General features: G+C 48.2%; 11 protein-coding genes, 1 long non-coding RNA gene and 1 other non-coding gene across 22 annotated transcripts; 7 read left to right on the plus strand and 6 right to left on the minus strand.

Moving 5' to 3' along the window:
• Positions 1–6980: 6980 nt before the first annotated feature.
• On the minus strand, positions 6981–42169 carry LOC113437730 (CYFIP-related Rac1 interactor A-like). Of its 4 annotated transcripts, none has more exons than XM_087939472.1 (11): positions 42093–42169; positions 14659–14738; positions 12199–12320; positions 11696–11801; positions 11050–11186; positions 10164–10241; positions 9700–9816; positions 9431–9510; positions 9000–9126; positions 8452–8522; positions 6981–7162 (listed from the first exon to the last, which is right to left on the minus strand). In XM_087939472.1, exons 2-11 carry the CDS (start codon positions 14726–14728, stop codon positions 7099–7101), a joined length of 972 nt encoding a protein of 323 aa, XP_087795598.1. In that variant the 5' UTR covers positions 14729–14738; positions 42093–42169; the 3' UTR covers positions 6981–7098. The 4 variants fall into 4 exon arrangements, with proteins under 4 accessions (XP_087795598.1, XP_087795599.1, XP_087795597.1 ...); XM_087939473.1 differs by lacking the exon at positions 42093–42169 and adding an exon at positions 13235–13316 and having other exon boundaries at positions 9075–9126; positions 14659–14740; XM_087939471.1 differs by lacking the exon at positions 42093–42169 and adding an exon at positions 13235–13316 and having other exon boundaries at positions 14659–14740.
• Positions 42170–75374: 33205 nt separating this feature from the next.
• HPCAL4 (hippocalcin like 4) lies at positions 75375–89445 on the plus strand. The gene is made up of 4 exons (XM_026702768.2): positions 75375–75974; positions 84597–84766; positions 86230–86445; positions 86903–89445. The coding sequence occupies exons 2-4, from the start codon at positions 84605–84607 to the stop codon at positions 87098–87100; spliced, it is 576 nt and encodes a 191-aa protein (XP_026558553.1). The 5' UTR covers positions 75375–75974; positions 84597–84604; the 3' UTR covers positions 87101–89445.
• NT5C1A (5'-nucleotidase, cytosolic IA) lies at positions 89186–102375 on the plus strand. 3 transcript variants are annotated; one of them, XM_087939494.1, is made up of 6 exons: positions 89186–89280; positions 97506–97673; positions 97945–98074; positions 98811–98933; positions 99998–100182; positions 100581–102375. In XM_087939494.1, exons 2-6 carry the CDS (start codon positions 97560–97562, stop codon positions 100944–100946), a joined length of 918 nt encoding a protein of 305 aa, XP_087795620.1. In that variant the 5' UTR covers positions 89186–89280; positions 97506–97559; the 3' UTR covers positions 100947–102375. The 3 variants fall into 3 exon arrangements, with proteins under 3 accessions (XP_087795620.1, XP_087795619.1, XP_026558552.1); XM_026702767.2 differs by lacking the exon at positions 89186–89280 and adding an exon at positions 94568–94914; XM_087939493.1 differs by lacking the exons at positions 89186–89280; positions 98811–98933 and adding an exon at positions 94561–94914.
• Positions 102376–113829: 11454 nt separating this feature from the next.
• Positions 113830–135391, plus strand: PABPC4 (poly(A) binding protein cytoplasmic 4). 2 transcript variants are annotated; one of them, XM_026702765.2, is made up of 15 exons: positions 113830–114229; positions 121002–121195; positions 121956–122071; positions 122511–122650; positions 124642–124736; positions 125249–125386; positions 126088–126183; positions 127510–127782; positions 128452–128539; positions 128793–128912; positions 131829–131956; positions 132799–132892; positions 133229–133359; positions 133633–133732; positions 135131–135391. In XM_026702765.2, the coding sequence occupies exons 1-14, from the start codon at positions 114034–114036 to the stop codon at positions 133717–133719; spliced, it is 1896 nt and encodes a 631-aa protein (XP_026558550.2). In that variant the 5' UTR covers positions 113830–114033; the 3' UTR covers positions 133720–133732; positions 135131–135391. The 2 variants fall into 2 exon arrangements, with proteins under 2 accessions (XP_026558550.2, XP_087795621.1); XM_087939495.1 differs by having other exon boundaries at positions 113838–114229; positions 133633–133692.
• On the plus strand, positions 125582–125709 carry LOC113437739 (small nucleolar RNA SNORA55). The gene has a single exon (XR_003374281.1). It is a non-coding gene; the product is annotated as a small nucleolar RNA SNORA55 (small nucleolar RNA).
• Positions 135392–140245: 4854 nt separating the features above from the next.
• Positions 140246–147969, plus strand: PPIE (peptidylprolyl isomerase E). Of its 2 annotated transcripts, XM_026702763.2 has the most exons (10): positions 140246–140307; positions 140392–140490; positions 143383–143426; positions 143901–143927; positions 144671–144752; positions 144890–144990; positions 145463–145586; positions 146732–146917; positions 147466–147608; positions 147692–147969. In XM_026702763.2, the coding sequence occupies exons 1-10, from the start codon at positions 140277–140279 to the stop codon at positions 147758–147760; spliced, it is 906 nt and encodes a 301-aa protein (XP_026558548.1). In that variant the 5' UTR covers positions 140246–140276; the 3' UTR covers positions 147761–147969. The 2 variants fall into 2 exon arrangements, with proteins under 2 accessions (XP_026558548.1, XP_087795622.1); XM_087939496.1 differs by lacking the exon at positions 140392–140490.
• A 6155-nt stretch (positions 147970–154124) lies between these two features.
• On the minus strand, positions 154125–179099 carry BMP8A (bone morphogenetic protein 8a). The gene is given in 9 exon segments (XM_087939497.1): positions 154125–154415; positions 155635–155732; positions 155735–155744; positions 156266–156345; positions 157378–157534; positions 158441–158594; positions 159683–159875; positions 178145–178342; positions 178345–179099. Coding segments are annotated over 9 exon segments (1215 nt in total). The 5' UTR covers positions 178520–179099; the 3' UTR covers positions 154125–154265.
• Positions 179100–181777: 2678 nt separating this feature from the next.
• Positions 181778–464737, minus strand: LOC113437698 (microtubule actin crosslinking factor 1). The gene is given in 101 exon segments (XM_087939498.1): positions 181778–183301; positions 184305–184428; positions 186311–186421; positions 187044–187255; positions 189322–189390; positions 189748–189865; positions 191868–191885; positions 192694–192768; positions 193673–193827; positions 195002–195164; positions 196494–196657; positions 196999–197116; positions 197356–197538; positions 197747–197890; positions 197980–198108; positions 199601–199795; positions 200359–200518; positions 200755–200806; positions 200809–200923; positions 202377–202496; positions 203411–203617; positions 203830–203985; positions 204780–204953; positions 205995–206123; positions 206577–206774; positions 207845–208000; positions 208739–208912; positions 209014–209115; positions 209801–209902; positions 210129–210251; positions 210777–211003; positions 211164–211395; positions 213603–213806; positions 214547–214765; positions 214869–214976; positions 215349–215468; positions 216445–216651; positions 216856–217097; positions 217325–217409; positions 218463–218789; positions 220242–220401; positions 225864–226030; positions 226364–226534; positions 227342–227503; positions 264669–266140; positions 266975–267470; positions 268766–268965; positions 269997–270126; positions 271614–271855; positions 272434–272496; positions 276889–277006; positions 278279–278435; positions 281001–281170; positions 282082–282399; positions 283203–283411; positions 283689–283812; positions 284246–284422; positions 290192–290728; positions 291523–291744; positions 292099–292332; positions 293008–293166; positions 296896–297090; positions 298554–298703; positions 300311–300526; positions 301938–302087; positions 302877–308039; positions 311277–311412; positions 312655–312743; positions 312928–313083; positions 313729–313827; positions 314748–314855; positions 315384–315467; positions 316021–316183; positions 317526–317719; positions 318474–318612; positions 320374–320552; positions 321086–321255; positions 321944–322127; positions 323161–323287; positions 324674–324828; positions 326053–326205; positions 328043–328168; positions 328299–328394; positions 328803–328907; positions 330816–330977; positions 332175–332252; positions 334293–334421; positions 335480–335771; positions 337461–337615; positions 338465–338558; positions 338713–338840; positions 339541–339636; positions 341423–341542; positions 342183–342289; positions 343433–343545; positions 345074–345240; positions 361967–362059; positions 375561–375638; positions 381894–381983; positions 382496–382557; positions 464404–464737. Coding segments are annotated over 101 exon segments (22272 nt in total). The 5' UTR covers positions 464498–464737; the 3' UTR covers positions 181778–183029.
• LOC148124879 (uncharacterized) lies at positions 236600–239866 on the minus strand. The gene has a single exon (XM_087939499.1). The coding sequence runs from the start codon at positions 239864–239866 to the stop codon at positions 236600–236602; it is 3267 nt and encodes a 1088-aa protein (XP_087795625.1).
• A 38699-nt stretch (positions 464738–503436) lies between the features above and the next one.
• On the minus strand, positions 503437–506645 carry NDUFS5 (NADH:ubiquinone oxidoreductase subunit S5). 2 transcript variants are annotated; one of them, XM_087939500.1, is made up of 3 exons: positions 506411–506645; positions 504392–504609; positions 503437–503608 (listed from the first exon to the last, which is right to left on the minus strand). In XM_087939500.1, the coding sequence occupies exons 2-3, from the start codon at positions 504605–504607 to the stop codon at positions 503522–503524; spliced, it is 303 nt and encodes a 100-aa protein (XP_087795626.1). In that variant the 5' UTR covers positions 504608–504609; positions 506411–506645; the 3' UTR covers positions 503437–503521. The 2 variants fall into 2 exon arrangements, with proteins under 2 accessions (XP_087795626.1, XP_026558547.1); XM_026702762.2 differs by lacking the exon at positions 506411–506645 and adding an exon at positions 505821–505963.
• Positions 506646–509508: 2863 nt separating this feature from the next.
• AZIN2 (antizyme inhibitor 2) lies at positions 509509–525655 on the minus strand. The gene is made up of 11 exons (XM_026702761.2): positions 525564–525655; positions 525322–525438; positions 523194–523368; positions 522261–522434; positions 520157–520329; positions 517177–517311; positions 515615–515780; positions 514295–514457; positions 512721–512833; positions 511422–511636; positions 509509–509890 (listed from the first exon to the last, which is right to left on the minus strand). The coding sequence occupies exons 3-11, from the start codon at positions 523290–523292 to the stop codon at positions 509746–509748; spliced, it is 1383 nt and encodes a 460-aa protein (XP_026558546.1). The 5' UTR covers positions 523293–523368; positions 525322–525438; positions 525564–525655; the 3' UTR covers positions 509509–509745.
• A 2428-nt stretch (positions 525656–528083) lies between these two features.
• AK2 (adenylate kinase 2) lies at positions 528084–539491 on the plus strand. Of its 2 annotated transcripts, XM_026702760.2 has the most exons (7): positions 528084–528212; positions 532619–532744; positions 534295–534405; positions 534689–534783; positions 535299–535371; positions 536170–536365; positions 539247–539491. In XM_026702760.2, the coding sequence occupies exons 1-7, from the start codon at positions 528108–528110 to the stop codon at positions 539252–539254; spliced, it is 714 nt and encodes a 237-aa protein (XP_026558545.1). In that variant the 5' UTR covers positions 528084–528107; the 3' UTR covers positions 539255–539491. The 2 variants fall into 2 exon arrangements, with proteins under 2 accessions (XP_026558545.1, XP_026558544.1); XM_026702759.2 differs by lacking the exon at positions 539247–539491 and having other exon boundaries at positions 536170–536523.
• Positions 539492–539968: 477 nt separating this feature from the next.
• On the plus strand, positions 539969–540372 carry LOC148124880 (uncharacterized). Its single transcript, XR_015744742.1, has 2 exons — positions 539969–540113; positions 540158–540372. It is a non-coding gene; the product is annotated as an uncharacterized LOC148124880 (long non-coding RNA).
• Positions 540373–558564: the final 18192 nt, after the last annotated feature.

Here is a 558564-nt window from a genome sequence, read left to right on the forward strand (position 1 = left end):
GGAGGGAAGAGTCGTTGCAAGTGAAGACAAGGGAGGCTCCAGTGTCGCAATCGATCTGCAGATAGGAAGTCGCGGGGGAAGCAAAGGAAAAGAGCAAGTTGACTCTGAGCAGATGGAAAGCAGAACCCCAAACCCAGAAGAAGTGGGGGAGGGGCAGGAATGGGACCCGCAGGGGGAAGAAGCCACCCGTGGCCCTGCCTGGCACTGGAACTTGGGTGATGATGTGCTATAATAGTGGCTCTGGTGGATTCCTGAAGAAGGGAGCCCTGAGCCCTGCTGGGAGCCTCTGGGGAGCCCTGCAGAGAGACCCTGGGGGTGTGTGTGTGTGTGGATTGCAACACTCTGCAGCTGCGGTGATTGCGGACACCGGCCTTGTGCAAAGCCGGAACAGGAGTGAACCCTCAGCTCCCTCCTCCCCACCCCACAGCACAAGTCAGCATAAACAAGAGGCCCCGTGGGAAGGAGGGAAGGAGAGAGTGGCGAACCCAGGAAGCAAGCGAGGGCAATGCAGTGTGTTTTGCCAGAGGCAGCTGGTCTCTCCTTAGCCGCTGGGAGGGAGGGAGGGAGGGAGGGGTGTGTGCGGTTGGGGTGAGTCATTACAGGGAGAGGAAAACTGACCTGAGGAAGAAGAACGGACATTTGGGGGAAGTTGGGAAGGATGCGTGCCTTTTGGGGGATCAGGAGTTCAGCAGGAAAGCAAATCAATAGAACGAAATAGCCGTAAGGCTCCAGCATCCAAGGAACACGCGGACACCAACATTCAGCCTTTGCTTCTTAAAAATAACTTACTAGCATCCACCCTCCCAGAAGGGGCCCTGCTGCTCAGGCTGCCTTCACCTGCAGGGTTGAACGTCTCTCTGGAACCTCCAGAAGGAAGGAGGGCAGCTTGTCTGAGCTTGGGAGTTCAGGTGTGCCAAAGAGAGAAGGAAGGCTCGACTCAGGCCTCTGAAAGTGGCCATTCCTAAGGGCAGGGACTTGGGCTGCCCTTCCCAATCTTCTGGGCACCCGAAAGTCACTGGGAGCAGGTGGTCCCCTGGACTGGTGCAATGTTGAGGTGTGTGGACCTCAACTCCCAGAATTCCCAGCCCATGTGCCTTAAAAGTTTGTAAGGAGAGATTGGGCAACCACTTGTTTGGTGTAATATAGGGTCTCCCTGTTTGAGCAGGGGCTCAGGCTAGAAGACCTCCAAGGTCCCTTCCAACCCTTGTTACTCTCATAACATTGTTGAGGTAGAGAGAGACTGCTGCAGTTACTGAGGTCCTGAGCCGTGTAGGCCTTTGAAGGCACCTCAAGTACGTTTAACTGGAAGCCCTTTGAACCTGTTCGACTTACTGCTTCTGTGCCAGTTTTGGCACTTTGGTTTTGGTTTCCCACTAAGATGGGCAGGAAATTGCAGCATGTTTTGTTCCACAGTTTGCCACTGAATTTCAAAAGCATGTTGTGGAGTAGGGTGGCAGTTGGCGGAGAGCCCCCCAACCTGCAGCAATTCTTGATGTATGTGTGATCTCAGAGAATTGTCAAGGGTGACCATTGGTCCTGGCCCCACATAGCATATGATGCCCTCAGAGGTGGGAGTCAGACAGTTCTGGCCAGTCCTGGAGAACCACCGGTAGCAGAAATTTTGAGTCATTCGGAGAACCAGCCAACCCCGCCTCTTCTTCTCTGCCTCCCATCGAGTCCCAGCTGATCGGCTGGGTCTCCTTTGGCTGCCCTGCCCAGGAGAAGGGAGCTGGAAAGCAGGTTAGTGGGGTGGGGAGGGAAGGGAAGGGGGATTTTGCCTGTAACCTTCCCCTGCCACGCCCACCAAGCCACGCCCACAGAACCAGTCGTAAAAAAAATGGAATCCCACCACTGGTCCTCAGGGAGACGTCTACCAAGGCAGGGGTGGGCAACTCTGGCCCCTTTACGACCTGTGGATTTCCAGTACCTGGAATTTCTGAGCCAGCTGTAGCTGCCCATCCCTGCGCTAAGGTGAGGGAGAAAAAGGTTGCCCTGGAAACCAGTTGAAATCCAGCAGCGGAAGAAGCGGGGGGGCGAGGGCTGCTGGGGCTTTCCCCTTCTGAACCTTCCTGCCTGGGAGACCTCGGTAGGGCTGGGACTCTCCACTCGGGAAGGTGCGGCCCAACATGTGGCAGGCGGGAAGTGTCGGCTGTAAGCCCAGCACTGACCCGCAGCTGCTTCTCCAAGGCCAGGCTGGGTGCACTGAGTGCCTTACAACAGAGGGAGGTTTTGCATTTCTGTCTGGGCCGCCGATGCTTGGCCACCTGCTCAAAGGACTGGCAGGGCACCTGCCACTCACCCGCTTTTCCTGGACAGCCCCAGACTGCTGCTGCTGCTGCTGCTGCTGCTGATCTTCGTAGGGGTGGACCTATATCGGCGCTGAAATCTCTTTTCCAAGGCTTTGGTGGCCTTTTGGCTGCCTCTTCCTTTATGGAAGGCGGGTGATCCTAGAAGGCAGAAGGTCTCCTCCTCCACTTCTCTAGCTTCATGGCCAGTTCTAAGGCAGCTTGTTCCAGCTGTTGCTATTAGTTTGGCCGCCTTTACATTTAATTTTAGTCTTGGTTTTCTTGGTTCCTTAACTTTTATCATTGGAGCTTGCAGGTCCTTTGCAGTTTCAGCTATTAGTGTTACCAGCACGGCATGCCTTCGATCGGTAAATCCTCATTCAGTGTCCAGGTGTTCAGCAACTTCAAAATTACAACACGGCCAAAGGAAGGGACTTCTGACCGTTCCTTGTAATAGCCATTATTGCCATTTGTGCATTTTGCTCCCTCCCTCTCCATCCTGGTTACTTTAATTTTAATTGAATTTTAAATGCATGACCCTTTTTTTGTCTCAATGTTTTATAGTACATTTTAATTCAATGGCTGTGAGATGCCTAGAATTGCCTCTGGTGAGATGGGTGGCATACGAGGTAGATATACAAAGATAGATGATAGAGAAAAACACCCTGCAAAACGCACAACTCCACAACACAGTCCTTTCTACCCGGAACCCTGAAGACACAGACAAGCCTCCAAGTGGCCTCAAGGACTCTCTGAAGCAGAGGTGTCAGGCTCAAGGGCCGGGGGCCGCAGGGTGCTTGGCCCACAGGGCCACCCTGGACACAACAAAGGACTGGTCCATGGTGCCTCTGCCCGTGAAAATGGGCCTTGGGAGGGCCCTGCGTGGCCCTCCCCAGCTCCATTTTTGCTGACAGGGTTGCAGGAAGCTATTGCAGCCAAAAAGAGAGCTCTGGAGCCTGTTTTTGCTGGCACCCCTGACACGAGTGAGAGCCACACCCCCTGCCCCCCCCCCCCGGGTCAAATAACCCCGATGAGGCCCTCAATGAAATTGAGTTTGACACCCCTGCTTTGAAAAGGGAGCAACTGAGCAGCTGTCTGCAAGGAGCATCAATCCTTCCCTTCCTCACCATCTAGTCAGAGCTGAAGAAGCTTCTGGGATGAGAAGTGAAACTTCTTCATAGAAACCAAGGAAGTCCTTTGGGACCTTTGAAGTCCAGACTTAAAGAGCCGAAAACCTCAGCGGCTCTTCCACTCAGATCATTCCCTGATCCTTGTACACTTTTGCTGAGGTGTTTTGTGCCAGCAGTGCCGCTCCAAGGAAGGTCAAAGGGAGAGTTCAGCACAGGTGAGTCTCCAGCGTGGGAAAGCCTCGGGGGGGTTGCCGGCAAAGGTTTCTGTTTGCACACCCTGGGAAGAGGCCTTGGGGAATGTGGACCTTCGGCCTGAAAAATGACGGTTAGAGAAACAGCTGCCAGGGCTGACCTGGGGGGAGAGCGTGCTGAGTCAGAATGGGGCACAGAAGGAACAAAAGACTTCGAGGAGCTTGAGAAGGAGAGTCCAGGGTGCAACGGCAGCCCTTCTGCTCCTTTGGAAGTCCTAAAAAAGAGACGTCCATGTGGCTCTTCCCTCAGATCTGTGGTTTCCAGAGCCACATTTAGGAACTCCAGCAGGGCTCCTCCTTCTGATGACCTGGGCTGGGTCTCGGACGCTGTAGAGGACCTTTAGTCTTCTTCCAGACGCGGAACAGGAAAGGCTGCTGGGACCGCACTCTTGGATGGTGGGACCCGGACTTCTTGCACTGGCCAGGGGCTCTTTTGGACAACCCCCTCCCTGCAGGGCCTTGAAGTGCCTCTAAGTTATGGGAGCTCTGGTTGGAACTGCGGATGGGCATCTCCTCCGGAGGGCCGTTTGTGCTTCCGTGTGTCTTGAATGTAACAGCAATTGCCTGAATTAAATGTGTGACACAAAGAGGTTCAAAAGTAGCTTATAGTCTTAATCAGGAAGGTGCCCTTTTCACACATATGTGATGAAACCCAGTATACCCATTAAACCTACGCTAATAACTTACTGGGGTGCAGGTGCTATTTTTTTTTTTTAGAACGATTATCTTCAGCACCCAAAGGCAACAGTCCACACAGCATTCTGCTCTTATCCAAAGTGGCCTTGAGGTGGTTCTATGATCATTTTGGTGATTTTTACACTAATCCGTAGTTATGGATTGTCTGCAGCATGAGACTGCCAAGAAACATACCAGGATGTAAAGAACACCTGCAAAATAAGACTCTTAGAAGAACCCGTAAAGGTGAATGAGCCCAGGGAGACGCCTTGAGTTTTAGACCACCCCCACAGCTAAGCTCCAGTCATGTAGTGGAGTCGATGTGGTTCCCCTTTGAGGTTGTCCTCAAAGTGCCCCTTTTCCTCCTTGGGATTCTGCTGTCCCTCCTGGGAGGCTTTGGGAGAGCCTTTGTGGACCTTCAGAGCCCTCGTGCAGACAGGAGTGGCAGCTCAGGCAGCAGTGCAGGCCCTGCTGGGTCTCCCAGAGGCTGTGAAGAGACCATCATTGGGGCGAGTTCAATCGAGACCCCCAAGTGGGTTGGCCAGCCAAATAAGCACAAGGACCATCCCACTGCGAGAAGGACAAAGCCACCACACTGGGACTCACTAAGCCACTCAGCAACAAAACCAAGAACACAGATTCGCGGCGTCCAAGGGAATGAGTCCAATGGGGCGGGGCTGCTGGATGCATCTGAGCGTTTTTTTAAAAAACAGGGAGAAGGAATAAAGGCAGCTGTTGAGGCTGATATCAAAGAGGCAGCCAAAACGTGGATCCAAATAAGAAGTTGCAAGAGGCATAAATTCAAAAGAGTGGAGCACTTTAAGCACCCAGCTGGGAGCCTGACTGCGCCAATCGTGGTCCCCTCGAGGCTGAGGCCAGCGGGTTTGCCAGGCCTCTCCCTGCAGAGGTGGCCTCTGCTTGTCTGGAACCAGCAACGGTTCACTGTCTCCGTTGTGGATCCCCCACCCCCACCTGTTCTGGTTTCCCACGTTTTCCATGCAGGGACATCTGCCCTTCTTCCACCTCCCAAAGGTCACCAGCACAGGAAGGAGGAACCAGGGCTTTCTTTTGAGTAGTGGGGATGGCTGGGGCCTGCAGGTTTGACCAACTGTCAGGACGTTTCTCTCCCCCACCCCCAACCATCCCTCCTCCCAGCCTGAGGTCCACATTTTCTGGCTGAAGACAGACAGCGAGCTCTTCGCATGCAGTTCCTCTGGTCCTGATCCATCCAGATACCTGACGGTGCAAACAGGCCTGGTGGAAATTGTAGGAGCTGGCTTTCTTGCTCCTCATCCCAGCCATCAGCTGCCTTCGCTTGTTTGGGCTGCTTCTGGAAATAGTGGTGTTCTTGGAAGTGCCAAGGCCATCCAGACAGCAGCTGGCAGACATGGAGGACGCCGTTCTTTCGCTTGCCATACCACCTCTGGTCAGCTGGATCTCTGGCCTCTGGACCAGTTCAAGAGATCAGACAGCTACATGGGGGAAAGTCACTTTCCTTCTCAGCTGCCCGAAGACAAGGCCCAGGGACTAGGGGGGGAGAAGAATGCCAACCTTTGCTGAAGGCCAATGGGCGCCATCATATTCCACCCCCACATGTCCAATCTGACTGCAATGCTGCACAAATGCTAAGTGTAGCACATTAGCTGATGGCTCATGGCCGACTGAAGGGAGAAAAGCTTGTGTCCAGTCTAGCTGAGGTACCCTTTCGACCCAATTGGATTGGTCTGCACTGGGCAAGGGGCATGCTGCAGACCCCATTGGTCCCCTGGCAGGAAAACAGTGGCTTCTGCCCTCTGGAACCTTGTGGCTCTGAAGGGGCGATCTACCCTGCCCCTCCTGGCCTTCTGGAAGGGCCCAAAGAGCTGGCTCTGTCAAGTGGCCTGAGGCTCCAACGGGGGCACCTTGTTCTGGAGGCCATTAAGACCCCCAGCTCCTCCTCCGTGTGTGCCTCGTACTCCCTTCTTTGCCATCTTTAGTACAAGGAGCAAAGGCTGGGGGCAACGTGACCTAAAAACTGGTCCTAACTGGGGCAGGTTTGGCATATACAAGAATCCAGCTTAACGGTGGAGGCACTATTTGAGGCCTCAGACCCAACCAGTGTTGACAAGCATTTCCCTGATTAAAGCAAAGCAGGAAACATCACACATTAACTGTTTTTTATTTCGACACGAAAATGTTCAAAATAATAGGTGGATGGTTGCAGTTGTTCATATTAAAAATCTAAAAGGTGTGACTGAGCCACTAAGAATGGAACCAGAATTGAAGGTTTAATGATGGTGCTCGTGCCCATTCAATTCAAGCTTTTCCAGACATGTTATTTACATCTCGGGTAAGAGAGCAGCCATCCTTCTGTCTCACTTTCCTGGCATTCGGGCTTGGTTGTCCATCCATCTCACGATCCCAGAAAGGCTCGGAAGAAATCTTCCTCCCCGCTCCAAAGACATGACATGCGGGGGGCGGGGGGGGCGGCCGCTGGTCATCCAGCATGGATGGGGCTGGAATCTGCACAGCCACTCGAGACGAGAGGCTGGTCCCTGCACTTTGGCCAGCACTGGACGGAGCCGGTCATCTTGGAGCTGGACTATCTAGTGCAGTCCAGTCTATTTTTTTTATATATATATATATTTTTTCTTCACAAAATAAGGGATATGATGACCAGTGGTTATTTATAGCAACATGTCAACATTAAAATTTCTGCCAGAGGCACCATGAAGAATTTTTGCGTGTGTCTCTGAGGAATGGCTGCTCCAGGAAGTTTCACTGCAGCAAAGCACGGATCTGCTTAGAAGTGGTGTCGTCACTGAGGTGCCGGGTGGTGTACCTGGGAGGAACACAGCGAGGGGAGGGTAAGCCCAGCCAGGGAGAGACATGCACGAAGCTCCAAAGCCTCTGGGCCCCCCGTAGGCGAAGGAGGGGTAGAGGGCCTTCGCCCATGGACAGGAAAGGGAATCGGGGAATATGCTAGCGAGGGGTGCCTGTGTGTGTGTTTGTGATGTACTGACATAGCCAAGAAAAAATGGGTGAGCTCCAGAACAGGACCAGGGTGGAAGAGAAGCGTCCCTTAAGGCCAAGTTGCCTGAGTGCAAAGCTGGACGGGCAGTGGCCGTGTGGGGTGAATGCAGAAAACCCCTGTGACCCCACCTCCTGACCACGGAACCCCAATTCCTTCCTGGTGAAATCCATCAACACAAAGACACACAACCGCATTGCCTGCCTGCCTTGCTCTTGGTGATTCCCACCCACCCCAGGGGCGGCATTCACACCTCGCTGACCTCTTCGCTAGGCTGCGGGTTCAGGGCATTGTGCAAACTGAGAAAAAGAAGCACTGGGGCCACCCGGTTTGGGTGCTGGGTGAACCTGGGTTATCTGATGGACCGTACAGGGAGTCCTCCACTTAACAATGGTTCATTTAGTGACCATTCAATGTTACAATGGCACTAAAAAAAATAAAAATTCAGATGCTTGGCCACTGACTCCTATTTATGGAGGTTGCAGAGTTCCAGTGTCATCTTTTGGGACCTGACAAGCAAACTCCAGGGGAAGCCAGAATTGCTAGCCCTAGTAGCAACTTAACAACTGCAGTGTTGTGGCAAGAAAGGTTGCAAAATGGGGCAAAATTCACTTAGTAAGCGCTTTGCTAAGCCACAGAAATTTTGGGCTCCATTGTGGTGGTAGGTGGAAGACCACCTGTCCAAACAAGTGAAGTGTTAGAAGTGAGGAGAAGCAAACGGCCTTCAACTGCCAACCGGTTCCTATTGAACTGCCAGCTGTAAATCATTTCCGGTGCCAAAGCATCCGCTGGACGGAAGGAGCCAGGCCAGCCCTGACCCTAAGAAGGCTTCACTTCCTGGCCTGACCAATGGGACCGTTTGTCTTTGGGCAAAACAAGAAGAGCCATCTATGTAATCGGAGGGACAGAGGGACTTCTGCGTGGTGAACACCTCCTGGCCAGCCGTCTCTGCCTATGTCTTCTTCCCAATTGCAAAGGTCTCCCAGAAGGACGACGGCTGACCCTCTGGAGTCCCAGCACCCAAGGCACCTGGTCAGGAGCCACCCTGTGCCTCTGGCGGGGGCGGGGGGCGGGGGCGGGGACCTTGGGAGCTGCCATACCTCAGAGCGTTGAGAAGGCCTTCTGTGCTGTTGGAAGGCTGCTCCTTCAAGACCTTGATGCATCCTTTCATCTAGAGGGAAAGAGGGGAGGGAGGGAGGGAGAGCTTTTGAGGCGCAGCCAGATCTGCTGACTGCCGCTCCTGGGCTGTCACCCAAAGAGGCTCCTCCTGCCCCCCAGCGGCCTTTTTAGGCATCGAACTGGAGCCTTTCCTTGCCAGGGAGATTTCTGCCAGACTCTCCGTGGCTTTCCTTTGAGAGGCCTCCCCTCCTCTCTGCCCCTCACCGCCAGCCCTCCTCTTGGGAGGAGGAGGGAGGGCTGTAGGGGGTCTCACGCGTGTCCTCCTGCACGAGCAGAGGCCGCTCTCCCAACGGGTTCGCCCTTCTTCATGGAAATCCTCCGGGAGGAGAAACAATGCCCAGAGTGGGGAGAAACAGGAGTGAGTCTCCAACTGAAAACCCACCCTGTGAGGGAGGCCGGGGAGCTCCCAGAAACTGCCCTTAACCTAGAGGGCTGCACTGGGGAGGGGGCTCTCTAAAAAGTTACTCACGTCTATTTTGGAAGTCTTTGCGAATGCCCCCACCGGGTGGACGTGATCGTAGAGGATGATGACCCCCACCATTACCCGCATGCAGAAGAGGAGGGTCTCCGTACTGGTGAACCGGCTGCGATAGTCCCTGTGGGGAAGCAGGAGAGAGACCCCAGTTTCCTTCGGGGGGATGCCAAAGGCCGCCAATCCTGAGCTGAGTCTGCAGCCCTTCGGAGAAGCCGGTTTGCCAGGGAGTCTTTTCCTGTTGCATCCGCACACGCACACACACACACACGCACACAGTCCTTCTGCACGTAACCAGCCACCCTCCCGGCCAGAGGGCTGCCTTAACCCTCCTCCCTTCCTGGGGCCGGAGTGGCAGGGTGCCTGTCGCGTGAGCAGCCCAGCAGCCTCCAGAGCACAAGCCCGAGGGAGAGCGAGCCAAAACTCACGGCGTTTCCAGCATCACTCGGCAGACACAGGCCATGGTGCTCAGGCAGTCGGTCGTGTCCTCTATCGGGAGAGTTTTGTTCTGAGAGGAAGAGAGCGAGAGCTTCCGTGGGCCGAGGGATCTCCCTCCCCCCCCCCGTCCATCCTAGGGCAAAGGAGGGGGCTCAGGCCCTGGGCAGACCCTCTCTCCCTCCCAAGCCTCTGCAGCCCTGGGACATTTCCCTCCCTCCTGGCGCTTGCAAAGGTGTCGCCAGAAGATCCTGTGACTCACCTCTGAGACAAACTTGGTGGTGGCGCTGCTCAGAGTTTTCAGCATTGGGGTGGCTTCGGCGTAGAAGAGGGACATCCGGTTGGCCATCTCATTGTTGACCTCACTCTCCGCATCCAGCTGCGGGGGGGGGGGCACAAAGCAAGGCAAGGCAAGTGGCCTCAGAGGGGCCAGTGCAGGACCACGGTGGGGGAGGGGTTTGTCTGGGGAAGAGGCGGCTTCCCAAGCAGGGTCTGCTTTCCCCAATTGCAAAAGCCCACCCGGCTGAGAGGAGACATTGGTCCTCCCAGATGGTTCCCTGGCATTTTTCACACCTGAGTAAAGGGTTAGGGTTAGGTGCAAAATTGGTCACTACCTCATAAGCAAATAATAGATTTTAATTTTCACCTCGTTGCTCTGCCTCAAATCTTTTTCATACCAGACTTTATGTGTCCAAAACTTAGCAAAGCAGAGAAGCGTTTCCTTACTTGCAAATTGTTGATTCGATTTCGGCTGATGGTCCTTCTGTAGTAGCTGAAATCATTCTGAATGGCAGGATTGGTCATCTGAGGGAGACAAAGGGGAACGTGCTTCCTCCTGGCCCCACCTTGACATCCCTGGAAGCCCCAGGAGGCCCCGGCCTGACAGCAGCTGATCCCCAGACTGGTAAAACCCATCATCCCCAACACATCCGGGTTCCTTAGTAGAATCCCCATTGAGCTGCTCCCTGCAGCAACTGCTAGAGGAGGAAGGGGGGGTGGGGGGGGCAGAAAGTTAGCATTGACTCTTAAAAAGGACACAGATAGCTTTTCTCCAGGGCAAATGAGTTTAGCATTCTTTCAGAATAAAATATTTTGAGATTAGGAAGTGCAGTTGCAAGGTCTCCCTCTATGTTACAACCCCTTGCTTTTTAAATGTTTTGTGGGAAATTTTTAAGCCCCTGTTTAGCGCTCTTCTGAAGGAGTGCTAATCTCTGAAAATCTGGCAGGCCCTCTGGGCAGGCACTGGGCTGGAGCAAGATGGGCCTTGGGCTGGCTGACAGTGGCTGAGGGTAGGGACCTCTGTGTGCGCGTGTGCGTGCGTGTGTGTTCAGCTGAGCAGGGACCTGACTCTTGCCAAGCTGCCTAGGTAGGAGAGCCTTGGGATCAGCTGCCAGGGAGGGAAGCCTTGTTCCCTGGTCTCTGGCCGTACAGAGTAAAACGGCTCTGTGGAAGTGGGGACTGGTGGGGAAATGGGAAAGGAAAAAGCCCCAACCGAGTCGTGATTAAACAGGGTTAGGGCCAGTTCTGAGGCTGAAGCCTCCCCAGGATCCCCTTTACTTCATTCTCCTGCCCCTATCCACCCCCTGCCCCCGCCTGCCCCCCAGCAAGGTACCTTGAGCTCATCGAAGCTGAGGGTGAAGTGCAGGATCTCTGCAAACTGCTTGGCCAGGGCCTGCTCCCTCTCCAGGTGCTGGGTGGGGGCATAGGGGGGGCTAGTCAGGGCCTCCAGCAAGCTCCTCAAGGCATTCTCTGCGGGGAGGGGGGACAAAGGGCAGGTCAGCCCCTGTGTGCCGCTTTGGGTGGGGCGGCTGGTGCAGTGCGACAAGGGGGGCACTGGAGGCCCATGGGGAAGCCCCTCCCCTCCCCTCAGGTCAGGGGGAGAAGGGGCGCCCAGCCAGGCCAGGCTCTTGGGGCCCAGCTGTGCAGGGGAAGCAGCAGGCCGCTAAGAAGGGGAAGCCTCAAGAATGGAGAAGAACAGCTTCTCCAAATGGGGAAAGTGCAGCCCAGGGACCCCCGTGCCCAGAAAAGCCCCTCCCTCAAACTGGCTGGTGCCAGAGGACGCTCGGGCACAATCCTGGGGCCTTCTCTCAGGTCACCAGGGTCCCAGTGTAATATAACATAAGGGCGGTGTAATAAGAAGTACAATCAATAAACCAGGACAGCGGTGAGGGTCCCTGTCCACGGAGAGGCAGCCTGGGAGACGGGCTGCACCAGGGGAAAGGGCCCTCCCTCCCCCCACCAAGCAGGCCTCCATTTACCAAGCCTGAGAGAAAACTCGTAGAACCGTTTCAGCTTCGCCACCAGAGGACAGACGGCATTCCAGGCCTTCTCCTGAAGCTGCAGGTCGCAGGGGTTCTGGATGGCCTGAGGAAGGAAGCCGCAATGCCAGGCCTGCCCTTCCCAAGGACCCCCATTCACTGCTGGGGTTTCATTTTCCCCGGGAAGCAGCTGCAACCCCAACCGGGCCTGTTTCCCCTGGTGGATCCACTGGGGAACTGGGCCAGCTGGGGAGCCACTCTGGGGCCGGAGAAAAGGCCCCCCTGGGCAGCGGGAGCCCATCGTCAACCCCCACGGTTTGGGACCAATCTACCTGCGGGAGGAGCTCTGACTAACCAAGGCCAGCAAGACAGAAACGTTAGGCGGCCAAATCCCCCCAACAGAATCCCGGGTGAAGGATCCCTCGGCTGTGAGAACGGAGCCTCCCGCTTAAGCCACGGTGGTGGCCCAGCCTGGGGTGCTGCAAGCTCCGCTCCGCCCGCACCTCTCGGATCTCTTGACCAGCGCCGGTGTAGGACTGCAGCTCGGCCAGGATGGTCTGGGCCTCCTCTAGGACGGCGTTCACCTGGTTCCAGACGGCCGTCTCGGCTTCTGTGGGCTGAGCATCTGCAGCACACCCCACCCAGGAAGGAAGGGAGGGAGGGAGGAAGGAAGGCAACGTTCAGAAGCTGGGGGCCAAAGGGGTGGCCACCGAGGGGGAAATGTGGAAGGGAGGAGGATGATTGGCCGGCCAGGGATGGGAAGGAGCCAGGGCACTTCGGAGGGCCCCCTTGTGAGTCTGCCAAGCGCCGCCCCAAGGTGGTTAGTCAGTCCAAACCGGCCCCTGGAGGAGCCAGGTCTTCAAGGGAGCCAGTGAAGTGGCCCCGTGGGGTCCATGAGCTTTTGCCCCCCCACCGAGGACGAGAGAGCCCCCAGGAAGGAGGGGGGATATCCGGGGCTTCCCCAGAAAGCCCTGACTCATGAGCTGCTTTGCTCTAGCAAGCCCTTTGGCCCCGAGCAGGGCAGGAGGAAACAATATACAGGACAACCAAAGAGAATGGAAAGCGTGAAGCAGAGCCTGATACCTGTAAGGGCTACCTGGCTGCTGCTACTAGGCAGGGGTCCCCCTCCCCCTCGGATCTGATGGGCCAGCACCCCCCCCCTCCATTCCTTTCTCCCCCGACGTGGGTTCCTCCTTCAACCGAATTCTGGGAGATGAAGTCCCCTTTCAGGCCAAGGGCCGCGGTGCCCTCTAAAGAGGGGAGGGGCCACCGATCACGGTCATTGGGGGTCCCTCTCCAAGTGATGCTGCCAACGAAGCCCAGAGGTCCTTCGGGAGACGGAGCTCCTGGCCCCGCCTTCCTCTTGGGAGCCTTCCCCCGTGCAACTGCCATCCAGGGGCCAGCTCCACCAGCCTGCTTGGCTACCGCCCAGCACAATAACACCAAAGGAAAGAAAATCAACGTGAATAAGGCAAAAATTAAGGAAAGGACTTGAGAAATTAAAATAAAGACAAAAATAATTTAAAAAACCCTTCTCACGTTCAAAGTCAAGGGGAAAATTAGGGCCTTGGTCATGCTCATTATAAGTCAACACTTTAAGAAGGCTCCCCATGTGACACACCTGCAAGAGAAGAGACAAGAGGGAGAAAAGCATGATGGGTCATGGGGGGTGAGGATGGGGGGAGGGGGCTGGGAATGGCGCCTCATCTGGGACAGAAAGAGTCTCCAGCAGATCCTGGGGAACCGGTCAGACCACATTCAATGCAGAGCCAAAGGCAGGAAAACCCAGGCAGGCATTGCGGGTGTCCAAGCTGAACTAGGACCGCCCTGGCCTGCTTCTTCCTGCCCCGAATGGAGGTGAGCATCGGCTGATGGTGAGGAAGACCAATGATAAGGAAGAGGGGAGCCACTGTTCTCTGACGTGGGGAGGGGACACCCCTATGGCAGGCTGGCCTGCGGTAGCCCATCGGGGCTGGAGCGCAGCAGCTCTGCGTTGCTGCTGCCCTACTGAAAACCGGTTGCCTGCCAGGAAAGTTTTGAGTAGAAGTGCAATGCGAAGCACCTGAAATGGATCTCAGCCTTTCTGGGGCCCTTCCAAGGCTTCTCTCGGGAGTAACCCCTAGAGTGCGTTCCCCGGTGTGCCGCTGGAGGCCCTGAGGGTGAGAGAGAGAGAGAGACCACTCGAGCCAACCTTCCGCTTACGACTCTTAGCCGCCCAGCCACGGCAGCTCAGCTGAGCACAATCAATGAACGTCCGTCCATTCGTTCATTTTCTCCCAGAGGCAGAGCTGCTTCACTACAAGACAGGAGCAGGCAGAAGCCGCCCGGCTCTGCGGCATTTGTGCCAGCCAAGTGCCCCCTTTCTTCTTTCCCTCTGGGGCTGGGCGGAAGGATTGCTTCAGCCAAAGGCTCTGAACCCTTCCCCCACTGGGGGGCTTGCTTTGGGGTGGGGGTGGGGCAGGGGGTTGCCTCTGCCTCAGACTTGGGGGCGAAGGTCAGGTGCAACCTGGCCTGAAGTTGGAGGAGCTTCAGCTGGGTTTTAAGTGCTTCATACGGTTTTGCTTTTTACTTCTGGTTTTCCAGTCTGCCATCTGTCCTGAGCACCCGGGAATGGCAGGAGGGGGTGCAAACATCGATAAGAAGGGCAGGGATTTAAGGACCCCCAATTTGCCTGATGGGGAACTCTGCACCCAAACTTCCAGGGACGTCCAGGCGTCCGCTCTAAAACTGTGGCCGCCCCTCCCTCCCAAGGGGGGAAGCGTGCAAGGCTGCCTGGGGGCAATGGAGCTGCTGCTTCTTTGTAGCGTCAGCCGCTGCAGCGGTTGGCTCCCCCCACCAGGCCAACATAGGAGTCCATGGCCCAAGCCCCCCCCCCCCAAACTGGTGGAGAACAGTGACTCCCCCGGCAGGATTTATGGGGGCCCCACCGCAGCCCAGCCCATTCTTTTGTGTCCGGGACTTACTTTCAAAATCCAGGAAGAAATGAGGACAGTTTTCTAAATCTTTGCCCAGCACTTTGATCAGGTTGCCCATGGCGGGAGGCCTAAAGCAGGAGAAAGTGAGGAGGGTGGGAAAGCACAGGGGGGTGGTCCAGTTGGGACGAGGGCCACCCTCAGCCCCCTTTCACCACCAGAAGCCCCCCAGCAGGCCTCCTACACCCCCCCCCCGCCCAAAGACCAGATTGCAAATCCTGATTGTGCTCAGCTCTGCTGGCATCAAGTGATTCCCCCCGCATTGTCTCAGGGAGAGCCCCTCCCAACGCCCCTGGGGTGCCAGGAGCACTGCCCCGTGGGCTGGGGCCGGGGGGGGCAGGAACTGGGGCCTGGGGAGCTGGGCCTCAGCCCCTTCACAATTGGCCCCACTTCTGCTCTGCTCACCTGGGAGGGGACCCTGGGGGGGCAGCAGAGGGTCCGCTGGGCTTTCAGGCACTTGAGCCCATGGAGTTCTGGACCTCTGGCGCCCCCTGCAGTTGGGTTCCCCTTTCCACCTGGTTAGGAATTCAGCCTCAGACCCATTTCTTTCTTTCTTTCTTTCTTTCTTTCTTTCTTTCTTTCTTTCTTTCTTTCTTTCTTTCTTTCTTTCTTTCTTTCTCTTCCTTCCTTCCTTCCTTCCTTCCTTCCTTCCTTCCTTCCTTTTGTCAGACATTTTCACCATGTTTACATTGCAAAATTACGCTTAACCCTCGCAGAGTGTGCCGCTGCTGTCTTTTGCTTTTTCTGTTTGTCAATCTTGGCACCCCCAGGTTGGTACCTACTCCCCTGCGCCCCTCTTTGCTTTCATGCTCCTTTGCATTAAGAGCAGCTAGCTAAGCATCCCTCAAGGTGCCCTTTTTGCTTCTTGCAAGCAGCCACAACCTGGCAGTAGGACCGTCCTCCCCCCCCCAGATCTGGCTCTGCCTCCCCTGAACTCTCCCTCCTGGCTCAGGAGGCGGGGAGGCCAGAGCTGAGCTCCGGTGGGGAGGAAGAGGGCCGGGGGGGCTGTGCCCTGCAGGGGTGGCCCTTTTACCTCTTTTTATGGCGCCTGGGCAAGGTCTACAGCAAGGTACCTGGATTTCGGAGGGGATTGTGACCCACTTCATCAGCTGAGGGGATTCTGCAGCAAGGAAGGGGGAGGTGTGTGGGTGTGTGGGTGTGTGTGGGTGTGTGAGTCTCCCAGCTCAAGAGCCTCCTGGCCAGCTCAGCAGTTCCCTTCAGACGGCTGGCCTGAGGTGTCTGAGCAGGAGAGTAATGTCCTTGGTGTAAACTGAGGGTGGAAAAATGGGCACCTCAGGTCAGAAAGAGACACTCCGTCCCTTGTTCCACACTGGAGGGAGCCAAAGGATTCGCTGTTCCTGATCGTTCTGATTTTTATTTCTCCCATCAACAGCAAGAATTCTTTGATGGATTGCAAAGGTATTAAGAGAAAAAGAAATGCCTCAGAAACCTATTAAAGCCACTATCTCAATGCAGAGCAGCAATTAAAAAGTCAGAACAATGTTGGGTGCTGCCTCTGGAGGTTCTCAGTCATCCAGGTCCTGGTTGTCCCAGAGGTGCTTTTCCAAAAGACAGTTGGACTTTCTCGTTTTTTTCCGTCTTAAAAATGTTTCACTGAAGTCAGAACTGAAGAACCTTCTTGGGTGAGAAGTGAAATGCCTTATAGGAAAAAAATCAAGAAAGTCAAGTTGCCTTTTGAAAAAGCCCCTTTGGGACAATGTTGAGTCCTGTTTTAAGAAAAAGAAACCACCCTGTATGTATTAGGAGAGGACGGTGAGAGGCCACCTCACAATGTTTATGGTAGCAGCATCCCAGGATTTGAGGGGCTGCCACAAAGAACAGGGGGGGGGGTCCACCTCTTCTCCAAAGCACCAGAAGGCAAGACAAGAAACAACGGGCGGAAACGCATCAAGGAGCAAAACAACCTGGGATTAAGGAGAAACTTCCTCACAGGGAGGACAACGGACCAGCAGAGCAGCTTCCCTCCACAGAGCCGTTGTGGGGGCTCCATCACGGGAAGATTTCAAGGAAGGAGAGGCCGGACATGGACAACCACTTGTCTGAAATGGGACAGGGTCTCCTGTTTGACTGGGGAAGATGGACTAGAAGGCCCCCAAGGTCCCTCCCGCCTCTATTCTGATGATCATTTGCACTATTTGACACCCGTTCTTAGTGCAGACGATCAAGCAAGTTATAGAGGGTGAAGTTCTGGAGGTCTTCTGAAAATGGGCAAGTTCAGAAGAGAGCTGGCTGAGTGTCCTCATCTGAATGAATAGGCCAAATGTTTAGAAGCAGCCCCTGTCACTCATCTCCTCCTTCCTGTCTCTCATGCAGTTACAAATGATTTCCTTAGCTTTGACCCCAATCGATGCCTATCAAAGTCACATGGCGGAGGGTGGAAATTAACTATTTTTGAAGAGAGTAGAGCAAACTGGTGGAGTCTGTTCAGCTTGAGCAGATATAATTGTGCCCTTTGGGGAGGAAAGTTGGAAAGTCTTTGCATGACCATACAGCAATGACTCCGGATTGAACTACCAGAATGCAACTGTTAGAATCCAAGCTTCAAACTCACTGTTGGATAGAAAAGCACCAGACGCAGATGGAAGACCCAGTGAACTTCTTAAATTGGCAGAAGAGACAATTTAAAAGCTGGGTCAGCAGAGACAGAACAGGAATGTGCAGACTGGAGACTGAAAAAGACTAACGTATATTTGTATTCCAAAGAATGTAGAATGTACAAATGATCAAAGTATGCAATAATTTAATTCATGTAATTAAAGGTTTGCTTAAGATCTTGCAAAGACAAATAGAATAACTCAGATGAACAGCAGGTTTCAAAACAGACAGGACATGAGACAGTGAGTGTAAGATGGCCAACTGAAAGAAAGAACCAGAGGAGTTTTAACTCTGTCTTCCTGACTACATCAAAGCCTTTGGATTGGGTAGGTCATGCTGCCATCTGAAACATGCCAAGAATATACGTTGAGCCACTACTGCAAGGAGGGAACTGGTGCTCAGGTAGGCAAAAATAGTAAAAGAACCATTCGCTCAATTAATTGACTCCAGTTCTCCAAGGCTGGATAAATTAGGTCCTAGGAAACAGAAGAACTAGCAGAATCTCCAACTGAAATTTCTGGGAAGTCTTATACCCCGACCTCAGCAAAGCACTTGACAAAGATTCTCCTTAATAAAATGTTATCATATGAACTAAATCAGTAGTCTCCAACCTTTTTGGCACCAGGGACCGGTTTCATGGAAGATAACTTTTCCACGGACCGGGAGTGGGCTAGGGATGGTATCAGAATGATTCAAGCACATAACATTTATTGTAAATTTTCTAAATAAATAAATTGTGCACAGGCAGGGAACAGTGGAGCGGGTGGAGAGGGGTGGGGCCAGCCAGGGGCCCATTTTACCAGTTCTCTGAACTACTGGGAGCAGTAATCAACTGTAGAATCGCACCCCTGAATTGCGCCCTGCAAGGGGCCCACCTCCAGCACTCCTCTGCCACCCCCCTTGCCTCTTAGCACCCCCCCCAAGTCACCCCAATGCCCCCAGGGGGTAGTACCGCCCATTTTGGGAACCACTGCTGTAATCACTTCTCAATAATATTTAAAGATCTGTCCAATTTTTTTTAACTCTGACTTTTGAGTGCTTTTTTTAAACTTTAAAGTTATTGGTGCTTTGGGATTAAGGTATTTAAATAATGGCCTGTATCATATTGGGGATCTGCCCTTTAGAAGAGGTTTTATAGCTATTAGATTTCTTTTGTGGCATAAAGTTACTGAGCATAATTTCCAGCCAGCTGAATACTTTGCATTTCTCAAAGGTTTTTAAATGAGTTTTCATCTATACGCTCTCTCTCTCTCTTTGTGTGTGTGTGTGTTTGTGTCCTTTCTGTTTTGTTGAAGTTTTATAATAGGGTGAAGGGGTGTGTGTTTCACAATGGCTGTAATACATTGGACAGTGTATAATGATATTTGTTTTATTATTTTTTAAATTAAAAATGGATATGAAACTTGCAAGATTTGTCTATATGTCCTTATGAAAATGTATGACGGTATTTGTGGAGAAGGCCGCTCCCCTCCATTATAACACTAAAAAAATTACTGAAAAACACCGGGAAACTGAAATTTATATTCTGGTTAATAAGTGTATTTAAAAATGCAAGATTACAGTTTTCGGATGAAAATTTATCTGGATGAAAAATTAACAGATTACATTGCAATATATCAGGGGTGGGCAAACTACGGCCCACGGGCCACATCCGGCCTGTTGGTCATTTTAATACGGCCCGCCTCTGGAAAAAAAAATTCCCCTCTGAAAAAAAAATTGGGGCCGGCCAAAAGAGACCCCGCGCCGCGTGCCATAAAATCGCAAACACAACACGGAGCTGGGCAGCCGCTTCCCTGGTGGCGGGGCCGAGGTCGCCGCCCAGGGAACGCCCACTGCTTTCCCTCCGCCCAGGCTCCGCTCAGGTGTCCGGCTGGGGCTGTCAGGAGTTGCTACCACGGGCGCAGCTCCGCGCGGCTCCAGTCCCGCGTTGCCTTGGGAAGGGAAAGGCAAAACCAGGAGCCGCTGAGCCTGAGCCTCCGGTGCCACTGCTGTCATTGCAAAGCGCCACCGCGGCTCTTCCTTTTTGCCTTTCCCTTCCCGAGGCAACGCGGGACTGGAGCCGCGATAGCAACTCCTGACTCAGGGGGCCTCCGAGGGGAGGGGAAGGAGGAGAAGAAGGGGAGGAAGGGGGGGGACAATTCCCAAAAAATCTTGTGCTGACCCGGCCCGTCTGTCAAATTTTAAAAGTCAATGTGGCCCCCGAGCCAAAAAGTTTGCCCACCCCTGCAATATATAATGATATAATTTTACAACTCACCATAATGCAGAATCTGTGGGAGCCCTGAATCTGTTTTCCTGTAACTAGACAATCCCATCTGGGGCTGGTGAGAGATAGTGACACCCGAAGTGTGTTGTTTATGTCCAGTCTACTCTGTAATTTTGGCTTGGTTGCTGTCACTGCAGAAAACCCTCCTTCACAAAGATGGGATGTGGGAATTACCAAAACTGTGACTTAGACAAGTGCTCAGTATGAGAAAGAGGCACGGACAGAAATGGTGAATTAAAAAATGGGCAGGCCGTGCATGGACTAAAAAACAGGTGGGAATCTGACTTAAGGCCTGCCGTCAGATGATTTTGCTCCAGAGGAAAATCAGAATAAAGACATGGAAAAGCTTTCATGGGAAGAGGCTCTCTTGTTCTGCTCTGGAGGAAAATCAGAAGACACAGAGAAACCTTCCCTGGAAGCCGCTCTCTGCTTCTGCTCCGGAGGAAGCCCCCAAACAAAGGACCTGGGGAAGCAGGAAGAGGCATGAATGACCACCACCTGCACTCTTCAATGGCTCAGCATGGGGTTTCCCTTCCAGATTACACCAGTGACTTGCCAGTGGGGTAAAGTACCAGGCTCTATCTTAGACCCAGGACGCTTCGACATCTTCGTCAATGATTTGGACGAGGGGATAGATGGGGAGCTCGTCCAATTTGCAGACAACACCAAGCAGGAATAGCCAACACTCCAGAAGATAGGCTTAAGATCCAGAAGGATCTAGACAGATTTGAACATTGGGTGCTATCTAATGAAATGAAATTCAATGGTGAAAAAAATAAGGTTCTACATTTAGGCTAGAGAAATAAAATGCATGTATAGTATAGATGGTACCTGGCTCAATAGTGAGAGGGACCTTGGAGTCCTAGTGAACCATCACTTAAATATGAGCCAGCTGTCGGATGAGGAAACCTGAGTAAATCGGTAGACTCACATTACAATGAACAAGGACATGACATTCAATTTCACAGCTACTAAGATTGTTGGACAAGCAGGGACAAAAACAACCTGGAGAAGTGATTGAAACCTGGGAAACAGGCCCCTTGTCAGTCAACAGGATTTTTGACTTACGACCAGCTTATTAAGTACTTAGGAGGGGAAGGGATGGCAGTGCATGAAAACAATAGCCAATGTCTTAATAGCTAGCCATCAACACCCCAACCGACATCTAAAACCCACACACACACAACAGGCACCATATAAATACCACACACAGAATAGCCCAAAGCACATACTCTGCTAGAGAGAAGTTCCCAGTGTGCTGCTGCCAACAAAGCCAAGACAGTGCTAGGCTGCATTAACAGAGGGATAGAATCCCGATCGTGTGAAGTGTTAATACCACTTTATAAGGCCTTGGTAAAGCCACACTTGGGATATTGCATCAAGTTTTGGTTGCCACGATGTAAAATAAATTAGGGGACTGGAGGCTAAAATATATAAAGAAGGGCTGCAGGAATTGGATACGTCTAGTTTAATGAAAAGAAGGATGAGGGGAGACATGATAGCAGTGTTCCAATATTTGAGGAGCTGCCCCAAAGAAGAGGCAGTCAAGCTCTTCTCCAAAGCAACTGAGGGCAGGAGAAGTACCAGTGGGTGGAAAGCAATCAAAGAGAGAAGCAACCTGGAACTAAGGAGGAATTTCCTGATAGTTAGAACAATTAATCAGGGGAACAACTCACCCCCAGTAGTGGGTGCTCCCACATTGGAAGTTTTTAAGAAGAGACTGACATGGACAACACTTTGTCTGAAATGTTATAGGTTTCCTGCCTGAGCAGGGGACTCAGGAGTAGAAGACTCCAAGGTACCTTCCAACTCTGTTATTCTGTGAAATATTATTTCCTCTTTGAAAACTTTCTGTTTCTAAGAGGGAAGGAAGGTGGGGGAAAGCTCACCTCCAGCTACATAACCCAATTCCTAACCAGTGAGGACTGGGGGTTGGGGACCCCTGAACTAAGTTATACAAGCAGTGGGTAGAGTGGAATCAACACCCAGAGGAAGCTCACAAATGGTTCTACATCGGGTGGAAGAGTAGGACCAGATAGAGGGCTACTGGGTTCTGTCTTGACCTGTCCTATTAAACTTCTTTATTAATAACCTGAGATTGAGGAAAGGATCATTAAATATGCAAATGATGCGAAACTAGGAGGGATAGCTAACATATAGAAAAGACAAGATTCAAAATGACTTTGGTAGGCAGGTACAATAGGCCAAATTTAACAAGGATGAAATTTAACATTAAGACATGTCCAGTCTGGGAGCAGCTGGGGACACACACAAAAAAGGAAACATATAAATATAAGATGGAGATCTGGCTTGGTTGTAATATGTGTGAAAAAGATTTGTGCCTTGAGAAAAGGGAGGCGATGGAGGTGAAAGAATACTGACATGGATCGAGTCTGATGAACCCTCAGATCTGAGTACAACACGACTACCACATCTATTTAATATTGTGGAGAAGACAAACTGAGCATTATATTGGACTTTGGAAGATTTGTATGTTGATTTAAAAGTTGGAAAGCAAAGAAAGAAGAAGAAGCAAGAGGAAGAAGGCAGAGACAAACAGAAGGCTGGGAAAGACGGTTTCGGGACTGCACATTAGTCAGCACATTACACCATTTGCTGATTGGAATGCTGAAAAGAATCCTCTAGCTGGAAGATGGACTATTAGCTCACTCAACTTGCTTCCTTTATTACGTGGTACTACTTAATATTACTAGTTTGGCACTACTTTCTCCTTAAGATGACTTCCTTGCTTTTTGTTTGTTGATTTTCTGAAGCTGTAGTAATCTCTCTCCTACCCTTTCTCTTATTATTTTGCCCCCTGCCTCCCTATTGTATCTCTTAAATTGCTTACATAATTTTACTTATTTGGGGGGGGGAAAAGAAAGAGAGGGGTATACTATTATTATAGAGTTAAGAGATTACTGTTGTAAGTATTAATAGTAAAGAGGGATAAACTCTGTTGATATAAACTATTTATAAATTATTTAGACTACTTAAGACATTTAAGATTAATTCCTTAAAGTGTTAATTGATGTACTATTGCTGACCAATTTTCTTATTACATAGACTAGAATACTGTAGTAGATATCTATTTATAATATAGGGGAAAAGACTGTGGAGCGAGATATTAAATTGAAATATGAGAATAGACTTTTAAATACAAGACCCAAACACTGAATGGTGATTTGGGATAATATATCTAAAATTGTGCATCAACAAAAACAAATACTTAGAGAGATGACATCCACGACAACTATGGCCTTAAAAACAGGAAGGAAGGCTACCCCGACCCTATCAACTATGTTGACACCCACCCCACCAACAACTCAAAAAACTATTGAGGAGTCCTTAACAGGGGAAAAGCAGCCTAATGTCCCCAACATTAATATACAAACTTCCTTATTATCCTTGCAGGAAGCTATATCTAAAATGCAAGAAATGATGATTAAAAATCACAATGAAACTAGAGCAGATATAAGCGAATTGAAAGATGAGATGGGGAAACTGAAGGCTGAAATGAAAGCGGATATATCGAAGGTGGAGGGTAAGATAGGGTCTCTGCAGCAGGCCATGGAGAAAAATGAAGTGAAAATAAAAGATATAGAGAGTAGAACAACACGCATGGAGACTAACTTTGAAAGGATGGATGAGGAATTTAAAAATGTACTTAGAGAAATGGAAGACTCACTGGTTCATCTCGAGATGGACAAAGCAATGGCGTATTTAAGGTTCCAGAATGTGGCTGAAACAAAAAATGAAGAATTGGAACATTTGATGGCAAAAATATTGGCTGAATGGTTAGGAAAAGAAAAAGATGACCTAATTAAAGAGTTTGATAAGGTATATAGGGTTAGCACAAGCTACGCCAGACGCAACAACTGCCCAAGAGAAATCCATATCCGCTTCTCTAGGAGATGTCTGAGAGATTTAATTTTGAAAATGTTTAGGGAGGAAACGATATCATATAAAGGCAGAGAAATTATGATTTTAAAACAAATTCCAAAGAAAGTAAGGACGATAAGACAAGATTATAAATTTCTAGCTAATGATTTAAATAAAAAAGGAATCCAATTTAAATGGCTAATCCTGGAAGGGATGTTAATTACGTGGAAAGAGAGGAAAATCAAAATTGAATCGATAGAACAGGCCCAAGACTTTTATCAACAGCTCACGGATACGGATGGTCAATTCGCTAAAGAAGAACTTAAAAGGAGACCACAGGAGGACCGATATCGTCACAGAACCCAAAAGGAACGACTTTCTCCAATTTCAGGAAGTGATAAACCACAACCTAGGAGAGAAGAGCAAATCCCACAACAACAACAAGAAGAGAATCGAATCATTACTAGGCAAAAATCTAAGCAGACGTAGATAAATGGTGGAGGGGAAGAAGTTGCTCTCCATCAATATAAATGGATTAAATTCAATATCAAAAAGAAAAAGGATATTTTCAAAACTTGTTCGACATAACGCAGATATAATATGTCTTCAAGAAACACATATTTCAAAAAATGATGAAAGACATCTAATTTGTCCAAAATTAGGAAAACTTTTTACGGCACTGGCCGATAAACACAAGAAAAAAGGAATTGCAATTTACATAAAACAAGATGTAAAGGCAGAATTAACCTGGTCGGATCCCGAAGGAAGAACTCTGGTTATACAAGTTTGGATAAACCACATCACATTTTTACTTGTAGCAATCTATGCCCCAAATGAAGACCAAGGAAAATTTTTTAAACACCTCCACCAAAAAATAGTAGGCTTTGAAAAAAGGAACATTTGCTTGATTAGCGATTTTAACTCCATTGCAGACTACCAAAAAGACCATAGTAATATGGGGAAAAAAAAAGAAGGGGAAAAGGGAATTTTCTATGGCATGTAAGGAAATGTTGAAAGAGTTAAATTTAAAAGATTTATGGAGGGAACGGAACCTGGAAGAGAAACAATTTACATACTATTCCAATCCACATAAGACTTGGACTAGAATAGATATGGTTTGGATGGATTTGGATTTGGCTAATGAAATAAAAGAAATTAAAATCCTACCAAATGAATGGGCTGACCACAACCCAATACAGCTAATTTGGAGAGACAGGAGAGGAATAAAAAAAAGATGGACACTAAATACCCAAATAGTAAACGAAGAAGAGTATATCAATAAGCTGAAAGAGGAGCTAAATTATTTCCTAAAAGATAATAGTAATGAAACAACTTCAAAACAGAATATTTGGGATACTATGAAAGCAATTATAAGAGGTACAACAACTTCCTATAATGCTATGAGAAACAAGAGAACTTATGCCCGACAAAACGTATTACAACAACAAATCAAAGACTTAGAAATACAATTACAAAAAACTCCTAAGAGCCAAGGAATACAAAACCAGTTAATATTAGCCAAACATAAGCTGAATTTAATTGAACAAGATAAAATAGAAGTTAGTTTGAGAAGGTCCAAACAAAATTATTTTGAACACGCTAATAAACCAGGAAGATGGCTATCTCATAAACTTAAAAAAGAAAAAGAAAAGAGACTGATACACCAACTAATAGACGAGAAAGGCATACCACAACATGAGATTGAGAAGAAAAAAGATATTATATTAAACTATTTTCAAAGATTATATAAAAAGGAAGAAATCAATGAAGACAAAATAAGAACTTATCTGGAGAATACGAATGATAAAACAATAGGGGAAGGAGAGAAAGAATTATTAAATAAGGATATTACATGGTCTGAGTTGAAATCTGCAATGGAGAACCAAAGTAATAATAAATCCCCTGGTCCAGATGGGATTCCAGTAGAATTGTACAAAGCTACAATAGAGTTATTAGGGCCACTGATGCTGGAAGTGTTTAACGAAGTACTTTTGGCAGCCAAAATGCCAGACTCATGGAGGGGGGGGGCGTTGATTTCGTTAATTCCGAAGGAGGACGTAGATGCCAGATATATCAACAATTATAGACCAATTTCACTTTTAAACGCTGATTATAAATTATTTACCTCAATTATAGCGAATAGAGTAAAACAAGTTTTAAATTTATGCATTCATGAAGATCAAAATGGTTTCCTTCCGTCCCGCCAAATCAAAAATAATCTAAGAACCGTTATTGACGTCTTAGAATATTATGAAGTTCATCCAGAGAAACAATTTGCACTCATGTTTTTAGATGCTGAGAAAGCATTTGATAATCTACATTGGCACTTTTTAATACAAAAAATCTATAACATGAGTCTGGGCACTAAATTCGAGAACATTATCACAACAATTTACAACACCCAACAGGCCAACATACTAATTAATGGTGAACAAACAGGCCCATTAAACATTGAAAAGGGTGTCAGACAGGGTTGCCCCCTCTCACCCCTCCTATTTATACTTGCTTTAGAATCACTGTTAACGCAGATAAGACAAAACTCTGAAATCCAAGGAGTTAGGGTCAAAGCAGAGGAATATAAACTACAGGCGTTCGCAGACGATATGGTTTTCTTCCTAGAGGAACCCATGGAAAAAGGACATAACCTAATAAAAGAACTAGAACAATTCGGTTCAGTAGCAGGATTAAAGATCAATAGAAATAAGACAAAATTAATGACTAAAAATCTAACAGAGAATCAGAGGAAAGAATTAGAAAAAACCATAGGGATACAGGCAACAAAAAAGGTCAAATATTTAGGCATATGGTTAACACCACATAGTAAATCGCTCAAAGAGAATAATTACGATAATCTATTACAGCAAATTAAGAAAGACCTAGAATCCTGGAATAAGCTGCAGCTTTCTCTACTGGGCAGGATTGCCACGATCAAAATGAACATCCTACCAAAATTCCTTTACTTATTCCAGACAATCCTAATTAAATTACCAAAATTTTTTTTTGAAGATATAAATAAGGTAACACTTAAATTTATTTGGCAAGGGAAAAAAGCTAGAATCAATATTAAGGCTTTACAAGATGCAAAAAGTAGAGGGGGGCTAGCGCTCCCAAATTGGGAATTATATTATTGGGCAGCCAACTTAATCTGGTTAAAAGACTGGGTTAATTTACTCAATAAAAGAACCTTAGCCTTAGAAGGGCACGACCTTCAGAGAGGGTGGCACGCATTTTTATGGGAAGTGGGGAAAACCAGACAGTCGTATTTCCAAAGACACTTTATTAGACATTCATTATTAACTAACTGGAAAAAAATATGCAAAAAACATTATTTAAAAATTCCGATTTGGCTTTCAACAATGGAGGCAATGGTTCATCCCAACAATTTGGATATAACAAAAACGATTAAATATAAAGATTTATTAGACCCTCTAGGAAAATTAAGAACTCGACAGGATTTATAGGAACAGGGATTTAAAATTGACCAGTGGTTATATATACAAATCCATAGCAGATACAAACAAGATATCAAAGAGTTTGGAACCTATAGCAAATTACAATATTTAGATAAAATCTTATTAGGATCAAATAAAAAGAATATTTCCAAATTTTATAAATATTTATTGGAGGTAGAATTAGAGCAAGAGATAATGAAAGGGAACATGATAACGTGGAGTAGGAATATTGGAAGAAGCATTACATTAACAGAATGGGAAAGGATCTGGAATAGAAACATCAAGATTACGAAATCGGCGGCGTACAAAGAAAATATGTATAAAATGTTATATAGATGGCACTTACCCCCTTCGAGGTTGGCGAAGATGAACCCTAACATGAGCTCAAGGTGTTGGAAATGCAAAAGCACTGAAGGAACATTTTTCCACACGTGGTGGTCTTGTAAAACTACCCAAAAATTTTGGCAAAAAATCAGAAAATGGTTAGAGGAGATAACTAAAGAACAAATAGACTATAAACCAGAGTTCTTCCTGTTAGGGATCTCTGATAGATATTTATCCAAAAAGACAAAATATGTAATAATCCATATTCTAACTGCAGCTAGATTAGCGTTTGCTCAATGTTGGAAATCACCTCATACACCTTCAGAGCAAATGGTTATTCAGAAAATTTGTGAGTGTGCTGAAATGGATAAACTAACGATAGCGTTAAAAAACAAAGAGTCCTCAACATTTTACGACAACTGGGACTCATGGTATAATTGGCTTACACAGAGACAAATTATGTAAATGATATAGAGTAACTTAAACATAATGGAAAAGAGGAGTAGATTGGATATGACGAAGAGAAATGATCCTTACAGACTGTCACAAAAAGATATCATTCGTTTTTAATTGTACTTTCTACCCTATTCTCCCTCCCCTTCCCTTCCCCTCTCTCCCTCTATATCTTTTCTCTTGCCCCCAACCGGCCTTTATCCGGTGTGTTAGGCCGGGTGTTTTCCTTCTTTCCCCCCAGCCGTTTTCTTTCTGTTTTGTAAATGTACCGTTGATTTGTTTTTAAACTGTAAATTCAATAAAATCTATTTTTTTTAAAAAAGATTTGTGCCTTCTAGTAGTTCACAAGTGGAATACGATGCCATTGCTAAAAGAACAGATGCTATTTGGGGATATATTCAGGAGTATAGAGTCCAGATTAGAGGTCATAACTGTCTGCCTGTACTTTGCCCTAGGCTGTTCCTTCTGAGAGTCCTGTGTCCAGTTCTGGGCATAGCAATCATGACAAGTTGGAGCATGTTCAGAGGATGGTTAGCATGATGGTGAAAGGGGTAGAAACTGTCAGCATATAAGAGTTCATGAATTGGAATTGACATGGTAACAGGTCAGCCAATGGGGACTGTTTGGTGACCCAGACAGCTCAGAGCCTGGGCGTGGCTTAGCTTGACTGATTTGTATATAGGAGTTGCTCTGTCCTTCCAATATAGCCTCTGTAATATATTGCTTCTGTGATTATGACTTCTGGATTCTGAGTTCTGATTCTGACTTCTGCTGCATGGGTATTGTATACATGCATCATACTGTATAATATTGTATATAAAGAAGTTTGTTATAAATGAATCGTGCTGAATTATTTACTTATGTGCAGCAAATTCTAACAGAAACCAAGTTCTATGAAGAAAAGGATCTGGGAAGAACCTGTGGAGTGTGGAGGAGTGCTTGTGTGCCCGTCCTATGTTCCAAAGGTAGAATTTTTGCTTTCCTGGGCCTCAGGGAGCCTCCTGGGCAAAGCAGTAAGAAGAGAGGGGAATCCTGGCACAGCTGTTTGTAGGAACAGCTGGTTGTCAGGAGGTAAAAAAAAAACTCCTTTAAGGAGTGACTGAGCAGGTGAGCATCAGGTAGACTGGGTGAGTGAACATCGGGCATCGGGCAGGTGGGGTAAGCGAGCAGCGACTGGGTTGGGAGCATGGCCAGCCAGAAGTTACTAACGGTTCGGTGACCCACACCAAATCCTTGCTACTGGTTCATGTGAACTGGTGAGAACTGGCTGAATGCCACCACTGTGTTGGAGCAAGAGTGGTTGGAACCCCTTCTGGTATACAACTTTTGTTTTATGGACTATTCCCGCCATCTGATTATTGCCATTGTTATATGCCTTTTGTATTTTTTGTTTTTATGCTGTGAAGTACCCAAGAATTTGTACTGTAAAGAATGGTAAAATATAATATTTCCATGGCAACAAATATAAAAAAGTTATATTTTTAGTTGAAATGTGTGGCTGTGAAGATTTAATACTGGATCTTGAGGACAAATGAAAGAAGACGTATGCTTCCGATTTATGAATGTGGTCATGAATAGGAGGGAGGGGTCCACTGGGAAAGAGTGAAAAAAGTCAAAACAATGGTTGCAGCATTTTAACTGAAACTTTACCCTTTATATGACTCTGACATAAATGAAAAGAGCAGGGCTTTAACCAAATGTCCATGGCTACCATCTTGGCTGTTTTGACCTTTTCCCTTCCGCTATATTTGTTTACTAAGAATACCAGTGTTTCCCCGAAAATAAGACCCAATCTTATTCTCTTTTCGGCTCTGAAATAAGCACTAGGGCTTAATTTCAGGGGTGGGTGAGTGGGTGTGTTATTTCAGCCACAGTGGCACAGTGGTTATAAAGCAGTACTGCAAGCTGCTTCTGTGTAATTGCTGGCTGCCTGCAATTTGGCAGTTCGAATCTAACCAGGCTCAAGGTTGACTCAGCCTTCCATCCTTCCGAGGTCATTAAAATGAGAACCCAGATGTTGGGGGCAGAAGGCGGACTCTGTAAAAGCACCCAGAGAGGGCTGTAAAGCACTGTGCAGCAGGATATAAGTCCAAGTACTGTTGCCATTTTGAGTGCCACTGCTGTAAGGCGGGGGGATGGAGCTGCCCCACGTGCCCCACACTGGCTTACCTCAGTGCCCCCAAAGCCAGGCCATCCACACCCCGACACCTGCCTTGCCTTACCTCTCTGGCCCACTCCTTCTTCTGGCACCAGTGTGGTACCAGAGCAGGAGGCTGAGTGACATGCCGGTACCATTAGAAGAAGTGGGTTATTGCCGCAAGGCTAGGCAGGTGTTGGGGCATGGATGGCCTGGTTGCAGGTCTGAGGTAAGCCAGTTTGCATGTGAGGCAGCTTCACCCACTCTCTCGCCTCACCTCACCTTGTGCCAGCAGCACCACAGCCAAATGGAATGGGCAGGTGGGTGGCCGGCTGCACAGACACTTAAGTAGAGCTTATTTTGGGGGGTAGGGCTTATATTGGGTGCACTTGCAGAAAACCTTATTTTCGGGATAGGTCTTGTTTTTGGGGAAACATGGCACCAGACGGCTTCTCATCCCAATGCAAAAATTCGGTTTTAATCTTCAAAGTCCTACCCAACCTGGCACATCATGGTTTGCAGGATCCTGGCCAGGAAGTTTCTACCTATGTACTCTCTCCCGAGAGAAGCTGACTTGGGCCCCATTCTCATGTGAGGCTAAATGAGGTGGGGGAAGGCAGTTCATTTTAGATTCCTGGGTCTGCATATATTTTACAAAGCAGCTAAAAACACCCCGTTCCACAGGCTATTGAGTCAAATGTTGGGGTACCTTCAATTTTAACTCCTATGATGTTATATTTAGATGTTACTATGGTTTTAACTTCTCCAATGTAAACTTGAATCTTAGGAAGTAAGGCAGTTAGAAATGTGCTTGCAAAGAAAGATAATTTCACATCCATCTTCTGTCTAAGGGAGATGGGTGGCTAATACTTGTGAAATATGTGATTTGACAGACTAGAATACTGGGCCCCATCTAATAAAATGAAATTCAATGCAGAGAAAAGGAAAGTCCTTCACTTAGGCAAGAAAAACCAAAAGGACACATACAGACTGGGGGAAACCAGGCTCAATAGCAGGAACTGTGAGAGGGATCGTGGAGTCTTAGCGGACAACCAGCTAAATAGGAGCCAGCCGTGTGCAGCAGCAGCCAAAAAAAGCTAATGCAATCCTATACAATCAAGATCAAATGAGGTACTAATACCACTCTGTAAAGCCTTAGTAAGGCCACACCTACAGTACTGCATCCAATTTTGATCACCACACTATAAAAAAAAGATGTTGAGACTCTAGAAAGAGTGCAGAGAAGAGCAATCAGGATGATTAAGGGACCGGAGGCTCAAACATAGGATGAACGGTTGCAGGAACTGGGCATGGCTAGTCTAGAGAAGAGAAACACTAGGTGAGACATGATAGCAGTGCTCCAATATCTGAGGGGCTGCTCTAGAGAGGAGGGGGTCAAGCTATTTTCCAAAGCACTCAAAGGACAGACAAGGAATAATGGATGGAAACAGATCAACCTAGAAATAAGGAGAAATTTTCTGACAGTGAGAGCAATTTAATCAATAGAACAGCTTGCCTCTGGAAATTGTGGGAGCTTCATCACTGAAGGCTTTCAAGAGATTGTACTGCCATTTGTCAGAAATGGTGTAGGGTGTCCTGCTTGGGCAGGGGTGTATGGGGTTGGACTAGATTACCTACAAGGTCCCTTCCAACTCTGTTAATCTGTAATCTGATCTAGTTGAAGGATATTCAACCTTGGCAACTGTAACCCTTGTAGAGTTCAACTCCCCTGGCTGGCTAGGGAATTGCACAAGTCTTAAAGTGTCAGACACCCTCGATTTAGGTCATGTATAACTGCTGGAAGGGTGGGGTTTTTTAAAAGGTTAAGATGATTTCTATAACTGTACAATTGAAGTCCTACTGGTTTTTATTTTTTTCATTTCATCAAAGTTTATCTAGATGGACAGAAATGACAGCATAGAAATGTTTTAAATTGATAAATTTATCAGCAAAAAATTAAGTATGATTGCTAAGACCATGCTATTAGTGTGTTTAGTATGCTTTGCCTCTCTCAGCACAAGTGGGGGCGCAATGCTCACCGTCCTCAAGCCAAGGAAGGCCCTTGACTGTCTAAGCATTTCTATGGGCACCCATTTCTTGATCCTTGCAGAGAACCTTGGTGTGGGCACTGCTGGACACTTTCACCCAACTTTTCAAAGCATGGCAACCTCACTGCTGGGATTGCCTTTTCTTTGAGAAGATCCAAGCAACCCACTGGGACCTTTGTTTGTTTCACAGTTTTCGGAACACAGATGCCATTACTTCCCACATGTCACAAAGCCATTTGGCCCTGCTTAAACTTGGGATATATCAAAGCCTAAGTTACTCCCTGAAATTAAGAGAATGTTAAGCTGCTGGTGGGTTAATCAGGTATTGATGCTGCAAAGAAGCTATTATGTTAGGACTAATCTTACTACTCTCCCCCCTTTGCTTAGAATAACAGAAAAATCTGAAAATTCTTTGTATATAGAAAAATAAAGCCAAATATCGCCCAAGAAGATTTCAAGCTTGCTTTTAAAACTCATGATTATATAGTGCACCCCAAATCTAAGACATTGGTGTTTGTTACCTATTTGTAAAAGAAGCCTACCAGAAGAATGGCAATTTGAAAGAACTGGGCAGCTGCAGGATCTTCTCAACTTGGAACCTCTAGAAGGATCTGCCTGGATGCTTAGTATTCCTTAAAGACCCACCATCTTTGACCAATATTTAAGCACTTTCAATCCAGCTGAGGGAGATTTTAAAAGAATGCCTTGTTATCTTGCTATCTTTCAGACAATTGGGTGGAAGCAGTCTGAGCCAGCTAGAGCAAGTTCCAGAAGTGAATGCTCTTGAACTGTTGTCTTCCAAATTGACTCATGAAGAAGATAAAGGGTTGCTTAGCTAGGAGGAAAATGAGGCACCTGTTAATGGTGCCCAGGAATGTGTGCCGAAAGTCTGGCTAGGAGCATAGACTTTAGCTGCATGAAGCCAGGTTGCTTGTCCTTCTGTGCTCAAGATGTCCTAAAGGGAATGAGGGTCAGGTCAGTCATCTGTCACCAAACCCATGCAAATGACCCCCCCCCCAAATAAAAGGGAACCCACATTTCTAAGGATTGCATTTAAAATCTGTTGATGATGTATGTAACTTTCTATTTCACAGTGACTTATGCTTTTAACTTTAAGTTCCTTTCTTTGCTGTGTGCATGCAGGAACAGAGGCGCGCTTTCATCACCCCTCTGAAACCAAAGGCTTTTTTCTAAGCCGATACTCCATTCCCCTTCATTCCTGGGTCTCCGAATAGCCCGGTCAGGATCACTTGTTCCAACTCTCCTCCCCTCCCATCTGTCTCATTCCCCTCAGCACACAGCAGCAGCCGCAGAACGATTTTCTCCTGGACTGCATTCATTCAGGGAGACATTGTTTTTCTCAAAAACTCCTATCCAACTCTATCACAATGACCCTTCACATCACACGCTATTAATAAACATGATTTCCTACTTTCACACACACACACACACACAATTGAGATGACATTAGGCAACATTTTCTGACCTATATTTTAGCCTTTTCATTCACAATGAAACCTGTGTCTTTACTTCCCTGCATATTAACTCTATCCTACAAGTTTAGAACCTCTTCCTTAAAATCTATGAATCCTTTCTTTCCTCTTAGTTACTCTTTCCTTTCTTTTCTTTTTCCTTTCTTTCCTTTTCCTTTCTTTCCTTTCTTTTTTTCTTTCCTTCCTTCCTTCCTTCCTTTCCTTCTCCTCCTTTTCTCTCTCTCTCTTCCTTTCTTTTATTTGTTAATTTAGCTTCTTTATCATTTATTCCTTTTGAATCCTGAATGCCAATTAGAGAGGGATTTCCTTTGCAAAGTGCACCTACTTGCAGCAGGAGAGTCCACAGCACGCACAAAAGGAGGGGGGGGGGATTCTGATCACATGGTGGTGCTACCAGTGGGATTATTATTTTTTACTTCCTGATGGACATTTAAGCTTGCCTGGGTTTAGCAGCATTCAGACTGAAAGGTGTGAGAAAGAGAATGAGCCAAATGTTTAGGGAAAGAAATGGTTAAGGAAAGAGGTTTGACTTGTAGAAAGTTCTGTGGGGTTGAGTGAGGCACGATGATAAAGGACACAGGGTGGTTGTGATGATGGAAGCAACGCGTACTTGAAAGTATGCAGGATGCTTCAGGTAAGGATTCAGCACCGACCCAATGGAAGCCAAGGATGTCTGATGTCTCCCTGATGCTCAGCATGTTTACAGAATGCCCGTGGAAGGGGTTCTTGTGTGCGAAACTGAATGAGACAATGAGGCATGTGGATCTGAAACTATTGTATTAATAAACAAGTACAAAAGTGTCCTTGTCAGCTCTCCCTTTCTTAAGACTTCTAAATGGATGCTGGGGACCAGTGGCCACTCTCAGCCCCACTAGTGCCCAGCCAGGCCTGCTGAGCAGCTGTCATCCCTTGCTCAGGCCACAGGCCCTCCTCCCCTCTTGTAGCATTGCAGGGTCTACTGCCTTGCAGCCATGGGGCCACTGCCAGGGCCTGGAGGGAACTCAGCAGCATTCCCTGGGCAGCCTGTCCTGGCTGGAGAGGAGCAGGGAAAGCTGGTGTCCATTGAAACACCGGGAGGAGGAGGAGGAGGAGGAGGAGGAGATACAAATCCATTTGGACTGGGGAGATGGGATTTATGGGAAGAAGTTTCCCAATGGATGGGAAACAAGAGGCTGAGAATCAACAGGCCTCAAGAACAGCCTGGAGGACCACCTGGGTGAAACCTGGCTCAAAAACAGTAACTGTGAGAGGGACCTTGGAGTCCTAGTGGACGATCCCTTAAACCGGAGTGTGCTGCAGCAGCAGCCTGAAAAGCTAATGCAATCCTTGGTTGTACAAACAGAGCAGTGGTGGGATTCAAATTTTTTTTACTACTGGTTCTGTGGGTGTGGGTTGATGGACGTAGCAGGGGAAGGAGACTGTAAAATCTCCAGTCAGAGGTGGTATCTGTCGATTCTCTAAACTACTCAAAATTTCCACTACCGGTTCTCCAGAATTGGTCAGAACTTGCTGAATACCACCTCTGAAACAGAGGCATAGAATCAAAATGACATGAGATATTAGTAGCACTTTATAAATCCTTAGTAAGAATACACCTGGAAAACTGCATCCAATTTTGGTCATCACATTACAATTAAGAAGTTGAGACTATAGAAAAAGTGCAAAGAACAACAACAAAAAGGATTAAGAGCCTGGAGATAACAATATATGAAGAAAGGTTGCAGGAATTGGGCAGGGCCAGTCTAGAGAAAACAGGAACTGGGGTGACAGTATTGAGAGGCTGACACAAAGAAGAGCGGGGGTCAACTTGTTTTTCCAAAGCACCTGAAGGCAGGACAAGAAGCAATGGAACTTGGAATTAAGGAGAAACTTCCTAAAAGGGAGGACAATTAACCCGAGGAACCGTTTCCCTCCAGAAGTTGTAGGTGCTTCGTCACTGGAGGTTTCTTAAGAAAAGTCTGCACAACCACTTGTCTGAAATGGTCTAGGGTCTCCTGCTTGAGTGGGGAGGTTGGACTAGAAGACCTCCAAGGTCCCTTCCAGCTCTATTCTGATTGACATTTGAGGGCCTGGATTGTTATTTTTTTTTTTTGTTTTGCATGGATGAAAGAGACAATTGTTGCATCAGTTTTGTAGAACGGAAGGTGCTCCGAGAAGAAAATGAAGGATGCCCCAAAGGTGCTTTTTCAAGAGGCAACTGGACTTTCTGTTTTTTCTTTGAAGACGTTTTGCTTCTCATTCAAGAAGCTTGGGGACAACCACGGCCTGGATGACTGGGAGTCTCCATAGAAATGAAGGATAGAAGAGTACAAATGTCAAGCAAAAGTGAAAGGATATCTGGGTGAAGCCTTTAAAGCTAACATTTCACAGGCAATGAGAAAATCAGGGAGAGGATTTGATGACACATCTGACAGGGACATCTAAGAAACATGCTGCCTTTCCAGAAGTGCATCCTAATGAATCTGGTGAAATCACCTGCTACTTCATGCTCTTTAACACTGAATTGCCCCCATTCCCAACGACCCAGTAAATTCACCACAGGGTGTACATAATAATTCTCCCCCCAAAAAACCCTGGAACTAATTAAACTTACTTGAGTTATCAAGAATTGATTGTACTGGCAAGAATGCCAGCTGAAAGTGATACAGATCACACTTAGGACATTGTTAACCGATAGTGACATGCTGAGGAAAGAAAGTAAACATGAAAAAAGGGGCATTTCGGGAATAAAAGTTATTTTATTCAAGTGAATATTTCCAAGGGAAATATTTACTTCTTCAAAAATGATCTAATTATTTTAATAGATTTTTAATTCAGATTCTGTGTGTATTCATTTAATTTTAGCATTAAATCTGCTGTTGCATTAGTTTTCCTTTTAAAAAAAAACATGGAACCACAGGACAATATTCATTTGTATTTTTCATTTAGGGCAGTGTTTCTCAACTGTGGTCAAGTTGGAGATCTGGCTGAGGAATTCTGGGAGCTGAAGTCCAGACATCTTCAACTTGCCAAGGTTGAGAAATACTGACTTAGAGGAAAAGTGCATTTTGCCCCCTCCTAATATCATCCTAGGAACAGGGGTGGGATTCAGCCACTTCACGCCAGTTCGGACAAACCGGATGTTAATTTTACATCCGGTTCAGGGAACCGGTAATTCTGACAACCGGCTGGCTCTGCCCCTCCCCTCCTAGGATTCCCCACGTGGCCTGTTTTGGATCCCAGGTAAGTGCAAGAGGTGTGTGGGGCCCGGGGAGGTGGAAAACAGGCCTATTTCCATAGCCCGGTTTTCATTCCCAGGATGGTGCAGGAGGCTGACTAGGCCATGCCCACCCAACAACTGGGCAGAGAACCGGTTGTTAAATTATTTGAAGCCCACCAGTGCCTAGGAGTCCAACTGTTAGAAAATCCTACAATAACAAAAGAAGGGTGGTTCTCAATACCATTTGATGAAGTTTTATTTGGATAAAAAGGATCTAGATAGCTTTTAAATCACTAACAGGAATTCATCAGCCATGCTCAACAGGAGGAAGGGAGGAGTGACTACGATCTGCAGTGCTGTCTGGGGAGAAAAAACTGTTTCCTGAAGAGCTGATAATGGTGGGGATGTTCCACCAATTGTCCATTGGGGATGACTGAGTGGCTGCAGCAGAGGAAAAGGCAAAAATATGGGTCAGCCGTTTTTGAGCAACTGAGTGAGCTAATAGAAATGGGGCAGGGAAGCCATCACAATTTCCTCTACTAAGATGTGTACCAGGTGAGCAGAAGCCAAAAAGACAAACTAAACCAAAAGATATTTATATTGCTGTTACCAGAAGAAGCAAGAATGAAGATTTGAATGAATACAACTTTTCAATCATGAACTATGTTTGTCAGGCATATCTGGATTCCTGCCTGAAATTAAACTTCGAGTTGTGCGCTGTCCCAGCCAATCTATGGGAATTGGATAGTTACTTAGGAATTAGGAGCTGTTCCCTTAAGGGAATGCATCATGGTAAATGTAGTTAAAGGTGTCCTGGGAAATGTAGTTCATGTCACGTGGCCACATCCTGATGTAATCCAGATTGGTCACTAAATTGACCCTCAAGGGGTTGAGGGAGGTTTCCCTCCATTCTTGCCTGGACTCATGAACTGATAGCAGCTTTTCTACCACTACGAGATGGGTTAGGAGATAACCATCTTTTACCTGCAAGGCTGATATACAAAGGATTGGTCATTATAGAAGAACTTTGTCACAAATGTGAGTTATGAAGATACCTGATGTACTGATAAATGTGTTTTGTGGAATTTATCTATCTGCATCTGCACAGCTACAAATCCACCTCTGTGCACGAGACAGGAAAGTAAAAGATGAATCCTAACCCATCAGAATACATTTGTTAATTTTGGATTTGTGATAAAGCAACGTAATATTGAAGCCAGGAGTGAATGAACAATGCTAAGTTCGGTGCCTCAGTTTGAATTACAGGGAAGAGCAAGAATCCCCCCTCCCCCTTTGTGCAAGAGACTTTCCAAATATCCTACGCTCTGGCTTTCAAAGGCTATCAAATTTGTTACTGGGGCAGGATTCTTTTGTCTTCGCATCAAGCCAGGAAGGGGCAAATTCCCCCTCCTTTTCTCATCAGCGAAAGATTTGCTGTGTCTCAAATTACAACTCCTAACTGGGAAGAGTCAATTTGTAAAACAAAGGGAGGAGCCAGGTTTTACCCATCTGCCCTGCTTCTCCCCAGTTACTACCTACATTTTTTTTCAAACGCGGTTGAATCTACCCACCCCTCTTCTCTGCTCAACTTCTCTTCCTGCTGTTTTAAATAACAAGAGAGAAAGCAAACTTCCCATCTTTCAAAGGACAGACAAGCAGCTTCCTTTATTTCATCGCTCCCTGAGCTAACTCTACGAAAACTAATTTACCAAACTACCTTGTGCCCTGAAGTAAAGACAAAGGATGTGTTTTCCTCTATCTTAGCCAGCCTTTGCCATGAGGCCTCCTGCCATTTACAATGCAGGCTGTAAAACCTTCTCTGGCCGGTTTTATTGGTGCTATAAATCACAGCTCCAGCAAGTAAGCTATGTGAACAAAGCAATTTCTTTTCCCTCACAAAGCATACAGTTTATCCATCTTATTTCTACGCTAGGAAAATTTTAAGCATAACAAGGACTGCAAATAACCCTTTGAACTATTGCACTTGTTTGATTAATTTATCTTCCATCGAGTAAGGATTAAATACCTTTGAGACTCAACCACCCCTCTCCTAACGGGCAACACCACATCTTGGTAAATCAGCCTACAGCCCCATCTGGTGGTCAAGAAGAAATTTCCCAAAGTTTGATTTTTTTTTACACAGTTTCTCAAATATTGACCAGACTGTTTCTCCAATGATAACCCCCTTTGAAACTATTGTGGACAATTTATTCAATTTGACCAGAGTGATTATTCAATGACAATCCCTTTTTTGATACTATTGTGCACCATTTAATCACCTTAATTCAAAGGTCCCAAGGGTATCTGCAACCTAACATGGGCGTAGCAACATCGTCTTACTGACCCTCAGCTGCCATCTTGTGAAGCAAGCAACCCTTATAGGCATATTTCTGCGTTCAGCCCTCTAGTCTTCAGATTTGTGATGCAACCTCTGGTGTCCCCTTTGTCACAAGCTCACAACGCACCCTAGAAGCAGCCATACTGTGTGCTGTGCTAGCATCACCCAGACTCTGCAGTGCCACTTACGTGCTCAAGTATTAAATCCAGCAGCAATTCTACTATCTGTGCATGACAGGAAAAATTGTGTTGCAAGAAAAAGCACAGAACATCAGGTGGCCCCATCAACTGATAAGGGAGGAGGAAGATTTATTGTGCCAAAAAAATACAAGGAACAGAGAAGAAACTTTTCAAAGTGAAGAGAATTAAGCAAAGGGGCTCCTGAGTTGGTAAGAATGACCCCTAAAAAAGGAGGATGCAGATGATATTCTCCACTGCTGCAACCCAAATACTTCTGGGCCTCTTGCAGAGATAGTAATAATCTCTGAGCTTTCGAGAGGCAAACGAAGCCATGTTGAACAGGGGGGCAAAAGGGGAGACCCTCGAAGAGTGAATGCAGCTGCTGCAGTCTGCAATAAGACAAAGGAAGCAGTTGGTTGAATGGATGAAACAAGGACATGCATGGCCCAGCGAGAGACAACCTTCCAGTTATAAGGGGGAATGAAGATGTATTGGAGTAAAGAAATATTATAAGGTTGACACAAGAAGCAACTTCCCAGAAGGAAGAGAACTGAAAAAGAGAGAAGGCTCTCCCCGTCTTCAAAGAAAGGAAGGGGAATCTCAGGCAAGAACAGGCAACCTGACAGCAGTGCTAAAGAAAGTGCTACAAACTAAAGAAAACACTTTGTTAAGAACAAACTAATTACAGAAAAAGTGGGTGTGCATTGATTAAAAATAAAACTTGCCAGACTATTTTTACTTCCTTTTTTAAATCAAATCAAATCAAACAACATTAGTAGATTGTTGTCAACTTAATAGACAGGTTGGTTGGGAGATTTTCTGGAAATGGCAGCTAAGATGATTGAGAATCGGGGGCCAGGAAGAATGAAGGAGACCTCCCTGGATAGTTTCAGCCGTGGGGAGAGAAGGCGGGGGGAAATGTCCTTGAGGACCTAAGGAAGGAAGTCCCCCCCTCCTCCTCCTCCAATAGGATGTCACCCAGGAGAAGGGCAAACCCCCTTGTCTCTCTCCTCCAGAGTCCAGGGCCCCACTGGGGGGGGGGAGGCCCTAGAGCGCTCCTGAGCCCTCATCTGGGCAGAGGATGCCTTCTCCCTTGTGCCTCTCCCTGCCTGGCCAGACTGAGCAGGGAGGATCCCCTCCAGCCCCCCACTTCCCGCAAGGATTCTCTGGTGGGGCCTGTAAGCAGCCTTGCCCCCCCTAATACGCCCCCATGTGCCCTTCAGCCAGCTCCACCCTCTGACAAGATGGGCAGGTCCCAGCTGTTCCATCCAGTTCGGGAGGAGGGATGCGGATTGAAGCGGGGTTTCCCAAGAGGGGGACTTGGGCATTTCCTGCTTTTTATTTTGACTCTCATTTGTGTTTGTGGGGTGTGCTTAAAAAAAGGTGTTTCTTTTTAAAAAAAAGAGGGTAGTCGTGGTGGCACAAGTGAAGCTCCTCCTGATCTCTGCATGCATGCACAACAAATGGGCAGGGCATCAGTTGTGCCATCCCGGCTGCCATCTTCCCTTTCTAACCACTCCTGCTTGGGTGATATTTTTGGTGGATCTGGGGTGGATTTTCTTCCTTTTTATTCTTTTTTGTGGATGTTTCGACTTCAGGATGAAATTGTTAGCTGTCCCAGGATTCCACAGCACCCACGTGAGGCAAATAAATAATTCCTCAACCAAATTTCAAAAAGCTTTTTGAGAGAGTTTGAGGGCGGAGAGGCCGTAGGGTCCCTCCCTGGGTGGGTTCAGCCGAGGCTGGGCCACCCTCGGTGGGGATGCTCCCTCTGGCAGGGGCCAAGGGGACCCTTGCTCCACAGGCGAAGCCTCCTTTTGCCTTTCCTGCCCAGCCCTCCCCATGTCCCAAGGACAGTCTCGGGGGCAGCCTGGGGCACCCAGATGTTGCAGGCATGCAGCCAGGGCAGAGCCAGGGCCCCGTCAGCAGGAGCACAGCCGGCACGCCCTGCACTCTTGCAAGGGGAGCTGGGCCGCCAGGCAAGGCTGAAGGGTGCGGGGAAGAGAGATCCCCCTCTCCCCTTCCCCCCCTCCACAAGAAGAGCCTGAGGAGATGCCAAGCTCTGCTCTGCCTCATTCCGCCTCAATCCGTCTCCGTCCCGTGAGCAGCTAAGCCAGGCCAGAGCCTGCTTAGGGCTTTGGGGGAGGCTTCCTCTTTCTCCTGATAGTTCTCTGCATGGAGCTGCCTTGAGGCGGTTTCCCTCGGTTTCCCTCGCAGGATCTCCAAGGATCTTGTCAGACAGAATCCTCGCCAGTCGCCCTAGACTCACCCTGATTGGCTAAGGCCATTTCTACCTGGGCCCAGGGCACCTCTATCCGGCAAGGTGCTCCTCACCTACCTGCCCAAGCAACACCTGGCTGGCTCAGAGCAGGACCAGCTGCTACCCCAGTATACCTGCCTCCGGACTGCACCCTGCCCCTGCTGCCTTCCACTCGGAGCCCGGGAAGAAGCCCCCCTTCATTACTGCAGCAGACTGTGGGGGATGGGTCCCTCCATGCACCCCAGAGGTGTTGGGGCTCGAGGGCATCGAAAGTGACCCTCTCAAGTGAGCCACCTCCAAGAGGAGGGGAGGGGGGAGCCCTGCTGGAGGTTGGGCCCTTCCCGGCCCCTTTCGAAAGCCGAGGTTTTAGGTGGGACCCAGGAGGAGCCCCTGCCTGCCCCCCCTCATCCTGGGGGCCGCTGGAAGGAGAGCCTCAGCCGCTCCTGGGAGCTTCTTTGGGTGGCGGGGGGGTTCTGACGTCCTGCCTCTGCAGCGGCCCATTTCACAGACGCCACCACGAAGGAGGCTCCCCGGCTCGGCTTGGTCCCGAAGGGGCGGGCAGCTGAGCGTGCTGGGCTCTTGGGCAACGAGGGAGGGAGGAGGCGGCCGGGGCTTGGCCCCAGCCGAGTGAGGGGCGCCCAAGTCATCCTCCCGCCCCGCCGCTCTGCGGAAAGAGCTTCGGCCCAGACTGAGTCCGCAGCTCCGGAACGCCCCCAGAATCCATCCCGCCGCCGCCCTGCCCGCCTCCCCATCGCCGGCCGAGGGGCGAGCTGCCCACCTTTGCACGGAGGTCGTGGACGAGGCCACGGCGGGGGTCGGACGGCGGGGCGGCGGCGGCTGTTCCTCCTCGCTCGCAGGGGGGCCGGCGGAGAGCGCGGGGGCGCGGCGGCGGGCTGGGCTCCGGGAGGGCGCGGGGCTGGGGCTGGGGCTTCGCGCGGGCTCGGCGCATCACATGTCCCCCCCCCGACCCCCAGGCGCCCCCTCCCCTTCTGCTCCAGCCCTGCTGACGTCTGCGGTGCGGGGAAGCCGGGCAGATTAACCCTTGCCTGCCGGGCCAGCCGCCCCGAGGAGGGAGGAATTCAGAGAGACGCCGGTGCTCCCAAAGGTAATCCAGTCCCGTCCACTTTGCAGCCGCGCCGCAATCTCTGCTCGTGTCCCGTGGAAACCAGCGGAGTTGGCGTCTTGGTGCGCGCCTTCTGCCGCTGGAAAAGAAAAGCCCCATGTACAAGTGTGGAAGGGTGGCTCAATGGCAGCAACTGCGAGGGAGACCTTGGAGTCGGCGTGGACAAGCCCTTAAATATGAGCCAGCTGCCCCAAAAGCCAAAGCAATCCTGGGCAGCATCAACGGGGTAGAATCAAGATCACGTGGGGTGTTAATACTACTACAGAATGCCTTGGTAAGGCCACACTTGGAATATTTGCACCCAGTTTCGGTAACTACGATGTAAAACAGATGTTGTGACTCTGGACAAAAGAGTGCAGAGAAGAGCAACAAAGATGAGTAGCGGGCTGGAGGCTAAAAGAGATGAAGAACTGGGTATGTCTCTAGTCTAATGGAAAGAAGGACCAGGGAGGCAGGATAGCAGTCTTCCAACGTGTAAGGGCTCCCACAAAAAAGTGTGTGGGGGGGCAACCAAAGCCTCCAAAGGCAAGGCAAGAAGCAATGGGTGGAATCTAATCAAGGAGAGAATTTAAAATTAAGGAGAAATTTCCTGACAGAACAATCTGTGGAATGGTTTCCCTCCAGAAGTTGTGGGTGCTCCATCACTGGAGGGTTTTAAAAAGATACTGAACAATCAATCAACTTATCTGAAATAGTGTTGGGTCTCCTCCTTGACCTCCCAAGTCCCTTTCAACTCTGTTGTTCTGTTATTATCAGCCTGCGAGTAGAATAGGAGTAGAGCTTGGAGGTCTTCTAGCCTAACCCTGCTCAAGCAGGAGATCCGCCTCAGACCAGCGACTGTCCAGTCTCTTCTTAACAGCCTCCCGGGATGAACTACCCACAGCGTCTGAAGGCAACTTCTGTTCCACTGGTTCATTGTCCTCCCTGTGAGGAAGTTTCTCCTTAATCCCAGGTTGCTCCTCTCTTGGATGAGTTTCCACCCATGGCTTCCTGTCCTGCCCTCTGGGGCTTTGGAGAATGATTTGAGCCCCTCTTCTTCTTTGTGGCAGCCCCTCAAATACTGGAATGCTGCTATCAGGTCATCCTTCTCTTCTTTAGACTAGCCAAACCCAAATCCTGCAACCATTCTTCATATAGTTTAGTCTCCAGGCCTTTGATCATGTTAGCTGCTCTTCTCTCAACTTTTTCCAAGGTCTCAATATACTTTTTGTAGTATGGTGACCAAAATTGTTTGCAGTATTCCAGGTGTGGCCTTACTGGGGGGGGGCACACATAAAGCGGCACTAATACTTCACACGATCTTGATTCTATGCCTCTGTTTATAGGATTGTATTAGATTTTGGCGGCTGCTGCTGCTGCTGCACACGGCTGGCTCATATTCAAGGGATCGTCCACTAGGACTCCAGGGTCCCACTCACAGTTACTGTTTTTGAGCCAGGTCCCGCCTAATCTGTACTTCTACCTTTGATTTTCCCTGCCTAAATGTAAAGATTTGCTTTTACATTTATGTGTATCTGAGCAATTAAAGATGCAGGCACTTAAGCTCTCCCATCTCTGAGCATGTGCAAAGGGACTTCCCTTCAATGCTAGGCACCCCTCCTATCGGTAGCAGCCAGAAACAAATTATGTTGAAAATGAAATGAAATGAAAGCCCTGCAGTCTCCAGGTAACCGAAGGCCAAGAAGGCAGGCAGGAAAAGAATAAGTAGCACTTATTCTTATAAGTAACACTTGTGGACAGGGAGGAAGGAGATCAACTTTCCAGAGAGGGTGTGGAGGGTTAAGAGCTAAGCATCTCCTAGAAAAAAGCCTGAGATTTCCAACATAAAGCAGTGCACAACTCTTCGTAAAGGGACAAGAACTTTTATAAAGTCTTCTCTTTTTTAATTTTGGAAGATTTTTTAAAAAATATTTTTTCAAAATTTTTAATTTCTTTTTTCAATTTTTAAATCCTTTTTCAACTTTTACATTTTTTTTTAATTTTAAATTGTTTTCAATGTTTAAATCTTCTTTAATTTTACGGTGGGAATATTCAGAGTTGGTTTTCACCAGCTTAGGCCAATTTGATATGTCCAATGAACCAATTCTTTGAGGAACCTATTTGCCTTGGACCTCTGTTTATGATGGGTGTATTACTTGGGACCCTGACATCTCCTTTTTGAATTTTTTTATAACATTCTTTTTAAAAAACATTTCAACTGAACAAAAAAAGCAGTACTTATTTTAATTTTTAGAAATGTTTAAATTCTTAACTATCTAAGAGGAAAAGAATAAAAAATCATGGAAAAAGGGACAGACACTTAAAACAGGGAAGATAGTGATGAATTTTTCAAGACAGAGAACAAAAGGTTAAGAACTTTTGTAAACTATTGTAAACTGACACTTTAGCCACAGGGAAAATATTCTTTTTTTATAAATTGGTAATTTTTTTTTAAAAAAATAATGGAAATAGAAACTGACATCATAGAGACTTAAAATAGGCAAAATTCACTCAAAATCAGTCTTGCGTAGCAGTGGAGATTTTGGGCTCCATTGTGGTCTTAAGCCAAGGACTACCTGTAAATCAGCTGCCAGTGATTCGGCCATTAGATTCTCACCAGCTCAAGGTTGACTCAGCCTTCTGTCCTTCTCAGGTTGGTAAAACTTGGCAACTCTTGTGACTGGCAGGCTCCGTTGCTTTCCGGAGCACTGAAGGGCTGGTCAGGGCTGTCTGTGCGCGTTGAGAGAGAGGAATAGGGATGTGGCATCAAAACAGTTCAGCTGATGGAATGATTGTCTCTGAGCCATTTCAGCTCACCTTCCTGGGCCATCCGTTTGATGCCTGAATGTTTCTTAAAATGATGCTTGAACATTGCAGGGAGTCCTCAACTTATGATTGCCATTGAGCCCAAAACATCTTGCTAAGTGAATTTTGCCCCATTTCATGACCTTTCTTGCCACAGTTGCTAAGTGAGCCACTGCAATTGTTAATGTAGTGACTCCACCCTTAAGTGGCTCTGGCTTCCCCATGGAGTTTGCTTGTCAGAGGGTTGCAAAAGGGGACCCTGGGACCCCCGGGACTTGCCAACCGTCATAAATATGAACCAGCTGTCAAGCATCCGGATGTTGATCAAGTGGCTATGGGGATCCTGCAACAGTCATAAGTGTGAAAAATGGTCATAAGTCACTTTTTTCAGCACCATTGCAACTTTGAACCATCACCAGAGGAAAAGTTGTAAGCAGAGGAGTAGCTGTGATATGATTGCTTGATAATCTGACCTGTGGCGCCTGATATGTGAGGAGAGGCCGCAGGCTCAGCCATTTATCCTCTTGAAACCCCTAGATGAGGGAGGAGCCGAGTCCCCTGGCAAGTTGGCCTGCCATTCCCATCACCTGTGGGACTTGCAAGCTGGCTGGGCTGATGGGAGTGAGGTCGGTTGCTCACCTTTCCCGAGAAACCGGATCTCTTCTTCTGCTGCCCGCCAGTCCCCAGAAGCCGATGAGGGGCAGGAGCAGCCACACAGGGAACTCCCCCCCCCCAACTTCCCACTTCCCCATAGAAGTGATATTGCTCTTTTGCAGGGTCTCTTTTCAGAGGTGGCGAATTCAGCCGGTTCTGACCAGTTCTGGAGAATCAGTAGTGGAAATTTGGAGTAGTTCGGAGAACCGGCAAATGCCCCCTCTGACTGGAGATTTTACAGTATCCTTCCTCAGCCACGCCCACAGAACCAGTAGTAAAAAATGTTGAGCCTCACCACTGTCTCTTTTGCAGGGAGGATAAATAGGGGTGGGGGGGGTGGGGGAACAGGTCAGGGCCCATCCCTGCAACCTATCAGAATATTCATGAACTGGCAGAAACATGGCAACAAGGTCAGCCAATGAAGGCTGTTTTTGAAAACAGAAATTTAAGGAAGGAGCCTGGGTGTGGCTTAGCTCTGTGCTCAGCTCTAAACTGAAACTAGTCTGGACTTGTCTGTCTGCTGAACTGAAACAAAGAACTTACTGACAATCTCTCCTCTTTACCATGTTGGAAGAATCTGCTGTTGGTATTGTACATTTACTTTATGCGTCATTATGTATATAAAGAAGTTAATGAATTCTACTGAATCAATTATCTGTGTGTGCTTTCTGGGTTTGATTTTCTGCAACAAACTGACACAACCCAGCTTTTTTTTTTGCAGTGGGGGGGGGCATTGCTTTTGGTGCTGTGGTTTTAGTCAAACTTGGAAACCTCAATGTGGACAGCAACAAATCTCTGAGGGCTGTAGGATTGCACGCTGCTTAGAGATGAGTTGAGCCAAGGGCCTTTCCTTGAGGGAGGAGGCACAGGGTCCCACTGAGATGCTCAATGAAGCTCCAAGGACGGGGGGCGGGGGCCAGCTCTCTCAAGCCAGGAGCCCTAGCTTCGAAACTCACGTGCTTTTGCCTTTGCTCTCAGCAGTGATGGACTCCAAGCCCAGAGCCCCAGCAATTGCAGCCAGGGGGTGGGACTGGCAGTGCTGCAGGAAGCAGTTCAGGCCCAGCCTCCTGCTCTCCAGCATCAAGGGCCGAGGCTGCTCTCGGGCCCGGAGGGGCTGGGCACATTTTGGTTTGGCCAGAGAGGTTTGCCCAGCATCTCTCCCTCTCTTTTTTTTTTTTAAATAAAGTTTTATTTGGGTTTTCACACATACAAAATACAAGTAAAACATCTTTTTTGAAAATAGCATGGTCCCGGTTTGAATTTCTTTATACAGACACAAAACTCAATTTCATGCTCCTTTTTGTGTTCTATTTCATATCTTATATTATTCTACATTTTCTATATAGTTTTTCCCCTCTTTTAATTTTCTCAATTTTATTTTGATTATCTCATCTCAATTCAAATCATTATATTTATACTTTTGTCTCTTAGCTGTCAGTATAGGAAAAGGAGAAAAAAAACAAATCTTTTCCCTTTTCTCTCTCCTTCGCAGCTTAAAAATCTTCTTAGGGAACAATGTTATTATTATTTTTATATAGTTTCAATTCCAGGGTACCTTATTTGTTACTTTTGCTGTTTGACCCAGTCAACCAAAACTTTCTCTTCTTATCTTCCTCCTGCACATTCTTTTCCGGTCGAGTTCTTCTTTGTGGTGGCCATTTCTGACCACTGCTACAACCGCCTTCGGGGAAGGGAGTAGTGGCCAGCTGAGGAGGAGAGATGCGGCTCTCCTCAACCCTGCTGGCAGTCTCCCCCCTCTTCACCACCTCTACGGGGTGGCTTAGCCCCGAAACCAGCCGGCTCGGGGCACTCCAGCGGCGAGCACAGATCAAAGTCTTGCAGAGATGAGGTTTCAGTCTGTTGCCGAAGAGGCTCAAACCAGAAGTCTGCCCAGCATCTTGTAGTCTCCTCCACCTTGTGTTTAGCAGGGTGTCTGCAAAGCCTGGGCAGAAGAGTCGAGGTGGAGCAGTTGGCGCTCAGTCTGTTTTTTGAGCACACAGGTGCAGTTTTGCTCTCATGGAGGAGGTTGGCCCCTGGGCTTTTTGGAGCATGCCCGGAAGACCCCCCTGGGTCAAGGAGGGCAGAGGATGACATGAGAGTTGTGAGGCCGTGACACACCCTCTCCCCTCTTGGTATGTTTGTGTTGACACTGCAGATACCCACGAATGGGGCAGAATGTGCAGCATGCAGCATGATGCTTGTTTTGTCTTTTTGGGAAAACCCCTGGATTCTGCAGCCATTCTGTTCAGGCCATTAAAACATTGGCCAAGGACAGATCCAACCCTGATCCTTCGATACTTGACTTCAGTTGGATGTGGGATCATTGATGAGCACTCTTTGCCTGTGATTCTGGACACCCCCCCATTTGACTAACTTGCTAATCCCAATGCCTTATCATTTGTCCTGCAGGGTATAGGCAAAAAAGTCAGGATGGCAGCTGCCAACAATGGGATCGAATGGGACGTGTTTAATGTAACTGACATTAAAAAATGAGTCACACCTTCAATCACAACATTTTTGACCAGACCTTGCTGGCCACCAAATGCTTTGTAGAAATCTAAATATATTAAATCCAGTTCATTGCCACAATCCATTAAAGGATGTTTAACAAATTAAACACAATTAAACTGACAAAGGGCAATTTTGGAAGTTATCACGTAGTTTTCAAGATGTTTTCAGTGTCTTTATGAACTGCCCTATAACCCTCCTTCAAAAATCTTTGATTTAAAGAGCACTAAAGTAAAAGCTTTATACTGTATATAAATATTTAGAGTAAATAACAAGGAACAATGTATGATGATAACATAAAAAAATAGAACTATGGAGATGAATAACTTACACCTTAAAGATTAAACCACTCACGTAAGGTTATGGTCATGGTGTAATCCTTGGAGCTGGGATCATCTTTTGTTAGCTCTGCTTCTAAATCATCCATATAAAGCAATGGCCCCCAACCTTTTGGGCCCCGGGGACCGGTACCACAGAGAGAGGTTTTCCATGGACCGGAGGGGACGTGGTTTCATGTGCTGCCTGCATCCAGTGAATGCAGGGCTGAGTTTCTGGCATGACGTGGACCAGTGCTGATCCACAGACTGGGATTTGAGACCCTGGTATAAAGCATATTAAATTGAAGACTTTATTCCAATTTGAGTCAGACTGGAAAAAATTCCCTGGCTTAATGTGCCAAGCAGCACCGGACCAAAGAAATTGGCACCTTGGGCTTTCAGAGGTGGGAGGGGCGATTGCCCTCTCACCTGCCTCTGGTTAGGCTTAGCACCAGAATGGAATTTGTTCCTTGTTCTTGCAGGATAAACTCGGGTCTTTCATCTGGCTGAGCTGCAGTGATTTTCACGTTTCCTTGGGCTAGTACAGGACTCTCCAAACTTGACAACTTTAAGCCTTCTGGACTTCAAGTCCCAGAATTCCCCAGCCTGGGAGTTGACATCCACAAGTTTGGAGACCTGGAACTAGTAGAAAACAACACTGGCCTGGAATGAGCTTCCCCTCCAGTTATGCAGGCAGGTTTGTGGTGTGGGTAGTTGCAAGGGATGAAAGGAGTTTGCCCCAAATGCTGCTGCAGAGGCCAGCAGTGTTGCAGCCACTGCAACTAGCCGCACTGCCGGGACTGACAAGGACCCCAACACAATACTGAATGGGAAGAAACTGCCTCGTGTGTCCTATGTGAGCCCCCAGCTCCTCTATCTGTGTGAAGTGAGGAAGCATGGCTTCTCCCCCAGCCGCAACCCACTCTCCCCCACGCTCCAGGCTATCCGGTGGAGTGTCCATTGTCTGTGGTCATCTCTTTCTCTGCCTGGAGGGCTTTATTTCTTAATATGCAGCTGAGAGATTAGTTATTAATAGAGGGGCCATTATGAAGCTATTCATCACCTTTGTTTAAGAGGCAAGCATTCCCCCTTCAATCACTTTGGAAAAAAGCAATACAGGTAGTCCTTGACTTAGAACAGTTTGTTTAGTGACCATTCAACATTACAATGGTGCTGAAGACCTTTGAACTGCACCTGGAAAGAAACTGGGAGCTGGTGCAGGTTGCACAACAAAGGCGCTATGTGGACAAACCAAGGGGCCCCCAGTGCTGTGCGCACTTTACTGCATTCTGAGCAGTTTAACCTCTGGTGGCCTTCAAGGGCAGCCCCACATAAAGTGTGTTGTCTAAGTCCAATCGGGGAGCGATCAAGGCATGAATGATTTGTGAATAGGTCCTAGCCAAACTTATGTATTTATTAATGTCATTGTTATTCCACTCCCACCTCATGACTGAGCACTGTAGAAAAATCTGAATGGCAATCTGAAAATGTAATTAACCCATTAAACTAGAGGAGAGCAGAACAGGACGGCCCACTTTCTGAGAGCCAGGCATAAAGGGGCATCTATGTGGGCCAGGAGAAGCACAGAAAGGGGAAGGGGGAACCCCAATGACCTAGACAATTTGACAATGGAAGTGTGCTTTGAAGGGCTTTCTCTTCCATTGAGTTGGCCACCTCATCTGCCTCCCTTCTTATATACCTTAGTTGGCTGAGGGCAGAAAACTCACACCCTCTCTGCCCCTGAATCAGACGGGGTTCCTGGGAATCATACAAAGCATCTCTGGTCCCAGCAGGACACTCTGTGTACCTGATCTGCTTCTCTGTGACTTTTGTCGCTTGTTTTAAGTGTACTTGAATACACTTTGGGTAGGTCTGCTGATAAGGGATTCCTGAAACATCTTTTCATGCACTTCATATCCCAAAACTCCTCTGAGAATCAAGGGACCAGCTGGGATTTAGGAGGGGCACTGTATCAAGTGCTGTGGCCTCTTCCTTGTACCAGGGACCAACTTGAGCTGCTTATCAGGTAGTTGGGGAATTCTCCAAGTGCCATCCAGAAACTTGGGATCCCTTAGGCCCTTGGGGCAGTCCATTCTACTTAGGTCCATCATCTTGTGGGTGACCTGCAATTTGCAGCTTAAGCAGAACACCAGATCACGGTTATGCCCATTCTCAGGCTGAGTGTATCTACTCAGTTCTCACGGAGGCCACAACTGCAGGCCAGCCAGCCAAGGGAGTAAATATTGCTTCAATTCAGATTTCCGTTCTCCAGATGCATGACAACTATATGTCATGTAGCCATATTTGGAAGGGTGTGACAACTCTGGAATACCTATGGAGTGACATGTACCCCAAAAGGACAAATGGTTTCAGTAGGGAAAGTTCTTTTTTCCCAGGTACAATAGAGCAGGGGTCGCCAACCTTTTGGACCTCAGGAACCACCAAACTCATAATTTTAAATCCCAGGGACCACTAACCGGTTATGTGGGTGTGGCTTAATTTGTGGGCGTGGCTTGGTGGTCATGTGATTGGCTGGGCATAGCTTGTATGTAAATATTATAAATATTTATATAAATACTGAAGTTTTTTTATAAAAAAGCAACTTTTACCCCAAAATTAGGCAAAGCAGGCAGGCAGATTGAGTTGTTCACAGAATCACAGATTCATTCAGAGATCTATCTATCTGCCATTGGCTAGCTCAGTCTGTCACATAAAATTTGCTTGCAAGTAAACTCACAAAATTAACTCACAACACACCATGCATATAAATATTGAATTTTTTATTTTAAAAAAGAGCAACTTTTACCCAAAATCATTCTGTTGCTCACAGAATCATTCAGTGATCTATCTATCTGCCATCGACTAGCTCAGTCTCTCAAATTTGCTTGCCATAAGTCTGCACTGAATAATAGAACCTTCAGTCCTAAGGGAGGTTTGGCTGTGCTTAAAAAGCAGAGCCAAAGATCTAAAGACTAGCTAGAAAGCAAGAAATCCAACCATTTCCTGCTTCCTAGCTAACCTAAATCTCCCTGCACAGCAGAACAGCTGATAGTCGGAAATAGGAAAAATAGCAATTTAGCAGGCAAGTTTGCCAGGTAAGGAGCGAGTGGGCGGGGAGGTTCCCGCGGGCCCTGTGGGCTGCACAGCCTTGTGTTTCTGCGCAGCCTGTGCAGCTTTGAGGGGGTGTGTGCTCTGGGGGTGAGATTTCTCTGCGGCCCACCAAAATTTTCTCATGGCCTACCAGTGGGCCACGGCCCACCAGTTGGTGACAGCTGCAATAGAGCACCGTCTAGTTGAAATGAAGCTGAGTGACCCAAGGCATTGAAAAAAGATGGCCAGATTAAGACTCTTGGCAAGAAATGAACAACAGAGCCAGCAGAAGGACATGGTGACCCAAGAAGTGGGCATTAGGAAGTGGGACCCTCCCCAGCCTGGTGGCAGCAGAAAAAGTCTGGCAATATTCCAAAACAATAGCGGTTTCCTTTCTTTCTCCATTCTAACATGGTAGTAGCTGCTTTATGGGGCCTCTAGAGGCACTAATTCCAACTGCCTCTTCTTCACTCCCTCCTCTTGTTCTTCACTCAGCATCCCAGTGACCATTGCTCTCACCAGGCAGCCTCGATGGCACCATGGACACCAGCTACTTCTTCTCCATTCCAGCCAATTCTATAGCTGCCTGGATGGTGATCCTCCCTTTCCCCAGGGGTTGTGTGTCCCTGTCCAGTTGCTTCCTTTATCCAGGACCAAATTCAGGCCCCACTGATCAAACTCCCTTTATTTCAGATCCCTTTAATTCATCTATTCAACCACCTGCCCACTTCTGGCCCTGCATGCTTCCTATCCTCAATCCCAATTCATTCCAATAAATTCTTTCATCCTGTCTGCACCACATGCCTTAAAAATAACCAAGTTAACAGCCAGCCAGACCGACAACTGCCTAATCAAAGACCATCTTCAGCAGGCCCACTTCTGTCTTGCACTTGGGAAGTAACCAAGTCATAAATCCTTCCTGATTTTGCAGAATCCAAAGAGTAAATAGTAGGCAGAGGGGTGGGGTGTGTTCCTTGTACACTTAGTTAGCACACCGATCAGATGATACATCTGAAAACGTACTGATTTATAGGAGCTACGGTGGTGAGTGGTCAGAATGTGCTTGTCAGATCTCCATCATTGGCCTGGTGTCTTGCTGGCACTCTGCCATCAAAAGGAACTGGGGGGGTTGAGGCATTTGGGGCAATCTACACCTGTAATGGGAAATGGTGGGAAATGGGGAGCTGACACGTGAGAAGGCCAGAGCTGCTAGTTACGCTGGGTATCTTCAAGACCATTTGCCCTGGGTGATTCCAGCAGCCTAAACAACCCAGTTTCCTACAACATCACAGCAATCTTGGATTGGGTGGCAATGGACCAGACATTGGGGGAAGGATGGGAATGGCGGATGTGGTTTTGTATCGGTGAGCGGAACTTCAGATTCGGCCTAACTTTCCTGCAACTGACATTTTTAGTAAAAGTCTTTTCACTTCAGTCAATTGCAGTCAAGGGTCTGCTTTCCTAAATGATTGTTTTGGGGAAGGTCTGATAGCAGCATTGGAGGCCCACAACCTGGAGTTCGATCCTCACCAACTCAAGGTTCACTCAGCCTTCTATTCTTCCCCAAGGCTGGTAAAATGAAGACCCAGATTGTTGGGGGGGAATAGGGTGACTCCCACTTGGAGAGGCCTGTAAGGCTCCATGGAGTTTAAGTGTTATTGCTATTAACTGAGTTGCAAAGAACACACACAAGTCTCAAATGCACACGAGTATACCGTAATTTTCTTAAATGAAAGTCTTCAACAGCAAAACAGCAATTTTGTGGATTTGCATAGCAACTCCCCAACCTTATAAACCAACCTGTGCTAACAGGACACACCAGGATAAATCATACTTGGCTTTGATTTCTTGCAGAAATTTCTTAAACAAACGCTGCCATTATTGAGGTGCAAAGTTCCTTCTAACTGCCAGAATTGAGCAGAAATTATTTCACCAGGATGATTTTTCCTAAGCTGTGCTACCACTCCTCAACAGTTTACTTTTTGAAATAGCTATTTGGATTTTTAGTTTTTTGGAACTTGCCTTTGCTTTTTTGTTGTTTGTTTCTTTGTCTTTGGAAGTTAAATTTTTACGTTTGCTTTTTTATTTTAAAAGAAAAGTTTTAGTATTAATGATTCCCTTCCTTTTCTTTTTAAGGGAGTAGCCTTTTTTTCTTTTTCTCTTTCTGACTTTCTGGTTCTTTTGTTTTTCCATCTACCTCCAATGCTGTTTTTTTCTTTCTTTTTATCTTCATGGCTTTTTTTTTCTTTTTCTCTTGTGCAGCCCTTTATATTTGAGATCTTTTAATTGGATTAAGGTGTTGAAGAACCTGAAGAATTTTTCCTTTTTTTAAAAGCTTTTTATTCCTCACTTTTCCATCTTTTTTAGGATTTTACAACGTTTTCTCTTTTGTGTATGTTTATGATTTTTTCCTTCATTTTTGAATTTTCATTGTTATCTAACTAATCAATTGGATTAAGGTATACAAGAACCTGAATAAATTCTTTTTTCTTTTTTTATTATTATTACTATTTGGCTTCTTTTTCCCTACTATTTTTATTTGGAATTGCAATTGGTTACTTCACAATTGGATTAAGGTCTAGAAGAACCTTCAACTTCTACTTCCTCCTCTCCCCCATCTGGAGGACAACGTTCAATACAGACAATGTTAAGGCAAGAGAAAGAACAAGAAAAAGAACAAGAAAAAGTGACCCTGCAGATGATTATGCAAGGAATTCAAAACATTCAAACAAGATCAGAGAATATTGAAAAGAGAATAAAGAACATCAAACAAAGAACAGAGAACATTGAACAAAGAACAGGGAAAACCGATGAAAAAGTCAAGAACATCCAACAAATGATGATGAAGTATGATGAGAGACTCCAAAAAATTGAAGAAGATAAACAAAGAGACAAGAAGATTGGAGACATTGATAACAGATTAACTGTGGTTGAACAAGATAAAAGTGGTATGCTGCCATGGGAGATGGACAGATCAGAATTTTATCTTAGATTCCAAAACATAGAAGAAGAAAAAGGACAAAATCTAGCTGAGATAATGATAGAAATATTGGCTGAAGCTTTGAAAATAACTGAAGAGAAGATGATGGATGGAATAGATGAAGTCTATTGAGTCTTCACAAGATACGCAATGAGAAATAGCCTACCAAGAGAAGTTCACATCAGATTTACAAAGAAAGCCATTAAAACGCAAATATTGCAAGTGGCAAGAGAGAAAACATTGAAATATAAAGATAAGGAGATTGTGGTTTTGAAACAAGTACCCAGAAGAGTGAGAGAGATGAGAAGAGAATACCGATTCTTGACCAAATTGCTACTTAAAAAAGAGGTGAATTATAGATGGCTGATTCCAGAAGGTTTAATGTTCACATGGCAAGAACAGAGATACAGAATTGATTCAATTGAGAAAGCTGAATCATTTTACACAGAATTTTTCAGAGGGAAAGAGGAAGAGGCAGAAAAAGAAAAGTCACTAATTGAATTCCAAGAGGACTGCCAAATGACAACTGAAAAAGAGGAAGGTGCAATAGGTAGAAAGGAGGAAGCCAAAGAACAACATGAACCAAGATCCATGAGAGCAGCCAAACCTAATTATAAAATACAACCATGGAAGAGAAAAAATTGATTACAATTAATATAAATGGACTTAATTCAGCCGTTAAAAGAAAGAAAACTTTCCATAAATTAGAGAAATTAAAATTTGATATAATCTGCCTACAAGAAGTACATATTAAAAAGCAATATGAACAATTGTTAATACAATATTGGGAAAATATTTACCTCCTTGACACAATGCAAGGAAAGAGGAGTGGTTTATATATTAAAGAGACCATTCTAGTGAAATTTATTTATACTGATGACGACGAAAGAATACTAATGGTGGAAATAATGGATAATAATACGAAAACACTCCTGATTGCAATCTATGCCCCGAATGACAAACAAGAAGAATTTTATAAAAAATTACATATGAAAATAATTGAACTGGACTATGCTAATATAGTTATGATGGGAGATTTTAATGGAATTGTAGACAATAAATTGGACTATACAGCACAGAAAACAATAAAGCAAAACAGAAAGACTCTCCCTAAATCTTTTTTTTAAATGGTAGATGAAATAAACTTAAAAGATACATGGAGAGAAAGAAATGCTAAAACAAAACAATACACCTTCTACTCAAATAGACACTTATCATGGTCCAGAATAGATATGATATGGATGTCAACAGAATTGTTAACTAATATTCAAGAAACAAATATTGAAACAAGTACTTGGGCAGATCACAATCCAATGACAATTAAATCGAAAGGACAAAGAAGAAGATCTAGATGGACGTTAAATAATACTATTTTAAAGGAAAAAGACTTCACAGAGTGGATGGAGAAAGAACTGGCTTTCTTCTTTAGAGAAAACAAAAAAGAAGATACATCAATCCAGAATGTATGGGATACAATGAAGGCATATGCCAGAGGCTTGATAATAGACTATACAAGGAAAAGAAATACCATGAAAAGATTAGCCTCTAAGGCATTAGAGGAGGAGTATAAAGGACTTGAAAAAGAGCTACAGAAAATGCCACAGAAAAAGGACATTAAGTTAAAAATGGATATAACCAAACATAAAATGGGTCTAATAAAAAAAGAAGAATTAGCACAGAAAATTAGAGGTGCTAAACAGAACTACTTTGAAGATGCAAATAAACCAGATAGATGGTTAGCATATAAATTGAGAAAGGAGAAAGAATCAAGGAAAATATTGCAATTAATAGATGATCAAGGCCAAGTTTGCTATGGTAATAAAGAGAAGAAGGAAATTATACGAGACTATTATGGGAAACTATACACACAAGAGAATATTGATGAGGAAAGAGTTAAACCGTACTTACAGAATGCTAATCTACCCCAGATACCTACAGAGATTGAAATAATGTTAGAAAGCAATATAACGATGATGGAGTTAACTGAAGCATTTAAGAAGCAAAACAACGGAAAGGCACCAGGCCCAGATGGACTTCCGGCAGAATTATAAAACACTACAAGAATCGTTGAACCTTCCATTGCATGAATATACTACCCAGAATTTTATATTTGTTTCAAATAATTCCAATTAGGCTTGGAAAAGACTATTTTGAAGATTTAAGTAAAATTGTGTTGAAATATATATGGCAAGGTAAGAAAGCGAGAATAAAGTTAAAACTTTTGCAAGATTCTAGAATAAGAGGAGGATTTGGTTTGCCTAATTGGGAGTTGTATTACCAAGCTACAAATTTGATTTGGGTTAAGGACTGGATAACGTTAAGAAATACTAGATCGTTGACATTAGAAGGACATGATCTGTTGTTGGGGTGGCATGCTTTTTTATGGTATAAAGGAATTAAAACACAGGGGTATTTTAGAAGACATTATATACGGGACTCTCTGTGGTTAAACTGGGAGAAGATTAAAAGACAATGTTATTTGAAAATTCCAGTCTGGCTATCGACTATTGAAGTATTTTCTTATCCTATAATATACAAAAAGGAACAAACAGTTAGATATGGTGAAATATTGAACGAAAAGAGTGAACTTAAATCTATACAAAAAACTAGAGGAAGAAGGTATAAAGATGAATTGGTTTTCATATGCACAAATACTTTCAAGGTATGATAAAGATTCTAAAACAGAAGGTTTCTATGATAAACTGACTGATTTAGATAAGATTTTGACAGGTACTGATGAAAAGGTGATTAAAAAATTGTATGGATATTTATTAGAAACTAAACTAGAAGAAGATCAAGTTAAAGAAACTATGATTGCTTGGGGAAAGAATTTTGGATATGGGATTGATCTAGAGAAATGGCAAAAATTGTGGTCTCAAAATTATAAAATGACAATGTCAACAGCATATAAAGAAAATTTGTATAAGATGTTTTACAGGTGGCATTTCCCCCACAAGAATAGCAAGAATGTTCAAGAATAAATCCGAAAAATGTTGGAAATGTCATCAGACACCTGGCTCATATTACCATGTGTGGTGGACTTGTGAGGATGGTAAAAAATACTGGACTAAAATTCACATGTGGTTGGAAAAAATGATAAAGAAACATATAGATTTGAAACCAGAGATTTTTTTTATTGGGAATTTTACCTGATATATATAGTAAAGAATTGAAATACCTGATTGTAAATGTATCAACAGTGGCTAGGATTGTATTTGCTAAAAATTGGAAAAATGAGAAAATACCATCACAGGAAGAAATCATTAAGAAAATATTGGAATGTGCTGAAATGAGCAGATTGACATTTGAAATTAGAGAACAGGATGATAAACAATTTTATAAAGTTTGGGATCTATGCTATCAATGGTTAGACAATAAAGTATAGTAACGAAATATGTAGACTTTTAGAAAATACTAAATATATAAAGATGTATTCTTTCCTTATTATATCTACAAAATGATTTTAGGATAGATTTGGGGTGATAATATGAATTGTCACAAAACAAATTAAGTAAAATATGATTATTTCCTAAAGCATGAATGAATAAAAGTATAGTCAAATGATTGATTAATAATGATACTAATGTATTTAATATTGGATTGAAAATATGAGAAAATATACAGTGTAATTATAATTGAAGACTATGAAATGGAAGCACAAAACAATTTGTAAACCAACTGGCACACTGTATGTACATATATGGAAGGTTTCTATGATGTTTTTATGTTTTATTTGTTTATGTTTGTTTAAAAAACCAATAAATTTTTTTTAAAGAAAATTCAAAAGCTGAGCAGCTAAATCAAAAAAGAAATATCTCCAAGGTCTGTGTGACTGGATTCTGGGGGCAACATAAATTGTGATTAGGAAAACTCCCAATCCCATTTATGCTGGAGTGTCATTAGCTCAAAACGATCACTGAGCCAATTCTGAATTAAACTAATTTCTCCTGGTCAGCTCAGCTAGGTGTGCAAATACCAAAATCCTGCTAACCTTAAGCAGCGCCTAAATCCCACCCATAGGGGATGCAGTTGCCTAGCAGTTAAGATGCTGGGCTTGTCAACCAGAAGTTTGGAAGCTTGAGATCCAAGCACTGTGACGGGGTTTGCCTCAATTCCTGCGTACCTAGCAGTCTGAAAACATGCAAATGCAAATAGGTGAACGGAGGTCACTTGTTCTGTGCACCTCCAGGGTACAGCCATGCCAGCCACATGACCACAGAAATGCCTTCAGGTGATGCTGGCTCCCTTGGCCAAGAAACAGGGATGAGCATACACCCCCCCCCTGCCCCCGTCAGACATGACTGGACAGGAAAACCTTGCCTTTAAACCCCATCCGGTCAGGCTTCCAGGGAAAAGAGTTGGATAGACAGAACCCTTGAAAGACACGGATGGGCATTGCAGAACAATCTTCCCTGAACCCAGTGCCCAGCATGGCTTTCTGAACCTCATGGCAACTAATCAAAGCTCCCAGGGATATTTTAGTCTTCTTGCCAGACACTGTGAGATCATCCCACTCTCCAGGCACCCAGGCTTCTTTCTTCAAGCTCAAAACCTGCTTTGTTTATCTCAAGCTGTTCCTGTGGAAACTAGTATTTTCTATGTCTCTTGCTTCTGCTCGTCATTTTCATCCACTGGGCTTATTTCTTTGGTACACTTCCTTCTGGAGATTTCTTTCCTCGATTGGCTCCTGTCCTAGTATCAACTTTGCTTGAACTAATCAATCTTCATTTCTCCTCATGAATTGAAAGGTGGCAACTTGCTGCTCCTTGTTTCCTCCATGCAACAGTAGTTTGCATCTCCTGCAAACACACGCCATCTTGTTTTCAGGCAGGAACACACACACATGCCACAAGCACTGCAGGCCACAACTACAGAATCCCATGCATTCATCTTCTTATCTGCTTCCACCAAAAGAAAGAATTATTTCTACATATTGTCTTTTCTGGTTTTCAGCTTTACCCTGAAAGCTAGCGGCCCCGTAGTCCTGCCGCACCAGCTTCTGCTTGCTCAGTAGGAAGCCGTCATTCCATCACCCACAGCAGGCAACCAGCGGTGACCACCAAAGCCCCTCACAGTCAGCAGCTGCAGCCTGGGGAGGTTTTCTTTTCACCCCATACAGAATCCCTTAGAGCCAACAATGCTCCTCTCATTTCCTTATTTTAGCCTAACAGTTGGGTTGGAAATATATAAACCAGGTAGACATTTAATACTGTCTCTTTAAGGGAATGCTAAAATTGTAGTGGGGTGTGGTTCCTCAAATGGCCATAAGATGGAGCCAGAAACCTGGTTGTTTAGTCCTGTTGTTGATAGTTGATAGTTCAGTTCACTGTTTTTTGTTCCTGAATTTTTCCCTATTGACTGTTGCTGATCGTTGTTCTTCTTGGATTGCTGTAAGTCTGTTACTGAACTGTTTATGATACTGGACTTTGATATTTGGATTATCCCTGGACTGAAAAACTGACTGCTTTCACCATGAATGACTTGGACTGCTTGTCGGACTTTGCTTAACCGTTTACTGGAAGTAAAAACCTACATTTTACTATACAGTGTATCTGTGTGCTGGTTGTGCATTATTCGTCATCACTCTCAATACATCTCCCTGTATGTGCTCATTCTCCTAACAGGGAATTACCTCAACAGGTCCTATAGCACTTCCAGTTCATTCATGAGTCTTAAAAGTTTAGTGAGTTGACTGGGGACTCTAGAAATGAGCCAGGAGGAACAGCCCCTGGGTAACCAGGACCAAAAAAAAAAGAAAAAAGAGGGGGGCACTTGGACAGATGCCTTTTCCCCCATTCAGGTAGGATGACTCAGACAACCGATCCCTTTCTGACCAATGGGCAGCAGCCCAGGCAGGTCTTGTAGGCAATATCTGAACAAGGAGGGCTGCAGCTAAATCCCTCCAGGCCACCGAATGACACGGATTCACTTGGGGGTTCATTTTAGAGGAGGTTTAAGGATGGGAGTGGGAGGCCTCTGGGGAGATACTATGAGTGCCCCCATCCATAATCTCCCAAACCCTAAACGTCTGAAGTTGAGTGGTGTGTCTTGGGATGCCAGAGGGCCATACGCCAGAGGCAGGCAAGGAGAACCAATTGTGTTGCAGTTCTGTTCATTTCACCCCACACAGCAGAGAACACAGCAGATTTTTGGCATGCTGAAGGAAATACAATTGGATGAGAGAGAAAATGGATCTCAAGAGAAGCCGCCAGAATGTTATCACTGCGCATTCAGGGACCTGGGCAAAAAAGCCAACATGGGCAGCCGTTGTTTCCTAGATCTCAGCTTCCGTTGCTTAAAAGTGAGTATGACAGGCGATACCAGCGTGGAACTGACCCAAGATTCCCCTCCCTCAGGAGGAAGTTCTCCCAGGTGTTCTTGCATTGGCTGTTCAGACCACATGGTCTTGCTGGCCTGTCCCTCCCTCGCCCCCTTATCCCTGCGCCCAGTTCTTTGTTGCACACGAGGCCTCTGATGTAACCTCAGTGGCTTCCCTGCAAGGAGCTCTGGGCCAAGCTGTTCCTGCTGGGCTTCAATGTTGCTGGGCCAGATGGCTGGTCTCAGAGGGCAGCATCGTCCCCTCCTCTGAATGGGGGGTGCCAGCTGCAGAAAGGGTCTCTGTGGTGGGCCAGGACCCTGCTCAGGCACCAGCCTTAACCTTGGGCTGCTTTTCCCACTATCTTCCCAAGTCACCCATGGGGTCTGGAAGAGGATCACCCAGGGAACGGGGGGGGGGGTGGAAGCAGCACAAAGGCCATCTCCCCTCCCCCACTGTTATCCAAAAGGAGGCCCCCAAATCCCAAACTTCCACCAATCTAGACTGTTGCAGCAAAGGGAGCTGAGGCTGTCAGGACAGAGATCTTGGCTGGTTGTCATGGAGACACTTTCTCTTCGTTTCCAAAATTTGCTACCAGGAGCTGTGTCTTCCATTCTGAAAAGTGATGGGTAGAGGATGACAGGCAGGCACCGAGCGGTGAGGCCCCAGACCTAGAGGAAGAACTGGGCTCCTGTATGGAGTAGGTGCCCCACTTGGGCTTATGATACACGGCAACTTCCAGAATTCATAGGGAAAGATTGGTCGCCCCTCTGGTCTCATTCAGCTGCTATTTACAGGTGAAACTCAAAAAATTAGAGTATCATGCAAAAGTTCATTTATTTCAGTAATGCAACTTAAAAGGTGAAACTAATATATGAGATAGGCTCATTACATGCAAAGCAAGATAGTTCAAACCGTGATTTGTCATAATTGTGATGATTATGGCTTACAGCTCATGAAAACCCCAAATCTACAATCTCAGAAAATTAGAATATTACATGCAATCAATAAAACAAGGATTGTACATAGAACAATATGAGACCTCTGAAAAGTATAAGCATGCAGATGTACTCGGTTTGGGCCCCTTTTGCAGCAATTACTGCCTCTTATTTTGTGACTATACATTATTTTTATCCTTATCCTTCACCCATTCATACCACCTCTCCCATGTCGCATAGTATTCTCGATCCTCTTTGCCTTTCAGTTCCATAGTAAATTTATCTAGTTCAGCACAGTCCATTATTTTTTGAATCAAAACTTCATCTGGTGGTATTTTATCACTCTTCCAATTTTGTGCTAACGTGATTCTTGCTGCAGTTAAGATGTGTACAATAAGGTATCTTTTATCTTTACTCAAATTCCCTTTGATCATACCTAATAAAAATGTTTCAGGTTCCAAATTCAATTTATATTTTGTAATCTCAAAAAGCCATCTCTGTATTTTCTTCCAGTATTTTTTGACCTCTATACATGGCCACCACATATGGAAAAACATTCCTTTCTTTTGTTTGCACTTCCAGCATTCCGGTTTCAAGGTTGGATACATTTTCGCCAGTCGTGCCGGCGCTAAGTGCCATCTACAAAACATTTTATATTGATTTTCTTTGAATGCCGTCGACAAAGTCAGCTTCCAGTTCTCGGTCCAAGTCTTTTCCCACTTATTCAAATTTATATTATGATCCACATTTCTTGCCCAGGCAATCATTGGTCCCTTAACAATTTCCTCCTCTAGTTCTTCCTCCAGTAAATAGTTATATGTTCGTGTTATAAATTTTATATCCTTGCCTGTCAAGATTTGGTCCAATTTTTGTAAGTCTTTATCTATCCCTAGCTCCTTTACATCTTTCTTAAATTTAATTTGAATTTGCAAATATACCCACCAGTCTAATATTATCCCTTGTTCTTTTAGTTTATCCAGTGTTTTTAATTCCCCCTGTTCATCTACCAATTCTTTATATCTAATCATTTTTTTAGTGTCCCTTGTATTTGGATATAATATAGCTTCCATAGGTGAGATCCAGTTTGGTCTTTTCAAATAATGCTTTTTTAAATTTTCTCCCATGTTTGAAAAAGTGAGTCCCTTATCAAAAGTCTATGGAAATAGGAGTGGATCTTATTCTTTTTATCCCATAGAAAGGCATGCCACCCAAATTGGAGGTCATGACCTTCTATCACCAAAATTCTTTTATTTTTTAAGTATCCACTCCTTAACCCATAGTAAAATTTCTGCTTGATAATATGTTTCCCATTTTGGGAGTCCAAGGCCGCCTCTGGTTCTACTATCTTGTAACGCTTTCAATTTTTTTCGTGCTTTTTTCCCCATCCACATAAATTTCATTACCGTCCTATCTAATTCCTGAAAAAATTTCTTATCCAATTTTATAGGTATTGTTTGAAAATAGCATAATAGTTTCGGTAGTATGTTCATTTTTATGGCCGCTATTCGGCCTAATAGTGATAGTTGTAATTTTCCCCAATTGGCCAGATCTTTCCTTATCTGTGAAAGTACACTGCTCAAAAAATAAATAAAGGGAACACTTAAACAACACAATGTAACTCCAAATCAATCACACTTCTGTGAAATCAAACTGTCCACTTAGGTAGCAACACTGATTGACAATCCATTTTACATGCTGTTGTGCAAACGGAATAGACAACAGGTAGAAAGCATAGGCAGTTAGCAAGACATCCCCAATAAAGGAGTGGTTCTGCAGGTGGTGACCACAGACCACTTCTCAGTTCCTATGCTTTCTGGCTGATGGTTTGGTCACTTTTGAATGCTGGCGGTGCTTTCACTCTAGTGGTAGCATGAGACGGAGTCTACAACTCACACAAGTGGCTCAGGTAGTGCAGCTCATCCAGGATGGCACATCAATGTGAGCTGTGGCAAGGTTTGCTGTGTCTGTCAGCATAGTGTCCAGAGCATGGATGTGCTACCAGGAGACAGGGCCAGAACATCAGGAGACGTGGAGGAGGCTGTAGGAGGGCAACAACCCAGCATCAGGACCACTACCTTCACCTTTGTGCAAGGAGGGACAGGTCGAGCACTGCCAGAGCCCTGCAAAATGACCTCCAGCGGGCCAAAAATGTGCATGTGGCTGCTCAAATGGTCAGAAACAGACTCCACAAGGGTGGTATGAGGGCCCGACATCCACAGGTGGGGGTTGTGCTTATAGCCCAACACCGTGCAGGATGTTTGGCATTTGCCAGAGAACACCAAGATGTTCAAATTCACCACTGGCACCCTGTGCTCTTCACAGATGAAAGCAGGTTCACACTGAACACATGTGACAGACGTGACAGGGTCTGGAGACGCCGTGGAGAACGTTCTGCTGCCTGCAACATCCTCCAGCATGACCAGTTTGGCAGTGGGTCAGTAATGGTGTGGGTTGGCATTTCGTTAGGGGGCTGCACAGCTCTCCATGTGCTCAACAGACTTAGCCTGACTGCCATTAGGTACCGAGATGAGATCCTCAGACCCCTTGTGAGACCATATGATGGTGCGGTTGGCCCTGGGTTCCTCCAAATGCAAGACAATGCTAGACCTCATGTGGCTGGAATGTGCCAGCAGTACCTGCAAGATGAAGGCATTGATGCTATGGACTGGCCCACCCATTCCCAGACCTGAATCCAATTGAGCACATCTGGGACATCATCTCTCGCTCCATCCACCAATGCCACGTTGCACCACAGACTGTCCAGGAATTGGAGGATGCTTTAGTCCAGGTGTGGGAGGAGATCCCCCAGGAGACCATCCGCCCCCTCATCAGGAGCATGCCCAGGCATTGTAGGGAGGTCATACAGGCACGTGCAGGCCACACACACCATTGAGCCTCATTTTGACTTGTTTTAAGGATATTACATCAAAGTTGGATCCGCCTGTAGTGTTTTTTTCCGCTTTAATTTTGAGTGTAACTCCAAATGCAGACCTCCATGGGTTGCTAAATTTGATTTCCATTGATAATTTTTGTGTGATTTTGTTGTCAGCACATTCAACTATGTAATGAACAAAGATTTAATAAGAATATTTCATTCATTCAGATCTAGGATGTCTTATTTTTGTGTTCCATTTATTTTTTTGAGCAGTGTAATTTCATATAATTATCCTTGTTGAGCTAATTCCCCATTAGGAGAATGAGCGTAATAAACATAAAAGGTAATAGTTAATAAACAAGTAACATAAAACCAGTCATATTCTTAGGGTTTATCAGGATATTTCGCACAAAATGCTTTGACAAGCGTAGGAGCTCTAACATCCTTTTCATTGACCCACTCAGCTTGGGAAGATGGAAAATGTTTCCAAGCAACCAAATATTGGAGTCGACCCCTCCATTTCCGAGAATCCAAAATCTCTTTAACTTCAAAATGTTGTTCGCCTGCAATTAGCAACGGTACAGGAGGATCAATCTGGGTCGGTCTCAAATCGGAAGTATGTTCAGGTTTTAACAAACTAACGTGGAAAACAGGGTGAATTTGTCAAAGAGTTTTTGGTAATTTTAGTTGGACTGCCACAGGGTTTACAATTCGTTCAATTGAGAAAGGGCCAACATACTCAGGACCAAGCTTTTTTGACTTTTGGGTGGTTTGCAAATATCTGGTGGACAAGAAGACTTTGTCACCCACCTGATATGGTTTTTGAGGAGTTCTCTTTTTGTCTGCAAATTTCTTATGAGCTTGATGTGCATCATCTAATGCTTTACGAGTAACCGGCCAGGTAAGCTGGAGTTGTGTTATCCATTCATCTAATGACTGAATATTAGGCATCTCACGTGGAAGTTCAGGTATGGGTACAAAGTCTTGTCCTGATGCCACTTTGAAGGGGGTAAATCCAGTACTACTATGTACAGAATTGTTATATGCCACTTCAGCAAATGGCAATAGGTCAGCCCAATTATCCTGCTGATAATTTATGTAACATCTAAGATATTGTTCCAATACCGCGTTAGTTCTCTCACAGGCCCCATTAGTTTGGGGGTGGTGGGCGGAGCTTAAGCCCTGGGCGGAGCCCAATAACTTCAGGAACTCCTTCCAAAAATTCGAGGTGAATTGGACACCCCTGTCAGAGATTATGCGTTCAGGAACCCCATGTAACCTGTAGATATGTAAAATAAAACAGTTTAGCCAACGTTTTTGCAGATGGGATCTTTGAACAAGGTATGAAATGTACCTGTTTGGAAAACAAATCAGTTACCACCCAAATAATGGTGTTTCCCCCATTTTCAGGTAATTCCACTATAAAGTCCATAGAGATTTCCTTCCATGGAGCCGTTCGTCTAGCCACATTTTCTAACAATCCTGCTGGCTTACCAGGAGGTCTCTTGGCTGATGCACAAATAGAACAACTAGCTACATAAGTTTCAATGTCCCTCTTCAAGGTAGGCTACCAAAACTGCCGTTTAACCAAGTGTAAGGTTTTCACAAAACCAAAATGTCCAGCCACTTTAGAATCATGAGCTTATTGTAATATTTGGCTCCTCAGTTTCTCTGGCACATATAACTTGGTTCCCACCCAGGCCAATCCATCTCTAACCGTACAGCTATTCGAGTGAGCAAGGAACCAATCATCAAGTTTTAGAGCATCTTTTAATTGTGCAGTCAAATCATTCAATAAGTCCTCTTCCTTCTTCTTCTTTTGGGCTCTGGTAACTACTGGAGCTGCCAACTGTTTGGTTGGGACAATCGGCCACACCACTTCCTGATGAGCACTATTATATTGGGGTAGTCTAGATAGAGCATCCGCCATGAAATTCCTCCCCCCTGGAATGTACTTCAATGAAAAATTAAACCGCTTAAAGTACTGCGCCCAGCGAACTTGTTTGGGGGACAGCTTTGGAGGTGTTTTCAAGGCCTCCAAATTCTTATGATCAGTCCACACCTCAAATGGATGTTTTGCTCCTTCCAGGAAATGTCTCCAAGTTAACAGGGCCCAGCGAACAGCAAAAGCTTATTTTTCCCAGACGGCCCACCTCCTTTCGGTTTCAGATAATTTACGGGAGGTATATGCACATGGTTGTAAGATCCCTGTCTCATTGGTTTGCAGTAACACCGCTCCAACTGCTACGTCACTCACATCGGCTTGGATCACAAAGGGAGCATCCATGTCCGGGTGCTTGAGCACTGGTCTCAAAAGCAGCTTGACATTCCATGGACCACTCCAGTGGTTTACTAGTGTCAGCCTTCAAGATCTTTTACTATTGCTTTGCATCTTTCGGCTGCCATAAGTAACGAGGGGAGGAGGGGGGATAAGTATGGGATAACTGGCGAGCTGGAGGTGGTACAAACTGGCATTGTATAAATTGAGGGGGGGAGAGCACATTCTTGCTTAGGTGTCTATTTCTTGCTTAGCTTTCTTTTCTCTGCACAGCTGCAAACCTTTATCAAAGTATGCCAAGGTCAATGGACAGAAACTTCATCACCACCTGAAGATGTCCACATGATGATATTCACAACTTTTAATTGGAAGAACCATTTGAACTATTGGAGGTGGGATCAACTCCATCATTTTGTATATGTGTTTTACACGCCTAATTCCTCAGATTCAGAATTCTATGGTTGCTACCACTTCATTTCCAGTAAAAGATATCTTTTCTCTAATTAAAAGAGTCTAAGTATTTCTTTCTTGGATTTTGAATGGAGCACTGCCTGACACCTAGGCTTTGGTTTTGCCTCCCCTTTTGTCTTTAGGAGGTTTGTGATAGGCAGTGCTATCTTTGCAAAAGCCAGGATAAATTGTCAGTAAAAATTGGCGAATCCCAAGAAACTCTGAAGTTGTTTCTTGGTACGTGGGGGGGCCCATTCCAACACGGCACGCACCTTCCCTGGATCCATTTCTATGCCCTCATGCGAGATGTGATAACCGAAATAGTCAATTTTCTCCTGATGGAACTCACACTTGGACAATTTTGCATACAACTTAGCGGCTCAGAGTTTTTCCAAAACGGACCGCACTAATTTCACATGTTCGTCCCAAGTTTCAGTGTAGATAAGGATATCATCAAGATAAACCAAAAACCCCTTGTATAAATGTTCATGTAACACCTGATTGATCATCTGCATAAATACTGCTGGGCCCCCCTGTAGGCCAAATGGAAGAACGTTGAATTGGAAACAACCCATCAGGCAGTTGAAAGCGGTTTTCCATTCATCCCCTTCCTTGATTCGAACCCTGTAGTATGCTTCTCTCAAGTCGAGCTTCGTGAAAATTTTCCCCTTGGCCAGGTGGGTCAACATGTCCTTCATCAGGGGGAGGGGATACACATTTTCCATGGAAATCACGTTCAGGTTTCTATAATCAACACATAAGCGAAGGGAGCCATCTTTCTTTTCACAGAACAACACTGGGGCCGCTACCTTGGGTCTCTTCTGGCAATTACTCCTCCCGCTGGGGGCTCCGGGGCTGCTGCTGCCTGTTGCACTAGCCCAGGTTGATTTATGGGGGTGGCTGCTCTGCTTCTTCTGTCTGGGGCTGCGTCCCCCTCCTCTCCCTCATACCTTTGTTCAGTGTGAGGCTCTCTGAGGGCTTCATTTAGGAGGTGCCTGGCTTGATTTAGTAAAAAGTCTTTCCTTTCCCTCTCTTGCCAGGGCTCCTCTCTTCCACGCCGATGGGTAGTGGTGACTCCTGGGGGAGGCTTCTCCTCAGGATCCTTCCATCTGACTCCCAAGGACCATTTGGGTTTTACAGCTGGTTTCTCCCCAAGATTGAGTTCTGCCAACAAGTCAGCTTCCCTTGCTTCCTCTAGCAGCAGCGAATCTTGCCCTCCAGTGGCTCCCAGGTCTTCTTGGTCACTGGCTGGACTTGACATGATGTTCAGACCCCCTCGGAAGAAATTGTATTCTCTCTCCGGGTGGGCTTGTAGTGTGAGATTCAGAATAATGTCAGCTGGTGCTCCATTCAAAATCCAAGAAATACTTAGACTCTTTTAATTAGAGAAAAGATATCTTTTACTGGAAGTCAAGTGGAAGCAACAAAAGAATTCTGAATCTGAGGAAATAGGCGCATAAATCACATATACAAAGTGATGGCAATGTTCCCATCCCCAATAGTTCAAATGGTTCTTCCAATTAAAAGTTATGAATATCATCATGTGGGCATCTCCAGGTGGTGGTGAGGCTTCTGTCTGTTGACCTTGGCATAGTTTGATAAAGGTTTGCAGTTGCGCAGAGAAGAGAAAGCTAAGCAAGAAACAGAAACCTAAGCAAAAATGTACTCTCCCCCCTCCTCAGTTTATACACTACTAGTTTACTTCCCATACTTTCCGCCCCTCGTCCCCCCCTTACTTCTGACAGCCGAAAGATGCAAAGCACAGGAAGAAAATCTTGAAGGCTGACAATGTGTCTTGTGCCATCTTTAACCAGGATAGTAACCCACAATTAAACAGTAAACAGCTGTCTGTATACAATACTGTGCATTCACATGAACTCTCAGTTATCTGAGCCTGGTATGGCCTGGGCCCATAACCAGTGTTGAGGTAATTCCTCGTTAGGAGAATGAGTGCATACAGGGAGACGTAGTGAGAGTAGTGAAGAATAATACACTCGCAGCACACAGATACACTGTACAGTAAATGTAAGTTTATACTTCCAATAAACGTTTAAGCACAGTCCAAGATAAGCAGTCCAAGTCATTCGCAGGTAAACCAGTCAGTGTTCAGTTCAGAGATAATCCAAATATCAAAGTCCAGTATCAAAAAACAGTTCAGTAACAGACTTACATCAACGATCAGTAACAGTCATTAGGAGGAACCGCAACTCTCTCCAACAGAAGTAACAGAGACTCACTGAGACTAAACAAGCTTCTGGCTCCATCTTATGGCCATTTGCAGAACCACACCCAATTACAGTTTTAGTATTCTCTTAAAGACATAGTATTAAAATGTCTATCCTAGTTTATATATTTCCAACCCAAATAACTGTTAGGTGACTTACATTCCTAACAATCCTCTTTTATGGAAGAGCATCTTCCTGTTAACTAAATTCCTAGGTACTTAAGTTTTTTGACATTTTTAGTCCCAATCTCCTTTCCAATTGTTTTTTTTTTTTTTTACTTTCTATCAAGTTTTTGGTTATTACTTTTGTTTCATCTTTATTAATTTTTAGTCCTGCTACCGCCCCATATTCTTCTAATTCTTGGATTAGATAGGTCCCTGACTCCATTGGATCTTCCACAAAAAACACTGTCGTCCGCAAATGCCTGTACTTTATATTCTTATTTTTTGCTGTTCAGTCCAATTATCTCCTTTCTTTGTCTAATCTGATTTAAAAGCACTTCGATGGTACGATAAAAAGCAGAGGTGACATTGGACATCCCTGCCTAACACCTTTCATAATCTTAAAGTTTTCAGTAATCTCCCCATTTACAATTACCCTAGCTTTTTGGTTCGAATAAATTGTGCCAATCATTTTCTTGAATTTAGATCCAAATCTCATATTTTCGACCTGTTGGATCAAGAACTGCCAGCTGAGATTGTCGAAGGCCTTCTAAGCGTCCAAGAAAATCAACACTGCCTGCTTTCCTGGGTGGGCCTCATAGTATTCTAATATGTTTAATACTATCCTTATATTGTTCCTTATCTATCTAGAACAGGGGTGGGCAAACTTTTTGGCTCGGGGGCCACATTGACTTTTAAAATTTGACAGATGGTCCAGGTCAGCACAAGATTTTGGGGAATTGTCCCCCCATTCCCCCCTTCTTCTCCTCCTTCCCCTCCCCTCGGAGGCTCCTGAGTCAGGAGTTGCTATCGCCAGTGCAGCTCTGCGTGGCTCCAGTCCCGCGTTGCCTCGGGAAGGAAAGGCAAAAGGAAGAGCCGCGGTGTGCTTTGCAACAGCAGCAGCGGCACCGGAGGCTCAGGCTCAGCGGCTCCTGGTTTTGCCTTTCCCTTCCCAAGGCAACGCGGGACTGGAGCCGCGCAGAGCTGCGCCCGCAGTAGCAACTCCTGACAGCCCCAGCCGGACACCTGAGCAGAGCCCGGGCGGAGGGAAAGCTGTTATGTCTCCTCTTGGAAATTCAAACGAACAAACAGAAAGCAGCCATTTCACAATCAAATCAAACTGAAGGAAATAACAAGATAACGGCTGGCAGAAACTGTTAGGACTCCCCTTCGAAATTCAAACAAACAGAGAGCTCTTTGCAGTAACGTCCTCATTCAAAATAGTCATTTTGTTCCTGGCGAAAGGCACCAGCTCAGTTGTGTCCTTTTATACCCATTAAGGCAACGTGCTAATTAACTGGCTTGCTCTTCAGATTAACGTTTCCTGGTTCTGACGTCAATCCACGATCTAACAGTCATCAGAGTCAAAACTCCCAACAGGACCGATCCTTCCAACCACAACACTATCCCCCATTGCAGGGCCCTTCCCCCGAGTCTGATGATTAACTTGACGATGTTTCGTTGACAACCCCACTCTGTCTCCCACAGCCAATGGAGGCGTCGCTCGTTCCAATTGTCTCAGGTGGTCTACACATTGGAGACTTGGAAAAGAAATACCGTTCTGCGACCAAGCCACCAACGGATTGTGCAAACGCAACCAGGACATTCCGAGCACCAAAGGGAGGTGAAGGTTCGAGGTGATATAAAAACTTATCGCCTCCTCATGATCCCCAATGATCATACGCACTGGCTGGGTGGCGAAACGAATGGGCCCAGACTTGAGCTCACGCCCATCCATGGTTTCCACCTTAATGGGTGGATGTACAGCAACCAATGGGATCTCATAGTGTGTAGCAAAAGCTCGGTCCATAAAGCTGGTTATAGCCCCTGAGTCCACCAACGCAACAGCGGGAATTCCCTCCTTCTGTGACTGTAGAAAAATTCGAGTGTCCAAAAGTAAATGCCGAGGAGGGCCAAGATTTACTTCAGCAATTTGAGGTGGGGATGTGAAATGTGTCCGACCTAGGGTTTCCTTGAGGTCAGGTCTACCCTGTTTTCCTGACGAGCCAAGAGTGGTTTCCGGTATGGGTCTGCGGGTCCCTCTCCATTTGCAGGAATTAACAAAATGTCCCAGACCCCCACAATAAAGGCACAAGCCTTCCTGGAACCTTCTCGAACGTTCTCGCACCGTTAAGCGAGGGCGGAGTGCGCCTAACTCCATCGGCTCCTCAACATTTACCGTGGGTTGGAAAACTCTCGGAGACGTGGGTTGTGCACGAGAAAACGAAGATGGTTCCATACCGAGCCGTTTGCGTCCACGTTGCTGTAAACGAGCTTCAATTCGTAAGCACTGAACTATCAATGCATCCAAAGTTAAAGCCCTCTCTGCATGGACCAGCTCATCTTTGATGGCATCAGACAAGCCTTCCTGGAATGCAGCCATATGAGCTGGTTCGTTCCAGTTAGAGTCCAAACACAGCAAACGAAATTCTGCAACGTATTCCTGCAGGGAACGTTTCCCCTGATTAATGTCTCATAATCGTCTGTCCACAGTTTGTATCTTAATTGGGTTCTCAAACATCACTCTCATTTGTTGAAGAAAACCCTGGAAATAATTCAACAACAGGCTATCTTGAACTAACAAGGGAGTAGCCCAATTAGCAGCCTGCCCAGATAAAAGGCTAAGAATAAATCCTGTCTTAGCCCGATCATTTGGAAAGTTTTCAGGCCTCAAGGACATAAATAATTGACACTGCCCCAGAAATGCCGGAAACATATCCATTTGTCCTGAAAATTTCTCCGGCATGGATACTGGGCTTTTCCTCTCAGGAGGGGCAGGGGGAACAGCAGCAGGGCTTGGTAAGCTGGAAACATAATTCAGCAATTGTGTTACCTGATTCTGAAGTGTCACATTGCTTTGCAGTAGCTGATTAATTTGTTGTTGTTGCTGCTCTACCAAACGCTGCAGTTGATTTTAATCCATCTTGCTTGAAAGATGGTTTGTTTGGGCCAGGAACAATAATGTTATGTCTCCTCTTGGAAATTCAAACGAACAAACAAAAAGCAGCCGTTTCACAATCAAATCAAACTGAAGGAAATAACAAGATAACGGCTGGCAGAAACTGTTAGGACTCCCCTTCGAAATTCAAACAAACAGAGAGCTCTTTGCAGTAACGTCCTCATTCAAAATAGTCATTTTGTTCCTGGCGAAAGGCACCAGCTCAGCTGTGTCCTTTTATACCCATTAAGGCAACGTGCTAATTAACTGGCTTGCCCTTCAGATTAACGTTTCCTGGTTCTGACGTCAATCCACGATCTAACAGTCATCAGAGTCAAAACTCCCAACAGGACCGATCCTTCCAATCACAACAGAAAGCAGTGGGCGTTCCCTGGGCGGCAACCTCGGCCCCGCCACCAGAAGCGGCTGCCCAGCTCCGTGTTGTGCTTGCGATTTTATGGCGCGTGGAGCAGGGTCTCTTTTGGCCGGCCCCAATTTTTTTTTCAGAGGAGAATTTTTTTTCAGAGGCAGGCCATATTAAAATGACCAACGGGCCGGATGTGGCCCATGGGCCGTAGTTTGCCCACCCCTGGTCTAGAAGATAGAAAACCGTTCTGGTCAATATGAGTAAGTTCATGTAATATAATTTTTAGTCTTTCCGACATTATTGTTGCCCCAGAGATTCTTTATGGGGTTCAGGTCAGGCGAGTTTGCTGGCCAATCAAGCACAGTAATCCCACAGTCATTGAACCAGGTTTTGGTGCTTTTGGCAGTGTCAGCAGGTGCCAAATCCTGCTGGAAAATGAAGTCAGCGTCCCCATAAAGCTCGTCTGTGGAAGGAAGCATGAAGTGCTCCAAAATCTCCTGGTAGACGGCTACGTTGATCCTGGTCTTAATGAAGCACAGTGGACCAACACCAGCAGATGACATGGCTCCCCAAATCAACACAGACTTCACACAAGCATCTTGCAGTGTGTGCCTCTTCATTCTTCCTCCAGACTCTGGGTCCTTGGTTTCCAAATGAGATGCAAAAGTTGCTCTCATCAGAAAAGAGGACTTTGGATCACTGAGCAACAGACCAGTTCTGTTTTTCTTTAGCCCAGGTAAGATGCTTCTGATGTTTGTTGTTCAGGAGCGGCTTGACAAGAGGAATACGACATTTGAAGCCCATGTCCAGGATCCGTCTGTGTGTGGTGGCTCTTTATGCACTGACTCCAGCCTCAGTCCACTCCTTGTGAAAGTCCCCAACACTTTTGAATGGCCTTTTCCTGACCATCCTCTCCAGGCTGCAGTCATCCCTGCTGCTTGTGCACCTTTTTTCTTCCACACTTTTCCCTTCCACATAACTTTCTATTAATGTGCTTCAGTACAGCACTTTGGGAACATCCAACTTCTTTTGCAATTACCTTTTGAGGCTTTCCCTCCTTATGGAGGGTGTCAGTGATGGTTTTTTGCACAACTGTCAGGTCAGCGGTCTTTCTCATGATTGTAATTCCTACTGAACCAGACTGAGAGACCATTTAAAGGCTCAGGAACACTTTGCAGGTGTCATGGCTTAATTAGAGTGGGACACTTTGAGCCTCGAATATTGAACCTTTTCACAATATTCTAATTTTCTGAGATTGTGGATTTGGGGTTTTCATGAGCCGTAAGCCATAATCATCTTAATTATGACACATCACGGCTTGAACTATCTTGCTTTGCATGTAATGAGTCTATCTCATATATTAGGTTCACTTAATATATGTTGCGTTAATGAAATAAATGAACTTTTGCATGATATTCTAATTTTTTGAGTTTCACCTGTATATTCAGCACCAGCCCATAAAACATAAAATTGGACTTGGAAGCAGCAGCGACACAGAGAACCACTGGTGCTTCTGAATGCTGGTGCTGGAGAGAGCGCCTGAGAATGCCCCACAGGGAGGCAGCACAACAAACACACACATTCATGAGCACGGAGTCATCACCCAAAGGCCGCTTTGCCAGAGAGAAGCTCTAGTGCTGGGAAGGAAGGAGAAGAGGAGCAAGGCAGGTGGGAAGAATCGGGTTAGGACAGATCCCTCTGAAAAACAACAACAACAAAAAATCTACTGCTATGGTTGCCAAGAGTAGGGCCTGGCTTAATGGCATCACAACCACGGCTGATCTCTGCAGGTAGTTTCTGCTCCAGGTGCAAACCAAACCAAGGGAGGGGTGTTCTAGGCTAGCCAATATGATGGATAGGCAGGCTTTACAGCGGGGTGGGGCGGGGGGGGGAATGCATCGCCCTGCTGGCTCCCCCTCCACCCAGGCTTACAGAGACGGAAACGATTTCACTGGCTCAAGAATTCAGGAGCCGCGCGGGAAACGGCCAGGGCGCCCCTGCACGCTCTTTATTGCCAGTGCCCCCCCCCCCAACATTTCCAGAGAAGGGGCAGAACAAGGGAGGGGGGGCTGCTGCACGGAGCCTTCAGGTGAATCTCAGCCTCTTCCATACTCCACCCGCCCCCGCCCCCCCCGGCAGCCATCTTGTGAACAGGCAGCCCTTCTCGCCGCAGCGCCCGCAGCCCCCCGAGGGCACCGAGCAGCCTCACCGAGCAGGTTCGACGGCCCCGGGGGTTCCTGCAGGAGCGGCGGCCACGCTGCGAGCCGCCGCTCCCGCGACCTCCCAAGAACCCCGAAGGGCTGCTCCGCCTCAGGGCAACCCCCGCCGGCTCCCGCCGCTTCTTCCTCGGGGGGTCCGGGCCCTCCGCTGCCCGGGTGTGGGGGGAGCCCCGCCAGGAGCGAAAGAGCCATGACTGCCACTCGGCGCAGCCAATGAGGCTCCGCGCGGGCGGCGGGCGAGCCACATTCCGCTCCAGGGGAGGCGGGGAAGGAAGGTGCCGAAAGCGGCGGCGGCGGCGGCTCAGGTGGGGCTGAGCGCGGCGGAGCTCCTCCTCCGCTTCCCGGTGGAGCGCTCGCTGCTCCCGCGGCTCCGGCTCCGCACCGGGCGCACCTCCGAGGGAGGGCAGGCAAGCAGCCGGCCGACCCGCGTCCGCCAGGTGAGCTGCGGCGCCGCCGCCGCCGGGGGAGGAGCGGGGCGGGGCTGGGGGGGGGGGGCTGGGCGCAATTCCGCCGCCCCCGGGATCGCGGGCGGCGGGCGGCCCCCCATCCCTGGCAGGGCGGCTGCGGAGCCGCTTCCTCGGGGGCTGCGGCGGATTCCTGCCCGAGGGCTTCGCCGAACTCCTCCGTCGAGGGCTCCGCAGGAGGGTGCCGGGCAGAGGCGCGCCTCCAGCCTGCCTTGGCCGGTCTGGAACCCAGCGGTGGGACGCGAAGCGGCCGCTGCCCTCCGGCCCCCGGGAAGGCGGGGATGCGAAGCGGCCCTTTCCCCTCCTCGCTCCCGCAACCGCCGTTGGGCTCCATCCCCGCGCCCTTTGCAACAAGTCCCCGCCTGGTCTGGGGAAATCTCGGTCTGGCGAGGGGGTGGCGGGAGGCAGAGGAGCTGCGATGTCACCTCTTCTCAGCCAGGAGAGAAATGACAAATCTGTTCCCTGAAGTGGGGGGGGGGCGGAATGCGGGGGGGAAGCATTTTCCTATTTTCCAGCTGATTTTTAACATGGCCTGGGGAAGGAAGCGCTGACCTTTGACTGGACCCTGCTTCTCTGCATCCCAAAGGTCCCCCCCCCACCCTCTGCTAAGGGTTTCCCTTACCCATCAGGGTCTTGGCAACCATTGGTGGGCAGAGGGATTGATCAACAGGCTCTTGCTGGGTCCAGAGAACTTGCAGCTGGGCAGATGCGGAGGGTGAGCAACCATTGTTATGCCTCACACAGACACACACGCCTTGCAGCCGGAGGTTCCTGGGGGAGGCAAGCCAGGGGGTCTTGGGCCTGAAACCGCCACGCTGGCATTTCCAAGGACAGCAGGCTGACACCCGCAAGGCGTCCTCTGGAGATCCAGCTTGTGCCCTGCCAAAAGAGGGGAGCAGGACAGGCTCCCCCTTGGCTGAGGGAGCTGACCTCCACAGGGAGAAATGCCTGCCCTGGTATTACCAGTCTGGATGAAAACCTCTGGGTTCTCTTCATTGACTGGAGCCAGGGACGCCCTGATTGGCTGCCCACGAGCAGTTTGGCCATAATTGCCCCCTCCCCCCTTCTGTCTGTGGGTGAGGAACCGGAAGAGCCGGTCAGACCCTTCCCTGGGAGGGTGGCAGTTGTGGGTCTTCTCTCCCCCGGCCTGCCTTTAAGAGCCAGTCATCCACCTTACCCAGCAGGTTGGTGACCTGAGAGCAAACAGGAACGTGGCCCAACGTAGTCTCTAACGGCCATCAACTTGCTGGGGCCACAAGCATCACAAGCTCTCTTGCCTTCACTGAGTCTCTTGGTGTCTCTGGGCTGGGAGGGCCAGCTGGGAAGACAGAGCAAGGAAAAAGCCTGCAGAAGCGCACCCAAGGGCAAATCGGAGGGGAGGGGGGCAAGGATCTCGGTTGTCCAGAAAATGCCAACCCGCCACCAGAATAGGGAGTCCTTTGGGGCATTTTGTCATGTTCAGAACATCTTGTAAGCCGGATGAGATCAGTGTTTTCTCCTCTGGCAAAGCGAAGGGGGCGGAGGAGTGTTTTGTGGCTCTTGCTGTGAATGCACAGCAGTCCTAAGGGTGTCGTAGCTCAGCTCTTTCCTGCTAAAAATCACCCCGCTCCCGGCAAGAGCCCCCCAAGAGGACGGGCATGGCCCGTGTCCAGAGCTCCACAACGCTGGACTTGGAACGACAGGCAGAAGCAACAGGAAGGGCAGGTTGAGAGCGGAGCCAATTTCCCAGGAAGGCATGGCGTCCCCTTCCTGGATGGGTCCAAGGAGAGGCTGGACAGCTATCTGTCATAGAGGCCGGCCTGTGGACTCAGCCAAAGGGTGGACTCGCTGACCTCAAAGGGCCCTTCTCAGTTTGATTCTGAGATCACAGATCCAACACGAAAACTCAGAGGGAGGCTAAGAAAAAGCAGATGATCAGCTTTCCCCACTAACTGGCTACCAAAAGGTATCAGGTGCACCTCGTGGCGCCCAGTTGCTCCTGGTCTTGGGCCACCACAGACTGACGTGGCTCTCCTTCTTGCCAGTCTTTGGACATGCTGGATGAGGATGGTGTCTGTTGGCACCCAGTGGATTGGAAGAGGCTGACCTGGTTGTGTGGAGAGCTGGCCCTGAGAGACCCTGGCTCCCCTTCCGTGGGCATCTCTTTGGGTTAGGGCCCCTCTCGTTCAAGGCAAGATGGTCAGCCCCAGGCAGGACATTCCTGTGCTTGCTGGAGATTCTGTCTCTGGAGGAACTTGGTGTCATGACTGGTTTTTTGGTTTTTTTATGCATCTTGCCAAATTTTGCTTCGCTATTTGTCCAGCCTGATTACGGAGAAAACAGCAAATATGCAGAGAAGGCCGAGGAAGGGAATCTGGCTGAGGGGGGGGGGGGCTCAGCGTTGTGGGACTTTGGGTGCCCTGAAGGCTCCTCCTCCCTCTTCCCAGGCCTGTCACAGAAGCCGCTGGGGTTTCTTGGCTTTTGTTTTTAAAAGCCCCTTGCCCAACTGTACCTCAGAGAGACCCGGGGGTTGAAAGGCAAGACCAAACCCCCTCCTTAGCAGACCATTCTTCCATTCCCTTATGCGGAATTGTGCAAGTGGTGCCTGTTATGGTTCCTGAAGCAGAAAACAAGTCAGTCGGCCCAGCTGCCTGCCTGGACCAACATAGAGAGTACAGGGGTCAAACTAGAAAGGGGGGAGGGGGAGACTGGCAGAGCTGCACTCCAGTGGTGGCCATGCCCACAGGGGCTGGCAGGCGCACTTGTGCCAAGAAGCACAATGGCCAGAGTGGAGACTGGCGGCCATTCTAGGTAACAGAGGCGGCAGGTTCAGTGGCAGAGTCGTCTCAGATGCTGACGGAAGGCAGCCCGGGGATGTGGGCGTGATTGTGCCATCAGATCCCTTTGCTGCTGGCGGAATGGGGAGTGTGAGGGCAGGATTGGCACCTGAAGCATCGGCCCAGGCAGACGGGTGGCTGGGACAGCTGACTGGTCTGTGCTGCATATTGGTTTGCCTTCCTTGGTGGGGACCAGAAGCTGTGGGAGCTCCTTGGAAAACGCCCCCCCCTTCCCCCCCCCAATATACCTATAGAGATGCCTTCGTAACAGATGGACGTTTCTCGTTCCAGCCGTTCGGCAGAAAGCAGCACTGCCACTCAAGCCAGCCTCCCGTTCTGAAAGAGGCTCCCCCCCTGCCTTCTGCTCAGGGAGGGCTGCAGGACGTAGGCCTCCTTCCCTTTTGCTTTCTTCTGTCGCACAGTCGAGTACCTGCATATTCAACTAGCCAGCCGTTGATCCTGCCTGAGAATTCGGAGGGGGAAGCTCCTCCAGTCCTACGAGACCTTCCGGAAGGCCTTGGGGGGGGTTGCCTGCTCTGCTTCAGAGGCTGAGCACAATCTTAGGGGGTTTGCAAGTGAAGCTTAAGCTCCTGGGAGTCCTCCAAGTGTTGCTTTGTGTTACCAGTTACCAGTTCAGCGCTTCCTATCTTTGACCTGCAGCCTGCTGGGTACAGACATAACAGCAGTGAGAGGGTAGCATGGTGGCTGTCAGGGCTCAACTTGCTGTTCGGTGGGGGAGTCCCTGTTAAAGCAGACCTGATCGGGGGTGGTGTGGCTTCCGCTCAACTGCACCCAGAGAAGGAGGGCCATCCCTTCCCCCCAAAATGGGCTGCTCCATCTCTGGTTCCGCTGAAAACGGGCCTTGCCAGTTAGGAGCAGGAGGATCTCAAAATGGCAGCAACCTCTCGGCTGGAGCTGCCGTGACCGTCTGAAGGGGGCCTCTGTGGCAGCTTTTGCTTGGTCATAAACAGATAGCTGGGACAAGTAAGGAGAGGGGTGCATGGTTGAGAGGGCCGCCAGGCAGTTGCTTCAGGGAAGAAGCTGCTGCTGCTGGGGTCAATCTCACGACAATGCAGCAGTTGCCATGACAGCCACCGCATCCATTGCCATGCGCAACAGAGGAAGGGGACAGTGCAATGGCTGCTCTTCCTTTTCTGCCCTCTGAAAATCATTCACCAGATACCCGTCCTGGGAGGGAGGAGGAGGAGGAGGAGGCTGAGGGTGCAAAGCAGCTGCCCTATAGCTGAGCCTCGGAGAGCAACTCCTGTTTCCATCTCCTGCTTCGACTTTGCCAGGGCAGACGGGGGTTCCGACCTCTGAGGTGCTGGTTAAGGAGCGGGGGAGGGGGGTCTAAATCACCCCCACACACACACACACACACTGACTTGGCCGCTCGGTGCCTCTTGATCCAGCTCTCTTTGCTCTCTCTACCTGGGGAGAACTGGAGACGAGAGCGCGGTATCCAGCGACTGGGTGGGATAAATGAAGTCGCGTGTGTGTGTCCCCCCCTCCCCCCATAAAGAGGTTCTGGGCGAAATGCGGTCGAAGCGAAGAGATGCATGGAATGCATAAAGGCAGCCAAGACTTTTATGGAGACTGGCCTGTTCAAGGTGTGAGTTCAGGTCTGGAAAAAAGTGAATGGTTGTAACTTAATCTGTAAATCTACCTATATTGCCCAGAATGTCAGATAGCAAATCACAAAATTCGTCCTCACAAGCTGGGGTGGTTGCCTTATAAAGTTGCAATTGTCATTAGGCCTGGTGAGGAAACATCCAAGTTCAGGGGCAGAATATCTTCAGCCCTCACTTGCTGCAGAACCACCGCAAGGAGAAAACTGTTTGCGTCATATTTTGCTGCTGGACTGCCTGGCCGGTTGCCAAGAAATGGCGTTTCTTGGGTCAGTCTTTGGTCTGCAGACAAAATTCCTCTCTGCGCCCGTCTGCAACGCTTGCCGGTGGCTGGCTTGTGGAATATGCATCAAACGAGCCATTAGGGTCTGTGGTGGGTGGCGAAGAAGGAATTGTGATTCTCAGTGCCAGTTGGCACAACTGCTCCCGGGCACTTTCAGGAACAAAGACCTGACAAGAAAAACAAGATCTCCCCTTCCTGGCCTTCAACTTCCCTGAAGGTCAGAAAAAAAGTGTGCCTTTCAAGAGAGAAGGGTAAACACATTAAGTGTTGCGTTGTCAGTTCCTTGGCCCAGAAAGGAGAGAGTGGAAGAGAAACTGAACGGAGAAGTGGAAATAGCAGTTTAGCAGCAGCTTTCCGTTTGCGGAGGGGGCGGGGCCCTTCCCAGAACAGGTGGCCCTTGCCCTCTGTGCCAGAGCCCCCCTCGATCCCCCAAGCGTTCGGCTTGCAGGGGGCTTGGGGACTGCCGGGCCTTTCTCTGTCTTGCCTGGAGACACCCCCATTTCCTCCACAGGCTGCTTTACTGGGTAGGGGTGCGAGGAGAAAGCCTGCACCCCCCCGGACTTTGCTGTTGGCAGCATTCCAGGCGGGCACCCTGGCCAGTGGGGAAAAGGCTGCGAGTCCCCAAAACGTTGGACTTACTTGCATTTCAGGCCTCTTGCCTCCAGCGACAGCTTCAGGGAGATGGAAGGTCAGGGCCAAACGTGCCGCCGTCATCCTCCATGCTCTCAGGGTGGTGCTGGAGCACCGAAGCAGCCCTGCAGGCTGTGTGGCTCTTGCTGTCTTCAGGGCCATTGGTTCTCCTTGGACCACTTCAGCTAAGGAACTGCGCTCTGTTCGGGGGCAGCAGAGATGCGCCAGTTCTTGGACCATGCATCCAGAATTTGCACTTGCTGGGAGGGTTTGCATTGGGTGATTCAACGCACTAGGAATTTTCTCAGAAGTCGTGTTGTAGCCCATGGGCTCCCTTGGAGAGCAACTCCTGTTCTGCCTCTGCATTACTGTCAGCGGGAAAGGCCTGCCCAGCCCTGCCTAAGATGGGGTCCAGAAGGAGCTCCCGTCCTCCAAGCAGGCAGGCAGCAAACTTTCCTCTCTTCATCAGTGAAGACTTGCCTCTTGCCCACCTGGAACCCTCCTCAAATAGGGATTGGCCGCAACATCCGGCAGCATTCCTGACTCCCCAAACTGGGGAGGACCCCAGAAGGAGGCTTGCCTAGGCTGACCGCTACCTACTCCGCTCCCCAGAACTTTAGCTGATGTGATCCTGGCCCAGCTTTCGCGGCTTCAGAGGCTCCATCTTTTCCCAAAGGGCAGCCCCCCAAAAGGGAGAGGAAGCAGGTTGTTTGGGGTTCCCAGAAGTGAAAAATGGGTGGGGTGGGAGAGCCCTCCAGAGGGTGGCATCCTCAAAGCCTTTTGTCCACCATACTTGCCTAGAAAATTCTGCCGCTGGGATGTGCGAGACCGTCTGGTGGTGCGTAAACTCTTCCCACGACAACCGTGTCCCTCACAGGTCAAAACACAAGACGGCTCCATCTTGCCTGTCTTAACTAGAGGGGCCAAAGATGAGCCAGCATTTGGACGCAAGGCTAGTGGAGCCCCTCCTGTCGGAAGGGAAGAACATTCCTGGCTTGTGTGCAGTTCAGTGCCCATGAACATGACATGCATCCCCGAGGATACTTCCTCTGGTCCCCCTTCTTTACACTCCTGTGTTTCCTGCCCACCTCAGCTAACTGACCAGCAAAGAGTTCGTCTGTTTCCTCTCTGCTGGGTTGGGTGGCCTATAGCATACCCCTTTAGCAAAATCGTTTCTTTTCCCTCTGATAATGACCCAAATACTTTCACCCGAGTATCGTGTACTGGGCTGTGGTAGCACAGTGGTTAGAATGCAGTATTGCAGGCTCCTTCTGTTGACTGCCAGCTGCCTGCAATTTGGCAGTTTGACTCTCATCTAGCTCAAGGTTGACTTAGCTTTCCATCCTTCTGTGGTCCTTCAAATGAGGACCCAGATTGTTGGGGGCAAAATGCTGGCTCTGTAAACCGCTTAGAGAGGGCTATAAAGCACCGGAAGCGGCACATCAGTCTTAAGTGCTATTGCTACTGTGGAGGTGTAGTAATTCCTCACATACAGTGTGACATCCGGCCCTCGTGTTGGGTCTGTTTCTTTTAAACCGTTTATATCAGTTTGATCTGCCACTTGCTTCAGAGTTTGTCTCCCGATCAATGTCATGGTAGTTAAAGTGCTCCCCCACCCCCATTATTACTGTAGTATGTTTCCTGCACACATTAGTTAAATGTAGTCCAATGGAACTACATCTACATGGAGGGAAGTAAGCAGTGGGGAACCACAAGGTCTGTTTTAGACTCAGGACTCTTCAATATCTTCATAAATGACTTAGATGAGGGAATAGAAGGGGAACTCATCAAATTTGCAGGCTACACTAAGCTGGCAGGAATACCAACACCCCAGAAGATACACTCAAGATCCAAATGGATCTTGACAGATTTGCACACTGGGCCCTATCTAGGAAAATGAAATTCAGCATAGATAAAAATAAGATTTTACACTTAGGCAATAAAAACCAAATGTACAGGTACAAATTAGGTGAAACTTGGCTCAATAGCAGTAACTGTAAGAGGGATTTTGAAGCTCTAGTGGACAATCTCTTAAATAGAAAGTGTGCTGCAGCTTCCAAAAAGCCAGTGCAATCCTAGGCTTTGGGGTAGACTCAAGTTCACATGAAGCATTAGTACCCCTTTATAATGTCTTGGTAAGACCACACCTGGAGTACTGCATGCAGTTTTGGTCACCACGATACCAAAAAGGTGTTGAGACTCTGGAAAGAGTGCAGACTAGGGGGCTGGAGGCTAGAACATGAAGAATGGTTGCAAAAATTGGGTATGTCTAGTCTCGTGAAAAGGACTAGGGGTAATAGGAGTGTTCCAATATTTGAGGGGCTGCCACAAAGAAGAAGGGAGTCAACTTATTTTCCAAAGCAGCAGGGGGCAGGACAAGAAACCATGGATGGAGAGAAGCAGATCAAAGGGAGAAGCAACTTGGAATTAAGGAGAAACTTCCTAATGGTGATGACAATTAAGCAGCGGGGCAGCTGGCCTTCAGAGGTTGTGAATGCTTCATCAGTGGGGGCTTTTAAGAAGAGACTGGATAGCCACCTGTCTGAAAGTGCATGGCCTCTCCTGCTTGTGCAGGTGTTGGGCTTAGGAGGCTGGACCAGAAGACCCCCTAAGCTTTCTTCTTCTTCTATTCTGTAAATAAGTAGCAAACTATTCATTTATTTCTTCTAATTACTAGGATGGCCTGTAGTACTATACACCTAGGGCAACATCATTCCTTTTTCCTTTTATATTAATCCAAATTCATTCAAGAAAGTTTTTGTCCTTGGTATTGTGCATTTCTGTAGAAGTGTAGTGATTTCTTACATATAATGCAACTTCTTCTATTTTGTTAGGTCTGTTTCTTTTGAACAGTTTATATCCTTCTAAGTACATTCCAGTCAACTTTCATCCCACCAAGTTGCCAAGTAATGGCAACCATATTGTATTTGCTGCCCAAATATGAAGATCATTGTTGTTTTTCTCTTTGTCGTCGTGTCATTATTCATCCTAGAATAATGTGGACTGCTTGCTTGGTGTAGGCGGTCCTTCTTGCATGTCTTTCTCCTGGTGCTAGTGAATCACCATTTGGCTCCCGTTTATTATGAAATACGCAGCACCCTCCGAGGGACAGTCCTTTGGGAAAATGAAGGGGGACATTCTACCCCAGGCAGAGTGGGCACCTGGCAGACGGAGGGAGGCAGAGGCACCTGAAGGCTGTGCCAGGGCAGTGGCATGGCTAGCACATTTATCTTTCCAGAAATCACAATGGGGAAGCACAACAGCAAGTTGGCTCCGGAGATGTTGGATGACCTGGTGAGGAGCACTGAATTTAATGAGCAGGAGCTGAAACAATGGTACAAGGGCTTTCTGAAAGACTGCCCCACAGGCATCCTCAACTTGGAGGAATTCCAGCAACTTTACATCAAGGTATGGTATGGAGCGGGGAGGGTAGTTGAGTTGGGGCAGCCAGTTGGCTTCAGCCAGGCACTCTCTTGAACATCAAAGCTCTTGGATTAGCCATAGAGGCCGGGAAGCTTGGCTGTCCCATTTTAAGAAGTGTGTTGGTTGTATCTTATGATTAAAGGTTTATCACTTTGTTGCTTGTGTGTATACTAAGTGTTTATGCACTGGAGACAAATTTCTTGTGTGTCCAAGCACACTTGGCCAACAAGGAATGTTCTGTTCTGTTCTACTCTCTAAGTACTATAGGTCTGATGAAGCTCATTTGGATAACATTGGCTTATCAGTGAAGCCTCCCATCTGGAGCTCAAGGGGGACATTATAGCCATAGCACTTAGACTTACGTACCGCTTCACAGTGCTTTTTACAGCCCCCTCTAAGCGGTTTACAGAGTCTGCCTCTTGCCCCAACAATCTGGGTCATCATTTTACCAACCTTGAAAGGATGGAAGGCTGAATCAGCCTTGAGCCGGTCAGAATTGAACTTCAGGCAATGGGCAGTGAGTTAGCCTTGCAGTTCTGCATTCAAATCACTGCGCCCCCTCTTATGTCCCGTATTATGTCCCATAACACCAGTCCTGGGAGGCAGGAGAGAGTGACTGGCTGAAGGCTGCCCAGCAAGACTTGCTATGCTGTGAATAAATAACTCTGGGGTTCATCGCTCCTAATCCAAGAGACACAGAATACTTGCTTTGCAGGGGGTGGGGTCAGGAGTGGGATTCAATTTTTTAACAACTGGTTCTGCAGGCATGGCTTAGTTGGTGGGCATGGCTTGGTGGTCATGTGACTGGGTGGATGTGGCTTGGTGGTCATGTTATTGGCTGGGCGTGGCCAACTCAATATCACTCACATCGAGGCACGCATCTCCTCGCCTGGCCTCTCATGACTGTGGGGATGCTGCAACAGTCGTAAGTGTGAAAAATGGACATAAGTCACTTTTTTCAGTGCCATTGTAACTTTGAATGGTCACTCCACACAAGCAAAGTACCAGCAAAGGAGGGGAAAAAAACTCCAGAGAAGTTCCTGAGACAGGAAGTCTAGTCCTTCCAAGGACGTAATAAGGGTTAACGGAGAGGCAGTTTCTGTAAGCAACACCAGGATGTTTCCTTCCTGCCTTCCTTACAGGATTAGGCCAGTAATTTCTTCTAACAACCGGTTCTCCAAACTGCTTAGAATGTTAACAACCGGTTCTAGCGAATAGGTGTGAACTGGTAGAATCCCATCCCTGGGTGAGGTGTGGTCTTCAATCCATTGGTGGTTTTCCAGAGTGAACCCCAGGAAAAGCAACAAAACAGAAGTGGCGTTTCTGGGCAGCTTCTCGAGGAACGGGAGGCTGCTGCTTCTGCTGCTTTCTTGGGGCACCTGCAGGGCTTTCCCCTGTTGCTGGCAGCAGCCCCTGTGATGGCGCCTCCCCCATTTCTCCTCTTGCAGTTTTTCCCCTACGGTGACGCATCCAAGTTCGCCCAGCATGCTTTCCGCACGTTTGACAAGAACGGAGACGGGACCATTGACTTCCGGGAGTTCATCTGCGCCCTGTCTGTCACTTCCAGGGGCAGCTTTGAGCAGAAGTTGAATTGGGCCTTTGAGATGTATGACTTGGACGGCGACGGGAAGATCACCCGCTTGGAAATGCTGGAGATCATTGAGGTAGCAGAAGTTCCCTTGGGTGGATTTCAGGCTGCTCGGGGTTCATCATTGACCCAGTGCAGGGCTGGCCAAGCTAGAATCCTGTGGCTGAAGTCACAGCAGATCATCCCTCCAGGGAGGCGCAATTTCCTACAGCTTTATGATGTTTTTCCCACCCAGGAACCCCATAAAATAGGCTTGACCAAACTAAAAATAACAAAAATAAAAATCAGGAAATCCTTGCAATTCCCAATCCCTCCAAAGTTGTCCTTTGTTGTTGTCCCCAAAGTTGTGACGATCCGATAAATGCAATGGAACCAGGTCTCCCATAGGCCGGTCCCCTGTTGGAGGTCCTGCCTCCAGGTATCCAGGGGCCTGTGTGGGGTCTATGGCTGCTCATTGCAGGCGGGGGAGGGAGGGGGCAGCAGAGCAGGGCCCCGGAAGAGTCCTGGCCTCATTTTCCCCATCTGCCTTTCAGGCGATCTACAAGATGGTGGGTACTGTCATTATGATGCGGATGGATCAAGATGGGCTGACTCCCCAGCAGCGAGTCGACAAGATCTTCACCAAGATGGACAAGGATAAAGATGACCAGATCAGCCTGGAAGAGTTCAAGGAGGCAGCCAAGAGCGACCCTTCCATTGTCCTCCTGCTGCAGTGTGACATGCAGAAGTAGGAGGGGGGGTGGGGGGGTGGGGGGGGCACTGGCCAGCCTGTCCCTTGCCCTGCTGTGTGCTGCCTTTCTTCCCCCTTGAGGGCTGCACCCCCTCTGGAGGGAGGGAGGGAGGCCTGCTGCCTTTGCCCACAGGAGTCTGCCAGGGCCTTTCCCAGCGCTTGCGCCCCCTGCCCTTCTCGGCTCGGCTGATGACCCTCTGGCCAGGTGCCTTAGCCTTTCAGCCAGAAGATGTCCACCTCTGTCCATGGGGTCCGCTCCGGCTGGAGTCTCTGGCCTCTGCTTTCCTCCTTGGACAGGAGCCCTTCCCAACCCTCTGGCAGCCAACCTGGGCTGCACCATGCGCGGCTGCTTGAAGCCGACACCCAGGTGGCTGCTGCTGTTAGGTCCATTTTCCTCAATCACTGGCTCTTAGGGGTAGGAAAAAAAATCTATGTCCCCCCCCCCCCCCCCCGTGTCCCCCACAACAGCAGATCTTTACAGGGACTCCGCCTGATGGCCGGTCCGAGGCTGTGATTCCCACTCCGTGTCCTGAGGACCCTCCCCTCCCCACCCCCACCCTAGCGAAGAAGGGAGAGGTTTCTTTCCTCTCCTTCTCCCATCACTTCTTCACCACCATTAAGAGCCAATAGCAGATGCAACCATTTTTGGCCCCGGGGGAGCCTGGCCTTTCTTTTTGGAAATTTTAAAAGAGCTATAATTCACCCACCCACCCCCCGCACCTTTAGATTAGGTGCCTCCAAACTCGGCAACTTTAAAACTTGTGGACTTTAACTCTCAGAATTGAAGAGTTGGCTGTGGCTTTGGCTGGCTGGGGAATTCTGGGAGTTGAAGTCCACAAGTCTTAAAGTTGCCGAGTTTGGAAAGCTCTGCTTTAGGCCTCTCTGCCCTGGTCAAATCTGGATCTTTCATCATCCCCACCACCAGCTAGGCAAAAGGGCCTGACTGGGGACGGGGGCGCTGCATTCCCCCCTCTCCGAAGGCCTTTGTTTGGGGTGGGCTGGCTGAGCTTCCTGCTCTCCATCTTTGGAAATAGAGGGACAACCCGCCCCCCCTTCAGTTGACCGTTAAAAGTATATTTCTGTACTTGATGAAAAAGTACAGGTTGTTTTCATTGCTGCTTCTGCCAATAATTCATTGTAATAATTAATGGGCTCTAAAAGAGGGGGGAGGAAGAGGCGCTGGCTTTTCCAAAAAGCCGGGGAAGGTGCCGAAAGCCCCTAATTGGTGGAGATTGCAGGAATCCTTAGTCTGGAGGGTCCCCAGAAAGATTATTCTTGGGTGGCCAAGGAAAGGGCACCAGGGGGGACTCTTTCCGTGAGCCTTGCCGGGACCCGGGAATTCTGTGGAGAAATGCTCCGTGTGGGGACAGACGTAAATAAGCTGCGTTTTGCTCCTTCCCACTTGCAACCTGGGAACCAGCTGAGCTCCTAAGGTGCCTAGGAGGAGGAGGTGTGTGCTTGCACAGCTGCATGCGTGCACATGTATTTCCCATGGCGGCAGGGAGCCCCTGCTGTGGTTCTGGCACTCTGGTGCCCATCAACTTTCCATCCCTTCTCGCCCCCCTTAGCATTTAAGGTTTGCAACTGAGCAGAAGTGCCCCGTGATCGACTGCCGTGAAATTTAGGGCAGAGCGTGAATTGGCTACTCCAGAAGGCCAAGGGGATGGTAACCCCGCTGCCCTGAAGTGTCTGGTGAGGATGGCTAAGAGGGAACAGTGCAGAAGCTCCAAGGGGATGAGGAGAATTTCAGGCCCATCTCAGGAGGGAGGAAGGTCCCCACCCCGCGAGGCAGTGGATGGAGCACCAGAGCAGGCAGCTGGGGGTCATTTGCTCCCCGGCAGCTTTTGCAGGGTGGGAGGTCAAAGGCCCGGAGTTCGTGGGGTGGGTGGGTGGGGAAAACCAGCCAGGTTGAATGAAATGGACTTTGTCCAAGCAGAGTTCCAGTCATTTGCACCTTTTGTGATGGGGGTGAATTTAAAATGGGCGTCTTCAGTTCCTTCTTGGCAGCTCTTGGAGCGGGGCGAAAGAAACCAGGCGGGCTTGGCCTGGAGTCCCAGGAACGCTTCATGCCGCCACAGGGCAGCCCTCATCCGTGCCAAGGCAATCCCTTCGGCTGCCGAGTCCTGCCCCACCCTGCCCTGAGCATGGCTCTGGGAGATTGTCCCATTGCTTATTGTGGCTGTGAGTATTGTACTTGTTTAGGAACTGTGAGGTGCATAGGGGAGTGTGTGTGTGTGTGTGTGTGTGTGCACACGTGTACATCTATTTTTATTTAAGTGTTCAAAGGTATCCTCATCCTGAGGGAGTTTGCAGTTTGGTCTCTGAATAAAAGGATGATCAAAGGGCCTGGCCTGTCTCTGCTACCTACCAGGGAGGGGAGGGGACCTCGGAGGGCCCCCAGTTTCCCTGCCTTTGCCACTTGCCCAAATGCTTTGCAGGGGGGAAACGGGGGGGAACTGCAGGGAAAGGGGGTTGCGGGTGAAAGCTGTGCCCTCCTTTGGGAGCAACACACACCTTGGAGACTAGAGGGGAGGATGGGGGTGTCGGGAGGCGCCAGGTGTTTCCATGGAGAAAGCACGGAGGACCTGGCCCAGGTCTGGCCCCTGCTGAGGCATCCCGGCTGTTCCCACTCCGTGGGCGCAGCTCCTTTGGGCCGAGAGCACATCACACACTGTTCAGATTGGGAGCCCGAGCAAAACCCACGTTTAATCTACTTCAAAGTAATGCATATTAATTCAAAGCAATTTATCCTTTTCTGCCATATTAAAAGTCATCATCTGTTGAACCTCTCTGATATGGGCAGCCAGCAGTGGTCATCAGGGCAGCCAATTTGGGGGGGGGCTTTAAAGGGGGCAGGACTGGTTTCTGGAGGGTCTGGGCCCCAAAGGCCCCCAGTGGCCTCTTCCCCCACCACCCGCATCCCAGGCAGCGAGTCTCTGGGGCGGCTGCAGAGCAGCTCGACTCCTGGATGCCAGCAAGGGGGACCAAGGGCCCAGGCCAGCCTTAGCGCCTTTCCAGTGTTCTCATCTAGAGGCCATCTTTGACTTACAACCATTCACTTAGTGTCCGTTCAAAACTGCAACAGCAAAAATGACTCAGGACTGTTTTTCACATTTACAACCGTCGCAACATTTCCAGGGTCGCCTGATCGAAATTTGGATCGACCCACCATGATGGCCGCTCGGCAGTTGGCTTATTGATGACGGCTGCGGTGTCCCAGGTCCCCTTTTCAGACCTTCTGACGAGCAAAGTCAACGGGGAAGCCCGGCTCACTTCCCAACCCTGGGACTAAATTAACAACTTTGGTGATTCACTTAACAGTGGTGGAAGAAAGGTTGTAAAACGGGGCAAAACTCATTTAACAAATGTTTCAGTTAGCCACAGAAATATTTGGGTCAATTGCAGTCCTAAGCCAGAAGAACGCCTGCTGGGCGCAGGGACAGAGGTGGATGGACTGACACCCTGTGGCCTTTTTCTTTGGGTCCTTGCGAGTCCTGTGGGAGGGACGGCAATATGCCTGTCTGCACACACACTTTATTCGCCAGGCCAGGCGTAAATAATCCACACGGGGCCACGGGCTCTACGTAAAGCGAGGGGCTTTCAGGGGGTTTTCAGGGTATAACGCAAACCCAAGAAATGGATTCACTTGGAAACCAAATGAAGTCTGGAACCATCATCCTGTGGGTCGAAATTCTGAGACAAGGAGGACCACACCTCAAATTCTTGAGGTCCCTAAAAACAATACTTCTCATCAGGTTGAACTAAAGTTGTGACATTTTGGGAATCTGTTTCTTTGACAAGTATTTAAAAGCTGTTAAAGTAATATAGGTGATACAATATTTTGGCTAGGTTTGTGTAGTACATTTGTTGAATTAACACAAATACCTGGAATCCAGTTTTATCAAACTGGTTTGGTCAACTGGTGCTGTGCCCACCAGTGGCTGAAGAGTCCATTGCCGTTGGGACAGCCATAGGCAACAAACTGGTAATGAGGAGGCAGTGGGCTGCTCCTAAACTGGCCCCAACCTGTCCATTCCGGTGGAGCTTTTGACTAGCTACAGGTCTAACTTGGCTGTTTGATGTGGCTGGCTGGTGGAAGAGAGGCTGAAGGTCCGATCTGCCTCAGCCCTGGGCCAAAGCTCCCTCTCCCCTGGGCTTCATGGAACCCCCACGGTTCAGGCAAGACCCTGAAGTGGGAAAGGGCCGCTGTGTGTCAGATGCAAACGGCAGAGGGCAGTTTGGGACCTAAGAGTGAAAGCAAACATCACTTAGAAAACAATTGCCCATCCACCCACCTTCACTGCCTGCCAGCACATGTGCAAGAAAAGGGCCTGCCCACTGCATCGCTCCTGCTAGGGGGCAGGAACCTCTTGTGCCTGGGGGAGACTTGATGCTGCAGCCAGACAAGGCTAGTTTGGGGAATGAGTGAATGAAAATGGCCAGGCTGCCCTTAGAAGTCCACATTGTTGCTTTGCCTTCTCAAAGCAGCAATTTCAAACACACACACACACACACACAGAGCCAACCAACTGAATCAGGCTAGCTTTGGTGCTCCTGAGTGGCACATTGGCAAGGGGGTGCTGTACAGAGATTCACTGGGGCTCTGGGAACCGCTGAGCTGAAAACAAGGTGCAGAGGAGAGCGTGGCCTCCACTTTGGCTGGGAGGGAGGTGTTTTGTCAGGTCTGCTTGGAGGGAGGGAGGGGTTTGTTTTTACAATTAAATGCTGGTTCAGCATTTGCCTTTCATGCCTAGGATGGTGCAAACCACTTGCAAAGGCTCAAGCGTCCCGGATCTTTATTCAAAACACCAGCTCTTACCAGTTTTATTGCCTCTTGTTGATTCCTCTTCCCCCAAAATTGGGTTAACAGACAGAAGGCGTGAATGCCCAAAGTAGAGTAGAAGATTCACAAACTCTGCAAGGTTTAGCAGCAGATTGAAGGAAGCCAATTGCAGTGGATTGTGGGGCAAACTTAACGTTGCAAATCTAAGTATGGCACAGATACATGTCAGGACAGATTCAAGCTGGCATATAGTTTGCTGGGACACAAGAAGAAGGAATTGGTTAAGGCTATTGACAGACACACTCCAGCACCAGGTAGGTTCACAAAACACACAACTAACTGAACAGACCCTTTTTCTGGGTTTGCATAATACATGGACTATTCATATGAATGGTAGTATTGGCTGCAGGTAGACTTGGGTTTTTCTCTGAATATCCATGTCTTTTTTAGGTAATGTCCATATAATCTCCATGGAGTAGATGTCTGAGATCTGTAGAGAATCACTGGCTTCTCTAGAGCTTTCTGCCAAAGGAAGGGTGAGGAGGAGTGGGTGCGTGTACACATACACACAGGGACACAGGCGTGCTGTGGATTGGTGGCAATACCACACATCAGGGGGAAAGGACAGCGCCAAGAGAATCTCCCCCAAAGCAGCTTGAGGCGGCCTGCCTTCCCCGGAATCCTTCCTGTGGCGCCTTTCCTCCCACCTTCAGGAGAAGCCTGGCCTTTCCTGCCCGGGAGCCCCTCGGCTGAGTCTGCCTTGCAGGCAGTTGTGGGGGGGGGGGGTGCCTGGAAGGGAAGCCATGGAGCTGCCCATAAAGGGCAACAAAAGGTGCCCTCCCCAGATGATGCCAGCCCAGGCCCAGTGCCAACGTGGCACCACAGAGGAATTCAGCTTCCCAATATAGAACATAATTAGAATAGAATTAGAATTAGAATTAGAATTAGAATTAGAATAGAATAGAATAGAATAGAATAGAATAGAATAGAATAGAATAGAATAGAATAGAATAGAATAGAATAGAATAGAATAGAATAGAACAGAACAGAACAGAACAGAACAGAATAGAATAGAATAGAATAGAATAGAATAGAATAGAATAGAATAGAATTCTTTTATTGGCCAAGGGTGACTGGACACACAAGGAATTTGTCTTAGTGCAAATGCTCCCAGTGTACATAAAAGAAAAGATGCATTCGTCAAGAGTCCAGAATCATCAGGTGCAACACTTAATGATAGTCATAGGGGATAATAAGATCCACTCGTTCCTCAACACGCTTTGGTTTCTCAGGCTTTTGACCAGTGGTGAGATTCAGTTCAGGAAACCGGTTAACTTTCTGAGCAGTTTGGTGAGCTGGTTGTTGGAAGAAATCAGGAGGGCAGAGAACCGGCTGTTAAATTCTCGGACTCCCACCACTGCTTTTGAGCCCCTTTTTCTCCAAGGCAGTTTCCACGAGGCTTGCCCTTTGCTTTCGGGACAAAGAGTGCCTTGTGAGGGAGGCTCACCTGGGAATTCCCCAGAGGGGGGACCTGTGTGCAGGACTCCACCAGCTGTAGCTGTTGCTCGTGGACGCCAGTCAGAGTCCCTGGGGATAAAGTGGGTTATAAATGCAGAAGGAATGAGACGAAGGCACTGAGTGCTGCACCCTCCTGGCCCCCCGGACAAGCAGGTGGGAAGGAGGGGGAGGCAGCCGAGAGCCCGGCAGGAGCCCCTGAGCCAGTGAGTTAAATGGAGGCTCCGGGAAGGCTCCCTCAGACGGAGACAGGCAGCAGGGGCTTCTGGTCCTTCTAAGCAGCTGGATTTGGGGCTGCTGGAACTAAAGCTTTTCCCCAGCCAAGCACCAAGGGCCCGTTTTCAGGGCATGCAATTCATTTCTCTAAAGAGCTCATTAAGCAATTGTGGTCACATTTAGTCTCAGGGCTGCTGGCTGGATTAGACCCAAACCCCATCAGGTTCTTGTATTGATCCAGGATTGACCGCGTGCTTTGGGGAAAGGAGCACGTGGAGCATGTGGAGCTGAGCCTCCTTCCTCCAGGGCCTTCAGGATCCTTGGCTAGCCTGAGGCAAGGGGGCCCCTGTCAGTGGAGGGACGGTAGCGGTGGGCACTTTTGTCCCAGGAAGGCTTTGTCCAGCAAGAGAAGAGGGGGGGACGGGGGGGGGGGCAAGCCTGGGAAGGCCGAGAGTAACCGTGGAAGAATGCAGATAATTTGTAAGTGGACCTTGTAAAAAACCCCTTTGGGTTATGAAATAAGAGCCCATTTGTTCCCCTGTTTCTGTGTTAACCACGGTCTCCGGTCCCTCCCCCACTCCACCCCCCAAAGATGTTTGTTTTTGACAGCAGAGCCACAATAAACGATCCCTAAAATCAGGAGGTGGTGCAAAATTCCAGGAATCGGTGCAAGTCTTGGCCCCCCTTGGTGGCCCCTGGGAGCCCCTGCTGGACCCGAGCGGGTCTCCTTTCAGCACACCGCCTGCCCTCTTACGTGGTCTTTGCCATGGCGGTGGGCATCCTGCCCAGGTAAGTCCCCTCTCCCAGCTCCTTTGGGCCAAGTCAGAGGACCCCTCCTCCTCCCTCCTGCCCCCCTGTCCCCACCTGAGTGGGGCTGCCCACAGATTTAGTGGGTCCAAGGAAAGGAAGCCAGGAAGGTGGGAGGGCAGCTGCCCAGTCGCTTTAGCAGCAGGAGGGCCCAGGAGGTTCATGGGATCCCTTATAAAGAGCGCGCTCTGAGTGACACACGCACCACACACGCAGAGGCTCGTCTGCCTTCTTTCCTGCACACGGACGGCTGCAGCTGCCTTCGGATTCGCCCTCCCTTTGCAGCCACCGGAGGAGGCGGCTGGCTCTTTTTGCAGCTGGACTGGGGGGCTCTTGGGCATCTTCTCCTGCTCCCGGACGGGTAGAGGGAATGCGCCATGGAGCCCACTGGACCCAGATGCCCGGAAAGCAGAGGGCAGCCCAAACAAGCAAGCATTTTGGAGGATGCCAAGGCCTTTTATGAGAACCTCTCTCCCCAAAGGAAGCCCAAATCGGTAAGAGAGATCGTTTTTCCTGCTGGGGTGGATGTGGGGAGGCTTCCTTGTTTGCATGCCAGGGCACTTGGGAAGCTGGTCTGGCGAGAGGCCAGGTGAAATGTAGGGCAAGTGAAAGGATCTGTGGAGCCCCCCAGCCGAACTCCTGCCAGGACCGATCCTCACCTGGCAGCGCCTCAGGGAGGTGAGCTTGGCTCTAAAGGGGGCAATTAATCAGGACGAGAGAGGTGGGGGGGGGGCTGCTTTCCAGGCTCAGAGGTGCTTCCGGAATAGATGGCCCCGGCCTGCAGAGTTGGCTCTGTTTCCCCAGGGAAACTCTGCTCTGGCCTGCAAGGTTGCTCCTGCCCGCCCCTCCATACCAGAAGCATGCAAATAATAAAGAGTGTTTTGTATTGTGCAAGTGGTGTATTTAAGGGGTGGGAAAACACTGTTTTATGTGGCAAATCTTAGAAATGGCAACATATTGTCCTTGGTGTCCTCACCTCCCCCCCACACACACTCACACACACACATACGCACTTACACACAGGCCACACACACTGTTTTGCCAAGTGTCATGGTAGTAATTAGTTGTCCAGGCAATTGGTTCCTTTGGATCCAGAAACAATGATCACTCCAGTAACTAAAGGGAGTTGAAGCTTTATTATTAGCTCAAAAACAGATAGAAATGCATAACATCAAAGCTTACGTAGCAAGCGAGATAATATCCAAATCTCTTCCAAGCTGCCAGGGACTCCTTAATAGCGACAGCAGAGATACCCGGCAGGCAGCCAGTTTCTGAGCAGTACCTGATGCCAGGCTTCATGCAGAAGCTCCCAACAAACAACACAACCCCAAGATTTTGATCAAAACAATTATTGGAAGAAATGTCCACCTGGGGTCAGTTCCAGGTGGGAAGAAAGACATTGGAAACATGGAGACTGCTTAGAAGGATGGTTTAATGGCGGACAGCAGGATTTGAGGTCCTGGGCAAAAAACAGCATATGGGTGAAAGAGATTTATACCCTCTGTCGGGCTTTGAACTTGCTTCCTGTTCCTGTGGCAAGAAATGTATCCTAGTTGGTTGTCAGACTCCCATATGGGGCCATGCAGGGGTAACTTTGTAGGTTGTCTTGAGTCCCAGGCTTGGTTGAATCTTGCTGGGTGATGTTAATCTTCCCAGGTGCCATGTGGCGAGATGGGTAGAGGGCTAATCCTGTCATGTCCTGAGGGCCGTGTCTTAATCCCACCACCCTGGAGCTGAAAGGGGGCAGGGAGCTGCTTTGTCTTTATAAAAACATGTTTCTCCTTTTTTCATCCAGGGAAATATAATATTCTGCCCTTTTAATATTTCCTAGAGTATTTCGTTCTTCTAGGAGAGGGGTGGTTGCTAACTTTCTACCTTGGCACTGTGACTTCATGGCCCTGCTGTGCTCAGGAGGCTACAAGACTGGCCTTGGCTGGGTGTTGCACCTGGAGGGGAAGGAAATCTGAGGTTTATACCGCAGGAGAAGCTTTGAAGTTAGGGGAAGATTCCACACCTTTTCCTTGGTTCAGCCAGCCAGAGTGGAAAGCAAACCAGCTGGCTCAGAAGGAGCTCTGACCTCTAGACTGCTCTTAATACGAAGGAGAAATCAAAAGATGCCCCTGGCTCCCCAATAACAACGATCCTCCCCGTCACCATCACACGCACATGGGGCGGGGGGGGGGAGAGTGTGATTGGATGAAGGCCACTAAGCACTGCCCCTCTGCCAGTGACAGGGATTTCTTCATTGGCCAAGCACAAAAATACCCGGGATTTGTTCCATTTTATTTGAGGGAAGGAAGGCGCTCAGGCATTGCCCACCAAGCGAGCCTTGCCAGTTAGCAATTGGCTAGAAATGGCAACCAGCGAATGGCTGGTGGTTCTCTGCAAGCCTCAGGGACTCGTGGTTGTGTAAAACAAACTGGTGCTCCCAGCTCCCTGATAGGCAAACAGGCCCGAATAGAGAAGAGGGTGGTTCCAACCCAGCTGGGCTAAACTAGGCCTGGAAAGGCAGAAGAACAGTTGTCTGAGCTAGAAATGCTTGCCTTTTTTCCTTGGCAAGCAGATGTCAGGGCTGAGCTCCTCGGATGGACCCAACCCGGAGCAAAAGGGCAGAAGAGAAGGAAGCCGTTTGACAGCAGAAGGCCAGCATTGGATGGCCAGAAGCCAGGCAGAACCCAGAAAGCTTGACTGCTGGCAGGGGCTTCTGCTGGCCCAGCCACACGGGGCAAGCAGCGAGGCCTACGTCCCCACTTCCTCCCAGCACGAGAACAAGTACAGCAGTGAGGAGGAGGAGGAGGAGGAGGAGACAGTTGGTGAGGGTGGCTCTCTCCCTCTGGCCGGTGGCATAGGATTCTGGAGGTCACCCGAGCCTTACAAAACAATCCAACTAATATGGAAGCTGGACAAACTGAAGTGAAGTTAATTATGAAAATGAGTCATTGAGAGAAGCTGGTCTGGCTGACCCCCCGGCCTTTAAGGGCGAGGAACCCCGCCCCCGTCCCTCCAGGGGTGCCCCCTTTGGCCCAGTCACCCGGGAAAGCTGCCCTCTCTTACGGGGGAAGCAGCCAGCACTCTTCTCTTGCAGCCAAAGCCCCAGCACGCCATCACCATTGCTGTGTCCTCCCGAGCCCTCTTCCGTATGGAAGAAGAGCAGAAGATTTACACCGAGCAAGGCGTGGAGGCCTACGTGAAGTATCAGCTGGAGCACGAGGAGGAGCCCTTCCTGCCCGGAGCAGCCTTCCCTTTTGTCAAGGTCTCTTTTGCTCATGTTCACACAGGTCAACTCTGCAAAGGTGGGTCCCCAGGGGGAGGGGGGAGCCACTTGTGGCCATTCCCCCAGGGGCTTTCCCTCTTGCTGTTCCGCCCACCCCCCAGCTCCCTGTGGCCCTTGGAGAGCAGGGCTCCCTCCTTTGCTGGAGAAGATTCTTCACTGGGTCACCACCAGTGAGCCCTTCTTACCCGATGGTCCCTTAAGTGAATGTGTTGCCTCTTGGACACACTGTTCTCTCTCCCTGGGTTCCCAGGCTCTGGAATCAGTCAACTGCCGGCTGCGGGAACTCTTCCCAGACAGCGAGGAGCTCTTTGACATTGTCCTCGTGACCAACAACCACGCTCAAGTGGGCGTTCGCTTGATCAACAGCATCAACCATTACAGTAAGTAACCAGAAGGGCAACATCTGCCAAGGGGCTAATCCCCTGACTGCCATCCCCCCAATGGGGCAGTGGGCTCGGTGCTCGGGAGCCCCGAATCTCTCTCCCAGGGCATCCAATGAGCCGGGCGGAAGGTCTACCCCTCCCCTCCCCGAGGGAGCTTCATTCTCTAGCAATGGGCTCCACCGCCTGCATAACAACTCTGCTGGCTCAATAGGATCCCCCAGAAGAAGCTCTTTTCAGGAGCGACTGCTTGGGAGCCTGGCTTTTGTCATACAGCCAGTTTTTAATTCACGGTGGCACCATGGGATTCATTGTGAATTAGTTCCGGGAGGCAGGAGGAATACCAATAATGAGGAGTGCCAAACAAATGTTGTCCCATAAGGAATACTTGCAGTGAGCCACAAGGCAGCTAACACCGACGGGTTCTGGCTTGTGCACTGAGTACCAAACACAGGATGAGTTTCAAGGCAGCTTTGAAGGTACCAAGGTGCCACTATGGCATTCTTCTTTTTGGAACTGCATTGCCAAATGTCTGCCCGGCTCACCTCTCCTCGTCTCCTTCCGCTGTTACGCATTACGCATGGCCGGTTCTGGCAACTCTTCAGGTACCTCCAGGATCCTCATCCCTTCCCACCATGGTGTCCTCCAGTTGTGCTAGCCAGGGACTCTGACCCATAAAGAAGCCTCGGGTTGCCTGGTCCCTGTTTACCGACGAAGCATCTTCTTTTCCTCCCAGATCTCTTCATTGAGAGGTTTTGTATGACAGGCGGGAACAGCCCCATTTGCTACTTGAAGGCCTACCACACCAACCTCTATTTATCCTCGGACTGTGAGAAAGTGAGTGAGGCCTTAGAAGAGGGTGAGTGATGCTGTTGGGGGGAGTTTGTGGGGCCTTTTGGACTGAAAGGGGGAGGGAGAAATGACACACTTGACTCTGTAGGCACCTGTGGGGGTGCATGTTTTCTAAAATCCAAAGCAAGGCCAACTTTACTAAGTGTTGTTCCAGGAATCATGACTGTTGTAATCTTATTCATACAGTCCTGTGAGCCATTTAGTTGTGTTTGTGAAGAGTCATTTTGGCGTGGCACTTAAGGCACCAGGCCAGAAACGAAGAGACTGGGAGTTCTAGTCCTGCTTTAGGCACAGGAGCAGCTGGGTGATCTCTCTCTCTCTCTCTCTCTCTCTCTCTCTCCCAGTCCCAGGAAGGAGGTCATGGCAAACCAGCTTCTGAATTGCCATGAAAATTGCAGGGGCTTGTCCAGGCAGTCTCCAAGAATCAGATTAAAAATAAAAAAAAAGATTTACTGGTCGTTGTCCCCGCCCCACCCCCTGCCAGGGCCCCACATGCCAGACATTGCATGCTTGTTAGCTTTCCAAGTCCCAGCAGAAAGAGCAGTGAAGCGTCTGTCAGAATCTCCTGCCGTGTAAGCGAGGCCTTCGTGGGGCAAAGTAACCTTGGACTGAAGTTTGATGGTTTTATCGGGTTGCTTAGAAGAATCCCTCCAAGTTGGGATTTCTGCCATTTGGGAGACTGTGAGGATCTGGTTGGCTCATTGGCATAAGACTGATCAAGCGCATTGACCAGTTGCTAAGTCCTGGAGGGTGGGAAGCTCACACATCTGGGGGACGGGACAGAAATATTTGGGGAATCCTCCCGGCAGATGTGAGAGGTGATGGGGAGGATGGCAGAGGGATAGCAGGAGAGGATACCGAAAGCGAGACAGCTGATCTCACAAAAATCATTCAGAGATTTTACCATCATAAACGAGACTCGGAAGTTCCTTTTACTGTTTCCCAAACTCTGTAATTATCCCAGACAGGCCTTAAACAGACCTCACTGAAGGCTGTGAAGTTCTTGCTCCAACAGGAGAGCATCAGGCAACAGGAAGTGAAGGCTCTTTTCTTTCTTTCTTCCCTCCCCAGGGATTGCAGCTGCCACTATTTTCACCCCCAAGAAAGATGTGCAAGTCTCGGAGAAGCAGCTTCGTGTCGCCTTCGACGGAGACGCGGTGCTGTTTTCAGACGAGTCGGAGCAGATTGTGAAGGCTCATGGCCTGGACATGTTCTTCGAGCACGAGAAGGCCTATGAGAACAAGCCTCTTGCTCAGGTGCCGTTCGGGGACCGGCAGCATCGGGACCAAATTGGCCTTTTCATGATTGTTTTTGCCAAGAGAGAGAGAGAGAGAGAGAGAGAGAGAGAGAGAGAGAGAGGATGGTCTTCAGAGCTGCCCTGCTAACAAACACTTTAGACAGAGCCAAGTGGGAAGAGACCTGCTGCCTACAAACGAAGCCAGTCTTCAAGCAGGAAGCCAGAGAGCAGGCCCATCCCAGTATAGCAGCTACTGCTAGAGCCAGAGAGGGCACCTGTGCGTGGCTGGGTCAGGGAGGGCAGGGAAGCCCCGGGGCCTCCCCAAGGGAGCTGCGCCTGAGCTGGTCCCCCTTGCCTGACTGCCTGGGAGGGGGCCACATGCTGCTGGGGCTGACGTGTGTGTGTTCCTCTCTCCAGGGGCCACTGAAGGGCTTCCTGGAAGCGCTGGGGAAGCTCCAGAAGAAGTTCTACACCAAAGGCCTCCGCCTGGAATGCCCCATTCGCACCTACCTGGTCACAGCTCGAAGTGCTGCCAGTTCCGGGGCCCGAGCCCTGAAGACTCTCCGGAGTTGGGGGCTGGAAACGGACGAGGCCCTCTTCCTGGCCGGCGCACCCAAGGGCCCCCTGCTGGAGAAGATCCGGCCACACATCTTCTTTGATGACCAGATGTTTCATGTGGAGGGAGCCAAGGAAATGGGCACGGTCGCCGCCCACGTTCCTTATGGGGTGGCCCAGAAGTACAAGCTCTCAGGACAAAGACAGGCAGCTCAGGACGGCAAGTAGTGCCCAGGGCTGGGCTGGGCTGGGCTGGGCCAGCGCTCGGTGGAGAATGAAGTCTCGCTTGGCGAGTGCCAACTTCTAGGATGGCCAGAACCAAAGGTACTGGGACGGTCCATGAAGGATCTGCTGCCGCCTGTACAGGTGGCACTTTATGCTCCTCCCCCACCGGCACCGTAGTGTGGCCCACCCCCTCCTGCAGGGCCCCCAGAGCATCTCCAGGGGCCCCTCCCTAAGCAAGGGTGCCTCCAGACCAAGAGCGCTTTCCCTTCCTCCAGCAGGGGATCCTTTGGCACCTGGGGACATTTTCCTGTGACCCGTGCATCCCCGGTGAACTGGACATACGTCACCCTCTCTCAGGTGCAGCATGCAGTAATTGTGGACGGGGCCCCTGGAAGCCTTGTCAAAAGTCCCGCTTGCAACGTTTGCTGGTTTGCAAAAAGGCCCTTGGTCGCTGGTTACAGGGCAGAGACCAGCTTGACCAGCTGAGGGGGGCCTGCTGTGGAAGAGGGGAGCCAGCAGAGGCAAACACACACACACACACACACACACACACACACACACACACACACACACACCTTGTTTGAGGGAAATCCTCCTCCCCCCCCCATCACTTCTGGCCACAGCGGCCTATTCATTGCTCTCCCCTCTGAAGTGCCACTGCCAGGAAAGGAGGTGCATCTAAGTATATTCATAGCCACAGAAGCTGCCTTCTTGTGCCAAGCACATGTCATGTGGCATTTTCTGGGCACCCATTCAGGATGCAATCTTTCCTGTGAGCCAGGCAGGAGCAAACGTGGAGCAAGTGCCCTTTGGCTTTGAGCTTGAATGCAAAAATGGGGGAAAGTCCGGCTCCATGCAAGAGTCACAGAGTGTTCCTTCCACAAGCAAGAAGGGAGAAGGGCTGCCTCTACAACCCTGGTCACCCTTTGGTGGAAGAGCATGCAAAGCGTCTCACCCTTTTCCTTTCCTCCCCTTTGGGAAGGGAGGCTGCGGGCTGTGGCCAGAAGCGGACGCCTCAGCCCAAATCCCAGCTCCATGTGGAAACTCTGAACAAATGATTCGCTCTAAACAGATCAAGTGTGGAAGCCGTTGCCTCCCTCCAAGCGTCTCTGAGAGCTTCTCATCCAGAGCACCAGACCAGAATAGAATCAAAGGCTCCTTAGGGTTGGAAGGGACCTGGGAGGTCTTCTAGCTCAACCCCCTGCCCGAGGCAGGAGTCCTCAGTGAAGGTTCTTCTTTCACTTTCAACATTATTCTTGGGGGGAGAAACGGTTTCCCCATGGAACTCACTGCCTCAGGAGTGCCTTCTCTCCTTTTGCAGAAAGTATTTTGCTGCCAGTTTTTGCTGCTTCTGCATTTTCATGATTGTGAGTGAAACACCTTCACGCCTGCCTGATGGAAGTTTGTCTGTAGTAAACCTCCTATTACCGCACCTTCCCTTGTGTCTTATTCACTGTCCATCTGCCAATGGATCTTTAAAACGTAAGGACTAGGAGCAGGTAGAACAAAGGGGAAAATATTGCCTCTCCAACAGGCAAAACCTGAGCTGTCCCTCCCAGCTGCAGCTATTGTGAACAAATGCCAAACTCAGGCTGTGGATTCGTTCCGTTCAAGGCAGCCCAAGTGCCCCTCATGGTGATTCTCCACTTCTCGTGGCATCTTGCGAATGGAGTGTCCTTCTGCAAGCCTGCACCAAGGTCTCACCGATATTTCCTCAAAAGGGGTTGGTGTAAGTCGTCTGGCTACATCCACACGGCATGCAGCCCCTGGCTGTTCTCTTATGCCTTTGGGGGTGCTGCAAACCCAGGCCAGTTAGCTGAAATGTGACTCCGTGTCTCACAGGGACCCACCTGCGGCAAGTCAAACATCTGGTGTAAAGCCCCAGCTATAAATGCATACTGTATCGTGTAAGGAGGGGGATTTTGCTGCAGCTAAAGGTGTTACCTGAGGCAATACAGGTAGTCTTTCATTTATGGCAGCAATTGGGAGTGGAATTTCCATTGCTAAGCAACACAGCCATAAAGCAACCTGCAGACCTGGACCCCTGGTCACTAGACTAGGCAATTTCCTACCAGCTTTCCACAACCAAAATCAGTGGGGAAGCTGGCAGACACAGGCAAATGGCTGCCACCAGGTGGGGAAGGGAGCAAGGGGGTGCAGAGGAGAGGCGCAGACAGCAAGGGTTGTGGAGGGGGCACGGAGAACATGCCAGAGGTGTGGCAAGGGGAGGGGGCCTCAGGGGGAGGGCAAGAGGTGGGGGCAGGTCAGGGAAGATGCCCCACAGGCACAGAGTGTGGGGCAGGGTGCACCGGGGGTGGGGGTGGGGAGCAAGTGCGGTGTGAGTGCAGAGGGCTGGAGGAGGGTTGGTGGATGGGGGAGACTGGCTCCCTTCCCTGCTGACTTCCCCATGGTTGCAAATGTATACTAGTTGCCAAGCACCCTGGTCACAAGAATTCAGGACTGCTGGGATGGCCAGAAGTCGGGTCATAACCCCCCATTCCTGCACCGCCCTTGTAACTCTGAAGGGCTACGGGATGAAGGGTTGCAGGCCAAAGGCGACCCGTAGCTGGAGCAGGGGGGTCACCTGGGGATCCAAAGGCGTCACTGAAGCCCCTTCCCTCGTATCGCTCTCTGCAGGCAACCTCTGGCTTTAATTCGCCTCCTCCTCCTCTTCTCCAGCCTGGCTCCTCCATCTGGCTGAGTCTGAGGGACCCCCCCATACTTGGGCTCCTCATCAGCGCCCCAATCATTTCCCCCGAACACCCCCCCGGCTGCTTATTCTCCGCCCCATTCGGTTTAGCAGTCCGGTGGGGCAGCCCCTCTGGGCCCTGCTTTGCTAGCATCCTGGCCCTGGCTCGCCTGCAGCCGGTTTCCAGGGTGAGCTCCGCTAGGGAGGCAGCCTGACCAGCGGGGCTGGGCGTCCCCATCCTTGGGGCAGAGCTGGGTGCCTTGGGTCACATGCACGCATGCACACACACACACACACACACACACACACACACACAGCCCTTCCATGGGTGGCCAAAGCTCCCACCTGCTGACTTTTGAAAATGTTTTCAGCGGAGTGCAGCCTTTGGGCTGGGATTCGGGGCTTCCCCCACGCCCCAAAGGAGGAGAGGCAATGGGCTTAAGGGAAGAAGAGGAGAGGGTGGCGCCTTGGGGCTACGGAGGTCCCTGTGCCAAAGCGCTAAGAATAGGCTTGGCTCCAGCCACCGCTTGCCTGCTTGTCATGTCTTCCAGGAGGAGGCCTCTATTTTTAGAGGGCCCAGTTGAGGGGGAGGGGGTGCAAAAGGGGGGAGGATAACAGGAAGGGGGCAGTTAACAGGCCGGGAGCTGTTTTTGCAAAGCAGCAAAATCCAGAGAGCCAGAGAAAAGAAATTCAAATTCTTCCTTCTGGAAGTTCTGGGGCTCTGGAGATAGATAACAGAAAAACTACAGGCAGTCCTTGAATTACAACAGCTCATTTAGTGACCATTCAAAGTTACACTGGCAGTGAAAAAAGTGACTTAGGACTATTTTTCACACTTACAACCATTGCAGCATCCCCAGGGTCCCATGATGGAAATGGAGAGGCTGGGAAACTGGCTCACATTTATGACGGTCGCCTTGTTCCAGGGTCCTGCAATCCCCTTTTGAGACCTTCGGACAAACCAAGTCAATGGAGAAGCCAGATTCATTTAACGACCATGTTACTAACTGAACAACTGATAGTAACTGAACAATTCTTTGGGGAAGAGAAACTATAGTCTGCAGACTGAACAGTCAATCTAGGGAGGGATGTTATTTCCCTGGAGCAAAAATCAAAGATGTAACTGAGAACCGTACTTAAATATCAACCCCACGGATTACTACCTCTTTTTTCTCCGACACATGGGGGGACCAACGATACAACAATGATTCTGAAAAGAGTAACAAGAGATTACGATTAGCTAGGGAAGAAAGCTAAAGGATTGGGAGTACAACCACTTCCAACAAAAGGTCGATATCCAACGAGGGAGCAAAGGATTTTAGAAACGGACCACTGGCCTAAAAACTGATGCCGTCCAGAGACCTTCGTCTTCCTACTCCATGGTCTGCCTGACCTACCTGAAGGGCTCCTGGCAAGGGGTGGACTGCACCTCACAAGACCTGGAAAGAATATATTGGGAAAACGACTGGCTCATCTCATCAGAAGGGTTTGAAACTTAAATTGAGGTGGGGGGGATGGGGGGCAATCTTCAAGATCTTTAGAACCTAATTCCACTAACCAATAACCAATCATATAAGGAGGTAGGGAGTAAAGAGAGAGAAGAAAAAGAAAAAACGGAAAAACACAATGGAGGGTGATGGAAAGAATGGAAAACTCAGTTACAAAACAGGAGATAAAAGAAACATACCCAAGACCCGTAAAGGACAAAAATGCCTATGCACAAAAACGCTCAGAAACAGGGTGAACTTGACGTATTAGCACAGGAAGGCAGATATGACATAGCTGCCGTTACTGAAAGATGGTGGGATGAAACTCATGACCGGAATGTACCGATGGAAGGATACAAACTGTTCAAAAGAAACAGGCCTAACAGAAGAGGAGGTGGAGTTGCATTACACATAAAAGATCACCAGAACTCTACAGAAAACCAAGGATGAAAACCTCCTAGAATCCATATGGGATCCTTTTATATTGATAAAAGGGGGGAAAATGAAATTGCTATAGGCGTATACTACAGGCCACCCACCAAGCAGAAGATATAGATGAATATTTTGCTACACAACTAACAAATGTACGTAGGAAACACACCACAATAGTAATGGGGGACTTTAACTATCCTGATATCAACTGGGAGACAAACCTTGCAGGAAGTGGGAGATCAAACAGATTCCTAAACCAACTTAGCTGACAACTTTGTCCTTCACAAGGTAGAGGAGGGAACTAGAGGAAAAACTATACTGGACCTAATTCTTACTAATAGAGAGGAAGTGACAGAGGGAGTTGAAGTTGCCGGAACCTTGGCAAGGTTGACGACGTCATATTGCAATTCAATATAATGCAAACACAAGTGATGGAACATAATCCAGCCAGTGTCTTAAACTTTAAAAGATCTGACTTTAACAAACTCAGAGAGAACCTAAGAAAAATTCCATGAATGAAAATCCCAAAAAGGAAAACAACTCAAGAACAGTGGAAAACTCTTTAAAAAGTATGATAATAAAAGCCCAGTCCAATATGTATTAAATAAATCAAAGAAGTTGCACTAATAAACTGAAAGACAAAAAGGACGAGTACAAAAAAAGAAAAACTAAGGCAGAATATCAGCAGATAACCCAAATCTGCAAAGATGAAGTCAGGAAAGCAAAGGCTCAAAATGAACAACTTGCAACAAAAGTAAAATATAATTTTAGAAGTTTCGTTCAACATATAAATAACAAGAAAACAATCAAGGAAGCGGTAGATTAAAAGAAAAGATGGTAAGAAAGTAACAGGTAGCAGAGAGAAAGCAGAATTGCTTAACTCATTCTTTGCAACAGTTACAAAAGCCCAAAACAGTTGCAATGCAAAAAAAAGCAAAAAAAAAAATATATAGCCCAACCAACCAAAAACCTCAATGTAAAAGACAGACTAGAAATAAAAATAAGCAAGAAAATGGTTAGAGAACATCTGTCTGATCTTGATGAATATAAATCACTGACTGATTACATCCCAGAGTTCTGAAGGAGTTGGCAGATGTTATCTCAGAACTATTGTACCATATCTTTCAAAAATCCCAAAACATTGGGAAATTACTTGAGGATTGGAAAAGAGGTGATGGGGTTCCCATCTTCAAAAAAAAAGAAAAAGTGGGGGGGAACAGACCCAGGAAACTACAGACCAATCAGCCTAACATCAATATCTGGGAAGATACTGAAAAAAATAATCCAAAACAGATCTGCGAACAGCGATAAACAAATAAAGTTATTAATAGGCAGCACAGGTCTGTTAAAATCAGATCCTTCCAAACGGATCCTTTTTCATTCTTTGACAAAGTGACTAAATTAGTAGATGAGTGAAATGCTGTGGACATAGTATATTTATACTTTAGCAAGGCATTTGACAAAGTAGACCACAATCTACTTCTTGGTAAGCTAGAAAAAAGTGGGATAGACAGCATTGCCACCTGATGGATTTGTAACTGGCTGACAAACTGTACTCAGTGAGTAGACCTTTATGAGAGCCCAGTATTCTTCAATATCTTCATAAATGACTTAGATGAGGTATAGAAGGGAAACTCATCAAATTTGCAAATGACACTAAGTTTGGCAGGAATAGCCAATATCCCAGAAGAAAAACTCAGGATCAAAAAAGATCTTGACAGGGTTGAGCAATGGGCCCTATGCAACAAAATGTAATTTAATGTGGAAAAAAGCAAGGTTTTACACTGGGCAGAAAAACCAAAGGTACAAAAGTACAGATTAGGTGAAACCTGGCTCAAAAATAGTAGTGGTGAGAGACACCTTGGAGTCCTAGTGGACGATCACTTAAACATGAGCCAGCAGTGTGTGGCACCAGCAAGAAAGCTAATAAAGTCCTTGGTTGTATAAACAAAGGCACAGAATCAAACTAGCACTGTTTTATAAAGCCTTAGTAAGACCACACCTGGAACATCCAGTTTTGGCCACCACATTACAAAAAAGATGTTGAGATTTTGGAAAAAGTGCAAAGAAACTAAGATGGTTAAAGGCCTGGAGACTAAAACATGAAGAATGGTTGCAGGATTTAGGTTTGGCTAGTCTAGAGAAAAGAAGGACTGGGGGGTGGCGGGGGATAGACACGATAGCAGTAGGAAGCTCCCTTCCACTTTATTCTGATTGACGTCTTTAGCCTTACAACAGGTGTTGCAAACTATCAGAAGTCTTGCCTTCCCCTCTAGCTCTGTGGTTGATTTTCCGTCTTTAAACCCTACAACCCTCCCAGTTTCCCTTTGGGCCCTTAAAAGGCTACCCTTCTGCCGTCTGCCACACACAGAGGCACACATATTCTCAGGAGGGTGGGAATAAACGCATGCATCTCTCATAAATTGATTCCAGCTATTATTCTTTAGTAATAACTAAGAGGGGCATTTTTCTTCTTAGCAGAATTGATTAATTGGAAAAAAAATTGCACCAAGGGTGAAATAACCAATATTTGCAATGTGCAGAGTGAATTCCTCTCTTGAGTGTTTTAGTTTCGGTTTAGCTATGAACTGAGAGCACGGAGAGCACTTGCCGCCCAATGTGCTTGCTGGCACACAATGGCACAGGATGTGATCATCATCATCATCATCAGCCCAGGGCAGTGTGTCAACACCATTGCAGGTACAAGCAAGAAATAAGCGGAGAAAGTTGAAGGCTGGACTGCATACTGTATTTTATAAAATGTAACATGATAGTTACCTATTTGCTTTAATGTCCCCCAAATTGGCAACCATCACTTAGAGTCATGATATGCCCCCAAAGGCCAACGCTGTAGTTCAGGAAGCTTAGAAGGCAGCAGTCATACACCTTGGCTCAAACTGAGGGGAGGGGTGTGTGTGAATTCTCACTTATCACTACAGTTGAGCCCAATATTTCTGTTGCTAAGCAAGACGGTTAATTACACCCATTTCATGACCTTTTGTGCCAGAGTTGTTAAGTGAATCACTGCAGCTTTTAAGTGAATAACATGGTTGTTGAGGGAATCTAGTTTCCCTGTTGACTTTTCACCCCCCTTTCTTTGCTGAAACCGGCAGCAGGAAAGGAAAGGAAAGGAAAGGAAAGGAGAGGAGAGGAAAGGCCCCTGACCAGGGGCATGAAATTGCATCCAGCTTCCCGCAGCTGCTTCACCCAGCACAGGTCGACTTTGCCGGCACTGCCAGGGGATTCGGAGGGTGGCCTGCTACTTTCTCTCAAAACTTTCCTGAACTCAGAGGATTTCTAGAAATCAGGTAGCTCGGAGCAAAGCAGGAAGAGAAATTTAATCTTTATTATTTACAACGGCTGCCCATCTTTTAGCTGCCCTTCCTGAACCATCAAACACTGAAAGCTTCTTAGGGTGTAGTATTTCTGTTTCAAAATGTGAAGTGAGAGGATGCAAACCTCAAGAATTTAATCCTGGACTTCCACTAGTTTTCCATCTACCTACATGTTTTCCCAAAGGGTAGCTTTTTAACTCCACTGCATCAACAGCAACCCAAATTCTTCTGGCTTTGGAACCAGGTCCTATGGCTCTAGCACCCTTGTTAGTTCTGGATCAGGGTGCATTTCCTCAGATGGAACTGGTGCACAAACTGATGTCCCCTGAAACTTCTTGAAGAGCAGCTGGCAGCACTGGCAATTCATCTTGGACATCAACGGTCTCCAATTCTGGACAGGGGGTGTTCATTTATGCACCTGAGCTACCTCTCTTTCGGAAGCTTGCAAGGCGTGGGGTGCACGGCCACCCTGGCAGGCCACTCAGAGCACCAGAAGTTGCAGGTCGGTTTGTGTGTTCATGTGGGCAAAATGCACCAACCACCGGTGCCACCCAAAGCACAGTGCCGGGAAGGCAGCACACATGTTCCCTGCACAGCCTTTATTTTGCCCATCTTCTGGACTGGCAAGGGAAGCAAGGAGAAGGTCTACTTAGGCTGAAGGGCAGAGAGGAATTTTCTGACATTGTTTCATTAAATTTTGTATTCCCATTGTAAAGACAAACTTTGGGCAGCTGACAACTGCAAAATAAAACAATAGAGGGGACAATAAAACAATAGGAGCAGTAAAAACTTCGCCAGATCCCATCTTGACTCAAAGACATCACGAAGGTCTTTCTCCATGCCAATGGACTCTGTGGACAGGGGCTGAGACCCTGTTGGGCAGGAGGCTGCCGGAGGCCTGGCAATCTGATCAGGCAAAGGAGGACATGGGAAATCAAAACAGAGGTCAAAGGTAGGAAGGAGGACCCACTGTCAAACTGCCTTGAAGGTGAAAAAGTGCAAAACAAACAGTTATTTCAATTGCAACGTTTGTCCAGCAAATGCTCATTTTCTACAACATCTGCTAGCAATAATATAAAATCGACGAGGTGCTTTTCAAACTTCATGCTAAAAGTTCTGATGTGTAGTGTGACCGAAAGACTTGAGAGAGCCTCGATCCGAAGGGGCCGGACTGAAGCGGAGGGCTGTCAGGACAGGAATGGAGTCACACAGACCTGCTCTCCGCCCTGAGACACTCACCTGATCTGGCTGCAGCTGATGCTCCTTGTTGTAATGGGTTCCAGGAGGGGGAGGGGACGCCATCTCCATTGTGAAGCGTGCTAAATTTAACTGTGCGGTGCCAGGTGCTGCAAGAGCAATGGGCAGGCCATGGGGGCACCAACAGCAGCGGCGGAAACGGCTGGGTGGGGCCAGTTTCTCGGTGAGGTGCTCACAGCACCAAAAAGGGCCAGAAGAAGCACCAGTGAGACCCAGCAACAGATGAGGCAAGTACAGGGGCACTTCACTCCTGCTCTGGAATATGGAGCGAGTCTACATCCCCTGCCATCCCCCTTACCTTCTCAGGCCAGGCGAGGGGTAACTGGGAGGGGAGGGGCCAGCCACTGCTGGATTCAGCTGACAGGGAGCCACAGCAGGCGGACGAAAGAGCCATGGGTTACCGAAACCCATTGCTTCGGCCCGCCTGCACCATCACCCCCACTGGCCGCAACAGCATCGTTACCTCATTCCATCTGGCGAGGGCCTGCACGTTGCACCAACTGCAAAGTTGCACGTTGCACGTACCTCCCTCTATGGCGGAGATTTCCAGCCCCACCACGAGCTGCCTGGCCGGTCCCATATTCCAGAGCTCTAGTCACAGGACTAGAGTCATCCTAGAGCAGCTCCTCCACCCGGGTGTGCTGCGGACCACAAAAATCTATTTATGTTGATGGATGGAATGGACGACGTTTTCCGTGTCTATACAAGATATGCGATGAGAAATAAACTACCAAGAGAAGTCCATATCAGATTTACTAAGAAAATAATTAAATCACAAATACTGCAGGTGGCAAGAGAGAAGATACTGAAGTACAAAGACAAAGAAATAGTGGTACTGAAACAGATATCGAGAAGAGTGAGAGAGATAAGAAGAGAATATTTATTTTTGACTAAAGAGTTACTCAAGAGAAGAATAAATTACAGATGGCTGATACCAGAAGGTCTCATGTTTACCTGGCAGGAACAAAGACACAGAATTGATACAGTTGAAAAAGCAGAGTTATTCTATCTGGAATATTTCAGAGGAAAGGAGGAAGATACAAGAAAAGAAGAGTCGTTAATTGAATTTCAAGAGGAATGTATAGCAGTCACTGAAAAAGAAGAAGGAGCCGTAGGTGGTGTACCCAGAGAGAACAATGAGAACCAAAATCTACTAGAGCAACAAATCCTTCTTATAACGTCTAAAATGGATGAGAGAAAACTGATTACAATTAATATAAATGGACTTAACAAAGCTACTAAAAGAAGAAAAATATTTCATAAACCAAAGAAATTAAAATTTCACATAATCTGCTTACAAGAAGTACATATTAAAAAACAACACAAACACATATTGAAACAAAAAAAAATTAGGGAAATTATTTACAGCGTTGACACAATATAAAGAGAAGAATGGTGTTATACATTAGAGATACAATCCCAGCAGAACAAATAAATACAGATGATGATGGAAGGATTTTGATGATGGAGATAATGGACAATAATTTAAAGACACTTTTAATAGCAATCTATGCTCCAAATGATAATCAAGAAGATTTTTACAGGAAATTACATATGAAAATAATCAAACTGGACTATTTGTCTGATGGGAGATCTTAATGGAATAATTAATGACAAATCGGATTATAAAACACAGAAAGCAGCAAAGAAAACTAGAAAGACATTGCCAAAATCCTTCTTTTGAATGGTAGATGAGATAAACCTAAAAGATGCATGGCAAGAGAGAAATGCAGAAAATAAACAATATACTTTTTATTCAAATAGACACGCATCATGGTCCAGAACAGATATGATATGGATGTCAACAGAATTGCTTTCTAATATACAAGATATTGAAACAGAAACAAGTACCTGGGCAGATCATAATTCAATAACAGTTGCATGGAAAGGACAAAAAAGGAGATCTAGATGGACTCTAAATAATACGATGTTAAAGATTTTAAACAGAAAATTGAGAGAGAATTGGCTTTCTTCTTTAAAGAAAACACAAAAGAGGATACATCTGTACAGAACCTCTGGGACACGATTAAAGGCTTATACAAGAGGCTTGAGAATGGACTACACAAGAAAAAGAAACATAAAACAGAGAAAAACTTTAAAACATTGGAAGATGACTACAAGAGGCTGGAAAAAGAGTTACAGAAATTTCCACAAAAAAAGACATTAAAATTAAAATGGACATAACTAAACATAAAATCGGGCTAATGGAAAAAGAAGAAATAGCACAAAAAATTAGAAATGCTAAGCAGGACTATTTTTAAGATGCAAATAAACCAGGCAGATGGCTAGCATATAAATTGGCACTTACCCCTGATGAGAATTGCGAGAATGTTCAAGAATAAATTGGATAAATGTTGGAAATGTCATCAGATATCTGGTCCATATGTGGTGGACATGCTCGGATGCAAAAAGATACTGGACTATAATCCACACATGGTTGGAAAAAATGATAAAACAACACATAGACTTTAAACCTGAGATATTTTTATTGGGAATTATACTGGAAATATACAGCAAAGAATTGAAATATTTGATTGTAAATGTTTTAACAGTGGCTAGAATTGTATTTGCTAAGAATTGGAAAAATGAAAAAATACCTATGCAGGAGGAAATTATTAAGAAAATCATGGACTGTGCTGAAATGAGTAAATTGACATTTGAAATCAGAGAACAAGAAGATAAACAATTTTATATGATATGGGATTTATTTTATCAATGGTTAGATAAAAAGATATGGTAAAGAAATAGATTAAGAAGTTTTACAATAAAAAGTTAATAGATTGATATAGAATACAATATAAAATATATAACCATTGGATGAATGTATAAGATTAAACTATAATGAAATTTAGAATATCTTGCATAAAATGATGGAAAAATAGTTTAGTCAAATGAATGATTAATTATTGATAAATACATAAGGATATGTTAGATTGACAAGGTGAGAATTTATACAACTTGTGAGTAATGGCAAAAAAGGATTGCACAAAAGATTGTAACCAACTGACACACTGTATGCATATAATTGAAAGATGGTTTTATGTTTTTATGTCTTGTTTGTACGTTTGTTGTAAAAAATAAAAACTTTTTTTTAAAAAAATCTTCAAAGCTAGTATAAAAACCCACCACCTACTTACTTACTCTCAACTCCATCTTGGCAGCCGCCCCAGAACCACAGGCGGTTGGCGGTTCTGCTCATCAACAGAGCGAATCCCTCTTTTCAACCAGCCTCCGTTTTACGTCCAAGGCCTCCTCTCGCCCAGCCTGAAACCAGGCCTGGGTTTTACTTCCAACGAGACCGCCGACTGCTACAGCACCCCCGGGGCCCTTCGATCAAACCTACGACAACTGATTCACATGCATGACCCCTGCAGGGTCCTGTGGTTACCTTTGGAAACCTCAGGATTCACTTAACAACCCTCTTACTAAATTTAAAATCTGCAGTGATTCACTTAAAAACCGGGGCAAGAACGGTCGTAAAATGGGGCAAAACTCGTAAAGAAACGTTTGACTTGGCAACAGGAATTCTGGGCTTCTTCGGTCCGAAAGGGAAGCTCCGGATCCCCCTGGAGTCGGACGCGGGAGGCCGGGACCAGCGGGAACCCTCCGGCAGCCCGAAGCGAAGGGAGCCGGACCCTCCCGCCCCGCCGCCCCGCCCCGCCGCGCGGCCCCTCCTCCTCCGGCTGGTGCCTCGGCGCGTCCTCGGCGGGGCGCTCTCGGCCGCAGCTTGGCCGGGGCGGGGCGGAGCCCCCGGGAAGAAGAGGCCCGATCCTCGCCCGGAGGCCTTGGCAGCGTGCGGAGAGGCTCCCCGAGGCTTGCCCTGCCCCGCTCGCCGCGCTGCTCCGCCGCTGCCCCGGGACGGCCGCCCGCCCGCCCGCCCGCCCGCCCAGATGAACGCCTCCGCCGGGAGCAGCTACCCGATGGCGTCGCTGTACGTGGGGGACCTGCACCCCGAGGTGACGGAGGCGCTGCTCTACGAGAAGTTCAGCCCCGCTGGGCCCGTCCTCTCCATCCGCGTCTGCCGGGACATGATTACCCGGCGCTCGCTGGGCTACGCCTACGTCAACTTCCAGCAGCCCGGCGACGGTGAGGACCCGCAAGGCCGCGTGGGCGGCGGATTCTGGGAGACGGAGCCCCCGCCCCCCCGCCGCCGCCGCCCTGTCTTGTTCTGAGGTGGGGGTGAAACCCTTGTAGGACCCCAGGCCCAGATTGAGTCTCTGGCTCCCTCCCTCCTTTCCTCCCTCGCTCGCTCGCTCCCTTCTTTTTTCTCTTTCCTTTCTCCTTCCTTCTTCCTTACCTCATTCTTCCCTTCTGCCCTCCCTCCTTCCTTCTTCCGTTCTTCTTCCCTCCTTCTTCCCTCCCGGGACAGGATTTTTACATCTGGACTAATAAAAGCCAAGCCCAGCTGGCTGCACCTTGTCTGCCGGCCTGGCAAGGCCTCCTGGTGGGCTACTTGGCAGCAAAGGGAACGCGGCTTCCCAGTGCCGCCTTCTGGGGTGTTTCCTGAACTTCAGTTGGTCTCACTGGGACTCCCACTGGTTCCTGTTCCTGAAGAGGTCCGGAAGGCCCTGTGGTTGGGTGGTCATCCAGGGGCCGTGTCCTGAAAAGGGGGCTGTTTTGAGAGAGAGCGCAATCTCACCTGGCTGTCTTAGAAGGACAGGTTCTTCTGTGGTGTTTGGAAGTTGACTTTCATTGACGATGTAGTAGGTGACCCCCAAAAGAGTCCCATGATTTATTGGAATGGGGTTCCCTAGAGGATTTCCTCTTGGGAGCTGCTGGCTCCCTGAGGAGGTGTTGATCCAGCTTCTGAACGGAAGAGCCTTCCTCCTCTGACTGCCTGGGCAATGGAGAAGGAACATGGGGCGAAATGGCCCACAGGGAGAAAAGGGCTGCTTTCTGGAGAACGGTTCTTGTATGGGTGGATAAATTTGAACTTTGTGCCCAACTGTGGGTTTCAGATTAAAGATTGATCCCAATTCTAAAAAGGATGCTCGTACATATCACGGAAAGGATGTCTCAAGGGCGAACATAAATGGATAATGTTATTTTGGAGCATCTCCAAGTTCAATCTCTAAAGAGAAGCTGAAATTCAGAGTTGGACTCCATCCGCTCTCAGGAATTGGATCACGTATTGCACTGAGTTACAACTTGGGAGGTTTTTCTCTTTCAGCGTGGCATTTTGTGTGATGTGTAAACCGTGCTTTATAGCTTACCTTCTGTTTTGGTGTTTCCCAAATAATCAGAAACGTAAGGTGTGTGTTCCATGGAAATTCAGAAGATTTTGTAATTCTGGGTAATTCTACTCAACCTTGAAATGGTCTTTCAGATATGACCCATCAGGGACATTAATGGATCAATATATTATTTCTTGTTCCATCATATGACTTGAGGAAACTGTAGACTGCTGAAAGGTGGCTATAAATTCCTCAGGAACTATCATAGCTGTCATTGAGGTATGGAATCAACACTGATATTATAATATACCTATGAGAAAACTTTCTTGATTCGAAGATGGGGTAGAAATTTTATATATGCATCCATTATCAGGAAACTTAATTTCTGATAGTGTTTCATAAAGGTAGAACATTACACAGTACTGAATAACCTCTAAAGTATTTGTCCCAGTGCTCAAACCAAAAGAATCTTTATTCTAGTAGTTTTTATTAGCCGGTAGCTTTGGATGTTGGAGAAATGTCTGTGCAGGTAGAGATCCCCCTAATTTTCAAATTCTCTTGTATTACTTCTGTTTCAAATTGCCTTTCCCTTTCAGTTGCAAAGAGGTAATGCTGGAGTTACCAGCATCTCTGTCTGGAACACCCCTTCCTGCTATAAATAAACGTTGCCTAATTTAACTAGCTGACTAAAGTGCCACTTGAAATGAATGCTACTTTGGATAAAGAAAGACAACTGAGCCTTGTCCCTCAACTAAAATCTTGATCCACATGGGAAAGGAACAAGGACGTGAAATCACACAATTCATCTTGGAGAGCACAGGTTACGCCAGCCCTTCCACTATTGTAGGTCCAGTATTATCTTGGACAGTTCTTGGAACCAAACACCATCAAAGTTGGCTGCATCCTTGTCTGTTACTTGTGACAAATCCTGTTTAGGTTATGCGGGGTGCATGGTTGAATAGTTGAATTAGGAAGGGACTCTGGGAGGTATTGATAGAGATGCCTTGAATTAGAGCTGGATCAATTAAGAATTGTGTTTTGTGTGACAGACGAGGGTTGGCTGTGTAGCATTTTTACTTTGGAGAGCTGCTTGGTTTTGCCATGTTTCAGTTAGCCTATACAGGAAGAGTTAAAATCGGAACGTGTCAAATTTCCCAAATGTTGACTTCAACCTTAGTTAAGAAGCCATATTGGTAGCTTTGCTGTCATACAGGCATCAGAATAGCTGAGTAACAGGATAACAGAATTAAGAGGTACCTTGGAGGTCTTCTAGTCCAACCCGCAGCTCAAGCAGGAGACCCTATACAATTCTGGACAAATGGCTATCCAGTGTCTTTAAAAGCCTGATGGAACCCCAACAACTAGTTAATTGTTCTCACTTAGGAGATTTCTTCTAGTTTGGTTCCCTCCTTGATTAATTTCCATCCATTGTTTCTTGTCCTGCCTTCAGGAGCTTTGGAGAATGGATTGACGCTCTCTTTTTCGTGGCAGCCTCTGAAATATTGGAGCATTGCTATCCTGTCATCCCTGGTCCTCCTTTTCACTACACTAGACATACCCAATTCTTGCAACCATTCTTCAGAAGTTTTAGCCTCCAGCCCTGTAATCATCCCTGTTGTTCTTCTCTGCACTCTTTCTAGCATCTCAACATCTTTTTTACATCCGGGCGACCAAAAACAGATGCAGTATTCTAAGTGTGATCTTACCAAGACATTTTAAAGTGATATTAACACTTCACATGGTCTTGAATCTATTCCACTGTTGATGTGGCCTAGGATTGCATTGGCTTGTTTGGCATCTGCTTTTTTTTGGCATCAGTGGCATCCTAATCTTTTAAAATCTCAGCCAGTCCTGTATTTTGGCTGCTCATCTGCCACTTATTATTCAAACTGTCTTCCATTCTCAGGCACTAATGTAATTAATTGAATTTAATTGCATCCTGCCTTTATTATTTTTACAAATAAGGCAGAGAACATACCCAGTGCACCACCCTCCTCTTATTTTCCCCACAACAACCACCTTGTGTGCTGGGCTGAGAGAGTGATTGGCCCAAGGTCACCCAGCTGGCTTTCATGACTAAGAAGGGACTTGAACCCACGGTCTCTGGCTTTCTAGTTTGGTGCCTTCAGCGCTAGACCAAACTGCCACTGCCCTTGTTAGTTTTTCTGAACCTGTCCAGGACGGCCTGAGCAATGAACGCAATCCTATGTTGGCATCAGGCAGTCCCTCTGAACCCCTTTCTCTCACAATTTAAGGTAGTTCTTGGCATGAGACTTACTCCTAAGCTTCTGCATTTTTATGAACAGGATCTGGTAGGCATATGTCACCGTTTAATGTGCTGCTCAGTATAAAAATAGAATCCTGAAGGATGAGTGGCATGTCTGAGTGTCTCTGTTGCAGAAGGTCTAGCATAGTGGTTCCCAAAGTGGGCAGTACTGCCCCCTAGGGGGCGGTGGGATGCCTTGGGGGCTCTAAGAGGCAAGGTGGCCAGCAGGGGGGGTGCTGAGAGGCGGCAGGGGGGCGCTGGAGGTGGGCCTCTTGCAGGGCACAATTCAGGGGTGAGAACAAATCCTGCCACTGCCACCACATTTGAGGCAAGGCCCCACAGGATCACCCCATTGACTTGCACACTCCGGTGCAAGGGGCTCAATGGGGTGATCCTGCAGGATCTCGCCCCGAACGCAGCGTTGGGAAAGAAGAGCAAACCAGAGCGGCTTTGTTCTCCTTTTCAAACATCCAGGAGAACAAAGCCGCTCTGGTTTGCTCTCCTTTCCCAATGCTGCATTCGGGGCGAGGCCCCGCAGGATCATCCCAATGGGGTGAGCCTGAGAGAGGGAAAGAGAGAGGAAAGAGAGAAAGAAAGAAGGAAGAAGAGAAAGAGAAATGGGACCGAACGAAAATGGGACAGACAAAGAAAGAGGGGGGGATGGAAGGAAGGGACAGAAAGAAAAAGAAATAGGGAGGGAGAGAAAGAAATATAATGAGATATCTATTCTAGTCCAATCACCTGCTCCAGCAGGGTTAGATGGGAGTGTGTGTGCGTGCGTGTGTGTGTGTTCTCCTTGTAATTTACCAGTACATTTTGGTTTTGCCTTCTTCAGAATTGGTACTGTAATACATTGAGGAAAAGTATTTTTTTAGGGTGGAGGTCTGGTCCAGTGGATCCTGTTTAAAGCCTCAACAAAATGTGAGAGCTTCCTGATAGTCTTGGCCATGCTTCATCCACAAAACTTTTAATTAATAGAAGCCAAAGATGTTTCAGTGTGGAAAAGGGCCTCTAAACTAGGCCTCATTTCAATCTGATGCATCAGGTCTCTCTCTCCCCCCCCCTCCATCCCCTCCTCTTTCTTTGTCCCTTTTTCTTTTCTTCCTTCTCTCTCTCTTTCTTTTCTTCCTTCTCTCTTTCTTTCTTTTCTCTCTCTGTCTTTCCCTCCCAGGCTCACCCCATTGATTTGGTGCACCGCTCCGCTTGGACTTGCTTGGGCAGGTCCCTCCAGTGCAGCGGGCTCAATGGGGTGGACCCGCGGGGCCGGCACCTAGAATGCAGCAGCAGCGCATTGGAAAAGTAGAGCAAAGCCAGAGGTCCGTTATTTTTGCTGCAAAGAATCACAAAAGCTTCTGGGTTGCGCACAAGGACAAACATGTCAGTGCAATTCAGCAAAATAAAATAAAGAAATACAAATAAAACAAATCAACAAGAATCGGCAAAGCATCTCTGATTAGATTCTGTTCACTTCAAGAATCTAATCAGAGATGCTTTGCCGATTCTAGTCCAATGACCTGCTCCAGCAGGGTTAGAAGGGAGGGAGAGTGTGAGTGTGTGCGCGCATGGGTGTCAAAACTCCAAAAACAGGTCAAGTAGTTCTGGGGAGGCCAGTCATAAATTAGAATACTTGCTAAGCAACCAGTCATTAAGTGAGGACCAGTTGTATTTGGTTTACCACGCCCATCCAGTCATGTGACCAGCAAGCCATGCCTACCCAGTCATGTGACCAGCAAACCACACCCTCAAATTAGGTCACGCCCACAAAAATTTGAATCCCGCCCCTGGGTGGGGAGCATTGAGGATGAGTTTGTAGCACCAAGGGGGCGGTGGACTGAAAAAGTTTGGGAACGACTGGTCTAGCAAGCGAGAGACTCGCCTGAACCTCCCTTGGTTGCTCGCAAAGAAGCTTTGAATGTGTATTAGTTTATAACATGTGGATCCTCCCTTTTGGAGCATACCAGACCCACTCACTGAGGAGGAGTTGTGAGGAAAATAGGAGGAGGAAGAATTAAATTATAAAGTAACTGAATTACTTATAAAGTAACAAAGAAGGGACATACATACAGACAGACAGACAGTCTGTCTATAAAATGTGGAGGGGCAGATATTCTTGTGAGAGGGCAGTGCTTACACGAATAAACTGGTTCTGTGCCCTGCAAGGCTTCGTTGCTTTCAATTTCACCTGGATGTGCAGAGGGAGCCACTGCATTTGTGAAGTAGAGAAATGCCAATAGCTGCCTGTGTCATTGCATTGATAGTCTTCAAGAGCAGCGCCATGTAGCGTGCATTGCAGTAATCCAGTTGAGAGTTGGATAAGTTGTGAGTGGCTATACTCAGTTCCCTCTGATCCAGGAAGAGACACAATTGGTGCACAAGACAAAGTTGTGCAAAAGCGCCCCCCCCCCCGATCACAGCTGTCACCTTTTGAGCAAGAGCTGTGAGTCCAGGAGGACCCCCAAATTGTATACTAAATCTGAATGGAGTGGTGAATAACCCCATACAAGTCAAGGATAAAATCTCCCTAGGACCCTTGGGGCCCCAAACTCACAGCCAGTCTTGGTATGGCTTAGCCAAAGTATGTTCTTACCCAACTCCCCAAACTTGAGCCAGGCTACCAAGTAACAATCTAAGTTGGGTGTCAAACTCATGTCATCATGGCGACGTCAGATGACATCTGGGGACTCCCCCCCCCCCTTTGCTAAACTGGGCGTGACTGGCCAGCACATGGCGCATCCGGGCCGTGAGCCGTGAGTCTGACAGCCCTGATCTAAGACATCACCAACTGGAATTGGCCCTGGGGGAAGGAGGAGCACCACCCCCTCATCCCCAGCCCCCTAAAGTGGTCCAGAAGGATACCCTGAGTGTCAAGAAGGGCCAGGATGGATGCATTAATCATATCCTGAGCCTGCCACATAGGATATCAACAAGCACCACCAAAGCTTTCTGTATCCTGGTCTGAACCTGACCAGAAGGGGTCCAGATAATCTACTTTTTCCAGGGCTGTAAGTGGTAGTCTTCTCAGTATCAAAGAAAGGAAGGCTGGAGATATGATAAAAACGATCCAAGTCACCTGCATCCAAGGCCAAGAGGCATTCTTCTCTAGTGCTTGCCTGCGTCATCCAGGCAGGGCAGAATCTTCTCTGGAATAGGTTATTTCTTTGTCATGCATTTATTAGGTGTTATCAGGCAACGTTGTTAGTGTCAGTTTCCCAGGGCTCTAAGTTCATAATGTACTGATATCATCTTCTGCGTGTCTATGCACGTATACATATGCCACCTACCTCTCAAGCTCGAGGTTGTCCTGAGGAAATGCTCCCTAAATCTGCAACATGGATAAGGAGAAAGTGGCGAAAGGTGAACTCCGTTTGCTTTTTCCAAGGTAAAGTTTCGCTTCTCTCTCTTGCTCTTTGTGCTGTAGCTGAGCGAGCCCTGGATACCATGAACTTCGATGTAATCAAAGGCAAGCCCATCCGCATCATGTGGTCTCAGCGGGACCCCTCTTTGAGGAAATCGGGCGTGGGGAATGTCTTCATTAAGAACCTGGATAAATCCATAGACAACAAAGCACTTTATGACACGTTCTCTGCTTTTGGGAATATCCTTTCTTGCAAGGTGAGTCACAGGCCAGTTCTGTTTCCCCAACTGCGTGGAACTGACCCTCAGAATTGGCTGGGTCTTCTTCCCCACGTACGTCAAATAAGACTGGGCTGCTGGCATCAGGCACAAAGAGTTGAGTGTGTAACAGAGCCAGGCTTCAATTCCTTCCTTCCTTCCTTCCTTCCTTCCTTCCTTCCTTCCTTCCTTCCTTCCTTCCTTCCTTCCTTCCTTCCTTCCTTCCTTCCTTCCTTCCTTCCTTCCTTCCTTTCTTTCTTTCTTTCTTTCTTTCTTTCTTTCTTTCTTTCTTTCTTTCTAAGATTCCATCCAGCATTTCATATAATCGCTTGGAGGGTTTTGCACTCTGGGGGAGGGGAGGCAACTTGTTAAAACATCACGATAATCCTTGCTTTAGAGCAGAGCTAAGCTGCCTTCTTTATAGAGTTTCTTGGAGCTAATCCCTGCTTTGCAAAATGTTTCAGTGGGTACACATTGGGACACAACTGGGTACTTCTAAAATGTGGAAGTCTGCAGAGTAAATGACTAGTGATGAAAGAGGGTGGGAGCCCTCTTTTTTTAAAATTATTTTGATGCTGTCTTTCTCTGCAGTGAAGTAATTAGCTGGGGAACTGAACTCCTAGCGAAAGGCTTTGAAATTACCCTGAGAACCTCCTTAGACGTTGAACTGGGGGTGCACCTTGCATTTGTCCTTGGGAAACACTTAGCGTGGAGTAAGGTGACCTGTCAGTGCTGGCTAAGCCACCCTTGTCGTTTGCAGGTGGTGTGTGATGAGAACGGCTCCAAGGGCTATGCTTTTGTGCACTTTGAGACACAAGATGCCGCAGACCGCGCCATCGAGAAGATGAACGGCATGCTGCTGAACGACCGCAAAGTGTGAGTGTCTCAGCCAGAAGCTGAGACATGATGCATCTCAGTATTAACCCACCAGGCTGCTGGTTCTCCTGGCCCAAGCTTTGGCCTGCTGCCTGTCTCCTCCAGGGCTGGTGAGTTTCCCTGCCCGAGCCACAGCCAACAACGCCCCCTGCCACCGGGGGTGGGGGGGTCTGGCTCCACTTGACGCCTCCCTGCTGTGGGCTGGGTTGACTCCCTGAGGCTTAGTCCTGCCCAGCAGCAGTGAGTGGCTCCCCTTGGCCGGCTGCCTCTCTGCCTCAGGACAGGGGATCCCTCAGCCCTGTCTCATGTCCTCCTTCGTAGTCCCGTGTCCCCCCCCGGCTGCTTGCTTTCGCCTCCCTTCCCTGAGACCTGGCCCTGCCTTCCTCCCAGGGGCAGGAGCAGAGCGTTCACCAGGGCTTGTTGTTGTTTTGCCATCCAGATTTGTTGGCCGATTCAAATCCCATAAAGAACGTGAGGCAGAGTTGGGAGCCAAAGCCAAAGAGTTCACCAACGTCTATATTAAGAACTTTGGGGATGAGATGGATGACGAGAGGCTGAAGGATCTCTTCAGCAACTATGGTGGGTCTTTTATCTTCACGTCTAACAACTGAAGCCTTTATACACGATGGCTAATTTGAGGCTTTTAAGATTTGAACAAGGCGCAAGGCCTTGAATGACAGGAAGAAGCAGCCAGGCAAGGGTGAGATAAGAGGGGCTTGAGCCTGGGTCAAGAAAATCTGCGGTATTTTTTTTTCTCCTCCTCATCCCTGCAAAGCAGAAAGGTTGGAGAGAAAGGGATTATTGCAGGAAGGGAACCCTTTCCCTCTTTTATGCGTTAAAAGCAGTGCAGTTGTGCTGGCCGCCCAAGGCCGGGAGCCCTGAGCGTGTTATTCAAGGGATACGGGGGTCGCCCTTTCTTTCCAATTGGGAGGGAGGAGAAAAACAGCAAGTGATTTCTGTAGGCAATTTCCTTGCTTGATCGTCTCCAGCCATCGCATTGCTTTCAATGTGTGCAAGATAATAAGCAGGGGCTTGAGTGGTTAGGAGGCAGAGAAAAGCTGAAGGTATGAAACGGAGTTGCCTTGTCTCTTTCCAGCTGGAAAGCACAGTCACGGTCATGTGATCTCCCACTTAATAACCATTTTGCTCAGCAGTGAAGTTACTGGTTCCAATATTATTTTACCATCGATCAGATTAGGGTAACAGCAGAGTAACGGTCTATGGAGATTGTCAGTCAACCAGGTCATAGTTGTCCCAAAATTGCTTTTCCAGGAAGCAACTGGACTTTGTTTTTTCTTTGGAGACATTTCACTTCTCATCCAAAAATCTTCTTCAGCTCTGACTGGATGGTGGGGAATGGAAGGATTTATATTCCTTGCAGGCAGCTGGTCATTTGCCTTCTTTAGAAAGTCGTTGAGGCCACCTGGAGGTTTGTCTGTGTCCTTAGGGTCACCTGAGTAGTGCAAATGGGTGTGGCGTCTTCTTGGCTCGCAGGATGTTTTCTGCCCTGTTTCCCTTCCCTGTTGAAGACAGGTGCAGGATGTTGGGGATGAGTCGGTTGTGTTGTCTGCATCTTAAACTGAAGTCAAATGGCTCTTGTAGTCTGCAATTTTTTGGAAATCTGTTCATAGTCTCACACCATTCAAAGGGTGTTCATCCCAAAGTGTACAGCTAAAAGTATGGAGATTCTCAGTCATCCAGGTCATGGACGTCCCAAAGATGCTTTTTCAGGAGGCAACTGGACTTTCTTGTTTTTTCTTTGAAGATGTTTTGCTTCTCATCCAAGAAGCTTCTTCAGCTCTGACTGGATGATGGTGAATTTAAGGGTTTATGTTTCTTGCAGGCATCTGGTCATTTGCATCCTTTAGAGAATCATTGAGGCCACTTTGGAGGATGGAAAAATTACACATTACAGGAACCATTTGCACTTCAGTTTGAGATGCAGACAACACAGACTCATCTCTAACTGTCTACAACAGAGAAGGGACACAGAACAGAAAATATCCTGCAGCCAAGGAGGCTCCAAACCCATTTGCACTACTCAGGTGGCCTCACCAAATCTCTAAAAAGAATGACCAGCTGTCTGCAAGGAGCATAAATCCTTCCATTCCCCACCATCCAGTCAGAGCTGAAGAAGCTTCTTGGATGAGAAGCAAAACATCTTCAAAGAAAAAACAAAGTCCAGTTGCCTCCTGAAAAAGCACCTTTGGGACAAGAGCAGAATAACACTACTACAATAAGATTAACAAAATAAAATAGATGAAAGGCAAATAAAGAAAGACATAATTATATCAAACTGTTGCTGGCAAGGTTTTAATGAATTCCGCCAGCTTTTAAAACAGAATTTGGCAACATTATTAAGAAAGTATATCATTCTGTTTGGGTAACTCACGGAAAAAGAGTCAGTGCACAGACACCATCTAGTATTCTAGACAACGTGCAGGGGGGCATCCTGATGTGGACAAGGTCAGTACTATAATGATCTGTACGGTAATAGTTGTCCTTCTGAAAAGCTCTCCTTGTAGTTTTAGTCCAGGTAACATTTGCTAACCCTGTTCTTCCAACAACAGGTAAGACCCTCAGTGTTAAAGTGATGACTGATCCGGCTGGGAAATCCAAAGGTTTTGGCTTCGTGAGTTTTGAAAAGCATGAAGAGGCCAGCAAGGTATAAACTGTGAGGCTCCCATGTCGATAGTCAGTCTGGCATGATCTGTTTCTGAACTGAGAAATGGAGCTCTGGTGAATGTTGCAGAAATAAAATGAGAACAGATCCCTTTATTTTCGATTTTCTGTCAGATGCCTGTTGGGATACAGCACAGGGCATGTCTGTGGGTAGTGACCGTTCCCATTTTATTACCCAAGGGCAGCCGCTCCACAAACCAGGAGCCTGTGAACTAACAGTCTGGGAATGGCCTTAGCCTTGCCTTTCAATGGGAGAACTTAGAATGCTGTTCAGTTAAATGAGGACTAGAGGATCCTGTGATTCAGAGAAGAACTGAAAGTCCCACACTTATCCAAGGTCTGTCAACACTTTGAACCTGCTTCAGGTTTTAGCTTGTTGATTGCAGAGGTTATTAATCCCAAATTAACATTGGAAGATGTAATAATAATCAGCAACGTGTGCCTGAGGAAGACTCCATGTCTGCAAGGGGTTTGCTGCTTTGAATTCTTTTACAGGCAGTAGAAGAAATGAATGGAAAAGATATCAACGGGAAAATTGTGTTTGTGGGTCGTGCACAGAAGAAGGTGGAACGGCAGGCAGAGCTGAAGCGCAGGTTTGAGCAGCTGAAGCAAGAGAGGATCAGTCGTTACCAGGTATTTCGCCTCTGGAGGACAGACAGGACGCCCAAGACTGTGGTTGGGACAAGCGAGGTCATGAATTTGTGCTCTGCTGAAGCTTGAAGCTGCTGGAATAGCAGCCCTGTGTGAATCCTGAGTTCCCTTAGGACTCCCCAAACTCCCTCAGTGGGAGGAGTAGAAGCAGGACCAAGGAATGGCCTAATGGAAGGCGCACCTGAATCTTTCCCGATCCTGGCTGTGCAGTGCAGGCCTGGGGACAAATGGTGCTACAGAAACGCACAGCAAATCCAGGCAAATTCTCTCACAAAGAAACTTGTCTCTACAGCTTTGCAACATTGAAAGTTTCTTTCTGCAAAGGACGTGACATTCCTAATTTTGTATTACAAATGAAGGCAAATACACACGTCCAAGGGTAATGTTGCAGGATCCAATCTGGGTGAGGATTCACATTCTGCTGCAGAGACGTTCCCTGAGGATGGGCTCCAGCATGAGTCCGAAAGCTTGGAAGACTTAATCTGTGACTGACCCAGATTGGATCATGCAATTTTAGATTTGTCAGAGGTCTAGGCTGACCAACTCCAAATGACTGTGTAACTGATGGCATGTGTGGAGGTGATTGTCGATAGAAAAGAAAATCCTGCTTTGCTCATAATCAATTGAAACATCACATTTTGCACTGTTGCCATCTCATGCCAATGTCCCTGTCCTCTTTTCAGGGAGTTAATCTCTACATCAAGAACTTGGACGACACAATTGATGATGAGAAGCTGAGAAAGGAGTTCTCTCCATTCGGATTCATCACAAGTGCTAAGGTAAAGGCAGCAGGAAATTAAGCAGATATCGGGCGAGGGTCTCCCAGCTAGGGCTCCCTCCAGTTGAACCAAGCGTTGCCTGAACTGCTCTTAAGACCTGCACACCTGTGCGGGACTCCCTTCTAAGCCATTTGACCAAATAAGGCCTTAGAACTATTGTGACAGTGAATGGATGGGTGGAAGTGGAACATTTGAATCTTTTGTAGAAATAAAGCATGTACATGGAAATCAGATGTAAAAAACTTATGAGGGGATTTAGTTCTGCCATCATAGTTAATAAAATAGCTGGGCCCCGGGGACAGGAAATTAAGAATTTGAACAGACTTGCCAGTTCAGCAAAAGGTAGTCTCAACTTGTGACCTTAATTAATAGAGCCTGCTCATTACAGTTGTAAGTTGGGATGGTTCCAAAATCAGTTTGGTTGAGTCATGTGACTAACCCAACTTTAATGGCCTTTTTGCAAGGGTCACTGAGTAAATGACCCCATAGTGAACCAGTGGTTTTGCCCATACGAGCTAACACTTCACTGTGTATGTGCATGGTTTTGCCGAAAATCAGAAGTAAATGCTAGTTTTCAGCAAAGCGGTTGTAAGGTGGAGTCACCTGGCTGCGAACAGCTGTCAGTGCAGGCCGATTGCTGACCATGTGACTGCGGGAGGAGGGTGACCATCGTAACTTCCCATCAGGGTTAAAAAGAGGCCTCAGGTAGGCCTGTTGTAACTTCAAATGGTCACTGAGCAACTGGTCATAAAGAGAAGACCACCTGTATCTTTAAAATAACTCACATGTGGGATTTCTGCTTTTTAAATAAATAAATAAAAAATCAGCCTCTCTTGCTGAGACCAAAATAGTGCCGATTTTTAAAAGAGAATCTGGGAAATATATTCCTTCCTAATTCTTGAAAGAAATCATCTTCAATACAACATTTCTAAAATGTGCCGCGGGGGAAGTCTTGCCGATTAAGAATCCCCGTTGCAGGGAAGCCTCCTGGGCAGTGAACCCGGCACTTGGGAAAGGGGAGGCCACCCGGTCGGTCTCCCAGGGCTGACCCTGCCTTCTGTGCTAAAGAGGCTGGGACCGATCAGGGCCAATGCCGTTCCCGGGTCTGGCCGAGGAAGAGTGAGGAGCGGCGGGTCTGGGGGATGCAAAACTGCTTTGGGGTTGCTCAGCGCTGCTGCTGCTGGGCGTTGTGCAAGAAGGGCAACTCTGGGAAGTCCATGTTGAGGTGTTTCTCTTCCTGCAGTATTTCCCCGGGGTGAGGCAAGCAGCAACAGCATCAAGGACTAAGAACTGCCAGCCCTTTTCTCAGTCCCTGCCTTTCATTAGGTGATGCTGGAAGATGGTCGAAGCAAAGGCTTCGGCTTCGTCTGCTTCTCCTCCCCAGAAGAAGCCACCAAAGCCGTAACTGAGATGAATGGGCGCATTGTGGGCTCCAAGCCGCTGTATGTGGCCTTGGCCCAGAGGAAAGAGGAGCGCAAGGCCCACCTCACCAACCAGTACCTGCAGCGCATCGCCGGCATGCGAGCTCTGCCAGCGAACACCATTGTCAGCCAGTTCCAGCCGGCTTCCGGAGGGTATTTCATGCCCGCTGTGCCCCAGGTGAGTCCTCCACACAATTGTCTTTTTGGGGGGTGGGGGTGTCTCAGAGATCCCACCCTCCAGCCCCTACCAAAGCTGGTGGTTTCTGGTTCCCACGAGGGCTAAAATTCATGGGACCCTTATAGCTGTCTTTTCTCTTTCACAAAGATAGATTTGCTGCTGCTGGAACCCCTTTCATTTGACCAGGGAGCGGATTCTTAGCGATTCCAGTTGTAGACAGGCTTAAATGATACTGTTCTCTCAGGGAATGGCATAGCCAGCATCCAAATGGAGTCAGAGACACTGACAAGAACCCTTAGCTTTATATAAATAAATGTACAGTATTTACAGTAAATAAGCTCATCTGGTAACAGTGCTGGTACTTTGGGGTATTATCTTAACTACTTAAATTCCTTATTGGCTGTCAGAAAATCCTGAAGAAGAAAATGGTAAAACAAGAAAGCTAAAATTTAGCCTGGGGGAGAAGTTTGTTGTGAACATATTTTTAACAATATTTGAAGTAGCAGTCTTGGTAGTTTAGCAGGGCTAAAAAACCAAAGCGAGGTCTGGCATCAGAGTTTGTGACGTTATGCAATTTATCACTCCTTTTTTTCCAGGGATTAAGGCAGTAGTATTGTAAGGGCAATGAATGCCTGGACTGATCCTATTGCAACCCCTTTTACTTTCCAGGTTCAGAACAGACCCACATACTATGCACCTAACCAGATGACTCAGATGAGACCCAATCCACGCTGGCAGCCAGGAGGAAGGCCTCAAGGTATGTGTGGAAGAGCAGTTTGCCCTTAGAAGCCCTGACACACACACACACACACACCGTCTCTCAAGACCCTTGTAAGAGTGTCATGTAGTTGCCCATAAAGGGCAACTAAGGATGTTTTTTGGGGTGTCACACAGGCCTGGTTCCAGGGATGACTTCCCCTCCAATTTTAACTTAATAAGGCTGTTCTAATGTAACTGGCCAATAACTTGTTCCCTTCTCCTCCCATCCCATTTCTTGAAAACCACACTAGGCTTCCAAGGTATGCCCAACAGTCTGCGCCAGTCTGGGCCGCGGCCAACACTACGGCATTTGGCTCCCACAAATACAGCTCAAGCATCACGTAGTTTGCCTGGTGCTCCCCAGAGGATTGGTAAGCATTTTGCTCAGATGTTCCCCTGGGATCTTTTCATTTATTTATTAAACAAATCTAAATTTATAATTTAGACGGGCATAACATTTGCCACAAATCTTTTGAATGAATGAACGAATGAATGAAAAATATACAATTGTCTAACCAAGAATCTCTGGAATTGCAACTTCAAGAGTTTCCAGCCAACTCAGCTAATGTGGTGGTTGGGAACTTGAGTTGTGTGTGTATTTGGGGTGTATGTGTGATATTTAGGGAAATATTTAGGGATATTTTCCCAAAATATTTAGGGAAGGTATTAAGCTGATGACGAAGGTTGCCATATTGTAGCAGAAGCTTTTTGATTCAACCAATATATCAGGAAAGGAAATAATAGATTGGAATTCAAATAAACTGCCTGGACTGTTGCTAGTATCAGTTTAAAACATGCTTACATGAAATAAAACATTTGCCTGTGGTTCCTCAAACAGGATTAATGCATGTTAAACTTCTCTAATAAGTTTCTGAGCTTATTTATAAATACTATAAATAAAATATCTTAAAATGAAGAAGACAACAACTGCACCATCTTCAGCATCATCACCTGCCACTTCTAGCCCTGCTGGGCAGAGAACCCTGGTTGCTATGATACAACAGGAGAAAGACCAATGTCATGCAAGCAGAATTGTAAACCATGATACAAGCTCTGCATGAGGACTTGAAGGAAAGAATAGGGAAAGTAGACGAGAAAATAGGAAAAGTAAAAGATAAAGTAGAGAAAGTGGAAAAAAAATAGAGAACTTCCAACAAATGATGACGAAAAATGAACAACATATACAAAAAGTATAAACAACAGGAAAAAAGCCAAACTAACAGAAAAAGAATGGGAGAGCTTAATTATAGACTCACACTGGCAGATCAAAACAAAGAACGAACAATAATATCATTTGAAATGGATAGGGCAGATTATTATTTGAGATTCCAGAACATGAATCAAGAAAAGGGAGAAATAATTTAGCAGAAATAATGGCAGAACTGTTGGCGGGCCTGGAGGTGCCCAAAGAGAAAATTTCGGCTGAAATCGATGAAATATTTAGAATCCACACTTGATACATGACAAGAAGTAGACCTCCTAGAGAGGTCCACTTGAGATTTACTAAGAAAGCAACAAAAACAGAGATTTGGCGGGGGGGGGGGAGGACAGATACGATTCCTTAAAATATAAAGGGAAAGAAATTGTAGTTTAAGACAAATTCCAAGAAGGTTTAGAGATCTAAGGAAGGAATACCAGTTTTTGACAAATATACTGTCAGTTAATATAAATGGACTGAACTCGGCAATAAAAAGGAAAAGGACCTTTAGTAAATTAGAAAAATTAAATTTGGACAGAATTTGTTTACAAGTCCACATCAAAAAACAACATAACAAAATATTGAAATACCCTAAAATTGGGAAGAGAAAAAAGTAAGAATTTAAAAATGCTACAAGATACAAGAATTAGAGGTAGTTTTGAATTACCAAACTGGGAACTATACTATCAGGCCATGGTGTTAACATGGATGAAAGAATGGATTGTATTGAAGAATAGAAGATTATTCATTTTGGAGGGGCATGACTTACAACTGGGTTGGCACCCTTTTTATGGTATGGGAAAAGTAAGATACATAGTTACTTGCAAAGACACCATATAAGAAATGCTTTACTATTAATATGGGATAAAATTAGATCTCAGCACTATTTGAAGATACCAGTTTGGCTTTTGACAATGGAAGCATTCACTCCTCCAAATATTATTAACATCGGGAATATTGTTAGATACAAAGATGTTTTGAATTAAAAGGGTGAGCTCAAAACTGAACAAGAATTAAATGAGCGAGGGATCGATATGGTTTGTATTCATATATGCAAATACAGTCTAGATACGAAAAAGATGCTAAATTGGATGGATTTTATAGACAGAATTGGATAAAATACTGACAGGAATAGAAAAACATAAACTGTATAGTTACTTATTAAATATTAAATTGGAAGAAGAACAAGTGAAGGAGACAATGATAACATGGGCAAAAAACTTTGGTTATACAATAGAACTAGATAAATGCCAGGGACTGTGGGATAGAAAGTATAAGTTGACAATGTCAACTGCAGAAAACTTATATAGGATGTTCTCTAGATGGCATTTTGCGCTGGCAAGTTTGGCAAGGTTGTTTAAAGATAAATCAGCTAAATGTTGGAAACGTTACCAGACACCCAGATCATATTACATTACTTGTGTAGAAGCCAAAAAATATTGAACAAAAATACACACATGGTTGGAAGAAACGGCAACATATTGATTTAAAACCTGAAATATTTTTGTTGGGGATTTTACCTGTTGAGGATTTTACATTTTTAAATGTATTATAATGTATATATTAAATGTATATTTAATCATTCGTGTATTAACTGCAGCTAGGATTTTATTTGTACAAAACTGAAAAACTGAAGAGATTCCGATTGATGAGAAGGTGATTAGGAAAATATTAGAATGCAGAAATCAGTAGGCTAACACTTGTAATTGAAGAGAATGAACAATACTATTTGATATGGGAATATTTTTATCGATGGTTGGAGAATATGGGAATTTGAAATTAAAAAAGATAAGTATAGAAAATATGTTAATAGAGTTAAATATGTTACGATAGGGATGGTTACTACAATTAGACATATTATGTATATCAGTAAGAATAGAGAATCAATACCAATACAATGAATATAGGTCAACTGTAATTGTTATTGCACAAGATATTATTGTACCCGGACAACACCCTGTTTAAATGGAAGATGGATTTTTTAAAAAAAATAAAATAAAAAAACTGGGAGAAAAAGATTAATGCACGCTAATGAAGTTAAACTTCTCTGATAAGCTTCTGATCCTCCACAATTTCTCTGCATAAACAGGGGTTGCTGCCACAGCCCCAAATCTGGTTCCTCGGCCACCTGTAGCCAGCCAAGCTCCCAGGGCTGTTCCACCCTACAAATATGCTGCAGGCATCCACAGTCCCCACCCAGCAGTCCAGCCTTTACAGGTAACGCAAAACCTTGGAGGAACCCTGGCGGGCCTGGTGCCTGATTGCAACTCACAGCAGCCCCCGGGCTAAGTCTTTGGGTTTTAGACAGAAACAGGAATCATGTTTCTTCCTTCCTAGTTGAGACATTCCACATTAATACCAAAAAAGGCAGTTTTTTTTCCTCCGTTATGAAAATGCAGTGGTTTTCTGAGTCCCAACTAAGTACACTTTCTACATCTGAGCAGCAAATTACTTTCTGACCTCCAAAGCCATAGTTCTGTTTCTTGCAAAGAATGGCGACTCTTGTGCTGCTGTGCACCTAGACACGTTCTGACAGATGTAAACCACCCAGCTTTGTGCCTAGTAATCCAAAGAATTATTTCATGCTTGTTGGTGTTGTACTTTCTCTGGCATAACATGCCCAGGAGAGCAGCAGTTTTGATTCCAGGTCAGGGTTTCTCAACCTCAGCGCCTTTTAGACTTCAACTGGCTGGCGTTGCTGGCTGGGGAATCCTGGGAGTTGAAGTCTACCCATTTTAAAGGTGCTGAAGTTGAGAAACACTGCTGTTAAGTCATTCCTAGGGGCTTTCAAATAAACTGGTTGGTAGCAGATGTTGCCCTTTCAGATAAAATATCGGGGAACAATCTCATATCATTTAGTGTGTTTTAATCCTTGGTGTTGCTTTTTCACTTGAATGACCCGTTTCCTCAGCTAAAGGAGAAGCCCTTTTTTTAAAAAACTTTGGTGAGGAAAGGATGTCCTATTTTATTGTTCACATATATCTTCTAAATTTGGTAGAATTGTTTGCATGACCTCTTTGTGAGCTGTGCTAATGGTGGAATCCCTGGTTTCCACACAGGCCCCGCAGCCTGCTGTTCACGTCCAGGGACAAGAGCCCTTGACGGCATCCATGCTGGCTGCTGCACCCCCCCAGGAGCAAAAGCAAATGCTGGGTGAGCCTGTGCCCCCCCTCTCATCTCTCCCTTGGGGACTTTAAATTCCTTGCGCCATGCACCTAGGGGCTTTCCAGCATCTGCATGGCTCTTCTGTCCTAGCCATAGGTGCAAAATCGTTATGGATGGGGGTGGAGGTGGGGAGACAAGGAAGAAGTCTCCCTGAAAAGTTATAGGAATCCTAAACTCACGCGTCCCCTCGGCAACGACAGGGTCAGCTAATTCTTCCACAATTCTTGTGATCCCCTGGCTTAAAACACAGCGCTATGAGAAAACCTCAGGATGCCACGTGCTAAATAAAATAGTCACCAACTCTTTTGATGTTTGGTTCTTCAGGAGAACGTCTCTTCCCGTTGATCCAGGCAATGCACCTCAGTCTGGCAGGGAAGATAACTGGGATGCTGCTGGAGATTGACAACTCAGAGCTGCTACACATGCTGGAGTCTCCAGAATCCCTCCGCTCCAAGGTAAGCACTAGCGGTCACCAATCCTGGGTCAGGAACGTTGGCTGCTCTCTATTTCTGCTGCTTGTTGGAGTGTGACCGTCAGGGAGGGTCACAGAGCTCTTCAGATCTCAAGTGCAACTTCTTCAGGGAGCCACTGACAGGAACAGTAGCACACCCGCACAAGATCTGAAGCACTGTTACTACTTTATTGAATTATTCAGCCACATTTGCACACTGGGTATTCATACAAGGGGTATGGATTTCCCTCCCACAAATGTAATTTCTCTATCCCAGGTGGAAGAAGCAGTGGCGGTGCTACAGGCTCACCAAGCAAAGAAGGAAGCTGCCCAGAAGGTGGGCATCATTACTGCTACCTCGTAAACCAAGCATGCTAGTAAGTCCCTGAGTCCTGGTCAATGACTTTGCTGATCAGCCGTATTGCTTTCTTGACCGGTCAGTGGTCTCTTTTGCATGGAAAAACAGCAGCATCAAGATAGCAAATATGGTTTGACTAGCAGGGTACCCATGCCTCGCTACGATACTAGGTGATCGGGCAAGTTTTTGGAGAGAAAAATAAGGGGAAAAATTGCGCCTCTGCCTACCAGCTGTAAGCAATGAACTTTTCCCCTTCACCCGAAAGAATGAACTTCTGAACGCGAGGTATTTCCAGAGGAATTCTTTATTGTCAGGAAGTGAATCCATTACTAGTCAAAGCAGAATCTAAGATGCCTCCAGGCATACAGTAATAGATAAAGGGAGTTAGAACCCCTCCCCTTATTTAGATGTGGATTTAGTCAAACAAAGAACCAACATGTTAATTCCCCCCTCCCCTTCTCTGGGAACGTATCTTAGAAGAGGTTCCCAGGGAGTATCTTCCAGAGCTGGAATTTTTATGGTCCCTTCTCTTCTTGCTATCTCTCCAAGAAGTGACAAGTTTCTAGACATCTGGCTCCAGTCCTCCAGTTGTGTATCATGTGCAATTTATACAGATTCAATATAAGATTTAATATATTCAGGTTACATCAAAAAGGATTACTTGTACCAACTTCCATTCTTCCATTGAAGAATGGCAAATACACGGATCTGATACCAGCATCCATCTGGCTAGCGTCCTGTCAGTGTATGAGAGAGTTGAGGGCTGTTTGGAAGGTGAAACAGTATTTGCTGTGTGAGCAAGAAGGAGACAGCAAGGAGTCTGGGCTGGCTTAGCTGAACTGCAGTTGGAAGAGATTTCTTTTCAGGTGGGGAGGGGGAGTAGAACTCCTTAGCATCGGAGTGTGTTAATAATAATAATAATATACAAAATACTAATGCTCTGATGGTTATTTGAAAAAATCCTTTCTTAGTGAGCACCTAGAAGCCAAGAGGAACATATGTGCCAAATTTCAAGTTTGTAGGCTTTACGGTTCTGGAGATTTTGTGATGATGCGTGAGGGGTATTTCGCTTTTATATGTATATAGATTTCTGAATACTTTTCTATACTTTCTGCTCATGAAAATGAGTGGGAGCTGTTCCTCCAAATACATTATTCATCGACCAGACTTCTGTCATTTAAGAAAATGTCACAATGAATTTCCAATTATTTAAATAATTACTCAAAATTTAGAATTTTCCTCTATTCAAATTCATTACCCAGGATAGATCCATAGAATGGAATAGAGTCGTCCTAAAATTCTCTGATTCTCTCTGGAACTCTGGAAGAGGGAGTGCTGTCTCCCTCTGTCTCCAGCAAGCAACTGGGAAGCTCCCAGGCAGTTGGTCCAGTATCTAAAGTGGTCTTTCTCTTCCTAGGTCTTGTAAAGAACAAATGGACTCTGAAGAAATCATTTCATTCTGCATATTTCAACATTTCTCAACAATTTTCAGTGTGTAAAGCTCTTAATATGCCTCATTTAAAAATACTAAAAAAATCAAATTCCATATGCAAGGATTTATTTTCCTGGCCAAGAGGTGGACATCGTGTCTTTCCTTGTGGGATAATGACATTTTTGGACTTGATTTTAATTAGACAATCCCATTTGCAAAGTCAATAAATAGAAGTATTTTATGAAATTGCTGCCTGTCTTTTTGCAGTCATTGAGGGGATTCTGAGGCAGTCCCATTGAACTGAATGAATTGAAACTTTTCAAGTGCCCTTCTTACACGGGAGTCATAATCTGTGAGTAGCACAACTCTCGAGAATTAACTAGTTATAGATTTTCTAGGAAGCGCTTCCTGATCATCTCAAGCCACCTTAGCAAGTTATGTGAGGAAAGTGTAAGAATACTCCAGTGTTATTTGTCCTACAATCAGGGGTGGGATCCGACAGGGTTAACTACCAGTTCGGTCATTTACGAGGTTCGGTGATTTATGATGTCCTTCCCTGCACGCTGCCAGAGGGTGCCTGTAAATTGTCATCAGCATGCTGCGTGCAGAGGAGCAGCCTTTCAAAAAGCCATTTGCACGGCAGTTGAAGTTGAAAAAATCAGGAAATTAAGGTCAGGTAAGAGCCCAGGTGGGCAGGTGGGCAAAAACATTAGCAGACATAGAACTGGTTCTATGTCTGCTGTTCTTCAGAGCTACCAGTTCTACAGAGGTAGACAGAACCGGTAGAATCCCACCCCTGCCTACTATTCAGGAAAATACTAATCAACATACAAATCCTTTGAGTATGTCCAAGATCTTGGGTGAAAACAAAATCTGAAGAGAAAAAAACTTCAGTGACAAATTTATATAATAATGTTCTCATTTAGTAATTTCTAAACTTTTTTTTCTCAATTCATGTGCAATGATCTGATAAAAAATCTTTATAATCTCTTTATTGAAGATTTTAATTAAGTAAGGAAAAAATTACGTTAGGTCAGATGAAAGGCCAAAATACGCTTGCATCCTATTTGCTGTTGGGGTTTGAAAAGCGTAGCTGTTTCCTGCCGTGACTGAGCACCAGCAGCCAAGGCCGGGAGGCTTCTCCATCTCTCTGAGGGCACCTCATCCTCTCCACACCAGCTGTTTTGACAGGTGTCACACCCTGTGGCAGCCAAATTGGAACAGCATGGGACACTCAAAACTACGCACGCACGCCCCTCACTACCTCAATTCCAACTACAACTGGCCTTAAATGCAAGCTACTCAATGCAAGAAGCCTTGTGAATAAAATACCTGAATTTCTCCTCTTACTAAATATGGCTAAATTCGACATCGTATTTGTCTGTGAAACATGGCTCAATGCATCTCTCCCTGACTCCATTATCACAGTAAGAGACTATCATGTTTACCGATCAGATTGTGAAATCCGTAGAGGAGGTGGTGTTGCTATCTTCTATAAAAAGTCCTTACATCTAAAAAACATCCAAGTTACCCAGGAGTTGCTCTTCCTGAGAGCATCATCTGTGAACTGTCCTTAGATATCACATTTCGATTCTTACTATGTTACAGAGCCCCTGATTATGACTTCAAACATGTAAACAAGCTAAATTCACTACTAACATGGGCAACATCCTGCCCATACGCTTTTATCTTTCTTGGTGACTTCAATGTACCTCACATTAACTGCACCCTAAATGAATGTAAAACAGAACCCAAACTTGCAACCTTCTACAATGCTGTAACAAACCTGGGACTGGAACAACTAGTAACCAACAATACTAGGCTTAACAACTGCCTCGATCTCATCTTCTGCAATAATTTGAATTCAATTTATGGAATACAAATTAAAGAACCCTTTTCCAACAGTGACCACAGCATGATTGACTTTTGTTTCAACATACGTCCACACAAAAATCAACACAATGATGTGATCCCCAATTATAACTTCAAAAAAGGCAACTATGATCTTATAGACAATGATCTCTCATCCCTTGATTGGCAATTTCTATTCACTGGATGCAATACTGTTGAAGACCATTACAACATATTTTTACTTGAAGTCAAAAGAGTCACCAAACTATATGTACCAATAACAACTCCAAAAACCAGAAAAAAGAGATTATCCATAACAATAAGGAAGCTTCAATCCAAAAAGAGATCACTTTGGTGGAAAAACAAATCTGGTCACGTTGCCAACTTCAAAAGCTGATACAAAAATTTATGCCACCAGATAAAGACTGAATGCACCAATTATCACATTAAACAAGAGGAAAATCTACGTACCAATTCCACCCGCACTTTCTACAATTTTGTAAACAACAAACCATAAGACTCAAGGTCCATCCCACCCCTGAAAGGACCTAATGGTAAAGATTGCAAGGACGACACTATTAAAGCCAATCTCTTTAACATATTCTTTGGCTCAGTATTTGTAAACAGCAATGGATCATGCCCAGTATTTCCTAGTCGAACCACAGACAACTACAATGATCTAATAAATATCGATTTTATAGTAGACAATGTTGAAAAAGCACTACGCAATCTAAAACCATCTCTATTGGACCGGACAGAATATGTGCCTACTTCTTTAAAAAGCTATCTACTGCCATAGCCAAACGGACCAGGTCTTTGCCAAAACTATGGTCAGAAGCCACAGTCATCCCCATCTTCAAAAGAGCCTAGTTGAAAATTACAGACCAATCTCTTTATGCTGCGTCACCTGGAAGTCATGAATCAATTATTTACCAATACATTATCCTCCACTTAGAGACAAACAACCTACTCTCTAATAAACAATTTGGTTTCAGAAAAAAACTATCCTACAATCTGCAACTCTTACACTGCAAAAACATATGGACTATACAACTCGATCTGGGCAAAACAATAGATGCAATCTACATAGACTTCTGTAAAGCCTTTGATTCAGTGGTACATGACAAACTACTCCTAAAACAAATCTTATGGTATCTCTGGACACCTGCATAACTGGATAGAAGCATTCCTGTCAAACAGACAACAAATGGTCAAAATTGGGAGCATCCTATCAAATTTTGTACCTGTCAACAGTTGTCCCCCAAGGCAGTGTTTTAGGACCAACTCTCTTCATACTCTATATAAATGACCTCTGTGAGCATATTAAGAGCAACTGCGTTCTCTTTGCTGACGATGTAAAGCTATTCAACACCACAGACAATACTGCTACCCTTCAAAAAGACCTCAACTATGTATCAGAATGGTTAAACAAATGGCAACTTCAAATCTCAACAAATAAATGCTCAGTTTTACATATTGGCAAAAACAATCAGAAAATAAAATACAGGCCGAATAGTCAAGACCTTGTTGATGAAACTCTGTCAAGGATCTTGGAGTACTCATCTCAAATGACCTAAGTGCTAGAGCCCACTGTAATTCCATAGCCAAAAAAGCATTATGAGTTGTTAACCTAATCTTACATAGCTTTTTCTCTGGTAATATTACTCTACTAACTAGAGCATACAAAACATTTGCTAGACCAATACTGAATATAGCTCATCAGTCTGGAACCCACATTACATATCTGATATTAACACAGTTGAAAAAGTCCAGAAATATTTCACAAGAAGAGTTCTCCACTGCTACTTGTTGCAGAATACCTTATGTTGCCAGATTCGAAATTCTATACCCAGAAGACCTAGAACTATGCTGCCTTCAGTCCGATCTAAGTATAGTATATAAAATCATACATTGCAATGTCCTACCTGTCAATGAATACTTCAGCTTCAACCACAACAACACAAGAGCAAACAATAGATACAAACTCAAGGTTAATCGCACCAAACTTGATTGCAGGAAATACGACTTCAGCAACAGAGTTGTCAATGTCTGGGATACTCTACCTTAGACTGTGGTTTCTTCCCCAAACCCCAAAAACTTTAACCTTAGACTGTCTCCTATTGACCTCACCCCCCTCCTAAGAGGTCTGCAGGTGGTGTGCATAAGCACACCAACGTGCCTACAGTCCCTGTCCTATTGTTTCTTTTATATATTTTTTATTTTTCTTATATGTATCCATGTATTCATAACTATGTTTTACTTATACCTATTATCTTGTAAGCAATTGACAAACCAAATAAAATAAATACAAATAAATACTTTTACTCCTCATTATTCCCCCCCCCTTTGTTTTGTTGGCTTCTGAATGAGAACGGGAGGGTCCAGGGGCTCTTCCTCGTGACCTGCTTGAAGGGCTCTCTCGCTCTCTCTCTCAGTCCCGAAATTGTACCTGTAACATTCCTCGTGCAATTCACATGGTTCTTTCTCGAACTGCAGCAATTCTGAGCAGGTAACGGGATTAGAGACCCAACTGACAGCCCCCCCCTCCTGTCTCAGGGACCGGCCTAAGGAGGTGCTGCCCACCTTGGATGAAGATTGAGCGTCTTAAAGGAAAGGGGTGGGTGGATCTACCTCCCTCTCCGGTCACTGAGACCGGGAAGCCACCTTCGGTCCCCTCCACACGGACGGGGGAGAAAGCAGGCTTGGCTCGGTGTGTTGGCTTTCAGCTGCGGGTCAAACCCCATTTGGGGATCCGCGTTTACCGTCACCGGGAACCTGATTGGGGGATCCCATTCGAAGGCCGTCTGGACCGCCGGCTTCCTCTGAAGCGGCGGCAGCAGCAGCGGAGAGCGGGGACTCCCCGGCCTATCGAGGCAGGCAGAGGCAGAAAGCCTCCCGCTTCCCCTGCAGCCCCTGCCCAAACGGATCCCCGCGGCAGAGGTGGGGACCGGCAGGGAAGCCTGGGAGGACGGGGGCGGAAGGAGGGGCGCGCCTGCCCTGCTTGAAGCGGCCACGGACCCGGGCAAGAGCGCCCCGGCCGTGCGGGGCTGAAGGAGCTGCCAGCGCAGAAGGAGCCAGGAGACCGAAGGGCGCCCCGGGTCGCTTGGCTGTGTCGGGGGCCCCTTCGCGCCACCCGGCGGATCTCAGGGCCGCAGAGGGCGGGCGGGCGGGCGTCCGTGGGCCGCTGCTCCGGCGCGGGGTCCTACCGCCACCGGGGGCGCTGTTGCGGCCCAGCCACCCGGAAGTGGCGCCTGCAGAGGCGAGCGCGGCGGCGGCGGCCATGGCCTCCAGCAAGCGGGTTCTCTACGTGGGTGAGCAGCGGCGGCGGCGGCGGGGGTGTGTGGGGGAGGGGGCTGCTGGGGCCTGGGCTCTCGGCCTGACCGGGCTCGTTGCAGGTGGGCTGGCCGAAGAGGTGGACGAGCGGGTGCTGCACGCGGCCTTCATCCCCTTCGGAGACCTCACCGACATCCAGATCCCGCTGGACTACGAGACCGGTGAGGGCTGGCGGGGGCGGGGCGGGGCGGATGGCTGACACCCCCACCGGCCACCCTGCGGGAGAGGAAAGGCAGGCCTCGCCCCGGGCCGAGAGCCGCGTTGCCTCGGTGGGAAGAGCGCAGAGCAAGCAGTTTGGAGCCGGGGGTCATTTAGCCCAGCCCCCCGCTCAGGCAGGAGACCCTGGACGGCCCCCAGACCAGGGGCGCCCCGGCCTCTCCTCCGAAGCCTCCCGTGATGGAGCCCCCCGCCCGCTCATTGCCCTCCTTAGTTCTAGGTTGCTTCTCTCCTTGGCTGGTTTCCTCTCCGGTGCTTCTGGTCGGGCCCTCCGGTGCTTTCGAGGAGGGGTCGCCAACCGTTTGGAGCTCAGGGACCCCCAGACTCATAATTTTAGATCCCAGGGACCGCTAACCGGTTATGTGGGCGTGGCCTAATTTGTGGGTGTGGCTTGGTGGTCACGTGACTGGCTGGACATGGCTTGTATGCAAATATTATAAATATATAAATATTGAATTTTTTATAAAAAAAGGGCAACTTTTACCCAAAATCAGGCAAAGCAGGCAGGCAGATTGAGTTGTTCACAGAATCACAGATTCATTCAGAGATCTATCTATCTGCCATTGGCTAGCTCAGTCTGTCTCATAAAATTTGATTGCAAGCCAACTCACAAAATTAACTCACAACACACCATGCATGTAAATATTGAATTCTTTATTTTTTAAAAAGCAACTTTTACTCAAAATCAGGCAAAACAGGCAGATTCAGTTGCTCACAAAATCATTCAGTGATCTATCTGCCATCGGCTAGCTCAGACTCTCAAATTTGTTTGACTTGAGTCTGCACTGAATTTGCTCCTAAGGGAGGTTTCGGCTGTACTTAAAAGCAGAGACAGAGTCTAAAGACTAGCTAGAAAGCAAGAAATCCAACCATTTCTCGCTTCCTAGCTACTCTAAATCAGATGATGGTCGGAAAAAGGAAAAATAGAAATTTAACAGGCAAGTTTGCTGGGTAAGGAGTGAGTGGGCAGGGAGGGTTCCCGGGAGCCATGTGAGCTAGGCAGCCTTGTGTTTCTGCGGAGCCTGGATTAATTCCTCTGGGGGGATGCTCTGGGAGTGAGATTTCTCTGCGGCCCACCAAAATTTTCTGGGCTGTGGCCCACCAGTTGGCGACCGCTGTTTTGGAGGATAGGTGGACCCCTCCCTCTTCTTTGGGGAAGCCACTCAAATATTGCTTCCATGTCACGCCAGTCCTCCTCTTTTCTTTTTAAGCTAATATTTTTCTTCAACTTTCTCTTAAGAGAGATATGTTCAAAGATATTTTCAATAATTTACAAACTTTAGGATTTACTTAAACATTATATATAAAGGGAAAACACATTTTCAAACTTTAGATTAAAAATTTCAATTACAAATACCGATAAAAATACATCTTCCAATTGACTTATTAAGTTTAAGTCATTCTTTCCAGCTTGTCTTCATGGAATAAAATATTTTTCTTCTCTGGAATGTCAAGTAGTTAGTTATAAGTTTCTCTTTTTCCCAAGCATTTCTCAACCTTGTTAACATCCATCAGGAAGAAGTCCCAAACTTGTCCTTTAAAAAGTCCTTTAAAAGAGCTCTTCTTTCAATTGTTGGGAGGCTTCTATTTAAACCATCATAATCAAAATTGGTCTAGGCTCAGGACTCTTCAATAAATGATTTAGATGAGGGAACAGAAGGGGAACTCATCAAATTTGCAGATGACACTAAGCTGGCAGGAATAGCCAATATCCCAGAAGAAAAACTCAGGATCAAAAAAGATCTTGACAGGGTTGAGCAATGGGCCTATGCAACAAAATGTAATGTAATGTGGAAAAAAGCAAGGTTTTACACTGGGCAGAAAAACCAAAGGTACAAAAGTACAGATTAGGTGAAACCTGGCTCAAAAACAGTAACTTGTGAGAGGGAGCTTGGAGTGCTACATAAACACGAGCCAGCCGTGTGTGGCAGCAGCAAAAAAGCTAATACAGGCCTTGGTTGTATAAACTAAGGCATAGAATCAAAATCAAAATGAAGTATTAGTATCACTTATAAAGCTTTAGTAAGGCCACACCTGGAATACTGCATTCAGTTTTGGTCGCCATTTTACAAAAAAAAGTTGAGACTTTTGGAAAAAGTGCAAAGAAAAGCAACTAAAATGATTAAAGGCCTGGAAAAAAAAACATATGAAGAACAACGGTTGCACGATTTGGGTTTGACTAGTCTAGAGAAAAGAAGCGGGGACATGATAGCAGCCTTCCAGTATTTGAGAGGCTGCCACACAGAGGAGGGGCGGGGGTCAACTTTTTTTTTTCAAAACACCAAAAGGCAAGACAAGAAACAATGGATGGAAACTAATTAAGGAGAGAAGCAATCTTGAACTAACAAATTTCCCAACAGTGAGGACAATTAACCGGTGGAACAGAAGTTGCCTTCAGAAATTGTGGGTGCTTCATCACAGGAGGCTTTTAAGAAAAGACCGGACAGCCATTTGTCTGAAGTGGTGTTGGGTCTCCTGCTTGAGGAGGGGGCTGGACTAGAAGACCTCCAAGGTCCCCTCCAGCTCTGTTCTGATTGAGGTTGGAAAAGAGATTGTACAAACTTGGGTTGGGCTGAGTAAAAGGTTGGGTTCTGTCTTCGCTCCAGGATAGAAACTGGTTGGAGGCCAGCAGTGCCCCTGTGCCCTTGAAACAGGTGGGGTGACAAGGAGACGGAGAGCATCAAAACGGTGCAGCTGCTGCCACGACTCTTCCCGCTCCTGACACCCATTTTCCTTTGTCAAAGGTCCAAAAGGTTTCAGTTGATTTCCATGTCGAGGTGAATATTGAGGCCTGTCTCCTCAAGTGCTGACCGTTGTCGTTTCTCTTGTGTCTACAGAAAAACATCGAGGCTTCGCTTTCATTGAATTTGAGCTGGCCGAGGTGAGCCAAGAAGGGTCTTTCTCCTTGCTTGGGGCCAGGTGGATCCCTGAGCCCTTGGAGGGACTGCACGGGATCCCCATTTGCGCAGGGGACATCTCTGGAAAGGGCATTGATCAATTCCCAGAGCATGGGTATGTCTGAAGGCCAATTTTGCCCGGCCCTCCCAAAGGGGGCTGCTTTTGAGAGAAGGCGCTTCCACGCTGGCGAGGGACGTTTCCAACCACGTCCGCCTTTAGCCCTCTTCAAACGTTCCTGTGTGTCTTTGCTATCAAAATTCCAAGCAGGGCACCAGCGAGGATTGGGAGGTTGCTTAGGAGGAGCTTCCCTAGCAGCTTTTCTAGGAGCGTTTGCATGCTCTCTCCAGCTTGCCCACCTCGTGGCCAGAGGATTTCTCTCAGTGCAGTCCTTGTTGCCATGGACACAGCAAGGCGGAAGAGCGATGCTGTCTCAAAAGGTTCCTCTTCTTTCTTTTAGGATGCTGCAGCTGCCATTGACAACATGGTACGTTTATCTTTCCATCTTTATTTTTCAGCAGTTTAAAACATTTTCCTTCTTTCTTCCCAAGTGGTTGAGATGATTAGGGGAAGCTGAGCCTTTCTCGGGGAGTTTTTTTTTTTGGGGGGGTGGGGGTGAGAAACAGCAGGTCTTTCTCCTTGGCCTCCACAAGTGGGCAACTCCTTTCAGGAAGCCGTGGAAGACAGAAGGCCTCCTTGCTTTCTGCTCCTGGAGGAGCGAAGGCTTCCACTTGTTGGGATTTTCATAGCCAGTTTTAAAACCAGGTAGGCAGAAGCCTCTTTGCCCCTGTGAGGGGTCCTTCCGTGGGGCCAGAGGGAAGTTGAAGCGGTGGAGACACATGATATGAACCTGGGTGCTAAGGCACCGGAAGAAGGTTCCAGGCGATTGTTGCAGGACACAGAAACACAGCATTGAGACTGAGCTGAAGTCCTTGGCAAGAGTAGAACAGAACAGTGCAACAGAGTTGGAAGGGACCCTGGAGGTCTTCTAGTCCAACCCCCTGCTCAAGCAGGAGACCCTGGACCCTTCTGGATATGGGCTGCAGTCTCTTCTGAAAACCCCCCAGGGATGGAGAACTCAACTTCTGGAGGCAATCCAGTCCACTGGTTAATCGTTTTTACCGTTAAGAAATTTCTCCTTGCTTCTCTCCGTTGGTTTCCATCCGTTGCTGCTTCTCCTGCCTTCTAGTAGGCAGTAATGGTGCCCCCCTCCTCTCCCTCCCCGTTTAGAACGAATCTGAGCTGTTTGGAAGGACCATCCGTGTCAACCTGGCCAAGCCAATGAGGATCAAAGAAGGCTCCTCCCGTCCAGGTGAGCAGCAGCAGGTCCGAGGGAACCTCAAGCACCTGGGCTTGTTCTGAGGGAAGTCCTTCGGCTCTCCTGGTTTTATAAGTGGATCGGTGCTCGGATCACGAGCTCCCTGAACTACTTCTGTTTTTCCGTGACAGTCTGGTCAGACGATGACTGGCTGAAGAAGTTTTCGGGAAAGACACTTGAGGAGAATTTGGAAGAAGGGGGAGCCGCGGCAGCCTGCTCAGAGGTTCAAGAGGTACAGGGGCATCTTTCGGCGAGAGGCCACTTGGCCCTGGGTGGTTTCTGCTCCCAAGACATTCATCTCATCCTAAGACCTTTCGGGGGGCCAAGATAAGGTTGCATAAGTGGGGGCTTCTGTGAGCTGGGCACAAGCTTAGCCTGCGGAGCCTCCACGATTGGACATGAGCGTGCGGTTGCAATATTTATTATTATCCTGCATTTTCTCCAGATGCTAAGACGGCATATATTTTCCTGCCAGCAACTCTGGGGCGAGGGGGGAACCGGAATCACCCACTGTGATTCAACAACTGGATTTGAATCTGGATCTTTCCAGTCCATTGCTTAGCTCTGTAGCCGCCACATCACAGTGGTTCCCATCTCCTTCTCTTTCTCCGATGCTTCTTTAAAGCAGAGAAAGGAGCGGGACGGCTCATAGATTGGGATCCCCTTTTGGTTTCATGGAGGGAGCTCTGTTTCTCTTCTGTTAGGGAGAACCACCAGTGAAAAAATCCAGGACCAACCCCCAAGTTTACATGGACATCAAGATTGGAAATAAGCCTGCAGGTCGATTGCATATTCTCTTGCGGTCGGATATTGTCCCGATGACCACTGGTAAGCAGCAAAGGAATCTACTGTGCTTGGTGGAACCTTCTTCCAGTTGCTCTTGTGTTATTGGAACCTGCAGGGCTAAGTCCCTGTCCAGCGTTGGGAGGGCTCCGTCTCTGTTAAGAGACAGAAAGAAATGGGTGAATAATTCAGGCCCCTTTTCTCCAGTTGCAGCCTTCCTCACCCTGGAGCTCTCCAGGGCTGCAGCTTTGGGGCGGCCAGCGTGCCTGGAGATGCTCTTGGCTCTGGAGTTGTAGCCTGGAGGATGCCAAGCTGGGGAAGGTGGCAGATGTGTTGGTCATAAGAATGTGACGGAAGCCACATTCTCAACATTTCTGGAGAATACAAAGACAGCAAATCAAGAAATAAGGTTGAATCGCCAGATGCCTGGCGGTTGCTCTGTTTCTGTGTGCCACAAGTGACCCCACTTAGAAGCCAAAAGCACAGATTTTTCACTTTAAGGTTTTTGTTTTTCATCACAAAATTTCCTAAGGCTGGTATTGTGGTGGAAAAAAAAAAAAGTTTCTATTTTAAGAGTTCTGGCCTGTCCCAGAATAATTGTAGCAATATTTTCCCCCCACCTTGGTGAAGACCGGAGGATGTGGCTTTCCTTGCCCCTTTTCTAAATTTACAGGATTTCTGTTGAAGTGATTGTTCAGCACATTTCTCTCTATTTCTGTACACGCTGGATGCTTGAGGGTTTTTTCAAATACTTATGAGCACAGTAGCTTTGAGCTTTTAAGTGCATAGGGTATAGTCATTTTGTAGAATTATCTCTGCAGAAATGTGTGGTTTTCAATTAGAATAGATTTCATTAAATGCCACATATTGTAATTAATTGCCTGTGTCAGGGTTTATAACTCTTTTACTGAGCCAAGCCCTTGGAAGATAGAGCTAAAGATCAAACCTAAAACAAAGACACCATTAATTTAAGGAGGTGAGAAGAGCCGAGATGTGGTGCTCCCCTCTGGATCCCATGGCAGCACCTGGAAAATGCTGGAATTCAGGAGAGCAGCAGTAATAGCAGTGAGGCCGGGTGTTGCTGGTTTCTTAGCGGTTGCCCTGACCCCGTTTTTGAGTGGGATGGTATCCTAAGAAGCCCCTTTGCCATTTCTGCTGCTTCATTGCCCAACTTGCCCTTTGACTTGCAGAGAACTTCCGCTGTCTTTGCACACACGAGAAAGGCTTCGGCTTTAAGGGGAGCAGCTTTCACCGGATTATCCCCCAGTTCATGTGCCAGGCTGGAGATTTCACCAACCACAATGGTACCGGCGGGAAATCTATCTACGGGAAGAAGTTTGATGATGAAAACTTTATCCTAAAGCACACGGCACCAGGTAGAGTGTGGCAGGGCTGCTGAAAAGTTGGGGCATCCAGGTGCTTGGCGGCAGCCCAGATGCCACTGCATCTGCTTTGCCAGGGCTTTGCCAAGACACTTGGCAGTCCTTTTGCCCTGGTGGGCATCTCCCTTCCCTTCCCTTCCCTTCCCTTCTGCATGGCTCAAGTGCCCAGCAGCCCTGCCTCTGAGAGGAGTTGGTTCTACAAAAGCCAAATTCCTCCACAAGATTTCCACACAACTGACCCAACTGCTGGTTTGTGCATGTTTTTTTTCCAAGCCTTTGAACCATTCATTCCATTTCTCCAACCGCACCGAATAGAAGGACGTGGTTGACTCTGCAGGCGCTGCTACAGCAAGAATGGCACTGCTGGGGGCTTCCTTCCCCCTTCCCCCCCCTCCCCAGCCCTTTTTTAGGGCACCAAGCAGGTTCTTCAGCCTTTGTCCTTGCAGTAGAAACCAGTAGAACCCCAAATCTTGCTGAATTTAGTTCCCCCCAAGTTCCCCAGGCAAAGCGGTGGGCGATACCAGACCCATGTGTCCCTGCAGGGTTGCTGTCCATGGCCAATTCTGGCCCCAACACCAACGGCTCCCAGTTTTTCATCACTTGCGACAAGACCGACTGGCTGGATGGGAAGCACGTGGTCTTTGGAGAGGTGACCGAAGGAATGGACGTGATGCGGCAGATTGAGGTGAGGAGGAGGAGGAGGCTTTGTGGGAGAGCAGCCTGGCTTTGCCTCCCCCCCCCCCATCTTATTTCTCTCTCCCCCCAAAGGCTCAAGGCAGCAAAGATGGGAAACCAAAGCAAAAAGTCATCATCTCCGATTGTGGTGAATTCCTCTGAACGTGGCCGCAAGCAGATGCTGGTTGGGAATGCTGGATGATGGGAAGAGACCAAACAGCCTCGCCTCGCTCTGAATGGAAACTGGGGGGCTTTTCTAAGCATTCAGCCTGACTCTGTATTATGTGTTCAGAACTGTAAAACTGGGAGAGAGAACTTTTGTACATAATTTCCCCCCCGCCCCCCCCATAAAAGTACACGTATTTTTACAACAGATCTGACTTTTAATTTCCCATAATTACTGTTTAAAGGTTTGCTTTGAATTGCTTACTCATTTAACAATATTGGTCTGGTGCAACCTTTCTCAGTCTTGAGTTTTCCATTTCTTTCCATGCTGGAAATTATGGAATGGATGTGTTTGCACATGGCAAGAAACCACGTGCTGCACACTCTCTTTCAGGCAAGATCAGCTTTCACTTTTTGTTTTCATCGTGGAAGATGCAAGCAACAGCCGAGGTGAATGGTGCCATTTGTCTCTGCATCAGCAGGAACCACAGCACAAGAAGAACATGAGACTGGAACAAAAAGTGCCCTAAGATTTCTCCTAGCTGCTCTTGAAGGGGGGAGGGAACCCTCGGATGAAGTGTGTTCTAGTTCTCCCTTTGACTTGTCCGCGGCTCAGTCTGCCAGGGAAACACTCCCAAATAAATTAAACACTATCCAGGGTAGGAAGATTCCAACAAGGTATTGTACTATGGACAATTGCAAGGTTGCAATAAAATTGACTGTGATTTCGTCAGTCGTGCAGTTAAGGCTCAGAAGTACTAAGTGGCTGGAAAAGGAGACCCTGCCACTTTTGCAAGGGCCTCTTGGCTGCCTCTCCAGCCTCCAGTGCCCCCTCTCCCCCAGACCGGAAGGGAACCAGGCAAGGCACTTGAAGCACCCCAGCAGCTGCAATGTACAGCTGGGCTCAGGAGGTGGGACAGACAGCAGCCCTCCCCCTGGATATCCAAACCCAGGCGTAGAAGCAGCTCCTCCCCTGCCCCCCCCCCCATGCACACATCAGAAAAGCAGCCTTTGGGAGGGTCGGCTGGCATGCATGCTTGCTTGTGTTGGGCTCCGTCCTCTTCCCTCCCTCTGGAGCTGCTGCCGGCTGCCGGGACTGGTAAGAGAGCCAATAGGGCCCCTGCAGCCAGTCACCATTGGGCGTTTCTGCCCCAGTTTGTTTCTGGGAGGACTAGGCAGACAGCTGGGGACCTCTGAGGGGCTGGGGGAGTTCCCAGGATGGAGAGCTGGGTGGGGGTGCCCATCAAAATAGTCCCAATGGGCAGTTGAGCCTCTCCCCTTTTATATGTGTTGCAAATATGGCACATTAGAGGCAGAATTTGAGTCACCATGATCAGAGCCGTCTTGACAGCGGGGCTTGCTGGGTGGAGATGATTGAACCTGGTTGGAGGCTAGGCCTGTTGCAGAAAATTCCAGGCAGCTGCCTCTGCTGCCACCTGCTGCTCATCTAGGTTTCTGCAGCCCTAGTTTGGCCTTAAAATGTGGTTCAGCTTCCCCTTGGGGTTACGCCTTTGTCTGTCCTTGAGGTGATGTGTGTGGTCAAAACAGGAGCTGTGTGTTTCCTCACTGAAGACTGTACTTCCGAAAGGAGGCTCTGCTTCAACAGACCTCGGGATCATCAGGGCATGAGGCTTGAATTGCAGAGGCTCTTGGGTGCCCCCACCCCCAAACCCAGCTTTGCATCAGGTGTGAACTGGAGGACCTTTTAATCCTGAGACCTAACGCTCCTGGTGCCTGTGGGACCTCTGTGATGGAGAAGAAACCCCCGGACAAACGCCCCCAAGGAGGTTTCCCTCCCTTTCCCCGGGGCTGAGGGCATCCTGCAAGGTTGGCATTGGGTACTAAGCAGAACAACTGCGATTTTGGAAAGCGATCTTGGTGGAAGGGCACAATAACAGCACCTTGTGGAGAAGTTGGCTGGCAAAAAATCCCAGATAAATGAGGGGAAGGATTTTTTTTTCTTGACGGAATATGTAATTATGGGTTATGTTGCCTTTGTGGGAAATGAAACATTGTCAGCCTGACCCTACAGAGCTCTGTTCGGAGGTCCCCCTCTGGAGAAAAGCAGTGATCCACCGGGGGGCGGGGGGTGGGGGATCTCGCAATGCTGGCTGGATTGAGGCATTGACACCGAAAGCTCACGGGACGGCTGAATTTGAGGCAAGACCTGTCCCCACACTGCAAGCCAGGCCAACCCACTACCTTCATAAAATCCAGACCACAATGAGCCCATTTAATTGAACCTGAGCTCTGGCACCAAGAAGCAAGTGTTGCTCGTGCAGGGGAAGGAACGTCTCTGGATCTGGAGGAGAATTACGGTGCGTGGGAAATTGCGCTCCCTGCCTCGCTGCTGCCTTCCCCAAGGGCTGCGCTGCTCTGCTCTCCTCTCAGTGGCCAAGAGAGTCCCCAAAACAGCAGCTGCAAAGCCAAAGTCCCCGGATCGGGACTTCCCTGATGAAATTGTGCCTGGATTAAAATCCCAGATTTAGGAATCAAAATGACTGGGTCCACACCACACAGTAAGGCGACCTTTTGGTGTCAAATTCTTTTGGACCTGATGTCAGGATCTCCATCGTTGGCCTGGCACCTTACTGGGTTCCGGTCATCAAAGGGGAATGGAGGAGGGAGGCTCTGGGCGCAATCCACACCTGTGTATGTAATGGTGGGAAACGGGGTGGGGGGCAGGGGTGGGGGGGAGTGACAACAGAAGAAGACCAGATCACCAAACCGGCTGTTTGCCCTGAGAATGGAATGTTACCAGTTTGACACCTGGAGTTTCTCAAAACATCATACCAGCATCTGATTGGCTGGCTGGGGCTCTGGTCATTGGGGGAAGGATTGGGGGTTGGAAAAAACAGCTGTGTGTGTTTTGCACCCGACTTCGCTGCAGCCAGTTTCTTTCAGCAACAAAAGCTCCTTCGCTTCAACGGGATGGAGTCCCGAGTCTTGCTTTCCTGATAGAGCAAACCGGGGCAGATCAGACACTTCAGCTGCTATCAGCCCGTCAAAATTTCTGGGAACTGTAATCAAAACCTGATGATTGTTGGCACTCCGGTTCTTTTATGGTGTTGGATGTAAATTTGCTTATTGACTCACATCCCATCTTGCACTGGTGGCAGGCCACCATGTGGACAGTAAGAGTTCAAACTTCCAAGTCATCATCAGACTCGGAAACTGGACTCCAGAGGACCTCTTGGAAGTTTCATGTGGATCAATCTGTCCCAATCTGGCATCTTCAGATGAGCTGGACTGTGATCAGTCCACTAAAGCAAAAAGATGGGGGAAAATGAGAGGCCACAGGGAGGAAGAGGAACTGCTTAATTCCATCTTAGCATCTGTCTACACAAAAGAAAAAGAAAAACAGACCAACCCATCAGATGTTGCACAGTGGGAGACAGAAGGAAATTTCAGGTCCGAATAGGTAAGAAATCAGTCAAAGAACACCTGTCCGCTTTAGAGGAGTTCAAATTGCCAGGTCCAGTGGTTTATATCCCAGGGTTATGAAGGAGCTGGCAGGTGTCATCTCAGAATCACTGCAATCACCTTCCAGAGCCCAGGGGAACTGCCAGAGGACTGGAAAAGAGCTGATGGCATCCCAACCGTCAGGAAGGGGAGAAAAGCAGATCCAGAAAACTATAGACCAGGGGTGGTCAACCTTTTTATACCTACCGCCCACTTTTGTATCTCTGTTAGTAGTAAAATTTCTCTAACTGCCCACCGGTTCCACAGTAACGGTGATTTATAAGGTATGGGACAAAACCCCTACCGCCCACCATGAAAGCTGGAACGCCCACTAGTGGGCGGTAGGGACCAGGTTGACTCCCACTGCTATAGACCAATAATCCATATCTCTGAAAATCCTGGGAAAGATAATCAAGCAGAGGATTTGGGAGCACCTATAAACGAGCAAGGCAGTTACTAGAAGCCACTTTCAAGGGCCCTGACACAATGGCTCTCCTGCTCCATTTTCCCTGGGCAGGTTCTACATATCAGGGCGCTGCAGGGTCGTCTGTTTTGCTTTTGGCAAAGCGCATGTGTGCTAACAGGTCATGAGGGATTTTAAAACGTTAAAATTTAGAATTATATATTATGCAACTGTAGAGATTGAGTAGATTGACATTTGAAATTAGAGAACAAGATGATAAACAATTTTATAAAATTTGGGATCTTTTCTATCAATGGTTAGACAATAAAATACAGTAATGAAATATGTAGACTTTTAGAAAATAATAAATATATAAAGATGTACTTTTTCTTATTATATCTACAAAATGATTTTAAGGTAGATTTGGGATGATATGGACTGCTATAAAATAAACTAAGTAAATTATGACTATACTGTAAAACATGAATGAATAAAAGTACAGTCAAATGATTGATTAATAATGATACTAAGGTATTTAATTTTTGATTGACAATATGAGATCATATGCAATGTAATTGTAATTGAAGACTATGAAATGGAAGCGCAAAACAATTTGTAAACCAACCGGCACACTATATGTACACCTATAGAAGATAGCTTGATGTTTTTATGTTTTGTTTGTTTATCTTTGTTTTTAAAAACCAATAAAATTTATTTTTTTAAAAAAGAAATAGCCTAAGAAATATTAAAAAGGCAGAACATTGTATTTCCCTGGATGAGAAAAGGATAAACATTTTTTTAAAAACAAAGAGCAGCCCCCTGCCCCCTCCTTCAGCTCCAGGGTGATGGGATTAAGACATGGCCCTCAGGACATAATAGGACTAGCCCTCTACCCATCTAACAGCAGGGCTCATTGCATTGTGAAATCACCTGGGGACATTATATCAGTCCACAGTTCAACCAAACTTATCTCAGACAAACTCCTAAGATTTGCCTTTACAGAAACCAATAGGATACATGCCCTTGCCACAGGAACAGGAAGCTCAAGGTCAAAGCCCAAGAGAGGGTATAAATAACTCTCTAGTCCATGTGGTCAGCTACCCAGAATCACACGTACTTGGTGATTCTGCTTCAACATTAAACCATCCTTCCGAGCAGCGTCCAGTGTTTCCAGTGTCTTTCTCCCCACTTGGAACTGAATCCAGATGGACATTTCTTCCAACACAACCAGTAGTTTTGTAGACTATCATATTCAAATGGAAGTTTAATTTTTAAAAAATTATGATTTTAGTTCTATCATCTTAAAACAAGCAGTGGGGAGTCCTTCACCATACCCACAAAATTTTGGGACTTTTTTATGACTAACATAAAACTCACATTATTTTGAGCCCCGTTACAGAAGCATGTCTGGAGCAGTTTTAGGTAACATGCCACTATCTGACTGCTCCTTCATTTGGGCAGCAAAACAAAATGCTGCAACGGATATTTATTCAAATTGCTTCATTTCCTCTCTTTCCATTTGCAAATTCCTCCCTTCCAAACTCAATAGCATCGATTTTCTTAAAAAGTTTGTGCTACAATTTGTGCATATTTCTCCTTTACATATTCATTTGCAATCTGATTTAATATGCATCGTCTAGAAGCAATTCTTCTTAGTTAATGCATTACATATCCAACGTCCATGCAAGATATATATTCCATTTAATATAGAGATATCCTTTAAACGTTGCGAGGCAAAATTTAGAGAGGTATGAATTTCTAATGATCAATGTGATTCTGTTTGGTATGTTTGCAAAATGTGAAATTAGGTAACTTTGCATTTATAAGCAGGCTAAACTGTTTTCCCCCCTGGCCTCAGCCTCTCAGCTGCTCTCTCTCCTTCCCAGCTGATCAAGGCCTGAACTGGAAAGCAGACTACCTTCTGAACCCCCTTCTTGCCCGGGGGACGGGGAGTCCCTTCACCTGGCAGAATTGACAGCGGAATCTCTGGGGGCAGCTGCTTTGGGAGAAGTGGGAATGCCACAAGGTGCCAATGTTGGTTTACGCCAAAGTCTCTGGTTTACGTCAAAGTGACAGGGCCCCCTCTGGATGGCAGCCACGGGAGAACAGAGCAGAGGTGGGAAGGTGCTGCCAAGGAAGGGCCTGGCTAGGGCTCTGCTCAGGCCCTGGAAATGGTGCTCTTGGGACCAGGAAGGCTTGCCAGCTGCAGAGAGCTGCCCACATCTGGGATCCCTGCAAGCAGCCACCGCTCTTGCTTGCTGCAGAATTTGGGCTATTTGACAGACTGCAGCTGCCTTTGCACACAGCAAGTCTATTTGAAGTGTTTGGCTTAATGTGATGTGTGGTGCAGGATCAGGGAAGGGGTGGGTGAGGCAAAATACAAGCCCGAGCAATGTTTGCAGCCTGTTCCTCTCTTCCTTTCCTTGGCAAAGCGGTTTCTTGGTGGGAGGCTGTTTGTTTGGTTAAGCGGCACCTCCTCTCCCGGCAGCAGCGACAGGGCCCGGTTGCCCACAGGTGTGGGACTGGCTGGCCTCCTCCGTCCCAGTCCAGGGGGCAGTGGAGGCCCCTTCCCTGCTGTCTTTTCGGAAGCAGGCAGCAACCCTGCTCCCCCAGAAAGGCCCTGGGTCGGCCGCAGCCTTAGTGGCAGCCGCAGGACTTCACCACCATGTTCCGCTTCTTCCTGAGGATCACGTTGTTGTTGCTGTCATAAAAGAGGACAAAGATGGCGCTGAGCTTGGTGGGGGCACAGCAGGCCCTGGGAACGGCTTCGGGCTTCATCAGGTGGACCTGTGAGGGGAGGAAGAGGGTCACCAGAGCAGGCAGGCAAAGCCTCCCACAGAGCCTCCTGCAGGGCCGAGCTTCTGGCCTGGAGCAGAAGGTCCAACCCCCCCACCCCCACCAGACCCCCCACCCCGACCCCCACCCCTCCGCTGCCCCCTGGCCGCTCTCCACAAGGAAGCGGAAATGCTTCAGAGAAACCCTGGTTCCCAGGAGAAAAAGCAGCGGTTTCCATGAGCGGCCATTGGTCAGCACTGGCAAAAATATTTATTCCCCAGGCTTTGGTGGGGAGGAAGAGCTGCTGCCTTCGAGCCCCAGCGGCTTCCTGGTCTCGTCTGTGGCAGGAGGGGCAGGGCCTCTTCCACGCTGCCCCTGGCGCTGGGCTGACCACCAAGGGGGCACAGTTCTTGCTAAAACTGGGGTAGGCTGTGTGCATACACCCCCCTCCCCTGGGCCAAACAAGCCACCAACAGGCCAGGTTGCTACCTGCAACTTCCCTCTCTCCGGCAGCTACTGTTGAGAGGGAGGCAATGGAAGGTTGTTGTTGCCATGGGTTGCGTCCACAATTCTCTTAAAAAGTGGGGGTTATTCAGCCGTGGCAGCCTTCTTGACCAACACTCCACAAGTGCAGAAGGAGATCAGCTCTGACCTGTGACTTGGTCCTTTGGGGAGCTCTTTGCCCCTAGCAGGCGGAGGCGTCCCCAACCTCATGCAGACGAGACCAACCCTGGCCAGGCAGCTTTTTCCCTCGGGGCCTGGGGGAAGGAATGTGATTCCCCGGGACGATTGGAGAAGGGATCCAAAAGGGGACAAAAGACGGGCCCTTTGTGTGCATCCACCTGATCCCAGACCAGCCCCTGTTGGAAGGGGACCTTAGCGAGGGGGAAGAGGGCTGCTCTTCCATCAAGAGGGGCTTGGGCGGAGACGCCCCTCCTCCTTTCAGCCCTGGAATTCTCCGGGGAAGAGCTGGGGCAGCGGAGGGGAGAAGGCGCTGGAGCTGCCCAGGAGGATTTGGGGCCAGGCGCTCCTTCCCAGCTCAGTATATTCCAGAAGAGGGTTGTTGTGGGGAAAACTGGAGGGGGGCCTTGTTTGTCCCTTAGAAGTCCTAGAGGAGAGGCAAGAGATAAATCCAACAGAAAATAGTGCAACAAAATAATACAATAGATTGCTCTCCATCTTCCCCAGTTGCTAAGAAGACTTCCTGCTGCTTCCCACAGGAGATACTGACCAGCGACTGGACAATGGCATGGTTGGTGGCATTCATGGAGGAATTCAGGGGAAAAACACACTCTCCATCGCAGTAGAAGGCGGGATAACTCTGCGGGCGATCACCCAGTCCTGGGGAGGATAAGGACGAAGTTAAGTCCCTCCACTCCTGCCGGCGGCTCAAAGGAAACTGATGGGGGGTGGGGGCAGGGCAGTGGCCATTTCCTGAATCGTCTGATACCAGAGATACCAGAGCAAGAAGTTGTGAGGGGTTTTCAAGAAGAGGTTGGACAGCTATTTGTTTGGAATGGTCTAGGAGGGTCTCCAGCTCGAGCAGCGGTTGGACTAGAAGACCTCCGAGGTCCCTTCCAACTCTATTAGTCTGTGTTCTACACTGGGGTGGGGGGTGGGAGAGGTCAACACGTTCCTTTCACTTCCAAAAGGTTGACCCTCAAGCTGAGCAGAGCAAGCAGAGTTGCGAGAGGCCCTTTCCTCTTTGACTGGGAAACAGGCCCTGTCTGGCCTTAGGCCCTTCCCTTTCTTTGAGCCAGACGAGAGCCCCCCCCCGGGGGGGGGGCGGGCAGGACGGGCAGAGGTGCCTGCCGGTTGGTATTTTCTGGGGACTCAAGAAGAACAGGGTTAAAAGTGGTTACCAGCCAATCAAAATCTTGAAACTTGACGTTCAGCTCGTGCCTTCTGCAGACCTGGCTATGCTCAGAGACATAGACATCATCTAAGGAAGGAAAAAGAGGAGGGTCTTTCCGTTACGGAGCTGCGCAACCAACGCTCCACGGTGGGATCGCCAGCCTTTTGGTCCTGGGAGGGGGAACGCGTCCCACAGCCCACTCCCTGTGCCTGGCTTGGACCTCCAGCTGTCCTGCCCCACAGCCTACCCCTGCCACTCTGGGAGATGAAGGCAGGCAAAGGCTTGGCACCAAGCGTGGCTCCATCCCTGCCCACGGCTGCTTTCCTGTGGGGCAGACCTCCCAGGCCGTGGCACTGCCTTCCAGGGCTGCCCTCTGGGGAAACCTTCCTGGGCCACAGAGCTCCCCAAAGGGGAGCAGATTTGAAGAGGCACCAGCTGAGCTGCCTCCGGATACGAGGATCGGCTCTGCAACTGGACTTCGTTAACCTTTCAGACGGGCCAAGAGGGGCGGGGGGGCTGGGCCGGCAGTTCTGGGAATTGGAGTCTTTGCCTTTGCCCACCAGCCAAAGAACTGCTGCCTGATGCAGGCCATCAGATGAAAACTGCTAGCAGTCATAGCTTGGCCCACCTGCATGCCAGGTAAACGGCTGCTCTCAACTTCCTTCAGGGTTGGGGAAGTTGACAGGTGCAAAACACGTGTGTCTTCCATGTGTTTCGGGTATATTTGAGGACCAAGCAAATTCTGCTGAAATCCGGAAGGGGTGGGGTTGAATTTTTACTAGGCAGCCCAGCCAAGGAGGGCGACAAAGCTGCAGGTGGAAGAGGCTCCTTCTGCACCTCCACCCAGACTTGATCGGTGGGAAGGAGGTGGTGATGTGTCCCGGCTGCTTCTGGAGCTGCCCCTTGGGGAGCAGGAGCAGATCCAGGGTGTCCAGAATGAGGGCAGAAACATCTGGAGGGCAGCCCAGGGGTGTGATTGAGCCCCCCCCCCCGTTTCTAAAGGTGTTGTGCACAAAACAGGTGGGGCTTTGATTGCGGTGTCGCCATTTTCACTTTTTTGGACCGGACCCTGTGATTAGCTTGGTCAACCAGTCGTCCTCCCTTCTTTCTGCTTCTTACCCAAAAGTCCTGGGAGCCTGTGGGAGTGTGGGAAGCTGTAGGTCTTCTTGGGCCGTCGTTTGGCCTGCTTGGCTGCTCGAGGGAGCCTGACCTGGTTCTCCGAAAAGGGGTGCGGCGTGGTCCGGGCGACCCAAGAGGCCCGGCCGGGGCCAACTTCCTTCAAGCTCTCCCGGACTGAAAAGGGGGGGGTCCCAGGCTCCACCACGGGGGGAGGGCTGGAGAACCCATTGGAACGTGGTCCGGGGCGAAGGGGTGGGTCCCCCAATCCCCTACAAAAGACACGGGAAGCATCTCCGGGGTCCACACTCTCTCCTTCAAAAAGCCCAAATGAACAAACCCATCGGTCATTGTTGAAAAAAAGGGACAAATAGTCTCCATAAAGTTGCGTCTAATATTTACAAATTAAAGACTGACAAGATGATTGAAAGCATCCTTCTCTCCCATGCTGACGCAGGAGATAGAAACGCAGGAGAGCAGGAGATAGAAACTTCTAATTAATGCTGCAAGGGTCTAATTAATGCAAGGATAACAGTTATTTCTGAATAAACGCTGTAGAACGGAGTGGGAGTAGGCAACGGGATGATGTAGTACCGTACTGTTTTAACTGCCTTGGAGAATGTCTGTTTAATTCAATCCCTAGCTGGTTGAAGAAAACCTCAGCGGAATTACGGAGCGATAAGGAAGCAGCAGCTTTTGATATCTTCACATATCAACGTTATTGTCCATTCTTTTAGATCAACGGTCCCCAACCTTTCTGGCTCCGTGGACTGGCAGCAGCAGAGGCGGCGACGGGAGGGAGGGAGGGAAGGGGTTCGCGCATGCCCACCACTTGCACAAATGAAACTTCGCCGCTCACCTGCCACTTGCAAGGACTGGTTCCCAACAGGCCGCAGACTGGTACCAGTCCACGGACCAGGGGTTGAGGACTCTTGAACTTAGATGAACCAAAGTTTCTGTTTACTAAGTTGGTATCTTCTCCCTCTTACCTGCAATCCCCCACGAGTGTCTCCTTCCTTCAAACAGGAAGGATGGAAAACCAGAATGGGCAAAACAATACATGAGCCTTACCATCCTCTGTCTCCACGTAAAGCCTCAACCCCAAATTGTACTTCCGGTTCAACAACCAGTGGTTGCTAGCAGCTGTGACATCGAAGGTCAGCCATCCGTCCAGGCCAGCCAGAAATTCCTGAAGGTCTAAGAACATGAGCTCAGATTCCCTGGAGGAGCAGAAAGCATATCGGAGCCCCTCAGGTTCACATGAAAGGGGCAAGTGGGCAGGTGTCACCGGCGGGCTTTAGCTCTTGTGTGGTTTAAAAGAGGAAGGAAGCCAATCCCACCCACCCATCCCTGGCCTTTCAGCAGCGCCTTCCAGGCTGAGAGAGCCACTCTTGGGTTGATCCCGCCAGGGCAAGCCAGGGACAAGAACCACCATTCTTGCCTTCCCACATTCCTAAATTCTGACCAAGGAAAGTGAGTCAAGGAGGCTCTGGGCAGGGCTGGTCCAGCTGCAGGACTGCTACATGGCCCACCAATCTTCAGGGACACCAATAAACCAGCAGGCGGTGGCTCTTCGGACAAACACAGCTGAAGGCCCTGCGCTCATCCCTTGTTGAACAGGGGAAAGATGGAAGTGCCTAGAATTGGTCCTCGACTCACCCTCCCTCCTTTAACACGCATTCAAAGTTACAGCGGACCCCAAAAAGTGAGTCATGACGAGTTCTCACATTTGCAACTGCAGCAGCATCCACATAGCCACGTGATCAAAATTCGGCCGCTTGGCAACTGGCATGTACTTTTGTCAGCTGTGGCATCCCGTGAACACCATTGGCAGCCCTTCCAGCTTCTGACCAGCAAAGCCCATGCAGGAAGTTAGAATCACTTAATAGCTGCAGTGACTCACTTAACAACCCTGGCATGGATCCTCCTTGTTTAACAACCCTGGCATGGATTCTCCTTGTTTAACTCCCCCTTAACAGCCCTGGCATGGATCTCCAAGTTTCAATTGCAAATGTTTGACTTTTGCTGTTTTAATTTTTGCATTTTCTGATATTTATTAATAGATGGATAAAGTTTTCAAACGTTTATCCTCTTGGAAGCAAGGGATGCTCTGCTTCTTCACTGGGAGAGGAGGAGAAGTAAAAGGAACCAAGCAGAGCGTCTCCTTGACATTGGCTGGCCAGAAGAAGAATTCCCCCTGGTGGCTCCTTTGTGCGCATGCAAGCGAAATGTTTAACCAGGGAAACAGGGGCTGGAGCCACCGCCCCGTCACCAAGGCCTGAAATCAAAAGTTTGGGTCTCTTTGTACCTGTTTGGGTGCTCCTGGATGACCTCGTAAATGCTGATGTGAAGGGTCTGATTAACATGGCAGGTGTAACTTTTCATCTTGTAGATTCGGAATTCCGCCGCCATGACAGTCTCCCCTGTTGGGATCTGAGTTAAGTCGAACCTGAATTCTTTCCAGTAAGGCCTCTTCTGGAAAATGCCTCTGTCCAGCTCCACTGAACAGAGTTGCACACATCAAAAAAGCAAAGGCGTTTATTTGGCCTCCATTATTTACATTCTCTGCTTCAAATAAACTCTCAAAGTACAGATTTACAAACTTTTAAAAGTAACATCCAAATTCAACTAATAATAATGGTTAATTAAAAGCAACGCAGTAGACTAATATATACATTTGGAAGGCTAAGAGAAAGTACAGTGAGTGGGTCGGACGAATTTTAGTTGGACAAACTAAAATAATGATATCTACCTTGTAAAAAAAGAGCAGTTGATTGCAAATAGAATATGAGAAAGCATGCGATGTGGTTGCATAAAAGGCAAATGCAATTATAATCTACTGAATTAAAAGTTTCCAAAATTAGGATTCTATTATATATTATAATTTGGGTGGGAAAAAATGGTGAAGTTACTGGGCTAGAAACCAGGATGCTGTGAATCCTAATCCTGCAACAGGCATGAAAGCCAGCTGAAGGACTTTAGGCCAGTCCCTCTCTCTCAGCCCACAATGTCAGGCTGTGGAGACAATTAAATGGTTCTCGAAACCAATGGATCAACACCCGGTTGGTCTGAAAAAATTGGACCTGCATTTACAGGGAAATACTTGAAAGAAAAAGAAAAACCCTACAATTTGAACAGGAAAGACAACCATAAGGCAGAGATAAGGTTACTGTAAAATCTCTTTTAGGGAGCACTCTTCCCTACTAATCTACAGCAGGGGTTCCCAAACTTGGCAACTTTAAGACTTGTGGACTTCATAACCATAGCTGGCTAGAGAATTCTGGGAGTTGAAGTCCACAAGTCTTAAAGTTGCCAAGTTTGGGGACCCCTGCTGTACAATAATACCTGTAAAAACCCTGAGATCAGGTTCTGATCGAATAGGTGGATTTTTCTGGATTGTCTCTCCCAGTTTGCAGGTGACAGGAACAAAGTAAGCAAAAGCAAATTCCTGTTCAGAGAAGTTTACAGTTTGTCAGGTCTGCCATCATATCACTTCAGCTCTGATTCTCTTAAAACAGCGTCCTGCCATAAAAGGAGGGAGGGAGGGAGGGAGGGAGGGAGGAGTAAGGGGATATGGGGGGGGGGGGGGAATGACAGGATGACAGGAGCCAGAGGGGCCAGTCCAGAATAGAACCTGGCAGATCCAAGGACACAAATGGGAGAACAGCTGGTCATTTGCATTCTTTTAAAGCACCGTTGGGGTCACTTGAAGGTTTTTCTGTGTCCTCCAAGTGGCCTCAATGACTCACTAAAAGAATGCAAATTCTGTCTGCAAGGAGTATAAATCTTTCCATTCCCCATCATCCAGTCAGAGCTGAGAGCGAAACTTCTTCAAAGAAAAACCAAGGGAAAAAACACCTTTGGGACAACTGTGGCCTGGAGCAGGAGTCCCCAACCTTTTTTGCACCAGGGACCAGTTTCACTCAGAAACACTTTTTCAAGGACCGGGCGGCGGGGGGGTGGGTGGGAAGAGATGACACTTTTTCAAGGAGAGGAAGGAATCCGAGTTTGGTGGTTTGCTTGCAGACGCTTCATTACCTGACTAGATAACATCTGATGTTGTTACCTAGTCGGGTAATAAAATGTCTGCCAGCAAACCACCAAGTTCAGGGAGGCTCAGGACAAGTCCCTGCAGGATGGCTGAGAAGCCCCCCTTCTCAGCCCTGCCTCCCTCAGCCTCATCCCTCAGGTGTCTCCCTCCCTCCCTCCCTCAGCCTTATCCCTCAGGTGTCTCCCTCCCTCCCTCCCTCCGCCTCATCCCTCAGGTGTCTCCCTCCCTCCCTCCCTCAGCCTTATCCCTCAGGTGTCTGCCTCGTTCCTCTCTCAGTCGCTCTCTCGCTCCTCCACCAGCCCAGGAAGAAACTGCTTCAAAGAAGCCGGCAGGGTGGCTTTTCCTGTCGGCCCAGCTCCTCCGAGCGCCCGTTCACCCCCACCCCGCTGCCCGCGGTTCAATCCAGTGCTGCCTGCCTGCCTGCCTTCGTTTCTGGTTGTTTCGGAGCAGCTTTGGCTGAGAATAATAACTATTCGCCTCTTTACTCAGCCAAAGCTGCTCCGAAACAACCAGAAACGAAGGCAGGCAGGCAGAACGGAGCACTGGATTGAACTGCGGCGGCGGGTGGGGGGTGAACGGGCGCTTTGAGGAGCTGTGCCGACAGGAAAAGCCACCCTGCCGGCTTCTTTGAAGCAGTTTCTTCCTGGGCTGGTGGAGGAGCGAGAGAGCGACTGAGAGAGGAACGAGGCGGGAGGAAACCGAAGCCGCTGAGCCGGAGAGCGGGACAGGCTTTGGTTGCTTCCTCCCTCCCCTTCTTTCATTTGTGTCCTTGATCCCTGATCCCAGCAGCATTCACCGAAGGTGAAGAAAGCCGCCATTTTTATTTTATTTTTATTTTCTTTGCGGCCCGGTACCAAATGATCCACGGACCGGTACTGGTCCGCGGCCCGGTGGTTGGGGACCCCTGGCCTGGAGGACGGAGAATCTCCGTATTCTGCCTGTCCTGTACAAATACTGTACAAAGGCAGAGAGATAAACTCCACAAAGCATCCATACAAAGTCTTTTTTATTGGTTCATCGGGCATCCTGTCAACTCACATTTATGACGAGGTTCTTCTTAATGTCCAATCCTTTGCATACCTGAATTGTGGTGTAGGAAGATAATAAGGTCTCAACCCCATGATGATTGAAGCAGCCTCATGGTAATGGCTTCAGGCAAGAGTGAGGGAGACTCCCCCAACCCAACAAGGGTCAATTTAGTGACCAATCAGGATTACGGATGTGACCACATGACATGGACTACATTTCCCAGGATACCTTAACTACATTTACATTTACCCTTAAGGGGACAGCTCACAATTCCTAACTAACTATCCCAAATCCCATTAACTCTAAACTGTCTGGACAGCACATTCCCCGCCTGGAATTGTAAATTCCACTAACTAAGTGAAGATCAATTAACTAAGATAGACAGTAAAGAGTAATAATAACTGAATAGCAGATAACTATATAACTAAGATAAACAGTCAGCTATATAACTAAGAGAAACAGTAAATAGCAATTAAGCATCAAACAAAGCAAAGCATGCAAAGCTTGAGGTTCAATCTTCAAGTTCAGCCTTTCTCCGCAGCAATACAAGGTCGGTGACCGGTCTAGTGTACAGCTTCTTGGTGCAAGTCTGCTGGTCATCTCTGGCGGCCTTTTAGGGTGGACAGGTACTCTTAGTGCCAATGGTGAAAGTCTGGTGGTCGCTTCTGGTGGCCTTTTAGGGTTGGAGCGGTTCTCTTTCTTCCACGGTGTTGAAGGGTGTCAGGAAGGTGTTGAAAAGGGTGTTGCAGAGGCATATGCCTGTGTAGAGCATCTTAGTGAACGTCTGGTGGTTGCTGGCGGCCGTTGAGGGTGTCCTAGCAAAAATGTACTGGTTGGCAGTGGCCTTTTAGGACTGACAAGTCCTGAGATTCCCCAACCCAGGTCTGTCTTGATGGCAAAGGGTGAGTATCTCGGGCCTCTGACTACTTCAGTGTGCGCTAAGGCATCAGGGGCATTGAATCCCAGCAAGAGCAAAATCTTGGCTTCAGGATCTAGGGCGGGAAATAGATGAGCCATACGCTTCAGGTGAGGTATGTTGCTAGCTACCTCTGGTGTTGCAATGCGGCTGCGGTCATCTGGTATCCCGTTCCATTCCATCAAGGGTGGCAGTAGGAACTGGGAACTTCCATCTAATGACTCCATACAGAGTCCAGTAGCTTCCCTCCTTGCCGTGCATCTGGGTGCGGTGCACGTTGATATCGTGAAGTGCACTTCTTCCTTCTGAACATCAAAGAGGTCGAAGAATGCGGACCTGGCGAGCGATCGCTCGCTCTGCGGATCCCGTATTACATACATCTTTACTGCTTCTTCTAGGCGTCCATCTGGGTAGACTTTGGCTAAGCAGATCTGACGACACGAGCGAGGGGCTGGTGTGCCATTGCACAACACTATGCAATTGACACCACTGGCTCTGGGTGTGCTTCTGCAGCACGTTGAGGCTCCTTGTTGAAAGGGGGGCGATGAGATGTCTGCAGTGGTGAATCGGCGTCAGGATGAAGCACGGTTGGATGCGTGTCACTTTTGCAGATATGACATTGCACTTTGGCTGTGCAGTATTTGGGCGAGTGTTTGGATTCGCAACACTTGTTGCAGGATTGGAGCTCTTTTTTCAACTCTTTCCTTTTGGACAGGGATTTCGCCGCAAACCCCTGGCACCTGTTCAGCGAATGTCGAGTGTGGTGCAAAGGACAAAACTGGCTTCTCTTTGAAATCGGAGATATAAATTGGGTTGTATCTGATGCGTTCCCTCCCGAACTGTTTATGGATGAGGAGTCGATCTCAGTTTTATGGACAACCATGAAGGGTTTTCTCCTTGCAGTGGACGGTATATAGTTGCTGTTGTATCTTTTTTCATTGGGAGGACTAACCGCTCTGAGTCCATGGCCCTGGGGGTGTTGCACACTGTGGCCTGGTAACCTAAATGTGAGTTGACAGGATGCCTGATGAACCAATAAAAAGACTTTGTATGGATGCTTTGTGGAGTTTATCTATCTGCCTTTGTACAGTATTTGTACAGGACAGGCAGAATAGCAGGAAGATAATAAGGTCTCAACCCCACGATGACTGAAGCAGCCGCATGGTAATGGCTTCAGGCAAGAGTGAGGGAGACTCCCCCAACCCAACAAGGGTCAATTATGTGACCAATCAGGATTACAGATGTGGCCACATGACATGAACTACATTTCCCAGGATACCTTAACTACATTTACCATGATGCACTCCCTTAAGGGGACAGCTCACAATTCCTAACGAACGATCCCAAATCCCATTAACTCTAAACTGTCTGGACAGCACAGACTATACCATTGTACAGTTACAAAACGACCAAGGGGGGAGAGCCTGGGAGGAGGGAAAAGCACGAAGGTTATGTGGGAATATTCAGATCTGCCTTTGCTTATGCTGTAACCACTTGGTTTTAGTAATACTTTTTGCTACAAATGGAGCGGAGAGTCTCTGCCCAAGCTGGGACAGGCCTGATACAGAGAGAATTTCAGGTGAGGAAAATGCACATATAAGAACTAAGATGAGGCATCTAACCTTGGCAACTTTAAGATTTATGCACATCCCCAGCCAGGACTCCTAATTGTGGGGATCGTGGGAATCTCGAAATTGCCAAGACTGGACACCAAGCGATGGAAGCTACAGTGCCTGTAAAGTCCCAGTTAAGGACAAAAGTGGCCACATAGAGCCTCCTTGTGGTTGTGAGCAAATATAACAATTGATAAGAAAGGTGTGGGGGGAAGGAGGCTCTAATATGAGGCCCGAACAAAGTAACTAACAATGGGCTCCTGAGTCTAAGAGTGTAAATTAATAGCAGCAACTCAAAGGACGGTGTGCCATCCAGAGCCCCCTCAGCCTACTGACAGCAAGAGAGCTTCAACTTCTGCTACAGGGTCCAGCTCCGATTCGGTGTAAGATGGAGAGGTACAGTGATGAGCCCCATACAAGGAGAAAGCCTCCTAGTATAGTGCCTCCTAGTGGTCAGCAGCTAACATAACTACATACAAGAAAAAGCAAGTAAATGGATTTCTACCTATTTATTTTTAATTCAAATGAAATCCTGCAAGAAGACCCCATATCCCAGATTGAAATGTATTCTTATTCCAGCATGTCAAGGTGTCTTTGTGGGAAGAAAAAAACCACAGGGAGGCAATGGCTTCTCCTGGAAAACCACCAGTGCAACCCCACCCCCACCCCTGGGGAGGGGGGGATCTGACCTCAATTCAGGGACTGCATCCAAAATGTGGTGCCCCCCCCCCCCAGCAAACGCTTCTGGCTGGACCCTAGAAGAAAAGCGCCATCTGAAAAGGAGGATTTACAACAGTGTTTCTCAACCTTGGCTACTTTAACATGGGTGGACTTCAAGTCCCAGAATTCCCCAAAAAGCATGCCCAGCCAGCATGTCAGTCAAGCTGATAAACTTCAAAAAAAAAGGTGTGTGGGGGGGGAGAATGGATCCAGGAAACTACAGACCAATCATCATCATCAATACCTGGGAAGATCTTGTAAAAGATAATCAAGTAAGAGATCTGTGAACACCTAGAAGCAAGCAAAGTTATAACCAGAAGCCAACAAAAACAGGTTCATCAAAAACAGATCATGCCAAAGAAATCCTTTTTAATTCTCTGACAAAGTGATTAAATTAGTGAACTAGCAAAATGCTGTAGACACAATGTCAGATCTGCCATCTTCAGCATAGCTTATTTCGCTGGCATTCTGCCATAAAATGCAGCAGAGGGGATGGGAGAAGGGAATGAGCGTGGGGAGGAAGAAGGGTGGATGACAGGGTGACAGGGAGCAGAGGTGTCAATCCAGAAAGAACCAGCTGCTCAAGGATGGAGCCTTGAGAACGGAACGTGAAGCTCCACCAAAGGACCGATCCTCAAAACACCAAAAACCAATAGTGTTGGACACTGATGAACTGAGAGATGGGAAAACCGCAGGCGTGTGTGGGAATATTCAGGCCCAGCTTTGCTTCTGCTGTAACCGCTTGAACTTAGTAAGAACTTTTGAACTTCACCAATGGAATCTGGGACAAAATGGGACACACCTGACATAGTATACTTGGACCTCAGCAAGGCCTTTGAGAAAGAAGACCACAATATCTTCGTAGTAATTTAGAAACATTTGGGACAGACAGCATCATACCAGATGGATTCGTAACTGGCTGACAAACCACACCCAGAGGGATACCCCAAGGTTGTGTTTTAGGCTCAATATCCTTCAACATCTTCATAAATGATCTAGATGAGGGAACAGAGGGGGAACTCGTCAAACTTGCAGGTGACAGTAAGCTGGTAGGACAGCCAACACCCCAGAAGATGTTAGGGTGAGAGCGATTGCATTAGGAGAGGCAGGAAGTCCCCACAGGCCTCGCTCCATCCAGGATCATTTATCCAAATTCCCTTTTCTTTTGGCTAAAACACCAGAACCAAATCCTTTTAAACTAAACTGAATTAAAAACCGGTAGAACAAAATCAGGGGAGAACTTTCTGCTCCACAAGCGCAGTTGTCCAGTGGTTGCTTGGTTGATCCACAAAGCAAGCGGGAGGGGAGGGGGCTTGTGGTGGACTCTCTTCCAAAGAATATCAATTCCAAAGAATTCGCACAAGCCAGAACTTGCTTGCTCCACAGCCCCAACCCACGTTCGGGGCAGAGACAGGTGGCTGGTTTCCCGCCCTCTGGCTCCACCCATTGTTTCAGGGCAGGTACTTCGAAGACGCTCCGGTGCACCACTGCTCCAAATGGGAGAACGGCACAGACCGGCTGCAGGACAGAAGTGACGAGGGGACCCGAGGAGGAAGGGCGTCTTCTCCACTGGGGGTGGTGGGGTGTCCAGGAAGCTCATTTGCAGCTCTCATTTACCTGCTCCTCTCCTTCTGCCCCCTGCGTTTGGGGTCATCCTGGGACTCTAATGGGGAGGCTTGGAGGCATTTGGTAATGAAAGGAGCAGGAGGCACTTTTCTATGGAATGGTCTGCCCTAATTGATCAGAGAGAGATCCTAATCCGTCTCTGTACACGTTTCTCCAGGACAAGGTGGAAATACCCTCCCCAAGTGGGAAGAACCTCCAGATTGGTCCTTAAAGTGGGCAGGCGCTTGCTTGGCTCCTGGAGAGGACCAGGCTAGGTTAGGACTTAGGGGACGGTTGTGTTTCAGGGTTGTTGGATAAGCGACATTCCCTTGGCGCCATGATGGAGGGGGGTGCAGTTTGGCTCCTCCCCCCTGGCAGGAAACACTCCCCAAAACAGGTCCTGGGGGAAGGCAGCCACCCGGAGTGGCTTTGGATCGTGCAATGGGCAGCCTGTGAAGTCAAGAAGTAAGGAAGTAAGAAAGACAGGAAGGGCTGGTGGAATAGGCAGAGAAGGGCTGGGACCAGAGCAGGGGATCCGGTCCTCCCCAAACCCAGGTCCTTCGACCTCCCCTCCGGCTGGCTGGAAACGGTTTGGTCGCGGGAGGAGGAGGAAGGTTGGGCTGGGGGCGAGCCTACCCCTTATTTTTGTATCCGGCAAGTGTGGCGATTTCAGAGCTGACTTGACTTTACTGCAACCAACCCCCTTCTTGAAAGGACCCTTTGGTTTAACCAAACGGAGTCGGAGGCCTTTCTCCTCTAAGGGATCGGACTGGGGCAGGTCTGACACCATGGTAGATTTTATACAGGAGGTTTGCTTTAAGGGGGAAACAACTATTTTACTGCAGTTCACAGAATGACCATTTAAGGCTGCCTCGATTAAGGCTAGAGAGGCAAGAAGGACAACATTGTGTAGCTGAGGAGGACAATGAGGAGTGTCAGAACATGATGGAGCTGCAACTGGGACAGGCTGGGGTCTCCTCCTGAGAAGGCCTCACACCGCTGGCCTCATTCCTTCCAGAAAGGAAAGATGAGCTGGGCCTGGAGAGTTTCACTCCTTGTTGGTGGTCATCATTTTCTCTGGACCTTAAAGATCTCTCTCTTTTTCTCTCTCTCTCTCTCACACACACACACACCCCATTCCTTTTGCTGCCTCACTTTGGGGCCTTCCATGCTGAGCAGAGGCCAAACTCTCCATTCAAGGGGAAGAGCTGCTTTGGGATACCAAAACTCTTTGGAAGGAGAATGGAAACTCACTGGCTCGATAAATCCTAAGGAATCCTTTCTAGGCAGCCTTCAAGGAAGTGGGATCTGCTGGGCCCTCAACTCTTCCCTCAGGCGGCCAGCAGACCAGCTGCACTGGGGCCGGGGTGGAAGTGGGCACCCCCACTTTCTACTTGAGAGCCCCCCCCTTGGTTCAACATGGAGTAGGGCACCCTCGGGAGCCAGGAGCGTCCAAGAAAGGAATCTTTCATAGTTTATATTTAAGAGATATGATCCCTTTTGGCACCGTGACTTACACCCTCTGCTCCAGGCAGAGTTTTCTATGGTGTTCTGAAAAAATAAACATTTGTTAAATGCCTTCATGATGCACAAAGTGTTTCTGAATGCTTAAAAAGATAAATCTAATTAGAACTTTTAAGGAAAGCAAAGGCTGGCTCAAGGGTCCTTTCCTGGATGAGGATGAAAGGGTCAATGTTTGTTTTTCAGATGAAATTTAAATCCAAACTCTTGGAATTAATGCTTTCCCTCTGGAAAACACAGGGCTGTTCCTAAGACAGGCCTCTCATTCATGCCCTGTTTACACATTTGGGAAAGGCGAAGGAGAAAGCCAGAGAACAAATGGGCTGGAACTCCGTTACTCTAGGGAGTTTACATGGATTCTACAATAACTGGTATAATTACGAGCCAATTAAACTTTCAGATTAAAATACACCTAACTAAGCCAATTATTGCTGCAAAAGTAAAAGCCATGCGCTGTTCCTGGAGGACAATAGCACCATCCATTCCACCTTCTGTAAAATTTGGTGATACCTGAAGCCCAGCAAATTCATCCCGTGTTTTTCTCTTGGAAGGGCTCTCTTTCATTGGGGCTTCTAATGGTCCTTTGTTTAATTCTTGTGCATTTCCCTGATCTTTAAAAAGGCCACTTGGATCCAGCACGTGGCCAAAGCGCCTCTTTGCTCCTCCTTGGGTCAAACGCATTCACCTTCTGCCCAATTTTGTGCCCAAACCTTGAAGTAGAAAACCCAGTTCTGGCGCAGCTTGTGGAAATCAGCCCCTCCCTGCCAAGATTTAATTAAAAAATAAAATAAAAATCTTTTAGACTTGTAAGCCACCTAGAGTCACTTGATTGAGTCCAGCAGCTATAGAAATTGGATGAATAAATAAAATAAAATAAATAAAAAGTGAGGAGGCTGAAGGTGAACTGATGGCAGAGGTAATCCTGCAAAAGTGCTCCACAACTCCTCTGTTAAAGCTTAACCTGGGCTAATTTGGGCAAAGCCTCTCTCACCTGTAACGCAGAAAGGAGTTTATTTGGAGTCATCCATTGGCGGTGGGGGGGGAAGGGATGGGGTCGAGCGGGGGGAGGGCACTTGATGGCCCAGGTTGCAAGGAGCAAAGATGCTCCTGGAAGGGAGGGGCTGCTTTCTTAAGCCGTCTGGACTTTGCTTGAGCCGTTCAACTCCAAATCCGATAGAAAAGGGAAAGGTCAGCAGAGGCAAAGGTGCCTTCAAAGCTTTTCTCATCTTCAGAGCGGAGAGGGAGGGTAGGTGCAGGAGGATCAAGCAGGCTTCTGAAAGTCTGATTGAGCTGCATTAAGTCTGTCCTATGGGCTGCACAGCCCCTTTTATTTTGCTTTCTTATTGCCAAGAAATCATGCTTCCCTTCGTTGGCAGCTTGCCAGCAAATTCACGCCGCCGCCGTGGTTTCCTCCAGGAAGGGCCCCCTTTTACTGGGGCCGTTAATGTATCGGCTTTTGTTTTAATCCATGCACACCGTCCAGAGACCCAGGTCAGTGGTGGCCCCAGAAATAGCAGAGTAAATAGATTTTAAAAGAAGCCAAACTCGACTGCTTCCCAAAGCACCAAGTGGATCCAGGAATCTTATGATCGGTGTGCATACTTAGCATACAGGCTCATCATTGTGCTAGTGACTAACAGCCTCAAGCTTTGCTTTTGCTTGTTCTACTTCTCTATAAGCTTTCTAAAGTATGTACCGAAAACAATCTCTGCTGATCCACTCAAAATGCATTTTATGTCTCTGCCAGTTTCATTATATTTTTAGCCATATGCCCCCCCCCATATGTGTGTGTGTGTGTATGTTGTTTTATTCTGTAAATTACACCTCTACTGCAATTAGACTAGTCCCAGCTGCCCTGGAGAGCGCCATGTGCCTTTTTGAGATGCTAAATTAAAAGGAAATGCTGGTAAGCTGAACTGCATAAAGAATTGGGAGCCTTAAAATAATTGGAATGAGGTGCGGAAGGAATTCTATCTTGCAGAAACGAAGACAGGACGGATTCTAACACAACCTTGGCCTGGAAGGGGGTGCGGTGTCTGGGAGGCCTTAAGTCTGCAAGATCTCCCCTCCCCCCACAACTGTCCTTGCTTCTCCCTCCTAGAAGTAAACCTTAAGGACAGAAAGGTGGTGCCCCCCCCACCCCACCCCCCGCGGCCATCTCATCCAGCAGCAGGTAACTTTGGATTGCTGCTCCCCCCCTGATGAATGAGAGCAAGTGGGGGGGGGACAGAAGACCCCCACCTCTGAAAGGGCTTCAGAACAAAAGTCAAAGATAATAAAAGCAGTTTTTTTCAACATATAAATAACAAGGAAAAAGTCAAGGAAACAGTCGGTCCACTAAAGAGAGAAGAAGGCAATTCATTTTTTGCATCATCTTCACGCGCACAAAAAAAACCCTATAGCCCAACCTACCGAAAATGTAAAAGACAGATTAGAAATAAAAATTAAAATAAGCAAGAAAGTGGTAAGAGAACTGACTTCTGACTTCGATGACTATAAATCTCTGCGACCTGATGGATTACATCCCAGAGTTCTGAAGGAGCTGTCAGATGTTATCTGAGAACCATTGTATCACATCGTACAAAAATCCTGGAACATTGGGGAATAATCTGATGATTGAAAAAGAGGTGATAGGGTTCCCATCTTCAAAAAGGGAAAAAAACCTGACCCAGGAAACTACAGACCAATCAGCCTAACATCAATACCTAGGAAAAAATAATAAAAAAACAAATCTATGAACATCTAGAAACAAATAGAGTTATAACTAGTAACCAGCAGGGTATTTTTTTAAAAAAACAGATCATGCCAAACCAATCTTATTTCATACTTTGACAAAGTGACTAAATTAACAGACCAGCGAAATGCTGTGGACATCGTATATTTAGACTTCAGCAAAGCATTTGACAAGTACACCACAACCTACTTCTTGGTAAACTAGAGAAATGTGGGATAGAGAGCATTACCACGAGATGGATTTGTAATGGGCTGACAAACCATACTCAACAAGTGATCCTTAATGACATTACATCTACCTGGAGGGAAGTCAGCAGTGGGGTAACACAAGTTTCCATCTTAGACCCAGGACTCCTCAATATCTTCATAAATGACTTAGATGAGAGAATAGAAGGGGGAACTCATCAAATTTGCAGATGACACTAAGCTGGTAGGAATAGCCAATACCCCAGAAGACAACCCCAGAATCCAAAAAGATCTTGACAGACTTGAACAATGGGCTCTATCCAACAAAAAACCAAAGGTGCAAGTATACATTAGGTGAAACCTGTCTCAAAAACAATAACTGTGAGAGGATCTTGGACTTCTATGGATGGTCACTTAAACATGAGCCAGCTGTGTGTGACAGCAACCACAAATGCTATTACAATCCGTGGTTCTAGAAATAGAGGCATAGAATCAAAATCATGTACCACTTTATAAAGGCTGCATCCAGTGCAAAGAAGAGCAACTAAGATGATTAAAATATATGAAGAACAGTTACAGGAATTTGGTATGTCCAGTCTAGAGAAAAGAAGGACTAGGGGTGACATGATAGCAGTCTTCCAGTATTTGAGGGGCTGCCACAAAGAAGAAGAGGGGGTCAATTTACTTTACAAAGCAGTAGAGGGCAGGACATACAACATTTTTGCTAGACTAATACTTGAATCAGTCTGGAATCCGCACTGTATACCGTACATTAATACAATTGGGGGAGTCCAGAAGTATTCCATGTGAAGAGTACTAGACTCCACTGCTTGCAGCAGAATACCCTATACCACCAGGCTTGAAATTTGGGGCTTGGACAACCTTGAACTACACCACCTACGGTTGGACTTAAGCGCAGGGGTGGGATTCTACAGGTTCTCACCTATTCGCTAGAACCGGTTGTTAACTTTCTAAGCAGTTTGGTTGTTGGAAGAAATCTCCTTTTGTTTTTTTCCACCCTTCTTGTATTCTTGGCAGTGTGCCTAGACTTACCTCCAAAGGAGTTTTTTTTCTTTGCTGGTAACTTCCTTAAAGAGGAATGGTTGTTTTAAGCTTTTTACACTGCTGTTGGGAGGAAATACTCCCCTATTGGAGTTAGCACTTTGAAGAAATAATTGAATAATGGAGCAGAGCTACCACAAAGAAGTTTTTAATGACAAGAAACGAAGATGAGTGACATTCAGCAAGGCTTCTTGGCTAGCTAGAAAGATTGACATTCAAACGTGAGTTTACATACCCTTTCTGAGTTTTGGTCTAAAACTGGTGACCAATCAAAGTTACAATGGCACTGAAAAAAGTGACTTTTGACCATTTTTCACACTTACGAACATTACAACATCCCCACTGTCATGAGAGGCCAGGTGAGGAGAAGCACCCCTTGATGTGAGTGACGCTGAATTGGCCATGCCCACCCAGTCACATGATCAGGAAGCCATGCCCACCAACAAAGCCACGTCCACAGAACTGGTTGTTAAAAATATTGAATCCCACCCCTGCTTAAGCATAGTACACAAACTTATCTGCTACGATGTCCTACGAGTCAATGACTACTTCAGCTTCAACCGCAACAATACAAGAGCATACAACAGATACAAACTCAATGTTAACCGCTCCAAACTTGATTGCAGAAAGTACGACTTCAGCAACCGAGTGGTCAATACCTGGAATGCACTACATCCTCTAACCCCCACTCTTTAACCTCAAACTATCCACTATTGACCTCACCCCATTCCTAAGAGGTCTGTAATGGGGCGTGCATAAGTGCACCATCGTGCCTCCTGGTCCCTGTCCTATTGTCCCCATTTAATCCTACCTATTTTCTGTATTCTTACTCATGTTTATACTTATACCTGTTATTTGGTAAGCAATTGACAAATCAAATAAATAAATAAAAGGAGGGAAAGAAGGAAGGGGGAAGGAAGGAGAACAGGGAAAAGGAAGGAAGGAAGGAAGGAAGGAAGGAGAGAAAAGAATGGAGGGAGGAGAGAAAGGCAGGGAGAGAATACCCATTCCTAAGAGGTCTGTCAGGGGGCGTGCATAAGCGCACCATCGTGCCTACCGTCCCTGTCCTATTGGCCCCATTTAATTGTACCTATTTTCTGTATTCTTACTCATGTTTATACTTATACCTATTATTTTGTAAGTGATTGACAAATCGATAAATAAAATAATAAAATAAGAAACCATGGATGGAAACTCATCAAGAACAGAAGCAACCTGGAATTGAGGAGAAACTTCCTCGCGGGGAAGACAATTAACCAGCGTCCCTCCAGAAGCCTCCTGGGCGCTCCATGACTGGAGGCCTTTAAGAAGAGACCGGACAAACATCTGCCTGGAGTGCTACAGGTTCTCCTGCGTGAACAGGGGGATGGACTAGGAGATCTCCAGGATCTGTTAGATCAAAGCTCTAGTCTGAGTGACTGAATGGAGCTGCTCTGCTCTGCTCTGCTCTGCTCTGCTGCCAGATGCCTCCCAAGCAGCCCTGTGAAGGGAGGGACTCTCTGACCTGACCCCCACCCCCACCCCCACCAAGGAAGGCCTGCAGCAAGTGCAGAGAGGAGGAAGAGGAGGAGGGGAGGGACACTATCAGAGGCCTCCCTCATTTCAAGGGAAGGGGCTCTTTAATGGCAGAGGAAAAAAGAGACGCCCCTTGAGGGCTAAAAGGAAAGTGAGGAGGGCTAGAAGGGACCTTGGGGGGTCATCCAGTCCAGCCCAAGGCAGGAGACCTTATTCTAATCGAATCTCAGGATGGCCAAATGCAGCCCCCCTCGAGCTGGATACTGGGGGCAAAACCAATGGAGGATCCGAATGGACCTTTTGCTTTCTCACCTGGTTTAATGTGGCAGTCAGAACGGATGAATCTCAGTGGGGCTCCGAGGGGCCTGTGTGTGAAGGAGATATGCTGCGGGGGGGCGGGGGGGAGGTGGGGGGGGGCAGGGAAGCGTTGAGCAGGAGTTGGCTGAGTGAAGGCTGAATGCTGGGGGCAGGAAAACCTCCCTATCTCGGGCAAGAGCACCAACCTTTGGGAACTGGGCAGCCCAGCTGAGCCAGGCAGGAGATCTAATGGTTTTGCAAAAGGTGTGTGTGTGTGTGTGTGTGTTACAGCTGCCCCAGCTGAGCACCTTTTGGGCGGGCAAATGCAACATAGGAATACCTTCCTCAGAGGACCTTCCACTGAAGACAGTGAGGTGGCCAAAAGTCAAGCCAACTTGTTCCTGGAAGGCCCAGCTCACCAGGACATAAGCAAGCTATTAAACTGGGTGGCTCCCCAACATTCTTCATTTCCCAAAAATATCTTCCGTGGACAGAAAGCTGCTCCCAGAAGACAACCTCAGTTTCCTCTTGGCATTGGGTTTCTGCAGTTCTTGTGGCTGAGATGGGCAGCACCATGCAGCTGCCATGTCCATTGAAAATCCAGGCCACTGACGGGCATCCTAAGTTTAAAATGTTGTTGTTTTTCTGACGCAAGAACAATGTTTCCCTCTTGGGATGTCACCACAGGCAAGCCTGCTCTGTGGTTGCTTTGATGTGCACACTAAGAGTTGCAGATGGAGAGAAATACGCCAGAATTTACTTGGGGTGGGAGTTGGTTGGTTGGTTTTGCTTTTGGGGTTTGCTCCAGAAAAAAAAAATCATTGCAATGCCATAAATAGGGGACAGACTTATTTTTTAACTAATGCAAAATTAGTAAGATTTTTATTTTTGCAAATGTCACTTTCATAATTTAATGAAATATTAGAACATACATCTTCCCTAACACTCCATTGAAGCCAATGAGGAATATAACATTCTAAATTGTTAAAAGGAACAGACTTTCTTGCTAAGAGGAGGCAAAATATAAATGAATGAAAGAAATAACAGTCACAAATAATCCTAAAATAAATTAATTTATACACTGGAGCACAGGACAATGCATGGTGGACTTCAGCAAAAAGTTCGTTTCAGAAGATCGGTTTGTGATGGCAGTGAATCTGGAAGCAACCCCACCCGGGTTCTTTTCCTGCTATTGTTGGAAGGTGGCTTTATTTCGCACCTCCTGCCCCCTCCCCCCCGGAGGAAAAATTTTTTTTAAGAGCCACAGAGCAATTCTGAGAGGCCTGGAGGTGGCTGGCCAGTTGAATTAGCCTGTTTCAGCACAGTTAGAGAGGGAGGCAGAGGCGGAGTGGAGCCGTGCATGCAGAATCGCCCGCTGCTTGTGCAGCTCAGTTCCAAATGGGCCACAATCCAGTAGTGGTTGGGGATCCCCGCTTTAGAGGTCTTCTAGTCCAACCCTTTGCACAAGCAGGAGACCCTACACCATTGCAGACAAATGGCTGTCCAGTCTTTTCTTAAACATCTCCGGTGATGGAGGCAGTCCATTCTAATGATTAATCGTTTAATCAACAATTGATCAAGTGTTAACTGTAAATGAATTGGGACACGTCTTTTATACATACAGACTGGATAAAAGGAGAGAGATGGTTCACTTTTTACCATTCAGATGCTGAGTTGGGGAGGAAATTGGATTTATGAAAAATCTGATACACTCAGGACCTCCCCCCTCCCAGCAATATTTCCACTGAGTCAGTGATGCCCAGCATGGCCCAGTGGCCCCAGTCAAGGGCCAGTCCTTTGCCTTCACCCTCCGCCAAGTGAGCCCTTTCTCCCCGGGGGGGGGGGGGCAAAGGCCCTGTGCCCGGTGGTGGCCTCTGTGGCCCTCCCCTTGGGCTGGGGGCCAAGCAGTCCTGAAGCCCCGGGGCTCTGCAAGAGGCTTGCTAGTTCCCAGACTCCCCTTCCCCAAATCCCAGGCAATGCACAACTCCCCCACCCCCGAAAGGTCTGGCTACCCCACGACTTCAGAGCCTGGCGCTGCCTAAGCTGAAACCAGCCAGATCAGCTGCTGGGACAGGCCAGGGGGCTGCTCCCCCCTTAGCAGGCAGGGCCACCCTCCATCCTCTGCAGAAGTAGCAGGCAAGAGCCCATTGCAGCCCCCTCCCCAGTCCTGCTTCTGGAGACAGCAGGTCAGAGTTGCCCCCACCCAACATCCACACCACACCCCCTGCAAGAGGCTCCTTCTCAGCCCAGCCAGGGGGGGGCTTTATTAACTTCTCAGTGGCACTTTGGAACCTTCCACCCACCCACCCCGTTGCCATTTGTGCATTGGAGGGACACAACCGGCCCTGCGGAGACCCTGGCTCTGCGCCCCCACCTTCCCACCAGGCTGAACCCAGTTCATGGGGGGATGGCGGGAGGGTGGGGGGGCTCTGCCCGAGAGGATCCGCAGGGAAACGCAGCCAGCGCAAGACGGGAGGCTGGCAAGGGAGCAGCTGCGCTTCCCGGATTGCCCCGGTGAGTTTCAGTAAGTCAGCAGTTCGGCAGGGCGGGAACAGGCTCGACCAGATTCCGCTCCCGCTCCGCTTGCAGCCTCCGCGGCTGGCCAGAGTCACCTCAGGTGGCTGCTTACACCTGCTGAGGATTGGGGGGGGGGGACCCACCTCCCTCCCCTTGCGACCCCCGCCAGCCAGCCTCCCGCGGGGCTCAGGAGCCCCCCTTCCCCTCGCTTGGAGGGAAGGCAGCGCCCAGGGGGAGGGCAGAGGCGCCGGAAGGGAAAGGAGGGCAGAGCGGCTGATGGGCCCCGCCGCGCCCGATCCTCAGCGGGCCCAAATGGCGTTGCCACTGAGGGCCGCTGCCGTCAATTGGGCGGCGTGGGAAAGAGGCGCCTTTGCCCGGCGGTCCAAGTGAGCCCGCGCAGAGCCACCCAGCGCAGGCCCCGAGCGACAGCCGCCGCCTTTCGGGCAGTGAGCAGCGGGGCACTTGTGAGATCCTCCCTTCGGTCCTCTGGGTTTTCTTTCCGCCCCCAACTGGAGAATCAGCCGCCCCCTTTCCGCGGGGTCCGTACGGCTCTTAGCCCCGGCGGAGCAAAGGCCCCGCCTGGCCACCTCCGCCCCCCTTCCGCCAAGTGGGGAACCCAGGAAGGGCTGCGCAACACAACCCCCCCGCGCCGCCTGCGGAGGGGCTGCGCCCGGAGCTCCCAGGGAGCGACCCGGCCCGGGCCTCCATCCGGCAGGCTGCGAGGCGGGGACCGCGGACCCCCAGGGGCCCCGGAGGCTGCACCTGCCCGGCTTTCGGGCTTCCTCCTGGGCAGGGCGGAAGGGCCGGCGCGCCCCGGAGAGCTTCCCTCGGACCCCTTGCCTGCTCCAGACGAGGCCCTGCCGGGAAAGGAAGCCTCGCGGAGCATTGGCCCCCGCTGCCCCTGCCGAAGCACTCCAGCACCGGCCGTCCCTCCGAGGAGAGGCGGCCGTCCCGCGCGGCCCCCCAAACCCGCCGCGCGCGCCTGCCTCGCCCGACGGGACTCACCCAGGTTGACGAAGCTCATGACGGTGTCCGCGCCGTCGGCGGTCCGGCTCGGCGCGGGGCCCTCCTCGGCGTCGTCCTGGCGGGCCAGGGCGCGGTAGAGGCCCAGCATGAAGAGCGGCGCGGCGGCGGGCGGCGGGGCGGGACGGCGCGGGCGCGTCTTGCGGGGCGAGGGCGGCGGGCGGCGGGGTCCGCCGGGAGGCCCAGGAGCGCCAGCACCTCGTGCTGAAGCTCGCGCCCGCTCAGCCGTCGCGGGGCGGCGGGTGGCGGGGCCGGCGGGCGGCGGGCGAGGGCCTGGCGGGGATGGGAGGCCGGCAGCAGCGCGGCGATCAGGAGCAGCGCCGCCGCCGCCGCCACCGGGCCGGACGAGAGCCGCATGGCGGCCGCGCAGCGCAGGTGGGTCGGAGCGCCGCAGCCGTCGGGCCGGCCCTGGAAGCGGGCGGCGGGGGCGGCAGGCGACCCGGCTCGTGGGATGCGCTGGGCGGCGGCGGCGGGCAAGTGGAGAGAGACGGCGGGGCCGCGGCTAGGCCGCCCAGCCGGGCGTTCTCCCTGCCACGTCGCGGCGCCTGCCCCTCGGCCTCCGCCGTCCAGCCTCGTCCTCCAGCTGCGGCCGCACACGTGGGACGAGCCTCCCGCCCGCCGCTTCAGCTCCGACGGCCCCGGCGAACGGGAAGGGCGGGGAGTTGCCGTCCCCCGGAGGCAGCCGGGATCCCTCGCCCTGCTCTGCCCTGCTGGAGCGCAGCCCCGGAGCTGCCCTCTGCCGGAATCGGGATGCCTCGGATCCCGCCGTCCGTCCCGCCGTCCCTCGAGGCTCCGTCCGCGGAGCAAGCGGACAAGTCCCGCGCTTCGTCGAAGTGGCTCCGGCGCCTCCCGACCCCGCTCCGCCTCCCCGGGGGCCGTTTGAGCGAGGGCGGTGAGGAGCCGGCAACCCAACGCGCCCGGGAGGTTCAGGGCCCGAGCGGCGCCTGCGGGTGTCCCTCTCAATGGGCTGCCCAGACCAGAAAATCCACTTCCCCCAATCGATTTGTATTGAGCTTGGCTGCGGTAACCGACTTTTCCAAATGGGATTGTGCCAGAACCAGCGAGGCACCTGCCTGAGCCGCTTCCCAATTTTCTCTTGTAGTTTTCTGGGCTGGAGAAATCCATCCCTCCCTGATCTCCCCACTGAGGTCCTGGGACGCCTTACAGTTGGGCAGCAAGGAAGGCGCTGCTTCCTTCCCTCCATGGACTTGGAAAGAGAAGGATAGGAAGAGTATTGATCTGCATTTCTTATGAGGCAACCAGCACAACCCTCTCTGACAAGTAGCCGCTCTGCTACCTTATGTACAAGCTTTGCCCATCCATGGTTGCCCCCAGACATTGATGTGAGAGGAAAACTTTGTTTGGTCAATGATTGAAATACATGATTTCTGTTCCTTTCTGTGTGACAGCCAAGAAAACAGACCGAATCAAACCCACCAGCCCAGAGGCCTCCCTGGAGGCACAAGCAACCAGCTTCACACCCTTCTCCTTTGGGCCTAGGATGGGAAGAGCCGGCTCTCTGGAGAAAGCTCCAGGGCGGGGAAAGGGGAGGGAAAGAAGAGGGCCCGCAGCAGAGCCGGACTCAGTTATGGTGGCAATGAGGGCACCGTTGCGGAACCAAGTTGGGGAACGGAACCGCCTGGAGAAAATCTGTATCTATCTGGTTGCTAAGAACTGACCCCGACTTGATGGCACTGAATCAAAGTCAGTGCGAAATGGAAGCCCCCCTGGATGGATCCTCCTGCCGCCAGGGCCTCAAGTGCCCTGCAGTTAAAAGTGGCCCTCAGGAGGAGGAACCAGGGAAGGGCATCCAGCGGCTGGCTGAGCATGTTCCGTGAACCCGGCTGACCTTTGTGCCGGCCTGTGAGTTGCTTGCATGGAGAAAGCATGGAAGAGAAAGCAGCAAAGGCAAAACTGGCTCCAGCACCCAGGCAGAGGATGGGGGAGGTGCCTGGACCGGCTGAGGCTGCTCCCCCAAACTCAACTAAATGTTGGAGAGGCAGGAGAGCCTAGACACCTCGCTGACCACACACTTAGATAACTCACTCGGCTAGTTTTGCTTGCAAACTCGGGAGTCACTGCTGCAACAGGCCATATTAATTCCCAATGTCGAAAGGGGGAATGGGCTAATGGGAAATGTCCAGGGTTAACATTTCTCAGTTGCCCACTGAATGGGAAGGTAGCAGATGTAGGCGACGAAGACCATTTTTGAATGGCCACAACTGAGCATCTGTTCAAGGGGAGCTGGTGGAAACGTTGCCTAGTAGTAAGCTGGTCAGCCCTGCCGGTCAGCATCCTGGAGCAGGTTTTCTCCTCAAGGCTTGGAAGAGCTCATGAAGACTGGCGTGTTCCGAGCAGAGCAGCCAGAAAGGAATTGTAGCCACTTTAACCAGGAGGGAAGATGGCTGCAGTTCTGCAGCACCACTTTCCACACCCATGAAAGGAACTTGGAAACTAATCTGTAGAGTGCAGGAGAAGGAGTGACCGGTTGGCCGTGGCCCCAAGCGAACATGAGGGGGGAAAACCCCCGGAGTCTGAGACCAGAACCAAGGGCTCAGAGTGGGGGTTCCCCCTCTTTGGAAGCATCTAGGAAGAAGGTGAGGGGGCCATCAGATGCGTGCATGCATGCATGGAGCAGATATGCCACTTGGTGGTCGTGGGTTGTTTTATTTTACAGTCAGGAAGCGGAGGTGGCAGAAGACTTTGTGGGTTCTTAAACCCTCAGTCAGGGAAGGAAGGAAGGAAGGAAGGAAGGAAGGAAGGAAGGGTGTCTAGCTGCTCCAGGCCTCTGAAGAGTCCCAAATAGGACAAAAGTGGTGGTGGTGCCGCCTGGTGGCCACTGTTGGATGAAAACATCATGCAGGATACACAGGGGGTCCTTGACTTAAAAATGTTCATTTAGTGACCAATGGCTGTTTCCCCCACTTATGGCTGTGGCAGCATCCCCACGTGAACGGTCAGGTGATCAAAATTCAGCCCACTGCCAGCCCACTCGTATTTATGACCGTTGCAGAAAGCAAAGTCAGTGGGGAAGTCAGCTTCACATAACCTCCAAAGTTACTAACTTAACAATTGCAGTGATTCGCCAAACAACCACGGCAAGGGGGTGTGCAAAATGGGGCAAAACTGACTTTCTTATGGTGCCAGCCTGAAGCCCTCCGGGAAGTGGCCTTCTCCACCTTGCTGCCACATGCTTGCAGCACACAGAGCCCAGGGTAATTGAGGGTGATGCACATGGGACTTGGGGGAGGAGGGACCTACTCCAACCCCCCCCGCCCAAGTGGCCTGCGTGGCAACGTGCTGCCCCTGTTGGCCACAGGAGAAACTGAGGTGGTGCCACGCCTTCTCAGGAATTGGCTGGATCCAAGGCGACTGCCTTCTGACTAGGGGAACAGGAACGCTTTAATCGCCGATTAAGTACGGGTCTGCAGCCCTTCGAAGGCGCTAGTCAGGCACAAGCAGAAGAATCTGAGTGGTGGGTCTAAGCTTGGTCCTGGCATCAGCCTGGGCAACCCGGCCGTCCCACTTCAGCGGGTGCTTCAGACATCAGCCTTAGGACAGGGAGGCCCCTGTCAACTTCCTGGGCAGCATAAAATAAGAGACACTTTGCTTCACTTTTATTACTGCAAGCAATTTTAATACAAAACGTGTTTGTTTTTAAACAATTCATTGGTAGAGCTTCCGGTTCTGGCTCAATTAAACCAACTGAGAGAATCACACAGCACTGTGGTCAGTCTGAGCAGGGACGAGAGTACAAGTGAATAAATACAGGAAGACCAGGTCACCCCCCAGCCCCTTTTGCAGGGTGGTCCCTCTCTTCCTCCACAAAGGAGGGGGGGTGTCTGCTGGTGATGCTTCTCCACCTCCCCAAGAGCACGTGGTGGCGGTGGCGGTGGGTGTGGTGGGTTTCAAAGGCAGCTGGCTGCTCCAGAGCAGAGGCTCTCTGGGGTCCTGGTGGCCGGAGGGGCCCAGACCGGCCTAAGAAAGCCACCTAATTGCAGTCTGTGAACTAAAACGTAAAACGTAAAGTCAGTTCTTTCACTCGTGGTTTGCCTTTGGGAAATGGGTTATCTTGTGGCTAAACAGGAGCAAATTTAAGATCCTCCCACCCCCCTCGCTGCTAAAACCACACGGTTCTACCTCCCTACAATGGTTCTGCCATTGTAATTCCCCCCAAATGTTATTCTTTGACAGCTTGACAGGAGTTTCCTTTTGCAAAATACAGTATTGTAGTGGAGTTCCTTATTTAAATAAAGCATGTGCAAAGGTCCATTTTCAAGCTATCTTCAGGTAAAACCATCGGAATTTATCTTTAAAATTGGAAACAAATTCCCTCACCGTGCATTTCTCTCTTATTGAGGTATCTGTGATTTAACAAGGAGAGAGAGAAAGAAAAGCAAGTTCCCTTCTTACGTTGGATCTTCAGATGTTGCTCTTACATATAATTTCTCTTGCTGAAACAGCACGTTATTTTTTTTTTATAAAGATGCGTTTAGGAAACAATCCTAAAAGACAATGCAGGAACATCTCCTGCACTGCACAGAAATCCTATTTATATCATTTGTTTGTTTTTACATTTTCACATCTTGACCTTTTGCTTCTCTCCCATGTTTCAGTTTTCCCCGGGGCCCCCGTTGCAAAGAAGGCAAGTTTTATCTACAGAAATATTCACATGAAAAAAAAAATAACCTATAAAAAAAAGAGAGAACCAAATAAGGCAGCTTCATAACACAATTTTCTTTTACACTTTTAACAATATAATTTCTCCCATGTAGAATAAATATACATCCAATGTATGAAGCAGGGTTAAAAACTGGACACAGGTTTCTGTTGTCTGTGCAAAGCTGGGCCTCCCGTGGGTGCCGCATTATCTCTTGGGGCCGGGAGATTTGGCAGTGCTCGTCTTCTTGGACATGGTGGGGATCTTGGAGGGCTTGGCTGGGCCCCGCCGGGAGCCGCCCTGTCCTCCTCCTCCTCCTCCTCCTCCTCCTGTTGCGCTGCTCTCCGAAGTGTCTGAGCAGGCGGACTGCGTCTCCAGGAGATCAAAGTCGGAGGCATCGCTGCCTCGCCGGCTGCTGGTTCGGCTCCCTGCGTGGCTGCCTGCACGGCTGGTGGGGCGACTGGCCGTTTTCTTAGGATCTGAAAATCAAAGACAAATGTTTTACATCGCAAGGGCTTTAACAGTGAAGTCTGCCCTACTATCACTATTCATCTTCCCATCACTCCTTATCACCCATCCCCTCCTACTTGTGACTGTAGGACTGTAACTTCGTTGCTTATATCCTTACGATTTATACTGACTGTTTCCTATGATTTGATTGCTTATTGTACCCTATGACTATCATTAAGTGTCGTACCTGATGATTCTCAACTCTTGACAAACGTCTTTTTTCTTTTATGCACGCTGAGAACATTTGCATTAAGCCAAATTCCTTGTGTGTCCAATCACCCTTGGCCAATAAAGAATTCTCTTCTCTTCTAATTTCTATTCTATTCTCTATCCTGTTCCATCCCATCCCATCCCATTCTGTTTAGATTCTATTCCTATATTCTTCTATTCTATTCTTATTGTCCCCTATGACTATCATTAAGTGTTGTACCTGATGATTCTTGACTCTTGACAAATGTATCTTTTCTTCTATGTACACTGGGAGCATTTGCACCAAGACAAATTCCTTGTGTGTCCAGTCACCCTTGGCCAATAAAAGAATTCTACTCTACTCTACTCTACTCTACTCTACTCTACTCTACTCTACTCTACTCTACTCTACTCTACTCTATTCCATTCTTATTGTCCCCTATGGCTATTATTAAGCGATGTACCTTATGATTCTTGACTCTTGACAAATGTATCTTTTACGTACACTGAGAGCATTTGCACCAAGACAGATTCCTTGGGTGTCCAATCACCCTTGCCCAATAAAAGAATTCTATTCTGTCCTGTCCTATTCTAACAATACCGTGTTCGACCCTCCCTCCCCCAAAACAAGACCAAGAATTCTCCTTGGCTCTTCCTGGGCATTTATAGGAGACCAGGCATGATCGACCTACAGGTTGGTGGGGCCACGCTTGGCTCCCCAACCCAAAGCATCTGCCTCTGGGTGACAGCTTGGTGCTTCCAAACTTCTAGCTTGGAACTTACCGGCTCGACTGGTTTTGGCCCCAGAAGAAGCTGGTGAGGAGCTGTTACTGGTGTCCCCGGTGAGAGACGTCCGGCTGGAGTGGAAAGTGGGCCGTTTCAACTTGCTGCCTGAGGCCGGGGCAACCTGGGGACAGAGAAGCAAGCAAGCCTGGTCACAGAGCCCCGGAAGAAAGCGCTTCCGAGGAGCCCTGAGCCCCAGGAGCAGCTGCAGGCCTCGTAAAGGCAGAGAGGAGACAGGCTTCACACGTGGCCTTGGGGAGGCTTCGCCCAGCGTGTCGTGTGAATTCAGGCCAAGCAGATGATCAGAGGCCATGCGCAAACCAAACGCCGGGGCCCCCCTTGCATCACCACTCTCGTGGCCAGGGAGGAAAGCGGGCAGGCAGACCAGAAACAGGACGGGAAGTGGTTAACCCAGCGGCTCTCCTTACTGGAAGAAGAAAGAGGAGCCCCAGCCGGCCATGGCCTTTTGGAGAGATCTGGGCAGCTTCTCAAGCCGGCCTAGAACTAGGACGGACGTCCACTCTGCTTATGCGTCCCTCTTAGGACCCTCCCCCACCCCAGGTGGAAGGGGCCGAAGACAAGGAGAGGCTCCTGGCGTCCTTCCTCGGAAGGGAGCGGGCTTCGGGACCCAGAATAAGTCCCTCCCATAAAATAAATCTGAAATAAAAGTCAGTGCTTGGACCGTAACTTGAATATGTAGCTCATCTAGTATTACAACTTCAGATTCTATTTATTATAACTTGTCCCGGCCACAGTTCCTAGGCTGCATTTGTAGCTTAAAGCTTAATGGTGGTTCTTAGTGTTTTACAGTCATATAATGTATGCTGTAATTCTTGGGTAATTAGTGATATATTGGGAAACTGTGATATCCACGGCATTCTAGGCCAAGTCTTGCCTGCTTGTCCCCTTTTTGTTCTTGCCCTTTATTTCTCTTCCTCTAAAATGCCCCAGAGAAAAAAACCAAGCCAGGCCTTTCCCTCCAAGCACCTCGCCGCCACAATCTCTGCCGGGACCTTCTGAAGCCACAGGTGGCCTGCAGTCGGATGGCAGTGCGGTTGGGCCCCGAGGCTCCTCTGGGTGGGCTCTTTCCATTCCCCTTACTTGAGGGGAGGCAGAAACTGTTATGGCAATGGAAACCAAGAACACTCCGCCCTGCCCTGAACCTTTGGATCAGTGGGGCCTGTTGGCTGGGGAGTTTGGAAGTGGAGATCACCCATCAAGTCCCCGAGAAGTTAGGAGACATTGATAACTAAACACAAATTAAGAGACACTTATTATTCAAGCCTGAGCTTCTTTCGCTCTCCAAACTTTATTTCTGAAAAAGGCCGCGGTATTTATTATACCCTTTTATTAAGCTGGGGCAGCTTTTTCCTCTTGGTTCTCGGAAGAAGTTCATGAGGCTCGGCCTCAAAGCCAAAGGAGCCTCTGGACCGCCAGGCACATAAGGGAGACACATATAAATGACCCCACAAAAAGGGGGGCCAGGATTTGGACTCTGCAATGGACAATCCTTCTTTTTTAAAATATATAATTTTTTAAATTTTTTATAACAACAAAAAAACCAAACAAATAAAACCTTCTGCAATGGACAATCCTGAATAGGACCTGCACCCCCCATGGCATCTCACCTCAGCAGGACTGCAGGGTCGCACATCAAACTGCAGATTGCACTGCGACCGACAGTAAGCTTACAGCATCGATCGCTCCAGTGTCTGGGTTTTTTTATAGATATAAATGATGCTGCACTTCAGTGGCTTGCTGACCCATTGGTACCTGAACTCAAGACCTTTTAAGAGTGTATATTTTACTGGGTTCTACTGATGTAGCTGAAACGCTAATTTATATTGCTAGTCCACGTACGACATGCCATATGCTAAGCAACCACCAGGCAGGCAGCCTCTGCTTCGGTTGCGCAGCCTCCGCTTAGACGACAGGCGAGGGGTAGCAAGCAGGAGAGAGGAAGCCAGCTCAAGTCCTTCCTTTTGCCCACAGGAGCCATACTCTACCTCAGAAGCAGGCAGGTGGAGGTCGGCATTATCGCAGCCCCTCAGGGGGGTACCTGCCTTGCTGTTTACCAACCAGGGTTTGTCATAACAACGGGTGAAGTGATGCGGAGTCTGTGAAATGGAAAATCCAAAGAGAGTTCGAAGGATGGTGGTGGTTGGAGGACAAACAAAAGGAGTGGAGGAGGGAGGGAGGGAGGAGTGACCGGGTCAGAAGAAAATAAAACAGAAAAGAATATAAATCCTAAAATAATAAGTGAATAATAATAATAATAATAATAATAATAATAATAATGATAATAATAATAATAATGCAGCTAATGAACACAAACCTAGGCTGACAAAGGGCACAGAACTGTGTGATGCACAAGAAAAGTATTGGTAAAAAGGTGAAGGAAAAACACAGTCCACGTTGTGTGGGAGACCCGCAGCTATTTTTGTGGGGGTGGGGGTGGGGGTGGGGGAAGAGTGTGAAGAAGAGGAGACATTCAGCCTTCCTCTCCTCTCCTCTCCCCACCTTCTTGAATGTGGAGCCATGGAAAGGGGAGGGAAAGGATCAAGGGAGCAGAGGACAGCCTGGCCCAGCCGAGCGAGCGAGCGAGCTCCCCGGGGGCTGCAGCCTCCGCCAAAGGAGGAGACGGTCGCAGGCCCCGCCTGTGGGGCTTCTGGGTCAGGCTGGGGAGGGGCGGGCCTGCTCCGCCACTCAGCAGAGGCCGGGAAAGGGCCTGCGTCTCACCTTGGTCCCGCTGGCAGGGGTGGCAGGGGAGGACGGCACGGAGGGGCAGCTGTGGTTGCTCTGGCTGGCGCTTGAGCTGGACCGTGTGGGGGAGGCAGCCCGGGAGGAAGGCTTGGACCTCCGGCCACGGGAGCGGAAGGGCGCCATTCCCTGAGAGGCGCCCTCGGGCAGGATGAATTTTTCCCGGAGTTCAAGGTTCGTCCTGCCTCGTGCTGTAAGGAAAGGACACAAAATGCAGGTGACGCAGCCGCCGGGACCGGAATGGAGGAGCCGACAAAGGGCCAGGACTGGAGTCTGCTGGAAGCAGGTGACCTTCTTCTTCCTTTCCTCAGCCGTACGCAAAGGCCTTTGCAGCACCGAATGAGCCAGGAAATGCCCCCCTCACCCGGGGCAGGCCACACGTCATGCAAAGCCCAACCACTCCGCTGACCCTCCCTCTGCCCCCCCACCCCGCCTGCATCTGGGCTAGGAAAAGGGTGGAGCGGTGTGGCCTTGGAGGGCGGGCATCAAGCCCCTTTCCCTTCCGATAGCCCCGTCGCTGTCCCCACATGCCAAAGGGCAGCTCCCCCGCCTCCCAAATTCTTCTCCCAGCAGAGAAGCCCCTGGACCAGAAGCCGGGAGCCCAAGGAGGCCGCGTGGATGTTGGGGAGGGACAGGCAGGCCTGAGACTGCCTGCCAAGGCTGGCCCAGCGCCCCCCAGCAAGGCCACGGCGTGCAGAGTCAGTCCCAAACAACAAGGGAGGGGGGGCTGCAATGCTTGGCCCCTCAGGATCTGCTCAGCTATAAAATGACGCGTGGATCCTCTGGAGCACCAAGATCCAGAAAAAGGAACCTTCTCAGGGGCAATCACTGCCCCTACTCTCACCCGAAAAGCTCTTCTGGCTCTCCAGGGGCTGAAATAAAATTAACTGGTGGGATCAAGAAATTGGAACACCCCCTCTCCCCCACACTTATTAGCAAACACGTTGATCGAATCTATGCTCCTTTGGGAAATACAAAACCAGCCAACGGAAGCGCACACAGGGGTAGTTTGGTTAAGCTGCACCGTGCAAAAGCCTTGTAGGATCAGTGCAGCCAGGGTAGTGCAGCCTACCCAAGAGACACAGCAACTGCCGCTGGGTCCTGTTCCAGAATCACGGGGAGTTCAGCAACATTTGGGCAAAAGGGCTTGGAAGCACAGAGCCCCCCCCCCCCCATGCAATGCATTCCTTTGGGTTTTCCCGTAAATGTGCCTTCAACACCCAGAACTCTCAGCCAAATACCTGGAGGGCGCCAGGTGAGAGAAAAAGGCTGGAGGTTTTCCAGTCAGGAGCATCCAGCCAAGTTCGGGAGAAACGCTGGGAGGAAAAGCAAGTGTGAACCTGCCAGAAACATCACAACTCCAAAGTCCGAGGAAAGGGGATTTGTGGGCTCCCGGCAAACTACTTTTGAGTTACAGACACCCAAATCAATGCATGCTGCAATTTCAACACAAGGAGGAAGCGATACTAAAGGATTAAAAAGAAAAAAAACAACCCCTCCCCTGCGCCCCTAGAGGAAGGGGCTGGGGATGGAGTAGGCTTCCTCAACTTGGGTGTCGTTCAAGTGGGGGGACTTAAACCGTCTTCACAGCAGCTCTGCTCCCTGGAGAATCCTGGCAGTTCCTATACTTGGCTGGTCAAAGATTGGCAAGTGTCCAGGAATTGTGACCAGCGTCACAGAGCAGAGCAGTAGGTTGCTGCTTGGGGCAAGGTGGAGATCCTAGGAAGGCTGAAGCCAGCCCTCTGCCCTCCTTGCTCAGGGCTTATGGGACACCCTCGGCCCCCTGCCCCCCGAGGGCTTTGGCCAGGCTTCCTAAGGGCGGGGCTCTCCGGTGAGGAACCTGCCCAAAGTTAGGACCTGCCTGAGGACGCGTCCCCTGCATTGAGAAAAATCAGCAAATATAACTCTCTCTCTCTCTCCCCCCCCCTTTCTTTTTACTGCTACTGTTACTTTCCATCTGTTTTTCTAACTTCTTGACTTCCATTTTATTTATGTTTTGTTCAGCATGCAAGGAAGCACAGGGCATCCACCCAGGGTCTCGCACCCTGCTCCTCACTCGGGGCCGCCAGGAGGGTAAAGCTGAGCCTGAGGACCGGGGGGGGGGGGGGGGAAAGGAGGGGACCCTCGGGGGTGGCGGGAGAGCCCCGCACCCCCTTCCCTGGCCAAGCACAGCGCAGGCGATAGCATCCGGGGCAGGTTAGCGCAGCCAAGCCATTCCCAACAGGGCAGTCAGAGAAAGGCAAGAAAATCCTCCAACCTATCGGAGACTGACTGGCAATCGAAGAGCTGGAGTCGGAGCGTTTGATTTTACTCCCGGGGTGGTGAACTAGAACAGAGAAGAGAGAAGGTGCGGCAACGGGAGGGAGCGGCAGGGGCCCAGAGAGGAGGAGGCCGGCAGGGCAGGAAGGGAGGCTCCTTCGGGCGGCATGCAGGGCTGCCGTGGCCAGCGGCGGAGGAGGGAAAAGGAGGCCAGCTCGCAGGGCAAAGGGCTCCGGGGCCTTCCACCCTGCTTCCTCTCTGGGGGCGGCCCCTTGGTGCTCAGGGGGCCGATGCTGAGCAAGGCCCCCCCGGGCTCATCTTCCGGGGCCTTCCAGAGCAGCTGCCCAGTCTTCTCTCCTCGGCAGTCGCCCATACGGGAGGTTTCCCTGGAAAAACCTTCGCTGAGAGCAGAGGCGGCTCCTACCTCGACAAGGATCGTTTTTGACCAGGAACTCGTCCAGAGCCATCCATCCGCCACCGACACGAACCATGACCGTACTTCGCAGGATACGGACCAGCCGCAGCTGCTGGGAATCCCCGAACTGTTGCAAACATGCAAAGAGGGAGCTGGTTTAATGGCCGCAACCTGCTACGGCACACCCGTCTTCTTCTCCAAGAGAGCTCTGGGTCCCCCCACCCCCCAGCATGCCTTTGAAAATGACGGAGGCAATTAAAGGGATCGTACATTTGATTAAGTGTATTATTCTTATTAAATCAAATAATTACCATCTTCCTTAATAATTAATTTCTTAATTTTTTTCATGATTAAAAAAGTGGAATGATCCAATGCACCCTGGGGGGCAAGGACCCCAAGCCAAAGCCGCCTCCTCAGTGGCCAAGCACAGACAATGAATCCCAGCCAGCCACAAAAGGCTGCATGAGAGAGATGCCAAAAGACGCCCCCCCCCAGGGGGGGCGGGAGGGGGCGGGCTGGGGGTCAGCTCCAGGGCCTCTCCTGCTTGGCAGCTGCCCACGCCTGCTGCTGCGCCCCCAACGGGCCGTTCCTCTTTGGGGGCAGCCAGAGGAGGCCGGATTCTGCACTCCCCCCGAAGAGGGGGGGGGTGCCTTTTGCAAGCCGCTTGGCCCCAACCGTCACCTGATGCAGCCCCTTCAGAAGAGGCCAAGCGGAGGAGCCTCCACCCCCGAAAGGCTTCCCAGCCTGGCACCCTCCCCCGCCCCCAGCAGAAGCGTGATTGGCAGCAGCCAGAGACAGGTGAGCCTGCAACCCCCCCCCCAGAGCATGGATGGACTGACTGATTGCAGCGGCAGATCACAGGCAGAGCCCACAATTTGCTCAGATTGATCAGGGAGGCCCCAAAGCCGCCTGCTTCGCTCCAGCAGCACCTTCTGTTCCCATCAGCCTCCACCCTGGGGACCCTCTTCAGCCCCCTCCCCCGTCAATGTTTCAGCTGGACAGCCGGGCATCGTCCCACCTCAGGGGTCACGTCACCATCACCTCCACCCTGTCATAATTCTGGCTGGCTGAACAAGGAAGGTATTAGCTCCACCCCACCCCTCTGAGCTGATCTAGGAAACTCAAACTCCATTTACTGGGTCAGATTTGGCCAAAAGAGGCCAACAGCCGACATTCACTGCCACCCCCTCCCTGCCCCCCCAAATCAGGCAACAGGAGGTGACCCTGAATTCAGCAGGGAGCCAGAAGGGAGCCCAGGGAAGCGTCTGCAGCAGCCCTGGTTGGTTGCCTCGGAAGGGAGCAAGAGGCTGGGCAGAGACCCCCTCTCTTGGGGGAAGGGCCTCGCAGGGGCGTTGGAGATTGAATGCTGTTTTTTGGGGGGGGGTTCCGGAGAAACTGGGGACTTGCATTTCCAAAGCAATAGAAGGTCAATAGGAGCCCATGGAAAGAGGCCGATAGGCAGAATACTTGGTCAAGATTCTGTGCAGTGGACCCAAAAGTCTGGGCCAAACTCCCTGGCTGAGCCCCCGCCAGCTCCGCTCAGGCACGCCGAAAGTGGCAGGAGGGCTCCTTGGCCAGGCTGGGCTCATGGCTCTGGCTTGGAGGAAGGTCCCTGGGCCTCCCAAGGTAGGTCTCTTCATCTGCTGGTGGTCAGTTTGGAGCAAGGGTTTCTGCCAGCCCCCAACAGTCCACGGCCAGCCAGTTCTGAGGATCCAGGACTGTCCCAGGAGGATGCGCAGGCGACTCTGGCCAGCTGCTCTTTTGAGAATTTCTGCCTGGCTCATGGCCAGGGCAGCCCCACTCTTATTTAAGATGCTCCCTTAAAGCAAGTTTTCAGTTCTCAGAAGGGGCTGAAGTCTACTCTGGGTGCACAGGGGTGTGTGTGTGTGTGTGTGTGTGTGTGTGATTCTGTGTTTGTTTTTACAATTGGCAGTCACTGCCTGGTTGCGTCACTACATTTCTGAATATACCAGCAACTCTGTTGTCAAGTTAATACATCCACGAGCACAATAGCCACAGTTAGGAAAAGGCCGGTGTGGAAACAGGCACGCAAATTATACATGCACATCTTGGAAGGAGAATTAGCTACAGGAAAACGCAGAGGCAGCACTGCAAAAAGCTCACTGTACCTGGTTGCCGAGGAAGAACTAGGGAGGAGGAGGAGGAGGAAGAGAAAGGGAGAAGAGAGAACGTATCACACAGGGTTACATCACACAGGGCAACAATGCTGGCGCTCTTTTCTGTGCTTCCCGTACTGCTGCTCAGGGCTGCTCCTCCGTTTGTGGGTTAAAACAAAGGAAGGCCAGCAGAAAGGGGGGTGAGTGGCCCCAAGTGGCAAGGGGGGGGGCACCAGCTACTCGGCACTCTGGGATTGGGCCACGGCTCCCCCCCCCGAAAGCCCCCCGGCAAGAGTGGCAGCCAAAGCTGCTCCTCGCGCCCCTGGTGCCTGGGTCCAAAGGAGCTTTCGTCAAAGGTTGAGAAGCGAATGAAGTCCAGTCGCCTTTTGAAGGAAGCCCCTTCGGGCCTCCTGGGCTACAATCCAGCCAGGCCAAGGGACGCAGAGAAGCGCAAAGGCCAGCAGCTTCAAGCAAAAATCAGAAAGAGGGTGAAGCCCCTTTTCTGAAACCATTTTCCTGGGAGCAGCCAGAAGGAAACTGTTCAAACCTGAGAAAGGAGCATACTAGGAGGCAGGACGCCCCCACCCCCACCCCCAACCTAGAGGCCTCCCAGGCACAGGAGACAGTAGTGGCTCATGGGGGCAGCTTTCTCCATTCCCCTTGCAGAGCACCATGGGTCCCCCTGCCTCTGGGAGCGGCACCAGGGCGCCAGGGCCTGCTTCCCGACTGTGGGGGGGGGGCACGTCTCCTCCACACGACAAGGGCCCTGCACTGCACCGTCAGCCTGCCGAGGGCCCCAGATCCCAGACAGCCCCCACCCTGGCTCCCCCCTTCTTACCCGGTACTTGTTCTCTCCAATCTGCTCCACTTGGAATCGCTTGGCACATTTGCACTGAGCCACCTGCCTTGTCACCTGCAAGGGAAGAGAATGCGGGAAGAAACTTGGTGGGGCGTCGGCTGCTGCACGGGAGAGAAACCACCCTGCGCTTCGGGCGCTCCTTCCCCGTAGCTTCACGTGGGGAGGGAGGGGATGGCCGTCCGTCGTGGCGGCCTCTGCTGCTCTGTGGTGATCTGGAGCCCAGAGCTCGGACTGCTGGGCCACCACCAACTGACCAGCTCTGGCTGGGCAATGCTGCTCAAGCCCTGCCACCCGTAACAGACAGCACCCGGCCAGGGTTGTGTTGGCCCTGAATGTCAGAAGTCCCACCCGAAAGAGTGAGGAAGAGTGGGCAGGCAAAGTACAGCATTAGGAACGTCCTGTGCTGTTCCTGGCTTCCCCCGGGCCAAACTGGGGCCCCAGATGCAGGAAACCAGCCCCTTTGGGCAGGCGACCCCCTCTGGCTGCACTTGCATGCCCCAAAAACTGCAGGATGCAGACTCCAAATAAATTCCTATATAATTAGTACCTATTGATTAAGATGAACTGCCAGTAAAAGGATGCACTTGATTAGACTGTCCTGCTTATGCAGGGGGTTGGACTGGATGACCTCCAAGGTCCCTTCCAACTCTATGCTCTATGATTAAGCTGTGAACGTTCCCCTGGATATAGCAAAACGGACAGGGAAATGGAGGCGGGGGGGAGGTGCCTGGGAGGGGTGTGAAGGCTGGAAGGCTGCCAAGTGAGGGGGGCAAAGGAAGAATTCCCATGGTTTGGACTGACCCCCCTGCAGGGCCCTCCCACAAGAGGAGGGACCCCAGACCCAACACTTCCGCCTCTGAGATACAGAGGGAAAAGGAGGCCACAAGAATGCATCAAGAGAAGAAGTTGCCAGGAACAGCCTCGCTCGCTGTCTCTCCTCCCCCGGCCAAACCCGTACCTCATCCTCGATTTTGTCCGCATCCGTTGTGGGCCGGTAAGCATCTTTGTTAGGGTGCAGAGCAGCTACGAACTCATAGTAGTCGATGTAGCCGTCCCCATCCCGGTCAAAGATATCAGCGACAGCTGTCATTTCTAACTTCGTTGTGGGGAATTCTGGGGAAGGAAGAGAAAGAGGAGAGATGGACGCCAAGCCCCTTCCGTGACGCTTTCAACGCTGCAGAAAGAGTGGGAATATTTGAAGCAAGCAAGGAAGGTCAGCCAAGGTCAAAGCCTGGCAAAGCGGAAGAGCCCTGATAAGCTGACCATCCCGACGAACGTCAGGGAGCCTGACCTATATGGGTCTCCCTCCTTCCATGGGTCTCATCGAAATGCCTGGAGAACTGAGAAGGCCCTGAGCCGTGTTTCATCTCCAGTTGCCTTTCAATAGGCCGAGGCCATCTCTGAAGGCAGCCCCTCCGATACCCAAGGCTTGGGGAGGGGGCTCCCAACCAGAATGGCCATCAGTGCTTCTGAACTGCACAGGAAATTCCGGGTGCAAAACAACCCAGATGACCCCCCAACAGCTTTGGAAAGTGGCTCCTTGGCCAAGAGGACCACTTGGGCTCACCTAAGGGCATCTTGGATTATCAGCCCCACAAATGGAAAGACAATGTAAAGGAAGTAGATGAAAGCAGGTTATGGGGAACGGAGGACTTTCTCTTGTAGTAAAGTTTCTAGGGACAGCGGGAGGAGGAGAGGGGCCGGGGTCCTCTCTCTCTGTCCTCACCTCCACTCCCACCCAGCCATGAAGCTACAGCCTCCACTAAGTTACACATTCCATAGATTGGGGGGGGGGGCACCACTGTGGGGTACCCAGAAATCCCTGCACAAACAGGTGCATCAGGCAGGAAGACCCCAGCCATTCTACTTTCCATGGCGGCGCAGAGTTACAGTGCAGGATTGCAGGCTAATTCTGCTGACTGCCAGCCGTTCAATCCTGACCAGCTCAAGGTTGACTCAGCCCTTCATCCTTCCGAGGTGGATAAAATGAGGAGCCAGATTGTTGGGGGCAAGAAACTGACTCTGTAAACCCCTGAGAGAGGGCTGGGAAGCACTGGGAAGCGGCCTATCAGTCTAGGCGCTACTCCTGCTACTCCACCTGCCAGCTTTCCAGCGCTGGAGCCCGCCACTCAGCTTGGCTGCCAGGCGAGGGTGGCAAATCAAGCCCAGGGCCTTGGGGTGGGCAGGTGGAGAGAGACTCCTCCTGAGCCAGGGTGCCACCCTTCTGGCTGCCCAGTTGCCCATGTCACAGCAACCCAAGCAAGGCATGGAACAAGCAGGCACTCACTCGAGGCCAGGATCCCATCAATGAACTCCTGCCGGGTGATCTTCCCATCCTGGTCTTTGTCGATCCGCCGGAAGAAATCCATCACACGGGATTTCTTGTGGTTCATCCAGCGCATGTATTTCTTCCGCCATACATCAAAGTCAAAGTTTGCAAACTCTTTCAACTGGGAAACAGAAGGGGGGGAAAGGACACGCTCTGTTCACATAATATACTTAATCGGTCATTTAAAGACTCATCCGCTCCGAGGGCCCAACTTGGGCTTATTTTGCCAGAATTAACCTTCGGTGGGTTTTCTGAAGCTCCCTGTGCTGAGTCAACCCAGGCTGTGTTCCAGGTATCAACCGAAGCGTATTCTGTAAACTCAGCCACAAAAGACCCCAAAATGGGGCCCCTTGGAAAGCCTTGGGGAGCAGCCCCATCCTTCCCTGCACCAGCCCAGGGGCACCAGCGTCACTGCTTGGAAGGTCTCCGAATTCCCATAATCGGGCTCCCTGAGAGTGTGGAAGGCTCCTTGGGGTTGCGTCTATGTGTAAGAGGGCAGGATGGCAACTTCAACGAGCGTATCAGGAAAAGCGGGGAAGCCTTTCCCTTCCCAGTCCGTTCTCTGCCCCCAGCCCCAAATGGTGGGAGTGGAATCTTCCTCTTGGTGAGGAGACAACACAAGGAGATGGCCAAACCTTAGGCCTGTCGTTATGGCTGGAACTGACCAGGAACTCTTCTGTGTGGCAGGAAATGGCATTTATTTCATGGCATATTCCCACAGCTAGAGACCTCCAAGTGGGCCTGAGTGTAAACACCAAGGAATGGCCGAGGACAGAGGTCATCAACCAGAACATTTGCGCATTGCACGTGCCACCCCCGCCCCCCCCATGGCAGAGGTTTCTAGCCCAACCCTGGGCCAGTCCCCTCTTCCAGCGCGGTCGTCGTCACAGGACTGGCCCTGTGGTCATAGCAAAGCAGCTGCCAAAGGGCCAGTCCTGTGATGACGACGGCGCTGGAACAGGCGACCGGCTTTCCCACCAGCCTCAGTCTGCCCACCTTCGTCTTCCTTCACTCGGAGTGACCATTGTTTTCTAATAATTTCACTAATAATTCTGTTACAATTAAACAACCTTTAAATATTTTGTTACGATGAAATAAGCGTTTATAATTTTGTTGTATTAAATAGGTGCACTTCATATCAATAAAATGGAAGTTCTCTGATCATTATTTTACAAACGTATGTATCTTTTTAACGAAAAAAGTGGTCCGCGGGATTTAAAATCATGAACTGGGTGGTCCCCGAGGTCCAAAAGGCTGGAGGCCTCAGCTTTTAAATGGCTTCCAGCAAAGATGAGCGAGTGGGCGGGGAAAGGGCCGGCAGGGCAGCCGCTGAGGGAGGAGCGGGACGGGCACCAGCCTGATCAGCCCCAACCTTCCAATCTGGTGACCGCCATTTCCCACGTGCCTCACGTCCGAGGCCGTCCCGCCACCTGCAGGAGAGGATCCTCACCTCTTCCAGCCTGTCCAGGGCATCGTTGAGCTTGCGCTGCCGCTCCAGTGCCAGGAGCCACACCTGCTGCCAACGTGCCGAGAGCTGGTTGATGCGTGGGTTCTTGGCTTCGGCCTGCAAGAGGATCGGCAGGGGCGGAGGGGCTGCCTGGTTCAAGGGCTTCCCTGGAATAAAAAGTGGAGGAGCTGAAAAAAGCCCAGCCAAGCTGGAGCATGGGAAAAGGGAAAAAGCCAGAGGATAAAGTGGGAAACTCCCATCAAAAACTGGGCCAAGAGGGTCCCCCCACCCAGTGGAGGGTGGGCGGGATCCCCTTTTCAGACCTGAGTTCCGAAAGCAGGACCCGCCTTAAAACAGACAACAGTTCAGAGTCCCAGCCTGCAGGGAATACGCTCGACTGCTCAGCAACTGCCAGCGCCAGCCAGCCAGGCTGGGCTCTTGGCAGGCTTCCACCTCAGCCCTGCACCCCTGGCCCTAGTTCCTGGCACCCCACGTTATGACAACTTACTGTTGCTGCGGGATTTTTCCATGAAAGAGCCATGAGTTGGCTCAGTCACTTTCCTCTTGTATGTTTTGGTGACACGATCCACATCCGGCTGCTTCCGGGTCATCTCTTCCATGAAGGACTGGAAGGAGGAAAGAGGCAATCGTTTGCAAATATCCAGCTACTTTTCTCAGCCTCCCTTTGGAGCCTTAAAGCTCAACAGCCCAAGAGGCAACGGTTGCGGCGTCCTGTTGGCGACATCTCCAGCCCGTGCCAGGCCCTGAGCCTTTGTGCCGCTTGCTGTGACCAATGCATCCCGTGGGAAGGGCAGATGCTGCTCCCTTCTAGGGAGGGGCCAGGGGAACTCAGGGAGGCGCTTACCTGGTGCTCCGCAATGAGGGCCTTGACCTGCTCGATATTCTGGGGCTCCTGGTCCCGCTGGATCAGCGTGGCCTCCGCCCACTGGATCCACGCCAGCAGTTCTTCCAGCAGCTCCGCGTTGGCCCTGAGTTCCAGGAGCGCCGCTTCAAGCCGTTGCTGATGCTGCTTTGCCCAAGTGAGAACCTGGAGGAGAAAGAGGCCGCCAAGAGAAAAGACTGAGGGGCAGGGAGAGCTGGGCGCTTGGAGGGGTGGAGACAGGGACTGGGGCCAGTTACTACCCCACAGGGGCAGGAGACCCCACCATTAATGAAAGGAAGACCCCCCCCCCCTTCAGCCACCACAAGGGGCCCAACTCAGTGGACAAGAGGCCGGTGTCCCCACAGCAACTCACCTCTTCGAACCGAGCACGGATGATGGTGATCCAGTGTTTTATGGTGGTGACGCAGTCCGGGTGGCACACAGACAGGATGGCTTCTCCCATCCCCACCGCCGAGTTCACGTCCAGCCTTTTTTCCTCCACTTTCTTCATAAACTCCTGCACAGGGCAACGCAAAGTCACTGTTACCCACGGCCCCTCCTCTGCCCTACCCTGGGCCGCCCCACATTCCTGGGATCAATGCCCACCTTGTGTACATCGATGAGTGACTGCAGTGCTTCCGCGTCGTCGGGCAAAGCTCCCCGGAAGCGGAGGGTCTGCTCGGCCTCCGAGAGCCACTCCAGCAGCTGGTGGATGGCTGTCCGGAACTCCTCGGCCTGGAAAGCAGAAGCGCCCAAGTCAGCCCTCCCCGTCTGCAACCTGCCCCTCAGGATGGGCCAAAGGAGTCGGCTGCACTCAGCCAGCTATGCCCTGGAAGCGTCATGCCCAGCACTCAGACTCTGAGGAAGTTTCTCCAGCTGAACCTGTGGAATGTCAGCCTCAGAGGACACCAAACTAGGAGCGATTGGATCGAAGACAGGCATCATCCACACAACCAAAGCCGTCATAGGAGGACGTGGCCTCCAAGGCCCTCACACTCGGGCAGTAGAGAGGAGAGCAGAACAGGGATTCTCCATGAGCAGAGGTGGGCGGATGCCGGTTTGCACCGGTTTGGGTGAACTGGTAGTTAAGATTCTATGCAGTTCGGCGAACAGCAAATCCCACCACTGGCTGACCCTGCCCCCGCTCGTTTTCCAGCCTTTTTTCTGGACGCTTTTCAGGCCATTTTCAGGCTGTTTTTCAGAAAGAGCAAGGCCAGCCAGTGGTGGGATTAGGCCCAACCAGCTGAATCCTACCTCTGCCTTTGAGGCCAGTGGCCGGGAGGCGGGGCTGGGTGCGATGAGTGACATCACCCTCTCAGTCACATGACCAACTGGCCACGCTTAGCCAGCTAGAGAATCGGTTGTTAAGTCATTCCCATCCCACCACTGGCTATGAGGCTCCTTGCTAAGCAGGGAAGTAACTTTCCTGATTAAAGACCGATTAAAAAGGTAGCCCTGACTCATAACACTCCGCTGTAAACAACCACCTGATCTCCGGCTTTGTTGTGTTGCTTCTGTGACTCTTGCACATAAAACTCTGACCTTGGATTTGCAGCAAACTTTACTTGGCTTTCTCAGCTTTGGACTGGATTCTGACTATTCTTCTACGTGCTGCTGTTGAAAGCAAAACCATCAAGCAAACTTTCTTTCCAAGGGTCTTTGTTGATTTACATTTCTTCCTTGTCTGCTATTATCCGCTCAGTCTTGAGTAAATTGCTTTCCTCACTTAGTATGAGTGTTTGTAGGGGGGAGGGAGGGAGAGGGAGGGAGTTTGAAGCGTGAAACGGGACAGGAGGCTACGATCAGCACTACTGCATGAATGCCACCCCCACCCACCCCGATGCAGGAGGTGGGCTAGAGATGTCCATCTCCCTCAGGGCCCTCAAGCCTGAGGCGGAAGGCAACTTGCTGATGGCCCAGGAGGGCAGAGGGAGATGAGAAATAGAAAGGCCACACACCGGCCTTCTCTGAGGTGCCTCAGGGTTACTTAATGTGTGGAATAAAGTTCTAGGCAAGGCCTACTTTCCACACACTGGAGCTTACCTCCTCGGGGGGTAGCCAAAGGACCCCTAAACTTCTCCCCTTGCTACGGCCGTTGCCCTCCCTCCTCCCAGGTGGGACATGCATGCTTCCCAGACCAGCAAGAGGAGAGCACAACGCTCAGGAAGCAGGTGGAGCAGCAAGAACAAGAGCGAGTGCGAGGTGGGCCTGCCTCCTGTCCCCACACCTGCTTTAAGGCCTGCTCCAGCCGCGTCTGCTTCAGGACGGACATCTTGCAGACCGTATCCCAGCGGTTGCTCAGCTCCTGAAGCTGCACTTTCACCCAGGTGGTGTCGTCTCGGCTGTTCTCAATCAGTTCCCGACCTGAGCGCTTGAGAACCTGGACGGTGCCCGTCCGCTTGCCAAGTTCTTTCTGGAAAACCTAACAAGGAAATGAAAAAATACCCTTGAACCAAGCTCCACTCGCGGTAACCAAATGCAGTTTTCTCGCCAAGGTCAGAAGAGGTTTATTTTTTCCTTTGACCCTCTGGACTCTGGCTCCCTTATTGCTGTTCCCAAAGCCCACTCTGCTCCGGCATGTTCTAGAACAGGTGCGTTCAACGTTTGGCTTGCCTGGGCTGCACTGAGTGATGCATATAAAATGCATGATAGAGCAAATGTATATAAATCGGGGGTGTCCTTTGCGCTCTCCGAGCTTGCCTGTTTTCTAGCACATGTTTCACGAACCAGCAGTCAAGAATATGAAAAGCTTACGATCTTGTGAGGCTGTATTGCTGGAGCCACCTGCAGCCCAGGGGCCGTGGGTTGGACACCCCCGTTTGAGAAAGAGTGGCGAAGCTGGAGGCTGGCTGCCCATTTTGCAAGGGCCCCCTCGGCTCGCTTTTTGGAGCCGAAGGGAAGGAAGCCGGCCAGGCTGCCAGGGGGCCGAGCTAGACGGCTGCCTGCTTCCCTTCCACATCCCTTGGGCTGCCCCTCAGCACTGACCTTGTGAGCATCCATTGAATTCATGACCAGGTCCAGATCCCCGTGGACAGGCTGGTCTTCGGCCAACTGGGGCTCCACTTTGTAGAGCCAGTCCACCAAGGCCTGCAGGGCATCCATGAACTGCCCAGAGAAGAGAAGCGCCTCTTCCAGTTTGTGCTGCCTGCAAAGAGACGGAGGGGAGGATGGCAGGCGTTCTCCCTGGAGCCCAGGCGGGGCTGCTCTCGCCAGGCGCAAAGGGCCTCCTGAGCCAGCTGAGCCCGTCCCTTGCCCCCCACCCGCACCTCTGCCCAGTCTTGCAATTGCCCCCCCACCCGCACCTCCCTGGGGGGCTCTGGCAATGAAACAGGCGGAGCTGGGCATCTCGGAGGGCACCACCGGCCGCCTGCTCCCACTCACCGCTCCACAGATTTGCCACAAACGGTGTCCCATTTATCCCGGACTTCCCCAGGAGGTGGTCCAGGTTTTGGGTGTCATCGGGGAAGTGAGCTTTCTCTTTCAAGGCTCTCCCGGTGCGGATGGTGGTGTCGTAAACAGGCTGTTTGCCTCCCAGGGTTTTCTGGAACTCCTGAGGTTTTGACAGGAAGGGGAAGCAAATCTCAGTGCGTTTCCTCTCCATTTGCCAAGGGGAGCCGGAGAGGGGGGGGGGGCCTTCCCCAGCCCCCCCTTGTGCCTCAGGTTCCGGGGCCCCTCCCAGCCTGCCAGGCCTGCCTCCAGCAGCAGCAGCAGCAGCAGCCATCAGAGGCCCCTGCATTTCCTTATGCGCATGGAAGCCCCTCTTGGGCCTCTGCTTTGTCCTCCTCCTCCCGCCTCTGGGTCCACACAGCCCGGGAAGCAGGGAAGCCAGCCCAGCCTGTTCCGGCTCACGGGACAGGGAGGGAGGGAGGGAGGGAGGGAGAGGGAGGACAGTGGAAGTCTTCCTCCTTCTCCCCAGCCCGGTTGAAGCTTTTCCTCCCAGGCCAAAGAGGGCCTGGCTCTGTTCAACCCTCTCCGGGTTCATCCTGCCCTGAGCTGGTTTGTGCCACTCCCCCCCGAGGTTCCTTTGTGGGGGGAAGGATAAAAGTCTGGCAAAGAGATGGAGAAAAAAAGAAGGGCAGAAAATCCCCCTGGAGGAGAAGTTCCACAAGATTTACGTCCGGTCAGAGACTTTGGGGTGGGGTGTGTGTGTGTGTGTGTGTGAAATAATTAATGCTTAAGACTCTCATCAAAGTCACTTTGTTTCATTGAACAGTAGCTACTACCTAAATCTGGAGGGTCTTTCTTCTCCCGTCGTTTTTGGTAACGGGCTCTTGCAATCTGTTGGCTGACCCGGCCTTTCCCAGGCCCTTGGGCCTCCTTGACCCTTCTCGGCCTGGGAGGCCCTTCTCTCAGTCACCCCCACCCTGGTCATCTCCCACCTGGACGACTGCAATTATCCTCTGTCAGGAAAAGGATCCCAAAGCTTCAGCTGGGACAGAATGTGGCTGCGCAAGCAATTTGGGATGCCCCAAGGAGACACAGGCAACCCCTCTGCTGGGGAGCTGCACTGGAGGCCGACTGGCTTCTGGGTCTAATTCCAGGTGCCGACGGTGACGTCCAAAGCCCCCTGCGTGGGACAGGCTACCTGCAGAGCTACCTTCTTCCTACTACACTGGCCTATCCCACCCAGTCAGGCAGGTGCATCAGCCAAATAATTCCAACTGCCGGGATCTGGGGGGGGGGGAGGGAGAGTGGGGGGAGAGAGCCTTCTCTGCCATCCCCTCTGGACTACTCTCCCCCAAGAGGGGAGGGAGGTCCTCACCCCCCTGGCCTTTCGGAAGGGCCCGAAGCCCCACTTGCTTGGGACTCACAGAGGAGTGTGTGGCCCGAAGGTTGGTTAGGGCCTTGACAGCTGCCCCCACCCTTAATTTCAACTACTGCGTTTTAACTCCCTCCTGGTGGGGTGTAATATTTATGTGGCTTTTTATGTCTTTAACTGTACCCTGAGTGAGATGGGCAGTTTCAAAACTTAATATATAAATACATTGTAACTGGACTCCAACCTTGTGCTTGGAAAGCTGCAATTTGATTTTGTCTGGATCGTTGGAAATTTCCAGCTCAGAATTTAGATTATTTTCAGCATCTTCCAACCAGTCCACCAACTTTCTCCAAGCTTCATGGAACTAGAATGTAAAAATGTACCACAAAGAGTGAGTATTTTACATATTTTATACACACACACACACACACACACACACACACACACACACACACACACATATGTGTGTGTGTGTGTGTGCATATGCATATGCCTATGCATATGCATATGTATATGTGTATGTATGTATGTATGGTGTTCAGCTTTGTTCGGGTATTTTCCCACGTCATTATAGTTGTGCCTTTAAAATTGTAGTGACGTTTCGGCAGAATCTCATCTGCCATCATCTGGCTCGTGTATTGTGTTCGTCTGTGAGTCAGACTTTCACAACTTTAAAAGCGTCATTATAAAAAAACTTTATAATGACGTGGGAAAATACCCGAACAGAGCTGAATACCATACATACATACATACATACATACAACATAAGGGATACACACACACACACACACACACACCGGACAGACCACATACATTGGACAGACCAATAGAAGAGTAAAAAAACCCTCCTGGGCTGCGGCTCTTCCTCCTGTCTCCAAGGCTCTTCTCCCAGCCCATCGCATTGACTCCCCCACTTTTCCAGCCCTTTCCATGCAGCTACCAGCCTTCTAGTTCTTCCCTTGACTGCTCTCTATTTTCCTTCCCAGGGTTGTTTTCTGCGTTCACGTGGGGTCCTCCCATTTCCCCTGCGCATGCTCACGCCTTCTTCCCAACGCTTCTCTTGCTGCACAGCATTTGCCACCTTGCCTCAACCTCTCCCCTGGCTTCAGAGCAAACAAGCCATGTCCTCCCCCCAATGGCCAGCAGAATCCCCCCCCTTCACACACACAACGGCCACAGCTTTTAATGCATTTCAACGGTGGTCCTGCAGTGCTATGGTAGCAAATGCCCACAGTTGGCCCCCAATGAGCAGCTCCCAAAGCCTTCCAGGACGCTCACCTGTTTTGCCCGCTTCCTGGCATCATCTAGAGCTCGCCCCCGTTCCACTGACCGCTGGACAACCTTCTCCCAGCGAGACTGCACGCTGACCAGGAGGTTCTTGATCAGGACCACATCCTGCTTCTGGCTCAGGAACTTCAGCTGGTTTCCGCTTTGGTCCAGCGCAATGATCTGATGCCGGTGGGCGTTCACTTCGTTCGCAAAACCCTGCCGGGGGTGGGGTAGAAGCAGAAGACAAACCCCTTTGGAGTCCCGGCCCTGGGGCCAGCGGCCAAACCTCCTTCCTGTGGCTGGGCTGGAAGAAGCCTGCAGGCGAGGCTGAAGCCCCACCCCAAGGCCCTCTGGCCGAGGCACTTCAGGGCCGCCCTGAGCCTTTGGCCAAGAGGAAGGTGTGGAGGGGGCCCCTGGGATGCCCTTACCTTGTGCTCGTCCACTTGGGAGAGCACAGTGCTATGGATGAGGCTCGGAGGAGAGGCAACGTTCAGACTCTGCTCCGCAAGGGTCAGCCAGTTGATGAAGTCCTGCAGGGAATTCTGGAATTCGGTTGCCAAGTTGAGTGCCTCTTCCAGCTTGGACTAAACGGGGGACAAGGCCGAGGAGTGAGGGAAGGAGGCAGGAGAAATGGGGCACCTGGCAAATCTCACAGCGGTTGACCTTCCAGGCCAATCGCATGGCTTTTGCCTACCCCCACCCCTGCTCCAAGAGAGAAGCCAGAATTTCAGTCATGTTCTCAGTGGGAGAAGGCCTTCCCCTTTCACCCCCCATGCCACCCCCCGCATCCTCAGTGAAGAACGCTGGAGAGAATCCAAATAGCCAACAGAAACTTTTCTATGGCAGAAAACGGCTGCAGCCCTTTGCAGCTTCCTGAAAGGAGAGGGGTCATTTACGAGCTTTGAGAAGTCCCTGCACGCCACTTGTACACCCCGCTGGACTAGACCCAACCCTGCTGCCTGCATTCACTCCGGCCCAGAGACAACCAGGCGCCTGTGCAGGGACCAGGGGACGGCAAGGCTGCGCTTTCCAAGGGATTCAGGGTCGCTTGCCATCTTTCACGCTCCCAGGCTGAACTCATACTGATGACGCCTCCTGCCGCAACCGCAGATCCCCGCTTCTCCCTCCCAGCCCGATCTCCTGCCTCTTTTGTTCCACTCTAGTTCAACACTTCCTCTGTGAACTCTATGGCTCCATCATGCGGAGAATCCGGTTTACTTGTATAAAGCTGGAAACAGACCTGCCAATCAAAGAACTGATGGGCTGCCAGAGAAGGGCCAACCTGTTTCCCCAGTGTGTGTTTGCATCACAGCAACTTTCCGAGTGCGGAAAGCAGGTGTGTGGTGCAACCAAGTCCCCCATCCGCCCTGCTCCCTACCTTCCGCTCTTCCATCTTTGTGCTGACCAAGGCCCATTTCTGTTCCAAGAGAGCCACACTTTGCTCCATCTTTGATCCAGATCCAGCATCGTCCTGGCTCAGAAGCATGAGCCTCCCCTTCGCCAGGAGCTGGCTGTAGATTTCCTCATTTGCCTTGAGCTGGGCGTAGAGTTCCTAGGACACAAAGCAGCGCTTCAGAAGAGACATTTGGCAGGACTTCTCCTCAAGATGCATCGCATCTTCTTTGCCACCACTTTTTGGCTCAGGGAATGTTTGGATCATGGCAGAACACAGAAGAACAGAGCTGGAAGGCACCTCAGAAGTCATCTAGTCCAACCTCCTCCTCAAACAGGAGTGCCTATTCTATTCCAGAAAAATGGCTGTCCAAGATCTTCTTAAAAACCTCCAGTGATGGGAGCACCCATAATTCTGGGAGGCGAGCTGTTCTACTGGTCCTCACTGTTAAGACGTTTTTCCTTAATTATCCTTAATAAAAGAGCTGTGGTGGCACAGTGGTCAGAGTGCAGTACTGCAGGCTACTTCTGCTGACTGCCGGCTGCCTGCAATTTGGCAGATCGAATCCCACCAGGCTCAAGGTTGGCTCAGCCTTCCCTCCTTCCAAGGTGGGTCAAATGAGGACCCAAACTGTTGGGGGCAAGAGGCGGATTCTGTTAACTGCTTAGAGAGGGCTGTAGAGCACTGCGAGGCAGCAAATAAGTCTAAGGGTTATTGCTGTTGCTAATTCCAGGTGATCTCTTTGATTAGGTTCTTGCCCATTGCTTCTTGCCTCTGGTGCTCTGGGGAATAGATTGATCTCTTCTTTGTGGCAGCTCCTCAAATACTGGACTAGGGCTACCATGTCACCTCTCGTCCTTCTCTATACTAGACTAGACATACCAAGTTCCCTCAATCGTCCATCGTATGGCTTAGCATCCAGTCTTCTGATGTGCTTAGCTTCCTGTTGCGTCTAGACGTTCTGAAGTGGATGCATAGCACTCCAGACTTGGGGATTCTTGGCTAAGCCACAAAACTTCCATGAGGATTGTGACTAGACTGTGCAAGGTAGAATGAAGCTCATCAAACCTTCCCCCAATTGTTCTTGGAAGTTTCTATTCCTTTTAGAGCAACTCCCCAAGAGGCACTTACGGGTACTCTGGCAAAAGCCCCCAACCCTGCCCACACCAACGAGGCCAGAATTCAGCTGCCCTGACTCACCATGTGGGTGCTGAGTTGTTCCCGAGCAGTTTCTGGCAGGCCTCCCGTTGCCTTGGAGGCCGACAGCTGACTCTCCATCCTGGTGAGCCACAAGAGGAAGCTCTCGATTTCACCGTGGAAGCCCTGGGCCTGGGCAGAGAACAGGGTGGGGTGTTTATGGACCAAAGTGCCGCCTTTCCCAGAAAATCCAAGCTTACAAATTGATACTTTGTAAGTAGACAATCTAATAATCTATAAAAAACCAACTACCCATAAGGGGCCCTGAAAAATCACATTGCGAAGCCTCTGGGCAGCCAACCACACAAGAGGAATGCCACTCTCTGGCAGAGGACCAGCGTAGGGCAAGAGCTCTCTGAGTTTGCCTGCTTGCAGACGTTTCATTACCCTAACCAGGTAACGTCATCGGTGCTAGTAAGGAGGGCTGCTTGCTTGCTGTCAGCTTTATATTCTGGCGGCTTGCTTGTCCGTGTGGGTGTGGGTGGCCTTAGGGACTCTCTGGTTGGGCTGTGGGCAAGAGGGCCAGAGCCGGCAGATCCTCTCCCCCTTGTCAGCTCACCAGCCTGGCAGACCCGCACTGCCCACCTGCTGAAGGGTTGCCTGCAGCTGCTGCTCCCGCACTTCCGTCTTCTGCAGGATCGACTCCCAGCAAGAGTTCATGGTCTCCAGGCGGCTGCGGAGGCTGCTGGCATCGTCCCTGGCACTGGACTCCAGGAGTTCATTGCCAGCCTTGTTCACCGTCTCCACCGTCGCTTGGTGGGCCAACACATCGTTCTTCAGCACCTGGGAAGGGGTTGCAGGTGGAGGGGAAAGCTCAGCTCAAAGCTTTGCCTTTGCAGGAGGCAGGTCAAGCTGAAGATGCCAAGAAGCCCCTCCCAGGCAGCCCCTCCTGGCACCTTCATCTACCCCAGGAGCAGAGGACCAGCGGCTGCCTCGTCCGAGCAACTAGTTCTCCTAGACCTAAAGTGCTCTGGCCCCAGCGGACTATCAGCGCCACTGATCCTCAATGACCTCAGAAGTGGGGGGGCAGGCTATTCCATCGCTCTACAGCTAAAGGATCCTGGCCACCAAATGTGCATGCAGCCTCACTTCTTTCCTGACTACTTTCCAGCCACAGGTTGATAAGATGTTAAGACAGAGACCGCAGAGGTGCTGGGGGACAAACCAGGGGTGGGTGGGATTCTGCCAGTTCACACCTATTTGCTAGAACCGGTTGTTAGCATTCTAAGCAGTTCGGAGAACTGGTTGATAGAAGAAATTACTGGCCTAATCCTGTAAGGAAGGCAGGAAGGAAACATTCTGGTGTTGCTTACAGAAACTGCCTCTCCATTAACCCTAATTACATTCTTGGCAGGATTAAACTTCCTGTCTCAGGAACTTCTCTGGAGTTTTTTCCCCCTCCTTTGCTGGTATTTTGCTTGTGTGGAGTGACCATTCAAAGTTACAATGGCACTGAAAAAAGTGACCTATGACCATTTTTCACACTTACGACTGTTGCAGCATCCCCACAGTCATGAGAGGCCGGGCGAGGACATGCGTGCCTCGAAGTGGGCAATATTGAGTTGGCCACACCCAGTCAATAACATGACCACCAAGCCATGTCCACCCAGTCACATGGCCACCAAGCCACGGCCACCAAAGCCACACCCACAGAACTGGCTGTTAAAAATTTGAATCCCACCCCTGGGGCAAAACCCTAGGAACCAAAAGGAGCTGAATGGGTTCGGTCATCAAGCCAGCGCAGGGATGTGGCCCTCGAGACCCTGAAAAGCCACGTCAATCAAAGCGGAATTCTCTTCTGGGGCAGCATCCCTGCCTGAGGGCTCCATGCACTCCCCCCTTGCACTACTCACATGGTGCTTGGCCAACTCCACTTCAATGACTCTGGGGTCCCCGTTGATGGCCTTCTGGGAATCCAGTAGCTCTTCGGTGTGGGTCAACCACGCCATGAGCTCAGCCAGGGCATGCTGGAACTGGCCAAGGGCCAAGAGAGATCCCTCCAGTTTGTGCTGTTTAATGGAGAGGAGGAAGAGAATAGATAAAGGATTGTTTTAACATTCAGTGCATCTTATTAGCTTTCCCCTCCAACAAGTGCTACTCAAGTAGACTCACTATGATTTTTTTTTAACAATACAACTACAAAACTAAGAAACTTGTAAAGTTAAGAGTAGCACACCACCAAAATGCAAAAGTCAGGCTGAAAAACCAAACAGAAAGAAAGCCAACAACTGGCTAATTGATGATAGAAAACAATGTCACTGCTCAGAAAAGGAAAGGAAAGTATAAAGATTTTAAAATATTTTAAAAATATTTCATGTTTTAAATGCAAGCCTCCAGACCAGCCTCTCTCAGCTTCAGCATCTTTAAGATGTGCGGATTTCAGCTCCCAAAATTCTGCCGGCTGGGAATTGAAGTTCACATATCTAAAAATGGCCAAGGCTGGAAAAGTTTTGTTCCAGACCATGGGTGTCAAACTCGATTATGTACGTGACATATCATTAGGCATCACGACATTTTTTTGCCTTTGTGGAGCCGGGACAGGCGTGGCCCACGCATGACACTTCTAGCCCACAGGCCTCCCTGGTAATTTCCATCCGTTGTAAATTAGTCAGGACCTCTTTGCCGTCAGGTGAGGACTAGGACATGCCCGGGAGGAGCTCTTTCTTCTGGAACCAGATCCTAAACAGTAGGAGCTACCTCACCCACTCGTCCCTCCAGGTCTGCGCCATACCTGAGCTTTGCCATACCTGTCGATGAGCTATTTTTTCGCCCAGATTCTCCCAAAGATGCTTCAGTTCCGTCAGGGGCTCCCTGATGATGTCTCGGTCGGTCTCGTCTGTGGCTTTTTTGAGCAAAAGTTCTCCCTGGTGATTCAGCTTCTCCATCTCTATTTGCTGCTGGTACACTTCCGTTTTGAACTCCTGCAGAGAACACAAAACGAGGATGACGTAGAACGTGACAGCTCCTGCTATCGCCACAGATGCCTCAAGGATTGGAGAAAGGTCCTGCTCGGCCCACACACCTTCATCTCATTCAGTTGCTCTTTGACAGTGTTGAGGTCTGTGCCCACCGGGGACATGTTGCACAGTTTAATCACTGTGTTATCTAGCCAGTCAAACATGGCCTGAAAGAAGAACGTGAACACAAATGAAGGAGAAGCCAGTTAACCTCCACCCTGCCAATCCCGGCTGTTCTGGGATCCACCCCTCCCGGGTCTCTGCACAGAGGCCCCAATGCTTAAGGCTTGTCTCCTTCCAGCCTAACGAGGCTACTTGTTGCCCCAGCCAGGACATCGGTTCTTCAGCACAAGACATTACAGGTTTTACTCGGTCCCAGAGAGGAAGTTAACCTCTGCCCCCTTCCCCCATCCCTTGGCTTCCCGTTAGGTGGAGAGGGATGGGCAATCCTCAGTCCATGAAATTTACTCATCTTCCACCACCCCAAAAGCAGCCAAAGTTCTTGCTCCTGAAACTCGGCAGCAAAATGGCTGGATTTCAAGTGCAGAATTGCTGGGCTCTTCCCGGCACACTAAAACTAAAATGGGTGTGCTCGGGACCTCCGTAACCCCCTCTCGCCCCTCAAAGCCCAGAAAACGGGCACTCAAATCCAGCAGCAGTTGCTCCGTGTCACTGGCCTGGTCCTTGGTGTGAGAATGACCCAGGAGGCCTGGGCCTCTGTAATCGAGGTCTCTGCATCGCCTCCTGCCTTAGCCCTCCAAATCCCTGACCCTGCCAGGAAACATCCTAAGGCCAAGAGGTCCAAAGGGTGCCCAGAGAGGCTGCTGCTCCTTTCAGTCCCTCAGGCCTCACCTGCAGGTTATCCTGATACTGCACTGCGCTCTGCATGGCCTCCTCCAGCTTCTCCAGCCTCTCCTTCCAGGTTCTGTTCAGCTGCTCCCAGGCACTGTTCATCTGCAAGGACAGGAGGAAATGCACAGCTCCGGCACAATTTGCCAGGGTGGGTGCTGGTGACAGGGCACTGGGGCAAAGGGGCCCCAGGTCAGTGGAGAGCATCTCTGGACCTCTGACCGCCAGGCCCCTCCTCCCTCTAGGCGGATTGGGAGGAGTCCTCCACAGGTGCCCATTGGGCCTCACTCTCCCCACTCCAATACCCAAGTCTGAAGTGACTGTTAGCTACCTCATCAATGCTTTTCTTAACCTCTGGCTTCTCCGTCTCCCCACAGGCAAAAATCAGATCGGCCCCGAGGATTCGGATGAATTCCAGTTCTTCATGCAAACCGTCTGTCTCTTCCTTGATGGTCTGCAGGGGAGGATCAAGAAACAGATGACTACAATTTGGCTCCTAGAGCAACTCACACGTATCAGCAACGGTGTTTCTGAAATTGTGTCGACAATTAGACTTAACTCTGGAGTGTGATGCTTGTGGAGCAATAAATACCTTTGCTATAGGAAAAAACAATACAAGGTAGCACCCAAATGGGTAAATACATCAAAGAATGGGATATTTTCAGGTTTTTTTACCAAGTCATTTTCACTCTGTGGGTCGTTATTTTAAACCTGTTATATGGAAGAAAGATTCTACAGTTTATTCTTAGAAAAGAGGTCACCGCCTATTGAAACAGGAAGCTAACCGGAACAACGTCTGTCTTTCCAGGAGGACCCACCAAATACGGTTCCACTGATTGTTCTGAATGAAGAGGCATCCATCCCTTCATAAACCTTCTGCCAAGCCTACATTTCCCTCCCGTGGCCACCACGGCCTGCTGGAAGAACTCAAGTTAGGCACAATGGGTGGGAAAGGATGGAATTTCTTCGGCCTTCCTACCTCGGCTGCTTCGATCTGCTGTTTGATGATCGATGGATCAATCCCAGGACTTTCCAGGTCATGGACAATGTCTTGGGTGTCCCGGATGGTGGTTAGGAGGGCAGCCATGTCGTACCAGAACTTTTCTGCCAGCTCCAGGACGTCAAGGAACTTGATCTCACGCTCCTCGGCCCGAGCTTTGATGTCTTCCCAGAAAAATACCATCTGATCCAATTTATCCTGGATGTCTGAAACAGAGCAGGGAGGATTAAACCCCCCACAAACCCCCAGGGGAAAAAAAACCGCACGTTCTGTGCCAGGAAACATGTGTCTCTCTGCATCTCGGGCCAGCCCAAGGCAGAGAGGCCACGAGCCCGCCCTGCGCTTCAAGCGGTTCCAGGGCCTTACTTTTGGCTGCTAGGTCCCGGTCTGCTCCTTGGGATCGCCTGATCAGCTCCTCTCCCCGGCGCTTCAGACCTTCGAAGGATGGCTGCAGCTTCTCCAGCTCCAGCGTGGCATTTTTGTTGTCCCCAATGCACTCACGGATCTTTTCCACCTCGGCTGGGATCAAGGGAGGCATGCGCAGGCGGGAGGAGAGGCTCTCCAGCGTCTCCAGCATCGGCTCGATCTTGTCATGGAACTGAAGGGAAGGAATGGCCACAGTGAGGGTGGCCCTTGTGCAAAGGGGCACGTTGGCATCTTAGCTGCTTTGACTGGTCCTCCTTAGTTCCCATGCTCTTCTTCTCTAAGCACCATCTTGGCAAATTCTTCCGGAACGTCAGATATTTTAGGGAATGACTGATTCCAAGACACAGTTTTTTGCAAAACTGGTTCTGTGACTAAGAGCAAATTGTGAATTCAAGTACTTCATGGCATTGGTTATGCCAAGCGTGGTCTCTTGCCCACTCTCTCTGTTTTACACACACACACACGCACACTTATGATCTGCTAGGAATCTGGGAAGGAACCACTGTCCTGCTCTTGAAGGCCTGAATGTATTATGGATATAAGTTAGGGAATTAAAACGAGAACGAAAGCCCAGCCAAGAACTATGTCAGCGACTCCCAAACCTCTAAGCTCTGGATGGCAAATGTGTGCCCCTGCTCGGGTCTTTTCCTAATCAAACCCATTTCCCTTCTGTGAGGAGGAGCATTCAACCCACTCAGGCCTGAAGGGGCACCTGCCCTCCGAAGCCCCACTGCTGATGGTTCCTGTGGCCGGCCTGAATTCCAAGGCCACCCACCCTGGGACAGGGAGCAGCGAGGGGGCCTGGAAGCCAACCACTTCAGCCGTGTTGAAAAGGAGATGTACTGAGAGGAACCAAATATTTGGGCCTTCCTTCCCCACTCCAGAATTGAGTACAGTAACCCCCCGTTAAGCTAATCTGTTGCTGGGCAGGATTATGGCAGAGGGCGGGCACGCTCTGGCTTCTCTAGGGAGCTCTCCGTGGATGGGGGGCTGGGGGCGCTCAAGGCAGAGAAAGGAAACTTTGGCTTCAACGGAAGCGCCAGCGAGACAGGCGAGCATTTTGTTCCCTGACACCTTTGCCTTCTCCAGGACTCACGGTCTCTTCGAGGAGGGTGTGTGTGTGAGTGTGTGAGTGTGTGTGTGTGTGTGTGTGTGTGTCAGTAAGGTGGTCCTGTCGTTGTCTCCAAACCAGGGGCAGCAGCGGCAGATGACACACCTAATCTAGGCAGCTGGGGAGTTTTTCACACCTCTAGCTCAGCGTTCACCCTGAAGGCTCCCTATTCCTGGACTCTGGTTGTTGTTGTTGTTTTTTGCTGTCCTCGAGCTGGCGGGACGGAATTCTAGAGGGGCTTCCAGGAGGGAAAGAGGAACATCTTCCCATGAAGGTTTTTGGGGGCTAATTCAGAGGGCAGGAAGTGCGATGAGGGGATCCTTACCTCTGCAATCTGTCATGGTGGAGTCAACACAACAATGAATGGTGACGAGCACGCAGGGAAGGCGGTAAATGGGCACCGAGAGAGACAACGGGGGAGACATTCCACAGAGGGAGGGTGATGAGACGGGGGGGGGAGGAAAAACTCAGCGTTAATGTGAGGGTAAACTGAAAGGAGCAGAAATGACTAAAATAATATAAAAATACATATCCTAGAACGACTTTCAAAGATGTGACACAGAACAAAACCCAAAGTAACAGCATTATCAACTAACAAGACAAGTTGACATGAAGGGACAACAAATGGGGTTTCTTGCATGTATCCAAAACACTGAAGTGCCCAAAAGGAAATTAAATAAATCTGATTTTAAAAATCTGCACCACCCCCACGCCTCTGTTTCTATTCAGAATAGAATTTGTTTGCCAAACCTCCCTTGCCTCCACCAAGACCTCCGAGAAGGGGCCTTCCAGCCCTCTGACTCCATGTCCCCTAAGGCGGCTTCCATACCCGGCTGCTCCTACTCCCAGGAAGGAAGCCAGAACTTCCTGCCCAAGCCCAGAGGTGCTTCTGCTGGAACCCGACTGCCTGCGGCTTCCCCTACCCGATGCCTCCTTCCGGTCCGGCTCCCTTCTCTGCCCATTTGCCTTCCAAAGCACGGGTGTTACTTGGCACGGTGGGCGGTTTGGCTGCAAAGAGCTGCCCGGCAGAGGCTGCCCTAGGGGCCTACTCTGGCAGCCAATGGTGGGGGAGGGGCTGCCCACCTAAGGCCAAGCACCCCTCCCACCCCCGCTGCTTCATCTGACCGCAAGCAGCACCTTCGGCAAGTGCAGCCCTGGGGCGAAGGGTGCGGGCTCCCCCAAAGAGGCTCCCTTGATTCTACCTCTCCCCCTCGGGAGCCCCCACGTTCCCCCTCCCATCAGATCCTGCCCCGGACGTGTTCCCAAACCTGTGTGGACTGGGAGATGGCCTCATCGAGGGCCAGAGCCCGCTGGTGGACCTCTTCCTTGATGTGGGAGTAGGCGGCTTCTGCGGCAAAGTACTTCCCCTGCACCATTGCCCCCTCCTCAGGGTTCAGCTCCGTCAGTTGAGGGCCAATTTTCAGCAGCTTGTCAATGTGGGGCTTGTGTTCGGCAATTGATTCCCGCAGTTGCTACCAAGAAAAAAATATCTAGTATAGAAAAAAATCAACCTTGGGATGCAATGACCCCAGGAGCACGAGAGGAAACACTTAACGGCCGGCCAAAGTATGTACTGGCTCTGGAAAATAAAGCATTGCTATATATAGTCAATTATTTGCTCTGAGTTTCAGAAACTGTCACAACTTCAGTCGAGAATTACTGAGCAAACTGGAAAGCCCAGCATACACGTCTATTGCGGACAATATGGACATGCAAGTTCAGCAAAAAAACCGGGGCCTCCGTTCTCTCCCTCTTTAAGCACAACATCCATATTGGTGCCCTAGTTATTCTTCGTTTTAGTCCCAGAATCTGCCAGGGTTTGGCTCAGGCCATACATTCATACAGTGCAGACCACGTTTGAGTTCATCACAATGCCCAGCTGATCCGAGGCCCCAGGCTGGTACCCTCCAGCAGGCCCGGCCAGCGAACCCAACGAGCAAGCCTCAAGTCAGCCAGCGGAGCCTTCTTCCCCGCTTGTTGCCCGGGCAACCTCCTGCTTCTCTGGGCAACTGCGTCCCATCACCATACAGGCTGGCTTGCCAGATCCTGGTGTCACTTCCCACCCAGCAGAACCACTCAAAGGCCTCTGCTCAGGAGGGGGTTGTTTCACAGCCCCACTCAAACCAATGTAACCAGGGGTCCCTTTCGCAGCCATGCAGACTCAACTCGGCATTTCCCGACGGCGCACGGACACCCCCTTAGGCCCAGTTACCCTCATATCTTCCTGCTGCTGCTTGAGGTGCTCATGGTCGATTGCTGGAGGCGGCAGCTGCCCAATCAGCACCTGGGTCTCCTCAAGCCAAGGACTAAGCTCTTCGTAGGTCTCCCAGAACTGGTTGACCAGGACCTGGGCCCGTTCCAGGCGGGCGTAGCGTTCAGAGTGGAGGTGGCTGGTCTCCTCGTACTGCTCCAGAAGAGACTCGGTCTTCTCCTGAGGAAGAAGGGCAGAGTTGGGGGCAGGCCAATGGGCCTCCATCCTCCAAAGCGTGGATTTCCCAACCGCCCCGCAGCGTTTCCGAGGCCCCGAGGTCTACCTGCAGCATGACTTTCTGCTCCTCTCCACAAGTTCCCAGAATCTCCGTTCGCTGGCTGAGCAATTCATCCACAGAGTCTTTGTGACGGATGATGTCGACGGAGAAGGCCTGCATGAAAGAAAACCACGGCAGCAGAGCTGAACTCTAAAGCCCAAGCCATGGCTGGGCCTCCCTCCACCCGGCACGCTCCTCCTGTCTGCCCTGCTTCCTCGGTGCCCCTGGCTAGCTAAAGACACCCTGTCCATGATTGTTGTCATTAAAATGCACGTTGCGTTTCCCACACAACGGGGCCCAATGGACCTCTCGAGGGTTGCAAATCCCCGCAGTTCTTCTCCGCTGCCTGGGAAACATCCCGCTCTGCCGTCCCTCTTCCTTCACCCAGACCCCCCTCTGCTCTCCCCCTGGACTTCCCTTGGCCTCCAGCAGCCGAACTCTGCTCTTCCAATCCAGGAAGGCTGCCATCCCTTCCCCGTTGCGTACCTTCTGCACCTGCAGCTGGGCAGTGGTCTGGTCCTGCTCCAGCCTGACTGGGCCAAGCGCCAACAGCTTCCGCCTGGTCTCAGCAACCCAGGCGAGTTCCGCATCGGCTGCCTGCTCGTACTGTCAGAGAAGAGAGCACAGCCGAGTTAGCATGGGAAACTCGCTGGTGAAAGGCGGCGATGATGCAGCATCAACAAAGCTGCACGCGCCAAGTACACCGGATCTGGGCTGGGGAAAGCAAAGGTGCTTCAACTTGAATGCTGCACCCTCTTGGTACCTGCCAGCCTTTCCTTAAACGAACAATACCTCTTCAGGAAATCCCTCTTTGAGTTCAGGTGGCAGCAATGGCGCTCACCCACTCCTTAATGTTTCCTGAACGCCCACATGCATTGGGTGGAACTGCAAGCTCAGGAAATGGCATGGAGCGGTTAAGGACCTGCTGAGAGGTACAGGGAGATGACCTCCCCCCGCTCTGGGACCTCTTAAAGAGGCCGGGCATCGGGAGCACTAGGGGGTAGTAAAGGCAGTGCTGCGGGAGGGCAAGTGAACTCCAGCCTGGTTGGTGCTGCATGCCAGGAAAGCAGCTGGGGCAAACCTTATGGAAGGGGAAAAAGCAACAGGGCCCCCAGTCATATAATGGCCGAACGATCCGTCCACAAGAGACCCAACTTTTATTGTGGGAGAGACTGGAAGCTGCTTGCCTCCCCCCAGCAGGTCTTCTGCTGTCCTCAGAATGCGTGAGGCCCAAAGGTTCAAACTCTTTCGCTCCGGGCATTTTATCCCTCAACCCACGAAAACCTCCTTCAAAGGACAAATCCTGCTCAGGGTCCTCAGCACACTGCATAGCCCTCGAGGAGTTCCCCGGCCCTAGGAGATCCCCGGTCGGGCCTGAGACACCGGGAGGGAGTTCAAAAGCACAGAAACGTGTGGCAAACGGGCTGTCGTCCCTGGTGCCGGGATTGTGCGTTAATGCGGGGTTTCTGAGGACTGGCTTAGGTGGTGGGGCAGAACAACCTGCACAAACCTCATGCTTGGGCACACCACCCCGAGAGCGGCGTCTGCATCGCCAGGGGTTTGCCGTGAACTGCCAGCCTACCTGCTGAGACCTTTGGATGGCAGCATCTATCTCCGCCACCCGCTGGTTGATGGTGTCGCTGGTTGCCTTGTACCGCTCGTTGGCATCTGAGACCAGCTTATCCAGCCCTTCGCGGGCTCGCCAAGGAACCAGTTCAAGGAGGGCGTGGCTGACTTCATTCACCGTGTCCAGGATAACCTGATGCTCCATCACCTCCTTCTTTAGTTCCTGGGGGGAGAGGCGGCCACTCTCGGTGATTGTGCCCTCAGGCTGGGCCAGGCTTGCTGGTCAAGTGACCAAATCCGGCCTCAGAGCTCTTTCCAGGGCAAGGAGAGAGGCAATATTGTGGCCGCTCTTCCTGCGGAGAACGAGGGAACACCCTCCCTGAGAAGCAGGGGCCCGGGGACACGGCTCCCCTGGAAAGCCCCTTACCTTCTGCCTCTGCTGGAACCGAGGGATCTGCTCGCCCGCGGGGGAGGGTCCTCCCCCAGACCTCAGCTCCTCTTCCACCTGACCCATCCAGCCCGTCAGCTCTTCGTGGGTCGACTGGAACTTGGTGGCCAGCTGCCGGGCCTGCTCCAGCGTGCGGAGAGCCTTTGAGCTGGCAGCGGTGATGTCCGAGTAGCGGGTCTTGATGCCATCCAGCTTCTCTTGGATGAGCAGCACCTCTTCCCCTGCAGGAGATCCCCAAGGGTTTGGCTTGGAAAAAAACGCCATCTACTGTTGGCCCAGAGGGTAGTAGGGTGCCCTCCCGCTGGCCACCCACCCTCCCACCCACACAAACTTTTGGGCACCTGTGTCCTGCACAGTCCTGGTTGTGGAGAAATGTGGGTGGGTGCAGGTGTGGCGTGGCGCAGGCAAGGCGGGTGCGGCCATTGCCTGGCATCTTTCCCTCTCCTACCTGTGGTTTGTTTCAGGAGGGCCTGCCCGTTCTTCATGGCCTGGTCAACGTGCTTCTTGCGGTTCACAATCTCATCATTCAAAGCCTGGGGGGGAAGGGAAAAGGCCACGCTCAGAAAGCTCCCTGGAAAAGATCTGAGGGCTTTGTGAGGGACCAAAGCAAGGGATCTGGGGGGTTTTAAATGCTGCTTATCCTTGCTCTATTATCTTCACAGATGGTTCCTTTAGTACACAAATAGAGCTAAACAACTCCCATCAGAGCAAGCAAATTGAATCAGCACACATTGCAGGTAGATGGAGTCTGCCCAAGAGACTTGTGTCTAAGAGAGAGAGGGGGAGGGAGGGAGGGGGAGAGAGAGAAAGAAAGAGGGTGTGGGGGGGCGGCTTTGAGCAGCAGGTGCAGCCAGGGTAAAACAGATGCCTTGAACAGGCCACAAGGCAGGCCAAACAGGGGAGTCTCCTGAGAAGAGCCCAAGACGGAAGGCTTAGGGCGCAGAGCTACAACCACCTGGTCAAGGCCAGAGCTTCAGAAGGAAGGCCTGTTGGATCCTTCTACTATCCACCCTGCTAACAGAACCATTCCTTGGCTTATTGCTGTCCCAGGTAACAGGTCCACCTGAATTCACCAGGGGGCTCCTATTCTCACCATACCCCTGACCCTCTAATGTACAGAAGGTCGTTCCCCATGGACTGTTGTCTCCCTCAAGGCCACAGTCACCAGGGCCAGATGTCACCCCTTCCCACCCCCACCTGCAGACTTTCCTTTTTCCTTCTCTGCAGAAACGAACGGCTGCAAAGAAGGAGAGCTGCAATAGGCCCCAAACTGTCCTTCGGCAAGAGGCCGGACTGTGAGAGGAAGGCTCTTCAGAGGGAGAAAAACAAGACTGCTGCTTCGTCCTTCGTCCTTCAATGGAGAGGCCAGAACCAAACCGTCCACGCAACTCCCCTGCGGATCCCCGGGACTGTGTCCCCCCCGCCCCCTCGCGAGAGGACTGTGCCAGTGGGAGCAGATGGGCCCCCCCGAACCTGTGTCCCTCCACCCCTCCTAGCTCTGATTTGGCGGAGAGCAAAATGAAACGGTTCCAATCAACAGGGACAGGGAAGCAAAATAAACACAATCATGAAAGATGGATTACTACCAGCTGGCCAGAGTGTTGCTGCTGCAGGACCTCTCGTCTGTAATCCTTGACGGACACCAAGCTGAGCTTGTCCTCAACCTCGGCCAACCAGTTGAGCACCTCCACTTCGTCCTCCCCAAAGAGCCGGGCGTTGGACAACGCCTGATCGAGGAGGGCCGCCTTCCGGCCGCATCGGTCACAAACCTCAGCGTACCGGGACTCAAGCAGGTCCAGCTTCTCAGCCAGGGAGGCCTGCTCAGCGTGGCAGCTGAGCAAGGCCAGGGAATGGCCAATGCTGACCACCTGAGTCACCGCCGTAGCCTGACTGTCTATCTCCTCCTCTAGTGCCTGGAAATCCAGGAGGTTTAAGGGGAAGAACAAAAGAGGGAAAAAAACAAACAAACAAGCAAACAGAAATGCATGGTTGATAAATGGAAAACGTAAGGTGGGAAAATTAAAACACAACTGAATGGTGAATATGACTGAAAATTGTGTAGATGCTAAAATACCATTTACTAAAATAATAGTTTCAACAAAACAACTATAATAACAAAAATTAAAAAAAAGATGCGTTTTCTTTTTCAGGTATCCATGTAAGTATTGAGACAGAATATACCACAACTTTTTTAAACTGCTTTTTAAAATGATGATTACTAGCTTGTTTTGCAAATGGTGGTAATTCAGCATTTTAAACCACGGTTTGTTGAATAAGCTATCACAACCCAGTGTGTATTTAATGCTAACAAATAACAGGCACGTATCTATGGAAACATTTATAACTGTTTCCTAGGAAAGGAGAAAAAGGCGGAGCTCCTGAGGCCACGGCCAGGGACGCCTTACCCGGCTGGACAGGGGAGCCCCGGTGGTGGGGCCCCGAGGGCTTCCCTTAAGCCAAGAGGAACTCCACCAACAGGGCCAGCCGATCCAACTCTCCATGGTCTTGTCAAGGAGCCAGCCAAGCACAGATCCTGCCCCTTGGATACAGATGTGCTGAGCTTGCCACTGCCCAGAGGGACCGGCCCAGATGTGCAAGGAACAGGCAGGGGGGCCTGGGTTACAGTAGGGCTGAATGGGCACTGTGAATGGGCCTCGCATGCCTGGGAAACGGAACAGCCACCTGGGGGGCAATGGCTGTGTTGACCCCCCTTGGTTCTCCTGAGGGCTTTGACTGCTCTCTTCAGTGACCCTTCCCTGACCAGCCTCCGTTGACCAAATGAAGCCACGCCCCCTGCTTGATGGCACCGTGGAAAAGGTGGCATGGATGAAATGACGATGCTGTGACTTTTCTGGGGAGCCCCAGCCACGGCTGAGAGAGGGGGATCCAATCACACCAGTGAAATCTTGCTCAGATTATGTGATGGAAGGAGAGAAGAGCAGGCAACGTGGCTGCAGCATGTCTACGAAGGCACACGCAACATGCGGCTACTACAGGACACGCTTGAAGATAAGCTGCCCTGCCATCTTTGACGCTTTCTGGGCAGACATCCAGGATACCGAGGGCCGATGGCCCACCTCGCCTGGACATTGATAGGCTCTCCACTGGACCCTGTTAGGGCAACGGCTGCCCAGAGTCACTTTAGAGGGGAGATTGGCAGCATAAAAATTTAATAAACAAACAAACGAGCCTCCAAGCACTGAAGGCCAACCTTGGCCTTTTGCCTTCTCGGCCTTGAACCACGCTGCATCGTCTGTTCTCACAATCCCCCAGAGCCCCACTCAGAAATCTCCCTTCCCAGCCGCAGAATCTGTGCCTGGTGCCCCCCTAACCGTTTCCGAACTGCTTGGCAACCACTTGCCCACCTTGTGCCGCGCAATCTGCTGCTGGATTTTGGCAGTCTGAGTCCCGATGGGCTCGGAATTGGCCAGTTTCTTTTCAGTCACTGACAACCACTCAGAGATGGGTTCGGAAGTCTCGTGGAACTGCTTGGCCAAAACCAGGATTTCCTCTAGCTGACTCTGCCTGTGGGAAGGAAACAAAACCGTGCAGAAATCAACGTCTGTGAGGCAACGGAAGATTCCTGGTGAGGCTAATTGAGAGCCATGAACAATTAAAGCTGTTCCACGCATTCTGTTATGTCCCATTACAGTTCCCTAATCTGGCCAGGAAAGCAGATTAAGCCATGAGGTATTCTCCTGTAGCACAACACCTGAACCTGGGGAACAATTAAATTGTGGAAAAACAGAACGTCTTGCTGCTCTATTTTTCTTCTCACTTTGGCCAAATGCTTTAGCATTTTTAGCTAATGCTTTAGCATTTATTTTTAAAAGAGGTTGGAGACCAGTGAGCCTCACTGAAAATTACAATGAATAATTTTAAATACACTGAAAATAAACAGAGCTGGAAGTAATACAATCTTCTTCTAGCACAGTTGTTAGGACCTTTGGATTGTTTGGAGGAAGGAGGAGCAGCCTAAATCTCTATGCCTGTTGGTGTGACTGTCAGGGGCGGCTCAGAGAAAGTGCACAATGGGAGCCACAGATGTGGATTCCCACGTTCCAGAGCCCATAGAAACATATGAGGTCATCTTAAAAGGAAAGGAAGATTGCAACTAAAATCAATACTTTAGCAAATTTGATCAAGAAATTAATGCAAAGACAAGCTGGTTACTCCAAATTCGAGTCCCCAAAACTGGAAGGAGCATGAAGCCCTTTCATCATTTTGTGGTCCTTGAATCATGTGGCCATTGAATACTGCAAATGGATGGCCGAATTTCTTGCAACCCTGATGTGGATGGAAACTGCAAAATCCCCAAACTCCGACAAAAACCAGCTCCACTAATATGTAGATTATAGGGTCTCTTCCTTTCCCATCCTTGGCCTGTTTTAGTTGGTCCTGTCCCAGTTCTCCTGTGTAACATGTAGCTGGACTTCAGTTTGAGCCCTGATTCCTCTTTAATTAGAGGCGGCAGGCACAATCAGACATTTCCTTAGAAATTAGCCATGGAAGAAGTTGAAATTCTTAAGGAAGTGAGAGGAAGAATAGAAGGAAACCTTTCACTGGTCTTCAGTAAGGAAATGCTGATGACCAAAAACGTCAACATGGTATCTATCGTTCAGGGAAAGGATGAATTAAGAATGACGTATGGATGAAACAAATAAAAAAGTCATCACCTGTTCATGGCATTCAACTGGGAATTTTAGGAGATGGGAAAAGAAAAGCCAAACTAGCAGGAGCTAGAAAATGACAGGCAGGTGAGGCTATTATCTCTCCAAGGAGATAATCTTGAACGGTAGAACTGTTAATAACAATTCAGTTACTGGAAAGAAGGGCAAGAAGAAACTCAAGACAGCAGAAGACAGGAAGGAAAGATCTTCTGACAGCCTTTCAACGCTCTATTATTGGATCCTGTAATCATGAAGAGTCCTAGGCCGTCCTTAGGTGTCTCGTCCCTGACCTGGCCTACTTTAAAAGGCTGGACCCGGAAGGCATAATTAAAGGTCGAGAAGTTAAGCCAGGGATACCCTACCTGGGGGGGTTGATGAGCACACGGAGCCCTCACAGCAAGTCCGAGGACCGCTCTCACAAGATGGCGGGGAGGGTGGATGCCCTCCCTCCCTACTTAATTCTACACCGTGTTTCTGCATGTTGAGCCACAAAACCCTCACTGAGCAGAGGTTCCCCCCCACTGCCTCTAATGTCTGTTTGCTGAGCAGGTGAGTGGCCTTCCAGTTCAGGCCTCCTCCTTTACAAGGTTCCATCTTAGGCCCAGGACTCTACAATATCTTCGTAAGTGACTTAGATGAAAGTGGAGATCATCAAATTTGCGGATGATACTAAAGTGGCAGCCAAAAGAGCCAATACAATCCTTGGTTGTATAAACAGAGACACAGAACCAAAATCCCATGAAGTATTAAGTACCACTTCATAAATCCTTAGTAAAGCCACACCTGGAACAGGGCATCCGGTTTTGGTCACCACATTATATAAAAGATGTTGAGACCTTGGAAGAAGCGCAGAGAAGAGCAACTCAGGTGATTGAAGGCCTGAGGACTAAAAGGCTGCAAGATTTGGGTATGGCCGGTCTAGAGAAAAGAAGGACTGGGGGGGCGGGGGAGGCACATGATAACAGTGTTCCTCTGTTTGAGGGGCTACCACAAAGAAGAAGAGGGTGGGGTCAAATCATTCTCCAAAGCCCCAGAGGGCAGGACAAGAAACAACGGATGGAAACTCATCCAAGAGAGGAGCAACCTGGAATGAAGGAGAAACTTCCTCACAGGGAGGACAATCAACCAGGGGAACCACTTGCCTCCAGAAGCCTCGTGGGGGCTCCATCACGGGAGGTTTCTAAGAAGAGACTGGACAGCCCCCTGTCCGGAATGGCACAGGGTCTCCTGCTTGAGAAGAGGGCTGGACTAGAAGACCTCCAAGGCCCCTCCCAGCTCTATTCTTTTCAGGGGCAATTGTGGTGATTTGGAAGTCATAGCTTCTTATTTTGAACCTTTCAATTAAAAGAATTAAAACACAAAAGGCACGAGACAAGCTTTCTGGTGGGCACCAAAGGAAGGGAAACACCCAGGGGCCACACCTTCCAGATCTATGTTCAGCCACGGAGCAACACGTTTTGCTGCTCTGTCCTCTGGAGTCCTTTCAGTGGTGCAACCCGGCCAAGAGAATAGACATGAACAGCCAAGGGACAAAATAAATAAATAATAACAATTGTAGGACAAGGGGCAGTAAGTGGCTATAGAGCAGGAAATGGAGTGTGGGAACTGATATTAGAGGGAAGCAAACTACGGGGTTCCTGAGGAAACTGTCCCAGAAAGAGGGTAGATCACTGTGAGGAATTATCAGTGTTAGCGGTTAGTTATGAAACTGCAGAGTTGGAGGAAGGCAGCAAAATTATCCGGGAGGTGAAAACTCCAAAGACTTGCAAAGAAACCTGGGTTAACAGAAGCCGTTCAAATTAAGGGTCCACTGCGTTGGGTAACTGCAAACTGGAGTAGTGCAGGGAGCTACGAAAGAAGCAAATTCTACCTCCGTGAAAATAAAACTACTAGTGTTGTAACCTTGACATAGTTCTGTGACATGAAGTTCCACCTCTGTTTGCTTGGCCTCTCCAGAAATCGGTGCCGCGGAGTTGGAAAAATGACCCCAAAGGGCACACACAGAGCAATTAGGTGAACGGGAATCTGTCATCCATAATCTAGCGTCCTCCAGAGGGACTGGATTCAAATCCCCAGCTCCCAGAGGCAACATAACTGGCCAACATTTTAAAGTCCTTTGCGTGTGGAGGGCCCTGGGGGAGGAGGGAGGGGATTGAGTGAAAAAAATTCATGGTGTGACAGACTCTCTAACCAGTGAAATTGATCAGCTCTGGGTTCAGGGTTGGCAAATCATGGGGAAGGGCAGCTTCTGATGGGCTTGCTGAAAACTCCCCTCCAGCCAGGGATGCCCTGCCTGGCTCTCCTCAGTGGGTTTCTACCAGCAGAGCACGTGCAGCCCTCCTGCCTTGCCCTTAAGGGCTTGATTTCTGAATGGGGAATATTTGGAGGGAGGCCGGATTCGCTTGAGGACATGGTTGAGAGCAGAGCTTGCCCGAAATCTCTAAAATCCCTGGCAGAAAGAAGCATTTCTCAGCTTCTCCGGAACTGTCACAAGGAAGGGGCCGGCTTCAGGCTGAGCAGCAAATTATTCCGGAGGATGCCTGGGCCCCATTCAGAAACAGCGCAGAAGCAGACTGGCAGAGAGGAATCCCATTGGAACGGGAAGGAGGTGAGGTTGACGATGCGGCTGGAGCTGGTCCTCAGGTCACCTGGGCTGAAGCCCCAAAAGGCTTCCTGTGGCAAATGACACTGAGCCAGAAACCACTAAGCGCTGGTGCAATACTTGAGCACCACCTCTGGAAGCATCACACAGCACCTGCTGCCACACTCTGGGCTTGTTCGGGCTTTGAAACCACCCCCATCAAGCTCTGTTCTCCCTTGCCTTTCAGCAAAAGCCCACAACCCCCATCACTGCTGCCCGGGGGTGGGATTCAACTGGTGTTACTATCGGTTCAGTGACTACGTTTTGCGTAGAACTGTCCCAAAGTCACCCACCTGGCTTTCATGCCCAAGGCAGGACTGCATTCATTCACTCATTCACTCACTCATTCACTCACTCTCTCTCTCTTTCACACACACACACACACACACACAATTTCTAGGCCAGCACCCTCCTGCTCACTACAGTATAAGTCTTAGTAGGATGTGCTCAATTATTTTCATCCTTAAAGTGCTCCAGAGTTGCTCAGACACCCTGTCCTTATGCTTCATGGCCGCATCACAGCACCTGCCACAGGGCAGGATTCTTAGCAATCGCGGTTTCAAATTCCTGAAAGATTTTATCCTTTATGCCTCCATCAGCCCATAACATTACTTTATAGGTCAATACTATCAGGACTCTTGGCTGGCATGTCGGCAAGGAAATGCAAGCATGTATTTCCAAGAACAAACAGGGTCATTGTAGAAAAGCTAAAGAAGAAGCCAGAGACTGCTGAGAAATGCAAGAGCTACTCAGAGCAAAATCAAGGTGCAGCTTCTCGCACACAATGTAAAGCAGAGAGATTGTCCTTTTCGGCTGGAGCAACAATTTACAGCTGTCTCCTGTTTTAGTACCAACTTGTCTGGTGTCCTGCTTTCTGCTTGTGGCAGGATCACAGGTATATTATGCAGAAGTCCAGCCTTTTGAGTGAACTAAATGGAAAGACAGATGTAACTAAACTTATACTGCACACGGCTTAAATCGTGCAAGGAGGGGACCCGGTTGGCAGGCTCAGCTGAAGGGCCCTTTCTGCAGCTATTGCACAGAGTGGATCTCTGAGGTCCTTGGTAAATCTTGTGGATCCTCCAGGTCTTCTACACACCAGAGCTGCACTGGGAGCTTTATATCTCCCTTTCTAGGAAGGGAGAGAAGAAAGGTGGGAGTTCTCTAAACGGAGTGGGCTTCCTTCACTCTTCTCTGCCTAGCTTTGCTTTCTAGGTGAATCTCTGTGCCCTGGTTTCACCTAACAAGGAAGAAGCATTTTTTATGTTTGACATAGCATCCTATTCCGGGGAAAGATTCTGCCCTCCATGCCAAAGGAAGTAGAAGCAAAGCAAGATGGCAAAATCTGAGCCGCAGGAAAGATGTCCCCGCAGGTCGAAATCCACAGTCTCACTGAAGTAAACCAGAAAAACTGTTTTAAAAGAGCAGATTTCAGCCTCACTTGCGACACGCAGCTGCAACATTTCACAGCGTGGGAAGAAGACTGGCCAAGAAATCCACGGCAATTCTGATGAACCTCAGGATTAAAAGAACCGTTTCACGGCATCCTTGCCCCAAGTGCAGAGGTCTTGAGTTAAGGAAAGGCAGAGAAACATAAAATCCATGTGCCCTGCCACAGGGTGATGGCAGAGCGAGGCACAACCGACGGGTGTCTGGCGTTTCCACTCTTGGCTTACCTGGCTGAGGCTTTGCTGAGAAGGCTAGCCCAGTGGCTTCCCAGGCTTGTCAGCTGGCCGACGATTTTCTCCCTGTCTGCTGGCTCAGCTGACCGGGCGATTCTGTCGCCTTCGGCTTGGATCATGTCAACAGTGGCTTTCCGGTCGTCCAGGAGACGCTGCAGCAACTTTGCAGGAGGTCCAGAGAAGAAGGAGCATTTACCACTTTCTCCCACTTGCACAACTCATAGTAGCTCATGTTATACTTTTATTATAGAAACTCCTTGCTAGGTCGGTATTTTATCTCACCCACTTCATTGATTTACATGTTGTATCTTTTAAAATCCTGCTCATTATTGACCCAATTCCCCTTTTGCCAACTCTCCCAGCTGCAAGCAATGCGGATGCCAAGGGCGGGTTCCTGTTCCCCCCCCAGCACGGTGGCTGCCTTGCTTTGGATCTGCTCCCATCTGGGGGCCCCCCCTCTTCCTCCTCCTCCCTCCCCCGCCATTTCTACTCACCTTCTGCTCCTGGATCTGAGCCTTCACCACTTTGTATTCAGCCGAGGGGGGCTTCTGGTTGGAGATGAGCTCCTCGGTGTCAGCCAGCCAGCTGAGCAGAGGCTCCAGGGCGTCCTGGAACTTCCCACAGTGGAGCAGGGCTTCCTGCAGCTGGGCAATCCTCTGGGCCACCTGCGTGGGGACAGCGCAGGCACACCCATCGCTCGAGGAGCTGCCCCTGCTAGCCGGGGCCTCTTTCGGCCAAGAGCAGTTGCAGAAGTTAAGCTCCTTTCGTCCTCCTGCCCCCCGTGAGAGGCGGAGAGCCTTTCCCTTTGGCGTCCCAGTCAATAGGATCTCCTGGGTTCACATCTTCCTTGTTAAGTCACCCCTCTCCTCCTTTCTCTTTCTTGCTTGGCAACACCCCCCCCCCCAACTTCCCCACTGTACACATTGGAGGCTCCTGTTTTTGAAACGGCCTCTTCCAGACAGAGGTCAGAATTGCACCCAGGGGGTTGGCTGGAGGGGGCACAGGGGGTGGACATGTTTGCTACCCCCGTTTTCTAGTATGACCAGTAGCTAGAACAGGGATGCAGCCAAGCAGAGAAAGGAACGGATATTGTTATTATGGTCGCTGACTAGAATTGCGAACAAGCACATTAAAAATCAAGTAAAAATGAAACAAGGGGGGAAAAAAACTACAATTGGTGGTGGATCTGACAGTGGGTTCTCAGCAGAGAAACGGAGGCTCAGTTCTCAGCTCCTGCTCAGGATCGGTCAGCGTTTATGGTCAGGGCCTCTTCCGTTGGCAAATGGGCCCCTCAAACACTGAGTTCGTAGCACAGAGAGCGCCAGAGACGAGGGCTCTGGGCAGGTCCTGCGCTGCAAACTCTTCCACTCCATCCCAGGGGACCATCCACAGGCTATTTCCCAACTTTTCCACCAGGGAACTCAGCAGCATTTGGAGGTCAGTCCAGACCGTGGTGCCTGCGCAACGCTTACCTTTTTGTTGAGGGTGTTCCATCGGGTGCTGATCTCTTCCATGTCATGCTCCAAGCCCTGGACGTCACAGTTCTTGCCCGCACTCTGGACAAGCCCTTGTCCGAGCCCATTGACTTGCTGCAGCTTTAATTGAAGGGGGTCAACTTGTTCCTTCTGGAATTGCTGAGCAGGTGGGGAGAGGGAAGAAGGCAAATGAGTCCTATTATAAAGCTTTGCCAAAACTTTATCTGACTAAGGACTCGGGATAGGACACACTTTTCCTGGCTGCTAATTTCATCCTTGAACAGTCTGAGAGGGTTTTTTTTTTAAAGAATATGGGGGAGATTCTGTCTCAGGTGGACTTCGTAGCTCTGAATCCAGGTCTCCTGAGTCTAAATCCAACATTCTGCCATCAAACCATGCAGCCAATAAGCCTCTGTGGGAGCTGCTGGCCAACATCTTCTCCCTCCAGCATTTAAGCTTTAACCTGCAGGCTGCAAACAAACATTAACAGATCCTGCATCAAAGGACTCAACTGACTAATCAAGGAAACTTGGGAAATTAACACGAGATTTGATGTTGGAATTTAAAGGTGTTTGTGGAACATATTTCACATATGGAGAAAGGACTCAATGCAGTGAAATCCAAAAAAAGCTCAGTCACATAACATCAACAGGAATCTAGTTCTACCCCTTTCGGATGGATGTCACAGTCTCAATGCCAAAGCCCACCCAGAAAGTCCAGGGCACAGACTGGATTTCCTGCACAAGCATTCCCCCCCCCCCCGCCCTCCGCCCAAGCATAGGTCAATTCTCTGTTCTGTATTACTTTATTATGCTACATATTATGATACTATCCCTCCACCTCTCTAGAGATCCAGCAACACCCACCCCCTCCCACTTCACCATAGTTTCACACGTCCTGCTTTCCACACTTCCAGATGTTATAGACGTATCACTTGGTCAAAAGCTAAAGATACATTATTGAGTACTTCTGCAAAGTTCTTCACAGATGAGAAAAAGCCAAACAATTTGGGAAGAAAGGCTCTCAAGGGTTCAGCTCCACAATCCTGGCTCTCTCAGAAGCCACAGCCATCTCCTGCTGCCAATCCTCTTCACAAACGCCTGACAGATCACAGGTGGGATGTCAAAACAGAGCAATGGCTCACTTGTGTGAAGACATGGAACACAGCATAACAGAGTTGGAAGGGATCTTGGAGATCATCTAGTTTAACCTGTTGCTTAAGCAGGGGTCCATTCCAGACAAGGGGCTGTCTAGTCTCTTTTTAAAAGCCTCCAGTGGTGAAGCACCCACAGCGTCTGAAGGCAAAAGCAGTTTCACTGGTTAATTGTTCTCACTGTTATGAAATTTGATTCTAAGTTGGTTCTCTCCTTGATAAGCTTCCACCTGTTGCTTCTTGTCTTGCCTTCTTTGGAAAACAGACTGATTCCTCCTCCTCTTTGTGGCAGCCTCCCAAATATTGGAAAGACTGTTATCGTATCACCCCTCATCCGTTTCTTTGTTAGACAAGGCATACCTAGTTCCTTCAACTGTTCATTGTACAATTTAACCTCTTTACTGCTCTTCTCACTCTTTCTAGAATCCCAGCATCTTTTTTGTAATTTTATGACCAGAACTAGAACCCCAATATTCCAAATGCGGTCTTACTAGTGTAAAGCAATGCTACCACCATGTTGATGCTGACCCTTTGTTGATGCATCCTAGAACTATATTGGCATTTGGGGCAGCTGGCTCAAACTTAAGTGGTTATTCAATAGGGCATCTATATCTCAATCATGGTTACTATTGCTGATCCAGGGACGGCCTTTCCTATAGCTGTGCAATTGGTTTTTCCTGGCTACGTGCAGCATCTTACTTGCAACAGTGAACTACATCTTGTTGGACAGGGACCAACAATGTTCAAGTCTGTCAAGGTGCTTCTGAATAAGAAGTCTATCTTCTAAAGTGTTGGTAATTTCCCTCTGGTTTGGTGTCAAACTGAGAATTGGATGAGTTCCCCTCCCTTGCCTAAATTATTTGTAAAGATGCTGAGGAGCCCAAGACGTAACCCTGGGATGCCCCACTGCACGCTTCCCTCTATGTAGAAGTGGTTCCACTGAGCCAACTGCGAATCCGTCTGGTGCCATGCTGTCTATCCCACATTGTTGTATCTTATCAAGATGTAGGGTTATGTTAAGTGCAAGTGTATTACACCGATCCACTAATTTAGTCACTTTCTCAAAGAAGGCAATAAAATTTGTCTTGCACGATCTGTTTCTAACAATGCTGGCTTATAGGTTATTACTTGATTCATTTCTAGGTGTTCACAAATCTGCTGCTTGATTCTCTTTTCCGGGATTTTCTCAGGGACTGAGGTCAGGCTAATCGTTCTCTAGTTTTTCCCCTCAGCAAGAGCCACCCTTTTCCCAGGAGGCGAGGCGAGGCGAGGCCAGCCAGGGGAAAGTGAAACCAAACCCTTTGAATGGAAGGTACTGCAGATGTTATCACATTTCTGCCCCAAAGGCAGCGCCTGGGAGGAATCAGCAAAAAATCTGACATATATTCTATCCTATTATCATAGCTAGCAGGGGGAAGTTGAACCCCCAGGAAGGGGAAGGCTGCTCCACAAGCCACAGGAAGCGGGTGGGGTTTCTCCCCAAAGCCAGCAGCAGCCACAGAGGACCTTTGGGCCAAACCAGCACGTTCTCCGAGAAGAAGGGACCCAGAGGAGCTGCTGATCATCTGCGGAGTCTTTTGCCCAGATGGCAGAGGAAGCAGGAGAAGGTTGCTGGGCAAAAGGGGCAAAGACACCCGGGGTTGTCAATCAGAGGGACTGTTTTGCTTGTTTGTGCATCAGGTGCATTACCTGCCCAAATCCCAAAGGACTCTGGGCCACGTACAAGGTATCGATCATACGCCCTTCCTCAAAAGCACCCAGGCCACTGGTGGCCGAGCTTGCCCTCTCAACTCCAGGAGCCCCTCCCCAACCTCAGCCCAAGCAGCAGAGGCCAGGTGGGAGCAGGCGGGAGCCACTCCAGCCCCTCTGAGGATCAATCTCTGCCCAGAGCCGTTCCCCGCTGCCTGCCCGCCTGCAAAGGCCTGTCATAGGCCTCTCCTACCCATGAAACCTGAACGGTCAAATGGCAGTGGCTGGCCTGCCTTTGTTTGCCCTCGGACGCTAAACAATGGAGCCCAAACACTGCCGTTTCCTTTCCTGGCCGGATCCTCCAGTATCAACACAACGTTTTCGGCTGCCACCCAAGCTTCGCCCAGGTTATGTCCCTCCCTCCAATCGCTCCCACCTCACTCTTGCATCCAGAGCCAAAATCTCCCACTGACCTTAAAAGTTATTTTGTGACACTAACATTAAAAAAAAAGAGCAGCAAAAATGATACGATTGAGATGCATCTTGCAAGTCAATGAGCTCGCCTGACGGATTGTTTTGGCTGCTGCGTCTTTGAGACTTGGCTGCTTTTAGGCTCTGGACGACCTTTTCTCCTCTGCGTGGATGGCCATCCCTCCAAAGGAGCGCTCTTCCTGCACTCTGTGTTTTCAGGCTGTTTGGGGTTGTTTTTTTTGACTGGAGCAGCCTAAAAGCACCCGAAAGAAATAGCTACATAAAGCTGCCTTCCCTGCCGCCCCAACCACCCCCCACCCCCCCAGCCTGGCCATCTCCTTTGTACTCTGGAAATGCAGGTGGAGTCACAGCTCCACTCCAATATTCGTCCTTTGAACCGGAAGCTTTTGCCCTTCTCTGGCGTGGGGCACCGTCAGGAGAAGCATAGGCTGGCCAAGCCGACTCTGGGGTCCTTTGACCTCAGGAACAAGGCAGCCCTCTGAGCCACACTGCAAGTGACGCAACAAACAGCCCATCGGTCGCCCAGCATTTTCAAGACTTTATCCACCCACAGGTCTTACAATGACATCTCAAAACAAGGAGAGAGCGATATCAGCAATTCTGTGACGCTTCGTGGCAGAGCAATCGTTTCGGAAAAACAAGATTTTGACGGCATTATTGGGGGCGGGGTATCTGCACTTCTTACCCATCAAGAGGTTCTGGGCCATCTCTGAAGGTCTCAGGGGACACAAAGGGTTTTTAATGTGTCATAATTGTTAACTGATAAGGTGCTTGTGCTCCGTCTCACACGTAGCCTGTATTTGCATCACCTTCCTGACTTCTGTCTCTCCTCCCCCACCACAGACATCTCCCCCACCGATTTAAATCCTGCATCTGTGGAGCCATTGCTTGGGTGAAGGACGATGTCATTCACTGAAAGCTCCTGAAAGACATTAGCAGGCTCCTACGTTCTGCCCTACAAAACTACGTGGCCGGTCAAGGTGATTACAAAAACACACGCCAGCACAACTGGCATAGCTGCATGAAAGTCTGGACTCCAGGGTTGCCCTTAGCTAAAATGATTTTTTTTTTATGGTTTTACAATTTTATGTTTTAAAACACTGTTTTGCGTGGTATTTTTCAATTTAAAGGGTAAGCTGCACAGAATGGTCTGAGCACACTCTAAATTTAGCAAAATGAACCAATAAAAAGCTGAGCGACCCCCCCTGGGCTGGTCCCTGGACGGCACTTTGCTCCTGAGAGATAAACCTGCTCAGCAAACGACCCCCCACCCCCCCAATCAGCGGCCTCCTCTCTTGCAAGGCTGGGAAGAAGAAGTCGGGGTGCCAGATGGCGAGGCAGGGCAAGCCCCACAGCCCTTGGAGGAGCTCGGGACCCTCCTGAACAGTCTTTCTCAACATTAAACAACTTTTAAGATGTCAAAATGTTGAAAGTATCAAAAATAATGAAAAAAAGGGTTCTTTCAACATTGTAAAAGACAAGAGAGAAGTCAAGGAAACGATTGGTCCATCGATGGCAGACGACGGTACGGAAGGAACCGGGCAGCAGGAACAATTCATTCTTTGCCTCTGGTTCACGCAAAAGGAAACAAAACAGCCCAGGCTTCCAGAAGCAGAACGGTAGCAGACAGACTGGGAATACAAGTCAAAAGGTATTAGAAGACCCCAAAGTGCTTTTCAAAAGGCAACGGATTGTCTTTGTTTTTTCCTTGAAGTTGTTTCTCTTCTCGTCCAAGCAGCTTTTTCTCATCTGAGAAGAGAAACATCTTCAAGGAAAAGAAAAACCAGGGAAGTTGTCCAGTTGCCTTTTGAAAAGCACCTTTGGGACAACCATGATCTGGTGACTGACAATCTCCATAGACTTTTACTAGAAGCCAACATGGGTTTGTCAAAAACAGATCATGCTAATCTTATTGCATTTTTTGACAAAGGGACTAAATTAGTGGGCTTCATTAAGGAATTTAACCACAACCCACTTGTTGGTAAGATAGAAAAATGTGTGACAGACAGCATCCTCTATCAGATAGATTTGTAACTGAGCTGACCAACCACACTCAACATGCAGTTCTCAATGGAACTACACCAAGCTGTGGGGTACCCCACAGTATGTATGCAGTGAGGTACCCCAAGGTTCTGCCTTGAGGCTCAATACTCTTCAACATCTTCATAAACTATTCAGACGAAGGAATAGGGAAACTCATCAAATTTGTAGATGACATCAAGCTAGTAGGAATAGTGAACATTCTAGAAGAGACTCAAAATCCAGAAGGATCTGGGCAGACTTGCACACTGAGCCCCATCCAACAAAATGTAATTTAGTGTTGAGAAAAGCAAGGTCTTACACTTGGGTAAGAAAAACCAAAGATATAGAATAGGTGGTGCCTGGCTCAACAACTATGAGGGGAATCCAGGGACAACCACTAGTAGATAACCACTTAAATATGAGCCAGCAGCGTGCTGCAGCTGCCAGAAAAGGCAATGCAGTCCTAGGCTGCATAAACAGAGGAAAAGTACCAAGATCACACGATCCTTCGTACAATCCTTCGTACTGCTGTATACTGCCCGAATATAGCAGTATAGAACACATAGAACACTGCATCCAATTTTGGTGACTGAAATACAAAAGAGATGTTGAGATTCTGGAAAAGAGTGCAGGAAAGAACAACAGAGACAATTAGGCGATTGGTGGCTAAAACATATAAAGAGGGTTGCAGGAATTGGGTATGTCTAGTCTTATGAAAAGAAGGACTAGGGGTGACATGATAGCAGTCTTCCAATATTTGTGGGGCTGTCACAGAGAAGTGGAGGTCAACCTGTTTTCCAAAACACCTGAGGGAAAAACAAGAAATAATGGATGGAAACTTATCAAAGCGAGATCCAAATTAAAACTAAGAACTTTCCTGACAATGGGAAGAATAAATCAGCGGAATGGGTTGCATTTCAAAATTGTAGCCATACCATCACGGGAAGCTTTTAAGTCAAGATCGGACAGACATTATGTCCCGAATGCTATAGGGACTCCTGCTTAGGCAAGGGGTTGGATCCCTTCTGACTGTTATATTTTGTTAAGATATGTATTCCACACCTGGAATACTACATCCCATTTTAGTCACATTACAAAAAAGATGTAGAGACTTTGGAAAAAGAACAACGGTTGCAGGATTTGGGTTTGGCTGGTCTAGAGAAAAGAAGCGGGGACATGAAGGCAGCCTTCCAGTATTTGAGAGGCTGCCACACAGAGGAGGGGGGTCCATTTATTTTCCAAAGCACCAGAAACCATGGATGGAAACTAATCAAGGAGAGCAGCAACCTGGAATTAAGGAGAAACTTCCTAACTGTGAGGCCAGTGGAAAAGCGTGCCGTCAGAAGTTGTGGGTGCTTCATCCCTGGAAATGGTATAGGGTCTCCTATTTGAGCAGGGGGTTCGACTAGAAGACCTCCAAGGTCCCTTTCAGATCTATTCTGATCGATTAACCCCCCACCCCAAATTCTCCAGCCAAAATGGCTGGCTGGGGAATTCTGGGAGTTGAAGTCCACCACATACCTTCCAAGTTGCTTAGTTGAGAAAAACTGCTCTGGAGGAAGAGGGTGAAACCCACAAGGCCTGTGGTCTCTCTAGTCCTTCAAGGTCAGCAAGGACTGGAGGACTCCCCTGGGATTCAGGCACAATTTCAGACTCTGCTGGGGGCTGAAGCCAGGAGGTCCTATGAGCAAAGGCCTGTGGCTGAGTTGCAGCGCTGCTCCTGATCAAAAGCAAGAAGAGAGATTTCTCTGCTCCCAAAGCAAATAAGGAATCAGAGGGAGGGCGGGTTTAAGCCTTCCAGCCAGCTAAACACTTAGCCGCAGCAGCAGCAGCAGCTCCTTTGAAACAATGTCATGTCCAAGGGGTCAGCAGTAAAGGACCAAGTTTTGCTGCAGGCCTAGTGAGCAACTGGAAGCTTCCAGGGCTCTCCGTGGAGAAAAAAGGGGAATTCGCCCTGACTTATCACATTCAGCAGTTTGTCTCCAGAGATGGGAACATGCCAAGATATTAAATGAAGACGCTGTCCCAAGCCATGGAGTTATTCTGCAGCAGAGGGGATAGCGTTGATGACAAGCCAAGAGCAGGCAGCTCCCCAGCCTAGTCCGTGGAAACTGCTTACTCCTCCTGCTATAGAATATCTGATATACATGAATGGGTTGCCTGCAAGAGCCCCAGACGGGTAAGTCAAACCCCGTGACTCCCTCCGGGATAATCTGAAATGCAAACTTTTCACTCGAGGCAAGCAGGACACACACACACACACAGAGCCCAACCCATCGCTGAAACCAGGAACAGCTGCTGGATATATGGATGGCAGCATCCACAAAGCAGGCAGGTTCAGCGGGGAAGTTTAAACATGCAAATCAAAATTAACAACCGCCTCAACAGAAAATAGTTGGAAGCGCAGCTTGCTGCTCCAAATAGAGAATGCACAGACAATTCCAGAGCGTTGGGTCGCCACCCTCAGCTTGAAATGGAGTTTCAATTTGGTCTTTGATACAGACAAATGGAAGAAGGCAGAGCCTGGGAACTATAAGCAGTTTGGGGGAGGAAGTGGAAGTGTCACGGTGTCATTCCTTTCCACAGAAGGCCGTGCATCCACACAGATCTCAAACTTTGCAGGGGATGTGGAAGCAATGCAGTGTGATCACCTTGCTTCATTTTCACCTGCAGGGCCCAAATTCAAATCTTATTCAGGCTGAGTTGGAATCAGGAAAATTATTGTCTCTGAATATAATTGAGGTGACTGTGGCAACCACAAGAAAGCTCCGCGTGCCTTGGAAGGCTGGAAATAGAAGGGGAGGGAAACAATGGAACCACACAATGACCTTGAATGAAACACGCTCCCCTCCACACAGCTTCCTCCTCCGGCTGGGGGCTCCTGTCCCTCTTGGCAGAAACGCCAGATCAGCCACGTCAACACAGAACCTTTTTCACATGCTTCCAAACTGCCTGCCTCTTGTGCAAATATACCTCTCAATTTGGGACACTGGGAAACGAAGCTTGTGTGTGTGCGTGTGTGTGTGTGTGTGTGCGCTCCCAATCACCATCTCCTCCTTCCCCTTTTGAACGAGGGAAGGGAAGAGAATCTGGCTAATAATTCATATTCTCTGGCCTGGCCTGTAGCGCCGCCTGTTTCCTAATTACAGGCTGGATTTGAACATTTTGGCTGCAGGAAGCTCTAACGGACACAAACTCAGTCCATCTCAGCCGAGAGCTGGAGAGATTGTTCTCCATATTTAGATTTCAAAATAGTTTCTCTAACTTGGGGCTGGTTTTACTTTTTTTGTTTTTGGAAATGCACGTCTGAAAGTGTGAGAAACAAGAAAAACAAAAAACACACAATGGTTACAAAACTAGCTAAGCTTGGTTGGTAACGGTCAAAGTCAGTGCCCACAGGAAAAAATCCCTTTTGTAGAAGAAATATTGATGCAAATTTACACGAAAGCCATTCCTGCCCCCGATTGTTATGACACAGAGAGGGAGATTTTAAAAGATTTAAGCAAACATTTCCAGTTACTTCTCTTCTTCTCCATGAACAGGGGGCTGCCTTTGTTATTTAAAGTAGACTTCTGTGCCAAAGCTTAATTTGCCTTGCATCATTTTGCTCTTAGCAACCCGTTCTTTCAGTTACTACCCCTGCAGTTATGCATGCTCAATCACAAGTGTTCTGCAGAAAATGCACGATTTTGTTCCTTAAACAAGTACCAGCATTTTATGGAAGCCTCAAGCCATTCAACTGCCAAGGCCATTCAGTAGGATTACAGAACCCAACTGCCATTCAAAAGGAAGGAGATGTTCAACTCTACTGTAATAGGATAGCGGAGCTGAGTATTCTCTTGTCCTTCATAAACTACAGATTAACTCCTCAACTATTAGATGGAACCGAGTGTGAGTAACTAGGAAACAAATACCTCATTATCTGGAACCAATTCACTGGTTCCAGCAGCAGTGGAGAAGGAAGAAAGTGCCTCCATGCCGGACATAGGATGGGTCTCCTTCTCTTCAGCTTCAGAGGCAGGCAACCGAGATGGGCTAGGCGGTACATCCCTTGAGGCTTCGAATGCCAGAATCGGAAGGCTGCTTTCCCATGGTGAAGGATGCTCTGCAGCTTCCAGGCCGACATTAAATGGCAAAATACTCTCATCCATCCCTTGGACCACCTGAAGAGATTCCTCCGAGGAACTGGGTATCATGGTCCGCCCTTCCTGAACAGGCAGCTCCTCCTTGTCTGGACACTGAATGGGGCGGAGGGGCACGGGGAGAGAGATCTCTTGTGCAGTTTGTAATGCTGGTATCAGCTCCTGGATGTTGCACACCCACGTGGCTGTTTCAGAGTCATCTCCATCACCAGTTAAACTTGTAGCATCTTCAGCAGGGAGATCCAGAGCTAGGATCGAAGTCAGTGAACCTGACAAGGACGATAATGTGAAGTCAGTTGCATTAGTGGTGCAGGGACCCATTATGGTGCTGGCAAGCTCCTCTATGGCATCTGAAAGGACATCAATATCCTCATCCCCAGGCAAAGGGCTGAAGGAAGCAGCTTCCTCTTCAAGCCTGCATGCAAAAACTTCAACACTCCCTTGGGCGTCCCATGAGCGATCTGCCGGAGGGGATGGGTGGGAGGCGGCACCTACAAACTTGACATCCCTTTCCCTTTCCCCTGTTACCTCACTCCTCCCACTCTGCCCAAAAAGCAACTCCAGGATTCCAGGCTCCATAAAGTCTCTCTCCACAGCTGGACCAACTATTACCTGCTCAGCTGTTTTTGACTCTTCCGCTTGGAGGAAAGTCCTGCTCGCTACCACTTCCGTGGTGCTTACTGGCCATGCCAAAAGCTCAAGCTGGCACCTCCTGCTAGTGTCAATATACTTCCGGCTGTCGGAGCACCCTAGGTGCCCCTTGATGGACTCCTCAGAGCCCTGCATCACTTCAGAGTCACTTGGCAAAGGTGGCCAAAAGTCCCCCATCCCTCCTGTTTCCTCTGGAGGTCTTGCAAAGAGAACGTTCTCTTTGTCTAGCTCTGCAACTTCGTCCTCAGAGCCCAGCTCGGGGACATCCCAAGTTGAAAAATCCATCCTCTTTGCTAAAGGATTCCGCTCGTGAGAAGCCAACAGCTCCTGTTCCTCAGGGCTCTCCACCCCTTCAATCAGATCAAATTCTGGCTGAGAATCCAGGTCTTCAGCAATTGTAGCAAATTCCTCATGGCTCAGAGATGTCCTACTGAACAGTGGAGGCGTTTCCTCCTCAGCTACACGAATGCAGGGCGTTTGTGCCCCGCAGCAAGGCACATGAACTGAAACCACAAAGTCTCTCGATCCCAAGTCCAACTGGCCTTTGGCCTTCTGACTTTTGGCCACTTCATCAGTTGTGAGCAGTTCTGCTCCATTCTCTTCCACCAGAGGAACGGAAGATGAATGATTGCACCAACACTGCAATTCAACATCTTTTGCAACTGCAGGATTGGAAAGCATCCCTTTCTCCGAGTCCCCAGAAGTGTCCTGTTCAGAAAAAGATTCTGACAGTGTCGGCTCTGTTGCACTCACTACTTGAGAACCAAAAGTGGCATCAAAATCCTCTAGATCAGACACCATGGCTGAGTCCGCTGCACTGATTTCATGGTGAGCCAAGTGTTGGGAAGGTTCTGCAACAGTCTCAGAGGGCAAGTCCAGATTCTCCAGTAGGTCCAGCCCTTCTGAAGAAAACGTGATGTTTTGCACCCCAAATTCAATTGGAGCTTCCCCATCTCTCTCCTCCTCATTCATGCAAAGCTTTTCTAGTTCAAGGAACATCTGCACAGAGTCCGTGTCAGAAAATTGCTCTGGGGCGGGAGGACCCAGGAAGGCTTCCAAACCAGGGGCAAATTCTTCCCCTTCCCCTTGGATGGCTCCAGCTCCAGCCCCGCCAGCCCCGCCACCCTCCCCAAGGAGAGCACTCAAGTCTGGATGTGTTTCCTGGGGAACCAGAGCAGAGCTCGCAGCCTGAGACTCTGAGTCATCCCAGAGTTCTTGCTGGTGCAATGGGCTGTTCTGGGTTCCTTGGACTCCAGCAACCTCCTTTATAGCTTCCTCCACTGTCACGAATGGAACACATAATTGTCCCCTTTCTTCAGAAATACCTGTCAAAGAGCCCCTTGTTTCCTCAGCCGCCCTCCCCTTTCCTGACAGGGAGCCTTCCTCCCACTCCTCAGCTTCCATCATGATCAGTCGCTCATCCTCTTCAAATCTCAGCTCGGATTCTGTCTTCTCCCGGAGACCCGGGGTGAGGAGAACGCCCATCCCTGGGTCCAGCAGCTCTTCGCTCAGGCAGGGAGACAAGGGCACCGTTTCCATCACGCACTCGGAGTCGTCTGCCTCCAAGGTGTCGTGGTTCCCTCTGAGGCCTGGGGCCCTGAGGGGGTTTTTCAGCAGCCTGGGCCACGTTGCACTCACAAGGCGATGGCCCTTCCACCTGCCCCCACTTAAATCGCCCCCCACCTCTTCCGTTTCCAGAAGGGGCTGGCTTTCTTCCTGAGAAAACTCACACAAGGCTTCACTTGGCGCCCTCGTCTCCTGAACGCCTGGCACCCCAGAGGGCTTGGGGGCATGCGCCAGGGTCAGGGGCTCCGACAGGGATTCCCTGTGGTCTGAGGGGCTGCAGCTTTCGGCCACAGGGAGAGAGCCAGGCTTCTCTTGCAAGGAGGGGTTGGAAACAGCCGTTTCGGAGACTTCGCTCAAGGAGGCTTCAATTCTCTCAGCAAACTCAGGGAAGTTGGGTGGCATAAACGATTTCCAGGAGCGTCGATTGACATTCTCCTTTTTCTCCAAGTTGGGCCATCGCCTTGGGGGTGCCGGGGCTGACTTGGAGACATCGCTGCTGAGTTTCAAAGCATCAAAAATGACCCTTTCGTCCAACTTTTTGCTTTCTGATCCTTTCGATTCCAGAGCCCCGGGAGCCCCCAAAGTCCCGTTGCTGGAAATGGTGCCACTGTCTCCTTTCTCCAGCGTGCTCTTTGCCGGCTGGCCCAGCTTGGAGCCCTGGTCGATCTGCTCGTTGATTCTCATGGTGTCATAGATGGACCTCTGGGGAACGTAGCAGTCTTCGATGTAGCCGTCTTCATCCTCGCCTTTCCCCAAACAAGCCGGGCTCTGCCTTAAACAGTCAGGCCTGCTTAACGGCTTGCCCATACTTTAAAAGGGCAAAATCTCCGCCGCACAAAGGAACGCGGCAAGCCCCGCCGTCCGCTCCGCTCGCAGAAGTCCAGGCCGAGCAGGGGGAAGTTGGGTCCCTCCAAATCCCTAGAGGCCGGGGAGGGCGCCGAGTCTACGCCGCCTCAGAGGGCTCCGCTTCCCTCGGGAGACGCCGAAGCGAGGCCGCGGGCGATGCGTTCCAGCGCTCCGGCGGGGAAGCCAGCAGTTCCGAGCAAGGCGAAGGCGAAGGCGGCGGCGGAAGGCGCCCTTGCCGAGGCGGCTCCAGAGCCAACGGTCCTTGGCAGGCGGCCCTCCTCCCCAGCGCTGCCCCCCGGAGGCCCCGGCCGTTAGTGCCCGCCGGCAAGGAGGGCCGGGCGCATCCCCGACGGCCTCCGCGGTGCGCTTGCTCCTCGCCGAACAAAGGCCGGCCTCTCCGGCGCTTCGCTGCCCCGGCCCGCAGGGCTCCGCTCGGGAGAGGCGCCGGCAAAGCCGCCGCGGCTCGGCTCGGCTCGCTGGGCTGGACGGGGGCGGAGCTGCCTGGCGGTCCAGCCGCGGCAAGTTCTTCATGCCGGGCGAAATCGGGCGGGCGGCGGGCGCTTCTTGCGTGCGCAGCCGCCGGAGGGTCGCGCCTCTTCACGGGCAGGCTCCGGCTCCGGCTCCCCCGGTTGGCGAAGGCGGAGGGGCGGGCGCGGGGGGCGGGCGCGGGGCCCCGGCGGCGGGCGCCCTTCCGGCCGGGCGGCGCGAGGTTCCTGCCATGGCCGGCCGCGCAGGGAAGCCGCGCCGCTCTCCGCCCGCCAGGAAGTTACTTGGAGCCTTTGTGCGCCGCGCTGCCCGCCTCGCAGCGCCCGGTCCGCGGTCCGCGCCGAGCTCGGCCGGGGGCCGCATGTCAAGCGCCCTGGCCGCCTCCCCTTCCCCGCGGGGCTGCAGCTGTCGCGGCCCGCCCTGCGCCCAAACTTCTTGCCGGGGGAACAAAAGGCTGCGCGGCGAGGCCGGCTCGGATGGATGGATGCGGAGGGGGCGGCGGCGGCTGGCTGGCTGGCAGGCAAGCCGCTCCGCCTCCGCCGCCGCCGCCGCCTCCTCCTCGCCCTCGCAGGGGCGGGCTTGCCGGGCGACTCCGAGCAGCGCTCGGTCCGCCCTCGCCAGCTCAGTTCGGCGGGCGGGTGCCAGGCGGCCGAGGCTGCTGCCAACCCCGACGGGAAGCGCCGCGCCGGGCGAGGAAGCGGAGGCCGGCGGGCGAGAGGAAGAAGGCGGGGAGAGGCGCCGAGGAGCGGCCTCCAACGCGCCCGGCAAGGCCGGCTGAGCCTCGGAACCCGCCTGGACCCCGCGGCGGGGCAGCTCGGGCCGACCGAGGCCGCCCTCGCGCCCCCGCAGGCCCGGGCCGGAGCAGTGAAGGCCGCCCCTGCCCAGGGCGGAGTCCCCGCTGCTCGTTGGCCGGGCGGGGGGGGGGGGGGGTGGGGGCGCCATCCGTTTGGGCATCGCCAGAACTCGCCCGCTCCGCTCGAGCCGAGCTGGGGCAGCCGAAGTGGACGTCGTAGCCCCGTGTCAATAGGAAAGGAAAGTGGCGATTTAGAGCATGTGCGGAGTGCAAGTTCCCACCCCAAGGATGGCCTTTCTCCTTTCTGAGAGAGCAGCCATCGATACCTCGGAGGAAGGGACGGACATGAATCTGCCCGGGGTTTTTCGGAAGCTCAGACCCTCCCTTCTCTCTCTCACCCCTTTCCCCCAAATTGCGCTGGGCTGAGGTGTGGGCCGTGCGGGCCGGGAAAGGTTTCCACGTGGGACTGCGGTGCCTCTTGCTCAGCGTTTCCCTTGCAAGCACCTCCGCAACAAGGCTCCGAAGAGCCTCTTGGCAGGCAGGCTGGGAACAAGGAGAGCTCAGCCGTTGTTGGTACACAAAGGGCCTTTCTCTGGCTCTGCATCTGGGCTGCCACCATAGCCTCAAAGATAGATTAAAACTGGCCCAAGCTTTCCTTCTGTCTGAAAAGCAGCAAGGCCAGAAAGAGAGGTTGTGTGAAAGAGGACCACAAACAGATGAATGGGGGGGGGGGTGCATGGAGAGGAAATGCGTCAGAGTCCACATTTGGGATGTGCTGGCATGAAACGCAGTGCCCAAAGCTGGTAGTGCCACAGCTGCCTGGAGCCTCATTGCCAGAGCCCGTCCACTGATGGCTAAAGCAAGGAGGAGCTGTTGCGGAGCATCGTCTGTTCTTTGCCAGCTTCCCCAGTCAATGCTCACCTGTGAATGATGGAGATCAGCGGCTAATAAGCTGCCTTTTGGACCCCAAGAAACAGCACAGAAGGAGCACTGGCACTTTTGAACAGTGTGTTGGAAAAGACACCCCAGAATGCTGAGGACAGCCAAGCAAAAAAAAACGGTGGATCATCAAACAAATCAGCCCAGAGTTCTCACTCAAGGCACCAATGGCCAGTCTCAGATTACCCTACTATGGATCTATGTTGCAAAGACCCAACTCCCTGGAGAAGGCGCCAATGCTGGGGAAATGGAAGGAAAGAGAACCGCCAGCAACAAGGTAGCTGGACTCAGTTATAGAGGCAGTGGGTGCCCCAAGGGAAGAACCAGGCCGGGATCCTCCTGGAGAAAAACCATCCCTCTAAGAAACAATAGTGGCTGGATGGAGCATTAGCTGCTAACATGCCTCCAATCTAGCCGAATCGCAGGGGGCTCCCCAGAGGACAGTTGCTGCCAGAGTTACTCCAGGAGCGTCAGGGTGACGATTCCCGTTGCAAGGCAGGTAGCTGGGCCACAGCAGAATTGCCTTTGAGACATGGAGCGCCCTGGCCGACTGGAGGGGACCCAGGCGATGCGGTGGGGGCAGCCTGGGTGGAAGAGCCCCAGCACTTCCAAGCACACCATTTGCAGGCCCAGCGGTTCCCCAGGCCAGAAGATGCTCCCGTCTGCACCCCGTCTCTAGCCCTCCTGCCCTTGCCTCGCAAGCCCTTGCCAATCCCCCCCTCCCTAGCCTGGCTCCCGGGCCAGCAACTGGCAGTTGTGCAGCTGCAGTGAGAGTCTTTCCCAACCGTTTCAGAAGCAGCCACCAGGCTGTTCAAATTGCCCAGGCCTCTGTTTTCCTGTAGGAAAAAATTTGAGGAATTCCATATGCGCCCCTCCCCCCACAAATAAAGACCAATATGTTGTTTGCAGCCAGGAATTCTTTTGCTATTTCCTCACCAGGTCACATGCCAGCAAAAGGAGTGCCAGCGCATTCCTTCCTTCAGGAAAAAAAACAACCCTCAATTTTCCAGTTTGCACTGAAACCAAAACAATATGATTTTAACAGGATTGGGACCAACTGGTCTGTCAGGCACCTTCACCTCCCAAAATTGGAGACTGAACCATTTGCTTGGATTTGGCCTGCATTCAAAGCCATTTTTCTTCATTGGCTTTGGAAAAATGCCAGGCGCCTCTAAAGGACACAACATGCTGCTATCCAAAAAGAGGGTCAAAGGTTTCCCATTCCACCCACTTCCCTTGGAGGGATGCCTAATATTTTAAGTCTGGCAGCTAGGAGTTGGGGATACTTTTTTTAATGCCCCACCCTTTAAGGTATGATAGGGAAGTTTTATTCCAAGACACTTTCATTGCAGGAGTGAGCTCCCACCAGCTGGCTGAAGAGCGTGGCTGGACGCATTCTCCACGAGTTATGGTGGTAGCAGGACAAGGGCCCCCCAAACCCCTGGCTTTCCCCCCTCCCTGTAACAACAGGAAGCCTGTGGAGAGATGGCAACAAGAGCCAGTGAAACAACAACTGGCTGCAACCCTGATGGGACACAATCAAAAGTCTGTGTCAGGATATCAGACAGCAAATCCCAATTCATAGAGGAGGCAAGAGAGGGGCTCTCCTAGTGCGGGAGGGCAATTCTCACCTCCTGAGCACTGTGCCACGGATCAAAAGTACAACTTCAGCAGCTTCTGGGAAAGCCAGCATACTAAACAGCAATCCCACTTGGTTGGTATACTACAGTTGCTGCCTAGATCTATGGTCCCCGCTTTCCACCAGGAACAGACATAAGAATTGTCCAGATTTTCCCTGCAACAACCACCCTGTGAGATGTGCTGGGATGAGAGAGAGAGAGTCACTTGAACTCTGAGCCAGGCTGGAGAGGTTGGCCATTGTCCTAAGAACCAATACAGAGAAGATGTAGCATAAATTCTATAGGAGCCCATTAATTAGGGGGTTAAGCAACATTCAGTTCAAGCCCTCATCTTTCTAAGGAACTTTCTGTGGGAAGTATCCTGGAGAAACTGAGAAGAACTCCCTTCCCTGAGGTAAAGCATCTTAGCGTGCCCGAATTCAGGGATGGCCTTGAAGTTCTTACTGGGGAAGATGCTCTTCCCATGCCAACTATCAGCAGCCTTATTCTACCATTCATAGGGAACACGTGCACACAAAGTCAAGTTATTACTCTGACCATCTCAGGTGATGCAGGGCCTGAGATGCTGGCTTAGGACATAATAAGGAGGTGGGTTCCCCAAAAAGGGGGATGCATTCCAGGGGAGTAAGAGACAACTCAGCCCAGATAGCATGAGGAGGAGGAGGATGAAGACAGCCCCTCCTTTATAGTTCCCAGAATATATTGCAGATGCAGATAGTAGAGGACTAACTTTGGCAAAGATTTATCTATAGGTGTGAAGCCATAAGGAACTCCGCTTGGAAGAATTGCCACATGTCATTCTTGGTTTTGGGACTGATACCCTGGTTCAAAGTCAGCCACAGAAACTCACTCTGGGCCTGTCATTCTCTGGCACAGGGGATAAAATGAAGGGAGAGATGTTGATTGCCTTGAACATCTGGAGATGTTCAGCAGAGGGCAGCAACCCACAGGGAATGTGCCACACTTCCTTGGTGGGCTATGCCAATTCGATAAGTTATCCTGAACTGTCTGGACAGAGTTAGTTTTAAGGCTCTTTTCAGCCGCAGAACACTTAAAGTACATAATGCAGGGGGTGGGGGAAGGATTCATACAACATCCTTCTGAAACATAGTTCATATTTCAATAATTCCAAGTAAAAATGGTCACATTCCAGAATGATTACAAACAACCTTCAAACCTTCCCCAGAGCCACCTGCTTCTTCCCAGAGGAGGTAAAAACATACCTCTACATCTTTTGGCTTCCCCTTCTCAACAGAGTCTGCAACCTGTGTGTTCTGATGCACATCAATAGCCTAAATCCCAGAATGTCCACAAAGTTTTCTATCTTAGATTTAAACCAATTAAAAATGAACTGACAGGCTTCAGAGCAATTACATTCTTCTAAGTCAGGAGATTTCCAACCAAAATTAAAATGAACATGTGATCCCATTTCAACTAGGCTTCCTGTCAGGATTGGCAATGATTTGGCTACCTTGATGAATGACCAATGCCAAAAATTAGACGGAGAGAAGTTCTTCCGAACCTTCAATATCATTAGTCCAAGCGTTCTTCAAAAGAGATGGATTCCATCGTGCCATTTCCCTCTCCTGCAAGACTTGAACTTGTTGCATAGAATTGGGGTCTTCAACATGGGAGGAGTTGTGTTTGATAATTTTTCTTGCCCTTTCAGCCTAGCCTAGCAAGGCAGAGGAAAAAGCTGAAGAGGAAGCCCCAGCAACTTGGCTTTCTTCTCAGCTCCCAGCCCGTGTTCTTATGCCTCCATAGATTCTTCCCCTACCTTCAACGGGGCAGCCCCAGAAAGTGGGGAAGGGAAGAGCTCAAGTGATTGGCTTTGATGGGAAACCTGCCAAGTGGCTATGAAGGCCCATGCATAATGTTCCCTGCCAGAAGAGAGGATAGTGAAAAAGAAACACAATTCAAACCAACAAAATGCCCCAAAGTACAATGAGCTCTATTTAGCTTACTTGAAACCAAGAACTAAGCTTCCTGATGAAGAAAGTCTCCTGGGATTGGAGGGGGGGGAAGGGGGCGGCGGCAGGGAATTTTATTTAAATATGGTGAGATCAGGTTTCTATCTGGATGGAGATGGCAGGTGAAGGGTTTATCCCTTCCACTCTAATTTCCACCACGGTTTGCAGAGCCTCACTCTGGATGGTCCACAGTGGGAGCACATCCTCAGTCGAAGGTGGTGGAAACCAGAAAGTTCTCCTCCTGCATCAGGGACAGAATACTTAGCAAAAGCACAGTCCCTGGCCAAGTGAATCGGAGGAAAAAGACACAGACCGTGATGGACCAATCCTGGCCTGGTACTCTCAGCTCCCGTTGCTTTCTTCCCAACTGAATGGAAGCATGTTTTGAGCAAGGAAGACAGAGATCAGTCCTTTGGGACCATTTCAAGGACACCCCGAGGCCCTGGGGAGGACCAGGCATTTTCCAACTGTGCTTGGAAGGCTTCTGGATCCTGCCCTAGCAAGCATGCCAGCCTTGGCTTGTTCTGTATTTCTGTCTGTGATATGCGGAGAGAGTTGTTAAGCAGGCAGATGGGATGCTGAGCTATATTTACTTGAAAACCAACATGCCAAACTCTGTATCTCCTAGCGACAAATTAAGAAGGAAAAAACCACAGGGTATGCATGAGAAAGGGAACAAGTTGGTCACCTTCTTGCTCCATTCACAGTCTATCTAGGGCAGGGGTGTCAAACACGATTTCACTGAGGGCTGCATGAGGGTTGTGTTTGAGCTTGGGGGGCCAGGGAGGGTGTTGCAGGGGTGGCCATGGCCAGCTTGACATCACTCACGTTGGGGCTGTCTCTGGTGGCCCGAATGCTCTGCCAGTGAAAACGGCTCCCAAGCTCTGTTTTTGGCTGCGATGGCCTCCTGCAGCCCTCTGCCAGTGAAAACGGAGCTCAGGAGGGCCGGCTACGGCCCTCCCTAGCTCCATTTTTGTTGGCAAAGGCACCACAGGCCAGATCTAAACACCGTTACTGTTTGCAGGGCACCCTGTGGGTCAGATCTAAGCACCCTGTGGGCCAGATCCGATCCCCAGGCCTTGAGTTTGACACCCCCGATCTAGGGTATTATCATAATATAATAATCTAGGCTAAGCAAAGAACCTCAAGGATAATTCAACATTACCTAGGTCCACCTGCATATGAGCGCTTCTGTTCTCCTTCAGTGCCAAAGTGCAGAAGGGAACCTTTTTAAAAATTATTTCTCAAAATGGGGGTTGAAATGCTGATAAACTGTTGCTCAAATGCAAAAATGGCTTGTCTGTGTTGGAAAAATATTTTCTATATACTCATAACCATATGTTATTCTGAGACTAGATCAATAGGCTAACATAAGGTATAGAGACTGTGCTCTGGTGAGCTCTTGCACAAATTAATTATACAACTTGAAATCAAGTAGGCCCCTAATTGATTAAAATATTCACACCAATCCCTGAAGAGGCAGGCAGTCAACTGCACATTTAGTGCCAAAACCTCAATATTGTTTGAGTTGTTGACAGAAAAGTTCCTTTAAAAAAGAAAGCATATTATTCCTTTTCTCCCTGTTGCAGAGAAGCAAAATCCAGAATCAAACCATGGTGACCATGGAAGCAAGTGGGCTTTTTTAACCCCAAGAGCTTCCTTCAATAATTTTTTCCCCTCAAACATCAGTAGAAGTTTGACCTGACGGATTTCCTGATTAAACCAACTGAAGCCATAATTGACACTTGCCCGTTGGTGTTTCTCAAACGAGAGCTGGTGAACCCATCAGGAAGGTGGGGGCTGAATGTTCTGCTCTCAAGTTTTGACACAAGTCAGAGCCCCAAGCTCTTATTAGGTGTGGAAAAGATGAATGCCCACTTCATGCTTTGCTGCGGGGGCCTTGACAAGTGTCTCGACTCCAGTGTTGCTACCTTGCTGCAACCCCACAGCCTCCCCCCACCCAAATAGCTATGCGACAGCTCTTCTAGGCATCAGCTCACATGCTGCATCCAGAAGAATCATCTGAATGGTATTTTTAGGTTCCTCTTAATGCAATTTGGCAGCTGGCAGTAAGTGCCACAAACCACTTTCCCCAAGACTTCATACTTAAAATTGTGGTGCCCCAGACTTCAGCACATTTACCAAAAGAAAGATGGCTCTGGATTTAAGATAAAACACCCCCACCCCCGCAATTAAAGACTACATACAAATACAGACCCTATGTAATGCCTTGGTCCCCCACTTTGTCAACCTACAATTCTCTAACATACGTGGACTTCAGCTCCCAGAGTTGCTCCACCCCAGTTGCTACTTGACACTGCCCTAGACAGAGATACGAAGCGGATGTAGCACTGCAACATGAAGAATTGGAGCCATGCTCCCAAAACCGACATGGGGAAGAGAAAAACTCAGTGGGTTTAGTAACTGAATGCCGCTAAAATCAGGCACTCTTTTTAAAAAACCAACTAATCCCTGATCTGCAACCACTCTCAGCTGTAATGACCTCTCCTTCCAGCCAAAAGAAAAAGGACGGAGATGAGGAAGGGCTGATGCCCTGACAACAACAGGGAGAAAAAGGAGGGAACGAGATCGACCGAGGCCAGGGATAGCGGAAGTAAAGGTTGCTGTACTTGAGTCCCGAACCTTGCAGTCTTTCTGGAGACAGTCTCTAACATCCATCCTATGAATATGGGATTGTTTCCCGGCTTCAGAGGTAAAGATTGTAGCTAAACAGGCTACATGGAGGCCATTCTTTAGCTTCCCGTGGGTTTTTTGGTGTGTGTGTGTGTGTGTGTGTGTGTGTGTGTGTGTGTGTGTGTGAAAGGCGACTCTATTGAGGTTCTGAGAGACATTGCCATTCCCAGGGTCTCATTCATCCCCATGTCTCAAGGCTGAGACCCCCTCCAGGAGCTCCAGCGTTTATACAAGCTGGCACAGGTACATTTTGACCCACTTCTGATGAGAAATTCCCCTTAACTAGAGAGAGAGAGAGAGACATCACCCTGGAATAAGGTGCAGAATTAGCACTGGGGATAAGAAGCCAGCCTGCCTGAGGTCCTCTTTAGTTCTGCATCCCCTTCCCTGGGGATGAGCAGGTGACTCCAAGGAGCCAACCAGGAGAGAAGGAAGGCACAGAGCCCATCATCGACCGCCTTTACCCAGGAGTCAGGCGAAGGTACTCTCATCAAATCCTGAATCTGCAGCAAGGCATCCCCGTCCTTCCAGATGCCGGGATCTGTTGCCTTCTGCCATTTTGTTCCTGGTGTGATGGTCCATGAAGGGGTGGCAGGACCAGACCAGGCATTTCCACGAAGCCCCTTCTGCTGTCCAGCTCCTGGTAGCAATTACTGGCATTAAAACGATCCTATGATTGAGTTGCGATTATGCTAATAAAATACCTAATGCTGCACCTCCAGACCTGCTGTTTCAATAGAAGAGGAAGAATCTGTACCATTTATTCTAACCCCCCCTTTTCTCACCCTCTGCCTGTACTCAGAAAACAAGGGGTTTATTTTATCTCCCTCCTTCCATTCAGCATCTGCCAGTCTAAATCCAACAGTACTCTCTCTCTCTCTCTCTCTCTCTCTCACACACACACACACACACACACACACACACACGTTTTAAGGGGGAAACCACATTTCTTGGGTGTATAGCACCCTCAACATAAGGCGAATACTTTGCCTTCAGGATCCCCAGACAGAGGCAACTGAGACAATCCCACTCAGTCAGGAGCTTGGCTCACAGCAGGCCCGAGAGCTCCTTCTTGTTGGGCTCTTTGTCCTTGACCCGAAGGTTATCCTCTGCCCAAGAGGGAACACCTTCGGGTCAAGCACAAAGAGGACAATGCCCCCCGCCCCCTCGCCCAAAGCTGTGGCTAGTCTGCAGTGTTTTCCAAGAAGCAGTCAAATGTGGGCGAACGGCACCTTCAGAATTTGCCCTGACCCGTAGTTTAAGGCGATTAGCGGGAGAGAGGATGTTTTGGGAAGCCCCAGTAGACCCTTCTCCATGGCCAGTGGGCCAGGAGGCTCCCTTGCTGGGGTTGTGAGTGAGTCAGTGCTGCTCCCAGGGAGACAAAACCCTCCAGGTCGTCTTGTCTCAGGGAAAGTTCCCCTTTCCACACAAGCAGCTGGTAGTCCTTGACTTATGATGATAGTTTAGAGACCGTTGTCAAAGTATAACGCCACTGAAGTTACTTATCACAGTTTCTCACATTTATGCCTGCTGTAGCATCCCCGTGGTCACATGATCAAAATTCGGAGGCTTGGCAACTGACTCATAGTTATGACAGTCTCAGTGTCCCCTTGGGGTCATGTGATCCCCTCTTGGGACCTTCTGACAAGCCAAGCCAAGGGGGAAGCCTGATTCACTTAACAACGGTGTTACGAATTTAACAACTGCAGCGGTTCATTTAACAATGGCAGTAATGAAGGTTATAACGTGGGGCAAAATTCAAAAGTTGAGGATTACCTATTTCTTGCACTTTCAGAAAAAAAAAACTCAGAAGAAATGCAATAAAAAGTTAAATGAAGATAAATGATCTTTACTTCTGCCTTCAGTCCATCAGCACTTGTTTCCTGTTAATACAGCTTTCTTCCCAAAAGATAGCAATAGCAATAGCACTTATATGCCGCTTCACAGTGTTTTTACAGCCCTCTCTAAGTGGTTTTTACAGAGTCATCGTATTGTCCCCCAACAATTCGGGTCCTCATTTTACCCACCTCGGAAGGATGAGTCAACCTTGAGCCTGGTGGGATTCGATCTGCCAAATTGCAGGCAGCCGGCAGTCAGCAGAAGTAGCCTGCAGTACTGCACTCTAACCACTGTGCCACAGAGGCGCAAATCAGTGAGCAGTTTGCAACTTAGAATTTGACCAAGGTCAGATAAGAGTGGCAGCTCCGGGGAGCTGGTAAGTAATCAGATGGTCTCCCTGCCTTGCCAGAGAACCCACAGCTTGCAGCTGCTCTGGGACATGCCAGAGACATGCTCTGGGACAGTTCAGGCCAGCTGAACTGCTGGTGGATTTCTGCAACAGGAAGGCTGGCAACAAAAGAACTTGGGCAAAGAATCCTTTTAAGGTAGTTCCCAAACAAACTCTACCTGCAACAGGAGGGGGCTATAGGGGCTGATCAAGACAGCCCACTAGGCTTAAGTCTCAGCTCAGCTCAACTGAACCATTAGCTTATCTGGCCTCTTATTTTTTCTTTAGGTTCTGCCTGCAATTTGGGAATACAAGTCTACTTTAGAAATTGGAAGGGTTACTAGAGCAATGTTTGTTTTGACCATATATACGTGAAAGCCTGTACCTTGGCTGATCATGAAACAAAGCTGAGCAGGTTAGTCTTAGTGGTACCACAAGGAAATCTGAAGTCTGGGACGATTGGGCAGTCAGGAAAACAAGTATAAATTCCTTCTGCAGCATATTCTACAAGGATTTGACACGATGGAACCAGGAGTCAAGTTAAGCCCAACTCTTTAAAGGACTAATCCTTGCTATCATTCACCCATGGGTAGGCATCAAGAAAGTTTTGCTCACCTCCTCAAGTTATGTCAGCCATCCCCATCTCATGTCTTGGGTGGGCTTTTGGTGAGGTTTCCTAGATGTCCCAAAAGAAGTGGGGATGGCATTTGTGGCAGAAATCAGTGGCCAAACAGTGAATTCAGGTGCAGTCTCTCTGGATAAAGGAGAGACAGTGAGATCACCCACTTCCATTCCAGACAGTTGCTCCTTGTGAGTAGATTGCAGGAATTGGGGTTTTTGTGACTGACTTGTGAGTTGACTGGCTAGGAGTCAAGGGGCTTAAACCAAGGTCACAGTCATCATGCAGCATATATGTGACCCATGAGCCTCAATTCTTGAACACTTCGGAGGTAAATAACTTATAGCTAAAGAGACATTTTCTAAGAGGCAGGTTACGAAAATTCCATTTTGTGATTCAACATCCTTTCTGGATTACAAAGGAAGAAAAAGTTTTAAAAATTTTCACAAAAAGTTTAACGAGCGGGTGTAAGAAAGTTTAGAATGAATAAGGAGGATAGTTATTTTGAAAGATTACGAAGGTGCTTTTGAACAAGACAGCTGGTAACTGTTTTGCTACAAAAGACAAGCTAGATCATGATGCTGACTGTAACTTCAGCCTGCCATCTGACATGAAAGAAGAAAAATAGAGAAAAGGGGAAGTTTGCCTTGTCTCTTACCCTTACTTGCGAGATTTTGGATTATAATATCATAATGACAACCACCAGAAAAAAATGGCAAAAATAGTGGAGGATCACTAGAGCAACCTGCAGAGAGATGAATTAGGCAAGATTTTTTTCAGAAAATGTTTGAGGAACTGGACAGTAAATTAGTTGCACCACACAATACTAATTTATATGGAAATTTTAAAAAGACATATTAAGGTGGGAGAAACTACAACTTTCATTGCTGGAGAGAATAACTGTTGCACCATTTTATACAGTGGCAGAAGGATATATCTAAAATTTTGTGGCGGGGAAATAGACTACAATTTAAATATAAGGTGTTATAAGATGCAAAGGAAAGAAAAGGATTGAGTTATCTGATCTGAAATTGAATGGAACCGTGGGAATTATATGGTTGAAAGGTTTGAAATTTATCTTATATCATAAGGAGAATGTTTATATGCTCTGTTGATATATATCATCAGACGAATCATCTAGAATATATAAAGGCACTTCAAATTTATGTTGGAAGTGTGAACGAGTAGGGACATTTTGTCACGAGGGAAGGCAAATACTGTATGTGTCCCAGGATAATGCTGCAAGGTCGAATTTGGGTGTGTCACTGGGACCAGAGGTTTAGCTTCCTGAGCATTCAGACGAATAAAGATTTCGAAGTTCCCCGAAGATGGGCTCCGAAAGCTCAGAAGAGTACATCTCTAGTCTTGGTGGCCGACCCAAATTCGATCGTGCAGCATTTCATCAGCTAAGAACATTTTGAGTCCAAATGCACACATTGATTGAGAAGATTTTAAAGATTGACACACAATTGGGACTAGACATTTTTGTTCAGGGATTGATGGGCAAACAGTTGGAAAAGTTATGGACATTTGTTTTGTCCCTGATAACCGCAGCAAGATTATTGTACGTGCAAAGGTAGAAAAGATTTGGCATTACCCACAATGGAGGAATAAAGGGTGAAGATGCTGAGTCTTTTTGAGGTGGCTAAACTGACTTTTTTTTCTAGAGAATCGACCGTATCTATGTTTATTGCTGACTAGAAACCCCGTATGGAGTTTTTCCATAAGGCAGAAAGAAATAAACATATGATTTGTGATTGTGATAATCAGACAGGACAGAGAATAGAAAGAAGAGAGTTGTGTTGTAATCAAAGAATAAGAGGTAAATTTATAATTGCACTTATAACTACTATTAAAAAGATCAGAAGCCCCTGCTTCATATCTTTTTTCTTTTACTTTTTCGTCCTTTCTTGTACTTCTAGTTTTCTCTTTGTTTCCTTTTCTTAACTTTATATTAGTTTTTAACTTGCCTTTCATTTTTTAAAATAAACCGTACTAAAAAAACATGTCCTGGGGTACCACAGGGGCAGGAAATTCGGAGTTGTACATTTGAAGGGCTGCAGGCTGAGGAAGGTGTCAGAGGTACCCCTTCTCTATGCATGGAACACTTTGTGCACGCAGCACCATCTGGAGTTAACCTAGGAGCAGATCTTGTCTTTTGAACAGTTGGAGACATGGGTCCTCAACTCCTCTTTGTCCTCCTCCTTCCAGCGCTTTGCAGTGGAGGAGAGGCCCAGAGACACGTCCTTTTCACCTCTTTGCCGACTGCTGGCCGAACCTGGGGCTTTGAAGAGGAGGAGGAGGAGGAGGAGGAGGAGGAGGAGGAGGAGGAGGAGGTTTGACTTGCAGCTTGCTGCCTGATCTGCTGGTCCTGGTTCATCATGGTTTGGCAGATCAATTAACAAATCAATCCACAAATGTATGTTGGAAATATGCCACGGTACCCCAATCTCAACTGGAGACAAACCCTGCAGCAAGTGGGAGATCGAACAGATTCCTAACCAATTTAGCTGGCAACTTTGTCCTCCAAAAGTTAGAGGAGGGAACTAGAGGAGAAGGACCTAATTATACGGGACCTAATTCTTACTACTAGAAAAGAAGTGATAGAGGGAGTTGAAGGTGATGGAATCTTGGGTGAGAGTGACCACATCCTATTGAAATTCAATCTAATGCAAACACAAGAAATAGAACATAATCATTCCAGAGTCTTAGACTTAGCTGCTTTTAACATAGTCAGAGAAAGCCTAAGCAGAATTTCATGGATAAAAATCTTAAAGGGGAAAACATCTCAAGAAGTATGGGAAACACTGAAAAATATGATCATAGAAGCCCAATCCAAGATAATACCACTGAAAAAGAAAAACAAGAAATCCAAGAAGAAACCAGCATGGTTGCACAAAAATCTATCTCATAAACTGAAAGACAAAAAGGACAAGTACAAAAAACGGAAAGAGGGACACGTAACTAAGGCAGAGGATCAGCAAATAGCCTGAATTTGCAAAAATGAAGTCAGGAAAGCAAAAGCTCAGAATGAATAAAGAATTGCAACAAAAGTCAAAGATATTTTTTTAAAAATTCTTTCAACATATAAATAACAAGAAAAAAGTCAAGGAAACAGTCCACTAAAAAGAAAAGACAGCAAGGAAGTAACAGGCACTAGAGAAAAAGCAGAGCTGATTAACTCATTCTTTGCATCAGTTTTCATGCAAAAAGAAACGCTAGCCCAATCTACCAAAACATAAATGTAGAAGACAGAAATAAAAATTAAAATAAGCAAGAAAATGGTCAGAGAACATTTGTCTGATGAATTACATCCCAGAGTTCTGAAGGATCTGGCAGATGTTATTTTAGAACCATTATATTATAGCTTTAAAAAATCCTGAAGCACCGGGGAACCACCAGAGGATTGGAAAAGAACTGATGTGGCTCTCATCTTCAAAAAAAAGGTGGGGGGGTGAAACTGCCCCAAGAAACTACAGACCAACCAGCCTAACATCAATACCCAGGAAGATACTGGAAAAAATAATCAAAAAATAAATCTGTGAACATCTAGAATCGAATAAAGTTATAACTAGCAGCCAGCACAGGTTTGTTAAAAAGAGATCATGCCAAACCAATCTTATTTCATTCTTTGACAAAGTGACTAAATTGACAGTGAAATCCTGTGGACATAGTATATTTAGACTTTCGCAAAGCATTTGACAAAGTACACCACAACCTACTTCTTGGTAAGCTAGAAAAATGTGGGATAAACAGCATCATCACCAGATGGATTTGTAACTGGCTAACAAACGATACTCAACAAGTAGCCCTTAATGGTACAATGTCTAATGGAGGCAAGTAAGCAGTGGGGTACCACAAGGGTACCCTCCACCTTAGGGTCAGTGCTTTTTAGTGTCCTCATAAATGACTTAAATGAGGTAATAGAAGGGGAACTCATCAAATTTACAAATGACACTGAGCTTGGAAGGAATAGCCAATACTCCAGAAGACAAACTCAGGATCCAGAAAGATATTGACAGACTTGAACATTGGGCTCTCTCCAACAATATGAAATTTAATCTGGAGAATAGCAAGATTTTACGCCTAGGCAGGAAAACGAAAGATACAAGTACAGAGTAGGCGAAACCTGGCTCAAAAACAGTAAATGTGAGAGATCTTGGAATCCTAGTGGACAATCACTTAAACATAAATCAGGAGTGTTCAGCAACAGCCAAAAACACAATCCTTAGTAGTATAAACAGAGGCAATGTGAGGTATTATACCGCTTTATAAAGCCTTAGTAAATCCACACCTGGAATAGTGCATCCAGTTTTGGTCAGCACATTACAAAAAAGATGTTGAGACTTTGGAAAAAGTGCAAGGAAGAGCAACTAAGATGTTTAAAGGCCTGGAGACAAAAACATATGAAGAATGATTGCAGGAATTGGGTTTGGCTAGTCTAGAGAAAAGAAGAACTAGGAGGAACATCATAAGGGTATTCCAGTATTTGAGGGGCTGCCACAAAGAAGAGGCGAGGTCAACTTATTGTCCAAAACACCAGTAGAAGAAACAAGGGTTGGAAACCAGTCCGGGAGAGGAGCAACCTGGAATTAAGGAGAAACTTCCTCACAAGAAGGACAATCAACCAGGGGAACAGAAGTTGCCTCCAGAAACGGTGGGCGCTCCATCACTGGAGGATTTTAAGAAGAGACCAGACAGTCACTTGTCTGAAATAGCACTAGCACTTAGACTTATATGCCGCTTCACAGTGGTTTACAGCCCTCTCTAAGCGGTTTAGAGAGTCCGCCTCTTGCCCCCAATAATCTGGGTCCTCATTTTGCCGACCTTGGAAGGATGGATGGCTGAGTCAACCTGGAGCCTGGTGAGATCTGATCTGCCAAATTGCAGGCAGCCGACAGTCAGCAGAAGTAGCTTGCAATATTGCATTCTAACTACCGCACCACCACGGCTCAATGGTATGGGCCAGGGTCTCCAGTCTGAGCAGTGGGTTGGACTAGAAGATCTCCAGTGGAGGTCTCTTCCAGCTCTATTCTGATTAACTTAGATGGTGGGTAGCCCAACAGTGGCTAGGTCTGTGTTTGTCTGGACCCAGATCTCACACAAGAATGCTGTCCCAGGGACAGCCGGACTGCCTGACCTTCCCCTTAGTGCTCCCTCACCTCCCAGCTGCTGCTCTCCCTTATCTCCCTCTGCGGCTTCAGTGCAGCCCCCCCCGCCCCTCCCCCAGCAACCTGCCCAAGGGCCAAGCTGTGTCATGAGACAAACAAGGGCCACCTTATCCTGCTGCTGATGCAGCTTCTGTGCTGCCAGCTGCCCCCAACCCCCGGGCTCTTGTCAACTTCTCCTCCTGTGTTCCTCTGGAACAAGAATGGTGTTGCCTGACACAACGCACAAGGGTTTCTTGCTGAAGCTGGCAAACATCTGAGGACAGCAATCTATTTACAGGCTTCACACATTCACACATATTCAGAGGAATCATGACATGAAGAAACACTCTCTTTTTGTGGGTTAGACACACAGTGCACTTTTTGCACACAGGTTAAGCAAGGGACCAAAGAAGGAGAAGTGAGCAAAAGAGGGCTTGTGTGCATGTGTGTGTGCAACTGAGGTAATGATCTATTTTATTAGAAGTTTTTTAAAAAACCCATTGGTCCATGCCAATGTCTCGGTGTCCTTTTGCTGGGAAAGAAAGGGGTGGAGTTGGGGACAGGCTGGCAGAGCCTTTCTGAGGACCTGGATGGAGGGCGAGTGGCCCCACATTGCTCCTTCCAAAGGGAAAGGCGGCAGCCCCCCAGGGGCCACCTTTCAAACTGCTCACCCCTCCTGAATGCCTACTTCACCAGTCTCTAGAGGAGAGGCCATGTCATCTGGGACACCCCCAATTTCACGGCAGCCTAAACTCCTCGACAAAGGAGGTCTAATTCACGTTGGTCTTCTGTTATTATGAAGGCCTATTTATATGCCAATCCTGCTTCTCCTCTCCTTCCCATTTGGCAGATGGAGAACTAATTTCCAAGTGCACCAGGGCCCGGTTTCTGCCCAGCATCCAAGGAACTGTATTTCTCAGGCTCACTGGGCATAAAATGTCAGGTTTAATCCAGATGTACCTATGCATATATGTGTGTTACATGTTAGTCAGTCTTTTCACTCCCGTCATCAGAGAAAAAAGAGAGGAGGTAAAATGAGAATTATAATCTCTGCAGGATTTAGAAACACCCAGGACTATACTATGCAGTATCCAAAGAGAAACTGACACCAGAACTGAAGAGAAAGTGAAAATATACACATAAATATGTGTGTGTGTGTGTGTGTGTGTGCGTGTTTCTCTCTGGGTTTATCCTCCTGAATGCTGTCCTCCTGAATATATAACCTGCCTTTATTGTTTTTATAAGTAAGTCAATATGCTCGGTTCTCCTCCTTTTATTTATTTATTTATTTAAATAAATAAATAAATAAATAAATTTATTTAAATTTATTTATTTATTTATTTTATTCAATTGTCTGTAGCCACTCATCTCACCTCACTCTGGGAGGCTTACAATTCAAAAAATACATGATGACTAAAAATTCTAAAAATGTTTAAAACCAATAAAAACACTTTAAAAAATCCAAATAAAATATAGGAGAAAGGTACTTGACCAGTTAGCAACCCAGCAAAGGAGAGGGTCCTTAGCACCCCAAGCACGTAGTCAGTTGGCCTTTGTGCTTAGGATGGGACTCGAACTCCCAGTCCGTCCCCTGGGATTTGGCCCAAGATCACTCGGCTGCTTTTCATGCGGAGGTGTGACTACAACTTTTAGTCTCCTGGTTTCCAGCCGGGTGTCTACATTGCCAGACCAAACTGGCTCTCTGATTTGAAGAAATCTGGAGAAATAGACCGTAGGAGTTCAGCTAAGCAGCAGGTCGCCTTGGGCCACTTGGGCCTGGATGCCGGCCTCCCAGTTCCAAGCCCTGCGGCTGGATAGAGCTGCCTTCAGCTCCAGATCTCACTTGCGCCCCGCAACTCTTGGATACCATGTCAGAAGGATGAGTAAACAGCTGTGCAATGAGAAGTATTTTACTGGGGGATGCTGATACTCAAAATACCAAGCTGGCAGCAGAAGCAGCAACCTTTCAAGTGGGCTTGGAAAGCATCCAACGAGGAAAACAAAATAGTTAGCCACCCCCAGCTGTTCCAAGCTGGACTGGAAGGAGCCAGGGCACATTACGGAAGAGTTAAAAATACGGTCAGATGGGTCCCCTGATCAGGCAAGGAGGCAGATCAAGAACGATGCAAAGAGCCACCTTCCTTTTGGAGCCCCCTGGCTCTTCTGAAAGACCGGGCAACAGAGGCACCACAAGACCGACCGGGTGGCGCCCTTCCCTCCTCCAACGGTCCTGGATGCTGCCACCTCGGAAGGAGGAGAAGGGAGGGTTTCAAGCCAACAAGCTTTGGGGAGCCTAGATTTAATTCCTTGTCCTGCAGTGAAACTCGCTGGATATCCTGCCTAGTGAAACACCCCCCCTCTTCCCCTCTTCCACTCCCAGTGGCCGTTTCCTGGGAAAGAAAAAAGAACCCAGCAACAGAAGCCCCCCAAGCTGGCCCAGAGCAATCCAGCTTGGCTGCCTGTTTCCAAGGTAGAATGAGGACACCCCTCTTTGAGAAGCCTGCAACTGCCGGTCGTGAAAGCCACGGCCCTGCCGATCCTGGGGGACCTGTGGCCAACCACGGTCCCTTTTCCTTTCTTACAAAGTTGTCACCACCGTTCCTTGTGGCAATTCCCACATTCGTTAAGTATTATTCAAAGAAGGATGTCCTTGCGCCTGTCCTAGATTTCCTAGGCGATTTGCTATTCTATTATTGGAACAGGTAGAAAAAAGCAGATCCTCCCTGAAATCTCCACTTCAAAAGTGAGTTTGTCAGTTCCTTCTCCCAAGGATTTAGGAAAAGCGAATAATGAAGATATAATAATGAAGAGGAGTGGTCTAGAATTATGGGTACCACCCAGGAAGAGCCCAAGGGCTGAAGGAGCCAATCGGAGCCTTCCCAAGCAGATATTCCTCCACTCTTTCCCAAGAGTTTCCTCTCTTGGGATAGCACATGAACAAGTTTCCAGAGAGGAAGCACACAGCGAACCATGAAGAAGAGGACGGGGAGCCAGAGGTGCCAGCTATGGACCCCCACCCCTCCTCTTCCTTTGCCAGCAGCCCCATTGGGGAGGGAAGCATTCCGACCTCTTGGACTCTGGCCCCCTATATTAAGGTCCAGAGCCCCGTTTTTCCCTCTGATGGGGTGGGGCCTCCGTACCATCCTCACAGATTGCAACCCCACCAGGGTCCCTGCTGTGTGGGGACTGGGAAGGAACCAAGCACCTGGAATGAGTCCAATCTGTGCCCTCACACCAAGGCAAGGATCCCACCAGAGAATGCAGTATTTCACAGCCTAAAAGTATACAGTCAACTTCTTATTCCTGAAGGTAAATTCCACTGCATCGTGGTTGCTGAAGGGATGGAATCAGATGCCATCTTTTTTTAAAAAGCACTGCGTAAACAAAAGGAATCCTTATTCAAAAGGTCTGTTGGAGACAAACTCATTGAGTCACTTTCTCGGAGCAGACAGACCCAATGCTGCTGCCAAAAGGCCTCAGGATTTCCTTTGGGGGACTGGAAGGGTTGTGTCCAGAAATCAGTGGAATACTTTCCCCAAAGGCAATAATAGCAATATGAAAGTTAGCATAGGAATGGGCCAAAAAGGAGGAAAGGAATGTTTAAAAGTTCACAATGCCCATATTCACAAGACTGCATCCAACTGGACAAAGCCTATCTAGGTTCATACAATTATTTCCAAGATTCCAAAACAGGCTGAGAGGAGGCGAAAATGGCCGGTAGAAGGACAGGCCATCAAAATTTAAACCCTGTCATTTAACTATTCAAACACTTTACAAAAGCTTTATAAATAATGAAATCAAGGCAGATGAATGAAAAAAAAATATAGGGAATATCTGAAAGAGAAGCACAGCAGACAGAGTTCCATGGATTGCTCAGGAGTTGCATGGCAGATCCAGGAATGGAGACGGTAAATGCAACTGCGCAATACCATCTCTGGGGAAACGAATGGAAGGGGATGGTGTGAGGCACCATGGGGGCTTCCCCTCTTTTCCAGAGGGAGTTGTCAAGCGAACTTTTGATAGGGGAAATGGCAGAACATGGTGGCATCTTAAAAATTATTGCAGAAGCTTCTGTGGGGCAGTCATGACTTCTCATTGCTTTAATTTCTGGCTGATCCCCTTAGGTTGTCCCTTTGGGGTCTTGTGCAAATGTATCCTTTTTTTAAAAAAAAAAAGAAGAAGAAGTATTGGGAATATTTAGCCAAAAGGGGTAGGGGGAAGGGGAAAGGAGAAGTTGTGCGTGACTGGGCCAGCCTTCATAAATGTCCCACTCTCGTCCACTCTGTCAACCGCCTTTGCATAATGCCCAGCCAGCCTTATTTGTTACAGAAATGGGAGGAGCCCAGGAGCCATTGAGAAAAATCTCCCCCGCCCGCCAGAGAGCCAGCCTAGGTGATGGGCGGGTGAGGGGAGGAAGCTCTGAATCAGCCCTTTCTTCCTCCTGCCTCCTGTCCGCCTCCACTCAATGACTCCATTGTTTGCAGAGCTCCTGTTCTGCCAAGAGCAGGCAGGTGTTTGTCAGCTTTCTGGCTAAACGAAGCCACCTGGAAAATCTGCCTTCCTTTTCATCCTCCTCCTGGCTGCTGGCCTCTGTTTCTTTGACTTTTAGACAAAGCTGGCAAAGGATGGCAACTGAGCAGCCCTGAGGAGGAGGAGGAGGAGGAGAGGGCTGGCACTGGGGTCAGCCTGGTTGCCAAATGGCTTTCAAACAGGATCATCCTTCCTTCTTTTGCAACCAAGATGGCTGTTGCTAGAAAAACAGGAAGCGACTGTCGCTTCCTCCACCAAGGATTTCTGGGTGGCACTGGTCCTCCCTGGTGGGGTTGCAATCTGTGAGGATGGTATGGGGGCCCCACACCATCAGAGGGAAAAACGGGGCTCTGGACCTTAAAATAGTGGGCCAGAGTCTAAGAGGTCGGAATGCTTCCCTCCCCAATGGGGCTGCTGGCAAAGGAAGAGGAGGGGTGAGGGTCCATAGCTGGCACCTCTAAGGCCACATGGCAGCCCAGGGCTCCCTTCGCAGCCCGAGCACACTAACACCATATTATCCCCCCAATAGGTATTAAAAACTAACAAATCCTCCCGAACAGGGAAAAAAAACATCGAGGAAAAGCTTCGTATCTTTGTATGTTTCTGTCATTTGCTCTAACCATTCTGGTGGCAAGGTTTACCCATAACACTGAACTATAAACTAGGGGCTACTGAGCACCGGGGCTGAGTTTACGCACTGCACTAAACTGCACTCCTCAGCAGAAGGCAATGCGCTCGTGTCAGCTGCAGTAGCCCGTAGATTTCGAGGCAGGCGCTTTTCCCCGCCAACGTTTTAAACCATTTCCCCGCTCTTCCTCCCCAAGTGCAAGTCGTTCCAGCTGCTACTTCCCAAATGACAACCCCCCCCCCTCCTGCTCTCTCTCTGCTCCACCCAAGCTCTGCCTCTCTCCTTTCCCCACAGCAGAGCGGCTGGCTGGAGGAGAAGGGAGACGGGTGTCCAAAAACTGCACGGGAAGAACATTTCTGAAAAGCTCTGCTTGGAAGTTCGAAGACGTGGGGAGAGCTTTTAAGCCGCAGCCCCTGGGTAAAGTGGGGCTCGCCTCACTCCCCCGAGGGACGGAAACCAAACTGCCTGCTACTGGGTTGGCCACAAGCTGGAATAAATACAGGGATTTTCTGCAGGACCGGAAGAACCAAGCAGCCGAGGGCCTGACGGAAGATCCTGGGAGCCGTGCATTACTCAGCCCGCCCACCCAGCACCTGCTCCATTGCCAAGGGCAGAGGGAATGTCCTTACGGTGATAGCTCTGAAAAAACGGCAACTTGCCTCCAAGGCAGCCTTTTCCTCCCCTCCCTAACGCCTCCTTCTCCCTCCCGGCAGCTCCTGCAAAACAGGGTCAGGGAACCCCCAGAAGCCCCCGTGCCTTCTTCATCCGGGCTTGCTCAGGCCCACCCAAGCTTTCCTTTAAAAGAGCAACAGAGGGATTTGGATTTAACAACACTGCCGCCACAGCCATGGGCCCAAATCATGGAAATGCTCCGTCCTGCTCCGGATGCCCACCCAACCTAACGCTCTGAGGTGCAGATGCCACCCACATTTGTTTCTCCCACTGTCTCAACCTCCCTTCGGCTCCAGCCAAGCTTCCGCTGGCGCATGAGAACACCGCAAGAAAGTCCCTCCACCTGGTCAGCCAGGGGCCGATGGAAGCTCCTGCCTCACTGGGCTGCTTCTTTCTGCCTGGATGGGAAAGAGCTGCCATCACAAGTTGGTGAACCTTGGAGGCATTTTTCCAACTGGACTTTTCTGTCCCATTATTAAGGGAGCCCTTGGCTCTACCCTTTGAACCAACCTATGCCTTGATTCTTCCAAGACTATGTCAACCTAAGCACTTGAAAAACACTCCCCAGTTAACCAATTACTATCCATTCACAAGAACAACATGTCAACAAGGCAGATTTGTTAAACAAAGGCAGTAGAATTACAAAACAAATAATCATATAATTTGCAAATAACATTGATTTTTACTTGTTATCCATCAAAATCCCACAAATCTTTTCTCTAATTACCATTCTTTGAAAATCTGCATCCTGAAAGTAAAATTTCATTTTTGAAATGTGGTTCTGCTTATTTTGGTTGGAAGACAACATTTCCTTAGTGTCTAGTTCCAAGAGAGAGCTCAGATTCGAGCTCATAATATTCCCCAATAACAAATAAGGAACATCTACATTCACAATTCTTCCCGGTGGCCCAAATTTCATGAACTCAACGTTCCTGCTGAGATATTTAGATGCTCCAGGGAAGAATTCCAAAATGTCAAAATCTACCCAGTCTTGGGTTCTCATACAACATTCTACCATTTTCACACCAAACTTTGGGGAGTGGATTTCCTGAAATGACATGGTTGCATTAATTAATCTATTTTTAAAAATGCATTTATTTGGGATGGATATGTACCATATTTTTCGGAGTATAAGATGCTCTCTCCCCCAAAAGTGGGTGGAAATGTCTGTGCGTCTTATACAGAAAAGCTCTGCCCTCCCACTGGTCCCACCCTTCAGCCTCTGCCTCCCAGCCATTTGCCTCCTTGCAGCAAACAGCCAGTTTCAGTTTCAGTTTCAGCACAGCCTGATTAGCACAAGCAGCTGATTGTCGGTTGGATCGGTTTCCCAACAATCAGTTGTTTCAGGCTGCAGAGATCATCATCACTTATTGTCGCCTCCGCGTGCCCCATTTTTGGCCTCGGCATCCTGTTTTTGGCCTCCGCGTGCCCCATTTTCTGCCCGTTCTGAAAAATGGGGCACGCGGAGGCCGAAAATGGGGCAGGCGGAAGCAGCAATAGACGATGGCAATCCCTGCAGCCTGAAACGGCTGATTGTTGGGAGGTCGACCCAACTGACAATCAGCTGCTTGTGCTAATCAGGCTGTGCTGAAACTGAAACTGAAACTGGCTGTTTGCTGCAAGGAGGCAAATGGCTGGGAGGCAGAGTCAGATTTTTTTTCTTGTTTTCCTCCCCAAAAGCTGGGAGCGTAATCGTGCTCAGCACTTGAGAAGGCTGCTGTACTTGTCCAGCACGGAGAATCCAAGGTGGCTGTTACCCAAAGAAGCCCAGTTAAAAGCTCCCTTTAGGCTTCCTCAGAATGAAATCGCCTGAGGATGAAAGATTTGCCTATACAGCACTTCAAAAGCTTTGAGAAACCTGGGGAAACCCACCTAGCGCCATTGTAGACCCCAAGGTTTCTTACGTGGAGCTAGTAAGACCTCCAACATCTGAACCAGAATAGGACTCCGATTACAGGATCCAAGAGTCGGAAGGAGTGGATGGAGCCATCAGGCCCAACCCTCTACTAAGCAGGAATACACATCCCAGCATCCTCAAGTGATGGCTGTCTTGCCTCTCTTGAAACATGCAACTATACATGTAACTATTTTGCACCAAAACATTTCACCATTTTCTTTTCTTTTAACTTAATGTTTAGAGTACACAAACAAGTATACAAGTATTCTAAGCAAAGACCTCCCCCCCCAAGGGGACACTTTTCCTAAAACTACCCAAATGGATACTGATTTGAAATTTACCCCAAGGCACAAGCTGGTTTTTTGTGCCACATTTTACCTCCCAGCCTGGTAAAGTCAAGGAATTACTCATCCTGGTAAAGTCAAGGAAGACAATACGCAACTCAGAAAAGTCAAGCACACAACCAGGACTGGATCCAGTATAAACAGGAAACACCTTTAGGGTGGAAAGGCTCTTACCTTGAAATCGGCCAGTTGCTGGTTGATCACGTCCACCTCAGTCCCAACTACCCACTGCAGTGCTTCACCCTCTTCTGCCGCGGTGGTCATGTAGTTCAGCTCCTTGAGCTTGTTGTAGAAGTCTTTGACGCGAGCCAGCGTGGTCTCCACCTGCTCCAGGCGGCTCTTCCCCCTTTCAGTCAATTTGATGCATTGCTTATTTAAGGTCTCTAGTTCACGTTTCAGCCCTATGAGATCAGGACTCCCTTCCTCGTCCAGCATCTGTCTACATTTCTCTTCGGAAGCTTGGATATCCAGTCTTAACTGGTGAAGTTTGCCCAGAAATTCCTGGGCATCATCTGCTTGCGACTGAAGGCTGTCCATGTCCCTCCCAACAGGGCCCATGCTATCCAACTCATCATCTAGGTCAGTCAGTTGGGAAAACATTTCCCGAACGTGATTATTAAATAGTCCTATTCCTTCAAGCTTGTTTTCCATGATTTTACAACACTCATTTACTTTTTGCTTCACCCCCTTGAAATCTTGCTGGACAATTTCAGCTTGGCGCAAGAGATGGGAAGAGTCTGATCCATCTGGAGTATCTTCCACGAGACCCTGAGTGAAGTTCCTGAGGTAATCCACCTGAGCTCCCAGGGCCTGAAGAGCCTCCTGTTGAGCTCTCAGTTTTTCCAAATTTTTATTGCTGCAGGCCTGAGGGCCAAGAGCTTCATAGATCTCCAGCTGGTGCTTTGTCCCTTCTAGTTTCTTTTCAATGTTCCTAAAACTTTCTTGGAACTCCTTGAGCCTTTGAGACATCTCTTCAAGGGACTCGGTCTTGGCTTGGAGCTCCTCTGTTATAACATCCATCTTGTGGTTGATCTCTGCTTTCTCATCTCTAATGTCGTCTTCATCCATTTCTGATGCATCAATGAGGACGTCAGCAGCACTATTCAGCATCTCTAGAAGGGAACGTCGTTTTGCTACATCACTCAACATGGCCTTTGACCTCAGAAGAGCGGCTTCCAGTTGCACCAGATCCAGAGTGACTTCTAACTCTAACATCTTTGACCTACAATCCTCCACCCAAGGGAAAAGGTCTTCCACGTGGCGTTGGTATTTCTGGGCCTTCTGCAAGCAATCCTTAAGTTTGGCGTGCCGGCTGGCAATTTGTTTGCTCAGCTCCTCCCAGTTGGCTTTCAAGCTAACCAGCTGGTTTTGCATGGTTGTCTTCTCTTCCCCAGGATGAACAGAGAGAAGCAAAGATTCTTCCTCAGCCACAATCATTTCATAGGAGCCACTGTGTTGGTTAAGGCTCTTTTGGGATTCTTCCTGCTCCTGAATCTGACACTGCAGCCTCTCCAGCCTGGCTGAGATTGGCCCACTCTCTGCCTGCTGTTTCAGTCTGTCCTCTAGCCATGTGTGGAGCTCATCAAACATCTGCTGGAATTGCTGGGAGCTGGCGAGTGCCGTCTGCAAGCGATTCAGCCGGTCACCTGGAAATAGGAAGGGATGCATGGCTGAAAATGTACTTCACAATACAAACCTTTTTTTCAATGCACCAACTCAAATACCAGTCTTTGAACTTGTCCCGGGGGTGGGGTGGGGAATGAATTATACAAGTTTGAAGCAAGCTACTCTAGGAAATAGAAGCATTTGACGTGGGATGGGATGGGCCGCCATTCTGTATTTTCTTCGGGTAGATGTATGGGACTTAAGCCCAATCTTCCTTTTTCCTCTGGACAGTCCTATATAATTATTTTTAGTTCTAATTATTGTAGATTTTAAAATACATTTTCTGAATTTGAAAACAGAGAACCATTCAGCTATGGGAATTCTAGGACACACTGTACCAGTCCCTTACGTGATCTTTGGGGAGGTGTAACATTACTCATGGTGTGCTGGGTGAGCCATCCTGGAGAAGTGAGAATTTTCTCTGTCCCTCTCTAGCTGGGTATTTTCTCTGTCCTTCTCTAGCTGGGCAAATTGAACCATAAAGGAGTTTGGTTTTGCCTTGTATGGTGTTCTTTCTTTGTGAGAGTACAAAGAAGGAAGAGCCAGCATTGTCTCCTGGACCACCATGCACATCAGAGTGTTTGGGCACTAGTGTTTGAGTGTTTACAACATTAACGTGAGCTACAGGCTCCTTCCCAGGAGACCAATGGCTTGAGGTGCGCTAATGGCCCTGCTGATTTCAATGCCATCTAAATGTGTACATTAGAAGCTCCTGGGCCCAACTGCACACTACCATCTTCCTACAACTTCTGGAGCTTTGAGTCTACTTCTCAATCAAATGACAATGCTCACTTCAAAACCTGTGAACACCGTACCTGCTAAATCCTCCAGCCCTTTGAGAGGCAAGGCGACCGTTTCCAGGCGCTTCCTGAGCTCATCTTTCAGGTACTGCTCTCCCATGAGAACCGAGAGCTGCTCGCACAGGGCTTGAGCCTCTGTGATCTCCTCTTCCAGCTGCTCCAGCTCAGACCGGATTTCACTGGTTTCCTCCAGCTGCTGCTTCACAGCCTCTGGTTGGGTGCTGATGGCAGGCTGGGTGCTCAGGCGCTGTCCAGCGGCCTTCACCTTCTCAGACAACCCCTGGAGTAGCTCTTGGAACTGGGTGCTCTTGACCACGGCCTGGTCAATTTGACTGGAACGAGAGTTGAGGCGTTCTGTAAGCTTGGTCCACTTCCTGTTGATAGCCTGGAGCTCCTCCTGCACATGGCTGTGGGGTGGAGACGTTTCACCAGGACTGGTGGGGATTCCCCGGGCTGCCTCATTCAGCTGGTCATACTGGTGCTTCCGAGCTTCAAATTCCTTCAGCATGAACTGCAACACAAAGATGAATGTGACGGACTAGCGGCATTTGATTAAAACAAAAGGTAAAGATGAGGGGAGAAGGAACGGATGGGTGCTATTAGCCTCACTATAGTAGGAGTCACCATTTTAAGAACTCAGAAACCCACGAAGACAGCCACAAACTAACTGCCTCCCCCAATTCCACTGAAATAATTAAGATGCCTATTCCTGTGAAATAATTGGTGGTTTTCAAGTATTCTGCCATGGGCGGGGGGGTCATCTTTATATGGATTAACATGAAAATGAACTCCCACACATTGCAAAGGATTCTGAAAAACATTCTAAGGAGAGCTCTTGCTTTATGGAAGATGGGTAAGGATTCTAGGATTCCATAGCTGGATCCCATTTTCCCCATTATTCATCCTCATTATTGACATTCCGTATGAATAATAATTTTCCTTGACTGCGTACTGCTGTTAGGGTATGGACAGTTAGGAGGATGGCCTAGAAATCCCTCAACGGGTCTTCCACAATGTGTTGCATTGCAACCTCCTGTTTTCCAGCTACCGTGACCAAAGAAGCAATTCCAGCCTCATGGACTGGGACTTGGTGGAATGACCATACTTGAGAGCCAAATACAAAACAGGTCCAAGGAACATCTTCTTCCAAGAACCTTCAGGGTCAAAGCAACAAGTGGCAATATTTATATCATCAATTAAAAACTGTATCTCATCTTCATTCCAAAGGAACATTTAATGTAGAACATGTATAACACTAACTAACAAATCAATTAAGAGCCAAAAAAATTAGTCATAAAAAGTAGGAGTTTAAACTGGCTGACAACAGAGCTAAGAGCCCATGTGGAAACTCTTAAAGCGTCTGAACGTGGAGTTTTTGGAAGTGTTGCACAGGAACTGCAGAGGCTGAGTTTTCAATACATCTCAGATTTTCAAAAATGCTGGCGAGGGCGATAGAGTTCTATTCCGCGGCCTCACTGGTCCTGCTGCTACTCCAAACATATAAACAAATGGCAGAATGAGTATCAAGAAGACTTTCCCTCCCTCTTGGCTGACTGGCTAGAGATTTCTTAGCAGCATGCTTTCTTATTCCCCAAAAAGAGGGAGACACATTAAATAGGAGCAAGACGTTAAACGAACCAAGCATTCGTAAATGAGCCTTTCCTCTCTCAGGGCCTGAAGTGGAATCAGAGGAACTGCGAAAGGCCATGCAGCCTCCTCAGCTCCCAACTCCATCCACCCTGGCCTCTCCCCACTCCGTCCCAACAGACACACAAAGGCGGAAGCCATGATTTTTGCTTGACCTACCTGCACCTGCTGTTTTTGGGCATTCAGCATATTGGGATCAATGGAGAGGGGTCCCAGCACGCTCATCATCAGCTCCTTCTCCATCAGCCAGGGCCTCAGCTGCCCTTCGGCTTCCTGAAAACTTGCCAGTTCATTGGCTGATTTTTCTAGCTTCTGCTGACGCTCCTCTGTCACCTGCTTGGCATTTGCCCACCTGGAATCTGAACACCGAAACCACCATGGTTGGGGATATTGGCAACATAATGCAAGAGTGAAAAATATCTTGCACAAATCTTTTTACCACAACCAGTGGCTAAAGAGGAGCCAAGTCACTGAGAATGAGAATGGATCCTGCCTAAACCAATATTTACATCAAGGTTCTTTGCCCTCACTTACACCAACATTTCTCAGATGAAAATAGGCACAGCTATGCTTCTTCTTTCCTTTTCTCACGCCAAAATTCACTGCCCAAGTGTCCTTCTCTCTCTCCATAGTGAGGACTCTTCCCTGCTTGTGTACAGAGAAGACATCCATTCTGCAAGACCCAGCCTGGTCTGCAGCATCATGTCCTTTGACTCCTACAGTTGTCTGGATGTGGGAAGACATGCTCACTGGCAACAAGTGCTATCATGCAGGCAAGGTTCCTGATAGGTGGGAATAATGGCCCTGGATTTATGTCCCAGGCTGTCACTGAGCTTCTTTCTGGGACTTCATATCATTGCAAAGGGGTTTTTTTCCTGGGCCAAATATTGTGGTATTTCAGCAAGCTCATCCCCAGGACCTCATGGGACAAGAAGGTTGAGGGAACTTGTAGGATTAAAAAAAGCCTACCACATTATTACTACTATTGTAATTTTTATGTTTGGTTTAATTTTGGGAATATTTATTATTTATTTATATAGTAAACTTATATACTGCCCACCTCACCTGAAGGTGAAAGCTGCCAAAAATGTTATGGAGCACTTATACCATGTTCAAACCAGAAGTTCTGAAGATATATAAAGAAGCCAGTATCAATAACATGGTATATATGCTCCACTACAGGCAGCCATTTCATAGAAGCATGTTCTTATGGTGCGCTTCTTGTTCTGCTCCCTTATCCCACAGATTCTTCACTGCTCCTAAGGCTGTCACTCTCCCCCTGGTTTACACAATGAAAGGCAACCAGAGGAAACTCAGGGTGGCCGGCAGGAATGTTCCGAGTTCTTAATTAGCCCCTGCAGAGTTTCCCCGAGATCCTTAGGCTACGTACTTAAGTCTTCCAACATCCTCTTCCAGTTTCTTGCTTCTGGAGAGTCAGGGTATTTCTTCAGGAGTCCAGAGAGCGATTCCTTGGCTGCCTGGACCTTCACCGCGTTCTGCTCCAGATCACCCAAAAACGCCTATTCAGAAAGGAGGAGAGGAAGGAGGGAGGGAAGCATCAGACTGTGGGCGTGATTGAGAGTGAGCTAAAGACAAGACATGTTTTCCATCCACTCGATTTCTTCTCCTTCCCTCTGAGGAGAGCAGAGGCTGCTGCTAGAACAGTGATGGCCGTGATCAGTGATCATCAAAGGTCATCAAAGGCGAGGACCAACGTTTTCAGCCTATTTTAGGCTTTATGAAAAGGCAGCTTTTCTCCAAATCGGAAGCATCCGCTACCTTACTTAGATAAAAAATTGGAGGAGTTTCAATGGGTAAAATACAAATCTCAAGGTATTCATTTTGTTTCTCACCAGGGCTAAAAAAACTGGTACCCAAGAGTCCAGGGGGCCTATGAAACCATAGAAAAGTTGCTTGCGCACGGAGGCTTGAAGACACCCATGTTCTACACATTTTGAATCTGTCCCCTCAGTGGCTTGAAAGCCTGTGACCTGAAGCCTCTGCATCTGGAGGGAGGGAACGATTGACCTAAACACTGGTCCGTATTTGAAAAGGATTTACCACATTTTTCAGAGTATAAGATGCTCCAAAGTATGAGACACACATAGCTTTTGGGAAGGAAAACAAGAAAAAAAAATCTGCCTTTGACTCCCAGCCATTTGCCTCCTTGCAGCAAACAGCAAAAAGCCTGGTCAGCTTCAGCACAGCCTGATTAGCACAAGCAGCTGATTGTTGGTTGGATCGGCCTCCCAACAATCAGCTATTCCAGGCTGCAGGGATCGCCATCGCCTATTGCTGCCTCCAGGTGCCCTGTTTTTGGCCTGTTCCAAGCAGTGGGGATCGGAATGGGTGGAAAATGGGGCACGTGGAGGCTGAAAATGGGATGCAGAGGCCAAAATAGGGGCACGCGGAGGCAACAATAGGTGATGGCGATCCCTGCAGCCTGGAACAGCTGATCGTCGGGAGGCTGATCCAACCGACAATCAGCTGCTTGTGCTAATCAGGCTGTGCTGAAGCTGACCAGGCTTTTTGCTGTTTGCTGCAAGGAGGCAAATGGCTGGGAGGCAGAGGCTGAAGGGTGGGGGCCAGCGAATGGGCGGGGCTTCGGCAACATTCGCTGTATAAGATGCACAGACATTTCCACCCATTTTGTGGGGGGGAGTGAGTCTTATACTCCCCAAAATATGGTAGGCTGTTCTTTGAAAGGACACTCTCCAAGCAGCACTTGTAATAGTAATGCCAGAATATATTACAGAGCACCCACAAATCTCTTTTAAATGGAATTTCAACCATTTGAATAACTACATTATATTTTTGTGGGAGGGCTGAAAAGGGATTTATAAACTCAGTTTGATGCTTCAGATCTGCCTCAAACGGAGAATCGTTCTCCTGGGGGAAAAGCTACAAAAGGTCAAGACACTTGCCATATGCTTTGCTGAAAAATACTATTATGGATGGTTTAAAAAAAAACAAGAAACAGGCTTTTATGTATACATGAAAATAAGACCTTGTTATGTTCTGCCTGAGCTCTCATTGTCTCCGATTTTGTAGGTGAAGAGGAAGCTTCCAGGACTTTCAAAGCCTGCTCCTTCTCCTCCAACCATGTCAGCACAGCGTTCACCTGGTCCTGGGCCTCCCTCATCTTTTCCAACATGGCCGAGAGTTGCTCAAGACGCCCCCGTAAAGCAGCACCCAGCCCTTCGTACTGCTGGTTGACGTCCGACATGTCACACTGGATCTCTGTCAGATCTAAGGCAGAAAAAGAACCCAAGTGGAATGAGAGGAATTCTTTAATTTGCTTCTGGTTATATACATATAAGGGCTCAATGTAACAGATACAGATGTAGGAGTCTACATATGTTCAGTGTAATAAACAACATGCATGAACAACATCAAAGGTCGATTCAGGTGAAAGGCCTTCTGTACACTCCGGCTCCCCTTTTCTTAAGAAAAGGGATGATGGAAGAAAAGAGACTTCCGCATTTCCATAATCTGCAGCTTTTAAACTATCCTCTTCCTCAGAATCGGCAGGTCCTTTGCTTAGAGAGCCATAAGGAAGCTTTACATTCTGGAGGCATCTATGATTTCCACTTAGTTAAAACCTTTGAAATAACCTGAGATGAGTGACAAGGGAAGGAGTGGGAAAGAACCTTCCGGTTTTACTCCATCCACATGGCCCCTGACTCATAAAAGAAAGAAACTGCAAAGGTCAAAGCAACTTACTCTCTTTGTTTGAACAATGGGAATGCAAACAAAATTGCTATTGATAGGCCTCATCGCAGTTACATAAAGACACAAGGCATGCACAATTAGCTGAATTGCCTCACCTTTGCAGGTGTGATATCCATTGACGCTGCCTGTTGAACTACCACCAGCAGGGAGCACAGCACCTGAATAAAATCATGAGAAAGGAGACATCATGACATGGTAGTGTCATATTTTGGAAAAGACACACAAGTTGTATCCTTCACTGCTGGAGCACAACTAACATCCCTTCATGCTGCTATAAACGAACTGGATCAGTGTTTTTCAACCTTGGCAATTTTAAGATGTATGGACTTCAACTCCCAGAAATCCCCAACCAGCCATATTTAAAATTGCCAAAGGTGAGAAACATTGAGTTAGATTGTCATGAGCCCCTTTAGGGTAGGAGAACCACTTATGCATTATTTTTAATCATACAGAAAAAAATTACTGCTAAGGCATGCCCTTTTCAAACTATCAACATAAAATGCCATTAATGAAGGTCCAAGTGTGAGAGTGAATTCACATTTAATTAGTGTGTAAATACAATTTCCTTGAAAATAAGACCTATCTCCAAAATAAGCCCTAGCATGCTTTATGCGTGTACCTAATATAAGCCCTACTGCCAAAATAAACGCCACTTAAGAGCCTGCGCAGCCGCCCGTCCGCCCGCCCATTCCACCTGGTTGCTCATGGTGCCACGGCCACAAGAAAAGGTGGGGTGGTGATGGAGCTGCCCCATGTGCCCCACACCAGCTTCCATCGGGGCCCACGCAGCCAGGCCATCCACACCCCGACACCTGCCTCATGGCGACAGCAACAACCACCATGTGCAGCAGGAACCCCGACCCACTTCTTCCGCTTGCTCATGGCCACAATGGAGCAGGAGGCCGAGCAGTGTGCTGGTGCATGGCTGTGAATCGAAGCGTGTGTCAGGGCGTGGATGGCCTGACTGCGGGGGCCCTGCGGTAAGCCAGTGTGGGGCAAATGGGGAAGCTCCACCCGCCTCACCTCTTGGCTGCAGCACTCGCACTGGCGCATTGCTCAGCTTCCTGTTCCATTGCAGCTGTGAGCAAGCCGAAGAAGTGGGCTGGCAGCCATGCGGGGTCCTGCTGGACGGGGCTGCTGGTGTGGTGGCCACAAGGCAAGGCATGGGGGAACTGGCTGATGCAGGGTGCATGGGGCAGTCCGTCCCCCCTGCCTTGTGGCAGCGACACTAGCAAGCCACGTGGCCTCCTGCCCCACCGCAAGCAAGCAAAAGTGGGTTTACCATACATGGGGAGTGGGGAATAAGACACCCCCCAAAATAAAATAAGACCCGGTCTTATTTTCAGGGAAACACGGGTACAAAAGCAGGCTCATGCTCCCGGATTCAAGAGGTTGCATCTTTCTTTCACCAATGCACAGGAGAAAGAGAGTTAACCATTTTGAATGACACATCTCGAAGGCTCCCATCTGAAAACAAAGATAGTGGTTGGAATTTTTGTGCTGCCCCCTCTTTTTAGTAGAATGAAATCAATTCTCTGAGAGACTTGTTTGCTTGGCTGTTCATTTCTGGGACCGTCTATTAATCTAATTAATCTATTAATTCAAAATGCCTGCTGCTTTCCGTTATGAGAACGCTGGCATGGAAACTCTCTCTGCACCCGGCTGAGGAACCCCAGAAGGAGACCCTGCAATGCTGTGAGCAGCCTAAGGTTATCGTGACATCTTTTGCTGCAACGCATGTGATTAAGCGTTATAGAACTACCTGCATAAATAAAGGTAAATTATTATACTGCTCTCACTATTAACATTTCTCCCTTTTGCATTTTATTTTTCTAATTGCAACACGATCGGTCCAAAGAATGCTTGTTTTGGAGGGGCCCTAACAGAAACAAATAAGGTGTCACAGTGAATGTTCCATTTGGAAGGACGGTGTAGCTTGCCTTTCGCTATGCCCAGCGCATGATGGCTTCACTAACACGACTGTTGTTTTGAGGCCCGATCTGGGTTCCCCGGCAACGGCACAGCCCCTATAGAGCGCTTGCACACTGTTGCCTTTGTGTCATCATGGGAAGGAGCCCTCTGACCTGAGCAGCCGGGGAAAAGGGCTGTTGCATATTTTACTTCTGCAAAGTGCAAGGCAAACAATTGGAAGCAATTATATGGGCTGCCAAGGAGTGCAGGAGTCAAGCCACAGTCTACTCCGGAGTGAGGGGTGTGGCTGACAGAGACCCCAGGGATCAAACTTATTGCACCACAGAAGAACAAAATGGTTAGGACCCACAGTTGCTGTTTTTTTTACTCCCCAGGACAAACATGGGAGATTTAAAATATATTGGGGGGGAAACAAAAATCAATCTAGCTAAGAAAGAGTGGAAGGCACTACGTGGTTGGGAAGTAACTGCAGGGCTGTGATTTCGTTTATAGCCACGGTCATCCTTCTGCACTGTATACAGTCAACTGTGGTCATTAATCTCTGCCCTGGAACCTGCCTTGGGGAATCTTATCGCGCCCTCCCCCAAGTAAGATCAGCTCCCTCCCTCCCTCTCAACATTCTGCAAATCCATCAAGATTATATTATCAAATATATTATCAGGTTGGGGGTCCCAGGAAGCCGGAAGATTTTGCAATGGCTCTCTTACTGCAATTAACACCACCCTCTCTTCTTTCGTGCACTTTTTGGTGATTTTTGTAGTTTTTAATGATTGTTTTATGTGTATTTATTGGTTTTATTTTTAACTGAGTGTGATACACCAGCCAGGGCCATCCTGTTGTGAGACGAGGTGAATTGGTGTAAGAGTTCATTGCATGGCATGTAACCCCAGGACAACCTGCAGTCTGCACCTGCCATAAGCTCCGACTGGACCCTGGGCCCACCCGCACCCATCTTCTCCGGTGAGAGGGATGGGGCTGAGAGATGAGTGGGAGCTTTTTCAAGAGGCAACTGGACTTTCTGGTTTTTCTTCGAAGGCGTTTCACTTCTCATCCAAGAAGTTTCTTCAGCTCTGACTGGATCCTTCCATTTCCCACCATTCAGTCAGAGCTGAAGAAACTTCTTGGCTGAGAAGTGAAACGCCTTCGAAGAAAAACCAGAAAGTCCAGTTGCCTCTTGAAAAAGGACCACCTTTGGGACAACCGTGACCCAATAATGATGGAGAATCACTATAGACAGCGGTATTTGGACCTGTTCTGCCGAGTCCCAGCCTAGCATCAATACACCACACTGTCTCTGTTTTTGTACCTGCCTGTAAAACACCAGATAACAAAAAAACATTCAGCATTAGCTGGCTGACCAGCCTGGCCTCTCCCCCCGTCCAAAGCACCTTGTTCCAGAAATCTTGGTGGTTGTTTGAAAGAGAGGCCCTCAACCATCCCTGGGAAATATTCGGTGCTCTGCATGTGGTTCGAAAACCATGGTGATGTCACAGATATGGAATGTCTGTCAGGCAGGACTGACCTGCCGCTCTTTCCAAGGGGCAATTAAGCAACTCCTCAAAGTGTTTGGCTTCGTGTTTCTCAATGTCCTTCAAGGAACGCGGTTCTTGTAAAATGGAAGGGAAATATTGTCTGCCTTTGAGTGCTGTATAATCTTGCAATTAACATGTAATTTATTAGCTGGGGCTAATTTAATAAGTGCTATTTATAGTACATTATAGGTCAATATGGTTATGTGATCTCTTTTTTTTTGCTTTACAACTGCATCACTTAGTGACGGAGCTGCCAGTCCCAACCGCAGTGATTAACTGAGGAAAATCTCTAGATGGCATTCATGTTTGACAGATTTAAGCAAAATTCTGTTGGGGGGATTTACAAATGCACATGGAACATTTTAAGCACTTTTATTAAGCACAGCTTCTGCAGTGCAGCATTCATTCTAGGCTGCCTTAAATTATGTAGGGTTTCCTGCTTGAGCGGGGTGGGTGGGTGGGTGTTGGACTAGAAGACCTCCAAGGTCCCTTCCAACTGTCTTATTCTGTTACATTGGGAGGTTGTTTGAAAAAGGGCCGACTAGTTGAACCAACCATTTGATCCCTCTAAGCTGAGTACTATATCTATTCCACAGTCAACCAGGGAGGGTCCCCTCCAAGCGTTTTGATTACGACTGTTCCCCCTCCGGTGGGTTTAGCCAATGAGGAGAGAGAGTGGAAGCTGCCATCTGAGTCATCTTCCACGCTAGTCAACTGGCCGAAGCTCGGAGGGCCAGCCCACCATTTCATCCAAGTTTTGCTACCTGGCACCCTTTAATTAACTGATTTAATTAGAGACCTTCCTCAGAGCAAGACATTACTTCCCTCATTCCATCAGTGAGCCTATTCCTCCCTAAGGTCTCTGGCAGTCTATAGGAACACAATGTAGGAATGTAAACAGAGGAGCTTTCCATCTTCAGTTTCTGCCAAGAACGGGAGAAAAGTTGGAACAGGACAACGGTGCGTCTTTACCTTCTTCCTCTTCCAAGCCTTCCATAATTGTTATCTAACAAGGAACTAAATTCAGACTGGAAGTTTAAAGAGAGGCAGGTAAGAATAGAAAGAGTGCACTTCTCAGTCTCCTACCTGTCTTGGATTGTGCATCTGGGGCTGTAATCTCAACGATTAAATTCTCTAAAGCCGTCCCCCGTTGGTTCATTTCCTCCACAAGAATCCTCTTTGCTAGCCATTCTTCCACAAAGACCTGAAGACAGAACAGAGAACACGTAAGAACGTGGCCACTGGCGGATGAACAGGTCCCAAGACTCCATGGCCATTTGACACATTCAACATTCCTTCCCGTAATTATTTTGCCTTCTGTTACATTAAAAATGACCACCATATTTGGGGGAAATTCTGAGGCTACTCTAAAGGTTTTGAGAGCTGCATACGGTCCTGCCCCCCCCACCATTTTATTCTTTCAGTTTCTTAGCAGGCCAGCCTTTTTGGCAACAGCCAGCCTGCTCCCTCCCTCTGAGTAAGCCCTGAGTAAGCAGGGCATCTGGGCAGCCACCCTCTATTACCTTTGGCCACACAAGACGCGGTGGGCAAGAGGCCTGTGGCTGCAGGGTACACCATGACAATGAAAGTGTCCACTCACTTCCAACATGACTACAAATCTGTTTGGAGATAATCAGCAAAGAGGGTGGGAGGAGGGGCAGGTGGCTGCCTACCAGGAGGTGGAACCGCACACGAGGTAGACTTTGCCACCATCACTTTGGGATTTCACCTTTCGAAGAGCTTTTTGCACAAAGTAGCAGTTCCTTGTCAGGATAACTGCCAAAATACAGTGATAAAGCCACGTCCTCAGGGGTGGGATTCAGCCAGTTCGGGCCGGTTCGAGCGAACTGGACATTAATTTTACATCCAGTTGGACGAACTGGTAGTTCCAAAGACCAGCTGGCCCAGCTCCTCCCAGGAGTCCCCACGTGCCGGGTTCTGGCTCCCAGGTAAGTGCAGGGACGCCTCCTAGATCCAAAATGGGGCATGGGGGTGTGTGGTGCACCCCCCACGCCATGTTTTGGCTCCCAGGAGGCTCCAGGGAGGCTTCCTAAGCCCAAAACCGGGCACGGGGGGAGGTGCGAAGAAAGAGAGAGAGAGAGAGAGAGAGAGAGAAAGAAAGAAAGAGAAGGAAGGGAGAAAGAGGGAAGGGAAGGGAAAGTGAATGAGATATGGAGGGAGGGAGGGAAAAAGGACTATAAACCCTGGCACTAGACACAGCTTCAGAGGATGCTTTGAAACAGCAAAGCAATCCAGGGCTGGAAGGGACCTCGGAGGTCATCTAGTCCAACCCCCTGCTCCAAGAGCATCGTTAAAGTGAGATTATCTCTTTTGACCCACCCAGCCACATGACCACATAGCCACGCCCACAGAAGTGGCGGTAAAAAATTTTGAATCCCACCCCTGCCGGCGTCTTCCACTTTTTTCACGAGTTTGCTTATAAAATGGCTTCTGGACGCCTTTCTCCCCTGCCCACCTCTGTTTGCTGCCTCCGCTTCTCCAACTCCTGTGTGCCCAAAGACGTCTCAGGAGCTGGGATATTCCTCTCTGTTTCCTCCAGCCACTGCCTGAGCGACCCAACCAGTTTTCGGAATACATCCAACTGTTCTTGACAAGACGAAGCTCCTTTTTCCCTGGGAATGGATTAAAAAAGGGGTAGGGGGCTGTGAAGCACTTACTTACTATCTGGCAAGCACAATCGCAGCCAGAGGAGGAAGGGGAAGCCACGCCCGATGCCTCTCGTAAGCCACTGGACAGAGGGACTTTGTCCCTGTCCGCCACAAGGACCTACTGGATCCATTGATCCACCTAGTTGCTATGAGCCATGCAAAATTGGCAAACTGGCATTCTGAGTATTTGGGCTGGTTATGAATTCTGTATGTGGGAAAGCATTTTGAGATGCATCTATGAACTGGGTACATGCAAGTCACAGAGGATGCTGCCATCCACTTATAGCCTGGAAAACACTTCCTCATAGGAGTAAGAGCCATATCTTTCATATCTTCTTTTTCTCTCCAATGCAGTTTTAGATAAGCTGGGTGCAGACTGAAGGATTATAGACCTTTACTCCTTTAACCATTTGTTTTACTTACCTGGGTCAATTATAAATGCCACAATTAATTACATGAATATTTTGAACAACCTCAATAATAAAAGATTGATTCGTCTGTTTCATTCAGTCTTCTTAGTAAATTGCAGTGGCAAATAGAGGAAAGAAGCATCCTGCAATCAATTATACCTACACCAATTCCTAATCTGGCTGTGCAATCTTTCAGACCTGATTCCAGAAAGGTCTTTCAGTGTACAAGGGAATAGCAACGTAGTACATGTATGTAGCTCTTTCAGTGTACAAGGGAATAGCAACGTAGTACATGTATGTAGCTCTTTAAAGTAGTTGTGACTTTTTCCAGGATTTCCCAATGCCAAATAATCTGAGGAAAAGATGTGCCTTCTTTAAAGATGCTATAGTTGCACCTCAAATCACCATTTCTGGAACTGAATCCGAAGCAGCTGGAAAAGCCCTCTTGTTCCAAGATTCTTAAGCAATTAGAACTGTGAGCACAGCACATACATTCTGGATAACCCAATCTGAATCAACATTTTTATTATTATTGAGAGCAGTGGTTGTAACAAATAAATAATTCAAGCTAAATAAAAAAGCATTTAAAATACATTGGTAGATCTCCGTGTAAAACTATACATGATAGAATATATTTCCTTCCAGCAAAATAAAAACTACAATTTAGGGGAGGGTTGAAGCATTATAAAGATCTTTTTTTGTGAAAGGTGAAAATTGTCAGTTGATGGCAGGGTTGTCAAACTCAAGTCCTGGGGGTCGGATCAGGCCTGCGGGGTACTTAGATCTGGACCGCGGTGCCTCTGCCAGCAAAAATGGGGCCCGTGAAGAATGTGGGCCTTTTCACTGACCGAGTGCTGGCAAAACAAACTACTGGCCAAAGTGGCATTTGATCACACGAGTGACATCGAACTGGCCCTGCCCTTCCTCCGCGCCCCCCCCAGGTCACATACAACCCTGATGCAGCCCTCAGTGAAACACCCCGATGTATGGAATTGTGTCTACCAGCACATAAATTACACATGCACATAATAAATGGGGCAGAGAAGAAGGTAATATTTATTTCTTAAACTTACATGCCCCCCTGGCCCCCCACCCCATTCTGCAAAGTGACTCTGAGCAGCTAATATTTGTTGTCTTTTAAAGACAACCATCCTCTGCAGCACCAAAGGGCCACCTGAATGGCTGAGAGGAAATAAGAGTCTTTTATGTGGCTGGGTAGCCTCCCCTGAGAAGGAGAGCACACACCTCGTATAAAGGGCGCAGGGGGTATCGTGGAGATGGAGCCAAATGTTAAGCTTTGAACCCGTTTCACTTGTTCCAGAAGCAGAAAGTTGCAGGTTTCCCCCGCTGCTGTCTTTACAGGCGAGGGGCGTGTGAACGGAGCATAAAACGAAGTGGGAGTGCTCCTCCCCGTTATTCCAGTGGCAGGTTTTGTCTGCTCTGCCTGCTTTGGGAGAAGTTTACCAAGCTTCAGAAGACAATTCAAGAGAGGGGATGGGGAGAGGCTGAAGAGAAGAAGGCCGTTTTTATCCCCTTGGCTCCGGGAATCCCAGACTTATGACTGTAGGGGAGCCTGGAATTTCTGTTGTGTATCGTGATGGTCATTTGTCAAGGTGTCCATGTGACTGACACAATTTTTTATGACCTTTTTGTGGCAGTTCTCAAGCAGATGTAACAGTTGTAGAATGAACACTGCAGTCATTAAGCAAACCTCCTGTCTGGGTATAAGATAGCATTGAATTGTTTTAAGGCTTTGTTCAGACATTATCCTAAGATAAAGATCCCCGGACATTCAGGAAGCGAAAGGGAGGCCTTTTGTCCCCTTTGCTGAACTCAAATAGCCTCCCAGGCATCATTTTTATTCTTATTGCATAGTTAACTTTATTCCTCATGGCAATGGCCCACGATAGGGGCAAGCATCTTCCTCACCCTAACTTCAAAAACAGTATTCTGGAGAGGAGGAGATCGTTTGTCCTCTTAGCCTTCACTTCTCTGCCTCCATCCTTTTCCCAGCTGAAAGCAATCTGGACGCAATCAAAGAATTACAATGATTTAATCCCCCACAAATTTCCTCTGCAAGGCTCCTACCACCCCTCTGGCTGGGAGAACTCCTTCTCACCTGTCCTTTGTGGCTTTCTGCAGCTGAGTGAACTCTTTCCGCAAACTGTGCACCTTCTCTTGGTGTGAGGAGAAGCCAGTCCACACCAACCCACAAGAACTTAACTCCGTGGTTAAATGTTCCAGGTTGTCCAGATCCTCATGACGCTGCGTCATCTCGGAATTCAGTTCCTGGAAGCATCAGGAAACAGGGGTGGGGGGGACACAGGACAGATAGGGTTGAAGTGAAGAGCACCTATGACTCGGTCCAAAACGTCAAGACCCTCCTGGTCCCTGGAAGTCATGAAGGACAGCAGTAGCAATCCCTGCATACAAATCATGTCAGGTAAGGACAACGGAGATGACTGGTCTCCGAAGGCAACTGGATTAGGGCTGTGAAACACCTGGGATCCAGTCCCCAAAGAGGCTGGGGAGCACCTCCCTGGAACACCTTGCACTGATTCCTGGGATTCCCAACAAGGTCATTCTTGATCATCCTTGATCCCGATCATCCTTTGATATGAATTTGAACTTTAAAATTACAATTATGGATAGATTACCCGCAAATGTATGCGGGCAAAGCCTGTCCTGAAAAAGAATATGCAAATGCAAAATCCCCGCTGGGCAACTGCAGCGCCCAGAGCTCTTTATCTTTTGACCTACAAGAATTCTGCTCTGCCACCTCTCACCTCTTCAGCTTCACTGGAAACCTCCTGCACTTCCTTCACCTCATCTCTGCAAACTGACTGACCAGCAGGTGGACAAGAGCCAGGAAGAAAAATCCTGCAGCCAAACTGCATTCGGGGGCCCCTGGGTAACCCAGCAGAAGGTGGTTTATGGAGGCCTCCTCCCTTGGCAGGAAGTTTTAGGGTGGAAAGCCAGAGGAGCTTTAGTCCAAGCGCATTCCCAAAAGGAACGTGGTGCATAAATGTGTTCCTTTATTCAGTTTGCATGGCTTGTTGGAGGGATTTTTTGCCCCTCCTCTTTCCCTGGTTGGAGCCTGCCAGCTCTAACAAAACCCCAACGCCAAAAGCCCAGGGACCAGAAACCAGGCGCGCCCCCCAGTCCTGAGCCTGGCCCCACCTTGCTCAGCAGCTTCTCACCTGGATCTGCTGGGCGAAGTGAACAATGTCCTGCTCGGGTTGGTTTCCCAAGGCCAGCATCCGCCCTCGGCTCTCCAGGAATTGTTTCAGCTTCTCTGAGAGCTGCTCGTACTGTTCCATCTGGGGCAGGACCTTCTTCCAGGTGTCTTCCTTCTCTTGCTGCTGCCGCCACAGGTGGCTGAAGCGCTGGGTCACGTCCGCCAGTTTGGTCTGGAGGGCGGCAGCGGTGGTGCTGTCGGCGCTTTCCATGAACCGGGTCACCATTTCACGAGTGGCTTCCAGGCTGCTCTTTTGCCTGGCAATGTCTTGCTTGAGCTTCTGCAACAGGAAGGACGCACATATTGGGCTCAGGAGAGCGGCCTGCCGCCTGGGAGAAGAGGAGCCCTGGATTCTGGGCCAGCCTTTCTTTTAACAAGCGGGAGCTGAGGCTGTCTCACAGATCCAAGGAAATCCGGGGTGTTCTCTTTTTATCCCTCTGGGATAAAGTGCAGTGCAGCCGCCACCGCCGCATAGGACCCCCTGCTTCTGCTTGGACTGGGGCCTTTTCACAAGCTCTTCCCCAATATCCCCCTCAAGGCTCAGCTCAATGCCAAGAGCCTGGCTGGCTGCTCTTTACGGCTGCAAAAGATGCAGGTCCTTTGAGATTGAAGGCTGGATAGAAGCAACTCAGAAGTTTGGAATCATTCCAGATTCCGGCTCTCCCTGCAGGAAGGAACTCTGCTTTTTGGCTAATGAACTTTGGGAGATACTATTTTATTCATCACTCCTTTCTGGAGACTTTGCGTGAGAAGTGTCCCAATTTACTCCTAAGTAGCCACATGTTCTATATTCTACATTCAGCTGGATCTCCATTTTGATCTCAGATGCTCAGGCACTCTGCACATACTCAAGGAGTGGCTTTTATCACCCATCCGGTGCCATACAGCAAATCTTTGTACCGAAAGCAACAACTATGGTTTTCATATCATTTTCATTTTCAAAATTGGATTTGGGTAAAATAATAATGATAAAGACAAGGAAACGCCAGGTTATTCAGAAACATTTTCAGTGTTCAAAAAATCCCCATCTTTTTAAAATTATGGAGCAAGACCACAGTCAGAAATCTAAGTGAAATATCTTACTGTGTTTGTAGCGAGTGCCTCCTGGATGGAAAGGGAGGAAAATGCAGACCCATCCTCCCCTTTGAGAGTTTCCTCAGTCTCAGCCATGGACTGAAGGAGGCTCTCCAGCGCCTCTTGGACACTCTGGGACTGAGCAATGGACTTCTGCAAAAGATCCGAGCGCTCGGCCATCCGACAGGAAAGGCTCTGAAATCGGCTCATAATGGAATCTGTGCAAGAGTCAAATGAAATACAGTGGGAAATTCCAATGGCCCCCAAAATGCAGAACTTTGGAACCAAAGCATTCAAGACTCTCTAGCATTATCAGAAACTGCCCAAGAGGCTCAGAAGGGGCTTAAGGCTGTAAATACTCCGGGGCGCCTCCTTCCTCACTTTAATCCCCGCCCCCGCAGCTACCCTTAACCATTGATCATGCTGAATAGACTTGAAGTGCACCAGGTTGGCACAGCTTCCTTAGACACCCTCCCCCCCCCGCCCCCGCTTTACCTGTGGTCTGCTGGATGCCTCTGTGGTCAGGAACTGGGGCTTCCCTTATTTCCAGGAGGGACCGAGCAGCTTTTTCAAGCTTTTCTACAGGCACCTGATGCTCTGCAAGGTCCTCCTGCAGGTGCTGTTGGAAGCAACGAGAAGGAGGCAGGAATCAACGCAGGAAGAAATACTAGAACTGGACTAAAGGAGTCAAAGTCTTCAGAAAGGGGTTCTGAGGGTCAAGCCTAGGTAGAACCCCCCCCCTCAGAAACGCACAGTTATCAATCAATCTATCCAATGTTTATTGTCAATGCTCAAGATGCGTACAATGAAACTGAAACTATTCCTGGTTTTCCTTCACCCGCTAGAACCCGTTACGTAAGGCAGGAGGTGAGGGGAAGGTGCCAATTCCCAGCTGACGGCCTCGTTCCATTGAGGCTCCCCTGAGAGAAGGTTTCCCCCCCCCCAACAAAGGCAGGCTCATGTGGGTGTGGCCCAGCCTTTTCTAGCGGAAACTACAGGTAAAAAGTCTGCAAAAGGTTAAAGCCAAGGAGTAAGTGTACTTGCTGGCTTACTTTGGTGTTAGCCAGCTGCCTTTGCAAAATGGCCGGATCAGAGGAAATGGGCTCCACCAGGAGGAGGGTCACAGCCTCTTCGCTCTCTTGCAGCCACGACCGGAGAGATTCTGCTACATCTTGGAACTGCCGAGAGCGATCCAGCAGGAGGTTCAGGTGGAGGCCAAGGGCAGAGCACTGCAAACAGGAGAAAAGGCTCAGTGGGACTTTTCTAAAGATACTCCCCCTCTCCCCCAAGAACACTTTTTCTGTTTCCAGGGACAAGGCCCGACATGAACTGAGGTGCTCGCCTTTCCCAGCGGTCTCAGAGAAATCCGCCGAAAAACCATTAGGCTGCTGCCTCACCATGGAGGCTCACAATTTTAAAACAATGTTATTAAAGATTAGAATTACAACAGTAAAAATTAATACAAAGAAAAAAGAATAAAAAGAAAAAGGAGAAAGAGTAAAAGTAGAATAAAGAAAAAGAAATGAGATATATAAAGAAATGATTTCCTATCTAGTAATTTATAACTTCTTAAAAGACAACAATCCTTTCTTCCCATATTCCATCTATAAACAAAGCCAGAAAAAAATGTCATTTTAGCCCAGTCCATTCAGGGCTATTAGAGATTACAACAGATCTATGTTAATCTTGTTCAGATGAATCAATGTTACAGTCCCTCTTTTTATTGTAAGTATCTTTAGTCCCTTCAAATAATGTTATAGAACTTGATTTGTTTTCATTTTTGTTTTATCCCTTCTCAGGGGACTCTTCAAAACTTTAACAAACCTCTTTTGTAAATCCAACATAAGAAAATTACATAATTATCATTCTTGGTTTATTGTTTGTATATTCCTTTTAATTATTAACATATCTGCCAATTTTTGTATGATCATTTCTGTCATATTTGTAGCCTATCATTTGTACATCCGCTTTTAACTCAGTCTTGATCTTGTCAGGTGCACTATGTAATCCTTTTCTTTATCCTCTTTTAGGCAGTCTGCCCATAAAGGCAGATGTCTCTCTTGACACTAAAAATTAACTTCTAAGTCTATTGTTCAAAAATCTCCTTCAATGCATCCAATGTTAGAATGTTTTGCTTCATTCTGTAACTGTAAGTCAAGTTTATGTGTTCTTCTCCTTTAATTGTAATTTTTAATTCCCTCTAGTCTAATGTCTTAATTTTTAAAATCTTTTTTGAAAAAAACAACAACCAATTTTTCCACAGAATTCTTTACCAATTCCAAAATCTTATTTCCAATTTATCTGAAGCCTTAGTCCATCTGTAATTTTCCCAAAATTGTCTTTTTGCAGTTTATTAAAAATATTTTAAAGTCAAACTTGTAATTAAAATGTTCTTTAACTCCTAAGGGCTAAAGGAAACTTGCCCTGTGGTGTCAAATCTGTCAAACTAAAGGTGGTTAATAGCTAAAAAGCAGTTAAGTAAGCAAACTTGGGGTTCTTTCAAAGCCGCTGACAGTGGTTTGAGCAAAATGATTATTCCCTCATCTCCGAGAGCTCTAAGCCTACCAGAGACTCCTATCTTGCAGTTCCCTCACAAGGAATAGCTGTCTGGACTCTGGAGCACATAGCGGTGATCTCAAGTTCTCTCCTTGCCCAGAGAAGACCGATAAAGAGCCGGCTCTTTATTCTGCTACAGCTCCATTGCTGGCTCAGCTTTTAACGGAGCTGCCTTTGGCTGCCATTTCTTCCTTCGAAAGCCTCTCAATGGAACTTTGCAAAATATAGGATCAATAAAGATCCTGGGCTGGCATAGCAGAAGCTTTTATGCAAGAAAGTTTGCTCAGTTGCTTCTGAAGTCTTAACATGCAGTTTTTCTTTGTAACTCTAAGATGCACGTGTAGTCTGGAAAAAAGGGGGGAAAAAACCAGAAAATGATGGCACAAAAGTTAAGTTGCTGGTCCTCAACATTCTTCATGGTCCTTAGCTTTTAGGTAAGAAAAGAGGGATGGAGGGAGACCAGCTGCCCTTCGCCTGCTTGATTAAGTCCCTTCCAGGATTTCCAGTCACTCTTTGAAGGGTGTTGCTGCTTCAAATCTTTAGCCGTGGTCGGAGAGCAGATCGCCTATTCTCCAAAGAGAACATCAGGGATCCCTGGAAACAACTATCACGGTGGTGCACAGGTGGGACTCCAAGGGCAGCGTGATGACCTGCAGTCTCTCAAAATAACCCAAAACCCAAAACATGCATTTAAGTCCGGTAAGGCCTTCGACTTAACTTCACTGTTTTATTAGGCACAGTTTAAAGTCACAAAAGTAAATAATGAGGCAAAAGGAAACCAAAACAAACCGCACTGACGAGAGTTCTGAAGCAAGCCAGGATAATTAATCATACATTCCAGGAAGATAACCGAGGAGAGTCCATGGGAAGAACGCCAGCAAAGATAAACCTCTTTCAAAGGAAACACTAAACTTTGACTCCAGCAATCCTGACTGCGCAGTTACAAACTTCTATACATGGCTCCCAGCTGCAAGCCACGAGGAGGATCATGATAATCTCCTCCTGAGTAGACCTCGCTTTTCCCTGATCCTCTCCTCCCTGCGTGACCCAGGACGGAGAGGGGATGGGCCTGGATCCTCTTCTGATTGCTCAGCTGGCCTCTGCCCTTCCCCAGCTCTGGAGCCACACTCCCACTCCCTGTTGGCTGTTCCTCCTCTTCCTCAGAGTCAGTCTCCACCAGGGGCAGGACAGGCCATTTCTTCCCTACACTGCAGTGGCTGAAACCCAACGGAGAGCAGGGAGTGACTGACTGCGGGGATTAAGCTCTCAATGGCAACCTTGTTTTGAAAACGAGGCTCACTTGTGTCTCCTGACAAGACCGCTGTCCTCCTGAGACGGGCTTTTCTGCTAGAGCGACGTCCTGGGCGGGGCCAGGGTACCCTAGGGGCGGGACCGCGTTGGGCGAGGCCCTCTTCTCCCCCTCTGCAGAGAAAGCCCTCCGGCCTGACTGCCTGTGGAAAGACCTGGGAAGCAGAGCAGTGCTCAGGTGAGGCCAAGGGCTGCTGGGTGTCCGTCTCAACTTAGGTTGTGCTTGGGCACAGAGCCAGGGCTCCTCTTCTCCTTTACATTACAACAACGGTGTGGTCCAGCCTCTTGAAGAATGCAGCGACAGAGACAACAAAGTAGAAAACTGTTGCTACATTATAAAAAGAAACAAGAGAAACTAAAAATAGCCAAGTCCTAAATAAACCTGAAACTGCACAAGGAACAAACTGAAATATCTCCAAAATAAAAGTATCAAAAAACTCGAGCGACTGTTACAGAAAATAGCACCAAATGGTTCCTTCTTCTTCCTTCTGTTCAATTGTGCCGGATTCTTGGAGGCTGCCAGAAGAAGTCCCTGCGTTTTCCTTGGCCAGGTTTTTCAGAAGCGGATTGTCCTCCTTATCGCCCAAGGTCACCTGGCGAGCTTCCCACCCAAGGCAGGACTAGAACTCAGGCTCTCCCGACTGAGGCCTGTTGCCTTCAGCAATAAACCAAAGTGGCTCTTTTAAAAAGGTATTTAAACATCCATAAAATCAAATTAAATAAGAACACGAAAGCCAGAACTCAGAACTAAAGTTATTTTCTACTGGTAGAAAGATACCAATAGTAAGATATTAATCGCAGAAAACTGGGAGAAAACGAGGGGTGTCTCTATGAATAAAGAACAAGAATGAGTAAAACGAGCGTTCCCCACAGAGGAAGGGGTTACCATCACACAGGACACCCCCCAATCTTCAGTTTACTACTGAGGGGGAATTGCTTCTAGAAAAGCCATCCTTAACCCTAAGGATACTTCTCATTGTGTGAAAAAGTATTTGGTCCTTCTGGTTTACTGAAGTTTTGCATGTTTGCAGCTGTATATAATCAGAGTTTCCTGTGGGTCCTGTTGAAATACATAAAAAGTTGAGGGACCATACAGAAACAAAGCACGGAGCCAGTTCCATTTATTTTGTAAGCACAGCTATCCAGCATGTGACACGTGAAGGGTGCAAAAGGGTTTGATTTTAGTTGCCAGTAAACGATGCTTGGTGACTCAGCGATTAGAATGCAGCATTGCAGGATGACTCTGCCCACTGCCAGCAGTGCCATCCTACCCAGCTCAAGGTTGACTCAGCCTTCCATCCATCTGAGGTTGGTAAAATGAGGACCAGAGGGTTGCGGGCAAGAGGCTGACTCTGTAAAACCACTCAAGAGAGGGCTGTAAAGCACTGTAAAGTGGCATATAAGTCTAAGTGCTATTGTTAGTGTTATTTCATGCAATAATCAATTGTCACTCCTATCACTGAATAGGAATTTGGCCTGCAGAGAGCCAATATTGGAGAGTTTTTGAAGATCAACTCTTCTTCCAGATCTATCACCATATATGTATGAACTTTGGGTTTTGGCTTGGCTGTCCCAAAACACTTGAATCTGTTCTATGTTGAGTCTCTTGCAGACTCAATGATATTTCTTGCAGATACTCCTGTGCCCCATTGTTCCTATTTTGCTGTTGCTTGCAGCCAGTCCGTGTGATCTATTTGCAGCAGTTAAACGTTGTTTCTTTAGCTTCTTTGCAGAAAAAACCGTCTGTTGCTGTCTTCTCAATTCTGGATTTGTAAGCCTTTATGCTTATGGCTTGGTCTTTACTCCCGCTGTCTCTTTCTTCAACTTTCTGCTTTTAGCCATTAGTAGATTTTGTTGTTATCTGCTTTGCCTGCTAGTTGTTGCTGTGGTTGTAAGATTTTGCCTTGCTATGTTTCTTTTCTAGTCTTCATTTGGTCTTTCCTGTTGGTCTCTCCAGTACTCAGGAAGCCCTCAAGGGGTACTGGCTTAAGTGCATTTCCTTCAGATATCATTATTTCACCTGCTTCTTCAACTGTCTGGTGTCCCTGCAACCGTCCACACCCACCTCTGCTCCTTCATTAGAAGAGTCAGTCAATGTTGCTGAGCGGATGGTTTTTCTGATCCAGGCCTTTGAGTTTTGCTTAAATCCTGTCAGCTATTCCAGCTGTGTATCTAATGACCAAAACTGTCCAGGTGTTAATTGCCTTGATGGTATTTCCTGCACTGAGCTTTAAGTCCTTCACTCTCCTTGTCTATTCATTTCTCACTTTCTTCTTGAATTCAGTGACTGAGCTTGCAGGATGCTGAGGTATTTGTAGCAATTGTTTTCATTCAGACTTTTGATGCTATTTCCACAGGGTATTTTGATTCCTTCATTTTTTACTATTTTTCCTCCTGTTGATGGTAAGATGGCACATTTGCCCAGCCCAAACTCCACTGAGATATCTTGGCGGTATATATTCGGACAGTGATGATCGGGGATTTGGTGCTTTTCTATACAGCTTCAGATTGTCCAGCTAAAAAGAAGGTGGGATGGCCTGTCAGATGGTTTTGATATTGATAGCCATGGCCTGACTTGTTCAGTGTTCAGTGTAATATGGAGCACTGGCATTCTTCCTAGTGCGCAATGGTTTTCAGCGTGATGTGATCCCATGAATCCCATTCTTATCCAGTACATTTCTCATGGTAGAATTATGAAGGCCGATTTTAGTCAAGGAGAGGCCCACAGATCTCTGGATGTTGTTCAGGGTTGTTGTTGTTTTAAGGTTTCCTGATACAGTGATGTGACCAAGTATGTCGTGCCTCTCAAATCTGTGTAGTGAGAACTTCACTGTGGTGAAGTTCGTTTTATAAGCTGGGTTTGGCGCAAAGTAGCACGTCTATCCAATGAAACAACTGGCCCCAGTTATCCTTTTAATTAGATTAAGGACAGGAGGACAGTTGCATTCCCTCACTGGCTCAGGCAAAAATTCGGACAATCTGCCAGGAGGCCAATACTTTTCCACAACCAGAGTTATTCTAACAACCGGCCTCTGGCTTTGAGGATGTCATAGAAGAAATGGAAAGAACCCTGGGAGCAGATACGATGGGCTGCCCAGAGGGAAGACCCCTTTCCTTTTAAAGGTCTCTCATACCTTAGAGTGGAGGGTGCCGTATCTCCTGCTGGCGTCTTCCAGTTTGCTCTCCACTAATGTCCTGGTGGCCGATATCTCAGGGCACAGCTCCCCTCCTCTTGCAGCAGCCACAGCCGTCTCAGCATCCAACACTTTCTGCCCCGACATCGTGACAAAACGCAAGTCCCCCTTGTGGGAAATCACGTCTTCGGAGAAGCTGCTCTGCTGGAGGAGCACCGGCTGAAGGGACTCCAGACTGCCGTCCCCTGCACACATCTTCTCCAAGTCTTGCTCGGCCTGTTCCAGCCAGGCGGCAAACTCTTGGTGGTCCCGCAAAAACTTCTGCAGCTCATCGCGGAGCGCCTGCACTTGTTTGAGCTGCCCCTCTGTCTGAGACAAGGAAGCAGCATACTGGTCCTTCAGCTCTCCCAGCCTTCTTTGCAGATCCTGCTTCTCCTCCAGGGTAAGATTGTGGTTGTGTCTGTCCAGGAAACCCTGGGCTGACTGTGTGGCCAGAATGACATCTTGTTGGTGGGAAAGGAGCTCTTGGTGATGGACCTGGAAAGAAAACATTAAAAGAAAACTACATTAAAAGTATATCAAGCCAGACTGCCAATGGAAAATTCAAAGCCAGACCCTGCAGGCCAGGAAGAGGAATCTCTGGCTGTTGTCCCAGGCTTGACTCGCTCCTTCCCAACAGAGGGAGCCCAAGATGGTTTTAGTTATAGACTTGTCATATAAATATCCGCAGGGATGCATCCGTGGCTGCTTCCAAACAGCATGGAATGCCTCCTAGTGGAGTGCGATACAAACAAACAGTGGATTCACTGACGGAAAGGGGACCCTTGATTGCCCCACTGACCCACTTGGAGGTAAGCCTCACAACCCCCTCAGCAAGTAGACGGCCTGGAGTTGGAGCATTCCCAAAACTATCCACCAATCCAGACAACGGCAGCAATTTGACCTGTGTTAAAGAATGAACTGAAAGCCAAGGATGGCCACTATATGACACGGGTGAGATGGGACCCTGCCTCTCAGCCTTGAGCTGGAGTAATGGTGATGCTGCAGTCGATCCATTATTCTCAGAGAAACTCCCAGGCCAGTTAATAGGGATGAAGAAGGATGCTTTGAGGATGCTCTGGAACAGAATGTCCAGTTCTGGGACTCTCACAGAACCTAAAGATTTACATTCATTTCCAGAAAAGAGCTAGGATGCCCTTAGGATTAGAGCCAAGGCACCCAAAATCTACACAGACTGGGTAACAGAGTCTGCGAAACAGTGCTAAAAACGAAATGACACAAATGGATTCATAGCTGAGCCAGGACGTTACTCAGCAAATAGATGCACCAACCTTCAAACTCGTGTAGAGCAAATCAAGATTCTCTTCAACCATTTCCAACAAATGGCCATCAAGGGCACCTTGGACTCTTCCGCCTCCACGGCTTCCACCATCTTTTCCCACTGGCCACAATTTACCTTCTGGGGCCCCTCTAGACTTCTTCACCGATGCCACCCAATGTAGAAGGGATTCAATCTTATTCTGATTTTCTTCAAAGTCTTTAATCACTCTAACCTGGGGTCAAATTTTTGAGAAAAGACAACAAAATAGCAAAATTCCATGGATGTTAATAATCTGTTGCGGCTGGAGTGGGCTGCTTTGAACAGGCTGGGCAGCAAGGATAAGGCAGGAATCCCTTCCTTGGACACCTCCCATAGCCGTTTTGACAGACTCTGCAACGAGCAACTTACATGTATTTATATAATCCAATCTCCTCTTAAAATGTGGTGACTGAACCAGATGTAGAGGTGGAGGAGAGACCATCCAGTCCAATCTCCTACTCAGTGCAGAACCCACCATGGCCTCTCTAACAGGGGATCCTCTGGCAATAAAAGAGCTGAAATTACCCAGCCCTTAGTACTGTCCTACCTTTTCTGTCTGTTGTTGCACCACAGAGCTCACAGCACTTTCAAGCTCCTTCTGGGCGGCCTCCAGCCTTTCCTGCAGAGACAGATACTGGCCCTGAGCCTGGTGGAGCTTTTCTTGCAGGGATTCCAGCTCTCCAAGGGGCAGTTTGATTCTGTTCTCCTCCAGAAAGTCCTCTGTCGCCTTCAAGACGCTCGTGAAGGAAGCAGTCCGGCTGTGCAGACTCCGACGTAAGTCCTGGAGAACAACAAGCGAACCCTTCTGCAAATGTTTAGGAATTGACTTTCAAGGCTGGCATTGCAACTCTCTTCCAATCACCTTTTCCAACATATTCAGTCAAAGAAGATCTCTCGAGCCACCCATTAAAAACTTATCAAAACTTACCATTACTTTTACATTTTGATTTTATTCATTTATTCAACCCACCAAGCAGACTAGACCAGAAAATCAACTTCCCAGGAAGGCGAAACTTACTTTTATTGAGATTGGCTACAATAACCAAATCTTGCAGCTCTGACTGAGCCGTATCTCCTTCTCCTTCTTACCCTCCTGTGAATCAGGGAGGCCCCTGCCTAAGCCTCTTCCGCATATTGTCCTGTAGTTCTGGGTTTGAAAAATCCTTCAGCCCCTTTTGCCTAACGAACGGTCCCTGCGTATCTCCACTCGTCTTCCTGGCTCTCTAAAACAGCATTGGCCAACCTTGGCAACTTCAGCTGCTGGCTGGGGAGTTCTGGGAGATGAAGTGGCCCATCTTGAAGTTGCCAAGATTGACAAATGCTGCTGAAAGCCTTGATGGTCCCCTCATGGAGAGCGGGAGAGGGAAGCTGGGGTGTGGCACAGAAGTTCTCCCACCAGGCCCCACGGAAAGGTCCCGTCTTCCACCCAGGGTCTTCCGGGCGGCCTCCTACTTACGGCCACATCTTTCTGGCTTTGCTCCAGGACAGAGAGGTCTTCTCCCGATGCCCCTGTGGTGGCTGCTTGAGAACCCTGCAGCCGGTCCTCTGCCTGAGCCATCCAGGTGCACATCTCCTGCAGCTTGTGGTCTCGTATGGCTTGTTGTTCTTGCAGCGTCTACATGGCAAGAGGGAGTTTTTAACAATGAAGCAGGAATTTGTTAAGCTTATCAGTTAAACAAGTAGAAAACAAATAAGGCCAGAGAAAATGTAAAACAGAGAAACAGAAGCTGCTGGAGGACAGGATGCACCGTCTGTCCCTCCCTCTCTCTCTCTCGCTCACCTGCACCTTTCCTCTTCCATGCCAGCGTTACAAGTGTGGCTCAACTCACACTGTGGGAGGGGTGGGGGGAAGAAATGGAAGGAGCCAATCGGGTGTTTGTCACCAGCCTAAGGAAATACCCCAGTCAATTTTTGTTTGCCGTCTTGAAGTGGGGGGGAAAAGGGCCATCTACAATGACTTAGCACGACTGCAGTGACCTACAGGAGGTCATTGTATGTGCATGTTTGGGTATGTGAAGGAGAGCAAGAGAGAGAAAGGTTCCACACAAACAGACGTCTTTTGGCCAGCCTTCCCCAACCGGTGGTCTCCAGGGGTGTTGGACTTCCATTCAGACCATCCAGGTGGGCTGGAGATGGTAGGAGTGGAGGTCTGGCACCCTTGGAGGGTGCTGGGTTGGGGGAGGCTGCTCTGGGCACAGAGTAACTTTCAGGTGATTGAGCATGATGTGTGTGACCCTGGACCCTCCTTCTGTCAATGCTCGGCCCCTTCTGATCCGTGGGCCAAGTGAGTCGTCCTGCTTTCTCTGGCAGTCTTAAGCCAAAGAGCAGAAGCAGTTGGAGAAAGGGAGTAAGGGAAGCTCTCCTCAAAAGTGCCCTCCGGCAGTGTACGGAGATCTTCTGCATTAGGGATGGGGCACATTCAATCTGAAAAGGCAAAGCACATTGGTTAATACACACAGAGACAAGAGGCAGAACGCACAGTGGGACAGAGACCACTGTTAAAACAAAAAAACCCTTCCCTCCTGAGCAGGGGAGGCGGGCAGAGGGCGGGTGAGCAGCAGGAACAGGATTGTGCCCAGAAGCGTGGAGGAAGGTGGGCAGCCCAAGGGGAAGGCGTCAAGGCCGGAGGAGGCTGGGCTGAAGCCCAGAAGCTCCTTTGGGGACAAAAGTAGAGCCGGAAAGACGTTTTGATCAGGGCCACTGCGTTTGAGCGGGGAAAGATTCCTTCTCCCCTCTCCAACCACAGCCTTTGCAAATGTTACCTTCTCCCTCGGATGGGGATGAAATTCCGCCCCATATTCCATGCACACACGCACACACACACACACACACTTAATTAAAAAACCTAGCCATCCCTGCCCCGCTTCTCTCTAGCAAGGAGAGGAACCCAGTCAACTGTGCCCCCACCGAAACAGGGATGTTGGTTGAAGATTTTGTGCTGCTATATTTTTTTTTATAGAGAATCATGATAAAGTTAGGCAATTTGAGCATTGGAATTAAAATTTTCAGAAAACTTCTGAGGATGCATCCTCCTTTAAAAGAAAAAAATAGTTATTTCCATATTTTCCTAAAATAGAAGCAGTATTGTGTAAGAATAGCTACACTGCTGAGTTAATTTTAAATATTTACAGATATTTCAATAAAGTATTTTCTAGTTTATTTGGAAGTTTGTATCTAAGCAATAATTGCACTACAATCATTTAGTGAATTTTGGTGCACTAAATTTTAAATTATTTCGGTGCATAAATTTTTCAGTTAGAGAAAATTCAAGATGTGCATTTGGAGCAAAATCCAACACTTTTAACCGGAAGAATAGAATAGAATTTATATAGAAGTCTTCTCCAACGATCTGCTCTCAAAATCCATAAAGAGCCCACCAACCTGAAAGGTTTGGGGACACCTAATGTAGGACGGCTACCTTTAAGGATGGTTTTATATGTAGTTTTTTCATATGTAATAAATTAGAGGAGCTCGTGCTAATGTAGATTATGAACAATTTCCAGGGCATCTGAGTGACAGCCCAGAATAATAGAATAATAATGGAATTGGAAGATCTTCTAGTCCAGGGCTGTCAAACTTGATTTCATGGAGGGCCACATCAGGGGGTGTTGACTTTGGGGGTGGGGGTGGGGGCAAGGCATGGCCTGGTCAGTTCGACATCAGGTTCCCCCTACAATGGCCTCCTGCAGACTTCTGCCAGTGACCACGGTGCTTGGGGGACCGTGTGTGCCCCCCACCCCCGAGTCCCGTTTTTGCTGGCAGAGGCACCGTGGGCTGCTCCTTTGCTGTTTCTGGGGGCACCCCGGGGGCCAGATCTAAGCACCGCACAGGCATCCCTGGGCTTGATACCCCTGTCCTAGTCCAACCCCTGCTCAGGCAGGAGACCCTCTCCCATTTCAGACATTCAGAATGGGTGTCCATCTCAGGCTATTCAGACATTCAGACAAAATGAAATGGGAGACAGGTTTATTTGTGTGTGTTTGAAAGCTAACCAAAATGAAAGCAAGGGGAAGTCACAGCCTTCATGTAAATTTGGGGGGGGGGGAGTGGGGGGCTGGGAGAAATTGTGATAGCCCCCAAAGAAGTACAAAACTTAGCGGATTGTCTCCAGAGCTGGTTTTCATCTGTTGATTCCAAACCGTTCAGATTGGCAGCATTACAACAGAGAGAATCGATTTTAGTTCCTTTACACGCTTGAACTGGGGATGGCCCTGTCCTCCATCTGTCCTCGCCACAGGCCCCCATGAGAGGGCTAAAGTTTCAGAAAAGCTCCCATGTCCTTTTTTGACAGGTAAGAAATTCAGGGAGAAAGTGTCCCAAAGAACGGGGCCACCACTGAGCAGGGTCGTCACCTCCTCTGCACCCAGGAACCTGATGATAAAGAGGTGCCCTCAAAGCACTTCTAGGCCAGTCCAGACTGATGGGTGGGTTTTGTTCCTGGGTACAGAATAACAGAGTAACTGATTTGGAAGGGACCTGGGGAGGTTTTCCAGTCCAGCCCCCTGCTCAAGCAGGAGACCCCACACCATTCTGGGCAAAGGACTGTCTAGCCTCTCCTTAAAACCTCCAGTGATGGAGAACCCACAACTTCTGTTCCGCTGGTTGATCCCTCTCACTGTTGGGAAATTTCTCCTAAATTCTAGGTTGCTTCTCTCCCTTCGTAAGTTTCCATCTGTTGCCTCTTATCCTGCCTTCTGGGGCTTTGGAGAATAGGTCAGGCCCCTCTTCTTTGTGGCAGCCCCTCAGGTATTGGAACTATCATGCCCTTCTTTTCACTAGACTAGACATACCCAATTCCTTCTTCACCTCCGTTCTGCGTATGTTTTAATTGCCAGTCTCTTGATCACCTTTGTTGTTCTTCTCTGCATTCTTTCTAGGGTCTCCACATTGGTTTTGCGTTGTGGTGAGCAGAGCTGTAAGCAGTATTCCAAGTGTGGTCTCACCAAGGCAACATAAAGTGGTATTAACACTTCTCGTGATCTTGATGCTCTTGCGCTGTTGATTTTTGCCTAGAACGGCACTGGCCTTTTGCAAAGACCCTGGCTAACCTTGGGATCAGGCTCCCCCTGTTGTGGCCTCTCTTGCCTGCCTGCCTGCCTCTCCTCGCAGCCCTCTAGACATTCTGCTCGTCTTCCTTGCCCAAGACTGTTCCATCCACCAGCACTTCTGGATCAGCCGTTCTGAACTCATTCAATGCTCTGCTCTGCTCCTCTTTGTCAAGAGTAAAAGCCACACATGCACACACAACCACAACCACACTGCTCCCTATCAAGGACAAGGCAGCCCAGAAGAAGGAAGTCCACCCCGTCATCTCCTCCATCAGCTCTACTGGCTGGAGACAGACCTGCAGGACCTCAGTGTGGGGGGTCACTCTCTCCAACAGCTCCCGAAAAGACCTCTGCAGGTCGTTCAGCAGCCGCAGCAACTGCCCGCTTTGCTCGGGGCTCAAGTCTTGCACGTGCTCAGAAATGAAGAACTGGGTATTCGAGGCCGTCTCATCAAGTTGACTTTTAGTCTCTGTCAGGGGCTTTGTCAGTTCCTGGCCATATCAAGAGAACACAAAGAGAAACTGTTAGCAAGGCAAATTATTCGGGGGCTGGGCAGAAATTACTCAACTGGAAGAAACCACATCACCGCATCATCTTAGGTTTGGTTTATTGGATTTCTTTTTGCTCTGAAAGTCAGCTTCCGTTGCGTTCTTTCTCTGGCCAGAAACAAACCAACATCCCTGGTCTGTTGGACTCTCAAGAGTTTGTTTCCTCTGAAATAATCAAGGCAGTGCATATCACAAGGCGGGGTCTTTCAGTGACCTCATCCAGAGCTCAATTACATCAGTTAGGATACATATATAACATGAATTAGCTGTGCCTCTTTCAGAGCACCACCATATCTGCAAGTGCACTGGAGATGTTTTTCCTGCCATATAAGGCTAAACATTTTAACGGCACAGTCCTGTATTCAAACCATATTTTGGTTGTAGCTAATTAAAAGTAACGTCTTACAGCTTTCAATCCTTTCTCTGCCATCAAGAGAAAGAAAAAGGATCAGCAGCCCTTAATAAAATGGGGTCCAGTGCTAGTCTCTTTTCTCCAAAGGAAACAAAGCCCCAACCTGCTTTTCACAGTTCAAGGAAGGAAGCCACGTCTAACAGGATTTGGCTGAAACGGGGCTCCCTCTTTTCATGAAAGTTGTATCGTAAATGTCTCTGTCTCGGGAGGAAGGGAACAAATCCAGCATCTGGGGTCAAACTCTAGAAAGGAAACTCTTTCGCAGAACTCGTCATCATAGATCAGTGGTGTCAAACTCGTGATGACGTGACGTATCGCAACTTTCCTCCCCTTTGCTAAAATGGAGGGGGGGGGGGCAACACATGACGCATCGCCCTGAGTTTCACGGCCTTGCCATAGATGGTTACAACCCCCCAAAATCACTGCAGATTATAATGGGTCCTGGTTCAAAGCAGTATTAATAAAGGTAAACACACGGGTGGTAAGTTGCTAGCCCTCATTTGCCCATCCCTCACCTCCTCCCACTGACGGGCCAAAAGCCCCACTTGCCAGGAGTGGGGAGAGGTTCATCCAAGGGAGTGGACAGAACTGGGCGAGTCCAAGTGTTGTGGGGAAGAACAAGGGAACTGGCACAACAAACCCACCACTTTTTGCCTGGAAAAACAGACAGCAACTTCAAGTATCAGAAAGGCAATTCTGGCCGTTGGATGCCAGTTGCCAAAGGCTCCCGGGAAGCATCTTCCACCAGACCCTCCAAGGGCACCTGGGAGATCAATGCCTGTCATGTGCAATGCTGGGAGAGCCATGCGGCCTAGTTCCAAAAGAGGCCTTCGGCTAACAGGAGAAGGAAGGGTGGTGGTGAGGTCTCAAGAGATGAAGGCAGCATGGATAAGGAAATGTCACCTCCACCAATTCCCACCCACCCACCCCGTCCCCCCCCAAAACTGCCTGGTCCTCTTGCAGACAACCTTAATGTGGCTGTTGCTATGGCTACCTTGCATCGTTGGAGGTAGGGGGTCCAACTGCCGGCCTCGGTCCCAGCACTGGATTCAAGGGCACTGAGTTGCTGGGCGGCGTCTCTCACCCACTCCAGCAGCCCTTGCAGCCTGCCGTGCAGTTCACCACGCCGAGTTTGGATTTTAGCCTCAGAATAAAAAGAGCGTAGAGAATTAAAACCGCTATGTAAACACAAAAGCAAAACCAGGTTTAGCGAAAGGCATCAAATCTTCAGCAACAACAGTCACCCTTTCGAGACAGGGGACAATTCTGAAATGAAATTAATGCCACAGAGGGGGTCTTTCCCTCAGAACTGTTCTGGTCAGCAGGCTCACAAAAGAACGGCCACAAAGCGAGTTACACGTTCTAAGAAAGTGCAGAAAAACAACTGAGGAAAACTGCAAGTACCTTTTTCAAAAACCTTTTGCCATATGGGCAGAAAGGTACCAGGAAGTGGGAGACCCTGAGTTCAAATCCTGCCTTAGCCATGAAAGCCAAATGGATGATTTGGGGCCAGTACCTCCCTCTCAGCCCAACCCTCCTCCAGGGTTGTTACAGTAGGGAAAACCAAAGGAAGAAGACGTGTGCGATAAGTTTGGTCCTTGATTAATTTGTAAAAATAATAACACTGGGGTACACATAAATAAATAAGTGAAGTTTGTAGGAGAAAAGAAAGAAGAAAAGAAATCAGGGTTTGGATGGAGCCCCACAAATAAAGGCAGCTCCTTAAACTGGTCATAAACTCGGACAAGGACGTTCTGTTGGAAGAAGAGGCTCCAACTGCCTTGCGGAATTGGACCTTCCCGCCATTCAGCTGCCGTGTCAGCAGAAAACCATCCGGGCAAGCCCTTTGTTGGACCCAATGCTGGTCCCTCCCCCCCACCTCTCCTTGGGGTCTCCTGGCTTCTCCCCCCACAGGGGGCAGAACGGCTTCTGGATGGCGCCACTCTGACACTGGGCAGCCAAGGGTGATTTGGGCCGGGGATGGCGGGATGCCATGTTACGGAGATACAGAGGAAAAGGCTGCTGCCCATGAGAGTGGGGGAAGGCCCAGATGCCTCCCTTCTGGGATGGAGATAAAACATCTGGCAGCAAACAAGGGAACATTTCAACTTAACGCAGCAATAAACAAATAGCATAGAAGCCCAGGAGCCATGAATGAATTGGTTCCAGCCAGCCATCTTTTTTTTCCATTTCAAAGTAAGGCTCCTCTCTTCTAATCAAATGAGCTCCTTAGTGCTGCAGTATCTGATTAGTGTGAGAACACGAGTACATATGTGTGCGTGTGTGCGTAATATTTATTTATAAATTTTCTAGAATATAAAAAAATATATCAAATTTAAGTAGTGCCCATCTCACACTCAGTATGCGGGTGTGCCATTTCTTTGTGCCAACATGCTATGTATGAAAAACAGAAGCCGTATTCTATTGCAGGAAGTTTATTTTAACAGCCATTTCTTACTTTAGGAACTAAACTGCAGCAAATTTTATTGCAGCAGGGCCTCCCAAATCCACCTGACCTTATAGAGGTTGAGCTCCATATGCCATAAACTTTGGGTTTATGGAAAAAGATTTCCCAGATCAACTGCTCTGAGTCACGTGTGAAGAAAAAAAAAAAAAAAGAAACCACATGGAATAACTATCATCTTTCACTTTCACCCAGCCTTTTTCTGGAGAGTTTGAGTGCCAGAACTGTCCTACGCTTGATAAATTGTTCCCACCAGGAATGTGTTTGGCCCTTAAAGAAGGCAGTACCTTTTCTGCTTCTGCTGCAGTGTGAAGGTTTAGCAGCCAAGAAGCCAGAGCGTCACTGACCGAGCCGAAAGACTTCAAAAGATTCTTGGCGTCTTTCTCCAAAGCCCTCAGTAATTGCTCAGGGACCTCCTGGGGAGAGCTGGCCACCAGCCCTTCCACAGCTTCCAGCTCCTCATTCACAGGCGCTGACAGATCCTTCAGTTCCCCGTCCAAGACCTAAGATGAAGAGGATGCTGTTAGCCTAAGCAAAGCAACGTGTTTCCCAAGTCTGGAATAAACCTCTGCCTGCCCATTCCAGGTCACCCTAACCCTGCCCAAGCAGAAGAAGACCCGCAGCTGTGGCGTTGGCTTCACTGTCTGAGCATGAAGTTAAATTGGAGCCAAACAGCTGAATTATATAAGCCAGCCCCTCGGGTTTTGCTTCCCGCAAAGCTCCTCCTTCCATGGCAATGTGTAATTAAACGTAATTAGAGGAGGCTGGGCTTAAGGCTGGGCTTCTTCCCTGAGGTCTGTAAGAACCAGGTGGCACAATGTGACTTTTATGTCTTTTCCTCCACAACTTTTATTTTTGGAGAAGGGAGGAGAAAGACGGTTACAAATACATCACATTATAAATGTGTTCCAAGGGTGTCCAGAGCCCAATCCAAACACACAAACAAGGCAGGAAGCAACTGCAGTCATCAAGAGCAGGACTCAGCTACAAGCAACTCCAAGTCCACCATCTTGGTGGTTAGTTACAAAGCCCACCCATTTTCCATGCTTGGCCCAGTGGACCTCAGGACTCAAGCACACGAGGGCAACTTGGGAACCAAGAGAAGGGAAGGAAGACAGGCAGACACGAAGAGCTGCTAATCATTTGGAAACTGAGGCAAGGATACACCCCTAACCTACCCAGTCCACCTGCTTTTGGCAGAACCCTATTTTTCTAGTCCTGGACATACATCCCAAAGACTGGCCACTCCACCCAACTAGCAGAGGAGAATGGGCTGTGCGGGGAGTTGGAAAGGGCTTGGGGTCCACAGGGGAAATTTCCAGGGCTTGGAAGCTGCTAATTTGAGCCCAAGGGATCCTTCCATCCCTGGAATAACAGAATCTCTTCTCTGGGTTATAAACCCTCAGGTCAAAGCTGTTTTACCCGGAGCAGCACTTGGTTTTCCTTAGGTCCCCTGTTCCCAGTTGCCCAGGAAGTAAAGGAAGAATGAAAACTGAAGCAAGGAATCTTGCTTTAACCAACCCAGCATTGTGCTCACTGGAGCAGCTACAGGCCCAAACCAGCATGGCTCCTAGTCCCAGCCTCCGTTGGCTGCCTAGCCTTCCTCGGGATGTCCTGCCTGCAGAGAGCCATGATGGCGGCCCTGGGGGAAACGTTCGAGAGCCATTCCAAAACCAGAAAGGGCAAGGCACACCCTAAGCCTTGGGAAGGAAGAAAGCTCCAGGAAGAGGCTGGGGTGTAAGGGGCAGGGGAGGGAAAACGCAGGCAGAGCTGCGAGATTCTGCTACGGGAGCCTACAGTTCTAGCCCCCCCCTCCCCCTCCCCCGGTGGGATCAGTTTCCTGGTCTGGTCAACCGGTGTCCTCAAGCCGAGCAAGAGACGCGCTTTTCTGAGGTCAGGGCCTGCTTCTCTTACCTCAGCCTGGAGAAGCAGCTCCTGCAGCGCTTGGAGGTTCAGCTCCGCCAGCTGAACCCTCTGCATGCGCATCTCAATGCTCCGCACTCTGGAGAGCAGCGCAACCAGCCTTTCGTCATAGTTCAGGCAAAGCCATTTGCTGGATGGAGCCTGGAAGAGCAGGAGAGGAAGGGCAGCACTCTTTAGCGCAGGAGGGATATGGACGGAGAAGCATGGACTTCCTTCCATGTACACACTATTCCTTCTTTCTAAAAATATCCCAGTTTCTTTTCTTCCAATCACATTTTTTAAAGTTAAAAATCATTTCTCAAAACTGTAGCAAATATTTCTCTGGAATGTCCTCACCTTCTTAGATCCTTTCCAAAAAATGTTTACCAGTCCCCATCAAATTGACAATATTCCAACATTGTATTGAACTAGTTGGATTTGGCCATATCAAGTTCTGGCTTTTGGCTGCATTATTGTTCAATTTAAACATTTTAGTGCAGACTTTACCCTTTATGCTAGATAATTTACAACACTGATTGTGTACAACTTTATTAGCTGCCCTCTAGATTTTGATCCAGACAGGAGACAGCAAGTAAGTATAGTTAAATAAGGAATAAAATAAAGCAGCTATGAAGCTGCATAGTTCTCAGCTTGACAGTTGAAGGAGAAGACGAGGGGATTTGTTTCTGCAGTTTTCTTGGCGAGATTTCAGAAGTGGTTTTCCATTGTCTACTTCCTAGGGCTGAGAGAGAGGGATTGGCCCAAGACCATCCATTTGTGCCTAAGGCAGGTCTAGAACTCAGCGTTCCCCCAGCTGGGTCCCTTCGCCACTACACTAAAGTGGCTTTCAGACAACTCTCACTAGGTATCTATTTTGTCTTCATAAATTCTCTAGTTGTCTAGTTAACTCACAAGATATGCATGAGCAACCATAAGGTTTAAATTACCTACCTTGGTAGATGTGGAAGCATCTTGACATTTCTCTTCTGTATTTTCAACCATGCAGGAAGAATAATCAACATTCCCAACTTCTCTGATTTCTGCTGATTCCTGCTGCATGCACAGCTTTTCAGAAGAATCCCTTTTGCTTTCTGGAAACTCCCTGTCTGGTAGCATTTGTCCCTCTGGTCCAATAATGTCACTTTCTTGCCCCGACTCTTCTGCTTCTGAAGACATGGACAGCTCTTTATGAATAATGTTTTCATCTTTTCCAGATACTTCTTTGACCCCTGTTTCTTCTTGTATGAATGAGGTCACAGAGGAATAAGAACTTAACTTGTCCTCTAAATTTTTTCTGTTCTGAAGATCTTCTGGTTGTGACTCAGAAGACCCAAAGGATTCTGTATGCTTGGGTACCTGCTCTTCTGAGCTAAAATGTTTTTGCTTTTTTTTAAGCAAGATCTGTTTTTCTATGGTATCTATTGAAGAATCTCTGTAAAGCCCTGCCTTTTGTACAGAAACCTCTTCTGTTGCATCTCTCTTTGGGGCAATATTTGTTTTTTGGTCACCTATAATGCTCTCTTCAGTTCCGACATACTGCTTCTCTTTCCTGCCTACCTGATCAGGGTCCTGACTTTTAACTTCACCTGGTTCAAGTGGGCTTGTAACCCCACCAGATGGATTTTCCTGCAAGGATTCTACACTGCTGGGGATTAACTCCCCCTTGATTTTTCTTGTCATGGTGGCGTCCCTGGAATTGGATGAGGAAGCGCTCTGTTTCTTAATCTTTTTTGCTTTCTTCTTCTTAATGGTTTTTGAGTCAACACTTTCCAAAATGCTGAGTTCATGAGCTTTTAGTTCTGAACCTTGACTTGGTAGCTCCATTTTGGCATCCCCAAGGAATGTGTTATCAGCCTGCTTCTTGGACACAATCTTGGTAGATCCTTGTAAATGTCTACCATCGTCTTCTTTCTCTTGTTGAATTATAGAACTGAGTTCTTTGGATGCTACAGATTCTATGCAGAGGGTTCTATTCGCCATTTCAGGGCCAAAGGCTACACAAGCACTTTCTTCTGGCTGAACCACGTTTTCTTTTTGCTCCTGGTCTCTGTTAATCGTGCTACTGTCCACAGGGAAAGTTCCTTCTAGTATCTTTTCAGCCTCTGGATTACTTCTTGTTTGCCTTTCTGGCTCTCCTTTAAAAGGTTCTTTCTTCCTCAACTTATTTTTCTTTTTACTATTTTTTTTCTGGGTCTTTATTCTCAGGCCTTCAGCTGGGTCCAACATGAAGGCAAGCTCAGGTGCCAGTTTGTTCTCCTCTAAAAACTGACTGACTGAACTGTCCACAGTTGGGACAGTAGAAGCGGGTGGGGGACTCGATCCGTCTCTCTCCGTCTTCCCACCTGCTTCCAAGGAAGCAATGCCAGCACTGGCAGAAGCACTGGAATCTGTTGCTTCAGGTGGCATCACCGGTTCTTCGTTACTAGGAAATGTATGAATGGCATCATTTTGCAGCAACCTCTGGGGCTCAGGGCCTTTACGCTCTTCTAAATCAGGCTCTTGAATTGCCCTGGCTAATTTGGGGGTGATTAAGCCTTTTTCAGTGGCCTCTTTCAAGGTTACCCTCTTTCCACTCTCAGCAGTAACAATCCCTCCAGCCAAAATCTGATTAATAGCAATGGTCTTAGCTGTATCTTCATCTAGAACTTCTTTTTCCAGAGCAGATGCCAATGACAGTCTTTGGCCAGTAGAAGTTTCCAGGATGCCACTTGTGTCTGCCTGAGCCTGCAGCAACCTCAAAGCAAGTGTGGGGTCTACTTTTCCAAGCTTAACTGCCTGAGAACACAACAGTCCATCCCCAGTCACCTCATCTCTTAGGTCTTGAAAGGGAATAACTTCTAAGTATCTATGCCCTGACTCAACGTCAATTTTGCTTCTTCTGACCAATTCTGAATATGGGACCAATCTACAGTTTCCTGGATAAAGAATAGCTTCCTTCATTTCAGAGGTGACCACTGCTTGTCCCATAACTAGTTTAGATATTAATCCTTTCTTAACAGCTTCCATCAATGTAATTTTCTGGCCAAGACCAGGGTCAAATATGCTTCCAGTTGAGGCTTGTATTTCTTGAACTTTTCTTTGAAAATCTGAGCTGATTAACCCAAGGGATATGGCTTGAGGTAAGGACACAATTTTGTTCATTTCAGGATAAATGGAATGGTGTAGGCATATGTCTTCTGCCTTTTTGAGGTCTTGGTAGAGGTTTTCATCAATCAATTCATGTTCCATAGCATCCTCAATGCAAAGCCTCATGCCAGTCTTGTGGTGAAGGATGCCTCCGTTGGCTATCTGCTTAGTTAGGAGTCTAAAGGCCTTTTCCTCACTCAGGTGTCCCTTTTTTACAGCCTGAATAATAGTCAGTGGTTCTTTAGTGTGAGGATCCAAGATACCTCCTATTTCAGCCTGCAGAGCAATGAGTTTTTCTTTAGTTGTGTCATCAGCATATTTGCCTTTAGATGCTTTCTCCAGCTTCTTAAGATTTTCTTGAGTGGATTTGTGTATTAGGCCAAGGTTGGAAGCCAAAGTGACTGACATTTTTTTGCCACGCTTGAAATCAACAATTCCTCCAGTAACTATTTGTGCCTCCAGAATTCTGGTAGCAGTTTCTTTATCCAATAGCCCAAACTCAGATGCCTCCTTGATGGAGTAAATGCTCTTGTTCCATGGGTCAATAATACCACTTATGGTTTGGTCTGAAGCTAACACCTTCTGGACAAGGTTCTCATCCATCAACCCTGCACTGATGACTTCTTCAGTGGTTAACGACTCGGAGGTCTCTGCATCAAAGAAGCCGCTAAACATTTTCATCTCACCCATCACTTTAATGGCCGTATGGCTGGGCACGGCTCCGCAGGCAATGGCCTCATCCAGGAGCATCTTCTTCCCTGTCTGTTCATGAATTATGCCACCTTCTTGCAGCTGCATTAACAACCCATTCAGAGTGCCGTCTTCCGTAGACAGTTTTGGCAGTACAGAAGAAGTAGCCCTTCGGTAGGCAGGAGCTGCTCTTTCGTCTGTGGCCGTCTGCTGCCTTTTAATAGGTCCACCTACAGGTTTCCCTTCGGCTTGAATAAAAAGGCAATCTGTTGATCCATTTTGCACTTTTCCCAGGCTTGGCCAGTTGGTAGCCTCTGGCCTCCTATCTACTCCTGCAAGAGTCACATTTTCTAAAATGTGAGATTTTTCCATCTTTTCCAAACTGTCAGCACTCAAATCTATTTGTCTGCCGTCACTTTTTCCCATTTTGCTCTCCTGCTCTTCCAATGTCATCTTTTCCTCTTCTGACAGTTGCTTTTCATGCTGGGCATCTTCCCACTCGACTTCTTTATTCCTAGTTTCCATTTCAAAATTGGACTTGCATTCTTGCAACTCCATTTGACTCTTGTTCTGCATCATCATCAAACCTTGCTCTCTTCTGGGGTCATCTATCCCACTTTTGAAGTCTCCTGGAAGAGCAGCTTCCGTTTCTTGTTCCTTCACATTCACCAATTCATTTAGATCTCCGATTTCCAATTCAATTCTTTTGCTAGGTAGAGAAATGTGGGGTTGCAGATTTTGTTCCTGTTTGTTTTCTGATGCAGATGAATCAAGTTTCTTCAAAATTATTTTATCGGGGGATCCAATTTCTACAATTGCAGCATTCTTGCCAACATCCCCACACCATTCTTGGGGTTGCATTTTGCCAGCTTCCAAGGGGTCGATGCTAGAGCCATTTCCTTTTGCTGGCACCAGGATTTCGGACAGGCTATTTAACTCTTCATCTACCAGAAGCAGTTTTTCACCATTGTGGATGTTTACGTAGCTGTGAGTCATCAAATAGAGCAACATCCTTTCTTCACAGCTTCTTAAGGGATCCTTGTTTTCTGCTCCGTGACCTGCTGGTTGGGCAGAGGAAGAGCTTCTCCTTTGGAAGCTGCTTGAGGGGCCAGAAAGGGGCATCCCTGGAATGAAGTCAGGGAGGCAAGTTGATTTTAATGTTTTGGCAACATCTTTATTCAGGATTCCACAATCAACAGCTCTCTTCCATGGAAGGATTTCATTAGTCTCTGCTTCAAAAAGTGCTGTGATATTTTGCCTGCCTCTTAAAATTTTATCAGCCAACTCAGAAGTTAGGATACCTTGCTCCAAAGAGTCCGTAACAGACACAATCTCTCCTGACTCGGGCCGCACAAGTCCTACAAACGAACGAAGGGATTCCAGGATCATCACGGCAAGCCTTGATGTCACCAGGCCTCCCTCTACTGCTTTCTGTAGCGAAAGTCTCTCTCCGGTAAGTGGATCTAGGATGCCACCAGTCTGCAATTGTCTGACCAGATCACAAACCAGTTCTTGTTTAATTAAATGATGTCTTCCAGCTTCCTCCACAGTTAGCTGGGAATCCCGTTCGGGGTCCTCAAGGCCACCAGCAAAGAGATGGGCCCCTAGTAATGCCATTGTCCCTTCCTTCTCCACTAGCCCTTCATGAACTGCAGAGAGGACAGCTGCTTCTGGGCCTGACTGCAAGCTTAGCATCCCACCTGACGCCTCCTGTTTTAATGGGAACAATTTCAGTCCAGTCTCCTGGTGAGGGACGCACTGCTGCAACAGATCACGGAAGCTAATTTTCTCAGCTGAATTTGGGTCAGTCAAAGCCTCCTCACAAGATTTTAAGCCATTTACCAACTTCTCATGAAAATGATTGGTAATGATGCCTTTTTGAAGAGCATCTTCTAAACCAATTTGCTCATGGCTGGAAGGATCTATAAAGTTTCCAGTGAGAAGCTGTACTTGTGCTATTTTTAGCCCAGTATTTTCACTGATGATTCCATTTTTGATAGCAGCAACAACAGGATGAAAGGGGCTGTCTTTGACTTGCATGTTCTGGATCAGCTGGACAGCATCCTGCATTTCCTCTAAATGTTGGTAGATCTTGCCATTTATTTCGTCTGTGGTTAGGCATTCTGCTAGGGAGAGCTTTTCACTGACACTGGGAACCACCAGACCAGCTGTGACCACCTGGACTTCCAAGAGGAGGAGGCCTGTTTCTTGGTCTAGGAGACCTTTTTGCATGGCGTCAAAAATAGAGAAGACTTCCATTGTGCCAAGATCTAGCACTCCAGCGATAGCCTCGTTTCCCTGGGACAGAGGAGCAGGGGGAGGAAAGAGAGAAAAAAAATCAGAATCACAGGAATAGTGGGCCTATAAATGCATCCCAGTCCAAGATGTCTCAGTCATCTAAAGCATGGTGAGTACTGAACTAGAGAGCAGATCTTAATTAGGATGGTAATTTATAGGTCGTATGACCTAACATGGGAACCATTTCACAATTTTTTTTCAGTTGGTGCTCAATCTAGCCAGGCAGGCGAGGCACTACTGAGACATTTTGGGCACCCAGCAAGAGCAGCAAAGCAGCAGGAGCACCCTTGCAGCCACTTTCCCCAGTGGAAAAAGACAGAGAAAAGGAGAGAGAAGCCTACTAAGAACCGCAGCCATGCACTCCCCATAGTCCCCTTTATTCAAAGGAGGAGACAGGAAGCACGGAAGGACCACAACAGAGCTCACCCATATGGACCCAAGAAAAGGGAGCAGGAGACAGCATGCAGGGGACCCCAGAGAGTCAACAGGTCCCCTTTTTGCTTTGCGGTTTCACAATATCCCTTTGACCGTTTTGGGAGTGGCAGCCTAGAGGAAGGGGTGCAACCAAGAGTTTTCTACTATCCAAACATGGCTTTCTTAATTACAAAACACTGCAGTTCTTCCAAAGTCTTTATCAGCCATTCTCACTTAACATGGAAAAATCTAAAATTGCACAATGTTTGGGAGAAGTTAGTTTGAAGCAGTGGAAAGAGCTGAGCTCTTTCATAAGAGATCATAAGATGGAGTCCTCCTTTGGGCTCTATCCCTCCTGCTCAGCCCAACCCACCTGACAGGTTTCTTGTAGTCATGGGGAAGAGGGAGCATCCTGTACTGTCTCTTGGGTTGTAGGAAATATCTGGATTTAGAAGCCACTCAATTCCAAGGGACAATGAAGCTGCATATTTTAAATACAGCAAATGAATACATGTGGCTTGCCCTTGGAGGACCAAATGACCTGCTTACCATTAACCACCTCCCCCTGCAAGCACACCTGTGAAGAAATGTTTTCCAGTCACAGGGGAACTGGGCCTGAGACCACTGCAAATACAATTCTACAAAGTGATCCCAATGAAAAGGCTGCAATTTAAGCGGATAGTCTCCCTTCCACTACGACATGCTGGGAATCTTTGCATCTTGGAAGTTTTGGACCATTAGGACTGCAATTCTACAGGTGAGGAAGTTGTGGAGCATTCTTCTGCCAAAAGATTCTCCCGTTAAACCCAGAACTGCACCCTGTGGACCTTCTCCTGCTCCCTGGGCCAAGTGAGGCAGGATGGCAGTTCAGCTGCAACGAAGGCCTTCCCAGCCTGCCACCGCCACAGTCGTGACTCCAGGCGCGCACAGTCAGATATTAAAACAGGAAGGAGAGAGAAGGAGGGGCGTCAAAAGGCTTCTTACTTACCCGAGTTGGGGGCTTTGCCGTGAGCAGTTAAAGACAGAGCCTTTAGGTAGCAGCTCAGCCGTATGGCGCACACAGTGTGAAAGCTGGGGGTTAGCGTCCGGCATGCGACTGTTTGTTTGCACAAAAGTAGAGAGAACACCCATACAGAGCCCAACCCACACAACTGGCCCACACTTCTAGAGTGAGAAACTCCAGGAAGGTTAGTTTTTCAAAAACAACAACAGAAAATTGTAAACAAGGATGGTAGTTATTCTGAATAGTAAATAAACACAAAACAAAACAACAGGGACACATCATCATGCTCAATGCAGAGGCTTCTGCTAGTTTTGGTGTTTTGGATGTGCAGTTCTGTCTGCTCCATCCATTGCCTTGAAACCTGAACAGTCCCTTTGCCCGCCCGCCCACCCCCAGGGTTGGAGGTCTTCCATAAGCAGAAATGTTTAAGAGGTTCCATGCAGCCATGAAGCACCCAAACCAAACTCCAGGATTTCGTTCTTATTCCCATGTGAAATTGAAAAATACCCCTTGGATTCCTCTCCCTCCCTCCATTTCCCCAGAACCAATGACAACGTGTTCCACATCAGGCATCCAGAATTATAAAGGGATGCTGGTTCCTTAAGTGGGATCACTGCGAACAGGAAGAAATAGGTTGGCTTTCGTAGGCTGGAACAAAAGAGAATTTGGCAAAGGAACCCCAAATTCAGTGGTTACAACATTTGGCAGAAGAGCCCTCTAGTGATTTGGTGATTTTCTGATGGCATTTGCTGTCATTTAAAACAGCACCCCTTTTTCTGCAGGGGGTATGCTCAAGTAAAAATCTGACATTTATCCATCTGGCTGATTTGGTTTGCAATGCTCCAAAGTAGAGGGATCCTGCAAGCATTAAAAACACAGTTCCACAAACAGATATACAGATTGCATTGGACACATGAACATCACATTTATATACAATGATATACAGATATATTCAGATAGGACTTGTGAACAAAGCAGTAACAAAGATGGGATGGATGCTCAGACAATTGGCCAAGGGTATCAGAAAAGAGGCACCAAGTAGCAGAAGGCTGCAGAAGAACAGGAAATGCATTGACCATTTTCTATCATTGACACCTTTATGACTGGAGAGCATCGTAGGCTGTGAATTGGCCGTGTACAGAGTCTTTCCATGCACCAACCGAGGGAAGAGAAAAATTCTTTCTCCTTGCTCTTTGGGGATTACAAGTATAAATCCTATTTCAGCCAAGTCCTTAACCCTGCTTTGCAGGTCATCTGGCTTATTTCTGTAACTTTCACCTTTTGTTCTACCCCAGCACCTTCACTGTCTCTTCATCTGCTAAGGGCTCCTTGGGTAGCTCCCATAGGTTTTGGTCTCCCACTCAGGTGTCTATCGGCTTCTTTTCTTGCAGAAGCAGCCAAATGCAGGAGAGGGACTGATAGTAAGATAGAAGCAGACCTGGACATTTCCTACCTTGTGTTTTTTGATATAAGCCATACTTATTTTCAAAGGATGAATGGTGATAAGGTGAGATGCCAACCCTGATAGGCCTTTCATAACTTCCCAAGAGAAATGTTACTGGAGGAAGCACAAAACTAAACATCCTCCCTAAGAAAGAAAGAAAGAAAGAGAGAGAGAGAGAGAGAGAGAGAGAGAGAGAGAGAGAGAGAGAGAGAGAGAGAGAGAGAGAGAGGAGCCCTAGTGGAACAAAAATGGGTGGCTGCCTGTTTGAACTTTCAGAGTTTCTCAGGATGCTTCTAAGCATGGACCGTCTTGTCCACTGATGGGGAAAGAAGGCCACACCTGTGGGAAATAAAGGGAACGAGGAAAAAGATGGTACCTTATGTGCCATCTCCTGAGCCATGTGCCTCTGCAACTGCTGAAGCTGTTCGGTGGAATCACAGCAGAGCTGGTCGTAAGTTTCTTTGAGAGCATCCAGCTGGACTGAAATCTGCCCCTTCTCCTGGTCTGAAAGCCTGCAGCATGGGAAGAAAGACAGCTTGGAGCAGAAACACAGCCAGTGGGCAGCCAGGAAGCAGCAGCAACCAAGGGAGATTCTGCATTCCCATACACAAAGTTGCCCATGCAAACGGTCAGCCTGGCCAAACCTCTTGGACATCAATGAACCACATCTTTCCGAAGCCTCAAGTGTGAAGGGTGGGTGGCTAGTATAACTACGATGGGGACGCGGTGGCTTAGTGGCTAAGATGCTGAGCTTGTCGAACAGAAAGGTCAGCAGTTCGACGGTTCGTATCCCCAGTGCCACCTGACGGAGTGAGCTCCCGTTCCTTGTCCCAGCTTCTGCCAACCTAGCAGTTCGAAAGCACGTAAAAAATGCAAGTAGAAAAATAGGGACCCCTTTGGTGGCAAGGGAACAGCATTCCATGTGCCTTCAGCATTTAGTCCTGCCGGCCACATGAGCATGGAGACGTCTTTGGATAGCGCTGGCTCTTCGGCTTTGTAATGGAGATGAGCACTGCCCCCTACAGCTGGAAACGACCAGCACGCATGTGCGAGGGGAACCTTTACCTTTAGTATAACTACTCTACTGTATTTGCAGAAATAATTGACAATTTGTGTTTATTTAATATGTTAACATGGATACCACTTCCTATATCCAAGATGTGACTGGGATATAGGAAGATGGAATAACTTACTAAGGTAGCAATGCCCAACCTCTTTATCTAAGTGGTCCACTACCACCACTATCAAGATCTTTTGGAGACCTTCAAATGGAATAAAAATCCATTACATAGAGGATGATAAAAAGAAGGCAAGACCAAAGTCCATATGGTTTTATGGGTGTTGATGGCATCGATGCAAACACCATCATGACTTGTTTTACCACACATGCAGATGTCCTGGAGAGGCCCTAAGAATGGAGTGGCCTAAAGCCCCCAAGTGCCTCTCCTGCATCAGGATCTTCCAGGGGACATTTTTCAGGATTTTCTTTTTCCTGGCCAGAAATGGCCCATTTCCAAACTTGATCTTATTCCACTAAGTTTCTGGAGAGTTATTCTGCTGAGATATATAGTCAGGGTACCCTGTACATAATTCCTTTCCCAGAAAAAGGTCAAAAATCATGAAATTTCCACTAAAAATGAAAATAACTTGTACAATTTGGTGGTTGCCAAAATTTCATTAAAATTATTCTGGAGTCTCCTTTTCAGGCTTCCTGCAATCCAACTTTCTAGGTTCATGTTATTTTCTCAACTTACTTGTTGTTATGCTTTGCAAGAAATATTTGAGTAGTTTTTATAGCTTCTGAGACTTCCTCCTTCTTTGCAGCCAACTCTTCATTCAGGCCCTGACAGGAAAACAGAGAAGGGAAAGTTCAAATGATACATTTCTCCCCCCAAAAAATGAGCACAAGAAAGAAGCAGCTCAGATAGAGAAAACATCAGTTAAGTAAGACTGATGTGACACCGGCCGTGGTCTACAAGGAGAAAGAAATATAAAAGGAAAGGTAAGTCCTCAACCCATGCAGGCACCTGCTGCTCCAAAATGGACTTCTCAATATCTCCCAGCATTTTCCTCTTTGTGGGTGAGATGCTTCTGAATGGTGGACTCTGCTTGAAGCTTGTGACCCAGCCCAGGAGTTCTTTCACCTTGTCCATGTGTTCCTGCTTCTCTTCTTCTACAACTTTCTGCAAAAAATGAAATCAAACAACATGGAAGGTTGATACATAATATATCCACCAATGCCACTGACACCCACAATGCTTCTTTCGGGCATATCAGGGTCAAACTGCATGGGATCAGTGTGTAGAATCATAATGCAGTTGATGTCCTCTTCTAAGGTGAGTGAATGCAAACCTGCCTGGGGGCTTCCCAGGGTATAAGGAGAAGGGCTGAGGGGCACAGGACAATGTTGAAACTGACATGAATTACCAGGCCCAGGTCCAGTGTGTCGGGAAAAGTGAAACAATGCACAAAGATGACCTGAAACTAAAAGTCTTTGAATGCTAAGAGTGCACAGTTCTGCTAAGGTCCGTTGTCCTGGCTGCTAAACCGACCAGCCTGGAGGATATAGAGCTGGGTCCTCCCCTTGTGGGACCAACTTCCAAAGGAGCAGCCCAGACCTCCATTTAGTGAGAAGTGCCGAGACCAGAATTTCTTCAAGACCCTCCGCTCTACACTAATATGCTTCTGTTGTTGGTGAGATCCTGATACTTCCTTAAGAAGGGTACCCAACCTCTCATGATCTTATGAGATAAAACCTGGTGCAAGATTCCAGAGGACCAAACTAGATTCACAAGACAAATATCAGATTACACAAATTCTGTCCTTACTTCTTCCTCTTCCAGGCGCCGGAGGGCATCACTTATGTACTTCACATGTTGTGTAGTCAATGTGACCAAGGCTGTATAGTGTGTCCGTAAATCCATGAACTACAAGGTACAAGAAGCAAAATATGAATGAATAAAATTGTCAAATGATTAAATAATAATGATACTAGGGTATTTAATCTCTGATTGAGAATATGAGTTATTATACTATGTAACTGTAATTGATGACTATGAAATGGATGCACAAAAAATTTGTAAACCAACCGACACACTGCTTGTATATTCGTGGAAGAAAGGTTGATGTTTTTATGTTTTGTATGTTTATGTTTGTGTTTAAAAAATCAATAAAAAACTTTTTTTAAAAAAAGGTAGGGGAAGCACAAGGAACAGACCCATTTAAGCCAACAACAATGAAACACAAAGTAAAATGGTTCTCATTTGCAGAAAGTTCTCCTTCTCTGCAAAAACCAAAGGAGAAACCTCAGAAGCGAGATACTCCCCACAAAAAGAAACAAAAAAGGAGGCCAAAAGGAGGGGATGATTCACGACCAATCTCGGGGATGAGTCAAGCATTTCTTAACCTGGCCACGAGAAGAATGGTGGTTGGTGTGATGCGAAAGGCAAGAGCTTTCCTTTTGCCTGTCTCTTTTGAACCTCAAGGTGAACGGGGGAAATCCCTGAATTTGGAACCCTCCAGGGGTGGCAGAGAGCAATCCTTACGTTCTCCCAATCAGCAGCACAATCAGTGGCTCAGTGTCGAAAAGCTCCAGTTAACAAAACCTTCCAGCGTTTTGACTAAGCACATGAACCAGGAGTTTGTATCCAAGCACTTGGCTTGGGAGACCAACAACTGGACTGGCTTTCTTGGGCAATTTTCACCAGTGACTTATTCTCTAAAGGAAAACGTTACTATGACCTGAAAAGAAAGCAGTTTGTAGGAGCAACGCTAAGAACTGAAAACCCTCTGGCCCCCAAGCCCTCCTGCAGAGAAAGACTCAAGGCCGGAAGGAGCCACACCTCACCTCTTGCGTGATGGCATCGGAGGAGGAAAGGACACGCCGGCGCTTCACGGGGGATTTTTGTTGAGATTCCACAAAGGCACGGTAGGTCATGAGCTGCAACTCATACTCCTGAGAGGGCAACAGGACAAAAAGGATTCTGGAGCTGCAATAATCTGGGTCCTCATTTTACCCACCTCGGAAGGATGGAAGGCTGAGTCATCCTTGTTGCAAAGGACTTGATTAATTATCAACTATGGTAACAAACTACTCAGATTGCTGTCAGTGGAACTCCCTGATCTAACTTCTTTCAAAAGATACAAGGCAGCACAGAAGATTACATGAAACGTTTCTACTTTGGATGCACACAACAAAATATTTAATATGAATAATAACAATAATAAATTTATAATATAATTAATAAATATTACAAAATACTATTGAATGTTTTAATCACAATGAATTACTGTCACAGTACAGCAGTGCGCTCATGCCTTGTTTAGGGAAAAGATCAGCCTGTTATCTAAAATAACCTTCCCAAATGCCCACCGCTATTTCAGAGCCAGCCTCAGGTTTGCCAATCTCTGTCCCAGCTAGTTCTGCATTCTGTGTCTTTGTATTGCATGCGCCTTCTTAGTACAACTAGAAGATATAGGTTACCTTGACAGCAGTTGAATATTGCTGAGACAGTTTCTGACACTGGTCCAGATTGGCTTGATTGGCTTCTATTTCAGCAAACAGTGCCTTAAATTCAAAATAAAAAGCAAAAGTCAAAATCACAATTACAAGCAAGATGCTTTTCTGCCTTCTTCTTCTTCTTTAACTCTATCCACATTTTGGAGCAGGGGGATATATATCCACAATAACCTGACTCTATTATTAAGCCACGTCTTGTGTTTCCCTCGTATTTTCAGTCTCTTTTGGAGACGAGGCAAACTTTCCTTTTCAATTTATAGCTCTTATTCCAAAGGATATAAGGACTGGCCAGTTACGCTGGACCAAGAGGCCATGAAAATCAAACACATTTTCTCTTCTCCATAGGTTAAAAAATTCACAGCAATCGCAACTGTTATAGTGAAAAAATGAGGCATTTGCTGCTAGGGGAGTTATACTATCACAGACCTAGACAAGATAAAGTGCAGCATCTTTGTGTTCACAAATGCTAGAGACATTATTTTCCCAAGTGCCAAGACATTCACGTGGTGACAGGAACCTGGATGAGAATGAGGGAAATTGTAGCTCGAGAGAGAGAGAGAGAGAGAGAGAGAAGGTTCGTGCGTCTCTCCATCATCCTTACCATCTGTTGGCTGAGCTGCTCTGAGAGCACCCGGCTGTCCTCGGCTTGTCCAGGCTTCATCAGCTCCTGCTGGGCTGTGGTCTGCTCAATCCACTGGACAAGTGCCCCGTGGCAGTTCCGATAATCCCTGAGAACATCCTCAATATTCTCCAGCTCAGATTTTCTACCAAGAAATGGAGGAAATGAAGCAGAGGAAAGGAGAAAACACCAACTGATAAAAGATGCTTCAAACATGGTACACTTATAATAGAGCAGTAGAGGGGAAAACTTTTCGGGGACATCCAGAGAGTGTGGTTTTAAAAAAGTCAAGATGACGGCCATGACATACCCATGTTCTTCCCAATTTGACTGTTTTTGACCTCACTCTTCAGGCACCCTTTGTCTGGAGTGGTTTGCAATCTGTAAAGGTTTACTACAGACCACACATCAGGAATGCATTTATTGGGTCAGTCAATTGGCCCAGGTCAGCAGAAGTGGCAATGGACCTGTCCTTGGCAAGAAACCCCAAACAGTCTCCAGTGTTTCCACTCTGACAGCAAGAGCCGCCATCTTAGGAGGCCTCCACAGCACCCTTGGCCCTCTGTGGGGGTCCCTCTAGGGACCCAGAGCTCCTTTCAGTCAGGCTACCTGGCCCTTGGAGGGGGTGGGGCGATTATCCACGGGGCCACGGCCCCCTTAGATTGCCTGTCTGCTCCCTTTAAAAGGACACAGAGTGGCTCTTCCTCCTTCCCCCCCCCCCGATCTATCCCCAAAAGCGGCTGTTTTGTGGGTATAAGCCTTACTAATAACACCACTAAGGGCAGGGCAGGAATGAATGGAGAAGCGGTAGAGCAAAGATACTCTTAGGGATATTCCACGGACAATGGATAGATTTCCCAGAAAATCAGTGTAGACAGAAGGTAATAACGGCAGTAACATTTATCTAGTGGTCAGCTGTTCTTCTAGAAAAGCTCATGATTGTGCTTGAAACATTTGCGAACCAAAGCTCAGAAGAAAATGGGAGCCATCAAGAGAGAATAGGAACAAAAAGACAGCTTGTATTTTGTCTTTTCACACCAAGAGATAAAGGAGATTTACAAGAAATTAAGCTTAAATAAAAATACTGAGGCAACATTAAATTGATGCAGCATATTAAAGTATCTTGTATCAATTTAAGACTTTAGGACATTGTTACATTGAAGTTGATATTCAATAATCAAAAACCGATTTAATAATCATGTCAGAATAAAAATATTTAAAAAGTCTTTTGTTTAATCTAAGAATGTCCTTATTCAGCTAATCAAAAGAGAACATATTAAAACCTCATGTTAAGAGACATCCAAACGCCACATGTGACAGAATTCTCTACAGACAACTATACAGGTAATCCAAAATAAAATTTGGTCAAGACTATAAGTAGTTTGCCTTGTTTTTGCTATTTTGAATCATGTTGCTGAATTGGAGATACTAAAGCCTGATAAGTGATTCTGAGACTCTCAAAAACCTCCCCTCAGCCCCCTCCTCACCGAGTCTCCATCTGCAGGTTGACTCTTTGCCAGCGATCCCACAGCTGAGCCCCCTTCTCCTGGTAATGCTCCAGGTCCAGGCTGCGCTCCTGCTTCAAGCGGTACAGCTGGTCTGCTACCCCCTTGGCTCTTGCCAAGTCATCCTCCAAAGTTGCAAAGACGGCGCTCTTGGTGTTCACTTCACTGATCCAGTGCTGGAGTATTAATGATACACAACAAGGATAAAGGGGCAAACATGATCAAACTGACCAAAAAAGAGACAAGCAACCCTGGATATGGAAACAGGTCGTTTCCTGGTGGCTTCTTTCTCAGCCTATTCATTTTTCACAGGTGGGGATTCTGCAGCCATGTTCCAAATCTTGCTCTGCTTTTCTGCCCTAACAATCATGTGTTGCTACAACACGCCAGAGGACCTGACTTCAATGACTTCTTCCTAAGAATGATACTCCAACCACCTGTCAACCAACCCCACAAGCCTTTGGCTGCTTGGCCAAGAAACCTGGATGCCACCGAGGTCCTCAGACACGTAAGTGTGTTTGCCTTCAATACTGGGGACGAAGGAGAACAGGACAAAGGAAGCCTCGGGACCAACTAAGCCAGCCTGCCTGTCCCCCAGAGCAGGCCAGCCTGACCTGTGTGGCCATATTGTCCCGTTTGATTTGGCCCCAGAATGACAAAGGTGGCCTAGAGCAGGGGTCTCCAACCTTGGCAACTTTAAGACTTGTGGACTTCAACTTCCAGAATTCCTCTGGGAGCTTTGCTGGCTGAGGAATTCTGGGAGTTGAAGTCCACAAGTCTTAAAGTTGCCAAGGTTGGAGACCCGCGGCCTAGAGCACTGTTCGGCAAGAGCAGAGAAAGGCTGGCGTCCCTCCAGCAGACAGAAGGGGCAGAAGGGGGCAACTGGCATTGATTTGTGGCCTTGTGCAAGAGCATCTCAGGGCTACCAACCTGCAAGGAGACCCGGTGGGACTGAATGGCGATGATGTCCGCAGGCACAGCTTCCTCTTGACTCAATTTCACCTCATAGCCTTTCACCAAGGATTCAGCTCCTTGTGTATTCTGAATGATAACATCAACCATCTTTAGCCTACCAGAGGGGAAAAAAGGGAAATGTAACTTCCTGAAATGCGAACAGCTTTTCCCCTCTTGTCAACCAGGAACTATCCAGTCCAGGATTGCATTGTTGAACAGTAAAAATATAGTGAGAGTCTTTTTCCCTTTCCTCCATCCCCTTCTTGCCCATTGCCACATCTGGAAACTATTGAAAGCCCTTTGAGGTGGCCGGGTCACAAAATGGACACTGTGGAAATTCCAAAAATGCAATTACTTCATTGTTGTAGAATCCATTACCAAAATTTTGAAAACCTCTCTGCCCCCTTGTAAGGATGACACAGTCAGGGCTGAGCTGTTCATCTCCTTCTCGGGCATTCTACTTTTCCAAAGCAAGGCCTCTCTTTTTGCCTCTCTTACTATCCCCTTTCAAAGGCAGAACTGAATTCCTCTGCACCACCAAGTTGCATGCAAAGCTTAACATTTACAGGCAAGGAAGGGAACAGCACTGGGCACATCAGGGCGTTATAAGGTTAATAAACATTTCACAAACACTATAGAAAACAATTAGGTTACTGCTTCAGTGGTGGTATTCTACCGGTTCAGCCTGGTTCACGCAAACCAGTAGTAAAAAAAACACCACCAGCTACTGATTCAGCTGAACTGGTATTTCCCCCCCCCCAACGATCAGCTGTTCTGACAATCAGCTGTGCTGGATCCCCTGTTTTGCCCAGAAGGCAAAAAGGGGTGTGTGGGATGTGTGTGTGTGTGTGTGTGTGTGCGTGTGTGTGTGTGCTGCAACACCCCCCCCCCCGCGCTCTGTTTTTTGCCCCCTGGGCCTCAGGGAAGCCTTCTGGGAGCAAAAATGCCTTCCAAGGAGGCTTCCCTGAGGCCCAGGAGATAAAAAAAATGGAGCACGGAGGGGGGAGGGGTCTGGAAAAAAAAGCCCCGCCCACCTAGTCACTCCCACCTAGCCATGCCCACAGAACTGGTAGCAAAAGTATTTGCATCCCACCCTGCACGGCTCATTTTGTAAAAAGCAGTCTGGGTGCTGGTACCGTATGGCAGGAGAGGGCAAGGGAGAGGTAGAAAAACTGGCTGCCTGTACAATTCATGTCTCTCTGCAGGTGCATGGATCCCAGTCAAAACGAAACGGAGACCGGTGCCCATTGAATGCTGAGCACAAGGAGAATCCGGCTAGCATTCAGACTTCTCCTATATACATTTGTGTGCATTACGAGATGTTTATTTTTGTGTATCAGGCAGAAGGGTATACCTCCTCTATATTGTTTTAACAGTTAACATGACTCTTAAAGTTGGGCTGCAAATGCCGCGAATCTTTTGCAGAGCACCCAGGGTTCTAGGAATAACTGCAGAGCACCCTGAAAAATGAGTTACGATTTAATACATTTGTTGTTAATAAAGCAAAGCCAAGAGGCAATCCTGTCTTCTAAGCCAGCTATTTTTAAAATGCAATCAGAGATTTGTTGTTTTCAAGAAATTGGATTCAAGAGATTTTTCCTGATGGCCCTACAAAAACGGCTAAATTCTCTTGTGATTTCCTGAGCTCATTGGCAGCGCATCTCACAAACAGACTCTCTCTATGTTACATTTTATTTGCAAGCAGCGCAAATCTACTAGGAATCCTCTCTTTCCCCAAAATTTCTTTTTAATAGTACAAAACATCCTAAGCTAGAGGACTCAAGAGCCTGGCATTCTGCCACTTCCCTGGTTTCTTTTATGTGGAAAAACCGCAGTTCTCCTTTTGGAATTTAGAGGGAAAATGCCAGCAACTCACTTGTCCAGGTAGACTGCTGAGAGCCCATAGACCTGGTCCATCTTTTCCACCAGCAGGTTCAGCTCAGTACGAAGTTGTGGTGTACTTGACCCTGTGGGAGACTTGTGCAAAAAAATGTGGCATCTCTCAGCCAGTTGGTCCAGGTCGACTCTCAGCTGGTGCAAATCTCCCTTCAGGCGCTGCAGAGACAATAGCAAATCGTGAGCACAAGCGGAATCCCAACACCTCCTTAGCGATCAGAAGAGGAGCAAGAGGCCAGGGACCACAGTGACCTCCTCCAAGCTCCTCCACAGCCAGATGCCTGGTGATCAAGTATTTAAGGAGGGATCTTTTCGGAGGAGATGCCACCGGCAGAATGGAGACTGTGTCTGGTCTCCATCCATACAGAACGATCTCCTATGCCAACGGTTTCCCAACAGAATCTGAATGAATTTGCTTCTTCCAATCGGCAAGATGAAGAGGAAGCAAAACAAAGAACTGAAGGACATCACAGTTTTGGGTCTCTCTCAGAATGGCCTGCTGTGATTTGCAGGAAGTCAGGAAACAAAACAGGGATTCATTTTGTGAGCAGTAAGTGCGAGGTTCCCTCTTAAATTCCACCCTGCTGCAGGATGACAGCACAGGACTTCTCTGTCCTCTTACCTAAAGAGAACCGGAACATTGTTCAAGCACGCTGCCACCCCCCCCACCCCCGTCATCTGGAAATGCCAACCTCCTGCTCGGCCATTCGGAAAGTGTTTTCCTGCAGAGCATCCCCGTCGGTTCTGGTGCTGCTTGGTGTCCGGATGGTGCCCACCAGCCGCTGCTCACATTCCTCCAGGTGAAGCCGGATGTTCTTGAGCTCAGAGAGGTAAGTCCGAGAAGCCGTCTCATCTTTATCCTCTGCTCATAGACAAAAGGAGTGAACTTTAAATGGGGAACCCAAACGATTTATAGGTCCACGGCCGCAGGCCTATCTCCAAGCCACAGCTTCCACCCCGCCATCTCAGGCTGAAAGGAAGCCAAGCTGGTGGGAAGTAGAGCTGAGCCTGAAGCCAGAGTCCCAGGAGGGCCCGCTTGACTGCTGAGCTTCTGGTTGTCAAGGGATCTTCATCTTTTTTCCCAAGAGAGGCAGAGACAAACCCCTTGAAGCAGCAGCCAAGCCCACAAGGACGATCCTCTGCTGGGGGCACAGGAGCCCACTGAACTAGGCCTCCTGCTCTGAGCTGTCCTGCTCCGCAGGTGGAGGGCAGAGGGAACCCGGAGAGGTGACTGGGAAGTCTCACACAACATTTGAACCTTGGGTTCCTTATTGATTTGAACTTTCTGCCAAATTTACTGTTCCTTGTATTCTACAACACTCTTTTCCTCAGAACAGACTGGAGACCTTCACAAATAAACCATGAAAACGATTTCATATACAATCACCACAGTTAAACTCTCCAGTTCCAATGAGCTTCAGGCAGCATTCAAAACCAAATAAATCCGTACAAACAGATAAAACACAAAACTACCAGTCAGCCTTAAATGCTACACAGATATACTGCACTTCCAGGTCTAGGGGCTGCTCTGAACATTGCACTAGGCTCACCGTTTTCCATGGACTGCAGAAGCCGCTGAAAATTCTCTTTGCACGCATCAACTTCTTCCTCGAGGTGCAGCCGATCTGCCAGGGAGAAGATCTCTGAGTCTCGGCTGTCCTCCAAGAAGTCTTCAAAGTGCACCTGCAGGTTCTTCACAACGTGGTGGCACTCTCCTGGGGCCAGAGCCCGCAGCTGTGAGTCACAAGGAACACAAAGCACACAGCTACATGAGGATCGTGGCACCAGGCTGGGCAGTGGCCAGTAGCCCCAGGGACCACTCCACCTCCAGCCACCTGGAATCACCAGCCAAGTATCTTCACATGGGTTTAAGCAACTTATTTTCCCAGACAGTTTCAGCGTAAGTGCGTACACTGGCCAAGATTTCTACAATATGGCTGCATACTGATTGTGAACTCTGCACACTGTAGTTAAAAAATGTTGCGGAACATATTAACAATGATATTAATGTATTTAATATTTGATTGAAAATATGACAATGTATACAATGTAATTGTAATTGAAGACTATGAAATGGAAGCACAAAACAATCTGTAAACCAACCGACACACTGTATGTATATATATGGAAGATGGCTTGATGTTTTTATGTTTTGTTTGTCTATGTTTGTCTTAAAAACCCATAAAAATTTATAAAAAAAAATGTTGGGGAACAAGTGCATGATGCTCATGGAAAGAACATTAACTTGTGAAGAAGACAGTGGTACTTCATAAATATCTAAGCTAATGCAAAATTTTATTTAAGCTTATTGGGGCAGGGAATTGTCTTCTACGGAAAGCCATTTACTTCCAGTTCCCAGCCCAAAATATCCATTTGCTGTAATGGGTTTGTTTAATGACTACAGTACATGTACATAGTTCACTTAATGACCTCCATAAAATCGGGAAGCATCACACGGTGACTCACTTAACCACCACGATTTAAGACCATAGTTCCAGGCTCAATTATGGTCGTAAGCCTAGTAGAACCTACTTTCAATTTTACTACGAAATCTTTGCTTGCAAGATGACTTTTGAGTCCCCTGCTTTGTCAGCCTCCTGCGGCCGCCACGCCTCTCCTTTTCCTTTTGGAACAGATGCCACCTCAGGCCCTGTCCAAGATCTACTACTCGCAAGAGTGTTTCACCCACCATTTCGCGCTGCTCATCCTTCCTTTCTGCCTTACCGAAAATGCCAGCAACCAACTTTCTAGAGATCTGCATCGTTACCTTCTCCAGGTTCCAACTCTGCACCAAAGCGATGTCCTTCCTCAAGTAGTTCCAGGAGACCAGGCTTTTCATGTTGACATGCAGCTGGTGCCACAAGGACATCACCTTCTGGTAGAGCTGCTCCACTCTGCAAGAAGAAGGCAAAGCAAAGGTTTCCCTGAGCCTCTGCTCAAGTGAGCTCCTTGACCGAGCAGCAGCACCTCGTGCCATGAAGCCCCGGATCCACGGATTCCTAGCGCTCTGCAGGAGCTGATCTCCTTGCCATTACTGTCATTCTACGTTTCTCCTTTGACTATCCAGGTTCCCTCCTGGCTCTTTGCCATTGTTGTGGCATTTGATGGATACTTAATCAGTTTTCTCTGGCCTTTAACTGGGACATTTCTCATATTCCCAGCCTGGCCAACTGTCTGCCATTTCCATTAATCAGCTAAATGAGTTACCCCCCAGACGTTGTGGGTGCTTCAAAACTGGAAGAGATTCTTAAGAAGAGATTGGACAGCCGTTTGTCTCTGCTACAGCAGGGGTTGGACTAGAAGACCTCCAAGGTCCCATCCAACTCTGTTATTCTGTTCTATTGTTCCAACTGTCCCACTCCTGCTTAGCTTCTGAGGTGGACCAAGTTTAGTGAGGTGTGGACACCTGCAGTTGGTTTGCATACACCTGTATTTTATAACACTGCTCTCAGCACTAATACCTCTATCTGTTTAAAAATGTGCATTTAAGTTAAAATGCAAAAAAAGGTATTTGTACAAGGATGAAATGCACACAAAATACATACTTTCGGAAAATCTATGAAAAATGTGACTTTTTGTAGGTATTTTAAATGTTTACTTGTAGTTTGATAGGGACTTTATAAGTAAGGATCTCTGTTGTTATTATCTAATAGAAGTTAGAAATATGGGGATATAAATGCAGAACAAATGTGATGAAGACGACTCGTTGAAGTAGGTAAGTTAAACATTATTGTTATTATAGTATTAATATTATTGTGACGAATATCATTGTAAACATTTTGATCATGATTGCTTAAAAATAATTGTACCCAGACAACACACTGTTTGATTGAAATTGATTTTTACATGTTATATCAATGAAAGAAATAAAGCATGGGGGAAAAGAGGACCTCTGGGGACTGAGAGGGCCTGAAAAGAGACGGATCTACCTACCAGAGGCCGCCTCTCACCACAGTCGGGGAAGAGAACTTTGCTCTAATGCTCTTCATACCCAACTTCAAAGCAGTAAAAGCATCCAAAAATTCAAAGTAAAACAAAGTAAAGCAAAGCAAAGCAGAAAACAGTTGAGAAAAATATTGCAAAATCTAAACAAAGAAACAAAACAGAAAAGTCCGTCCTTCTTTGGCAAAAGAAGGAGGAGAAATTCTGAAGTCCTCGCGCCAAATGCTGCACCCAGCGCCCTTCCCTGGAGGCGCCTCCCGTCTAGCACAGGCTGGGGAGGACTCTGCAAAGCTGCTCCAGGGATCTGCCCAGGACCCTGGGGACCCCGGTCCCATTACCTGCTGGCCATTTCGATGGCCTCTCTGTTGGGAGGGGGAACCAAGAAGCAAACCGAGGGCACCGTGGCCTCATTCCCAGCAGGACTGATCACTTTCCACTTGGTTCGCTGAGCGTTGTCTTTCAGCACACACTCGTCGTTGCGGCAGATGGTGATCTGTGGAGGCAACCCAGGTGTTTCTGTAGTCCAGCAGACATTTCTTCTCGCTCCATGAAGTAACCCTCTGATCTTGGGGGCCAAACTGAGCCCCCTCCTTTTTAAACAGAAACTTTCCCCAACGTTTCCTGCAGTCTCTCCAGGAAAAGCAACTGCAACATTTCCTAGGAGCTTATCTCAGTGAGGAGATACCTAACTGAAAATAAAGCTTTGCCCACGCAGGGTTATTTTTCTGCAAGATCGAATCTGGTTCTGTCACCGGAACAGAGGTTTGCTCTTCCGAGCTTTCGGACTCTGTGCTGGAGCCCAACTTCAGGGAACGCCTCTCATCCAGGGACTGTGTGCTTTGGTTATTCCTCTCTCTCTCAGCCCTCCCTAAGAAGGCAGGCCTCAAATTTACCAAACGCTGCTCCCTCAAACACCGTATATACTGATTTGCCCTGCAGAATGATATCCTGGACCTGAGTTGGCATATTACAAGGCTGCACAAAAGCCCAAGGGTGGATTAATGGAGGGAATCCCAAACAATCATGGTTTAGGAACAAGCTAAAGTTCTTGGAAGCTCCAGGCTGATGCTAGTACTTCAACGTTTGGCTTTGCAAAGTAACCGCTTAGCGCATTGGGAGAAGCAAAAAAGAGGCTCATCAGAATCTACCTGTAAAACCTCAACCTTTTTCTCCTTTAAGGCCAACAGAAGGAAGTACAGGTAGTCCTTGACTTACAACTGTTCATTTAGTGCCTTTTCAAAGTCACAATGGCACCAGACTTACGATCGGTCCTCTTGGTTCAGGGGTCTCCAACCTGGGCCACTTGTGGACTTCAAAGCAAAGCTGGCTGAGGAATTCTGGGAGTTGAAGTCCACAAATCTTAAAGTGGCCCAGGTTGGAGACCCCTGTCTCAGTTAATAAGTGCTGTAGCATCCCCAGGGTCACAGGATCAAAATTGGGGTACATGGCAAGTGTGGCCATAAGTCGAGGAATACCTGTATGCAGAGCCTTATCATTATTTTAAGTCGCCATTAAGAATGCAGCAAGAGACTTGTGACTGCTGTGACTGGAGGGAAGGAACCCCTGGATTCAAGTCCCTGGGGATGGGGGCGAGCTGGGCTGGCCAAGATGCTGAAAGTCTGAAAACAGGGACATTCGGAATACCAACCCCCACATTATTCCTTATCCGGGGAATTCCCAAGCCCTCCCAAGTTTTCCTTCGGCTGCTGTTGCTGACCTCAATTTGGTGGTAATCGCAAGCCGCCTTCACGGAGATGGTGCTCTTCAAAGGGCTCTCGGGGTTCCGGGGCTTCAGCTGGACGATGCTTTTGGACCTTCCCACTAAGCTGCCCACGGAGCTCTTGGACTGGATGAGCTGCTCCTTTTCGTCCTGCTCAAAAGAAAAGCGAGGCGATGGCGGTGAGGAGGGCGAGGGAGAGAGGCAGCCACAGCAAGGGGACCCTCCGCCAGCCCCCCAAAAGACACCAAGCTCCTACCGGAGCCCCTCGCCTGCCACCTGGGGAGAGCACTTTGCCAGGGGCAGGAGCAAGAGGGGGCATGGGCAGAAAGCCACCAGCCAGCCCCTCTTCCATTCTCTTCTGGCAAGAGGCTCATCTTCCAAGGCCCCCCCCCGCCCCCCGCCCCCCAACCTGGGAGCACAACCCAGAACCCCAAGACGAGATTACCCGAGCAACAAGACCCAGACCTACTGTCTTTATTGAAGAAAAAAAATGCTTGATTTTTGCAAAATAAAAAAATGGAGGCGGTGGCAGAATTGTGCAGAAAGATTGTTCAGGAAGATTGATGCATTGACTGAAAGCCGTTTAAAACCTGGCTGAGACAATGCTGGGGAAATGCTGGTAGGTGGGAAGATAGTTGAAAGAGATAGATAGATAGATAGATAGATAGATAGATAGATAGATAGATAGATAGATAGATAGATAGACGGAGCTTAAAAATGAGCTACCTGTGCCTGTCCCAGGGGAGCATGGTTGGAAGAAATACAACTGTAACTCATTCGTTATGACCATTAGGCATCTGCTTTGGCCCCAGGCAGGCGCCTTCCTTGTAGCCCTTGAAACAGCAACACGCTTTGCTGGCTTGTTTTGCAGCAGCCCCTCCATTTCCCTGCACAGTTTCTCTTCTCGGGGTCCTTCAACTTTCCCCTCCAAACAGCTGGAGCCTGACTGCCCCAAAGCGCCCTCTCTTTCCCCCACCCCCCCGCCCCCCGGTCTCGTCCAGAGCATTGGCCAGGCTGGGAGCCTCAGTGCAAGCCAACCTGGATGGAGGCTGGCTGGCCGCAAGCACGAAGGTCCCCCTCGGGAGGAGGCTTCCAGTGGGCCTCCTTCTCCTGGCTGCACCTAGAAAGGCTTCTCTGTCCCTCCCGCCTGTCACGCTGACCTCCATGCTTGCCTGTCCTGCTTCCCAAGCGGCCTCCCTCAGCCACCGTGCGAGCCTCTTTTTCCTAGCCAAACACCAGCCTCCCCAGCACCCTCCCAGTCCTCATGGCTGGTTCAAGAAGCTCATTCTTGTCAGGCACTTACTTTCCCGCCCCTCTCCTGATTCCTACGGACTACGGCCGGGAGTCCCTGGGGTTGCAGTCCAAGCAATCCAGACGATACCACCAGAGGACGCTTCCGGTTCAGAGCCCGGAGCTGCTCAGAGACCAGACCTCGGGGGACAATGGGCGCCTGCCAGACAGCCGGTTAGGAGCAGGCAGCAGCCAGCTTAGGGACAGGCCCACACTGTGCAGCACCCGCCCATTAGCAACACCACCGGAAGAACCCGAAGGGAGACGAGCTTTGGCCAGACGGATCAATGGCCCGACTCAGGATTTCATGTCACCCTGTGCTCCCCAACAGCAGCCACCCACTTCAGCGCCCTGGAAACACGTAACATGCTGGAGACCACTTCACAGATACATGTGAGGGGGATGGATGCCAACCAAACACAGGGGGGCTTCAGAAAAGCGGGTCTGGGAATGACCAAGGAGGAAAGGAAGTACTTTAACATGCACACACATTCCTTGTTTGCTTCTAAAGCAGTGCTCGGACCCACTCTAGCCAAAGTCATCGGTTTCCAGAGCATCAAAGAGGGCAGCGGTCAGAGAAGACTATCACCAGAATTCACGCAAGGAGCACAGTTAGCAAAGCCTGGGGAACTGCAGAAGTTCGGAAGGTCTCTGGGTGTCTACAGGATACCGTCCGACTTGCCCCAAAAGCACCCACCATGGAATCCTGGAGCAGGTCCTCCAGGCGGGTCAGGCTGGTATTGCGGTCACAAGAATACTTCCTTTTGATGTTGTCCTGGAGGTTCTTCAAGAACATCTCAGACTCCCGAGCATCGCCAAAGAACTAGAAGGGTATAAAGAAGTCTTTCATTTGCCCAACCTCACAAAGCGTGCGTACATCCATGGCGAAGGATCCTTGCATTGTGAATTTGTGGATTGACTGGGGATACCCAGCCCTCCCTGGGCTGCCCTACCTGGAAGTAGGCGGTGTTCTCCCTCAAGTGCTGATCCACACACAAGCATAGCTGCTTGATCCAATGCCACTGCGTCTGAACTGCAGCACTGTAGGCCTGGAAGAGACAACCACAGCTGTGCTGAAGGGACAAGAACGCCCAGCCCAGCAGAAGCTGGGAAAAACCGAAGAAACAGTTGTTTCAAACAAAGACTTCCCACAACTATATGCCCAGTTCCAGAAAGGAAGCTCTTCCAGAACACAAGACGATTGCTTCGTATTTCTGTTTAAATTGTTAGTATGTTCCATGATGCACAGGGCCTCCAATATATTGCTTTATTACGTAGGCACCATGTCAACTCATGCAGGGGTCAAACCTGAGTCTTCACAGGAATGAAAGGTGGCAAAGGCTCCCCAAAGAGGACCCTCACACCCACCAGCCATCCTAAGTCCTGGCCTTGCCTAAGCCCCTCCCAGAACATTCCCAAGCAAGAGCCAATCAGAGCGCCCCCCAGCCATGCCCTACCTCCACCGTTTGCTTGGCAGGGTGATTCTCCAATGAGAGCAGTTCGGCAGAATCTTGCAGGGCACGGAAGACGTCCTGCTTCTCCTCCAGCTCCTCTGTCAGCTCCTGGTGGGGGACACACCAAGGGATTCGGTGATTCTATGGCCAAAGACCGGCCGGGCACGGGAAGACATTTAGAAAGATGGCCAAGGCCCGAGGGTCCGGGTTTTAATGCTGAGGGTCATACTTGTGTTTCTGGCATGTGCTGAGGCGGCCCCATTCCAAAAAGGGGCCAGTTATAAGGTTATGAGTGAGGCAGGCAAGGACAATTTTCAACATCTACATCAACATTCAGTAATAAGGTAACTTTTTCATGTCCTTTGTGAAGAAAAGTCAAACAATATCTTGAACATTTAAAAAAGCTTGGTGGACACTCTGGTTTTCCTCATTTAAAAAGGAAATATGCAGGCTGAAAACCATTAGAATCAATCATAGATGTGATGGCAAGAATACTAAAATAAAACAAAAAATAGCATCAGGTTAGTGATTTTCAGTGATATCATCACTGATTATCATCAGGGAGTGACCAGTTTAGCCGATTATGAAAATGTTGAGGGCCTAGACCGCCTTCCATCCAACCACGTCTTCCATGAGACTCGAGCAAAGGGGGTGGCAGAAGGGAGTCTGGACTAGGCTACAAGTTGGTAAGCAAACGGTGTCAGCCATGCATGCCCCAAAGGCCCCGGGGGGAGGAAAGGAAAGGGGACCCTTCCACGCCTGGTGTTGTTCAACAAATTTCCAAGGGGTTTAAATCAAGGAAAGTGCCCTAGTGGTAAGAGTTGCGCTGGAACTCTGGAACAGCCGTCTCAAGAGATTCTACATTCTTTGGAGGGATTGAAGAGAAGCAAGATGGTTCTGCCTTGGAAATGCTGTGGCAATAGGTTTCTGCAGTTAGGTGCGATTATCAGAGTTTAGGGTCAACTAAAATAGCAAAAAAAATGAGTAGACAAATAATTTAGTATTGATTTCACCCAAAAGATTTCAGCCCGTATAAACTCTGAAACCGCCAATTAGGAAGCATCATCTGGAGGTCAAAATCTAAGGAATTTTTGGAAGGCAACGCTGAAATATAACTTTTTCTGTGCAGTGCAGTGCAGTGCAGTGAGGCATCTGCAGATCTGTACCCTGGGGAAATGAAACAACCACTTCATAAATGCATGGCACAATATAGGAGAACAAACCCAACAGGACTAGATTCAGTAGTCCATCTGCATTTATTTAAAAGACAAATCCCACCCTTTTGAAGACAACAAAGTCCACATCTTGGACAGAGAGGACTGCTGGTTTGAAAGAGGGGTCAAAGAAGCCATCTATGTCAAAACTGAACAGCCTTCTCTCAACAGAGGGGGAGGGACATGACATCATTTCCAGTCTACAACACAGTCCTTTCAACAGTTCCGAAAAAGCTCCACACCCATTTGCACTACTCAGGTGACTCTGATGACACAGATAAACCTCCAAGTGGCCTTAACGACTTCCTAAAAGAATGCAAATGACCAGCCATCTGCAAGGAGTATAAATCTTCCCATTCCCCACCATCCAGTCAGAGCTGAAGAAGCTTCTTGGATGAGAAGCAAAACTTCTTCAAAGAAAAACCAGAAAGTCCAGTTGACTCTTGAAAAAAAGCACCTTTGGGACATCCGTGACCCGGAGGACAGAGAATTTCCACAGACATATAACTTTTTCTAAGTACTAGCTTCACTGAGAAATGTCAGGAAGAGTCTGGTAGCCTGTTTAAGAAATTTTACAGTCAGCCTCATGCTACTCATCAAAGCCTTTGACTGATAATAAAACTAAACTATTAGACTCTTTTGGCTGTCACAGACCAACATACTCTCTTCTTACAATATCTACACTGAAAAATATGAAATTGTGATTACAAAGCCACTCTCACTGATCTCCTCTCTTGACCTCCAGAAGACCCAATAGAGGCCATGCAATCCCCTTTGGTCACTACAAGGCCTTTCTACTCACTGAGAAGTAATTCTTCTTCGTTGTCAGGTTAGGGTTGTTTTCACTCCAGTCATAGGCGAGCTCTTCCTCCTCCTTTTCATTTAGCCAAATTAATTCAGTTGTCGCTTGTGATACAAACTCATACAAACTTTGGAGGTGGCGTAGTCGGAAACTGGATGTCTCCTGCATAAAAAGATGACACATTTTGTCCCATTTCATAATATTCAAGTGATTTCTGCTCTTAGACGTCTTATTTGTGAGCACAGAAAATAATTCTTAAAAAACTGGTTTATAAACCCTGCCAAGCAGTTTTTAGGCACAGAAAATTAGTAAGATCCAACAAGGTGTTCAGTTTGCTCACTATCCTCTATAAACCAAGAAAACAAAAAGGCACCAACTTCTTTAACTGCTGCAAAATTTTTGAAAATTGCAGAAATGTGCGGTGTGGTTTGCTGCATGATGTGAAAAAATATGCACACAAACGTGTATTAGTAGAAGGGTGTTCAGAAATGCCACATTTGGGGAAAGTAAATACTAAAGCTTGCAAAACTACATCTGGTTTTTGTGTGGAATTTCTTTGCCCAACTTGATGGTGAAATGCATCAAAATGAGAACCTGAGCAAAGCAGCAAGTGAGCTCAGGAGTGAAATTCAAAAATGTTCCCTACTGGCTCTGTGGGCGTGGCTGTGGGTGTGGCTTGGTATACTTGGTATAACAGTAATAGCAACCAGGGGCAATTTTTTATCGATTCAAATCATCCCTACCCCCTCTCCCGAGGTGGTTGAAGGAATCTGTCCTTGTGGCAAGACAAACGGCACGCCCACAGAAAGACCCTTTGAAGGAAGAAGAAACTGGCATTTCTGTGGCATTCTTGGTGCTCTCTGAGCTTGGCTGTTTTCCTGCAGATGGTTCATTACCTGACCAGGTAACATTTTTAGTGCAATAAGAAGCACTAGAAGGAGTGCTAGTGCTTGAAGATGTTTATCGATAAAGGAGAATATTTGCAGCTCAGGGTAGAGAGGAGTGGTCCTTGGTGCTCTCTGAGCTTGGAGGTTTTCTCCCAGGTGTTTCATTACCCAACTAGGTACAAAGAATTTTCGCTGCACAGCTGCCTTTTATCTTCTTGAAGGAGGGGCCATTACCTTGCAGCCTTACTCCTGAGTCGCCCGTTCTGTTGCAGCTGCTCTTTCCTGTGAGCAGCCTTGCATGCACGCACACTTGGCACAGGCTCCTCGGGAACCTCCTCATCGCTGCTGCCAGCCCCCACAAACTCTGAAGGCAGCAGTCCATTCCCTAATGGTCCTGGCCCCTCATCTGAGTCCTCGCTCTCCTCAGCCATCCACACCTGCTGCCAGCTAACCACAACACAAAGATACTCACCATCAGTTTGCAGTACTGCGTCTCCAGTTTCCCTAGGGTTTCAGTATAGCTAGCACGAAAATTTGAAGACATTTTACCCTAAATGGAGAAGAGGACATAAAGGGCTGATTAAAAATAATACTACAATAGTTGGAAATGCACATGCTAGATGTGATGGCTTCTTTAAAAATTTTTCCTCCCCTCCTCTTTTCAAATTACATACAATGGGCTCAACACAATTTAATAAACAGCGCAGGCTCAAACCAGTTAGGACAGAAGTGGGCAACCTGCAATCCACAAGCAGCCCCCAGACCAATTTTGCAGAACCCAGATGTCCTTCAGGATCAGCCATCAAAACCAGTCATTTTCAGCAAATGGGCTGCTTTTTTATTTTACCTTCTTAAATACTCAAACTGTATTTGAGCATTGAAGTGGGAGTTAAAACACCCAGCTTTCAGAGTTTGTAAAGAAATAAGCAAACTCATAAACTGTTTTCAAGCAGCCCAGTGTCGTGGTGCTATCCACTTTGCCGGCCACCCTACGGTGATTCTGTGGCCCTTAAGAGGTTCAGAAAAACATTAAGCAAAAGAAAAGCAGAGGAAAATAATGATCCTTCCCTGCTCTAGAGACCAATTTGCTCTATGAAAAAGTAAACTGCTTCCTTTTCTTGATTCTTTCTTTGAGGAAAGGTCCCAGCAGCTGTGTGTCTTCTCTGTCCCCGAGATAAGGACCTGGAGTAAAGGCAGGCTTGCCTTTTAATGCATGGTCTCTTTCTCCAGCTCAAAAGCAACAGAATCAACCAGAAAGCCGTCCTACTAGTTCTCATTCTTTCAACATGCCAAGAGAACAGCTGAGGAACCAGAAACCATCACACCTCCTTTGAGCCTAGATCATTGGACAAACCCAGCCAGTAATTCAGCAGGTTACTTTGGAGGGGGAAAGGTCCAGCTGGTTCTGGAGGAGGGCCCTTCCCTCTTCTCAGGTATGGAGGTAGGGACTCTTGGGGAAGGACAGATGATGCTGGAGAAGCCCGCGAATCCAAGAGCTGACTATCAGTGCTAAAGTATCCCAGGCTGCTTCCTAAGGGCAGGGCCCTCAGAGGCCTTGGATGTCTCCACCACGTCAAAATATTTAATATGACAGAAGGGGAAAATGACTACATTCAGGATTAGACAATAATCACATTAGCTACATTTTGTTTCCAATACATTTAAACCCAAATGAATTACTTTAGCTCCCCCTGCCCAACGCCAATCTTTGGGGAGGGTAGCTTCTGGTGACACAGAGGTCAAAGGCAAATCAGGAAGATCAGAAAAAAACTCATATATTCCTATAAACAGATCTGTACTCTTTACATAACTAAATTCAGAATGAAGTGTAGAATAGAACTCCGATGGAGAAAAACTCCAAGTGATGCAGCAAGCAACAGAAAGAGAAATGTTTAACTCAAAGATCAGATCAGAAATTAGGTTGATGATGGACTAACTTAAAAGATGCCACCAAAAAGCACATTAAACAGACACGGAAAAAGGCAAGATACTTTGGATAACAGATGGACACAAAAGTGACATAATGGTGGCCCTACCACTAGACTCGCCGACTACAAAAACATCTGGGTTCCAATCGGAGCCTCCTAGTGAAAGGCCAAGTGTGACACATATCTTTTGAGGTTTTGCATTGGCTATCAATGCTATCCAGAGGACTAAGGTGATGGTGAGGTGAGGTGAACACTTATAGCTGGGGTGGCACAGTGGTCAGAGTGCAGTACTGCAGGGCTACTTCTGCTGCCTGCCAGCTGCCTGCAGTTTGGCAGTTCGAATCTCACCAGGCTCAAATTTGACTCAGCCTTCCCTCCTTCCGAGGTGGGTAAAATGAGGACCCAGATTGTTGGGGTTTGCAAGAGGCTGACTCCGTAAACCTCTTAGAGAGGGCTGGGAAGCACTGGGAAGCGGTATATTAGTCTAAGGGCTATTGCGATTGCTATAGACCAAGGAAAAACTTACCGTGTTCTACAGAAAATCAACCCAATTAGAAATGTTCTCAGCTCTGAAAACGGGGCAAACATAATCCCACTTTGCCTCCCGGCGTCCTCAAAGTCATCTTGAAGGGGGTCAAATGAGCCCAGGTGGGTCTGCTCACCTCGTACATCCTGGCCTCCTTCACACTGGAGCCCGTGCCTTCGACGCTACTGTGAACCTGGCGCTGAACCTCCAGCTGGGCTTCCACGGTGGGCAAGTCATTCCCCCACTCAGATCGCTCCAGCTTCATCTGGAAGGGCATCAAAATCAGCACCCTCTCAGTGCAGGGGAAAAGCCCCAGCAATTCATACCAAAAGGGTCTCCTGATCAATAACCTTTCTTTCCACTCTACCGCCTTTTCCAATGGATTTTTAAAACTAAAAAAAAATCATAACTATTTACGTTTACAACATTTGGCAATAGAAAGAACAATCAGCGGAGATCTTTCCCAAATTTGCCTAACTTTTCCAATAAATTGGCCAAATAACGTTTTTCAAGGCAAACTGGATGGCTTGTGTTCTGTACCAAGTTCATTATAGCGGTGCAAACCAAAATCCCCTCAGTGCCCCTTCTCTCTGCTCTCTCTGTGATCTCTCTGGGGCTTATAAAAAGCAAACATCAGATTACTTTTAAGAGCAACGAGACAACCTGGGATCATCATCGTTTCCAAGAGAGTTCTTTACCAGAAACTTCAGCGCTTACAACAATAGCAGAGCTTTTCACGTCCTGGGAAAGTTCTTAAAGATTCAAGGAGTTATTCAGAGATGCCTCTGCCTTGAAAGTAGCCCATGTTGTACTGGACTTCAACTCCCAGAAAGCTTTGCTGGCTGAGGAATTCTGGGAGTTGAAGTCCACAAATCTTAAAGTTGCCAAGATTGGAGACCCCTGGAATGTAGATTCTGCTCTCTAGACAATTTTCTCTTCACTTTGTATGAGGCTTTGGTTAATAAAACAACATGACATTTATTATACTTCCATAATATTGAGTTTATAAACAAAATAAATAATCAAACCATTTTTAAAAAGTATTCATGGAATCTTAGAATGTTATTAACTTTTTTTTTCAAATAGTACTACACCCACAGATTGGGTTCATACAACATACCTAATCTGGTGACTGAAGTAACCCATTTTCTAAGTTTGTAATGACACCATACTAGACATGAATTAGGTTCATGCAACAAATTAGGCCACACACACAAAAAAATCTAACCAAGCTCCACACTAGCCAATTTAGCCTGCTGCACAAGGGCAGCAACTGACCTAGTTCAGCACTTTGTCTGAACACCTTCCCACCATGTAACGCACCTGTAACTCTTCTACCCAAGAGAGCAGCTCATACACAAAGCGGAGGCTGCCCTCGTCTTCAGAGGATGAAATGGACACCAACTCCATGCGAGTCATTGGCTTCCGAATCCAGGAGGCAGAGGCAGGAGGGGCAATCGTTCCTTTTAGCAGAGGTTCCGTCTTCACCTGTCTGGTGCTCAAGGAGGAAGGCTGTGCCAAGTCCAAGGAGGAGGGGGAGGAGAAGTGACCTTTCCGGTAAAGATTGGTACATTCCAGCCTCAAAGTTACCAATTCATCTTGAAGCCGCACAATCCTGGGAGAAAAATCAGGCAAGATAGACATAATCACCACCAGATGGATTCGTACCTGGCTGACAAACCATACTCAACGACTGGTCCTTAATGGGTCTATGTCTACAAGGAGGAAAGTCAGCAGTGGGGAACCACAAGGTTCCGTCTTAGGCCCAGGACGCTTCAATATCTTCATACGTAGATGAGGGAATAGAAGGGGGAACTCATCAAATTTGCAGATGACACTAAGCTGGCAGGAATAGCCAACACCCCGGAAGACAAACCCAGGATCCAAAAAGATCTTGACAGACTTGAGCGATGGGCCCTATCCAACAAAATGAAATTTAATGTGGAGAAAAGCAAATTTTTACACTTGGGCAGGAAAAAACAAACAAGTACATTTTGAGCAAAGCCTGGCTCAAAAACAGTCACTGTGAGAGGGACCTTGGAGTCTTAGTGGACAATCACTTAAACACGAGCCAGCCATGTGTGCCAGCAGCCAAAAAGGCTAATACAATCCTACATTGTATAAACAGAGGCATAGAATCAAAATCACATGAAGTATTAGTACCGCTTTATAAAGCCTTATTAAGGCCACACCTGAAGACTGTATCTGGTTTTGGTCACCACATTACCAAAAAGATAATGGAACTTTGGAAAAAATGCAAAGAAGAGCAATTAAGGTGATTAAGGGCCTAGAGACTAAAAGATATGAAGAACAGCTGCAGGATTTGGGTTTGGCCAGTCTAGAGAAAAGGAGGACTGGGGGACGGGGGGTGGGGGTGGGGACACACATGATAGCAGCATTCCAGTATTTGAGGGGCTGCCACAAAGAGGAGAGGGAGCTCAAATTATTCTCCAAGCACCAGAGGGCAGGGCAGGAGACAAGAGACGGAAACCAGTCCAGGAGAGAAGAGACTTAGAACTAAGGGGAAACTTCCCCGCAGGGAGGACAGTTCACCAGGGGAACAGAAGTTGCCTCCAGAAGCCTCGTGGTGGCTCCATCACTGGAGGCTTTTAGGAAGAGACTGGGCAGCCACCTGTCTGGAATGGTACGGGGTCTCCTGCTTGAGCAGGGGGCTGGACTAGAAGACCTCCAAGGTCCCTTCCAGCCTTATTCTGACTGATAGTTTGAAGAGGCAAGATTGGCAGAAGATCAAACATGCACACACATACACGCAACACAGTGCTGGAAACTTCCTGTATGTATCCCATTTATATGGCCATCCATTTCACAAAAAGTCTCTCTGGGTGGTGTACAACAATCAATAAAGCAACTGCACATAAACAACACTCATTATTAAAATATAACAGATTATTAAAAATGAAAAAGTCCTTGACTTATGACCATAATCAAGCCCAGAATTATGGTCATAAGTCACGGTTGTAAATTTGAGGCATCACGTGACCAGACATGTCTTAGTTTGGGCGCTTTATGTTTTGGGGTTTTATTGGGGTACGGGGATTATAACGTTTGTGCTTGTGTGAAATGATTCCTGTGCGAGTGCAGCGCAGTGTAAATCCAATCACTGGATCCGTCCGATGGAAAGTCACGGGGCCCCTCCAAGCATTTCAGGGCCCTCGGGATGGCCCAGGACCAGCCGCCCTTGGCACCACGGAGGAGCCACCCTTTCCCCAGACTCCCAAGTGCAGCTTTTCACGTGCTCTTAAATGCTCCCTTCTGAGCTCAGCTGTCCACGAACATCACTCACTTGAAGACCAACTCCTCCAACTGGTAATAGTTCTCATCCCGGAGTATCTGAACATCTGCCTGCAGCTGTCGGAGGAGTCCCTCGCACTCCTGGAGGTACATGACGACGTCAGATTCATACTGCACCGGCTGGCCCGACTCCAAGTGGGCTTCATCCTGGCAAGAGAGCATTTAAGGTTATTAAGGAGAGTCTCTTTCTGTGATGTACTTCGAGGAAGATGACCAAAATCTCTGGCAGAGGAGCTGGGATGTCATGAACAGGGAACTGATCCTAAAAAAGGTGTCGGTCGAGAGTACAGTGCAGTAGAGGATTGCTTCTCAGAAGGACATCAAAGACCAGAGCATTTCTGCAGATGTAGCAAGAAAGGACACGCAATAGCAGCAGCGCTTGGAGTTATATGCTGCTTCACGGTGCCTTACAATAAACCTCTATGCGGTTTACAGAGGGCATCTTGCCCCCCCAACCACCTGGCTCCTCATTTTACTGACTTCAGGAGGATGGAAGGCTGAGTCGACCTGGAGTCTGCGAGAATTGAACTCCTGGAGTGAGCAGTGAGTTAGCCTGCAATACTGCGTTCTAACCCCTGCGCCACCCCGGCAATGCTTGATAAGGGCAAGAGAGGAAAGTGGAACAGGGGAGACAGTGAAACAGAAGTAGGAGAAGACAACCAGGAGGTGGAAGGGAAAAGAGCAACAAGCAACATGCCAACCACGGAAGCCTAAGGAAAAGCATAGAAGCCAATGACGGAGCAAGAGAAACTACAAGCAGGAAGCGACTGCAGACAGACGAAGCAACTTAGAGCTACAAATTGGGAAATGTCTGGCACACTTACTTCACAGCCACATCCACTAATTCCCTAGGTCTCCTAGAGTCCAAGCTCAAGTCCAAGCTTGAACTATTTCAAAGGCCACAAACCAAGGCTCGTGGCCCCCAGAGACCAAAGGTGAGACCACTCACGGTAGCTGGGAGGGAGGGAGGGAGGCAGGCCAAGAGCAGAGACTTACCGCCTGCAGCGTGTTCCTTGCCAAGGTGAGCTTTTCCTCACAGCTGAGGGTCCCATTCTGAATCTTGTTTGCTCTCTGCAGCAGCAGCTCCAGTCTGCAAAATAAAGCCTCGGTCAATATTTCGAAGAGAACAGATGAGCCACTTCTTTTCCTAAGAAGGGATATTTATGTTTATTTTTGTTTTAAGCAGGCTTTGCAACACAGAGCAAAAACTTTCCCAACCCCCCCCCGCCCAGCACGAGGGTCACCTTTCCACAGCCGGTCGCAGCAGCTTCTCGCGCTCCAGCATCTCTATGATCAGCTTTCCCCACTCTTCTTCCACATTGTTGGGATGGTAGCCCTGCGGCAGCTTCAGTCGGCCAAATTCAATCCAAACCTGGAAAGCACAACAGAGGAGGAGCAGCTATTTCTCCTGAGCCTGCCCACAGGACGCAGCCCATACGAAGAGGCTGTGAGACCCAAGCTAGGCGTTCCTTGGTCCAGGCTGAGGTGCAGCAAATGAGAATTAGTTACCAGAAAATTCTCCTCTGCAAACAACTGTATCTTGTCCAACAAATACTCTTTGGACAAAATTTAGAGAGTCTTAAATAACGTAAGGCACAGTAGCCACGGTATAAATTCACTGAGGTCAGTTTGAGCTAAATTTCAGTCATTTCCCTGGAAAACAACTAGGGAGCAGCTGCCAGAGGTCAGGCCCAGAGAGAGGGGGGGGGAGGTGTGATCGTAACCACAGAATTTGACAGCAGCCCACTTGGGGCAGGAGAAGGGCCTGATCTGCCACCTTTCATAATCTTCCACCCACCCCCCAAAAATAGTCTTCCCAGGAAAACTGCTGCTGGCCCCACATATTTAGTGCTATAGAGAATTAGAACAGAGACTTGGTTCGTGCTATAAAACTTCACTGGGGGAACTTTGTGCCAAGCTGAGCCGAGTGTTTACTTCTGACTGACCCTCGTGTGCCAGATTTAAGGGAATGCAGAACTGAAATTCTATGCCATCCATTGAAAGTCAAGCCAGGGTGGTAATTTGCAGCCCTTGTTCTAAGGTATCCCAATACATCTATGCAAGTCTCTTACCTCCAGCAATTTGTATAACTCTTCAATGCTTCTTTTTTCTAACTGTTTGGTTGGTATTTCTGTTTCTTTAAAGTGGATATACTGGTTATAAAGTGCCTGCAAAATCAGAGGGTTTATCCATGAATTGTCTTTCTTAAAGAAGGCAAGAAGGACCAAAAAAGAGGACATGCGTATTTTGATCTGCAGAAAGGCCTTAGAAGCAAGAAGTGGGACCATAAAGGGCGGCTTCCCTACCACGCCCTTCTTGCTACCAGGGCTGGCGCTGCTGCTTGATTGTCTGTGTGGACTTCCTGGCCCCCTCACAATCTCTCACAGGGGACCCTGTGCAGCAGAAGGCAACTTTCTAGGCTCTCCTGATCAATCCCTTTTTTCCCAACTGTTAAGTTCCCTTCCTGCAACCCTGCGGCCAGTTTATCCTTTGTTACACTGGACCATTCTTGCTCCTGATTCTAAACCCACAAGGACTCACATCCGGATCATCACTCCAGCTGCTGTTCTTACAGCCAGGCTGTTAGCTGGGGAAATCTGCTCCCACAGAGCGAAGCCCATGGTTGTCTCAGTTGCCAGTAATTTTCAGGATCTCATCAAGGTAGTGCTGCCAGGATACATCAGGATAGGCCTGGTTCTATGTCTGAGGCTGCCCGCCCAGTCTAGATAGCAAAGAGATTCCCACCCCCATAAAAAGCCATTTTCTGTAGTGGTCCTTATATGGTGGGTTCATATGCTGCTCTCCTCTTCTGACATTTCAGAGGTCCTGAAAACATTTTTTCTTCCCCCCCCCTCCTCCTCCCCCCCCTCCTCCTCCTCCTCTTCTTCTTCTTCCTCTTCTTCTTCTTCTTCTTCAAAGGGCCTTTCCTTGCAATGTAGAATTGTGGGCAGTCACCTGTTTTATCCATGTTGATGTTTTAAAGTGGGCTTTAGATGACCTTGTGCATTTCCTAAAGTCTGTGGACTGCAGTGGCCTATAAAATAAACCCCCAGAGCCAACCCTTCCTAGCACTTAGCTTTAGCAGGAAAAAACGTGCCGCCAAGTGCTTTTCAGAATCTTTCATTCCACTTCAGTTGCCAAAGAGGAGCAGAAGAGTGACAGCCCCCCCCCACCCCAAAAGACACACATTCCCCTTCCTCATATCCAAACACAATCCTGCTGCCTCTCTCAGTTTCTCCTCTCTGCCTCTAGTGATCCAGACGGGAGCCCCAAAGGAAAGGAGAGTGGGAAGTGGTTCCTCTCCACAACCACAGCCTTGCCAAGGAGACCCTCCTTCCCAGAGGAAGACCAATGCCCGGCCTCCCCGACTCCCCAGCAGCAAATAGCAGTGAACAACCACCCAACTGTTTTCCGCTACTCCAGAGACCAGCTGCCTGCCTGTAATTATGGTTGCCCCCCGTGCCGTAGCCCAAAGAGAGACTGCACACCAGAAAACAGAGATAAAAATAATTTTTTTCTAAGACCGCTCCAAAACAAAAAGCATCATGTTACTTCAGGGGCTGCTATAATTGGACCTTGAGGTTTTTTTTTAATTGTCATACCTTTATTACTTTATATACTTTACAACAAATATAACCCAATACTTTCCTGCTTTCTTCCTTTGCCCTCAACAACAGCCCTGTGAGGTGGGCTAGTCTGAGAAAGAATGATTGGCCCAGTCTCCCCGTTGGCTTTCATGCCTAAGGAAGGACTGGAACTCACAGTCTTCTGGTTTCTAATCTGGTGTCCTCCTCACTGGATAACTGACTCTCTGAGTTGGGATGCGATCCACAGGTCAGCTCAACCAAGGCCACAGAATCAACTATATTTGTGTTTTGGATAGAAGGGACTGTGCAGCAACTGAAATCAGGAGCTACTTCAGATATGGTAAGAGGAAAACTAGCTAGAACTTACCTTGAGCTTTACAGGGTTTTGGGGGAAAGATTTGTCAGACATCTGTATCGTATGCTGCTTGATCCAGCTGATGAGTGTTTCTACACAGGTTTGATATTCTAACCACTTTGTGTCCACTTCCTATGAGACAAGGGGGAAATCAAGGACAATCAAGTGGCATTGGACAAAGAGGAAACACCAGGCAAAAACATCTGGCTGAAGAAGGACCATCAAAATGGGGCAGAAGGAAAAACAGGCACCAGAATGCACGCTTTCTGTTCAGCTTTGCAAAAATGGCTCCAGGCCCGTGCCAAGGCTCCAGTGCAACCAAGAAACAGCTGGGCAGGATGGGGGTCTCAGTGCCCACCTATCAATGCAGTAGAGGAAGCTGAAGAACAATCCCCACTCCCTAAAAGCTGAAGAGGCAGCAAGGAAGAGGATGACTTTCTAACCTGACTTCAGCCAGATGAGCCAGACCACAACTGCCAATTCCCTGCCAACACATCTCCCACATAATATAAAGACGAGAAAAGTTGAAGCAGGAGAGCAACTTTTCTCACAATTCAGCTCTTAAAAGAATTAGAAACACAAACTCTTTTACTGTACAAGTCTTATTTGTGCTTCAGTTGACCAAAGGCCCTGGCTCTCGCACCAATTCATTGCCTTTCTCCTTACAGGTACACAGTGACATCATTCATCTGGAAACAACAGCGCTAAGAAGTTGTAGAAAAGCAAAATGTTGAGTGAACCTCCAGGCTGAATAAAGAGTAGCAAAACTTACAGTGGCACTAATTCCTTCTCCTCCCTCAGGGACTTTGGGGAAGGCATCATAAATTGAAGACACATAAGTGATTACAGATTTTTCATCTGGTGAAGGGACATCAACATCTGAAAAAAAGAAAGAAAAATGACTTGCATCTAAAGCTTTTTCACGACAGCATGACTTCACCTTTCATGTAGGGAATCAAGACTGTGGTGTGCTCCACCATGGAATATAAATTCTCTTATGAACCAGGAAGATATTCTGCTCTCTTGAATCTTCTGCCCCGAAGTGGTGGGTTTTTTTTTACATACAACAAATAACCTTCTCTCTCCTTTTTCGGCAAAACAATTAAGAACAGAGTTCTTACCATCTGCAATCTCAAGTTGCATAGTTCACAAGAACCTGCATTGTTCACACCGCAACTAAACGTAAGCCTCAGATTCTGCAGGAATCAGTGCAGATCCATTTTAATCCATTAAGTGCCTCCCGAAAGCCCGGAAGCCTACATGCTTCTTGGGGCACTGCTGGCTTTTCAATCGAAGCAAATTCTTAAAGTGTTTTGGAAATCAGTAATGCCAGATAATAGTAATAGAAACAGTTCTCATCATATGACCACAATTAAGCCCACAACTTGGGTTGTAAGCCATTGCTCTGTTATGCAAGGTACCCCTGTGATCACCTCACTTAACAACTGCAACCCCAGCTCCCTCCTCCTCTGCAGCTGTTAAGCAACCACACGGGCGCATCTCAGGCTGCGGAGGAGACCCTGGAAAGCCCTGTGCCCTCTGGTTAACCTTCTCAAGCAACCCCAGAATGCTGAGAAGGGAAGGAGTTGGAAACATGCTGCCACTGTTGGAAGCCTAGTTGGTTTGGTCACTTCAACATCTAAACTGTCTTGCTTTCCAGGGCCAAACTTTCTCAACTTATCTCCACCAGAAGTGGTATTCAACCGGTTTGGACCAGTTATGGAGAACCAGTAGTGGGAATTTTTAGTTGTTTGGAGAATGGGCAACACCACCTCTGACTGGCCCCGCGAACCCCACCTCTTCTCTGCCTCCCATTGAGTCCCAAGCTGATCGGCTGGTTCTCCGTTGGTTGCCCTGCACAGGAGAACGGAGCTGGAAAGCAGGTTAGTGGGGTGGGGAAGGAAGGGGGATTTTGCAGTAACCTTCCCCTGCCACGCCCACAGAGCTGGTAGTCAAAAAAATTGAATCCCACCACTTGCATCTCCATCCAGTGCAACCTCCCGCCAAAGTTCCCTCAATCACCTTCTGAATCCAGCAACCTGGTGACCCCAAGCCGCTCAGCAATCTCAAAGGCCTGTTCCAGGTTCTCTTGGTTGCTTTGAAGGTAAACTCTCTCCATGTCCACAAGGTCTGGTCTGTAGGAAACAGATAAGCTGAACTATGACAACTCAGCATTTGCAAGCAAGTGGCACATATCTGCTAAAGGAGAAAAGGATCACCCGCACCCCACTCTCCACATGGGGACACACACACGTTGCCAGGAGGCCTCTGTGGATGTACAGGATTTGCAAAGGGAGGCCCATCGTCAATGGGAAGTTTCTGAGGAGAGCACACTGAGAAGGCCAGCATGCTGGTGGCCTCCTTTCCTAACAGGGAAGCCCTCCTTGAGCAAAGGCAGCTCCATCCTCCTCCTCCTCGGAGAGCAAAGGTCTCCTGGGGAAGATCTGTGCACCCTCTCACCTCCTCATACAAAAGTTATCTGGTTTCCTAAGCACCCACCTCCCGAATCCCTGCAATCAGAACAAAGCCTGCCAGGGGTCTTGCGGGGAGAAGAGAATTTTGTTCTCTTTTTTTTCAGCAAAAAAAATCCTCCAGGGGCTTCCAGCCACTAATAAATAGCAATAAAATTAGTAGACCAGCAAAATACAGTGGACAATACAATATACTTATTGACTGATAAGACTGTTGGACAGACAGTTTTTAGAGACACCTGGAGCAACTGTTTGCTCCTATACAAAAGAGTCCAGCTCCATAGCAGCTGGGGAGTCTGCATATCTTTAATCTCTACAGTATGGAATTGAGACTGTTTGTGCCAGAAAGTAAACCTCCCTTTGTCCGGAATAGCTGTTTTGAATGCAAAGGGAAAAATGCATCTTCAACCTGTGTCAAGCGCCCGCCATGGCCCCACCCACCATGGCCCCTCCCCCTCTCCCCCCGCCCTCTGAGGTCAAACACAACCCTGATGTGGCCCTCAATGAAATGGAGTTTGACCCTCCTGCTCCAGGTGGTTTGGGAAAGACACCAACGCAATAAATCAAACCCAACAGCACATCACTGTTATTCAGAGTGAAAAGGGGAAATGGGAAAAAAAAATCAGAAATCAAACCGTTCACCTGACTTTGGTACAGAGAAGGGCCAGAGGAAGGGAAGGACCTTTTTACAAGAAAAGCTTTGTGCATTGGTGAGGTGAAGAGGTAAGGAAGCTGCCAAAGTTTTGGTGCCACTACAGAAGAAAGCCCCTCAATGACCCTTCAGTAGCATTCTGGGGTCTGGCTGGAGGATTTTGATCCCAAATTCTTTATGGCTGCCACACAGAGCCGAGTTAAAGTCTATGGCAGCAAAAAAAAAAAAATAGGCATGTGAGCTGGCAGCCTTTTAATATGTTAGTCTGAAAATGTGCTTCCAGACTTCTGGTTGCACAAAAATAAATAAATAAATAAAGGTTGAAAAAAAATAAAATTCAAAAAAGATTGAATTCAGTAAAACTGATTTAGTCAGAAAAAGTAAAACTTTGAACTTAGCTTGGGAGCTCACTCACAGCCTGGACAGTTTCAATATCCAGGTACAAAATACCAATAAGGCTCATGCCAGTATTAAGAGTGTCGCCTATTTTGGACCGATTTTCCTTACATGGTTGAGGGGGAGGCGAGGGCTTCTACCTACCGATATCTATGGATGACGGCATTGAACATCTTCCCGTCACTCCAACAGGAAGAGAAGTTGGTGCACTTGAGTCCCACGTAACCAGCCGTCACTTTCTGTGACCACAAAAGGAGCTTTTCCTTAGCAGACATGTCCCCCGACTCTCCACTGATGTAGATGTCAGAGATCTGAAAGACAAAAGCGGGACCGCTGGGCCGTCAGGTGGATACCCCCACAACAGCCCATGTCCAGTAGCAGAGGAGCACCCCCCGCCCATGCACCGATGGCTCCTGAGGCTGTGAGGCAGCTGGTTTGTATGGGGTGGTTTTTGTTTTCAAGGGAGGGGGGGAAATGAGATGGATCCACGTGACTCTTTGGGGCGATTTTCTTCACAAAACCCAAGAGAGAATTGTCAGCTGGAAGAGGAGAATATGTGATGCATTACAATATACAAACCCTACCAAGCCCACCCAACTGATCAAGCTGAAGGAAGCAATTATTCAGATTTTAGAAAGGTCTCTTTAATATAAAGGCAAGGTCTTGGAAACCACAAAAGGAATGGGCTACCCTCATTTTTGAAGGTGGAGTTCATCTGAATGATTTGAAATAGTCCTTCCTAGGTTTCCTTCTACCTGAGTTAAGCCGCCATTGACGTGGCTCCTTGACTGCTAATTTCTTTTAATTTCTAATCCTTTTCTAATTAATTTCTAATCCTTTCCTGCCCTCTGTACAATCCTAGCTTTTATTCTTGAACACAAGGCCAGGTTGCAGCTCATAAGCAGGTGTCTCCTCCCCCCTTGAAGAAGCACAGACAGAGCAGGGACACCGAGTGACACAGAAGCTAGGTCTGCCTGCATGAAGCCCAGCCCCTGTTCTGCTGAGACTCAAACGTCTCAGAGCTGCCCATTTCAAACTGAGTCTGAAGAAAGGATGGCATTAGGATCTCCTTCACCCAGAACTTGTCACAGATCAAAAAGCAAAAGTTAAAAAGTCACCAAGTTGTTTTCTAGCCTTGTCCAAACTGCCAGGGCAAGCCACCCACTGCCAACTCTTCAGGCTTTCTTGCTACACCAGAATGTGTCATCACAAGGCAGAGGAATGAACAGAACCTAAAACATCCTTTCTTAATGCAAGGAAGCGCGCAGAGAGAACCTTTCGGTTGGAAGGATGGTTCTTTCACGGGGAAGACACTTTACCAAATGTATGGCCAATATAGGAGGTGTCAGCTTCCTGGAGTTGAAAGAACGTACACAATGCCCTTAAAAGCAACCATGGGGTTGGCTGTATCAGATTTCATAACCTCTAGCCACAATGCAGCAGAGACTTCAAGAAGTGGATATTGCTAGATGAGTTGTTTTGCTGTTAACATACACAGACAATCTTCCTGATGCACAACACAGAAACCCAGCCCTGTGTCTTAAGATTATTTAAGTCCAGAGGTTTAAATTCTTATGCTTCTTCCTCCTGCTTTAGAGTCGGCAGGCTTGAGGCTGTTCTTTTCCCAGCCTTGAGGTTGTATTGCTCACACACAATTGTTCCCTGGTCTGAGCAACACTATCCAGCAACCCTACTTTGGCCCTTACTGGTTGTGTGGACCAAGCAAACCAGCCTGGTGACAGCCAGAGTCATTATTCATCTCTCCTTGGCCTCCTTTTCTCCCACAAGGAATGCAGCTGACTTAGGGCACAACCAGATCTTTCCAGGTGCAGCCAGCGGTGGTCAAGCATTGACCTGCAACTATCCGATAGCTCCGACTCCCCAGAGCTGCTGTCTGGCCTATGTAGACAGACCAGTGAGGACTTGGATTCCCCCGGGGATACTTTCTGTTTTACCTTCCCAACTCTGATACCTTTGGAGCTTAACCTTCAGCATTCAGGAGAACGATATCAACAGAGGAGGAAAATAAACACGATGAAGCGTTATCGGTCAGAGATCCAGATTTAGACAATACAGTGTATAAACAGTTTCCAACAAGAACCTGTTGCTGAATCAATTAAGTTATTTATATTCTGCTGTACAAATTGATTTTCCAAATGAGCATATATTAAAACTTATTCAAGCAAAAATAATTACTATATTAAGCATTAACACACACGGTAGAATTATAACTAGAACAATACTATATGGTCATCTATCATAAAACACTTCCAAGATAAACATTCCTCATTAGACTTTCAGTCCTAATCCAAAAATCAGATACAATTAATGATTGTTTAAAGACACAGAAATCAAGGTTTGAACTGTTTATGAACAGCAATCTTTTTCCGTAACAGTTAAGTATTACATCTTCACTGAGTAAACAACTGTGAAAAGGAGTCTTATTTCTTACTCTCACTACAAAAACATGAGGATGAATCCAAACCCTGGTATCATTAGAAGTGACTACATACCTTCTGCTGAACAGAACTTTCCTTAATCATAATTTGTTCAACAAGCCTAGGTTAAATATGATAGGCAATTCAATAAACAAAAGCTAACAACTGCAACTCCCTAAGTTCTGGTCCTATCTAGGCCGATCTAGGAGAGCAAATGCTGGGTTTTTGTGGTTGAATGGATTCCCAGCAGGAGCCAGCCAAGTTGAGGTGGGTTGGGAGGAAGAGGGCTAAGATGGCTCCTCCCTAGAAAGTCTCACAATATATCCCAACAATACAACATTCCCAAGGGGAGATTTCTATCGACTGGTGGGAAATAATAAAGGAAACTATTTGGAACTAACTTTATGTGTTTTTCTTAGTTCTTGGGGCTGACAATTTTACTGCCAATAGTATCCCGCCTTGACAGCATCCTCTCCTGCCCAAAAGATCAGCCCGTTCATGTTCCAGAAACCTAAGAAGAGAAAGCTGGAACAGCAGGGAAAGCAGAAAACAACATCTCCCTCCGCCCTCGGTCCATGCAATGGAGCCCTTGTCAGACCTGAGCTCCTAGCACGGAAGGCGATGCCACGAGGGAAGGGAATGGCTCCGGCCTCTGGAGTAGGTGGCCTTCGCAAAGGCTGAGGTTCCTGAGGTACTGCGAGGCAGCCCTCGCACTCCCGTCCCCAGCTCCAAATTCCCTCTCTACCTGCCCTGCATCCTTTTCACACAAACGGTCAGGAGTAGGGCTAGGAAGAGCAATGGCCCAGTGACCCAATTCCCAAAAAGATGGTGGGGGGGGAGAAGGCTGCCAACTGTTGTTGAGAAGTATGTGCCCTTTCAGGCGGGTGAGGAGTGCCGACAAAAGAGATGAGCTTCCCTTCACATGGCTGCTTGTTAGATTTTCACTAATTCAACATGAAGAGAAAAGGCCGCGTGTGAACAGGCAACAGCGTGATTGCGCTGGAAGAAAAGATGGCTGAGCCAAGAGGATGCCCATTCCTGCTTTCATTTCAGAAAAGCCACCGCAGGGCAGCCTGTCCCAGGAAGGAGGAGGCCAGTGGGACAGGCCAGGACAGCAGCCCCTCACGTCTCCAGGAGGCCAGATTCAGGGAAGGGGCTGCCTTAGAGGGGGGGTCTCTGGGCTTCACCCCTTTCACTTCAGGACAGGATGCAACCTGGGGAGCCAATTGCCAACCCAGGATACATAACCATTTGGCAGCAAATTCTTCTGCTTCAGGGCATCACAAGTTTTGTCTGGCCTTGTTAAGCAATCATTGGCCCAAACTCTGCCTCAGCCGGCAGTCAGAAGAAGTAGGTGTCTCTTGCCCAACCTCTTCCCTGGAGGTATTTCCATCAGTGAGTGTCCTCTGAGCCTCCTCAAATCAGATAATGTACTTACTTCTTCCTTTCTTTCCTACCAGTTCTACTATCAACTGGATGAACAAGAATTTGGCTTCAAAATGTATTTTAAAGGAACACAGGATTTTGGAGAAACTTCCTGGGGAGGAGCGGGGGGGGGGGAGTGTTGACAAGATGGCTCACAGGGTGTGCGTTGTGAGTCTGCCTGTGTCATCACAACATCTCCACTTCCTTTGCTTCCACTCAGTCCATAGGGAAGGGGTCCCTGGTCCCATGGGGCACCATGCCAGACGCTAGAGAGAAGCATGGATCCTGGAGCAGGGAGAGGCCACTGAGGTTGATTAAGTCCAGCTTGTCCAATGCACCCCTGACCAAGTGGTTCAAAAAAAAACGGCCTTCCATAATCTAGGAGTGACTTTCCATGTTGTAAAAACCTACATTTCCTGTGTGCGTGAATGGGATGGGTGCAACGGTTGATCAAGAAAGAGGCAGTGGAGCTGCAGCAGGGAAAACTTCCTCGCTCAGGTGCAGCTGCTCTGAAGAGGATCGATTCTGTGCCTGGCATCAATGGGAGGGCTCAGAAGACCACAGGCTGGAATAACAAAGCCCTCATACCAATCAGTGGCAAAAGGCACGTGCTGGATTGTGCCCAGCTGTGCTCCCCCCATCTTAAAAAGTATACTGTTACCTGCTCCCCCAGGGGGAAGGCCACGCAATGGGGCTCTTTAGCAGGGGACAAGAGAGCCCATTTAGGTAACAGTTAAATGACAAAATCTGGGGAAGCCGGTGCTTGACTCCCGCCCAGCCATGGAAACCCACTGGATGGTTGTGGCGTGGAATCTCTCTGTCTCCCCAACCAGGCAGAGGGATGCAGCAGTGAAGACCTCCAACCAGGAGCAAGGAGACCCAGGCTTCTCTCAGGCATGGAAGCCAGGTGGGGATGGGGGGTGGGGGCACTTGGCCCAAGGAACAAGGGACAGCCAAACCAATTCCCCAAATCCTGCCAAGCAAACTACACTGGTCTCTCATTGCATCACCTGGAGCCAAAGCCAACCAGAAGGGCCACCTCACTCACCGTTTGGGACCAAGAGGGAAGGGAGAGCTGGCAGAGATTTACAAAACCAAGCATGGGGAAAAGCCTCTTCCCCCCTCCCACAATACTGAATTTGGGACCCACAGAAGGAAATAATCATTTATTCAGCAGCCCTTCTGGATGACCACGGAAGAGGTGCAGGAGGGTTTTTCCAGGCACGACCCTTTGTCCCCAGCCAGCTTGTCCTGTGGCTCTGCAGCCTGAGCTGAGGGGCACGGATTCTGCCCGTGGCGGCCTGGCGTCTCTTCCCCGCCGCCAGCCAAGAGGCAGAAGAGAATTCAGTGGCTGCTCTCTACCTCCCCAAGGAGCTTCCAAGCCACCCCCAGAGAGGTAGGAGGGTGGGGCTGGCAGTTCCAGCAGCAGGTCTGTCCTTGGCATTATTTGGGGGGCGAATATGATGGGCTGAACTGTAAGGAAAAGGAAGCTCCCGGCTGAAGGAACCACATCAGGCAGTGAGCATCATGGGAGGGTTATCTTGAACACCTGGTGCACTAAGGGCAGAGAACACGGGGTGAAAAAGAAGTGCTACTCCCTCATTTTCTAGCTCAGATGCCCATTTTAGGCCCCAAAGCCCAGCGTGTCTTAAGAACAAAAGCAAAATTCTCCTGCTCCAGATAGTCGGAGCAGGACAAGGAAGCCCTAAGGATGGAGATAAACTAGATCAGATCTATACATGGCCCCTTTCTCTGCTTCAGGAAAAGCTTTTCAGAAGGGCAAGGGGGAAATTTTTATTTTTAATTGCTGCTCTTCAAAAAAAAAAAGGTATAACCTTGTTTGATCATTCATGAAATTCAATGGCTGTTCACATACAATACAAGGAAACCCTAAACTAGTTAGAGAAAAGTAATTTCACATGATTTCACCCCCCAAATAGACAAGAGAATAATTTAATGGGTGGTCCTGATTCTGACTGCATGCAAAGAAAATAGCTGCTTTCCCACCCACAGGTGCAATCACAAACGACCTAAGGATATGCTAGTCAAGTTTAGCTTGTGTGAATGCAGTTATTCAGTTCCATTGCAAAGTTATATTTTGTTAAAAATTGTAAAGTTAGTTCCATGATGAATGCCAGTCAGAATGCATGCTAGAATTAACATCAGAGTTCTAACATGAAAAAGAAATCCTCCCCCACCCCCTTTAGAAATATTAGTCACATCTGCTGGTGCTTGGTAGAGACTTCTAAAATAGATGGTGAAAATCAGAACCCTCAAACTTCTTGCTGTTATGGTTGCCGAGAGAGTTGGAAATACAAGCGGTAACATTTCATAGTCAGGATTCAGATTCTGATGGACCGATTTGTAAAACCGGTACCAGGTAGCCCCTTGAGATTCTTCAGCTGGCTAGGGAATTCTGGGAGTTGAAGTCCACGGGTCTTAAAGTTGCCCCTGTTTGGAAACCCCTGCCTTAGGGAAAGCAACCTGAGTGCTCCCTTCTGAGGTTTCCCCTTGGGATGGAAAGGGTGGGAAACTGGGGGAGGGGGGTGCAAAGGGCTGGAGAGAGGACCGCCTGTCCCCATCTCTCTGTCCCGCTGCAGCCTCCCTGGCTTGGCTGACCATCCCTCCCAGTTTCAAGGGAGAGTTTTCCTTGTGACTGAACTGATGTGCGACAGGTCTGGGAAGCTGCAGTTAGCTACAAACAGGATTGTATCATGACAGGCAAACATTGTCACACCACATGTACCGCCTTGCTAAAGAGGAATTGTGAAAATGTCACATTCTAACCATGTGAACCTAATAACAAGGTAAATGTTTACCTGATTTGACTACAAAATCCAGTTCAGCCAGGACCCGAATTTCTCCTTTTCCTTTAGCCAATATTCTCAATGCCTAAAAAGTTATTGTTCTGTATCCACTTGGCATTTAAGAGTTCCAAAAAGTCACCTGAATGCGTTCATTCTGTTTTGACATTTAAAAATTTCAAAGGACCTTCCCAAAGTCCCCAAATACACAAACTGCTCAATGTTGTCAACCAATCCAGATGTGAAAATGGAATTTGCCCAGAAATGGGATGCCCTTATCAGATCTGAACAATGAACTAAAGAAGAGCTCTGTAAGAAGTTCTGGACTGAGTTGGCACTGTCTTTTCCATTTGTAGTGGCCATATCTCTGTGAAGGCTGAATGCCAGGATGGTGGCATTTTCAGGTTCAAGCAAAACAAAGCATTGAACATCTGGCTGAGGACTTGCCAAATTTACCTATGAAAGGGAGCATGCAAACTAGGACCTTTAAATCCAGCACCATTTTCCTGTTCCTATTTTTTATCTTTGAAAGTAGAACAATCCTTCTTTACCTTTATCCTCCCTACTGTCTTCAGGGATTCTCCCAATACTCTGCCGTAGAGGAACTGAAGTCATCAGTTGTGGGTCTCCAAGAAATCTTTTCTAACAGGCCTGTCCCTTCATGAAAGAAATCCCAAGAGACTTTTGGCATCCTCAGAATACTGGCATGAAAACAGCTGGATGATGTTTACATCTCCTCAGAAATACCCAGTAGCAAACTTGTGCATGACAAGGGCTAGAAAGCTAAGAGGAAGAAGAACCTGAAAGCTGCTTTGGAGGATACCAAGTATTTTCCCTGGGAAAGAGGAACAGCCCTAAAATTTGATGGCATTTCTCCTTTCTCTGATCTATGTTACCTGGTTATCAGTCTTGGATAGATCAATGGAAAAATCTCAGTGAGGAAGGAAAAACTCTTACCAGCCATCCAAGTAGGTTACCTCATCAAACAGATCAGACTCTAAGCAAGCCAGCTTTCTCAAATGCATAGGGGAGCTTAAAAATCAAACAAACATGTAAAATAGGTGAGACGGAGGAGAGGGAGTGGGGGGCCAAAGTCACCAAGGTCGCTTCCCTGATTGTGTGGGACTGGAATTTGGGTCCTCCTGAGCCTCGCCAGCGACTTCTCCGATCCTCCACACTGGAAAAGGGGGCGGAGGGCGGGATCAAAGGAGACAGGCTTAAGAGCTGGGTCTTACTTTGATTTAAGTACAAAACTGTTGGGTGTTAAGTGAATTCTGGTTTACAAGAAAGGGCCCAGCCCCATATGCCTCCTTTCTAAAACTTCTGGCCTTTAATAACATTTTTCAAGTTAAAATTCCATCTAATAAGAACTATTCTTTTTTAAATGGGATTATTCCTGAAAAGCACCTGTCAGCTGGGTGATCTATGTTGCTTCTGAGCTTCAAGACTGGCTCCTCTGCTCTGCTCAGGGGGGGCCCTTATCCACGCTGCCCCATCACCCCCCACTTTTCCCCCACTGGAAATTTACAACTATCCCTCTTTGGGAATGAAGACACCTGCATGAAGACCTGAAGGAGGGTTCCTGGCATGCTTGCACGGGAGAGGAAGTCAACAGAAGCGACCAGTTTGGTAACAGAGCCACAATGAGAGCTTGGAAGGGCCTTAGCTCTACTCCTCAGGGCTGGCTGTGAGCCTCCAGGCCCCTCTCGCAATCTCTTGCTCCTGGCTGCGCAGGTGGGGGCAGAGGGAAGGCAACTCCCAGAACACAAGGCTGGCTATCTTTGTTGTAGAGCAAGGGTCTTCAAACAAGGCAAATTTAAGACTTGAGGACTTCAACTCCCAGAATTCCTGAGCTAATATGACTGGAGGAAGAATTCTGGGAGTTGAAGTCCTCAAGTGTTAAAGCTCTCAAGTTTGAAAACCCCTGCTGTAGAGAGTCAGACCAAGCAAGGTAACCTCCCTTCCTGCATAGTGATTCCACTTCAGATTATTCAGAAGGCAGACATTCAAAAAGAGAGTTGAGTGGCATCAGCCTACACTATCTTTGAGCATCAGCATTTACTTCAGAACTTGTTCTAAGCACCAGGGCTCAGCCCAGCACATCCGCCTTTCCCTCAAGTTAAAATATGTTCCCCCAGGAGATGCCCCCACGCTCAACAGATCTAAGTTGAAGAGGCTTTCTCTCAAGGAGGCAGAGAAGTCTGGAACTGCCACCCCGGCGAGATGGCCAGCGAAATGTATCACCCCCTCATCTTTAAGAGAGAGGGTAGGGGCTTCCTTATCTGGTCCCTCTGGAGATCATTATCTAAGCCAGGTCTGACCCCTGGAACAAAAGACCAAACAAAATCTCTCAAATAGACGTGTGTGAATTGCTTTGACTTCCCCACTGACTTCTTACAATTATTCCAGACAGCTGAATTGAGCAACTTTGCACATTAGTCCCTCTTATTATGCTTCCCCATGACAGCCCAGAAAGGGGCTCTTCCCATTTATCCAGATTGCAAGTTGTTAAAACTCACTCCAGGAACACAACCCAAGTCCCATCCCAACCCGCATCCCAACATAGGACTGCCAGCACCTCAGGAGGTCTGCTCTGTCCCGCCCTAGTCTCCAAGAGCCGGAAAAGACAAAGTGCACTGACCCCTCCTTTGGCCGGCCGGCCGCTCTCCTTGCTGGCTCTTCTCCCCTTGGGTCCATCCATTCCCGCAGCGGCAGGGCGTCTCTCCCTGCAGAATGAAGCCCCAGTTGCCTTTACCAGCTGATGCATCGAGTCGCTGCCATATCCCGAGGAGGACTGGAAGGCGCTGGAGGCTGACCCGCTGAAGGAGACCTTGCTTTGGGAGGTTGGGATGCCACCTTCTCTCTTGCCAACAGGTGTTTCTTGTGCAGGTGGAGGCTGCTCCAACCCTTTGAGCTCCACCTGATCCACCATAGGTGACGGCGTGGACAGCTCTGAGACAGTGCCCTTCTCTGCCGTATAAGAAGCTCCCCAAATACTGCTGGACAGGCTCTCATCTCCTTCTTCACCGCTCCAGTTCTTGTAGGACTCTCCCACCATCGTTGTCACTCCTTGTGGCTGTTGTAGGACCTCCAGGTTTGGCTGAGCCCCAGAGCCCACCACGGCCAGCTCTTCCAAGCGATTCTGCCCAGGTACTCCGGGCACGGCCTCCCTGGGCAGTGGCACTAGAACTGCTCGGCTCTTGCCCAAACCCACTGGCCTCTGAAAAGCCACCACTTGGCTGGCCACCTTCTCACGGTTTTGCTCTGCCGGGTTGTCCAGTAAGCGAGCAATGACGGTAGCTCCCTCCTCAAGAAAGTCTCCTGGGCTTCCAGGTTGGGAGAAGGTCTTTTCGGTCACCAGGTAAGCTCGCTCCAGAGTCCCCCAAAACGTCTCTCTCACCTGCACGATGTGTCCTTGCTCCAGACGCTCCATCTTCAAGTGCGTCCGAGCCTCCCCGTAGGAAGCGGTGCCTGGGTGGAAGCCCCCAGCCTTTCCCTCCTCCTTCAGAGGAGACCCCCTGAACTTCTTTGGTGCCTCCTCCTCCTCCTCCTCCTCCGCCACCTCAGCGTTGGAGGAGAGTCTCTCTGCCCTCGGATCAGGCATCTCCGGGGCCATCGGCTTCTTCGCCTTCCTCTTCCGCCTGAAGCGAGCTTTCCTCTGGGGAGAGAGGGGAGCATTCCCCACCTCCCTGGCTGGCTCCTTCAGCTCTTTAACACAACCCAGGATATTTCCCATCTCCGTGGTGCGCAGGGCTCCAGGGGCAATGCAGTGATGCTGCCACCGGCCTCCCGGAGAAATCCCAGCGGCTGCCTCATCGGATTAGGTGCCCATTTGGAAAAGGCTCTCAACTGCCAGCACGCTCGCACTTGAATGCGAACACCCACCCGCACAGGAAGATGCTCCTTCCGTTTTCAGACAGCCATCTTATGAGGCTGGGAGCTGGAGGGAGAGACATTCAAAGCACCTCACTGCAGTTCAGAAATCACTTGACCCAAAAGCAGCCAGAGCCGGGATTGGCTGCAGCAGCTTCTCTCCAAATATGAGGTAATGGGAGGGCTCCCCTCGCAAAGAGAAAGCCAGAGCCAGACAGAGGCGGCAGCGGCGGCAGCAGCGGCGGCGACGGCAAGAGGGAAGGAGGGAGGGAGGGAGGGAGGGAGAGGCTGCCGAGGGGTGTGGCACCAAGGCAGAGAGATGGATATCGGGAGACAAAGTTAAAAAAAAAGGCACAACAAAAAACAAGGAGAGGAAGGGAAAGAGCGGGAGGTGCTCAAAGGGAAAGAAGCCGAGGCATTGTGTGCAAAGCCACCGAGAAGCCCAGAGAGGCGGAGGAGGAGGAGGAGGAGGAGGAGGAGGCTGAATCGGATAAACTCCATCCAGAGATTTTGTGCTGGAGAAGATTAACCTCCTTCCAGCAGCATCCGAATACCAAGGCAGGCATTCCGGAATGAAAAAGCCCCTCTTTTCTCTGAAAAGCATGGCGAAAAATATATTTGGCCATGCTCCACAGAGCACCCTGGGGGCCTCGACGCCCATTCAGTGGGGCTCAATGAGCCAAGCCACCCAGACCCTCAGGACCCCATCAGCTGCACCCATGTCCCCTCAGGGCTGGTGGGGGATTTCCCTGACCTGCAGCTGGAGACCAGTGTGGGACCCCAACGGCCCCTCCTTGGGAGGCGGGAGGCTGGTGGGGAAACTGGGCGCCTTCTAGTGCCACTGGAGAGCCTCAAGCTCAGAAGAGCAGGCATCGTCTTGCAAAGGAACCGCGTTCTCCCCACCGCCACCTCCATGCAACCAGGTATTTCTTACATTGTAAAAAAAAAAGGGGGGGATCAGAAGCAGGTAATCCAGATGTTTTCAGTCCCCACCAAAGCCAACGAACATGGCTAATGGCATTATAGTATTGCAGAGATATAAGGTTTTCAACGTTTTCTTTAAAATCCACGGCTAGGAAAGCTAGACAGAATGTTGGAGGCCCACCCAGGTGGATTTCTCACAAAGCACAAGACGACCCGGTGGAATTCATTGCCACAAGACGCGATAAAGACCATGACACGGGCAGCTTTAAAAGATGGAAGATGGGTTTTATCATTGTTAGTCCAAGGCTGGAGGCAGCCTTTGCCATGGGACAAGAGAGGGAGAGCTCTCCACCTTCTGCCTGGGAGCACCCAGGGACGTGAGGCTGGCCACTGCAGACCCAGGACAACCCAAGACCAAGATGGACCTTCGTCTGATGCAGCGCTGACCCCTTTAACAGGGACTCTCCTTCCTCAGCCCGGCCACAGAACGGTCCACAATGCAGGAGGGGTTTTGCCATTCCTCAGTTCTGCAGGCAGCTGCCATTCCAGCTGAGTGCTAGGCAGAGGAGCCAAAAGGTTAGCAGCTGCCACGTCTAATAAGCCACTTCAATTTGGGGGGGAGGGGGGGGGGCAAAGGTCACTAGAAGCTGCACGTCCTTTTTTCAAATTTGCCTTCTGGGTCCAAAGAAAAGAGATTTTCTTAAGGGCAAGAAACTTAAGCTGAGGGGAGCAATAGGGGCCCCCTGCCTCTTTCTTGTTCGTCCCATTCAACCAACACGTGAACCAGACAAGGACAATGTTTCTCAGCCTCAACAACTTTTAAGTTGTGTGGATGGACTTCATCTTCCAGAATTCCCTATGCTGACTGGGGAATTCTGGGAGTTGAAGTCCATGTACCTGAAGGTTGCTGGGGTTGAGAACTGTTGGACTAGGAAACGTTCCTGAGAAAGGCTGAAGAGCAAAGAGTCCAGTGCTCTGTGCGGGGAATTCTGACCCACCGACACAGATTCCCCACAGATTCCAGGTGGAGGGTTTCCTTCTGGTTTGGAAAAGAAAGCAGGCCAAAGCCAACCGTCCCCAAGAAGCTGCCCTGACAGTTTCCTGGAAGAGAATCAGTTCCACGTTTTGTGAGCCGGAAGGGAGGGCAGGTGGTTTTTTTCCCTACCCACCAAATTATCCCCCTTTAGCTAAACTGGCAGCCTTTAGTTGAGGGGGCTGTGCAGTTGAGGGGGGCAGAGCAGGCCGTGCCCCACCAGCCAGCCCTAAGACTTTCCCTTCCCCCTTTTTCATTCCAGGCAACCGTCCTCACCCTTAATTAATTAATTAATCCGTGCTTTTGAATGCATGCACTTTGCACTGAAAGGCACCAGCTAACCCATACAAACGGAGGCCTTTACACCATGCAATTGTGGTTGGGTGCTGCCCAGAGTTGCTTAAGATAAGCAGCCATACAAATCTTTTTCAATCAATAAAATTAAATGAATAAATCTAGCTTTGGGGGTGGAAAAGATGAAAAGCTGCTTTTCCTTTTCACCTAGAAGTAAGGGACCCATCGTCCTCTGCTCCACCCCCACCCCCCAGCGCCCCCACACTGACCGAAAGGCTCCCGTCCAAAGCGTGCCTGGCCCTTGCTGTCTGCTCTGATTGGTTGACCTCCTACCACATTTATACAACTGTCCACCTCACAAACCGTTACTATCTTGGGCAGCATACAAGATTAAAAACAATAGATATAAAAAAAAGAGCCACTGTTAAAATTTAACCCAGACATTATTTAAAAAGAAAACTCTGTACAACACAGGAGAGAGCCAGTCTCAGCCCCACGATGAAGCCAGGGTAGCATTTCACCCGCCCCCTGCCCCGCCCCCGGCCTGGACGGCCCCCCTGAACCTCAGCAGGGACGGGGCTAGCCTCACTTGCGGGGAGGGTTGGGGGGAAGGGTGTTCCATGAGGAGGGAGGAGCCAGAAGGAGCCAAGTTCTTCTTCTCCCCACCGCTGCCCAAGCAGCAGCCGCAGCAGCAGCAGCAGCAGGCACAGCTTCTGGGCACCAGCACCTTCCCAGGGGCTCCTCTGCAGTCAGACCCCTCCCCATTTCCCCTCCACTTGTTCTTGAGGCAGCAGTGCCACCTAGTGCTCGCCTGGCCAGAAATGGGGGAGGGATCGGGGGGGGGGGGTGAGCACCACACTGGTGTTGGCTCAAGTCAGGCCAGTCTCCCTTGACCGTCTCTGGGAGCCAGCAGGTGTAAGTCGGGCCCAACAGGAGGCTGTGCCTGCCTCGGCTTCTGCAGAGCCCACCTGAATCCTTCGCCGCTTCGAGAAATGCTGACCTCTGAATGCAGTGACACCACATGGCTTTTAAAACGGAATTATTATCCGGCAGGCAACAAGCAATGGACGCCTTTCAGCTCAATTGATGCAGGTCCTTTTGCATTTCTAAACAAACAACACCCCCCACCCCGCCCATCAGGGGGAGGCAAGACCTAAAGCAAGCCTGGCCCAGCCCTTCCCCCAGGCCGAGGGATTGAAGCAAGGCCCCCTGGCCCTCCAGGGTGGGGGATTCGCCTAGCAAGGCCCCGGGGATGCCCCTGGCCAAGGACTGGTTTAGGCGCCAGCTTGCAGGGCTGAGAGCTGTGAGGAAGCCTTGGGCTCCTCTTGGCACACGGAGGTCCAGGGTTCAGCCCCTCCCAAGCCCAAAGGTGGGTTCTCCCTGCAAGGCGAGCAAAGAGGGGTTGGGATTCAGCAGCACAGTTGGGGCAGGACCAGTGCTTGGAAGGAAATCATCATTAAGGATCATACGATTTAAAATATCCCTTTACCCAATGAAAGGCCACCTATGAACTCTATTCCACTCAATGAAGTCTCTCTCTCTCTGACACACAAACACACACACACACACACACACACACACACACAGGCTCTTCTGGTCCTCTGGCCCCCCAACTGGAAAAGAATTGGCATCTCACCCATGGGACTTTAAGAAGCCTCCCTTCCCAGCCCCTGAGGGGAGTGTCCCAACAGAAGAGATCTCTCTAGCTCAGGCTTGTTCTGGGGGGGTTTGGTGCTCTCCGAGCTGGGCTGTTTTCCTGCAGATGCACTGATCCTGTTACCGACCCGGGTAATGAAAGGTTTTCAAGCAAATAGCCCAGCTCAGAGAGCACCCACCATGTCCACCCTGCTCGCCCAACGGGCTCCTCGCCAGCTACGCATCCCCCCCCCCCCCCCAGTCCTTTCTGAAGCAGAGAAGGCAATCCAGGAAAATGCTGGCTAGGATGGGAAGATCTCGCAATCAGCGCCTGGTGAGAAGAGGAGAGAGATGGACCCTTTATTCTTCTGTTGTGTTCTTACGCAGAGACCCACAACTTCTGAGGCTGTAACTTATCAAGACATTCACGAAAAATGGGGACTGGTGTTAAATCTCCTATTGCAGCTGCAGCTAACAAGCGAATTCAGACTGGAAGAAACTGCCTGCAAACTTACAATCACACAACTCTTAGCTGAGCAACAAGACCCTACTCCAGTTATTTGAGAAATCCCAGATTTTCAGGCATCTTTCTGTGTTGAGTAGCAATCCTAAGTACTAATTTCTGCTTTCATATTCAGCATGCTTCTTATTGTTAAAAAGCCAGTTTGGTGTAGGGACTAAGACACGAGGCTAGAAACTGGCAGCCCCTGAATTCTATTCCTGCCTTAGTAGGCACCAAGCCAGACATAGACGGCCTTGTGTTGGGCCAGTCACTCTCTCTCAGCCCTAGGAAGGAGCCAACAGCAAACCAACTTCTGAAAAGCCTTGTCCAGAAAACTGCTAGTCCAGGAAGTTGCCAGGAGTCAACATGGGCTCAAAGGTCCCTCTCTGAGCCTTTTAGCATTTGAGGATGCCTATTCTTTCAGTGAAACATTCGTCCTTTGGCTTATTCCATTGTGCCAGTTTTTTCCCTGCCTGCCATGTGGTGGGTAGCGATGGGCCAGGGGAGTGGAAGGAGTGGCTCACAGATGAATTACACAGCGCAGGCACAGTGCTGCCTGTAGGTGCAGCCCAAGGGGGCTGTTCCCAGTAAAGCACGTCCTACATCAAGGCTATCACACAAGCCTCAACTGTCAGGGTAGACGCGGTTGGGAAAGGCAGTCTTGCCTTCTCCAGTTCAAGGGAAGCAGGCAAAGAGCTCCTGGCTCCAGCCCAGAAAAACACAGAGCTGCCAAGTCTACTCTTGGGGGGTGCACTGCTGGTTGCTGACCTCCCCCCTCCCTCAACACAGGCCAGATGCCTTGTATTCCAGCAATAAAGGCTCCCCACTACAGCTGTATTACAGGAAGATTACTCAAGAACTTTTGACATGCCTCTCAAGACCCTTGCACAGCAGCTCAACCGTCCGCCCCCCACTATTCAGATACAAGATGACACTGCAAGTTAAAGCCATTCCTTAGAACCAAATATTGAAAAAACTCCCATGTCAGTGTACAAGATATAACTTAGATGAACTAAGGAGAGCAGAGATTTATTTATTCAGTCTCTGCATCCACCCAGCGCAACCAAGGGGTTCTGTGGATTAGGAAGGCATATAGAATCACCTGTATCCTTATTATGATGACGATTATCCTGTTGCTTTGAATGTACACTGAGAGCTATTGCACTGGAGTCAAATATAGCATTCTACTCCACTCTCTATTCTCTTCTGTGGACAAGATGGGTGGCACCCAAATTGTTTAATAAATAATCCATATAATTATTTAATAAATAATCCAATAGTCCATGTCTTTGCTGCAATGATTTGGCAATGGCCTTGACAAATCACACCTTCTCAAGGCTTAACTCCATGGTACCAGCTGTGAAATGGGAACAACCATTTATCTTGCTCAGTTCCATGGCTTTTTTGCCCAATGGAAGCATTATAGGCCTCGCGTTCTCTTACAACAAAATTATCTCTGTATCTCAGAAAATCAAAGGAAGCCAAAACACAAAAGTTAAGAATGAACCTGAAGGCAACCACAATATTAGCATGCTGTCCATGTCCCCTCTGGAGATCCCTATGGCTCCCATCCTGAAGGCCCTGGAGGGAAAAACGGTTTCCCCAGTCCTCTCTGATAGACAAGCCGCTGTACAAGGGTTGGGACAATGAGATCTTGCTTCCCTATTTATATTCTGTTGTGAGCCTTTTGTTTATCCAGCGGTTTCTTTCATATTATCACAGTTGTTTTACAATTGGGAAGTTCTAACAAATGAACTATATGCATACATAAATAATAAGGTGCCGTTATACAACGTCCCAGGACGTTAAGGGTAACAAGACTACTCTGCAGCCTGTGGGATGGCAGCCACCCCTTCCCCAAAACACAGCACGCCCATTGTTCACCCACCACACACAGCCAGGCAACTTCACCTAAAGGAAAGGTCCCTTCCCGACAACCTCAGGGATGATCTGGAGCTCCAAACAGAAGCAGACGCAATGAGTGAATCACTAACGGGAAAGCTGCTTATTTTCCCTGACCTGAAAGGTGATTAATTGGCCGGACAAGCCACCTCAGGCCTCCTCCTCCTCCTCCTCCTCCTCCCCTCCAGAGCAAAGCCGGGACCTTACCTGGAAATGAAGGATAATCGTCCAGATCAGACCCAGGGTAAGTTTCGGGTTCCCATCGGTGATGTCGTCATTACGAATGTTCACCAGTTTCACCTGGAAATGGGATCAAAGAGGAAAACGAGGCAGAGTCAAAGGGAGCGCTCCAGCAGCTGTCCATTCCTAGCGCAGCCCATCCGAGGTTGGGTGTCGGGTGAAGCATCTGATCTCCACACAAATCATGGGAATCGGGTCATTTATGCAACAGAGCCATCACGAAACCAACGACGGACATCCGTTCTCCTCCTGAACGTGTGGTTGCAGCATTCAATGCCTAACTCAGGCATTTATCAAAAATGCTCCAGGCAATAGTGACAATCATTATGGGGGTCCACGGTGTCCCCTCAACTTAAACCCACCCAAGTAAGTAGCAACAAACACTGCATGCTGGTTTTTCTTTGCCAACAGTCTCCTATTCAGGCCACTTTGGTGCAAGGGAGACCAAGAGAGGCCGGGGGAGGAACTGGGGGGAGAGGCTCAATTGCACTCATCTAAAGAAAGGTGCTAAACAAAGCGGAAGGGCCTTATCAAAAGCCAGTCCGTGGCTTGTTCTGGATCTCTTAAATCAGAGTCAGAAATCAAGAGCAACGCCAACTTAAGCTCACCATTAATAAACTCCGTCTCATCAACCCAAAGCAGCTGGGATATTTATCATGGGTCCTTCTGAATTCTGAGCTTTTTCATCCTGAAAAATGATTGATCTTTCACGGATCTGCTTACAATATTAGTAGCCGTTTGGAAGTGTGTTGGTTTTTTTCACTCATATTCACCTTGTCAGCAAATACAGCTCTTGTTGTCAGACTGTTTTAAAACTTGCTTCATCTGTTTGCCTTCAAAATATCTCAAGATATTCCAATGTACACAGAAATAATTGTCAGACCCCCACATGGGGCTACCCTTCAAGACCAGCCAGAAGCTACAGCTGGCCCCCAATGTAGCAGCATAAGCAGCAATGGGCCCCTTTCAGCCTGCCCATGCGCCACCACTGCTACGTAGTTGGCTTCAGAATGAGATTGAAGCTGCTGGACATCACCTCAAAAATGACTTAGTCACTCATAAATGACTTAGATGAGGGAACAGAAGGGGAACTCATCAAATTTGCAGATGATACTAAACTGCCAGGAATAGCCAACAATCCAGAAGACAAGCTCAGGATCCAAACAGATCTTAACAAACTTGAACACTGGGCCCTATCCAACAAAATGAATTTTAATGTGGAGAAAAGCAAAACTTTACATTTAGGCAGGAAAAATCAAATGTAGAAGTACAGATTAGATAGATACAGATATAGATAAAGATTAACAGAGTTGGAAGGGACCTTGTAAGTCATCTAGTCCAACCCTACACCATTTTTGACAGATAGTAGCCCAGTCTCTTCTTGAAAGCTTCCAGTGATGAACCCCTCACAACTTCCGAAGGAAACTTTTGTTCTATTGGTTGATTGTTCTCACTGTCAGAAAAATTCTCCTTATTTCTAGGTTGAATCTCTCCTGGGTCATTTTCCACCCATTATCTGTTGTCTGGCCAGTGCTTTGTAAAATAGCTTGACCCCCTCCCTCTCTGTGGCAGCCCCTCAAATATTGGAACACCTCTATCATGTCTCCCCTGGCCCTTCTCTTCACTAGACTAGCCAGGCCCAGATCCTGTAACCATTCATTGTATGTTTTAGCCTCCAGTCCCCTGATCATCTTGGTTGCTCTTCTCTGTACTCTTTCTAGAGTCTCAACATCTTTTTTATAATGTGGTGTCCAAAACCGGATGCAGTACTCTAGGTGTGGTCTTACTAAGGCTTTATGGAGTGGTATTAGTACCTCCCTTGATTTTGATTGTATCCCTCTGTTAATGCAACTTAGGATTGCAATAGCTTTTTTGACTGTCATCGCACACTGCTGGCTCCTATTTAGCTGCTTGTCCACTTAAGACTCCAAGATCCCTCTCCCAGTTACTGCTATTAAGCCTGGTTTCACCCAGTCTCTATATGTATACTTTGGGTTTTTCATGCCTAAGATTTTACTTTTCTCTACATTGAATTTAATGTTGTTAGATACGGCCCAGGGTTCAAATCTGTCAAGATGCGTCTGGATCTTGATTCTATCTTCTTGGCTTGTTGGCTATTCCTGTCAGTTTAGTATCACCCGCTTAGGTGAGACCTGACTCAAAAATAGTAACCGTGAGAGGGACCTTGGAGTCCTGGTGGATGATTATTTGAATATGAGCTAGCAGTGTGCAGCAGCAACCAAAACAACTAATGCAACCTGGGGAGGGCGGAGCTGGCGTCGCAACGATACGGCATGCGATCTTGGAGGTCTGAGATCACTGCCGATATCTTTGCTCCTGAACGGTCTAAACGGATCTAAACCGTCCCGAAGAGATGGTGAATGTAAAGAGCACATCCTGTCGATCCCAGGGACACTGCAAAGTCCCTGGTAGATCCAGGAGAAGCTCTTTTTGCCAGCGGCAAAGAGGCAGCCATTAAAGCTGCTGAAGTTGGGATAGCTCCGAAATGAAAGAGAACGGAAAGAGAAAGTGTGCCGGTTTGGTGAGAATTTTTTCTTTATTTTAAGATTTGAAAGGACACCCTAAGGAAAAGAAAGAATCTGTAAAAGTTTTGACAGAAGTGATTAAGCGGCGATTTTTTCCAATTGGTTAATAGAGAGTCCCTGATAAGATGCCTATGGAAATATGATTGCCTGGGTTTCCCAGTTTCCCACAGAAAGGCATGCCATCCTTTCTGCATATCGTGGCCTTCTAATATTAGTGTTCTTTTGTTGGTTAGATTCACCCATTCCTTTATCCATAGTAGGGTGGCTGCTGTATGATATATTTCCCAGTTTGGCAGGGCTAACCCTCCTCTGCTTTTCGTATCTTGTAGGGCTTTTACGTTAATCCTAGCTTTTTTCCCCTGCCAAATAAATTTCAGCGTTATCTTGTTTAATTCCATAAAAAAAAAATTATTTAATTTGATTGGAATTGTCTGGAATAAATATAGAAATTTTGGCAGAATATTCATCTTAATCAGAGCAATCCTGCCCAAGAAGGAAAGTTGTAATTTACTCCAGGAATCTAAATCTTTCTTGGATTGTTGGAGAAGTTTGTCATAGTTGTTTTCTTTTAATGATTTGCTTTGTGGAGTTAGCCAAATTCCTAAGTATTTAATTTTTTTTGTCACCTGTATTCCCATTGTTGTCTCTAGCTCTTTATTCTGGTCTCCTGTTAAATTTTTAGTCATTAATTTCATTTTTCCCCTGTTAATTTTAAATCCTGCGACTTCTCCAAATCGTTCTAGTTCTTCTAATAAGTGATGTCCTTTTTCTATGGGCTCCTCCAGAAAAAAACCCAAATCATCAGCGAAGGCTTGTACTTTATACTCTTCTGATTTGATCCTCAGTCCTCTAATTCTCGTATTTTGCCTAATGTACACCAAAAGAGATTCTAGGGCGAATATGAAAAGCCGAGGGGAGAGAGGGCAACCCTGTCTTACCCCTTTTTCTATTTTTATCGGGCCAGTTTGTTCCCCATTTATTAGAATATTTGCCTGTTGGGTGTGGTAAATTGTAGTGACAACGTTTTTGAATCTGGTGCCGAGGTTCATATTATATATTTTTTGAATTAAGAAATGCCAATTTAAATTGTCGAATGCTTTTTCAGCATCCAAAAACATAAATGCAAATTGTTTTTCCGGATGGGCTTCCTATAATTCTGAAATGTCTATCACTGTTCTTAAATTATTCTTAATTTGTCGAAATGGGAGAAATCCATTTTGATCTTCATGGATATGTGTGTTTAAAACCTGTTTTAATCTATTGGCTATTATAGAAGAGACTAGTTTGTAATCTGCATTCAGGAGCGAAATTGGTCTATAATTATTAATAAGTCTATGGTCTAGGTCCTCCTTCAGGATCAGCGAAATTAAGGCTCCCCTCCACGAGTCCGGCATCTTGGCTGCTAAGAGTACCTCATTAAATACTTTCAGCATCAGTGGTCCAATTTGTTCTATGATTGTTTTGTAAAGTTCTACAGGTATCCCATCCGGTCCTGGCTCTTTATTGTTACTTTGCTTCTCTATTGCTGACTTCAGTTCGGACCATGTTATATTTTTGTTTAATAATTCTATCTCTTCCTCTCCAATTGCTTTATTATTCGCTTCCTCTAGGTATTTCATTATTTTGTCCTCACAGACTTCTTCTTTTTTGTATAATTTCCCAAAGTATTTAAAAGTGATCTCTTTTTTCTTCTCTATCTCCTCTTGCAAATTGCCCCTCTCGTCCATTAATTGGTGTATCAATCTTTTTTCTTTCATTTTCTTAAGTTTGTGGGCTAACCATCTCCCTGGCTTGTTTGCATGCTCAAAGTAGATTTGTTTAGTCATTTTCAGACTAATCTCCAATTTTTCTTGTTCCAGTAAATTTAGTTTGTGTTTAGTTGTTGTTAACTGGTTCTGTATTCTTTGGTTTTTGGGGTTCTTTTGTAGTTGGGTTTCTAAATCCTTAATTTCTTGTTGTAGGTTACTTTGTTGGGAATACTTTCTTTTATTTCTCATAGCATTGTAAGAGATTGTTATTCCTCTTATAAATGCCTTCAATGTGTCCCATATATTTTGTTTCGAAGTTAGTTCATTATTATTTTCCTTTAAGAAGAAGTTCAGTTCTTCTTTCAGTTTATTAGTATATTCTTCTTCTTTTATTAAGTGAGTGTTAAGAGTCCATCTTTTCTTTGGTTTTCTTCTACCTCTCCAGATTATTTGAATTGGGTTGTGGTCAGCCCAGTCATTTGGTAAGATTTCGCTATCTTTGATTTCATTAATTAATTCACCGTTTATCCAAGCCATATCTATTCTTGTCCAAATTTTGTGTGGGTTAGAATAATAAGTAAACTGTTCTTTTTGGGGGTTTAGTTTTCTCCAGATATCTACCAGATTCATTTCATTCATCATATCCTTACATGGCTTCGAAAATTCTCTTTTTCCTTTTTTGTTCTTACTCATGTTACTATGATCCTTCCAGTAGTCAGCAATAGAGTTAAAATCGCCAATCAGACAAATATTGCCTTTTTCGAAATCTATTATTTTTTGGTGGAGATGTTTGAAAAATTTACCTTGATCATCATTTGGGGCATAAATTACTACCAGTAAAAATGTAATGCCATTAATCAAGATTTGTACCACCAGAGTTCTTCCTTCAGGGTCCGCCCAGATTAACTCCGCTTTTAAGTCATCTCTCACATAGATTGCAATACTTTTCTTTTTGTGTTTATCTGCTGGTGCTGTGAATAATTTTCCCAGTTTCGGGCAATCTAGGAATTTCTCCTCACTTTTCCTAATGTGTGTTTCTTGTATGCAAATTATGTCAACGTTTTGTTTTATTAGTTTGGTTAGAATCCTTTTCCTTTTAGCCCTTGAATTTAGGCCGTTTATATTGATGGAAAGAATTTTCCTTCCTTCCTCCATTTACTTAAGTCTGCCTCGCTTTTTGTCTCTTAACTATACGGCTCTCTTCTTGTGGTTGATATGGGGTTGTTTCTTCTCTTTCTTGTTGTAAGTTGTCTTTCCCTTGAGTTTGGACGGGTCTTTCTTCTTTGTTCCTATGGTGGTTACGATCTTCCTGCATGTTCCTTTGGGTTTCCTCCCTAGTGTGTTGATCCTCCGTGGTTGTTAGCTGTTCTAGGAAGTCTTGTGCTTGTTCTATTGAATCTGTTTTAATTTTTCTTCCCTTCCACGATATTAGCATCCCTTCTGGGATTAGCCATTTGAATGAGATTTCTTTTTTATTTAAGTAATTGGCTAAAAATTTATATTCTTGCCTTATGGCCCTCACTTTTCTTGGAATCTGCTTAAGAACTATGATCTCTTTGCCCTTATATAATATTCTCTCATCTCTGACAATATTTACTTCTTTGATACAATGCAAGAAAAGAGGAGTGATTTTATACATTAAAGATATTATCCCAGCGAAATTGATCTATGCCGATGACGATGGAAGATTACTAATGGTGGAAATAATGGACAATAATATGAAAACACTCCTGATTGCAATCTATGCCCCGAATGACAATCAAGAAGAATTTTATAGAAAATTACATATGAAAATAATTGAACTGGACTATGCTAATATAGTTATGATGAGAGACTTTCATGGAATTGTAGATAATAAATTGGACTATACAGCACAGAAAACAGCAAAGCAAAACAGAAAGACTCTCCCTAAATCCTTTTTTTAAATGATAGATGAAATAAATTTAAAAGATACATGGAGAGAAAGAAATGCTAAGACTAAACAATACACCTTCTATTCAAACAGACATTTATCATGGTCCAGAATAGATATGATATGGATGTCAACAGAATTGTTAGCTAATATTCAAGAAATAAATATTGAAACAAGTTCTTTGGCAGATCACAATCCAATGACAATTAAATGGAAAGGACAAAGAAGAAGATCTAGATGGACGTTAAATAATACTATATTAAAAGAAAAAGACTTCATACAGTGGATGGAGAAAGAACTGGCTTTCTTCTTTAGAGAAAACAAAAAAGAAGATACATCAATGCAGAACATATGGGATACAATGAAGGCATATGCCAGAGGCTTGATAATAGACTATACAAGGAAAAAATGAATAGACTAGCCTCTAAGGCATTAGAGGATGAGTATAAAGGACTTGAAAAAGAGCTACAGAAAATGCCACAGAAAAAGGACATTAAGTTAAAAATGGATATAATTAAACATAAAATGGGACTAATAGAAAAAGAACTAACACAGACAATCAGAGGTGCAAAACAGAACTATTTTGAAGATGCAAATAAACCAGGTAGATGGTTAGCGTACAAATTGAGAAAGGAGAAAGAATCAAGGAAAATATTGCAATTAATAGATGATCAAGGCCAAGTTTGCTATGGTAATAAAGAGAAGAAGGAAAGTATACGAGACTATTATGGGAAACTATACACACAAGAGAATACTGATGAGGAAAGAGTTAAACAGTACTTACAGAATGCTAATCTACCCCAGATACCTACAGAGATTGAAATAATGTTAGAAAGCAATATAACGATGATGGAGTTAACTGAAGCATTTAAGAAGCAAAACAACGGAAAGGCACCAGGCCCAGATGGACTTCCAGCAGAATTATAAAACACTACAAGAATCGTTGAACCTTCCATTGCATGAATATACTACCCAGAATTTTATATTTGTTCCAAACAATTCCAGTTAGGCTTGGAAAAGATTATTTTGAAGATTTAAATAAAATTGTGTTGAAATATATATATGGCAAGGTAAGAAAGCGAGAATAAAGTTAAAACTTTTGCAAGATGCCAGAATAAGAGGAGGATTTGGTTTGCCTAATTGGGAGTTGTATTGCCAAGCTACAAATTTGATTTGGGTTAAGGACTGGATAACGTTAAGAAATACTAGATCGTTGACATTAGGACATGATCTGTGTTGGAGTGGCATGCTTTTCTATGGTATAAAGGAACTAAAACACAGGGGTATTTTAGAAGACATTATTTACGGGAGTCTCTGTGGTTAAATTGGGAGAAGATTAAAAGGCAACATTATTTGAAAATTCCAGTCTGGTTATCGACTATTGAAGCATTTTCTTATCCTATAATATATAAAAAGGAACAAACAGTTAGATATGGTGAAGTATTGAATGAAAAGGGTGAACTTAAATCTATGCAAACATTAGAGGAACAAGGTATAAAGATGAATTGGTTTTCATGTGCGCAAATACATTAAAGGTATGGCAAAGATTCTAAAACAGAAGGTTTCTATGATAAACTGACTGATTTAGATAAGATTTTGACAGGTACTGATGAAAAGGTGATTAAAAAATTATATGAATATTTATTAGAAATTAAACTAGAAGAAGAACAAGTTAAAGAAACTATGATTGCTTGGGGGAAGAATTTTGGATATGGGATTGATCTAGAGAAATGGCAAAAATTGTGGTCTCAAAATTATAAAATGACAATGTCAACAGCATATAAAGAAAATTTGTATAAGATGTTTTACAGGTGGCATTTTCCCCCAACAAGAATAGCAAGAATGTTCAAGAACAAATCCGAAAAATGTTGGAAATGTCATCAGACACCTGGCTCATATTACCATATGTGGTGGACTTGTGCGGATGCTAAAAAATACTGGACTAAAATCCACACGTGGTTGGAAAAAATGACAAAAAAACATATAGACTTGAAACCAGAGATATTTTTATTGGGAGTTTTGCCTGAAATATATAGTAAAGACTTGAAATATCTGATTGTAAATGTATTAACAGAGGCTAGGATTGTATTTGCCAAAAACTGGAAAAATGAGAAAATACCATTACAGGAGGAAATCATTAAGAAAATATTGGAATGGGCTGAAATGAGTAGATTGACGTTTGAAATTCGAGAACAAGAGGATAAACAATTTTATAAAATTTGGGATCCATCAATGGTTAGACAATAAAACATGGTAATGAAATATGTAGACTTTTAGAAAATAATAAATATATAAAAATGTATTCTTATTATATCTAGAAAATGATTGTAGGATAGATTTGAGATGATAATATGAACTGTCATAAAACAAATTAACTAAAATATGGATTATTTCATAAAACATGAATGAATAAAAGTATCGTCAAATGATTGATTAACAATGATATTAATGTACTTAATATTTGATTGAAAATATGAGAATATATACAATGTAATTGTAATTGAAGACTACAAAATGGAAGCACAAAACAATCTGTAAACCAACCGACACACTGTATGTATATATATATATGGAAGATGGCTTGATGTTTTTATGTTTTGTCTGTCTATGTTTGTCTTAAAAACCAATAAAAATTTATAAAAAAAACCCAACTAATGCAATCCGGGTTGTATAAACAGAGGCATAGAATGAAGATCATGTGAAGTATTTAGTGCTGCTTTACAAAACCCTAGTAGGAAAAAGTTCAGAAAAGAACTAAGATGATCAAAGTCCTGAAGACTAAACCATATGAAGAACAGCTGCAGGATTTGGGTCTGGCTAGTCTAAAGAAAAGAAGGACTAGGGGTGACATGATAGTAATATTCCAGTATTTGAGGGGCTGCCACAAAGAAGAGCAGGTCAAATCATTCTCCAAAGCTCTGGAGTGCAGGACAAGAAACAATGGTTGGAAACTCATCAAAGAGAGAAGCAACTTGAAACTAAGGAGAAACTTCCTAGCAGTGAGGACAATTAACCAGTGGAACAACTTGCCTCCAGAAGCCTCGTAGGCAGGGGTGGGATGCTACCGGTTGTGCCTGGCTCTACAGAACTGGTAGCTCTGAAGAGCAGCAGACAGAGAACCGGTTCTGTGTCTGCTGCTATTTGGCCCACCCACCCGCCTGGGCTCTTACCTGTCCTTCATTTCCTGCTTTTTCAACCTCAGCTGCTTTGCGCAACACACCTGAGGTTGGAAAAACAGGGAAAAAGAGGCTTTCCAAATGCTATGCACCTGTGTGTAGCGCTTGTCAGCTGTCCTGGTGGCACAGCTAAAGGTTTTCTTACACGCACGCGGTGATTGCGCAAAACGTAATCACCAAACCGGAAGTAACACCGATTGAATCCCACCACTGCTCGTAGGTGCTCCATCACGAGAGATTTTAAAGAAGAGTCTAGACAGCCACTTATCTAAAATGGTCATAGGATCTCCTGCTTGAGCAGGGGGCTGGACTAGAAGACCTCCAAGGCCCCTTCCAGCTCATTCTATTCTAAGAACCTAAGAAAACCTATAAAAGCAAAGAGCCCGGACATCTGAGGGAAAGCCCTTCTCAAACAGGTTCTGTCTGCCTGGTACTGGCCGGTGTCCTCCAGATCACCTCCATTGAACACGGTCATCTTACGGGACCCAAGAAGGGGGGGGGGGGCTTCTCTGTCATTGCCCACAAACTGTACCAGGACATCTGCAGAGGTTGGGGGCAGGGGAGATCTTCTGGGTCTGGAAAACCCTTAAGATCTGGGTGTGATGTTCTGTTGCTGTTTGTCTAGGACCTCTCTTTTGCTTGTGTGTGCCATTTATAAGACTGCATTGGTCTGGGCTGTTCATTTGGTTTGATGTTTTATTTGTTTTCCTGAATTTATAAACAGTATTTTATGATGCCAAGAGCCCACTGGAGTTGGGCAGTTAATAATATCAAATAAATAAATAAACCTGTTTTATGCATACTTCTGTGCATATTTTTGGCTGTTAATATTTGCATTTGTGTGCATGTTTCCCTGATTTGTAGACCACATTGCAAAATACGGAAAAATATTCAGTGTTCATTATGTACCTGAGTTTTAGTTTCACAACATACTTAAGATGCCCCAAATGGTCACCTTCCTATAAAGCTTCCGCTGTGACACTTTTAAAACATTCCTGCCCTACAGTGTTTAAATGTTGCTTTTCCCAAGAGCTAATCTGTACTGTATCTTTTGGCATGTGAATGAGGTCACAAAGATTTCTTATTACACTATCTCCATCCCAAGGATTATCTTTCCAAGAATCAACCTGTAGACCTTCTAGAAGGCAAGCCTGCACCGGCTGAACCCACACCCTACACAACCCACCACTGGAAAGAACGCAACGCCTACCTCATTTCAATGGCATTGGGGGGAAGGACACCCGCTTGTAGTAAAATACTTTTTAGACAGAGCGATTTACACAAATATGCGCACATAGCCAGATAATGCTCTCCTGTGCATACAGAGCACACTCAACAAGATTTGCCAAGGTTGCCCACAAATCTGAACCAGAAACTTTATGGGGCATCCTGCCTGCCTGGTGCTCATGAGACCCTTCCCGCCTGGATCGTGCTTCCAAGAGGCAAGCAGGGAGGGGAAGGCCCTTGGTCCCGTGCAAAGGGATTGGAATGGGACCTGGAACCTCACTTGCTCAACCTCTGCTGCCCATTAAGAGGCCCCGTGAGCACATCCCTCAGCGGAGGGGTCTAGGTGGAGAGTCGGCAATGCTGGGGCCAGAAGGTCTGAAGAGCTCTCTCACTTGAGGGATGAGGAGCTTTTGGCTATGCAGATAGACCTCAACTCGTGACGTGGAATCTAAGTTCCAATAGTTGGGCTCCCTCCGTAATAACATGACCAAACCTCAGGCAATCATAGTTAGGGCTGTTTGCAGCGTCCACCCAAAACTGGCCCTTCTGGCTTTTGGCAAAACAGAATCGCCCATAGCCAAATAGTGGTTCACTTGATGGCTACAGCATTCTCTTTACGAACTTTAAAACCCCTGCATTTACTACAAGACCAGCCCATAAATAGTGAGCCGGTTTCATGGCCAATCCATTTTACCACTGTTATGACATACAACATACCAAGGGCAGGCTCCACTTCAGCTGTATGTCAAAAGACTACATGTAAGCAGGTGGACATCCGTGGCATTTTCTGAAACAGGCCCAGATGCCCACGGCGTGCCAAAGTCATTATTTCCTCAGATTCTCCTAGTCAATGCTGGCTTTAGCTTAGACTTGCCAGGCTGACAGCTTTCCCAGGCCATGGCGGCTTGCTTAAGGAGAGCTGCCTGCTCAGCACTCAGGCCTGCCTGCCTCCCCAGGATCACAATATTTCGTGGCTTGTGAGAGCCGTTTTTCACATGGCTCCCATTTTTCACTTGTGTTTCTCAAGAGGCCGATAGACACTGTCCTGCTTGACTGAAAGAGATGCCTGCTAGCTTCTTACATTAAGCACCCGGGAGAGAGAGGGAAGAGAACTTCAACTTTGATTTCATTATAAATCAGTGGAAGGGACCTTGGAGGTCTTCTAGTCCAGCCACCTGCTCAAGCAGGTGAATCTATACCATTTCAGACAGGTGGCTGTCCAGTCTCTTTTTAAAAGCCTCCGGTGATGGAGCAGCCGCGATTTCTGAAGGCAAAGCTGCTCCACCAGTTCATTGTCCTCCCTGTGAGGAAGTTTCTCCTCAATTCCAGGTTGCTTCTCTCCTGGATTAGTTTCCATCCATTGTTTCTTGTCCTGCCTTCCGGTGCCTTGGAACATAATTTGACCCCCTCCTCTTTGTGGCAGCCCCTCAAATACTGTAACACCCACTCCAATTTTGTGCTCCAGAGCACCGCTATTTGATTGTTTTGTTATTTTGGGCAAAAATGAGGAAGAGGGGAAATGTGTGTGTTAAGACTTGTAAAAAAAAACCACATGTATTCATACTCTTCAGAGTAGAAGCTTGTACGATTGTTGGCTGCCCAGAGTCACTGGTTTGAGATGGGCAGCTGGGCTTGCAAACTCCCACTTCCCAAAGGAGGGCAAACCCCTGCAGTCCTGCCAACCTTGTCGTCTCACTGGAAATGCCTCCTTGATCCCAGGGGATTACTTCTTCAGTTTGTGACCCTCCAGATGGGTGGGTTGGGAAAGTAACCAGAGGAGATTCGCCTCAGCCAAACCCCAGATCCAGCTGGCTGCCTGGAGCATTTCACGGGCCAATTCCCCATCTGGGGCCGCGAGAACGGGGAATTTGGGGAGCACCAGATCCGGCAGGCCTGGGGGTTCCAGCTTGGGGAACACAGACAGATCCTGAGTGTGCTAAGATTTCATCACGATTTCTGAAAGGTGCTGAGGGCGCTCTCCTTGCTGCCCTGGAACTAAGAAGGGTATTAATGACAATCCTGTCTCCAATCCGTCCTGACAGGGGAGCGTTTCCCCTGCTCTTTGCAGTCACATGGCGGAGGAGGGGAAGGATGAGCCCTGTGCCTCCAGCAAGACTCTGGTGTATTTTTAAACGCAGGCCAACGGGCACCACTAAGCTGTTGGTGCTCTTATGAGCCAGCAGCCCCCAGAGGCCGTGGGGAAGGAAGCTCACCTGTGTGTCACCCTCTCCATTCCCCAGGGAGCCTGTCAGGGCAGGACGAGGAGGGAAAGGTGTCGCTTGGAGTGGCCAGCTGCAGAGTCCTGGGGCTGCTCCCTCCCTGCCCAGGAGCTCTGGTCTGAATGCCTCCGGGCAGAGGGAAACCTCAGCAGAAGCTCCTCTCCATTCTAATCCGTTCTAATCGCCTTCTTTTCCCTGTAATGACTGAAACTGGGTTCTCAAATGGTCCCGATTCCTGTGTGGTTTTCCAAATTACTCCATTTTTGCGATCAACATTTCAGTCTCTGGGTGCATTTTATATGCTCATTTCCTCAATGTTCACGTCCTTCTCTGCCTAACATCCCCCACCCCCCGATTTTGTCTTGAAGACTGACAATATCCAGAAGTGGGACAACCTTTTCTGGGTCCCTGGGTGGAGGAGGTGTGGGTGTAGTGGGCAGCCGGTGTGGAGTGGGTGTGGTGGTGGACAAATCGCAAGTGGAGACTGGCCTGAATCCCTTCTGGAGCTCCAGGTGGCCACTCTCTCTCAGCCTGCCCTCCCTCACAGCACTGTTGGGGAGGGAAAAGGGGGAAGAAGCGAGGCCCTAATGCCCAAGTTCAACTAAACAGGTAAGATTGACGTCTCCCCTCCTTCAGCTTAAGTGAAACAAGCAAAGGAAATCCCGTCTTTTGCAGGACACTGAAGAGAGAAAAGGGGAAGATGGGAGGAGGGGCCACAGGGAGAAGCGCTTACCTGACGCTGTTTGAGGAAGTCCAGCGCAATCTGTACGTTCTGCAGGCGGTGGAAGCGCATCCTCCCCTTTTCTCGAGGCTGGAAAAGAGACAACGGAGCTCAGCCCTTCTCCGACAAAGGCAAACGCCTCCCGCCACCTCGAGAGAAGCCTGGGCCTCCCTTGGGGAGATCCGTCCCTGCAGGGCTCAGCTGGGCCATGTCACACAGCTTGAAGGCTTGGAGCAACAGCCATGGAAAACAAGCAAGGTTCTGACCCCGTCAATCAAGATTCCTCCATCACAGCAACTTTAAGGTGGGTGGACTTCAGCTCCCAGAATTCCCCAGCCAGCAGGCTGGGGATTCCAGGAGCGGAAGTCCATATTTCTTACAAGCTCAATGACTGACCGTCCGGTCAATGTGAGGGCCCGTTTTGGAAGGCCTGGGCCTGAATCAGCCTCTCTGCCAGCAAATTCATCCATCTGAGGGAGGAAGAGGAAAGGAAATTGCTAAACAAGCCCACTTTTTCTGGTTTCCCTGTTTACAACCTTCTTAGACCAGCCAAAGAGGACAACTCTGAGCTCCAATAACCTTCTCCAACCTGAAGCCCATCAGGTGGGCCAGTGGAAAATTATTTATTTTTATTCAGAATTTGTCAAACAAAAGCGAGGACAAGAACAAAAGCGTAAAACTGGTAAATATTTTACCCCTCTAAATTATGGGGTGACCCAACCTATCTGACAGGCGTTGGGGGAAGGGAGACTAACGTTCAAATGCTAAGCACGTCCATCCAAAGCAGCTTCCATTGCAGGACGGGTGGTGGGGTTCACCAGGAGGGGCTGGTAGGCCAAGTTCTTGCCTCGTTCGCAGCAGCTGCTGGGCCCTCCAAGCCGGGAGAGCAGCCCCACCGGACGTAAAGGGCCGAGGGAGGCCTCTTCCTTCCCTCTCGGCCAGCATGAAGCCAAGGGAGAATTTCAAAAGGGGGGAGAGGCCGGTCCTTCCTCCTTACAGGGGGCCCAAATGTCGTTCACCAAGGAGCAGGAAGGTTCCCCCACCCACTGAACGGATGGACCATCCAGATGAGCGGCTGAGAATCCCCATCGCACTGCTCACCTTTGGGCCTGGGCTCAAGGCACCACGGGGTCCAGTTTGTATTGGGCTGGGGGGGGGGCGAAGAGGATAAACGCTCAGCCTGCTTCTCAGCCTGTTTTCTGGCTCGTGGGTTGCCTGACAAAAATCTGGTGGAGTCAGTTGCCAACTCCAGGCAGTGCTAGGGGCTCTCACACGAAACGTCACTCTGGATCATGAGAGGGGGGCTGGCTTCCTACATGGATTTTGGCTTGGAGTGCCATATGGCCCCCACTACCAGGAAACCAGTATGGAGTCACCGTGACTGTAATCAAGCAATGGTTTAAGGGGAGAGGTAAAGGCACAGCCTGGGTGCTTTAAGGGCACCTTTCCCAACTTCAGGGCCCTCCAAATACTTTCAACTGCAACTTGTTTCCATCCAGCATGGACCAAATCCACAACATCTAGAGGACCAGAGGATTGCGGGTGGGGGGGCTTTTAGAAGACGGGAAGATTCAGGGAAGCAAAAAAGGCAAAACAGATGGTGAGAAATGAGGGAGGGTGCACAAAATATTCCTCTGGATGGACTGAACGGAGGAGGAGGAGGCGGAGGAGGAGGCGGAGGAGGAGGAGGAGGAGGAGGAGGAGGAGGGGAGGCGCCGGGCAACTGGCCCAACTTTGACCAGAGCAAAGCTGCTGCCCTGGAGGACCCAGGCCCTGCCAAGGTCACAGAGTGGTCCAGAAATAACACGAAAAGCAGGCTGCAGTAAGTGACAGCTCTACTGTTGCACCCTAAAGCCAAGAGCACGCCCCGCTCTCCCCTTGGTCTGCCCTGCCCAGGGGGCTACCCACCTCCCAAGCTGCACTGTGCAACTGTCCTGCAGCAGCCAATAAAGGGGCAGCCACCCCCACCCCCACCCCCACCCCCAACCAGGAAAAAGAGTGCCAAGCCATACAAAGAGATGCTCCCGGCCCAAGAGCAACCCAGGGGCTTTCAAGCACACGTGAGAAGCAGCAGCAATGGCAGGCAGCCGTCAATGGTTGTTTTTAACAAGGCCTCTGGGGGTCTCAGGTCAAGACCCTGGCCAGGATGGGGTACTGAAGATGCTGAACCCAGAGCAGACATGCCCATGTTCAAGTCCGGCCTCAACCTAAGAAGGGATGAGGAATTGGCCTTGGGGGAAAGGAGGAAGGAGCCATCCAGGGAGGCTCTAGTACTCCAGGGGAGGAAAGGTATGCTAATTGGTGGTGTCAGGAAAGGTGCTACCTGTACCGCGGTTTCCTGAGGAAAAAGAACACCAGAAGGAAACTCAAAAAAAAACCTCACCCAGATGTTTTCGGGATGCAAAATAAGGGCCAGAACCAGGCGTGGGGTGCTCTTTATCGAAAAGAACTAAGTGGAATAGCAGGATTTTGAAATCCTTTCTGACCAGCCTTGCATTTCTTCCGAGTTTCTCGTGCTTCTCTCTTTCTCAGGAGTCCCCGAGTCCCCTTGAAGGATTCCTCCCGTCCTGCTCCCAAAGTCAGGGCTAGATTCCTCCCTCAGCTCAACCTGGGGAGAACCGGGAGGGAGGGAGCACAATCTATGCCGTCGTGAGATCCTGTACAAATAATATTAAAAAATATAAACAGGGCTCACCTAGGAAGGAGGAGGAGGAGGAGGAGGAGACCTCCCGAAGGGGACTTTGCCCAAATCTCTCTCTCATCCTCCTATACAAAGGGCAGGTAACTCTCCTCCCTAGTGGCTCTCTCTCTGCCCAACACGCCTCTTTGACCAAGCAGAGACCCAGCGGCCTGTGGCAAGGCTGCCTTCCTTGCAGAGCACAGGAAGGGAACCATTTGGTTGCAAAGGCGAGCGAGCGGGCAGCCTGCAGAACAAAGTGTTGGTTCTGCAGCACGAGACTCTTCAGGGAAGGATCCTGGCCTGTTTCTCCACACAGAGGAAAACTTTCTGCCGATTTCCCCTCTCTATTGTGACAGGTGGCTTCCTCCTGGCGTTCCCTTCCCAAACGCATGACTAGCCATTTTGGAAGCCCCATTCCCAACACATCTGGGAGTGTGAGGAAGGCTGGCCTGGGGTTACACATCTGGGAACAAAAGAAGCTTGTGGAAGTGCACAAGAACTGCAAAAAAGGCAAACCATTCTGTGCTCGCACTACGTGAGTTAGTATTCTTCACACATTCCCAGCTACCGACACCAGAGACACGTCCAGATAATCCAGTGAATTCCTCACAATCTTCAAGTCCTAAATGAAATCCCATTCCAGCCTCTGGGAGGGGAGAAGGAAGTTTGTTCTCCCTTTGAAAGAAGAGCAGCATGCCCGCTCTTCCCTTGGCACCATCGAAACTGATTCAAGCTGCCAAGGTTTTGGGGCAAAGGGTGACCTTGTAAAAGGGAAGCAGAGAAAACCCTGATTCCTTGCTTTGTTGGATGCCTCCAGGATAGCACAACATGTGGGCAACTGACTGGGGTTCTCGGGGCAGGAAATGAGGGGGGCCACTCCTTCCCTTGGGTTCCCTGTCCTCCCCACTTTCCCCTGGACCCTTCCCTTCCTTTGGCTTGCAGCATTTGGAGACATCCAGCTCCATCTGGCTCTTTCCTGGGCAGGTGATGTCCCCACACAAAGAGCTACAAAGTAGAATTCTGGGGGGACAGACGGACGGACGGACGGATGACTCCACCTGTCTTCATCCCACAAATGTAACCAAAGGCTCTGGGAAAGATGCCGTCTCACAGGCTCACGTGCCATCTGCCATTTGGTCATTTCCGTTTCTTAGAAGATGCTGGAAGTCCTGCCTGAAATCTGAGGTATTTCTGGATTATCGGAATGTGTCCAGTACCAGTTGCCATTGCTCCTCCATGGTGGGCATTGACCTACTGTATTGACCTCTTCCTCCTCCTCACAGTCTTCGCTGCCCAAGCGACTCCAGGGTGGGACTTTCACCAAGCCAAGAGTCTTCTGCCCTGAGGTTTCCTCAGGCTAATAAATAGGATGGACAATACAGTACTAAATGGGAGAACATGGGAGACACACCAAAGAAAGAAAGAATGCCACACCCGACAAATGCACAGGAAGAGCAGTGCACAAACGTGTCCTTTGCCTGCCCTCCCTTTGTAAAAATGTTTTTTCAAATGCACAGCTCCTCCAGATCTTCCACAGCCCACGTTCACCCAACATTCAGAGCTTCCAGAAGTGAGCCACCTGATAGGGAAAAATGTCACAGGGCGCAGGTCAGCTGCGGTTGCGGAAACAGTTTAGGACCAAACCTTTTAGATGGCAGAGAATATGCTTTGTGTCTAAGGGAAAGCGGGGTGGGGAGGAAAGGATTGAGAGGCAAAGAACTAAAAATATAAGAACTTCTTAACTATTAGTTTTAATGTGTGTGTTTTGTCAAATTTAATAGAATTACGATGAAACAAAAAGAACCGAGTTGTATGTACAAGTAAGTTGGGCTGCAGCAAACAATTCCCCAACTTTTCAGTTGCTCTCCCATTGAACCCACCGGCTGCTGCAGGCACCTTGGAGATTCTCTGCATCTTCTTCGTTTTGCGGTGGGTGGGGGGGGTGGGGGCTCCTCTCCACATGCCAGGCAAATAAAACGGTCGATATTAACAATGAATCTGCCCCGCAGAAGAGGGCTGATTCCACAACGGCCAATTTTGTGCTTTTGTGCTTATTTTGTGCTTTTGTTTCCCCAGTTCAACAAGCGCAAGTCACAGAATGGAGAACTCTCACCGAGTGACCTCCATAATTACTTTCTTAAGTTTTAAGGTGAAATCCTTGTGGCCAGAGGCCCAGGAGTGAGGCCTGGACGAGAAGGACCTGCTGGAAGAGTGCCAAAGACCACCACCACCATCCGCCCCCCCCACTGCAAAGAGAGAAGAGCCAGGGACTCAGTGCTGGCAGCCCAACTTCTGAGGAAGAAGCTTCTTCAGAACTGGAGGCACTTGTAGGGAAAAATGGGAAGCTTGACTCCTCGGACAACTAGACCACTCTTCCAAATTCCAGCGAAGAAACAAGTCTCTGCGCCCTCCTGAGAGACTTCCCCCCAGTACACTGAGTGGGACCCTGCTGAAATTATCATCATCATCACCAGAGTGGGGAGGGACCTCGGAGGTCTTCTAGTCCACCCCCCTGCCCAAGCAGGAGACCCGATCATATTTCAGACAAGTGGGTGTCCAGTCCCTTCTTAAAAGCCCGAAGTGATGCAGCACCCACAACTTCTGGAGGGAGGCTGTTCCATTGGCTGATTGTTCTCAGCATCAGAAAATTTCTCCTCAGAAACCTAGAACTACGGAAAAACGTCCTGACGGGGAGAATAAAGCTCCAACACTGAACACAACCAGACTGGGAGTGTGGGAGGGCAGGGCGATCGAGACGCTTGGAAGGGAAAGCCACACACCGCCCCACTTTTGAGACAGGAAGCCACAATGCCCGCAGGGGAGCCTTCTGGAGGGATTTGAAATTAACCTCAGCTCTAACACTTGGGTGACCCCACCCCCTAGGCACGGCACCCCAAAGTTAGCTGTTAGCTTTTCAAAGGAGGACACAGATCACAATAAATGCTGTGACCTCGTGTGCTAGGATGGAAAGTCATCGTTCCATTCCATTCTGCTTTGGTCAGACTTCTCTGGATCCAGGTGTGGCTTCACACATTCAGACAAATCAGAAAAGAAGGCAACAAGAATACCAGGGAACTAAAAACAAAACCTTGTGAGGAGAGATTGGAAGTGTTTACCCCTGAGAAGAGAAAGAGGGAGTTGGCATGGGATGGGATGTTTCAAACGTGTGAAAGATCGCCACATATCCATTCTCTTTCATTAAGGCGCAAGACATGGAACATGCACTTGGAGGCTGCAGATTCCAAGTGGGAGTAAAACACACAAAAAAGCCTTAACAACAATTTGGCAGTCAAAGTAGGGTGGGTGTCCTTCTCTGAGGAACACGCTCAGGGCAACCCTCCTCCGCCTGGGAGGCTTCGATTTGGATTTCTGCTCACAGCAGGGGTGAGACTCAGTGGTCTCGAGGCCCCCTTCTAAATGAAGGACTCTTTGAAATGAAAACTCCTTAACAATAATTTTATGGTTAGAAATTAAGGATGAGAAGAGACGTGGCAACTCAGACTAGGATCAACCATTAAATAATGTAAGGACACGCTTGAGACAGGTTGTCAGAAATCACATAGGTTTCCATCTCCTGGTGTGAAGGTTTTGTTTCTGTTGGGGAGGCAGGTCTTAGCCTTCAGACCTGGGAAAGTCATTTCCCTTGCGGCATCTTGCAAACTCACCAACTTGACGCCTGAAAGGACCTCCAGCAGGGAGATGAGGTTGTGGCCATCTCGCAGATCCTCGTAGAGGTCATTGATGTGCTTGCGCACCTGTGAGGGCAGAGCAGAGAAACAACGCTGGGCAGCTGCTGAGGACTGCACAGAACAAGGAAGTGGGTAGAGCAAACTTTTTCAACCATGGGAGCCTTTCAGAGGGGCGGATTTCAATTCCAAAAATTCTCCAGCTTTGCATAGCTGGCTGGGAAATTCTGGGAGGTGAAGTGAAAGCGGCCAAGGTTGAGAAACCCACGTGCAGAGAAATTCTCACTGGAGGAGGGAAATCGGCTATGCAAGAACTGCAGACCAGCCAACTGATGACTAAGCATGCTGATCGATCTTCTTTTACCCAACCCTGTTTTGATTCAAATATTTTTTTTCCTGCTGTTATAAGAGCTAGGAGCATGCACACTTTAAAGAATGAACTCACAGCATTTAATAATCTTTTCCTGGATATGTATGAAAAGCATCCAGCGCGAGAATGCCAACCTTCTTCTGTGTCAGCTTTAAAAATGAAAGGGGGTGGGAGAGTAGGTCTAGTAGAATCAGAGGTGTATGGGGCTTACCTTCATCAGGTGCTTATTCACCCATTTTGTGAAGGTCTTTTTCTGGACCCGATCCCGTTCATCTGCAAAAGAAAAAAAAGAGAAAAGTTTTTCATTGCTTCCTCCTGGCGAAATCTCTTGGCAAATTCTGGTCAGCCTCCCCATTTATTCACCCCGCAAGCACCAGAACCACCCAGAAGTTAACCGACAGCATCGCCCACGAAAGACTTCCACAGCAGGTTTCCATGAATGTACCTTCCCAATATATTCCATGAACCATCACGCCTTCAGATTCAATTAGGCAAATATATATGTGTGTGTCTTTATACTGCCAATCTTTGCTACTCATAGAGCCAGCATTAATGAAACCAGAGAAACAAGAGATAACAGAAATCTCACCCAAAGCCCACGTTCAAAGCTCAGCTTGCTCACTCCCCACCAGAGAATGTTTGGAAAGTTCTGGACTAGTATAATGGAAGCCCATCACTATAGTGTAGTGATAGGAAGACAATTGGCATAAGAAATAATCGACATGGAAACAAGGCGTAAAAATCATATTGGTCCATGACAACCTGCTTGCTAGAAGTGAAGAGAGAGCTTGCAATGAAGTACCAATCAATTCCTTATTATGGACATCCCTACCCAAACCTTTTATTCCTCTGTCATCATTTAGACTGCAGACTCTCCTAAGCTTCATGGTCACTAATGCCCTATTCCAAGAAAGGGCAGACATCTGGCTTGAAGCATCTACTCTACTTCTGAGCAGAATCCTTGAGATTGAGCACGACGACGTGCCTGGTGTAAAAGGCCACTCCTGAGCCTCAAACTCCACTTACGGCAGCAGGATAGTGCAGAGCTTCTGCGGAGCAGCCATCGGCGATCCCAATCCATGGCTTCCCCTCACCTTTCCATCAAGCCCCATCATACACAAGTCCTTTTCTAGTTCTTCACTATTTTAAACATTCCTCTTCAGGTATACTTTTTTTTGTGGGGCAGGGGGAGATCTCTGAGATCTCTTGGCCTTCAGCCTCCAAGTATCAACTGGAAATTGTGTACAGTCTGTGCTCAGGGACTTTCCTTCTGTGAAGCCTTAGCAAAGCTTCTTTTCTCAGGCACTGTTTGCACTGATTTCCCAGCATCCACAGATTCAACAGAGCTTCCACACCGTCTAGCCAAGAAAACCACTTGCAACTGATGTTCAGGAATATCCCCATTGACATCTTGTTAAAAAAATTCTTCTCAGAATTATTTTCCATGATGAAAATATTTCTACCGTATGTAAAGAAGTCCCAAAGCACTTCCTTTAGAGCCGCGGTGGTGCAGTGGTTAGAGTGCAGTACTGCAGGCAACTCTGCTGACTGCCAGCTGCCTGCAATTTGGCAGTTCAAATCTCCCCAGGCTCCAGGTTGACTCAACCTTCCATCCTTCCAAGGTGGGTAAAACGAGGACCCAAATTGTTGGGGAACAATATGCTGACTCTGTAAAACGCTTTGGGAGGGCTGTAAAGCACCCTGAAGCGGTATATAAGTCTAAGGGCTATGGCCATTGCTATCGCCTTAATTACAATGCCCCCCTCCCTGCCATTCCACTATTTTCAAGGTGGGGCCATTTTCAACTCCTCTGTCTCATTTTAAAAGACCGTCCATCCCAATGGCACTAATGTTAAATGTCCCAGTGGGCAAATGGGACTGAAACACCGAAGAAAGTTTGGTAGCCTATCCGTCAAGGACTAAACAGCCGAGTGTTTTCAGCAGAACCAGAGATTCCATATGCCCAAATGACCACATTTTCCCAGGTGTGGGGGGCCATAACGCACCGTCATTGGGTAATTCATGGAACATTTCCCTTTTCTGACAACAAAATCTCCTCCCCCAAATCCTGCTCAATGAAGCTTTCGCCTTGGCTTATCATATGCTAGCTCTAATTGTGGTGTGACCCCATACACAAAGCAAGGTCTACCCCTCCAGCAACTTCTCTCCAATCAAATGCTCTTCAAGGCCCCCTGATATTACTGCCCCACCCGCTGAGGGTAAGGCCATCTATGGCCACCTAACACACTTCGGGGTGTGAGACACAAACAGGCTAACATTTATTTTGCTTTAGCACTGGTGTATCTGTTCTATTCTTGGTTAAATGTTTGAAGGAAGGAAGAAACAACGGGACCTCTGATTTGCCACTTGCTGCAGAACAATAGGGCCAGTGATGAGAGATGCTGGAGGATCTGGAGGAGGAGAAGCTCCCCATTTCTGACTCAGGACTCAAGATGCCTTTAAAAAAACAACTGTCTCCTACACCATTACTAATAAGTGTGCAAAAAGCATGAACGATCAATAGAAGACACTGTTGCCGTGCCTCAGGATGTACTTGCCCAATCCATGTGGTGCAAATAAAGCAGACCGAAGGAGCAAACCCTTTGGGTCTCAGAAAAACAGCCATTTTAAGGAGGAAGGAGCAGCCAGGACTCCAAACCTCAGGTGCTGGAAAGAGCTGTCCCAACAGAGCTCTGTTCTTCCACTGACTGCCATGGAACCTCACCTGTGCCAGGCCCATAAACTGAACTGGTCAATGTGTCTGAGATGGAAAAGCTTCCTGATTGCAGTAAATTCCCAATCAGCTCGGCCTACTTTCTGTATTGAATTTCTTCTACAGCAGGGATGTCAAACTCATGAAGTTACATTGTCATCACGTGATGTATCACAACTCCCCCCCCCCACTTGCTAAACTGGGGGTAGGCGTGGCCCGTGTGTGATGCATCCAGCCCACAGGCCACAAGTTTCACACCCCTGTTCTACAGGTACCCAAGATAAACTGCTCAAGGCAGCCAACTCACCTCATAACAGTAAAACCCAACTAGTTTGTCCTCCCAGGGTGTTACTTGACGATTGTAAATGAAAAAGGCTCCTTCCAGCCTCAGAGACCTTCCATAAGCACCCAGTCTGACCTTCCAACAACATTCAAAGAGGCGAAATCATCTAGGGCAAAATGATGGACTGGGCCATCCAGAACTCGAAAGATAAAAAGAGACCAACAAGAACCCTAGTTCAAACAAAATGAACTCAGCTCAACAGCTCACAGCCTTGAGTAAACATGGTTTGGATTGGACTCAAACTTGCGCCACTTCTCATCCGCTTCCCCCCCCCCCAAGAAAGGCACAAGGCATACGAACCAATGCAACACATCTGGCAGACCAGGTGGGCGTTCAGCTCCCTCTCTGTCCTGTGAACGTGCCACATGGTCCTCCGGGGTTCCAGCTGCATTAAGCCTTCCGGGTGTAACTGAGACCTCCCATCTTCCTGTTTCTCTTGCAAGACTTCTTTGGCGTGACCTGCCAGCCCCTTGCCACCCGCTTCCTCCCCACAGCTCCTCCCCCCACTTCCTACTCCCCCATCGGCCATGAAAGGGAGTGCATGGGCTGGTCTTTCCAGAAAGCAGGCAGGCTGCCCCTCTCGAGCTGCTCCTTCAGAGGTTGGGAGAAAAGTGCTCCTTCTGTTAAAAGGCTGGGGTTTGCTGGAGAGAATGCAAGGCAGCCAAGTCCCTCAGCTCTTCTGAGCTTGGCAGATTAAGGCACCACCGGCAGGATTAAATGCCAAGTACGGTCAGTTCAGACGTGTCCAGGAGATTGGCCAACATCCTGCTTCCCTCCGCCATTAGGATAGCTTTGTTTAGCCAGAGAAGCCTTTGGAGGAGATACCCCTGCTCTTCCCAGCCCCCTTCCACATTCTGGCAGAGGCTCGCAAGAATAAAAATCTAGGGTCAAAGCATTCGGTCTGGAAGCCTTGGCTGAACTTTCTGGTGCAGGGGGTGGGGGTGGGAGCGCAAAGAAATCCTGCTTTCCAGAGGGTGAGCGGTGGGACACAATCCAGGGTGCCCTGCCACTCTCACAGCTGCTCAGGAGCCCGAGCAGGAGGGCATGTGCCAGGGTTCCAGCTGCGCCTTCTAGAGGATCCACCTGCTCCCAGAGTCCCCTGAGATGGGCGGCATCTTCGTGGACGGCCGGTGGCTATTCTGATCCGCTTCCCAGGACAGGCCAGTGCATTGTCTCCCCCTCCAGACTCACTGGCCGGCTTTGCTGTCAATTGAAAGGCATCAACACAATAAGACCCTGAGGGGAAAACAAGAGTCTGTTCTCTCCTTGGGCATCTCTGCTGGTCCGGCAGCCTTTTCGCCAGTCACAAAGGCATCCCGTTGAGCCGGCCGAGGACCCGGAGCCTGGTGCTGCGAGGAGCGAATTCTGAGAGCAGCCCCGTTTTGAAAAATGACCGTTTGGAATGTCCAGGGCAGAGATAAGGGAGGCTGTTTGTCCTTCTTGTTTCTTTTTCTTCCTCTTCCTCTGCTGCTATTTAGGACAGCCGTTGGTTCTCCTTTAACCAGGCAATGCTGCTTTGCTCAGAAGTCATGTGGGGTTCACAGGGGCAGGAAACTCTGGGTTTTCCCCACAAATGCCCCCCAAACCAACCTTGGGAAGTGGAGCTACCTCCAGGGCATCTGCCACCCCCACTTTTCTTCCTCCTGGCCAGTTCTTGGATTCCAGAGATAAGCCCGTCTCCCACCCCCAGCCAGTGTCACCATGAGCTAATAATAAGCCCCTCGCTCCTTCTCCCCAGCACGGAGAGACTGGCCAGCTTATCTCCGGCTGGTTAATCTTTGTCCAGAGAGCCCTTCTGATTAAGCAACCTGTTGCCATCCTCTGCTTAACTCTTTGCAGCTGCCACCATTTCCCCTCGCCCCTCCAACAGGAACCAACTGGTGCACAGCAATCCGGACTGAGACCAGCCCTCCCAGAACCACAGAGCCACCATGGCTGTGGCACGGGTCAGAACAAGGGCCCGGCCCCGAGACTGGTCGGCAACATCGTCACCACCGAGGGCCAAGGAGATCAACACCTGAGGGCGCCCCCTTCCAAGGCCTCTTTTTCTGCAGCCGCAAGGGGCAACAACTACCCTAGCAGGGGCTCCTACTCCCAGTTCAAAGGGTGGCGTGCCAGGGTCCCACTGGCCCCAGCAAGGAGTCCTGCGAAGCCTAAAGGAGGCCTCCTCCTTCCAGATCAGTTCAGATCAACTGAGGTTCCTCTACTTGGGCAAGCAGAAGAAGCCTTCCCGGCTTCCCTTGCAGATTCCAAGGCCAAGCAGAGACTCTGCCCCGAGCCCCAGGCAGGATTGGATTAATTAATCTGGGATTAGTTAATTCAGAAGAGCAGCATCACTCACAGTTCTGTAAACACTGGGAGAAGAGAGCCTTCATCATCAAGGGCAGCAAAGCTCAGGCATCTAATGGCATCTTTTCTGACTCCTATAACACATTGTATTGTGAGGCCTACTCTTTGAAAGCTGATGCCTTTTAATAACATTTGTTAATTGGAAAAAGTGCTGCTCAATTCTTGATCTTTCGTTACAATTCCGTAATTGCTCATCTTCCCATTGAAACTATGTTGACTGTGCTGAAACCGTAGATTAAAAATGGTCAACTTTTTAAGCATGCAGCAGCCTGATCAAAGCATCAGTCAAACTGATTCGGAAGTCTTGAAATCAAAGTTTCTCAGAAGCCAAACGAATCTTATCCCGAACTATCCCCAGGCTCAGCACATGACTCTTGGAGGAGTAATAACAGGGCGCAGGTGAATATGGGTCATTTCTTTAGAGTAAGAAAACCCGGGTGGGGAAAGGCAAAAGGAACCTCATTTTCCCGCTGGGAACTCTAATTTATTATCCCAGTGGGAGTTTGGGAGTTTTCACCGGGGCTTTTCCTTCCCTGGAGGGAGAGCAGCAGTGATTGGCCAGAGGCCAATTCTGGAGTTTGGGTTCTTTGCAGGTTTTCCTTCCTAGGAACAAGGAAGACTAACAGATTAACAGAATTGGAAGGGACCCTGTAGGTCATCTAGTCCACCCCCCACCCCCCCCAAGCAAGAGAGCCTACACCATTTCTGACAAATGGCAGCCCAGTCTCTTCTTGAAGACAAAATATTGAAGGGATCCTGTCTGAGGGAGGGGGGGGGCTTCCTCAGAAAATGATGGGCCCCTTGTCTCTCCTCGCCCAGCTTCTCTCTCTCCTCTAACAGTCTTTCCACGCCTTTTGTGCAGCCTGAACCAAAAACAGCAACCATAGCATTCTTAAAAGCATAATTCCGGCATCCGGCATCCATCCTACTACAATTTTGCAATTTTCTTACTGGAGAATCTTTTATGAAGGGGGTGTGGGGAGCGGGATGCTAGTTTCATGGCAACAACCAAAAGGCCATAGGAGGAAGGCAAATTACCCCCCTCAATTTGTGTTAAGACTGTTTACATACAAACATGCAGATGAATAAACACACACACAAAATCCCACCTACAGTTCTAAAAAATTGTTTGGGTCCTTTCTATTGGGCATGTCAATTTCTCAACAATAAAGAACACTCAAATAAACTAAAAGACAAAAAGGACAAGTATAAAAAATAAAGCAGACAGCCAGCAAACAGCCTAAATCTGCAAAAATGAAGTCGGGAAGGCTAAGGCTCAGAATAAATTTTCAATAAATGCCAAAAATAACAAAAAAGAAGTTTATTTCAACATGTAAACCTCAAGGAAAAAAAAGTCAAGGAAACAATGGAAGAAGATAGCAAGGAAGTGATGGGTAGCAGGGAGAAAACGTCACTGTCTAATTCTCTGCATCTACCGGTATCTTTACGCAAAAGGGGAAAAAAACAGTTCAACCCACCAAAAGCAGTACCATAGAAGATTGCAAGTCAAAAGGGGCCAAAAATTGATAAGTGAACACCTACCTATCCACCACAGACAAATTCAAATCATCAAGACTGGATGATCACATCTCAAGGTTTTGAAGGCTATGATCTCTGAATGAAATTTTTCTAAGATCCTGGAGCACCAGGGAACCACTAGAGGATTACAAAAGAGCCGATGTGGTTCTCCCGCCTGAGAACTAGAAGAACTCAGGAGACACGTCCTCACAGCGAGGACAGTCAGCCAGCGGAACGCCTGGCCTCCAGAGATGGTGGGTGTTCCATCAGTGGAGGCTTTTAAGAAGAGATGTGTCCGGAGGGGAGGGATGTGTGTGGATAAGAAGACTTCTGGGGTCCCGTCCAACCTTACATTGTGTATATTCTGCATAAAATTGTCAGCACGGTTGTTTAAGCTCTGACGGAAATCATCTCTCATAACGAGGTCACAATTCCTGAAACTTTCATTCATTCCCTCACACTTGGAGATGTCAAAAGCTGGTAAAAAGAAGGCTGCTATTTTGGAATTGTGATTCGGGCTTAGAGGAGAATTGGCCCGCCTCCAGTTTGTCTGAGGTGAAGCTGGCTCTTCTCCACCTCAGAGCTGGAACTAAATCTCGTGGCTTGTGCACACCCTCCCTTAATCCCCACGCAAATACGCCTCCATCACAATGAACTTCCGGGGCACTGCCAGGCTCCTCTCGACGCCTAAGAACTGTTTCCCCCTCTCCCCCACCCAGACGAGAAGGAAAGCCCCCGTCCACAAAGAGGCACAAACATCCCTGTCCCAGAGCTCATCTCTGCCTGCCTAGCCCAGCCGCTCTGGCACATCTGAACAAAGAAAACTCAGGAGAGAGAGGTAAAAAACAAAGGTCAGCTGGCTCACCAAAAAAGTTCCCAAATCTGCAAGGAGGCACCAAATGAGGGAAATGAACCAAACCGGATGAAGATCCTATAAACTGGAAACGGCCTTTTTACACTTGTGCAATAACCAAGTTGCCATCCGTTCAAATGATTTATTGTTAGAAATGGGACCTTTTGTGTGCAACAAAGCAGCAGCAAATCATTTCCCATCCAGAATTAGGGTTTTAAACTGCACAGCTTTCTAGTCTCTAAGAGGTTGCTTTCAGGCAAAGTTTCTTTACGTGCAGCTTCCTGATCTCATCCATGAATTTTACAAGCCCCAAGTGATGCTTCCCATTTCTGATGTCATCCTGTTCTCTCGTGACATCTTCTGACTTTTTGAGAGGGGGGAGCTGAAAACAAGGAAAATAGATGGGTCGACTATGCAAGGAATCGAAAGTGCTACACTCGCCTGAAAGTTCCCTGGGACCTTCCGTGGAAGTTCTCCCATTATTGGGGACTTTTAATACATAGCCCCCATTCAACCACCAAAACCCCAATACGAAAATCACCCGTTGCCAATTGCTTTGCACAGCTGAGCCACCCAGTCTGCATGGAGCAGATTCGCCCCTTGCAGCCCCTGCCTGCCAGCCTGCCCCACCTTGTGCAAAAGGCAGGTTTTAGGGCCAGGTCACAAAGCTTTCTGTCTTCCATCTTTATTGCGGGTCAGCTCCTCGGCTTCACCCTCTTTTGTTCCTCCTCCTGGAGCATCTGCCAGGCCCTGGGGCTTAATTCTCATTGTCTGACAACACTCAGAGTGTTGTGAGTTGCAACATCCCAGAGTGACCATCCAGGTGCCTCTGGGAAAACCAGAGGTACAGCAGGAAAAGAGGTAGAAGTACAGGTAGACTACTTAGCGGTACACTGCTCGTGGGTGTGGCGACAAGTCTACTGAGATTAAGCTTCATATCCACTGACAGGTGCCCCTCTTCCTCCTCCCTTTCTTCTAATCCTCATTTAAAGCTGTCTAACCAAGGCTTCTGCTGGCAATCAAGATGAGCGTCTTCTGCAAATGAACGGGCTATCGTTTATGCAAACTACAAGAGAACTGACCACTCCAGGTCCTTCTTTCCTTCTCTGTTAAGTAACAATAATATTTTCCTGCTGGACCTGAGTAGAGATGCACCCCAAGCTCGAATGAAGGAGCTCCCCGGCTGCCCTTACGGCATCAGAGGTCAGGAAAAAACAACACTTCCTAGGGTTTCCTGGGCACATCCTTGACCACCGAGGGAGGCTCAGCAACCAGCCTATGCAGAACAAAGGAGGCTGTTCCATTGCATCACTGATCCGGGAAGCCAACTGGGCTGCCTTAAACAAGGTCGGGAGCAGGACTGCACTCCCGGCCCTTTCCCACACGCACAAAGAACGGTACCTTCCTGGCTCCGGCTCCGGCTCCTGGTCCAGTACAAGATCCCAGCGATCCCAAAGAGGTGGCTCAGGACAAGCACGGTGGGGGACAGGAAAACACCATCCCAAAGGGACATTTGCCTTCCCATCTCCCCACCTCCGGCAGCTCTGCCGTGAAGGCTCCGAGTTTCAAATTCCTTTCTCTTGAGCCACAAGCACTTGGACGCAGCACCAGCCGAACAGGGCGGGCACAGCGCAGAGTTTGTGCAGAGAGGGAGAGACTGAGCCAGCGCTGCTTTTGAGACGGTTTACCACAGAAAGTGGTTCTTTTGTCACCCATCCAGGGGAAATGGAAGGGGAAAGGAGGAAGGGAGGTTCTGCTTCTAAGCTTGCACTCCTAAAGATTTTGGGATTCCTGCTCTCCATGCGCTCCTTGGAAAGAGAAGCAACTGTTCACACATCCTCCCTGGAATAGTTGCAGAGGGGAAACACCAAGCAAATGTGGCCTAAATAGGAGCCCCAGCCCCACAGAAGGAGAAAAACGTGGTTTCTAATCCACTGAATCTAATCTCCACGTGTAAAAGGGGAGAGGGGAAGGGACTGACCCCCACAGCCCCGGCAGTCTTAGAAGCAGGAACTGGGGACTTTCACAATGTCATTACTCCCAACTGAATCACCTCATTCAGCCCAAGAGAAAACGAAGAACCACAATGGAGAAGCCTGGCTCGGGCATTAAAAAATAAAAATTGGGAAAAGAATGCGGAATGTTCTGTCACGAAGAACAATAAAAATGGCTCTAGATAAGCCTCCTTAAGGACATTGGAAGCAAAATCACAGAACACATTTAAAAAGTGGGAGACAATAAAGAAGCCAAAAGATGAGTTGGGAATGAAGATTCCCAGATTTATCTCTGAATAAATGTTTGGTGGGGCCGCCCTCAAGAAGGTGCAGTTCACAGCCCACCCAAAGGGAACCCAAAGGGGGTCTCCAGCCCTGGGCCGAGGGGGCTCCTGCACAATGGGAGTAGGTACAGAGGAAGGTCTACCTGTCCATGAAGCAGAGTGTGATGACCCAAAGGGGCGTGGCACAAAGGCAACACAGTCACATGAGTAAGAAGAAGTGTTCCTTTAATACCTCCAACTTTGCCCCCCATGTCCAGGTTACCTTCAGCTGGAGAAAAAACTCTCCCAAGAACAGCCTTTAAGTGGAGGAAATTCAGTCTGAAAACAAAGTACGTACAAACTGTAAATAAAAATCCACACAAACCACACTGCAGTAATTGGCTTGACAGGGCAGGAGAAGGAATTACAGACTTGAAGACCTAGCAAAACACACAACAGTTGGGAAGACGCCAGGAACCCAGATAAGATACTCATCTCAAATGACCTAAGTGCTAGAGCCCACTGTAACTACATAGCCAAAAAGGCATTAAGAGTTGTTAACCTAATCTTACATAGCTTTTTCTCTGGTAATATTACACTACTAACTAGGGCATACAAAACATTTGCTCGACCAATACTCGAATACAGCTCATCAGTCTGCAACCCACATGATGTATCTGATATTAACACAGTTGAGAAAGTCCAGAAATATTTCACAAAAAGAGTTTTCCACTCCTCTATTCGCTGCAGAATACCTTACGCCACCAGACTTGAAACTCTAGACCTAGAAGACCTAGAACTATGCTACCTTCGGTCCGATCTAAGTATAGTATATAAAATCATACATTGCAATGTCCTACCTGTCAATGAATATTCCAGCTTCAACCATAACAACACAAGAGCAAACAATAGATACAAACTCAAGGTTAATCGCACCAAACTGGATTGCAGGAAATATGACTTCAGCAATAGAGTGGTTAATGTCTGGAATACTCTATCCGACTCTGTGGTTTCTTCCCCAAACCCCAAAAACTTTAACCTTTGACTGTCTACTATTGACCTCACCCCTTTTTCCTAAGAGGTCTGTAGGGGGCGTGCATAAGCGCACCAACGTGCCTACCGTCTCTCTCTCCTATTGTTTCTTTTATTTTTTTATTTTTCTTATATGTATCCATGTATTCATAACTACGTTTTTACTTATACCTATTATCTTGTAAGCAATTGACAAAAATAAATAAATAAAATAAAAATAAATAAAAATAAAGCCTCAACGATACCAGAAAATTCACAATTTGCTCCCAACAACTTGTTGTATGCAGCTTCCCTTTTTAAACACTGTGTTCCCAGCTGCAGCTAATGAAGGGAATCAGGGCCCTTTCCTCCCCCGTAAGTCATGCAACTCACATTGCTCCCTTCTCCATTCCTCCCTGCGTGCCCTAGGATGAAGGGTTTTCCTCTGAACTCTCTCTCCCTTGTTCTACCTCTTCCCTGCTCTGCCCAGCTGGACTTTGCACTTCCCTGGTTTCTTCCCCACCTAATGGAGCTACACTCCCTGTCAGCTGCTCGGGCCCTCCCTGTGAATCAGACTCCGACAGAGACATGACATAGAGGGAAAGGATGCACTGCCTACCCTTGGCACTTCCAGAAGTGCCTGATGCCTTCCACGACTCACTCACAGATCCTTGTAAAAGGCACAATCCTAATCAATGAAATTAATCTAATTTCCCTGGAAGCATCTTAACTTGTCCCAGCTTCTTAAATGCAGAAACAGGATCATTAACCAACAAATCATCACTCAAGGATGGGGAGCCTGCCGCTTTTGTTCAGAGGGCTACGGCTGCCATCGCTGGGCAATCACATCATGGCAGATCCTTGCCAGGAAGCCCAGGGAAGACAACGGGTCCTTGTTCCTGGCCATCTTCCTTTAGATACAACCAGACACTGGGATGAACCTTTATATTTTAAGGGACCTTTTCACTGATATATAAAGAGGAACTGAAAATGTCACTGGAATAACAGTATTATTACTAAAACAACAAGAACCCTTGTCTCCCCTACTTTGCTGGTGGAAAAGAACTACTTAGATACAATTTCTCCCTTCTGAGTAAAATGAAATGCCCTTAAGACAAGACTACTGCAGTTTTTGCTTTTAATCCAAGCAATACCCCTGGCATGTCTTGGTTCTTGGGGGCGAAGGGGGGAGAGATGGGAGGAGGGGGGAGAGAGCCATAATCTCCACTGTCTGCAATCCGTAAACTTGAAGATGTCATCTACCAAATGGCCCCCTCCCATCGCTTCACTCGAGGACAATCCCAGCCAGGACTCCTTACGCAGACGTGGCTTCTTCAAAATCACCTCAGCTCCGGCACAGCTTCCTCCTGGATCTCCCAGCCAGCCCTTGTCCTGCCCTCTGTGAGCAACTGCACACCCTCTTGTTGGAGAATCACCCCTGCCTGTGGCAACGCAAATGCCAGCGTAATGTGGGAAGGGCAAGCTCAGGGCAGAATCAGTGGAAACTCTAATCCAACCTGCCTCCTGCTAAAAGGGAGCCTCGGAGGCAAAACGGGGGCTGTCCTGGTCTCAGGGACTGTCAACCCACACAGCGGATCCTGGAGGAGCTTGACCCTCTGCAACTGCTGGATGTCTCATCACCACCCTATGAGAGACCAGGGGCTGCAGGTCAGAATTAAGGTGTACGTAGGCTCAAGAGGTGGGGGAGTGGAGCCCCCCCCTTTTCCCCTCTGAAAATAACAGTCCCATGTTCTCATGCTCAAAGGTTTCCCTCAGGGGTCCAGAGAAAGGTCCCAACTGTGGATTTTGTTCAATATTATTATGGTGGTGTTGCAAATTAGTCTTTCCACACGCAGAAGTAAGCCTTGTCTACCAGATCCACCCTGATCAGGGGAATGAGCCCCGGACAGACATTAAGCAAGTGCAGCTTTCCCGATGGGTCTAAGACTCACACTCCATTTTATCGAGGGCCACATCAGTCTTGCATTTGACCTTGGGGTGTGTGGCTGGCGTGGGCTTGGCCAGCTCAACACCACTTGTGTCAGGGGCACCTGTGGTGGCCCAAGCGCTCTGCCAGCAAGAACGGGCCCCGAGCTCTGTTTTCGGCTGCAATGGCCTTCTGCAACCCTCTGCCAGTCAAAACGGAGCTCGGGGTGGGGGGGAACACAGCCCTTCCTCCCAGCCTCTGTTTCTGCTGGCAGAGGCACTGCAGGCCAGTCCTTGGGGGCCAGATCTAAGCACCCTGCAGGCCAGGCCAGGCCAGATCTGGGCCCGGGCCTGGAGAGTTTGACACCCCTGGTCTAGGGCAACTGGCCATGGCCAGCTCTGCCAAGGGACAACTTGCAGCGGAATAAGTGCTACACTAATACCAAAGAAATGGGTGAAATAGAATCCTTAAAGGAAGGATGCCAAAAGAGGGACAAAATGAAATGTGAATGACAAACATTAAAATACTTTTTTATTTAAAAAAAATTAATTAAAATGTATTATTGAATTGTCCCGCAGGAAGATGGCCATGGTGAGTTGCCTCATTCTGTTCCCAATTACTTGCAAAGATGTCTGAAGTAGTTAACGTTTCTATGCCTTTCTGCCCTAAACTCAGCTTATTTGAAGCAGAACTCGAGCAAACCTTCCACAAACTCATCTCGGGAGGGTTTTCCCTCCAACACCTGCAATTCCCTCTACTGCCACTTCTCCAGAACACGGATCACTATCCCTCATGCAGGGGAGGATGACAAAAATAGCCTGTGTCTGAAAGCGATCTTGGTAAAATCCTGGGGAACTGCAAAAGTTGGGTTGCCGGAAAAAGGGTGGGTTTTTTTCCCCTACATATATGTTTTACTTTTGCAGAAAGAATTCCTTTTGCCAACCCAACTGCTGGCTTCTTCACTCCCAACTGTCTCTGCTGCTCCTGATAAAGTAAAATTTCTCAGTTCTGGGATGACTAACGACCGACAGGACGGATCCTCCGGCCATGAGGCTGGCCAGGGACTCTTACTTCCCCTCAGAAACAACCTGGGCACCTTTATATCTCGGGGGCGGTGGGGAGTAGCTCTTGTCTGCTACAGTCTTTCTCAGCCTGGCTGAAGGATTCTGGGAGTTGAAGTCCATCCATCTTGAAGTGGCTGAGGTTGAAAAACATGCTTGCTGAAGCTCAACACGTTGGGCTTCAGCAAGTACTTGGCATAAAATGAACCTCGTCATTTCATGTGCTGAGGGTTTAGACTCTGCCCTGAAGGAACTAACTGCTCCTGTGGGGACACGCCCGCCCCCCCCTCCAAGGCCTCAGGATTGCTCCTTCATTCTCCTGTGCAACCTTCCCACGCAGGGGTCTCAAACACCCCCTCTGTGTACTCAGAACCAGAGGGGATGTTTTCGAAAGCAGCAAAGGAAGCAGGAGGCTGTGAGTGTGGGAATGTCACGCAGCTCTTCCCAAACCAAGTTTTCTTCCCTACAACCTGGCTTACAAAAATGAATAGGTGTGATCTCTCTCTCTCTCTCTCTCTCTCTCTCTCACACACACACACACACGCACGCACGCAGCCCCTTCTGTTTCTTGAAAGGGATGGTCACTACAAACCTGCCTTTCGGCCACATTCTCCCCCCGCCATCCTCCCTGCAGATTCTTGCGAGTGGCTCCTCTCAAGCTGAGTCACCTTCTGGCTCAGACCAGGGAATGGGTGTGTTTCAGGCGGGTCAGCCTGCTTCCTGGGCATTTGGGGCAGTGAGCAAAGTGCCAGCTTCTCAATTTCCTACGACTGAATCAGAGAACCACAGAGAAGCTCGGAAGGAGAAAGCTCACCCCAGGCAAGGGCCTTGCTTTCTCTCCTCCTAGTCTGCACTGTTCCTCCTCCCCAACTCAGCCACAGCATGCAAACAATGCCATTTTGCCTCTGTCTCCAGCCACAAAGTCACAATGTGGCTTTTGGCAAACTTGGACACAGTCGCAGCAGTTTCAACAGAAGCTGCGCTGCCAACTCTCTGGGACAGGTCTAAACACTGGAGGGCACTGTTATCCACTCTTGCTTGAATGGCAAAGTAAGAACAACAGTTATACAGGATCAGGGCAAGGGGAGGGGGGTGCCTGCCAGTCTCAGTTTCTCTGGAAGTCCCAAAATGCGGGGCAGGGGGCCAACTGATCAGTTTGTCCCACTGTTTACCCCAAACATTTAAGACTTGGAGATATATCACCTTCCCAGCCACACAGCTCTTTGGGGTGCTGCCTTGCCCTTCCATCCATCTACCCACCCTTGGCAGCAATGCAGAGGAGCCTTTCTCGGCCCTTTGCCAACTCCCCACGCACACATCCTTGGGGCATCACTTTAAACTCCCTTTCCTTCCGTTAGAATCAGTCACTCTGCCCAACCTTTTTTTTTTCCACCAACAGGTCTTACTCTGGATATTCTTCCAAGGTTTTATGGAAGGATTTTTAGGATCTACAACTTGCAAAATGTTAATGTAGTCTTGTAACCCAAAGGTATCTTATTCATATTACATTCATATGCAACAGTGTGTGTGTGTGTGTGTGTGTGTGTGTGTGTGTGTGTATGCATTTATTTCATAAACTCCTTGGTTTTCTAGCTGGATCTTGTCTTTGGGGTTTCTTTGGGGCTATTTTTGGTCAGTGCCGAAGGCTGTCCTGATATAATATATTATGAAATACCATGCAACAATTGCCCAGCCACATACATTGGACAAAGCAACAGGAGAATAAATGCACGTATCGCAGAACACAAGAACGCAGTCAGAAAAGAAGAAAATACTTCCTCCCTTTTCCAGCACCTCAAAGCCACAGGACATGAAATTAATTTTGAGGGAACCAAATTAATCTCCAATATTGAACACTTCAACAAGAGAATAATCAGGGAAGCCATCGAAATAGAGAAACACCCCCATAACATGAATAAACAGGACGGTGCCTCCCACCTACCAGACATCTGGAAACTAGCCCTTACCAGCAAACAAGTCCCAGCCATGAAAACCAACACCGGGCCCAAAACCACACATGACACCACCACCATTCTTCCTCACCAGACTCAAACCCAAACCCATCCCATAGATGAAAGACAACCACTGTCCAGAAACCAGACCACGGCTGCATCACCAGCTGCCACACACCCTGACCCCCAAACCAAACAAACTAACACACACCATGAACACATAGCCAGGCCTCAAACTTGGAGCCAAACCAAAACCCGGAACGTCACATCACAGCCACCCGCTCAGGATATCACATCACAGAACTCAGGAGGTTACACCACAAAACCTCAGGATGTTGCAACACAGCCAACAACCCAGGAGATTACAGCACAAGACCCAGGATGTCACAACAATAGAACTCAGAAGGTCATCACACAGCCCATTACCCAGGTCGTTACAACACAGGAGGCTGATAGACACACAGCCAATATCTCAGCCACACATGTTCTTACGAAAAAACCAGCCAATCTGCAAACATCAACTCCATCAACCAATCAAGAAATGACAACATACCCAACCTCCCCACCAGTATATATAGGGAGACGGCAGCTCCGATCATGCTTTGCTCGCACAAGCACGAAGCCGAAAGCACCAGCTTGAAGATGGTGAATGGAACCTCATCGAAATGCTGCCAAGATGGTCTCAACCTTACACGGGAAAAGACCCGAACACGCCAAGACCTGCATACCTGTACCCGTGAAAATCTACGAATATATATATATGTGTGTGTGTGTGTGTGTGTGAGTGAGTGTGTGTGTGCATGCATGTGCGTGTGTGTGCCTGGTTGGGGTGTGTTTGAGCTGGAGGTATCAGGGGGGATCTGTTTGTGCCCAGGTGTTTGCAAATGCACCCCAACCAGGCACCCAGATGAAACCTAGCTTCCTAACAAATGATAGCCGTCCATTTACTTGGAGCCAAGCTGCACTAAAAGCCTCCAATACAGGAACACAATGTTGCCAGCCAACCAAGACAAAAAAAGTCACAAAACAGACAGAAGATATTAGAAACACCAATCAAGCAGAACACAGCAAACTCCAAGACCAATAAACACAGACCAAGACTCCCAACCAATCAGGATAAAGAAAAAACCATTCTGGCACAGCAGTAGGCTAGCCCCAAATTTAAAACTGAAACAACTGTAAAAGTCTGGTTCACAGACGAAGACAATACAGAAGCCTGATGATGGCAGATGAGATTCTGCCGAAATGTTGCTACAACTTTAAAAGCACAACTACAATGACGTGGGAAAATACCCAAGTAAAGCTGAATATAATATATATATTTGTTTTTTGAGGTTCTCGCGGGTATTTGTATGTGGATCTTTGGTTGTTCGGGTTTTCTCCCGCGTAAGATTCGAAGTATCTAGGCAACGTTTCGATGAAGTCTCATTCATCATCTTCAGGCTTGTGTCTTCGGCTCTGTGCTTCTCAGAGTAATGTGAGCTTGCAGCTGCTTCTTCCTTTTAACTGCTAGTGGGGGTGTGACTTGATTGGGTGGGGGCTTGGCTGTGTTCTGATTGGGTGGGAGTGTGTTCTCATTGGTTGGGGGTTTGGCTGTGTTCTGATTGGTTGGGGGGTTGGCTGTGTTCTGATTGGCTGGGCGTGTGTTCTGTTCAGGTGGGGGCTTGGTTGTGCTCAGGTTAGTCTTAGTTGCTACCCTGTCCTTTAATGGCTGGGTGGACTGGACATTAACATTTGAACCACTATAAGTCCATGTATTTGCCATACGCTAAATAAACAAGCAAACAAACAAATAGTCTTAGGCCCAGTATTCTTCAACATTTTCATAAATGACTTAGATGAGGGAATAGAAGGGGAACTCATCAAATTTGCAGATGATACGGAGCTTGGCAGGAATAGCCAATATCCCAGAAGAAAAACTCCAGATTAAAAAAGATCTTGACAGACTTGAGCGATGGGCCCTATCCAACAACATGAAATTTAATGTGGAGAAAAGCAAGGTTTTACACTTAGGCAAGGAAAATCAGAAGTACAGGTATAGATTGGGTGAAACCTAACTCAATAACAGCAACTGTGAGAGGGACCTTGGAGTCTAAGTGGACAATCACTTAAATATGAGCCAGCACTGTGCAGCAGCAGCAGCCACCGCCAAAAAAAGCCAATGCAATCCTAAATTGTATTAACAGAGGGATAGATCATGTGAGGTACTACTATCACTTTACAAAGCCTTAGTAAGACCACACCTGGAATATTGCATCCAATATTGAGACTTTGGAAAGACTGCAGAGAAGAGCAACCAAGAAAATTAGGGGCCTAGAGGCTAAAACACACGAAGGATGGTTACAGGAATAGAGTATGTCTAGTTTAATGAAAAGAAGAGATTTTTCAGATTTCACAAAGAAGACGGGGTGAACGTATTTTCCAAAGCACCAGAAGGCAGGACAAGAAGCAAAGGGTGGAAACTAAGCACAGAGAGAAGCAACCAACAGTAAGAACAATCAACCAGTTGAACGGCTTCCCCACCGTAAGTTGTGGGTGTACCATCACTGGAGGCTTTTAAGAGGAGACTGGACAGACTGAATGGTATAGGCTCTCCTCTGTGAGCAGGGAGTTGGAATAACTTCGTTATTCTGTTATTACAACAGAGGGGATTGACTTGCCCAACACCTGGGTTCTGCTCCCCTCCTTCTCTCTGATACCTGAACTGAACGGGCAGCAACTGCCATTTCCCTCCCAAGGTTGCTTCTCCCTGTGACTGCCCCACTCCAAGCTTTTCTTAATGCAACTCAAAACTCAGAAAGCAAATGCTGATTTGCCTAATTAACTCAATTCTTCCTGATACAAGAATTTGGGTCACCTTGAAATCAAAGTGGTGTTTTGTTTTTTTCCTGCCAGAATGAAAAGGTAGACACTTAATCCTCTGGGACAGGAAACAGCCTGGTCCGCTCCTTGCAAACTTCAATCCACCCAGCAACGTCTGCAGAATATTGTTTCTCTGCTCATAAAGAGAGTCTCGCTGCAAGAGCAGAGTTGAATTTTTTGTTCCAACTGTCATTACCTACATAATGTCCGAAACTGAAGTGACCCGTCTGAGCTGGTATTGTGGCAAGGAAAAATCTCCCAGTGACAAATGTCATACACTATATAGTCCAGAAAGACAAGGGTCTAGAGTTCTGGACCTTGGACTTTCTTATTCAGTCTGCCTTTGGATAATGGATTTGCTATCTGGCCACTCTCAGAGGGTCAGATTAGGTAATCATACCTCTTCAGCCCTTATTTTTAACACTGGTACACCACAAGGTTGCGTGTTGAGTCTCTTACTCTATACTCTTTATGTGAATGACTGCATTCCCACTCACGCTAGTAATACTACTGCTAAATTTGCAGATGATACAACAGTGGTGGGACTCATCTCCAAGGGGGATGAGTCTGCCTACAGAGATGAGGTGGAACGGTTGCTTTCGTGGTGTGGAGACAATAACTTGGTCCTTAACTCCAATAAGACCAAGGAGCTTATAGTGGACTATAGAAGGAATAGATCAGACATCCAGCCCTTGCTTATCAGTGGAGCGTGGCCAGTTTAAAGTTTCTGGGTGTTAACACAAAAGAGGACCTGACCTGGGGCACTCACATTGTAGCCCTGGTCAAAAGGGCCCAGCAGAGATTATACTACCTGAGACTTCTCAGAAAACAACTGAATGAAAAACTGCTGGTGATCTTTTCTATAGTCTTTTTTCTATAATCTATTTTTTCCAATCACCAAAACCAAATATCATAATTTCATTTTGTTTGTTTTGTGCAAAAAGTCCAGAAAGGGTTTCCAATCAGCTTTAGATGTAATTAAAGTTCTTTTAAGTTTTAAGAAAACTTTAACTTAATTTTTTTAAAAATAAAGTTTTAATTAAGCTTAAGTTCTTGATCAGAGCCTTTCCTCTGATCAAAGCTGCCATCTTGACAAGTTGCATCATTTTCGTCCTCCATTTTAGCATTGTAGGCCAGGCCAAATTTTTCCACTGTTGCGTATATGAAAGTCTCACTGCAGTTGTGTATAAAAGCAAAGTTCCAGTTGATTATTTCCCAACTTTTTCAACTCAATCAATCCCAAAAGAAACACCTCCGGATTCAGATCTACAGTAAATTGATCTTTAAAATCTTCTGAATCAATGTAGCCATTTGGCTCCATTTATTTAGCTTTTTTACATGTTCACCAAGCTTGATAAAAAGTCCCCCTTTTGTTGTTCACATTTCCAACATAAATCGGAAATACCTTTATACATTTTCAACAATTTTTCCTTCAAATACCAATATCATCATTTAATTTAAAAAATCTTTAATGATGTAACAATACTGTAAATTTTAGATCTTTAATCCACATATTCTTCCATTGTTCCATTTGTTCATTTCCGTTGTTTTTCTTCTGTTTCAAATTTCAACATTTCAGTTTCTTCATTTGTACATAGTTGTTTCAAACTCAGCATTACAGTGTTCAATATGCAACCATAAATTAGCTATTTGTGTTTAGTTATAATTTCTCTTCTATAATGTGTCTCTTGTGGCGAAAGCCACAAATATATTTTCAGACACAACCTCAGTTTTTATCTATTCCATATTCATATTGGAATTCAATATGAATGCGAACACAAGCACTAGAACATAACCATACAGATTTTAAAAGAGCTGATTTTAACAAACTCAGAGAGAGCTTGGGAAAGACTCCTTGGATGAGAATCCTAAAGGGGAAAACAACTCAAGAAGCTTGGGAAACCCTGAAAAATATGATAATAAAAGCTCAGTTCAGCATAATACCACTAAAAAAGAAAAAAACAAGAAATCCAAGAAGAAACCAGCATGGTTGCACGAAGATCTCTCTAACAAATTGAAAGAGAAAAAGGACAAGTTAAAAAAAAACAGAAAAAGGGACACATAATTAAGGCAGAATATCAGCAGATAACCCGAATCTGCAAAGATGAAGTCAGGAAAGCAAAGGCTCAGAATGAACCATGACCTGCAACAAAAGTGAAAGATAATAAAAAAAGTTGAAAGAAACATTAAAATAACAAGAAAAAAGCCAAGGAAACAGCTGGTCCACTAAAGAGAAAAGACAGCAAAGAAGTAACAGGCAATAAGGAGAAAGCAGAGCTGCTTAACTCATTCTTTGCATCAGTCTTCACGCAAAAAGAAACTATAGCCCAACCTTCCAAAAACATAGCTGTAAAAGATAGGACTAGAAATAAAAATTTAAATAAGCAAGGAAATGGTAAGAGAACACCTGTCTGATATTGGTGAATATAAATCACCGAGACCTGATGGATTACATCCCAGAGTTCTAAGGAAGCTGACAGACCTTATCTCAGAACCATTGTACCGTATCTTTCAAAAATCCTGGAGCACCAGGAAACTACCTGAGGATTGGAAAAGAGCTGATGTGGTTCCCATCTTCAAAAAAGAAAGAAAAACAGACCCAGGAAACTACAGACCAATCAGCCTAGCATCAATACCTGGGAAGATACTGGAAAAGATAATCAAAAATAAATCTGTGAACATCTAGAAACAAATATTTATAATTTTATTTCAATCTTTGACAAAGTGATTAAATTAGTAGGCCAGCAAAATGTTGTGGACATAGTATAATTAGACTTTAGCAAGGCATTCAATGAAGTAGACCACAACCTACTTCTTGGTAAGCTAGAAAAATGTGGGAAAGGCCCAGTACTCTTCAACATCTTCATAAATGACTTAGATGAGGGAATAGAAGGGGAATTGACCAAATTTGCAGATGATATTAAGCTGGCAGGAATAGACAACACCCTAGATCAGGGGAATCAAGGAACAATGGATGGAAACTGATCAAGGAGAGATTCAACCTGGAAATAAGGAGGAATTTCCTGACAGAACAATTAACCAGTGAAACTGCTTTTGCCTTCAGAAATTGTGGGGGCTTCATCACTGGAGGCTTTCAAGAAGAGACAGGACAGCCACTCGTCAGAATGATATAGGATCTCCGACTTGAGCAGGACTAGAAGACCTATAATGCCCCTTCCAACTCTATAACTCTTATTATTCTGTAACCTATATGTTGCTTTTCCCAGTCACCAGATAATATAACAGAATAACAAAGAATCCTAGGATTAATATAGGGCAGGATATTCCAAATAAAAGAATATGCATAAATTGTTCCAGGTTCTATGATTTTATGCAGCTTTTTCCCTTTTATTTTTGAATTTAAACATCGTTTGCCAGATCTGCTTTTCTTCCTACCGGTATCTCCCCTGTATTTTGGGCACTTCTTCACAGTGATCACTAGATGGCACCACAGAAGTGCCAAATGGCAACCCGAGGCTTAAGCTGAGGCAGCCACAAGCTGAGGCTTCGGGACAGGGAGGAGAGTGGGACCATCAGGCAAGCGGTGCAGGCAGGTTCCGGCATCTGCAGGCTGACTGGAAGCAGAGCAGCACAAGGGGAGGAGGTCCAATGCAGGCAGTGGGCCCGCTCAAATGCAGAGCCTGGGAAAGGAAGACCCGTAAGGGCTCAACATAGCGACATGGAGCTTTGAGAAGAACCCTTTCCAACTCGACACTGGCCGGATGCACTGGAAATTCCAAGGTGCCCAACCAACGGGGCCAAAGACGGATAGCAGTGAAATTCTGGAGTGCAGCAAACCACAGACGCCCGCTGTAAAACAAAAGACAAACTTCTCCACTTTAGCTCTCTCTTTCTCAACCTTGGCAACCCTTGAGATGTGTGGACTTGAAGAATTCTGGGAGTTGGTCCACACATCTCAGAGATGCTAAGATTGCAAGTCATGGTGACCTATTGAGAATCCTTCCCAAACCAGCAGGGGAGGCCAATCAACTCCCAACCTCTTCTGGAGGACAAGATGTATCTCATCCTAGCAAAACTTTCTGCTGCATTGGGGGAAGCATGTAGTCTGTCCTGGGTTTCTTTTTCAAAATGAGAAGAGCCACCCCTGAAGAAGATAAAAAGCCCGCTGAGTCAGACCAGTGGCCCTGGGCCTCCCGCCATGGGCAGAACCTGGGCACTTAAAATTACCTGGGTGCTCATAAGCAGAACCCCTCCACTACAGTCTTCCTCTGTTGCCTCTGCGAGCATCCATGTTGCAGAACAGGCTGCCTTTGCCATGTCTCCACAAAGCTCCCTTAGACAGAAATCCTCCAAGGGTTCTGGTGTTCATCCTGAGGCAAAGGAGAGATTCTGGAACTGAACACTGGCAAAACAAAGCCATTCCACTGCAATATTTCTGTCACTTTGTAAAAATAGACCCTTTCCCCTATTTCTGGGGTCCAAGATATGAGTGCCAAAGCACACAGCGGAGAAATATAATACAAGATGAGAAGGAAATTTACAAAAGTGCAGAAACATAAAACATCAGTATTTGGATCTGAGGATTTGTGAAGCAAGAAGCATCCGTCACTCAAGCCCCATAGGGAGGATGACCAAAAAGACCAAGAGAAGGTTTGAGTAGAGTCGGAGCGAAGAGTTGGGATTTTCTTGGCTGCGTGCACTTTCCATTGATGGAGCCGTGTTTCTTTCTAGCAGCAGCTTCCAAAGAATCCGCTTCCTTTGGCCGGCTGGATGTCATTGGGATGAGGCTGTCAAAGCATTCCAGGAGTCCTGCTTTGCATCCCCAGAGGGGAGAGGGCAGAGAAACAGACCCTCTTCCAATGCTCCATCCTCACTGGGAAAGAGGAGGTCCAGGTACCTGGGGGAGCCAGAAGGTGGGATCAGGTGTGGGAAATCAGGTATGCTTCCCTTCCTGGAAAAGATTCCCCTAGTGCCACACAACATCAGAGCCAGGGCTGTGTAGGCACTTCCCAGTCAGTTAGGCAATTGCAGCCCTTGGCGAAGAACGGGATGCTCTAAAAGTCGAGGTGGTGGCCGGAATGACGCAACTGAAGCCCCTTTCCTGATTTTCCAACCTTTCTCCTGCATGGATGCCCCTGACCCTTGGCCCGATTCCAAAAGCCGGCTGGATCCATTCAGTGAGGGCCTTTGGGAAGTGATCTGTCCCCACCTTGGCAAGAGAGGCAGAGGACAACAGGGTAGAAGTCTCCCACCCATTTCTGCTCTTGGCCCATCCACCCAATGCTGGCTTCAGCCCCTCCCCATGTGTGTAAGGTGCAAATGAAGCGCAGGAATAGAGTTCTTGGCAGAACAGAAATGTAAGAGTCATATACGGATTTATAGGATGTGTATCATCTCTTTATTCCAGTGTTTCTCAATCTTGGCAACTTTTAAGATATGTGGACTTCAGCTCCCAGAATTCTCCAGCCAGCAATCACAGTGGCTGGCTGGGGAATTCTGGGAGCTGAAGTCCACATATCTTAAAGTGATCAAGATAAAGAAATAATGTTTTTTCCCTTTAAAATCATAAGAAGTTTCAGAAGCCTGTCCTGTATCCAGTCATAATCATCTTATTCCTGCATGTAAAACGGGGAAATACAGCAAGCAGAACTCACAGAAATGAGCTCTTTACTCACAGTTACTCTGCAGTTAGTTACTAGCTGACACCCGCCGCCCACCCACTGTCCCTTGACCAGCATGGCTGCCTACTCAGAGAACTGCCACCCCAAGTCTGGCTTACATCATACAATCAAACCAAAAGCTGGAGATCTTTTTAAAAAGCCAAGAAATCTCAGCCCAGCTCCTCGTGGGGTTTCTGTGTCCCAACAGAAGCACGAGGAGTGGAAAAGTAGGAAATGCATTTTATCGAATACAGGAAGCCGAACACGAAGACCGAAGTGAGGCTTCATTCTGCAGAACAAGGAAATATATATAAATATCCCTCACACCAGGCCATGAGTCACACAGGAATACAGATACATCACTCAGACTGCAAGATCTCTCGTCTCTTCCGCTCCAGCCTCCTCTCTCTAGGTTCACCCACTCTGGCCTGGCAGTCACTTCTCCCACCATTGCTAACCTGCTTTGGGCAGCCAATGTTGGCACCTAGAAGAACTGTCAGCCCGCCCACCCACCCCCAGAAATCTGAATGCGGCTAAGCTTGGGGGTGCTTGGAGGAAGCAAGGGTAGGCCATACCTGCCTTATGGAAGACAGGGCAGCGTCAACCCCACCTGCCCTGCATCGCTATGACTTGGCTGGATCGGGCTTTTGGCAAGGGAAAATGGAAGTGATGCTCCCCAGGGCCAACAGCAGGACCCCCACCACCACTTCCTGAGTGTGGAGGCGGATCCCGGGGGGGGGGGGCAAGAATGCAGGCTCTGGACCTCCCCAATTGACCCTGGATTCCCATTGGAGAGCAGACTGTTAATAATGGGCGCGCTCACAAAATGGCTAAGAGCACAGCCCTTTTCCAGAAGGCAAATCTGCCTTCCTTGTTAAGGGTCTCAAGCCTTCCAGGATCCGTCCGATCCCAGAGCCAAACTTTGCCCTTTTCCCCATTCCCAGCAAACCCAGGCATTATTTATTTCACATGAATATTCGTGGGCCTCACGAAGGACTCCGAAGCACCCCAGCAAGCAAAGATAAGGCTGCAGGCTGGTTTCTCACGTCAGAGACAGACAGCTTCCTATTTAAGGTTATTTTTAGAAGAAATACAGTCAACCAGAAAAGAGGGTTAAGGAAGCGGTGTGAGCTCCGCACTGATTTCCTTGAACTAAACTACTGGTCTCTTTTTTTAAAATAAAACGTTAATAAAAATTTTTAATACAGAATGAAAACTAACAATATTTCAAATGAAAACAAAGGGGAAATGCAAAAATAAGGAAAAGAGCACAGACAAAATGCAGAACTCAAAGAAAAGAAAAAAGGAATTATAAAGAGGTGACTTCTAGTTTTCTTTTACAGAAGTATAAACAAATAAGTACAGGTAGTCCTCAATTCACAAGAGTTTATTTAGTGACCATTCAAAAAAGTGACGTATGACCATTTTTCACACAGCCGTTGCAGCTTTCTCCAGGGTCACGTGATCAACATTCAGATGTTTGGCAACTGGTTCCGATTTACGACGGCTGCCGTGTCCCAGGATCTCCTCTTGTGACCTTCTGACAAGCAAAGTCAATGAGGAAACCAGATTCACTTAACAGCTGGCAAGAAAGGTCATAAAATGGGGTAGAACTCATTAACAAATTTCTCACTTAGCAACATAAATGTTGGGCTCAATTGTGGTCGTAAGTGGAGGACTACCTGTATAAATAGAAAATAAGCTCTTAACTCTACGGTTACAGCATTGTTTACATTTTCTCTACAACTATTTATTTTTATTCCAGTCCCCAAACCAGGAATCCTTTTTGTTTCTACTCCCTGCGGAAAGTCAACCAGGACTCCCAATCCTGGTCAAACTCAGGCCACGTCCTCCGCTCAGCCTGATGGCCTTCCCCCTCCCTGGCCGTGCCCCTCGATGACTGACCGGGGCTGCTGACTCGGAGACCCACCCAGCCTCTTTCCAGAGCAGAGGAATCGGGCTGGGTGTCGGTGTTCGAACGGCTTTCATCAAGAAGAGCTCCATCTCCTCCACAAAAGCTCTTTAAATGCCCACTTCGGGGTGGCTAAGTAAACCAACTAGCCACGAGGTAGTGATTAGCCTACAGCAGAACCTGCACCAGGGATCTGTCCTCCTTTCATCACCCTAATGGATTGGTGAGGTGGGGCTGACTGTGGAGAACTCCTCTCCCCAGGCAGGGCCTGGCTTGGCTCTGAGGGCAACCCTGCCTCCTTGAGTCACAGGGCTGGGCTTCAGAAATCCCAGGGCCAGGTGGCAACCCTCATTCCACAGGTGGACCTCACCTTCATAGCTGTATTCAGAGCACAAGGGGAGCAGAGGAAAAGAGTCCAGGTGAAAGGTGGGACATACCTATCCCTATGAACAGGAGCATAAGCACACCTCAGAGGAAAGGCCTGCCCAGGCCACGTCTTTCCCCAGCCTCCCCGTGGCCCTGTACCTGGCGACATCCCTATCCATACATCTTATTGTATCTTCGCTTCCACAACATCAGATCGTGCACGGCTTCTCTTCCAAAGGGACATATATTATTATTGCCTTTACACAACAGGCAAGACAGCTAGATGCCCATCCATCAGAGCCCAAGCTCATTAGGGTCACCAAGGCTGCTCCTACGAGAAGGTCCAGAGATCAAATACCAGCCACGTTGAGACATGCTCTTCATAGACTGTGGTGCACAGAACCCAGAGACCTGCCTGTTGCTCTCTCTCTCTCTCTCTCTCTCTCTGCCACGATGCAATTTCTTTCCAGCGCCATCAGCCCCACCTTCCCATTAGAAAGGCAGACCCACAAGCTGTTTTGCAGCCTTTCTCAAGCTCCTCTTCACAAATAGCCCCCAGCTGGCTCTGGCGCTGATGTTGGTTATCCTCCATGGATGGGAGAGCATTAGCCGCCAGTCTTCGGGCACACCTTGATTTCCACTTCTTGGAGATGCATCTGAGGTGTTCTACACATGTGTGCAATCAGCCACGGGGCAGTTGGCAGAAGCCTATCATTACACTTCCCAGCAAGCGCAGGCAAGCTCCAGGGAGTGCAGCAAAGCATGCCTGGCTTCCAACCTCCAGGCAGGCACCGTGAGCAACTGAGTGTCAGATAGCAGCAGCCTTTGCCCCTTCTGAAACTCAGGCATTTCCCCCAAGCTCTGCTGGCCCTTTCTCCCAGGCCTGCTCACACCTTATCCCCCCCGAAATGCCTTTGCCTGCAGCTGAAAGGCGCGTGTCTCCACTGGCCAGTCAAAAGGCTTCCTACACAGTATCATCAAGAGGGACAACCAGAGCCCAGGTGGCTCATGGCCCAAAGGATTCATCAGAGTGGTCAGTTAGCATGGCTGCAGAGACGCCTGCAAGGCAGGCAGGGAAGGGGGCTTAGTCGGTCTCTGTATCCATTTCCTCTCAAGGATCGTGAAAACAGCCATAGGTAGCAAAATTTCCACCTTCCAGGCTGTTCAAATAGACTTCCTGTTAAGAGAATCCGTTGCAAGTGCTTTGCTCAGAGAAGACGCTGCCACAAAAGGAGCCAATATCTCCTTTCGAATTTGAGTTGGGGTCGGAAGAGTCCCTTTGGGTAGAATCACTTCTCTCTCCCTTTGGCTCACCTATTTGGGCTGGACAAGTCCCCAGGCTTCGACTGTCCTCTTCCCTTGTTCATTAGGCCTCGGCCCCCACCCCCACCAAGAGACCAGAGTCCGTCTCCATCAACTCAACCAGCCCCAACTTTAGAGCTGTAAAACTCAACACGGCAAACCTTCATTTGCCTCCTGATCTTCCATCTCTGAGTCGGTGGGAGAGCAAAGGCACCTTCACGGTTGCTGACAGGACCCTCAGCCCACCTAGAAAAACCCGGCTGCTGGTTTAACTGAAGAGTGGCAGTGGCAGTCTTGTCCCCTGACAAGAATAGCAAGAAAGTTCAAGAATAAATCTGAAAAGTGCTGGAAATGTCATCAGATGCCTGGCTCATATTACCATTGTGGTGGACTTGTGAGGACGCTAGAAAATATTGGACTAAAATTCGCATATGGTTGGAAAAAATGACATATAGATTCGAAACCAGAGATTTTTTTATTGGGAATTTTACCCGATACATATAATAAAAATTTGAAGTATTTGATTGTAAATGTATTAACAGCGGCTAGGATTGTATTTGCTAAAAATTGGAAGAGTGAGAAAATTCCATCAGAGGAAGAAACTATTAAGAAAATATTGGATTGTGCTGAAATGAGTAGATTGACATTTGAAGTTAGAGAACAAGAAGATAAACAATTTTATGAAGTTTGGGACCTTTTTTATCAATGGATAGATAATAAAATATAATAATAGAATAGTTAGAAACTTAGGATATAATGAATATATACTTCCTTTTTTTTCTTTTTTCTTTGATATTATTTTTATAAAATTTTATTAAGATAGACTTGGTATGATTTTATGATTCGTTGTAAAATAAATTAAGTAAATTATAGTTATCTCATTAAAGTATGAATTAACAAAACTATAGTCAGTAATGATATTAGGTTATATAATTGTTGATTGATAATATGAGTTATTATGTAATATAACTATAATGGCGACTAGGAAATGGATGCACAAAAAAAGTGGTAAACCAACCGATACACTGTTTGTAAATCTATGAAGGAGGAGGATGTTTTTATGTTTTATGTTTTATATGTTTTTGTTTGTTGTTAAAATCAATAAAACTTTTTTTTTTTTAAAAAAACAGTGGCAGTGCACCAGCCAGGGCAAGCAAGCGGTTCAGCGCCTGCTCACAAGGCCGCCTCAGCTTTCTGCACAGGGGGGAAAGTTCAGTTGTGAACTCTGTGGGTTTGCCTGGTCCTTCGCGCTTCTCCTCCGAGAGCCCAGCAGCGGGCAAGGAACCTGCCACACAAGGGGATTTCCAGGAGAGAAAGTCTTCGCTGAAGACCTGCAGGAGCCTTGCTAGCCCACCAAACCTCAGAGCCTCCTTGATTCTCTGGGAAGGGCTCCAAGGTCAAGGTTTATCTCCCAAAGAATCTCCCCCTACTCCAGGCAGGCAGGAAGCTGCTTTCCCAACTCTGTAGAAGCAGATGCACACGTGTGTGTGTGTGTGTGTGTGTGTGTGTGTGTGTGTGTGTGTGTTAGGTGTGTTTCGGGAGTGGGATTCTGTCTTTACACACACACACACACACACACACACACACACACAGAGGGAGGGAGGGAGGGAGGGGGGCTGCCATGATCCTTGGAACAGATTTGTATCCTGCCAGCTCTCCAAAAAGGCTTTTCACACACATGAAATATCAACTCTGGGGGAGGGGCAGGGGGAGGGGGAGGGGGAGGGCCAGGGCTTCTTTCCAAACCCCACTTCAAACCCAAGAGGTTAATCCCGGCTCCAGCATTAGAAGGGGGGGCTCCCTTCCTTTCTAGTTAGAAGAGCCAATTAGCCACCCGGGATTTTATGGGGTGGGGACTCTCTCCCTGGAGGAATCCTCCCAGAACAGAAGCAGAGACATCCCCAAGATTAGCCGGGCTTGTGTGATGACCCAGGAAAAGCAGCCATTCCTCTTCTCAGGAGGTGCAACACAAGTCTGGGTCTGCGTTTTTAAAAAAGAGTCCCAGAACTTTATTTCTGAAAACTCAATATTTCACATTAGCAAGTGTACACGGGGCGGGGGGGTGGGGGGTGGGGGGAGGAAATAACTATAGTTATGTGCTACCGAAAACCAGGTTATTCTGCCTGAAAGCCAAGCATGGCAGTGAATTAGAGCTCACTACAACCTGAAAGAAACTGAGCAGAATAAGTAAGCGATCCACAGAGACAGAATCCGTGTGGCTTTGAGTTATGCTGAGGATCATGGGAGCCAAGCTGGGCGGCTGTCCTGCATGTTTGAGCAGCCCTGATCTTCTTTCCATCCCGGCATGCACATTAGCTCAAAAATGCATTCTTCTGCCAAGATCAAACGCTCTGGTCTTAAACTTGTCTTTATCACCATTCCCCAAATCTAAGATTTCTTGTTATTTTACTACAAGCTTCTTGTATTACTAAAACTCATTTTCAAGCAATTGCTCAGCTTAAAGCAATGCAATTATCTCAGCCTATTCAAGAGGATGGAGTTTTCCACACTGTCAACTCATTATCATGTGGCTTGGCTTACTTGCCTGAGTCACCCAACAAGCTCTACTCGGCAGTTACCTTATGGATTCATTCTTGTTCTCCAACTCACTCTCTGTCAAGGCCAACTTTGCAGGGGTAGATTTCACTTTGGATCCTCATTTTCCTTCCAGTTTACTTCTTTCTTCTAGCTTAGTCTGGATCTGAACCCAGCTCTTGGGATGCCCACCCATAATCTGTGTCGGGGCAGGGGTGTCCTGTTCAAGAGGGAGGGCTCTAGAACTCAACCAGGGCCCTTTCCCTTCCCTTCCCTCCGGCCCGCTGCCTTGGAGGGGAGAGAGAAAAAGGGGGCTGGGGGGTTAACCCTTTGGCCACTGCTCCCTGGCAGACAAAGGGCGCCAGTCACAGGAGTCCTCCCATCTCCAAGGCAACGGTGGCACGGCCAAAGGCAGCAGGAATGTCCATCCCCACGATGGGAGGCTGCCCTTGTCGGGAAACCTCTTCCCGGGCCTTTTTCTCACGCTCAGGACAGCCTGATCAAATGGAAAAGCCCCAGCAGTCACCTCTTAATCTCCCGAGATCCAGCCAGCTTCATTAGGCAGTCTCTCCTTGCACCAACAGTTGGGATTATTATTATTGGAGGGCACTGAAGAAAACACAATGGCTGCTCATTACGGAGGGATGGAGAAGCACAGGCCGGCTCGCTGGCATCTCTCTCTCTCTCTCTCTCTCTCTCTCTCTCTCACACACACACACACACACACACACACATACACACACAGCTAATATTTGGCAACACAACCTGTCTCCAAATTAAGCACTCTGCAGAAAAGCCTTCTCCCTTCTCCGGGCAATCTCCACTGTAAGGTCCTGGCTCTTCGGCTTCTCCCCTCTGGCGCCCCAAGAAGAGTCCTGGCTCTTTGGCAGCATTTTTAAACTTTCGGAAGGGAGGTGACCCTTCAGGTGACAGATCTCTGGTCTCTGCACAGGTAGTCCCTGACTTACGACCACTGCTGGGATCAGAATTTATGTTACTAAGCAAGGTGGCTGTTAAATGAGATGTACCCACTTTTGCAATCTTTTTTTTTTTTTTTGCCACAATTGTTAAACCAATCACTGCTGTTCTCAGGTGAATCCGGCTTCCTCCACTGACTCAGCTTGTTGGGGTCGTATTTTTTTCAGCAGTGGTGTAACTTTGGTCACTAAAGAAAAGGTTGCAAGTCAAGGACCAGCTGTAATTCTAGAGCAGAAGAACAGAGAATAATGGGCTGATGCCCCATATGTAAGATGGGCAATGATACAAACAGAACAAACGAAGAAGTTCCTGGAAGGAGATTCTGACTGAATGGCAGGGAAACACAAGGCATAGCTGCCACTCACGGGGGGGGGGGGGTCCCCTGTCCCAGAACGCAGCGTGGGTTCAGTGCAGGGGCTGAACAGGGATTCCTGCACTGAGCGAGGCTCTGGGGGCCCTTGCTGGCCCATTCTTTCCTTCTAGGTGGGGAAATCCCCAATCCATCCGATGACGAGTGACGAGTGAGGAAGTAACACTGATTACAAGGCAATAAAAGAAAGTTTAAGCAAGATAGAAGGCAGGGCCTTTCAAGGATCCTTCACAGTACTACTGTGAAGAAGGAAGCTGGCAAGGCAGAAACCAGCAGCTCCCAGCGAGAGAGAACCATCGGGTTAACAGAGGTCAGGGGCTGCCAAAGCGATCCAAGAGAATGAAAACCCAATTTGGAAAAGCCAGAGTCGAAGCAAAACAAACTCTGGAGCACAGAGTTTGGCTCCTGTGTATTGTAGCAGGGAAAACTTCGGTGCATATACAGCGTCGTTCTTCCTGTAATAGACCAATCTACGCAAGTCCTGACTGAGAACCATCTGCCAAGTAAGTCAACTCTCAAACGATGGTTAACTGCCTGGACAGCTCAGATTTGCAGCCAAGCTTGATGTCAAAATCTAGTGTGCAGTGATGAATTCCACCGAATCAGACCCACGCAGGGCCTCCTGGAGTCCCGGTACCCGTGAGCTCCATGTGAGAGGGGATGAGACCATGTTTCCTGGAAGGGTCTTCAGGAGGGCCAGCCCCAAAACCACACTGGGCACAGCCAAACTCCTGGCCAGACTGGATGAAATGGATGAACACTGGCAAGCTCCCCACTGAGCCCCGCTTCCCCCAAGCAGGAACACAGGGGGGCCACCTTCCTTCATCTCTTCCTTGACCCAAATATTCATCTACACGAATATTCTGAAGAGGTAAAAAAAGTGGCATCGAGAGGTAAATACCCAAATTCAGAGGCTGACAAACATGAATGCAGCATGATTTCATTGAGTTCTGAGCCTTTGCACTGTGGAAAGAATCACCTATGACTTTTTACAAAGAGCAAAGTAAAATGTCTCATGCATCTGTGCATCTTGAAGCGCCTCATGGGCCACTATAAAGCAACCGCATGATAGTAACCATGGTTGAATAGGCCTTAATCGCCTGGATTTGTGTATCACACTAAGACACAGTTACAAACCATGATAACCTAAGCCAAAACCAACAGACGTTGGCTTTACAGCTGTGTGAAATGCGTGACACCCTCTTCTACCCTGAAAGGGGCTAGAAAGGAACAAGAGGCCCACTACTGTTGACTTTGATCAACCAGGTTTTAAAACCACAACTGGTAAAACCCGTTTGCCAGAAGTAATAGTAGAATGAGCCCAGATACCAATGCCCTTTCAAGTGCTCCTCCACTCTTTTTAAAAAGAGCCTTTTGACTCCTTCCCAGCTTTAATGTGTGTTCCTTAAAGGAGCCAGGAATCTGTAGCTGAAAGCCCAACCTGCCTGGATCTTAAGGCACTTGATTCCACATGGGGTGATTTTTCATTCAGATGCTCTTTTAACAAGATCTTCAAACCCTTCAGGACTTTTACTGAATGGTGAGATTTAAAACAAAACTAACACCCTGGAGTATCAGAGCCAACACACCTCCTGGGTGGGGATGGGGGTGCGTACATGCAATCATCTCACAACTCAAACCGGGCCTTAAATTTTCAGGATGTTGTGGGACAAGTGTGCTTTCCTGAAAACTGAATAAATTATCGCAAAAGTCCACCACCGCAGCTTTTCTGGAGCATCCAGAGACCGTGGCTTTCTCTGTTACTTTTTCTACTTTTAAGCCTCCCATTCCCCCCTCCCCCGCCCCCCCCAAATGTCCTGAATTGCTCTGGGGGAGCCCAGCATCCCAAAAGGTGTGAAAGGAGCTGGCTGGCTCTTCTCCTTTCTTATTGAGGGCTGGTTTTCTTTGAACTCTGCACAATGGAAGCACCACATTTGTTGATTCACCCATCTACCCCAGCCAGCCTGTGAAGCCAACCCCGCCCTTATCTTGCTTGGCACCCTGGGCATTTCCACCACCCAAATTCCACGAGGGAGGCCAAGTCAGATTCCCAGGCCAGGACCGCAACTCTCCCTCCAGCCCACAGCACAACCCACGGATGAAAGGAGAGCTGGCGCAACAACACCGGCCACCCCCACCCCTGCTGGCCCTCGGGCTCTGCCTTCGCCAGGCCAGGAAGGTGGCTGGGTTTCCTCTGCCAGGCCCAAGGGAGGCAGCTCAAGACCGCCTTCCAGACCATGCCAGCCAGGACGCCTCCCCTCTGCTCCACAAGCGCTCACATGCACCCCTGCTCTCTTCGCAGAATCCCTCAGCATCTCCTCACAGTTCAGACCTCTCAAGATCCAGAACAAGCCCACAGCATCCACACCGCAAGAGCCAAAGTTTAACAGCAAAACTTGGGAGCCATTTAGGACATCAGTAGCTTCAGATTCCGGGGTCCTTGGTGCTCTCTGAGCTCGGTTGTTTTCTTGTCTAGCACTGGTGACGTTACCTTGTTGGGTCATAAAATGTCTGCAAGAAAACAACTGAGCTCAGAGAGCACCAAGACTTCTGTTGGTAGCTTCAGACGAAGCAGAAATTTTTAAAACACAATTTGTGTCACTGATTTCCAGAATCGTTAGCCACAGTTCAGATGTTAGCAGCTGAAACTGATTCAGAGAGATCTTTTGCACAAGTCAACCCCTGGATCTGCTCTGGAGGGAAGCCCCCTAGAATGTGCCAACTTTTGGCCCGGCCTCTGGCCCTCCTCAGCCCACCCCACACATAAAACACACAGAAACCGGGCACCAAATGAGACTGGGCTTCCTCCTTCCCACTGCCTCTTCTCTCTTTTTAAAAAAATAGGCTTTGCATCTTTACAGTAAAATCAGAGGCATTTCCCACTGCAGCATAGGACTGTACCATCCCATCATACTAAAGCATGTACCAGCCTTCCTATCATTTAGACTCCTGTTAAAACATCCTGACTTCCCTTGGCATTTGAAAAGGCGTGACAATGCCACGTATTCATTACTTAATTCTATAGTAAACAACAAATATAGCTCAGTATACTGTCTCAAAATGTATTGGCGTGATAGGTTGTGAAAGTAAAATTCCAAGGAAATAAATCAGTGTTACTCTGTGAAACATGGTCCTAATTCCATAAGAATTTCCTCCCCCTCTAAACTCACTTGGCACCCAAGTTGCGACCATTTGGCACCTGAGACCTGCTCTGTTGGTTTGCATTATGTTTTTTTGTCAATTATGCCATCTCTAAATGTTATTTCTGGGTATTGTTTTTACTGGCTTAATACCCAAGATAAAAGTTGGATTAAAAATAGTTTTCATAAACAATTGTTTTAAAAACATTTTGTGGAAATTGGCAGGTAGTACCAGGTGGAGAAAAAGAACAATTGTGGAAAACAGAAGAGAACGGAAGAAGCCACTGCTTGGAAGCCGGATGGCAGACAAGGAGGCATTTCTCTCCCTGGAGAGAGTTTTCCACCGAGGAGGAAGCTGCCATTTGCTTAGGAGAGCCACAGGCAAATCAGGGTGGGCTTGGCTTTGCCCAGACAGGCCTCTTCTGTGCTTGACTCAGTGAATGCTTTCTCAGGTCTCATTTCCAACAGCAAAGTTCAGCCACCCAGCAGCAAAATCCAGCTGGGCTTCTGACACACCGAGTGCCCCCCCCCCACCAGGGAAAGTGAGGGGTCACCATGTCACAGCCAGAGGGTCTGAGGGGCACATGGAGAGGGAGGAGCCCACAACGGCTGGATGCCCCTCAGGCAGCCAGAGTACAGGTACAAGGCGCTAGCAGACACCAGGCGCTGCCCTAGCACCAGCCCACGTCGGAGGCACCCGAAGGCAGGCTGATTCAGCAAGGAGCGGTTGCAATCACACCCAGAGCATCTGGGGTGTTGGGTGTTTTTGTGGGACTCAACAAGTATCTCAGGTGTGGGGCCCAGGCCTGTCGTCTTCAGCGTACAACTATTCATTTAGGAAGCACTGAAGAATTCAGGTTCAGAATCCTGGCCTGGTGGTCCGTTTTTAGCCTCCTTTCCTCTAACAAAAGGGACATTCGTGGCTGGTCACTTATCATGTCAGGCAGCCTATCCATGACCTCCTGTGGAATCCAGACACTTTTTCAACGATTCAAGACCATGTGGAGGTGAGAAGTCCAGGAAGAAGTTGGGTGGGACATTATTTGATCTGTTTATAAATGGGAAGAGTTTTCTTTTGCTTTATGTTTTAGAGAAAATAATCAGTTGGAAAACAAAATGGATTTGATTAAGCTTAGTATATATAATTATTTCTGATAACTCTTAATAGACTTTTGCCAATTAGGATTAATATGATTTTTTTACAGTTTGATTATTGGTAAGGGATGAGATATGGGGGGAAAGTTTTTCTTATTGACATATTAAACAAAGAGTTAAGTTACTGAAATTATCTGAGAGACCTTTTTTCTCTCTTTGCACCCCCCACTCCTCTACTTGTTGTGTTTTTCTGAGGTGGTGTCAGTCGTTTATCCTTTGAAAAGAAATAAAAGGAAGAAGCTGGGAGACCGGCTGCCATGTCCGAATTGCCCAGGCTGCTGCTATGGAAAGGCAGCCCCTTGGGTGCTTCCCCCACTCCCCCGCCCGCTTCCTCTGAGGGATCCCTTGCTCCAAACCTTCGTCTGCCCCCAAAGAATCCCCCAGAAGCCACACCCAGAGCCAAGCTTCCCTTCTCGACTCCCCAGGGGTGGCCTAGAGAGGGGGGGGGGCGTGGGGGGAGGCAGAGGCAAATCGAATGGTGGGGAGAAAGGGGCCTTTTTGTGTCGGCCAGACCAAAGCCTCTGTGTCTCCACAGACAAGCCTGTTATTTTAACCCCAAGCCCAGCGCCTATTTGGCAACAAGGAGGACAAGGAGAACGTTCCCCTTGTGGGAATCACTGCGTTGTGTTCTTTGGCACCCGGGTCCCTTCTGCCTCTATTTTGGGAATATGCCCCATGCAGGCCACCCACTGCTACCCCAAACCAGGGTGGGCACCTACAGCCCACTTGGATGGTGTAAAATCAGCATCTGGCGGGTCTGCGGGGGAGGAGTGGCTGGAGAACCCACAGGATTCCTCCTAGCTCCCTTCCAGAGGCCTTAGCTAAACACTCTGGGCACTGAAGGCCGACACCTGCACCTCAATCCCAGCTCAGCAGGTGCCTGCCAGGTGAGGCCTGGCTAGCAGCTACCTTGCCACTGAACCCGCCTCTCCAGGGTGTCCTTGGAGAAAAGGCTGCAGACTCTCCCAGGCGCCTTCGAGTTCCCTCCCTCCCTCCCTGAGTGTAAACAAGTGCAAACAAGGCAGAAGGACCCTGGCTTCTGGAATTCCTTCCAGCTCTTTGCAGCACTTTTTTGGGGGGGGCACCTGGATATTCAGGTGTGAGTCAGTGTGTGATGGGGGGAGGGAGTCATGGTCCCCCCTCTCCATCTGCCCTGCCACCATTATGGCAGCCTAATCGGGAAAGCCAGGGAGGAGGTTGCATGCCTGCTTGACCAGGCCCCCTCCCTCGCTGCTCTCACCCAGCCTCCCCCACCGAGCCCAGGGATTCCTGGCTCTGGAGCTAGACCAGACTGCGACCTCAGGTGGACCATTAAAGCTGGGGGGAGGGAGCCATGGGCTAGGGAGCCTGGCCCCCTGCCATGGCATGAGCAGCTGCCCCCTGGCCCTTCCCTGCCTCTCCAGCCCAGGAGGTGAAGAGGGGAGGCTCTGCATCCGCAGAGAGGGATGAAGGCCGGCCCACTCCCAGAGAAAGCTGGCCCTGGAGGACCACACAGCCACACTGGACCTCCCTCCCAGCCTCCCTCCCTAGAGGAGGGACAGGAATCTGAAGGACTGAAAACCTGCCCCCTTCCTCCCTACTTCTGGGTTACGGGTCTCCATGTGGGAGCTCAGAGGCATTCCTGGGGGAAAAAACGGAAAGAGGCGACATTGTTCTGCAGCGTTTCAACCTCATCATACTCGGCTTTTCTGAATTAAAAACCTCTGTAACAAGAAGGACAACAAGGACATTTGACCCACTTAGGTCTGTGCTCCGATAGCTCCCTTCCTCTTGTGGGGGGAAAATACTGCTGGGCGCCGACTTTTCAGTCACAATGGTCTTTATTTTCTTTACAACCCAACAGAACGCTGGAAAGAAGTTATATGAAGAGGTTTCGAAAGCACCAAAGACAAGAAACCATGGATGGAGAGGAGAGGAGCAACCTGGAATGAGGGAGAAAGTTCACCAGGGGAACCGCTTCGCCTTCAGAAATGGTGGCTGCCTCATCACTGGAGGTTGTTAAGGAGAGACTGGACAAAATCCCTTGTCTGGAATGGCGTACGGTCTCCTGCCTAAGCAGAGGGCTGGACTAGAAGACCTCCGAGGTCCCTTCCAGCTCTGATTGACTCGTGAGAATAACAACCTCCTGGTAGGCAAATTCCCAGCTGGTGGAGACAGATCCCAGGAAAGAACGGAAGGGAAGGAGGAAAGGGGGCCATGTAAGTGTTCAGTCTCTCTTACAGCCATAGCTAAAGTGGTGTAGAGACACAAAGCCCAATGGCTAGATTGGGGGGGGGCAGCCCCATAGCAGACGTGCCAGGCTACCAGCTAACCTCCAAAGGTTCTCTGCTCTATAACATCCACATGGGAAGTCTTTTTTTTCTTTAGAAAAAACTTTATTAATTTTACCATTAAAAACAGCACATCTACAAATTATATACAGAAAAAAGGCAAACAGGCCTTGGCAGAGGCCAGCAGGGAAAGAGAGGAAGGCAAGTGGGGGGAAAGAGGGAAGGGTAAGGGAAGAAGGAGGGTAGAATAGGGAAAACAGTTAAAATAAAACCATATTTTTTCGTGACTGTCTGTAAGATCCTTTCTTCTTCAAATATATTGTCACCGGTACTTTTCATTATCTCTGCTTAGGTAGCCCATGGCTACAATTTTTCTCGATGTGGTCTATCTTTGATTTAGCCAATTATACCAAGGATTCCAATTGTTATAATAGGTTGAGGATTCTTTATTTTTTAATGATTGGGTTAGTTTGTCCATTTCAGCGCATTCTAAAATTTTCTGGATGATCATTTGTTCAGTGGGGATAGAAGGTAATTTCCAGCACTGAGCGAACGCCAGTCTGGCCGCGGTTAGGATATGAATTATAATATACTTTGATTTTTTGGGTACTTGTTTATCAAAAATTCCTAGAAGGAAGGACTCTGGTTTGTACTCAATTTGTTCCTTAGTTATCTCCTCTAGCCAATGCCTAATTTTTTGCCAATATTTCTGAGTTTCCTTGCATGAGCACCACATATGGAAGAAGGTACCTTCTATGTTTTGACATTTCCAACATTTGGGACTCGTGTTGGGGTGCATTTTCACCAATCTCGAAGGGGACAGGTGCCACTCTGTCCGAGGACACGTCCTTGGCAAACGCCAAGCAAACAAGATTAAACATAATGCAGATATAACGTGCCTGCAAGAAACCCATATAAAGAAGAAGGATGAAAAATATTTAGAATGCCCGAAATTAGGAAAATTATTTACCACACCAGCAGATGAGGAGAAAAAGAAGGGAATCGCAGTATATGTGAAAGAGGATTTGAAATCTGAGCTAATATGGTCGGACTTAGAAGGAAGGACTCTGGGTTTGCAGATCTGGATTAATGATATTCCAATTCTTTTAGTAGTAATATATGCCCCAAATGGAGACCAAAAAGAGTTTTTAAACACCTATATGGAAAATTGGTTGAATTGCAAAAAGAAATATTTGTATGGTAGGGGACTTCAACTCCATTGCTGATTTCCAAAAGGATCACAGTAATGCCAGGAAGAATAAAAAGGGGAAGAGAGAGCTCCCCAAGATTTGTAGGGAAATGATGAAAGAGCTAAATCTGACAGATATATGGAGAAGATTACATCCTGAAAAAGACAATTTACATTTTATTCAAATCCCACCAAACATGGACACGGATTGATATGGCATGGATGAGTGGAGAGATAGCAAATGAGACAAAAGAAGTGGAAATTTTGCCTAATGAATGGGCAGATCATAATCCAATACAGGTAATATGGAAGGGCAGGGCAAAACCAAAGAAAAGATGGACCTTAAACACTCAATTAATAAGAGAGAAAGAATATATTAATAAATTAAAGGAGGAATTGATTTTTTTATTAAAGAAAATGATAATGGAGAAACCACGAAACAAAACGTTTGGGATACGATGAAGGCGGTTATAAGAGGCACAACAATCTCTTATAATGCTAAGAGAAACAAGGAAAAATATTCCCAACAAAACAAATTACAACAGAGAATTAAGGAGCTAGAAACCCTTCTACAAAATAACCCAAAAGAATCCAAACTGCAAAATCAGATAAGTATAGTCAAACACAAACTGAATTTAATTGATCAAGAGAAAATGACTATGAACTTGAACTTAACTAGACAAATCTATTTTGAACATGCCAACAAGCCAGGAAGATGGCTATCTTATAAATTGAAAAAAAGAAAGAGAAGAGACTGATATACCAGTTAATAGATAGCAAAGGAGATACATACCAGGAAATAGAACAGAAAAAAGAAATCATTCATAAATACTTTGAAGATTTATACAAAAGAGAGGATGTCAGTGAAGATAGAATAAGGAATTATCTAGATGAAGTAAAGGATAAGGCAATTGGGGAAGAAATGGCTGAACTATTAAATAAAGACATTACTGAATCGGAATTGAAATCAGCAATAGAGAGCCAGAAAAATAATAAAACCCCGGGCCCAGACGGGATCCCAGGGGAGCTGTACAAGGCAATAGCAGATCAAATTGGACCACTTATGGTGGAAGTTTTTAATGATGTTTTACTAGCAGCTAGGATGCCGGACTCATGGAGGGTGCACTGATCTCGCTGATCCCAAAGGAGGATACAGATCCCAGATATATAAACAATTACAGGCCGATTTCACTCTTAAATACTGATTATAAAATATTCACTTCTATTATAGCAAACAGATTAAAAGATTGCTAAACTTGTATATACATGAAGATCAAAATGGATTCCTTCCAACTAGGCAAATAAAGAATAATCTAAGAATAGTATTAGACGTACTAGAATTTTATGAAGCCCACCCAGAGAGACAAGTAGCACTCATGTTTCTAGATGCAGAAAAAGCTTTCGATAATTTGAATTGGCAATTTTAATTCAAAAAATTTATAATTTGAATCTGGGTACCAAATTTGAAAATATTATAACAACTATATATGACACACAACAAGCTAATATAATAGTGAATGGGAATGCACCGCCCAATAAAGATAGAAAAAGGAGTGAGACAGGGTTGCCCACTCTCTCCCTGCTCTTCATATTAGCATTAGAGACATTATTAACACGAATTAGGAGGAATTCAGATATAAAGGGATTAACAGTTAAGAAAGAGAATATAAATTGCAAGCGCTTATGGACTGACATGATTTTCTTCCTTGAAGAACCAAAAGACAGGGGACCAAAATTGATGAGTGAATTAGAGAAATTTGGAGCAGTAGCGGGACTTAAAATAAACAAAAAAAAAACTAAATTAATGACAAGATGTGTGTGGATTTGGTCCCATGGTGTCGTTCTGTTTTGACACCCTCTTGGAGATGGACAGATGAGAGAGGGACCAAAGCCTCTTTGTAGAACTTCTTTCCAATGTTCTGTTGGGTTGGAAGGAATATAAATACCATTTGGACTGTAAAGGAACTCTTTCCTCAACCCCAACCCTCAAGGAGCAAAGAAAAAAGCTGTACTGCAATACGCAATATGGAGGAACCCAAGGAGACAGATTCAGCCTGGTTGTCAGCCTTCAAGATCTTTTTCCTTTGCCTTGCTTCTTTCTGGCTGTCATGAGCAACGGGGGGGAGGAATGGGAAACAGTATGGGGAGCGAGCTGGAGGTGTTACTAATATTGTATGAACTGGGAAGGGTTTCTATTTCTTGCTTAGCTTTCTCTTCTCTGCCCAGCTGCAAACCTTTATCAGAGTATGCCAAGGTCCACTAATCATCACCACCTGAAGATGTCCACATGATGAGGTTCACAACTTTTAATTGGAAGAACCGTTTGAACTATTGGGGGTGGGGACATTTCCATCCCTTGATATATGTGATGTACGTGCCTATTTCCCCAGATTCAGAATTCTCTTGTTGCTACCACTTGACTTCCAGTAAAAGATCACCTTTTCTCTAATTACAAGAGTCTTTACGTTTTTCTTTCTTGGATTTTGAACGGAGCACCAGCTACACACAGCATCCTAAAATGTGATCGCTAATCACCATGTGCCATCACTATGGGTGAACTTGGCCCCCGCGCCTTATAAAATATGACTGAACTTTTAACCTGTTTGTTGTATGAAATTACCTGAGTTATTTAATCAATGGTGGTTAAACTGTGATAAGTTTTGTTTTTGTTTGGGGGTGTTTTTGCCTCTTGACAATTGCCTGGGTATGTCCCTACAGTTTTCTTGGCAAGGTTTTTCCGGAAGTGGCTTCCCGTTGACTCCTGCTTCTTCATAGGGCTAAGAGAGAGTGACTGGCCCAAGACCACCCAGCTGTCTTTGTGCCCAAGGTAGGACTAGAACTCACAGCTTCTGCCCTACACCAAACTGCCTCTAAACTGTGGTTTCACTCAACTCAGCCAACCAGCACAAAACAGAGTGACTGGCCTTCTCTGGAAGCTGGTGTCCACAATCAATGAAGCCCTCACTGTTGCGGCCTTTTAACTAAAGTAACCCCCTAGAACAGGGTCATGAGAGCTTTCCTTTAAATCCTGAAATGCCATTTGCCCACCTCCTTGGGGTCCACCACCAGATCAAACGTAACGCTTGACAATCGCACAATCAACAGGGCTTGTCAATCACACAATCAACAGGGCCTGCGGTAGAAACCCATCCTATCCTACCCTGTAATAAATGGCTAAGTTACTGAGCCAAGAGATTTGAGACAGCTGAATAAGCTAACTCTTTGAGGGATTCTGGATTCAGGAGCATCCAAAGTTTAATGCACAATCCCTCTTCTGGATATACAGAATTTGACCCTGGTTTTCTTCCAAAAAATTCCCCCTTTTCTCACTGTCTTTCAAAACCAACTAATAGAAAAGAAAAGACAAGCTTTTTATCTATTAGACTTATGTCCTGCCTTCATTTTGTGCAACTCAAGACAATGTACATGTTTCCTCTTATTTTACCCCAGATTACAAGAATCCTATAAAGTGGGCTAAACCAAGTCAACCGGCCAATTTCCACACCTAAGGAAAAACTAGAACTCCCAGCCTCCTGCACTTTAGCTTTGGCACCAAGCTGGTTCTCACGTGGACAGTTGCATAAAGCCTTAATCGGGAAATCTGGAAGCATCTTGGATTAAGAAGTGCTGGAGACAGTTCTCCCTTATGTCTGAATGTGACACCCAGGACAGGGAAATACTATCTGAACAAGCCAGGTCTCCTAACTGTGGAAAGGAGGAAACTATTTTAAACCATGCATTTCAAGAGTCTTTAGATAGGATCTCAACAAGGATCAGGCTCTGAGTAGTCAGGAGCTGGCAAACAAGCTGTGAACCAAAATAGGCAGGGAGCAAATTCCAGAACAGAGAAAAAAATGGAAAAGGGAGAGACACAGACTAAACCAGGCAAGGCTTGTCATAAGAGTGTAATCACAGTCCTGGAATGCTCCAGAAATAACTTTCTTTTTTAAAAAAAATTAACTTAACAGAATTAAAATAACTTTTGCAATAAAAATGTTGAAGATAAAGTCTATAAACAATCTGAAATAAAGCAATCTAAAATTTAGAATGCATACCACACATCTCATCAGACTATTACAAACTTCAAGCAAAAAACCCCAGAACCAGCTTGCTCACAAAAAAAGGAAGCAGCATCAGTCAGATTAAGTCAGGGGTCTCAAACTTGCAGCCCCTCCTGCATGTCTCCTTTTCCCTTCAGGCATCGGCAACGTGTGGCTCTGGGGCAAGGGTCCCCAAACTTGGCCACTTTAAGACTGGTGGACTTCAACTCCCAGAATTCCTAAACTAACATGACTGGAGGAGGAATTCTGGGGGTTGAAGTCCACCAGTCTTAAAGTGGCCAAGTTTGGGGACCCCTGGCCTATATGGTCTCCGCATCCCTTGGGAAAGCACCCTGCAAAGTAGGGCCAGCATCGCGCTGCAGCTTTGCAGACCGGATGGGGGGGACCCCGTTTGCTGGCAGTGCTTGCAAGCGGCTGAGCACGAGGGCTCCGAGCTCCCTTTGCAGCGGGGCAGCGTTTGTCCCGGAGCGGGGCGAGGCAAGGCGCCTCTCTCCCTCCCGGCAGCTCCTCTGCGACTCCCAGGCTCTTGCGGCTGCAGAGGCGAGCGGAGGACGGAGGCAACCCTTCCGCCCCTCGGGGGCTCCACGCAATCTTCCGCCAGACGCGCTTATCGGGGCAGCCACCTTGGACTAGCCCAGCCGCGTCCAGGGGAAAGGAAGCGTCACATGACGGGAGGCCCAAACCCGAAGGGCCCCAAACAAACACCGGGGCGCCTCGGGGAAGGGGAGGGGGAGGGGTGGGGGGGAAAAGCACCTGCCAAACTTTCTCCCCGCCCTCCGCCAGCCGTTTGGGTTTGGGGAGGAAAGGGGGGGGGTCCAAAGTGGGTGGGACAACTGGGGGCTTAGCGCGATTGGAGCAAAGCGGAAGAGTTTTGCCACCTGCCTCCATTAGCGGCTTTCCAGGCGCTTCTGGCCTTCACCGCTTGCGGGACCTGTTTGGCTAGAGCAGGGCTCCCCAAACTTGGCCACTTTAAGACCTAAAAGAAGCAAAGAAGGTTCTTCCTGCGCCAACTCAGGAAGCTCAAACTGCCCAAGGAGCTGCTGATCCAGTTCCACAGAGGAAGGATTGAGTCTGTCATCTGCACCTCTGTAACTGCCTGGTTTGGTTCTGCAACCCAACAAGACGGACACAGACTCCAGAGGGTAATTAGGACTGCAGAGAAAACAATGGCTCCCAACCTGCCTTCCATGGAGGATCTGTATCCTGCACCCTGAGTCAAAAAGAGGGCTGTGGAAATACCTGCAGGCCCCTCACATCCCGGACATAAACTCTTTCAACTCCCTCCCTCAAATCAATGCTACAGAGCCCTGCACACCAGAACACAAGGACAGTTTTTTCCTGAACACCATCACTCTGCTAAACAAATAATTCCCTCAACACTGTCCAACTATTTACAAAGTCTGCACTACTATTACTATTAATCTTCTCATCACTCATCGCCCATCCCCTCCCGCTTGTGACTGTAGGACTGTAACCTTGTTGCTTGTATCCTTACAATTTATACTGTTTCCTAGTATGATCTGATGGCTTATTGTACCCTATGACTATCATTAAGTGTTGTACCTGATGATTCTTGACTCTTAACAAATGTATCTTTTCTTCTATGTACACTGAGAGCATTTGCACCAAGACAAATTCCTTGTGTGTCCACTCACACTTGGCCAATAAAGAATTCTATCTATGACTTGTGGACTTCAGCTCCCAGAATTCTCCAGCCAGCATAGCTTCTGGGAGCTGAAATCCACAAGTCTTCAAGTTGCCATGTTTGGGGGCCCCTGAGCTGGAGAGAATTGCCTGGCATTTTAAAAGGTGAGCGCATAACGAATAGCTGCACTTTAGCCTAAGCCACAATGCCGTTTGTTTGGATTCAGCTTCATAGGAGGCATGATGGCCATTTGTCAAAAACAGTTTATGATTTAGCACAGTATGTGTGAAGTAAACCATGTTAGCTTACCCAACAAACCGTAGCTTAACTCAATGCAAACATCCAGCTACAGCCTCTTTTGGGGGCACCCAACCTTGGCACCTTCAGGCATGAGAATCAATTCCCAGCGTTCTCGAATTTGGCCACACTAGCTGGGGGTTCTGGGAGTAGAAATTTACTTGTCTGGAAGATGCCACAGCTGGGAATTAGGTCTCCGGGATCTGGGAACGGGGGTGGGGGGAGTTGCTATTGCGCAACTGCTGCACCTCCACCAATGTGTGTGTGTGTGTGTGTGTGGCACTTCTGCCAGATTTTCTTAGCATAAAACAGTCAAGAAAAAGTTGCATCTAAGCAGTGAGCGGATGGCCTGGCATTAGGAATCCCCCAGGAAGGGCGGCTGCTGCTGCTGCTGCCTGTTATCCCAAACAACCAGCGCCCCGCCTCCCCCTTGGTGGCCCTATGGCTGCCCTTCTCATGGACACCTTGAACCTCTGAGTTCTCCAGCACTTTCTGGGTTCGTTCCTGAATGAACGACTTCTGAGGACGACTTCTGAGCATCACCTGGGAAACTGCCTGCCAAGAGGCAGATTTCCCTGCTTCGGAGTCATGCGCAGAGAGGGGAGCCTTCGCACCTGCCTTAATTTGTGCAGGTAATGCTGGGAGCTAATTGGCCTGCTCAGAGAGGCAGGTGAATCTTGGGTCAGGAATCCCTGTGCTCAGACACGGTTTCTGCTGCTCCGGCAGCTGCTGCCAATGGGAGGACAAGGAGGCCTCCCCAAAGAGTGAGGGATCCGGCTTGGGTGATCCACCCAGCAGATGGTGGTCTCTTGATCCTGGAGGCAAAGGGTGGAAGGGCCTTCAGGATGATGACCCCCAAAAGAAGAAGAAGGGGAGGAGCCTCTGGCGCCCGGGCTCAGCCCTTTCCTGCCTCTTAGCCTATTTGATTGCTTTCTCCTCTGGTTTTGGCTCAAGAAGGGCTTGGCTCCAGACGGGAGTTTTGTGCTTCATCACAGGATGGAAGAAGATCAAACTCCAGGAATTAGAAAGAGCATTTGCTGGCTTGAAAAGCCCATTTGGGTGGCCCTGGAAGTAGAAAGCAAAATGCATCAGCCTTGCTAAAAGCCCAAATCTGTGTGCAGGAAACACCGGCCCCAAAGCAACTGTACACACAAAGCAGTTGGAAGATTTCCGAGAGAAGGGCAGACTCGCCACCAAGGGCAGCTAGTTCAACAGCAGTGAACACACAACACATGGTTCTCAAATACCCTAGATCTGAAACACATGAACAAACCACAGTTGCTGTGACCACAGAGCACGCCCAAACAAGCATTCCCTATAATGGCTTAATGGCCTAGTCTAGGGCATACAGCATGCTAAGGTGAAGGTTGGTCCCACCACACATTGAACCACAAAATATAATACCCCACTTCTTGTTTAGCTTATTGTGCAAATTCACATTTAAACAAAGTGTGTGCCTGTGTGTGTACCTTAACTTCTGCCCCTTTTCTAGATGTTACAGGGATATTCAAAAGGGTGAAGATTGGGTTATGGTCAAGATGCTGCTTTGACTCATTTGTAAATGATCGGAATCCTGAAAATGGTATGGAAATTATGATAACCCTCTCCAAGAAGTTTTAACTTTATATATTTTTATTGGTCAAGAAATTACTAGACCTAGACAGCAAGGAAAACAAAATCTATAGATGGGATTAATAATTCTTAATTAAATGGTTGTCCCCTTCCACCTACCAATCAAGGAGCAATCAAGCTCCTTCTAGGAGAGATGCAAGATCAATCACCATCAATCATGGTTGCTGCCCAGTGAAAGATAAAACAGGAAATTTCTCACGCAAACTTAGTGACCCTATATGCCCTTCTCAAGTAGCACCATCTCCCTATTCCTTGGGTTGCTTCTAGATTCCACCAGCGTCAACTCTTCAGTGTAGGCCAGGTCAAGAAACAGACACTGCAGAAGTAATGTTTTATTGTTATAGAAAAAAATCTTGAAAGTCTATCCAAGTTTGTCTCTGTTACATCTTATGCTAAACAAAAAATGTACCCTAACTCGGGACCATGTAATCACTCCTCCAAGCCTGAATGGTTTCCTTCTTTCCCCAGGTCAGCTCTAAATTCCTTTACACATAGCAATTCACCTTCCCTTACACTTCTGGACACAGCAGAGGGCAGAGAAATACCCTCCTTTGCATCGGAGTCCTGTCAGATGGATTGTTTTTGAACAAGGGCTTGGTGCTGTTTAGTTTACTTTATTGTCATTGCACTTCTTACAACGAAATCAAACCCCATCTTCAGTGCATATCATGACCATGAAAATAAATACAAACACACATCCTTCATTCACCCACCACACATTGAACCGAAAACCCCCAACACTGCACCGACACTGCACTATACAGCAGAATTCAAAAGAGCTCCTGCCCTGGGATAGAAGCTGTTTTTCAGCCTATTTGTCCTTGTTTTGATTATTCTGTACCGTCTGCCAGATGGTAATAGTTCAAAAAAAGGGTTCTCAGAATGAGATGGATCTTTGAGAATGTTTTGAACTGTTTTAGAATTGCACTAAACCTGTGTTCAGAAAAAGGCCACTAGGAGCTTTATAAGTCAGGAAATTTGACAGAGGACTAAATACCTTTCCAAGCAGCCACCCAAACTCACCCCAGTCCACTTTAGAGAGAGTGAAGGATGATTGCTTTGTCTTTCTAAAAAAAAAAAAAAAAACTTTGGAAATGAATTCCTCTGTTTTTGCAAGTAACAACAGTGGAGCAGACCATCTTCCCCAGCTTCTGTCCAGCTGAGTTGGACTAAAACTTGCCTGGGACCCAAGTGGGACCTTCTCTCGGGTGCTTCAGCATCTTCTGGGTCATGCTTGTGGTGATGTAAATCTCCCAGGGGTTCCCAAGCTAATTCTTTTGAATTAATGGACCCAAATAGTGGATTAGAAAGGGTGTGGACATAGTAGACTTCTCAGTAAGGTAGAAAAATGTGGGATAGACCGCATCACCAACAGATGGACTCAAGCTGGCTGACCAACTACAGCACACCCAGAGCGTAGTCCTCAACAGAACTACATCTACATGGAAGGAAGGAAGCAGTGGGGTCCCACAAGATTCTGTCTTGGGCCCAGGACTCTTCAACATATTTGTCAATGATTTAGATGAGGGGATAGAATGAGAACTCATCAAATTTGCAGATGATACCACGCTAAAGGAAATAGGATCCTGAAAGATTTGAACACTGGGCCCTCTTCAACAAAATACAATTCAGTGGCAAAAAGTAAGGTTTACATTTAGGCAAGAAAAACCAAATGCACAGGTATAGACTAGGTCTATACCTGTGGACCTTAGGAACCACCAAACTCATAATTTTAAATCCCACGGACCAGAGACCCTGGGAAAATCCCCCCCAAAGTCTGCAGGAAAATTCCCCACCCCGCTTTCCTACCAATCGATCATTCTTTATTTGGGATCACAGGATCCCGTCTCCAGCTCCATTCTCGGGGGGAGAGAGAGAGAGACTTTTGGCTTCATGCAAGGAAAAAGCAGCAGAAGCAGCAAAAGTCTTTCTTTCTCCCCCCCAAATTCCGCCAGAAATGAGTCTTTGCCGGTGCAGCCTCTTGGAGCAGGAGGCCTTGCAGGGACCCAAAGACTCATTTCTGGCAGAGGTTGGGGGAGAGAAAGAAAGACTTCGGCTGCTTTCCTTGCATGCAGCCAAAAGCAGAAGAAGAAAGAAGCGGAGGTGCATGGGGCAAGTGGGCAAGTTCCCCCCCTCCGCCCTTTCCCCCCTCCCCTCACTACCTCATGTTGTTTGCAATGCAAGTGACGGGAGACTTGTGTTCCTGCGGGCCATGTGGGTGGTGCAGCTTTGTGTTCCCACACAGTCTAGATTAATTGCTTTCGGGGTGACATTTCTCTGGGACCACCAAAATTTTCTCATGGACCACCAGTGGTCCCCTGCCCACTGGTTGGTGACCACTCTTCTAGTCTGCATCGAAGGCAATCACAACTTGGGTTGGTGCGGTGTTTTAACCAAAACTGGGTCTACAATACCAGGTCACGACCTTTGCCTAACGTTATGAGGGACAACATAGAGCCATTGGCTGAATGTCCATTTCCTCACCACTGAATAACCACCATTGGTCTTTAAACAGCTTGGGTTAAGGGCTGGGCCTGTTCAGATATGATTCCACTTTGAACTCACAAGACCCTCTTCTGCCCAAGCGTACTTCTTCTTCTTCTTCACTCTAATTCATGTGGAAAAAACCCCCGTGCTTCATCCAGCTAGGCCTTGCAAATGAACCTGCAGAGCCCATTATTACATATATTTATACCTCACCTTGTTCTCTGGCAAGAATGTGAGGCAAGTTACAAAATGTAAACAAAAAACAAAAAGCAATATAAGAACACGGACAGCTAACCTTAAAATTGACAATAATTTTGGCACTGGAAATCATCTGACACTAAAAAGCCTGGTGAAAGAGATCCACGTAGTATTAATCTCCCAGCTATTGAGAATGAAACGCATCTCCTGAAGAGAAGGGACACACCATGGTCTGGAATCAACACGGGGGGGTGGGGGGGTGGGGGTGGGGGCTGCTCCTACCTACCAGAAAGAGAGGCCTTGGCCAGGAGGAGGGAGGGCTTCTCTTGCAACTCTCAACAGCCAGGTGGGATTCAGGACAGGAGCTCAGCCTGGCACCACCCTGACTTCAAACAAACTTGGACTCCCTACCAACCCAGCTGCTGCCCTTTGCGCTAGGGGTGTCTTCCGGGCACTTTTCACCCCTGTAGAACACGCTGTAGTGGAGACAGCATGTCATTCTAACATACCTTTTTCAGCAAAAATGCAATCTTATTCAAAACAGACTGAACTGCAGTCCTTCACTCAGATTTTGTCCTCTCTGTCTGATTTAATTCCAGCTTATTCTGTCTCATCCAATCCGATGCTGGATTTAGGCAGCCTTCACTGCTTCCCTTGAGTTGGACTTTCCAGGTCAGCAGCTTCCAAGAAGACGAGTCTTTCTTCAGAGAGCAGCAAAGGACGGAGGAGGCCCCGCCTGTTGCAGCCCAATGACAACCGAAGGACCACGGGGAGAGGAAGTCTCACCAATGAGCCACGAAGACAGACACCAACAAGTGTCCCAGAAATGCCCAGCTTCCTCCTAGAAATGTTCTCACCCCGACAAAGGCCTCTTCACATTCCGTAACTCCCTGCACTTGGGGTCCTCCCCCCAATTCATTTGAAGTTCATGACTCCAGAGCAGAATGAAGGCACCCCTGGAAAGCCAGAAGGAGCCCCTTAAGCCTTGGAAAGCACCAAAGAGGATTTCAAGAGGGCAGGAACAGACACGGAAGACCACTCCCACGGGGCCAATGTAAGAAGAAGAAGAAGAAGAATAAAACCACAACCTTCAGCAACAGCTTTGATCTCTTCAGGAAACAATATCAGAGAGGACAGAAGAGAAGACAGAGTTAGCATCTTTAATTCCTTAATGGCCCCAACGTTGCAATAAAATGTTCAGCTGTCTAGCAGCCCATGGTCCTAATCCTGATCCATGGCTACAATGAGTGTGTGTATGCGTGTGTGTGTGTGTGTGTGTGTGTGTGTGTGTGTGTGTGTGTCCAAGAATGCCTGCAAGCCTCCTGCCCTTAATTCCACACAGTTGCTTGGCTCCCTCAGCTGCAGGCTGGGTCTGCTGAGACTCCGGACACCAGCTGTAAGAAGCCAGGCAGACAGAGACTGAGGCCCAATCTCCTTTCCTCTCACCAAGCCCTTCCTCTTAACTACAGTACTTCACCTTGATACAGAGTCTGCGTAACCAGCAGGTAAAAATCCATCATGTGAAATGAAAACTCGTGACCTCTTTTCTGGAATGAAGTCAAGCAATCAGTCAGCCCAGCACAACAGATAGGAAGAAATGAAAGAGGAAGTTGGACAAGTAAATGACAGTTCTTGGCATGGTGCTAAATGAACTTAAGTTCGCCTTTGCTACCCAGAACCTTGCAATCAGCTGATAAACACTCAAAACAATCTTGAAACTCAGAATTTAATTTAAACTGGATCCTATTTGATTCAGGTCAGATCAGTCCTGAAGTATGTTCAGAACCGTATGAAGGAATTCCCTGGCATTCAGGACTTTGGCTGTGAAGTTTGAAAAATGTAGCAAAATAAATAGCATTAAACTTAGTATAAATAATAGCCCGTACGTGCTTCAAATTCTGGTGCTTACAAATCAGAATGATTATCAGTAAGTCCAAAAATCAGGGTGGGGGAGATGTCCAGCACTAAACGTATTTAAAACACCAAACTGGCAACCTTCCATGCACCAGCTGGGGCTTCTTCCGATGAAGCTGGCATGGGTGGCAAGACATGGACATCCGCCAAACACGGAAAACCCAAAGCCAAGCAGGGCTGGAAATCTTGAGGAAGCCCCAATTGGCCTCTGGCTAGGAGACCAAATCCTTTCCTGGGGCAGGTGAGGAGGACGCAGACCCAATCCGGAATGCCTGGGCTCATATCCAAAAGCCCACTGCCCACGACACCTCGGTGAACCATGGGTGGCCCTCAACTTAAGACCCCCTTGGGGAGCAGAGTTTCCACTAGTTAAGTGAGTCGGCCTGGCTTTTGTGACCTCTTTCCGCCCCAGTTAAATGAGTCACTGCAGCCGTGAAGTGAACCTCAAAGTCCTTAAGCAGCTTCCCGTTGACTCTGCTTGTACTGGGTTTCACTGGGAAGGTCACAAATGATGATCCCGTGGCCTGGTGTGTTTACAATGACCACCGTGTAAATCTACGGGCTGCCTGCCAACCGCCAGGATTTTGGCGATGTGACTGTGGGGAAGGCTACAATGGTGGCAAGCGTGAGTTCTGGTTGCAAGTCAGGTTTTTTCAGTGCCGTTGTGATTTTGAGTGGCTACTAAATGAATGATTGTAAGCGGAAGGCTAGCGAAGCCTCCCCTTTGCTAAACCAGAACTTCCAAGGGCTCCAGCCGCAATTGCACTTAATTTGAGCCCAGCTGCATCCACTCTTTGTCTCTTTGGGACACGGAAAGGCCGCCAGCACCCAGCCAAGCGATTCCCACAGTGGGCAGGTCACCCCCCCTACCGAAATTGGCAGTTTGTGTGGGGCAGAACTCCCCCCCTGCTGCAACTGGCCAGGGAGAACTTGATCCAAGGCCTCTTGGCGTATTTCTTCCCCTTCCTGGTCTTTGGGGGAAGGCAGGGGACGCAATGGGGCTGGGAGGCGAGTGGAAGGCAGGATCTCCGTCTGCCACGACTTGGATGCAGGCGGATCGGGTTTAACCGAAGCACCTGCTCCTTGCCATCTAGACGGCTTCGCCCCCCACCCCCAGGGGCTTCACAAGCCCCTCCCCAAATGGACATGGGCTGCGCACACCAGGGCCTCTTTTGTTCTCCGGGCGTCTCCCAGCTCTCGGCCTGGGCTCATCCAGGAGCAGCCCTTGGAGAGCCCCCCTTTCAGACAGAAAGCAGGCCGTTCTTCCGTGAAGCGTTTTCCTCCCCTGAGGCAAGGAGTCCCCTAGGCCCCCAGTTCACACTCTGACTCCTGCCTAAAGAAGATGGGGTGGGATGGTGGGCAGGTGAGGGGCCAAACCAGCCTTTCTGGACAGGGCAGGGGCCCCTCTGCTGCTGGCCTGGGAAGCCGAGCCGCCTTTCCGGGGAGGAGCAGGGGTGACCTACCACCTACCAGCCAAGGCTCCCGAGGGGCTGATGAGCACCCGCCTGCCTGCTGGGAGGGCAGCCGCCTCTGCTCTCACCCCAGAAGGCCATTCTGAGCGGCTGCCTGAGCCCCTTGCCGCTCCTTTCCTACCTTTCAGGTTGTTCAGCCCATCCAGGAACTTCCGATACTTCTCGGTATTCATTTGGTGCTTTCAGCTGGAGGGAGCTGCCACCACGGCCCAAAGGCTGGAGGAGGAGGAGCCTGCAAAGCCACCGTCTCTGGCCACTGCCCGCCCGGTTCTGAATCCCAGGCACCCCGTCGGCCTGCCCTTTGCTCCCTCTCTCCCTGCAGAGCCTCCCTCCTGGCGCTGGCCAGCCCTCTGCTTCCTTATTTGATGAAGCGGGGCTTAAAGGCCTCATTGGTTACCCACCAACCCTGCCCCCACCCCCCTCCCTCCTCCCCACGCAGAGCAGCACAGGGCGGCCCCATCTGTGAGCCAGCCGGAGGTGTTGGGTTCCTCCATGCCTCCCCCCCACCCCCCACCCCCCACCCGCCACCCCCAAACAAACCAAGTCACACACAAGAGGCACCAAATCCTCACCAGCCCCTCTTTGGGGGTCAAAGAGAAGGGATGCCGCTGGAGAGAAAGGCAACGCGGGGAAGCCAAGCTCTAAACCAGCAAGGAGCTCCCTCAAAAGCACCAGGAAGAAACAACGGGGTAGTAGGAAGCCCGAGGAGGAGCAGCAGCCACGCCATGAAAGGGAGGCGTATCTCCCCCCTGGTCCTTGGTGAGAAAGGGACGCTTCTAAGTCACAGACTGACCATGTGTGATATTTCTGACGGGAAGCCATCGAGATGTAGACTGCAATTCTCATTATCCTCAGCCTTTGCAGTAACTGAAAATGTTCCCCCCCTCCAGATCCCTGGGGGAGGGGGAGTTTTCCTCATTTCCATTTCTGCCCCCAACCCAAATCCTTCCTCTCATCTGGTGCTTCCACTAAACCTCCTTCCAAATTTACTCCTCCCCTCCTAGGCCTTCAGAGCATTTTTACCCCGCATCCCCCTCCCTCACGTTGTCTCCCGAGGAGAAACACCTCTGCAGGCTGCCCTTCCACCCTTTAAGAGTTGGGCTGAGTTGTCGGCCACCTGCAAGGAAATATTCCCCAAGCACTTCATCCTTAAAAAGTACACCTGTCTTAATTTATCCAAATCTTAAAGCGTACTGGACACAACACTCAGGGAGACAGGCAGCCAACGAAGAAGTGAAACAGGCACTTTCCATGACGTGGAAAACATAGACATGAAACTATATCAAGAACTAAAGATTAATTGCAGTTAAACCATTAAATGGGCAGAAACAAACCACCACAAACAACAGTTTGATGAGCCATATCAAGTTCATCCAAACCATCATGGCTTGTTCAGCAAATCATGATAAAATAAACCACGCGAATGCCACTATTGTAAGTCAAAGTGCCCCTCTGAAGTAGTCTAGGCAGGATGCATATCGCATCTCTTCACCGTAAGGTTACCTTAACAGACGTTGCAAGGCTGACAATACCCATCCCCCCCCCTTTCCTTTTACTCTCCAGAAATCCAGGGAGGGTCCCTTCTGAAGCGCTTCCCTCCTGCGGGCTGAGACATCTTTTGCACACCCGCCTGCGGCTCTCCCTCCTCCTTCCTGAGCTCATCCCCACAGACCACGACCAAGTGGGACACGCCAGTCCTGGCCACTGGGAGGAATCCAGAAATGTCTCCCCGCCAAGTCCATCCGTCTGGCGCAGTATTACACCCAGCAACGGGGTCCCCATAGGCAGAGCCTCCTTGCTGGCAGGTTTCCCACAACCTCGCCGAGCCATCCACCGTGGCCGTTTCCCATTGCCTGCTGGAACAAAAGGAAGCAGCCCTCAACCAACCCTTGGAGATTTGGACGGAAGGTTCCCGGGGCCCTTCCCAGGGATTCATCCAGCAGCCAAACTTTACCTACCCCCTGGGCCAAAGGCTGGCAATTGGGGATTTTTCGCACAAGCGCCATTTCAACTCCAAGCTCTTAAAAGCAGTTGGAAAACAATCTGTGACCATCTTTATCCTGCCAGCTTCAAAATGCCGACAATAAGGAGCAAAAAGTCCAAACTGCCACAAGCCTTGCAGCAATGGAAATCTCTTTCCCTACAACAGAAAGCAGGGAGATGAAGAGCCATTTGCCAATATCCTCCCCCCATCCGCAGCCTCCTTTCCTATTACGTTCCTTTCTCTGGTCATTTAACAACCCAGCTGTTCTCTCCTAGAAAGGGGAGCTGAAAGAGAGCCAAGCCCCCCTTCCCCTTGAAGTCCAGAAGCCCCAGAAGCTGGAGGAAGGACCGCTGAGGCAGGGGTCTCCATAAACAGGCCACCCGCAAGCTGCCGAAAGCCCCAGTTCAATAGGGAACTACTGTTTCCACGAGGCTGCAGCTGAGTCAGAAATAAATCAGCTTTTACCCAAGATCTGGGAGGCCCAACACTAGATCCTTATGTGGACCCCGCCAACACCCTTAGCTAGCAGCTGAAGGCAAGGCAAGAGACCATGGAGGAAAACTAACCAGGGAGAGAAGCAGCCAAGAACTAAGGAGAAATTTGAGGACAGTCCAGAACAATTAACCAGTGGACCAGAAGCTGCCTGCAGAAGTTGTGGGGGCTCCATTCTCTGGAGTTTTTAAGAGGAGACCGGACAGCCACTTGTCCTGAATGGGTCTCCTCCTTGAGCAGGGGGTTAGACTAGAAGACCTCCAAGATTCCTTCAAGTCTGTTATTCTGTTTTAAAATAATTTGATGTTACAATGTTTAACCTCACATAGTTTGGAGGAAAGTCAAAGTTTTGCCATCCCTGGCATTGGTGGAAAAAAAAATATGCTGGCTACTAAATTAGAAACTTCAAAATTGTTTCCCCACCCCACCCCCCCACCCCCGGAGGAGCTTTCCATAAACCTGGCCAGGATCCTTGACATGCCCCCCCAATTCCGCTTCTCCTCTTCCGCTCACTCTCCCCGCTTCTCCTAGTCCTTCCGTATCACTGCCTTTCGCAGGAGGAATCACGGCCTCTCTGCACTACAAATCCCAAGGGGTAGAGTGGGGTCTCTCTCTGGACAGAGGGGTGCCCACTCCACTTTGAACTAAAATGGCCCAGAGCTGCTCTGCCAGGTGGCCTCAGCCTCCAAACTCCCAGCTTTCAAGGGCATTTCTGGTGGAAGCTTCGTCACAAAGCACCCCTGAGCTAAGACAATGTTTTTATGCACCAAAATCAGCAGCATTCCCTTCGCCTCGCTTCTCCCTAAGAAATTCCCTCTCTGCCAATGGAAGAGTGCAGAACTCCCACCCGGCCTCTCAGCAGCAACCGGGCGGCGTCCCCTCCCCCTAACCCGGACAGCCTCATCCTTATTCCAGTCAATCCGCCACGGCACAGCAGGTGCTTGGACTGAAATTGGGGCTTTCGGGGACAAACCTCACCAGACCACCAGAAAAAACCCATCAGGCCACCAAAGGGCAAATCTCTGATCCTCAGAATCTCACTCCTGATGAGGAATTTCCCACCAGACTTAGCCGAACCTCCTGCTGTACAGCCCCGTCTCCAACCGCTGTGCCTTCAGGTGTCCGTGGACACCAGCTCCCAGAATCCCTGAGCTAGCATGGCCACCATCGAGAGGACTGGGAGGGAACCAACGTCGCACATTTAGAGAGCACATGGAAAAGGCTCTTGGATAGAAACAGCAGGACGAAGTTCTTCAAAGTGTGCTAGCCAAGTTATTCCACGTTTGATTAGAGACATGCTTTATTACTGTACATACACAAAACTGCATTTCGGTTTGAAATTATGCTTGCCAATCTAACTGAAAGCACGTGGAAGGGCGCTGCAAAATGAAAACGGGGATGATGGTGAGTAGAAAACCCTCTTGTGAACCTCCCCCAGTTTCCCTCTGTGATTACGCAAGGCTTTCACTAACCCTAATGAACCAAGGAGCTATCCTACACACCGTGCTAAGCTAATGAAGTAATTGGTCCAGTTTCTCCATTACGGCAGGGCCCTCAACCACTCTGGACAATGGAGAGACAGGGAATTTTGTGAACAAGTGAATGGGAGCGTTCCCAAATTAGCCCGAGGATAACAAACGCACTCAATGGCTGCCAAGGTGGTACAAGGGAGTAAGGGAGGACAGGAGACCAAGGAGGAAGGCTCTGAGGGCCCAATGGCTCATGTGGGCTCCATGCTCAAGAATAAAGGTTCAACCTGTTACACGGGCCCAACCACTCTTATTGCTTACTTAGCACGTATGAATCCAACAACGTCCTGAGCTGTGTCCACAGAGGGATAGGACCAAGATCAAGGGAAGGGAGAATTCTGCTCTGCTCTGCTGGCACTGGATAAATAAGGCCGCCCTTGGAGTTCGGCATCCAGTTCTGGTCACCAATACAAAGAAGATGCTCAGGCTCCAGAAAGAGGGCAGAGAAGGGCAGCCTGGGCAATCCGGGGTCTGGAGGCTAAAAGACGGTCTGTTTAGCCAGACGAAGAGAAGGCTCACACGGCAGCCGCCTTCCAGCGCTTGAAGGGCTGTCCCAGGGGAGAGGGGGGCGATTTGTTCCCCAGAGCACCAGAGCGCAGGACCAGGGAGAACTTTCCCGACTGTGAGCACTGCGAAGCCTGGAACAGGTTGACTACCTCAGAGCTGTGGGGGTTCCGTCCCTGGAGATTTTCAAGAGAAGATCTGTCTGAGGCGATAGGAGTCCTCCTGCAGGGGTTGGACCAGAGCCCCTCCAAGGTCCCTTGCAGCCCTGTGGTTCTATGAAGTGTAGTTTATTTATTAAACAAACAAGCAATGGCTATGATTTGTGAACAAGCCACAAAAACGCCTCAAGATGCGTGTCCCAAAACAACAGCAGAACCAAGCAAGAAAAGCTACGCGCCAACACCCTCCCTCGAGGTGAAATACCAACTTCTATCAGTCTTTCCTAAGCAAAGGCCCTGAAGAGACATTGGCACTGCAACTCCAAGCCTCCCTGAAGGGCACTAATAAAGAAGGAGGGGGTGTGCTGTGGAACCTCCACATTGAGCGTTTCCAATCAGAAGCCCCCCTCCCCACTCCTAAAAACAGACGTTCAACTGCAGGTCCAAGCCCAAACCCACAATGACCTCAAGAAAACAACAGCCAAAACCTCACCCAACATTCTATCTGCCTGAGCCAGTTCACCTGGGAAGGAGGCCTGTTCAGCCCCTGCCATATAACTGCCTCTCACCCAGAAAAGGTTGGGAACCTGCCTTGTTTTGCATCCAACCTAGTTCGGAGTGCAAAACCTGAGTTCTCCATCTTGTGAAAACATGCCTTGGTAGAAAGCCAAACGATGAATGGTATTTTGATGTTTCATTAGCCGCTTTGGATTGTGTTCTTTTGAACTTCAAAGCACGATAAAAGGTATTGCAAATACAATCACGCCCTAGTCATCATTCCAAAGGAGAGCCTGTGAGGCTATGGCTGCCTTTCCCCAAAGAGCCAGAAACAACTCGCACCCACAACGGCACTCACAATGCACAGAGGCACCCGTGGAAACCCTCCTCCCCTTGGAAGAGATGGGAGTGGCAATCGGACAAGATTAACAAGACCACCTTCCAAGCTCTCGTCTTTTCAAGGGCCCCACAGAGGCAGCCAGGCACACCCTCTCAGCACCCGATCAGTTGCCGTCACTGCCAGAGGAAGCCCGGGTGCCAGTTGCTGCTTCTTGTCTGAACAACAGCTGTTTGCCCAGGAATCCAAGCTGCCCAGTCCTTCTCGAGTGCTTCAAGACTGCTGGGCTGAAAGGCAGCTGTGCAACACAAGCCTGCCTCACAGCAGCGCCTGCTTCCTGTGACCAGGACTGCGCTGGTAAGAGACTCAAGGCATTGCAGCCCAATGGCTGCTCACCAAGAAGCTTCCCAGGAGGAAAATCTGGCCCCAGGGGCGGGCCCGAGAAGGAGGTCCTGAAAACAGTTTGTTGGCATGTCAGACAGAGCCCCCTGGGCTACCAGACCAAAGGACACCCCGGCCTCCGTCATCAGCCCGGTTCAGCAGGAGCATCGACAAGGGGACAGCAAGATGGAAGAAAGCAGCGTTATCATGGCTTGAGGGACAGGCCCTCTTTCCCCACCACCCCTTGCTCTGCAAAGCTTGAACATAAACCTGCGTGCTTGACCTGCACCTCTCCTTTTATGCTCATATTTGGTAGGAAAGATGACAATTGTCTGAAAAATGGGACAAAAATAGAGTAAATGAATGATAGAATAGGGAAGCGTCCAAGTCCTTCCAATTCTCTCCCCTTGGACATAGCTCGGTGGAAGGAACTTGCACATGAGTAGAGTCCAGCAGATGACCATGGCTGTGGGGATGGGGAGTAGCCTCCGGCCACCCTGCCCGCCAATGACAGTGTTCCTGCCTGAAGGCTTTCCCCGATCCTCCTGCCACAGCTAACCATTGGAATGGCCCCGCGAGGGAGATTAAGGCATCCCTCTGCAGCATGGATTATTTTTCACCCAAGGGGACAGGCCTGACCTCTTATGCAAGTGGCCAGTCCAAAGGAACGGCCAACTCTTGGATCCAAGCTTGATGGAGTTGCCTGGAGTGAAGGAAGTTCATGAGATGTTTGGCTCTCAAGGGCAGGCTTGGTCTTTGCGCAAGACGAAGAGGATGAGTGCGGCAGAACCCGGACAACTGCGCCAGCCCCTTCTCATCTGCCTAAAACTGAAAGTAATCCTGCATCCAAGCCACAGTTCTTTAGCTCGCTTTATTAAGAAAGGGAAGAGATTACAAGAATTTTCCTGTTCCCATCAGCAACCAATACATCGCAAAATGTATTAGAGAAAGAGACTTCCCCATTTTCTTTTTACCATCTGCTGAGGAGATGCTGGGTTTTGGAAATGACGATATCAGATGACTCATTAACACGGGAGAATGTCTTCTTTAACTCAGCCTTGGAAGTGAGCTGCTTCTCTTAAAGAACAGAAGGGGGGGGGGTGTCCTCAAGCCAGAATTAATACATCCTACTCTTCCCATCAAAGCCATATTTCATCAAATACTTTTAATTATAGCTACAGACACAATATATATTTTGCCCTTATTTTATGCTTTGGTTTATATATTTATTACATTTATATGCTGCGGAGTGGAAATGGCTGAGGTCCTCACGGTAAGCTGTGAGTAAGAGCGCTGCCCAATGATAACACACACTCTGCTCACTGCACACGAGAGCAGTGGAAAGAGTACAGGAGGGGGAGGGAGGGGCAGGTGCCTCTCCGGAGAGGACCGTGCCAAGAGATCCAAAGCAATTGGTTGCCTCCCTTCACAGCAAGGCTGAGACCATCATGATCCCGCAGAACAAGACAGCTGGGAAGGGTCCTCCTTGCCCAGAGCCCCCATGAAAGAGGAGAGCAGATGGTGGACTGAACCTCCGCAGCTCATTCAGTGACCCCCAACCCCAGCCGTCCGGCAGAGCCCCTGGCTCATCTTACTTGGGGACCATCAATTATTTGAAGCCTCTGCACTCCTCTCCCTGCCTGATAAAAAGTAATCCGAAACTTTCCAGCACCTCTTTGTCTCGCTTCCCTTGCTCACAATGTCTGTGGGAGGAAAAAGTAGGTCAGGGCTGTTGGGAGAAATCAGACCGTCCAGCAGGTTGTAAGAAAGGCAGAATCTTCCGATGGGCAGCAAAGCCCTTCTTCCCAGGACTGGAGACCCGGAAAAATGAAAGCGACCAAAGCAGCACCTTCAGTGCAGTGCGACCCTTTGCATTTGGGGGCTTCCACGAAGCGTGTATGATGGCGGGTGTAATCCATGAGAACCACAGCATTCTTTTTCTCTTTGGGAGGCATGCTGCCCACCCTATAACAGCATCCCCCCAAAACAGCAGTTTGGGGATGCATATAAACACTCTTCTCTGCACCCGGCATCTAGCCAAGGTTTGCCTTAAGAGGTGAGCCTTTGGATCAGGGGTCCCTAAACTTGGCAACTTTAAGACTTGTGGACTTCAACTCCCAGAATTCCCCAGCCAGGAAATTCCACATGGCTAGTGGTCAAGCCAGCTGGGTGTTAGGGATATCACAATCCAGCACACCTGGAAGGGACCAGGCTGGAAAAGATTATCTGAGCAGGGTCTCCAAAATACACCCAACCTTTCCTTCCTTGCATTCAGCACAGTCTCTGCTCAGGGCTCTTCTGCTCCAATTAACAGTCCGGTAAGAAAACCTACAGCCCCCACCTCCCCAGGTGTTTAGAGAGAGCAGTGCGGTGCCACGACTGCCGCTTCCCAGAATCCTGGCAGTAAACACTTCCCAGCACCACCCGAGGGCACCGTGTTGGGGAACTTCATATGCTGGGGGCTGGCCGACATTGGTTGTTGCCAAGCCTGCTTGGCATTGTTGGTTTCCCTCTAAAGAAACTGCACAGGGGTGTGGTGGCAATTAAGTTAGGAAGAGCCTCCCTTGTGAATGGGGCAGGGAAGATTTCCAAGTGATAAGCACATGAAGAAACAAAATGAAAAACTCAAATCACTTAAAAGGAAAGATAATTTAAAAGAGCAAGCAAAGCAAAGTCAGCAAAAGTAAATTTAAAACCAAGAGGTTTAGCCTACTTTGCAGCTGTAAGAGTGACATAACTGAAATTGTAAGCATAAAAGAAGCAAGATTTTGATCACCTGACAAAGCAAAATCCTTTGGAAGAGAACCCTGTGAGTGACAACAACGCATCTTCTTTGGTAGCTGGGAACTCTAAAGGGCTGTAGACCCTCCTATAGACAGAGGATGAAAAACCCCCAGGCCTTCTGATAGCCCAGGAATCCCCTTTGAGACAAAGCTGCCTTAGTCCTTCACACATTCCCTAGGAGCCTCCATTCAGGGTAAACACATCCCCATCACAAAAGCATTTAGCATAAAAGGAGCTTTCTTAAAGTCGGTAGCTTAAAATGTGAGCTAAACACACCCAGCAGCCCAGGATGTCAAGTCAGGCCCTAGACCTCCTTGCAGGGACCCTTCCAGTGACAAGTTGATGCTTCCCAGCCCTCCAGGCAGAGGAGAGCCACTAAGGCCTGCCCTATACCTGTAGATGCTGACAGGCAGGTGGATATTTGGGAGGAAACCTGAGAGCGATTGGCTCCTGTGATCAAAGGCACCAGGCTAGCAGCCAGGGAGAGTGTGAGGAGTTCTAGTCCCACCTTAGGCAGGAAAACCAGCTGGGTCACCTTGGGCAGGTCCCTCAGCCCCAGGAAGGAGGAAGCAAGGATGAGCCGCTTTCAGAAATGGCAGGAACTGGTCCAGGCAGTCACCAGGACTCAACCATGACTCAAAAAATACAAGAAGATATACATATTGCGTACACATTACGTACGTACATATTCTAATGTAGCTCTAAGTGAAGTATAAATATGGGGAACCATGGCCAGCATGGCGCAAATCATAATATGACGTTATGAACTACAACAAATTCTGTCTGCACCATTGAAAGTCTCCTGTCCTTTAGAAGTCCTATAAAGTTAAACCACCATATGCAGAGAGAAGCCCAAATGTTGAAGGTCACAGAAATCCCATGTACCAAACTGCAGCCTGTCATCATTCCCAATTTCAATTAAATATTGTGTCAGATTTATTTCTGAGATTCAAAGTTACTCTAGATGTCAAAGCATACTTTTTTATAAACACTTTTTTTATAAAACAGAACAAACATCCTTTCCAGTAAAAAGGCATTAAAAAAAAAGGTTTTGCCGCAGTTACCATGAACAAAGCTAATTCAGTATATTTTGTGAGAAAATATGGTTTCATAAATTTAGTAAAAAATATTGCAGGTTGAGGTGGGAATTCAGGTTTTAAGATCATCTTCCTGCTAGCATGAATCATCTTCCAAAATTGTCACCAGAGTTGAAAGAATGATCCCACCTGATCATTATATTTCCAGCAATTTAGGAAAAGGAACTTTTAGCAATCAGTATTGGGGTAATATAGCAGTAACAACACATTTATACCAATTTTCTCTAATATTTTACATACAGTTAATATTTTTCTTTCACTGAAATTCCCACTGCAACCTATTCATACACTGAAGTTCTGCGTTCATTTAATCATATAATCTTATGGGTAGGTTCATGACTTACAATCACAACGAGGATTAGAATTTCAGTTATAAGACATTGCAGTCATAAGTCAAGACATTGTACAACTGGACTCAATGGCATGAGTGTTTTTACAGTGGTCATTAAGCAAGTCACTGGACTTAAGCAATACAGGCATACATACAAATCCATTTTATCCACAGATGTTTTTTTGCTGAAAAGGGGCGAGAAACATCGCAAAGTGTGATGGTGCGACTGCTGAGTGCTGCAACTAGTCATAAATGCAAGCCATCGCCAAGCCCTGGAATGCAGCTGTGTGTACAACTTCAAGAATGGATAATTTTTCTTGTCCATCCTAACTTCGAATATTCATTAAGCAACTGGTCGTAACTCAAGTATTTCCTGCATTTGGTTTCTGAGTCATACATCACCCATAATTTATAAATAAGATTCAACAAATGCACCAAGGTATATATTATAGGATTTCCAAATTCAGTCAGAAGCTTGATTGGATTCGTTCCCCTTTTTTGTAATGCTGCGCACTACTTATTTAAAAATATTGAAACCAGTCTGCTAGTCCATTTTGAATTAAGGGTGTCAAAAGACTTTATCTTTGCCCATTAACAGTCAGATCATCCATACAGCTACCCTGTGGTCAGCAGCCAAGAACAAATAATCTCACCTGGGGTGAGATATCATCAATATGATATCTCACGGCTACTCAGCTGTACATCTCTGCCCGTGGTCAGTTAAGCGATGCTGCGACTGGCTGGTCCCAGTGCCTGGAGGCTCTTGAGGTCTGGATAGGGAGTTACTGGCTAAAACTCAACCCTGGCTCTGGATTAGGGGCTCCTTGGCTGTGGGAGAATTGCCAACTTTGATCATTCATGGGTTGCACTACCTCAAACAGACCCAGTGCGTAATTCTTGCTGGATTTGTGACTCCTGCTCAAGGAACAGGTAGCAGTCATAGCCTTTGCAAACTTTTGTGTTGTGTACCAGTTATGCCCTTTCCTGGACCAACATGCCCTTCTCATAGTCAATGGTCCAAGGTATGGTTGTCCCCCACTCTGTTGCTTTTCTGAAAAACCCTAAAGACATGGTTTTGTCAGTGAGCCTGAGGAATGGAGGTGGATATGGAGTTAGTCAAGTGGTTGATTTGATAGTGTTGTTGAGGCCACAGGGTGGGGGTGGAGTTTTTTGTGAGGTTTTATTAGGTGATGGATTTTTTTAATGTTGTGAGCCAGCCACAACTGTATTCTAGCAATTTCCATGACTCCAGAAAGGATTTGGGTGCACACTTTTTGGAAGGACGCAATGCCTCAGTTAAGTCTTCAGCAGAGCCAGGCCTGTGGCGCCTTCAGATTTCAGTATGGGAGCAGCACTACCAGCAACTCTTCATACTCCCTGTTTCATGACAACTCACAAACTCCACCTTGTTTTTGAAGGCCCTTCAAGTTGACAAAGTGGAAAGACAATGCAAGAGGACAGGCGCCACCTCACCTGCGTGGGCCCTCAAAGCCGAACTCTCAGCCTTGCCAGGAAGAGAAGCAACCTGCCTAGAACCCAGAGACCTGCTTGTCCATCAGCAAACTAGGATTTGTGTTGTTATCTACTGTCAGATTTTTAAAGGAAAGGAAAAAAGGAGAGGAGAGGAGAGGAGAGGAGAGGGAAAAGGGGAGAGGGAAGGGAAAGGAGGGGAAAGGGGGGAGGGGAGAAATGTAATATAATGAAATGATTTCTAATTTTCTTATACAACAGTTATAGGAATAAATTCAGATTAAACTCTATGGCTAAATTTAATTTTTCTCTATCATCTACTATTTCTTCTAATCATCAAACCCATATCAAATTTCCATTATTATTTCCCAACTTTTTATCAGTCCCCCAAAAACCTCCTGATTTCAGTTGTGTATTAATTTTTAAAATCTTCTGAATTAATGTATGTATTTGGATCCAATTCTTTTTAGCTTGTTTATATGTTCACCAAACATGATTTAAAAAGTCCCCTCTTGTTCATATTTCTAACATAAATTTGAAGTACCTTTATATATTTTAGGCAATTTTTCCTGTGAGAAATACCAACAATACATCATTTTATAAAAATTCTCTTTAAGATTGTAACTGAATACAATTTAGTCCTTTCGTCCATATATTCTCCAATTGTTCTGTTTGTATTATAACCAAAGTTTTTAGCCCACTTTATCATATGTTCCTTCGCTTGTTCTTCTGCTGGAAATTTCAATATGCATTTTAACTTTAGCAATAACATGTTGATCATTATTTGTTCATAAAACTGTTTCAAATTCAGTCTTAGACTAATCAGAATCAAAAATCTTTTTATCTACTTCAAGTTCTTTTTAGTAATTGTACACAGGGAAACCATAGGCACAATTAGCCTTCTGATATCAAATCTTGTCTTGATTTCATTTTGGAATCTCCCTGGGGAAACCTGAACATGTCATCATAAATTAGTCACCTGTGTTTAGTTGTCCCTTCCCTTCCATAAGTTGTTTCTTGAGCCACCAAGACATTTGCAGACACAGCCTGGGTTTACATCTGTTCCACGCAAACCAAGATCTGCTCCTGGGATATAACAAAGCTACGCCTTGGGGCTCCTTTGACTCAGTTTTCCAAAATGGTTCCCAAGTGCCAAAATGTGGCCCTTCAACTGCCAGGTGTGCCAGGCTGGTTGGTTCTGTGTGTCTGCCTAGGGTCAGAGACCTGGATGAGCCATTCTCTGTGCTACCAGATATTGGGGGAGACCCCAGAAACATCACAAAGCTAACCCAGCTAATAGAGCCCCCACAGCAAGGGGGAAAAAGCAGAGGGTGAGGTTTTTTTGTCATTTGGCGCCTCTCTGATTATATTATCCCATCCTAAGCAAGACGGTGCCCCTAAGAAAAAGCCTTCCTAAAATATTAATCGAAAGGGCATTTAATACCTCTTTAAACTGAGCTGAGTGATTATTGGAGGAATGGTGTTCTGAACCTCCTGCTAGTGTAATTTTACTCTTCTTAATTTCTAGGTGCACACAAAAGGAGAGCAGGTGAGAACCAGCAGAAAGCAGGGGAGGAGGTGGGGAGTGATGTTATTATATTAATTTATTTGATTTTGCAAGTTTTACTGTTTTATATTGTGGTTTTATATGTTGTAAGCCAACTTGAGTCGCCATGGCAAATAGGTGGCAATGCAAATCCAATAAACAAACCAACAAACCAACAGAGAACAGACTTGGGTTTATTCTGCCAAGGTGCAAGAGCTCCAGCAGTGGTGCTTAACAAGCAGACCTCTCTTTCACTCTCATCACAAAACTCTCCAATGAAGCTGAGCAAAGCGCAGCAGAAAGGCTGCAGAGAACAAGAGCGTCTGAATGGCCACACCATTCCCCACCATATAAGGGAAGCTCCACACATTCCTGGACCAGCATGGAGGAGACAATTCCACACAAAACACCCCAACCTTCTCTGGAGAAGAGGTGGGCCCAGAGGCTTGCAAAGCTCTTTCTGCCAAGGGACGATTATACCGCTTAGAAGGACCGTTTCAGGACGGTCCCCCACAGGATAGGACAAGCACATAGTTATCACGGATGACTTAGAAAATTTGGACTGCACCTACTGGGGTTCCAGAGAAATGTTATCAACCCTCCTGCCAAATCTGCCTTCTATAAAAGAGTGTTTTGGGTCGCAAACTCTTTTCTCAATAATTGTTTTGTAAGGCGCAAAGGCCATGCTCTCAATAGGCCAGGCAGGTCCACCATCCCAAACACGCTGCGTCTATCTTTGACCTAATCATAAGTTTCAGAGGACGCATTCACACAATCCGTTAACTACAACTGTAACAAAAACAGGAGCTGCTTTTGCAAAACTTGCTTAGTATGAAGAAATGAAGCCGAGCTTAAAGTTTAGAACAAACAAACAAACATAATAGGCTTATTAATGGGAGTGAAAAAAAATCAACATGCAAATGAAAAAAGACATAGCTAATAAGAGGTAGTAAATATGCTTAAAGTTGGAGGGACCTCGACTACTGGGGCTGGTCTAGAATCTTCCAAAACAGGGAACAAAAGAAATCCCCCCAGAAAAACTGTATTTACCATCCAAGAAAAGCAATGACAACTGCAGATTTCTATGAACAGTTTTTCAAGCATGTGTGGAGTTTTTATAATGGAATTAGGAAGATAAATTCCAGATTATTTGGCCCCTGCCACTAGAACGCCAGCAAGTGAAGGGCGGGGCCAACAGGCTCTGCTCTGCTGAGATGCCACCTGCACTCCCCGTGGAAATTCAAACTATTCACTGGGGCAGAAAGAATCTGCACGAATCAGTTTTCCCCAGATTTTAGATACCAATACAGCCACTTTTTCTATTACTCAGGTTGGTGTGAGGGTCTTGTATATGTTATAAAGAAGAACAAAAATGTATGGAGAAAAATGATCTACTGTAGGTGGATGCTATGAGTTGACAACAACTTGACGGCACGTAATCAGTTGTTGCAGAGTGAAAATCCTGGTCTTCTGTAGGGGGGAAGAATGACTCAAAGAACTCAGGAGGAGGATACAGGAGAAACGCCTTGGAGCAAGTGAGGCATGGAGGGAGCATCAAGGCCAAATTTAGATCAGGCCCAAGGTGGTCCAGAAACTTCCTTTGTGCAGGAATGACAATTTATGCCATCCACCTTTAAAGGTTTCTAAAGCCAGGAATGAATGAAACGCCATGTAGGGCTCCCAGAATTCCACCTGCAAAAACAGCACCCATCCAAATGTTCAAAAGGCAAGTTCTGGTTGCCCAACATATGGATGCCTTGGATCAGGGCTGATTCCTGGAGGCTTGTCGCCATACTGGAGATTGGAACTGTGCCACTCTGGAAAGTCAGTATTTGGGGGTTGGGGGGGGGTGAGAAATATCTTTGATGCTGCAGGATTTGGGATAATTTTGATTGCTTCAGGAAGGCTAGAGATGAAGTCAGCTTGTGGCCCTGACCATCAGAAAGCTCTGACTGCACCTCCTCTGCTGTCCTGAAAAGGAAAAGGAAAGGACTACCCATTATATAATGGTCCGTGCCTGCTTCGAAAATCTTTCTCCCTGCCTTGACTCAAGGCCCTTCATGCCCTACATTTCGGAAGGAGAACACCCAGCCCCGAATGGATCTGACCCCGTGAAGCTACGGGAGAGCCACTGCCCCTTTTGTAGGACAACTACCCTTATTCTCTTTCTAAACCAAACAGAGGGGGAGCCACAAAGAATGAGTGAAATTATATCTTTATAATTGCATAATTATGAGCAATCACCTCAATTATTAGCATGATAGTCACTAAATTCTGCTCCGTTGCTGTCTTTGTCCAAAATCAAGTATTAAATAGGCTTTAGTATCCTTTTATAATCTTGACTCTTTGGAAATGCTACTCTATTAGTGGTCAATATTCTTTAAATCGTGTTATGCTGGACTTTGATCTTTTTTAGACATTTAGCTAGGATGACCAATAAATGCTGCATCCATAGATTAGCTCTTTAAACAGGCCGCCTACCTTCGAAGGTCTCCCGAGCTCCCTGCTCTCCTTTCCCACATCCACCACCAACCCCTGCTAGCCTTTATTCCAAAATCTGCTCATTGAAAGATGATCTGGCATCCCTACCAAGCCAATTTGGCTCTGGGACTCCAAAACTGAATTGCTGTGGGCTAGAAGAAGATGTTGTGGGTGGAGTGGAAGACTGAAAGAAATCTGCACTGTGAACAATCTTCAGCCCCTGTCTTTCTTTAGTGTAATTTAGTGGCAGACTCCAAAGGTTCCTCAACAGGATGCAAGCTCTGTGCTGTGGGAAAACAGGAAGCAGAAACTGGAAGAACACACATTTCATTTGCAGAAAGTATAAATAAATAATGTCCCTAAAGTGTCACAGCTCAGCAACCTGGAACAGGCCTGTCCAGATCTCCAGCAAACAAACAGAAACTACATGGAAGGGAGGAGAAATTCAGCTCAGCTGAGCACAGTTCCGGACTTGGGTAACAATGGAGCAGTCAATTCTCCAGCAGATGTCGTGAGCTCCTCAGGGTGGCTTGCATTGTTTACAGAATTATCTGATTGGTAAGTTCTCAGAACTGCAGAGCAAAACTAGCAAGAAGCACAGCCTGGTGACACATCCACAGGCCTCCAGCACAGCTTAAATCACTTCCAGTGAGGGCAAGATGAAATAGAGTTGGAGAAAGTCAATATTCTTCATCCAGCAAACCTGCATCCCACAGAAACCAACCAGGAGCCTGTCAGAAGCTCAACGATTATAGGAGGACAAGAGCCCTTGCCTTGCGTGCCCCAAACACCATCCTGGGCCCTCTGAATCGGCCCATTTCCATCAATAAAATCTCCAGTTACAGGCCCACCATTTTTTGTCCCACTCTTCAGTAGACAGCAATTTTTTCTCACTGCTTACTTCAAAGGGACCAAATAAAGACATCCTTCGGGGTCATGGTCCAGAGGCAAAGAAGCAGCAATGAGCTAACTGACTGGACATAGTTCTCGAATGTGTACGTGCATGTTTGCATCTGAGAAATGGAAATGCTCTCAGCCAGAACTGTCTTCAAAGGAACACTTACAGGAGGCATATGGAAATCTTTTTACACCAACTGCATTGTTATCTCTGTCAACCAGGATTGCAAGTCTCCAACCCACAAAGCCAACAGAGATCACCAGTTCATCTTAGAGATGGATTGGGTGCACATGAGGAAATATAGTTCTCCTTGCCCAAGTGTACCACCGCTACACTATTGATTAAAGCAGCCACATTTTCCAAGTTTCCTCTCAAGCTTGAAGAGTGATGCAGCTGCTTTAAATGCTGTTTTAATTGTTCAGCTTTTTAAAACAACTGCATCTTCTTTCAGGTTAATGCAGAAACCTGAAAAACTGCAGCTGCTTTCATCACAAGCAGGGAAGCGCTCATTTTCAGAGTCTAAGAAACTTCCAAATCATTTAAGAAGCATGCACAACCACATAACTTGGAAGGAAGAGGGAGCCAATTTCCATCAGTCTAAGAAAACAGTTTTCTGCATCCAACTGCCCAGGAAGTAATTATGGAGAGAAGAATCTTGCACTGTGTTTCGTTTTGGAAGCCCTGGTCCCATTTCATGCCCCAGTAGACGCCAAACAGGATCTCTCCCTCCCTCCCTCCCTCTCATACACACACAAATAAACACATACATACACAAAGATGTTCTAGAACACTGTGAAAATAGTCTAGCTATATTCCCTTACTCTCCCCGCTAGGTTCAAGTGAGATTCCCTTACTCCCAAATGAAGTAGCCAACACGGATAAAATACCAGCCTATTGACAAAATGCCTCTTCTATGGGAACTAACTATTTTGTGTTTCATTTCTAATGACTCAAGAGAGAATCTTTAGGGAACTTTTTATCTGAACAGCACATTTGTACAGTGACCACATTTTCTTGGAAAAAAATAAAGAACAAACTTGAAAAGCAAGCAAATCTGAAAGAGGGTCAAAAGAATTCTAAGAAGTGTTTGTTCTTTATAACTTTGTTTTACCAAGGAAAATTCAAAAACCCAAAACCAAGAAAAACTTGGTTTTCATAAAGCCCTATTCTATAAAAATATCTAAAACAAAACAATAGGTAAAAATTATTTTAAAAATAAATCAATTTGCATTGTTTTTAAACAAATCAGAAAGACTGCATTAAGTGATACAATTTGTATTGTAAAAATGACCAAAACAAAGGACAAAATTGAGGTTTTTTTAAAAAATAAATAAATCTAAAGGGCAGCTTTCCGAAATAAAGGGCTAGGATTATGGTCACTGAATGAGACAGGGAGAAAGTGGCTGTTTAAAGGCACCCAGGAAGCTCCCTGGGGAACCGGAATCCTGAACATCACATACTGCAATAAAATGCCCACCTTCCTCATCTGGGCTGTGTCACAGGGTCATTTATCTGGGTTGGGGTTGGCATGTTCTGCAACCCGTTTTAGTATACAAACCAAGGTTTAAGGCACACCACAGTCCAGTCAATTGCAGCTATTCAATGAATCATGTTTAAGAAATCATGGCTTAATGCAGAGTGTACCGTCTAATCACAACATTTCTTTACGGCATGAAGGCAGATGGAGCAGGCTGGGACCTGGCCTGTTGATTTGGAAGGAGAAAGCAAATCCCTTGAAGGCAGACCAGGAAACAGAGCCACAGGGGACGCTCTACTTTACGGCGATAGGGTGTAATCATGAAAGATTCTCTCTTCCTTCTTATACAAAGTGAGTCAAAGGTGGGCAGCCTTGAGTTTCTTCCTCACCTTCTCCTGTCCATGCAGGCAAAGCTGATGCTTCTTTAACGTTGCTGGGTTCCTTCTTCAAAGTCGTCTCTATTTTGCTCTAAACTACAGTATAGGGGAGCTCTCAATTTTCCTGCCATGCCTCCTGAGCAGGGAGGGGGGCATCACGCCATAAGTGGCCAGGCATCTGCCACAGAATTCCACTCTCAGAAACATCGCTGCCAGTCTCCATTCAAGCAGGTATTGCCCCAGCACTTTCCAAACAACCACTTTTCCTCTTGCTCAGGTTTTATCATTTCATTAGGGAAAGGAAACAGGTTTTAGCAACCTGTTTGGGTTGGCCGTTTCAGCAATCAAGGCCGCAGGGGAACAGAGATGCATTCCTCTTCTGCCGGTCAGCAGAGACCCAACAGCCAGCCCACAACTTGCTCTTCCTGGCCAACGGAAAAGCCCTCAGAGATGATAAACAACCGGTGCTTGTTTAACATCAGAAAGGAGCATCTCATCCTCCCCTCCCCATCCCCCACCTCACCTCCAACTTTCTCCTCTGTAACAAGCAATGTTGGTGCTTCTCCTTGCTATGGTGAGAGGCCAGCATGTCCTTTTTGCTCCGCCACCAAACCAGGATACAAGGAACTGAAAGGCAGAACAAGCCAAGCAGCTCCATCAAGGGTCACACTGCAAAACCCGGGCGCTTCCACAGCAACAAAGGCAGAGGTCTGTTTACGTGAAGCTCCGCCACCCCCTGACCTGTGAGCACCAGGCCCTTTGGCTGTAGGGCCCGGGATGACCAGCAGGAGGCGCCCTCCCTTTCAGGAGCAGCAGATCCCTTGGGAATGCTTTAAACCGGAGCGCATGGCATGTGGCGGATATATGTGGCTAGGTATACAGGTAGTCCTCTACTTACGACCACAATTTGGACCAGAAGCTCCACTGTTAAGCGAGGCAGCTATTAAGTGTGTCATGCTCAATTAAGCGACTGCAGTCAAGTGATTCAATGGGCAGATCTGGCTTCTCCCATGGATTCTGCTTGTGGGGAACCAGCTGGGAAGGTCGCAGGGGACAGTCACAGGACCTGAGGATGCCGCAACCGTCATAAATACGTGCAGTTGCCTGGCACCCAAATTTTCATCACATGACTGTGGGGATGTTGCAATGGTTATAAGCGTGAAGACAGTCGTAAGATACTTTTTTCAGTGAACTTCAGTCACTATATGAATGGATGTAAGTTGACTACCTGTAGACCAGGGGTCTCCAACCTTGGTCACTTTAAGACTTGTGGACTTCAACTCCCAGAATTCTCCAGCCAGCATAGCTGATTGGCTGAGGATAGCTGGCTGAGGAATTCTGGGAGTTGAAGTCCAGAAGTCTTAAAGTGACCAGGGTTGGAGACCCCTGCTATAGACAGACACACCCACACACATCAATGAGGGTGAGCACCGAAAGTTCCACCACTTTTACATATGCTGCAGTCCACACAAAAGGCCCTGAAACAAACAGGTGGGGCTGCCATTCTGACTTTTCTGATACTATTTTGCAGTCCCCACACCCCCAGCCCTGGTTCTTCAACATGATTCTCAGCTGTGACCCCTGGCAACCTTTCCTTCCTTCCTTCCTTCCTTGCCTGAAAGCCGGGAGCTGGGCTGAGGACCTGCCACCTACAGGAATTCTGAATATTCACAAGCCCCCTCCCTCCCGCTTCCCACCCCCCCATTATTTCCAATAAGAGCCGTGGGATTGTCAGCGGCATTTGTCCCCCTGCGAGGGCCGCTACAGGCCCCACTGAGAATCTACTCCAGAGTTACAGGTACCTTCATTTTCAAAGTGCTCCATGAAAATAATAACAATTGCTAACTCCCTCTGATCAACCACGATTCTTTTTTAATGGGATACATCCAGAAGCTCAGCTACATTCCTGGAATCAATTTGTTGGAACTGTAAAATTATTCAGCACCCAGCCGGATTGTTTCCGTTCTGAGTCCATGGAACCTCTGGATTCACTGAATTTCATTTTTTCCTCTTCTTTACTTTTAAAGGCGAGGCAAGGATACAGGTTGGCCGTCTGGAAAAGCAGGTCTGAAGCTATCTAACCCAATCAGTGGTTTCCGTGTGATGCATCTCTTTTCTTTTGCTATCATCATCAGTCAAATGTTCAAAATGTCTGGATTTTCAAGATAATCTTGTTTTCCTACTTATTTTTAAGGAATAATCAGAATTTCAGCTCTGTTTCTATCTGCCAGCCATGGAACAGGAGAGAGAATTTCAGTGGGAAATTGACACGAAACCACCACACCTGTGCAAAGCCTTTAGCGGCCTCATACCTGGGAAGAAGACTGGGGCTGGGGACCTGTGGGAAGAGTGCTTAAGGACTGGGTGTGGGGATACATACCCAGCATTGCCTCACCAGCAGCTCACGGCTACAAAACAGCCCAAGCAGAAGTAATAAGCCACACAAACCAGGCTCGCAGCTCGCCAAGACAAGAGATTCTAGCAGAGATCCAGCTCTTAGGAAGTGCTGAGGCCGAAGCCACCTTCCAAGGGAGGGTCTCAAAAGAAGGTGGACTCTCTAAACCAGTGTTTGTTTGTTTCTCAGTTCCCCGGCCTGCTCTGAGCTGCCCAATCTTTCCAAGGAACAGGCCGGGATTAGAGTTTGCTTCTCTTTAAATCCAGCACCAAATATCAGACAGATGGCAATACCGGCCATGACCCCAATCAAATGCAAGCCCCCCCCCCCACACACACACCCAAAATGAGCAAGAACTATTTACTGCAAGGGGCTTTTTTGCCCTGTGTGCACCCCTTACCCCTAATCTTCTGTTCCTTCCGTTGTTCTTTGTCAGACACGACTTTGGGCTAGAATTGATGGTGTGGCTGTGTGGCAAGAACTCAGCGGGCACTTTTTATGCCTACAAAAACTGCTTGGATTCCCTGGCAACCAAGCGGGAGATTAAGAATCACACACTGAAAGGGGTCGAGCACCATCTGCTTACCCCGCAGGGCCACCCACCATCCAGCGCCCACCCGCATAAACCACAAGGCAGGGGTTGTACATACACAGCACGTGAAGTTCTGTGGTTTGTATTAACAAATATATTACAAAGCTACAACCTGTTTTGTAACATGTTTAGCCTTCAACCTTGATGTACAAGCAATAGCGGCATCAATATCCAGGTTACCACAATACGGTAACCTCAAACCAAAGAAACCACATTGTGACTTAATGTGGTGTGTGACCTATGAGCAGTAGGAGGCCCAGCCTTGAGCAACTGGCACAGCTACACTGCTCGCAGCTCTGGGTGACTCTCAGAAGCCTTGTGCTGCACAGAAAGGAAGGGCACGAATGGAAAGAGAGCTCTCCCTCATCCTCGTCCCGAGAATAAGACCCCCATGCTTCTGGACTGATGCTCAGGCGTCTCCATGGCTCCACATTGCTCCACAACCAAAGCCAATGCCTGTGCAAACCCAACCACAAGCAGCCAGGCCTCTCTCGTCTCATGGAAAAGCTTAGGTTTACAGGCTTTAAGCCGTACTGGCTACAACGATAGGCTTGAGGCCCAAAGCCAGCGGTATTTCCAAAGCCACAGAAGTTCCCAAATTAAGAAAGGTCTTAGCATGCCATCTGAAGCTCCTTCCCCTATTCCGTATCAAGCAGAAGGTAAATTATGCCTAAGGTTGAAAACTGCAAAAGCACCCCAAAAACCCCCCAAAGCAAAAAAAAAACTAGTTTCCCTTCCAAAGAATGTTATTTACATGGTCCCAACTCTTTCTCCCAATGGAACCCTCTCCCCCGTCCTCCTCTTCCCAGCTGCCATGCTAAAAGTCAACGCAACTCCCAGAATCGTCGTCCCTTACTGCTTCGGCCTCACTGCTTTGGGGTTTGGGCTACCCATTAAATCTGCCCCCGGAGGAGGAGATCAAAGGCGTCATTAAAGAGCAGCCCTGGAGACACACCCTCCCTCCCTCCCTCCCTCCCTCCCAGAGCAAGCCACACCCAAAATGTCCAAGTACCGTGTTTCTCATAAAATAAGGCCAGGTCTTATATTGTTTTGATCCCCGAAAAAATGGCTAGGCCATCTTTTCGGGGGGTGACTTAATTCCCCCCCTTGCATCCTTATCAAGAATGCCCCGCGGGCAGCCTCGCCACCAACCGCTCCTAACGGGTGATCATGGCGAAGCGCAGAGAGCTCCCTATTCCCACCAAACACCTTTGCTGCAGACCCAAGACCTTTGGCACCCGCCGCTGTTGCTTTCCCTTCTGCCCATGCCGCCGCCACGTTTGGAGCTGCCGCTTCCGTGTTTGGAGCTGCCACCGTGTTTGGAGTGGCGGCGGCGCTCCAAATGGCAGTGGTGCTCCAAACAGCGGCAGTGCTCCAAACACGGAAGCAGCAGCTCCAAACGTGGCGGCAGCTCCAAATGCGGACATGGCAACTCCAAACAGCGGTGGGGTTCCAAACACGGAAGCCGCAGCTCCAAATGCAGAGGCAGCAGCTCCAAACGGCAGCGGTGCTCCAAACGTGGAAGTGGCAGTTCCAAACGTGGCGGCGGCATGGGCAGAAGGGAAATCAATAGTGGTGGGCGCTGAAGGTCTTGGGTCAGCCGCAAAGGTGCTTGGCAGGAGTAGGGAGCTCTCCGCGCTCTGCCATGATCGCCCATTAGGAGCAACTGGTGGCGAGGAATTGCTGCCTGCAGGGCACTCCTAACGGCAAGTCCCCCTGCCCTTCCCCCCATTTCGCATGTTTTAAAATATGCCTAAATTTGGGGGGAGGGGCTTAAGTTCATTTTATGCCTAGAAAACATGCTGGGTCTTCCTATTGGGGGAGGTCGTATTGTTGGAGAAACACGGTAGAAATGCAGGCAGCCCCACAGAAAGGAACAGACCCAAGTCTACAAGGAGGGATGTCTTTGGAGAAGAGACCCCGAGTCTTGTCCATCCAGTCTGGCTTTTGGGCTCCCTGGAAAGGCTCCATCTGGGGGGTTTCAAGCAAAGGCTGGACACCCATTTACCTGGGATGATCTGGGAATTCCTGCCTACAGCATGGATGGACTAGAGGAACTTTAAGATGCCTTCCAGATTCTAAGGAGGCACAACAGGCAACTCTGAAAGCAGAGTTAAAGGGAGAGGATCCAGCTCTCGGTCCGTACAAAGGCAGGAAAAGAGTCCAGATTCTGCTCCACATTCTTAAGTGGTGCTGCTGCACCTTTGAAGCTTGGACTTCAAAGACCAGCCTCAACATCTCTTGAGGGCACAAGGTGTCGAAGGGGGCTTCACAGCCCTTAGCCCTCTTCCAAGACAAAGGCAAAGAGCCCCTTTGAAGCCCTTCTCCTCTGCCTTCTTCAGCAGGGACTTCTCTGGCAACTTTCTCTCCACCTCCAGGAAGCTTCACAGCCTTGGTTTTTGCAATCTCAAATCCAATGGGGAGGGGGGTTGCGAGTATCCTTAACAATCCCTCCCCGAAACCCAAGCCAGAATTCCTTCCTCCCAGACGAAGGTCATTCAACTGGAAAGGCAACTAGAACCCAGCAAGGAGAGGCAGGGCGGGTCCCAGCGAGGAGGAGAGGCTGGAATGGCCGTTTCCTCCACCGTATGTCAAAAATATCCTCCAACAATGTCCTCCAATCCCTATTTTAGACAAAAGTGGGTCACAGGAACTTGGCTGCTTCCAACAAGAGGTTCCTGGGCAACCAGCCCTCCTCCTCACAATACTCATTGAGCTAAAGCAACATTCTCACCGCAAATAGTGGGGAAACCGTTCAGTGTGGTGATCTTGCAGAGAGAGACAGAGAGCAATAAAAACTATTTTACCCAATTGTTCTGATTAGTCCAAAAAAGTCCCACTTTACAATTAGTGCAACAAGGAACCCCTTACATTTCCCCACCTTTTCCTTTCCTGGTCGCCAGTGACTGAATTCTCACATTCCACTAAAAACATGGTCTCCTGCACAGGTACTGCAGTGGTCTGGTTCATATGGCTTGATAGATCAAAATCACAAGAGCTGGATTCACACAGCAAGCTCAGCCAAAACAAACCATGAACTAGAATTAGGAGCTTCCAGGAGGAATGACCCAGGTCTAGTTTTCTGCTCTCCTTCCTGTCCTGGCTGTTGTGATTGCTGCTTGTATGAACCCGAGTCACAAGGAAATTCTCGGAGGCCGAGCATCCCGCAGGTGGGAGACCAGCCAGTGTAACAGGCTGAACCACAGACTCCCTTTGGGTGGGGAATCCCGGCTGCAGCCGGTGGGCTTTCACTATCTTGCTGCTCACTTGCTCTTTCTCAAGAGACCACCTGCCAAACTGGGCCAGGACAAGGCATGTCCAGCATGACTGAGAACCTGCAGGCCATAAGCATCCGGGACACTGTTTCTCAGCTAAAAGAACAAGCCCAGTTCACCACCTGCCCAGGAGCCAGGACTTTCAAGGCCCCCGCTGGGCTCGGAGACAGGAGGAAGGGTCTCTTCCTGCTTCAGCAGCCCCACCAGTCTGGAAAGGCCAAAGAGGCTCTGCCTCCCCAGGAAAGCAGGAGGAGAATAGGCCGCCTTCAGCCAAAGCGAAGCCAAGCTCCCAAGTGTTCAGCACACACCAACCTTGTGCTTCCATGACAGTCACAGGTGTGCGCTTCCCTTTGCGGGTAAATGCAGAAGGCAAAAGCGGGGAGCTGAGCAAATTCTGGATACTTTTCTTGGGACCCGGCCCGGCTGCCCAGCACCCCTGGAGCTCGTCCCTCTCCCCTCAAATGAGGCTAGGAGACCCTCTTCCACAATGCTGCATTGGACCCCTTTCTGCTGCAAAGGGCCACCAGCCCAGGCCACGTGACCACTGCAGCCGTCGTCACCAAAGCGAGCTTCTGAGGCAGCACAGATGAGACACAGAGACATTTGCCATCCATTTCCACGGGGGGGGGGGTCAGTGGCTCAGTCCTTCGGGTGGACAAAGAGGACCTCGGCGGCTTTTGTGCAACAACCCACCTGAACAGCTTAGGTGGCTTTTGGGCTAACCCTACAAAAGGACTGCCTGGCCCTGTAAGCTGGTTCAGGAGGGAGAACAGTCCTCCATCTGGTCCTTCACTCTGAGAACCTTCCCTTTGGCAGCTCATCCGTCTGTCAAACGGGGCGCTACTTAAACCATCCGGATTGGCTTTTATCTGATTTCGGACAGGCTCAACTGATGCAATGGAGAACATGGCTGCAACGGACTTTCCTTCTATCAGCAGAAAGCTGGACAAAACTTCACAGTTCTCCAGAAACTCTGCCTGACTAGCTCTCCCCACCCCCCCCCAACACACACACAGTAGCAGCACCTGCATGCACACATTCCCCCTGGAAGAGGCTCAAGAGAGATGCTGCACCTCCTCCAGGTGCCGGTGCTGCTTGATCTTTGGAGCACTGCTACTGGGGGCAGGAAACGGTGGTCTATGACCTCCTGGAGAGGCGCATGGGGGGGGGGGGCACAGCAGCAGATCTTCCCCCTTGAAAAAGATTCTTCCAGTACCTTCCCTGGTGCCCTTTGGGGGCCAAGTGTTTTCCCCAAGGGAGTTAGGCCGAAAGCGCCCTAAGTACTTGATGTGTCAATCAGAGCATCAGCTGGGATCAGCAAAGCCTTCTCTTTCCTTTCCCTGCCTTCATAACGGATGCCCGGAAAGCCAGCCATAGAAACGCTCCAAAGGGTTAGTTGGGGGTCAAGCCAGGTCAAGGAGAGAGGGAGCCGTGCAATTAAAAAACCCTCTGCAGGGACGTTGGGTGGCATTCCGAGGAGGGGACCAGCCCTCCACCCAACAGAGCAGAAACGTCTCTTGGCTGCTATACCTGCTGAAGCTTGTCTCTTGGTTGACAAAATGCCTAAGCATTGTAAAAAATGCCGCTGGCTCAGATGCACCGGGAGGCTCCTTCCGCCTTGGCTGCTTCCATGAAAGCTGCGAAGGGGAGAAAGGCAGGCAGAGCAGCGGAGGCCCAAATGCAGGGCCCGTCCAAGAAAGGCTGGCCTGGCTTTCAGGACCTGCGAGTAGCTAATGAAAACCAATCCATGCAATGCAGCTGACAAGGGACTCAGCCCAGCAGAGAATAAACTTGTTTACAAGGTCTGCCAGGCAAAGCCAAGTGAAGGCTGAAGCTGTAACTCTTATTAGGACGATTTGTTAAATTTATTGGCCATGGGGCTACTCTAAGCAGCTTACCATTATTTTTTATTCTCCCACCTCCCTGTTTTCATCTCTTAGTATGATTCTATTCCACCTTTGCTCTAGAATATCCTGTAAAGTGAAGAGAAGTGTACTTGGTTAAGTTACCACAAAAACAGGTTTGCTTATAAAATGTTCCTACGCTGCCAGTAATAAATAGAAGTTTGTTCTGTCTGGAATACGTCTGCCATCCACTTCCTTCTCTAACCTCTAAGTCACAGGCAAGTCTCAGTCAAACACAAAAGCATTGGCAAAATTGTTTTGCCTAACTTGGCCTGAAGTGAGAGGCGGGTAGCCTCTCTAAAATCCATCATGCAGCTGCTTGGTCCCATATGTGCGAGGGGTGCTAGTCATCCACTATAGCACCCCGATACAAATAGAGTGAACTTGAGGTCTGTTCCCAGATTCTGGTATTTAAAAGTACACCAATACTAACCATGGAATGGGGAGGGGGAGGCACCTATCCTCCAGATGGGCTAGGCTACAGACCTCAAGGCCAGGGCCAATGCCGAGACTGACGGAAGATGTGGCCCCACATAGCTACGGCCCCAGAAGTTAGAGGATTTCTTAGGCCTGGAACCCAGAGATACTGGTTGATAATAAAAAGAAAAATATAAACTATGGTGTTAGAAAACAAATGTGCAACCCTCTATGTTTGTAAGTATTCTTTAAAACTCATAGTGCTTTACGGCAGACGAAGCCAGACTTTTGCTCCCAGGACCACAAAAACTAGGATTGGGTGGCAGAGTTGCGGGAGAAAACCCTGTCAGGGCAATCGGAGAGGCAGCTCCCGCTCCTCCCTCCCTGCATGCCAGAAAGGCAGCCTGGCTCAGCCCATCCCACTTCACACGTTTTTCCACCTCAGGAGGAAGATGGAAGAGTAGATGCCCCTGGACAAAATCGAAGAAATAAATAAAACATCCCCTTGGGAGGGCAGTCATTGTCGGGAGAGGCTTCCATTCCAGGCCTGCCCTTGGAGAGGGCCAGGGGGGGGGGGACCCCTTCCACGGGACAAACCCAGCCTCCCGGCCAAGCAAACTCCATCCCAGAGGCGCCTCAAGAGCACCAGAAGCTGCAGAGACGCAGCCAAGAAGCCTGCTTGCCACCCTGAGTGAAGTTGCAAGTTAGTAACGTTTGGTAACCAAGGCCAGAAAGCGTTTTCTTTCTCATCCAATGTTGCGGCAGCCACTTCCAGTTTGGGCAGCTGGCGGAGCTGGGGGCGGGGGCGGCTTGCACCGGAGTTTGCTCTTGAAAGCGCCTTGGAAGGAAGCCGCAGGAGCGCCTGGAACAGGCAGAACGCCAAGGCTGGGAGCCGGCTCGCTTTCACGCGGCCCAGAAAGCACCGGACTCCCCAGCCCGGCCGTCCCTACCAAAGAACTCCGCTGCGTTTCTCATGTTCGGATGGCGCGGTCCGAGCCCCGGATCTAGGCGGCTTCCCGGCCCTTCCGCACATCCCACTCATTGGAGCTGGCAATGCGGCTCCGCCGTTACCCCCGCACCGTCTCTACCGGCGCCTCCGGCCACCCGGCCAAAACCGGCGCCGCGGCCAACTCCCCCCGGGTCCCAGGGCGACTCCGGCGCCTGGACTGCAGCGCCCAACGCCGCTCGCGCCCAACGTCGCCGCCCACCCAAGACCCGCTCGGAGCGGGAGGGGGGGCAGCGGGGCAAGGCAGAGCCGGGAGTCCCCGAGGCGGCTTCCCTCGGCCGGGCAAAACGGCTCACGCAGCGCCAGGCGAGTCCCAGCCCCCGCCGCCCCGGGCCCCACTGCGGCGCTTCCCCCGGCCCGGCCCGTCGCGGAAAAGGGGGCGGGCGGCGGAGCGAGTCGGGGTCAGACGGGCAGCCGCAGCTCCCTCCGCCCGCCGGCCTCGGAACAAAGGAGGGCCGCCGCCGAGAGCCCCTGCCCGGCCTCCCCCCGGCAGGGAGCAGCGGCGGCCCAGAGCCCGAGGCCAAGGATGCCGGGACCGTCCCGCCAAGCGGCTGCCCGCGATCCGGCGGAAGCGGCCGGGCAGCGCTGTGCGGACCGTCCCGGCCGTCGGAGCGAGGCTTCGGTCCGAGAGGAACGGCGGCTGGGCTCCTCCCGTTGCTCCCGCTGCCCGCAGCCATGACAGCCCGGCCGGCCGGCCTGAGAAGGCGGGGCAGCCCCGCTGGCTCCCCGGCCGCCGCCGCCGCCGCCGCCCGCCCGGCCACGCGGGAGATCGCGCCGCCGCCGCCGCCCGCCTCACCTTTGTAGCGCTCCAGCACGTCCTCGTAGGCCTGCACGAACTCCTTCTCCTGGCTGCGGTTGAGCGGCAGCTGGCCCGGCACGTAGCCGGCCATGGCGCTTCCCGGACGGACGGGCCGGCCCGCGGCCGATGCCCAGCCCGGAGCCCGCGGACGGAGCTTCCCGGAAGACGGGCAGAGGAAACGGCCCGGCGCTCGGGTCAGCCACTGGAGCCCAACGCGGCGTCGGCGCTTCCCCGCCGGCTCCACGACCGGCTGTGTGGCTCCACCCGCCGCTGTCAGGAAGGCCCCGGCCGGCCCCGCTTGGCTGCTCGCCTCGCCCGGCCCGCCCCCCGACCCGCCAAGCGGCGGGGACGCCCGGCGGCCGGCTGGGGAACTGCGGGGCAGACTGCGCCCAGCCCCGCGAGGCCGGCGGCGGCGGCGGCGGCAGAGGAGGAGCGGAGGTGTCGCGGTGGAGAGCCAGGCAGAGCGCGGCGGGCGGCAGGCAGAGGCCGGGCCGAAGGCGGAGGAAGCGCGGCTGCTGCTGCACCGGGGAGGCCCGCATTCCGCCCGAAGAAGCGGCGAGCGGGGGGAGAGCGGGGCGGGAGGGCGCATGTTAGCCGCAGGCGCTTCGTTCGCAGGCCGGGAGGCGAGCAGCGAAGGGAAGGAGGGCTTTGCCTCAGGAGGTCACAACGCCGCTTCATTCAGGTGGGGACGAGACGCCTCGGCTCGAGCCTTTGCTTTACAACAGCCGCCCCAACTTGGCCACTTTAAGGCTTGTGGACTTCAGCAAAGCTGGCTGGAGAATTCTGGGAGTTGACGTGCACAAGTCTTCAAGTGGCCAAGTTTGGAGACCTGGTTTACAACTGCAGTTGGCAGGCTTCACATGTGACACCTTCAATCAAATCAAGCACTTTATGACGAAAAACCGTGTATAACCCCCCATTTCCCCCCACACACACACAGGTTAGGAGCCCCCTCCATAGACCAAGAACCACCCAGTGGGTTAAGCTGTTGCCCCCTCTCCTGCCTCCCTTCCCAGTTGCCAAACCGCTCACCCATCCTCCCATGCAAGCCCTCCCCCTGCCTTTCTCCCAGATGTCCCCCGTTCAGCCTCCTGGCAATGGGGACACCAGCCTTTGATCTTGCCTGGCCTTCATCTGCCTGGATCCCAAATGGAGAAGCAAAGTGGAGTTGCCAGCCAAGAGTGCCCGCCTGTTTGAGGGGCAACTGTGCTGGCAAAAGGATTGCAGGCATCAAGCATTAATAGCGTGGCTCAGTTTATTCTTGGCTTAAGAAAGATAATTGATGAACTCAGGCTACAAACCAGGGTTCAAGCATTGCTCGGTATAATATGTAGGCATTCATTCTTATCCTCCACATTCCATCCACCTAATGACTCTTCCCACCAAAATCGGCACTCCAAGAATCCAAACATCCACAGTTTGCTATACAGTAATGATCAAAAGTGGAAAGTAAAGTGGTGCATAGAAAGGGGGTCATTTCATTTCACCACAAGTGTGAAATTTGTGCCCAGATGGTGATGGACCTTCTTAGCAAGAATATGCAGAAAAAAAAGAGGCTGCAAAAGTGGAAAGGAGTTTGGGCGGCATCTGGTGGAGAAAATTGAGCATTGCAAGGATTATTTTTTTTAATTTTAAAAAGAAAAGCACTCTAAAGTTTGAGAAATGGGTGTGTATTGCAAAAATAGAAGAATTGGGGTCAAAGAAATGGAGAGCAGTCTGTTTCAGATGAAAATAGTTGGGAATTAAAACACAGTTTAACAAGTAAAGCATGCCTGTTCAGCCCAGCGTTTCCATCCATAAAGGAAAAATATCTGTTTGAATAAAGGAGAATATTTGTAGCTCAAGGTTGACATGAGGGGTCCTGGTTGGTTGTTTTCTTGCATGTGTTTCATTACCCAAACTAGGTAACATCTAACACTGATGTTATCTGAGTAATGAAACATCTGCAAAAAATAACCAAACTGGGAGAGTACCAAGGACTCTCAAGGATCTGCCCCTTTTCTCCAGCTGTGGCCTGAAACATGCTTAGCCAGTCATAATCCTAGCAACTACTGACAACACTAAGAAAACCCTCATTAAGATTTTTTTTAAAGCTTGGTTTAATTTTTGTGCGATCTCCTGAAAAGGGCTTATACAGTAACCCAGTTAAGAATTTGTTCAAGCCTTTGGCCCTAGTTGAAAAACAATCTTTAACTCTTTCATGGAGGAATTATATTGTGGAATATAAAACCCATGAAGGTGATCCAGTTAGTTACCCTGGGGGCATTTCAGCCCCAAATAGGCCCACCTTGATGAAAGCTCCACCCGCCCCTCCCCCACCCTTCCCCAAGGGGGCATAAATGCCCACACAGAGATGACAAAGCTACCGTGGAATCAAGGTGACTGGCATGGAGACGAAGTCCTAGAGCAGATCCACAGAAACTAGGGTAGGAAAGGGTGGGGGCAGCCTACTCAGTTTCGGAAGGGCAACTAATGAAAAAAATGGGAAATGTGGGAGGGAAGAACTGGGACCTTAGAAATGAACCTGTAGAAAGTTAGCACCCACCCCTCTCCTGGAAGGAGGAAATAGTTTAGGAAATATTTAGAAAGGCAGGATAAAATATTTCCCCTAAAAGAGAAATAATTTTTTTTTTAAAGGAAACAGAAACCCAGCTCCCAGCAGATATTTGGGTGCCCATTAAGAAAGACTGGGCCAGCCTATCTACAAGACAAAAGACCTTCAGCTCCAGGATGAGGGGATAAAGACATGACCCCCCCCGGGACATAATAGGATTAGCCCTCTACCATCTAGCAGCAGGGCTCAACTGCATTTCAAAATTTCCTAAGGACATTGGGCATCAGCCCAAGGTTCAACCAAACTTGATTCAGACAAACATGGCCCCATGGGAGTCTGACTATAGCCAATAGAATACATTTCTTGCACAGGAACAGGAAGCTCAAGGGCAAGGCCCAAGAGGAAGTATAAATAACCCCCCCCTCTCTTAACTCCATGTGGTCACTACACCAGGACCATGTGCTGGATGGTTCTGCTCCATTAAGCCATCTTTCTCCCCACATGGAACTGAACCAGATGGATGGCTCTTCCAACAAGCCCTTCACAGAAGCCCAGCCCTTCGGTGTCGTGGGCTGCCCAGACCAAGGAGGGGCCCTCTGGGGAGGGGGCCCAGTTCACTCCTGCTGCTGCTCCTCTTTCATCACAGACCCATCAGAGTCTGGCGTTTCCTTCCAGGCTTTGCAATAGCCACACATTCTGAGAGTGACACAGATTGGGAGGGGGAGGGGGGAGGAGGGGGAAAGCCCAGGTGATTTTCAGAGGGGCTACACTGTCAGCCAAAGCATTGGATTTGCAGGTTATATGTCCCTCACACCAAATATGGAGATTTGACCCACAAGCGATCAGTCTTCCTGCTCTGGATTGACGGGCAAAATCTGGTTACCCAACTCTGGCTGGCTTGGCATGATGCAGTGAACCCCAAGCTGACTCCTTGGTTTGGATTCACATCACTAGACTTGGCTTGGCCATTGCTTGGAGAGGCATCTTGGCCTCATCGGCCTTGAGCCCCAAAGCATCTCGAGGCAGCTCCACTGTTTCCCAGGACCGGTGGGCAGTCTGCACCTACCAAGGGCTGCCAGCGTTTCTCAGGTTTGTATGAATGACTTGCAATTAAAATCTCAGCTCAGCAATGACATTGTCATTTCAATCTTCTGCCCAGCTGAGATTTTCAGAAACGCTTGAATGTTGTTCTATGGGGGTTGGTCCCTCTCCAAGTGTCTTGTGCATTCTGCTTGGGAGGGGGGCAGGCAGCATGGAGAGAAAGCACATGCGCGCGCACACACATTCACCCACACTGCCTGTTACCACACCAACTAGCAGAATGATTACTCAGCCATCCGTGTTACCCTGGCAACCTGGACAGCAGCTTCTTTTCTCACAATCTCTCTCTGTCAAGCTGGCTCTTTCCGTTTTTTATGGCGCCCTCCAATAGCCCATTACCCATGCAGGAGGAAGGATGGAGTCGCCTGGCACAAAGAAGCCCCAGACCCTCTGGCGCTCCTCCTCGAGGGAAAGGCCAGAGTGTTTATGTCCCTGTGGGCCCCGGGAATAACAGGCCCACACTAGGATAAGAGGGGGCTTTTACGGGGTCCTGGCACAGGGGCAGCTCCTTCCATGCCTCTACACCTAATGGGGTCTTCATGGAAGGACAATAGGGTGGGGCTTGAGTTATGATGTCACTAGAGTCATTTTGTCATTTTCATGGTCAGAAACAGATGGCTGCAGATGAGTTAATGGCCAAACGAGCTCTCTTCCTCCCAGCTGGCATTCAACCAATCAACCAACGGAACAGAAGTCACCCTCGGAAGTTGTGGGAGCGCCATCGCTTGAGAGTTTCAAGAAGAGACTGGACTGCCATTTGTCAGAAATGGTGTAGGGTCTCCCACTTGGGCAGGGGATTGGACTAAGTGGCCTACAAGGTCCCATCCAACTCTGATTATCTGTTATCTGGTATGGCGAAGTTGCACACTATAATGTAGAATTTATTTATTGAATACCTCTCTTTTTAATTAAGCTGCAAAAAAAGCCCTTGTAATGAATAAACAATGGCTAAAACAATCTAAGACAATCATTGTCTTCAAGTGTCCTGAGAAAGGATAAAATCATTTGGAGTTGTTAAAAAAGAAGAAGAAATGGCAGGTTGGAAATTGATCCTGGTTAGACACAAAGAAGAAGAATTTCCTGATTACAGGAGCTAATTCAACAGCATCTCAGGAGGTGATGGACTCTCCTTTGATGGGGGTGTTGAAGGGAAGGCTGGGGGCTCATCTTGGGGCCAAGGGCTTCTCCTAGACTGGTGTTCCTCAACTTTTGTGGGGCTGGCTGAGGAATCTTGGGAGGTGGTCCACGCAGCTGAAAGTTGGTAATGCTGAGAAACATGGATGGCCATCAAGACCCCTTCAGTTCTTGCCTCTTAGGATTCTATAATAACAAACCAATTCTTAGCACTGCGTCTGAACTCGGCATGGATTTAAAATAAAATTGGGCAGGTTCACAGATAATACAGTCCCTTAAACAATGGGATGAATCATATAATTTGGGTTCACACAACTGAATCAAAATCAAACGGAGCATAATACAAATAATCCCTGCCTTACAACTGGTTGCTTAGCAACCGTTCGAAGTTATGACTGACTTGAAAATGGTGACTTAAGACCCACAAACTGGATTCAAATTTCCGCGGGACAGACACCCCCCAATGATCACATGACCAAACTTCAGGCACTCGGAAGCATGGCTGCATTAGTTCTGCTGAAAATTGGCACTGATTTCTAGTTTTCAGCAAAACTACATGCACAGCATTTTAGTATTTAGTATTTATTTGATTTGTCAATCGCTTACAAGATACAGGTATAAGAATAAACATAGTTTTGAATATATGAGATAGATACTGATAAGAAAAATAAAAAGAAACAATAGGACAGGGACAACAGGCACGATTGGTGCGCTTATGAACGCCCCCTACAGACCTCTTAGGAAAGGGGTGAGGTCAACAGTAGACAGTCTAAGGTTAAAGTTTTTGGGGTTTGGGGAAGAAACCACAGAGTCAGGTAGAGTATTCCAAACATTGACCACTCTGTTGCTGAAGTCGTACTTCCTGCAGTCGAGTTTGGTGCGGTTTACCTTGAGTTTGTATCTATTGTGTGCTCTTGCGGTTGAAGCTGAAGTATTCATTGACAGGTAGGACATTGCAATGTATGATTTTGTATACTATACTTAGATCAGACCGAAAGCGGCGTAGTTCTAGATTTTCTAGGTCTAGAGTTTCAAGTCTGGTGGCATAAGGTATTCTACAAGGAGAGGAGTGGAGAACTCTTCTTGTGAAATATTTCTGGACTTTCTCAACTGTGCTAATATCAGATATGTAATGTGGGTTCCAGACTGATGAGCTGTATTGGTCTTGCAAATGTTTTGTATGGTCTAGTTAGTAGTGTGATATTACCAGAGAAGAAGCTACACAGGATTAGATTAACAACTCTTAATGCCTTTTTGGCTATGTGGTTAGAGTGGGCTCTAGCACTTAGATCATTTGAGATGAGTACTCCAAGGTCCTTGACAAAATTTGGATCCTCAACAAGGTTTTGATTATTGAGCTTGTATTTTATTTTCTGATTTTTTTTGCCAATATGTAAGACAGAGCATTTATTTGTTGAGATTTGAAGTTGCCATTTGATTGACCACTCTGATACATAGTCAAGGTCTTTTTGAAGTATTGTCTGTGGTGTTGAATAGCTTTACATCATCAGCGAAGAGAACGCAGTTGCTCTTAATATGATCACAGTGGTCATTTATGTAGAGTATGAAGAGAGTTGATCCTGGAACACTGCTTTGGGGGACACCATTGTTGACAGGTACAGAATTTGATAGGACGCTCCCAATTTTGACCATTTGTTGTCTGTTTGACAGGAATGCCTCTATCCAGTTATGCAGGTGTCCAGAGATACCGTAAGATTTTAGTTTTAAGAGTAGTTTGTCATGTACCACTGAATCAAAGGCTTTACAGAAGTCTATGTAGATTGCATCTATTGCTTTGCCCAGATCGAGTTGTATAGTCCATATGTTTTTGCAGTGTAAGAGTTGCAGATTGCAGGATAGTTTTTTTCTGAAACCAAATTGTTTATTAGAGAGTAGGTTGTTTGTCTCTAATTGGAGGATAATGGATTGGTTAATAATTGATTCCATGACTCCGTGACTTATTTTCAACTAGGTTGGGGTCTCCCTTTTTGAAGATGGGGGTGACCGTGGCTTGTGACCATAGTTTTGGCAAGGAGCTGGTCCTGGAAGATTTTTCAAAGATTCTGCTTTGAGGTTCTGCTATGGCAGTGGATAGCTTTTTTAGGAAGGAGGCACATATTCTGTCTGGTCCAATAGATAGAGATGGTTTTAGATTGCATAGTGCTTTTCAATATTGTCTTCTATAAAATGGATATGTATTAGAGCATTGTAGTTGTCTGTGGTTCAGCTAGGAAATACTGGGCATGATCCATTGCTGTTTACAAATACTGAGCCAAAGAATGTGTTAAAGAGGTTGGCTTTGATGGTGTCATCGTTGCAGTCTTTGCCATTAGGTCCTTTCAGGGGTGGGATGGACCTTGAGTCTTTTAGTTTGTTGTTTACAAAATTGTAGAAAGAACGGGTGAAATTTGTGCGTAGAAGGTTTTCTTCTTGTTTAATGTGATAATTAGTGCATTCATGACCATAGTGTTCACTTAATGACTGCAATGGGGGGGGGGGGGTTCCATGGCAGTCATATATCAAGGGCTACCTGTAAAGTTTAATGCAATATGCCAAGGCAGACCCACATAACCATCACCTTGAAGGATGGTTGATTCTCCTTTGGGAACTGCTTGTTGCCACACATCTAATCTTCTGCTCAGAAGTGTCCAATTCAGTTGCTCCCAGGTTAGCCGATTCGTGCAAATGCCACCTCCACACGACATCAATATGCCCTTCACACCATTTTCTGACAAGGCTGCACAGCCTCTCTGGATCTGCCTATGGTTCCAAAAGGCGCTTCTGGGCATGTTGCGTAATCCTGGCTAAAGACACAGCTGTTTTAAAGAGGGCAAAGCCCAGCTCTATTTCTTCTGCTGCCCTACATGAAAAAAAAGAAGAGATCACGCCTGATCTATGTTTTTCAAGAAAAAAAAATCCGGCATGGCTATCAGAGGCTAGGATGGGGGTTTCCTCCTCTTTTCCAAGTCATGCGGGTAGGTGGGAGGGAAGAATACTATTAAAACGAGCGATAAGGTATACATTCTTATAGCTGTCCTCTTTCGCCAGATCTTGTAATTATTTGAAAAATGTTCACATTTTAAAGTTTCATTAAAAGGTTAAAAATACCTCTATACGTGGATTTGGAAAGTATATTTTGGATTAAGAGCCACTGTGCCACCAAGAGGCATTTGGGAATACCAGAGATAACTTGTAAAACAAGCAAGCGGATGACTGAACAACTGAGCCAGAGGTCTCACTCAAGGCACAAATAACTGGCTCAAATTATTCTAATTTGGACACATTATTCAAAGACTCAGCTCGCTGGAGAAAGCATGAATGCTGGAAAAGGTAGAAGAAGAGAAGAAAAGAGAAGAGGGACACCAACAGAAGGAGGGGCAGATTTGATTACAACAGCAATGAGTGGCTGCTGTTCTCCACCTCTAAATCCCTATGTGGCAAAGGGCCAGCATAGTTGTGGGACATCCTTGTCCCCCTTTATCTCTGCTTGCCCCATTGATCTAGCAGGGAAGGCATACCTGGGTCAATGCCATCCTGTGGGACCCAGGAGTCCTGCTTTCCTTGATGCAGCTGCTCTGTGGAACAGCGTCCTTTGGAGCAGTGGTTGCCCACCAGTGGGCCGGGGACCACTGGTAGACTGTGAGAAAATTTTGGGGGTCCACAGAGAAATGTCAGCCCCAAAGCAATTAATCCAGGCTACGTGGGAACACAAGGCTGCACCGCCCACATGGCCCACGGGAACTCAAGACTTGCGTCGCTTGCATTGCGAACAACACGAGGTAGTGAGGGGAGGGGGGAAAGGGGGGAAGGGGGGAACTTGCCCCACTTGCTCCATGTGCCTGGCCTGGCCTGGCTGCTTCTTCCCACTTCTTTCTTCTTCTGCTTCTGGCTGGACGCAAGGAAAGCAGCCAAAGTCTTTCTTTCTCTCCCCCCAACTCCACCAGAAATGAGTCTTTGGGACCCTGCAGGGCCTCCTGCTCCAAGAGGCTGTGCCGGCAGACTCATTTCTGGTGGAGTTTGGGAGAGAGAAAGAAAGACTTCTGCTGCTTCTGCTGCTTTCCTTGCGTGGAGCCAAAAGTCTCTCCCCCCGCCCCGCCCAAGAACAGAGCTGGAGATGGTATCCTGCGATCCCAAATAAAGAACGATTGATCAGTAGGAAAATTGGGGTGGGGGGTTTTCTTGCAGACTTTTTTGGAGATTTTCCCAGGGTCCTTGGTCCATGGGATTTAAAATGATGAGTTTGGTGGTCCCTGAGGTCTAGAAGGTTGGCGAGCCCTGCTTTGGAGAGTCAGAAGCCCCCACCCCAGTTAGCCTTTCTAATTCCTAGACATTTGGGTGCAAATCTTAACAAGCTCTGCTGAGTGATTGCTTGGCCAATGTACTGTTACTCTGGCACAATGGGAGGGTTTCTCTTGACCCTGAACTGTGGTTGTATGGATTGTTATTTGATAGTCATTTGTTCGTGGAGGCATTGTTGAGATAGGCAACCATACACGAGGAGTCCTCCAGTTACAACCTAAACTGAGCCCTGCAATTACGAGCCTAAATCATGATGGTTGTAAAGCTGGTCACCATGTGACCAAGCCCAATTTTACAAGCTTGTTTTGCGGGGGTCACTAAGCAAGCGTGGCGGCCATAAAGTGAACCCACTGAGGAGTCCTTGGTGCTCTCTGAGCTCGGTGATTTTCTTGCAGACATTTCATTACCAAATTAAGTGACCTCATCAGTGCTCGAAGGGGATGGATTTGCTCTTTTTTTGTTTTTTTTTTACTAATGGCTCGTCCTGTCAGTTGAACCCATTGCTTGCTAGGAGGCAGTTTTCACAAGAAACTAGAAGTAAATCGTAGTCCCACGACTGTGCGATGCTGCAAGGAATTAGCTGCAAAGAAGTAAAGGTGAGATGATAGCAGTATTCCAGTATTTGGGAGGCTGCTACAAAGAAGCGGGGGGGGTCAATTTATTCCCCAAGAAACAACGGATGGAAACTCATCCAGGAGAGAAGCAACCTGGAATTAAGGAGGAATTTCCTAGCAGGAAGGACAATTAACCAGTGGAACAGCTGGCCACCAGAAATCCTGGCTGCTCCATCACTGGAGGCTTTTAGGAAGAGACTGGACAGCCACCTGTCTGGAACGGTATAGGTTTTCCTACTTGAATGGGGGCTGGACTAGAAGACCTCCAAGGTCCCTTCTAGCTCTACTCTATAGTACAATTCTATAAATAACCGTCAATGTGAGTCAGTTGTTGAACACCCCAAATGCAGTCACATGACTGGGTGGATTTTGAATCCAGATGGTTTGAGGGGGGGTGCACAATAACTTCAGTCACCTTGTACCGTATTCTATGGAAATCAATGTTGCCACTGACAGTCCTCAAGGGCCAGGGAGGGGCTGGTTTATCCTGAAGTCTGTCCCTAGAGTTGACATCAGCCTGGCAGCGTTGAATCAGTGCAACTCATGGTTTACTTCTGTGGTTCATTAAAATATAGTCGGCTTTATTTAACATTCAGCATGTTGCATGAACACCCACTGTGTTTATAAATCATCGTTTACGGCTTAGCATATTGTGAGACTCTAGCAATTGCGGTCTATTCAATAAACCACAATTAAACCTTACCTTTACACAAAGTGAGTGCAGTAACTGAGTAAAGGACACAAGGCCCATAGAATACAAAAGAGCACCACTTTCATTACTTCCGTGTTTGAGGTAAACATGCCTGATTCCCAAAGCTTAAGGAACACATTTTATTTTGCAAAGCAATTCTTACCACGGATTATCACTTCCCAGAAAACTCAGCAATTTATTGTGGAACAATCCCCTCCACACACTGCAGCTGCCGACTCCAAGCAAGGCCTCCGTTCCCTGTGCTTTCACTGTCACTCCGTCAGCCGAGCTGAGCCTGGGACGGTTCACAAGACCAGCTGAGCTGCAGTTTCCAGGTGGCTCCATCTTCACTTGGCCTCAGTGCTAACTAAGGACCACTGTTACCATTAAGCATTAGGGCACATTTTGACAGGCAAATGTCCCTCTTCCCTCTTAACTCAATCCCGTGTCCCCAATTGTTCAATGGGTTTTGCCCCATTTTAAGACCTTTCTTGCCACCGTTGTTAAGTGAATCACTGCAATTGTTAAGTGAATCTGGTTTCCCCGTTGACTTATCCTGTCAGATGGTCGCAAAAGGGGATCATGTGACCAGGGACACTGCAACCATCAAGCATGAATCAGTTGCCAAGCAGCTGAATTTTGAGCATGTGGCCACGCGGATATTGCAATGGCCATAAGTGTGAAAACCGGTCATAACTCACCTTTTTTTCAGTGCTGTTGTAACTTTGGTCACTAAATGAATGTGAGAACCATACTAGGAGTTGTTAGAAATAAGTAAATTCAAAAATAAAATAGTATATAAGACGCTTAAAGGTTTTACAAATGGGGGTTGGACTGGATGACCTTGCGGTGTCCCTTCCAATTCTGTTAATCTGTTATCAAATGAAATATATTTCCTTGTATACACATGCTTTACTTTTATACTTTTCACATGCTCCATTGTTAAGCCTTTTGATATTTTTATCTTATGTACATGCCTTTTATAATATTATGATGTTCTAATCTCTTTGGAAAAGTGGTAGTAAATGATGAGTTTAGAAAGAGGCCCTGATGAGGGGATGCTTCCTTCCTTCACACTAGGGAAAGATGCCACGTGGGCAGCCAAAATGAGGGGCACGGGTACGGATGAGAACATAACGGAAGGAGGTAATTCTCCCTAGAGACATCCTGGGATTAGCTGCAACACCTGAGGACAAATCCAATGAGCTCGAACTGGGGAGCGAAGGAGTCTCAAAGAAGGAGGGCACTTGGGTGATGAGATGAAACTGGATATAGAAGTATGTTTTGAGGTTCTAAAGGTGTGGCTTTTGATTTTGAACCTGCTTGGTGAGGTTCTAAAGACCACAGATGCTTTGCAAACCGTCTTGTTATTTCTTTTTAATAAATCCTCTTTGTTTTCAACTATCCAAGTCTTTTTTGTTGTTGTTGGCTTTGAGTTATTTCCAACAGGATGACGCTTGCTTGGATTCAGCTGAATATCACCATGGAGGTTGAATAGCATTACAGATTAACAGAATTGGAAGGGACCTTGTGGGTCATCTGGTCCAAGCGGGAGACCCTGCACCATTTTTGACAGATGGCAGTTCAGTCTCTTCTTAAAAGCTTCCAGTGATGGCGCATCTACAACTTCCGAGGGCAACTTACGTTCCATTGGTTGATTGATCTCACTGTCAGAAAATTTCTCCTTATTTCCAGGTTGAATCTCTCCTTGTTCTGCTTCCATCCATTATCTGGCCTTCAGCTGCCTTGGAGAATAGCTTCATCCTGTCCTCTCTGGGGCAGCCCCTCAAATATTGGAAGACTGCTCTCCTGTCTCCCCTGGTTTGTTAATTTGTTAATTATGGTTTGTTTAGCATGTCATACAACCCCAGCCAACTGTGGCTAATTCAGTAAAATATGATTAACCAACCGCAGTTGAATATGCTGTTTGAACTGGGGGGGTGCTTGTATGATTTCTTAACTGTATTTTACCTAAGCCAGTGTTTCAAATTCCCACAACACCATATTGAACCATTAACTACCGTAACCGGCATGATGCACAGTTTCCACTGCATATTTAATTCAGTCAGGGGTGTTTATCGGTTGTCATTGGAAGTCCAAAAACGGATTAATTGATCCAGCCAACTAATTTCGCAGGAGCCAGATTCAGCTCTAAGCAGTTACATAAGGTAGCTTCCCTCCCCCATCTGCTGTATGATGGGCACTGCTGACCATGGCTGTCCCTCCCTCCCAGTTGCGAAAGCAGGACGTCTCTCAGCCCCCCATCTTTGTGGACGTTTCCTAAACAAGAAAAAATGGGTGGGAGATGGATAATTCCCCCACCTCAGAATCTGGCTGCAGTGACATCATCCCCAATATGCTACAGCCTACGAGGGTGGCTGGGTCATTGGAGACAGGACTGCATTCCCACAGCAAAACCACCAACCACATTTTGGACCAGTGTGTTATACAAACCCAGCCAGTTTGCACAGGGGTGGCCTTTATCTGACATTATTTTGTCCATTTTGCTTGAATAAACAATTGGTCCATCTGGGCGGTGTGAGAAATTGCTTGTTTCTACACATCATTGGACAGGCTTTGCTGGAGCAGAACTCTAGGAAGCTTCCACCTTCTGAGCTGGATTTTGGCTCAGATTTCAGGTGCCCGAGGAGAATCTATTTTGGACACTCAGCAACCAGCCCTCGTTTGCAGCTGCTTGCGATGCCCCACAGTCAGGTGGTGGCGATTTATGATGGTTTTGCCAAAAACCAGTGTTCCCTTCCATAATAGCGAGGGGATTGCTTAACGACAGTGGCATTTGCTTAATGATCACAATGTTTGCTTTATGGCCCGTGTAAAATAAATCATAAAATTGGGTCCAGTTACATGGTGACTGTTTTACAATAGTCATGACTCACGATTGATCATAGTTGCACGGCTGGTTGTAATTTGAGGACTACACGTACCCAATGTTAGCCCCTTCCTTCACCCCTCTTCCCACTAGATGAGGCAGCTGAAAGCTCCTAGGGCAGGGACCTGATTCTCCCTGAGGTGGGGTCTTCCTGAGGCAGGGGAGACTGCCAGCATTTCCTGGAAGTCCAAGCACATGGCTGCAAAGTCTTTTATTTATTTTTATTTTTATTTATTTATTTTTGTCAATTGCTTACAAGATAATAGGTATAAGTAAAACATAGTTATGAATACATGGATACATATAAGAAAAATAAAAGAAACAATAGGACAGGGACGGTAGGCATGTTGGTGCACTTATACACACCCCCTACAGACCTCTTAGGAAAGGGGTGGAGGTCAATAGGAGACAGCCTAAGGTTAAAGTTTTTGAGGTTTGGGAAGAAACCACAGAGTCAGGTAGAGGATTCCAGACATTGACCACTCTGTTGCTGAAGTCATATTTCCTGCAATCAAGTCTGGTGCGGTTAACCTTGAGTTTGTATCTATTGTTTGCTCTTGTGTTGTTATGGTTGTTATTCATTGACAGGTAGGGCATTGCAATGTATGATTTTACATACTATACTAAGATCAGACTAAAGGCGGCATAGTTCTAAGTTTTCTTGGTCTAGAGTTTCGAGTCTGGTGGCATAAGGTATTCTGCAATGAGAAGAGGAGCGGAGAACTCTTCTTGTGAAATATTTCTGGACTCTCTCAACTGTATTAATATCAAATACATAATGTGGGTTCCAAACAGATGAGCTGTATTCAAGTATTGGTCTTGCAAATGTTTTGTATGGTCTAGTTAGTAGTGTGATATTACCAGGGAAGAAGCTACGTAGGATTAGATTAACAACTCTTAATGCCTTTTTGGCTATGTAATTACAGTGGGCTCCAGCACTTAGGTCATTTGAGAGGAGTACTCCAAGGTCCTTTACAGAGTTTGGATCATCAACAAGGTCTTGACTATTCAGCATGTATTTTATTTTCTGATGTTTTTTGCCAATATGTAGGACAGAGCATTTATTTGTTGAGATTTGAAGTTGCCATTTGTTTGACCATTCTGATACATAGTTGAGGTCTTTTTGAAGGGTAGCAGTATTGTCTGTGGTGTTGAATAGCTTTACATCGTCAGCGAAGAGAACGCAGTTGCTCTTAATATGATCACAGAGGTCATTTATGAAGAGTATGAAGAGAGTTGGTCCTAGAACCCTGCCTTGGGGGACACCACTGTTGACAGGTACAGAATTTGATAGGACGCTCCCAATTTTGACCATTTGTTGTCTGTTTGACAGGAATGCTTCTATCCAGTTATGCAGGTATCCAGAGATACCGTAACATTTTAGTTTTAGGAGTAGTTTGTCATGTACCACTGAATCGAAGGCTTTACAGAAGTCTATGTAGATCGCGTCTATTTCTTTGCCCAGATCGAGTTGTATAGTCCATATGTTTTTGCATGTAAGAGTTGCAGATTGCAGGATAGTTTTTTTCTGAAACCAAATTGTTTATTAGAGAGTAGGTTGTTGGTCTCTAAGTGGAGGATGATGGATTGGTTAATAATTGATTCCATGACTTTACAGGTGACGCAGCATAAAGAGATTGGTCTGTAATTTTCAACTAGGCTGGGGTCTTCCTTTTTGAAGATGGGGATGACCGTGCTTGTGACCATAGTTGGAGGAGCTGGTCCTGAAAGATTTTTCAAAGATTATGCTTAGAGGTTCAGGTATGGCAGTGGATAGCTTTTTTAAGAAGTAGGCACATATTCCGTCCGGTCCAATAGATAGAGATGGTTTTAGATTGCGTAGTGCTTTTTCAACATTGTCTGCTGTAAAATCGATATTTATTAGATCACTGTAGTTATCTGTGGTTCGACTAGGAAATACTGAGCATGATCCACTGCTGTTTACAAATACTGAGCCAAAGAATGTGTTAAAGAGGTTGGTTTTAATGGTGTCGTCGTTGCAGTCTTTACCATTAGGTCCTATCAGGGGTGGGATGGACCTTGAGTCTTTTAGTTTGTTGTTTACAAAATTGTAGAAAGTGAGGGTGGAATTCATGCGTAGAAGTTTTTCCTCTGGTTTAATGTGATATTTGGTGCATTCATGACCATAGTGTTCACTGACTGCAATGGGGGTGGGGTTGGTTGCAGAGTTGTGGGTTGTATGATTTTCTTTTGATGCAATCAGCTCAGCAGTTGTTAAAGCAGCTGAGTCTCCTCCTGGGATCCAGGCAGGAGCGCCTTCCCTGGTGTCAAGACTTCACCTGAGGAAAGTCCCCATCAGGTTTTCCCTTTCAAACCTGCATCACTGCACAGCCTGAGAGCTTCTACTGCTCAGATTTGCTGGTGGATCCCTGAAGAAATGCATGGATTGAGCCAGGCCCAAGAGGTGAAGAAAGCCTGGAAGACGCTTCACCCCTTTCAAGGAGATTAAATCCCATGGGATGGATGTCAGCTTCACTTTGCTCTAAACTCTTTACTCGGTGGAAAAAGTCCTTTCTCCAATCTGGCAAAATGGATCTCCCTCATTTTACAGGGATCAGTTCCCTTTTTAAACCCTTTTGGATCTACTCTAGTCTTCCCCAGACCGCTACCATTTCCATGGGCTTCCAGCACTGCTGATGGGAGTTGTAGTCCCCGCACTCTGAGAAGGGTGACTGGAGCAGTCCATAGCCAACCCCTTTCAAATCTTGGCATACTGATATTTTTTCCCTTCCAAAGCACGGAGAGAACCTATCAAGGGGTTTGCTAAGAATCAACTATGATTTGATGGCACATAATGTCAGATTATGAATCTGAATAACCCAACCCACAACCTAACCAACTTCAGGCTTGACACCTAATCAACCAACCAATCAATTAATCCCTTTCAAAGAAAAGGCAGCTTGAGCCCCGATCTCTCAGCCGAAATGCTTCAGGAATTAATAATCCACCCGGAGGCAGACCCCACCCACACTTCCTTTATGGAAATCCCTCCTGGGGGGAGTGAGGGGGAGGGTTGCAAAGCAAAGATCGTGACTGTGAGGGGAGTCGGCTGTTGCATTATGGCTATGCCCCCACCCACCCTGCGACTGACTGCCAGGCTGGCATGGAGGGGGAAGCGGTGGCTGTTGAGGGAATCCATAGGAACCCCGAGGCCCTAGAAAATTCAGGAGGGGCCAGTCTGCTCCTCCTGTTCATTGGGACCTTGGGGTGAAAGGCTACTGGATGGTGCCCAGCCTCTTTCTCTGCCTCTCGGGACAGTGGGCACCTGTGGGGCAGAATGAAGCTGCCTCTTCGGGTGGGGTGTGTGTGTCTGTGTGTGTGTGTGTGTCCTCCTTTCCCACCTTGGGGAGGAGACGGTGAGAAGAAGGAGCGGCTGGCTCTCAAGAGGACAGAGAGAGGCAAAAGGCAAAAGAGCCTGTATACTGTAGTGATAAAGGTGCTGATCTGGAAACCAGGAGGCGGAGAGTTCTAGGTCCGGCTCAGACATGAAAGCTAAATGGGTGACTTGGGGCCAGTCCCTCTCTCCCAGCCCGGCCACCTGACAGGGTTGTTGTGGTAAGGAAAATAGGAGGAGTAAGGTGTGCTGGGTATGTTTGCCACCTTGACTTACTTATAAGGTAATAGAAACAGAATAAAAACTAAACAAAGCCAAATTATTATAGCTATTATAGAGTCTCTCCTGAAGAATACTCAGCAAATGCTGCTCGGTTCAAGTATTATTGTCCAAATACCATGCTGGTTCCAAGCTAAAGCTGTTTTTTGTAAACTAAATGTTCTGAGGTTAAATAATTGTGTTGGTGGCTTTGGCAATTCTATTGTTATACTCCTGATCTTCCAATAATTATGGGAAAAACTTTTGCCAGTTTATTCTACAATCTCTGTATTTCAATATGAAGTTTTACCATATTTTCCAATTCTTGTGTTATTTGGTATTGCCACATTCAAAATTGGCTTTTCTCCCACTGTTGTGTTGTCTTCATGTTGCGTTCCAGCTGTCAGTCTGTTTGAACTTGTAAGTTCCAAATGATAATTTGGAAAACAAAATTGCCATGTTATTACTTTAAAGCTGCAAGAAAGTTGATCAGCCAGAGGGGGGGAGGGAAGGTCCTTTGCTTCTTCAACATTGCCATACATTGCAGCTTAATGCTGCGGTGACCTTGGGGTAAAAGGCTACTGTGAGTAAAGCTGCCCCGCCTTACTAAAACTCAGCCAAGGAGGACACTGGAGCCTAATAAAAGAGCCGTCCTGCCGAAGGAAAGGAGCCAGGGCCCCAGCAACAACCTGGGGCAGTGGACCCGGATCGACCGATGGTGCCTTTGTGCCCCAGCCACCCTGCCCCTCCCTGCGGGCTGATGCAGCACAAAGATTGCTTGCAATGGGTGTGGGCGGGGGGGGAGGGGGAGATTGCAAGCCCAGCCATTTCAGACCAGGCAATAAATCAGAAGAAGAAAAGTTGAGGCACTCATCTGGGACTGAGTTGGATTCATCTGAGAACGAAGCGGGGGGGGGGGTCGTACCAGGAAAAGGGAAGGTCCGGGAGACAGGAGGAGACAAACGCTGTATTCAGTCAGGCCAGTTCTTTGCCTCTCCTGTCTGGCCCTGGCGCTGGGCTGGGCTGGAGGGGAAATTGATGGCTCCTCTTTTCAGGCTCCCAGGGTTGTGCCTCCTTCCTTGGCTCAGACTGTCTTACAACGGGCACTTTTAAGCTGGCCCAGAAGATGCCCCAGGAAATGAATAGGCTGGGCCTCTCCATGAGCAGGGATTCTGCTCCCCCCCCCCAGGGCTTGCATCTCCTGCCCCAGCTGAGTGTGGAAGCCCGGTGGCATCCAGGTCCCACAAGAAGGAACCAGGTGGGAAATTGGAAGCTCTGCTCAGGAGCTGCTGCTCTTGGATGGACCCGCCTGGACAGTGTGCGCCCTTCTAATTCAAAGATTGTCAAATTCATACGATCTCTTTTAGTACTTCGTTTTTTTCTATATGTGAACTTTAAGAAAAATTATAGGGGCTCCTCATTCTCAGATGGTCCTCATCTCAAAACTTCTTCTCACCTTTTCTCAGTTTAACTAGAAAAATGTAGTCCTCCTGCTTACGATCCTCTTTGATTCTCTCGCCTTTGTGCTGCTTTATTTTAAATTGCCTTTCCCAAATGTAATCACTCCTTTTTATTAAAATGGTGACTATGACTAAACCATTCAGTTTGGAGGGAACCAAGCCACTTGCAGCACAATTCAATTCGGATGAGATGAAGTGTGGCAAGTCTCCAAAGAGAGACACCCGATCAGAGGCCAATGGGCCCAAAAATGCTTCTTGGAAGAGGATGTTAACCGCTGAAACTTCTTGTCTGATGAACCCTGGAGGTGAGAGAAACGTCATCAAAGGAGGCCAGGCGCTAGGAGTTGAAAACACCTGGCAAAAGAGCATCCTGCTCCTTAGCACATTATCTCTGATGGATCTGTTCAAAAATACTTCACTTGCTGGAGAACTGTGCTAGTTATTTGATGCTCTAAATGTTGATTGATTATGTGCCATCAAATCATTGCTGACTTGTAGCATCCAAATAGATAGATTTTTCTTCAGCCAGCCCTTCCGATGGGGCTCCCGTTGCCACTGCTGGTCACCCTTCTCTTCTCTCGTCCCTCCCATCTTTCCCAGCATGAGAGCCTTTTCCAAGGGAGCGAAGTCTTTCTATTGAATCACTACGTGCCATCAAGTTGGTGATGACGACTCTTAGCCTCCAGGTAGGTAGATTTTCTCCCGGGTGATCTGCCCCCAACCAGGTCCTTCAGACCTTCCCATGGGTCCCCACTGCCACTTGAGTCCGTCTGCCTTCCTGCTTCTCATCCTCTTCTTATCTCTCCTTCCACTTTTCCCAGCCTTCCTTAGAGAGCTGAGTCTTCCCACAATCTGTCCAAAGTGGGAGTGTTTCGACCTGTCGGGATGTTACATCAGGCCTAAACTTCACCATTTTTAAAATGATTTTCCCCCTGTAGTTTACGTTTAGGTAAAAAGGCGGAAGCTCTTTTTGCCCCAGATAATACTTTACGGATAAATAAACCTGCGCCTGTCAGATAACAAAATAAAGTTTCATATACTTTTAAAAAGCTCCAAATGTATCCAATAAACCAGAGGTCTCCAAACTTGGCAACGTTAAGACTTGTGGGCCACAAGTTAAAGTCCACAAGTCTTAAAGTTGCCGAGTTTGGGGACCCCTGCACTAAACCAGTAAATGTTTTAACTAAAGCAGAGAAAGTGGAACAGTCACTGGCAGGGCAGCTTCATCCGTGGAATTCAACGCCTGGCCACTCAGACAATCGACAGCAAACAGGCAGGAGGCTGGCGAGAATCTTCTCCCCAATACCAAGCAGTCCACGGCCTCTTTTAGTGTGAGGGGCTGATCAGTCCTTTCCAGCCCATTGAACACATGGGGGGCGGGGGTGGGGGCACTGCAATGCACTTGCTGGCATCCCCCGAATTCCAAAGTAAATGGGTCATAATTGACTACAGGAAGCCAAACAACTCATAACATCTCTGCCTAAACAAGATTATTATTATTTAATTATCCCACCTTTACTATTGTTACAAATAACTCAAGGCACAAATCTAACACTGTACCCCCCCCGCCGATTTTCCTCACAAGAATCCCCTGAAGTGGGTTGAGAAATAGTGATTGGCCCCAAAGCTCCCCAAGCCAGCTTTCCTGCCTTTTAGGAGATTCCGGTGGTTTTTACATGAAAAGAATTCACACACACACACACAATGTTTGAAGCTTTTCTGACTACTGCAAGATCACACCAAAACTTTCCTGATCGCTGCGTTTCTTTTCTGTCCGTGACCCTGACCTGGCTCAGACCTACCCATCAAATGAGAAAGAAAACAGAAAGGCCCTTCTGTTTCCTTCCCTTCCCCTTCCCTTTCCCCTTCCCCTTTTCCTTTCCTTTCCTTTCCTTTCCTTTCCTTTCCTTTCCTTTCCTTTCCTTTCCTTTCCTTTCCTTTCCTTCTCTCGTCTTCTTTCGCTTCCCTTCCCTAGTTGCTTGTTCATGGCACCTCTAAAGAGATGCTTCACCTAATTTTAAGTATAACCCAAAGTATCAAGTGACCCATAAGCTGATGACTTTTCCCCAGAGGAAATCTTTTCATTTCTGAGGGTTCACCCAGCCCAATCCTACAAGGTCCCTTCCAATTCTGTTCACCTGTCAAAGAAGCGTGCAGCACATGGCAGCCAGGTGAAAGGCTGTTGGCACTAAATGTTTAAGGCAACATGGTTTTATTTGGCAAAACTGCCTGAGAAACTTGACCTGTGGGCTGAAACCCTCACTGTCAAAGAAAGCGAGGCCATCACTCAGAAGAATCCATCTGTCAGGTCTCTCCATGTTTCTCCATCTCTTCTACACTCAGCTTCATTCAGTCAAGTGATTCATTTACAGCAGAAAGTAAGAGGTGCCCACATGGCTGTCATCCTTGGGAATTCAACAAATAAACCATATTTTTCCATTTTAATTCAAAAGAAAAGACGTGGTTCCGTTATCAAAAACTGAGGCAATATTGATCTAAAAGTAAGATTTTTCACCTGGGCAAGAAAAATCAAATGCAGATTAGGGAAACTTGGCTCAACTGCAGTAACTGCAAGAGGGACCTTGGTCCTAGCGGACAATCACTTGAATATGAGCCAGCCACGTGCGGCAGCAGCCAAAAAAGCCGATGCAATTCTAGGTTGCATTAAAAGAGGGATGGAATCAGGATCACATTAAGTATTAATACAGTATTACTTTATAAAGCCTCAGTGAGACCACACTTAGAATACCGCATCCAGTTTTGGTCACCATGTTATAAAAAAAAAAGTTGAGACTCTGGAAAGAGTGAGGAGAACAGCAAGAAAGATGATGAGGGCACTGGAGGCTAAGACATACGAAGAACAGCTGCAGGAACTGGGCCTGGCTGGTCTGGGGAAGAGAAGGGCCAGGGGAGACAGGAGAGCAGCCGTCCAGTATTTGAGGGGCTGCCCCAGAGAGGAGGAGGGAGGGGTCAAATTATTCTCCAAAGCCCAGGACAAGGAACCATGGATGGAAAGTAACCAAGCAGAGAAGCAACCTAGAACTAAGGAGAAACATCCTAACTGTGAGACCGATCAGTGGAGCGCCTTGCCTCCAGAGGTTGTGGGTGCTCTGTCACTGGGGTCTTTTAAAAAAAGAGTGGACAGCCACCTGTCTGGAATAGTAGAGTCTTGCTTGAGCAGGGGGTTGGACTAGCAGACCTCCAGGGTCCCTTCCAACTCTGTCATTCTGTTATTTTTTTTTAACCTTAAAATTCTGCATGGATACAAGATTTGCACAAGCATAATAATGTCAGTCCTTGTATGATTCATCCTAGATATAAAATGAAGAAATCCTTTCCCCAGTATGGTCATTATCCCAAGTTATTTTAAGTCAATTTCACTTTTTAATACAATTTTCAACATTCTTACGCCAGGACGCCCCCAGGAAGTCCCAAGGGCTCTTTTGCAGCTTCTGACATTTGAATGCAACCCACCAAATTATGGTGGTTTTTCATCCTTTTAACAAGCAAGCAGTAAAACAAAACAACGTTCAAATATTTAGGAGAAGGAAAAAAAGAAGGAAAATGCCACAGGGCCCTCCTCCAGTGACATCACCTGTGCACCCCTTGTGATTAGTAGAGGCCAAAATAGTCCTTTGCTGGACAAGGCACCTCAAAATCATATCTCAACATATAAACCCAATTTAATGGCAGGAATATATTCAATAAAGTATCAATTTCCAAACAGCAGAGAAATATGATTTTAATACAGAACAACCATAAAAAATAACGAAGATTGACAATGAAAACAAAGAAAACCTCTTCTAAAAAAGGAATATCGTATGCTCTTGAGAGCCATTGAATAAATCGCCTGTTTTATAGTAGGTGATTCGAAGGAAAGGTGAAGAAAATGAAACACCTTTTTGACAAGAGTCCAGATCCAGGGAACAGCCACTGAGAAGGCTCCATGCCTGGTCCTGGAGACCAGTTCTTGGCGATAGGCTGACCCACAGAGCAGCTTCTGGGCCATAAACCCAGGTCAGGTTCACACGGTGCAGGGTAGGCTTTCCAAACCTGATGCCCTGCTCTGAAGATCCTCCCTTCTCTTTGGAATCCAGCCCTAAAATTAGCCGAGAGCCAGGGCAGCTTCCTCCCTTCCTATGGATGGCCATAGCACTCAGGTTCTACCTTCATGGAATGTCTCAAGGGTGTATTCAAGGCTACGTTAGATACAATGATGGGGTGCAGGCGGGATGGGACATGTTTACTTCATATTTACTAACTGAAACATGCCTCATGAAAACAATATAAAACAGAAAGTACAAAGTACTGCTTCAACAGTTGATCAACTTCGTGAACTCCCACGTATTGCTTTACTGACAGCAATTAAGAATCAATAAAGCTGCATGTGTGAGTTCATTGCCAGCTTTCACGGTGCTTTTTTGGCTTCCCTGTGAAGCCTACAGTCCTGGGGTTCTCTCAAGATGTACCATCCAAAAACTACCCAAGTCAAACCCTACTTAGCATCGGAGTACAAAGGTTTTCTCTTCATCAATCAAACTCTGGGGGGGCCAAAGATTGGTCTATGCTCAAAATATGGAGCTGGACTTCAAAAAGAAAACATTTCATACCTACCTTTTCTGGGGGAAAAAATCAGACTCCTGATCTTGGTTTAACTTAATTTTGGTTGGCTTGCTGGGCATTTTCTTTACTTTTCACAGTCGGGCGTTGGAACCTCATGCACAGAAACTGGTAGTTTGCAAAACCTTCTCAAGGTCTTAGCAACTACATTTCATTCATGAATTAAGCTGCTGTCTATCGATCAATCAAAACTCAATTAATCCCTCAAGGGATCTCGGTTTATATTCACAGTGGTCAGGGGATATAGAGGCAGCCTAGATTTGTCCTAGAAAGGATTACAGAGCCTGGACTGAAGGGTATTAAACCAGCCAAAATGATGGCTGTGATGACACTTTGCACCTGCATCCCTTCCAAAGCACAAAAAGAAATGGCAGAGCTCCACTGGTGCAGTCATGGCCACCATCTGACCTTTTTGACCCCAGCAGAAGAAAACAATTCCTGAGCAGGAAACAAGGAAATCTGCACGTATGTAAAATCCGAAGTACTGTCACCAAGAAATGCTTTCCCTTACTTTCGATAAGACAAGCAGGTTGCAGCAAGCTGCATCCATCTTATAAGAAGAAATAAAATCGGTACGTCATACAAATGACCCAAACCATGTACCGTACATCATTTGCATCACACGATGTGTCTAACACATCTTACATGTCTCACGTGGGACAATGTCATGATTCAACTGACATCATGGCTTTCAAAAATTGCCCACAGAGAGAGAGAGGTGGATAGGCAGTTCCTGATCTGGAGGGTTTTTAAAGTATCACCATGTTGATGGCAAAATGACACATTTTGTAGTAGGCAGAGCACTCTTACTGTGAGTAGAACCAAAGGTAACTTAACCAATCCACCCCCCCACCCCCCCACCCCACCCCCGAGGACATCTAGGGCATCCGTGTGTCTTTCTCAGGCCCTTGGTTGGAAGTCATGTTCTCCCCCTTCCTCTCCTTCTGAACATCCTGTAGACTCCACTGATATTCAAACAACCTTCCCGAAAAGGCACCCAGTTCCTGAACCCCCATTCTGAGGAGTTGCAGGACCCACTCCAGAAAGAACCAGGCAGCCCAATTTAAAGGACTGGACCCAGGAGGATCCTATTGCCGGTAGATCTCTCCCCTTCTGAAGCCACCTGCTTCAACTATTTTCCTTACCAGCTACTCTGACCACCGCTCTCTCTGCTGGATCCAGAACGGAATCTTGACTCTTCCGCTTCTTCTGCTCATGAAGAGGTAAGTTCCAGGGCAAAGTATCCCCTGGCGGGCAAGGTGAGAGACTGCCAGACCGCTCACTGCGGTAGGACCGCTCGCTCTTGCAGGAAGGCTCACTCCGGTAGGACCTCTCGCTGAGAGTCTCTTCATCAGAGGAAGACATGGTCCCAGGGAGGAAGACCCCGGTGGGCCCAGAGGGGCTGCTGAGCCTTGGAAACCACCCACCTGTGGAGAGAGAGAACGGTCAGAAGGCTGGAAGGAGGAAGACAAAGGTCGTTTGCCATCCAAGCAGCTGCTACACCCTTTGCAATGCTGGGGGAGTGGAGGCCATCTAAAACACCCGTTGTTTACTTGTTTATATAGGTGCCCCAACATAGGTGTCTCTATCACCTATAGAACCACAAGGCAACACAATGCAATTTAGCAAAATAAAATACACAAATAGCCAAGGTCCAAGAACCTGCCATCTTCATAATCTATGATAAAACCAACAAACAACCAATTAATAGAAAACAAGTCTTGCTTAGGATTCTGGCCCAAATGGGAAGGGTGTTCCATTGGACAGGACCTGGGCAGAGAAAACCACAATTCCTGGGTGTCAGGCACGAAGAATCAGGATCACATATACTCCAGGTCAGGAGATTTATTGCCCAAGCCCATACACAAAGATCAACTAATGGCCAAGACTAAATTGGTTCAGCGGGGAGGCTGCTGCCTTTGGATCATTTGTGAATATGTAAGGATTCTACGCTGAGTCCTGCCTGCCCTTTTCCGACCCGGGGTCCCATAAGATGAACAGAAGGGATCCAGAGCAACCCCCCCCACCTTTGCCATTGGGGCAGATGTCTGCACCTGAACTGCCTTGCAAACTGTTGTGATGCACTTTTGCCATTGTGGCACACTTCTCAATTGACCCTTCCCAGGCAACCCAAGACCCAAAGAAAAGCTCTATTGCCTGTCACCTTCTAACTCAAGTAGAGCTACACTCTTTTCCAGACAGAGCCCTGTAAGGGAGGGAATGCCAAGGATCGGCCTTCACAGCAGGGATGAACCATCAAACTGACCTCCAGGCTGCACCCAGAAGAAAGCATTCTGGCTGAATTCATTTCACAGCCCTAATTAAGTTAATTAAACTGCTACTATATGGATTCTCACTAGATGCCCTTAGTTGGGGTTAACTTTGCTTGGTGTGTATACGTGAGGTTTAGCATGCCTTCTGGATCCAGGCCATTTGGCTGTTTCAAGTTTGGTTGTATTGTGTAAAGCCCACAAATTCAGCAAGCTAAGTGTGTTGCTTGAACATAGCCTCTCTGTGCAGAAACAAAAAGGCCTTAAGGCTCTTAAAGGCACTGCTCCAATTATTGTGCTAATTAATGACCTTGTGCATTTAGCATCTTTCACACTCAGGCTGCCTAGATTCATTATCCAGGGATGATTTGGGATTGAGCAAACTTATTCGGGGTGGGATTCATTTTTTTTTAAGAACTGGTTCTGTGGGCGTGGCTTAGTTGGTGGACGTGGCTTGGTGGTCATGTGACTGGCTGGGTGTGGCCAACTCAATATCACTCACATTGAGACATGCATCTCCTTGCCAGGCCTTGCATGACTGTGGGGATGCTGCAACAGTCGTAAGTGTGAAAAATGGTCATAAGTCACTTTTTTCAGTGCCATTGTAACTTTGAATGGTCACTCCACCCAAGCAAAATACCAGCAAAGGAGGGGAAAAAACTCCAGAGAAGTTCCTGAGACAGGAAGTCTAGTCCTGCCAAGGACGTAATAAGGGTTAACGGAGAGGCAGTTTTTATAAGCAACACCAGAATGTTTCCTTCCTGCCTTCCTTACGGGATTAGGCCAGTAATTTCTTCTAACAACCGGTTCTCCGAACTGCTTAGAATGTTAACAACCGGTTCTAGTGAATAGGTGTGAACTGGTAGAATCTCACCCCTGAACTTATCCCAACTATAAAGGGTTCAAAGGGAATTTTGCCTAGGCAGGAGGTGGAGCTTCATCCAAAGATAATTTTTCCCTTCTCTCATATTATTTGAATTTGGGATTGGAGAATGATGGAGATTCCCCGCTAGTCCCATTTAATTCAGAAAAATGCAGGATTCCAAAGAAAGTTTATTCAGGAGGCGTCCTTAGGATGACCTCCTCTCTCTCAGGAGGCTTGGACTGCAGGTGACAAATTGATGCAACTGGTGGAACCATTGTGAGGGCCCAGAGGCAGCGCTTATGAAAAGCCCCGTGCTGTTGGATCGAGCTTAGTTCTTGGTGGCCGCAGCCACCCAATTCTCCTGGGCAACAACTGAAAAGGGTTTGCCACAGCTGTCTTCTATTTTTTAAAAAAATTGTCTATCTAGGTTTTCTGGTGATCCCTCATTCCCACTTAATTTCCAAGATGAGAGAAGGATGGCTTAGAGTTGCCACTTTCCCAGAATCTCAATACAACTAAAAGATTTAATGCCTGTTCCATGCTGTCCAGGTATGGAATCAAAGGAACAAGGTGATAACCTGTCTGGTGAGCCTACAGGAGGGAGGGGCAACTTACAAAGTGGAAATGCTTTCTGGAGGCTGACATAGACGCCAGAGAGATGACATTTGCAATGTAGTAAAATATATTAAATAAGTGATTCCTCCTAAATAGGCAGAGACTGTATTAAAAACAGGCTTCTGCAAAGTGGGCTGATTTTCACCCTGCAAGCTCAGTAAAGAATATATTCGATGCCTTGCAAATCTCTTCCAGGCAGGTCCTCTCCACCCTATGAGGTCCTTTCATTCACTTCCGGACGATTCAAGCCTTCATTTTGCCCACGGAACCCAAGTGGGCCAGGAAGCCACAGTTTTCACTTTAGAACAGTCGCACCCCAGACTCACATCGGGGTTTAGCAGTGTGTGCAGAAAGAACACTCATCCAAAAGGAGTCATCTGCTGAGCCACTGTTCACATGAGACGCCAAACCAGGTCATGGCAGATCCAGTGGCTGCTTTGCCCCAAGTGCTAAATGTGACACTCGTGTTTTTTTTCAATCATTGCTATTATTTTGTTTAACCTGTATGGGAACACAGCCCACAGTGCAGAAAGTGGATTCACTCAGGGACCAAGTCCATGCTCAGAGTCCCTTGTTGGGATGGCCAGCCATATAAATTGGGTAAATGAAGGATTACGCGGTGGGAATGAGCCTCTATGAGCTGCTGATTTGCTTTTTATCTATCTTTCTGTAGCCTCTACAAGGAGATCAAGAAATCAGGCCCGGCGCCAGTGGCACCGATCCATTAGGACTCACCTCCCCCCAGTTCACAAAAAAAAAAAAAAAAGAGATCAGCAGGAGGAGAATTCTTGCTCTGAAATGGGCTTTTAGAGGCTTCCCAGTTCAGGGTCAGCTCTGCCTCCTTTCAGGACAGTCTCCAGCAACGGTGCAGCTTTGTTCTCAGCTAAGGCAAATTGGGGCAGGAGGCGGGGGGTGGGGGTGGGGGGTAGAGCTGCTGGGACAGGAGGGATTCTTACCTCCTTAGCACAAGGCAAGGCAAGGCTTGCCCAGCTCCTGCCGGGGGTGGGGCAGCTAAAGGGGCACACCCCAACAACACACCTGCCTCATAGGCTACAACGCAAGAGGGGGGTGCAGCTCCCAGTCCTTCACAGGCCTGACACACACGAGGAAGCTGCTCTCTGGGGTGCTGGGTTTCTTGACTGGGTCCCTCATGCCTGGGCAGAGAGGCACTCTGCACGTTCTCTGTGGTTCTCTCACGGGCCTTCTGCAAGTAGAAATGTGGCCCAGAAGCAAATCCCAGAACAAAGACCCAGAAAGCCCAAATTAAACCCTGTGTGATTCTTACAGATCTGGGCAGCTTAGCCATTTTGGAAAACAAAGCCAGCCTTGTCCAGATTGGTGCTAAAGATGCTTAACATTTTTTCTCCCAGGTGTCGCCTCCTTCCAATACAGCCCACTTCCTCTTCTAAATCCCTCCCAAGGGTTCTCCTTGCCGGAAGATGGAGCGCCTTTATGTGCCACCATTACGCTGAGCATAGCTTCATTTTATTTATCACACCTGTGTCCCACAGCTTGGGGGGGGGGGGGTCACCCTGAATATGAACCCCTTTGGCCCCTTTTATTATCCAAGATGCTCAGTGAGAAAAGGATGGGAAGGGAGGGGGGGAGGGAGGAAGGAGCATCCCTCATTTTGGGCAGGATAAATGCTCCGACGCTCACCAACCTCTGCACAGCTCGGCCTCAAGCAAACACATCTGCCTTTTTGATTCTCCCCCCCCCTTTTAATTAACGAAGGGGGTTGTGTTGAGCAATGTCCCCCTCCTACCCCAGTGCCCCAACCGCTGGAGCCAAATGAGGGAGATCTTCCTTTCCATAACCCACTTGATTGGAAACATACAAAAGATCGTGAATGGTGGATGCTTTAAATCCCCGAGCAATCAGATTAATCACACTGAGACCAGCCCAGGATCTCGGGCTGTAGGACCATCAGGAACAAAACAGCATTAAAACGTGATGGAGGAACCACAATCGCACCAGCATGACAAGCTGCTCCCTCCAGAAGCGGCGTCTATATATAGAACAATTGGACCGTCAGATGACGGAGGGCGGCGGGATCGCTTCCCGAGGAGGAGGAGGAGGAGGAGGAGGAAGATGGGGAGAAGGAAAAGGCAGGAGCGACGGACCAGAGGGAGACGCGGGGGGAGAGAACAAGGCGTTTAATGCGGGGAACGGGGGAGAACAAAGAGCCTCGCACAGTGCGAAGCGTCCGGCCCCCAAAACGGCGGGCGGGCGGGCGCGGGGGGGGGCGAGGCCGGTCCCCGAGAATCCCTTTTCGCCTCCGGTCCTCCCGCATTTCCCCATAAAGCCCCCAGCAGGCGAGGAAGCGCTTCGAGCGCGCCCGGCGGCTGGGAAGGGCTCCCCGCGCGCCTCTCCCTCCCCAAAGGCCCCGCTTTCCCGGGAACACACCCCCTCAGGAGCGCCGGGAAGGCGGCCCCGGTCGCGGCGGGCAAACGCGGGCGCTCCATCGCGGCCAGGGAGCCTCCCCGGGCGGAGAAGCGGCGCGCCCCGCCAGCCCGCGCCCCCGGGGCTGCAGCGCGAGCAGCAGGTGCCGAAGGGCAGCGCTTCCTCGCCGCCGCCGGAGAGCGCTCGCCGCTGGCCGGGAGGAGAACCGGCCGGCCACTCCCGCGGAGAGCCCCCCGCCCCCGCGCCCGGCCCGGCTCCGCTTACCGAGGCGCTGCCCTGGACGCCGCTCCGCGCTTCCCCGACGGCCGAGCGAGAGCCGAGCCAGCTAGCCAGGCAGGCAGCGAGTCAGCCGGCCGCCTCCCTCTCTCGCCGCTGCCGCACAGGCGCCGCCCCGCCGCTGCCTCGGGCCCGCCCCGCGACGCCTCCGCCGAACCGAGCCTGGCGCGGGCTCCGCACGGGGGGCAGGAGGGCGGCCCGCCCCGGAGACGCCCCGAGGGAGCCAAGCAGCCGGCAGGGGAGCCCCGGAGGCCGAGCGCCCCCCGGGACGCCAATCCGAGGCGCTGCGCCGCGCCGGCGCCGGCCAGGGTGGATGCCCGGCCCGGGGGAAGCGCTGCCGAGAGCAGGTCCGCCAGCCTGTCCGGCGATGCCCGGGGCGTCCGCGGAGGGCCGGGGCTCCGAGCCTGCGCCAGGCAAAGCCCCCCGGCCGGGACGCGCGCTGCTGGGCGCTGGAGCGGCTGCCGGGAGGGAGGGAGGGCGGCAGGGCGGGAAGGGGTCCCCGGTCCAGCGAGGGGGCGACGCGGGAAGCCGGGCCGCTCCTCTGGGGACCAACCGCCGCTGCGCACGGAGAGCCCGCCTGCTCGAGGGCTCGGGAAGAGCGACCGACGAGGCGGAGCTGAGCCGGCCGTCCAGGCAACTCCGGGTGGTGCTGAGCCCCAACTCCTGCGGTGCCTGCCCGTTGCCCCTGAGGGCTGCTACCCCTCGCCTCCTTCCCCCCCTCCCCAGGGCAGCAACCCCTGGGCTGCCAAGCACAAGGGCCCCCTTGTGAGCAGTTACCCCCTTCTCTGCTCCCCCCAAACGGAGCCCAAGCAGGTCGTCTCAGTTGCCCCGCCTGGTGCCCCCCTCCCCCATCCCTTGGGCCAGCCAGCCGGAGGAAAAGGAGAGCTGGACCAGCTTGGAGCAACCTCTCCTGCTCTTCAGGGCCCAACCAGGTACCTGTCTGGAAGCTGACGGCCCCCCAGCAATCGACCTGGGGAAGTGGCCGTTGTTTCCACAGGAGGCAGGACCTGGTTGACCTTCTCTGGGCTCTGAATTAAAGCAGGCCAAGTCAGATGGGTCCCTGGATGGGAGACCAAAGCAGGAGAGAAAGCCACTGCTTTCTTATTGCCAAGCCAACCGCAGGAGTTGAACCTGACTTCGGTTTGGGGTCACAGAATCATAGGGCTGGAGGTCATCAAGTCTAGCCCCTTCACACATCCGGATTCGCTCCTCCATCTCAGAGAAATGGTTGACAACTTCCAGCGAAGGGGAGAAAGCCTCTCCATGCGGCAACCTATTCCACTGCTTGAGGGCTCTTTCTGTCAGAAGTTCTTTTGTGTGTTTCTACCCCCTCAACGCTTCGGCTGTGAGTTCTAGTCTTACCCTCGAAGTCCAAGCCCTCTGCAGGGTGATTGGCCTCTGGGTACTCACTGGAAGAGAGCCGACGGGCCCTCTGGCAGCTGGAAGAAGTCCGGGTCCTTTTTTGCAACTCCATCACCCTGTTGAGACACACACTGAACTTATATTTCTCCCTGTTAAATGTCTCTGCCCGTTGTCCTGCCCTGTCAAAACCTTTTTCCATTTTTCCCCTTCTTCTTCGACGCATTAACCACCTCTCTCTTAGCCTTCTGTCCTCATCAATCCTCTGGATCATGAATTGACAGTAAAGATGGAAAAATGCCTTTCTACTACAAAGGCAAGTTCTAATCTGGAACTAATAACTGCCCTCCTTTATTCCTTTTTCCAGAGAAGGGGTGTCAAACTCAAGCCCACCGGCTGCATCTGGTTCGCATGGTGTTTAAATCTGGCCACAGGGCTGGTCTAGAAATAGCAAAGGGCTCGGTCCGTGGTGCCTCTGGCAGCCAAAATGGGGCAGCGGGGGGGGATATGTGGCCAGGCGCCCCATTTTTGGGTGGGCAGCCTCCTGCAGCACTCTGCCATCCAAAATGGGACCCAAGGGGGCGGCCCAAGGCCCCTCCCTGCCCTGTTTTGGCCGGCAAGGTGCTGCAGGAGGCATCCATCCCACCTCCACCCCACTCCCCACTGCGTCCGGCCCGTGGAGAACTACAATGCTGATCCGGCCCTCGGAGAAATCCAGTTTGAGACTCCTCTGCTAGAAGAAAGGATACCGTATACACAGGCTCTGTTTGCTCCAACAACCATCTTCTTTTCAAGGCCCCAAGGCCAGTAAAGGATCCTTGAGTCCTCTTGCTTTTTCAGCATTTGTTATTTACTTGCATAACTCTTATCACCTGCAATGTCCTGATATTCTCCCATCCAAACTTGACCAAGCCTGACCTTGCTTAGCTTCCAAACCATTAGACCAGCCCAGTGCTGTTGCCTGCTGAAACCCAGGGCAGAAACCATCCAAACTCCCTTGATGTCAGCTGGAACTGGCAGGCTGATGTTCTGGGGGAGACATAACAGTAGTTACTGCCTCTAACAGCAGCTGATGTTCTGGAGGAGACATTACTGCCTGTTTCCGTAGCCAAAGAGAGAGGCAGTGTGTCTGTTGTTCAGAAGTAGGCGAGACTGGAAGAAGCCAGGTGCTGCCTGAGGCTGGCCCGGGCAAGCAGGCTGACTCAGCACAGCTGAAGATCTCCCTCGGGTGCCCCCACCCCACTTTTCAGCCTGTCTTTCCTTCAAGATCCAGTGCCTAGAATTGCACAGGTTTAGGAACGGACTGGATGCCTTGGAGAAGCCAAAGACCCTCAGCAACCTCAGCTTCTGCCAGGGCTGGATCAATGTGGGGAGGGCAGGGCAGGCGGCCTCCTCTGCAACCACCACTGGGTAGCATGGACTTACCATCCAATTGCAGATGGTATTCTCCTGCCCAGAAAGCCGTAAAAAGGCTGATAGGCCCCATCAGGCTGCTTCCCACATCCGTGCCCGGGGCCAGAGGAAACGTGTGCACGCACAAAAATCAATGAAGAAGAGCCTTTTCTGCCTGAGGTGCCGCCCCAGCAGGGTAGTTTTGTTTCTTTTCCTAAAACCAGCTTTCTCCCTTGAATTAAAGGGACCCCCCCCCCACAACCCCTGCTTCTGGCCCCTGCAGGCTCTCAGCCACAGCCGCTCTGCTGCCGCCCTCTGCCCCACCATGCGTCTCAGCAGCTCTTCTCCCTCCAGCTGCTAATTTTGCAGACAACTATGGAGGTTCTTCTGTTTGTCTCATCAAGGAAGACCAGGGCCTGTCAATGACCCCCAAGCGCTGAAGACCTGCAAGTCAGAACCAGTTCAGACGTCGTTTGTGGTATCCGTAAGGGTGTGTGTTGGCTTCCCCTTCTTGTTCCTCTTCCTCTCATGCCTTTTTAGATTAGAAGATTAGGCCTTTTTGACTTTTATTTTAGAAAGCACCCAGTTCACATTCAGCAAACTCTACTTAGTTGCATAAAGCAATTTGCAGCATTGAGACACAATACCTCTTGTAACTTGTTGCAAGTTACAGACATTTGGGCTCTCTTGAGTTATGCCAGTGAGAGAATGCCCAAGGGTTTTGTTTTTTAAATGTTGAGTTAGCCTAATAAAAACCTTGTGGATTTTGGAATTTTTTTACAGCCAGTAATTTGAGGGCTGGAATGATATGTCGACAGGTTCTCCCTTCCAGTGTTTCTCAAACTCAACAAGAGCCTGGCTGGCTGGGGAATTCTGGGAGCTGAAGTCACACCTCTTAAAGCTGCTGAGGTTAAGAGCTTCCATCCCCTTCTTTTGTTTCATCAACCAAAATCTCCCCCGTCAACACCCACCCTGACTGCTGCGTTCCCCACCGCGATAACCTCCAGATGCACTGGACAACGGATCCCCATCCCTACTCGCAGTGGGAGCATTGGCCGTGATAGGTGCTGATGATGACACTCCAGAACCCCCAACAGAACCCCCAAAAAGTCTTACTGAACTTACTGATTTATCAAGACTGCTCAGCATTTCCACTTCAGATTGTTCTAAACTGAAGAGTCTCTTGGGAAGCAAAAGCTTTTCAGGATATTTAAATGTTTCCTCTGACAGCTTAGAACCATTTTCCCCTGCTTGATTGGATGACTCAGGCCAGAAATGAAACCAGCACAAGAGAAGATGATTTTGCTTTGTTCAAGATTTGTGTTCTCTTATTCTCTCTCTCTCTTTTAAATGCAGCTGTTTCCCCACTTTCTGTTCTTGCAAACTAGCAATTATCATGACACAATCAGGCATGGAAAGTAGCCCCTCTGAACCTCTCTTTGCAATTATATTTTTGTCACTGGTTCCAAAGTGATTTCAAAATCTTCCTAGCAAATGATACAGCACAGAGATTACACGTCCAGGCCTCCGTTTTCAAGGCAAGTGGGACACCACCCTCTCTACTACAAACAAACTCCTTACCATGGAAATGGGAACTGAATGTTATTTATTTACCAAAACCGCCTACCATTAACTTCATTCAGACTCGTGGTGACTGCTCCATGGTGAGAGCCCCAATGCACCCTCCCCTTTTCTCTTCTACTCTTCCACATGTCAGGTCACTTCTTTATTTCTGGGGCTCCACTGTTCCTTCAATACAGGAACTGGGAGCTCAAGTTGCTTGCCCAAAGCCAAACCCTGAACAGAGTTTTTTGAGAGGCATCTGGCAGATGTGGGCCAGTGGTCATTTAGATTATGCACCAACTACACCAACCACCAGCAGGTTGCCTGCTTCTCTTTCCCTCTGGGACTCTGACAACTTCTTTCGTTGCCACTTTCTCCCTCCCCAAATGATTTACATCTTTTAAATTCACTCCTGACAAAGCAGGTTACCCTCAAGGAAGCCAAAAAAAAAAAAAAAGTGGGGGGGGGATGTGGTTGTTGGCTTCGGACAAAGGTCTTCAAACTTGACCGCTTTAAGACTTGTGGACTTCAACTCCCAGAATTCCTGAGCTAACATGACTGGAGGAGGAGGGATTCTGGGAGTTGAAGTCCACAAGTCTTAAAGCGGTCAAGTTTGAAGACCCCTGGCTTAGGAGAAGAAAATCTGAGAGTTCTGGTTTATAGGCAGGACTCATAGAATTATGTGAAACAATGCAGAATTTGATCATGGTTGACAACTTTGTAAGTTTTGCAAAGATGAGCATTTAAAGCAGGTGGACAATCCTTGCTGGAATTTGAGCAGCGGCCAAAGAAGATTTCCCGTGATAAGAAATGGAAGGAGCAGCGATTGTCCTAGTTTATAGCCACATCGCAAGAAGTTATCCTGAACACACTGAGTGTTTGAAAGATGCCTGATGGAGTGGTCCAACATTTAATAAAGAATTCAGAGTTTGTTTCTAGAAAACAAAATTTTGGAAGCTTGAGCTCTGAAAAAAGAGGACTGGGGACCCTGGATTGTGCCTTTCGTACAGAAGTGGGACTGTAGCTGAGAAGAGAGAGAAAGGCTCATTTTAGCCCATTTCTTCAGCCTTTCCTCCTGAGGCGGCTTTGGACTGCTCTGCTGGGCGCCTGCATGATGCTTGCAAATGTGCCCCTCAGGAGTTGACCTTCCCTTTCTGCTGGGGTCTTCTGTTCACCAGTCCCAGCAAGAGAAACAACGCCTTTGTGTCAGCCCTCCCGCAAATGAACGAGGCACACCTGGATCGTCAACATCCTGAAGCAAGGAGTCACTTGTACCACAGTAAGGAATCCACCCAGGAAGCCCCTGGCCAAAGAGAGGAACTTCCAAGGAATTCGGGGGGGGGGGATTATCAGTCATGGGGAAACGAAACAAGCAGGATGGACTTCTTAGACTGCAGCATTTTAATTGCAAGCGCACTTCACACATTGCCATTTCCGAGACATTTGTATGTCGAAGCAGGGAGAGGCAGGCCGTGACATCCAGAGAAAACAGGGGTCAGTTCACAGCATGTAGGCAAAAAAGACAATTCAGGAGGGGCTGCTCCCTCTGTGGCCCCCTTGGAGCCCAGTCACAGCAGAGGGCAACTCCCACCTTTCTGTGCTCTCGAGCAAAGCAGGGTTGCTATAACCAGGAAATATTTACTGTTTAGGATTTTAAGTGTTTTATTGCTATAAGCCACCCAAGTTATCTCAATACTAGATGGGCAGCAAATAAATTTAATAAATTAAATAAATTAAATCCCAAGTTTCCATCCTAGGTCTTTGCACAATAACAGGCATGGGGCGGGGGGGGGGACTGCAGCAGACCCCTCCCTCAGCTCAGCCTGGCTTTTCTTTCAGTCTGCTCCCCTAAGGACCAATTTCTTTAGATCCCAAATAATTCAGACAAAAGGAAGCAGCTTCCTTTGAAGCAAAGCCTCGCTCCCAGCCTTTGCTCTCGAAGGCATCTCTGGGAAACAAAAACGGCAGCTGGCTCCAACTCTGGTCCCCTTGGCAAGGGCTCCACCTTCGCATAGAAAGGGCCCTTTGAAGTGGTCCCAGGGGGCATCGGGCACTTTCCCCGAGAATCTGCTGGCCAGTTCAGAAAGGCCAGAAGAAAGACCTCAGGTAGGAGCCCATATAGGGAATTCCCTCGTGGCAATAAGAGCAGCAAAGCGCCCTGTTTTCTCTGCCTCTGTTGCATCCACAAAAGCTGCCCAGTGGTCCTTGTAGGAAGCCCTGCCTCCTGTTGGGGAGGAACAAGCCCCGGGAACATCTATTGGGATGCCTTGTGGAGGGTCCAGGCAATTTGGTAGATACCTGGATTCCCTTGCAGTTGGGCGTGTCCGTGGGGGTTGCCTATGGCAGAGTCTGGCAGGGAGGGTTGACTTTGGTTCTGTTACTTCCAATGCAGTGGACAAGATCCTCTCAACGGGGAGTTCAACCACCTGTGCATTAGATCCTGGGCTTGACACTTGTTGTTGACCTTTGATGGAGCTGGAATGGGTGGCAAACCCATCCTGGCAGTCCTCGATTATAGTGCTTAATACCGGTAGCATTGATCCTAGTATCCTTCTGAACTGGGTTTTGGGGTGGGTGGCACCATCCTAGAGTGATTCTCCTCCTTTCTTTGTGCAAGTCCAGTCAGTTATTGGAGTGGGGGGTGAGGTCACACCCACAGCCACTCAGGGCAGCAGAAGCAGCAAAGAGGATGGGCTACTCTGACTGCACACCTTGACCCACCTCCCAGCGGTGATCCCAGCCTCTGGCCCCGTATGACGGAGGCAGCTGTGGGAAGAGAGCTTTTCCCCTGGGCAGCTGAAGAACCCGGGAGGCGAGGACTGCTTGTCCCTCGCCAGAGGTGTGGAGCCTTCTGGCCAGGTTCAGAGGGCCAATCCTCCTGCTCCACATCTCGGCCCAGGTGCCAAGACAACAGAGGACACTTTGAAAATCAGCTTGGGAGACGCGGTCCCCCTGCAGGCTTCAGAAAAGCCCTGGGACACAATTACGTAATGATTCGGGTATTGGAGCATATCTCAAGTATGAAAATACGCCAATACTTTATTTGGAATGCCGTTTATTCTATGATGTTTCATATCCCACCAGGATCTTCTTGGAAATAGATACGCAGGTTTTTCTAAAAAAGGATCACGTCACATGGAGTACTCTTAAATGAGAAACCACCACCCCCACCCACCCCTGGAGTTTTTGCACCGTTTCCTGCCCTTTCCCTGAAAGAGGCTGCAGAACCAGGCTTGGTGCCCAAGAGCCCCAACAGTTCCCCTGGCAGGAAGTTGCGTGGCACAATTGGCTGGATCCCCAGCCTGCCTTTTGCTTTGGGAGTCTCTGCAGGAGGGACCCTGCCTGTCCTACCAGGAGCACACCTGTTCTCCCAGAGGAAGCCCCAGCCGTGTGTCAGGTTCTATGGAGCACCAGCGGCTGAACTCTGGCGAAGGAACCTTGCCAGAAGCCTCATCCCCCTTCCGAGCCCAAAAGCTGCCCGGTGTGGCCCTCACTAGATCCAGTCCACTTTCTGTCCTGATACAAAAGCACGCCCCATTTTTTTCCTGTCCAAATAGCCCAGGCACCCATCTTCCCAGCAAGATGGCCCTCCAGAATTCAATCCAAGGACCAGCCTAAGCTTTGCTGCCTCTGGCCAAGGATCCAGATGCTGCGGCTGTTTGCATCGTGTCTCAGGTTCTCAGGAGGAACAGTCCTCCCAGGATCTGCTCTGACTTACCAACCAGCCTATTCCTACAAGCAGCTATGGAATCCCCAAGCCATTATAAATCAAGAATGGGCATCATTTTCTGGATTAAGAAAAGTGACAAGCAATGGGGCTGAGATCCACCACAAAAGGAAACCACCACCCCCTTTCACACCTCTAAAATCCTTCTTCATAACCGCAATGAGTTGCAAGAAGTGGCAGCATGTACACTTTGAAATACATGTTTTTAAATGTTAAATTTTCTCCTTTTAAACTGCCCCAATCTACCTGCACCAGTGTGAGTTTTGCTGGTCAGAGTGGATTAGAATCCACAACTGTTTCAGAACCGTTTCAGAAGTTACAGGCCTCACACGGGAAACCAGCAAGAGGGGAAAATGCTAAAAACCCAGCCCTTGTGGGGGAGGGGAGGCCCAGGCTGCTCCGTTTGGGGAACCGGTGGTGATGTGCCTCTGTCCCAGTGCAGGTGCCACTGGTCTCTGGAAGCTCAACGACCCCAGGAGAGGATGGAAAGAAAGAATTGCTTCTGCCAACAACTGAAAGGAGAAAGGGGAAGGCCCCCACCCCCACCCCCCAAATGACAAAGGAACGATGAATCAAGACAGCTGGGAGTGATATTCAGCCAACAAAATATGAATAAGTTCAACCTAAGCTGGGGAGAGGAAGAGATAAAAGAGACTGTAACATGTAAGCAGGGTCACATTAGGGAAAGAGCCCAAGTGGGAAAAGTCCAAGCCGACACAGGGGGAAAACACCGAATTACTGTGCAGGAGAAATTCCCAAGCGTGCAACGGTTGACTGGCACCTAAAGGTCATGCCCCCACGCCACCCCACCCCCCCGCCTCTATGCCAGGCATGGAGTATGGAGGGGAAGGAAGATCTAGAGATCAGTCTTGGGGGCAAAGGCATAAAAGGTGTAGCCCAGAAGTCTCCAAACTTGGCAACTTGTGGACTTCAGTTCCCAGAATTCTGGGAGTCCACAAGTCTTAAAGTGGCCAAGTTTGGGGTCCCCTGGAGTAGCCCAATGACTGAAGGCTTAGGCTAGAAACAGGGGAAAACCCGTTTTGCATCCTCCACTCCTGTATGGCTCTTGAGACACGGGCATTCAGTAAATGGGGCGCGGTGGGGGGGAGAGCATGTACACGATCCGGAAGTCAGGAATAAACAAGTAATCTTATCCAAACCGTTAAGAAAAATCCCACCACCACCACCACAGTTGCCTCATAGGGCCGTGGTTAGAATGCAGGCTAATTCTGCTGACTGCCAGGGGTTCGATCCTGACCGGCTCAAGGTGGACTCAGCCTCCCATCCTTCCGAGGTGGGTAAAATGAGGGCCCAGATTGTCGGGGGACAATAGGCCGACTCCGTAAACTGCTTAGAGAGGGCTGGGAAGCACTGGGAAGTGGTATAGAGGTCTAAGGGCTGTTGCTATTTACACTACGCAGCCATATTTTCTAATAGCTTAAATTTTTCTCCCAAGGGGCGATTTATCCTTTTGATATCATGCAGGCAGAGATCTGAACCAGTAACATTCCAGGCTCCAAAGGAGAATCTGTTCATGGGCTGGACTAGAAACCAAAGGAGAGAAATGAAAAGGTCCCAACTAAATCCTTCTTTAGCAATGTATTAAGAGCAGAGCTCCTCGGCTCCTAGGCAGCAAAGGGATTTTTCTCCCTGGGGATCACAGCCAAACTCAGTCATTCTGATGGGTGGGTGGCGTGTACTTCCCCTCCTTAATCATTAAGTCCCTTTGCTTCAAGATGGCTCGGACACGCTGCATCTGCGAAAGGAAAGGAGCAGAAAAGACGGGTTCAGAATGAAACTCCGGGCCTCACCTGTCCATCCCAAGATGGGAAGAGGCACAGAAACCAATTATTCCTGTCACACACACACACAAATAGAATTCTGGTTTCTCTTCAGTTCATATACGTTTTTCACTTTTCAGAAAAGAATTCAGCGGTCACTGCAATCTAATATCAGCCCCCCACACACACAAATAAACACACACTTTTTGCTATTATTGGTGATGATGATGATTATGGCCTTGGCAAGGGGCCTGCCCAGTGATGTCATCAGGAAGAATCTAATGCTAACATGTCTAGTAAAGGGAAGAAAAAAATAACAACACTGGAAACCAGCTATCTGCCCATCCCATTCCAGCTGTGATGAAGCAGGGAGCAAGGAGAGGTGCGGCCCTTGGCTTTCCCATTTCTAGCCCTGCTCCGCCCCCCCTCCACCCACTGGTGGTTCAGGATCGTGCCTAGTTGAGCTGAACTTTTTAGGGGACTGCAATTTGTTTGGGTCATGTTAGCTGCCAAAATATTTAAAACGTCTGTCTGTAACTGTAGTTGCTCTGCACTCCAATCAATCCCCTTTTGAGCTTAGCGCAATGGGTGCCCCTAAGAGAGAAGCAGGCTTCAGGGACAGGCACACCTGGGGAAAGAAGCACCCCACATTCATTTTCCGCTGCCCGCCCCGCCTGCCCCGCCTGCCCGCTGTGTCCCCTGAGGACGATTCAAGAACTCCCAAGAGGCATTGCGCCTCCCAGCGATGCTCCTCTCACCATCTTGCGCTTGGTCATGCACTCCTCCAGATCCTCAGCCTCCAGCCGGCACTCCTCCTTGGCCCGGGTCAGCCCGATGCCTTCCGAACACTCCAGCCACTCCTTCTCGAACGTGTGGCACACGCTGGGCTGCTGAAAGGGCTGCTTGCTACTCAGGCGGAGCATCCACCTGTCTAGGTTAATGCCCAGCTGGTTCTGGAGATCAAGCAGTGGCATGGCTGAAAGGCAGAAGGGGCAGGAAGGGGCGAGAAGGAATTATGTCCCTGGCCAAGGAACAGGAGGGGGGCGGGGGGGGGGTGTCCCTAGGGCAAAAAAGCCTCATTTTCGTACGCAGGGATGAATCGTCTTAGGCACTGCAGAAACAAAAATCTATTTTGTCGCCATTTTACTTACTCTACTTCAAACCCCGAAAACCCTGCTCTCAAGCTCTGATAGCTGCTCATGACAGCTTGTATCCAGATAAAATCCTGGGAGACGTTTAACCACTTGAAAAAAGTAAAAGTATACATCTGTGCCGCACCTATTTATCAAACACCACACTGATTATGTACCATCAGCTCTTAGCAGTCAGATAGACTGGCTTTCTCCAGGAGGCTCTGCCTCTAAGCAGGTCTTCCACCCAAGTCCCTCCGGCTTGCTGCTGATTATTCTCACTCTTCTTCCTTCCCCCTTTCCACCCATCAAGTCCTTCCCAAGAATCCGGGACACTGACGGTCTTGTCTCAGGACAATCCGGTGCTTCTCCAACAATAAGCTGCCTTTTGCCAGAGGCCCCCAAACTTGGCCCCTTTGAGACTGGCGGAGCTTTGCTGGCTGGAGAATTCCAGGGGGGGGGGGGGGCTGAAGTCCACAAGCCTTAGAGGGGCCACGTTTGGGGGTCCTGCCTTTTGCAATGGACCGATGGCGATTCTGCCAAGGCGGAGGGTGTCCAAGGGGCGCCCCCGGGGCTTCGGGGGCTGCACCGGCCGCTCTGGCTACTAGCCTCCGCCGTTGCCCTTCTACTGGCAGACTCTCCTGTTTTCTCCCGTCCTTCCTCTCCCCTCCTGCTCTCCAGGCTCTTTTGCCTTCCCCGCCGGCAGGCGTTGAGTGACAGGTGCCCATCACTTTGGCTGCTAAAGTGTCCCCCACCCACCCACTGTCGATGACCGTCTTCCCTGCGAGCAACCGGGACTGCGGCGGCTCCTCCTCCCCTTCCGACGCCGCCGCCCCCCATGTCTTCCCAGGAGCTGACCCGAGACCCCCGCCCCGTCCACGGAGGGGGCTGGAAAGGGCTGCGCGGCTCCCCCGCGCCCGGGACACCCCCCCCCCGTGCCCCCCCACTGGGGCAGCCCCTGCTGGGAGTGACGGGGGTTGCAATGCCGGCCCGAAGCGGCCCCCACCGGCCGGGCGAACCCAGCCTCGTCCTCCCCACCGGTGCCCCCTGCCCGCACCTGTCCTCGGGCACCGGCGCCGGCAATTGCTCCCTCGCCGCCGTCCTTGCGCGGCTTTTACGTCACCGCGGCCGTCGCGCAAGGCTCGCGTTTCGCGACACTCACGCCGGAAGGGGGCGGGGCCGTGAAAGGCGAGTGCATCATTAGAAGGCCGAAAGGGTAGAGGCGCCCATCCCTTCGTTCTGATAGGCAGCTTCCGGGGACGAAAGCGACCTGCGCCGCGTTCTACGGGTGCTCCTGCGGGCATTTTGCACCCCCAACGGTTCAAGGCAGGCCGAGAGGCTCCTCACGCCATGCAGAGGAGCTCCCCCCCACAACGTTGGAATTCCCATGGTTCCACCACCGCCGCCGCCGCCGCCCCGTCCCATCCCCACCCCACAGGACAGCACCTGCACCTTTGGGCAGGGGTCTCCAATCTTGGCAACTTGAAGCCTGGTGGGCTTCAACTCCCAGAATTATTCCGAGGAGTTTGCAGATCCGTTATTTGTGTTTCCAGGATCTTCCCAGGTATTGAACATGTCAAACTGATTGGGCTGCAGTTCCCTGGATCCATCCCCCCGCCCCTCATTCGTTGAAGAGTGGAACCGCACCAGCAATTTTCTAGGGCTCTGGAAGTTCCCTGTTGCTCCAGGGTCTTGAAAGATACGACTTCATCTCTTTCAAAGACAGTCATAGAGGAAACCTGCTGAAGCCTCAACCGCAACGTTCGAGCCCAAAGAAAGTCACTGCTTTTTGCCCGTTTGGGAGGGGACAGCGCTGCTCTGCAGAGGAAGAAACAACGGCCCCGCAATCTCCCTGCTGTCTCCTCCTACGAGGCTGATCTCTAACGATGGAAGATCGAACCGTCTCGTTGTCAGCGCCCCCTGGTGGCCACCAGCAGGAAGCGCTTTCGCCGCTGGCCGGTTTTGACCTTGGCCGGCTGCACAAAGGCCAATTTAGTGTTGACCGCTATTACACCCAGGTGTCCCTGCATAAGGATGCGGGGCACGCACAGGTTGTGGAAGGCTGCAGGCAGGCTGACACGCACATCTCTCAAATCCCAACTGTGTGTTGTGTATAGGTGGGCGTCCTGTGTGTTGACTGGCTGAGCCGACTGCCTGTTCTGTACTTTGCTGTTTGAGGGGCCCCCCAGCCAGAACCTTACTTTTGCAGAAATATAAATGGAACCCCTATGCGCCGTCTCCGAAGTAGCAACCCAGACGGCCCCTGACGTGCAGTGCAGAAGTCTGCTTGACCCTTTAGTGGGGGTGGGGAGGAGCTAAAGCTACATGCTGAGCCCCAAAGAAGCAACTGATTTTTTGGAACTTGGAAAAGAGCCAGTGTGCCTTTTCCCTTTGCCTAACTTTCTGGATTCTTCCCAAATACTAACCACAACTATGTTCTCAGTTCCATTCCAATGTCTCTGTGGCTTCACATTCTCTGAAAGGGCAGTGCAGCAAAAGTAAACCTAAAGGGTTTGGAAGGCTTACTTCTAAGGCAGGATGCACATTCTTGTCCCCATTATACGCAACAGTAGATGTCCATAAAAATGGCATATCTTTTGTGAGCCGCAAGCCCGCCTTTTTGTACCAGCTTGTGAACTCTGAACAGCCAGGTGAAAACAGAGCTGCAAGTGCAAAGTGGAGATCAAGGTCAAACAGTAATTTAGATTGAACTTAACTCAAATGATATTAACTAAATATAATGGATTAAAAATGTCATTTTGTTATTAGCTTTTGTGGGGTGAGGGCTGGGCCAAGGTGTTCAGGACTCCTTGAACCTGTGTAGATTCTGCCTTGCTCTTTTAAATGCCCAGAAGGTTGTCTTGGCACATCAAAAGTAATTCTTCACGAAGATCAGGCCTCGTCCAGTGGAATGAAGCCGTTATTTGGGGTACTGTGTTTGGTTTTATTTTTGGTTTATTTGGAATACAGTATTTGGTTTCCAGTATTGGAGAGGCTGCCACAAAGAGGAGAGTCTCAATTTATTTTCCAAAGCACTGGAGGACAAGAAACCACTAATCCAGGAGAGAAGCAACCTGGAATTAAGGAGAAATTTCCTAACAGTGAGGACAGTTAACCAGTGGAACGGCGTGCCTTCAGATGTTGTGGGTGCTCCATCACCGGAGGCTTTTAAGAAGAGATTGGACAGTCACTTGTCTGGAACAGTATAGGACAGGGGTCGCCAACCTTTTGGACCTCAGGGACCACCAAACTCATAATTTTAAATCCCACAGAGACCCTAGGAAAATTCCCCACCCCGCTTTCCTACTGATCGATCATTCTTTATTTGGGATCACAGGATATCATCTCCAGCTCCGTTCTCAGGGGGAGAGGAGGGGAGAGACTTTTGGCTCCATGCAAGGAAAGCAGCAGAAGCAGCAGAAGTCTTTCTTTCTCTCCCCCAAACTCCACCAGAGGTGAGTCTTTGTGAGACTTGTTGTGCCAGTGCAGCCTCTTAGAGCATGATGCCTTGCAGGGTCCCATGGACTCATTTCTGGCGGAGTTTGGGGGAGAGGTGGAAGGACTTTTGCTGCTTTCCTTATGTGCAGCCAAAAACAGAAGAAAGAAGCAAAAGAAGCACCCCGGTGGTCAGGCGAGGCGTGTGGGGCAAGTAGGGCAAGTTCCCCCCCTCCATCCTTCCCCCCCTCCCCTCACTACCTTCTGTTGTTCACAATGCAAGCGACGCAAGCCTTGTGTCCCCACGGGCCATGTGGGCGGTGCAGCCTTGTTCCTGTGCAGCCTGGATTAATTGCTTTGGGGCTGACATTTCTCTCTGAACTACCAACATTTTCTCACGGACCACCAATGGTCCACCAATGGTTGGCAACTGGTTGGTATAGGATATCCTAACAAGACAGACACAGACTCCAGAGAGTAATTAGGACTGCAGAAAAAACCACTCCTACCCACCTGCCTTCCATGGAGGACCTGCGTCCTGCACCCTGAGTCAAAAAGAGGGCTGGGAAAATATCTAGGGACCCCTCACATCCCGGACATAAACTCTTTCAACTCCTTCCCTCAAAATGACACTATAGAGCATTGCACACCAGAACAACTAGACAAGAACAGTTTAAGCCATCACTGCTAAACAAATAATTCCCTCAGCGCTGTCCAACTATTTACAAAGTCTGCACTACTATTACTGTTTAATCTTCTCATCACTCCTTATCACCCATCACCTCCCACTTGTGACTGTATGACTGTGACTTTGTCACTTGTATCCTTACAATCTATATGGACTGTTTCCTAGTATGATTCTATTGCTTATTGTACCCTATTAAGTGTTGTACCTGATGATTCCTGACTCTCGATGAATGTATCTTTTCTTTTTATGTGCACTCAGAGCATTTGCACCCAGACAAATTCCTTGTGTGTCAATCACACTTGGACAATAAAGAATTCTATTCTATTCTATTCTATTCTGTTCTGTTCTGTTCTGTTCTGTTCTGTTCTGTTCTGTTCTATTCTATTCTATTGAGCAGAGGGTTGGACTAGAAGACCTCCAAGCTCCCTTCCAGCCCTGTTCTGATTCTGAAGTGCTAACATGCAGACAAAGCAGCCACTGAAGTATCTGCCTTGGAATCAAGTAGCACGATGGGCTGCTGTGGCTCCCTTCCCACCTGGTGTGGCTGCAGGGGCCTCCAATCCCTCTGCTGGCTTTGCCCCCCCACCCCCCCAAATGCCCCCAAGAACACCAAGACCAGGCTAGGAGGAACAGGATTTATGTTGCATACTTAAAAACCACACTGCTTGGAAAGGAAGAAGGAGGAGGAGGAGGAGGAGGAGGAGGAAGAAAAAGCAGGCCCTCCCTCAGGGTAGAATATGCAAGAGGCAGGCCGGCCATTGAGAAAAAGGGGGAAGCGGGGAGGCAGGGGAGGGGGAGGCAGGGCTCTGCTGGGAGGGCTCTGCCCCCTCCCCCTCCCGTGATGAAGGACCGGCACAGCTTACATGATGCTCGCGGGAGTGAAGACGGGGGCGACGCACAGGGTGTCCGCGATCTCCCAGCCACAGGAGAGGGGGGCACACGTGCTCTCCCGACCCTCCTCTTCCGGATACACTGGTTTCCCCTGGAGGAGCTGGACGGCTTCCCTGCAGGAGAAAGGAGCCGGCAGGGTGAGATCTCCAGCTGCGAGCGGGCTGAGCTTAGAGAGCCTGCCCTGCGGGGAGTGGCAGAGGCCTGACCGCTCCCAGCACCCTTGAAGCCTTAGGCCAGGGGTCTCCACCCTTGGCCACTTTAGCCTGGAGCAAAGCTGGCTGGGGAATTCTGGGAGATGAAGTCCTCCAGGCTTAAAGGGGCCAAAGTTGGGGACCCCTGCCTTAGATGACCCTTCCCAAAGGGATGGAGCCGGGCAGCTGAGATTCGTGTAACAGAGGTGATGAACAAAAAAGCTTTTGCTTGGGGCTGTCCGCAAAAGCCTTCCGAGTGGCTTACACCGGACATGGGCTCAATGTCTGGAACTGGGCCAAGTGGTCAAGGGGCCACTCTGGGACTCAACCAGCGTTTAAAATATCAGGTTGCAGCCGCCCCAGCCTAAGAGGTGGGACCAGATCAGAAACCGACTCCATTCGATGACTGGAACTCCCTTTGGCTCGGACAGGAACAGAATCTTTGCTGGTTGGTCTTTGTTTGTTTGTTTCTCCCCCACCCCCCCTCAAGGAGTTGGGGGGGAGGGGAACCAGCCTGAGCCTCTTCCCAATGCTTTCTTCCCTGTCTGGAGACAATACAGGCTTCTGCGCCTGTTGTTGGGTATTGTTGTGGTTCGCTGGCAGCCTGTGCAGTGGAATCAGACAATGGGGAAGAACGGGGACCAGTCTGGGAGTCTGGACAGGACTCGGAGGAGGGTCCTGCGTCCAATGCCAGAGATGGGGCCAGGAGCATCTGGGAGTGGAGTACTGACTCCGGAACCTCTGGAGTCTGGCAGAGGACCCAGGGAAGCCTCTTCCCAGTGCGTGTGTGCGCAGAGCTGCTAGAAGGCAAAACCAAAGGGCCAACTTGGGAGTAAGGCTGGGAGGTGATTGCCCCTTCCATAAGGAATAAAGGACAGGCAAAGGTGATGAAACCTTTGCAGGAAGCAAAGTTGTTTGTTCTGTTCGGATTAATCCTTGAAGCTCTGGACGGTTTTTTACAGTTCATTTGGCACTTTAGTTGTTGGCAGCAATTCAAAGGAGAGAAAGGTGGGTGCTTATCTCTAGAGACTGTTTGGGAGTCATTACAGGCTGGGAATGAACATAATTCCTAGTGTTGAAATAAAACAGTTGTTTTAGCTAAGCGTGTGCTTAATTATGGTCTCAGAAGCCATGGCCAGAACAGGTATATGGCTTCTCTATCCGGTTTCTCCCAGTCACCTCTTGGGCTCCCTGCAAGTAGCCTCTGATTCTCCTGTATTTTTTTAAACAACAGGGGAGTGATTCTAGAGTGGTAAGAATGCCCCACAGTTCATTTGCTCTCGTTATTTCAGCATTCTGTGTGATCAGCCCTGTAACAAAGAAAGTGGCTCTAGCAATTTCAGAGCCAGAGCAAGATCCAGGCCCGGTGGACTCTACCCCCTGACTGGTGGCTCTGTGGGGTGGGAATGCAGGTGCTCCTCTCCCTCTCCTTCCACTCTGAAAACCATCTTACCAGGCCACTCTGGACATGGCATAGTGCACTGGGGTTGGCGGAGATCCCTGGAAAGAGGAGGGAGCCAGCACAGTGTGGGCCCCCATGTTCTCAAAGATCAGCCAGTCCCCGACCTGCAGCTCAGGCAGTTCCAGGCCATCTGCAATTCGGTCCAACCCATCACCAGTTGGTCCCCAGAAGCTGCTGTTGTGCAAAGGGTGATCTGGTGGGGGTCTCTGCAAAGACGAGAAAAGGACTGTGACCAGCCAGATCTTCTTGGATCCTCCGCAGTTGCAGTTCAAGCTGATCTTTAAGCTGACTTTCTCAAGACGCCACAGCAATGACCTAGAGAGAGTCGTCAGTTTACGACCACAGTTCAGCCCAACATTTCCACTGCTAAGAAGCAAGACAGGTGTTAAGGAAGCTTTCCTGCCACAGTTACCAAGTGAATGACGGTGGTTGTTAAGTTAGCAACATGGTTGTTAAGTGAGTCTGGCTCCCCCCACTGACTCTGCTTTTCGGGAGGTCGCAAAAGGGGATCACGTGATCCCTGGACACTGTGACCGTCGTAAGTACGGGTCGGTTGCCAAGTGGCCGAATTCCGATCACGTGATCACAGGCTGCAACAGTCATAAAGTTACTTCTTTCAGTGCCATTGTAACTGTGAACGGTCAGTAAATGAATGGCTGTAAGTCAAGGACTCTCTTCTGTATTTTGAGACCTTTTATAAATTCTCAGAATCCTAAATCCTTTTTGCAAGATTTTAAGATATTCTGAGCTATTCAGAATGTCTGTGGCAGACCATTTCCAGTATTTTAACGTTGGCTACTCTCCCTTCGTATGCTTAGACAGCTCTGCAGGGAAACTGCCGGCCGCCAGCCAAGGAAACAGCCCCAAGGGTGAGTTCAGGGCAGCTTTTGGGGGAGAGGGGCTCTCATTTGATCCCCACAAGAGCAACTGGAAGAGGGAGAGAGGGAGGGGGGAGAGAGACAGAGAGAGAGAGACACACACAGCGGGGGGAGCATAGTCGCCCACCGATTCCCATGGTTGGCGTGGAACTGGCGTCTTGCCAGAAGGCTCTGCTGGCCTTCCTCATGTGACCTGCACTGGACCGAAAGCTCAGGCCGCTGCCCTGCTGCCCACGGTCAGGAGAAGGAAGGAAGCGGGGCACCTGCAGGGAGCGGAGGCAGGACACAGGGAGGGGGCCCCGAGCCCTCTTCCGCAAGCCCCCAAGAGGGAGGGAGCCTCGACACTCGGGTTCCCCTTTGCTGAAGAGAGGAGGGGCTTCGTTCCCTGGCCGAGTGGTGGGCCTCTCCTTACCTTAGGCAGGATGGGGACGGGGCAGGTGTTGCTGAAGATGACTGAGCCAAGAGAGCCGTAGACGCCATCGTTAATATGGTAGACAAAGCTCCTCTTGCCCTTGGCGTCTTCCTCTGAGGAGACCAAACAGCAGGCAGAGTGAGGGAGGCCTTGGGAGACGGAGGGTGGGAAGCCCCCAGCCAGGTTTCCTCAGCTGGCTTCCTTCTTCAGTTACAGACCCTCCCTCTTGTGGGGACCTGGACACCCAGCCCTCCTGCCCGAGGAGGAGGAGGACCATCGAATGTCAGGGTGCAAAACCAGAACTGCACTTCCTGCCCAGAGAGAATGGGGCAACCATTTGGGGGGACACGGGAAGGCTGCTGGTTCCAGAGGAGGAAAGAAGCAGCCCCTCCGTTACAGGCCAGGCTGGTGGATCAGGAACTGGGAAACGCAGCCACGGGGAGGAAGACTCTCCACAAATGCCTTTTGGGCGGCCATTGCCTCATTTCTGCCTCAGCTGGGATGATTGTTCTCCACCCGGAACTGACTTGGAAGCTACAGCTGGTCCAGAGTGCAGCTGACGTGCAAAAGTGCCCATGTAAGGCCTGGCTTTAGCCTAAGGTCGAGAGGGCTCTGGGCTAGGGTGCCAAAGTTTAGGTGGTGCCGACTTAGCCCCTCCTCCTCAAAATAAAGGCCACAAGAAAAACGTTCAAAGTAGGCAAAATGCACGTTCGTGTCTGCGGGAGGTGGCACCATCGATCCACGTGGCCCAGAGCTGACACGGGGCTTTGCACCCAGGTTATGCCATCGTTTGTTGAGCTGCCCTGGCTTCTGGCGCATGCAATGCGGCCGATCATCATTTCTGAAGGCCCTCTGGGCAGGGGGCCAGTCTGTCCGCAGCCCACTCGGCTCCTATGAGTTCGGCCTGCACCCACCAGAGCCACCGGCTCCCTCTGGTCAGTCAGGGCAGCCCAATGGGAGCCACGAGCGTGCCGCCTCTGTCGTGGTGCCTGGTCAGTGGAGCAGCTTGTGCCCCCCCAATTGGGACGCCCCCCTGTTGCTCCTTTCGAAAGGCCCTGTGGGCGTTGGGCCAGGGCACTCGGTGAGTCCAGCTCTGAGTGATGGTCAAGAGGGGTTTGGGGGAAACGGACTCAATCGTTACGCTCTGCTTCTGATCAGAGGTAGACGGTTTCATGACTCTTAGACTTGACCTGTTTTGAATCGGGCCACTTTATCAGTTGAATAAATAAAATAAACTCTAGGTTTGCAAAGCAGCTTCTGCTAGAGCTGAGTTTTTATTGGGTCCAGAATGGGATGGGCAGAGGGGAAAGGTTGGCTTCTTGATTTCCAGGTGGTCCTTTCCAGCCAGGCTCCCACAGGGGCAAAGCCGGGCAGTCCGAGGACAGCACTGCCCCTCCAAGGAAGGACTGGCACGGGCGGCCCTGAGTCAAATCAGGGGCCGCATGTTTGGAGGGATCCACACACTGTGCCCGGCCAGGATGTGGCTGGTTTCTCCCAGCCTTGGGCATTCTATGCCCCCAGTTGCTGGTCCCTGGGGGGTGGGGGGAGAGTCTGCTTGGGAACTCTGAACCTACCGTCCGAGCCCAGCTGGTCCAGAGGGACTTCCTTCTTGGCAATGATGTTGACCACCAAGGTGAAGGCCGAATGCACATAGTAGCGCCCCAGCTCAGCCAGGATCTCAACTCCACAGCCTTCAGGGAAGTAGAGGTCCAAGGCAGAGTTGATCACCGCTGCTGTCTGAAAGAGTCCGGTGGGCGAGAGGGAGAAGAGAGGAAACCTCACCATTATAAACACAGGCACCCCAAGTCCTGCCTGGACGTTGCAGCTGTTGGGGAAAGAGGCAGCTGGGGCCAGAAGGGGTGCAGGCAGCCAGACAACCTGCGCTGGGTTGGTTTTCATAGCAGCCGAGAGCAAGTAAGGTTGGAGGAGGCCCTAAGTAAGAGGTCAACCTGGCACAAAGCATGGGAGCTCTTCTGTGCACTGCAAGGACCTAGTTCTTTCTTTCTTTCTTTCTTTCTTTCTTTCTTTCTTTCTTTCTTTCTTTCTTTCTTTCTTTCTTTCTTTCTTTCTTTCTTTCTTTCTTTCTTTCTTTCTTTCTTTCTTCTTTCCTTTCTCTCTTCCTTCCTCCTCCCATTTCTCCTGCCTGCCTCCCTCCCTTCCTTCCTCTACCCACCCACAAACCCTGCCTGCCTGCCTGCCTGCCTGTCTGTCTGTCTGTCTACCTGATCTAATCTTGCCCTCTCCCGGCCCATTGTTCATTCCTAGAGAAACCTTCGCCCAGTAACACTACAAAAGGATCTCATCCCATTTTGAATGGTCCTGATTATGTCCCAATGGCTGCGGGTCTCGGCATGGCAGGAACTTGACCGCGGCCTGCAGGCTGAGCAGCCCAGTCGCAAACCCCATGAACTGGGGGGTCACTGCAGAGATTCTGGTCTCTGCCTTATAGAGGCCTGCCTTGCGCAGGAGCACAGCGCCACCTCTGGGATGTGCTCAGTGCCTGAAACAACAACATCAATCGCCTCCAAGGCAGAAAACTGAGGCAGAACAAATCTGGGCCCCTCGGAAGAGTTGTGTGTCAGTGCTGGGTATGAATGATTCTGGAATTGCTGGGAGGTTCTCAAACCTCTGGACCGCAAAGAGGAAGTGATACGCAAAAAGCAGGAGATAAAACACAGGTATTTGAGTGTGCCACCTGCTTGAGCCACGCCCTTCGATTCTTCAGACTCATAGTTTGATTTTTTTTCACACAACATTCAATTCTCGACTAAACAAAAATTAGAGTGTGCCCCCCCCCAATCAAGGGCCCAGGGCACTCCTGGCAGGCTGGAGGAGGTCTTTGGAGCCCTCGCGGTACTCCCAAAGTAGGATTCAAGCATGAGGACCACCCTTACCTCCTCGAAGTGCCTCCTAGACTCTTCAGCACTGGGAAGTCCTCCTCCGATGACCAGGAGGTGTATCTTGTAGCCTAGCTCTGCGCCCATTTCCACCACCAGGCGAGCATCTGCTATGGATTGGGTGAAGACCTGAGGGTCAGGGCAGCTGCTTCCAATGTGAAAGCTAGAAAGGAAAGCAATTCAACACCACAGGCAATACTGCTACCCTCCAAAAAGACCTCGACTATGTATCAGAATGGTCAAAAGAATGGCAACTTCAAATCTCAACAAATAAATGCTCTGTCCTACATATTGGCAAAAAAAACCAGAAAATAAAATACAGGCTGAATAGTCAAGACCTTGTTGATGATCCAAACTCTGTCAAGGATCTTGGAGTACTCATCTCAAATGATCTAAGTGCTAGAGCCCACTGTAATTACATAGCCAAAAAGGTGTTAAGAGTTGTTAACCTAATCTTATGTAGCTTTTTCTCTGGTAATATTACACTACTAACTAGAGCATACAAAACATTTGCTAGAATACTAGCAAATATTTTCTAGAATACTTACTTGAATACAGCTCATCAGTCTGGAACCATGTATCTGATATTAACACAGTAAAGAAAGTCCAGAAATATTTCACAAGAAGAGTTCTCCACTCCTCTACTCATTGCAGAATACCTTATGACACCAGACTCAAAATTCTAGACCTAGAAAACCTAGAATTACGCCACCTTTGGTCCGATCTAAGTATAGTATATAAAATCATACATTGCAATGTCCTACCAGCTTTAACCCATACAACAATAGATACAAACTCAACGTTAATCGCACCAAACTGGATTGCAGGAAATACGACTTCAGCAACAGAGTGGTCAATGTCTAGAATCCTCTACCTGACTCTGTGGTTTCTTCCCCAAACCCCAAAAACTTTAACCTTAGACTGTCTACTATTGACCTCACCCCTTTCCTAAGAGGTCTGTAGGGGGTGTGCATAAGCTCACCAACATGCCTACAGTCCCTGTCCTATTGTTTCTTTTTATTTTTCTTATATGTATCCATGTATTCATAACTATGTTTTTACTTATACCTATTATCTTGCAAACAATTGACAAATAAAAACTAAAATAAAATAAAAATAAATACAAAAAATTGCCTGTGAACACTTCTATCTACCAGATTTACTCAGTGAAATTGGGGGGCACACTGCTAACGTTGCCCTCTGCCTGGCTGCGTGGCAACTCCTATGGGTCACCTCACCACCCAGATATTGCTTGCTCCCAGGTAATTGGGGTCCCCACCTCAGACACATCCATGGTTTTCTTTCTTTGGTCAGAGAAAAGCCCTGTCCTCCCATGTCTCCTCCACTCTAAATACCCACTTCAACACAAGAGCTTCACAGCAGGTTTTTTCAGGTATTTCCGGCCTTTTAACTGGGTGTTGCTAGCCCAATAATCAAAGACACCAAGACCTCTAGCAAAAGGTGAAGGCACAGAGGCCACTGAGAGAAAAAACGTAGTACACCGAGGAGGGACCAGGGAGAGTTGGCAACTGGCATGAGAAAAGGATCTCTGACCCTACCTGATGCCCACCACCTCAATGTCCATCTGCTTTGCAATCTCGAGGAGATGTCGGCAGGTTTTAAGGGTGGCACCAAATTTCACACTCAGATGATTGGTGCACCTGGAGTCATCGGTCGCCAGCTGCAGAATCATTCTGGGGAATAGGATGAAAAGACTTATTTGGCTACAATTAACAACTATGTCTTACCTTCTGTTTGCATGATGCAATTGTGCCTCATGATGTCATTGTACAAATATGCAAATGACACAAATTACATAATTAAGGTCATTTTAAAATTATGCACATGATCGTTCTCATACATACAAACAAACACTATCAGCCCTCCATGGCAATCAAACTAGGAAACCGAAGTCAGGCAAACTGCTATTACCTTTATTATCAGGTTATATTCACACAATCTTATAAGTCTAAATGCTCTCCACTCCCCGAGTTATCTTTGTGAGGCCTAGGGAGGGTCTTCTCTGAGACGCTATTTCAGGCTACAATTCTGCTCTGGACTCAGATTTCTTTTATCTGACTGCTGTCTTGATTGCGGCTCTTCCTCCTGGGCCACAAGGTCATTCCTCCTGCCCATGACACACATAACCTTTGTTCAACTATTGTTCGTTGCAAAAGAATAAACAGGCTGCATTTGCAGAACGCACCAAACCAGGGAGGTCCTGGTGGTAACATTCAATATTTTAAGAGCAAGAAAATGGTTGCTGTGGAACCAGTCAAGAAGCCTTTTGTTTACCGAACAGCAGCAAAAGTGGTGAGTTGCTTTGTTCCTTCCACACAAAGGACTCACAAGTGAGCGGACTCCTAAGGCAGCCGGTTCTGCTGCGGAGAAGCTCTTTCTGTTAGGAGAATTCCTCCCATGGTCCGGCTAAAACGTCTTTCCTTCTAATTGGGGACCATCGTTTCTTGTCTTCTCAAACAGCTCTGAAACTTCAGGGATCGGGCAGGAGAGGTTGCTGCAGGTCCTGTCTGTGAAGAAGGGCCACCTGGCAGGACCCCAGAAGAAGGCTTTTTCTCCTGCACCTGCCCCCACCCTCTGGAACCTTATTACACTTACACACACACACACACACACACACACACACGGTGAAATTCAAAACATTTTTCCTACCGGTTCTGTGGGCGTGGCTTGGTATAGTAGTCAGAGCAACCAGGGGCGATTTTTTACCGATTCAGATCGTCCCTACCCCCTCTCTCCCGAGCCGGGCCGAGGTAGTTGAATTTCATTCCTGACACACACCCATCAGATTTGCCCCAACACAAGATCTTAAAAGACATTTTGCCACCAAGCCTGGGGACCTAATGGTGTGGATAAGCCTGTTTATCAGTTATCTTAATTGGGATGATTATTAGAGCTGCTGTGGGTTGGTTTTTCAACTGCTATCTATGTTATTTCTTGTTTTAATTCTGTTTTTCACAGCCCAGAGTCATGTACTTGGGATGGGCAGCCATATCAAATTAAATAATAAAATTCTTCCACGTATTCTTCCATGTGACAATTTGTCAAAAACCTGAAGGCAGATATCATACCTATTTCCAAAGGTGCTTTTTTCAAGAGGCAACTGGATATTTTGGTTTTTCTTTGAAGAGGTTTTGCTTCTCACCCAAGAAGCTTCTTCAGCTCTGGCTGGATGGTGGGGAATGGAAGGATTTATACCATGGAAGTATAAACCCTTCCATTTCCCACTGTACATCCAGCGCTGAAGAAGCTTTTTGGATGAGAAGCGAAATATCTTCAAAGAAAAACCAGAAAGTTCAGTTACCTCGTGAAAAAAGCACCTCTGGGACAACCGTGATGATTGAGAATCTCCATAGACATACCTACTTCTGTCTTTTTTCTCTAGGCGAACCATACCCCTTCTCTTCAATTGCTCCTGCTAGATCCTTCATCGCCTTGGTTGCTTAATCCAAGAAATGAATCGAGTCAACTGAAGTTCCCAACGGCCACCTCCAAATGGGCACTGAAATTTTATTCTCATAACACACTTACCTTAAGGCTGGTTAAAACCCTGAAGCTACACTTACATCATAATGTTGAATCTGATTAGTTTTAATGTTGCTTAGTATTTTTCTGGTTGTGTTTTGCAAATCTAGCTTTAGTTTACTGTTGATGTAAAGTACGTGTGAAACTTGAAAATGGATAATTCAGTAATGAAGTTACACACATGCAAACCCAGCCAGAAAATCTCTCTTCTGATTTAATTCTGAATTTTATTTTGCTGATTAACATCCACCTTTCCAAGTTGTGCAGATGTGACTTGTTGGTCCATCAATTGGCCAACCACATTTAACGTTGTGTGAACTCAGCCCAGGTGATGGCAGTTTAGCGCGTGGTGCTGCCCCCAAAATATAAGCTGAGTTACCCCTGGACCATGGAAAGCCAGATTGCAAATGCAAAATCCTCATCGGCCCCAGTTGGAACAGGAGAAAATGGGATTCCAGGGAGGAAACAAATAAGGGGAAGAATGAATTGTTACATATTTGTAATTGTTCATGCTATAGCAAAAAACAAGAGGGAGGAAATTGAGTTTGTACTGTGAGAATTTCAAAATACTTGGTTGTGTCGACACAACATTATTCCCCGTTGTTAACTAAATCCTGGTTTAGTTAATTAATGCTGAACCATTCAGTGGCAAAGATTGCCTAATGCCCTAAGATAGTAATCAGCCTTCCCACTTGGGGCTTCAGTGCTCCTGGCTCTGTCAAATCCGTAGTATTTTTTCTCCTGCTTTTCCTTAAGCCGAATAGAAATTTTCTTTCTCTGAAGAGGAGACGAGCGTGTACCTATCTCCAGAAAGCTCCTGGGTTCTTTAGAGCCAACCAGGAGGAAGAAAGCCTCTTCTCTCCTACCCGAAACTCTTTCTAGGAGTCCAACAGCTCTGGGAGGCTTCGTGTTTAGTACCCAGTTATGACCTGTTTTCTCCCCCTTTTTTTGCAGCTGCCTCTTTCTGCATCACGCCCGCAGGTGCTGATGGCCTACCTGGCAGACGGGTACCTCCGTGCTACTTTCCCAAGCTCCACTTCATTGTCAAAAGTCATCAGCTGCACCCCTTGGCTGGCCGCATATCGGATCAGGGAGACCTGCTTGCAGGGGCTGGCACAGATGATCCTCTCCGGTGGAACTCCAGTACTCTTCACCAGGGCCATCTCTGTCTGGGGGTGACAACCAGAGAAGGTCAAGGGACTCGGTCATCTGAACCTGGGGCTGGGGGTGATGGGGCCAAGACCCTCCAGGCTCCTGCGTCCTGTGAAACCCCTCTGGAGAGAGGCAATTGTAAAGGGTTCAAGTCACCCTGAAATGCTAACCTCAAGGGGCCAGGCCAGTGATCCAGAAAGCCAAGGGTGGGCTTCAGAGCCAGGCGCCATGGGAGTTTGCTTCGCTTTGCTGTTGTTCTCACTGCACGTGTTTCCTTCTGGAGAGTCCCTAGGCTCCTCTCTATCATCCACCCAAATGTGGCAAGCCTGGGCCCTTAACAAACGGGGCAGCTGTGATTCGCTTAACTACCATGACAGAAAGGTCAAAGAATCAGGCAGGGCCCACTTAAAGCTACCCCCTTGCTAAGCAGTGGAAAGTGTGATCCCAGCCGTAGTCCTAAGTCAAGGACTCCCTGTCACACCTTCCAGTCAGGGTCACTTTGCAGGCAGAAACCGGTCCCTCCCTGCTTGTGACGGGCATCTTCCTCAATCGGCAGATCTGATACTAATTGAATTGATTGAATTCAGTCTGTCTAATATCTATGTACATTTATCTATGCAGTAGGGATGAAATATTGTTTATCCTTGTTATTTTCTCTACTTCCCCTCTTACTGGTATTACGATGATGATGATTATTCTGCTGTTTTACACGTACGCTAAGAGCTTCCGCACCAGAGACAAATTGCTTGTGTGTCTAATCACACTTGGCCAATTCAAGTCAATTTCCATCCTAATTACCGTCAGGTTCTTCTGAGGCTGTTCTTGGCACACTGATCTTTCAAGCTTTTTTTTTTTTTTTAAATTATCACATACATCTGACTGATGCATGTTGATCCTGATCCTCTTCTTAAAGGAACCATTTCAGGAGTAGCTTGCAAACCCTTGGGGAGGTGATGCCTGGAGAGTTTGCGGTCCACAGGCCCCCGGCCTTGCAAAATTAAGAGAGGTCTCTCTCTCTTGTGGCTTTGAGCTGCTATTAGATCCCACTGTGTAGAATGGCTTCATTCTCCAAACACACGATGCATGTTGCTCTGGGCATCCATCCGGTCTCTCTTGGAGGCCTTTTTTCCCCTCACTGTTTTTATCCCAGGTTATTGAAGTACCTAAATCCAGATGTTTCCAAGTTCCAGAGGTTCTCCAGCTGTAGTATTATCAGATCTGCTTGAAAGACATGGACTGGGGGAGAGGCTCATCACAAGCAGGGAGGGGCCAGTTTCTACCTGCAACTGGGATCAGACTTGCCACTGCTAAGCAACGGGGCTGGTTTTCAGCAGGCCCTGCCTGCTCTTTCAAGGCAGTTGAAGGGTTGGTTACTGAGCGAATCACAGGAATCCAGCTGCCCCGTTTACTTTATGGCAAATGGCAATCAGGTGATCCCAGGGCACTGGAACCCTCCTAAGGAGCTGCTGGCTGCCAAGCACCCAAATTCTGATCTTGCGACTGTGAGGGTGCTGGGAGAATTGCAAGTGTGAGGACTGAATAGTCATAAACCGAGGACTGGCAGCAGCCAGGCTGCCTATCAAGATTCCTTGGAGAAACAGGGCTAAGGCTCACAGCCGGGTACGAAAGCCTTGATCTGCTGCGGGGGAGCCCCGCACGTCAGGGGCTCCTGCTTGGGCTGAAAAGGGAAATGGCACCCTCTTCCTTTTCTGTGAGTCACCCAGAGGACATCCAAAAGGTGCTTCTTTTGAAAAAGGCAACTGGACTGCCTTGGTTTCCCCTGGAGGACGTTGTGCTTCTCAGCCAGGAAACTCCTTCAGTCGGAGTTCCTGGGTTCACGTGGTTCCGTGTGACTGAAACTCTGCCTCTGGACCTTTGTGCCTGCACCCTGCTGAGCCCCCCCACTCCTCTGCCCCCATCTCTCCAGGAGCCCCCACCCCACCCCCACCTTGTTGGTGCAGCTGAATCCGGCCCCCAGCCCAGCCAGCATCTGCACCACACCCTGGCTGCTGTTGCACTTCAAGGGGTAGACGGGCTTGACCCGCGGCAGGGCCTTGAGGAGGCGCATGTGTTTCTTCATCACATCCTCGAGATTTGCCACGAAAAAGGCTTCTCGGCTACCCTGGAGAGGAAAAGGCACGATCAACACCAACGCAAAGTGGTCTGTTTTGCACCCGGCTCTCCGGGGGCCTCCCCACCTCCGTAAAGATTGGAATTGGGGCGCTTCCCTTCCGACGCTGAATCCCCATGTCCCCAGCCAGCTCCAGGGGGTCATCCTGGGCTGTCTTAGGAGCCTCACAGGTTAGTTTCCAACACCAAGCAGAAAACTCTCTGTCCGCTTTTGGCAGTGGGGGTGCACTAACTTTTGGTTGCACAAATTCTACGGTGGAAGAGCTGAATTCTGTGTGCCTTGTGGAGTCATAGGCCCATTGAGGAGTCTTGCCCTTTATCCCATATGGCTCAGCCACACTTGTCAATGGGCCATCCACACCCTGGGATGCAGTGGTGGGATTCAATTTTTTTTACTACCGGTTCTGTGGGCGTGGCTTGGTGGGCGTGGCAGGGGAACGTTACTGCAAAATCCCCCTTCGCCCCCACATCCCACTGACCTGCTTTCCAGCTCTGTTCTCCTGTGCAGGGCAACCAAAGAAGACCCAGCCGATCAGCTGGGACTCAGTGGGAGGCAGAGAAGAGATGGGATTGGTGGGGCCAGTCAGAGGTGGGGTTGGCCGGTTCTTTGAACTACTTGAAATTCCCGCTACCGGTTCTCCAGAACTGGTCAGAACCTGCTGAATCCCACCTCTGCTGGGATGATATGCACCCACCCACCCACCCTGCCTCCATCCTCCATGCATGGAAAGCCCATTCTCTTGGTCCTCACCATCTGGGCAACTTTGAGGAGGAGACTCTCCAGGAGATCCCTAGTGGTGAAGCCCTCCTCCACCATCATGACATCCGATTCATCCAGGTACCTGGTCATTGCTACCACCAAAGGAGGATCTTTCTTTGAAAGCCTCCGTCAGTAGCGGGGGAATAGTTTTTAAGTATGCAACACACTGTGGAGGGAAAGAGACAACATCAGGAAGCTCCTTCTCCACCATCTGAGATGGCAAACAGCTATTTCACAGCAGTGGCTCTTCTGCCAGGTGCTGGGTGGTTTACGCAGTAGGTTAGAAAGGGTCCCCCTTCCTGAACCTGGCAGGAGCTCACCGAGGCTCATGGATCTCTTTCTCCAACCTTGATGCAAAGGACAGCAAAATATTTCAGGTAGGAAAAGGTGTCCAGAAAGTCTGAAGATCTGCTGGCCAACTATGATGAGGAGGATTTTGGAAAGCTTTTAACAAAAGTAGTTAGTTGGGAACGGTGCTACCAGGCTCCTGATCAATATATCTACCTGTACAGGAAAAGACCTTTCAGTGACTGCTATGAGGCCTGGGTGCAGACTCTGATTCTTACAGGTCCAGCAGATGAGGCTGACCTGAAACTAAGTCACTGTATTTGCAACATCTGCTCTACTTTTACATCCTCTGATCAGATCCAGATGGTGACATTTTTCTTTTGCTTGCTGAAATGCAAAATGCCAGCATGCTGCTTTCTCCCACACCTATAAAGAGGGTAAATGTGGCTGGACGCTTTGCACATCGCTTGCCCTTTTGTTTAATGGCGCTTTCTTAAGTGGGATGGCAGGGCTGACGAGCCCCATTGGGCCACTAAAGTCAGTCACTTTGTTCCAGAAACTTGTTAGATGAAGATAATGGGGTGGGGAAAGTTTGTAACTGCGGACAAAAGGAGTGTCCGTGCAGAAAGCAACATCCCCGGTTTGTGCTTCGTCTCTAGCCCTCTGCCCTCTGTTAGCCATTGGGTAAATGCACAACCTTTCCCCTGGCACCAAAATTCACTTGGGGCCTTTGGGACACAGTAATTGCTGATTAGCAGCTTCTCTTGTTTCTGATTAATATGTGTAAAATAAAAGGTCATGGAAAAACTCAGATTGAGGCAGAACTCTTAGTGAAGTGATAAATTGTGAGGGTAACTTAGAACGTGCCTCTGGAGTAAGAATGCTCGTACTCCTGGCATCTGGTGTGTGTGTGTGCGTGTGCGTGTGCGTCCCTGTTTTTACTGATGAATTATTGGATAGGAATAGGTCTGCCTTAGCCATGAAAGCCAGCTGGGTGGCTTTGGGCCAGTCTCTCGTTCTCAGCCTAACTTACCTCACAGGATTGTTGTTGTGGGAAGAGTGGGAGGAGGAAGGAGCGTTGGATATATTTGCCCTCTCTACTTATTTGTAAAAAATAATAAAGGTGGGATACAAATAAAATAAAAACATATGAATCAATGGTCACCCGGGTGAGGGTTTAGAAAACATTCTAGAAGCAAGGAAATTGATTCTAACTTTTTGGTTTTTGCTCCAGCAGGTTTGCAAAAGGGAACAAGAGGAGAAGATCATTTGCCCAGCCTGTTTCATGTCCTGGGAAGCATCGAAGGAACGCAACAGGAAGAGGAGCTGCTGCGTAAGTTGAGGGGAGAATTTTGGATTTGCAAAGAGAAAGGGACCCTCTGAGACTCAGCAACATCTCATTTGTAGAAATCCCCGTTCCGTCTGCCCACCCACCCAACCATCCATTCACCCTCCCTGGAAGAAAAAAACTTAATAGGGATTTAAATGGGACAAAAAATTGGATAAAAGTTATCTGAGAAAGTGCCCGTTTATATTTGTTGGTGTGCATCGCTACTGTCCTTTAAATACTTATGGCATTTCTTTTTAAAAAGTGAGCTTTTGTGAGATTCTCCCCAGCGCAGGCCTTGATCTGCCTCCCCTGCCAGCCTCTCTTGCGTATCCCCACATGTCAGACAGAGAAGGGGGGCGGGGGGTGTTAACCCATATTAAAGCATTTAATGGGTCAGAGAAGAGGGAGCGGACCTCCGCTGCCCCTGGCCTCTTTCCATGTTATGGGGGGTGTTTCCCCTCCCTGCCCCCCCACCAGTCCTTGCCCGGGGGGGGGGCTCACCGTCCCGAAGCCTTCCTCCTTCCCAGGTGGCTAGGTGTAATGCCAGGGGGGTTCTCCGGTGAACTCTGAGCTTCTGCAACACCCCGAGGCGCAGTTGCTGCTGGGGATCCGAGGTCTCTGCAGAGGGGCAGATGAGAGACGGGCAGGAGGATCAGGAAATCCCCAGGCTCCCTCTCCCCTAATCCACAGCCCAAGCCCCCCCCCAGGCCTACTGCTTGACCCCTCTCCTCCCTTCAACCCACCTTAAAAAGCATTTAAACGGATTTTGCCCATGGGTCTCCCAAGAGTAAATATAGGCTTCGGCAGTGGCTCCTCCTCCTCTTCCTCCTCCTCCTCCAAAGCCTACACCATGCAAAGCAGCACCAGCTAATCTTCAGCTCTAGGTAGATGCTGGTCCCTTATATTTTGACCCCCCCCCCATCTCTGCTCACAAGAGTCGCCATGGTGACCAAGCCCAGCAATCCAATTGGCTGAGGGGGAAAGAAACAAAGCAGGAGTGATGGAGAGATGCCTGGAAGGGAGAGGCTTCTGGCTGATGGGGGGAGGATTTTCCTTGGGGGTGGAAGCGGCTGCCCAGATGTGTTGCTGCCCTCTGACAGTTGCAGATCAGGGGTCTCCCTGAGGAAGGGCGCCAAACAGGATCGCTCACTCAGCACAAGGACTTATTTACGGTCAGCCGGACAACTGCCACCCTCTTGGCACCGGATACGCCCAGACAAAGAGTTTAGGGACTTTTTATATACATTTATGCATTCCGTGACACGGCATATTAAAATGGAATGTTTTGTGTGCGTTTTATATGGCTACTTTCTCTTTCTTACTGATTATATGCCTTTTTCACCTTCCCCTACAGTAATGTCAGGTTCTGCACAAGCATGTTTCCAAAAGCAAGAAAGCCATTGTTTAAAAGAGAAAAAAAAACCCCACAAAACGTAAAAGCTTTGCTTTCACTTCAGAAGCGCCCAGGCTAGAGGTACAGTGGAAAACAGGAATTTTGCAAATTGCTCTTCCTAAACCAGTTGTCCACACAAGATGGCAGAACCCTTCAGATAGAGGCATGGCCACACCCATATCCAAATTGGATTCCGCTGGGCAGAGACCCCTCTGATGAAGGAGTCCTCTGCTCTCTGGCCATCCTCAGAAGCAACCTTGGCAAGAGTAGCTAAAAAGATGAAGGGTGGGCCTTGCTCGTGGAGATCACAGAGATTCCCATAAGGTTTGGGACACCACTCAGAAGCAGATTTCCCCATTAGGCTCTTTTACTACCAGGGAAAACCACCAGCAGTTCTCCCTAGTCATGTCTGTCATTTTGATTTTATATATTACGAGAGTGATATTGCTGGACAACAAAAATTGGCTTCCTCTGAACAGTTTTGTGTGTATCTTATTGATTTTTGGCTCACGAAAATAACCTGCCATAACCTGTATTCACAAAAGTTTTATAGAGATTTCATTCCTGCAACGTGTACCCTTTAGTGCTGTCATTGAAGCATATCCCCCAGTGGAATATTTGTGGAAATCTGAAAGAAACCGCTCTGCTGCTTGGAATGTAATTCAGATATACTGTTGTTGAACATGCAGATGGGAGAGCCGTGCAAGGGAGTCACATTAGATAAATAAATCAACAGAGTTGGAAGGGACCTGCCCAAGTGTTAAAGAAATGGCCACTCCAAAAGAATGTGGACAGAAAAATGTGGTCCATAAACCACTGACTGACCCGACAAACATATTTTTGCCTCAGCTTCACACAGAGCTAGGAATGATGAAAACATTTGCAAAATTGGTGAAAAAAAGACAAAGGTTTCCCTTATTTCAGACCAATGCTTCCAAGAATAACCGTTATTTTGACATTATACTTATGATCAGTTTGAAGGGGTCTATCATCATCACCACAAGTTTTTTAGGAAGCAAATCTTTTTTGGGGAAAAAAGACTTGATCCACTTCAATAGAACAGAAAGCAACACCCAATGAAGACATTTCCAAGGAGAAAACTTTAGCCTGCAAGTAACCTTTTCACGCTTGGCCCTGGGTTGTGTTTAGCTATTTCGCTGTTTTGAACCATAATGCTAAACATGCTGCCTTAATTAAGCACTGCAAAGAGATTTCATCCTCACTGCATTAACATAAAACACCTGACTGTATTATGCCCAAATCAGTCCGCTGCAGGATCACAACACTGAACGTTAAGGCCCATAATCCACCACCCTGCTCTGCGGGGAGCTGGTAGATAGACAGGTTGTGGCTTCTCTATCCTAGCGTAGCTGGGCTGGAGAATCCTGGGAGTTGAAGTCACACAAGTCTTAAAGCGGCCAAGTTTGGAGACCCCTGGCTTAGAGGAAGCACGCTGGAGGAAGCATTTGGACGGTTGAACTCAACAGGGGTAGATCAAGGAATTAAACGCCGCTTCTCAAACTTAGCGACTTTGAGTGGACTTCAACTCCCAGAATTCCCCCCAAACGCTGCCCGGATCCGTTGACTCCGCCCGGAGCTCCACCTACTCCCATTCTCCGAGATTATAATATTTGCATATATTTCCGTTGCGCCAATCAATGGCCATGCAGCCCACATGAAAGCGCCCCTCCTTGCCGCGAGCAGAGTACGCAGACGCAATGTATCCCGCATGCTTTTTGAGGAGATGGCGCCCAATCATAGGCAACCTCCCGCCGTCGTACTGAGGTGATTGGGCGAAAGCCGCCGACGCCACCTGTGGGACGGGCCGTCGGCCCAATGGCCAGGCACGCGGCTGCTGAGTCGGGCGCCTGCGCAGGAGGTGCCGAGCGGCGTGATGGCTCCGAACGCGGAAGGCGGGCAAGACACGGTGGGACGCGGAGCCCGCAAGGGCGTCCGGGCGCTGCTCCTGGGGCCGCCCGGGGCAGGGAAGGGCACTCAGGTGAGCGGGCCGGTCGGGGGAGGCCTCACGGCGCCTCTGCTGCGTCGCAGGGGGAGCGGGCTGGCGTTCCCCGACCCGCCTTGGCAGAGACCCGCCGGCAGCCGCCACCTCAGCGGAATCCCCGGTCCGGTCCCTCCTGCGAGGGAGCCGATCTTTTGGCCGGCCGGGAGCTCTCGCCGCCCCGGTTGCTCGAAAAAGGTGGGGGTGGGGGGTGATTTTGGGCCTGCGCTGGTGTGTTTCTCGTGCTGGCTGGGGGGATTCTGGGGGTGGAAATCCAGGTGTCTTAAAATGCCCGGGGTTGAGAAACGGCGGCATAGGCCAGGGGTCTCCAACCGTGGCCCTTTTGAGGCTGGTGGACTGCAATTCCCAGAATGCCTCAGCCAGCTTTGCTGGGAGCCATGGATCAGCTCTGCTGGCTGAGGCATTCTGGGAGTTGAAGTCCCCAAGTTTTAAAGGGGCCAAGGTCGGAGACCCCTGGCCTAGACCATGGCGGATAATTCCAGACAGGGTTGTGGTGCAATTACAATTGCCAAAAACCCTTAGGAGGATCCACCCCGTCTTCCAGGTCAGTTTGCTGAAACCTGAACATACGTCCCACTTGCCCCTCCAGTTCCTCTTCTGATTGAGGGCGAGCAGCATTTTGAGATGAAAGCGAGTTTGGACTCCAGGAAACAAAGAGGAAGACTCCAATATTCAGTGGTTTGGAAGCATTTCCCTCCCCCTCAGTTGGAAGGGGTGAACAAAAGTGATGTTCAAGCCTCTAAGCTTATACGGGCGTTTCCTTCTAAACATCCTGACAAACCTTAAATGCTGTTCCATTTAATATTCTCTCTGTGAAAATTTAATTTTAAAGAGCAGAATAAAAATGTCTTCTTCAGTTCACCGTCTTACAAGTGTTTGCCCTGAGCTCAAGTCTGCAGTGGCATTTTGTGGGCAGAGCTGCTCCTGGGGAGGCCTCTCCCAAGTGAAGCGCCTGCCCTTTGTCCTGGCAGGCAGGGCAACCCGGCGTCTCTTGCAAAACAGGCTTCTTTTGCCCATCTCAGCAAGATCTCTTCAGGGACAAGAGAGCTCTTGAAAGTTGGGCAAGGTTGCCCTGGAGCACGGCTGGGCATGGCGGGGATGCACAGGCTCCCAGACCCGCCCTTCGGCCCCAGCCCAGCTTCAGATGCTGAAGGATCCCATGCTTGGGGATGGGCAAGCAGTGCAAAGCAAAGGAGGTGGCAGCGTCTGATTTCCTTGCCCCCAAATCTGGTGGGGGTGGGGGACAGCATACAGTCACTCTCGAGTTACAACAGTTCGCTTAAGTTGCGACATAGCCCGCCTGCAGTTCTTACGACACAGTCCTGAGGTTACAAAGGCTGCAATACTACAATGGTCATTCACCCTTACAAAAGACCGCAGAGGCACGAGCTGCCTCCTCTCTGCCGAGCTGCCTCCTCTCTGCCGCAGTTTCTTTGCCTACTTCTGAGCGTTTGCAGAGAACAGAGGCCTAAAGTACCGCAAGATCCGTAGTGCAAGATGTCGTGCTACTGATCTTGTGTGATTTTGCACATCTTTAGGCCTCTGTTCTCTGCAGATTGAGGCCTGGGCTTCATTCTTGCTGGCAAAGGCTTTTTGCAGAGATGGATGGGGACACAAAAACACTCTGTAGGCTTTGACAACCCTTTGCCGAAGTGTTTGCCAGCTGATGGGACGTTTTGAGGCAGCACAATTTTGCTGTCCCAAAGCCCCCCATTGGCTTGGCAAACAGTTTGGGTTCCAAGACTGGAAGCTTCTGGTGGCTGTGATCTTGCGCAACTTCAGGCACCCATCTGCTTTTGCAGATAACGAGTGCCTGAAGTCGCCACGAGATCACAGCCCCCAGAAGCTTCCAGTTTTTTGCCCAAACTGTTTGCAGGCCGCTGTGAGGTTTCGCACTGCCCAAAGTCACCTGTCGGCATGCAAACTTTTTGTGCGCCGAGGCTGGAAGCTTCTGGGGGTTGTGCTTTTACCCGGCAGAGGCTGGAGAAGGGACAGTTCGCTAGATCTTCGCAGGAGCAAAGAGTGACCCAGAGTGGCAGGATTGGCCAGGGGGAGGAGAAAACAATTGTGGGGAGCACCCACAATCAGTGGGTGAGCTGTAAGCAGGTGGCCTGTTCCATCACTGGCACACACACACACCCCCGCCTTCCCCACCTTGAGATATTTCATGTGCAATTAGCTACCTGTGAATTCAGTTAGCGAATGCAGGGAGTTTTCACGTTCATTTTATGCAATTCACTCCAACGTAATCCCTGGATTACTAATGTCGTCGGCAGGCTCCATTGCATTTGTAAAGGACTATCTGTACTTCATTGTCCTGACCTGCTAAGGACCGGGAAGGGGGAGTAAATTTATATCCCTCAGAACTTCTTGAAGACTTTTGACAGAATGCTCTATTATTGAACCTCCTGGCTGACTGGTCAAGCAAAGCTTTATACTTCCTTGGATATTTATTTCCTCATATTAAATCAAGAAACCATATATTTAGTTCAACAATGTATAGCTCCATTTGCTACAAAAACTAAAGCACAATAGGAGTACAGGTAGTTCTGACTTAAAACTGATTTCAAAGTTACAATGGACCTGAAAAAGCGACTTGAGACCTGGATTTGAACTTGCTCCCTCCCCTCCCTCCCAACCCCCCACCTCCGCCTGTGGTCACATTACTGTATTTTAGGTAACCAGCCTGAATTTACGGCTTAATAGAACTACATGTACATGGAGGGAAGTAAGCAGTGGGGGACTGTCTTAGGCCCAGTGTTCTTCAATATTTTCAAAAATGACTTAGATGAGGTAATAGAAGGGGAATTCATTACGTTTGCAATTGACACCAAGCTGGCAGGAATAGGCAGCACCCCAGAAGACCAGCTCAGGATGCAAAAAGATCTCGATAGAGTTGGTTTCTGGGCCCTCTAAATAAATGGAATTCAGTGGTGAGAAAAGTAAGATTTTATACTTAGGTAACAAAAACCAAATATACAGATATAGAACATGTGGTACCTGGTTCAATAGACGGATGTCTTGGGCAGCAGCCAAAAAGCCAACAGAGTCCTAGGCTGCATTAACAGGGATAGAATCCCAGTCACGTGAAATGTTAGTGCCACTCAATAATCCCTTGGTAAGACCACAGTTGGAATATTGTACCCAGTGTTGGTCACCATGATTTAAAAAGGTATTGAGACTCTAGAAAGAGTATAGAGTAGAACAATAAAGATGGTTTAAGGTCTGGAGGCTAAAGCATAGGAAGAATGTTTCCAAGAATTGGGTATGTCTGTCTAGTTTAGAGAAAAGAAGGACTAGGGGTGACATGATAGCATCTTCCAATATTTGAGGGGGTCAATTTATTTTACAAAGCAGCAGAGAGCAGGACAAGAAACAATGGGTGTGTCAGAGTGTTTGCAGCGTGACTACTATTGTGAGACAACCCAGGAGCACAACACAGCACACGGAGGCTTTGTCTTTTAACACTGGTTTATATACAAGACTGCTATATACATACATATGTGTTAGGCACATACGAGGCAATCAGTCTTTATTACTCTGCACTGAGAACTATAATGGAGATAGAAGAGAGAGAGAGAGAGAGAGAGAGGGATGCCCTCTCATGGCCACCTTTATATAGACATCTTAAAGTGGCAATAACCCTGCTGACCCAACCTCACTCTTAAAGCGGCAATACCCTGCTGACTCATTCTCATTACATCAGCATTTACAGCAGCCTTACAACAGCTGGTCAGCTATTAAATCTCCCAGTACCTTAACAGGATGGAAACTAATCGAGAGAGGCAATCTGGAATTAAGGAGAAATTTTCTAACACTGAGAACAATGAACCAGAAGTTGTGGGTGCTCCATCACTGGAGGGTTTTAAGGACAGACGTTTGTCTGAAATGGTCTAGTGCCTTGGTGGTGAACCTATGACATGCGTGCCATGGCCCCAGCTCTGCCGCACATGTGTGCACAACTCCCACCAGCCGGCTGGACTTCGGGTCTGCCGCGCATGTGCAGGGGGTGAATGCAGGGTGGCACACGTGCATTGCATTTTGGGTATGCGCATTGGGTGCACTTTGGGCACTTGGTGCCAGAAAGGTTTGCCCTCACTGGTGTAGGTTCTCTTGCCTGAGCAGAGGGTTGAATCAGAAGACTGCCGGGGTCCCTTGCAGCTCTGATTAAACTTCTGTTGATTCACCTCTTGTTTTCAGCAAAAACGGCCCCACCCTGAACCATGGAGTTCGCTTCATAATAAAGATTTTTAAATTGGGCACAGTTATGTGGTAACCTAACCGTCATGACTTACGACCAAAATTGCACGTTCAATTACGGCTGTAAGCTGAGGCTGCCTGTGGGTAACCGCCATGGGAACCGCTGACTCTTCTCTCTTGTCCAGGCTCCTCGGCTCGCAGAAACGTACTGTGTGTGCCACCTGGCCACGGGGGACATGTTGAGGGCGATGGTGGCTTCGGGCTCAGAGCTGGGGAAGAGGCTGAAGGCAACAATGGATGCAGGGAAGCTGGTGAGTGGGAAGAGGGGCTCCCCCGGGGTAGTTTTGGGGCTGCGCTTTCCAGAAGTTCAAGAAGAACCACCCTCGGTCTGCCGAATGTTGAGATTCCTGTCCCGTCACAATGTCCCCCAAGTAACGATGGGGACTTGCCGGCCAGGGAGCAGCATCGCGATCTCATTGCAGGGGGACCTGATGCGTGGAAGCCATGGCTTCTCCAGATGCCTCTGAATGGGCCAGAATCCCATCAGGTCCAACTCCGGAAGGGGCCTGAGGTGGGGTGGGGTGGGATGTTGGCTTGCTCTGTTCCAGGAGTGTCCTCTGCTCCTTGAATTGAAGGCTTTGGAAACGTTGGAAATCAGCCCCCCCTTCCCCCCCCCCCCCCCCTTGCAGGCAGGTTGAGCAAGGTCGTTGTGGCCTTTCTATGGAGAGGATCCAGGTCACTAATCATAAAATCGATTAAGAAAATGGAGTGGGACTTGAAAACCCTAATTATACTGCTTTTCTATTTTAGGGGATATATTTTTAGCCATCCCAACTCTGGAAATGTAATATTGTTTTCTACATTTCCTTCTCCATTTAGAGCCTGCAGTGCAGGTTATTTTCATTTAATGACAGCATTTGGGACGGGCAACCCCAGCGTTATGTGGCCGTGCCAACTTAGGGCAGCAGCTGCGGCAGTTGTGGTTGACATCCTTACGCCTGTCCTCATGAGATGCCATTTGCCACCTGAATTGACTGAGGGAAGCTAGCGGTGGAAGTTGCCAGTGGCAGGACACTGTGACCCTCATAATTGCGAGCTGTTGCCAAGGTCCCGTCACAATTGGCGATTGATGATGAGGGCCCTGCAACAGCTGCAACTTACGGGGACCAGACAATCCATCTCCCTGTTTAGTGCTGCTTAATTTCAAATAGTCGCTGAGTGAGTGTTTGTTAAATGAAGCCTATCTGTAAAGGCAGAGGGTGTAGAGGTATGAGGAATAATCCATGGAAGGGAGATCACCTCCAGCATAAACACTTCTTGCTTTTAAACACGGCCTTTGTTTTTTTTTTTTCATGTGAAGTATCTCTGCAATATTTCTTACAGGGTTTTGCAGGAAGCCTGTAATGGCTGTTTCTTATTTATGACCTTCATTTGAAAGTGTCAGTGTATCATCATTAGAAAGTGGCTGATGTGGGTGGGTGGACTACATCAGGTTTGGGAGGTGCAGCTGCCTGTCCGTCCTGGAGAGCTTCTGAGGGGGGGCTGAACTGGGGCACATCTAAGCCCCGGAGCCCCTTTTCTGATAAGGGGGCCATTTCTGCATTGGCTCAGTTCCATGGGGAAGAACGGCAGCAGTTTTGAAGTCCGGGACAGAAACACACTGTAGAGTCAGCACATCAGAAATCTGAGTGACCTGAACCTTGAAAGTTGGTCCCTTGGCAAAAGGCCACGGGTGGAGAACAGAATCTGGCCACGAAGGCCAGTGATGGCCAGGATCACTCACAAGCACAGTTTTCTAGCGGGTTTGAGTAGATCCGCAGCTGCTGCTGCATCCAGTGGGTCCCCTTTTCTCTTTTATCAGGTGAGTGATGAGATGGTGATGGAGCTGATTGAGAAGAACCTGGAGACCCCCCCTTGCAAAAATGGCTTCCTCTTGGATGGCTTCCCTCGCACTGTGCGACAAGCGGAGATGGTAAGTGCTCTCCTTGGGCTCAGACGTCACTTGTGCCCGGTGCAAAGTGGACGGCCAGGACTTCAAGGAGGCCCATCCGGGGAGGAGGGAGCCTCGGTCCTGTCAGAAGTGCCACGAAGGGAACGTGCTCGGCCTTTGACACACACACACACACACACACACACACACACACACACACACACACGGTTGCTGGCTGCACATGTCTGCCTTGATCCAGAAGAGAATCTGAGAGCCTCGGTGCCAATTAGCTCACTGGTTTTGCCTCCTTTTCACAATTTTACAGCTGGATGAGCTGATGGTGAAGAGGAAAGAGAAACTAGATGCGGTCATTGAATTCAGCCTTGCTGACTCCTTGCTCATCCGGAGAATCACTGGACGGTAACTGTCGTTTTCCTTGGGGGATGTTGCTGTCTTGGGCAGCTTGGGTAGGTTCCCTTTCCTCTTGCCAGGTGAGTGATGGGATGGTAGTGGTCCTACAAAGCCAGGAGCAGAGTGGGTGGAAATTTCTTGTAAAGGAAAGTTTGCCCATTTAGAAGAAGCCTATTTTGTAGCACAAGGGGAAGAGATCAACCCGATGTGGTCAGTAACTGAATAGGAAATACCTCCAACCTTACCTGGGGAAACCTATGCTGCCAATGCAAGTGGTGCGTATGTGTGTGTTTGAGTGTCTGCTCAAAGAAAATTCTCCATTCTCAGTGGCCATCACTGCCTGAATTTTACCAGAGCTGCAGTGATGTCCCCAACGTATTATTCCCTCTTTGTACCCTTCTGTTTCCTTTTCATTTATGGAAAAATTCTTTCCTTGCAAATCCGCCAAGCTTGTAGACTAGCTTTGCCCCATGCAGTTGCTGCAGATGGAAGATGGGTGAGGCTTTTCTGTGTTTCCCTCCCAGGCTAATCCACCCAGGAAGTGGCCGTTCCTACCACGAGGAATTCAACCCACCCAAGGTCCATATGAAGGATGATGTAGGTGTCTCTCCCTTTGGGGGTTTGTATTAAAATGCTTCTAGTTGATATAAAGCCTTGTGGTATCTGTGGGTGCTGGTGGGCTTAAGATTTCCATCTTCATTGCTTTGAATGAATCATTCAAAACCGAGAGGCAATTCTCACAGATTGATAGCTTTTGAATAGATGCTACAATGGGGGTGACTTGTGCAGTAACATTGATTGGCAATTCTTTTCAAACTGGGGTAGTGATCCATGTCAAAAGAGAGTCACTTCAACCTTTTCTTGCTGTGGAGGAGGCAAACACGTAAAGTAACTGAGTATTCCCTGGGTGATTTTGAAGAAATCCTTGGAAATGCAGATGCTATGAAATTGGGATTGGGCAGAAATTACAATGTACAGTAAGTCTTGTGGTTGGGGAATGCTGGGACTTGAAGTCCACAGATTGTAAGGTTACTAAGTTTGTGAGACACTGATGTAGAGTATTTGGTAATCTGCCATTACCTTTCGATCCCCAATGATGATTAGCAAAATCAGGATGAATATTCAAAATAAGTCATTAATTTTGAAAAGCAAGACGCAATTGGTGTATGAGACAGATGTGATTTTTACATAGACAGCTCAATTTTGGTGCAGGAAAAGAGGGCCGCAGCGCTTGGGGATCGTCTCATCAGCCTGGACAACAGCTCAGTGGAGCTTTGCACCTTCAACTGCTTGGGGTGGCTTGAGGTCCATGTCGCGAAGGGTCGGCTACGAGGCTTCTCCAGCTCAGGCGGGTCCTTGGCTGGTGCCCAGGCTGACAAATTGCTCCCTTTCCAGGTCACTGGGGAATCTCTGATCCGCCGGTCAGATGACAACGAAGCCGCGCTGAAAACACGCCTGAAGGCTTATCACACCCAGACCACACCGCTGGTGGACTACTACTCCCGGCGTGGAATCCATACAGCTATTGATGCCTCCCAGTCTCCAGATGTGGTTTTTGCCAGCATCCTGGCAGCTTTCTCAAAAGCAACAAGTAAAGACCTGGTTATGTTCATATAAGGCTCTCCTCCTCCTCTCTCCTCCTTTCCTGTCCTCTGGGGTCAGCAAGAAAGAATGCCGTGGGAGTAGGAGCAAAGCAGTTGTGGAGAAAGGCTGTACAAGCAGTCCATTAAACAAACATGTGACTCTTCATTTGTAATGTATATTTCTTCTTTTAATATACGGGAACTCTGGGCTGTGTGTGTGTGTGTGCGCGGTTGGCCAGCAGGGGGCGCACTGCACTTCAGGCCGCCTAGAGACTGGAAACCTGTGCAGGCAAAGGCACTTGACATAGGTGCAGAATTGGTTAAATCAGGAAATGGCTGCAGTTTCTGCTTTTCCGCCTACGGACCCACCTTTACAGCAGTCCTGAAAGCCCCACCTCAGTAGGAGCGGAAGGAAAGTGGCTGGCCACGAGTCCCGGCTCCAACTACAAGCATGGAAGGCTGCCTCAGCTTAAGAGGGAGGCTATGGAAGCAGATTTGTTCGCTTGTGTGATTCACTGAGGTTTGAATTCTTCTCCTTTTCTGCCTGGGCCAAGTGGAACTAACTGGCATGGCATAAGATGCCCCAGGGCAGCAGCGTTTGTCCCACGCAATCATAAGCTGGAGATGAAAGGAAGATGTTTTGTAGGCAGCCCAGAATTCAGAGGCTGCTTTATCTATCTCATTTTTTTAAGAAATAAAAATGCATGCGGTTATGGTTCTTTAGAAGAAGGGACTTGGAGATGGGAAGTGGGTGGTAACATTTCTAAGGGCTTGAAGAGCAAAGTAAAATGGGGAAGTTGGTGCAAAATTGCCCAGTCTGGACAGTTTCTTTAGGGTGGAGAGTTCAGATTTTCTTCATGTGGAATTCCTGTGAAGAAGGACAGTTTCTGAGGTCAATGATCAATCTGGGAATTCCACATTGGTTATGTGACGTCATCACATAACCCAGGGGTCCCCAATGTTGGCCACTTTAAGACTGGTGGATTTCAACTCCCAGAATTCTCCAGCCAGCATCTGGGAGTTGAAATCCGTCAGTCTTAAAGTGGCCAACATTGGGGACCTCTGACTTAACCAGTGCAAGAAAGCTGGCTCATGGTTTCTGAGCTGCATCGAGGCCAAGTGGCCGTGCCACGGGGGTCAAAACCACAGCACTGGCCGGTCTTCCTACTTGGGTCTTTGGTTGAGCCTCTTGGGCCCCCATTCTGGTGTGCCACAGCTGGCCCTGGAACGGAATGGCTGCTGGCTGCCTGCCTAATGCCCTTTGGTTGGGTGGGCCAAACAGACCCTTTTCCCTTTTCTGTTTTTGCCTCTTGGGATTTTTGGCTAAGAGCCTCCGCTGCCCTTGAGCCAGCCTGGGCCTTGAGAGGTGCTCCAGTTCCTCATGGCCCAGCCTGGCAGCATCTGTGAACAAGCAGGGAGGGAGATCCTGCACTCTGCCTCCCTCTTGGAGGTCCTTGTTGGGCTGGTTTGGTGCAGTGTTCCTTGGCTTCCCTGTACTTCAGGCTGCCTGAGAGGATGGTTAGCAGCTGGTTGGCTCTGTGGCTGCTGTTGGGGGTCAGACGGGCAGCCAGGTTTTAGGAGGACGGAGAAGCGGAAGAAGCATTTCTCTCTTGGCTGACCTGTGTTTCCCTTGTCTTCCTTTCTTTTTTCCTCCTGCTTCCTCCTGTTTCTATGCTTCTCCAAGGGTAAATTTCTCCCTTTGAGGAATTCTCAGCAGCAAAAGCCACAAAAGCCCATCTCTTGCGGGGCAGGTGCAGCGCCACAAACATAACAGGTCACAGAGACCTGTTCTGCAGCCTTTCAAAGAAAAGAAGGCAGTGAATTAACATGGCTACTAGAAATTACTTGCTTTAGCGACATATTTGCACATTGGTGAACATTCACAACTTTACAATTGCAGGTGTGATGGATGGCCACATAAATTAATATAATCAATATATAAAGCTATCTTGTGCATCTTAAGGGTTCCGGCTCCCAGAATAGTGAACTGGCAGATATTCCATTCCCCACAGATGTTCAAGGTGGCTATGATTTGGGGACCAAAGGCAGCTGATTAAGATAATCAAAACACTTCAAAATTTCTACTCCCAATTTTATTTTTGCTTTTCTCTGAGCTTTTAAAGAACATTTACATTTCGGGTGAGTAAGCAGCAGTCTTTGAAGAAGAGAGCCTTCAATCGTTTAAAGTGACCTGGTCCCCAGGATGTCTACCTTGGGAAAGGTTCCCCTGCCCCCAGGGAGGAGGAAGCCCATGTGATGCGAGGAGCAAGTGCTGCCTTCTCTCGGCCCTTGCCTTGGTCTCTGGGAGTGAAGGCAACACCTGTTGTTGCTAGGAGGCCGGTGCAACGAAGCAGAGCTCGCAGGAGGACCTCTTCCCCAACTTGGGTCCCTCTGGAAGTTTTGAGGCTCCAGGTTCCCAGGTCTTGGTAACTTTGGCAACACTGGGAATTGCAGTCCCAACTTGCTGGCAGGCCATATTAGATTAGAGAGAGAGAGAGAAAGGCGGTTATTGCCTTGTTGCCCTCCTGGCCAGGATTCTGAGGAGGCCTCTGTTGAGCATAAATGCCATTTTTTTTGCCAAATAAAGGCTGTGCTATAATTCATGGCAAAGCGGGAGCTGGGGCTGTTCAGCCAAATGGCAGCTTAGTGACCCCCTCCCCGACATCCTTGCTGCCAATTGCTTGCTGTGTGCGTTACGAGGCGCCCTGAGATAAATGGAAGAGCAGGCAGGGCCTCACTGTTTGGGAAGAACAGAGCTACTACGCAAGCGTCTGCTTCGCCTCTAAGCTGCACGTCTCTCCCGCCTGCCTGCCTGCCTGCTCTGAAGTCTGGCTTGTTATATGAGTTTTTAAGGATTGTTTCTCTTCTCTGTATTTGTCTTCATTCCAGCCGGGTGATTCCAGCCAGCAGACAGCCCAGGACTGCATCGAGCACGTCAGGTCCAACAACTGCCCCCCACCCCCCAGCTTTGCTCTTGGAACAGAGGGTGGGGGTGGGATGGAAGGCCTCGTCCAAAGAGGGAAGGAAATCGCCAGAAGTTGGGGTTCTCTCCAACATTGCACCAAGGGGGGAAATCCTGTTTTTAAAGAAAAGCAAATCAGGAAGACAAGAATAAAATGTCACCGCAGGCTTGAGGGGCAGAGCGCTTTCATTATGACATCAGTGATTTGTAATCTTTCAAAAAGGGAATTTGTAGCAGTTAGGAGAGGAGGGTCTCCCACTTGACCGCTGGGGGGGTGCCTTTTCTCCTGATGATTTCCAGGGTTCCAGATAGATGACCTCTCAGTGCTGTCCCCCACATGCGTCTGAGGCTGCCATGCAACGGAGCCTCTAACGCTGGGCCCGCTCTTTGCCTCCTGCCCATCTGGCTTCTCTCTGGGCTGGAGACTCCTGGGTGGGAAGATCTCTTTCATCCACCAGGCTGCAGAGGCTTCCAGTAGGCAAGTCCATACAGGGACTCTCCTAGGAAGCTGGCTTTGAACGCCTGGAACAAGGGATTCTCATCCTGGCAGCTAAAATGGACCTCCGGCACTTCAAGAGGAAAGGCCTATTTTACGCTCTTCACAGACAGGGATCTAAAAGTTTTTAGTCACAGGCATTTGAAGCCTTTCCCTTTCTGAGGCCAACACTTTATTTTTTCTTTGCACTTCATGGACCCTTCCTCCCTTCCTTCCTCCCTCAAAGATTGAAGGCACAAAGCCAAGCACCACCTACCTCGTCCCGCCTCTCAACCGGGGTGGTTGCCGATTTCCACTCGTTTGTTTTCCTTTCTCCAGGACTGCTGTGCAGCCTCAATAAAGTAGCTGTCAGGGCTGGGCCTGAGCCATTGGGTGACTTGATCTTGTCCCTGGGCTTTTGTGCAGAAAGGAGCGATGCCAGAGTCGGGGCTGGCAGAGAGGCGCCCAGACGCTAAAATTGAAAGGGACAATCTTTTAAGCAGGAAGTTTAATTATGGGTGAAAAACTAATTCCAAGCCTTTTGATTATGATTCTCACCAAGAGAAAAGTTTCCAATTGTTTGGCTCACGATTCATAGAACACAGAACAATGGAGTCTTCTAATCTACCCCCCTGCCCAAACAGGAGACCCTAACATTCTGGACAGATGGCTCTCCAGCCTCCTTAAAAGCCTCCACAGTTGATGGAGCACCCACAACTTCAGGGGTCAAGTCGTTCCACCGATGAATTGTTCTCATTGTCAGGAAATTTCTCCTTGGTTAGTTTCCAACCATTTATTGCCTTTTGGTGCTTTGGAATATAGATGTCCCCTATAGTAGCAGCATTTACTGTTTACCCTGACCCTTCCTTTTAAGGCCCCTGTAAGTGCCTCATCAGGGTGGAGTCAGGACAACTGAATGGAGCTGAGCATTTACTGGCTGGATGCCCTTCCCTGACGCCTTCCTGGTGTTCACAGCAGATATCCTGGGTAGTAGCAGATATTTTCTTTTTGCACCAGAAACATCTGCTGCAACCTAGGATTGAGCTCACAGCCTCCTCATTGTAAGGCAAGAGCTCCACCTCCAGGCCATCACGCCGCTCAAGTAGCACGCTGTCCTTAATTTGCTACAGCTTTGCTTAAATCCCAACGGTGGCTTTAAGGGTTGGGCATTCATTGGAAGCACCTCTAAACAAAGGCAAAATACTTTCTATGTGGCAGCATCTGAAAGTTGGAAACTTCTGCTCCTAAATGCCAGGAAAGCCCATCAAAAACCCACTCCACCCCCCAGCCTTGTGTTCTGTGGTGGTGTCATGGTCAAGCTGTGAAACCAAAGACCCCCTTCAAACTTTGTCTTGGTGATACATTTGCTGACCGAGAGAAAAGCCATCTCCACCTCAAGAGGGCCTGCTGGAAAGAGAAGGACAACGTTCTCTGCAGCGGTTCTAGCAGCCTTCCGCAGCCCAGGGCCCTCTGGGTGTGTGGGACTACAACTCTTGGAATACCTAGCTAGCTCCTGGTCGTCCTCGTCTCACCTATCAAAAAGTCATCAAAAAGCCTCACAGGTTGCAAGCGACAAAGTCAAGAAATTCTGAGAATCCTATCTGGCCTTTTCTGCTTCCTTGTGGTTCCATCTCCTCCAACCCCCGCCTCCTTCCAGCCCAGCTGTGCTCCGGGGGGATAACAGAGGGCTCAGTGTTTGGAGCAGCCGTGAGCTTCCTGGCTTTTCCAACGTCCTTCCTGTATTTCCTGGGTGTTTGGGTGGCAAAGGAGGGAAAGAGAGCGAGCCATTCCTAGCCTGATTCCTCCCAGGACACCTGGCCTTTCTCGTGTGGCAGAAAAACCTATTCCGCCTATACAAGTAGTTCGACAATTCATTTAATGACTATTTGAAATTATAACCTCAGTGAAAAATTGTGACTTGTAACCAGAGCTCACACTTACGACCATTGTAGGCACCTGATCAAAATTTGGGCATTTCATAACCTGCATGTATTTGTAATGATTGCAGCATTCAGGGGGTCACAGTTGCTATCTACAATTTTTCTGGGGGCTTCCAAAAATAAAGTCAATGGAGGTAGCCAGATTCAATGACCATGACAAAAAAGTTAATGAAATCGGCCACAGCTTATCAACCACATCACTTAGTGGCTGGCCACAGTTGTGGCCATAAGTGAAGGATTACCTGCATTCAGGCAGCTGAAGGCACAGGCATATTTCCTGCTGGCGTCTATAGTTCAGGTTGCCCTTACAAACCCAGAGAGAGAATTCATTAACATGGCTGATAGATCCCCAGTCTTACTTCCAGTAGCTGGGACTCCAGTCTGGCAGAATAGAGTAGCAGAGCGTAGCCCCCCCAGTGTGAGTCCTTTCATGCAGGCTTTAAGAAGCTCACAAGCCGCAGTTGCCAGAAGCGGTGATGATGCTGAGGACCAAAAGCTGGAATTCCCCACTTGTGCTGCCATAGCAACTGTTTCCATGGGAAATGGCAAACATGCGGCAGGGCTGGAAGGCGAGGGCACCATTGGCTGAAGCAGCAGCAGGAGGGGCTGGGGAGAAGGGGTGGCTCTTGAAAGCCAGAGCCATCAAGAGGCAGGTGACTAAGCAGTGAGGAAGATCCTCCACTGTCTTTCCAACAGGGTGGATGCCCTGATTCTTCCCTGATTTTTTTCTAGGTGTGTTTACAACTTTTCCCATCTTCAACTTGGGCCATACAAATAGGGAAAACGTTTTAACACCCTGGAAGGCATCAGGTTACCAAAAAATGTAGGTGTTATCCAAGCTGCCTGTTAACCAGACTTCATCGCTCTTCCAACATTGCAAAATTCTCCCCTTTGTGGAGAGAACATTGTGATTAGCAGGTTAGTTAAGTTGGGTGACATGCTTGTTACACAATTGTACGCAGTCCTCAAAACTCGACTCAAGAAACAATTGATCAGTCCTTCCTCAGGCAACGAAGGAATACAATACTGAATGGGATGCCACAAGGTTCAGTGGTGGAGAAAATGTTTTTTAAATACTGTATGCATCTGGCACAAAACTGGGTGGGACAGGTAAGAGACTAGGAAACAAAATTCAAAATCATCTTGATAAGTTACAGAAATAACTGAAATAACATTGAAATTTAATGGAGACAAACTAGTGCTTTATTCAAGAAACAAATGCAAAATACAGGATCAGAGATACGGCTTGTCAATACTTCTGGGGAAAAATGGTGCCATGGAGGAATGCTTACAATCTTGAGCTCAGTTGTAATTGATAGCTCTTCCAAGGTGATTCTAATAATGTATCTGATCCCATTCATCAACATCAGTTGTGTTCTTGCGTTGGCAGTTATACTTCTTAGCCTTGCCAAGCATATTCATTTCACATCACATGCCCAGAGTTTGAGTCTCTGCTTGCTGATCTTCACCTCAAGAACTTGGTCAGCCTTTATTTCAGATCAATTCTGTCTGTCTGCAGTTGCTATTAGTGATCATTAATAATCATATACATAGAAACTTATTTTGCTTATTGTCTAAATGCTTAGTTTTATCATAGTTTACCATTGGAAAAGCATTGCTTCAGTTCTTCTGATCTTTGTTATTGCAGTGTCTGTGTTCTTGTCTATCATTGCCTTCTTCCTCCTCTTCTAGCTGTCCCTCTTATTTTTAAGCCCAAGACACAATACAACCTACCATGTTCATTAACTTGCTGTTATGCTTCACAAAGGATAATGGTTGATTTTTTAGTGGTTAACAATCTAGATTTTCATTTTCCATTTTTACTTTTATTAATTAACTCTTCTAAGTTGTCTTTATTTCTTGGCTAACAAAGTGCTGTTATCTGCATATCAATTTTTAGTTTCAATCTTCTGCATTCTGGCACAGTTCATCCAATGGCCTTGCTTTAGTTAATGATGCAAAATAAACTGCCACACATTCTCCATTTTTCTATCTCCGTTATCCATTGCACCTGTCATAACTATCTAATCTTATAGCCGCCTGCCTTTTCTGAAGCCTATCTGTTCATTTGTAACATCACTCTCCACATATTCTTCAACCTTTCTTTGTAGGATCTGGACCAAAAATTATTTGTTTAAAAATGTGCAACATTTACATAAGTCAGACATTATTTTATAACTGCTTTTTTACAGCATTAGCAAGGCCCTTTTCTTCCGGTCTGAAGGCTACATAGTGTAGTCCCATATTTCTTGACACTGGATTGTTTGCACCTTAACTGATGCTTTTGTGCAGCTTTCATCACCGGTGGGTATTTTTTGGAAGAAATTACCTATACCTGGTGCTTTCTTATTTGTAGCTTATTGCTTATTATACTTTTCTTTGAGCCATGTTGGTTTCTGAATATATTTTCTGTCTGCAGACCTTGCTGTAGTCTTGTTTGTAAAAAGTTTCCATGTAATCTTCCCAGAGAATATGAGTGAACCATATCAAGCACATTTTTAAGCTGCATCAACAGAAGTTTGAAATCGTGGGACATCACTTTTATCTGTACTGGCCATCAGGACAAATCAGGTTCTTTCAAAACTAAAAAAAAAGCTTAGCTTCTTAAGCTAAGTAGTTGGTAAGTGAAATAGTCCTTACAGTCTGACTTCAGCTTTTCTTTGCAGAAATGCAAGGATTGCTTGTAAAGTTACCTTTTCAGCACTGTCAGCCATTGCAAATGGTTGCCAAACAAGGCAGTTGCTAAAGGAGGACCACCTGTAATGGTCTTCGTAGGGAGGCAGAAGCCTTTGAATGGCCCGAGGAATGTACTATAGGAGGACCAGTGGAACAGATAATAAACCTAGACTTATCCACCAACTGTCAGAAAAAAAATAATTTGGGTTTCTACAACGTGCACAGATTAAGATTCTGTGTCACTAGGCATGGCTGAGAGAGCTCCATCTTTACCTTCAGGTGTTGGTGTTTTCGCAGCAGTAGGAAGATGGCACCTACCACAGGTGGTGCCAGTCCCTTCAGCATTTGCCTCAATCATAAAGTATTTCCTTTTCCAATCGTGATTCACTGAGCACCTGTTTAGAAAGACTTGTTGAAACAAAAGCGGGTGGAGCACAAGAATTTCCAACCGGGAACAATTTCCCACCTGCAACCCAGCCTTCCTCATTTCCCTTTTAAACTCTCTTTCAGTGATTGGGCAAACCAGTGGGTTCCTCGGCTGATAACCAAGCAGCGTTGCTCATATTATCATTTCCCAAATCCTTACTTCCCTGGGAACTGACTATTTCCATCCCCCCACCCCTTAAAAGATCTCCACCAAACACAGTAAGTTAATTTTCATGCTTTTCTCGGCAAAGAAATCAGGAAATATATCAGGGCTGCAAAGAGGTTCCATTATGACTTAGTCAAGAAAAGATCCTCTCAATCCCTTTGAAGAATGAAGAACCTCCTAGTTTTCTTTCTGCCTCATGCCAGGAAGGGGGGAGGGGAATGGGACATTTTTTTGTATTTTTCTCTTAGTTGAAAATTGAACAGGCAGCTTTTTCTGAGGAGGACACATCTTGACTTTAGAAAGCACAGGAATGGTTCAGTTACAAAATGGCTGCCACCTCAGGTCATAAACACTTGATGCTCAGAGTCAGAAGGCAAATTAAATCCAGAAGCTTTTCCTGTGAATAAGTCTGAAACAGCATTTCCTTTTTAATATTGTTTTAATTAATTTTTAAACGGGGTGTAATAGACAGACTCTTAGGGAAGAATCCAGAGGTGCTGGCTTCTCTTGCAAAAACATGCATTGTTTAGCCTCTCCCAAATGCAGAAGAAATGGCCTCCTGGTTCCCAGGAGCTTCCTTGGTCTTGGGGTGGGAATGATGGCCTTCCATGGGTGGGCTTGATTCTTTCATGATGGTTCTGCTGATGGCATCATGGCTCAGCAGCAAAAGAGGAATGGCAGCAGTAAGTCCCTTCGATCATCTTTTGGAGATCTCTGAACAAAACCAATCCTTGCGTTTCAAAAGAGAATTATTTTCTATTAGAAACAGAATGCATTATCTTCCCCAAACCCTGCAAAACCACTGCGTTTTCCTTAATTCAGAGCTCAAGACAGGCTTCTGGCAAGCCAATCTTGGTTTAAGCCAACTGGGGTGGAGAGAGGCTTTTAACCATGCCAGGTGTCCACCTGCAGCTGCCTCTAGCTACTCGAGTGGGAATGTCCCCCAGCTCACCTCACTTCCCCTTTCCAAAGGCTCTGTGGATGTGAACCCGTATGCTCACAGGGACGTTTTCTGCTCACGCTCCATCTCGTCCCTGTATTGAGGGCTGAGATCCAAAAATCTGACCTTGAACGCAAGAGATTCATTGGCTTGTGTTGGCTCCAAATGAGTAGCCAGTTCCTGCTGCGTTTCCAGGCAGCCTTTCTAAGCATCCACTTCCCCCCCACCCCTCTGCAGGCCTGACCGTGATGCCTCCAGGCACAGGGTGCAGTTGAACCAGAAATGCTCAGAACTGGAGGGGCCCAGAGATGCACCTTCAGGTCCGATTTCCTGCTCAATGCAGGGAGGCTGTTTCGAACCTCCTCGGTCCAACCTCTGTGGGCGTATCATCCAGTGAAGAAGAGCTCCTGCCTTTCAGGGTCAGGGTCCCCATCGGGGATTCTTCATGTTGAGCCAGAACCTCCCTGCCTGTAGCCTAAGCCCATAATTCTGCCTCCTGCTCTTTGTGACAATACATGTTTGGATCTTCGGTTTAATATTATTAAATGGCTTTTCCCCTCCCTCAGTTTACTCTTTTCAAAACAAAGTATATCCTCTGAACCCCCTTTGTAGGATTTATGGTGGTTTTGAGTCCTTGATCATCATCTAGCACAGGGGTGTCCAACCTTGGCAACTTTAAGGCTGGAGGACTTAATTCAAAGCTGGCTGGGGAATTCTGGGAGTTGAAGTCCTCCAGCCTTAAAGTTGCCAAGGTTGGGCACCCCGATCTAGCAGGCCAGAACTCCTCTTAAAGTTCCCTTCCCTTCTTCTGAGGCTCCCAGATCAACAGAGAGGTAAGTGGAAGGCGGCTGGGAAATGATAGTTCTGTTCATGCAGCCACCACCTTGGTTTCATTCACAGGAGCCCCTTCATGCTCCTGCCCTTTATGTTTTGCACATTATTCTACTGTAGGTTGTCCTGTGCAAAATTTAACCCTAAGGTTGAGACCATCGCAAGTGCCCGTGAAGCGCCCAGAAGTCCAGCCAGAAAGGAAAGGGGTGGCAGGTGCCTTGTGAGGGGCACAGGAAGAGTCTCAATCCGGTTTGTCCCCTCCTTTGACCTGCAGGGTTAATAATAATACACTGCAATGTCCTTTATTCCAGCCCAGGCCTGGTTATTATACACTTCTCTCTGTCCAGCCTTCTGAGAAGCAAGCAGGAGCCTGTCAGTCCCGTCAGAGCTTCCTCTCAGCTTCAGCAAAATCCTGACCTGCAGTAGATTTAATTTCACCCTGCAAAGCTGCTGCTACGCTTTTAGTCACACAAAAAGCAAAGAAGCTCATCAATTTCCTGCCATTTCATCATCAGAAAAATAAGAAAAAAAGAACCTCTTCCCCCAAACTTTTTAGAGCTGAGGGATTTCTGACTCTTTGGAAGTTAATTGTCCACTTTTGATCCTGCAACTTACAAATGTATTCAGGCCTGGCAAGTGAGCAAGTAAAGTTTAAAGAACTGGCATTGCCCTGTCTCAAAGAATGTAAGGGGTCAAGCTGGACAATGTCAGTTTGGCCATGTTGGGTTTTGTTTTGCATTATGCTAAATCATGGTTGTTAATTTAGAAGGTATGGAGTAAACTATCAGTGGCTGGCCTTGCCCAATATTCTCCGTCAGGACTGTCAAACTCAAGGCCTGCGGGCCGGATCCAGCCTGCGGGGTGCTTAAATCTGGCCTGTGGAACTGGCCTGGAAAGAGCAAAGGACTGGCCTGAAGTACCTCTGGCAGCCCAAATGGGGGGTGTCACGCGCCCCCACCCCAAGGCCCCGTTTTTGGCCTGGATTGCCTCTTGCAGCACTCTACCGACCAAAACAAAGTGTGTGGGGCTCCTCGCGGCTTCCCACGCCCCATTTTGGCCAACACGGTGCTGCAGGAGGCGCCTGTCCCATCGACCCGTCTCTCTACCCTCCCCCCGGCCAGCCTGTGGAGGAGAACTACAATCCTGATCTGGCCCTCGAAGAAATCTGGTTTGACACCCCTGCTCTAAGCCATATGATTAACAAATCACAGTTGCTAGGTTCACGTATCATCCTAAATGAAAACCAAACCACATCGTGGCTTAGCATAATGTCTATGGTTTCCTGCCCAGCTGCTTCAGTTTTGGAAGGACCATTTTATATGTTTGACTCTGAGGCTAAATGAGTCGTGCAGTTTCTGGAATTTTGACTATGTTGAGCAATTTGGGGGCAAAATTACATTTTATTTTGAGACTCGCTACATACTCTTTAAGACAGATGCCTGAAGGCCATAACAATCCTGGCACATACCAGCACGTAAGAGCTTTCTGCTGACCGCTTTAGGACATCTCTTGTCCCTACTCAGAAACAAGCCCTCCTCTGTTTAAGAAGAGCTTCTAGATCACCAGGAGCAGGACAATCTCACAAAACAAAGCATTGGCTTTGGGTATATGAAACCTGTAAAACTGTAGCTTGAAGCAATCTTGTCACCTAAATCTAAGACTCTCCAGGAAAGAGGAGGGGGTCCTGCTAATTCATTCGTCAATGTTTTCCCTGCTCCAAAGACGAGCTTTGAATGGATCCTGATTGTGGAATTTTAGGAAGCACCGCAACCATCTTTGTCTCAGCTACTTTTTTCTGAACTAAAAACCAGCACTTTAGACATTTAATGTTAAAAAGGAGGCCATCTCTTGACTGCCTATGACAAAACATGCATTGCACAATCCCACTTCCAAGGATTGGCTGCAATTCACCAGAACCTCCACTTCCCCAAGTACATTCGCAACTCTTGCTCGCTTCAAGTGGAAATTCGGCAGTTGCCCATAGCAACCCAAAAGGCGATGCAGCTCTTCCCACAGAAAGGCTGTTAATTGCAAATCATTCTTGATGAAAGAGGAAATTACTTTGCTAGGCGTGCAAAAAGGAGCAATCAGAAATTAAAACTGATTTTTTAACCTGGGATGTATCACCAGATAAGCTTGTTGCCTTCTGCCCTGCGTGGAGGAGGAAAGGGAAAGGGGCCATGAAAGGAGCCCTGAACACCCAGGCAGGGTCTGGCCTTGAGGCACTGCTGCCTTCTGGCAGAAAACAAGGAGGGAAAGAGGGGCTTAGGATGCAATGCCACCCAACACCCCACCCCTTTGCTCCTGCAAGTTGCTACTTGCATTCGGCAGATACTGCATGTCTCAGAAGACAGAGCAATGCATTTTTCCGGGAAGCACAAAGGAGGAAGGGTATTTATTTTCCTTGCGGGAGATGAGGAACAAAGCTCTGGCCTACCATATGTGGCTCCACTTCTTTTCGGGCCACCATGTTGACTGTCATGGGGAAATAGTGAACCCCGTGATCCCTTCACTAGATTGCACACTAAGGTCAAGGGGGAAAGGTGGACAATGCCACAGGGATGCTAGAGGGAGGGAAAAGCCATCCCTGGGTTGCCCTGACCCAGCTAGCAGGCAACGGCTTCCAAGTGGGTTTAATCCTGAATGCAGTTTGGTGGATGAGGGAAGCCATCGGACAAGAAGGGAAGGGAAGATTATCTAGGGTGGCATTTCTCAAACATGTTGGTCTCAGAACAACCCCTCCCACTTTTGTTTTGGTGCCTTCAAGTTGGTGTTGACTCCTGGCAATTGCCTGAATAAGCCCCGGCAATTTTCTTGGCAAGATTTCAGAAATAATTTGCCATTGTCTGTTTCCTAGGGCTGACAGAGAGTAACTGGCATAGAATCCCCCAGCTGGCTTTGTGCTTGAAGGTAGAATTAGAACTTTTGGTCTCCTGATTTCTATCTTGCTGCTTTAACCACCAGGAACCCTTTGCCTTCTTAAAAATAATTGAAGGCCCCAAAGAGCTTTGGTTTATGTAGGTTACGTCTATAATATTTACTCTGTTAGAAATCAAAACTGAGAAATTTTAAAATATTTATTTTTTGAAAGAGTCCACCCTTCCAGAAGCATTCTTCTAGGAGTTGAAGATTCTTTTAAGTGGGTTTACCGTCTCAATGTTACCCTGCACTGAACATGTACGTTGCATTAAGCCATTGTTTGGTTGGGTTGGCTTTGTTGGTTGCATGAAGTCAACCCTCTTGGCTCATAATCATGGTTTATGCTTTAATACTCTCATAGTTTTTTTAAAAAAAATATGGGTTAGGATGGATGCAGACCCAGAAAAAAAGCAAGTAGATGGAATTACATTCCTTGGTGCTATTGAGAGGGCCAGTAATTGTGAGTTCACAGTATCTTGAACTTGGAAAGGGGATTATTCAAATCTATTTAAATATTTGAAAATCTTCCTGTCTCACTCATTTTTTTAAAGATTAGAGAGTCCCCATTCTATCATCTGAGGCTCCTGAGATCCCTTTTTAAGAAGAGATTGGATAACCATTTGTCTGAAATGGTATAGGGTTTTCTGCCTAAGCAGGGGGTTGGACTAGATGACCTCCAAGAACCCTTCCAACTCTGTTATTCTATTCCAGGGGTGTCAAACTTGCAGCATCACAGCAACATCATGTGATGTATTGCAACTATTCCCCCCCCCCTTTGCTAAACCGGGTGTGGCCGTGGCCGGTACATGACTCATCCGACCCTCAAGCCACGAGTTTGACAGCCCAGTTTTATTCTATTCTTATCCCTCTTCTCTGACCTGTGTCAATTTCCCTGAAACCTCTTGAAGTTTGCTGCGCCAGCTGGCTGTGATTCTCCAGGAGTGGCCAATGAAAGCAGAACATTTACTGCCTGTGATTTGGAAACTATTACCTTAACATGGAATTCATTTTTTGGGCAATTGTTATCACCTCTTGGCTCAGCTTCACAGTTCTTTCAAAAGTTGCCACTAAATTGGCATCAAAGTGGTGCAACAAACAGCTTTAAAATAAAATAAAATGATCCTGTTAATTAAACCCATTACTAAACAAACTAGGTGGTCTTCTGTCTTGGCTAAGATAATGACATCAAGGTGAGGACTTTACCATAGGAAACGGGACTGAAAAGTATATTTGCACCTTACTATTGGATAACTTTGGAAAATTGCTGGCTTAAACCCATTGCTTGAGTCCTGATATTTTTTCTGAACTAGGATCAGAGGTTTTTTTTTGATGAAGGGGCAGTGATTTGGTTCACTATTTGTTAAGTCATAAGTGACACAGTACTGGATAGACCATAGTGATTGCAGTAACTGAGTGGGCTAAACCAAAAACCATACAAATCCAACTATGATTTGCTATAATATGTGAATTTACAGTTATTTCTGCAGTTCAACTTTTGACAGCACTGTAAACTTTCTTGGGAGAGACAGACAAGCAGGATCAAATAAAAATGTAATAAATTATACAGTATTAAATTGACCATGGACATTGCTTGTAGAAATGCCAATCTTCGGCAGAAGGACAAGGTCCCTGGACATGGACAAAATGAAGGCACTCCCTTTCCATTGAGTCGTCAGGAATCTTTGATTATTAAAATGCTCCTTATCAAATGATTAAAAACAAGAGAACATCAGGAAGGAAGGGCTGCTGAAACATGGTATCCAAATTGAGGTTCAGTGCAGTTCTGAAATGGCGTCTGTTGAAATGTCATAATACAAATAATCCTCAATTTACAACACTTGTTTAGCAACTGTCTGAAGTTACAATGGCACTGAAAAAAGGGACACGACCAGTCCTTGTACTTATGACCATTGTAGCATTCCCACAGTTATGTGATGAAAATTCAAGCCTTGGTCAACTGGCATGGATTTATGATAGTTGAAGCCTCTCTGGATCATGTGATCAACATTTTTGACCTTCCCAGCTGGCTTTGGACAAGAAAGCTGGATTTATTTAAACCAAGTGATTCACTTAAGAACTGCACTGATTCGCTTAACAACCATGTCAAAGAGGTTGTAGAATCAGGTGTGGTTTGCTTAAAAGCTGCTTACTTAGCAATGGAAATTATGGTTCCAACTGTATTTGTAAGTCGAGGACCATCTGTACCGTTTGTAGTTGTTACCCACTGGGATGAATGGCGGGAAAGAGAATAAAGACCCCTCCATCCCTTTCACGGACCTTACCCACTCAGGTGCTCTCGGAATGCTTGCAGGGACAAGGTGACCTGACTGATTTGAAACCTAGCAAGTGGGGGGGTGGGGCAGCTGATAGCCTAGAAGACAGCAAAGGCATCAGAATGACTGGGGTGGGGTGGAAAACTCAGCCTGAGCTTTAAATTTAGCAGCCAAGATCAATACATGGTTGCATATTTCTTTTTTAAAAGTTAGAATTCAATATTCAAGGTTATACAATTGGAAATGCTTAGTTTGGGATGGCAGCTGAACACGAGTCACGAACCAAACATCTGATACTATCTTTAAATCAGCTAAGTTTAAAAAGCTATTAAGAGCCTTTTCAGGCTCTAGAATCAGCAAAAGGATGTGAATGAAAAAAAGCCTGTGCAATTTTGCAATTTTAGCATGCATGATGGGGACCTTAATGTTCACATTCTAAGAAGTTATAGTTCCACTTTATTACACATGAATGTGATTTTGGAGGGAAAGTTGTTGGGTCCAATTCTCTCTTCAAGGAGGGTACACACAAATTGGAAGTGGTTCAGAGGAAGGGAAGACAGATGCTTAGTCCTCTGGAAAACTTGTCTTCTCAAAATGAAATGGAAAGAAGTGGAAATAAATATACAGTTGTCTTTCTCAACCTCAGCAGCTGCCATGGCTGGCTGGGAAATCCCGGGACTTTATTTATGTTATTATTTATTTTGTCAAGTGATTATAAGATTACAGGTATAAGTATAGACATAGTTATGAGTACATGAAATGAATACATATAAGAAAAATAAAAAGAAACAATAGGACAGGGACGACAGGCACGATTGGTGCGCTTATGCATGCCCCCTACATGCCTCTTAGGAAAGGGGTGAGGTCAATAGTAGACAGTCTAAGGTTAAAGTTTTTGGGGTTTGGGGAAGAAGCCACAGAGTCAGAGTATTCCAGACATTGACCACTCTGTTGCTGAAGTCGTATTTCCTGCAGTCGAGTTTGGTGCGGTTAACCTTGAGTTTGTATCTATTGTTTGCTCTTGTATTGTTATGGCTGAAGCTGAAGTATTCATTGACAGGTAGGACATTGCAATATATAATTTTATATACTACACTTAGATCGGACTGAAGGTGGCATAGTTCTAGCTTTTCTAGGTCTAGAATTTCGAGTCTGGTGGCATAAGGTATTCTGCAACGAGTAGAGGAGTGGAGAACTCTTCTTGTGAAATATTTCTGGACTCTCTCAACTGTATTAATATCAAATACATAATGTGGGTTCCAAACAGATGAGCTGTATTCAAGTACTGGTAAAGCAAATGTTTTGTATGCCCTAGTTAGTAGTATGATATTACCAAAGAAAAAGCTATGTAGGATTAGGTTAACAACTCTTAATGCCTTTTTGGCTATGTAGTTACAGTGGGCTCTAGCAGTTAGATCATTAGGATGAGTACTCCAAGGTCCTTTACAGAGTTTGGATTATCAACAAGGTCTTGACTATTCAGCTTGTATTTTATTTTCTGTTGTTGTTTTTTTGCCAATAAGACGGAGCATTTATTTGTTGAGATTTGAAGTTGCCATTTGTTTGACCATTCTGATACATAGTCGAGGTCTTTTTTGAAGGGTAGCAGTATTGTCTATGGTATTGAACAGCTTTACATCATCAGCAAAGAGAACGCAGTTGCTCTTAATATGATCACAGAGGTCATTTATGTAGAGAATGATGAGAGTTGGTGCCTTGGGGGACACCACTGTTGACAGGTACAGAATTTGATAGGACATTCCCAATTTTGACCACTTGTTGTCTGTTTGACAGGAATGCTTCTATCCAGTTATGAAGGTGACCAGAGATACTGTAAGATTTTACTTGCAAACTACTTTTAGGAGTAGTTTGTCATGTACCACTGAATCAAAGGCTTTACAGAAGTCTATGTAGATTGCATCTATTGCTTTGCCCTGATCGAGTTGTGTAGTCCATATGTTTTTGCAGTGTAAGAGTTGCAGATTACAGGATAGTTTTTTCCTGAAACCAAATTGTTTATTAGAGAGTAGGTTGTTTGTCTCTAAGTGGAGGATAATGGATTGGTTAATAATTGATTCCATGACTTTGCAGGTGATGCAGCATAAAGAGATTGGTCTGTAATTTTCAACTAGGCTGGGATCTCCCTTTTTGAAGATGGGGATGACCGTGGCTAGTGACCATAGTTGGAGGAGCTGGTCCTGAAAGATTTTTCAAAGATTATGCTTAGAGGTTCAACTATGGCAGTGGATTGCTTTTTCAAGAAGTAGGCACATATTCCATCCGGTCCAATAGATAGAGATGGTTTTAGATTGCGTAGTGCTTTTTCAACATTGTCTGCTGTAAAATCGTTATGTATTAGATCATTGTAGTCTGTGGTTCGACTAGGAAATACTGGGCATGATCCACTGCTGTTTACAAATACTAAGCCAAAGAATGTGTTAAAGAGGTTGGCTTTAATGGTGTCGTCTTTGCAGTCTTTACCATTAGGTCCTTTCAGGGGTGGGATGGACCTTAAGTCTTTTAGTTTGTTGTTTACAAAATTGTGAAAAGCGCAGGTGGAATTGGTGTGTAGAAGGTTTTCTTCTTGTTTAATGTGATAATTGGTGCATTCAGTCTTTATCTGGTGGCATAAATTTTTGTATCAGCTTTTGAAGTTGGCAACGTGACTAGATTTGTTTTTTCTCCAAAGTGATTTCTTTTTGGATTGAAGCTTCCTTATTGTTATTGGTAATTAGTTTTTTCTGGTTGTGGGAGTTGTTATTGGTACATATAGTTTGATGACTCTTTTGACTTCAAGTAAAAATATGTTGTAATGGTCTTCAACTGTATTGCATCCAGTGAATAGAAATTGCCAATCAAGGGATGAGAGATCATTGTCTATAAGATCATAGTTGCCTTTTTTGAAGTTATAATTGGGGATCCTGTCATTTTGATGATTTTTGTGTGGACGTATGTTGAGACAAAAGTCAATCATGTTGTGGTCACTGTTGGAAAAGGGTTCTTTAATTTGTATTCCATAAATTGAATTCAAACTATTGCAGAAGATTTGATTGAGGCAGTTAAGTCTAGCATTGTTGGTTACTAGTTGTTCCAGCTCCAGATTTGTTACAGCATTGTAGAAGGTTGCATGTATGGGTTCTGTTTTACATTCGTTTAGGGTGCAGTTAATGTGAGGTAGATTGAAGTCACCAAGAAAGATAAAAGCATGTGGGCATGATATTACCCATGTTAGTAGTGAATTTAACTTTTTATTATATGAATTTAACATGTAAATGTTCGCTGTCATAATCAGGGGCTCTGTAACATAGTAAGAATCGAAATGTGATATCTAAGGACAGTTCACAGATGATGCTCTCAGGAAGAGCAACTCCTGGGTAACTTGGATGTTTTTTAGATGTAAGGACTTTTTGTAGAAGATAGCAACACCACCTCCTCTACGGATTTCACGATCTGATCGGTAAACATGATAGTCTCTTACTGTGATAATGGAGTCAGGGAGAGATGCATTGAGCCATGTTTCACAGACAAATACGATGTCGAATTTAGCCATATTTAGTAAGAGGAGAAATTCAGGTATTTTATTCACAAGGCTTCTTGCATTGAGTAACTTGCATTTAAGGCCAGTTGTAGTTGGAATTGAGGTAGTTAGGAGCGTGCACGCCTAGTTTTGAGTGATGGTGGGTTGGATGAGGTAGGGTTGGATGCGGAGTTGTGGATTGTGTGACTTACTTTTGATACAGTCAGCACAGTAGTCAATGTACAGGTCCTTCTCTCCATTGTCTAGACGTCTTTTGAGTTCTATGCAGAGTTCATGGGAGTGGATTCTTTGCAGTATGGAAAAGTCTGGTCTTGAGTGAAATTTTTTATGGTTGCGATTGGTTTTTGCAATGGCGTTTATTGTATGAATGAATATACGTTTGCTGGACTCATTTTGGCACACTTGAAGTCCACATAGCTTCAAGCTCCCGAGCTTGAGAAACACAGTAGTCTCCTGAAGAAGAAGTGGTGCTCCTTAGGGATGCTCTTTGTGTTAAAGGCTGATTTAGAGTTGCCCACAACTGCACATAGGCGCTGCTGTACACCTATGCTGCAAATGGGTTGATGGGCAAGCGTAGATTGCAGATGGCTATAGACGGGCCAACACAAATCCCAATCCCAATTGTGCGTTGTGTGGAGATGCGCATCCTACATGCTGATTGGCTGATCCGACTTCCTGCTGTGTGCTTTGCCGCACAACCTGAACATTTGAAGTTTGTAAACGTATGAATGCAACACCTATGCAATTGTCTACCAATGACAGACACGTATATTCCCTCTCATGCAGTGTCAGAGAGCCCTAAGCCAAACGAATTGTTTAAATTGTTTTACAGTGTTTTGTTTTAAAAATTCTTCTGTACGTGGCCCAAGAATGAAGCATCACTGCACCAACAGAGCTGTATCTTTTCCTCATATCAATAGCACCCTCAAAACCCCTGCCATCCAATTAGGTGAAGCAAGCCGGAATCAGCCCAGGTTCAGGCAGGCAAACAGCGTTTCCAAGAGCAACGTCCTTCCGTTCTGCCCTGTGCTATCACCCAGCCTATCCAACGGTCCCAATAGGATCACGCAAGCTTGCGGGGATGCCTGGATTCTTGAATCCAGGATGGATATTTCCCCAGCTGGACATTTCATACCTGATATGGTAAAGGGTGGTGGTGGTGAGCTTTCCCTGAGATCCTGACATACAGAGAGAGGGACCCTGGTCACAAGCCTTGGTGGTGAGAAGAAACTTAACTGTCAAGGTTGAGAAGTCAATTGTTGAAAGATCTCGTTGGAGTCACTGTGGGCAAACATCTTGGCCCCGAAGCTGCTCTTTGAACGCAACACACTCATAGGGTGGTGGTTGTGGGGAAAATAGGAGAAAGGATGTTCACTGCTTTGAGTTACAGGTACTGACTCAGGTAGTTACAACAGCACTGGAAAAAGTGGCTTATGACTGTTTTTCAAACTCGACTGTTGCAGCATCCCCATAAGCATGTGATCAAAGTTTGGTATTTATGGAGGTTGCAACATCCCAAGGGTCACGTGACCACCATGTGTAAGCTTCCCAGATAGCTTCTGACAAACCAAGTCAATAGGTGAGGCCAGATTCCACTTAATGAATGGTTCCTTTTACACAACGTGGCAAAAACGTTATAAAATGAGGCAAAACTCACTTAACAACTGCCTTGCCTAGCCATGGAAATCTTGGACTCAATTGTGGTCATAAGTTGAGGCCTATCCATATTTATAAAAATAAAGGTGGGATACAAAACAAACAAAAAAACATTTAGGATTTCTGCTGGGGGAACTGGAGCCCTGACAGATTCTGTACACGGCAAAGGGAAGAGGTGGGTGCCTTTCACAGTAAAGGGGTCCGGCAGCTGAAGAGACTCACCAGGCAGGGCCCCACTCCCTCTCCCCACCTTTGATCTGGAAGCCCCCCTTCCCCTAGTAAGAGGAAGAGAGGTTTCCCAGCAGTACTCAAAGAAAACCCCCTGCTTCCCCAGGCCTAGGGCCCTGCTGCAAGCAGGACTCCTTCCTTTCCAAAGTGCCGGTGAACAGGGGACCTAGGCATTGGCCCCAGTATACCAAGATCCAAGGGGGTGGGACCGGCAGTTAAGAAATATGAAATATAAATAAACAAATGATTAAGTGGGAGACACTGGAACATGAATGATAAACTTTCAGAGGGCAGTCCCCCGCAGAGAGCTGAGTGGAAAATGCAGGAGGTGGTTTCTAGGGGCGCACTGAACCAGTCTCTCTCACACTGTCTGGTTGCAGCCAGTTAGGAGATGGCTCAAGCAGCAGAACAATTGCACACGATTCCTCCACAGCCCTGAATGTTATTTCTGCAACTATGTAGTGAGGAAATTATTACTAATAATCCATTCCAGACTAAACATCTGGCTGATTGTGTGACAAACTATAAGAAAGCAAAGATAGCAACAGTAATGGGTGGAATTGTGAAACCCCTGGAGCAGTGCACGGACAAAATTCCCATCAGTTAATTGCAAAAGGCAGCTTTGCTTGGAACAGCTTCCAACATCCTGTGATAAGACTTTTAACACTGTTAAACAACATCTGCCTATCACAGTTACTACCTTAGGGAAAGATTGATGGGTGGATAATACACAGTATTGGAATGTAAAGCCACCCAGCTCTTAAAAAAGACTGTGTAGCTTACAATATTTAAAAAGCAGATATGACTATCCAGACAAAATCGTATCAATAAAACTGTAAAAAAGAAGAGTCAACAAAGGCTGCCAGGGGAACAGAGCTAGCTATCTCTTTGAGACTTCTGTCTGAAGGGTGGAAAACACACACACACACACACACACACACCCTCTCTCTCCCAAAGGTACGGGTGTGACGGGTGCACGCAAATGTCACTATCTTGCTCTTTCAGATGTTTTGACTGGGCTGCCATATTCAGATAAAGGCAGGGTTTGAACAGCAAGCTCACCCAGGGCTAATTTAACCATTGGTTGCTGATGAGTAGAAGGCACAGAAATGTACAGAAATCACAAGTTAACGTTGCACAACATCCTACACTAACAGATACACTGTTGTTCACAGTA

This window comes from Pseudonaja textilis, chromosome 10, assembly GCF_049901715.1.
Source record: "Pseudonaja textilis isolate UNSWEBS1 chromosome 10, rPseTex1.2, whole genome shotgun sequence".
Taxonomy (NCBI): Eukaryota; Metazoa; Chordata; class Lepidosauria; order Squamata; family Elapidae; genus Pseudonaja; species Pseudonaja textilis.

Bases quoted from the DNA above. Each gene is read 5' to 3' on its own strand.
- LOC113437730 (XM_087939471.1), bottom strand. From the start codon at position 13,307: ATGGGGAGCCTTCTTAAAGTGTTGACTTATAATGAGCATGACCAAGGC. The intron at 12,321-13,234 runs GTGAGAAGGGTT...GGTGTGCTGCAG, and splicing joins TTTTCCCCTTGACTTTGAAC to ATGCTCAGCCCACAGAAGCC. The intron at 10,242-11,049 runs GTACCTTGCTGG...TGTCTCCCTCAG, and splicing joins TCAGCTTCGATGAGCTCAAG to ATGACCAATCCTGCCATTCA.
- HPCAL4 (XM_026702768.2), top strand. From the start codon at position 84,605: ATGGGGAAGCACAACAGCAAGTTGGCTCCGGAGATGTTGGATGACCTG. The intron at 84,767-86,229 runs GTATGGTATGGA...CTCCTCTTGCAG, and splicing joins TCCAGCAACTTTACATCAAG to TTTTTCCCCTACGGTGACGC. The intron at 86,446-86,902 runs GTAGCAGAAGTT...TCTGCCTTTCAG, and splicing joins AAATGCTGGAGATCATTGAG to GCGATCTACAAGATGGTGGG.
- NT5C1A (XM_026702767.2), top strand. From the start codon at position 94,798: ATGGAGCCCACTGGACCCAGATGCCCGGAAAGCAGAGGGCAGCCCAAA. The intron at 94,915-97,505 runs GTAAGAGAGATC...CTTCTCTTGCAG, and splicing joins CCCAAAGGAAGCCCAAATCG to CCAAAGCCCCAGCACGCCAT. The intron at 98,075-98,810 runs GTAAGTAACCAG...TTTTCCTCCCAG, and splicing joins CAACAGCATCAACCATTACA to ATCTCTTCATTGAGAGGTTT.
- PABPC4 (XM_026702765.2), top strand. From the start codon at position 114,034: ATGAACGCCTCCGCCGGGAGCAGCTACCCGATGGCGTCGCTGTACGTG. The intron at 124,737-125,248 runs GTATAAACTGTG...ATTCTTTTACAG, and splicing joins AGCATGAAGAGGCCAGCAAG to GCAGTAGAAGAAATGAATGG. The intron at 126,184-127,509 runs GTAAAGGCAGCA...GCCTTTCATTAG, and splicing joins GATTCATCACAAGTGCTAAG to GTGATGCTGGAAGATGGTCG.
- PPIE (XM_026702763.2), top strand. From the start codon at position 140,277: ATGGCCTCCAGCAAGCGGGTTCTCTACGTGG. The intron at 144,753-144,889 runs GTGAGCAGCAGC...TTTCCGTGACAG, and splicing joins AGAAGGCTCCTCCCGTCCAG to TCTGGTCAGACGATGACTGG. The intron at 145,587-146,731 runs GTAAGCAGCAAA...TTTGACTTGCAG, and splicing joins TATTGTCCCGATGACCACTG to AGAACTTCCGCTGTCTTTGC.
- LOC148124879 (XM_087939499.1), bottom strand. From the start codon at position 239,866: ATGGGCAAGCCGTTAAGCAGGCCTGACTGTTTAAGGCAGAGCCCGGCT.
- NDUFS5 (XM_087939500.1), bottom strand. From the start codon at position 504,607: ATGCCACTGCTTGATCTCCAGAACCAGCTGGGCATTAACCTAGACAGG. The intron at 503,609-504,391 runs GTGAGAGGAGCA...TTCCTTTCGCAG, and splicing joins GCATGACCAAGCGCAAGATG to ATGCAGCGTGTCCGAGCCAT.
- AZIN2 (XM_026702761.2), bottom strand. From the start codon at position 523,292: ATGACCAGGTACCTGGATGAATCGGATGTCATGATGGTGGAGGAGGGC. The intron at 520,330-522,260 runs GTGGGGGTGGGG...TGTCACCCCCAG, and splicing joins GATTCAGCTGCACCAACAAG to ACAGAGATGGCCCTGGTGAA. The intron at 509,891-511,421 runs GTAAGATGGTTT...TTTCTCCTGCAG, and splicing joins GCCATGTCCAGAGTGGCCTG to GGAAGCCGTCCAGCTCCTCC.
- AK2 (XM_026702759.2), top strand. From the start codon at position 528,108: ATGGCTCCGAACGCGGAAGGCGGGCAAGACACGGTGGGACGCGGAGCC. The intron at 534,406-534,688 runs GTAAGTGCTCTC...ACAATTTTACAG, and splicing joins CTGTGCGACAAGCGGAGATG to CTGGATGAGCTGATGGTGAA. The intron at 534,784-535,298 runs GTAACTGTCGTT...TTTCCCTCCCAG, and splicing joins ATCCGGAGAATCACTGGACG to GCTAATCCACCCAGGAAGTG.